The sequence below is a fragment of the Apus apus genome, chromosome 17, assembly GCF_020740795.1.
Source record: "Apus apus isolate bApuApu2 chromosome 17, bApuApu2.pri.cur, whole genome shotgun sequence".
NCBI lineage: Eukaryota > Metazoa > Chordata > Aves > Apodiformes > Apodidae > Apus > Apus apus.
In genome coordinates, this window is record NC_067298.1 from 12,050,150 (window position 1) to 12,583,825 (window position 533,676).

The window sequence follows — 533,676 nt, forward strand, 5'->3', positions numbered from 1 at the left end:
CCAGGTGTCATCTGCTGGGACTTGCTCACAATGGGAACCACTGCACGAGCTCTCTGAGTGTAAGTCTTGCTATCGATTTTCTTCTGCCAGAGCCAGAGTACTTCTTTGAGGCGGTTTGGGTTAAATAAGAGGAAAAGCAACTGTTGAGTGTGTGGGTGCCATTTTCTCAGCTGTGACAGCAGTGGAGGCTTGTGTCTGGGTGGAACCATCTTGACTGTGAATGCCGTTGTCACAGATGTTTATTTTGGTCTGGTGTGGCTCAGGTCTGCTGCTCAGCATGCTTGTGTGGTGGTGGGAATGGCTTCTGTGAGTTTACACCAGAAAAATGGCTCCATCCCATCTATTTGGGTAAACTTGTTAGTGGGGGAAGGTCAGTACTGGGAGCTCAGTTCGTCTCTTGTTGCTGCAGAGTTGATGGGAACTCATGCAATATGTTTAGAGCCTGTGGTTCTCACTGGCTTGCGTGGGGACCCCAAAATCTGATCGTATGTGTGTGGAGAGCAAGTAGAAATAGGTGAACTGTGATTAAAATCAACACTTTGCCTGTTAGCTGTGCTGAATCTTAAGATGGTTTTAATCAACTCTATGTGTGACCAGGGCTGTGTGGGTGACACGTGGAGGCAGCAGCAGCCAAGGGTGGTGGAGGGCAGGCGAGCCCCAGCCCATGCCAGGGGATGCCCAGGGATGGTTTGGTGGGAAGCGTTTTCCTGCTGTCCCAGGCTTAGTTGGCAGAGGAGACAATCAGAGGTGATGCATTTCCCTTGATTAATTAGGCTAATGGTTATCTGAAAACAAAAATGGCAAGGAGAGGAGACGCATGCTCAGAATGCAAAACGTGATTTATGAAAGGGGAAGTGCCGCTCGACAGGCAGCGGCAGGAGCCAGTCCAGGAGCAGGGCTGGGCAGGCAGCTCTGGGGCAGGCTCTGCTGAAGGAGAACAACTTCTTCAGCCAGACAGAGGTAGATTAAACCAGCAAGGTTTCTCACAAATAGTGGGATGTGTCTTTTTGAGGTGGGCTTGCAGGCTCCTGACCAAAGCCTGAGCATCTCTGTTGTGAGCCAGGTCAGCAGCTTCCCTCTCCAGTCTGTGGGTGTGGGAGACTCCTGACAATTCCTGTTTGCAGGGTTACACTGAGCTTAGGTCATTAACGTTTTTAAAGAAATGGATTAGTTGGTGTTGCCAGTTTTTGAGTAAACAATGTTCCTCCTCCTGTGTGGTTTCTGAACTCCCTTTCCCTGTGCCCACCACTGCTGCATCAGCCGTAGAAGCACCTAAAATATTGTTTCTGCTGGCAGTAGCTGTGGTTTGTTTGAGGCACCATTTCCCGGAAACCACACAGCCAGATATTTCTTAGTTTAATAGTTTGATCATATTTATCATGACTCCAGCAGCTTCCGGTACAGGGAAAGGTGTGATAAGTAGTTACTGGTTTAAAAGATGCACCCGTCCCTTGCACTGTGCCAATTGGCTGGGAAGGATTAAGTGTTTAGGATGTGAACTACTTATTCATTTTGCTCTCTGTCCATATGACGTGCATCAAACGTAAATACTTGTTACTGAGCAAATTAATGCAAAGCCCACTATGACTTCCAATGGCTATCAAAGTGATCCAGGGCAAGGTGGAACATCACCACGCTCCATTAGGAAGACTGGCAGGCACTACATTTCATGTATTTCCCAGGAATGTGTTAACCTCTGCTTGGTTTGGATTTATTCCAGACAAACATTTGCTGATTTAAAAGGAGAATTTCTGTTTGTATTTTAGCTCTTCAGAAAGAGGTCTGGTGCATCTGTCAATACATGGCAGTGCTGAGAGGAGGAACTGCAAATTTGTGCTGTAAAGCTGCATTCAGGTTCTCCCCTCCCCGGCTGTGGTGGTACCAGTGTCTGCACCAGCACTGGGGTTACATCCAGCTTGCTGAGCTGCATTGCCAGTGCTTGCTGTGGCCCCTGGGTGGCTTCAGCAGGTGTTGGTGCAGTCCCTGCACCGTGGGAGGTGACAGAAACACTGTCCCCAGGCGATGGCCACAGGGCAGCTGGCAGGATGGGCCCTGTGGCACTACAGAAGAGGTTACATCTCTGAGGTGAGGATGCTGTTAAGAAGAAGGATGTTAAATAAACACACAACACGGAGCTGACATCTTTTAATCAGAGTGAGAACAGCCTCACGGGGACCAGGAGACTTCTAGGTCCAGACTGGGAATGAGAAAGGAGCTCCTCCCCGCAGAAGGGCAGGAGGTGTGAGTGGCTGTATGCAGTGGGAAGTGAAGCATTTCCTAAGCAGCTGGAGCACTTGGTGCTTTTGCTCATCTGTGGGTGGGGGCAGCTCCTCCAGGCAGCCATTGCACGTGTTTTGTGGGGTTTTTCCCTTATTTTTCCCATTCTTGTCTCACTTCACTGTGCGCTGGTGGGAGCTGCCTTTGCAACTTTGCTGAATGTGGTGGGCTCAGCAGCTCTGCCCCGTTGGAGAAGCCAGCAACAAGGTAAAGCATTCCTGGTCCAGTTGGGATGGGGTGAAAGCTGTTGTTCAGGCTGCATTTTTCCAGGCTTATCCCCTGGAGCACAGCAGGGACTGGACAGTTTGGCTTGTGCGTGTTGGCTGCCATAAACCATTTTAACTCGAACTGTATCCAACAGGACTGGTCCAGCAGCAGAGCCTGCTGCCAAGGGGTTTTGCTGGATTTTTGGTGGGGCTGGTGTCCCTCTGTCTGGGAGAGCAGCAGCAGGAGGATGAGGCTGAGGAACAGCTGGGTGAAGGAGGTGTAAAGGGACTTTCCCCAGTTCTGTCCCAGCCCCCAGTTCCTCACCTCCCCCACCTCAAGGGGCTGCCTCTGGTTTGAACAGTCAAAAATGCCTGGTGGTAGGAAATCCTCCATCTCCTCCACAGATAAGATCATTTGGATTCAGCCCAAATTCATGTGAGATCTGTGTCGGGAGGAGACAACTGCAAGGACACTGCTCTGTTTACATTTTCATCAGAGGAAGAAAAAGGCCCCACTGTGTTGGCACAGCCTGGAGCATCTCCAGGCACTCCCAGAGGGTCTCCTGCATGTGGAAAAGTTCCTGCCTACACCCTGAGCTGGGGAGAAACCCATGAAAGGCAAAATGAAGGAGCTCACATGTGCACAAGGTGGCTGCCATCAGTGATACCAGACCCAGACCCAGCTCTGCAGCATAGCCAGGCCTTGGGTAGGGCCAGTGTGGGGAGGAAGAGCAGCTGTGGAAATTAGATGTTGGATAGAGAGGATGGGGGCTCAGCTTCTGCGCCCACGGTGCTTCCCAGGAAGGAACCCCAGATTGCTGTGGTGAGTGACAGGGGAGGGGGACAGGGCTAGATGACATAGGAGAGGGGCTGTGGTGGCTGTGGTTGTGCACTGTGCAGCCATCTGGGGGAATGGTGGGAAGGAAAGTGGGTCCTGGGGGTGTAGCTGCTGGTAGGAGACAGCTCTGGGGCTGTGCTGGCATGTGAGGCCTTGTGGACACTGAAGGGATGTTACTGCATGATGGACCTTTGGGCACAAACAGGAGAAAAACCGGGGTCTCTAGCAATGAAGGTTTGAGGCAGGGGGTGAAGGTGGCCAGGGCCTCCCTCCCTTGGGCTAGAACCTGCCAGTATCTCCAAGCACAGGTCAAGACCCCAGGCTCACCCGGGAGCAATTTGCCGGCACCTACTGAAGCCGTTTCTCAGAGGGAGCCGTCAGCTCAGCTGACACCTTGATGTAGTTTAAAGCAAACTGCAAACATGAAGATTTATTTTTACCAAACGAGCAGGCATATAAAACACGCTGTGCAATGCAGCACAGCCTGGCAGGAAGCACCCTGGATCCTAGGAGTTGTGGCTTCAGCACATGGGGCCATGTTCTGTCCCTGGCTGACCCCAGGATCTCCATCAAGCACTGGGAACATTTTGGAAGGGACGGCACTGGCACCAGTTGGGACCACAGGTGCTGACCCAGCCAAGTGACTGAGGTCGAGCTCCACCAGTGCTACTGGCTCTCTGTCCCAGGGAAGAACTGGGAAGGGGGTACAGCCACACACCCATTTTCCAGGTGGATTAAACATTGCCATGGCCCAAGTGTGGATGCAGCCTCAGTGAGATAGGTGTGCTCAGTCAGAACCGCTTGGATCAAGGTAAGGAAGGGAATAGCCCAAACCTTTAGGAGGTCTTGCTATTGTGCTGAAGAGGCCAGGGCAGAAAAGGGCTACAGATAAAGAAAATAATTTGAAAATACTTAGACTGCCTGTTTATGTATTTTATAACAATATCTGAGCTGATAGAAGCTTTAACATGTATTTAATGTTGGATATAAAGACTTAGCTGAGCAAAACGTTCTTGTGCCAATATAAGCGTCTGGGAAGCCACTGGATGCTCCATCTTCTTCTGCACGGGGCATGAGTCTGGGACGGACAAAACAAGGAACGGTGGCATTTGGTCACAGCCATGGAATGAGCTGAAGCCCACATATTCCAGTGTGAGCAATGTACCCCTGCCCAGGGTTTTGCTCCGTGGGGGGCCCTGGGTCACTCGGGTTTGCCCCTTTCCCCTCTCATTGACACCCAACCACAGGAATAGGAAAACGGGAATGACTCAAACTCCAAAAGCTGCTCCTGGGGTGAAGCTGAAAAACTGCTGACCACGAGGCCAGGGTGGAAATTCAGACTCAGTCTTTCCCTCCTGCCCGGTGCTAGCGGTGGCTGAGCGAGCGCAGGGCAAGGGGTGGCCCGGTGGGACCGGGATGATGCTCCGCGGTGCCGTGTCACACCGTGTGGGCATTGCCCTGCCAGCCCCGAGGCAGGACCTGTTCCCAGCTGCTTTAGACAGTAAGAAAGTGGCCCTGGGCCTGGGGAGTGAATAGCCGGGGGGGCAGCGAGCGGAGGAACCGTCAGCGGGGCGGGGAGGCGAGTGTGCGGGCTAAAATGGCCACGCTCGGCTGCAGTCGTGGGCTCTGCCATGCGGCAAGGGTTAACCCCCCCAAACGGCATGCTGGGAAAGGGGGCGGCAAAATGCACCGGGGAGGGGGGGGCGGGAGAGGCCGCGGCGGGCAGCAACGGGCAGCGACGGGCGGCAACGGGCAGCGCTCCCCCGCCTGGCCCCGGCGCGGGGGGAAAGCAGCGGGGAAAGCTGGAAAATGCCCTTTGTGTGAGTCTGGGCATGGTGTTCAGAAGATGAGGATTGGCCAGATTGGGGTTTTTTTGCTTCGTTTTTTTTTTCTCCCTTTCTGGGCACTGAATTCCTGGGGCTCCTCACGGGCATTTCTCCATCTCCTGCTTCCCAAGGGGAGGGCGCCCGGACGCCCGTTCCCACTGTGATGCCGTGGTGGGGAATGCAATCCACAAGGCACTGCTCGTGGAGCTGCTCTGAGCTCCCAGTCACAGGGAGGAGAAAAGAAATAATATACTTTTTTTTTTTTTTTTTTTAATAAAAAGAAGCATAATGTATTTTAAACACCAAATCTAAGCTTTGGAGAGGGAAGGTTTCCTCGGTATCAGGGAGCCACCGAAGCATCCCGCAGCAGAAAATAAATGGCAATTTTCGCATATGCTAGTAAATGTTAATTTTCACATATGTTAGTAATTCCACATGGCTTGAAAAAGGAAGGATGAAACGCTGTCCCTGATGTACCCATCCATTTGCAGCGCCGTGCAAGCCAGGCTGTCATTTTAACATCAGGAATGTATTTTACAGCCGCTGCCCTCTGCGTGCGCTGGGTCCAGCCGTGACACTATCCTTCCTCCACCCGTGTCCTTCTGGCACATGAAGTCACCAGCAGCAGATAAAGCAGGGAGATTCATTGTGGGCTGTGCAGAGAAGACGCTGTGGTGGTCAGAAGCCGGAGATGCCTTGCCTCTCCCCGGCTGGCTGCTGGAATGGTGTCTTATCTTGAGTTTAAGGGCTCAACCTGACCCTGAGCCATTTTTAACCCGAGGTGGAAAGAGCCCTCCCTGGGTGTCCCTCTCCTCTTTGAAAAATCCTCTACTAGCTTCACGGTATCTGCTCTCCTGATGTTTTTCATTTCTGTACTTCTGCCACCTGAAGCAGACCCACTTTTCCGGTGTTTGATGCTTCGCTTCTTAAAGATGGTTAGCTCTCAGGACTCAGAAATAACTCCTAGCAAGAGCAGTGCGGAGAGACCCAACAAGAAGACATCTAATCTCCTGTATCACATTTCCATAGTTCGTGCTGCAAGCAGCAATTTGTGGTTCAGCAGCAACGGCTGAGCAGAGACGAGCATTATCACAGGAATGCCTTCCATCTCTCGCCTGAGTATGTGACAAATTAGTCTTGACCGTGGCAATTGTCTTTTCTGGGTTCGGACTAACAGGTTTAACTCTTTTTTTTTTTCTTTCCCTGGGAAGGCAATTTTGCCTTTGCCTTGTGCGCCTCCATTCCCCGTAACTGGTGGAACAGCCCGTGTGCTTGGAGAGAACAACGCCAGGGTGGGAGATGGCACAGAGAGGCCGGGAGTAAAAGTCCACTCGAGGACATGGGCTGGTGAGGGCGGCCAGCTGAGGTGCTCCTTGCGAGCTGGCTTCCCGAGGGACGGGGAAAGGGACTGGAAAGAGAAAGAAAGGATCTGGGACTGGGTCCTGGAGGAGGCTGAATCACATAAGGGGATACGATAACCAGCCCGGCAGCCGTTCGGTGCGGACTGGGGGCTCAGCCATCCTTCGGGGGCCACGGGACGTCCCCCCGCTGGGGTGACTGGGTTCCCCAAGTTCTTGCCCCGCCCTCGTTCTGGAGGGGGATCACAAGTTGGAGGAACCTGGACTGAACCTGTTCAGGGGGCCGGAGGGGTTCCGGCCAGGAGCCGCCCCCTCGCCAGCACCGACGGGTTTGTGGTTCAGGGCTGGCTCTGTACCCGCACCCACTCCTCTTCGGGGGCAGCCTGCCCGGAGGAGTTAAACTCAAACCTCGGGCACCAGGGCCATCGCTTACAGCCGCTCCCTCGGCCCCGCCGCGCCACCGGGCACCGGCTCCAGCCGTGCCCTCCGCGGAGGGCTGTGTCACTAGGGGTGGGCCGGGGACATGAGGACAGGGACAGCACTGCCAACGAGGAGGATTCCCGGTGTTTGCAAGAGAAATGAGGCAGCTCAGGCTGGCGGTACTGCCTCAGTGTGTGGCACTGGTGAGCCCGCTCTCGCGTATAACCATCTCCGGTAGCTCAGAGAGACACTGAAATATTGGAGAGGAGTCGGGGAAGCGACAGAGGGATGATGCCGTGAGGGCGTTGGGGGCTCGGGGAGCCGGAAGTGGTGGTGGTGGGACTGCTAAGGGAAGGTTAAGGACAGCTCGCTAGACCTCTACACAGGGAGGAAATTCATGGGCTCGGCTGAGCTTTCATCTAGTAAATGAGGAGACAAGAGGATTCAGCGGCTGGAGTCCGCCCCAGCAGCAGCTGGAACGCGGTGCCATTTTCACCGCGTCAGAAGAAAAATCCAGGTGGGAGGGTAACAATCGGGGCTGCCAGTCAGCCCGGGGGGTGTAACCCACAGCCTACGGGATAGGGACGGGCAGCGGGGGACTACACTGCCCACCCCCAGTTTTAAAACGCCCCCTCCCCCCGTAGCCCGATATTTCATGCTCCCCCTTTGCCCCGCCTTGCCCTGCGGGTCTGTATGGTTATCAGCTGTGACTTGTGTAAGATTAATTCATTTTCTCGAGGACACGCAGCGCTGCTCGCAGCGGGATAGCTGGGAGGGGACAGAGGGTACAGGGGGAAGCATAAACTCAGACGACGGTGAGGGTGGGAGACTTGGAGGTAGACGTTGGCAGTTGGCAGACGTTTCCCCCAGTAGAAGCTGGAGCGGAACAGGGCAGAAACTCGGGACCCGCCCGCAGTCGGTGCAGCACCGGGGGCTTCGCAGTGGTCTCGGCTTTGGGGGGAAGCCGCAGAGAGAAGCCTCAGGGCCAGGGTGGCTACTGGAGTGGCCCACGGGCATCCAGCGCCAGGAGCAGGAGGAGACCCCCCCCCAAACGGCAGGCACAAGGCTGATGGGTGGTCCCAGGGACACCGGCCGGCTGCGTCCCGCCTCGAGAGGAAACGTCCCGCGGTCCCGGCAAGAGCGGGAGGAAAACGAAACGGGGGCGACAAAGCGGGGCAGAGCCGAAGCCTGACGCGGCCGGGGCGGGGGGCGTCCCGGCGGGGCAGGGGATGGCCGGCCCGGCCCTGCCGGGTTCAGCCCGGCTCGGTGCGGTGCTCAGACCCGCATTGCAGCAGTGACCGGGCGACCGAGCGCTGCCGGGCCGGCGGGCTCGGCCGTCGACGACGCGCTGCAATGCAGCACTGCAGGAGCCCACTCCTTCCCCGTTCCCTTCTCCTCCCTCCACCGCCGCTCGGTTCCGGAGGCCCGGCCCGGGGCACCGACCGGCCCTGCCGCTCTCGGATCCCCCTCGCACGGGGCATTTTCCTCTGCTGCGCTCGGGTGTCCCGCGCAGTGCCACAGCCGAGCCACCCCGAGTTCACCGTGGAGCAGGGGACACAGTCCCATCCTGCGGTGTCCTCTGGTTAGTGTCTGTCGCCGGCGTTCGTCAGCCCTCGAGTGGATGAAAAGACCTGCCCGCCCCGTCGGGGCAGCCGCCGTCCTGCCCGCCCTGCCCCGCGCCCCCGGCACGGCCCCGCGACTGTTCCCAGCCGCCTCCCTACTCCTCCCCGTCCTCCTCCTGTATTGTCCGCCCCACTGTGCCTGCCGGGCTCGCGTGGGTCACGCACTACCGGACCCGTCCCCACGGGCTTCCCGCGAGGGCGTTTGGTCTGATCCCGCGCGGAGTCGGAACAGCCATCGGGACTGGGCAGGGCTGACGGGCGTTGTGGAGGGCGGCCCAGCCCCGGAATGGACCCTTCCCGACGGGACGGACCCCCCCACCCCGGCTGTCGGGACACTTGCGGTGTCCGTGGGGCGGACGCGGAGAGGCGACCAGCGCCGTATTCCCGGCTTATCGGGAAGGGAGGCTGGTGACCGCTATGGAGTTCCTCGCCCGAGGACACCAACCCCGCCTGACAGGGTCCTGCTTGGACCCCGACAGCCACGACCCGCAGCTGTTGCGTGCGCTGGGCGCGAAGGGGAGAGGGGGGCGATTCCGGTGGGAAGGAACCAGCGGCGCCCGGGCGTCCTGAGACCTGCCCCGCTGCCGGGTACGGCGCTGCTGGGGCGGAGGGGTGAGGGGTCCCGGGCGGAGGAGGGGACACCCGCCCGGCACGACGGGGACCCGTTCCCAAGTCTCCCGCTCTGTCTCTGCTTTGGGAAAACGCCAGTACGGTAACAAAATGGCGGGGAAAGGGTGGGATTGTCACGGCGAACCCTTCAGCGCATCCCGGCCGACCCCCGGCCACGCCCGGCCGGGCTTGGGGCGTCCGTGCCGGCAGCAGGCAGCGGGGCGGGGGACTCCCCCGGGCTGTGCCGCAGCCCGGCCTCGCCGCCCGGCAGAGCTCCGGTAGAGACGCAGCTGCAGAAAATGGCTGCTCGGCGGAGACCGCTGAATCCTGCCATGGGGGGGGACGGGGACGGCGAGGAAGCAGCGTAGCCCTCCCCGCCGGCCGCCGCCCCCCAGCCGGGAAGCCCGGGGCAGGCGGTGCGGGGGGCGGCCGGAGGCCCCGAGGGGCGGCAGTGCCGGATCGGATCCCACGGCGCGGCGGGGCCCGGCGGCCGACACGGAGCCTCCCCCGGGGGGGCCTCACCTGCGGCGCGGCGGGGGCCGCGGGACAGCCCCGATCGCGCCCGGCCCGCCGCGGCGGCACGTGCCGGCAGCCCCCGCCCGGTACCCGCCGAGGCGGAGGGCGGGGAATGCTCAGAGCCCGGGCGTGGTGCGGCGAAGAGGCGGGCCGGTCACCCCTCGGAGCCCGCCTCGCCGGAGGTGCCCCGCAAGCTGCTCCCGCAGCCCCCGTTTTCCCGCTCGGTTTAAAATAAAATAAATGAAAAATTAATTAAATAAAAATAATAAAAAAACAACGGGGCGGGAGCGCGGGCGGGGGGACGCGGCTCGGCCACGGCACAGGCTCCGCGGAGAAGCCGCAACGAAAACTCGCCCCCGCGGCCCCGCGCTGCTCTGCCGTCCCCCTCCCCGCCACGGCTGCGAACCCCCGGCGCCTGCCCGCGGGGCCGGAACGGACACGCGTGGGTACGCGGCCGGCTCCCGCGCTGCCTTGCCCTGGCGCAGCCGATGGTTCTCTCCTCGCCGGTGCTTTTTGCTGGCGGCAGGGGGGCGAGAGACTGTCCCGAAACAGCGAGTGTGGGAGTCGGGCTGGGGTGATCTTCCCGCCACGGGAGAGCGGCAGGGGGTCGGGGCGGTTGTTGCTGCCGATTCACGCCGTGGCGGAGGAACACGGGAAGGAGCTTCGCCGCGCCGGGGGTCCGCCTGCTCGGAAATCGCGCTGTGCGAAGGACGCTGGTGCCTCCGGGGAAGCCCCCTCCCGGCGCAGCCCCGAGGGGCCCGGCCCCGGGCTGTTCCTCTCCGTGGGGATGCGGCAGAGCACGGCGAAGCCCCCCGGTTCGTGTGTCCTGCATCGGGGTCACCCGTGTCCGCGCAGCGCCGCGGGTCCCCGCTCCCCTTGTCCCGGCTCGTTGGAGCGGAACAGGGGCTGCTGCCCCGTCCCACCGTCTCTCCCAGCCCGAGACCCCGCCGGGACCCAAGCGTCCCGTCGCCGCCCCCTCCCCACAGGGCGCTCTGCCAGGAGTGGGACGGAACCCACGACTCCTCCATGAAGGCGGCAGGGCAGCGACCGGCGGTCCCGGCACTGCTCCGCTATGCCGTCGGGGCCCAAAGGAAACGGCGCTGCGTCCCTCTCCTCCCGAAACGCTTGGCGTGGCATCCCGGCCGGGACGGCAGGGGCGGGAAGGGACAGCGAGGCGACACCGGGGGTCAGTGGAGCGGGGGGGTACACTGTAGGGGGTTGGGAGGCACATTGAGAGAGTCCCGTCTAGGGTCACTCGTGGGAGCGGGGGGTGTCAGCTCCGTCCCCACGCCCCCTGGGGGTCCCGGCCCCGAGGGCGGTGGGGGGAGCGCGGGGGCCGTTCCACTGGTGAGAGCCGGTTGCTGTGATACCGACGGGCCAATCAGCGCTCACCAGCTCACCCCCCGCTCCGCCACCGCTTCCTTATATGGTGCGCGCCGTCCGCGGGGCGCCGCGCGCATCGCCATATAAGGGCATGATCCTAAATAGAGCATTTACCTTGTGCGGGGTGGGCGGGGCCGGGCGGCGGGACGGGGCGGGCGGGGGCCTCGGCCGGGGACAGGGGAACGGGCCGGGCCCCACCGCATATGCCGGCCCCCTCCGCCTTGGGGGAAGCCACCAGCAGTCACTAGGTGGACTGGAAATGGGCCGCGTTTCACCTCTTAATTGCTTTTGTTAAAAGCAAAGTGGCGGGGCCGTGAGCGGGCGGGCAGGGATGGCAGCAGGGCAGGGCCCGGCCGCTCGAGTCGCCCCCCAAGCCATCTGTCATATTCCAGCAGAGATTTTGCCCTGCGATACCGTGGACTGGACAGCCGCGGTCCGTCCCGTCCCGGCGGGGCCGTCGGGTGGTCCCTGCCCACTCGTGGCTCTTCCGTGGCCGCTGCAACCGGAGCTGCGAGGAAGCAAATTCGTCCTTCTGCCGTCCTTGCGGCACCGACGTGGGCAGCAGCACGGGCGGAACGGAGCTGCGCCGGTTAGACGGGGGGTGGTGGGATAACCCAAAGCGTTCATGTTTCCTCACCCCATGGAGCGCTCGGGTCGGTTCCTCCCTCGCCCCCCTCCGCAAACATCTCGTATTTATGTTCCGACAAATAATCAGCAAATTCAGAAACCCCGGAAACAAAAGGTCTTTTGTGCGGAGCGCTCGCAGCCTGGAGCGGGGCGATAAAGCGGCCCCCCCTCCCCGCCTCCAGGAGCGGCCCTTTCCTCGCACTGCGGTTTCCGTGTGACCCGCACAGCTGCAGGGGGCCGGCCCCAGGGCTGGGGGCACCGAGCGGTTCCCGGTGCGTGTCGGCACGTCTGGGGACGTGGAGTCGGTGCTTTGCGATGGGCGCTCCCTGCAGGGAGGAGAGCCGGGCGGAGACCCCCGCGCTGAGCCTCGCCGGAGCAGAGGTGTGCTGGGACACTTCGTCCTCGTCGGGTCCTGCTGCGGAGCCCGCACCAGTGTCTGCGGCTACACGCGTGGGGCACCTCCCACGAGCAATGCTGCCACGGGAGACTCTCCGTCGGTTCGCGGGTGTTTGCTCCGGGGAAGACGGCGGCTCCTGCCCCCCGAGAAGCGAAGACAGACCCCCCCACCTCCTCGGGGTCGGGGGGCCTGGCACAGCTCCCGGGACCTCCTGAGGGAGCATGTTCCTGCTGCAGCCCGCGGTGCGGAGGGCGCCCCGAGCGGAGGGGGCGGCAGTGCCCCGGGGGGTGGCGATAGCGCCGCCGGTTGCTCGGTGGCCGCAGCTGCTATTTTCAGTAGGACGGTGCCACCTATGGAAAGCACCTGGAATTAATCGGGCTGGCGGGGACGCACCGGGAAGCGTCGGTACCCTGAGAACGAGTCCCGGCCATCCTCTCCCCTGGGAGGATGCTCTGCTCGGTACCGGGGCTGCATCGCCCCAGAGCGTTTCCGATGCCAACCGGTCCCTCGGTAACTGGAAAATAATGACCAACGGGGCGGAGAGAAGCGATCCTGCCCGGGACCCAATGCCCCAGCCCGAGCTGGGTGCTCGGCGAGGTCCGGCCACCGCAGCCTATAGCCTCGACGGGGAGGCTCCTTGAACCTGTCCCGAAAGGGACCGTATCCTGTCGCAGCGACTCCATCCTGACTGGGAGCGAGAGCAGGGTTGAGCACCGGGACAGGGCGGGGGGTCTCGGCCGGCGCCGGAGGAAGACGGGGAAAGGCTTTGGGACCGGCGGTGCTGGGGAGAAGAGCAGATCGCTCCACACCAGCCTAGAGGGGTGCCCGGCAACTGTCCCAAGTGGAGCTGCCTGCCCTCGGGGAACCCCCTGTTCCTGCCCGGCCCGGCACAGTCTGCCTGCACCCTCCCCTTCTCTCCGTCCTCAGTCCCAGGACAAGGAACAACAGCCGCTGCCGGTGCCCTCCCGGAGTCCGTCATGCCTGCGCCGTGCCCACCGGGGCGCGCTGCCTCCCCCCACTGGCCGTGGGCGCCGGCCGCTCCGGAGATCTGTCTGGGTTGTAAGTAGATATCGAACACATCGAAAGGAGAAATTCCTCGCACGGGAATTCCTGGGCTGGTGGAAGGGGGAAGGTGCGGCCCCGCGAGGATACGGCTACCCCGGGACCTCCTGAGATCTCCCCGGACCGGGGACCCCCGCGCTCCGGACAGCGGCCGTCCCCTCGGCGGCACCGGGGGATGCCCCGGGGGAAAGAAGTGGGAAACGCAGGCGGTCGTTCCCCGCGGCGGCGAGCCCGCGTGTGACCGCGGCTCCGTGTACGGCCCTGTCTCTGCGTCCAACCTCTGTCTCGGGGGGGTTGGTCCTGCCCCGGCCTCTTCCTCCCGCGTGGGGTGCAGGTGTCGCAGCCCGGGGCCAGTTTCCGCCTCCCCGCCTTCCCGCTTCGTCCCGAGCTGCTCGGAAAGAAAAAAGGCAGCTTGTGGGGAGCCAGGTGGCACCCATCCCGGGGCAGAGGCGGGGGCCAGCGGGGCCGCGTGATCCCCGGGGTCGCCTCCGACCCGCAGGGACGGACCGGTACCGGAACGGGGGGCCGTGGATTTTCCCCGCGACTGTTCCCGGGTCAGTTAAGCCACTGATGGAAGGAATCGTTTTCACGCCCGGCTCGGGAATGGGACCGGGCCGCGAGAATCCCGAAGCCGAACCGGGCCGGGGAGCGGGCCGGGAGTCACGAGGGGCAGGGGAGGTGCCCACTCACTTGGGGAGTTCGCGTGGAACTGGGCTCCAGGGCGCGGCAGTACCCCCGGCTCCCGCGCCGCCGCGGAACATGTCTCTCGGGTGGGTCCGACCGCCGGGTGGGTTCGGAGACTCGCAGGCGTTTGGGCTCTGCCCGGGGGGGAAGATTTGCGGGTCCACCCGCGGTGTCAGACTTGTGGCCGTGCTCGGAGGGCCGATCAGGAGAATAGGACACGGAGGACCGCGACTCAGCGGCACAGGCATCCTCGGCCACCCGGGGAGCCGGGCTGAACCAGGAGCTGGGCTGGCTCTTAACCGTCCCTGGTGTGAGTGTCCGTGGGGTGGAGCGGCACGGGAAACGGCGGGTAAGAGCCGGGATGCGGTGCGGAGATCGATTGCGCCGGGGATTGGGTTGGAGCCAGCTGCCTCCCGCCCCGCCGCCGCCCCCAGCTCAGCCGGGTTCGGACACGCGTGCCGGCCCCGCCAACCCCACGCGCGGCCCCGGGGACGGCAGCACCCCCCGGTTTCGTTACAAAGCTCGCAGCTGTGGAACCCCCAACAACAGGAGGGAGCCGGGCACTGTGCCCCGTGGCGGCCCGCTGAGTCCCGAGGAGCTCATCGCACGGGCTGGGAGAGCAGAGATCCGGCGGCCGAGAGGAGGATTTGGAGTCAAATGGGCGGCAACGGCGTTTGACGCGGCGGCACACGCCCACCCCGGACGGAGACGTCCCCGCGTCCCGCCGAATCCCGAGACTCTGGAGCAGGGCAGGGAGCGGACGAGGCCGGAGGGAGAGGAGGGGGTGCGAGGGCGAGCGTCCCCCACTGGCCGAGAGCCCGTGAGGTCTCCAGGCAGCTTCTGCCGTTGACCTGGGAGCTTGGAGGGCGGCCCGTGCCGGGGCTCCGCTCCGGCTCCCGGTGGTCTGAACGGGCAGGATAGGGTCCGCGGCGCCTCCGGTCGCGGGGGTCTCCGGGCTTCCTCCGGCAGCAGCAGGAATTTCCCGAGAGAGCCGGGGACGGTCTCACCCGCTGCTGTCTCGTCCCGCGGCGCCGGGGCGGTTCCGTCCCGCTTCTCCTTCCGGACCAAGATCCCCAGGAGCGACCTCAGCCCTGGCCGTGCCTCGCCCACAGCCTGGGGGCTCCGGCCGTACCCCCACGCAGCGGCGGTCGCTCCCCGCTGCTTTCCCCGTGCCGTTCTCGTTTGTGTCTCGCCTTGTTCTTGCCCCCCCGCACCGCAACCGGAGACCTAGCCTGGCCCCGCGCTGGTTCCGCGTGGGTCAGAGCGGGGGATGGAGTGATTGCCCTCACTGATGCCCGCGCAGGAGGCAGCCGGAGCCGCGCCCTCTCCCCTCTCCGCTCCACGCGTGACTGTGTCGCTCCACGGAGCTCCGCGCAGGCGACGGGGTAGAGGCGGCTGCTCAGCCGGGAGCTCGGCGGCCCCTCAGGGCTCCCGTGCGGCGTCCGTGCGAGGAGTCTCGGCTTTGGGACCCTGCTTCCCACCCGCACCGGGGCCACCGGCAGCTTGGGCTGCCCCGGTGACGGGGGGGGTGGGCCCCGCCCGGCCCTGAGGACGCTGCCCCGGGTGCCTCGAACAGAAGAGCGAGGCGGGGAGGCGGAACCATCGGACTCTGGAGGACGATCTGCTCCGCACCTCGGTCTTAGCCCCGCGAACGGGAGCTGCGCCCGCTCGCCCCGGATAGCTCTTTTGCGCCGCATATTCCCGGGTTGAGGGTCGGGGCCGGCGCGTCCCTGCCAATTCACGACCCCCCTGCGACCTGACTTAATAAACGATGATTAATTCGACATTAACGAAAACTCTCCGGAACACCGCTCGCCGGGGGCCAGGATGGCGCGGGGGGTGCGCTCCCGCTGCCCGGCCCCTCCCCACCGGTGCCACGCTCCGTGGGTGCCTTGCCGGGCACGCCGCGCAAAACCCGTGGGGCTGAAGGCGGAAGACGTGGGCCCACGGGAGTCGCAGAAAGGGGGGAGCAATCTTCTGCCTCGCCCCCGTAAGCCATCCCGCTTCGAGCTGCCTTGGGGGGAGAGGGGACTGGGGCAGATCCACTAGAGGCTCCGTCCGCCTGGACGAGGTCGCCGAAGCCCACTCCGCATCAAGCCTTGGGTTCCACTCGCAGGGGTTCCCCGAGCGGCTCTGCTGCTCCCGGGATCAATAACTGCTTCACTCAGCGGGACGGAGCCAGCCGGGTCCCTCCGGTGCCGCCCCGATGACCCTGGGGGGCGCTTTGGGACCTGCTCGGCTGCGGGCAGGGGACTCGTCGTTTGGAATCTCTGTACTTCAGAGAATGGATCCGTCTCCCGCGACTCGCCGCCCCGACACGCGTGTCTCGGTTTTCCGTGGCCGCCTCGGGAACGGAGCCGCGGCGAGAGAGGACGACGGCTCCTGGGCAGAGCCGAGGAGGGGGACAAGTGGGGTCCTGGTACCGGCTGCCAGCCATGCAGAGTCGCCCGTGCACCCCCGCCCTTTGGTGACAGGTAACCCGGGGGGAGGACGGACCAAATCCCCAAATCCTTCTGTCCCTGGCGTCACCCCTCCGTCCCCCCCCGGGGCCTGCCAGTGCGGGGACACCGGAGGCCGCTGAGTTCCGCCGCGCTGGTGCTTGCCAGCACCGCGTCTCCGTGGTCGGTCGCCACAACGGTGACACCGATCCCTTTGTCTGAGTACCGGCTGCCGGGCACCGGGGAGGGGCCCGCGGGTGCCCGGTCCTCCCCGTCCAGGTGCCGGCGGGGGCCGGCCCAGCCCGTCCCCGGGGCTGAGGGTGGCGGCGGCGGCATCACCCCCCAACCCCGCGCTCTCGAGGTGCCTTTGTGCTCCTCTCCCCCCCGCAATCCGCGCCACCCCCCATCACCGGGGCGGCTCCCTAACCCCCGGAGCAGGGGCCGGGGGGGTATGGAGGGCGTGGCGGGGCGCGGCGGGGCGTGGTCCCCGCCCCTCCTTCCCGACCCCCCCCCCCCCTCCGCCGCCGGTCCCGCCCCCCGCGCTCATCGGGACGCGGTGCACGTCGGGGGGGCGGGGCGGCGGCGAGAGCCAATGCGGCCCCGGACGGAATATTCCACCCGGCTCCGTCAGCAACAAGTGCGGGGGGGGCGGGGGGATGGGGGGGGCCGCGGCGTGACGTCAGCGGGCGGAGTATTATGGTCTGGGCTGCGCTGGCGGTGCCTGTGTGCTGCGAGCGGCCGCGTAAACATGGAGCTCTCGGCCGTCGGGGAGCGCGTCTTCGCGGCCGAGGCCCTTCTCAAGCGCCGCATCCGCAAAGTAGGTGTCCCCCGCGCCGGCCCCGCGACTCCCCGGGGCCCTCCGCGACCCTCCCTCTCCGCCAACCCTCCCCTCGGCCCCGCCGCTGCGGCGGCCCCGGCCCGGTTGCGGCTGGGCGCCGCTGGGGGCGGCTCTTTCTCCCCGCCGCATGCCCGGGCGCTCCCCGTGCTCCGCCGCTGCCGCCTCCTGCCCGCCCCCCGCGATCTAAAAAAAATAATAAAATTATTTATTTTTTATAGCATCCCCCCCGCCCCCCCTCCCTCTTTCCTTCCTCCTCCCCCCCCCCCCCCCCCCCCCAGCGTGTTTTTGACACGCGCTGCAGACGCGTGTTTGCTGCATGCGTGGAGCCGCGGGTGGATCTTTGTTGCGGACGGTTATCGCCGTTCCCCTCCATGCATATTTATTTTTTCTCTTTGCATCTGCAGGGGCGCATGGAATATCTCGTAAAATGGAAGGGCTGGTCTCAGAAGTAAGTCGGCTGCTTGTCCATGGGGTTCTGCAGGCAGGGGGATGCGCGGGGGTGTGGGAAGCTGGCTCGCTGTAGCCCTGCTCCCCCTTTGTAGTAGAAAGGAAACTTGGGTCCTTGCCTTTATGCCCCATGTTTTTTTATTTTATTTATTTTTCCTGGTTCCTAATGCCATTCCCTCTCTGCCCCCCCTCCCGCCCCCAGGTACAGCACTTGGGAACCCGAGGAAAACATCCTGGATGCTCGGCTGCTTGCAGCCTTTGAGGAGAGGTACAAGGCCTTTGCTAGCTGTAGACGCTGTGCTTGTAAATATGTTGCTGTCTTGTAGCTATGCTGAATTGAAGCTTTGGTTTTTTTAACACCTCTAGGGAGCGAGAAATGGAGCTATACGGGCCCAAAAAGCGAGGCCCCAAGCCCAAAACGTTCCTGCTAAAGGTAAGGAGGCTGGAGACCTGTGCATGCTGGTGCTGGCCAAGCTGTGTGCTGTGGGGGGAGCAGGGGCCTCCCATCCCCCGTGGAGGATGCTCCCTGCAAAGGTGGCCTCTTTTCTCCTAAGTTGTAATTATACAGCCGGATGGCAGGATAATAAAGTCACCGGTTGATTTATCTTCTTTGCAGGCCCAGGCAAAAGCAAAAGCCAAAACCTATGAATTCCGCAGTGACTCGTCCAGAGGGATCCGGGTGCCGTATCCTGGCAGGTCCCCCCAGGAGCTGGGCTCCACATCCCGAGCTAGGGAAGGACTGAGAAACATAGCCCTGGCTCCCCAGGGCAGCTCCAGCACCAGCACCCCCAAGGGAGATGGCATCCGGGACCGGGTGATCCGAGTGGAGGAGAAACCTGGGGAGACCCCCAAAAAGAGAGGCCCGAAGCCCCGGAAGGAGCTTTACAAGGACCTGGCGGAGACTCTGGATGCCTCCAAGAGGAAACTGGGGGAGCCGGGGGACAAGGTGGGGGACTACCTGAAGGCCAGGAAGATGGAGGAGGCGGCGGCAGGAGCGGCCAAGTTTGGCTCGGGACACAGCGTCATCCAGCTGGCCAGGCGGCAGGACCCCGACCGCCCCGCCACCCTGCCCGGCCCCAACCGAGCTGAGGTGGGTGCCAAGCTGGGACCCACAGAGACCTTCCCTCCTCGGCTGGCCAAGCACCGGTCCGACTTTCTGGACACAAAGGGGCAGGGGGGTCTGGACCCTGGTGGGCCCAAGCTCCTGCACAGTGCAGTGAGCCCCGGTGCTGTGGGCAGCCTGTACCGTGACGGCATGGGGGGCCAGGCGGGACGGCCCTCCCTCATCGCCAGGATCCCTGTCTCCAGGATCCTGGGGGACCCCGAGGAGGAATCCTGGAGTCCCTCTCTCAACAACCTGGAGAAGGTGGTGGTAACTGATGTGACCTCTAACTTTTTGACCGTCACCATCAAGGAGAGCAGCACGGACCAAGGATTCTTTAAAGAGAAGCGATGAGTTTGTTGGCGGTGGTGCTGGGGTTTTCTTCAGTCAGATCCAGACAAAAGCTTGGTTATAGCTTGGTGGGCCTTTTTTTTTTTTTTTCCCTTTTTTTTTTTATTTCTTTTTTTTCAATTTTTTTTCTGCCCTGGAGAGGATTTAGAAACTGTCTTAAATTCATTAACTCTTTTTTTTTTTTCCCCACATCTTACATTTTGTTGGAAAGATTATCTCTAGAGTTATATTTTCTATTAGATGTAAATATGTTATTTAAGAAAAAAATGCTTATATATATATCTATATATATATATTTCAACTCTGAGTTGTTTTATTTAAATAGAGACAACAGTGACTGCTCAGTTGCTCTTAGAAAGGACAATAAAACTGAGAACTAACAGAGTTAATGCATCTGTTGCAGGAGCCGGTGTACATAACGAATGATGTTCATAGCTAATTATGTTCCGGGGTTGTTTTTTTTAACTATTATTTTTCATATGATGCTAAGGATGGTGGAGGGGGAAGTGTTACTCCCTCGGAGGGCAAAGTGCCCTGATTTCTTGATTGTGATAGAAGGTGTTGCTTGTACAATCAAGTGTGCTGTATCCAGAACTGTTGCCCTTGACAGTTGAAGTACGCACTTGAATTTCCAGTGTTGTTGGGGAGGGGGCGTTTCCAGTCTAACAAAAAAAATAATGTTGCTACAAAGTTGGAGTGGGAAAAGCAGAAATCCATAAAAAGGCTAAAACTGTTCTAGAGGAGTATTAACTTGAATTACCTTTTCTTGTGGAAGAAGAGGAAGTTTGTGTATGTAAGGTTCCTGAGAGGGGTGATACTGAAATGCACTTTAATAGAGTTGTAGCAGTTGTGGGAGATGGGACTGAGCTGAGAATCTGTTTTCATTTTGTCTGGTCGTTTCATTTTGTTCCCCCACCCACTTAGAAAAAAACCAACAAACAACAAAAAAACCCCCTCTGTTTACATTCCTGAAATGCCAGAGAGGTTTAGGAGGGTAACATGTCACTGCCCATATTTAGATGCTTTATACTGCTATAGAAAGTGAATTATTAATTCCCCCCCACCCCAAAACACAGTTCACTTCAGGCTGTTGGAAGACTCCAGATGAAGTGTTTTGTAATATCCACATCTCTGACAAGTCCCAGAGCCACCTTTATGCATTCAGAGACAATAAATATTTCCCTTTTCTTATGCTGGTTAAACAGTAGCCAAGAGGCAAAATATTCCTGTGCAGGAGCAGCCCTGCTGACTCTGGAGGCTTTTTTGAGTTACTTCTCTTGGCTTGGCAGGACCCTGCAGTTTTCCTCCCCAGGCCTGGGCAGGGCATAACTGGGGGGTTTTGTGGCACTGAACGAAGTGCAGCAGCTGTGGGGGAGCTGTGGGGTTGCAGCCTGACCTGGGTGGAGAGCAGGTCCTTCCCTTGTTTTGTGATTTCGGTTGTGGTGGATCAGTGTCCCCATCCTGATGCCTTGGTCTGAGCATCGCTTTGGGTTGGAAAGCACAAATCTGTCTGGCAGCACCTGAGGGCTGGGCCTGGGCCAGGTCCCCTCATCCCTCCAGCCATTGCTGGTGGCCCCAGCTGAGCTCCCAGCGGCTCCTGGTTCAGGGGATGAAAGCACAGGGGGAGCTGACAGTGGGGAGGGGACTGGGGCAAGGAGCAGCCCCTGCTCTTAGGCCCACCTGTGGCTACCCCTTGCTCAGTCTCCCTCCCCATCCCTTTTTTGGGACTCTGTCAGATGGCCTGACAGGGGATGCTCTTATTGACTGTACAAAGGGAGCCATGGCTGTGAGTTCTGGATTTTGGGTTTTGTTTGTTTTTCTTTTCTTTTTTTTTTTTAGGCGTATTTTGTAAAATTGAGGTTTTTAACTTGGTTTGTATGAAGAACCAATGTGCTGGTGTTAGTGCCAGGGGCAGCTGACACAGGACACACGTGTTGTTGGAGGGATGATGATGGGCCTGAGCTGCCCATCTTCCTGCTGCCGTGCCAGGGCTGGGCTGTTCCTCCCCTTGCAGCAGAGCCCGGGGCCGCGCTCCAGCCGCCGGGACCGGCCGGCGTTCCCTGGCTCCAGCCCCCTGGGCACCTGTGTGTCCAGACACACATATGGAGCAAAACATACATGTGGGTGTATATGTGTGTATGTATATAGCGACGTATATACTGAGTGTGTGTGTGTGGGGGTGTGTGTGTGTGAATTATTTAAATCTAAGACTTGTACAAAACCCAATTTGGCTAAATCTCAGTCTCAGAAGTGAAGCTTAACTACGTGTCTTCTGCCAGCTGTGAATGTCCGTATGAGACCTGCTTTTTATGTCTGTTTAAATATATACTTTGTAAATAGAAACGTGTCTTTCTTTCCTTTGTGGCGCTGGGGCAAGGGGCCCAGGGGGTGCCAGGGAGCAGCCCGGGGCCTGTAGTGGGGCCCTGGTGGGGCGGGTGGCCCTGCATCCCTCCTCTGCGCGGGCTGGGGGATACTGGGGCTGAGACCCTATGAGGTGGGGGGAGTCCACGGTGCCCCCTGGCACAGGTGCCGCCGGGCTGCAACTCCCCGGCGATCCCGTAGTGCCCGGACGAGGCGGTGGCGGGCGCTGTGTGCGGCTTCTTTCCGAGGAAAGGCCCCGGGGAAGGCGCCCGGGTACTGGCGGGGCCGCGGCGCTCAGCCCTTCCGACGGGGCGGGCAGTGCGGCGGGGGGGTGGTTTGGGGCTTGGGGCGCAGCGGTCACCGCTGACCGCCGAGCCCGGCCTTTGTATTCAAATCTGCCCCGGCCGCGCAGGCGGAGGGGAGCGGGGGATGGTGGAGGGTGGGTTTCGGTGGGTTTTTGAGCTGTGTCCTCATTAACCTCCTTTCCGCGCTCGGCCGGTGACAGGCGCGGCCCCGCATTATGGGAGCTGTCAGCGCCTGGGCGCGGAAAATGCGAGGCGAGGAGGAGCGGGAGAAAGGGCCGCACAATGGCGCCTTTCTCCCCCGGCCCAGCGGGGGGGGCCCTTTCACACGGGCCGTCGCGGGGCCCCCGGCGGGGCGGCCGCGGAGGGAGGAGGTGGGGGCGGCGCGGCGGGGGGGCATCGACTGACGGAGCCCCCAGACGCGGCCCGCAGCAGCCGACCCCCGGGTGTCGGGGCGGCCCCGCGACCCTCCCCCGGGCTCTGCTCCCTTTTGACAGCAGCCCCGACGGCGGAGCACCGTGGGCCGCTTGCCCCCCTGTGGTTGTCTGTGCCGTTCCGCTGTCGCCCAGCGCCCTCCCCAGGCCGGTCCAACCCCCGGGCGGGTTCTGGGCTCGGGGCCGCAGGTGGGGGCGGCCGGGCGGGTCCCCGGGCGGGGCCGGCGCTGAAAAGAGGCACCTGGGACCCCCCTCCCGGGCAGGCGCAGCTCCAGCCGCAGCAGAGCCCGGGGACCGCGCACAGCCGTCCGGTAGGAACTGGGGCCCGGGGTTGGGAGGGGGTCGCGTCCTGCCCGTACCCTCAAGGGGAGTAGGAGGGGGAATGGTTATTGCCCTGTTCCGGTTCCCTTCGGCCCACGGGCAGGGTCGGGAACACGGTGCCCCGGAGAGGGGATGGGGACGGGGGGAATGCGGTTTCTCACGGCAGCGGCAGCTCCTGGGAGGGCCGGACCCAGGCGATACCCGGGCTGGGGAGATGGGGATTCCCGGAGCAGTGACCACACCAGGCTGAAAAGTTTAAAAAAATATTTATTGATATGCTAAAAAAGAGCAGTGGAAAAGTTAATAGGAAAAAAAAAAAAGGGAACATTAACCCAAACAAACCCACCCGACGTAACCATTTCCTAGTGTTTTCCTGCAAATAAATTAAAAAGCAGCCTGGGGTGGGGGGGTGTGGTTCTGCACTAGCGTTAGTGTCCAGAAGAACTAGAAAACAGCCAGCGAGGTGCCGGGGGCCCCGGGAGCTTGTCCTGCTCCACAAAGCCCCTGTGCTTTCCCAGGGTAATAACATCTCCAACTTTTGTTCTCTGAAAATAAAAGCAAACAAACAGCTGTAGTTTAAAGCAATTGTAAGTGTCATACAGGAACGATTTGGCTCTCTCTTTAATTAAAACATACAAATCAGACCAGTGACTGGCACAAGTTACAAGAACAATTGTTTGTTTTCACCCATCCCTCAGTTTCTTTCTTTAAAAACCTTCTCTCTGGCTCTGGAGCCCTTCACACCCAGCTCAGAAACAATGCAGACTGAACCTCCTGAACCATCCCCATCCCTCCACGAACTCCAGTTTTTTTGGTACAAAATATATATATAAAAATAGACTAAGTTTCTAGGGAAGATGGCTGAATTGGCCACCTCTTCCAGTCCAATGGAAAACAATAAGTCTGCTTAACCAGATTATGCCTGGAGAAAATATCCTTTCAATATACAAATACTGCAGGACTTTCCACATCGGAAAGCCCTTAGAAAATGACAAGTGACAAACATTTAATTGGCTGTTTGACACATGGCTGAACACCCCGACCCATAGCAGCAAACTTAAGAGGGGAAAGAAAAAAAAAAAGGTAGACCTTGAATACTAATGGTACTGATGGGTAAACAGGGTCTGTGCTGGCTTTCAGCCCCAGTCCACAAAAGATTACAGTAAATCACCCACATAATGTGCCTTTGAGAGGCAAACCCCAACAGGAATCCTTCACTCTGACACCCCAGCACTGCTGGGAGAGCTGAAATTCTGAAACATGGGGTAGGGAAGGGGCTGGGGAAGGAGGAGGAGGTGATGAAGGTCAGAAAAATGTCTGGATTATTATTTTCACCATCCTTAGACCTTTGGAATTGAACCAACTGGTGAGCAAAAGGCACAAGAGTGAAGTGACAGCAGAGTCTTGCTGTGACCGGGAGGGGACATGCCCAGGATGGGTGGGTGATGAAGCCATCAAGAAATGTCTTCTCGTGGGTACAAGCCCAAGCTCAGTGACACTTCGCCTGGCCAGAAGGCAGGAGCAAACCCCTGGCATGGAGAAAGGTGTGCAAGCTTCAGTGGAGCTTTGGGGGGAGCAGCCATTCTGGATCCAGCACGCAGCAAGTACAGCATCCACGGTTGCCACTCATCTCCTGCACCCTCCGTGGACTCTTGGTGCCCAAACCCTCCTCATAGCATCCTGAGGTGCTTTTTCCCTCTCAGGGACACCAGCCCCCACATCCTATTGCTCCAATTAAGTGCATCACTGGGCTGGATTCAGTGGGCATCCCTCAGCGCTGTGGCAGGGCTCTGCACGACAGCTGGGCATCTTGCTGGGGACCAGGACACCTCTCCCCACTGGTATCACATCTGTCCCCAGGACCCTGTGACCACCCTGCTTTGCATAGGCACAAACCTGTCGTGGGACTGGTGTCGTAGACAAGGCTAAGAACAGTCCAAAAGGCACATTGTCATTCAGTTTGGATTTGCAAAGGCCAAGTAGCAAACATTTGGTGTGTGGGGAAGAGCGTTACCCCTGCGCTCCCAGATTCCTTGATTCTTCTCCCAAAACGCTTGTATCCTCAGCACAAACGCACACCCAGTGGAGACCACATCTGGAGCATTTTTTTCTGCTGACACAGGCTAACATTTCCTTGGGCTGTTCAAAGCAACAGTAGCTTGTTTGGCAAAGTAAGAGACTAGAAGGTAAACGGCACAGACTGTGATATTTTGGCATTGTGGAGCTCAAAAGAATCTCTCCTTCGGAACCTCCTCCATGGACAACACTCTCTCCTCTCCCCTTGGCCCTTTCCTGGCAGAACAATGCAGGGGTGCAGGGCTGCCCCACTCCTGGGCAAAGCCCCTGCCTCAGGCTGTCCACTGCTGTGCTGAGGTGACATCAAGGCTGCCCGCCTGCAGCCAGGCAGAGCTGGAGCTGGCCAAGAAGCCTGCACAGGTCCCAGTGCAAGGCATGAATGTGCACGATCATACAGGATGCTGTGCTCAGTTCCACAACAACAAACTCAAAGCCATGACCAACAGGACAGCTGGGGTTAAACACAAAAGCTACAGGAGAGCATCTCTGGAGTGCAGGAGCCTGCTCTGGCCAAGGCTGCAGCCACCACTTCATAACAACCATGGTCCTTGACCAGCCAGGCAGCATGTGCAGCTGGTGCTGGCTTTGCACTTTACCTGAGAGTCATGCTGTGACTGCTTAGGGGGGTCAGCAGCACCTGTACCCCCAGTTTGGTTCATTTATCTCTGTGCTCCTGTGTGTGATGACACTGTACATGACCCTGCCTGCAGCAAAGTAAGATGCTCATCCTAGTGCCAGGGTGTCATCCAGCAAGGGTGATCCCCAAAGCTGTGCCTGTGCATACACACAGCGAGCAGCCACCCTGGAGATGGGCAGGAGAGCCCTTGGGGACACTCCAAACCATGTGCCAAGACCTGCCACACTGCTTTTCATCTCCTCCAAGAAAGGAGTTCAGCATTGACAGAACTAAAATGACCTTGAATGCAACTAAACTCTACGTGAACTACTGTTGCTAATTTTGGCTTGTAAAAGTAATATATAGTAGGGAAAAAGACCTTCATAAAAAAGCCATTTGCAATTACAAGCCAAAACAAATTCCCGGCTGCAGCCCTGGATGGCCAGATGAAGGTGATCGGCTGCTACCGGCCTCAGGAGCAGAGGTGTGAGGCACCTGCTGCCACTGCCTAGCCCTGTTCCTTCTGCCCCTCATCTTCTTCCCTTTCCCACTGCTTCAGACCACCCGTGCAGGTGTCCTCGGCCAGCTTCTGAGCCCTCCAGCTGGAGAAACCCGTGGATGCCCAGCGTGAGTCAAGCCCAGGGAGGGTTTGCTCACCACCGGCTCTGCCAGGGTCCTGCTTTTTACCTGAACTCCAGCACCAACCTCACAGACACCTGGCAGTCCCAGTCCCAACCCACCTGCTGCTGGAAGGGTTTCTGTGTTTGGCAAGACTTAAAAAACAATACTCCTCAGCTCAGTCTCTAACTGGAGCCTGTGGAAGGAGAGGAAGAGAGGCGGGTGATGCCGGATGAGGTGGAGGAGCGGTGCTGGGGCTCCTGGGGCTGCATGGCAACTCAGGCTTTGCTTTCCTCTGAAAGTCAAGTCACTATGAAGAAGCCAGTGGCTCTCACTGGCTCCCACCCATGGCAAGGTAGGACCCTCCCTTGGGGCCAAGGAGATGCCCACTACCAGCTGCTCCTTGCTCTGAAAGAGGCAACTTTGATGCCTGTATCACCAATGGCATCCAGGATTCAGTCTGCCCGAAAAAAAAAATAAATCCTTAAAAAATGTAAACAATATTTCCCTATCAGCTGGAAACCACAACAGAAATGTCATGGATTTCACCATCATTGGAAATGGCCCTGCCCAGGGGGGTGGCTGGGCTGAGTATACCCTGAAAGCCCCCGTGTGCAGCCGCCCAAACCCCCCTGAGGGCTGGGAGCAGCGGCTGTCGCATTTGGATTGATTTGTGACTCCCCACAGCTCACAGACGGATTCACAGGGAGCCCAGAGGAAATAAAAGGATCTGCTTTTCCTCTCCTGAGGATAAGCCTGGCCCGTGGCAGCTCCACACCCTCTCGCTGCTGCCAGAGAGCTGCAGACCTCGTCATCTGCCATTTCAAGAACTAAAGCAAAGAAATCCATGTACAGTGAAGCCTGGCTCAAAACTTGCCAGCCTGTCATCCCTGGCAGTACCAGTTCCTCTGCACCTGGAGAATGGCATCCACCATCTCCACTCTTGGCACTGGATCCAGAGAGGATGGAGAGAAGCCAGGAGGGATCCATTGGCTCGCTGGCAGTTCTGAGCAGGTTTCACCGTGGCTTTCTCAAGCCTCTCTAGACACGAGTCCCAGCAGGTCTGATGAGGTCTCCATGTTCACTTGAAGAAAGAAAAAAACTAATGGAAGAGTTGGACAAAACTGAGGGAGAGGCTGGAGGACCCTCTCCCTCCTCTCCTGGGCTCAGTATTGCCGTAGATTGAAAAACCCAACGCTGGTGGGGGACTCCTTGACTGTCACAGTGATCAGGTTAGCGGTGACATCGGTGACAAAGACATGCTCGATCAGGCTGCGGGTGGGTTTCCAGTCCTGGCTGGTCTGGATAGAGACAGACATGTTCTGACCCACACCCGGGAAGGAAGCTGAATCTCGGTCTGAATCCGAGCTGGTCTCTTCTCCTGTGCTCGCTTCGGAAAGCGTGGCTGGCTTGTGGTTCTCCGTGGCCATGTGCCCCTCCTGTGTGCCAGCTGTGCCACTTTTTGCCGAGTCCCTGCCACCCGCCCGGTGCTTCTCGTTCTTGCCGCCGTCCCCCCCCGAGAGCGCACTGGCAGCGTTCATCCCAGCGCCCGCCGCTCCCTTCGTGCCGCCGGCACCCGCGCTGCCAGCGGAGCCTTTGGACAGGGCGCTGCAGAGGTGGCGGGGCAGGCTGCCCCCACTGGCTGCACTTGGCCCGTTTTTGACACTCTGCAGGTTCAGGGCTTGGAGGTTCAGCTCCTGACTGGAGGCCAGCTGGGTGCTGGCCCCGGATGAGCTCCCAGGCATCTTGCTGCCGTTGTGCAGCATTTGGCCTCCTGTAGCAAACCCCGATTTCTGGTCCCCTCCAGCACCGCTGCCAGGGGCCTTGGCAGCCTTGGGGCCTGGCATGCTCAGCCCAACCTCCCCAGATCCTTTCTGATTTCTCATTTTCAAGTCCAGCCCTAAGCTACTCTTGCTGGATGCCTGGGACTTCAGCGCCAGCCTGCCCAGGGGAGAGGTCTCTGCAGAATTCTGGTTTTGGGACATCCTGTTCATGTAGTGCACAATGGAGCTCTGCCAGCTGATGGCCCGGCTGGGGCTTGTTGAGCCACTCTTCATCATGTTGGGCAGGTTTTCTGCAGAGGAACCCCCTGAGCTGAGCCCAGCCAAGGCGCCTGGTGGGTCCTTCAGCACAGCCATGCCTGAGCCCTGCGTGCTGTGCTGAGGCTGCAGCTTCCCAAGCAGTTTGCTGCTGCCACCCACCTCCTTCCGGGATGTTTTCAGCACCTTTGTCAGGTTCACAGTCCTTCGAGCCACTTTCTGATCTGGGGGAAGAGGTTTCCGCCCACGCTTCTTCCTGGAAGCATCTTTCATTTCAGGCTTCGCCACCAGGATCTGAGCTTTTTTCTGGGGTACTGGGTGAGTCTCTCTGCTGCGGGGACCTCTCTTTGCTTCCAGGTCACTTTCATCCTCTTCATCAGAGGAGGAAGAAGAGGAGGATGAGGAAGAAGAGGAGCTACTTGACTTAGCTTTTGCAGGCATCTCTGGTTCCTGCAAAGCAATGGAGAGAGGCAGGGAAAGGGTTAACACCCATCGTCAAAGGATGGTTCCGGGCATTGCAAATCCTTCAGTGTTGCCCAGCCAGGTGCCTTAGACACACAGAGGCTCTTTCTGCACATTAGCTGATCTGCTCATCCTCTGCCATCAAATGAGTTACGGAGCATAGAGCACAAAACCGACTAGGCTCAAATACCAGGCAGGACCCTGGTGCTGAGGAACTCACTCTTCTGTCTCCTTCTATCCATCGCCAGAGCAGCAATGAAGAGATGATGTCCTCATTGACCCACCCATCCTGGCAATCTTCAAAGCCCTAATGTGGGGTCTGCAGGCATTGCTCTGTCCTCGCCACCTTCTGGAGGCTGAGGACCCACCACACCCTGCCTGCAGACAGACACCAGCCAGAGGCCCTCCAGCACCCTCGCAGCCATGGATTTCCACCACCGAGACTCACCACGTGTTTCCTGGGCCTGCCCCTGGGCCGCTTCCCCCTCTTCCGATTCTGCACTTCTTTTTCATGTTCCCTGAAAAACAATGATTAAGAACACTGTTTGCAGGGAAGAAGAAAAACATCCAAGATGATGCTGGTTCCTCCTTTTCTTCTGTCATTAAAAACCTCCTTGCTCAGGATGCTTTAGGCTCTGAGCAGCTGCTGGGACATGTCCTTGGCCCATACCAATATTTGACAATCTTAGAGGCCTCTGAGCACATCACTTGAACCCATGCTGAAGAGCAGCCAAAGATCCCCAGGAACTACAAGCACCTGGAGTCTTGTGCAGTTCCACCTCCCCTACATGGTACCTGGATGTTTTTACCCTGTGGGACCAGCACAGGTCACTGGAAGCCTCAAGCCATGGATGCAATGTAACACAAGAAAAAGAACTACAAAGTGAGGAAAAAGTTATAAAAATTGTGGCCTGAGGTCAAGGACAGCTATCTGGAGGTTGGGGTGGCCAGCTGGCTCGGCAGCAGGCATCTGCCCTGATTTACTGGAGGAGATGGGAAAGGAAACTCTCTTGCACACAGCATGGGATTGAGCTGCATGGATGGCTGAAATACATTTACCAAACTGCTCACAGAGCCAAAATCCTTTACCTTGTGGACATTCCTGCTGGTTACCCCAGTTCTGGTCCCTTTGTCCCACTGGTGCCAGTCAGAGGCCTTCCAAGGGAGGCACAGAGTTTGGTAATGCTGCCCCTGAGAGCAGCTTGTGCCTGGGGAAAACTGAGGTGGGCCAGGCAGCGACCGGTGAGCATTCCTGTTTGCATCCTTTTTGCATCCCCGCTTGCTACAATAACATCCCCACAGCAAGCAGCTTCCAGCAGTCACCAATGGACCACAAGGCATCACCCACCCACAGTCAGTGGCTCTTCCAATTCACAGTCAGATTTGCAGTTTTTCTGCTAAGATTGGATGGGGCAAAAGGCAGCTCTGCCCCATCTCTGCTCAGCCTGGCCTGACACACTTGCGGAGCTGAGCTCAGCTCTGTGAGACCAGCACAGCCTCTGTATGGAGGAACAGCAAGTACTTTCCCTGGAAACTCTGCAAGTTCTTTCCTTTGCTGGGCTCATTCAGCCTCTCCTGAACCTCCTGATGTGGATATGGTGGCCACACAGCCCAGGGTGAGCACATGGGGAGTGTTTTCAGGGCACTGTACTATTTTGTATTTCTTTGTTTAAAAAATGACAGTGTTAAGTTGTAAGAGTTAATTAAATACCGTGCTGTCTGCACTAACCACCAGATTCCATTCTTGAAAAAATTGATCCAGAAATAAGTTATAATTAAATCCTATCATAAACTTTAATGATTTTTATTAATACGGAGCCAAAATATTTGGTAGTGCTGTGCTTACCATAGCCAGCTGGCTACTTTTTCACCTCCGTGTGTGATTTCTGGTGTACAATAGCTATGGAACAATCGCTGTGCCCCGCTTGGCTCCAGGCTTTTGCCCTGGCTCCTACAGCGGACACCATTTTCTCCCAACCATTACCTCCTTGCCTGCTCACGGCCATGCCCACCAGAAGTACATTTTGGGGCCCTCCAAGCCCACCATTTCTGCAGACCCAAGCACCATCTCCCCACCAGGACCTGCAGTCCCACCCCAAGCACAGCGAGACCCTGACCAGGGTACAGGCAATAAGAGCCAGAGGTCTCTGCGGGCTCTGCTGTGCTCCCAGTGCAGCCAGAGCAAACCCAGGCTGTGGCACCGGCCCATGACCCTCCGTGTTTACCCAGCCCAGGGAGAGACACATCCTAGGTGGATCTGGTCTGTGATTTCAGGAGATGAACAAAAGGGCTGGGCCACAAAAGGTGCGGCCACCTTCAGCCTGCTGTTTCCACAACTTCCACTGCATGCGCAGCCAATTAGAAGTTAATCAACTTTATAATTTGCTTAGAAATATTTATCTTTTGCTCACTTCTTTTGGAAAGCGAGGAGGAGTCTTGGATCAAGGATGTTCTCCTCGGGCTCCCAGCTGTTGTGCCTGCAACAGAAGACATGGACTGGGCAAGAGCGGGGGGCCGGTGCTCCCTGCCGCCCCTGGAACCGGGGAGTTCATCCCAGGACAAACGGGCCCTTTGTGGGCAACCGGCGCCGTGCCCCGCGGGAACCGGGGCATCCCCGCGGAACGGACAGGGGAGAATGGGCAGGGGGGAGCAGATCGGGGACAGAGCGGCCGCGCCGCCGCGAGGAGCCCTACGAATCCCCAGGGAGCTCCGGTTTAGCCGGGGGGCGCGGAGCCGGTGCCGGCCCGCCGGGGGCTTCCGGCCCGGCCCGGGGTGGGGGGCGCGGAGCCCCACGCGGCCGCAGGGAGGGCCGGGCCGCGGCCGCGCTTATTTGTAAACAAAAGGAGCGGCGCGACCCGAACAAAAGCGGCCGGGCGGGCCGTACCCCCGCGGCCGCGCACCGCTCTGCGCACCGCGCACCGCATCGCATCCCGCACCGCGCAGTTCCGCTCACTTGGAGGACCAGCCTCGCCACTTGACCAGGTACTCCAGCTTGCCCTGCGGAGAGAGACGGGGAGAGGCGCGTTAGTGGCGGTCTGGGGTGCGCGGGGGGCGGCGGGGGGGCGGCGAGTCCCACCTTGCGAAGCCGCTTGCTGAGGATGCACTCGGCGGCGAAGACCTGCTCTCCCACGCTGCTCAGCTCCTCCATGGCCCCGGCCCCGCACGCACGCACACGCACACACAAGGGGAGCCCCCGGGCGCGCCCCCGACGGCGGCCGCGCGCGCCCCCGCCTCCCCATCCCCGCGCGCCCCCCGGCACAATGCGGCGTGCGCGCCCCCGGCGGTGCGGGGGGGGGAGGGGGAGCAGGGGAGAGAAGAAGGGGGAGCTCCCCAAATTCCCCGCTGGCCAATGGGTAGCGGAGGGCGGGGCGTGGCGGCGGGGGGGTGGGGAGGGTGGCATTGTCTGCGCGCGACCCCTCCCCTTCCTGCCCGCGCTGGGGGCGGCCGCTGCCCGGCCGGAGCGGGGACAATGGGGACAGCCCAGCCCGGCCCGGGGCATTGTTTCCCCGGGCACTGGGGGTGCGCTCCGTATCACGGCGGGGGGCTCGGCAGCTGGGGGGGGCTCCCCAGCCTGGCTTTGCCTGCAAGGGACACGGTCCTCGCGCTGCCCCGCCCGCACGGCCGAGGTCTCTCGTAGGGACAAAGCAGCGGCGGGGTTGCAGCCCGGGACCGGGGGCAGGTCCCGCGCAACCGCCCCCCTGCCCCGGTCTCCGTCGGGCCGGAGCAGGCAGCGGCAGCACGTGTGTGGTTCTGACATGGTTGGTTCTAACGGAATAAAGCGAATGTCCCGGGAGCGGTGGTGGTGGCCACAGCAATCCCGCGGTGCCGGCTCGCAGGCTGGGAGCCAGGTACGGCCTGGCCCACAATCCTTTCCCTGCCGCCGAGCCGTGCTGACGAGCGGCTTGGCTAACGAGCGGCTTGGCTAATGAGCATGGTGCAGGACTGACCACGCTGCGGTATGGACCACGCCGTGGCACTGCACACTATCGGGGCGTGCAAGGCGGTGTGAAGAGCTGCTCCACGGCGGTTGTGCGCGGTGGGCGTGGAGCAATGAAATATGGTGCTTTACAGGCATGGAAGAAGATGAGTCAGCACCTCAGGGAGTTCACAACCACGGGCCCGGAGCCTGCGATTAACTGTGCAGGAGCCAGAGGGAAATGAATTTCTGTATCCCCGGCGCCGGGGTGCCCGCAGTGCGCGGGGGCTGAGCGGGACCTGGACGGGCGATGGGGCGTCCTGCGTGTGGGGCCTCGCGCCAGCCCCGGGCAGTGCCGTCTCCGGTAAGCGATGCTGGGTTTGAAAAAGCATTTTGAGCTCCAGGCTGGCGTGTCGGGCTGTCTCCGCTGCAGGCGATAATGTCGCTGCTAGGGAGCCCCTGCATGATGGAAGGGGAAAAGAGCTGCTTGGTTAGCAGAGCGGGGCTGGCTCGGGGTCTGCAGGACAGTGGCTGTGCCACGGTGCTGGGTCCATACCGGATGATTGTCCTTGGTCGAGTGTTATCACGTTTCGCTGCTTTCTTTTTACAATTGCTGTGGTTGTTCACTGACCAGGAGAATTGTTAGGAGCGTGGGGGGGTTTTTAACCCAAGGTGACACAGAAATGTGACTCCGCACCACACTTTTTCTTTCTTTGGAGTTAATTTACCTCTCAGCAGCTCTGCTCTTTGTGTGCAGCACGTCTTAAATTCTGGTAATGAACCCGTGTGTGACTCTCCATCCCCGCGCGTGAGCTGTGTGCGCCCAGGTCGGCACTGACAGTGGCTCCAGTGACCGGCTGTGCGGAGCACCTGGGGGTCGCCTGGCTGCTGGGATCTGGCTCCCCAGCACCGAGAGACAAACATTGCTGGGAAAGGAGCTGGGGAATGCTGGGTGGGCTCCTCTCCCAGTGCCCCTTGGTGCTGGGGTTCCTGAGCTCCCCATGAGGATGCAAGGTCAGAATAGCTGTTCTCTTTCCTCCCCGAGTGAAGGAGGAAAGGCCAGTGGGAGTGGAGGTGCACTGTTCCTGGCTTGCTGAGGCTGGGATATGAAGTGAGAGTAGTCTGTGGCGTTCGGGTCTCTTTTGGGATGGTGTGTGCAGTGTTTGGCAGGCTGGTGCCTGGCACAGGGCTGTGCCAGTGGCTTAGTTCCCAGTCCCTCGTGGCCAGCCCTGAGCCATTTGTTTCCAGCACTGTCCCAGGTTTCTTTAGTGCTGTGCAGCCCCAGGACCACCCGTGTTCCTGCTTCTGCCTCAATGGGGAGCTGAGTCCCCTTTGCTTGTTGGGGTGAAAAGGGCTGTGCCGCTCCCTGGATTGAAATCTCCTTAAATCCCCAGGGGTTTACTGGAAACCAGTCCTGGTCAGCACCTTGGCCGCAGCGGGCTCTGTGGTTTCTGCCAGTTTGGAGCTGGAGGTTATTTCACATAGTTTAAATGCTGTGTGTGATGGCCAGGGCAGAGCGGGTGTTTCTAGGAGCACAAAGCACACCTTGCTCAGGCTGATGACAGGTTTGAAGAATCTCACTTTTTCTCAGAAAAGGGAAGAGAACAAATCATTAGCAGTAAAAATGTCTGAACGTGTATCTTTGAAGATCTGCAAAAACAGGAAGCAAATTTAAAAAATCCTACATTTGTTTATAGGTTAAAATCTTGTGAGTTTTTATGTTGCAATTCAGAGCGTTTGCTTGTGGGCTGAGCAGTAGCAAAATGTTCGTGCTGGAAGCGTAGCTGTCTGCCCCTTCCTGGTGCTGGGGGTGCCAGCCCAGCCTTGTCTGGTTTTCTTTCTGGCATTTCAGGATGTTTTAGTGATGAAAAAAACCCAACAACCTTGCTTGTGAATGCCTTTCACCCGTGAATGCCCGTCTGCTGCTGCCTCCAGCTCCTTTGGGAAAGGCAAGGATGGCAGCAGCATGATGGGACCGAGGGCAAGGAGGACTGTGACTGTGAAGGGAAAACCCAAGGAGTCACAGGTCCTGGCACAGCGGGATGTGCCCTTTCTGCTGAGTTGGCAAGAGGGAACTGTCCCAGGGACAGTGCTTCCCTGGGCATCACTGGCCAGACCCGCAGAGGCTGCACCAGCTCTGGCTGCTCCCCAGGAGGTGCAGGAGGGGTTGTCCACGCACTGCTGCTGACACTGCAGCTCTACCTGCGAGTGCCTTTGGGCTGGATTCAGTGTTCTCCACCTCATGACAGAGACTTCACCTTCCTGGAGGAACTTGGGAACACGCAGTAAATATCTTGGCTGCCACATTCCTCAGCTCCAGCTGAGCAAAGTGACAACAGGGTCAGTAAACTCAGCAGTCAGTGAGAAAACCTTTGGTATCTTAAAAATGAAACTCTGACTCCTGAACTAATCTGATGGAACAAAATTTTGTACCTCTTCCCAAGTATGTCAGACATCCCAGGAATGCTGTTATGTTGGTAGTGGGGGGCTGTCATGCTGGGGTGGAGTTTTGCTGTCAGAAGTGGGTGTTCACCCAAAGACCAGACGCTTCCTGATGAAATTCATGGTGATTCTGGCAGGTCCAAGTGTTTGGAGCTGACACACGAAGTGGGGCTGCAGGAGTGAGTGTGGTGGGGCCGGGCATCAGCCAGGAGCCAGAGCCTGTCCTGTTGGGCTTTGTACCAGTGACAAGGGGGTGGCTGCTCCCAGGGAACTGCAGAGCAAAGACCCCTGACCAGGAAGGTACAGAGTGGGGGACAGGACCGTGGCTGTTTCCATGGGGTGCGTCATCCCTGTGCCTGGAGACAGCAGAAAGAAGCAGCACTGTCAGGGGTGCCCTGTGCTCCCCTCCAGTGCTGTGGGCTCAGGGTTTTCCTGGCTAAGGGTTTTCTGAGGGGGTGCCAAGCATGTGTGATATTCCTGATTTCAAAGGATGAGGCTGGGGGCCAGGCTGGGGAGTAGCTGGGTCATGGGAGCCATGTTTGTTGTGGGCAAGTGGTGATTGTTTTCCCAAGGCATCAGCCAATTGAAACACAGAGATCTGCATATCATTTGGGCATGACAGCCGAGTGCAGCAGGGTATGGAGCTGTGGAACTTGCAGGGTGGGATGGCCAGTGACCACCTTGTGTCCTGCCCCTGGCCGTGTATGGGAATTGTAGGAGCACGTGCCATCCCCAGACTGGGCACTTCAAGAGGCAGCAGTTTTCCTGCAGATTGTGTGTATGCCATAAATAAATACGTGTATGTATATGTTTGTTGTTCTGTTACCATCTTGGAGCAGTTGGGACCCCTGGGAAGCAAGCGTCTTTCTAGTTCAGGAAAAAGAAAGGGAAGCAAATGGTGTGGAAATGCATAGCAAATTGGGATGCAATACCCAGCGGGGCCCTGCCTGCTGTGTGACCCCCAGCCCGGGAGGGGGGCGGGGAAATGAATTAGTGGGGCTGGGAGGGCGGGGGGAGATGTGGGCTCGGCAGAGCAGGGATCTGGGCTGCGGCTGCGACCACCAGTACAAACCAGTGCTGGGTTTGCCGGCGAGGCCAGGCAGGGCTTTGTCTGTTAGGTAAATGTTCGGTGGAAATGTCGTGTGGGGAAAGCAGAAGAGGTGTGAGACACAACGGGAAGGGGCTGGGAAAGACTGGAAGAAGGACACACAAGAGCCTGTTCTGGGGCCAGCAGCTGATTTTGGCTGTCACAGCTTTGTTTGTCTGAGGGGTTAAAACTCCTCACACCCACAGGGGGAAGGATCTACCTCACCCCGGGGTTTCGAAGCATCCCTCATTCCGGGGCTGTGTTATCAGAGGGAAGGAAAGGACTGGCAGGTTTAAGTGAGTGTGTGACTTCGATCTCAAGGGCATTTCTTCGAGCAGCCCCATGTGTTCTCGTGCAGCTGGAGCTGCAGAGGGTGCCGAGGGCTGGGGAGCACTCCAAGCTTGGCAGCTGCCAGAGGTGGGTCCTGAGCTCGCTCCGCTAAGAGCTTCAGCGTTGTGTGATTACTGAGCACCAAAGGGGGGGTTCCTCCCCGTGGGGGCCACTGGGGCCCTTCACACCAAGCAAGACTCGGCAGCAGTTCATGGCCCCGGGGCAGCTGCCGGATCTGGGCGAGCAACCGGTAACTCCGGGCACTGCGATTCCGACAGGCAACGGGACGCTTCTGGAGGGGCTTTTATCATGAGCTGCCCCCAGGGGGGCACCGGGCGGTGAGCGCGGCTCGGGAGCCACCGCCCGCCGGCTGACGGTACTGCACGGAGACACCGGGACCGCGGGGAGGGATGGGGCAGGAGCAAGGACCGGTCCCGGTTTTGTCAGATCTGTGTGTGTGAGCGCCGGGAGAGACAGAGGCTGGGCTGGGGTGAAGAGAGGGGGGCTCAGGGCGAGATTTCGGGGGGAGGATGGGGAAGCAGGGCCGGGTCTCTGGCCAGGGAGGGGGATCCTCCCGGTGTCCGTGGTGCTCAGAGACAAAGTTCGGAGGATGCTCTGTGCCATTAGTCTGTTGGACTATGTTTAGTGCTTTCGGTTTTCTTTACCCCCCCGCCTCTGAGTGAAAAGAGCTGCTCCAGGATACATCTAATGGCAAACAGTCTGACTGCAGGGGTGATGGCGATCTTCCCAGCAGGGATATCGTGGGGTTCAGCCTTCAGCCAGAGTGGTATCTCCCTCCTCTGACAGACGTCGTCTCCAACACGCTGCCCATTGAATCAGGAGCTGAATTTCCATTCACAGCTGAGGCCAAGATCAGCCTTTGGATTCATGGCTGGAGGTGGGTCACTATAAACTCCCATGTAGTCTGGGAATGAGACTGGACCAGCCCTACAAGTGTCCTGCTCTGTGCTGGCTGTGGTTCAGTGCTGGCACCCTGGGGACCCCTGGAGCTGAGCTTGACAGTGGTGGGTTGTGAGCGCTGTGTGACTGCTGGGGTCTTGGAGCAGCTTCCCACCCAAGCTGGATGCTCTGTCTATGACACGGGCACAGTTCTGCTGACCTGTGCGAAAGCTCCAAGTGTGCTATACACTATTATTATTATTAATATAATTTTAAACAATGTTTGCAGTGCTGGCCCATGGCTTCCCTTCCAGAGCCTCCCCGTTGCTTGCTGCTGGGCTGACCCCCCACCCCCAGTACGGTTGCAAGCCAAACATTTTCCTCCTGTTTTTCCGAGTGGAGCGTGCGTCTCTTGTTTCATCTTGTTGGGTGATGCAGGGAAGGCAGCGAGCAAGTCTCTATGGCAACAGATATTTATCGAGCCTCTGAGATGAGGCACAGGGCTGGGATGGGGTCTGGGGCAGCAGCCACACTAACACTGGGGGACCAGGGCTGTGGGATGGAGGTGTCCTGCTCCCTGTCTCTTAAGCCCTCACCTGGCTGAGGGGTCCTGGGCTGCTTCCTGCAGAGAGAAGTTTGGCTTTGTATGAGGGTACCCTTTTGCATGCAGGGTGCCTCAGCCCTGCTGCTGAGGGGGTACCAGATGGCACAAGCCATCAAAGGCTTTGCGTGGCCCTGGGGACCATGGGCCTGTTGGTTGCTTTGAGCTGGGGGGGGCCTGGCCAGGTCACTGCCACATCCTGTCTCTCCAAAATACTCCAAAGATTCCCCCTCCCAGACCTCCCAGGAGCTGATTCAAGGCTGCAGATGGGTTAAGTCTCATGGGTGCTGGTATGGGGTAGAGCAGACGGGGCTCATTCTGCCTGTGGGTTTCAAGCTCAGAGATGTGTGAGTGGCATTTCTCATTTTTGTGACAGCCATTAAGAGACAGAAATTTTTGGTGAGACAAGTAGAATGGAGCTGAGGGCACCGAGGGCTCTCAGGGCAGAGGCTGGAAGCACTGATTGACTTGGGATCCCTTGGAGGCTCCCGGGCTGGGTGGCTGCTGTTGTCAGAGCAGAGCTGGTTCTGCCACCCCTGCTGCTGCAGCCAGCCCAGCCCTGCACACAGGAGGCTCCTGGTGCACTCAGAACAAATACTTTTAATTTCTTTAGATGCTCAACATAAATCAACTGTCCAAACGGAGTTGTTCTGCCTCAAGCAGACAGGGGTGTTGGGGTGACGTAGACACAGGGTGACCTTGTCAAGGTCAAACTGTACACTGGTGCCAGCTTCCATAGCAGTCCATTCTGGTGTGCAGCCCAAAGCCTGGGAGAGGTATCTCCCCCCCTGGGGATCAGACATTCTGGAGGAGCATGGAGCAGTAATCTGGGGAGGTTTGGGGAACTGGTTGTCCTCATGAGCCACGTCCTTCCTTATCTCTCCACAACTTTCTGGTAGAGCTGCCTGGGATCTGGAGGCTGCCAAGACAGGGAAGCACCACGCTGCTGTTTCCTATTTCATGTTTCTGGGCATGGGCTGGGGCTGTGCCAGGCTGGAAGTGCCAGGGAATTTGATGGGGAATTACTTGTCCTGGTGAGTCCCAGGCACATATGCACAGTGAAGGCAAGCAGCAAACTTACTTGCATCCTTATTTCTCTCGCAGCCACTGGCAGAGCCACAAGTACTGAACCATTTGTGGTCCCCCCCTCCAATGCTCCTGTAACCACCCCCAGCCCCTGGTGCAGGGAGTGGATGGGGAGCAGGGGGACGGTGAGCAGTGGAGGGTGGTGGGATCTGAAGGGGGTGGAGGGGTCTCCAGCCCTTCTCTCCAGCCCAGTAGATGTTCTGGGTGATGTCAGTGCTGACCTGGGCAGGAAAAATCCTGAATCCCTGTGTTTGAGGTGTAAAGGCTCTGCTGAGCCCTGCGGGTGACAGACAGCCTGGGGCTCTGCTGTGGACAAAACCCAGAGAGACCGAGAACAAACGGGGCACGTGCCTGCCTGGACAAGGGCACTGCCCTTGTGGGAATTTCTTGGATGGTCTTGGAGTCAGTTACCTGGAGGGCGGGGGGGATTAGTATATTCCTCCCCAGCATCCCAGAAGCAGAGCAATTCCCAGCATCACCGGCAGCTTCTTGGCGGGAGGGAGAGGAGCGCTGGAACCTGCAATGCCGAGAGGACGAGTTGGGCGTTATTTGAGGGCCGGGGTCGCGGCCGGGGCCGGAGCCACCGGGCGGCGGCGGGAGCGGGAGGGGCCGCCAGGTGTCGCTGTTCCCGCGGGAATCCCCGCGCCGCCCCCGCGCTCCCGATTCCCGCCGCCGCGCATCGCTCCCTGTGCGCGCTCCCGGTGCGCGCTCCCGGTGCCCACTGCCGCGGAGCATTCCCGGTGCCCGCTCCTGCAGCCCGCCGTCGCGGATCGCTCCCGGTGCCCGCGGACTCACGCAGCATGGGCTTCATGACCTCCAGGGAGCCGTCGTGGGGCTCGGGGATGATGCCCAGCAGCTCGCAGAGCAGGGCGTAGACATTGACGCTTTCAAAGGGTTCGACCACCAGCCCCTGCTTGAAGGCCGGCCCCACGGCGCGGAAGATGGTTTTCATATTCGTGGCCTCGTTGTCAAAGCCGTGTTCCCCCTTATTGAACTGGACCTTGTATCTCTGAAAGGGAGAGAGGCTGTGAGTGCCCAAACCCTTCAGCCCCCCCTGGCACAGCCTCGGGGGACAGGGGGCACCGAAAGCAGCGGCACTGCTGGGTGCCTCCATCTCTCCTGCTCGTGGTTCCTACAGCCATGTTTGGCAGCCACAGGTTTAATGATCTGTTTGGTTTCTTTGAGTTTTTGCAGTCAATCTAACACTGTTAAACTTTGCAGAAGCTAGAGGGTGCTGCCAAGACACAACTCTCCAGCAATCATGCCTTGCAAGTTCCCTCCCTAAATATCAGCACATCCAAATTTTGCTGTACTGTGGAGCTTCACTACAGGGAGATGCCTGCTGGCCTTGACTTTGGGCCTTCACTTAATGCCAGGCCAAGAGAGGATCCTGCAACTGGCATTCTAGATTAATGCAATTTCTGCTCCAAGACTTCTAGACCCCATTTTTGTCTGAACAGCAGAGAAAGTCTTAACAAAAAGCTGGAACTTCCAACTGTTTGTAGGGTAACCTATCAATGTGAAGGCATAAAGCCGGCTCAGAACTGAGGTGCTATGAAGACAGGAGGAGAGAGGCAGATCCCCAAGAGACAATAAGACACATCTGTCCATACAGCTTACCCCGTGGATGACGTATCCTGGATCGCTGTACAGCATGAGCGGGGTGATCCGGGAATGGTTGGCATAGTGGAATCTCTTTGGGAAGTCTGCTTTCTTGTACACGTGTAATTTTGGGTGGGCGTTTTTCAGGACTGAATACACATGCTCTAGTTTTCCTTCTTTTGGCAACAGGAGGCCATTTGGTCCATAATCTAAGAGTTCAAACTGTATGTCTTTGAATGTGAAGTTCTCTACTGCCTTGATGTGAATCTCATTGGTCTTTATGACGGTCTCCATGCCATGGTCAGACGTGATTATGAGGTTGAGGTTTGATTCCAAGCCACTGTCCTGGATCCGCTGCCTCAAGTAACCGACAGTTCTGTCCACCTGCTTGATCATGTTTTTCCTCTGTATGGATTCAGGGCCGAACTTGTGTCCTGCTGAGTCTGGCTCCCCAAAGTAGAGGGCGATGAAGTCAAGGTTGTTCACCGTGAACCATTTCATGACAGTGTCAATGTTCTGTCTCCAGTTGGTTTCATTGCTGTAGTTGAATATGGGGGGCTCCACCAGCTTCATGTTCACTTCTTCCCCTTGGTATTTTGCTTTTCCTCCAGGGAAGTGGATCGAGCCTGTCTTTAAACCCTGTTAGTGGGTCATTGCATGAACTCACCTGAACTTGCTCAGCAGCATCTCTCCATCTGTCAGTGCAACCACCTACTAATGCAGTTAGTTCCTTCAGCCCCCTAATGTCTACCTCTGCCTCTAATGAGGTTTTCCTGCTCATTGCCAATTAAAAGTGATTAATTGAAAGCACTGCCCTTCCCAGAACTCCTGCATGTTGGTTTGCTGATGGGGTGAGTAACACTAGTGATAATTTTGGAAACCATGACCTGTTTGTGCCTTGCATGGCCCCTCTGACTCCTGACCACTGAGCCGTTAAGGTGTGTTTCACTCCAGTCATGTAAACACCCACCCTGAAGCCAGTGGGGCTGATTTGGCAGGTAAATACAGGCCAAGGTAAGTGTCTTGGGCCAGGTCTCAGGTCCTGCCTCAAAGCCAGATGGGGTCTGGAAAAGCCTCGCTGAGCCTCAGTGAGGAGGGGACCAGCCCCTGATGTTACCACCCAAAAGGTCCTGGGTGAGGCTGAGGAAAGGAGCTTTGTGCCTTGGAGCATATGAAGCTCCAGGGCCCATGATGCTCCCTGATCTGGCTGAGGAAAAGGAAAACATGTTTTATTAATGTCTTAATAAAGCTGAACTACATCTATTATTTTTTGCTAGTTTTAATAGAATGATCATAATTATTCCTGCCTGGGTCTGGGGATTTCTTTTTTTTTCCTTTTTTTTTTTTTTTTTTCCTTTTTTTTTTTTTTTTTCCCTGCAGTTCTAATTACCCTGCCGTTTGCAGGGAGGATGTCAGCTCGTGGCCACTAGAGATCGTGGCTTGCCTGTAGCTTTTCCTGCCCGGCTGGGGCAGGCTCGGCTGCGCGGGGCGGGAGCGGCGCGGGGGCCGCTGCACTTGCCTGTCTCTGGGCGGTGATCCAGATGGGCAGGCTGCCGTTGTCCCACCAGCTGTTCACGCCTTGCGTGGTGTAGTAGGGCAGCTTCACCCCTGTCTTGGTGTCGAACCACATGTTGTGAATCACCCCGTGGTTCTCCAGGTATCGCCCTGCCGGGGGAGACAGAGGGGGTGGGGGTGAGCGGGGCTGTGGCTGTGGGGGGTCTCACCCCTGCACTGGGTGATGGGCCAGCTCGGGTCAGTGAGGAACTTCTGCCCCTCTTACCCATCCCAGCCCTCCTCTTGTCTCTGCTTTGCCTCCTTCCTCCCCCTGCCTCCTGCCAAGTGGGGTTCCCAGGGCAGGGAACGAGATGCTGGGGGGATGGCTGCTCCTTACAGTGTGGTTTGATCCCAGGGGGTCTTACTCAGACCCTGAGCTGGGGCATCCTCACCCTGATGGTGCCAATGCCACCTGCAATTTCTCCTGCCCGTCTTGGGGCACAGGCAGGGCTCACTGGTCTCCTGCAGGTAACTAACTAAGCTCTGCTTTGGGGCTCTGCTTTCTCTGCCGTTCACAACTGGGGAGGTCATCATGCAGCAGAAATCCCAGTTAGAAATTAAAGACTTCCACTCCACACTGTTGCGTTTCCTGTTATGTTTATTATTCTGGTCCTGAAGATTGCACAGTTACTTCTGCATGATATTCCCATCCTCTCTTGCATTGACAATACCTCCCTGCTTCTTCTCATCAGCAGATTTCATTAGCATGTTCCACTCTTTTATGCCAAGGTTGTTAATGAAAATTTTAAATAAGTTTGGCTCCAAAATCGATTCTTCAGGAATTCCCCTGTTGCTTTCCCTCCAGCTTGACAACCTCCCCTCAGCATTACCTGCCTGTTCCTTCCCCACATTGGAGATTCTGCACTAAGCTTCATCTTCTCCATCTAAACTAATGATTTCCCATGTGACACTGTATCAAATATGTTACCGAAGTCTGGAAAGATTAAATTTAGTGCATCTCTCCTGTCTAAAAAGCAATTTATTTCATTGAAGGGGGCTATCAGGTTGGTGTGGTGCTATTTATCTTTGATAAATACAGGTTCAGTTCTACCCCTTTCTGCAGCTACTGCCTTTTCTCTCACTGACTGATCAGGAGAATATTGTATGGAGTATTATTTTGTGTTTATGCCTTTGTAATTATATCTGTGTGTTTGCAACACTGTCACGTGTTGTACTCAAATATATGCACAGATTAGAGGCCGTTGACATTCAGCACCTATATAATATAAACAATGCAGGTATGCTAATAAAAACAAAGGAAGGGTATGGTAGTGAGAGACTAATTGGTGCCAGAGTTTAGCACTAGTGACTGAAGTAAATGAAGCCTTAGGCTGCATGAGCTGTACTTTTAATCTGCTTTGTGACTCCAGTAGATTTGGAACTATAAGGAAACTTTAACTAAAGGCTCTTCCATAACAAAAGAGAAAGACATGTCTCAAGGCACAGACAAAAAGGGTGCCTGAAGACTGTGAGAGTGAACCAGGAGAGGAGACTCCAGATTCTGCAGGCAGGAGGGGATGAGCAGAAGAGCCATTAGGAAATCAGGCAACCTATAGAGACCATAGATCCAGTAACAGCTCATGCCGCAGATCGCATGTGCTAGCAATAAATATATACAAAAGACCTGGTCTGAGCTGTTATTAAAGTGGGACTTGGGGACGAGCCCAGGTGAAGTGACCTCTGTGAAATCCCTACCGAGGCTGTGGTGGTGGCTGCATAATTCCTACCACCTCAGGTGCCATTTACCTCCCATAAATACAGGTTCAGGTCTATCACTTTCTGCAGCTACTGCGTTGGCTCTCACTATATTTCCAAACCACTGCTATTTGTAAAGGTTTTTGTGCTGCTGAGGCTGGATGGCTGCTTGACTTGGCTTCCTCCACTGCTGGCTACGCCTCAGCTCTGCCCTGCAGCCTGTGCTGCCCCCCCTGGCTGGCGGCACTCACCGGTCAGCAGCGTGAAGTGGCAGGGGCTGGTGAGGGTGACGAAGGCAGGAGTCATGTGCCGTGCCTTCACCCCCTCAGCAGCCATAGCATCCAGGTTGGGGGTGTCCACGTCCTGGTCGTAGTTCCACCGGAAGCCATCAAAGGACACCAGGAGAACTTTGCTGCGGGCAGATACCTGCTGCATGGGGATGCATCTTGCTAAAGAGAGGAGTGCAAATACCAGTGCCAGGGAAGTGAACATCTTCACACTCTCGAAATGGAACAGCCCAGACATCCAGAGAGCTCACATTAATACATGTGGGATGGGACTAAGGTCAGTTTTTATCTAATTTGGCAGTTGCAGATCACTTCGTATCAGAATGAGCCTCTCTGTTTTTTTGTCTAATTGAAGTAGATAAGCTTAGATTTCTTTCTGGGTTCAACACCATCTCTGCCTTCTCCATCAGCAGTGTCAGGTATGGAAAACATTGCTCAGGTGACAGGAGTCCCACCTCCCCTCCATCCCATGCCCCCACCACTTTCCTGCCCCTGTGCTGGCTCACTGCAGCCCAGTGTCCCTGCCACACTCCTGGCGTTTGGTGTCCTGCTCTTCTGTCATTAATTCAGCTTTGAAAGGCAACTTAACCCCCTCCAGGGCTGCTCATCCACCTTGAGAGAGGTGCTCAGAGGCTCAGAAAGGAGCTTAGATTTACTCAAGGTCCTCAAGTGTGGCTTTATGGAGGTACATGCTGAGGAAGGAGGCTCCTGCCTGGGTCCTGGCAGATTGACAACCTCCAGAAATGCTCCAGAGGGGAGGGTGAGCCTGGCTTTGAAGCCGTGTCCCACCAGCTCATCTCTTAGGCTCTGCTGCTCACTGCAGTGACCCTCATCTTATCATGTACTGCTGAGACTGACCGTATCAGCATCCCACTTTATCAATATCTGCTGGTTTTATGACTTTAATCATTGCTGATTAGTCATTTCTCAGCAAAACTGAGTTGCAGGCTTTTTGTATACTCATGTGACAGAGGTGGACTTGTTTCCCCAGGGTCTGAATTCTCAACCTTTGTGTCTTTGCTGATCTCCCTCTGCTCAGATTCCAGATTTATTCCTCAGTGCTTTGCTCCCTAATGGCCCAGCCATCCCCATCCCTTACTGAACAGAGCCATCTTCCCACTCACTGGTTTCCTGAACCCTGTGTGAGGAATTTCTTGGCATTTTCCCCCCAGGGGTGAGCTGGGCAGGTGAGTCTCATGCACTTGCTGTGGTTCATCCATGCTGTGGTGGGATGGAGCTTGCCCTGAGCCCTGAGCCAAACCCTGCTCCTGCTAATGGAGGGCATGGGGGGTTGTTGATCTGATGGCAGCCCAAGGAGAAATTTCTCTCCAAGGACCTGGGTGGCAGCCTGCTGGGGAGGAAGCGTGTGCTCTGCTGGGAGGCAGGGCTGTTTGATGGGAGGTTACTGGTGTGACTGGGGTGTCTGTGCACCCTGGCTTGGCAAAGCTGGAGCAGAGAGGTTGTTCTGCTGGGGTGCTCCGACTGTGCCAGCAGCTGTTCTGTGTCTGGAGAGCAGAGAGCACCAGGAGAGGAGCTGCTGGCTGGGCAACCCACTCTGCCAACCCCAGCACTGCAGTTCATTCAAGGAACTACTTCGTTATCAGTGTTTGCTGCCCTGGGTCTGATTCTGTCCTTTCAGCAAGAACAGGAGGGCCTGCCAGACACTGAGAGTTTAAAGGGCTCATACAATAAAGATGTTATCGCTTTCTGAGCTCAGGGAAAGTCCTGAGTGTTCAGCTGTTGTTCTGTTGTGGGTCAATCAGTCCCGAGGCCCCTGGTAACAGAGCAGGGCAAGGTCCAGATAAGTTATCATGTTCATCAGCTCTGCTGTGAGGGAAGAGACTGAAGAGAAGGAATCTAATCTCAGAGGAATATTTTATAACAGGAGTGTCTTAAGGCACATCTTGATATCTAGTATCTGATGAGCATGAGGCACAGACAAACAACATTACCTTTGGCCACCCTGCCTGGGGACACTGTCGAGCCCCAGTTAAAGAAGCTGATGCAGTTGATGTTGCACCAGCAGCACCTCAGGCACTTACCTGGCATGAAGATGTGCCCGAGGGGCTGTGGCTGCTCCAGGGCCACCATGTCCCTGCTCAGCATCCCCCTGGATCCCGAGCCCCTTGTTGACAACACTGATCCCTCTTCCTTGGAAGCACTGATGAGAATGTGAGCTGAGCTGCACTCTGAGGGTGCAAGTTGCCAGTCCCAATACCTAACTGGGGAAGATGGTCCCTGCAAAGGTGTGTTGGGGCCAAGACTGCCCTTCCCTCACCTGCTTACCAATTAACTCAGTGCAGACAGATGACTGGGCTAGAAAATAGAAATCATGGGCACAGATGCCATCCAGACGGACCTTGACCGGCTGGAGAGGTGGGCCAATGTCAGCCTCCTGAAGTTCAACAAGGCCAAGTTCAAGGTCCCGCACCTGGGTTGTCACAACCCCAGGAATATATACAGGCTGGGGGGAGGATGGATTGTGAGCAGTCCTGAGGAGAAGCACTTGTGGGTGGCAGTTGATGAGAACCTCGACATGAACTGTCAGTGAGTGCTGGAGCCCAGAGGGCCAACCCATCCTGGGCTGCATCAAAGGAAGTGTGGCCAGCGGGGCCAGGGAGGTGATTCTGCCCCTCTACTCTGCTCTGGTCAGACCCCACCTGGAATACTGTGTACAGTTCTGGTGCCCTCAGCACAAGAAAGATATACACCTGTTGGAAAAGGCCCAGAGAAGGGCCACCAAGATGATCAAAAAGACTGGAGCACCTCTGCTATGAAGACAGGCTGAGAGAGTTGAGGCTGTTCAGCCTTGAGAAGAGAAGGCTCCGAGGAGACCTTAGAGCACCTTCCAGTACTTGAAAGGGACTACAGGAAAGCTGGGGAGGGACTTTTCAGCAGAGAAGATAGTGATAGGACAAGGGGTCATGGTTTTAAACTGAGCAGGGGGAGATTTAGGTTAGATATGAGGAAGAAATTCTTCACTATAAGGGTGGTGAGGAAGTGGAATGGGTTTCCCAGGGAGGTTGCTGATGCCCCATCCCTGGAGTTTTTTAAGGCCAGGCTGGACGAGGTTTTGTGCAACCTGGTGTAGTGGCAGGGTTCCCTGCTCATGGCAGGGGGGATGGAACTTGATGATCTTTAAGGTCCCTTCCAACCTTAATGATTCTATGGTTCTATAGGAAGTCATCTGCCAGTGGAACTGCCCTGTTAGTCTGAAACACGGCACTCAGGAAACACCTCAGCCTGTTTCCAGCCTTTGGAAAGAGCCACGTGCTGAGCGCCCCTTGGGCACAACCGCATCTCCCCTGGGGGTGCACGCGTGTGCAGGCAGTGCTGGGCTGTGCTGGGGGCTGTGCTGGGGGCAGCACTTTGGTCAGGCTGGCAAGGGGCCAGACAGTTTTCCTTTTTTAAAATTTTGTTTTTATTTTTAAAGGGAAAACCAAATTGCAAATTTCTCAGGGATGCTACGTGAATTTCAGTCAGGAGTGTCACATTTTGTCCCACGTGAGGGGTCACCCAGCTCCACGGGGATCTGTTACCAGCATGGTCTAAGCTGGTCCCCACCGTGGGGCTGACGAGCAGGGCGGTGCCTGGGAAGGGCTCCACAGGTGAGGGGCTGGAGTGGGTGGGTCGGGGCAGTATATAAAAGCCTTCTAGCCCCCTGAGAGCAGTTCTGTTGCTGCTTTGACTGAGCCAGAGAGGGGAAGTGCTGGGAAGCAGAAGGATGGCAGAGACCAGAGCTGAGCCACCACGAGAGAGGTAAGATGGATGTGTGTGGGGTCAGTGGGTGGGTGGCTGCTTTGCCTGGAGGAAGTCTGAGCTGCAGGGAGAGCCCCCTCCCTGGTTCTTGCTGTGCTGTTGGAGGACAGGATCACTGCAGTCTGGAAGTGTTGCACTTGGACATGACATAGCAAGTGGGTATTTTTTCTGTTGCCCTCTTCACTGTCTCACATGGAGCAGCTTGGCTTTGTAGACCTGTTGCACTGTCCCAGTGGTTAAGGCATTGCATGTCTAGCCTGTTGAAAAGAGTGTGAAGGAAGGGACAAACAGTGAGAAGGTGGCCAGGAGGGCAAGGAGGGAACTGAACACAGCAGCTGGAGGTGCCTGGGTTCACTCTCCAGCTCATTCTGATGCAGCTCAGCTGTGGGGGGGAGTGGCTGCAGGGCTCCTCTGGGCTCTCAGCACATGCTCTCCCCAGCACCAAGGGTCTGGGTAAGCTCATTAGTGTCACCGAACTACCTCGGTGCCAGGAGCTCATTGTTCAAGTCGTAATGCTGCCCTGGCAAGGGCAGCTCTTGGAGAGGAGACTGTTCCCAGGTGGAGCAGACACCTGGGTTTGCTCCCCACACACTGCAGCCCAGTAGAGTCACTGCTGCCTGTGGGTGTCCAGGCTGCCTTATCCCATGGCTAAAGCACTAGGATGTAGGTGAACCAAGTGCTGATAAAGGCCTCAGAGTCAGGCACGGAGCAGCTGTGACCGTGTGTGCATGAAATCAAAAGCCTGGAGCAGCCGGGGCTTGGCCGGAGCCCTGAGGCAGATGGAGGCAGGAAGAAGCTCTAGCCAAGCAGCTCGTGAAGGCTGGAAAAGAAGGAGAGGAGATTGGGAAAGTGGCTTTGGTTGCTACAGGGGCTCCTCCAGTAGGGACTGGAGCCTGGACCCGGAGTTGGGGTGTGAAACTGCTCCCTCGGTGCCCCGGCGTGAGCCCAGGGCTGGGGGAGCTGGTGGGGGAGCTGCGGTGTCAGCGCGGAGCTCGACCCCCTCGCTAGCGGGCTGTGAGTGCGCGGCGGGGGTTGGGGGGGGTCTGCGCGCCCACCCCAGGCAGCGAGAGGTCGGGCAGGACCCGGCTGGGGCCGCGGCACTGGGCGCCGGACCCGGCCAGAGCCGGGCCTGGGGAGCAGCGGGTTTGGGGGGGCTGTTCCCGGGACCCCCGCGGAGGGTCCCCCCAGCAGCGCGGCCGCCCGCCAGGTGGCGCTGTTCAGCCGCTGGAGGGGGCGCCGGGGGTCCCGGGGGGAAGGGCGGCCGGGTACCCTCTTGGGAGGGCGAGGGGCTGCGGGCGGTGGGGAGGGAAGTGCCTTCCCCCTCCAGTCTGAGTGTTTGCCCCGTTCTCTGTTACCGGCCGGGTTGGGCGACCTGCCACCTGCCCCTTGGAGGAGGTGTGAGCGCGGCCTCCCTGGGTCCGGAGGAGGATGTAGGAGGGAGGGAGAGGCTGAGCAGGTCTTGGAGTCTGAGACGGGGCAGGGGACTCAGCACTGGGTCCCCCAGCCCGTGTCTGGGCCACAGGACAGCTAACACCGTTGGGCTGCAGGGTTTAGGAAGCGGGACAGTGACAGGAGTGTGTCTTGTACAGCCCATGGTGACAGGATCCAGGATGTCTAGGAATGGATCATGTGTCCTGTGCTCCAGGAGGGCCTGGAGCAATCTCTTGGGATCACTGCTATGATTTCAGCCCCAGTGGGAGAAGGGAGCCCACACCCTGGGGAAGGACCTCAGGGGACAGCTGCTTTTCTCTTTCACAGACACATAGAGAAATTCTGCCTTAAGCAGAACCCTGGGCTGCAATGCCCTGGAGACCTCACTAGTGATGTGCCTGGTCCCAGAGGGCTCATCTGCACTGTGATCTGTGCAGCTTCTCTGCTCGGTCTGCTCAGTTTCTGGCCATCAGGTTACAGCAGGTGTGGGAAGGGGACTAGCAGGGGCCAGGACTGAGGGTCACAGCCTTGGAGAGAAGGAGGGAAAACAGCTGGAGCTCAGTGCTGGGGTCAAGCTGGCTCCACAAGCTGAGTGTGTGATGGAGTCCAGGTGGCAGCATGGCAAGGTCCTGGCACCAGGGCTGAGCCAGGTAGACTCAGAGGCTGTGCCCGCTTGCTGCTGGGGTCTGTCTGCCTTCCTGAAAGCTGAGTTTACTCATGGGTTGAAAATCAAGACTCTCTCCTGGGGAAGTTCTGTGTGTGGTGACTCAGCTGAGCACTGGCACCACCCTGATGGGCTCTGAGCATGCTGGGTCAAGGGGGGCACTGGGGCCTCTCTCAAGGTTGGGGTCTGGGCAATCCCTGACTCAGCAGCAGCTCTGTTTACCTGGGTTGGTGCAACACCTTATTGGGAAGATGACTTCTTTGCCATTGAGTTTGCACTTCTTCCATGTGGTGACACTTGGGGAGCAACCCAGACCAGCGCTCAAGGAGAGAGGTTAAGGAACAAGAGTAGTGAGGAAAAAAAGCTCTGCAGCTGGCAGCCATGCAGCCTGTGTGGCTTCATATCTCCTCTGCTCAGGGTGATCTCCCCAGAACAACAATAGCCCTCTGCCCTCCCACAGCAAGGACCAACACCTGAAGCTCTCTGCAGCCTTTGATCCACATGAGAAAGGCCCTTGGCTCAAACCTTGGCTCTTGGTCTCCACAGACAAGTTATGTCCCTAGATGATGCTGAGAGGCTTAAGCCTCTTTTCTTCCCTGTCAGTAGCCATCCCATTCTCTCTCACACCCTCATCACTGTTGCTCATACTCATGTTTGATCCAGAGTCTGTGGTGCTTCTCAGGGCTCAGCACCAAGCTTTTCAGCAGGCCATGGCCTGGGCTCCCCTTCATGCTCCCTGCTGGGGATCTGAGCCCCAGGAGCAGAGCGGGGCCAGCCCTGTCTCATGGCTGCAGCCTGGCTCTACTCTCCACCTTGGACCCTTCCTCTGCTGCTTGGTTAAACCTGACATCGGCGACTCCGTCAGAGCCTGGGGCTCTTTCTCAGCTTTCTCAGCTAATGGCTGTGTCTGCTTCCCATTGATCCTCAGCTGCAGAGCTCATTGATTAAGTACATTTCTTATTACACTTAATGGTATTTTACTCCTTTCTGTGCCAGATGCTCACCCTGTGCTTCTGCCTGCCAGGAGAGAATTCCTCTGCTTAGAGAAACATCCCTCTCCATGCTGGCCCTGCTGTCTTCCCCTGGGTCACCAGCCCTGCCCTTTCCCTCTGATGAGTCTTCCTTCTGCATTCCCTCTCTGCCTCATCCTCCTTGGCCAGGACGATCCCTCTGCCTCCCAGTTCTTTGCACCTTGGCCCTGCTCCCATGGCCCAATTGCAGGTCTGAGTTTTCTCCCAGGCAAAGCCATGAGGCAGCTGTTGTCAATGCTCCAAGAGGGCTGTGATCCTTCTGGGCACAACCTGTCCTGTACCCTGCCTCTGCACAGCTCCTGCTGCATCTTGCTCCTGCCTGCACTGAACTGCTGCAGGTCTTGCACCAAACTCCTTTGCAACCTGGTGCCTCCCTCCCTGCTGCTCACTGCAGCATGACCTCAGCATCCAGACCCACCACGCTCAGGGTTGCCCTGTCTCACTGGAGCATCTTGGAGCCTCTCTTGAGAATAAGGGGGCTTGATCAGGGGGCTTCAGGTTTCTCTTGCAATACCTCCCTGGGGCTGGAAATGGGTGAGGCTGTCATCTTTTATCACCCACTTGGGGCAGAGCAATCTCCCTGTAACATTCACGAACTTTTCTGCAGCCAAAGGATGTTGTGAGCCCAGCAGCTGGAGCAGCCCTGCCCTGTGGTGCTGACCCTGCCAGTGGCCACCAGCCAGGGCACTGAGCTCTTCTTTGCCTCCCCCTACAAACACCTTCACATGTGCTGTGTTTCCTCTCTCTCTGCCTCACCTCCTTTCAACTCTCTTGCATGCATCATTCAAAAGCCATAACATTATTTGGCATAAAATATTTACTTAACTGAGCTTTTTGCAAATATTCCCCTCCATTATTTTTCCTCCTTTTGGGAGCAGACACTGCTTCTCCTGTGCTCTCAAATGGCTTCTCTTAAATAATACAAGAAGAACATATGAACACCCAGTAGGCTTTTTCTTTCTCTTGAAATGCCCATAAATATAATGGTGTCACCAAAGCATTGCAGCTACAGCAGGACCATGGTGCAGGATCATGGGGTAGGACAGGCCCAGCCTTGCTGCTGGGATTGGGGCAGGGAAGGTGTTTAGGGAAGGACTGTAAGTGCATGAGAAGATCTGACATAAGGCAGAGTATTAATATTAATTAAGAAATGTTCCTTCCAGAAGGGAGATTTGAAGCTTAGCAGAGGGAGTGTGGACTGGGCTCTCCCAGACTGGTCCTGGTTAGGATGCTGGGCCAAGTGCTGGGAGCAGAATTCCCTACAGCAGCTCAATGGCTGGTCCCTGGGAGGGCAGCCTGAGGCACAGGAATGCTGAGGGATGCTCCCTGCTGCTGGCAGCACTGAACAGTTCTTGGAGAGCAGGAGAGAGGATTTTAGGAGCCTGAGAAAGCTGGAAAGGATGGATGTTTTTCTCAGAGGTGGATGAGTGGGATGCTGAGCATGTTGTCCCCATGTGTGAAGGCATCCGGCTGCACATCCACAGCATTCCCTGCTGTGGAGTGGAGCTTGGGTGATGGCTGGCTCTTCACACAGTGGGTGCCATGGGAGAACCCGTGCCAGAGGCCTGGATGTGGGCGATGCTGGGCCCAGTTTGGGGCTTCCCGCTATGAGCTGTGCCATACCCGGTGGGGGGCACCGTGGCCAGGCACGGGGGGTGCTGGGGCTCCCCGTGGGCTCAGCCTCCCGGGGTGCGCCCTGCGCTAACGGCGGGGCCGGCGCTGGGGAGGGCGGGGCCGGCGGCGCCCGGCGCTGTCCGCGGTGCTGAACGGCGGCCTCGCCCGCTGCGCGCTCCCGCCGCCCGCTGCGCGCTCCCGCCGCCCGCTGCGCGCTCCCGCCGCCCGCTGCGCGCTCCCGCCGCCCGCTGCGCGCTCCCGCCGCCCGCTGCGCGCTCCCGCCGCCCGCTGCGCGCTCCCGCCGCCCGCTGCGCGCTCCCGCCGCCGCTCACTGTTGTTTCCCCTGGTTCAGTCAACATGAGCCTGGAGGCGTCAGTCCCTCTCAGTGCAGCCCCCTCCGAGGGGAGGGGCCGTCCCGGCCCTGCTGGGAAGGCTCGGCTGGTCTCTGCACTTCTGGCCAGATGTTTATGGGACATTCTGGCTTTTCCCTCTCTCTGGTGAGATGTAAAGTCATCTCAGAGGTAGAAAAAAACCTACAAAGTGCATTAAACAGCCACACAGAGAACAGCACTGCAGCAAAAAATATCAAAGGCCCCTGTTGCCTTATACAGGTGTTGTCATTGTCCTTGTGTGGTCTGAGCCTCTGGATCTCACTGCAGAAAGAAACAAGTGCTTAAATAAAATGTGTTGGGTGGGGGACATGACAGTGTGTCTGAAGTTGTGCTCCCCACTCATCAGAGTTGGGAATTGAATCTCCTGTCTGCCTGCACCAATCTCCTTTGTTGGCCCTTACCAGTAATCACTTGGGTAGTTTAAATCTGAAGCTGGTGGGGCAGAATTTTGGGACACTGTCCCAGTAGGAGTGGCTGGGTGGCAAAAAGGCAGATGAAAGTTTCAGAGTCCAAGTAATGCAGATGAGAACACATCCTGAACCACAAAAACACAAAGCTGGCTTTTGACTTGATGTTTCCTACTCAGGAAAAGAGACCTTGCGGTTGCTGGGGGTACTTCTATGCAAATGTCATCTTGGTGTCTGGTGTCAGTCACACAGGCAAATTGCTTGTTAGTAGTTATTAAGAAAGGGACTGAAACCAAACTGGGTGGCAGTCATGCTGAGGTGGAAGGCACCATGTGGCAGCGCAATTGCTGTAGGTGGTTTGGGTGGCCCAGCCATTAAAAGGAGATAGTTGAACTAGAAAAGGTAAAGAAACGGATGACAAGGCTGATCAAAGGCACAGAACAGCTGTGTGAGAAGGGATTAATGAATTAGGACTCTCTTGGTTAGAAGAGAAACAATAGAGACGATAGACAAGTCCTATAAATTCAGGCGGGCTATAAAGGTGAGTAATAGGAAATGGATATTCCCTGTTTCTTATACATAAGTAGAATTGAATGAAGCAATCAGGCAACAGGTTTCAAACAGAAATGAAGAAAAAGGTTTTCATTTTTTTCACACAGTGCTTAATTACACTGTGGAACTCAGCACTGCAGGGTGGTGCAGAGCCCCCTGGCCCCTGGTTTGGGGAGCTATTAGACAAGTTCAAGGGAGATGGATTCATTAGCTGTGATCCAGGTGCCTGGCCTGGCCCAAGGAGCACTGGGCTGCTGAAGGTGGGTGAGAGGGGGCTGCAGCCGTCCTGCCCCTCCGTCCTCTCCTGGGCTGGAAGAGCTGGACATTAACAGCCCTGCCCAGAGCTTAGCTGGCCATGGCATCAGCCAGCCCCAGCTTCGGATGTGCCTTTGTGTCACTGAGGACCATTTAAGTGTTTCCCTGTCACAGCCAAGCAAGTAGACCATCCCCTGGAATGCTGGCAAATCCCTGCTCCTGAGGAGCTGTTAATTGATTTCCCTTTCCCTCGTGCTCCCGTCAGCGGCTGCGACAGGCAGATCCTGAAGTTATTGATAAACACTCATCAGGGCTGGAGCCTGGTAAATTGCCAGCAACCCCAGCGGATTTCTCTCTTGCCAGCATCATTTTTCTTGGTGACAGCATGTTCCCAAGTTTGTCGGGGAGGGGGCAGGGCCTCCTGGTAACTTATTTTTGGCTTTATGCATTGGTTGCTTCAAAAGGTCCCTGAGTCAATGGAGAGAGGAGAGGCTTGGGAGCTGGTGTCTGGGGTTCTCTGTACTCCAGCCTATTGCCAGGGAGTGGCTGGGCTGGATTCTGCCCTGAGCTTTGCCCAGTCCTGTGTCCCCCCTTGTAGGTCAGCCCTGCTCTGCCATCCTGCCTGGTTGTTGCCTCTCCAGACACTTTGATCCTGATGTGCTGGATCCCTGCTGCTCCTGTGGGCTGTTGTCACCCCGTGTTGTGGCAAGGACACAGCCACTGGTTGAGTAGGCAAAGGGGCCAGTACAGGCAGGGCAGCTGGAACAGGACAGCCCTCTCCAGAGCCAGGCTGGTCCTTGTCACTGAGGCTTTTGGAAGACCTGGCTCTGGTCACCAGCCTGCTGTCCCTGGGGGCAAACATCATCCCCAGCATCCCCCATGGCTGGTCCCTGTCAGGGTGGTGTGACCTGGCTTGGGTAGGGGTCCCTGCCTGCCTTGTGCAACACACACAAATGACTGCTGGGCTGTGGGTCTCTGGCTCTTGCTCCTTCTGGAGCTTGGAGCATTTTTCTCTCTGCTAGGTCTGCTAATTAGTGGGAGGTTGTGGATTGGGAACAGAGGAAACTGTCCTTCTGTGGTTCTGGCACTGGAAATAATTGAGACACTTTTCACCTATGGCCAATCTAATTCTGTCCACATCTTGATTTTTCTCTTAATAGCTTGGGGATGCTGTTGGCAGCCACGGGCTTTGTGGCATGGCCAAGCTTTTCAGTAATCGCCTGGATTTTGTGCTCTCTGCTAACTGGTTGCTGGTTTCTTCTTAGTTCTTGCTTAAGCTCTTCTGGGGATGGAGCTTGTTTCAGCCAAGCTGTTTTTGCCTCCACACTGGTATCCCTCAGCTCCCCTCTGAGGGCAGCGGTGCAGGATGGTGCTTCCAGCAGGCAGCAGCCACCTGTCCCTGGGCCTAAGGAGTGTGATCCTGCACCCCCTGCTGCTCCCAAACCCAGGAACACCCATTGCAGTTGTCATGGAAATTGGAATGTGTGTCTGCTAGAGTTGCCTCTGTGTTCCCAGCTCAGGGGGCTGCTGGGCAGCCCCTGCTCCTCCTGTCCCTGCACCAGGGCCATGGTTTGCTGTGTCAGCCATTGGCCAGCCCAGCAAAGTGAAGATGTTAACGGTGAACTGAAAAGTGTCATTTATCAGTGCTGGTCCCCAGAGGCTCGGGACCTGTCAGGCACTAAAAAAATCCTATATATCATCGGGGGTGCTGCTGCTGACACTTTTCCCCCCCTACTCTATATCTCTGTGGATGCCAGGGTGCTGCAAGGCAAATGGTAGGGCAGGAGAGGGGCAACAGGTGCAGGAGCTGGCCCTGGGCACTGAGGGCTTGGGCTAATGAGCTGCAAGGATTGATGAAGGCAACTTGCCTGGTCCTGCATTGCAGCAATCCCTCCCTACACTGAGGGCTTGGAGGTGGGGGCTGTGGCAGGGTCGTCTTCAGCCTCTGCACCAGAAAAGGGGCTCAGACTTCCCCAGCCTCACCCTGTCCCCAGCGTTTGTCCCTCTGTACACACGTGCCTGCATCTGTGTGCAGATTTGGTTGTTTTCTTCTTTATAACATTTTCTTTTTCCAATGTTTATGGGCCATGGGATTGGAAGTGAAGCATCTATTTAATTGCTGTCAGGCAAGGAAATGGGTTATAAAGTTGCCAAGGGAAAAAAATAGATCACTTGGGGGTAAATGCAGGGGAGTGGGGCTGGTGGAAAAGTTGGGGGGGAAGGCTGAGGATGGGAAGAGATGGAGTGGAGAGAAGGAACAGGAGGGATTGACAGGCAGTGAAGGGACCTGGCCTGGTAAGGGATGTGGGGGGTCCTCCTGCCCCCAGGCACCTTTTCTGGCACTGCAGGATGAAACACCTGAAGGGTCTGTGCTGTGTCCCCCTGGGGCTGGGACAGTCTCTCCCCATGGTGCTCCCATTTTGCCTCACACATGGTGGTTCTACCAATGTGGTGTTTGCAGCTGTGTCATGACACTGCTGAGTGAGTGGGTGGCAGGAATGAGGCCAGGCAGGGGGGGTGGGGTATGAGTTGACTTGTCCCCCTTCCTCAGAGTCTCTCTGCCCAGACCCCAAATGACAGCAGCATCTGCCTCCCTCATGCTGCCAGAGGGCTTTGCAGGGAGAAATTTGGGAGAAAGGAGCCCTCCCCATCCCCACCCTCATTCTCCCCATCCCCAGAGCCTCCAGCTGCCGCTGCTCCAGTTCCAGGCTCTTAGCTTGCAACTCTCCTCATCTGCATCACTTTCTTGTTTCCTTCATTATCTCCCCCAGTCTCACCCTCCACCATGTCATCTCCATTGCACAGCTCCTCCCTCTCCCCGTTTGCCACTTTACTGCAGCAAGGACTCACTTTCCCATCTTTTAGTCTCAGTGCCGTACATAAAAGCGCTCTGATGGCCATGGTGTGATAGCGAAGATGGAACTTAATTTCACAGCATTTTCATATAATACTCCATAAAACTGCACAAATTTGCTGGAGTCCAAATCCATCTCATTATGTGGAGTCATTGAAAGGGAGGCTTTTACATTCTGGGCCTCAGTGCTCAACTAGGGGATGGTACAGAAGAAGAGAAAAATAATTAATTAGGTGTTGCTCTAGATCTTTGATCCTGCATCACAAGGCATGTTAAATAAAATGCCTGGCTCATGAATAAACGCTGCACGGAGCCCTGCTTTTCTGAGCTCGCTCAGGAAAAAATTCAGCGAGTCTTGAGGTGTATATGGGGAGACCCTTGACCCAAGCCTGTGTCCCAGAAACAGGGCAGGGGGAAAGAGAAGGAGATGGAGCAGAGCAGGAGCAGCAGGTTGTAGTGACAACCCCATGAGCATAGTTACAAAAGCAAATTGTGACTGCTGTGCCCTGGTAGGGTGCTGGGATCAGAACAGGATGAAGAAGCACCCAGCTGCCCCAGAGCTCTGCTGAAGTCCCTGCTGTCCCCATTTCTCCCAGAGATCTTGTCTGGCAGATCCAGGATCTCAGCTCTGCCTGTTGGGAGTGGGGAGCTGGGCCTGCTGCAGCCCAGGGATGGTGCCATGTGTCAGGGTCCTTGCAACTACCTTGTCCACCTTCCCTGTCCCTTGTTCACAGCTGTCATCTGTGTCTTGGTGTTTGTATTGAGCTTGAGACTCACCTGGGTTTGTATTTTGAGTCATGTGAGCTGTAAGGACTGAGGCTCCAGCCATGCTGGATGGGCTGGGTGTGTGCCAGGCAGGGGGTTCTGAGGCACTCTGAGCCCTTGGCCAGGCTGGGAATGAGCCTTTGCACACTTTGCCTGACAGCAAGGGCTCTGTGCCCTGCCTGTTTCTTGGCTAGAACAGATGAGCCCAGGTAGGATTAACCAGAGCAGGGGAGTGGGAAGGCTCAAGGAAGCCTTAAAACTTGTCTTTATTCAATTTCACCTCCAGTGTCCTGGTATGGGAAAGAGTCCTGGCCAGGGCTCCCATGCCCTGATCCATGGGCAGAGCTGCAGCCTGGTGGCCTTGGGGGCAGCCACAGTGCTGGGCAGGTGGATTAACAATGCACCAGCAAAGGAATCCTGCAGAGGAGGGAGCTGGCTTCACCTTGCACTGGTAATTAATCTCTGAGCCAATGAGGATGCTCTCATTTGGTCTTTACTTAATCCATAACCCAGAAATCCTCAAATTATGTCATTTGTTCAATATAGATGAAATTAATTACTCTGGGAAATAGGCAACAAGTTGCATTTCTGATGCCCCTTATCATGTAATCAAATCTACAAAGTGCTTTCCCTGCAGCCGCGGTGGCAGCAGCGGGATTGCCGGCAGCAGGCAGGAAATACCGCGCAGTGTCCGCTGTGGATCTGGCACGGTGCTGGCTCTCGTGGGAAGCTGACGGCTGAGGGAGGCTGGGAAGGCTCTGTTGCAGTGCAGGGCAGGAGTCCATGGGCCTCCCCTCCCAGTAGAGCCACTGAAGAGCCTCCACTGAGAGCTTCGCCTGCCACCAGCCGCCCTCATTTATTGCCTCTTATTGGGCCCCTAGATCCAGCTTGCAAGGGAGACCTGTCCCTTTGGTCCCCTCTCCAGAGCCTGGCCTCTTCCCCAGGGCTCTGCAGGATGCATCCCTCCACCTGCTGACTTTGAGGGGAAGGTCCTGATCAGGATGGATCAGCAGTTCTGGGTACAGAATAGCAGTGGTTTACTCTTTATTGGAGTTTTGGCAGGGAGGGAGAGCTGGTATGTGAGAGGCTGCGGCAGCAGCTACAGCAGGGTGGGAGCAGAGTGCGGGCCCTGCTGGGGAGTCGGGGACTGGTCTGGAGGGGTGGGCAGGGCAGGCATTACCCCTCTGCAGGTGAAGGCTGGACCCTGTGCTCAGCCTCCTGCCCTGCTTCCGTATGGGGCCTGCTCCAGGCAGGGGCTGACTTTGCCCTCACCATCCCCCCCTCTTCTGCTGCTGTTCCCACTTTATGCTCTGATAGCGCTTTTTAAAATTGCTTGCTTGACAAGCCCAGACAGCCCACAGTGCTCTGGACAGCCACAGAAGCTGATGGCTGCTTCTTCTCTTGCCCATCATGTGCTGCCCTGGGAACCCGTGCCCATGCCTGCTGTCACCCATGGCCCCAACACCTCCAAGCTCCCCTCGAGGACAGGGCTGCAGCTTGGAGACCAGCCCACCCTTCCCTTCTCCTGATCGCTTCTCTAGTTGCCTGGGAAAACACTCAGAGGTTTGTGCTGGAGACTGTGCTGGGGGGAGGGGGCACCGTGTGCTCCTGCACAGCAAGGGAGCTTGTAGAGAGCACAAGAGACAATTCCCAAAGGAATGAAAGCAAAGTGTGCAGCCCCAGCACCCTCCCCACTCCCAGCACTCGGCTGCAGAATGCTGCTCTGACATCTGAACAGCTGATGGCTCCAGGTGTTGGCAGAGCATGGCTCTGGGAATGCCTTGGTTACAGCCTCTCATGGGGGATGAGCCCCCTGTCTGAGCTGCCCACCTGGGGGGCACCTCTCCCCCTTTTTTTGGGCAGCTGGGAGTCAGGGGATAGGGGAGAGGGGTATCTGGAGAGCCCCAACCCATCCTGGTGGGCTAGTTTGGTGGGTCAGTTTTCCAGAGGGAAAACTGTACTGTAAGTGGTTAAGGCAGATACCAGCTTACACAGGACTAACAGGTTAAGAGCCATTGTAACAAAGAATCTATACTAGTTGTTTTCTACAATGACATAATGAATTGCAAAATATGACAAACTGCTCCAGGCAGCTATTCCAAGGCATGTTAGGGCCCTTCACCTGACTCCCCAGCTTGCCTGGGTCACCAGACACAGCAAAATCTATTCACAGAAGATAGAAATGTAATTTCTTTCTGCCCTATCAATTTAAATAAATTAACTATTGGATTAGCTGCACTTAAAACAAAACAAGAAATCAATCCCACCAGCCTAGGCTGCTGCTAGACTAGGTTTTGTACCACTAAACCTCTAATTGTCCAAGGTCCCCATGAAAGGAGAGCAGCAGTGGTGAGGGGCTGCAGGTGGGGTGGGTTGTGCTCCCCAGAGGGGTGTGAGGAGGCAGGGATGGAAGCAGGAGGCAAGGATGGAAGCAGGAAGGATGGAATGAGGGCCAGAAAACCCTTGGGGAGCTGGGCGGGGGGGAGGGAGGGGGTTAGGATTCCCTAGGAAGGAGGGCAGGTTTCTGAAGCAGCATTTCAGATGTCTCTTCTCTTTTTTTTTTTTTTTTTTTCCTGCTGGAACTGCCGCCTTGTGCAAACCTGCTCCAGCTCCTCAGATAAATTAGCATCTGGGGGATTTTTTTTTCCTCTACATTTTGTGTGGTTGCATAAAAGAGCAGAGGAGCCCCAGTGGCAGATTGCTTTGTGGAGAGGCATGAAACAGCCGCAGCTAGAGCTGCTGCCTGCTGTTAGCAGAGCTCGACAGAGCCTGTGATCTGGGTGTTTCTGGGAACACGGGCGAGCGTGGGCAGGACGGGAAGAGCGGGAGGGGGGGAGGATGTGCAGGCTGTGGGGGCTCCCAGGCCCTCCGGGGTGCAGGGTGACCAGCCCCAGCAGAAGCGGTCCCCGCGGGCAGCCCAGCCCTGTTCCTGCCTCCAGGAGCAGGCAGCTGCCGGCCCTGCCGCTGGGTTCTGCCTCTGCTCCCCTTCTCCCAGGGGTTGGAGGAGCCCATCTGCGGAGAGACATGAGAATGCTTGTAGAATAGGGCCGGGGAAGCTGCTGGGCCGTTCCCGGCGGGATCAGGAGGAAGGTGTCGGTATCCGCTCAGCTGCCTTTCTCTGACCTAACCCCATCGATTTGTACCGATTCCAGCCCGAGGAGATGTGTGAAGAGATCGATATACCTGCGACTCTGTCGACGGGGATGAGGGTCCGGCGTTTAACCCTTCCTGTGCCCTGCTGCGGGTCCCACCCCCCGGGCTCATGGGATCCTGCTCAGGTTCCGCTGGCCAGCTGGGCAGTGTGCTACATCACCGCCTGGGGACAGATGGGTGGCTCCTGGATCCCGCTTGTCCCTTTGACATCCCGGGATGTGCGTTTCCAGTCTGCCCGGCCTCTCCCCCTCTCCCTGGGGGAGTTTGAGCTCGTGCAGCTGAACCGGCGCTGTCGGGCTCCTTGGGCAGCCGTGACACACCCCCCCCCCCCCGCCGCCCCCCCCGGCCCCCCCCCCCCCCCCCCCCGTCTGCTCTCTATCCAGCCTTTCCTGGGATGAGCCAGGTCCAGCGTGGGCTCTGCTCTGACCCTCGTGCTGTTTGCAGCCTCCCTACACTCTCCTACAGTGTTGTTCCACCTTCCCACGAAACTCCGGGGAGGAGCGTTGGGAGGAGGGGAAGAAAGGGGTGGGGGTGCGCAAAACAATACTCAAAAGGCTCGAACTTGCAGGAGGGTGAATAAACTTGAGGTAGGAGTAGGGAGGGGAAGGGGCTGCGTGTGGGGTCCTTGGCCGGGGCTCTGCTGCACGGGGAGCTGGGAGTTCTCAGCGCTGGGGCGGGAGCCGGGGGGGGCGGGCGAGAGCTCGGGGGAGCGCTCGGCTCTAAGTGCTTTCACAGCCCTCAGCCAGAAGTGATTTTTTTGTGATGCATAAGTAATGTAGGTAAACAGGATTACCTCACAAAAGGGAACGGCAAAATAACAAGCATCCTCATAGCAGCAGCGTCCCGGTGAGTGCCTGGAGCCGAGGGGTGCCGCGGCAGGCAGCCCCCCCGCAGCTGGCACCGGCACCAGAGCCGCGTCCGTGTGGGAGCCGTGGAGTCATCACCCGGGGAGCCTGCTCAGGAAGACGGGAGAAGCTGTTCAGCTTCTCCTTGGCAAGTGCAGAGCTGCTTTTCAGGACCTGGCCCGACTCTACGGCTCCTTGTAAGTGCAAAGCCGCGGCCGCGCCGGGGTCCGGGCGCTGCGGGGAGCGCTGCGGGTGCTCGGCAGCCTGCAGGGGCGGCTCGGCGTGGGCAGAGGTTCCGTGGCTGCCGGGGAGGAATGAGCTCGGTACCAAACCGTGGAGCTCAACCCTACAGAGCAGCGTGTGAGGGGCTTGTGCCCAGACGTGACCATGTGTGGGCCAAAGGGATCAAATCCCCAGCCTGGGTCCCCTGAGCAGAGGTGGGGAACAGACCCCACCGTGCCGTGCCCTGGCAGCCGCTGCCAGACGCTCTGCCTTCACCTGCCAGGGTGTTTCCCTCCTCCATCCCAGAGCTCAGGGTCCATCTCGACCCCTGTGAGCTCTGGCTGACAGAGCCCTGCTCATTGCAGTGTGTTGAGAGGGAGAGGCAGTAGGGGATGACCCCTCCACCATGCAGGAGGAACTGAGAGTGAAGTTCACAGTGGTCTGAGGAGGGTGGAGGGCGTCCCAGGGGACGAGTCTGTCACAGACAGGTGGAAGCACAGCTGCTGCCCACCTCTGCACCTTCTATTGTCGGGATGCTGCAGGACTGAAGGCACTGAATCCCCCCTGACTTTGTTACAGTGGCAGATACTGAGTCTCCTCAAGCAGGGAAAGGATCTTCAGCTGTATTAACAGGCAGGGATCTGATGGGAAAGATGACAAAAATTGGTCCCCTATACATCACTCACCTGAGACTCTATCAGACTTGCTACAACTAGGAAAATTCACATCGAAGGCCTCATTTGTAAAGGACCAAAATAAGAGCAACCTCTTGGCCCAGAGGGAAGCAGAAGAGGAATTTAGGTTGCCTCTCATCTTTCATCATTTGCCTTCTCCTGCTCCTATCTTGGCAGCCCCAGTATTTTGCTTTGTCTCCTTCAGGTGACTAATCATTAGACTAATTAGTTGCTAATCAATGTTTAATTAAAGCTTAGCTGTTAATTACTGGAGATGCTCCTGTAGGTTGGATATGAAATGTTATGAAAATATTGTTAAGGGCAGTTGGAAGAAGTCAGCCTCTCTCCTGTGTCCCTGCACATCCCTTGGCTGGGGTCCCATCCTTGGGGACACTGCTCTCCTAGCTGAGGAACTGGGATGTAGGCTGGAGGTGTGACACATATGGATGGCACCACCACACCCTGCAGCACCTGGTGCCTTCTCAGGGTGAGGGGCCATCCCCTGGGACTAGCCCATGGTGCGGGTGGCTCAGGAGCATCCCTGGCACTTTCTCATGGAGCAGCCAGGGAAGAAATTTTTTTATGCTGAGGGTGGTGAGACACTGGTCCAGGTTGCCCAAAGATGTGGGAAATGCCCCATCCCTGGAAACATTCCAGGTCAGACAGGGCTCTGAGCAACTTGATCTGGTTGAAGATGTCCATGCTCACCACAGGGGGGTTGGACTAGATGACTTTTAAAGATCCTTCAGCCCAGACCCTTCCATGATTCTGTGAACTAGGATGTTGATGAGCATCCAGGCAGTAGCCAAGAGCAGTGGTGTAGCTCACATTCCTGTGTCTGTTTCCTTAAACTCTTCTGCAAGCAGAGGCCAGGCAGCAGGGCAGGTCTCTGGAGACAGAGACTTTGTTATGCACCTTTCACTGTGTGCAAGAGCCTGGAGGTTTTCCATGCACAATCCATTGGAAAGAGCCCGTTAAATCTTTCCCAGCACCGGGTATGTAGGTCACCCCCGTGCGCCACTGCCTCCAGGTACCATCTCATCCTGCCCATGATGGGAGCCTGCATCTGCTCATTAACTCTGGCTGCTTCTCCCTCCCCGTGTCCTTTGGGAGCTGAGCTGGGGGGGGCTGTGCCCAGCTGGCAGTGGGGGCTGATTCAGTGGGTCTGGGGGCTTTGTGCAGCCCGAGGGATATGCAGGGATGGGGGTTCAATGCTGTGCCCAAGGTTTCTGAGCTCCATTGCTCCATAAGATTAGCATCTGGGACAGGGAGTCACAGGGATACCCCCAGGGCAGGGGACCTTTGGGACCCTGATGGCCCCATCTCAGGGCAGCCCCTCCTCTGGGCTGTGCTGACCCAGTGGGGAACAGGTGCTTGCAAGAGCTGTACCTCTGCTAACAGCACTGTTTGCATTCCCCCTGCTCTTCACATTCCTTATTTCACTTGTCATTTTATGGTTTATTTTAATTTGTTGTGAGCAGACCCATGGGCTAATAAGGTCTAGTGCTGCAGAGGGTCCTGAGGCAGACACTGTGTCTCCATCCATCCAGACAGACGTTGCGAGCACCGATAATGTGCCTGTGTCTAGGTCAAGCGGTGGCATGTTCCTGTCACCTGGGGAAGAGCAGAGGCTTCCTCTGCAGAAGGAGGGGATTTGAGCAGTCGAAGAGCTGCTGGGGTGCTGGGACTCATGGGAGAAGTGGCTGCCATCCTCTGTGCTTGATTTGTCTCTTGTCCCTCTTCTGAAAATGGGTGCCTCTTCAAGGGGCTGCTGTCTCCAGCAGGGTTTCTGTCACCCAGACAGTGTCTGCTGCAGGCACAGGTGCTGCAGGGCAAAGGGCAGCCCCAGATCTCACCCCACCGAGGCACTGGAGAGGCTCAGCCCCCATCAGGGCCATGTCCCTGTCCTGGACTGTCCCTGGGCAATGCCTTTATCTCCCTCCAGCTGTGTCCAGGACTTTTGTCACTCCCCACATTGGCTTTACTCTGCCTGGGTTCAGGGTGGTGAAGGTGAGGGAACGGGTGCACTCTTTGTTTGCTCAATGCCCCTGTGTGTGGGTTTTGTCGGAAAAAAAAAAAAATTATCTGTTTTCCCCCTTGCTAGTTAGAGGCAGATGCTGACAATGGAGCAGGGTTCTGGTGATTTGGGTGGTGACAATGCATAGAAAGGGAGCTATGTTTAGAAATAATTGCTTTGTCTTTTGCAGAGGTATTAGTGCTTCCATGCTGGCAGTTACAGGAATTAGCTGGAGGTATTGGTGACAGATACAGAACTGAAATTATTGCTACTTATAATCACTTTCATGTATGTGAGAGGGTGAGAGATGTTACCAGGGCAGAAAGAGAAGGAAACTGGGAGCCAGAGGGGCAGGAGCTCAGGGTTCTGCAGCACGGGGTTGGCACATCCTTGGGACAGAGACCCTGCAGCTGTGGGGCTGGGGTCTGCTGGTGCAGTTCCATGCCAGTCCTGCAGCTCCTCTGCTCCACCCAAAAGCAACACTGGCTTTACTGAGCGTCTGAGCCCACTTCAGGGCAGAGGCAGGGGGCACCCACAGCACTGGGGCTGCTGAACAGCACTGGGCTTTGGTCTTGGGAGAAGGGGCCAAAGGCTTGCCTGGATGGGAGTCATGAAAATGGGGTCCCTCCACAACAAGAAGAGGCTTTTGGGGGGCTGGAGGTGTCTCTCAGCTGCTGACTCCAAACGGGCTCTGTCCATCCCAGCAGAGACCAGGCCCATTTGGCCACTGTGGGGCTGGAGGGAGCAACCCAGGAGGCAATCATTGGATTTTTCTTACCAGCAGCAAGCAGAGCCTGACATCCTGCTTGTGGAAATTCATTTATCAACCAAGGAAGGAGTTGGACTGTAGGGACAAGAGCAGAGTGGTTCCAGATGAGCAGCTGCAGGCAGTGTGCTTTGCTGCAGCAGGGAAACCTGCTGTGCCCAGGACATCGGTGTCGCTCCTGCCGTGTCCCAGCCACCACCCTGCATGGGTGGGGATGTGCCCTGATGGCATCTTGCATCCCAGCTGGCACACTGCATCCTGCATCCCAGCTGCCACTCCACTGCTGCAGGGACAGTTTGGAGAGGCCACAGAGGTGGCTTCCAGCCCTTGAGATGAGGAGGGTCTTTGCAGGAGAAACCAAAGAGCTGCAAACATGGAGTGTCTGAAAGCAAACTGGTGGGATGCTCCTGCTATGTGAAAGGTGTTTGTTGTGGGGAGGCTGAGCTGGGAGGTGGTACCAGGGGGGTGCATGGGCAAAGCAAAGTTTTGCTGTGGGCAAGTCTTGTCCCTGCGGTTCCTAGCCAGGCTCCTTTTTTGGTCAGAGGAGCAAACTGGGGGGACTGAAGATGTGGCAAGGTCTTGGCTGTTAAAAGGGGACTAGATGCCAGCACGTAAGGCCATGAGCTGCAGCCCCCTGTGGACGTGGGTGCTTGCTGGAAGAGTGGCAGCCCTGTGTGGAAGCAGCTGTGGGTGTGAGCAGGAGGATCCTCCTGCAGAAAAGCTAGCAGAGCCCCTCGGGAATCTGCTCTCCTCTGGATCACAGAGCTGCTGCTCCATCGGGAGCACCCGAGGATGCAGCCGCGGCTCCAGTGACGCTCTGCTCTCCCGCTGTTTGTTTCTCCCCGGCTCCGGCAGCGCCGTTCCTGGCAGGCAGCGTCCTCCCCCGGCCCTGCCCGTCCCTCGGCGGCAGGGCTGGCTGCGAAATGTAAACTCCAGTGTTGGGAAGGAACCGATCTCTGATGAAACAAGACCATTCATGCTTTCAGATATTAAATTCCATGCAGAATATGAAATTATTTCCCCTTCAGTGATCCCAGTAAATTTAATTAGCTGTTGTTTCCCCGATAGAGTTGTCTCTGCGATCCTGAAGCGCGGGATTTGGAGGGACACGGACTCTGCTCCTGGTTCATGTGTGGACTCAATTGCTGCCAATGCCCCTTGGTCCCCTCCCTGCTCCAAGCTGGGCTACTTCAGGGCAGGATCCTGGCTCCAGCTGCAGCCGTGAGGGAAGGGGATGGGGCATGGAGCCCCTTGAACCTCCAGTACATCTCCCGGCATCTTGGCTCAGGAATTCTGCATGAGGCAGGTTTTGTAGATGGGGTTGGTTCAGCTTTGCTCCAAAGATGCCATGAGCTTGCGTGCCTGGAGTGTGACAGTCTGGGAAAGGGGAGGAACCTGCTCTGGGTTCAGCAGGATTCAGGGGACTTGACCAGCATCTTTTCTGAGGCCACTTGAGAGCCAAGTTCCAAGGGGGCAGGGATGGAAATCACCCAAGTGCTTGGCTTGCAGTAGCTGTCTTTGCTGAGGATGATTTGAGGGGGTTGGGTTGGCTGGCTTGTTGGGGTTTTTTTGGTGTTTGGTTTTTAACTTTCAGAACCTCAGAGCAAAGAGGGGAAAAAAGATATTTCTTCCTGATGGAAGCAGCTAATAGCGGGTTATAAATGTGTCCCTGGCATGGTTCATTAGCTGCCGTGACATATTGAGAGCTATGAGTGGTTTGATACCAGCAAATCAATTCAAAATTTAATCTGAAAAAGAACACAGGGAGGTCAGATCATGCAACATGTTACCAAACATTACATCTCAGCTGAAATGGAGCAGCTCGCTCTCCCAGTGCTCCTCCTGCATGGTTGCTGTGCAAAGCCCAAAATAAATAAATAAACAAGGACCTGATTTACCAATGATTAATTTGCATAATTAGTGATGTGTCAAATCGCTTCACCAAGGTGCAAGGCACACTTTGCTGTGGATGTTTGCATGAATACCTTTCCAGGGTTACTGATACTCACCTTATGGCAGGTTTAACAACCTGGTAAGGATACAGTATCGGTGGTGGTGGGACTTGAGGAAGTCCAAAGGGATGGCAAGAGCCTGGGGCTGCAGGGCAGAGCCCCTGCCAGCCTTTTCGTGCCCTGTCCTGTTGCAGGACTAAATGCCCTTCCCTGGCAGCATGTGCTGCCACGGGGCCAGGAATGAGCCCAGAGCCGGCTTTGCCGCGGGCACAGACCTGCAGGCTCCGGCCAACGCCGGCTCCGAGCCGCTTGCTGTGCGTCACAGCTCCGTTCCAGGGATGCTCCGGGAAGGAGCTGGGGGCGGGCAGCCAGGATGAGGCTTTTGCCTCCGGCTGGGGCGGAGCTGGAGCAGAGGCAGCGATGGGGTTTGGCTCGCGGTGCGAGGAGCTGGTGTCCGAGCGGCTGGGCAGCACGCGCTGCCCTGTGCCGCTTGCTGTTCACAAGCCTTGCCTTTCTGCGCGGTGTTTTCTGACGCTGGGCATCAGTCCCGCTGCAGAACCCATCGTGTGGTGCTGAGGAAACCCCAGCGGTGGGGCCGGCAGCGCCTCTGCTCCCGGACAGGGACCCAGGACCAAGCAGAGATGGCCCCAGGTTCTCCCTCTCCTGGACCAGGGGAAGTGGCTGCAAAACCCCCAAAAGATGCAGCATTAGATTGTAAATGTAAACGAGGATGCTGGAATGCATTCTGTGCTGCGGGCAGCCGTGGGTGTGTGCCCCTTCTCCCCTGCAATGGATATCAGATTGTTCTACTGAGCTTGGCATTGTTTTAATAATTGACGGATGCAATGCAATGTTCACTGATTTAATAAGTTTGTTAGTGTAATAGAGGTTCTGGATTTTGTTGTTAATGTGCAGTGACAATTACATTTTAGATTTGCTTATTATGTTGCATAACCTAGCTATGAAATCTATTGTAAATTATATTTTTAAAAGCATTATTTCAGAGTCCATTAGCAGGGCTCTGCCTTCCTCTCTCTGCAGTGTTGGAGAGAGCTCGGCAGGCTGAGTGTGCTCCTGGCCAGGCTGTGGTCATCTCCTTGCTGGCTATTGCCCTGTCTGCTCTGGGGTTTTTTGGGTCAGGGCATCTGACACATTCAAAAAGAAAAAAAAAATCTGGGTCCTGCCAAGTCATCCCAGCATCTCCATAACAGCCAAGGATAGTGCAGGTACTCAGGGTTTGGGTGGCTCTCTGAGGAAACCTCCAGCTGCCACCCCACCTGTGAAGGTAGGATCAGTGCTGGTGGGTGCAGATGAACCTGCTGGTAGGACCAGGCTTGAACTGCTGGTGCCAGGACTGAGAGGACCCCCAGGTGCTGGGGGTTCACTGTGTCCCACACTCACAGCATCTGCCTTCAGGAAAAACCCAAGACAGGGTCACAACAGGTCTTGTCATCTCTGTACTCCAGCTGCAGTTCTGAGAAGGAAAACCTTGTCATTGCTAAGGATAAAAACAAAAAAGGAGCAGTAATTTAATAACTCTGACTGCCTCTAAATGAGGGCCTGAAATGGCAAATAGACTGTGAAATAAGCTAAGGAAAAAAAAAAAAAAAAGAAAAAAGAAAAAAAAAACAACACAATTTTTTTCCAGATTAATCCTTGTTCCCTCTGCTTCACATCACAGCCTTGCCAACAGGCAGGGGTCTGGTGACTCGTGCTTTTTGTAACTGCTGCTTCTTCCCTCCCCTGTCACTCTCGCACATTCTCTACTATTATCCCCTGTACTCTGCTGCTCCTCCTCCTCCTCTCACAGCAGGTTCAGGTGTCTGTCTCCCTGAACACCCATGGGCAGATTCCCCCAGTGGGTTCCTCTCTCAGTGCTTCCCTGCACGCTGCTCAGCTCAGGCCTCTTCCCGCTGGGCAGTGCGGGGTTGCCTAGCAATCCTCAGTATCCCTGCCTCCCCCTGCTCCACACACCTCCTGGTTTGCAAGGCTGCACCTCTGGAGCAGGTACCAGTTTGCATTTCTAGGAACAGATGTCAACAGGGACCTGGCTGGGAGGCTGGAAATGCAGAGAACATTTTGCAGAGCTGTGCTCTCCTGTGTTCCTGGTTCCTCATTCTCCAAATCTGCTGCCTAAAGCATCTTCAGCCTCAATGAACCGTGAGAAAACAGCACAGTGGGGCATAGCAAGAAGCCATCCTGGCTGTGTGCTGCCTTTGTCTGGCAGGTCGTGAGAACAAGGGCTGCTGCCGCGCTGACAGGGCGGCAGGGCTCGGGCGCTTGCTGCATCCCAGAGGGCTAAAAATATACACGTTTATCATACAAAATGGATGTTGGGATGTCTGAGGTGCATTTTACAGTCCTCATCCCCGTTATGGCTCTATATAACCCTGATGATTTTCTCTGGAGTGCTCCTCAAAGCCATGAGGAGGAAAGTAAAGCTGTGTTTTGGGGGGCCAGGGGGAGCAGTGCCTGTTTGCAGGGGGCTGCCCGTGGGCTCTGCAGGGTATTGATAGTATCTCATGGGTGGGCCCTGTGGTGAATTAATGGAGAGTAAACAATGGCTTAAACAGACTGCAGGTATTCCAGATAGTTCTTGGGAAATGCAACTTATAGAGGGTCACCACAGGCTTAATTGGGAAACACAGGTAGATCCGTTGAGCCAGAAAAAGGTGCTGAGCCCCAGCCAGTAGCTCTGGTTGGTCTGCAAGGAGCCATTTGCTGCTGCTGCACTTGGGGGGGGGCACAGGCCGTCCAGCTACAGCTGGCACAAGGGTCTGCACTGCTGGAGCAGCCCCCACTTGTGGCAGTTTCATTAGGGTGGCACCTCCCAGAGCGAGCCAATTAGGAAGGGCTGAGCAGGACCCCTGCCAGCCAGTGGGTCGCAGGCTCTGACAGTGCAGCTCTGCTGCTCAGCTTCTTCTCGAGGAGGGGGATAAACAGCAGGAGAAGGGATTTGCTCTTGCATAATGCTTGAGGAAGGACTAGTGCTTCCAGCCACTGTGGGAATGCCCGGATCACTGCCCAGAAATCCTTAAATTAGATTTAAAGAGAAGGGTGAGGGGCTGAGACACGCACAGATTTTTGGTGAATCTGGGTGTGCTGCAAGCCTGCATCCCGAGGGTTCCCTGCATTTCCTTGGTCTTCCCAATATTTGCAATGAGAAATGAAAATCTACTTCCTGCCAGGTGGCTGAAGTGGGCCTGGGCATCCCACCTGCATCTGGGCATGCCACTGTGTCTTGGGTACCACCCAGCCCTTGTGCATTCCACTGGGGCTTGGGCATCCCACCGGGATCTGGGCATCCCATCTGGGCCTGGGGATCCCACCCAGCCCTCAGGCATCCTGCCCAGCGATGGCGGGGAGGGGGGGGTCTGCTACTTTCCTGCTCATGGGTCCGTACGGGTAAGAGGGAGAGAGGCCGCTGGGGGCAGCTCCCCGCCCCTTCGCAGCAGCACCAGGTCCAGCCCCACTCCTCACGCGGTAACGTTCATTTTTGGGGGCAGAAACGGGGAGGACAAAACCGCCTCTTTGTCCAGATGGGAGGTGGGAGCGTGCGCTGGGCATCCCCCCCTCCTCAGCGCACTGGCAGACAGGGAGGACCCGGCGGGGCCAGGGCCGCGCCATCAGCCTCTGGCTGCAGGGGGAGCGGGTCCGCAGCTGGGGACTCGGGGGCAGCTCGGGGAGGGGTGCGGGCGGGGCCCGGGGAGGATCCGGCGCAGCCCCCCTCGACCCCCCGCTCGGGTTTCCCCCCGAGCTCTCCAGCCCCACGGGGGCGGGGAAGGGGTGTGGGTTCTAGGGGGGGAGGGGACCCAGGGCGGGGGGCGGCAGCCGCGGGGCGGGGCGGGGGGCGGCCGCACGTGCGCCCCCGCGGTGCTCGGCCGGGGGCGGCAGCGCGCGCTCGCTCGGTGGCTCCGGGGGCGGCGGCGCGGGCACGTGCGAGGCTGCCCGGGAAAGCGAGCCCGGCCTGGTAAAGCTCGGCCCCGGTGGCCGCTGTTCGGGAGATGCCGTTCGGCCGACGGGAAGCCGTGGCTGCCCTTCGCCTCCGCGGCGGGAACATCTGAGCGCGTGAGTCACCGGGGGCGGCGGCGGCACCGCGGCATTTACTTCCCCCCCCACCGGCGGTGGCAGCGGGGAGGGGAGCGGGGGGGCTGCGGGGGGGCTGCGGGCGGGCGCGACTCCTCTCGATCCTACCCCGAGAACTGGGGAGCGGCGACGTTCCGCTGGGGCGACCCTGGCTGTGCGGGGAGGGGGGGGGGGGGGGTGTTCCCCGTGAGACCCGGGGATGCACCCCTGGAGGGGTTGTCGGTCCACCGGGGGCCCCGCGGCTGGCGGAGCGCACCCCGCGGGAAGCGGGCGCGGCGTGGGCTGGGGGTGGCAGCGCCCTCCCCGCAGCGCTGCGGGACGAAGTTTCAGTGCCGGCCGGGGGAGTCTGAACCCGGGTCTAGTAACGGAGCCTGTCCGTGAACCACGTCTGGAGGCGGCAGCGTTTGTTTTGCTTGTGAAGGGATCCTGGCACAACTTCTCATTAAGTTTGCGTTATAGGTTCTTAACGTATGACTTAATTAGATGCAGTTGTTAAGCAGGAATGTTACGCTAATTAAAATCACACCTTCCAGGTGAAGGTAAATTGTATGAAAAAAGTTGGGTGAGGTGGAGTCCGGATTAATGGGGTGGTGGGGCGTGCAGCTGATGATGATGAGAAGGAGGAGGAGGCTGAGGCTGGGCTCTGCTCGGGCTGGCCGACCGGCCTCGGGGAGCGGGTGTTGCTGCAGGGGCAGTGCACGGCCCCGCTGCCACCGGGCAGAGCCAGGCACCTTCCCATGGGCTTTCCCTCTCCCGAATACATCTCTGTCTCCAGGAATTTCATCTCTTGATGCTGTGCCGGTGCGTTAAAGGCTGCTGCGTGGGAAGGGAGAGGGGAAACCTTTGGGAGCCACCTAGGTTATTCCTGCTGCGGGTGGAATTGTACCGTGCCGTTATCTTGCTGCCCGTGTGCCAGGCGGCTGCTTCGTGTCTCCTCCGGCGCTCAAAGGTGGATGCCTGGAGGGAACAAACGTGGTGAGGGGTTCGGGAGCGGCCGGGTGGGGCTGGGAGAGGCCCCGAGTGGGGATGGGCTGCAAGCTGGCAGGGGTCGGGAGCACAGAGCCATCCTGCTGGCTGGAGCAGTCCCAGCCCTTGCCTGGAAAGCGCTGTGAAGGCTTCGTTGGTGCCTGTGCGTGCGCTGGTGGAGGGATGGGGAGAGCAGGGAAGCAGAGGGATTTCTCGGCTTCTCACTCCAGTGAGCATGACATTAACAACGCCGCCTGTTTTCGGTTGCCTTTTGTGAAGGTCTTGGACTTGTTTGCTGCCTTTGCAGGAGCCTGGCCTGGGGTAGGGTGGTTCCTGCTGCCGGTTTCTGTACTGGGGAGCACAGCCTGGGGTGGCTGCTGGTTGCTGTGAGAGGCTGCCAGGTTGGGGAATACCTTGCTGTTTTCTCCTGCTAATTCTGGCTGGTGTCCTCTGGGATGCCTGGGGCTGATGGTTTGTCTCGCAGCACTCCAAGGGTGAATTCCTTTGCCCTGGTGTTATTTGCATTCCAGCAGCGCCCAAAGGCTGGAGCCAGGCTGGAGGCCTGGCTGTGCTGGGTGCTGTGCAAACAGATGAAAGCAGAAGGCAGTCCGTTCCCCAAAGAGCTTCCTGGTTCCAGGCTAAAATGGTTGAGGTGTGATAAAGCCTCACAAAGCAGGAAATGAAAGTTATTTTTCTGGATAATAGATGGAGAAAGAGCCTGGAGTTGATAATTTCTGTGGAGGGACGATTGCAGAGGGTTGGGGCTGGCAGTGCTGCCCAGGTCTGGCTGGTCCTTGGGAACTGGTTCTTGACTCTGGGGAGTAGTGGTGAGGCTCTGCAGGTTATTTCACAGAAAATACAGGAGGTTTGCGGTTTTTTCTCTCTCTCCTTTGAAGCAATCTGTGGGATTGTGCAGCACCACAGAAAGCCTTGGCACAAGGGCACAGAGATGCTCTGCTGCAGTGTTAGGTAAATCTTTGCCAGGGTTAAGGCAGTTGCTTTCGGGGCACGACTGTGGGGTCCTCTCACAGGGACATGTGTTTTCTGTGGTGAGCTGAGGTGCTCATCCCGTCCCTTCCTGCTGCTTCTGAAGACAAGGAGGACCTGGGCAGGCTGGGGAAGGTTAGGATGTTTTAGGGTGCTTACCCTTGCTCTGCTTGATGCTGCCTTTGGAAATGCAGCTCCTCCAGCCTTCCTTTCACAAGCCTGGCTGGTCGTGTGAACTCTCTGCATTCCCTGCTCACGCTGTCCTGACGAGGGTCAGGATGTTTCTCCATCCTTTTCAAAGCAAATACTCTTCCCTAGGTGTACCCACTTCTCCCTTTCCCAGAACACACTGTCTCCAGTGCCACATTCCCGGCTCCAGTGGTGGCTGGGCTGGTGCTGCAGCCTTCCGTGCTGCTGCTGCTGCCCGCTGCTGCTTTGCTTCCTTGTCCTCGCAGCAGGTTTCTTTTTAACCCGATCTGGGGGGGATGGTTTAGCTGGTTTGCTGCAATGCCTGAGAGTGATCCCTGGCTCTCCCCAGCTGGTGCAAAGTGCAGGAGTGGGGCAGAAGCACACACCAGCTGGGCTTGGGCATTTGGTGGGAGACACAGGTGTCCCCATTGGACTCATGTCTCAAGCAGCTCATCCAGGGCAGACTTCATTTGCTCATTCAGTGTAAAAAGAGAGGTTTTTAAGTGTGTGCATTTACTAAATTAGTTTGTCGTCACAATTTTTCAAATGGATCAGCTGACAGTAGATAAATGCCTCTGAAGGTTATTGAGATAATAAAAGGCATGAGGGAAGTTCCTTAATTTATTTGAGTTCTCTTTTAATTTACAGTCTTATGGGGTGAGAGTACACAATAATTAGTTCCTATGAATGATTTGCTCTTCTCAAACAACCATGGAAGAGGAAGGGGAGCTGGTGGTGAGGTGTGAGTTTGAGCTCAGTGGAGAGTGGTTGAGCTGGAGGTGGTGTGGCTGTGGTGCAGCTGGAGCTCCTTGGGCACCACCACCAGCAGCCTGCAGAGGTGCTGGGGGCTGACACCATCTCTCCTTTTTGCACACCTGGAATAAGAAACTCCAGGAGGGTGAAGTGCCTTTCCTGAGAATCTGAGGGAGTCGGTACTCAGCAAGTTTGGAAGGTGACCTGCAGAGCAGTTTGCTTTCCTTTGGCTCTGGACGCCTTTTGCTTATCAGTGATGAGTACAATGGACTGGAAAGGAGATGTATTTTCCAGCATGTGAGCTGACAGACCTCCCCAGTGACCCTCTGCCCTCCCCAGCCCTCTCCCGCCCTGCTGTCACTGGCTCTGGCTGCTGTGGGGCTATTTGCAACCCTGCGGAGCCTCGGGGAGCCCCCACACCCACCAGCAAGCCAGGCAGCACCCAGAGCTCCAGTGCCTGCTCCCACTTCCCTAGCTGGGATGCTCGGAGCTGCTGGCAGCAGCTGCTTTTTCCCTCTCTGACCCTTTGCAGTTCAGGGGCTGCTGGTGCTGTTCCAGGGCTTTCTGCTGGAATCATTTGAGGTATTTCAGGATGTTGCAAATTAATTGACAGACTGAGATACCAGACAAGGAAGCAAAATTTTCTTCTCTGTTATTTCATTAGTTACTGAGATTACTTTTTTTTTGAAAACTTTATTTTTAATAAACCAATCTCAAGCTAGCTCTCCTTCACTCAGCCCGCTCTCGGGTGCTCCAGACATCATTGTGTCTTCCAGACTAGACAAGATTTAATTTCTAATGGGTAGAAATGAGCACATGAGTGTGGGATCCCTTTTCATGTTTCATTATCCAGCAAGTACATGTCCCCCCACCCTCCCTTCCCTTTGCTGCCCAGTACAGGTCACCCTGCCAATGGTTTGGGCAGATTTGAGCCCACTCCTGGCCAGGACGCAGCCTGCAGCAGAGCCCTCCTGGCTGCATGGATCTACCCAGGGAGGAGACAGGGAAAATGGTATTTTCAATATATGAGGATCTGGGCTCACTGGGGTTTGTGTTGGACCGCTGTGGGCAGTCTGCTGGATTTGGGATTTCTTGAGTCTGGGAATGGGCTGAGCTCTGTCATCTGCTCAAATCTTCTCTTGAATCGGAGAGCAGGGCACGTGCGTGGCCAGTACTCAAAGAGCCTGGGATTATTGAACCAGAGGAAGTCATTGCAACCAGAATTTATGGAAGTGATAAAACAACTTTTGACAACAGGCTTACCTCCTCCATGGCCAGGGGGAGAATTTTTTCCTCTTGTTGGATCAATAAACAATTAATTCTAAAGCAGGGAGCTGGAGAAAAAGGAAGAGTTTTCCAGATTTCTAAACTCTTAATCAAGCCCTGGGTAAAACACAGATGTGAGAAGCTGAGACCTGCTGATAATATCTTGTCCTTGATAACTGGTTCCTCAGTTCCTGGACTGCAGACTATACTTCCTTTGCTGAATAAATCCACTTTTAAGTATAGACCTTGTTCGTAGATATTTATGCTTCCAATGTGTTTAATGTAGCCTTACTTAATAATCTGCTTCAAAATGCTGACTTTCCCTCCACATTTTAATTGAATTATAATTTCCATTCAGAAGCAGCTTAAATTAAATGAGTTTAAAAACATAGTAAATTATGTATATATATTCACTTAGTCTTAAGCTGTGAGAATAAGGAATCCAAATCACCATTTAACCTGCACATGGTGCAGCCTTCTTGTTAGCAGAAGTCCTGGCACCCTTGTGTGCAACGTGATGTCTCTGTGAATTAACGAGCAAGAGCAAAAAAATGATTTCAAGTGGGTAACTGCATTTTGGATGGAGACATGATAATGTGTGATCGGTTCACAGCTCCATGCTAGGTGATTTGCCTCCTGGGTTTGGGACTGTGTCCCTGGCTGGGCTTGGGCAGCTCTTTGTGCCCCTTTCTGAGGGGGTAGCAGGAAGGGGAGGTGGGTGGTGACAGCCCTGCTGTGCCATGTCTGTGGGCTTGGGTCACCAGCTGTGCTGACAGACCTTTGGGGTCTGGCCAGAGCCCCTGTCAGCTGCCTTTGCTATGGCTGATGGAAATGGTGGGTTTTAGTGAAACTTCCTCAAAGAGAATTTGGTGATGCTTGATGAGCCAGAAGGTGCAGGGTGTGACTGAGCAGTGTCTCTTTGTGGGTTGGGAAGGTCTGTTCCCTCTCCAGGAAGGTCTAGTCCCTCTCAAGGAGTTACTGGGGTTGTCTGAGAATCTGTTTTCGAGGAGAGAAAAAAAAAAAAAGGCTTAGAGATCTCTCACAACTTGTGGTTTATTTTCTGGGCAGTGAAGGAGTTTCTGCTGTAGCATGGAGCTGATGTGAGCTGCTGGTGGAACTGGGGACCAAGCTGCTTTTGGCTGCGCTCGGGGCCCTAAGGTGACCCCAAAGGTGGGAAGTCACAGCCCTGGTGCTCGAGCCCCTCTGTGGGTGCGGGGAGGGGGCTGCGACGCTGCCGGTGCGGGGTCGGTGCAGCCGCGGGTGTTCCTGTCCCAGGGTGGGAGCTGCGGGAGCGTCGCTCCGTGCCCGGGGGCCCTGCAGGCACCGCCTGAGCCGGGCCATGGGATGTAATCCCGCTGGGATCCGCAGGCTCCGGCATCGCCGAGGCGGGAGGACGTGCCGGCAGTGTCCTGGCGCGGCGACAGTCACCGGTGGGGCTCCCTCCAGGACCCTCGTGCTGGAGCAGCGCTCGGGGTGCAGCACAGGAGCCCCCGGAGCAGCGAGCAGGGCTGGCATTGCTCGGGAGGGCTGGATCCGTCTGGGAAGGTGCTTTATGGAATATACAAATCCTGGTATGGAGAGCAGCCTAAATAACTATCCACATAGCCAGATTTTTTAAAAATAAAGCTATCTACAGTATATTGCAGAAGTAATTAGGAATCCTGAGCTGGCTGTATCTCGATCTTTATAGCAACATAGCTGATAAAGCATGATTCAGGGACCTCGTTATCTTTTTTTAAAGAAGTTTTTATTTAACTTCCGTGAAGTTGCCATGGTTACTCCTGTGCATGGCTTCCCTGCCTCTCTTGCCTTAAGTGCAGCTGCTAGCACTGAGAATTAAAACATCTCCTTTTGGAGCAGGCCTGCCCCCCAAGCCCCACACCCCGTGCCCCCCTTCCTGACATCCCGGCTGTGTTCTCCTGAGGGGGAGGCTGCACTTCAGGAGCCTCCTCCTTGCTCATCCCAGATAAAACATTTTTTGGCTCCTGTGCTGGAACTGTTTGGTTTAGTAAAGTCAGTGCTGAGTGACAAACCCATTGGGAAATGTTGGGAGGGTGGGTTTGGGTCCCATCTGGGTGGGAAAGAGACCCTCGTCCTCTGGGAGCCGAGCATCCTCTGTGGCAATGGATCTCACCTGTAGCTCCTCCGTGGGTGCTGAACAGCAGAGCAGGATCTGACTGGATCCCTGACCTCCAGAGCGAGCCCTGGGGCTCTGGCTCCTTGTTGGAAACCTTGTTGGTGTGGAGCTGCTTCCTCCTCCACAGCCTCTGCCTGGCAGCACTGCCAGTGCTGCTGTCACACCAGCGCTGGCAGCCTGACACCGGAGCCTCCTGTGCTGTGATCTGTGATGTGCAGGACACAGGTGGCTTTGTGCAGGTGTGGCTCTGGGCACCCCCCAGTCTTGTCCCAGATCAAAGCTGCAGGCACAGGGAGCTGAGGTGTGGGGTATGAGATCAGCTTGTTTCCATGACGATGGCCATGACATAAGACAGATGTTTTGTGATAACACCTCTTGAGCCAGGCAAACCCAAGAAGTTGTGGTGCTGAGGAGGCAGGAAGTCCCGTCCAGGTACAGGGAGTGATGCTGGAGGGCGGGCAGCCTCCAGAAGGGAGAATCAGTATTGGAGCAGTGGTGTGGGGTAGGAAGCAGAAGCTGTGCTGCCACCTCCACCAGCGAAGGGTTTGGTTTCTGCTGGCAGGGGCAGCTGGGTCACATGGGCACTTGGCTCTGCTGCTCCCATCCCTGTGCCGCTTCCCGTCCCCACGGCGCCGGCCGGGTACCGAGGAGCCCTGTGCGGAGCTGGCGATACCGGCCATCTGTCCAGGGCAGGGCTGAACCCTGTCCTCATTCTGTCTGTCAAAGTTTTGTCAAGCTTCCCCTCCTGCTCCTCTTGGCGGTTTTAAGCAGTGGAGGGTGGGAGGGTGCGTGGGAGGTGAAGCTGCACCAGAAATAATTCTGCGCGTTGGGGGGTGCGAGCGGCGCTGGGGGAAGGCACCGCTCCCCGGCAGCCCCACTGCTGGCCCGTGGCTGTTTGCTGGGTTCGTAAAGTCCCCTCGATGAAGTGAGCAGCTTTTATTTGTTTGTCTCTCCTTTCCTCCTCCTCCCTCCCTTTCTTTATTTCTCTTTTGCCTTCCCTGTGTTCCTTCCTGATGAAAGATTTTCTTGCAGTGTCAAGGCAATGTGACCTGGTTCTGTAATAAAGGGGAGGCTTATTAGAATTAAAGCCCAACAGTGTTAAAAAAGCAATCTTGGCAAGATTGAGGCCATGGGGGAATTGTAAATTCTCAGCAAAGACCTCATTTAAGGATGGGGATGAAAACACATGCACACGCACGCACCGAAGCCTTGCACCGTGTGGGGATGACTGGTTGCAAGAGGAATTCTGGAGAGGATGCTCAGCTCCTCTTGGATTTGCCTGGGATTGTCCCTTTGGTCAGGTGCCCTTGTGGCTGGGGTGGCTCCATGAATACCCCCTGGGTTTGTTTTCTTTGTTCCTCTGGGGACACCCTCCTTGCAGCCCCCCTCCCACAGCCCTGCTAATCCCCTCCCAGTGCGGCCACCCACCCGGGAGGTGGTAGCAGCGATGACTGCACAGCTGGTGACTCAGCCTGCCCGGGCTCCCCAGCTCCGTGCCAGCCCCTGGGGGTGCAGGGCTCCCCTGCCAACTCCCTGCAAAAGTTTCCCTTGGGATACGATGGGCGCTGGGTGGGTGCCAATGGGGAGAGCTGGGATGGGGTGTTCCTTGCTGGGGACAAGGTGTACTTGCTGTGTGCCCCCCTGCCCTGGCTGCTCCCCACACTCTTTAATAAGGCTCGTGGGGCAGAGCAGTGCCCATGGCATGGCTGTGGCCTTGGCCTCATCCTGCACGGAGCGTGTTTCTATCCTGTGCTGAGCATGTTTCCCTCCAACCTACCTCTTTGGGAATGCGGATGGGAATTCTCATCCTAGCACATTTCTGTGCCTGGGGTGAAGGGCTGTGGGGGGGAGCAGGTGATGGGACCCTGCTGCCCCAGCAGCTTCCCTATCCTTGCTGTTTTTTTTTCCCCGTGGTGGCTGCAGCAGGAGCTGCTGCTGCGCTCCCGTGGCTGGCTGTGGGGAGCGGGTGTGGAGCAGGTGGAGGAGCTGCCGGAGGAGCTGTTAGGAAGGTCTCAGAGCTCCTGCTGTCTGTGGAGCAGCAGGCCCTGCCATTCCCCATGGTGGTCTGTTGTCATGATTTGCTGTTATCTGTGTAATTAGAAAGCGAGCTCTCCTGCGGGGTGCTTGGTGTCTCGCACACTGTGGTGCTGTGGAGATGAGATCTTAAGGGAGCAGAAGGGCGGGCTGGTGTCTGAGTGTGCATCGGGGCTGGGGCTGGAGGAGCCCACGCGGCCTGGCTGGCAAGAGGGAAAGCCTCCCTGCAGCAACCTGCTCTGGTGGGTGGCTCTTTTTGCATCCTTTGAAGCCCATAGTTGCTCTGTTGCTCCTGCCGCTTGCTCCACGCCAGGGAGCCATGGGGGGATGCTTCTGACTGACACCTGCACCAGAACTTGAGGATGGCTCTTTCCTTCGGCTTTAGCTCTCAAGCAAAATGGAGACAGAATCGTGTGTCTGGAGCTGAGTCTGTCCTGAGATGTGACAGTATTTGGGGTGTATGCTGGGGTTTGGGCAGATGGGCTTTGGGGGCATCCTGGTCCTCTCTTGTCCTCTGGATCTATTGCAAAGAACCTGAGGAGTAGCCTGGGATTTGCAGAGGGGCTTAATCCCAAAGGGGTCTGAGCAGACCCCTGCCCAGGGCCTGGCAGAAGGTGAGGCTGGTGCAGCCACCGCTTCCAAACGTGCCGTTAATTTAATGTCTCATCCAGGAGCCTTTCCTGTCAGGATGAATGGCCTTTCCCTCCAGAGCTTGCATGAGTTACTCTGACGTTCTGCTACAGAGTAGACGTGGGCAGGGGAGAGCTGCATGTTAGACTGGGTGATAGGCAAGAGAAGCAATCTCTGGGAGGCCATCAGTTTGGATTTAGCTTTTTGGACTGGGATGGAGGGTAATCACCATCCTTCACTTGAGAGGTAAGAAACAAGCTGGCCACTTTATGGATCGTTATAGCAGCAGCAGGAATTGCTTCCACTCTGGCAATGGGCTGGGGGTGGTGGAGGGGGGTGTAAAGCTGGAGGAGTGAGCTGGCTCACAGGCAGCTTCAGAGGTGTGAGCTGTGTTCTGGTGTCACCACAGAGGTGGGTGCTGCAGCCGTGTCCCTTCCTGGCTGGGATGACCATCCTGGGAGCTGGCTCACACCCTCCCTCATGTCTGTAGGGTGCTGGAGCGAGGTGGGTGATGAGGTAGGCAAACCCCCCAGGTCCAGTCCTGTCCGGGGATGGGATTCCATCCACTCCTTCACACTCATCCAGGCTTCCTCAAGCCATGACTGCTGCTGGAGTCTCCTTGATGGGTGTTGGAGTTGATCTTTGTCCAGAGCTCAGTGTCTGGCCCCAGCATGGTACCATGACAGGTGGTCCTGCCATGGTGGATGGGGGACTGGCCTCTGCCTGGCACTGTTTGGGCAGCGTCCCCCGCTTCCAAGCCCTGTGATGGTGGGAGTGCAGAGCATCTCCCTGGGCTAACAGGCATCCTCCTCATCCTCCTCCTTCCACCCACGTGCAGGCGGCAATGAAAGGTTCAGTCCCGTGAACATGGGGGAGAGGAGGAGTGATGGGTTGGAAATGGGGCAGCAGTCTGAGGTGGGGGAACATGGCTGTGGAGCCTGAAGCAGCCGAGCTGGTGGGGCTGGTGTGCTGCCTGTGCACTGCCTCGGGCTGCGGTGGGGAGATGCTCATGGGCCAGCAGGGAGGAGAAACCCGTTTTGGACTCGCCGAGCAGAAGGCCTCTCTTCCATTTTGTTTGTACTTTTTAAATATTTTTTTAATCTCAGAGTGCTTCATTTTCCAGAAGCTGTCATTTTCCATCAGCCTCTCAGCGAGGTACATCCATTCCCACTGCCAAAATCTCCATATCAAACACTTGTAACACGCCTCTGAACTGACAGCCCTGCCTGTCCGCGCTCCTGCCTTCACAGAGGATGCTGCGTCGGGGAGGGATATAAATACGCGCATGGAGGTGACACGCAGAGCTCCGGCTCGCTCGCCTCTGCTCTCTTGCTGCCCAGATGAAATTTGCCCGCGGCCTCCCTGGCTGCTCCGCGGCGCTGCAGGCAGGGTGCAGGCAGGGTGCTCCTGCCCATTTGGCAAAGGGGCTGAGGGAAGGGGCTAGGGCAGCAGCAGCAAGGAAATAGTGAGAACTGAGCTGGAGTGGAAGGGGCTTCTTTGCACCAGCAATGCACCTGGGGTTGCCTTTTAAAAAAAATAATAATAATAATGAGGAGCTGATGCAAAGGCACCCCAGGATCCCAGCACCCTGGGAGCCTGGCCCAGGGCTGGTGTTGTCGTGGTAATGTGTGTTTGCCCCCTGCTCGGTGGCTCTGCTGGGCTGGGGGTCCCTGTGCTAGGGGATTGCTGGCTTAGGTGGCCTCAGGGTGACCAATGCTTGGAGACTGAGCAGAGTGGGGTGGCTTGGCTTGAACCTCTCACTTTTTTTCCTCAAATACCATTTTACTGGGAATATGGGGCCAGAGGGAGTGAAGCAGCTGCTTTCTTTTCAAAGAAAATTATTTTCTTCTGGATGAAATTCAAATCCAAACCCAAATCTCTATTTTTTTGCAAAAGAGAAGGAAGAAAATGCAAAATTTGCTCCCCATCCCTCTGAGTCTATCAGTCTTGCAGCTGATGAGCAGAACCACTCCTCTTCCTCCTGGGATTCCCTCCCTCCTTTTCTGTAAGAAGTAGTTTCTGACAGTGTTGTAGCCACGTGCTGCTCGGCTGTTTCCCAGGATGTGATGTGGTTATCCAGGGAAGCAATGGGATGCTAGAGAAGCTTGCAGGGGAGTGGGCTCTGCTCAAAGACTGAGAGCTCCTGTGGTCCCTCACCCAATCCCTGGGGCAAACCAGGAGCAAGGTGGTGCAGGTCTTGAGGCTCATGGGAGCTCTCTGGTCTGTGCTCCCTGTGTTTGTGGCTGTGTCATTCTGTTGGCCTTTCCCTTAGGAAGCAGAGCGTGCCGGCCAGCGGTGTGAGCATTTCCTGGCAGTGCGTGTACCCCGGCTTCTGCTGCTTTTACAGACAGCAGCCTTGACATGGAAAATATGGGAGTTAGTTTTTTTTAGTGTAGTATCATTAAAATGGTTTTTAATTTAATTTATTTCTGCAAGTTTTATGATAAATTTTTAAGCACCTCAACTTGGAGAGACAGGTCTGTGCTCGGCTCTTCCGCTTCTTGCACGAGAGAAGCTCCAGGACCTGAAATCACAGAATCACAGATGTTGTGGACTGCTATGGTTTCCATCCTCGGAAGCCCTCTAAGATCTCTTCCCCCAGCTAAGGGGCAACTTGGCACATCCTTGGGTGGTATGTGTGTCCCCAGAATTCCTGTCCCCCCGAGCTCTGTTGCCCAGGCTGGTGCTGCTGAGGGATGTGGAGATGCTCCAGGTCGGGTCTCTGGAGACCTGAGTTCAGCCATAGAGTATCTGTGTTTGCTCCCACCTGGGGAAGGTGTGTGTGGGCCGACACAGAGCAGTGGGTGGGAAGGCTTTGATCTGCCTTGCTCCTTCCAGCTGGGATGAGTCAGCCTTTCCCAAGGCCCCATGAGCAATCTGCCACCACTGTGGCCTCTGCTTGGGGAGCAGCTGGGGAGCTGAGGGTGAGGGCAGCAGCAGTGTCAGCTGTGGGGACATCTGCTGCCCTTGCTGGCAGATGGGCACTGACCTCATGTCCCCAAATGGCTCCTTGAGAGAGGACCGTGCCCGGCTGGCAATGATGCTTGTGGGAGCCTGAGCAGTTCCAATGCTCTGTGGCTGGTGATTGCCAGGGGTTGTACCATTCCCAGGGGGTTGTTGCACCCTCAGGGTGCCCACTTGAGCGTTCAGGGCAGTCCCCATGGCTGAGGTTCCCTTTTCACATGTTGGACGGAACCATCCAGGTTTGGCCTCTGGCTCCAGTCAGCTCAGAGCCCTGTATTCATCCCAAGGGAGCACTGACTGTCCTGGCAATGGGAGCCAGCCCAGAACCATGATGGGCATGTGGCTGAAGTCTCCCCAGGATGATGTATGGATGCCTGGGGAGGGCCCAGCCATCAAACCAGAGAGGGCTCCTGCTGGGAAGGGGCTCCAGGGAGGATGTGAGGGACTGTGTGAGCTCTCAGCCCTCGAGCAGAGCCCTCTCCCATGCAACCTGCTCTAGCAAGGTTCCTCTGGGTGTTGGTGCCCCAGGGTGCTGCAGGTCAGAAGGGCTTTGGGTGAGCAATGAGCACCCAGTCTTGGAGCTGTTCCTGGATGTCATTCCCCCTCCCTTCTCCTTGGTGCTGTGGGGCATGGGCTGGCTGTGGGGTGAGCACACTGGGTGCTGTGCACACACTGGGTTTGGCCATCTGCTGGGGGGTGTGTGTGGGTAACAGGGTGTGCCAGAGCATTGCCCTGGCTCTGTCCCCTTGCTGGAGCCATGTAGACAATGCCAGCACTGCTGGTACCTGCCTGTGGTTCAGTGCCTGCTCTCCTGCTGTCAGCAGCAGCTGCTGCCTTGGAACCAGGCTGGAAGCAGCCTCTGGTGCCAGCTGCCTTGGTGCCACCTTCCCCCTACCCTTCCTTGTCCAGAGGCTTTTCCATCCCTGCCTGTGGTGTCCCTGCAGGAGCACTGGCAGTGGAGGGCTGGGGAGCCCAGGCCTGGGGCCAGGGGAGCCAGAGCAGGCAGAGGGGTCAGGTCAGCTGTGAGCGATGGAGTGGAGATGATCTCTGCAGGCAAAGTTCATGAACGTTCATCACTAGTGATGGGAAGTTTTTGTACGTGCTGATTAACTGCCTCCCTCTGATGTGACAGGGCAAGATAAAATATGAGCAACTGCATCCTTTGACTTAAAACTTAATTAAAACTATATATCAAAAACGTAAGACCCTAGGCTTAATAAAACCCAATAAAATTATACTAATACACTCCAATTTCAATCCAAGGCTCTCTGATGGAAGAGTGTGAGAGGCTGAACCCATAACTAGATTAGAAACACCTCCTATGCAATATTTATGGTGCTGTCCTGCTTGAGATGCATGGCCTCTGAGGAAGGCTCTGGCACTGTGATGAAGAGGAGTTGTCAGCCCAGGGCAAGATCATTCAGGCAGGCTCCTGGCAGGGGCAGAGCAGCTCCAGGGCTGTGCTGGCCCTGAAGGATGGGCTCAGGGAGGGAGGGATGGTGCTGCCTGCTGAGCCGTGGGGATCCGGTCCCTGCCTGTGTGGTGCTGCCGCAGCCCTTGCCTGCCCTGGTGGCCCTGCAGCCACTTGTCAGGGTGTTCTGCGCCCAGGCTCCCAAAAGCTCCCAATAGCTGTTGGCTGCTTCACCTTTATGGGATTATGCATCAAGTGAGATGCTGCATGTTAGATTAGAGGCTTAGAGCAAGAGCCCTGCAATTAGGAGTGGAGTGGGGCAAACAAACCTGTGAGGTCACTGGGTGGGAGTGTGGCCATCCAGGAGCTGCCAGGGGTGATTTTGGGATGGAGGTGCCCTCCACTCCCTCCTCTCCAGGCAGGAATCGGCTGGAGCACCTAGTGCCCCACGCGGTCCCTCCAGCACAGCCCAGAGCATCTCTGGTGCTCAAAGTGCTTGCTCAGCCTTTCCCTGCTGGCCCCGCGTCCCCCCCTACTTTTGCTTTCGGGCAGATATATCCCAGCCTCGTGTCTGTGGAGGAGTTTGTGCCTGAGGCAGGAGTCAGCCGGGGTGGTTTGGTGTGGTTTGGGGTCACCAGCGGGGCTCGGCACGGCTGCAGTGCCACCTCACCCTGGCGACGCGAGAAGCGGCTCTGGGAGACTGCTAATGTGGAGCATAAATCGTGGTGGAGACAAGGTAGGTCAGAGGAGGGAGGCAGGACCAGTAAAGCGTCGCGGTCAATGAGACTCCGTCCTTAGAGGAGAAACCGAGTTCTAATTAAAGAGCGAAGGGAAAGCACGCAGCGATGGACACTGCTGGAGACCCTCTGCCCCCTGGGACGATGCGGGCTCCGGTGTCCTCGCCTGCCGCATGGGCTAACGCTGCCCCTGCCTCCCTCGCTGCCAGCCCAGCCCCAGCGGGCTTTCGGGGGCCAAGACCGCTTTTTGATGTGTTTGCAGGCAGCCTGGAACAAGGTTCTCTCGGGAGCTGCAGCGATTTCTGCTGCCTTCGGTTCCTCGGGTTGCACTAGTCCCATCGGAACAGCCCAGTTCTGGGTCGGGATGCTGAGCACGGGGGGCGCTGGAGCCGCCTGGTGGGGCTGGGGGTGCAGCCAAGGGCCGAGGTCTGCTGGGATCAGAGGGCTCTGCGCCCGCCTCCTGTGCCTGAGAACCGTGGCCGCAGCCGACCCCGCCGTTCCCTCCTCTCCTTTCCTTCCAGGTGACCGGGCGCGTGTCATCCCGGAGCGCTGATGTGTGCTCATGTTTTTCCAAGGCAGTGGCGAGCCTGCAGCGAGCGGCCTGGCCTGACCCTGGGTGCTGGGAGGGGGCGAGGTGGGCGCTGGGCTGGCAGCAGCCCCTGCCCGGGTAGCAGCAACCGCTCCGTGGCCGCACGCTCTCCTTCCCTGCCCCCTCACGGCCTCCCCAGGCCCCCGCCCCACCCCCCCCCCCCCCCCCCCCCCTCGGTGCTGGAAGTGGGGGCAGAGCAAAAAGGAGCAAGGGGGGGGTGCTTGCAAGCCGGTGCCCATTTCTGTCCAGCCCAGCTCGCTCCCGCGCCGTCCCGCCCCAGCCCCGCATGGGACGGCAGCGCACGGGGCTCCGGGGAGCTGCATTTTCAGAGACTGCGGGGGATGTCGTGTGTGTAAAATTAGCACTGCCTTGTTAGTCCTTTTCAGGCTAATTCGGAGTGAAATGCTTTAGCAGCGGTGGGCTGATTCTATCAGGAGAACAAGAACTAATTAAATTCACTCTGACCATCAAGCAGTAAATTATTTATACCCAGACAGATGCAATCTAATCTGTAGCATCCAGCCCCACTGAACTTGCATCCTCCTTGTTTTGGGGTGCAGAGCAGATTAAATGTGCAGAGGGGCAAAGGGGGAGGAGCAGGAGGGCTGGGGGGGGCAGAGTGAGGGCAGCTGGGGAAAGCAAATCTGTTTTCCTCTCTGGTACCGACGCTGCAGTGGGACCCCTTTGCTGGCCTCTGGCCCCACGTAGGGAGCTGTAGGGGGCTGTGGCAGTGGGACCTGAGGGGGGCGGGGGGGATGCAGCTGGAAGAGGATCAGGATGTCCCCTGACAGCTGCCCATGCCCCTCCATCTTGGTCAGCTGCTGTCAGACCATTGCCCATCGGCAGGGACTGGTACTGCACTTTGCCAGCATCGGTGGGGAGATGTGGGAATCCTCCTTCTCCTTCCAGGGAGGAAGGCTGAGCACTGTGTGGAGGTGAGGGCAGGTTCCTGCCACCATCTCTTCGTCCCTGTGCTGCCATGCAATCTCCTGCATCTCCCCCAGGCCAATGGCCTCAGGCAGGGTGGGCAGCTCAGCTTCAGGCAGATATGGACTGTTATAATCTCCTTAAGGATTTTTTTCTGTTTTGTTATCTGACCTCGGTGTCTGATTAGATCATTCTTGTGTCTCAGTGGTAACATGAGCTTTGACTGCTTAAAAGCTGCCATTCCCTCTAATTACTATTGAGCTGAGATCCTTCTCCTTCTCTCAAATCGAAAGGAGAGAGTGGAAAATTATTTGCTGATCCTTCAGGGGGTTGTAAAGGATTCCAGCGATCTGGGAGACTGCTCTGGTCGGGGCTGAGTAACAGTGTGTTACAAATTATCTGGCCACTATTGATGTTAGAGAGACTTAAGGCACTACTTGCAGAGCAGCCTGGACAGTGTACTGCAGCTGGGCCTTGTCCCCTGGGACGGGAGATCCCCATCCCATCCTTGGGAAGGATGGATGAACCAGAGCAAGCTCTGCTTTGTCCAGGCAGAGCAGCCAGGGACACGGCTGGGGCACCACGGGGCCACTCCAGGGCAGGGCTGGGTGTGGGAATGTTCCCTCTTCGCTCCTCTGGGATTGGGCAGCCCTAGGGTTCATCCTCGGAGCCCCACAGCCAGGGGCTGGGTTTGGGGCTCTTGCTGCATTTATTCAGGTGTTTAAGAATAAATTGGCTGTTACCAGCCTGTGCCTGCATGGGTTCAGCTCCTCCGCTCTCTGGAGTGGAGGGCTGGAGCAGAGTGTTCTCCAGGACTGTCCGTCAATCCTTCCCAATATGAGGAAGTGCAGGCAGGCTCCAGGGCTTGTACCTTGTTTGCCTGCAGCTCTTGGCAACTTTGAACAGGTACTTTCCACAATACATTTATTTTTCTGTAATACTTGAGGTAAAGGCTTAGACAAAACGCTCTGACAGCATCACGTGTGGCAAAGCTCCATCTCTCCCTCTCCCCTCGTCTGCTGCATTTTGGGATAGTTGAGCCCAAATGGTGTTTGCATTTGCACTGGCGATTAATCTCTGTAGCAGGGGAGGGAACTCCTATTATGAGTCAGGCTCATAACTCTTGGCACACACATTTCCAAAGCCCTGTTGAACTATTAATCCTCCCGGCTCCCTGGAATAGGGAGGATGGAGGGGGAAATGTCACCTTGTGGCAGGAGAGCTGTGATCGGCAGCCAAGGCAGCCAGCTCTGCCTCGGAGATGGCTCCTGCTCTCCAGATCACTCCGATGGACCATGTGGCCTCACAATTGATTTAAAAAGGGGAAAAAAAAAAAAAAAAAAAAGGCAGTCAACTGCTTAGCTCTGGTTTTGCTGCTGCTGAGAGGACAGATTTGCCTGCTGGCAGCTCTCTGCCATTAAATGGATGAGCTGTTCAAGTGTGGGTTATGGATTCAGGATCAGCCTGGCTGTGCTGGAGAAGACACACGATGCTGAGCCCAGATGGATGTGTGGTCTGAAGTGGGGTCCCGGGGGGAGTTACATGCTCCTTTCAGAAGTGGCAGAAGGTGGGATGGAGGAGCCTTCACCAGGAGGGGATAACCTTGGGAAGGGCAAGGAGTTCCTTCAAATTCTGTCCATGTCTGCAGGCAGCTTGGCCAGGTCTCTCCTGGCTGCACACAAGGGAGGTTCATGGGTGGGGGAACGCACTGCAGCTACCATGAGCAGAAGGGCTAGAAGAGAAGCAGGAAAAGTAAGCCCAGGTTTCAGCTCATGACCAAATTGGGTAACAGGAGACTGGTTAAATTGACTCAGCTTGGAGGAAGGGATTGGGAATTTCCCTCTGGGTTGGGTGACGTTGGCTGGAAGGGACCAGGGGCTGGATGTGCGGCAGTGCAGGAGGGGAGGGGCCTGGACATGCCGGGTTGTGGGGCCAGGACTGCTTCATCGCTGTGGCACCACCTGCAAACCCACCGTGGGGCTGAGCAGGTGAGGGTGAGCTCCTGCCAGGCTCCTGGAGTCCTCAGTGCCTCTTCCCCAGGGCAAGCACATTGGACCCTCACAGCTCATCAGCAGCTTGGTGCTGGCAGCTGGGTACAGGAGCAGCTTGCTGGGTGTGGGCAGCGGGTGGAGTCCAGCCCGGCAGCACTTGCACGGTTCAAGCAGCACCAGCATTTTAATGTTTTTTTATTTTTATTTTCCTTTTTGACATTGTTCCTCAATCCCTCTACTGCGCTCCTTGTTAAGCTGTTAAATCACTCCATTTATTTAGTACGAGCATAGCTGAGAGCTCATTTTTATCTTGGTGAAAACCAGACTTGCTCATGGGCACATAATGAAATTGTATAAATATACCCTTAGCTGGGAATCTAATTTATTTTTCCTGTTCATTATGGGGTAGAAGGCCATTATGAGATGTATAACTTTTTTTTTTCCTAGTGCTGGAATTGAAAGGCTGGTGCGGGCTCTTTTTATACTGATGATTTCGTCCTGATTCAATTTAAAGCTGGTTAGAGCTCAAATACTGTAGCATAATTGACAAAGATCAGTGTGGGTTGTAATGCTAATGTCGTGTCTGTGGCTCTGGCAGCAGCTCTGGGTGAAGGCAGGTTGGGAACAGTGTCCAGCAGAGCCATGGGGTGCCTGGGACAGGTGTGAGGAGCAGAGCCAAACCCCCCTGGAGCAGCACATCCACACGGATCCTGGCTGAGCTGTGGGAGTACAGAGCCTAGCTCGCCCCGTGCCCTGGGAAGCAGCAGGGGCCTGGCCCCGGGGCAGCAGGACATGAGTCTGTCCATTTGTCCATCAGCAGGATTGATTTTTGACTGTATTGATATTGCTATAAAGTCATGTTTATAGAGCTATAATTAAGCGGGGCCATTTAGCAGGCAGCGTTAAGTGCTGAGCAGATTTATAGCACGGCTCAGCCTTCTGCGGTGTTATATTTCACCATGAAGTACACCAGGTTTTTATGTGTTCTGCGATTGTGTTCGTTTGACAGTGATTAGTATAATGGGGGTTTCCGGGGTCATGTTGCCAAGCTAAGGAAACAGCAATTACAGCCCCGCTGCAGTATCAACTTAATTGCATCCATTTGGAAGTGACACCAACCAGGGTGCATGGGAGCAGCCCGGGTGTGTGAGCTCTGTCCCTCCCTGTGCCCTCCAGCCCCTCCTGCCCCTGCCCAGGGATGGTGCTCATGGCCACAGAGGCTCCTGAATGTGCTCCAATGGAGCCAAGTCCCCTGTGCTGGTGGGCTGGGGGTACCTGGTGCTGGGGGGATGCTGTGGGAGAGCCTGTGGGAAGGGGCTTCTCACGAGCAGCAGCAGCCCCAGGGGTTGTTGGTGCTTCACTGGCATCGCCCAGGGCTAGGTTATCTCCCTGCAGCTGTGGTCTGGCCTTGTTTGCTTCCATCGTGTCACCTGAGGTTGCCACTGGCCAGCAGCCATGGGGACATGAGGCTGGGACTGTCACACGCCTTGTCCCCGTGCCTGGGAGCTGTGTGGTCGGTGTAAGGCAGGCCAGGCACTGCAGGGAGAGGGGAGCGCATGGATCAGAGGGTGAAAGTGCCACCAGTGAATTTGTAGTGGTGCAATTAGAGCTCACCTTGGCGTGCACTTGTCAGCCTTTGCTTTGAACTCTCTCCCCTGATGGCTTTCCTGAGATCTAGAGATTTACTGGCTCAGCCCTTCACTATCCTGAGAAGTTGCAGTGAGGATTTGCAGAGCAGTTAATAGAAACCCAGGGAAGGCTGTGAAAGAGAAATTCCATTGGGAATTTCCTTGCCCTTCAGTGGGCAGGTTCCAATTCTTGGCAAGGTGTGGGAAGCACCAGGAGTTGCTGGGGAGCAGAACAAGCAGGACTCCTGCAGGGGGGGCCATCCTCCTGTGGGGAATAGTTCTGGCAGAACTGGGCAGGGTGGGGATGTGTGTCCTGCGTCCTGCTGCTGGACACTGGTCCCTCCCCTGCTGACCCAGAAGCAGTGGAGCATCATGCGAGGCTGATGGATGGGCTGCCACGAGTGCGGTGATCCTGTCTCACTTCATGAGTGGAGATGGGGTTAGAAAGGGCAGTTCTTCCTTGCTCTTGCCCTTGCTATATGCACTTTCCCAATTCGCTGCAGGAATCAGATGAGCTTTTGCCGACTAAGAGGTGTTAAACGGCTCTAAATACTCTTCATGCTGCAATATCTCCACCACAGCGTTTAATTGAGTGCCACAGAAATGCCTATAAATAAATGTAATATGCCTGTGCCAGTACCCTCCTACAGCATCTTGGAGCTTGCAAGAAAGTCGAGAAGTGGCTTGTGCTCAGGCTGCAGCTCCTGCCCTCCCTGCTCCTGCCCTTTTCTTTTTTCCTCTTCCCTCATCTGAGAGCAAGTGGGTCGGTTTGAGACCAGGGGGTCTGGAGCAGCAACTCAGTCCCAGGTGACAGTGCCCATTGGAGGGCACTGGGAAGCTCCTTGCAGGCATCCCAGCTGCTCCTGTTATCTTGGGGGGCTGCTGGGGCTGGGCGCTGCACCCTGAAGTCAGCCAGGAACAAATGCAAGCACAGGGAATCAGAGCGCAGAGGGAAGGGTACGGAGCATTTCACGGCTCTTTGTGCTCTTCCTGCCTCTGTATTTGTGTCCAGATTCCTTCGTGATTGGAGATTTGGACATACCAAAATAGCTGGATTTCCCACCGGGCTGCCTTAAAGCTCTGGCAGATCTGACTAGGAGCCCAGGCAGACAAAATGTGAGTGTTGTGCTTTATCTGTCGCAAAAGGTGCTTTTTGGTTGCTGGTGTGCAGAGCTGCCTCCTGGGGAGTGCTGCTGAACTCCTGCCACGTTCCCTTCCTGGAGCCTTTAGTAGAGAGAATAAACAAGCTTAAGAAAAAGGAGCATTGGGCAGTGGGGTGCTCCTCGGCGTGCTGCACTGCTGCTGTGGAAGTTCTGGGTGCGCAGCATGCACCAGGGACCCCCCTGTGTCCAGCAGCTGGACACCTCTTGTGTCTAGGGAGCCCTGGGGCCTCGCTTAGGATCCTCAGCCAACTGCGATCCCTAAATAGGCTCCTCAGACTCGTCGTTTGCCTGCCTCTTCACTGCTGATGAGCCACTCTGATGTTGCTATTTAAAATCCTAATTGCTTTAATCAGCTCGCCTTTAGCCGCAGCTCAGCCAGTGGAGGCCGGGGGCTGAATACTCCCCCTTGCTCCCCCCCCGCTGCAGCCCCCCACCCTCTGCAGGTGCAGCTGCAGCCCCAGCACCGTGCGGGGACCCCGAGTCCCCTGTCACGGCAGCCTGCGGCGCTGCGCTGGGGTGTGGGGATGGTGGTGGGGTGGCATTGGGATGGGCTGGTGGGATGGCAGTGGGATGGCAGTGGAATGGCTGTGGGATGGTTGCAGAGCTGAGCACAGGTCTCCTGGGGAGGGGGAGGATAAGGACTTTAACAAATGAGGAGATGAGGAGCTGTTGTTGCCATGGGCTGAAGGATGCCAATGCTTTAATGAGCTGGGAATTCCCTGTGTCCTCTCCTGGAGCTCCATGTGCTCACCTTTATCACTATTAATTCCCTTCCACGGGAATTACTTCTCTCCAGTGAGCCCAATTGCAAGCCCCATTCCTGCTCCCCCTTGCAGCCAGCCCCCAGGAGAAAGGACACATGTTCCAGAACCCCCAGCTTTGCCCTTGCAGTGTCTCTCATGGTGCTGGGGCTGAGGTGGCAGCGGGTGGGCTGCAGACTGCCCGGGCTGGGGTTTGGGGCCCTCCAGCCCCCTCCTGTGCCTGGCTTGGCTGCTCTGAGAGTGTTTCTCTATCTCTGGCTGGCCGCGGGGACGTGGGAGCCCAGGGCAGAGCACTGTGGGGCTGCACTGGCAGCCAGGCTTGCTGGGATGGGTGGGAGAATCTCAGATAGAGATAGTGCAGTGGAGAGACACCCCCGCGGCTGTGCCGAGGAGTCGGGTGCCGGTGCTGGCTGATCAGCACCTGACCAGCACTGCTTAGGGGCGCAGAGGGGTGGGAGATGGGAAAATCCAGATCTGTGAGACCCCCTCCCCGCCTTAGCAGCTCCTCACCGCTTCTCCTTGGAGCTTTGCCATCGCAGGGGGGGGGTCCTTCAGTGCCGGTTTCCTTCCTCAGCTCGAAGCTTTGCAGTTGCTAAAAACTGGGCTGGGCAGGCGGGATGTGTTTGCCCCTCGCCAGGAGGGATGTGGCAGAGGAGGGGTGGGAGGACGGGGTGCTCTGCGCAGACAGGGGCCGGCAGCCTGCAGGCAGGGGTAGGAAATGAGGAAGCTGCCTGCTGCAGCTGGGCATGCCGAGTTCCCCGGTGGGCTCTTTGCTGCAGCTCCTTTGCTATTGCCAAGCCTGGCAGGTGTTTTCCAGGGGACAGTGCTGGCACCCTGGGCACAAGTGCCAGCTTTTGGGGACAGGCTGCCCCTCGCCTTCTGTCGTGCCATAACTTGGCTTCTCTGGGGCTCTGTGTCCCACCTGCAGCCCCTGTGCCAGTGCCAAGCAAGCCCTGGTGACTGTCCCACCAGACATGTCCAGCATCTGGACATGTCCCTGCAGGGCACCAGTAGCCATGAGGAGCTGGACCTCCATGTCCCTCCATGCTGGGTTTGGGGACAGTGGTGTCCCTGGCCCTCGGAGCACCCATTCCTTGTTGCTTCCCTTGCCCAGCCTCATGGCATGGCAGCCTGCTCACTGCTGGGATGCCCGGTGACAAGCATTGCAGTGGCTGGATGGGCAACGTGCAGCAGAGACCCTGGGGCTGTGTTGTCCTAGAATATCCCTGGATGAGCAGAAAATCTTATAGTGTGGATTGCACAACCTGCAGCAGGCATCCCAGGCAGTGAGGACATCTCTGCATTTATTCAAGGACATCCCTTCTCAATTAAATCCTGGCATGGGCTAAACAAATGGGCTGCTGAGATCAAAGGGTTTTTTTCCTCACTTTTCTTTTTCCAAATCATTGAAAAGATGCATTGGAGGGAGACCTTGGCTTCTGTCCGCATGGCGGGGAGGAGGGACTGCCGTTAAACTGGCATAAAGGCATTTGCCTGTGTTAATGTAGAAGTGGAGAGTTTGTGAGTGTTGGTTCAGGGGTGGTGTCCCTGGGGGGCTGGAGGAGCTGTGGGTGAGCTGTCAGTGCAGGATTGCCCATCAGTGTGGGATGTCCTGTTGGCACAGGGTTGCCTGTTGGTGCAGGATTGCCCCCTGTGCACCCAGAGATAAGTGAGCAATTGCTGCTTCACTGCATCCTCAGCACCCACCAGCACCTCTCCAGGGCCCCTTGGAGTGATGTCCTGTCCCCTCCCAGGCAGCTGCAGACCTGGCCCCAGGTCAGCTCCCTGCAGGGCTTGAGGTGAGCCCCCTTGCTCCTCACCATGGGGCTGGGTGACTCAGTCTCTGCGCAGCCACATGCTGGGGCTGGAGCCCACGCATCCCCCACTCTGCCCTGGGCTCCCTGGGGATTGATGGTATCATTAAAGTGTCAGGCTGGCCCCAGGCCGGCCCCACAGTGCTCTGGGATTTATGGTGGAATCTGCCTGGGTGAAGGTTTTATCGCAGCCATTAAAGAGCTGAGTGGGTGCTGGGGGTGGCAGGGCCGGGCCCAGCCTGGTTTACTGTGGGTGCAGGGAGGGTCGGCTCTTGCAATCATCGTTAATGATGGGAGTCACTCTACTGGTGACCCTTTGGATGGGGGCAGTGCCGGGACCCCTGTGAGCTATGCAGGGGTGATGTGATGCTGTGGCTGTGCAGGGTGGCACCCCCAGCTCTGCCGTGGGGCATCAGGCTGGTTTTGGGGGTGCAGAGCGCAGCTCCAGTCAGCCCTGTGCAGGCCCTGGGTCCAGTTGTGTCCCCCAAAGCTGTCCCGGTGCAGGGGCTGACCACAGAGACCTGACCTCCTCCTCCTGCTCCGCCTGTCATGGATCCGTCTGTTGGAAAATCGATCCCTTTGCCACCAGCCCTGTCTCCTTTTTCCTTTTAAATGGTGTCACTCTTCTATTTCCTGGCCTCTCGAATAGATTTTTATATAATCACTACAGTGCACTTTTAAAGAGCGATAGATCACGTTCATTGCTTTTCCCCGTGATTAATTTCCCATAATAGTCCTCTGTAACACCAGGCAAAGAGAGGAGAGAGAGAGAAGAAAACCCCCCACATTATCCACTTTGTGCTCAGAGTATAAATGAATTAGATTTAATTTTTGTTTAATTGTTTCCATAGCTCAGCCTCTGCTAACTTTGCAGGATAATTTATTTTGCAGTCTTGGGGAAAAGAAGGGAAGAAAGTCTCTGCAGCCGTGCGACCTGCCTGTGGATGGTGGTTAATTACAGCTGATAGCCTTATCTGCTTGTAATTACTGGAGTCGCCGTGCGCTGGGGCTGCCCCTGGCACAGCCCAGGTCATCACGGTGCAGCCGTGAGGGGTCCGGAGCCCTGGGTGAGCCAGGAAGGGGCAAGCTGGGGATGTGGGATGTTCTCCTGTGTTTTCACATCACAGAAGTGCTGAGGCCCCAGTCCAGGACCTGCTTGGCTTGAGGAGAGTGGCTGGGCAGCAGCGAGACCCATGACACAGGCTGGGCTCAGCCCAGCAGGGAAGGGTCATGTGTCCCCAGCCCTGGCATGGCTCTGCTGGGGCAGCAGAGGCAGCTGTGACACCCCTGGAGCAGGGCTTGGCAGGTGGGTGACATCGAAGGCATGGCCAGAGCTGGAGGAGGAACCAGGAGGGAGGTGAGGAGTCAGGCTGTCCCCATATGGGACTGCCATAGAGCAGGACTGGGTGCCCCATGGGATGGGAGGTGAAGGACACACCGCCATGGGACGCCCTGGCCCCACAGCTTTGCAGACCCTGGATTGGGAGCAGGCTGGTGACTTGCCATCCTGGGGTGACAAGTAGCCAGAGCAAGGACACTTTACTCTGGATGCTTAATTTTTTGGAATGGCTCATTAAGGGGAGTGTTTCTTGGGGAACGTGCGAGCTCCCTGCACTGTGGCTCCAGCAGCTGGGGCTCTCCCAGCTTGGCTGAGCCTCCAGCAAGGTCCTTGCTTTCCTGGGAATCATGTCCATGCTGGCAGCAGGGAGAGGAGGTGCTGGGAATCGCTGTGCAGCATTGTCCCCTCTGATGGCCCCTGGCCCCACTGAACTGGGAGCGTGGGAAGAGCAGCAGGGACGGAGCAACCACACATCCTGGCCATTAATCACTGGCTGTGGGGGCATCGGGCCCCTGCTTAAAATGCGCTGGCAGTGCCGAGGTGAGAACAGGAGCTCCAGAGAGCCTCTGCTAATCTGCTCCCTCGGAGACGGGCTACCTTTGGCCTGTTAATCAGTTCCAGTAATTACAATCCCAACTTTACATGTGGAATGTTAATTAAAGGATAGGAGGTAGGGACCTGCAGCCTGGCAGTGAGGGGTCAGGCCAAGCTGGCAGCTGTGGAGGGGGGATTCTCCTGTCCCCTGGCTTGTAGGCTTCTTCTCCCAACAGCTGGGGCTCAGTGATCCTGGGCAGGGCACTGGCCACCATTGTGTGCCAGCAGTTTCCATGGCCTTGACTTCATGTTGCCTGCATGGAGGCTGCTTGGAGGTTCTGCTCCAGGACTGCCTCTTGCTTCCCCAATTGCTTTGCTGATGTGAATGGCAGGATTTGGGAGAGAAACAGGACATTGCAGATGGAGCTCTACGGCTCTTACTGGTAGTTTGAGCCCTCAGCAGGACAGTCACACCTGTGCCAGGAACTTTTGTGTGGGCAGCTGGAGCCCAGGGTGCTGCTGGTCCTCAGGGCAGGCAGAGTCCCCTCTCCTGCCCACCCCCTTGGCAGGCCTGCTCCCTGCGAAGCCCCATGCCACCATACACATCAGTCTGATGACATCGAGTTGTCCCTTACACATCCCTGAGGAATACGTGCCATGCTGTCAGCTTGTGGCCCCTCTGGCTCTTCTGCATCCCTGCCCTCAGCTGTGCTCCCTGGTGCTGGGAAGCCTGCTGGTCCCGGGATGCTGGGAAGCCCTGCATTGCCAGGGCTCTGAAGGGGATGGTGTGAGTCCCCAGTGTGGCTGAGAGCCTGGGTGCAAGATGGGAGCAGATCCCGGGCTGAGCACCCGCCAGCTGTGGGGAGGTGGTGGATGCTCCTGGCTCATCCCTGCGGAGCCCTCGGGCCTTGGTAGGTGCAGAGGAGGGAGAGGGGGAAGAGCTGTGCTGGCAGCTGTGGAGGTGGGGATCAGCCCCATTAAAACCCCGGTCAGCAGCAGCCGGGGAGCACTGAGCAATGTGCCGGGGCGTCAGGGCCTGGATTACTGCTGTGAGCAGCTGAAGGAGAGCAGAGAAGAGGCGTGAGCTGAGAGGAATGACAAAGAGGGGAAGGAGAGGAAGAAGCCCTGGAGGAGGGGGGGGGGGGAGGTTGGATCAGTGCCGCAGGCAGCATGGGGTGCTCCAGCAGCAGTGCTTTGCTGTCCCAGCATTTGCTTGGTCCCAGAGCAGGGATCCAGTATCCCAGTATGTACCAGGCTGGCCCTGGATGCCCCGTCCCCCTCAGCCCCCTCCCCTGGGTCCTGGGAGCTATAGGGCTCCTTTCTTGTGTCACTTTTGTTGTTCCCATGTACAGGTGGAGCTGAGGGGTCACTTCAATCTCTCACGGTTGCTTTCCCATGGGGTCTTTACCAGGTTCACTAAAGCTCTTCTGTCTCTTCATCCACATGGGTCATAAATCTAGGGGTTGTCTTGCTGGGCTCTGGGCTGTTGCCAGTCTTCAGATGATCCAGCTTCTCAAAATGAGGAATGCTTCTCCTGGCATTTCTAACTCCCTCCCCTCACTGGCGGTGTTGGAAAGGGCAGGGGGGAGGATGTGTGCGCTGCGGCAGCAACTCCAAAGGCAGCGCTGGGAGCTGCAGGTCTGTGTGGCAGCCAGGAGGGCTGGTGAGGTGCAGGGTGCAGCATCGGCACTTGGTGGGGTCCTGGGGTTCCCATTGTCCCTTGCCTGTCCTGGAGCCTTCGCTGCTGAGGAGCCTCAGCAGCATGATCGCAGTGCCAAGGTAAGGCAGAGCATTGTGCTGGTTCACTGTGTGCAGCTGATGGTGCTACCTTGGGGCTGCAGCTGTGGGTGAACCTGGAAAGCTGCTGCAGCTCTTGGCAGAGCAGTGCTGGTGGTCGACATTGCTCCAAGAGGAGCCACATCATGTATTTCTTCTCCAGGTTTGGGATTAAGGATGGTCCCTCAGGATCTGGCTGGCCTGGAGCAGTGGGACTAGAGCATGAGCATGGTTGGAGCAGCTGGCGTACTGGGGCAAGGGGTGCGATTTAAGTTCTTTAAGGAGAGGAGCAGGACAGATCTGATTAACACATCCCTAGCTAGTGTCATGTTCAGAACCCAATGTGTGTGTGCAGGCAGGGCTCTGTGGATGGTCTAGCTGCTGGAATTGGGAATGATTGCGGGGACCCTCGGTAGTTTATCAGGCTGCCTTAACTTGTGGTGCTGGGGGCTGGCTCCGGTCCTTGCTGTCCTGTTGGTCTCTCCCATCTGTAGGGGTGGTCTCTCCCTCTTCCCTCTCCTTGCCCCACCAGGCAGGTAGTGTGGTGGGCATTGAAGCCAGGTGGTCATGCCCACAGCTCTCCTGCGGTGGTGCCTGGCCAGACCCTGGCAGAGGCAACACAGGTCTCCTCTTACTTGCATCTTGGCTCCTCTGTGTGGTGGCACTTCAGCCCAGTGGTCCCTTCTACCCTTGGCCAGTGCCCTGGCACCAGGTTGGGTCTCCTTGCATGGCTGTGGGCACTGCATATCTCCATGCGGAGCCCTGGGGCAGCCCCAGCTCCAGGCTCTGGAGAGAACATTCCAAGCTGGTCTCTAGCTCCCTGCTCTGCTCTCAGCAGATCCCGTATAGAGCTTCAAGGGGCAGGAGCAACAAATTTGTCTTTCCAGTTTATCCAATTTTCTTTGCATTTGGCTTCAAATCGCTGCCCCGATGAGCTGCGTGGTGTGCCAGTGGCTGTGGTGGAGGCCTGGAAGCACCTGGAAGAGCTCCTCATGTGGACAACTCTGTGCAGAGTTGCTCTTGCCTCTCTCATTGACCCTGCCAGCCTCATGAACCAGCCTTTTTCCTCCCTTCTGGAGCTCCTTGGATCTGCTCTACGGTCTCTTTCCCCCTTGTTCCCAGGTACTGTTTCACAGCTTTATTTCAGACACGTGGAAGGTGGTTTGTGGAGGTTGTAGTGCTGGTCCCCAAGGTTCTGTCAGGACGGATCCCACCTCAGGATACCTTCATCCTTCTGTGCTGGGAAGTGCTGGCGTTTCTCCACACAGCTACTTCCTCCTGGCAAAACACCAGCTGGATCACTGGAAGACGCTTTCTCCATGTTTCCTCTGTGTGCTTCCCAAATGGCACTGGGTGATTGCCCTGGTAGGACCAGGAGACTGTGGGTACCCAGCTCCAGTAGAGCCGGGGAGTCCCTCTGCCCACTTGGAGATGGGAGAGCTGAAATGTTGTCAGAGCACCCTGGCACCGGCACAGAGCTGGGGTGGGAGCCCATGGTGGGGCAGGGCTGTGTGTGCCCAGCTCTGGGCTCCGTGGCTGCGGAGGGACCAGCACTGCCATGGTGTCCCCTCCCTGGGGGGCACAGATGTGGTGTGGCTCTGCCACTGGTGGGCTAGTGCTGTGGGGCGGCCAGTGTGGGAGCTGCCAAACATGACCCTGCATCCTGGGCAGTCCTGTCTGCAGCAGGACCAGATGCTTGCCCTGCAATTTGAGTTTTTCCATCGCGTTCATCTTAGAGATTAATTAGAGCGTTATTCCTCCCTCCTTCTCCCCCATTACATCCAGCTGCACATGGATTTTAGGGTCGTGCTTGTTTACATCAGTTATATTTACATTAATGGGTGTTTGTTTTTGGAAAAACAGCAGAAATCTCATAAAAACAAATGATCTCTTGGGGTGGAGGCTCTTGGGGCAGGTGCCCTGGGACAGCCCCTGCTTGGCTGCCCCTCACCCACTGCAGTAGGGATGGATTTGTCATGGGTATGGGTGGCTCCCAGCACCCATTGGGTGCTGGCTGGTGGGTGTGTGGGTTTTGAGCCCCGATCCTGTGCCTCAGCACCGTCAGGAGCAGCCAGGTCGGCCAGGAGCATTTACAGGGAATAAACTCCCATCCCGGAGCCAGGCTGCTGCTAAACCCTGCCTCTTCTGGGGCGGGCCGCGGGTTCGTTTGCTTTCATCAGGAGGTTGGATGGGGGAAAGCGTTTAAGAAGAAGAAAGAGAAAGGAGAGGGAGGAAGGATAATTATTTTTTCAAATGGCTCTCAGCTGCTGGATGCCTTTAAAGTTCCCTTTGTGTTCCCGCGGGTCAGGCTGGGCAGAGCCCGGCCCGGAGCGGCGCGGTGCCGGCTGCCTTTGTCAGCGTGTCTGCGGTCTGGGTTATTAGCCAGGATACAGAGACCCGGAACCTCAGATCTTCTGTGTGGCTGGTGGGAGAAATAAGCAGAGCTGCCTTATCACGCTCATTTAACTGGTTAATACATCTTCAGAGCAAATAATGCAGGCTGTGGGTGAATTGCTTAACCAACCTCATTACTATTGTGCATTTAGCAGCTTGGAGGAAGATAATACCTTTCAGGTTTGACCCAATTTCAGTTTTTGTTGTCATAACCATGGAAAATCGACCTTCAGAGACCCTCAGCAGTGAGCCTCAATAGGAAGTGATTTACAGCAAAAGTGCTGTGTAGAATGCTTAATGCACTTATGCAGAAAACAGGCTGCAGCCGCCGTCCTGGCACCCCGTCCCTCCCCGCGGGGGCTCCTTGGGCGAGCCGGAGCGGGGCTGGCCCGGCACCCGCTGCCTGGTTTGCTGCTGGGGCCGGGCACCGTGGCGGTGCCGGACATTGGGACAGCTGTTCATGCCGGAGGGCTTGGTAGTGCCCATGGTTGCTCCTGGGCTTGGAGGAAGCTGTGTTGGGGTCCCTAGGACTGTTCCAGAGGCACAGGCACCGGCAGCCCTGCCTGGCCCCGGCTCCAGCGCAGGAGGTGGGTGGTGAAGCAACCCCGGCCTCTGCGCTGCTGCTGAGCCTCGGGGGCCGAGGGGGCCGCTCCTGCCTGCACCACTGAGAACACAATTGCAGGAGGACAACGACCAGTGAAGCCCGGAGCGGTTGTGCCTCTCAGGCTGCTGTTCTGGCTGGCAGGGGGGCTGGGGCAGCTGAGGGATCCCCTCCATCCCCTGCCCCACGGCTCCTGCAGCACTCCCTGGGACTGTTTTCTCCATCATTTTGTTCAAAATGGTTTCTTATCCTCCTGTCTTTCACTTTTTTTCCTGTCTCTTTTATCTAATGGCAAAGCACCCGTGCTACAGCAGGGCTCTTCATTGAGGCTGTGGTAATTCCCTCTTCTCTGAAGCTGGGTAAGAAAAATGCAAATACTGCGAGCGGAACACATCCTGCTCCCTGAGCACCTTGTGTTACCTCCTGCAAACTCCTAATGAAAGTTTTCCTTCTGACTCATGCAGCCTGCACCGGCTCGCAGAATTCAGAGCTCCTCAGTGGCTGTGCTGCCCCGCGTGAGAGCACCATGCACCCCCTGAGCATCTCCACCTGCCTGGCCTAGGCCGGATTTCCCTCTTCCCACTGCTGCTTGCGGGTGCTGGGAGCCGCCAGCCCGGTGCTTTCTGCAGCGCCCTCCGTCCCCCTGCTTTGTGCGGTGGCAGGCGGTGACAGCCCCGCCGCGCCAGCAGCGTTCCCCCGGGTGAGATGTCACCCGCGCCTGGCGGAGGTGGTTCCCGTTCCCGTCCCTTTGGTTTTGTCTGTGGCAGGCAGAGGCTTTCCCGGCTCTGGCAGCGGGGGCGCGTGGGACCTTCCTTACGCTCAGACGAGGAGGAGTTTGGCAGGGAGGTGACAAGCCTTCCTCCCCTTTCCCCGAGGCATTTGCGAGGGTGGCTTTGCCACCAAAGTCAGGCTGCTGCTGCGTGTGGGTGGTCCCTGCGGCTCGGGATGCAGGTGACAGCAGGGCCTTGAGGCTGGGTGATATCGTGGGGTGCTGGTTCCCCCTAGCCCAGGGGTGGCTGGCTGGGCTGGCTGCAGCCCCCCAGTGCAGCCATAGGGCTCAGCCTGCTTCCACGGGAGTCTGGGGGCAGGAGCAGGGTCCTGGCAGCCAGGAGGGCTGCAGGGATGCTGCAGCAGGGACACGCTCCTCTCCCTTCTCTGCGCTGGAGTGGGGGCAGAAAGCGGGCAGCTAATATTAGCTTGCTTTAATTCTGCTGTTTTGCAGCTAAAGGTGAAGCTGCTCCCTCAGCGCAGGAGCTGAAACTCTTTAGCCTTCCTCTGTGTCACCTCTATGGCCATGGATACCTCCAGGTGTGACGTAAGTGAGACTTGGGGAAAAAACAGCTTCTGTTCGGCATCAAAATCCCATTACCCAGCGCTGTTCTGCTGCCCAGGTACCAGCCTCAGCACAGATCAGTGGGAAACAGCTCCTGATCTGTGCTGGAGCTGGAGCTGTATCTCAAACCACACAGGCTCCTGGTGCTGCTTTGCTGCCTTTTCTGCTGAGTCTCTGCTCTGTCCCCCCTGCAGCCAGGGGGAAAATTACTGTGGAGATTCACCCTCTTGGCCCCCCCTGGCCGTCCCCTCCGGCGCTGCCCCAGCCAGGGGAGGTTTCTCCATCACCCCAGTGCTGCAGTGAAGTGTGTTGGGGGCTGAGCATCCTCCTGGGAGCATTCCTGCCATGGGGCTCAGTTTCCTGAAAATGAGCAGGTGCAGCCCAAATCCTACCCCCCACTGCCCCCTCCCAGCAGCCTCTGGGCTGGCCTTGGCATTGTGGATGCTGGGGGCAGCTGCCCTTATCTCTCTGCCTTCTCCCTGAGGTGCTGCTGGCTTTGATAAAACCTCTCAGGCTTCCAGGGGTTGGTTTGTAGATGTAATAGTGATTTTTTTATTGTGCAGTAAAAGGCTGGTGGCTCCTGGGGGAGCTGCCCTGTGGGATCAGCAATCTGCTTTCCCACCCCTGGGGGCTGGACTGCTTTTGGGAGGGGGGGATGCTGCAGGCATGGGGCTGGCTACCAGTGGGTGAGGGCTGCTGCTGGGCTCACTGGTCCCGCACCAGTCCTGTCCCCACACACATGGGTTTGCTTCTGAAAACAGAAGGTGAAAATACTACTGATTTAGAGATGCCATTGCATTTCCCTTGTGTTTATGGTGCCCTGCACTCACTGCATGGCCATGGAGGGGGGGGGTTCAGTCTTGGGGACACCCCACCATGGAATCTGTAGCTAAATGAGCTTGTGTTAGAAATCAAGTGTTGGGGAGGAGACCTGCACCCCATGTTGCCCAGTGCTGGGCTGGGGGGCACAAGCTTGTGGCTCGGGGACTAGGATGCAGGTGCTGGGGAGCACCGAGTGGTGCTGAGCTGCTCTCCAGTTCTGTGTGCTAATCAGGAGCAGAGCCTAATGAGCAGGACTAATGAGGCGGAAGGGGAATTCCAGCAAGTTTGGGGAAACTGGGGAATTCCTGGGAGGTGGCATTGCTGCCAGGGTACCATGCAGCTTGGTTCCCTGGAATCCTCCTGGGATGGTGTCTGGGGGATGCAGGGGTTTTTGCACAGCCCCAGCCAGCAGATTCCTCTGGGATTGCTATGGACCCAGCCTGGGGCTCCTGGCTCCCTTTCTCTTCCCCCTTGGTTTTGGCTGGTTTGAAGGCAGGAGGGGGATTTGTGAGACACAACACTGAGGGCATTTTTAAATTTCTTTTTTCTTTCCTCTTCTCACTTTTTAATGAGTCAACCTTGGGGGACCTTGAGAGATGCTCCTGCAGCTTTGCTGTGACTTATCTCCCAGCCTCTGCCCCCTATTCTGCCAAGGGGATAAATCTCAGCTCCCGGCGCTGATCCCGTCCTGCCACGTGGTGCAGGCGTCGTAACTCACGGAGGTCGCGGGGTGGACGTTGCCGCTTGGCACCATGATGGATGGGCTGCCTGGGGGGGGGAGCGGGGAAATAAAGTCCCATTACAATGGGGGACAAGCTGTTAAATTATTTCCCATTCAACCTGGGTTGGGGAAAAACAAACCAGACCTGCTGTGGGACTGCAGGCTGCCCCCGAGGAGCCTTTGGTAGGGTTGGGGGGTATTTTTTCCTTTAATAAGCCTTGGCCTTTCCTTGCGTCCCTCCTGGATGCTCTGCTGGGGCCAGGGCTCCTGCTCCCCAGGGAGGCAGGACCAGGTTCAGCATCTTGCATCAGTGTGAAGACAGGGACATGGTCCAGCTGAGGACACATGAGCTGGGGACCTGCCATGCAGCCAAGCTCCACTCCCCATGATGGGACAAGCTCTGAAGGGCTGTGCTGGGGGCAGGGTCCTGCCAGGCTGCCTGTGTGCATGTCGGACAGCTGGGCCACGCTCCAGAACTGCTCTCCAGCTGTGAGATAATAGTGTTCAGAGTGGGACAAGCAGAGCACTGGTCCCTGGAAAGCCACAGTGCTCCAAGGCTCTCAGATCTGCTGTCTTCCTCTTTTAATTGGCAGTGGTGCCTACATTGGGATGGGACTGGAGCCTCTCCTCTCTCTTTCAGGCTGAAGAGCTGCTGCTGTGAGACCCCAACGGCTCTTACTGACGGCTCCAAGCGGCAACCACAAGTGTGAGCCACTGCAGCACCTGCTCTTGGCCCCCAGGTACGTTGCTGCCACTGAGCAGCCTGGGTTGAGGGGTGGGAGATGTGGGGATGGTTTTTGGTTGTGGAGAAAGCTTCTGCTTCCTGTGGAGTTGTGCCTGGGGCAGCTGCCCATCATCCAACCCATTGTGATCTTTGCACCAGCACTGGGAGCAGACCGGTGCCCACCCATCATGGCACAAGTGCCCAAGGTCCAGGCTCTAGTGAAAGGATTTGGTGAAGGGGATGTTGGTGGGAGAAGCCAAAACTCCTCCGGTCCTCATGGGACAGGAGCAGGGGGGCGTGGTCCTGCTCCACATGGATTGCTCCAGCCATCTTTCCTGTACTCGCTTTAGGAGCAGGGAGGTCCTGAGCATGTGGGACCTTGGTGGTCTCCTTGCCTGGGCAGTGTGTGAGCACACCCAGCCCTGTGCTCACAGCATGGCCAGACCCCACAGGACCCATCTCAGTGCACAAACTCTGCCACAAAACCCCATGGTGGCTGCATGCGTGGCTTCCCTTTGGTCTGGGTTGAACCCATCGCCGTCAGTTCATGGTACATGGACTGAGAGCCCGCCTGGCGCTGACACCAGCCTGCACAGGGAGCTCACACCAGCTACACCAGCAAAAGCAGCGTGACTTTCTCCTCCAGACGAGCCAGCATCCCCGTTTCCTCCCCGCGTTGCCAACACCCGCGGGTGCAGCCGGGCTCAGAGGGGCTGCGGAGGTGCTGTCACAGCAGCCCTGTCACGGCCGCGCTTCCGACGCCATGGCCGGGGACAGGCGCCACTCGGGGACAGGCCAGGCGGCACCGTCTGCTGCACGCCAGCTCCTCTGCTGAGCCCCGGTCCCGAGCAACCCCTCAGGAATGGTCACCTCAGGAGCAGGAGCTGCGAATCGCTGTCCCTCGGCTGGGGCAGAGGTTGTCCCGAGCGGGGGATTAGCAAAGCCTCGCCTCTGCGAAGAGGCTGTGCAGATGGATTCCCCTGCTGCATTAATCAGTTTGAAGGCAGCAAAGGCGACTGAGCTCTGTGGATCACCTTGAAGCGCTTTTTTTTTTTTTTTTTTTTTTTTGTCTTTTAGAAAACTTTGGGTGGATGTTATTGCTCATGAAAGCGAGGGGCTGATCATGCTGGGAAGGAGCAGGCGTAGTGTGGGCTGGCACGATTATGCAAGCTGCCCACACGCCGCTCTGCTGGTGCACTCCGTTCCTGAACAACAGCCTGCGCCCGCATGCCAGCCCTGAGCCCACCCCCGGGGCTGCCAGAGCACCACGGGCCCCTCTGCCCACCTCACCCTCGCCACAGGCCCAGCCAGTCCTGCCTGCACTGCCTGCACCACGATCCTGCCTGCTGCAGCCCACGCCTGCCAAGGGGCATGAGCCCAGCAGGTGGGCAGGGGGGCATGGTCCTGTCTGGCCTCTGTGTATGGGGCCGTGTGGGTCTATGGCCCACAGCTGAGAGATGTGCTGGAGCTGGCCCATTCCCTGTGCCCTGCCCAGATGGGGAGCATTGGGAATTCTTTCTGGGACCTTGTGGTGTTCTGAGGCTGGAACTATGCTGCTTTTTGTGGGGGGGGTTGGAGACAGGTTGTCACCCTGGCAGTGACAGAGGTGCCTGTCCCTAGGGAACATCCCTTATCTGGTCAGGCTGGTGCCGCCGTCGCTGCTGGGATCCACTCTGGGTTCCCAGGCAGAAGTGGGCTCATTTGTGCTCAGGTCACTGAGCCTCTTCGCTGCTGGATTTTGTCCTCTGCTCTTAAACCTCCCTTCCTGAGAGCCATCTCCATCTCTGGGGCCTTGCACAAAGGCTGTGGAGTTGCTGGCCATGGCCTGCAAACAAGAGTGCTGGGGCCCTGCATGAGGCTCGTTTGGATGGTGCAGAGCCCCTGCAACACCATCATCCCCAAACCTGCCAGAGCCCCCCTGGGAGGAGAGCACTCCTTGAAGGAAGGCTTGAAGATGAGCAATGGAGAAACATCTGATAGGGGAGCCCTTGAGGTGCTTTTGTTCCAGCAAGTGGGAGTGCGAGATCCTCTCAGACATGAAAGGCTGTGCAGCTCCATCCCCAAAGTCACGGCGAGGGGGAGGACGGGGGGGTGCGGTTGCATGGGGAGGTCATCCTGGGAACGACTGGCACAGGGATCCCTGCTCCCTCCCTCTGAGCTAGTAAATTAGGTCACACTTGAAAGTCAGTTTCTTGGCTGTGGATTTAATTTAGCTTTTCCAGGCTAGTTATCATATAATAAATTCCAAGAGATTTATAGAAAACATGCCCAGGGAGGCTTAGCCAGTGTGTAACAAGATTTGTGCCTATTTCCCACTGCCGAGCAGCTCCAGCGAGCGCGGCGCTGCTGGCAGAGGCGCGGGCAGGGCTGGCAGCCCCATGGGGAGCTCTAGGGACCGGGCAGCCCCAATAGTGGGGGGCTGTCACCTCACGGCTCTGCAGGGTGCAGGGGGCTCCCAAATGCAGCCGTGCTCTGCAGGCACTGCCATTGATCACCCTGGAGTGGGGGGGCTCGTCTCTTGTCTCCTCCTGTCTGCTCAGTGTGGACAGTGTTAGGTGCAGCTGGTCCCAGCCAGAGGGGAGCTGGGGGGCACGGAGCCACTGGGTGCCTTCTGCTGGGGAGAGGGGTGAAATCAGTGTGGAGGACATCCCTGTGGAAAGGACCCTGTGTCCTGGCGTGCAGGAGACCAAAAGACTGAGCTGGGATCCACAGCCCTGGGCTCTCCTACTTCCCTAGGAAGAGCACTGGGGCAAGGCTGGGCAGGAGAAGGGCTGGGGTTTGTGGTGATTTATGATCCTGGAGGCACAGCTGCAGCTGAGGGGCTGGGCACAGAGGGGACTGCCAGCCGCGCACCCCGCTCTGGCTCTTGCTGCTAACGCCGCCCAATTAGTGTCTTATTAGTCACTCTGTGTGTTAAAGCATTAAGAACAATTAAGGGTGAGAAGAGTTTCCAGATGTAGCAGCAAGCTCTGGAGCAGGGAGCTGGCAGCTCTGCTGGCTGCTCCCATATGGAAAGGATCTTGTGGCACAGCCAGGCTCGCCACAGGACTGCAGGGACTAGCCTGCAGGGTCCCGGGGCCACTGAAGTGCTGGCAGCTGGTGTGGGTGACCTTGCTGTGGTGTGGCCCTAGGGGCAGTGCCCATCACTGCTGTCAGTGCCATGGTGGGGGCCTGGCAGAGGTGGGATGGAGCCACAACGACTTGTGGGTGAAAACAGGACATACATGCTGGCGTGCTTGCTGTTGGGGGAGAAGCTGGGTACTGCTCCTGCCCCTCAGTAGAGGCAGCTGTGCTGCCCCAGCACGGGGACATGCTCCCTGGTATCGAGTTTGCAAACAAACTCAAGTCAAACACTTATTTCTTGTCTGGGCTGGGTGTGAGGCAGAGCCCCCCTGCCACTGCGCTGAGACTTCCTGGAGAGAAAATGGGACTTGGAAAGCTCCTGGCATGAAAGTGCATCTGGGACCTGGTGTGTGGGGGACAAACACCTGGCTAAAGATAGCACCCATGTTGTGACACTCCGAAGTGCAGGAGAAGTAGCACAAGTGGAGATGAGTGTGACTTCAGAGCCTGAGTGCAAGTGACTTAAGCTCCCCAGAAATAGTCCCCAGGTGGTGCTGGAGGGAGGCAGCCTGGAGCAGGCGGTGCTGGGGGATGTCGTGATACTCCCATGACTGATCCTCCCCACATAAGGTAGGTCACACCACACCATTTCACCCATTGTTGCACCTATGTGAGGCACAGAGGTCTCCTGGAGGGAATGCTGTGGTCTTTCCTTGCTGCAGCCGGGAGCAATCGAGTGCTGCGAGGTGCTGGGGCAGTGCAGGGGAGGGTAGTGGCCTTCAATGTGTTGGAATAATGTCCCTCCTGGTCCCTCTGGGGTGTGGAGCAGTGCTTGGACAGATGGTGTTTTTGAGTGACCTTGGAGCTCAGAGCCATTCCCTTGGCTGCTGAGGGATGGTGGGAGCCACAGGAGCGAGCAGCGGTGCTGCAACCTGCTCACACCAGTGGGAGTTTGTCAGGGAGCCAGGGCTGGGCAGGGATGTGGGGTGAAGCAGGGGATGGAGCCAAGGCTGGTAGTCATGATATCATGGCTGCAGAGCAATAAAGTGTGCACTGCGATGTCACACTCCCCTTGGCCACGGGGAGAGCAGTGGGGCTGGTGGGGCTCTTTGGCTGCTCCCTGGCACTCCTCCATCCCATGCCCACTTCTTCACCTCAGCAGCCAGCCTGCTCCTCCTCACTCCTCTCACTCTTCTTTGGGAAGAGTCAGAGCTGGCTGGTAGAAAGGCTTTGCCGTGGGAAGTTTGTCTCACAGCCACAATCCAGGACTGCAGTCCTGAGGGAACAGCCCTAAGGGTGAGTAAAACAGTGCCTCGAGGGTCCTCTGTGCGGTGGAAGCAGAGTTGCCCCTGGGGGCTCCTCAGCACCCTCTCCATGGCCACCCTTGCAGCTGCCCACCAGCCAAGCCAAGGCTGCAGCACCCAGGGGTGTCCAAAATTGAGGAAGGAACAGGGAGATCTTGGCAGCAGCGTGCAGCATCATTTGCATCCGGGCGCAGCTCCCGTGCGAGGGCCCCAGCAGCACCGTGGTGCGAGGAGCGGGGCTGCCGCGGCTGCTCCCGCTGCTGGAGCATCCTTGGCACCACTGCCAAGGGAGCTGTGTCTCTGGGATCACTCTGCTCCAGGTTTCTCCTTTTTGTGCTTCTCTGTTCAACTTCATGTCCGAGTTTGCCATCCAAGGTTTGTCCCTCTGCTCCCCCAAAATGGGAATTGTTGTTAGTAGGAGGCTGCCCAGTGCTGTTGGCTTTTCCAGACCTTTCCCTGTAATGGGATCTGATCAGCCATTTTGGGGCTGTTCCCATTCCCATCTGTTCCTCTGCTCCCTGGGGATGCAGGTTGTCTCACCTTCCTATAGGATGGACCATCAGGACCAGCCAGGGCAAGTCCCAGCTGGCTTCAACCAGTGTCCATGGGGCAAGATGCAGCTGGCCCCTGCCCGAGGGCTGTGTGGAGTGGCAGCTCCCACCAGGTGACTTCTTCCAGCTGGGATATGGGGATGTGGCAGGGCTGGGAGACTGGCAGAGGGTGAAGGGGTGGTCCTGTGGTCTGCAAGCACAGCAGGTCAGGGTGCAGGGCACAAAGCTGCTATAGAGTCACCGCAGGGAGCGAGCTGGGGCTAAGAGCTCCTGTGGTGTGACCAGGAAAGGTGGGAGAATGGACACACATCCTCTGCAGCAGGGACAGGGACTGTCCTCCTTGTGGTGCCTTGTGCTGGTGGCAACACCACTGGCAGAGACAGGGGTAGCTGCAAGTAGGAGGGGGAGGAAGGGATGGGCCCTGCGGGTCCCCTGTCCTGGCACTGCGGGTGCTGCTGGGGGCCCCTGGGTGCTGCTGGGTGCTCAGATGTGCAGCATTGCCTGCAGCCGCCGTGCCAGGCTGCCCTGCAGCATCTGAGCAGCTCCGGTTACTTAGCATGCAGCAAGTGTTGTACTCGGAGAAATTTAGACGTAATTTTTTTGTGTGTGTGTGCTTGCATGTAAATGTGGGTAGGTGCTGTCCTGATTGATGGCAATTAGCATTTTCTAACGGTAACAGATGTTCAGATTGCCAGGAGGCTGGTACCTAACGCCCACGCTGCCATCTGTTCCACTGGGCACTGCCTGGGGAAGCGATACCAGCGCCGCAGACCTGCGAGTCCTTGGTGGGGTGTATTTAACAGTATTGTGTGAGGGCTTGTGGTTTGGTGATTTTTTTTTTATTCATTTTTTGTTTTTATTCTGGGGGAAAATAATAATAATAATAAAGACGTTTTCAGGTTTATAAATAGTACACTCTGTTTATTATGGGATGGAGACTTTCCATCTGACTAGCAGCCTGGATATCTGCACAGAGTTAGGGAAGCAATCTGGACAGTGCGTGGAGTAGGGTGCCAGGTGGCTGTTTTCCAGGACTGTAGTGGGAAGGGGCTCTGCTCTGGCAGTGGTGGTGGGTGTCCAGGGGGGAAACTGGTCTCTGCCCACTCCCTGCAGTGGTGGTCACTGCTCCAGGGGAAGGGGCTGCTCCACTGTGTCACTTGTCAGCTCCAGAATAGAAACAGTGGAACATCCAAATAGCATTTAAAAGGGATTTAATGGTGTGGTTTAGAACAAAGCCTGGACCCTTGAGCATGGTCCCTGTTTTCTGGACTGTCCCAGCCACAGCCCCTTTCCTCATCCCACTGGTCACGCAGTCTCCAGCCTGGACAGTGTCTGTCCCCCACCCTGCCCCATGCACACAATCCTCGTGATTTCCTTCCTGCCTCCTTTTATTTTCAGCTTACACCCAATTATACTGATGCCAATATTGTCCTTCAACTGAAGCAGCTCCTCTCCCCCCCAGTTCCTACTCCCTTTGCATTTATAGAGAAGAAGCCTTAGCTGGGCTGTGCAGGACAAGCTCCTCTGTCCTGTCCTTCCATCCTGCCTGCTCCCTGGAGCAGCTCTCCAACCCCTGCTCCTCTCATCTACAGTTATCTGGTGGGATGGATCTGGCCCCAGCAGGGCATCGTGGCGCGGCTGGTGCCGCTCGCTCCCGGCGGGCTCTGCCAGCGCCTGGGAACGCGCTCCCGATCCTCACAGATGCAGGCGACAGTGACTCATAGTCAGCTTGGGACTGAGTAATGTACCTAGATGTTTCTCTGGGTGTTTTTCCAGGTTAGAGCAGAATTCTCGCATACTCCTCGTGTTCAGCGTTTTGAACTTTGTGCTCTTCGGTCGCTCCAGTCTCAGGGTCTCAAGGCCAGCCCCCCCGGGCTCAGGCCGCTCCCCCCCGCACGGCAAATGTGTCCCCCGGTGCTCGGCAGCCCGGCCCCCTGGGCTGCTGCTGCCAGCCAAGCCCCCGCCCTGCCCGACTCTGAAGGAAGACACCAGCTTGCTCTGGCCTGAGCTGCCTTGGGTAAGGCAACGTTACATCTTACCTGTTTTTCATGTATTTCCACCTTGTTTTTCATTGAGCATGTTCTGCATGTTGAGAGAGCCTGGGAGGTCCCTCCCTGCCCTGGCTCCTTTCTTGGCTCCATGCTGTTCTGTTGCCATTCTCCTTTGCAGCTTGATGGATCTGATAAAAGCTGCGGCTGGGCTGTGCCTTGGGCCAGTTGGTGGGGGCTTCTGAGTTGGAGGCTTCCTCCTTCCTCTGGTTTGAGCTCATGGGATATTTTGAGCTTTGCTCCTGCTTTGGACACTGCAGCTCCAGCTGCTGTTCCTCTGTTCTGTACTGCAGCCAGACAACAGCAAGTTCATCACCATCCCTCCTGAAAGCTGAAGCTAATTGTTAATCACTTTTCAGGCAACACCTAGGTTAGCTTTATCTCTACTCATCCATGCTGTGTAGCAGCCTCACTTTTTTTCTGTTTTATCCTTTTTATTTACATAAGTAATGAACCCTGCACTGTTCTGCTGAGCAGCTCCCCCAGCCCCCAGCAGTCCAGGCTCTGCCCCGTGCTGCCTCCTCTGGTCCTTGCCGCTCCCTTCTCATTTATCTGCTCTGCTCTGGGAATGCTCTCTGGGAGCTTTCTTCCTCTTGCTGAGGACTTCATTTACTCCTCCTGCATTAAATAAAACTCCGCTGCCCTCACAGCTGAAGGCTGTGGCCTCTCAGGTCCTCTTGTCTTTACTCTTGGAGCTCGCCCTAATGTACAAGAAGATTTTTGTTTGCTGTTGTTGTTTAGACTGACTCAACGCATGGCCATCAGAGCTGAGGTTGTTTCTTGCAGCCATTCCTTCTCCTGTGCCCATGCCAGGCCCTTTGCATGGCAGCAGGACAGTCGGTGGAAGCTGTAGAGATGTTGGGCTGCTGGGGAGGTGAGAAGTTAAGAGCAAATGGATGCAAAAGGCTGCAAAACTCTCACCTTGGTCTGGTGGGCCAGGAGGGATCTGCTGATGTCACCAGAAGCAGTCCCCACGTGCTGAGCCTGTGCACGGGGACCGCCACAGAACACCAGAGGCTGCCCCACCATGTGGCCAACGTGTCATCATGAAGAGGAGGCCTGGTCCTGCCCTCACTTGCGGCCACCACATCCCCTGGCATGGTGCTGGGGCCATGAAGCGCTCTGACTGGCACAAAGTTGTTTCCATGACACATGATTAGCTCTTCCCTGGGCATCATTAACATTTCTCTAAAAAGACCCTGGCATTCTGCCAGCTGCTTTGTAAGCTGCTTCAGAGGAGAGGAACACACTCAGCTCCTCTCCTTGGCAAACTGGGCCAGGGAATGGGAGTTTTCAGATGCAGTTTGGCGTCCAGGACGGGAACCTGCTCACCATGGGAGCAAACCTTCCCCCAGCCCTGCCGTGGATTTCCCAGCTCCATTCCTGCCGTTCCTGCCGGCAGCAAGAGGGGCAGTGATTAAATGACAAAAGGAGAATTATATAGAAAGTGCTTTCCTCCTCTCCAGAGAGCTCCCACACTTTCTCTGAGGTTCAATTCTAAGGCATTTCTGTATTTTATTTTCCCTTCCCCCCCTCCCAATTTTTCTTTTAAAAACATGAGTCAATTGTGGTGTGCACAAAGGGGAATACTGAGAGCCTGCGCTGGATGCTGCCAGCATGGAGCTGTGCTGAAACAATCCTGTCCTTGGCACTTAGAGAGGCTCTGCTGGGCTTGGGGGAGCAGTGAGCTGGGTCCCCACCCTGTGGGGAGACATGGGTCCCCCAGTTCAGTGTCTGTGCGGTGTCTGGCTGGGAAGAGTCTCTGGAGCAGTAGCAGAGCCCCTCTGGGGCAGTCTTGAAGGGGTGTGTTGGTGAGGGCATTGCTGGGAGCCAGGGCAGAGCTATGCCCGCTGTTCCTGCTGTGGTGACAAGAGGCACTGTGGTGTTTTTTCCATGTCCATATATCCAGTGTTGATGGCAGTGGGAGCAGAGTGCTCTGCAGCTGGGGAAAGGTGACCCCCGTTACTGATTACTTTTTAAATTCTGCCAAAGCTGGACCCGGGCCCAGCCATTTCCCCCTCAGAGGCAGAGCTGTGTGCTGGCAGGGGGGGACTCAAATAAATCAGGTGATGGATTGACTCAGGGCCAGGCTGGAAGGGTTTGTCAGCTACCGCGAGGTGCTTCTCCGGCAGGGCTGGCGATGATGTGCAGGCAGAGGAGCTGATGGGCAGCAGGCAGCTTTAGGATGAGCCAAACCCTTGAGCCAAACCCTCACCCTGGTGTGAGCGAGTGCCAGCCTTGTTGCAGAGCTGGTCACAGAGCTCCTGGTGCTGCCCCAGAGATGTGGGCTGGGGACAGGGCAAGGGCTTTCTCTCCTGCTTCTTTTTTTTTTCTGGAAAACAAGTCTGTTTGCTGTCTTTTTCATTCTTCTCACTCACTTTTCAAATTCATCTGGGAAAACTTACCCGAATGTTGGCATTGGTGTCCTCAGCCCCACAGCTTGTGCTGCTCTAATAAAATGGCTCTGTAGCAGAGGGTTTGATCTATTTTTACAGCATGCTCAGCTCTGTCTCTTCCCGCCCTCCCACCAGCCAGCTAAACCCAGCCCGAAGGCTCCCAGGAGCACGGCAGCTCCCCAGCGTGCCAGTGGCAGGAGCCACGGCCATGGTGCCTGGTCCCAACTCCTGCTCTCCATGGCCAGGCCTGGGAGATGCTTCAGTGTGACAGGAGCAGGGAGCAGGAGAGGGCTCCCTTCACTGCCTTGTCAAAGAGAGGAGCTCTCTGTGATTTTATTCCTTCAAGCAGTGAATGCTGTATAAATTAACATAGGGAAACTTAGCGCCGCTTGGAAGTTTGGTATTTTCTCCTTGTTTGATGCCCTGTTATTAAATCTCAATTTTCTACGAATAACGTCCTTTAAATAGAATTCGTCTTCCAGCAATGACTCATATCAAAGCAGCAGCTCCTCGCAGGAGAAGGCAGGCACGAGGGCAGGTCTGGCACTCGCAGCCTTGGGAATCCCCACATCATCCCAGTGCTTTGCTGTGCTCAGGGCAAGCTGTCCTGATTGCCTCTCCTGCCTGTCCCACTTGCCCTGCCTGCTCCAGCTGTCATTGATGCTCAGGGACTTGGTGCCAGGATCAGATCCCTGGCATGATCTGGGATGTTCCTGGAGCCTGTGGACCTGCCTGTCCTGGAGGTGGCAGGAGGTGCCCAGCTCTTCTGTGAGATGGAGCTGTAGTTTTGCATGTGTTTGTTATCAACTGCCAAACGTTTTGCTTGGCCTGCTGGGGAAAGGGTTTCTGTCCCCTCTGAGGGGACAGCTTCTTAGTTTTAAGTGTCTCAAAGGGAAGGATAAGTCCTCTAAATGCCATGGTGAAGAGATGCAGGATAAAAGCATTGTGATGGCTCCACTCAGCCAGGGCAGCATGTGGCTGCCTGCGAGCCACTGTCCCCGGCCGTGGCTGCTCAGTGGCTGCAAGCAGGGCAGTAATTTACAAATCATTATTAGAGGTGACAAAGGGCCTCGTGGGTCCCCTGCGCCCAGGGAAGGGCTGCGTGTCCTGTGGGTCTCTGTCCCCGCTGTGTCTTGCCTGCAGCCTTTGTGCCATGATGGCTGCTGAAGCCTCCCTGCCCTTGCCCTGCTCCTGCCGTGGGGCGTGAGCTAATTAGGAAGGTTGTGGGGTGGACAGAGCAAGCGGCAGCATCCTTGGAGCATCTCCCAGCACCCGAGCGCAGCGTGGGCAAGGGGAGCGGGAGGTCGGTGCTTGGCCAGCCAGCACTGAGCGTTCGGCAGAGCCAGAGGTGTCAGGAACAGGAACAGGTGCAGGAATTGTGTCACGGAGGGAGAAAGCACGTTTTAGGTGCTCACTGGGGTGGGAGGCAGGATGGATGGGCTGGGGCTGATGGGCTGCGGTCCAGAGCTGTGTTTCCCCAGCACTATGGCACATCTGCATCCAGTGGAGCCTGCTGGGGAGGAAGAGGAGGGCACAAGGAATCTTCCAACAACGGCAGGGCCAGGCAGGGGAAGCTCTGAGTGGTCCTGAGTGCCTGCAAAAATTAGTTTTCTCCCACCTCCTGCCCCCCTCCCCGGGAAGCCACTTGCTGTGGTTCAAAGTTTCCTACCAGGATTATTATTCTTTCTGGTCTAGCATCTGTTAAGGTGACAGCAGCCGGGGAAAGGGAAGGTATTGGAACAAATTTCTCATAAAAAGTAGCTAAGTTGATGAAACCATTACAGTGCTTGCATCCTGCACTCAATCATGGTGACACGCTGGGGGAGAGGTGCCCGCACTGCTGTACGTCGAGCTCTCCTGCCAGCTCTCCTGCCTTCCCACAGCTCCTGTCCCCACTGTGCACCCACCTCCCAACCCGTCCCTCTGCCTGTCCCACAGCCTGGGCTTCCCTGCAGCTGCCCAGTCCTCCCCACTGGTGCCATTGCTGGTGTTCAATGAGGGCCCCACGGCAAAGTGAGAGCGTGGAGGCGATGTCTGACAGCTGGCAGCACCTGCTCTGGGTCTTGTCAAGTTAATCCAAATCCCTGCACCCATTTATCAGGATCGGCAGAGGAGAACCAGGCCGGCAGCAGCCCTGCACTGAGTGATCCCACAGGAGCAGGAAGAGTCCCAGATTCCAGCCCCAGGGCATAGAGCAAGTGAGGCTGGGGAACATGGAGCCACCAGGGAAGAGAAGATGGGGCTGAGTGCTGGATTTCCAGCATGTTACCTGCTTTTATTAAAAATCAATGATGCACTTGAGCGGTTCCACTTTGCCTCCCTGACAGCGAGGCCTCGGCATCAGCTGGGATGCAGGATCCAGCACCTCTCACGGCTCTTGTTATCACCCTCTGCTCTCTGCTGCTTTCCCCCCTGCCCCAGCTCATCTCCAGCCCCATCACCACTGAGATTTACGGCCAGGCTCTGCCGATTGCTTGTCTCACCATTCTCCTGTTTTTATTCCTATGATCTATCATGCCTCACTCCTGCTGTGCAGCCACCCTGACACTCCGTCAGGCAAAGTCCTGCCTCGCCGTCCCCCACTGCTCTAGAAGGAAGCGTGTGTGATAGTGTGACAGTGACACGACAGGGTCTCCTTCCCCAGTGCCTGCTCTGCCCTCACCCTTCCCCAGTGCCCTGCGGCTGCTGGTGGCTGGGTGCTTGCTCCAGACAAGTGGAGGGGTTGTGGCTGCTCCACGCACCCTTGGTCCATGCTGCTGGAACATGCTGCATCCCTCCTCCATACCCCCCACACAAATAAACCGCATCCTGGAGTATCCACAGAGGCAGGGGTGGCTGTTTACCATCAAGGTCATAGGTATCACCAGCTAGGACAGATCTTCTGTGTACAGTGTTGATTCTTAGACATGGCATCTGCCACACCAAATATGGTGAGAATCAGTTTGCCAGCCCTGTCCTGGGTCCTGAGAGCCTTTCCATGTCCAGCCAGTCTCCCTTGGGACTTCAGGTTCTGCAAGTGCCTTTTCCTGCAGAGGTGCTGCTCTGGGGACCATGAGGAGCCATGAGGTCTCCAAAAATGACAGCTTAGCTTTAGACCAGGTCTCAGAAATGTTTTAAATCCCTTTTCCACACCCAGAGCCTGCTTCACACTAGGCTTGCTGTGGTCAGCCATGTTAAGTGCTTGCTCCAATCCTGGGTATGGAGCTGGTGGAGGAGGCACTGGGATGTGAAAGGAAAACCCTTTTTCCTGGAGGCGTTGAGCTATTCCTTACTCTGACCTAGATGTCAGTTAATGCTCCAGCAAGTCCCAGGACCTGCATACAGAGTTGCCCAGGGGAAGATGATATTTCAGGAACACAGAAGCTTCTCAGCAGTGGTAAAGTGCACGAGTGTTCCCTGGCAGCAGCCTTGCCGAGCCTCCGTATGCCAGTGCCGGCCGTGCCAGCCGTGGAGCGGGGCCCCCCTCTCCACGGGGCTGCAAGCGCAGTGCCCGGGCAGCGGGAGGGCTGGCAGTGCTTGGGCAGGGGATGGCAGAGCCCGTGGTGCTTGGGCAGGGGATGGCAGAGCCCGTGGTGCCCCAGCAGGTGATGGCAGAGCCAGGCAGAGCCCATGGTGCTTGGGCAGGCCATGGCAGAGCCCACACTGAGCACAGGGATCTCCCCTCAACTTCACCTTCAGTAATGGTTTTAAACTAAAAGAGGGGAGACTGAGACTAAATATTAGAAAGAAATTCTTTGCTGTGAGGGTGGTGAGACACTGGCCCAGGTTGTCCAGAGAAACTCTAGCTTCTCCATCCCTGGAAGTTTTCAAGGCCAGGTTGGATGGGGCTTGGAGCAACCTGGTGTACTGAGAGGTGTCCCTGTCTATGTCAGGGGGTTGGGATTAGGAGATCTTTAAGGTCCCTCCAACCCAAACCAGTCTGGCATTCTGTGACTCCCCACAGCTCAGACTCTGCCAGCCACATCAACCCATGGGGATTGTCCCAAGCACATCCCTGCCTGGGGATATGCTCAGGAGCCCTCAGCTACCCAGGACATCACCTGCTGCTCTCTGACCTGCTGGCTGTGGAGGTTCTTGTGATGGTGAGAGAGCCCCAGGCAGCAGAGGCAGGGAAAGCCAGCAGCTGCCTGCAGTTGGGCTCCCCTCCCTGCCTGCAGAAGGTTTCTCCTTCCTCAGGCACATCTGCAGGTGGTTGGAGCAACAAGGGGGGGGTGGGAACAAGGCTGCAGCCCTATAAAAGCCCCCGAAGGTCAGGTGGGGGGGGTTTGTTGGTGGGGTGCTGCTCCAGAGCTCTGTTCTCAGCCTGTGACTGCAGTCAACGTGGAGACAGAAAAGGTCAGTGGGGTGAGTGGCATGCTCGGTTTAGTGTATCAATGGCTTTTTTTCTTTTGTCTTTCCTGCCTTGTGCCTCGGTTTGCCTGGCTGTTTAATGGAGCTAGGGTTTAATGGTCCTGTGCAGACTCCGTGGTGTAGTAGGTATTTGTTGTTGGGTGTTGTGACAAGGTGGGGGCCTGTCCCTTGCCTTGGGGCTCCTCCATCAGCCCGCAGTACTTGTTGGGCACCAGACCTCCTTGTCTGTGTGGCTGTGCCTACTCTGTGCCTGGGTGCATTCCCAGGGTTCTGCTGGGGGCTCGTCCTGCTGAGTCCCCCCTGCCAGTTGCTGTTGGAGCCTTTGGGGCAGGCACTGTCCAGCACAGCTGATGCTACCAGAGAGCTGATGCTTTCGTTGTCTGTTCCCCCGCACCTGAGTTCCCCTGTGGATGATTTAGAGCTGAAAGCCTGTGCTCTGGCACCGGGAGAGGTTTCCCGAGATAAAATAATCTCTGCCAGCAGCTGAAGTGACAGAAGCCCCATTAACAGCAGCATATGCCTGAAAATACACCCGTAGTGCGAGGGAGGAAGATGCGGGGTGGGGGGAGCAGCAGCCCACAGGAAGGGGGGTGTGCGATCTCTGGTAATTGTTCTGCTGCCATTGGGACCTTCCTTGCTAATTTACAGCATTAGTGGAATCGGGATGTGAGTCTTCCTCCTGAGCCCGGGCAGGGCTGTCCCCCGGTGCAGGCAGCCGTAATTATCCACGTTTAACTGAGGGCTTGTAAAATCTATTTGTCTAGCAGAATGTGAGTGTAATTGCTGTGAATTAAATAAGGATGCAGTTGTGGCTGGAGCAGGACCTCGCCTGACGGAGAGCACGGGAAGTTGTTTCCCCGTGCTGGCGGGGAGGGGCGGCTGCTGCCGGCCTGGAGCCGGGGGGATTTTGGGGATTTCTGTGCCTCACCGTGTCCCCTGCCCAGCCCTTCCCTCCTCTGTCCTGGCTGGTCTGACTGGAGTGGACGTGCTGACGGGAGCCAGGCAGCCTGTGAGTATTCCCCGTCATCTGCCGGTTGGTGCCTCTCTCGGCTTTGCTCCCGGGGCCAGGGGCTGCCCTGGGTTTCTTTTCCTTGACGAATGCGTTCCCAGAAGCCGATCCCTGCGTGCAGCCCGTTTGCTGGGTCCTTCCTCAGGTTGCAGGTCTGTGTGCTGAGATTTTCCCTCGAGAACCTGCCTTGCTCCCGGTGCCGGAGCAGCTCCTGGCTCCTGCCCGGTGCCGCCTCCTGCAGCGCGTCGGTCCGGGGGCCTCGTGATGTGGGTGTGTTCCGGTCCGGCCGGGAGGCTCAGTGCCATGGAGCTCCCTCCAGGCCGGGGAGAGGAGGCTGGATGCTCCTTAGTGGCCTTTTTGGGTGGGCACCGGTGTGGGTGGCACCAGGAAGGCTTGCAGAGAGCCGGGTGCCCCCCAGCTCTGGGTGCTGTAGGGGAGACCTGCCCTGGGGGTCTCCCCTGTTCTGGTAGCTGAGCCTTCCTGCCCTGAGGTGTTTTTAAGGTTCTTGGCGCTGCCCTGGCTTTGCTCCCTGAGGGGCTGTTTCCTCTGCTTGGAGTGACCATAACAAACCTGTGACTAGAACCTGGAGGAAGCAGCAAGAGCTTCATCTGTCCCCTTGGCATGGGTGCAGCTTCACTGGCTGGGCAAAGGGGCTTAGGGACTGTCCCCAGCAGCGGGGTGGGATGCTGAGTGTCCTTCCCTGCATTAGGGTCATCAGGGCTGCAAACCATTAGCAGTGTCACTGAAACCCTCCCCACAGCCACGCAGGGATCTTGCGGGTGAGGAGCGGTGCATGACACTGGGATGCTGGCACCGCACTTGGCGTCCGTGCTGGAAAAACACTGGTGAAACGGGACGTGCAGAAAAGAGCTACAGAATTGGTTCAGAGTCTGGAAGAGCTGCTCTGCTGTGGGGGATGTAGCCTAAGTAGGTTGAACTTTTCATCCAAGAGAAGTTTAAGAGGTGGCTTTGCAACGTAGGTCTTTTTAGGCTGTGATCAAGAGATTTCTGCGGGTACAGAGTGCTCTAATTTAGCAGGGAAAAGACGTAACAATATCCAGGCACTGAGAGCTCCAGCTAGACAAATTTTGACTAGAAACAAAGTGCATATTTTTATCAGGGAAGGTAATTAACCACTGGAACAGCTTAAGCCTGTGGGGGATTCTCCATCACTTGACATCTCCGGATCAAACCCGGATATCTGTCTAGCAGGGAGGCAGTAGCTTGAATGAACATGGGATTAGAACACGGCCGCCTTCAGCCTGGGTTCCTTGGGTGATGCAGTCGCTGGGGCTAATGGCCCTTCTGGCCCCAGGCTGTAATCAGTAATAATGTTCAGTGTTGGTACTTGGGGCTAGGTTAAAATTTAGGTTACAGCAGAAGATGGATCACTGCATCACTTGAAAATGTGAATCAAGAGAGTTTGTCACTGTAGAGAAGGGATCCTGTTTTCTCTGGGGAATTCTAGGAGATGGCAGCATGGTGCTAAAATTGCCCTCAGAACTTGAGTGTGAGGAGAGCAGGTGATGCCATGGGCTGGCACAAGGCTCCTTCTCTCCAGAAAAGGCTGCTCCTGACCTGGGTGTCCCCTCCTCAGCGTGGGCTGGTTGCAGAGCAGCCTCTGCCCTCTCCCCTCCAGCCCCAGTTCTAGCCCTGTCCTGTTTTGGTATTTAAAGGAAACAAATAAAACTTTATGTGCATAATTATGAAAATAAGACACTCCAAAGACAGGCCTGTTGGTGGTTTCCAGCCCGTTTTTTGTGCCCATGTTGTAATGCTTCTGGCTAGGCTGTGCTGCTGTGAAATGGGGTATCAGAAACTTCCCCAAGGGTGGGGTAAGTCATGTTCCCTCCTGTATTGAGAGCCTTTGGGGGGGTTGGAATTAGACACGGAGGGTGTTTACATGTGGATGTTGGCTGTTGCTTGTGCAGCTCCTTATCCTTAGCTGGGTCCCCATGGAAAAACGAGAAGCTGCCTGTCACTGTGCAGCCCCTCACAGCATTGCTGGGGCAGGCACAAGGTCTGACCTCTGCCAGGGGCTCATGCTGTGCTGGGCAGGACATTGCTGGAGCGGGCAGGACATCGGCCCAGTGTGTGTTGGGAGGCTTCCCAGGGCCATCCATCTGCTCCTCCGTGGCAGTGTGAAGTTTGGGCATAGCCAGTAAACTGTGGGCCAGGGCCAGCCTGCTCGGGAACCTTCCGCCTGCCCCGCATGTGCTGGGGGACGTGGGCGGCCGCTTGCTGGCAGGCCCGGGCAGGAGCTGCCCGCGGCGTCTTGCTGCCAGGTCCTCAGCTGGCACCCGGCGTGGTGCTGGTGGCTGAACGCCCTTCCGATGAAGGAGCATCCTCTCCCTCTTGCTGGGGCTGCAAATAGTGACTGAGTCATACTCTGGAATGGGAACAACTTCCCAGGTCCCGTATTTTTTCCAAATAGTTTTCAGTCTTTCTTTTGCCTAGAGAGTGAATCCCGTACTGGTGAGGGGAGTGCCTCTGGGGAGAGGTGTTAAGTGGGATTTCTGTCACTTCTCAGTGAGATGGGGACTTGTCTTCCCCCCCCACCCCCGTCCCTGGTTGCAGTGCTTGCCTGATGCTTGCGGGTTGCTTTGCAGAAGTTGCTGGTCTCAGTGTTTCTGAGCATTGAGGACTCCTGTGAAGGCAGAGCTGGTTCCTGCCACCAGAGCATGGCTGTCATGCAGTGGCAGGATACGTGTGGCAGTGGCCAGTCTGCCCCAGCCTGGCAGGGTTGGCAGGGGACCCCCGTAGCCAACTACTGTGTTGTGCCCCCCCCCACATGCTCAAATGTGAAGCATCACCCATGTGTCCATGCTGCTGCTCTGCCTTTGTCCTTGAGCCAACTTTCTGTGGGACTGAGGGCACCCCAGCCTGCCTGGCTCCGGGAACGGGGAGAAAATAGGGAATGTGGCACAGGAAGGGTTAATGCAGAAAGATTTTTACCCTGTGGCGTAAACACTCCAGAATGCATGTTTGCCTTCATTTGCATATTGAAACATATCCTAAAGGCCCCTTGTTTGGAAAGTTCTGTTTTTTACTCCATCTTCCTATAGAAGGGAGGAAATTATTCATAATTAAAAAGTAATAATAATGTGGAATGAAGGAACCCAGCTGTATAATACCCAGCACAAAAGGGGGAGCGTGGGGAATCTATTTTTAATGGTTTCCACAGCAACAGAGATTTTGTTTACAGTGATTTTCCTCCTGTGCTGTGAGGCTGTTCCCAATTTACATTTATAAGAAGCTCTTGCTTAGGAGGTCCAGCACTGGAGGGTGCTCTGAGCACTCGGGGAGGATGCTGAGGAGATAAGATGCAGTTGTAGAGAGGCTGGCTGGGATGAGCAGGACTCCAAGAGCCAGGCACCTGGCTGGGCATCATGCCCTGCCCTGTGGCATCCCTGCTGTTCCCTGGGCAGGGCTGCACATGGCTCTGGTGGTGGTGTGACATAGATAAACATCTGCTAAGGACAGCCTGACACTTTCAGATTTACAGCTGCCTTCAGGAGCTGAGTGGTGACCCCACTGGCTGGTTCACAGCCCTGCTGGTATAGGTGACAGCTCAGGAGATGGAGAAGCCCTGAGCCCAGCTGGGGTCTGTGACTGGTGCTCCCTGGGGGCCCCTGGCCCTGGGGAGAGCTGGGATATCACTGCTTCAGTCTAAATAATGGAGCAGAGGAGATGCTGATTATTAGAGAGCTCTTTCATCTGGCAGGCGCAGGCACAACAAGATCCAGTAGCTGGAAATTGGAACTGGCCTGATAGGTACAGGATTTTAACAAGGGCTAATAGACCAGTGAAGCAATTTGCTGAGAGCTTGTTGCGTTCCTTGGCACGGGGTCTCTCCCTCTGTGGCTCCCCATAGCAGACATGAAGCAGTTTAATTGTGAGCATTTTGATTGCTGCAGCAATAGTGCAGCTCCCTGGGCCTGGAGCGAGGTCTGGGGGTGAGCAAGGACAGACGGTTTGTCCCTTGTCCCTCCTGGCACTTCAGAGGACGGGGAGGTGGATAAGGGTCTCTCCTGCTGTTTAAGGTTCCCTCCCCTTTCCCATCTGGATGGTAAACAGTTCTCTCCCTGTCCCTGTTCAACTGTGTGGCCCTGGGGATGGTGGCTCAGCTCTATTTGAGGATGGTGACAAATGTGCCGGCCCTGAGGACCCAGGGCCACGTCTGGCTTTGGCTCTGCTCTCCCCCTGTGCAACCAAGTATGTGAGGGGGTCCTGTGGGAGCAGAGCTCTGGCATCTGGGGTTGGAGGGGCAGCATTGCTTTAATTACAGACTAATTTTCACTGGTAGAATATGGGGCTGGCTGAGGGCTGTGGTCTGCAGCAGTGAGTCTGGGCTTAACCTAAGGGAAAGTGAAGCTCAGAGCTGGAGTAACTAGTGTTTGAGGGTCTTGGGGAGTGTTTGGGATCCCAGCTGGGCTGCCTGGGGAGGGGTGTTGGTCCCTTCCAGCTGTGTAGTGGGAAGCTGTTGCCCAGAGATCATCTCCTCTTTTGAACCAACAAAAGAAGGTTTTTATCACCTGTTCCAGCTAATTTTCAGTGGTTTCTAATGGCTTTGGGAAGCAGGTAATTGCAGCGATTGCATTATGTGTGTAGGCATTAAAGGGAATTGAGGGGACTGTTTGTTAATTAGCTGTACTTGTGTGGAACCTGAAACATATTAACCTTCATATAATCCCAAACTATTAGGGATGAAGAAGGGATTTAATGATGGGAGAAACAGAAAAACAAAAAGCAATTAAGGCTCTTTTTTACCAGCATTGCTGGTGTGTCAGAGTGAGGGGGGGGGGTGACTGGCAGCACAGGCAGGCTCAGGAGTGGGGGGAGGTGGGAGGGACCCCTGGGATGGTGGGGTGGGATGAGCTATGGGCAGGTGCAGCTGCCTCTGGCAACGTCATCCCTGGGTGGGAGGATGAGGAGGTAGAACAGGGCACCCATTTACCCTCCTGATGCCACTGATCCACCCTGTTTTCAGTTTTGCATCACCTGAGCTGGGGCTTGTGCCGGGAGCAGGGAACTCTGCTCTGGCTCTTCGGGAGCTCTGCCAGTGGCGCTGGGACAGGGCGGGGACAGAGTGGTGGCCGGGCTGGGGGAGCAGGCAGCTGGAGGGCAGGGAAGTATAAATAGTGTTTCTATGGCAACCGTTCAACATAAACTCTTCCCTCCCTGATTCCGGAGCAAACGATGCTCCGATCAGTCCGGGGCTGCTCCCCCCCGTGGCAAAATCCTTCAGGTGTTGGTTATTTTTCACGCTCTGCAGCAGCAGCGGATGGTTTTGGCACCGTGCGTGGGCATGTTCTGTGGCAGTGAAATGGAGCTGAGATGGGAAGAGCCACGTTGGCTCCTTTCATGCTCCTGGGAGCCTGGGCTGGAGGCGTGGATGCCAGGCACTGGCTCCTTCGAAGGGTTTTAACCTGCCCCTGCTCTGGTTGCACAGAAATCGGACCAATTCCTTGCCTGCTCCTGCTGCCGAGGCAGGTGCTGGTGGTTCAGTGCTGGGCCATGTTGCCCTCGAGAGGTGTGAAGCCTGGAGGGACCTGGGGGTCCCTGGTGCTGCACATCTGGCTGGTAGCCTGGTAGTGCCATCCTCCTTCATTCAACATGTGCAGAGCTATAGGTGCCTCCCCCAGGGGAGAGCCCTGGTGTTTCCTGTCTGTGCCATGACACCTCCTGCCCAAAATTGTCAAAGCCCAGCCAGGTGCATGAATCCACTAAGACAGCTCTGTGTTCCTGCTGGCAGCCCTGGTGCCTTCAGCAGCAATCGTTAATATCCATCAGCACCATGCAAACAAACTCCCTGCTCCGTTTATTCCACCCAGCTCCTGATTTAATTAGGTTTTCCAGTTTTCTGCTTGTCCTGGGCCGATCACTCCTTAAAACAGTGGAGAATTAATTTGCACCTGCTGTCAGAAAGCGTCTCTCCCCAGTTAGAAAAATAATTAAGCCATCATCACACATCAGGGGTAATGAATCACTGTGCTCCGTTCCCTTCACAGGTCGTTTGTTTCCATCCACACTGGCAAAGAAGGTGCAAACTAAATGTGAGCAGCTGCCAAGTTATCCCTGCTCCCTCTCTGCCCAATTTTGTTCTAGCTCCATGGATTTCCCAGCTAAGCTGGACTGTGGCCTTTTGGAAAGGTCCTAAGCAGGCAGGTGAGTGGAGTTTCCCTCTGTTCCCAGGAATGGGAACTGGGGTTTACTCCTTCCCCCACTGCCTTGGGGGGTGTGTGCAGAGCCCTGAGCATTCCCAGCCCACTGGTCTGTGTGGGACCAATGCTGGTGAGATCACCCTTGGTGAAACATGTTTCAGTTGTTGAGCCTGGGTAGGCTATAATGCTGGGGATAATGTGGTAACTGCCCTGCATTTGCATGATATGATGTAGTTACTGACTTGGGTGTAAAAGTGCTCCCAGATTTGAGGTCAGGAAGAATTTTCCTCCAGATCAGACTGGCAGGGGGTTGTTGGAGGCTTTTTCCTCTGCAGTGCAGGTGGGTTCTGTTGACTGTGATCAAATGAGGACTGTGATGAGCCGTGTCCAGGGCCTGTGTCCCTCTTTCCCTCCATGCTGTTGCACTTTTTGTTGTTTCACCTTTTCCCCTGTGGCAGAAGCTTGTTGCACATGTGTGGGGCAGCTGTGGTGGGATGCTCCTGCACATATGGGAAGCGTTTGGGTGAAGGAGGTTTCATCCAGGACAAGAAGGGGATGGGAAGGTGGGTGAGCTCCATGTGGCACCCTCAGCTGCTCTGAATGGAGCTGCTGGGTCTCTCCTGCTCTTCTCCTCTGAAGAGCTTGGCCTGGGGTTAGCAGCACTTGGGCTCCCCAGGGACGCTGGTGGGGACAAGTGAGGTCAGCAGACTCCTTCCACTTGTCACCAATGCCCCATCTGGTCTCACATCATTGGCAAGGAATCTTCCCCATGTGTCACAGTTCCTGAATGCTGAGGAGACCTGAGGAGCTCTCTTGATGGACCTGCTCCTTGGTGGCAGAGTGCCCAAGTTGTGCTCTTATGCTGGTGGGATGTGCTGGGGGATGCTCTGGCCACATGGTGCCATTAGTTCCTATTCTGTGGGCCCAGTGGATGGAGATGAAGCGCTTGCCTTTGCCTTCACCAACTTGTGCTCACACCTGCTCACATGAAAGCCCTGTGCCCACTTCAGTGCCAGCTGATTAAATTAAAGTCCTAGTGAGTTTGAATAATTTTCCCTGTGAAATGTGGCAGATGGCCTCCATTAGGCGTCTGCTCCCAGCATCTGCCAGGATGTGATCAGCCCCTCTTTGGAAAATGCACAAAAGGGAGTGGAAGTGGAGAGACCTGGGAATGGGAGCCCATCCCTTCATCCATGAAGAGGGAATCAAATGTTGCCTTTGGAAGCAGTCAATGTTTTGGAGGAGCTGTGTCCATGTGTCCTTCCAGCCTCTCTGTGCCCTCGCTGCTGTAGCCAGTGTTGGCAGGAGGAGGGATGGGGCTGCTGTTCCTGGCACATGGGTCCAGGGCATCCGGAGGGTGAGCAGAGCCCTAAAATTATATGTCACATGGCTGTGTGTGTCCTTCTGCCCCTGTAAAGGACACAGGAGAGGGCATGTGTGTGCTGGGGTGTCCCATCTCCATGTGCTGAACCAACGGGACTGTGGGGCCTTGGAGGGAGGAATGTGCTGTAGCAAGCTTCAGTGCTGGGACCTGGGTGTTGAGTGATGAGGAGCTCACCATGAGCTGGCCGTGTGTACTGGCAGCCAGAATGCCAACTGTGTCCACTGTTGTGAGACCCCCACCTGGAGCCTTGTGTCCAGTTCTGGAGTCCCCCATGCAAGAAGGATGTGAAGCTGTTGGAGTGAGTCCAGAGGAGGCTGCATAGATGGTCTGAGAGCTGGAGCAGCTCTGCTCTGGAGACAGGCTGGGAGAATTTGGGTTGTTCAGCCTGGAGAGGAGAAAGCTCTAGGGAGACCTTGGAGCACCTTTCAGTAACCTGAAGGGTACTGGGAAAGCTGAGGAAGGACTTTTGACAAGGACAGAGAGTGATGGGGAAAGGGGTTATGGTTTTAAGCTTAAAGAGGGGAGATTCAGGTTAGACATTAGGAGGAAATTCTTTGGTGTGAGGGTGGTGAGACCCTGGCCCAGGTTGCCCAGGGAAGCTGTGGCTGCCCCATCCCTGGAAGTGTTCAAGGGCAGGTTGGATGGGGCTTGGAGCAACCTGGTCTGGTGGGAGGTGTCCCTGGCCATGGCAGGGGGAGGGAGTTGGAACTAGATGAGCTTTAAGGTCCGTCCAACCCAAACTAGTCTGTGCTTGTGACCTGTTGGTGATGAGCAGCGGGTGGCACTGGGAAGAGGGGATACTGCGCGCAGAGAGGACAGGCGGTTCCCCCCGGGCATTAGTGGCAGCTCCAGCCGGGAGGGGAGCGGCGGGGCTGTCGGGGAGCAGCGGCTGCTCGCTCCGGCGGGGCCGGGCTACCGGCAGGTGGCAGCGGCTGCTCGCAGCGGGGCGGGCCGGGGCGGTGAGTGGGGCTGGGGGCGCCGGGAGGGGGCGGTTGGGCCCGGGGCGGCTCTCCGGTGCGGAATGCGCTGCCTGTCCTGCCCGCCCGCACGGGATTTGCATCTTCAGCCCGGTCCGGAGGGAGGCCCCCGTGGGTTGGAGCCTCCCGGCAGCGCTGCCGCCCCATGGCCAGGAGCCTCCGTCCGCCCTGCGGTCACAGTCCCCAGTGGCCCAGAGCCCCCCGGCAGCGCTGCCCCTGTGTTGGGTCCCCGGAGGGGGACGCGCTGGGGCGGCTGCCAGCCCGCAGTCAGGAGCAGGGCTCAACCGGCGATCGATACAAATTAAGATGGTTTCCCTTGAAAACAGCTTCCTAAAGCGAAAAAAAAAGCGATAAAGCTGCGCTGGGAGCTCTGCAGGCTCTGCAGGCAGGAGCTCGCTCGGGGCGGCTGCCAGGGCAGAGCGGCAGGAGCTGCGGAAGGGGCTCCCCCCTTCCCCGGCATTGCGGGAGCCGGCAGAGCTCGGCTCGGTCGCTGTCTAAACGCAGCGGAAGGTACCAATAAAAATCCCATTCCCTGCCCCAGGGACCTTGCAGTAGGATTAGATGCTGTAGCGTGTGTTTGAGAGCAGAAGCCGTGCTAGGGAAAGCGGAGGAACTGCTGGAGGGTACCCAGCATCCCTGCGGTGAAGGCTGCGAGTTGGAGGGTAATCCGAGGGAAGAGTCTTGCGCTCTCGCCTGCGCGCACTGAGCATCCGCAGCCGCCCGGGGGGCGAGGGGGTCCTTCGGCCCCGTCCTGCTGCCGGGGGAAAGCTCAGCCGCTGCCACGGGGCCCTGCCGCATCCCTCTGTTCTTGTATTTGTGCCCTCATTACGGAGAGGTGTTCTCCTTCGCCTGCTCATTTAGCCATTGTCGTGTTCTTTTAATTAAATTAGCATCTTTTAATACATTTTGCCCTGCCATCAGAGCTTAATGTCTCTCTCCAGCTGCGGGGAGCTGGGAGCTCCTCCAGGGCCGTGGTGTGTGTGCACAGCCCCGCTGGTGTGGGAGGGCACCGGCCAGGGTGCGGGATGTGCCACTTTCGGGGGCGCTGGGTCCCGTCGGTTACCTCCTGCAATTCCCTGGGGGCTGTCAGGAGGGGGAGCACCGGGAGCTCCATCCTCACCAGGTAACTGATGTCCCTGGAGGGATGGAACGGGGATGGAGCACGCTGTCCGCTGCTGTGGTCTAGGGGGCTGGCCCGTCTTCGGCCCCTCCTTGCTCCCCTCGCAGCCGGGGTCCCAGGCACCTTCTGGGCCCCAGACGGGGGTCAGGTTCAAGGGCTGCACTGCAGCCTCTGCCAGGATCAAGCAGGGCTCTGCGCCGCAGGATGGATGTCCCAGCCTCTCCATTAACATTAAGAGTCAATTCTCTTCCTTTAGTGACCTCTAAGTGTGATGCCTGAGTGGTAATTGTCCAGTGGTGAATGCAGGGCCCTGGCAGGATGAGTCGCCATTCTGCTGGACTCTTTTTTGTGGTTCCAGCCCTGCTGCTGCAGCTCAAAGGCTGTGAAGCACATGGATGCTGCAGGTCTGGGTGCCCTGGGGAGAAAGGCAACAGCGGGTGCTTGTCTGCAAAGTTTCCCTCTGAGGAGGATGCTGCAGCTGCCCCCAGCTTGTGGGTGGGCTCCCTTGGGTCCCCTCTCCCTCCTGCCATGGTCAGGGTATGGTGTGACAGGGCTGGCCTTGCAGCTGGCTGTCCCCAGACCTCATGTTTGGGGTGAGGGTGCTGTGGGAGGGGTGGTCCTGGTGCAGCCCTTCCTCTGGACCTGCTGATTCCCCCTAGCCAGGTGGGCGAGGGTCTCTATCTGTGACACATTGAGAGTGTCTTTGTTGAATCTCACATTTGCTCTAGTTGTTTCCTGGCTTGGTGGAGTGGGACAGGTGGGGGGGTGCTCCCATGGTCATCCTGCCTTGCTGAAACACAGCAAAACACCTCAATTGTTAGTCGGGGCTTGTCAGCTGTATCACAGGAGCATGGGATAAAGTGTTCCAGTGAAGAAGATAATTGAAAATCAAAAAAGACTTTGTTAATTTGATTAGGCAGAGCCATAGTTGAATTGTTCTTCATCAAAAGAGATTTAATTTTGACATGCAATTAAATCCTTCTGCTGTGCTGATGCCCTGTGTGTTCCCAGTGATGGGGCAGGCTGGGTGGGTGGCTTCATAGGGCAGTGGAGAGAGGAGGTATCCTGGGGGGGAGGAGGAGGAAAGGGATTGAGAGTGCCTGACAGGAGTGCAGAAGTGAGGAAGGTCTGTGTAGCAAACACTACTCATTTAGTGCTGACTTTGAGTTGAGCTTTAACTGCGTTAACTCGTTGCATCAATGCAGAAGGCAGCTCCGCGCCTGCTTGGTCCCGTCGTCCTGGGGCTGTTCCCTGGCCCTGCCAGCCCGGATCTCCTGGGTGTAAAGCCTAGATACAGGGGTTGCTGTGGTGTGAAAAGAATCTTCACTAGTGTTTGGGTTTGGTGAGGTGGCCAAAGCAGTTTGCCGCAGGATTGGCACCCTCTGGTAAGCCAGGAGCTCCCTCCCTGCTGGGATGCTGGCGCTGGCATCAGGGTCCCCGCAAGCTCCAGGCACCCTGCTCGCCGGCTGCTCCCTGCGCTGATAAGGCGGAGGATTATCACTGCTGCTGAGCTGAGGTGCTATAATCCCTCCCCACTGCGCTGGCAGGGGCCGGGTGGAAATCCCGCAGTCAGGGTTGTGGATTTAGAGCTGGCGGTGAGAGAAGCAGCTCAGTGGGATGTGACAGAGCTTTGAAATGTGCAAAAAAAATGTCTGTGTGCCTCCTCAGGCAGGAGGGGAGAAAGGCCCTTGTAGTGAGGAAAAGCTTTAGGAGGAATCATGGGAGTTGTGTGGTGCGGCTCTGGGACAGTTGATTCTGCAACTCTCCAGGGCTGGGCTCCGGCCAAGCCCTTCTGCTGTGTGGGGCTGGGACCTGGCTCTGCGTGGAGCCACGGGGTCAGTTTGATATGGGGCACCCACTGAGCCTGGCCCCATCCTTCCCTTTCCTGGTTTCACATCAGCCTCACAGGGAGCATGCCAGCTCCTGCAGTGCTCTGGGCTGCCCTTGCTAACATCCTGGCATTGGCAAAGCCTGTGGTGCCGTGAGCTGCCTGCATGCCCTGCCTGCACCTCTGCCTGGGCTCAGCACCAGTGGCAAGGCTGGGAGCTCTTGGCATGGGGATTTCAGCTGCTCTGATCTAATTCTTCTTAGACTGGATGGAGCCATGGGGAGATTTTCTCTTACAGCCTCTCTCCTCTGCTTGCCAGCCCAGGAGAGCCACGCTGAGAGGCAAGGACTTGGCCGTGCAGGAGATGGTTTAATTCCTGTGCTCTCTGCAGTGCTGGGCGCTTCATGGCGCCTGGCACCAGCTCTGTGCCAGTGCCCGGGGCTGGCGGAGCAGCAGCAGGGTCTGCACCAGGACCACAAAGGTCCCTGCACCAAAGTGAATGGCTTGAGTGGTGGCAGAGCTGTGACTGTGAGATCCGCTTGCTGCAGACAGAGCTGGTGGATCTCATGGCCCAGACTGTTCCAAGTGCCTTTAAAATGTGAACCCAGAGCCAGAGGCACCACACAAGGTCAAGACAGCCCCGCTGCCCGCAGCTGCCTGGGAGCCTCTGCCACTGGAGACATCAGGGAGGATCAGAGCAATCCAACTGCTCTGGGGGGACGTGGTGAGCCCCCACAACAGCATGGCCCAGAGGGGACCCAGAGGGTGCTGGGAATGCTGGCAGGCTCTGGTGGCGCAGGGGAGCCAAGCACTACACACACCACACTTAAAAGCAGCACTAGTGGCTGGTGTGCAAAGGGGATGTGGGTGTTTCTGCAGGGCTAAAGGGACAGCTCTGCAAACCTGTGCTGCCTTTGCAGGGGTTTGTGTTCCTGTCCTCATCAGTGGAGGCCCCGATTCAGGAAGGGCCTGAACTGGCCCCAGAGCCATTGCCGCATCTGGGTAACTTACTGTGGCATTATCTTTACCCCAAACTGCAGAGTCCTGTGGCTGGAGCTGTGCCCACTTGGGTGGGTGCTCAGCCCAGTGGACCAGCAACATCGGGGCAGGAGGACTGAGGGGAGAGGCACCAGCATCCCTCATCCCAGGGCCAGCAGTGGGCAGGTTCAGAGCAGGCACCCGCAGCCGCCCGCAGTGTGGGTGCAGCAGCCCCGGCGAGCTCGGTGCAGTGTTTACCACTTCCATCTTGGCTTGTTGCCTTATTTGTTCTCCTCTAATTGAGCAAATGCACTGTAGGCAGTGGAGCTAGCCCAGCATTGACTTTATTAGGGGAAAGCATCAATAGAGCGCTGTGCGTTAGGAGGCTTACTCTAACACTGTCAGGGTACTGGAGTTTTAAAGTTGCACTTTATTCATGATGTTTTGATTTCTCTTGCTCTGGGGACTCCTCCGACTTTGATAGATTGTGATGCGGTACCAGAACAATATGATACACAAGAGCAGCTTGCTTCCAAAACAGGCATTTGCCACAAGAGCCCAGTGTTTTCTTGGAATTTTTTTGAGTGAAAAATGATGGCATAAAGAAATCTTAAGCTTTGTGCTGTTCAATCATCTGGAATTAGCAACCAGAAAGTTGATTTTACTGCTGACTGGTAGCTGTTAGAGGTAGTTATGCCGAGCTAATTCCTGGGAACATTTTGCTGTGCTTTGCTGCTGTGGCAGCACTGGCGGGAGCCGTTTCCACTTCAGAAGTTGGACCTTCTGGCTTCCAGTTACCAAATTCTTCTTCTGTGATTGTGCCCCCCATCTTCCCTGCTCCCCCTCACACTCGTATGTTTTGCAGGTAGAAATTGCAGGCTTAGACCCTTTGTGGACCCACCAACCCCATCACTAGCACGCTGGGGGTTCAATGTCCCTCGAGTCTGTTTCTTGAGGGTGTGTCACCAAGTTTGCTGGTGATTCACATCATAGGCTGTGTTTTCTGTTCACACATTTCTCATGTGCAGTGGTGCTGGGGCTGTCGGGTGCTTGTTGTCTCAGCACTAAGGACAACCCATTTATCTGCTGTTCGCGTGGATGCCATTGGGGCTTCTGTCGGAGCTCCCCTGGAATTAAATATGAATTAAATGTGCCGTTAAAATTAAGTGTTATCACAGTCATTGAATGAGTATGAATCTCTAACAGCTTCATTTTCCTGTGTGTGATGGCCGTGCCCCTTCTTACTTCATTTGATTCTTATAGGTTGCTATTGAGGGACACTTGTGTTAGTGAAGTACAAGTGACATGTCCCAGCCACTGTGCCAGGCTTGCTCCCTAGTTGTCCAATGCTGTGGGGAGGGGGAGAGGTGCAGGAGAACCATAGGAGCTGGTGGGGAGTGAGAACAGGGGCACCTGCCACCTCCTGCCCTGCTCCAGGCTACTTGCCAGCCTGCAGGAAGGTGTGGAAGTTTTTGAGCATCAGGGTTGTAGAACTTTTTTTTTTTTCATGTGTCAAAACAGCATTTTTCCACAGCCTTGTTCTTGAAAGTGTTTGAACCGTTCTTGCTAAAACTTCCCTCAAAATTTCAGCCTGAGGCAGATGCTGAATATGGGAAACATCAGAGCAAAATGCCTTGTGTTGCACAAAGACCCAGGCAAGTGATTGTGGGGGCTTTTACAGTGCTGGGGAATCGCTTAATGGCAGCTCTGCAACCCATAAAGCCCTGTAGTATCTGGGGGCGGATGGATGCCTGTGTCCCTGCCAGCTTCTCCGCCTTCAGCAGAGTCCTGCAGGCTGGAAATGCCAAACTGACCTCATGGGAGACATCCACTCAGGCTGGAAATCCTCCTGGTTCCTCACTGGGTGCCCCTACCTGCAGTGAGAGTGTTCACAGTCTTAGCAGATGTTGCTCCCAGTCTGATCCAGTGCCCGCAGCACCTTCCTTGCTCACCTGTCTGAGGCTGCAGTGCTGGGGATCTTGTGGGGCTGGGAGGGGAGGCTTGAGGTTCTCTCCAAGCTACCCCACTCAGGATCCCCGTGGGAGATACATTTCAGGGAGAGCTCTTTGCTGAATACCCCGTGTTGACACAGGAGGAGCAGGCGTGGAGGAGGCACCGCGGCCATGGGGGCTCCCATCGCCCTGTGAACCCGCAGGAGGCTCCACACCAGGGGCTGGGGTGGCTGCGGTATTTACAGAGAGGCCTGGGGGGTCCCTGAGGAGAGCCAGCAAAACTTGCATATTAAACCAGAAATTGCAATTAACAGCAAAAAAGGGCATTTTTATAACATTTTTATTGAAGTCTTAATGAACAAATAAAGAAGTGGAGCAATCTGCATATGCATTTTAGAGATATAAAACTGACTGAATCAAGATGAAGCAGCAGAAGTCTTGGCTTCTCTTGTTTTCTGCTAGATAAGTAAAAGAAAACTGCAAAGAAGGGAGAAGATAAGTAGTGTGTGTGGTGGGGAAGCAGGAGGTCCCAGTATGTGGCACTGTGAACCCAGTGAGTTGCGGGAGGTTGGCTCAGTGGAACTGCTTTTCATCCTCCCCTCTGAGCTGTGCCCAGGGGCTTTATGGGGGTCTCTGAAAGAATATTGGAAAAGAAATTAGAAGCCAAAAAAAAAGTAGAAAAGTGTGGATTTGAACCCATCTGGGGCTGACCTGACCCCACCAGGGGTTTGGGCATCACCCCAGAGCTGCAGTTGGACACTAAGTGTTTGCTTTGACTTCATGTCATGGAGAGCCCCAGGATCCTGCGGGCTGGAATTGGGGGTGTTGAGAGGGAGGGGACGGGTGGTGTCTGGAGGGCTGGCAAGCTGTCCCCAGATGTCACAAGCTATGGAAACGCTGGTGTTAAGAGGAGTGCTGGGGGAGATGAGATGCATACATCACCACCAGGGAGGTGCAATGACAAACGACTCGGCGCGTGGACCGAGCAAAGCCGCTGCCGACGGCAGAGCCGGAGCACTGCTGCCCTGAGCAGCCGGGAGGTCAGAGCCGCAGCCACTTCTGGTGATGGATGGAGTTGCTGCTCTAGGCCCTCTGCCTGCTCCCTGTCTGTCCTGGGAGCTGGGATTGCTCTGGGAAAGGATCTGCAGCCTTGCTGTGTCTCAGAGGCATCGTGTGCAGCTGGTTCCCTCTACTCCCTTCCGAGTTTCCCGGAGCACAGCAGACCCCCTTCCTTTTCGGCACAAGCAGCTCCAGTGGGGCTTCAGCAAGACACTCCCCAGAATGATTTATGATATTCCTTCAGCTAATTTTTAACTCTGATTGCTTCTCGTTCTTTTCAGTAGAATTTAACTAGTTTGCCTGGAATATTAATAATTAAAGATCAAGGAATTATATCCCAAGCAGTCTTTTTAGATGAACATTTATGATTGTTTTAAAGCACACAGTGCTGGGTTTTAGTGGTTCTTTGATAGAATTTTGCTTCTTTCAAACTCCTGACACCAGTAACTCTATAAATTAGTAGCTGATGGAAGGAAATCTTCTGGTTGCTTCTGTTGGGTTTTATAGTTTGATTTGTTAATAGGAGTTTTGGGTCACAGCCTGGAGTTCCTTACCCGGTGAAGGGAAGGATTTGCCACATGGTATGGTGGTGACTGCCTGGCTCTGCTGTGCCACGTAGGACTGCACCATCTGGCACCAACCTTCAGCCACAGGAGATGTGTGCCAGTGCTGGCAGCATGAGTGGGGCCTTGCCATGTCCCTCTGAGGGGATAGGTGTCTGTGGGGACATAGCACTGTGTGTGGGAGGCTCTAAAGGCACCTCAACTTTGGGGAACTCTGGTGATAGCTGCTCTGCAGGGAAGTGGCCATGGCAGGATGCTTTGAACACATTTTTCCTATGGGAGTGGCTGTGCTGTGGGCAGGGGATGCTGCTGCAGCAGGGGTGTTTGGTGGGTCACAGAGGCTATAGTCTTTTTGTAGCCTGTTGCCGGAGTTTGCTGAGACTGTTTGCAATGATCTCTGTTACAAGGGAGGCTTCTGCCTCCCTCCTTCCTGTAAGGAAGGATCTGGGCTCTGCAGCAGTCCTGGGGAAGCCAAACCGTGTGGTCAGAGCTCTGAATAGGACATTTTTCCAATGGCAGACAGTTCTCAGACCTGGGATTGCTGCTGCAGCCCATCCTTGTGCCTCTCCCTCCATGGTTCAGTGGCTGGAGGGAGTCCAGGAGGGGCCCTATGGGCTGGCGTTCTGCTCCTGTGCCATCCCTCAAGACCAAGGGTCAGCTCCCACTGGTCCTGCTCTCACCCTGTGCTGTAGAGCTGAAGCTTCATCTATTCTGAAGTGAAAAGAATTCACATCTCCTCGACCAATGCAAACCCAAATACAAATAAATTTCTCTCAAAGTGCAGTCGTTGGAGAAAACTAAAGGCCGTTAGTCAGGCTGACATCAGAGGAGCCGCATTCACTCTGACAAGCAGCAAAGGCTTATGTTTTATTCACCAGGCCTGAAAAATACCTTCCCGAAGAGGGGGCCCATAAATAAACCAGTGTGATGAATATTACACGGGATAAAAACTGATAAAGCAAGGGCCCTAAACACGCGATGCACAATGAGGTTAGAAAAGCACATGGTTTTCATTACATCTCATCCTGGCTGACGGGCTGGGAAGCTGAGTGGTGGGGCAGGAAGGGGAAACCACCCCCAGGGATGCTTCTGGCCCCCCTGGGAGAGAGACGAGAGGCTGATCCAGCCCCACTCCTGGTCCCACAGCTCCATGGGAGTGACTCTGGTCTGGGGCAGAGGGAAGGGATTGAAGGACTGCAGGGATGCTCCCAGCCCTGCATGGGATGCCTTGGAAGCAGTGACTGACACTGTGGTCTGTCCCTGGGATGCTTCTGGCAGTGAAATGGCTTTGGTTCTTTGGGATCTTCCCTGTGGCGTTTCCTAGAGTCTCTCTGGCCCTAAAAGCCCTGGGTTTTGCAGTTCCCACAGGGCTGTCTCAGAGTGCTGAGACTTGGGGCTGAGCTGGGTGTAGATGTGGGCAAGCTCCTCTTGTGCATCATGTTTCCTCACTGTCATTTCTCTGGCTATGGGTTTGTCAGAGCTTCACTGGTAGTGGCACAGCTGCTGGGCTGTGCTTTGGGTCCAGACAGTAGAGGGGGCTCAGCCCGAGCCTGGCCAGAGGCAGCTGCGGGGTGCACGTGTGAAGAGAGGAGTTCGAGGTCATGCTGGGACATTTTGCTATTGTGTTTCTCAGCCTGAAATACCTCAGATATATTGGTTTTGAGAAGAAGTAGCAAATTACAAGGGCTGTGATTGTAAACAGTGTCTTCAAAACGTGGAAACTTCATCTTTGGAGTAATATTTAGGGCATCTTCCCTTCCACCACTTCTTCCTTGCTTTCCACAGCCCTGCACAGTTGCTGGTTGCACTCAGGGTCACAGCACTGTCCAGTTCAGGGGTTCAGGCTGCGGTGTAATGCTCCCCATGAAAGTCCCCTTCTCCCTGTGCAGTGGGTTCCTCTTCCCCACCATATCTGTGGTTCAGGGAGGGAAACCCTTTCTCCAGGTCAGAGCCCAGGTGGGGCTGTGGCACATTCCCCATGAGAGCCTGGTGCCCGTGGGCTGCTCTGAGAGCTGCTGGATACTGGCTGCTTCACCCCTGCCCCGGCACGGGGACAGAAAGCAGAGGGGTCTGCAGTGCCTGGGCTTGGGTGGTCACTCCATGTGCCCACCCTTAAACTGGTGTGGGCTGCATGAGGCTGCAGAAACATGGTACAAACAGAGTGGATGTTTATTAAACAAAGCTCTCTGCAGGATCAGGAGAGGGTGTTGGAGGAGGCGTTGTGGTGGGTATTAATGCTGTTTGGAAATGCTGTCGCAGAGTTGTTATTCTGTCTCCCCACAATATCTCTGAAATTCTCTGCGATCTGGTAAGGGCACGGTGCTCTCTCTGCTGGGGAACACCAAGGGCTGGAGGCAGCCTGCAGCCCCTTGCCTAGGATAAATGCTACTTCCACTCTGTGTGTGAGCCTGGGGACAGGAGAAGGAAGATGGCTCTGGATGCAGCAGGAGAAGGAAAGATGGTGTCAGTGGTCCTTGGAGCAGTGAGCATTGGCAGATTGGCATTAGCACCAGTTGCTTCAGGGCAGGGAGGTGTGTGCCAGGGTGTTCTGCCATTGCTATGGCTCCCCTGCCTTGGCTGGTGATGGGCAGGATTGGGACCCCGCTGGGGGGCAGCTGGAGCTGCTGGCAATGGAGTTGCTTTGCTGGAGGGTATGTGGTGACAGCCGGGCTCGTGCCGGGCTCCCCCCTGGCTTAATCTACTTTCAGTTTCAGGGAGTGTTTGTCTTTCCTTCTCCCCACCCAATTTAAGGAGAGCAGAAGCCAGGCTTCTGAGGGGTGGCCACAGAGAGACCCCTCAGTGTCTCTGAACTGCAGGCCACTGGCAGCACAAGAAGCATTTCAGTCTGAAGCCATGTGCTCCAAGGGGAAGTTTGCATGGACTTACCCGCCATAATCCCACATTGAGCAGATTCCATGTAAACTGCATGCAAACCTTTGAAAAGTTCCTCTGCTCTTCCTTGGGTTCCCAAGTCTGGACCCTATAGAAGGCAGGAGCAGCCCCCTGCCCCTCACCTCCCTGCTGAGCAGGAGGCAGGAACCTTGAAATATGAGCACTTAGCTTTTTATTACACCATTTAATTGCTGCCTGACAGTCTAATCCACCATTAAAAACACCAAAGCTCAGGGGAATTCACTATTGTTATTCAATGCGTGTGTATCTCTTCCTCGCCTCTGTTGCTCTGAGATCACATCTGCTCCCTCCTTCCACCCCGCTTGCTCTGGGATGTGCACTGAGCATCCTGCATCCCTCCCTCCATGGAATCCTACTGCCTTCCCAGACAGTGGTGGGGGTCCCAGACAGAAGCAATGAGCTCAGCTGCTCCTCTGAGCAGTTCTTGTTCACCCTCTCCTAAGTAATGATTTGTAATTTTTCAACTTCTGTTGTGTAAAAAAACAAAGGTTCTCGCTGCTGTGCAGGAGGAATTGATTGGAGAGCTCTTGGCTGCCAAGGGGACATGGGGGAGTGCAGCTCCTGTGCCCCCAGCTATGGCAGGAGCTCCCTAACAGACCCAACATGGGGAGGAGCAGCCCTGGGAGGGTAAGAGCCACAAGGTTTGCAGCCAAGACCCCTTGAGAACAGGGGGCCGCTGGAGGTATTATATTGTACCTGTGTCTCTGCTCTACTCCCGAAACCTGGTCCTGGTGATACTCCCTGTGCAGGTCCCAGCAGGACGAGGTGCCTTGAGGAGCCAGGGCTGCTGGGACCCCTGGTCCTTAGTGCTGAGCTCTGGCAGGATGGCCCCGCTCTGCCAGCAGAGCCCCCTGCCCCACACTACATGGGGGTCCCGGGCTGCTCCCCCCCTGCCAATGCTGGGTTAAAAAAACATAATCGATTTTCCTTCCTGCCAGCGCTTAACTTGGACTGTGCCGCTGCAGAGGCAGAGGGCCCTGATTACAGTATCTCTGAAGAGGCCAGTGAGTTATAGTAATGGACACTCTTCGAGCTGTCTGTGCTGCTCATAAATCTATCCCCTCCTGAAAGTGCAGATGGTCCATAATCGTCCATCATCCCCAGCCCAGCGCCGGGCAGCGCCCGGGTGGGTTTCTCCTCTGAGGCTGCTTTTTCTGCAAGCTAAACGGAACTGCGACGCGGCGCGAGCGAGCTCTGTAATGGAGTGTGAGCAGCCCCCGTCAGCCGTGATTTAGGAGGGAAGGAAGGATAAATATCCTGGCTACTGGGGCTGTGAGCCGGGAGAGGGAAGCAGTGGGGCCAGGGCTGCACTTGACCACGGTTTGCTCCAGATTTGGCAAATTTGGCGTGAACCCCAGACAGGGGGTGGTCTGAGGGGGACTTTCCAAAGGCTGCTGCACCAGTGCGAAGGGCAGGAGTATTGGCTGACATCCCAGCTGCGTGGTGCCTGTGGCCCTGGGTGCTTTGTGACTCCACCTGGGAATGCTGCCAGCTCCCGGCAGCAGCCATCCAGGCTCTGGAGGCCCTGGCAGGCAGGAGGGGAGCGGTGTGCTGGCACAGCCCCTGCCAGCTCTCCTGTTGTGGGTGTCTGTGCTGTGGTGAGGTGCAGCTCCCTGTGCTGTGATCTTCCCTACAGCAGTTCAGGCCCTGGAGTGCTGCTGCTTCCAAGCAGGTGACTGGGAGCCTGTGCAGAGGCTGGGCAGGGCAGGCAGGATCCATAGCATGTCTCAGGTGTCTCTGGTCACATCCTTTTCCATGTGGTTGGGGCTGGCTTGTCTGAGCCTCCTCCTTGTGGCCGAGCAACCCATGCTGCCCATGTTTAAGCAGGGCCCCAGCATCTCCCTGGGGATTTGTCCTCCCTTCACCCTGTTGCTTCGTGCAGGCTGGCCTTGTATGTCCCCCAAGCTCTCTGTCCCAAGGTCCTTGGGGCTCCTCGCTGGCTCCAGCCCTGCCTGTCAATGCCCCCTGGGCTCTGCCCCTTCCCTGCTGGAGAACTGACTCAATGCTGACAGCCACGGTGCAGAGAACCAGCGATACCCAGCTGTGGTGCTAAGTGTCTCTATCGACTTCCCCACCAGGGTCGATTCCAGCTTGGTTACAGTGATTTTATCTGGTATTTAACATCTGAAAGGTGTGTGTCTGCGCCGGGGATATGGGTGGTCAGTGGATTGTGATGTGTTTGCTGGGAGCCAGGCTGGCATTCCCTGTGCTGGTGCTGAGGACTTTGCCCCTTGTGTGGCGACAGTTGCTGAGCCCTTTCCCATGGGGAGATCTGTGACCCCCCACCAGTCCTGGGAGTGTGTAGGAGATCCAGGGAGCTCACAGCCTGGCTCCTCACTCCCCTCCAGGCTGCTGGTGCAGGCAGGGATGCTCATCAAGGCTTTCAGGAGAAGCTTTTCTCCCAGAAGTCTGTCCTATACTGATTCAGAGCTGCCTTGTCTCACTGCTGCCTAGTGGCTGAGCCGGAGAGGCTGCCCCCACCTCACCAAGTGCCCTTATTTACAGGAATCCCCCTGCATGGCCTTTCAGCGCTTCCATTAACATTTTTGCATCTTGCTTGTTGCAAGCCAGACCCGCCGAGGCCCACTCGTGGCAGCACTGGGCTGCCTTTAATTGCTTTGAAGCTCTGGCTGCCAGCCGTGGGGGGGTCCCTTTCCTTGAGTAATGACCTGGAATTTGATCATGCAGCTTTTATTAGATTGTGAGTCTGAAAGTGTCATTGTACGAGATCAAAGCAAAGCAGGCACTGCTGTGAAGCAGGACCCACAGGGCTGAGGGAGCAGAGCCCCTTGCTGCCAGCCCTCCGTGGGCAGATTAGAATAGCCCAGCAGCCTGCTAAAGGTTTGGAGCCTCCTAATGATGGAGCTGCTGCTGGAGGATGTGTGTGCTCCGCTGCCGAGCTGCCACTCATCCCTGGGGCTGTTCCGTCCTGTGCACCAACCAGGACCTCTGTGCCGCGTGTGGGAATCCCTGGAGCTCAGTCAGCCGAAGCAGAAGGGTCCCACTGGCTGCGTGTCCCCTGGGGGGACCCTGACAGCACCATTGCTGGCAGCAGCGGGTGCCAGCAGGCGCACAGCGGCCTTGGGGTGCTGAGGGCAGAGCCGGGAGCTGGGCAGGGAGAGCAATTGCGGCGGTGATTAATGGCATAGCGGGCGGGAGCTGACAGCTCGCTGTGCCCGCGGTGGCCACGAGCAGCTGGATCCTCTGCTCCCGACAAGCTGTTGCAGGCGCCAGGGGCTGTCGGGGCTGTGCCCACCGAGGGCAGCCCCGCACCGGCTCTGGGTGCCAGCCGGGCTGCAGGAGTCGCCCCGGCAGCCCCACCGCGCAGCTCCGCCTGCCCCTGCGGCGAGGAGGACTCGTAGCCCGCTCGGAGAGTCTGGCAGCATCGGCTGGGTTTATTAAGCTAATAAAACAATGTTAAGTATCCGCACAGCGGAGCCCCCTGAGGTCTCTTTATGTGCAGAGAGGAGCCGGGGGATCCCAGGGCCTCCGCGCTGATGATTGCTCTGTCATGCTAATAAATAGAGGAGCAGGTAGCGCTGCGGGGCAGCCGCCGGCACCAGGCGCGGCGACGACCCTTCTCCTGTCCTGACGCCCGTGCTCAGGCACCCCATGAAGCCCCCGCTGTCCCCTCTGCACGCTCACAGGCAGGGAGCAGGGCAGCAGAGGCTGCTGGGCCCCCGCGGGGCTGCAGGGCTTGGGGGATGCCAGTGGCATCTCCCTCCACACCCCACCCCCGACCCCCCATGGCATGTGTGGCTGCGTGGTGCTGGTGCCAGGCTAGGAGAGCATCGTCTTGTGCTGGGACTCTGTGGTTGGGAGCTGAGGCTCTACAGAACCAGGCCCTGTGCCCGTGGCTGCAGGCTGGCATGGAAACACCAAGAACACCCTGTGCTCCCAGAGGGTTTGTGAGGGGCCCAGCAGGACCCCAGAACGCAACTCAGGTGCTGTTCTGTGGCTGTGTGGGGTGGAGGTGGTGGGTGATGCACTGGCAGCATGCAAAGCAGGCCCTGTATAATAGATAATAATTAATAGACTGCTCCGGCGGCTAGCTAGGTAAGTAGATAAATAATTTTAATTATCCTTGGGGAGGCTGTAAATTCGCACACAGCCCTTTATTAAACTCTCTGTTTACAACAGTCATTTATATTGTGTGTCATTTTGCATAAAACCCCCTTGGGGCTGAATAACACTGTGTAATAACAGCTCAGTTATTGCCAGCGCCTCTGCCTGAGAGCCAGGAGGGCTGTGGGCAGGGGCCGGGGGCTGGTGGCTGTGAGACATGGGCACTCTGGCCTGGTGTGCTCTTCCTGGAGATGAGGAACCAGGTGCTGCAGACCCAGCCATGCTGAGCTCTGCTTCTATTAGATTGTGGGACCTTTGGGGGGGTCCCTAAGGGCTCTCCCGAGACCCCCAGCTCCTACCCAGATGGGTTTGTTTTTGTGCTGATGGCAGGGTATTTTTTCCCCCTTTTTTGCGCATGTCTCTCAAAAGAACCATAAATTCCAAGCTGTGAAATCCTGCTGTGTCAGCAGTCTGGAAAATGAATTGATATTAAACGCGACAAAAGTCTCTCTAATTCACCCTGGCCAGTTTCTGCTTCCCTCCCCAAAGACGTAATTGAAAAGTGGAAGGATGGAGATTGCCGTCGTCCCTGCCCGAAATAACACTGAGCCATCTACTACTGGGCATCTCATTAATTAAGGATTATTTGCAAATAACTCTGCTCTCACTGTGCCGCACGCGCTGCCCTGTCCGCGCGTGTGCGCTTCCCCACTGCCCGCCCTTCCTGTCACACGTGTGTACACACACACGCTCTCACAGCCCCCCCACATGGATCCCGGGGGACTCTGGGAGTCACTTTTGCCAGGGCAAAGCGTGGCAGGAGCCATGATGCTCACCTCGGTGCTGCTGCAGCAGCAGAGCCCGCTCGCCGCAGTGACCTCACTCGTGGAGCACCGTGCTCTGTGGAATAATTTGTTTTCAATGGCAGTTTCTGGCAGAGTCCCCACCAGCACCAGGGCTAGAGTCTTTGGGGGTTTAAATTTACTTTTACAGGAACAGTGTGTGTTTGCTCTCTGCTCCTGATTGGGCTTAAGGGCTTTTTCGGTGCAGGAAGGGCTTGGTGCTGCTGCTCACCTATTAGGACCAGCCAGGCTTGTGCCTGGTGCCCTTTGCTTGCTTGGCTGAGGGGACGTGGTCCTGGGGAAGACCCAGGACCCTGCAGTGGTGATGCTTGTGCCCGGTTGGCACTGGCCTGGGGCAGCTGCTGGAGGGACGAGGTGGTGCTGTCCTTGGGTAGGTTTTTGGTGCCGCAGCCGTGTTTTTGCTCACTCTGACTCCAGACACGTGCGAGAGGGGTAACTTTGCAGAAGGCAGTCAAATAACCATATAGTTTAATACTCTTGTGATCAGGGCTGACATTTATGTCATTAATTTTAAAACACTTTATTTCTTCTCTATTAAGTTAGACTCATTTCCAACTGACTAAATAATTCTCTGTCCCTAACTGTGGGCTGGCATTTTATTGTTTCCTTCCCTCTTCAGTTATTTTTCCCTTTCTTAGGGAGGAAAGGATGGAAGGAGAGTGCTATGCTGGTGTTACCTGCCCAGGTGATCCCAGGGTATCCCAATGGATGGGCAGCTCTCTCCTCCTCTCCTCTGGAGGAGACAGGGGTGCATCCCTGTGCTGCTTTGGAAATGTGTAGTGGTAGAAAAGACGGATGAGAGACATAGGATGCACGGACTTTACCAGTCCTCTCTCATCCATTTCCAGAGCCTGGAGAGATCCTGTCTTTTAGTTGCTTCCCAGGATTTGAAGCCGCAAGTGATGGCGCTGCGTGGGGACAGTCCTTGGCCTGTGTGCAGAGGGGGGGGCACAAACATTTTGGTTCTCCACTCCAGTTGGTCACCATCTGCAGTGGAACAGGGGCCTGTGGCTCCATTCTGGGTGCTTGGGGCAGAGTGGGGGGTGACCTGGCACTGCTGGGACTGGACCAGCCCAGGTGAGGCCCTCAGCTGGGGGCTGTGAGTACAAGAACACAAACTTTCTGAATCAGAAAGGGAAGTTTCTGCCTCCCTCCTCATCACCCTCAGTCATCTCCTGGTGGTGTCTCCTCTGACTCCTCACCTGTCTCTTCTCTCCTGCCAGCCCTGAGCCCAGGGCTTGTGCCCCACCATCCCCACTGTTTGTGCTGTCCCTCCAGTGGTGCTGGCACCTGTCACCCTCTGGTGCTGGTGGCTGTGCCCATCCTCCCCCTGCCGGGAGCTGTGCCTGCAGGGTGCAGGGGTGGCTCCAGTCCCCGGGCAGGGAGGAGTGCTCCCCGGGCCAGGGCTATTAGTTATTTTTAGCAATCGATGTTATTGATGCCTTGCTAGCTGGAGGAGGCCACTGGAGGGCTGTTCTTCCAACTCATTACATTTAGAGCTGAACTATCCCCTTTTTATATAAATCCTGACACATCAAGATAAAATACACCATTTTCCATAGATCTGCAGCCCAGGGTGGGGGCTGGCACTGGCTGGGGCCACCCTGCACATACGTGTGCCAGGGAGGGTCCCTGGCTCTGCTGATTTGAGCAGAGCCTGGAGCAAACGTGCCAGGGATGCCAAAACCTGCTTTGGAGGGGCTGTCACCTCAGGATCCCTTGTGTCCCCTCCACTGTGTTCTTCCCTGGGCCTCAGAAACCTCCTGGGCGTCTCTCCATGCTTCCTGTCCCAGGACACTCCTCTCCTCCCCTCCCCACCAGCTCTGTGGGGATCTGAGCTGCTGAGCAGGGGATAGGGTTGGGAAGAGGACCCTGTCTGTCAGTCCATCCCCTGCGAGCGCCCTGTCTTTCTGATGTCCATGTTGCTGCTGGGTCTGTGTGATCCCCTGGAGATGCTGCTGGGGGTCCCCAGTTCCTCAGGCTGAGCTGGGCATTGTTCACTGTGATCTCTGGTCTGCTGTCAGCAGGAGGGACTTGGGCTTTGTGTGCTGCCAGCAGTGATGTCCAGAGACTGTCCCAGCCTCTGTGTCCTCTCTGCAGTTGGGAAGAAGCCCCTTAGTGGGGCTGGGCTCCCCTTTGGTGCTGGTGCCCAGCACCATGGGGGCTACCCTCCCCACGAGAGCTGCATTGCCTCTGCCTTGTTACCATTAATACTTGGCCAATCTCTTTGATTAATGTACTGACTTGAGCAGGAGAAACTAGTGCAGAGATGAAATGGAAACCCTGGGCTTCCTCCCAGCTCTGTCCCACCCGCAGCCCACTCCGTGGAAACTCAATCCCAGTCAGAAGGATCAGTGCTGACCTGCTCAGCAGCGGTCGCAGGGCCTGCAGGAGGCACTTGAGGGGACAGGAGGAATGTTACCAGTATGCCCACCCAGGGGGGCTATGTGGCTGGAGGGCATGGGATGCTCTTTGGGGACAGACCCCTGAATGTGGCCATTCTGAACCCATCAGTGGGGAGACCTGGGCAGGGGAACAGGAACAGAAGTAGCCTGAAGTGTCTGAGGAGTAGGAAAACATTTGGGTTTCCCTCAGCTACCCTGCACCTTCTAGGTGTCCCTGCACCTTCTGGGTCACTGCAGCATGTCCATCCGGAGCTGGGCTCACAGCGCTGGTGCCCTGACCCCTGGATCCCCAGCAGGGGATGTCCCTGCCCTGACATGGAGCAGGGGGCACCTGTGTCCCAGTGGCTGCCAGGTGGTCAGCCAGGCTCAGCCGAGGGGGCTCTTTCATTTTACTTTTGTAGTTTTTCATTTCAAGATGAAATTCAGCTATGGAGAGCAGAAAACAAACCTTTTTTTAAAGCAATGCATCAACACATCCCTTAAGGGGAAAACACTCTTACACGGAGGTTTTCCTGCACTCTAGTTGTCCTCCGTGTCTCCGTTCTCCTGCGCTTTCAAAACGCTCGCCCCCGGCCAATTCCCGTGCGTGCTGGGCTTTGGTGCTTGGGGTTTTTTTTGTTCTTTTTTTGCTATTGTTTCCAATCAATTTTACGGTAGGTTTGTATTTAGGACAGAAGCCTCTCCCGTCCTCCGCTCGCCCTTGATGTGTGCTGTGCCTCTGCTGGGGCAGCCGGGGAGCGGCACTGGCCCTGCACAGACCCCCCGCCCACGGGTCACCCACCTCCCTCCGGGGCAGCTGATGGTGCCTCGGTGTGCTGGGCTCATCCATGGTCTAACCCGGCTGGCAGGTGCCGCAGCTGCTGCAGGATGCTCCGCGTTCCCGCTGGCTCCTCTGGTGGCTCCAGTCTCCCTGTCCCCGCTGGCTCGATCCCAGCATCCCACTGGCCACCACATCCTTTCCCATCAAGTGATCTCGGCCACAGTCACCCCCAGAGTGGAGCCATCTTCTTTTGTCGTGTCCCATCAGGTTCTCACTGAAGAGGTTGTGTCGTGGGTTAATTTATGGTGTACGGGGGAGCCGGGGATGGGAGTAGCGTCTGCCCTCTAAATAAGTCATGAAGCAAGATCCCAACAGCACAATTAGAACCCTCCGTTAATGATTATTTATGGGGCTGGGAATGCTTATTTAACCTGACTATATTAAATATTAAACAAAATTATAATATTTTAACTGTGTTTACAACAAAAGGGAGTGGCATGTTGCTGGGGCAGTGGTGTGCAGGTGAGGTGAGGGGTGCTGGGGCTGGAGGGGCTGTGGGCAGTGCACGGTGACTCATTGGGACCAGAGAAACAATGTTGACTCTGTCCCCTGCACCAGCCTGGCCTGTGACCCCCAGATGGCCTTGTCCAGAGCATCCCCAGGGAGCTCCTGGTGCCCCCCTGGAAGTGCAGCCCCCTGCAGGGCACAGGCCATTTGCCTTCTGCTGGCTGTGGTTAGCCCTGGCATCCTGGTGAGGGACTCTGTGCTCTCACCGCCCCGCTCATGTCCCAGGGGAAGAGGGACAAGCCCTGTTTGCCCTGGCAGGGCTGGCGGCTGCCGTTGGCTGCAGCTCCCGGCAGGGAAATAGCTGCGTGAGCAGAGTCCTGCTGTGCGAAACACCCGCTGGTCCGACTTCACTGGCAACTGGGGAGTCGATTGGTGGAGCAAGCGGGGTGATCAGCTGCAAGAAGCCAAGCATGTGCTCCTCAGAGAGTGTGCTGGGGGCTGCTGTGCTGTGTGTGGGGCTGCCCTTGCTGCTGTGGGGTCTGTGCTGCCATGAGGACCCTGCCCGTTTTGCCCCACTGTGCCTGTTCTACCTATGAGTTTGTTGGGTTTTTTTCCCTCAAAACCAGCATGGGAAAGAATCATCTGCTGCATTTGGGGGTTCCCAGTGACCTGCTGGGAGGACAGGCTCTGCCAAAGCACAAAGGTGCTTTGTCCCACACTTCACTGTCAAACTGCACCAGCAGCTCTGGTAGCACAGGGCTGGAGAGCCCTGTGACTCCCCCACAGGAGCTGGTCGGTCCAAGCAGATTCTGGGCAGGGCAGGAGCGGTGGCAGGTGGTGGGGAGGCAGCGGGTTCCCCCAGACATGGGGGATGCTCAGCAGACCATTGTGCCCATCACACAGCCCCAGGAGCTCCTGGGGTCCATCCCCTGGCGGCAACTCAGGGGTCTCAGCCCACAGCTCTGCTTGCCATGCAGAGCACTGTCAGAGACAGGGGACCACATCAACCCCCCTGTCCCATGCTACAGCAGAGGTGACAGGCTGTAAAGATCCCCCCCAAGCAGCTGGCTGCTCCCTGTCCTCAGCAGCAGGTTCTGCACAGAATGGAGTGTGGCACTGAGAAGCAGCCCCGGGGATTTTCAGCTGCTGAGGGCAACTGAGAGGAGACCTGTGGCTGGGTTTCTGCAAAGGTTCAATGCCATCGTGACCACTAACAATATTTTCAGGTATGCAATCTAAGATAATGACAGGGCTAATCAAATCTCCAGCATGAGCTGTTGGTTTTGGGGTCAGGAGGCAATGTACTGCACCTAGAGCAGCAGTGCTTAATTGCTTTTGTCTTCCCCTGAATCAGAGGAGACAGCTGGGCTTGGTGGGGCACCTGGTCTCCTGCACAGGTCTCACAGCTGCCTCTGGCCAGGCAGTTGCTGTATGCCCAAATTTAGCTTCTTTCTGGCAGAGCCGTGGCTCCTATTCTGCTGGTCCTAAAATTGCAGGAGATAACTGAAAAATCCCTCCGTGCTCCCAAAGACGGTGTGAGTGCAGGTTCCGCAGCCTATTGCAGATAAAATGATGATTAAGGGGTCCTACCCTATAAGCAGACAACCATGTTGACCTTATTTAGGCTCCTAATCAATTTGCCCCGGTGTGATTAATTGAGATGCTTGCCATTGATTTTCCATGAGACACAAGCGGCTGAGGTGGGATTCACAGGGATGTCTGCGGGGAGATCTCTGGGTCTGTTTGTGCTGCCGTGGCAGTGAGGGGCTGAGCTGTGCTGAGTCCTCTGCCAGGAGGGATTGTCCCATCTCTCCTCAGCTCTGGGGGCCTGCCACCCTGCGTTTGCCTGCAGCAGGTGGCAAGGTCTGGGTGCTGCAGGGGTGGTCACTGAGGTCCAGGTGGGATTTGGGCTTCCCAGGAGCCATCCTGCATCCCAAAAATGGTGCAGTGAATCTGGGATGTGGGGATGCAACCTGGCAGCTCAAGGAAGAGCCCCTGCAGCTGGTTACACTGCCTGTCACTCTGTCCAGCCCTGCCTGCCTGGGTCCCTGCCTACTGCTTGCCTGGATGCTGTCCCTATCCCTCCTGTCCATGGGTGCACAGTTTGGGTCCCCCCTGGGCACTGGCTTCGGCAGTGCCAGTGAGGGGGTCCCTGGAGTGTGGGATTGGCTGGTTTGTGCTGCAAGGGATGGTGTGACCCCTCTCCCTGAGTGTCCCTGCTGGAGGTGGCCGTGGGGTCACCAAGCACCGGGCCCCAGCGCGAGCTGCTGGCAGGTGCTGTAGGGGGGAAGGCTTTGCCCAGAGCTGTGCACTGGGGGTGAAGGACCTACAGCATGGATGGTTGGAAAGGATTTTCTAGCTAAATTGCTGAGCAGATGGATTTACCCTGGACTGGTCCTTGTGGACTCTGGAACATTTTCTCTTCTGTCACGGTTCCTTTTTATGACCTGCCATTTGCTCTAGCAAGCGAGAAGAGAGCCCTTGGCGTCCAGCTCCTGCTCCAATTGCCGTTCAGGAACACATCAGCGTTGCTGCCGGGAGCTGCTTGCTCCTTTTCAGGAACAGTGTCAGGGCCTGGCAGGACACCCCTGTCTGCCCCTGCTCCACAGTTGTGATGGTGCTGCACATGCAGGGACTGTGCTGGTGCACTGGAGGGGTGGGCAGGGGCAGCTCCTGCTGTGGCAGGAGGAGCTGGCAGCTGCGGGCTGGCTCTGGAGGATGCTGTGCCAGTGGATCTGGTGCTGGTTTTCGTAATGAGCCATGGACCGTTACAGCGACCACCTGCGGTGTGTGCTATGGCCAGCCTGTGGTCTGGCAGGGAGGTCTCTGGTGCCCTGTCCCCACTCCCACCCCATCCTGTGTGCTGCCCTGGTGCCAGGATGGGCAGCACTGGCAGAGCACCCGTGGGTTTTGGCTAGGGCTGGTGACAACCCTGGGGGCAGCACCTCCCAGCCGCAGTGGAGCTCAGCACCTCCCATGTGCCAGGTGTATTTTCTGCCCCTACATAATTTCCCAGTGCTGGTGACAGTCTTTTGGGGTAGTTTTTTGGTGGAACCATCCATGCAGAGGGACAGTGGTGGCTCTGGGAGGATGGGCTGGATGCTCCCTGCACTCTGCCATAGGTGCTTCCACATGGTGATTTGGTGGTTACTTCAGTTTCCAGCATCCCTGTTTATGAAAGATATTTCTCTTTCTTAGAAGAAGGGGGAAGGATGACACCCAATCTCTCACCCAAAGCCCTTCCCCTTCCTCCAGAACTGTTTCTGCCATTTACATTAAAGGCTATAACGGGTTGGAGTAAATGGAGCAGGTTTGCAATTAGTTTTCAAAGTACTTATCTCATTAAAGTAAATGAATTATTGATTTAGTGACACTCATGCTTTTAGTGAGCGGCACGGTGCCATCACCACTCTGCTCCCGGTGGTGGCCAGCCCTTGCACGCCTGCTCCTCGTGTGTGCAGTTGTGGGTGTGTGAGCAGACCAGTGCTGGCCACGAGCCGTGTCCGTGAGAGCCCTGGCACAACACGGCTCTGCCAGGTACACCCAGCATGGTGCGGTAAGGGATCGGCTGGGGACCTGTGCTGCTGGCCATGGGCTGTGCCCAGGATGGGGTCTGCACCCTAGTGCTCTGCTAGGCTCCTGTGGGCATGGCAGCACACTGGGACAGCTCCTGCCAACTCATCCTTGCAGTGCCAAAGATGACAAGTTGGGAAGGCAGGTCACCGGAGGCACGGGGCACTTGGCTCACCTGGTACCCAGTGTGGGGCTGCCAGGCAGCGCAGGGCGGGTGGAGCTGGTGCCACCTCCACCTGTGGCTCCTCCAGCCGGCCTGGCACTGGCCAGGGCAGGGAGCAGGTACGTGCTGGGCACTCGGGGCCAGGCACTGCCTGCTCCGCAGGAGGGTGAAGTGCTCAAGTGTTGTGCTGGAGCCAAATGCTGATGGCTGAACCTGCCGCCCCTCAGCCAGCTGCTGACTCAGCTCTTTCGTGCTTCTCTGTACAGAGATTTAATCTCTCCCGTAAGATAAAATATTCCATTAATGGGAATCTGCCTCCTCAGAGCTGCCCTGCTCTGGGCAGGAAGGGCTGTGGTCTCCCATGCCAAGAGCTGAGGCTGCTGCTGCCAGGGGGAGCACAGAGAGCCTCAGGGGGCCCAGTCTTCACTCCATATTCCTGTGTCTTACGTGTGGTGGGACAAGGGTTGTGGGAGGGGTGCCAGTGGAATGGGCCGGGAATGCCAGACTCTTCCGGCGGTGCTTGCTGTGCCAGGTGGCTCTGCCAGTAGTGTGGTGATATGGGTGTTGGAGGCACTTTGTCCTCCTTGAGAGTGTGGCACTGGAAGCAAGGAGGTGGTGATGCCACAGGAGCTGCAGCCATCGGGCGATGAGCAGAAGTTGCCACAAGTGTTTCAGTTGAAGGATTTGCAGCAGTTCCCTGGGCTGGTGTTTAGGTAACTGGAGCCAGGATGGGTGGTGCTGGCAGGACTGTGTCAAGTGGGTGCGTTCCTTGGGTCACGCCATCCCCTCCCTGGGGGTGATGGGCTGTGGTGGTCCCTTGCCAAAGGAGATGATTTTCCCTGGGCAGGGGGGAGCTGTGGGTGGCTCAGCATTGCCCATGCTGGCAGCTGCCCTCACCCTGCTGTGCTGTGTGCTCCCCAGGAGCCTGTGCGTGGAGCTGGCAGCATGCTGTGTGTTGTCACTGTCCCCGAGGGGTGACCGCTCTTTTTGAACAGAGCCTCCTAAGTGGTTACTCAGCCCTAAAGTGGTCCTAGTGATGGTCCCACCGTGAGCCAGGGTTTCTCTGAGCGATGCCCAAGCGTCTCCTGGCTGGACCATGGCACAGCCCTGGGCAGTGCTGGAGGCTGGTGAAACCCATCCCAGAGCTGCCCTGCGGGGCCAGCCCTGCGCCCCAACCCTGCCCGCTCCTGCCACACGCCCCCAGGAGCTGCTGGGAACAGGGCGTTTCATCTTAGTTTAAAAAAAAGAAAAAAAATCCTTCTCATTTAATTAAAAGTGTTGACATTGTGCCTGGCCATCCCACCCGCCAGAGAACGTGGTTATAAATTAAACATTAAACCTTTAATGGCCCATAAAGAAATATTCGCTGCTGCTTATGTATATAGGGGATATAAATAGAGAGGGCTGCTGGGGGAGGGGCAGGATATTATTTTTCCTCAGCCAGATAATCTTTGCTAATGAATTTAATTAAAAGCAAAATTAATTTAGGATTTTTGGTGGAGGGAAGGGGGGTCATAACGTACTTTGAAAAACTACTGCCAAGTTTCCCAGCAAGGCGGAGAGGGGCAGCCAGCCCAGGCCTGCAGTGGGGTTTGCCCCGTGGTTGCAGAGCAGGAATGGGGGTTGTTTGGTGTAGCATCCATGGGGCTGGGAGCATGATCCACCCTGGTAACACTGATCCCGATCACCCAGAGCCCTTGGCTGCTCCTACCCCACTCCCATCAATGCTCTCCTGGGGATTTTCCTCTCCTGCTTTGGTGGTTGTGGCAGGATAGGGAGGTTTTGGCTGAGCATCCTGGTCCCTGTGGTGCCTGGGACCACCAGAGGTTTTTGCCTGGGCTGGTGCTGGGCTCAGTGAGCTCCCTGGCTGTGCAGGCAAGCACGATGCATCCCGGCTGCCGAGCCCGGAGCTGCTGTGGGGAGCTTCTCAGAAGGCGCCATCCTTGGGAAATGTGTTTGGGAAATGCGGTTTTACCCATCACGGTGCCTCCCCGAGGAGAGCCAGCTCCTTCAATTATTCATTCCAAACAGGCTGCCTGGGTTCCCAGCACACCCCAACCTCCTGTAGCACATCCTGGAGCTCTGCTCCTGTTTTGCCATCTTCTGCCATTCCCTGCTGGGGATCCTGGTGGGCGCGTTCTTGTCAAAGCCGAGGAAGACCTCAGGAGCAGTGGTGGGAGGCAGGAGACTCTGCCAAGTCAGTGGCCATGCAGGGATGTCTCTGTGCTGCTGGGGACCAGATAGTTTCCAAACAACATTTTAAGGCACCATGAATGAGGCTGCCCTGGGTGGGGGGCCAGGAAGGGGAGACCCCCAAGCCTGGAAAACATGTCTGGCTGGGTGAGAGCTTTCTGGAGGGTTTTATCATAAGAGCACTAATGGAAGTCAGCACCAGCCTAATGAGCTGTGCTCCTCCGTGAATCTGATTCATCGAGGCAGGAATTACCATAATTGATTATCCCAGTGCGTGGCTGGGAGCCGTGTTTGCTAACAGAAGTGCCTGAGAACTGGCTCCACTCCTCCTGAGCCACCGGTGCACGGCTGGGGTCTGACCCTGGGTGCAGGGCCCCTGCACCCACCCTAGACCCTAGGCTAACGTCCTGGGGGGCTGCCTGCTGTGACTGGGGCCAGGGGGCAGCATCGTGGTTTCTGTGCCAGTTGAGCTGTTCTACCTGGGACTCAACACCTCCAGGTCCCCAAAGCAGCAGTTAGCAAACAGAAACAGCCCTCACTTACTCTTTTTAAAAAACTCTCGTGATGTATAAGCTGTTCTCATTACTTTTGAGGGTCTGACATGATTTATGAACATTTGGGTTGGCAATGTTGCAAAAACCAATTAGTTGAAGTGCAGCTTTCAGGAAGTTTTCTTTGAAATTCGGTGATATTCTCCAAGAAGTGCCTGGAGCCGGGATGACAGTGGCAGAGCTGTGTGCCGCAGGGCTTACTCCTTGTGGGAGCGTGGCACCACGCCAGGGAGCAGGGATGGGCACTGCTGGGGGCAGGAACAAAGGAGCATCCCTGGGCATGTGCAGTGAGCTGGGTGTCAGAGGGCATGGGGTATGCCGAACCGGCTGGGCCTCCGGCGCTTCAGAACTGGTGAGGCCACACTTTGAATGCTGGGTTCAGTTTTGGGGCCCTCACGACAAGATGGACATTGAGGGGTTGGAGATTGTCTGGAGAAGGGCAATAGAGCTGGGGAAGGCACTGGAGCACAAGTCGGCTGAGGAGCGGCTGAGGGAACTGGAAGTGATCAGCGTGGAGAAAAGGAGGCTGAGGGGAGACCTTCCTGCTCTCTGCAGCTCCCTGAAAGGAGGCTGGAGCCAGGGGGATTTGGTCTCTTCTCCCATGTTACAAGTGATAGAGCACGAGGAAATGATCTCACGTTGCACCAGGGGAGGTTTAGATTGGATATTTGGAACAATTTCTTTGCCAAAAGGGCTGTCAGGCCCTGGCACTGGCTGCCCAGGGCAGTGGTGGAGTCCCCATCCCTGGAGGGATGTAAAAGCCTTTTAGATGTGCTGCTGAGGGACATGGGTTAGTGGTGGGCTTGGCAGTGCTGGGTTAATGGTTGGACTGGGTGATCTTAAAGGCCTTTTCCAAGCAAAACCATTCCATGATTTCATTATGCTATCCAAGCTCACTGAACCAGGAGCTGTGTGTGGGGCTGGGGCTGTGCTTGCAGTGTTCCGGGGCAAACAGGAAAGGAGTCCATGGTCCACAGAAGCTGGGTGGACTTGAAGTTGGTCTGGCAGAGCTGGAGCCAGGGGTCCTGTGCTGACACGCCCTGCTGCCACTTAACCAGGGCAGGTTTCCCAGCACCCCTGGGGAGATGACCCTCACCTTCATACCTATATTCCAACATTTTGCCAGTCTGTGGGCAAACCGCATCGACTGTGAGCAGTTTAGTGATGATGACCATTGATTTTAATTCTTCCTTCTCTTTCTTCTCTTTTCTTAGAGAGTCTGGCGCAAGCACCGCGGCAGGAGCTGGGCTGAACACAAGGTACGGAGGCGTTTGCTGGTGAGGGGCTGTTCTGGGGCTCGGGCAGTGGCTCCTGGGCCCCTCAGGTGTGGCGCTTGGGCTGCCGATCTCAGGGCCTGGGATCCCTCTCAGCATGATCGAACCGCATGGTAAAAACCTGCATGTGTCGGGTGGGCAGCGGGTGCTGCGGCACGGGGCCGGCTGGGACGCGGCTGCAGGGGCCAGCAGGCACAGAGCTGAGGGAGGGGGGACAGGAGGAAGGCTGCCCCCTCTGCCAGCAGACCCTGGCACCCATGGGGTGCTGAGCCCCTGCACAGGCGTGACATGAATGGGCTGAATCCTGGGCAAGGAGGGCCGAGAGCTGCCGTGTCTCCGAGCTGTCTGTGTGTGCTGGTGTGGCTGTCTGTGCGGCTCCTGGGAGCAGTCTCTGTGGAAACTTGTTGAGCTGCCCTTACCAGGGTGGCCCCCATCCTGGGTCCTAGCTTTGACCCTTCAGTTGCCCATCATGGGAGGTGTTTGCCCCCACAATCTTGTAAATCTGGTGTCACTCTAGCTCATGGTGTCCGCTAGGCTGAGACCCAGCTTGGGCAGGTGATGGCTGGTGCACGTGAAGGGGGTGGCTGGGCCAGGTGTCCCCTGCCAGCCTGGTGCCTGCTGGGTGGACAGGGATGGCTCCTGCCCATTGTCGCCTCATGTTGCTGGACTTCATAGCAGTAAACTCTGCTCCCCTTGCAGGGAACATCCATCCTGCTGAGGACAGCACAAGCTGGTGCTGCCCCTCTGTTTAAGCCAGCAAAGCAGAGGAGCAAAGATAAGACAAGGGGCTGGGGGTGCGGATGCTAATGCATCCATCCCGCCGTGGTATGCTCCAGGGCAGCAGTGGGGCTAGGGGGTGGCAGCAGCCAAGGCAGAGGTGCTGAGCCCTAGGGAACTGTCAGTGTGCAAAAGTGATGGAGGGAAGAGGCTGTCTGGTGAGGAGAGAGTGCTCTCGTCTCTGTCAGCAGCAGAACAAGGATGAGGGTGACCCATTGGGATGGTGTAATGGTCCAGAAGGGTATTGAGAAAGGTGGAAAAGGAGCTGCTAGAAGGAGTGGGAGGGCTGGGGCAGGAGCTAGGCTCACAGGCAACACAAGCCAGGAGCAAGGATTGACGGGATGAAGGCTGGGGGCAGATGTACCAGTTAGTGACAGCAGTGGGTTCTGTGGGGCTGGGGCTGCTGCCGTGCGGCGCTTTGCTTCAGTGCAGGAGTGAGACTGAGCTCCAGCTGGCTCCGTGCTGGACTGTTTGGGGAAGCCAAAGCCCAGTTTGGATGGGAGAGTCAGGACATGGCTGCAAGGTGACGGATGTTGTTTGCAAAGGTGCCTCAGGGTTAGGGGTGTGTATGGATGCAGGGCTGGGGATGCTGAAGTACGAGGAGGTGACAGTGCTGGGAAGGGCTGCTCTAGGGACCCAAGCTGGGGAAGAGGTGCCAGCCCTGCCCCGGCTCTAGGATGGTGTTGTGACACCCCCCCCCCCCCCCCCAGGTTTTGGCTTGCATGGTGACAGGGGAGTTTTATTCTGCTTTACTGGGCCCCTCTACTTCAGAGGGTTCTCCATGCAGGCAGAGCATGCCAAGAGCACATCCCACCCAGCAGTGTGGGGTCCAGTGGGCCCCGGGCTACGGCTGAGCTGTTTACAGGGCACAGAGAAAAAGGAGACAGTTTTGATCACCAAGATATAAGAGGGAGTGGGAAGCCCCCCACTCTGGCTGCCTGCAGTGGTGGCTTCTCTGCTTTATCACCTTCTCCTGGTGCTGAATTATTGAGAGTGTTGCTTTCTTTTATTGCTGTGCTGGAGGAGAAATGCCTCAGCCTGGCTCTGCTTTGAATATCATTATGGGGCTGGAGATGTCAGAGCCAGCTGGGCCCCAGAGACTGATCTGCCACCCCTCTCACTCCCGTGCTTTCCCTTATTCTTATTTGTTCCCTTGCTTCCGCCTCTGGTTCAGCGCACATGGTCCCTGCGCTGTCCCCTGCCGAGCGGTGTCCCGGGAGGATGGAGGTTCAGTGGCTGATGAGCATGTTGCCCAGCTGCCACGCTGGTGTGTGTGCTGGAGTTGGCTGGGGGGTCGCTGCCTGCAGGAGGGTCCATCCCACCCCAGGACCTCACTGTCACTAGGGGTGGAGGAGCCTGCCAGGGCCTGTTGACAGGGACTTTTGGCTGCCCTTCTCATGCAGTGGCCACATCCCCTGCTGCCAGGCAGCCAGCTTGTGCAGGGACTGTCCCCATACTCCCACACATGGGGACTAGGGGCTGCTGGCTCTGCCCCCCAGCCTCCTCAGGCTTCAGTCTGGCCACATCCTGCAGAGTGAGTGATGCTGGGCCCCCCAGAACAGCCTGTCCCAGCAGTGCCTGCCTGACCTCAGCCAAGCATCCCTGCCCAACCCTGTCTGAGTCTCCCTGCCCACCAGGAGCAGAGCTGGGGAGTGGGCAGCCCTGCCACGACTGCCTGTCGGGGGGGGCTGGGAGCCGCTGGCACCTCGCAGGTTAACTGTGTGAGCAGCTGGTTCCCTTATTGACAGGATAGCTTGAAAAATGCTGAGGCAGGGCATTGGCTTCTCCGAGTGTCAGCACGGGAGCCCACGCCGCCGGCCAGCACCCGCTGCTGCTGCCGGCCACCCCCAAACACCAGACACACACCCAGCGCTGAGACTGGGCAGCAGGTCCTGCTGCCCTCACACGCTCGCCCTTCCCTTTGCTCTTAAAGCTGCCAGAGAGGATTTTATTTTTATCCCTCCCTCTTGCATTTTTTTTGTCCTGGGGTGAAAAAGCCCCTGCCCCCACACACACCCAGGGCGGCCCCTGTGTTTGAGCTCCAGCCCCTGCTCCAGCCAGCCCAGCAGCAGCATGTCTGACACCAGCAGCAGTCTCTGAAGCGCATGGTGAGCGACCACACCAGATCGGGAAGGGAGGTGAGTGCTCAGGACACCCAGCCAAGCCAGCCCTTGGTGCTGGAGCCAGACAGCGAGCACCCAAGGGGAGAGAGCCCACCAAGGAGGAGCAGCACCCAGCACAGGGATCAGCCCACCACCCTCCTGCCCAGCCCACGGAGTTCCTCAGCCCCCTGCTGCCGACATGATGATGTATTTTTGGGTAGGTACCGCTGCCAAGGGTGGGCATTTTGCCCTCCCTTTCTGCCGGGGTTTTCTCAGCGTTGAGGAAGTTTTATTCTGTAGTTGCTGAGCTGCTGGACAGGGAGAGGTTTCCTCCCCTGGCAAGGTGCTTGCTGCCCTATGACTTAGATCCCAAGCTTGAAGTTGGTTGCTGAGGCCACTGAGATCCCAGTGGAGACCCTGAGGCCCCTCTGTGACTGTGGCACTGCAGTCCCTGTTCAGGCAGTTAGCATCCCAGAACCGGGGGGCAGGGCTGTGCAGGGGGACGGGGCTGTGCAGGGACTTGGGCTCCCTGTGGAGCAGAGCTGTGGAGCCATCCAAGGGGGTGGCTTGCAGGGGATCAGTGAGACTGCCCCAGCCATCTCAGGGGCTTTGAGTGGAGATGGGGAGGTGGGTGATGTGATGGTTCTGTCCAGGCTCCTTCCAGGGGACAAGGATGAGATGCTAAAAGCAGGGGACAGGGAGCAGAGGGGAAGAGGAAAGAGGGCAGCAGCCTCCCATAGGGCTGCATGTTCTCCCTGGGGCTGCAGGAGCTGGGATGTCAGGATCTGCACTGTCCTGGGCAGGTCCTCATGGCATTCCAGCCCATGAACTGGGGCTTAACCAATGGCACCAGCTCCTTCCACCCCCTTGCTCCTGCTCCCCCAGAGCTGGTGGGGGCTGTGGCAGCCCTCAGGGGATTCCACACTTCACGGGCTGTGATTGATCCCCTGGATTTCAGAGCAAGGAGCCGGGTAGGCAGAGCCGTGCGAAGGGGGTTGTGGGGAGCAGAGCTGGTGGGGTAGAGGAGGATAATGCCAATTCATTGTTTCTCGGGGAAGCAGCTTTCAGGCACAAGGTGCTTTGTCATGAGGGATCTTGCTGCAGCCGCCGTTCCCCGTCGGGGTTCTCAGGGCCTACTCCTGCCAGGGCGTTAATTCTACCTACGGGCTTAACGAGCTGCCATGGCTCTGAAAGCAAATAGCTCTGGAGTTTCTGCTTGTGGCTCCATCAGAGCCGTGTGGCTTCATGGAGATCCAGCTGGTACAGGCTGGGAGTGCTGGGGTGTTGGTCCCCAAGCCCCCTGCCATGCGTTTGCTGCCCAGGGTCTCCTTTTCCTGTCCCACATGGTGCACGTGGCCAGCCTGGGCTGGCCAGGTCCCGGCATCCCCAGCCCTGCTGGGAGAGAGGCTGGGCAAGGGCTTTGCTCAGCACAGTGGCTGAGCACCATTTCTTGGCATTGCGAGCGTCTCTGCATCGTGATCACGGGAGGAGGCCAAGGGGTTTGGTTTCCCTGCGCGGTGGGAGCGTGGCCGCCCTGGGGAGCGCTGCTGTGGCAGGCGGCAGCGGGTGGCTCCGCTACTGACACCACAACAGGCTGAGATGCCAAAGCAAAATGTCTTCAAATTAGCAGTAATTGCAGGCGAAATAAAGAGCATGTAGGGTGAGTGGAAGGAGGGTTCTATAAATATTATGATTTTTAAACTTTGCCCTGGAGTCCTAGAGCCTGTTTAAACGCTAATATCCTGTCTGTGCATTTAAAAAGCCTTATAATGAGGATTGAGTGTGGGCTTCCCGAGTGTGTCCTGCCTTGTGCTTCCCCTCTGCCCACCTCACCCCTGTGCTGCTCCTGGTGTTGTCTGAGCACCAGGCAGTGCTGTGCACCCCCTGCTCAGAGATGTGCTAACTGCCCCCTAGGATGGCCTCGACCATCCCACCCCCCTTGCACTGAGGGCTGCTGCTGCAGCCTGCCAGCCCTAGCGTGCAGCTGTGCCAGATTTGGGGCATTCTTGGGGACACCTCATTGGGCAGCAGGTCTGACCTCTGGGAGCAGAGGTGACTTGGGGAACATGGCTTTTCACATCCCCAGGTCTGCAGTTGCTTCCTCCTTGCATAACCTTCCTTCCCTCCTGTGTCACCCTCTGTCCCCAGCCCTGTGCTGCCCGTGGCTCTGACCCTGGTGGCACTGATGCAGCCATTTTACCTGCTGTGGCCCTGCCAGTGCTGCCCACCCAGCTCACCAGCTCGAGGTGCTCAGCAGCATCTGTTCTGCCATCGTTCTGCCGCCTGCACGTTACTTCTCATTAAATCTAGGGAGCCTAATTGCCACTACATGTAAATATTTTGTCAAGTAAGAGGCCTGCAGGAAGGGCTGTGCTGACTGAAGGCCAGAAGCCAGGCACTCTTGTCGCTGTGGTGACAAGCTCCTGCCTGTCCTGCCCAACCACAGGTGTGACCCTTGCCCCTGGAAGCTGCCATGTGTCCTACAGTGATCCCAGAGCTCAGCCATGACTGAAAAGGACCCCTGCACTGTTTACTTGTGCCGGATGATGGGGAAACACCAGCTTCCCTGCTCCCACACCTCATGGGATGGCCCCAGTCTGGGCCCTGTTTTGTGGAGGGCACCAAGGGTTCTGTCTCTTTCCGTGTTGGCTGACAGGCAGAGGAGGTGACAGCATGAGGGGCAGTGGGATGTCCCCAGCCACTCTCCTGCTCCACACAGTGCTGGCAGCTCCAGCCAGATGTTGGAGCATCTCCAGGGCCCTGTCCCACCCCCCTGCAGCAGGCAAGGAAAGTTTCCATGAGGTGCTGTTTTTCCTTACATCCCATTAAACTTTCATGTGCTTTCTCTGCATTTCTGCTCCCCTCCTGCCTGCCACAGCTGCTGTCCCAGATACTTGCTGTGTGTTGGTCACGGTATGACCTCACCAGGTGAGGTCATACCCGGGTGCTGGTGACATTGCTGGTCCTGCCTGGGACCTGGGAACTCATGGGCACTGTGACAGGCAGGGAGGTGGCAGCAGGGACAGAGGCAGGCTCTGAGGAAGCAGTAGTGAGGGTGCTGGCAGGACACAGAGGTTTTTCATACAGTCTCTGGCTTCTTTGGGAGTTCAGAGCTGGGATCTCCAGCAATCCCCTGGGAACTTTTGGAGGAGGAAGGAGCAGGGGGAAGAGGGGAAGTTTGAGTGCACAGGAGGCTTGTGGTGGAGAGCCGGTGCATCCTCCTCAACATCCCACCCACACTCCTCAGGGATTCGTGCACCCTGGCAGGGCTGCTCCATGTCCAGCACCCATCCTTCTGTGGTTAGTGTAAACAACATTTGTCATTTAGAGATGGAGCAAGAAACCCAGAGTGTTGGCAGCTGCATGGCTGTCTCTGGAGACAGGGCAGCATGCGGGGATTCGAGGCAGCCCGTGGTGCTGGGTCAGTGTGAGCTGAGCTGGGAGCTGCAGCTGCTGGGGCTGGCAATGCTGGTGGCAGGAGGAAGCTCTTTGGTTTGTGCTGGGTGCTCTGTGCCAGAAGGTCCTGTGATTGGGGGACATCTCTGCAGCATGGCAGAGCTGCTGGCACATGGTGCTCTTGCCTGTCATCTTTGTTTGTCCCTTCTTGGTATCATGGTCTGCGCCCAGCACTGGGTTCCCACAGCAGGACCTTCTCCTGGCTTCACAGTAGCTCAGATCCAGCAGCGCCTTCATTTAATCACTTTATGTCTATGACTAACTACTAATAAGCATTTAATTAATGAATGCTGTGGCTTGGGGGCATTCTGGAGTGGGTAGGAGGAGAGGACTAGACGGGTGACTGGGTGCTGCAGGGCTGCTGGGCTGATGACCCTGTGGAAGGTGGGAGCACCTGGCCTCGCCAGTCCCCATAGTGGCAGCTGCACCTCAGCCTGACCTGTGCTGGGGTCAGCGTGCTGGGGGGTGCCACAGGGTCCCTTTGAAGACTGGGCACTTGCAGCCCACCCATAGTTGTGTATCATGTCTCCTTGGTGCATCCCTAGCAGGTCTGTGGCCGCCACATGACCCCTTTCTGCCAGGAGCAGGTGTGGGATGGCATCCCAGCAAGGACTGCCATGCCAGGCTTTGGGATTTCCCTCTGCGTCTCATGAGGAGGTGGCTCAATGGCTGGATGTGGTGTTTGGGGCAGCCCTCAGTGCACAGCGGGTCTGATGTGTGCTCAGGGGCTTGGTGCAACACACGGGACCCCTCAGTGCCTGGATGCATGGGATGTGCCACAGCTGCGTCACCAGCCTGCACCACACCATGTGCTCTGGCAGCTGCAGGGCAGAGCCTGGCCAGGCTCTGGGCACACCTCAGAGCCCAGATTTCTGTTGGATACAGTTTCCAAATGGCAGAGACCAGCGTGGGAGGGGAGCTGAGCGCCTGGCAGCTCTGGCATCTCCCCGGGAGCAGGAGCTGGTAGCTCTGCACCAGCCACCTCAGGCACCTCCTGGCAGGACTCTGCCCTGGGCCAGCTCCTGGCCACACGTGGCCAGCGTGTCCCTGCTGCCTCAGAGCAGCCTGAAGGTTCCCTTGGCAGTTCAGGGGCTCACACCCATCAGCAATCCCAGTGCAGGCTCTGCTCCTTGGCCCCGGCGCCTCACTGGGCTCTGGACCAGCAGCCAAGGCTGCTCCTGTCCTGGTGCCTTGTTGTTCTCCCTTTTCCAGAAAACAAAACCAAGGAGCCCTCAAGGGTTCATTTAAAATAAATAAAAAATGAAAATAGTGCTGATTTGAAGGAAAGCCAGCCCCATCCTGTGCATGGGAGCACATCACCAACCCAGCCCCAAAGGGCAGAGAGAAAGATGTGCTCAGAACTGCAGCCCTGTGCAACTTCTGCCTTTGATCATATATCTTACATGTGCCCTTTGCTTTCCCTCGTCTGATATTTATTAGGTTTAATTTTACTGGGACATGGCTGTAAGTGAGACAGATGGAATGGGGTCTGTGCGCCTGGTGAACACATCTTAATTAAACAGATAAATAAACTTTCATTCCAGGAGTCTTTGGTTTTGGAGGGGTTCCTCTTGGGCTGCAGATCCACAGGGCTGGACAGCCCTGGCTGGGGCTCCTTGGGCCTGGGTGCCCCAGCACAGCCCTGGTGCCACCACCAGTGCCATCGGCCGGGGCTGCAGCATGGTGTCACCACCAGGGCAGCTGGGAGCAGCAGGGCAAGGGAGATCAGATGTTGGTGGCCAGGGACGTGTTCCCCACCCTTGAACCAGCCAGTGGGTTGGCACAGACCAGCTGTGCCAGTGTCCCATGGGGACACTGTTGTTATGGGGATATCTCTGCAGCCAGGCAGATGGTGGTGGTGGCAGGAGGAGGGAGAGAGGAGACTCGAACACTCTTCAGTGCCCAGAGCCCTGCCTGGTTCTCCACTGCTGAGGTTTTAATCCAGGTCCTGCTACTGATGATGGTGCAGAGGGGGTCTCTCCAGTGGGGCAGAAATGTCTGTCCAGCACATCGCTCCATGTGCTTCCCTGTGGGAAAGCAGCATCTTTCCATCCCCGTGGCTAGAGCCAGCCTAGACATTCCCGCGACGTGGGCTGCTGGCTCAGGGCAGTGCCAGGGCTCGCGGCGCTGCCACCAGCCAGCAGCGCCTTTGAGTCACCCTGCCCAGAGCCAGGCTCCAGCGTGGGGGAGGACGGGCAGATTACCTCATCCTGGAACTGGCTCCTGGCTCATGTGGTTTGCTTGGTTGGGCACTGCAAGCCCAGAGCATCGGGCCGTGCCTTTCCCCGTTCACCTCTGCCTGAGAGCAGTGCAGGAGCCATGGTGGAGCCAGGCCAGCTCCTGGCCCATGGAGATGCCCATCATCCTGCCCAGGGTGTTCCTACCCCTGGGTCAGGGTGCTGTGCAGTGCTCAGGTGCATGTCGGTGCCTAGTGGGCACCCCTCCTCTCCCACAGCTGCCCGAGGGGACATGGGGGGACATACTTGTCCCACAGGTCTTGCAAAGCTGCCCTGTGTCCTGCCCTAGAGACAGGGAAAGTGTGACACCAGGGCCATGGGAGTCCCGAGGGATGGGAGAGTGGAGGTGAGCAGGGATTGCAGGGTCTGGGAACCAAGGTGTGCAGGATGGGCCACTGCATTGGGGTCCCTCCTGACCCCTTGGGAGCTGGGGACGAGCAGTTGCAGTGGGACATGGAGGATGCTGTTGGTAGCGGATGTTGCTGCCAGACTCTTTCAGCTCTCGGTACCATGGGGTGGTAGTGATGAGATGCCCAGCGTCCCCTCCCCTATTTAGTACCTTGAAGTCCCTTTGGGGCATGGTCTCCCAAGCAGCAGGACCCTGCAGGGGTGCTGGCACCCCCTTGGCCTCTGGCTTCTTCTCCAAGATAGCTTTACCCAGAGCTGTCTGTTCCCACCGGCTTTACCCAATGGCTCTGGGCTGGCCCTGCCACACACCGCTGCTGTTGAGTATCTGCAGCAGCAACAGGAACCGCTGTGAGTGTACCAGGACACTGCAGCATGTCGCTGTGTCTGGGGATACTGTGGAAAATCCCAGCCTCCGAGTAGGGCTGTTCGTGTGCCGGAGGCTCCGACGGAGACGGAGCATCAGCAGCTGCTGGCACAGCCCTGCCTTTGTGCATCACATTTGGCCAAGATGGAAACTGAACTAAGCCCAGGTTTTGTTTCCCATGTACCCAAGCACAACGCCGGCCCAGCTGCTCCATTGCTGACCAGCGCAGTGACCCCCATTCCAGCACCAAACTCTGCAGCACCAGAGGGTGCCGGGGCTGTCGCAGGGCCATGACAGGAGGAGGCAGGAGGTGGGACTGGGGACCTAAACAAGCTGTGCCCACACCGGCTGTCCCTCGCAGGTGCCATCATGTAGGCTATTGCCATGGCAGCTGTGGCAGAGGTGTGTGTGGTGTTGATGTGTCACTCCAAAATGCCAAAAAGCCTCTCAAGCTCTGGCGGGGCCAGCCCGCTGCTGCTGGGAGGTGCTTGGGGCAGGCTGTCCCCATCACTCTGGGGAGCGCGGGGAAGCTGATGTCTGTGAGCAGGGTGCCTCTGTGTCACCCTATGGTGCTGGGGTCCTCTCAGCCCCCCTCCTGCCTCTGCCAAGTGGGGTGGGCAGGCAGGCGGGGGGCTCCCAGGCTGCCGGGAGCTCACACGCCTTCATGCTTTGAGGCTGAGCTGCTGGTGCCTGGGGTGTGCTGGCAGTGCCAAGGCTGTGGCCATGGCTTCCTTTTGGCAGCAAAGGCCGGGGGGCTGCCAGCCCCGCTCACCGCGGCGCGGGGCTGCCGGGGCCATGCGTGCTGCGGGGCTGCAGGCGTGAGCAGGTATGTGCCTCTCCGGGGAGGCGGAGCTGGGTCTGCTGCATGGCTCCCTGCCTGTTCCTGCCTGCGTGTCCCCGAGCAAAGCGTGGAGCGTGTGCACGTGTCCAGCTGTGTGTGCCGGGAGACCCCCGCGGCCGCCCGCCGAGGCGCTGCCATCGCGGGGGCTGCGCGGCTGGAAGTGCCGGCTGCTCAGCACCGGGGCACCCGTGTTGTATCACCAAAACTCCCCGGTAAGACCTTTCTTCCCGTGGGAGCCAGTGTTGGGAAAGGAGATGGTTCTGCCTACTTGGCCCCCTCCATCCTGCCGGGGGCTGCGGCGGGGCTGCCGGGGCGGGGGAAGCCATCTGCGAGCGGCGGCGGCGGAGGGGTTAAGTGCGGGATCAGCTGTTCTCATGTCATTACGGATTCTCTTCATTTTATACAGAGCTCTGTTTGATGTCTGAATGCACAGGGGACTCCCCCTCCTCCTCCAACTCCCACCCCTTTTATTTCGCTCCCTCGCCCTCTCTTCCTTCCTCCTCCCCTTCCTTTCTCTCGCTCCCGCTCTGGCTCACACACACCCTTTGCAGACCGGGCGCTCAGTGCCTAATGGCACCGAAGTGACGGGGCAAGCGCTGCTCCAGCGCGCTGAGCCCCCGCCGATGAACCCCTCCTAATAGCACCGAGGGGTCGGGAGGGACGGCGAGGAGGGGAGAGCCCGAGGGGCCGGCCGGGAAGAGGAGGATAGCGGTGTGTGGAAGAGGACGGACCCGCGAGCAGCTTCACGGCTACCTGTCGACACATGCTGTGCTCCATGGCTAACTCGGGCTGCCTCCTTGTCTCCAACTCAGGCATGCTTCCTCACTCTCTCCCCTGTCCTCCAGCCTTCCTCTACCTCCAACAGGTAAGTCACCCTCTCCGGGGGATTTTTTTGCTTTCCAGTTCACACGTGTTTCTGGCTGGTGCCCTCTCAGTGCAGGGTCAGAGCTTAACCACCTCGTCCCCCGCTGCGGGCCCTCTGGCACTGGCGAGTTGTGTTCTCAGCCGTGATCCTTTGGGGTTTCTCCGGTTTCCCTGCGAAGCGGCCGGGGCTGAGGCGCGGGCAGTGCGGCAGGCAGAGCCGCCGGCGCGGCTCCAGCGCTTTCCCTGCCTCGGTGCTGCTGCCGCGCGGCAGAGCCAATGATGGATGCTGGGATAAAGGAATGAGGCTCCTGCGTGGCCTGAGCAGCTTCTGAGGAGAAGGGAAGGTGATGAGCTGATGCACATGCGTGTGCACGTATGTGTCCATGTGCGTGTGTTCTCACGTTGTGTGTCTGCAGCCAGGCTGTGGGGTTGAGTGTGCATGGGTTTGTCTTGCTGTTGATACAAAGGTGCTGCAGAGGGACCGGGGGATGGTGGGTCCAGGGGATGGTGGGTCCAGGGGAGCCCCAGGACTGGGCAGCCCAGCCAGAGCGTCCTTGGGCCATTGCTTTGGTTCTTAACTTCTGTCCAGGGCATGCTGCCCTGCAGGTGCCCTCGGGTGCTATGCTGGACCCAGCACCAGCTTTCCTGGGTCATCGTCCCAGGGGAAGTGCAGCTCAGGAGAGGCAGCATTTTCTTCAAAAGCTTCTTTGCTGCATCAGAAATCCCATCGCCCAGCCAGGAGAACTGCTCCATTTGTGCTTTCAGGAGTTTAAAAATTCATAGCATCCTCACTGCGCTCAGCGTGGCCTGTGCAGCTAGCCTGGCTGCTGAGGACAGGCGGCACAGGTACAAACCCTCCTGCCCTGCCGGGGAAGGGCTGGAGAGTGTTTCAGTCCCTCAGGATGTCTGCAGTCCGTGTCCCAGCAGGTTTGTGGCTGGAGTGTGGTTGTGGTGGGGATGGCCAGGCCTAGGGTCGCTCTGTCAGGCTTGCTGGAGATGGGGCTGGCAAAGCCAGTGCTGCCGCTGGTTATACAAGTGCAGGCGTGTGCGTGGGGCTGGGGCTCACATGGGGGCTGCTGCAGAGCCTGGCCCAGGTGGGTTCGTGATTTATTGCACCCTCCTGCAGGCAAAGGCTGGGGGGAGCTGGGATGGGCTGGATTTTGGTCTTGGCTTCCCCAGGCATGTCTGACACCCAGCAGAAACCATCCCCAAGCTCCCACCTGTCTCCAGCAGGTTTGCTGTCCCTCTGAAAGGACCACAGGGATGCTTTGAACCAGCAGCCAGTGCAGGGCCTGGAGCCTCTGATGGGAGTGGGTGGCAGCCTAGGAAATGCCTTCTCCAGCTGTGTTCACCTTGTCCCCCCAGCATCCCCTCGTTGCCTGGGGTCCCCTTGTCCCCACGAGGGGCTCAGCAGTGCCACTCGCCCTGCGGAGCTGTCTGGCACACACCAGCCACGCTGCTGCTGGCTCTGGGGCTGCGGCTGGAGGCAGTGGGGCCAGCAGCTCTGCGGGCAGGGGTGGGCTGCCCAGCCGGTACCCAGCCAGGCTGTGCACCAGTGGACTTTGGGGTCTCTGGGAAGCAGAAGCTTCTTTTCCCTGGTGCACGGCTCTCTGCACCCAGCAGCTCCTGGTTCCCCCTCACCCTGTTTGTTTTAATTTGGCCGTCATGTTTAGCATCTCTTCCTCCTCACTCTCCCAGAAGCCTCCTGCTCCTTGGCAGCACATCTTGGCTTGTAAGCCAGAAAGGAGGGTTTTATTAAGGGATTTGGAGTTGTATTTTCACCCAGCTAATGAGCACAATGGAGGCCAACATCTCTGTACTCTTCCCAGGGCTTGTCCTTTGCCGAGGTTCTGTGCCCAGAGTCTGGGGACAGGGTGTTCCCACTGCATGTCATGACAAGGTGTCCAGCAGAGGGACATCACCAGCAGCCCTCACATGGAGAAGGGTCCCAAGGCACGCACTGCGCCAGGCCCCTCATCCTTCCTAGTGGAGTGATGGGCCTGCCTAGTGCATGGTGCTTGAGCCCTGAATTTGTGCTGGATTTTGGATGCACACACCTCAGCATGCTGGCATTGGAGGAGCATGCAGGGAGTGATGCTACCTCTGCCTGTGGGCATGCCTGCCCCAGAGCTCACTTCTGGCCACCTGGCTTGTCTCACATGGGGTGCTCAGTTCAGTCTGCCTGGGTTATAGCTCCCTGCCCAGAGTGTATGTCCATGTAGGGAGTCAGATCTCTGAGCACCAGACTTTGGGTGGGCACATGGTGCCTGAGCCCCCTGGCTGCAGGGGCCAGTCTGGGCCACTGGCTCCTCCCACACCAGGATACACATCTGACTGTCCTGAGCTGGGCTAGCCCGGGGGAGCAAGAGCTGAGGGGACACACAATCTGTGTACAGTAGCTGGCCTTACCCCCTCCAGGCACATGCTGTCCCAGTCAGGATCAGGTTGGAGTTTGCTGTACTTGCTCCCCAGATGGCTGCTGGTGTCCCATGGCTCCCCAGCATTTCCCCCAGCGCCGTTGTGGGAAGGAATGACCACGAAAGTGAAGTTGTCTGCAGAACTTGGGTTAGCCCAGTGCCAAGAAGAATCCAGCTGCCCAGGGGCTCTGGCAGTGTGAGGGGCACAGGTCCCGGCTGCGATTGCTGTGGTTTGTGGTGCTCCGTGTGATGCAGCCATCACCCCCCCCTGGCCTTGCCATGTGCCAGGTCAGGAGTAGGGCCCAGAGAGCCAGGAGGGGACTGAGCGGCTGCTGTCCCTGGTGCTGGCGGGACAGGCAGGAGTACCAGGTCCTTTGCTGGGCCTTGCTGGTAACGTTTAGCTTGTGCTCAGGGAGGACCTGGGCGCTGAGGGGGACTCTGGTGGCTGCGGTTTTGTTAACGGAGGAATCGGTTGCTGCTTAAGTATCTCCACTGTAACCATGAAGGAGGAGCCGGTGGCTCTAGGACAAGGCGCAGTGCTGACCTGGGACAAAGCCGGGCTTTGAGGCTCAGCGTCGGTGCTGGAGCTCAGCGCAGACCCAGCACAGGCAAAGCTGTGTCTGCAGGGTGGACACAGCACAGGTGGGTGTGTGGGCGGGCTGGGACCTGCCGCAGAGCTGCCCCTGCCACAGAGCTGTCCCCGTGGTGCCCCTCGCCGGGATGTCCCAGTGCCAGCGGTCACACTGCGCTGCCCAGCCCACGGTACAGGGGGCTCCTCTGGGCAGCCACCAGCCTGCCGAGAAACAGCCTCTGCAAAAGGCTGCTTGGAAAATTCCTTTCCTGACTGCTGCCAAGTTTAGCAAATTATATTTTTAGGGAGCAAGTCTATTCCGAGCCATGTTGTAGCGTGTTGCAGCAGCAGGTTCATTTCAGACCCAGTTTCTTGCACATCGTGCGGTGGCGAGACCCAGCGCGGAGGCTCCCGGCTCCGGCCGAGCGCCCGCACTGCAGCGGCTGCCGCGCTGGCACCGCGGGGACGGGCTTTGAGGCCGCAAAATCCCCACGTTTTCCCTTTTTTAATATATTGAAAACACTGACATTAATTTTAGCTTTGCAAATCTGGTTTTCCCACAATAGCTGTAATTTAGGCCTACACTGCCTGGCAAAGCTCTTTTTATAGGTATATTCCTATTTTAGTACTATACTGATGGGTGAATGAGTAGATTAAATTAGATTTAGTATCTATCATTCTTTAAAGCATTACAGGCAGCCAGTGGAGGGGTATGATTTAACAAAGAAGAAAAGCTAATTAGGAGAGCAGGCACAGGTTGCTCACACCAGCTCCCTCTGACCCAACCCCAACCACCCCCAGCCCACAGCCACCTGTGCCCAGGACCCAGCGTGAAATAGGAAAGTGCATTCAAAACCGGATTTTCCTGAGCTGCCCCAGCGCCGGGATGGCTCCAGGATTTGCAGCCAGGGCCAAGCAGGATGCTGAGGCCAAGCACCCTGAGCTTCTTGCTGCTCCAGCATCTGTAGAGTCAGGGCGGTGACTTGGCTCCTGGCTGCATTCCCTGTGGGGCAAACACTGCCACCAGCTCCTGCCCCGGCTCCGGATGGGACTCCAATGCCAGGGTGCGTTGTGTCTGTCACACTGGAGGGACCTTGGCTGCATGGCCCTGCTGGCACCGTGAGCACGTGAGTGATGCTGCCCCATCACCAGGGCTTGTGTCTGTCAAACTATGGGATTTGCTGGTGGAGCTGGTGAGCAGTGGTGGCACCATGGGGCACTGCCGCCCCTTCAGAAAGGGCATTGGTCCCTTTGGTGCAGCTGGTGTTGGCAAGTAGGCATGGTGCTGGGCTGCGGGGAGACTTGGGAAAGTGCTGGCATCAGGGAATGCTGGGAAAGGTGCCTTGGCCCTGGAGGGAAGCAGACATGTGAGGGAGGAGCTGGGGCTGGGGAAGTGGGCCAGAGGGGCTCTGGACCATGGAAAGCCATGGATTTGACATTCCTGCTGAGGCCATGGCTGATGGGCCAGCCTGGCCTCACCTGGCCACCACATCCCCCCAGGCACAGCCTCCTGCCCCAGCGGCCTCAGTGTGCCAGCCACGCCACAGGGATTTTATAGCTGGGGCTTGCAGAGCATCGTCAGGATTGGCTCCAGCCCTGGGTGGCTGTGAGCCCACTGTGTCCCTGTGTCCGGCACCCCAGCAGAGCCGTGCTGGTGGAGGGGCTGCAGGATGATGGGGTGGTGGCAGCCAGTGGTGGCCCCGCAGTGGCCCCATAACAGGGGGATGTGGCAGGTCTGGCTGCAACCCTGCTCCGGCACCTGTCGGGATGTGCCAGTACCAGTGTGAGGCCAGAGGAGCCCTGGCACCAGCTGCGGAGGGAGCAGCTCCCAGCCTGGGGGACCCCATGCCCCCCTGTGCACTCACTGCTGTCCCTGCCACAGCACCAGCCACAGCGGCTCTCGGATAAAATAAAAAATGGGGAGAGAAGAGCAGGAGCAGGCGACAGTGGAAGCTTATTTGTGAAATGCATTGTGTGGGGAGCTCTTAATTAGAGCTAATTAGACTAATTAACTTGCAAATGAGAAACTCATCTTTTTTCTCCTTTTCTTTCACAAGAAAGAAAAAAAAACCAACTAACAACAAAATAAATATTTGGGCTAATTACTCTGTACCTGCTGCAGAGCCCCTCCAGCTCGCAGGATGCCCCTCTCCTGACCAGTGTGCTGGCCTGATGCTGTGTGCTGTAGTGTGTCATGCATGTCCCTGTCCTGGCGCCCTCATGCTGGTGGAGAGGGACCACCCACCATCCTCTATGCACTCTTGTGTGCATAGAGGTGCCTGGCAAGGATCTGGCACATGTCCAGGAGCCAGTGGAAGCAGTGATCTCCAGGACACCAGCCATTGCTAGGACCCAGCAGCCAGGGCTGTCCTGGTGATGGCTGGTGTCACAGAGGGCATGGCACCAGCATCATGCCTCAGCACCATCTCCACCAAACTCATCCTGACCTACCCTGGGATCGGAGTGAGGGGGTCCCCTCCATGGCACTGTGTGGTCCTGGCTCTTTTCCAGCTCTTCCCTCCCAGCATCTCTGGTTTCCCCCTCACTCTGCCACCGCAACACCCCAGGGGCTTTGTTAGCACAACTCGGTTCAAATGTCTGATTAGTCTTTAGGAGATCGAGGGGTCAATTTTCCACAGCTCCTTCCTCTCCATTTAACTAATTTAACTGCGCGATTGTTACAAATTTCATTTTATTATAGCCCTGCTTCTCAGTCCAATTGAATTACCAAAATCTCATTTTCTCAGAAGTGCTGAATATGTAATTAGAGGAAAAATTATGTTCCTGACTGCCTATTAGAGAGGGCTGCGTGCGGGAGCTGGTCGGGGCGAACACACGGGTCTGCGGTTCCCCAAGCGCCCACGCCAGCCGGCCCGAGCATGCGCGCGCTCGCGAGGCTGCGCACGAATGAGCCAGCACCATGTGCAGCCGTGCCAGAGCCCGGCACGGCGGCAGTGGGACAGTGACAAGGGCCAGGAGTGGGTTTCTGGTGTGAAGGAGCAGGTTTTTCAGGAGCAGGGACAGGGTCCGGGCAGTGCTGGATGTGCCCTGTGGGGTCCTGCGAGCCATGGGGCTGGGTGCTGGGATGGCGGCTGGAGTGTGATGCTGGCGGGGGAGGCGTGAGGCTGGCAGACGTGGCCATTGATCCTGCTGCTCGCTGTGCCTTCAGCTGTCTGGATCTGGCTGCTGGTAGCTCTGGCAGTGCAACACATGGGCTGTGGCTGATGGGGAGCTGATGGGGGCAGCCAGCACAGTAGCACTGGTCTCTGGGCAGGAGCAGCCACTTGGCAGGTGCTGGGGGCTCAGGAGGAGCAGGTGGCTCAAGTGGACGCTGCTGAGGACCTGGGTCCTCTTCAGCCATCCCCATCCTCAGGCTTGTGTCTCTTGTGCTTACCTATCCCGAACCCTTTGTTGGCCACTGGGCACCAAGCACTGCTGGGACTCTTGGCCAACACTGCCTATGCCAGCTCTGCCTTGCTCCAGTGTGCCTGTGCGAGCTGTGCCAGGGTTGTCTGGCATGGCTGCTGCACCCCAGGAGCATCTCATCAGGGCTGAGAGCTGCTATGGGTGAGCCCTGGTACCACCAGGGCCTGCTCAGGAGGGAGGAGACCACCGTGTGTCCCGGAGCTGGGGTCCTCCCTCTTGCTGCGGGCCTGATCCTGTCACATCTCTGGTGGTGACACAGTGGCACAGGTACCTGTGAGATATCAGCCACATGCATGGGGGGGTGACCAGGAGCGCCCCCCCCCCCCCAGCACCCCTGTCTAGCCTTGGTTACACAACATTATCATTTCATAATACTCTGAAATATACATGAAGTTGGCTGAATGCAGATGAAATTGCACCATTTACTTCATGAATATTTCATGCAGCCTCAGCTCCAAAGTTTCCGGCTGGTGGAGCCAGGAGCTGGGGCTGGACCCTTCTGCCCCCTGCCCTGCACTGGAGCTGATGGGCACGTGTGAGCAGGTCTGGGCTGGCACTGTGTCCCCCTCCTGTGGGGTACTGCATGGCCACAGTGTTCTTCTTCCCTGGCAGGGGCTGGCAGTGCCTGGGCCTGGCTGTGCCCTGGCCCATGGCAGCCTGGCTGTGCCTGTGGGAGCTGAGGGGCAGCTGGACCTCTGCCCTGGGGCTGCTCCCCTCTTGCAGGGTCCTGGCACAGCAGAGCAGGAGACAGGAGGTTCCAGGACAGCATGTGGCTGCTTGGAAAAATGGTGGTTTTCCCACGGCAGCAGGTGGCCCTGCCTGCCCACCCACCCTCCTTTCATGCTGTCACTCTTGCCCCTCGGGTCTTGCCTGGTCTCTCCAGCTCTTTGCAGTGCTTCCCACTGGAGCATCCATTATCCAGCTGTCCCCTGCCCCTGCCCTCTCCTTCATGAGTACACGGAGCACGGCAGCTGCCACGTCTGACCTCTGCTGCTCCACACCTCCTTCCTTGCTTCATCCCAGAGGGACGATCCCACAGGGTCCCCCCGAGCTGTGTTGGCCCCTGGTGCACAGAAGGGAGAAGGGACCTGCCGCAACCTCTCTCGGTCCTTGTGGCCAGCACAGCTCGTCTCTCCCGGGGCCAGGGATGTCCCTGACCCTGTTCTGCCACCACAGCCAGGGGGCTCTGTGGCTGGTGCCTGCCCGGGGCCTGACACACTGCTTGGTATGGACAGCACCACGTTTGGGTAATGAAATATTCACAGGTCAGTGGTTCCTTGAGAAATTATGGGGATCAGTCAATTCCTTTTCAGGGAGTAATTTTCTTCCCCTTCGTGGCCTCTGTTGCATGTTGACAGTCATTAGCATGAGTGAGCGGCCGGATCGAAGCAGGGACGTCGTGGCTGTCACACAGATGAGTTGCACTGGGCATGGCCTCGCAGCAGCCTGTGGTGACAGCATGGACGTGTGGCCTGGGTGCCTGGGGGACACGTGGGGCCATGTGAGGACCTTCCTGCTGCCGTTGGGGCATTTGCCTAGCCCGTCTCTGGCCCCCAACACAATGTGGCACTGCCCTGCCCCAGCCCATCCCCAGCTCTGCTGTGCTGGCTGGCGCGGAGGGTCCTGCTGCAACGTGCTGCAGACCTGTTGCAGCAGCTCAGGTGGCCTCAGGGAATTGCTCAGCACAATTCGCTGTGCCCAGCTCTGACCTCGGGCTGTCTTGCTGTGTGGCAAAGGGACACCCTGACAGTGAGCAAGCAACAGGAGCCAGGCTGGGTCAGAGGAATGCACCTGCCACCTGCAGGATGTGCTGCCTGCAGGATTTGCTGCCCAGTGGCATTTGGTGGCTTGGAGGAACGTCTTGGTAGCCTCCCTGGGTGCTGTGATAGGACCCCCAAACCCTGGCTGCATCCGTTGGCGGGTGCCTGGTTCCCAGTGGAGGGAGCAGGACAGCCGCAGGCATGAGGAGCCAGGGCTGGGCTGGGCTGGCTGCCCAGGGCTGCTGGTGGATCCGCGCTGCCTTTGCTTTCTGGACACCTGCGGCTGCCAGCTTCTTGGGGCGTGCTGCTCTTATGTCTCCATTCTCATATCCCCTCTCTCCCACAGGGATCCAAAATCCCTGAGGCTTTTGGAGGGAACCTGGCACGTTTGCAGTGGCCACGGGGTCATAGGGGAGGCGAGTAGCCCTGGAACAGGCTGGGTGTAACCCACCACCATGCATGCAGGCTGTGGCCGAGCATGGGCATGGCTTGCCACTGGCCTTGCAGGGCCACCATGGGGCCACCACGCTGCCCATCTGTGGCCAGAGGTGGGTGGCAGCAGGTGATGGCTGTTTGTGAGGGATCAATAACTCAGAGACCTGGCACATTGCACCATGGCATCTGTCACTGGTGAGGTGTGGTGGCACATCACAGGGTGCCCAGGGCCAGTGGGTGCCCTCTTGTTAGTGCAGGTGCCCTGAGCATGGCTAATTGCTCAGACGTGTCCTCTGTGGTCGGGGGCTCCCGGTGCGTTATTTTCTTAAAAAGGAGCAAATGTTAAAAATGGCATCGTCAGCCCCGAGCTGACAGGCAGAATCACCAAAGTGCGGCGTCGGCAGGAACCAGCCCCACGCGCTAAATGACTTGAAAGGAAATGGCCTGGATTGTGCTGAGGAGGCAGAGTGCGGTGGGGAGAAAGCAAGTGGAGCAAACAAAAAAAACTTCATTAATTAAAGAAACTCGTTAATGAGGGACATTTAATCAGCTAAAGATGATATCCACCCTCTGCCTGCTGCGGCAGCCGCTGCGCAGAGCTGGTGGCACTGGGCTGAGCTGCAGGCCGGGCGGGGGACACTGTGCAGGGGACACTGCACAGGAGACCTTGGTGTCCCACTGGCTCTGCTTTCCAGGGCTGGGTTCAGGGAGTGATGTCCTGCAGCCGGAGGGACAAACCCATTCTCAGGGGGCTCTGGGGGGCTCCCTGGGCCCCTCAGTGCACTGCTCTGCCAAGGAGCTGGGAGGCAGAGAGACACCCGCCAGCCTGTGGGACTCAGCAGCCTATGCCATGCATCCCAGCACCACTTCTCCCCGTCCCAGCCCCTCTGCTGCCATCCCCATGGCTGTGGCATTTTGGCACTGGGCCGTACCACAGCCCTGCCAGTGTCCCACCTGGGCAGACAGGCAGCACAGGTGGTGGGGTGCTGCTCTTGCCCCTGTGCTGTGTTCAGTACCACTGGCTTTGCTCCATTTTCAGGCACTGCACTAATCTGTCTCATTTACTGAGGGCCGTGGGCCATTAATAATCACAATTTCTTCTAATGCAAGTGCAAAAAGCTGCCCCACAACACACTGTGCAGGAGCATCCCATGTGTCCTGGGAGGGACATGCTGTGCGTGAGCAAGGGACGACTGTTGGAGCCCCCTGTCCCCAGCACCCACGGGCTGACACTGCCCCATGGGCTCCTCACTGTGCCCGGTATCCTAACCTCGGAGCACCCAGCTGCCGCCCCTGGAGTGCAGGGGTGGGTCTCCAGGACTCCCAGGCACTCGGCACAGGGAAGGACCCAGAGAAGGGGCTGCCACAGGGCTGGGGCCCCAGGAACCCTCCTGGCAGGAGTAGAGGGTCCTGAGTGCCCAAGGCTGGGGCTTTTCCTGCACTGCCAGCATCCAGAGCCGCAGGCAGCGTGGGGTGCAGAGCCCAGCAGCAGCCATTTCCCTGTGACACCAACAAGCAACTCGTAGCCAAACCAGTCACCATCCCTGTCCCTGGCGTCCTTGCCCCAGCAGTCCCTGTCCCTGCCCAGGGTGGATGGGCAACACTGGCGGGAGGGAGGTGCTGGGAGCCATCGATCTGCACCTCTGCAGCACCAGCAGCCTCAGCGACAGAAAGCAGCAAAACCAGGGAACCTAATGGTCCCTGAATGAAATAATACTCGTGCTGACAAGCACTGCAACAGCCCTAATTAATAACAGATATGAACGTGGCTGTCAGAACAGGCTGGCGAGGAGCCAGCAGGACCCAGCACCTGGGCAGGTGGAGATGGTCCCTGCCCCAGTACCATTTGTGTCCCCCTGCCCACCAGCTCATCCTGCCTCGGCAGCAGGGCCCATCTCCACTGCAATGGTGGCTGATCCTGCCAGTGGTGGAAGCAAGGATGAGTGTCCAGTGAGGAGTGTGTGGGAGTGCAGCAGGCTGTGTGCACACAGGCAGGGAAAACTGAGTGCTGGGATCAGGGATGCGGGCAGGCAGGGAAAACTGAGTGCTGGGATCAGGGATGCGGGCAGGGAGGGCTCGGCATTGGGAGCATGACCACAGTGACCATTTGGTGTGTGCCTGCGTCCCAACACAGACTCAGGTGCTGGAGCCAGGTGAGGTTTGCAGTTGCAGTGCAGGCCTGAGCTCTGCCCTGGCTGCCTAGCTCGGGGGGCAGCATCAGCAGCGCTGGCCTGTGCTGGCAGGTGCATCTGGCCGGCACGTCCCCAGGCAGCTGAGTCAGCAGCGAAGGTGCTGGCAAGACTGCCCATGACTTGCAGATCTGTAGCAGGATTATTCACTCTGGGTTCGCATGTGGTCTCCGCCATGGCCCCGGCACGACAGCCCTGCCAGCTGGGGGACAGCGGCCGGCAGAGCAGCTCCCCCACCTCCCTCCACCATCCCTCCACAGCATAAATCGGCCGCACACACAATTAAGGAGCTTGTCTCCATGGGCTGAGCCACAGATGCATTTCATGGGTGAGAGGCAGCCGTGGTGGGTTGTAAAGCATCCGAGGGGCTGCCAGCAGGAGCTGCTGCCATGTGCCGTGGTGGGCGTCTGTGTGCCACAGTGGGTGCAGCACACCTGTGTCCAAGGCAGGAGGGCTGTGAGGATGAAAAGGAGGTGGGTGTGCAGGAGAAGGGTGGGCTGGCAGCCCCCCACCACCCCCCCCAGCAGGCAATGGGCAGCCCCCAGCCCCTGGCACAGGTGCAGCTCACCCTGTTTGACCAGGGCAGCCAGGCCAGCTGCGTTAAGTGAAGAGCCTAATCAAATATTTAGCAGTTAATTGATCCCTGTCTGGTGTTTTCAAAGGGGCCATCAACAGCCCTCCTCGCCTTGGCTGCCCCTGCCTGCCTCCCCAGTCCTGCTCCCCTTCACTGCCACCACTGTCATGGGGACACTGGGTTTGATGCTGACAGGCACTAATGCCATACAGCTCCCCTGGAGCAGTGCTGCCAGCCCTGCTTGGCTTTGCCCCATTTGGGCCCCCAGATCAAGGTCTGCCCCTGTTTCCTTCCCCGTGGCATGGGCAATGTGCAGTAGGGCCTCCGTCCCTCAGATGCCCATGCACACCGGGAGGAAAAGGCCCCAGGGTGGGTAAGGATGGAGGCTCACCAACTCTGGTGATGCAACTGCAGCAGAGGCAGCCCTGGGTTTAGCGTAGAGACACCAAAGGTGGGGGCATGCTGGGGCTGGGGGGCCTGGGGCTGGCTGCGAGGACCTGGACCCCTCCCTGGGGCAGGTTGCAGCCCAGACATCCTGGCGATGTCGGTAGGTAAGGGGAACGGCGCCGCTGTCTCGGCAGGGTAACCAGGAAGCCACGGCTCCGCCGGACGCGATGGCTCAGCCCTACCCCCCAGCCCAGTACCCCCCGCCCCCCCCAGAACGGGATCCCCGCAGAGTACGCACCGCCGCACCCCCACCCCACGCAGGACTACTCGGGGCAAAGCACAGTACCGGAGCACGCCATGACCCTCTACACACCAGCACAGAGCCACGCCGAGCAGCCGGGCACCGACGCCAGCACACAGTCCATAGCAGGGACGCAGACGGTACCGGTAAGGGCGCAGTGACCGGGGTGCTGGAGGCAGCACCGGAGCTGCCGGGAGGGTGCTGGGACAGCAGTGCCCACCTGGCCGTGGTCCCTCAGGGTGCTGGGCTGGGTAGCCCCACCGCAGCTGCTGGCTCCCTCACTCGCAGCCGCCGCACCCCCGCCCCGTCATTTCTAATCACTTGTAATCTACCTGCTTGGCTGCCTTCCCACCAGATAGCTTCAATTACGGGCTTGTAATGCAGCGCCAGGAAAGTGCTGAGTGGAGCGTTTCTCAGCCTGGCCACAGCGGCCCCGTGCGGGGTCTGTCACCCCCTGCCCCGAGCACACCCCTGTGCCAGTCACCACCCTGGGTCATCGTGCCAGTGGGTGACCAGGGGAGCACAGGCCAGCACAAGGCCACCTAGTGCTGGCAGGCTCCTCTGGGGGCCACCTCCTACTCTTTCCCAGGACTCCCCACACAGCACCCACAGCACTCAGGCCCCCCAGGTCCCTGGCATTGCTCATGGGGCAGGTGATGCCCCAGTCCTGCTGGCAGCACTGGCTGAGGTGGGACCGGTGGCCAGTTCCCTAGGCTTGTCTTTCCCTCACACCCAGCAGCAAAGGCCCCCTCCAGCATCTCCCCAGCTCTCCAGCCCCATGTGAGGCAGTGCAGGGAGTGCTGGGCCCCCTACTGTGCCCTTCCCGGGAGTGGGGCTCCTGTGCTGCGCTGGCAAGTGCAGGGGAGGGGATAGTTCCCAAGCCCAGACCCCAAGCGGGGGACACAGAGCCGGTGAGTGATGGCCAGCGGTGCTTCCCACAGCAGACAGACGAGGCGGCACAGACAGACAGCCAGCAGCTACACTCCACAGACAACACAGAGAAGCAGCAGCCCAAGAGGTTACACGTCTCCAACATCCCCTTCCGGTTCCGGGACCCCGACCTGCGGCAAATGTTCGGGGTGAGTCCAGCCCCATCCAGCTACCCGTGTCCCACTGCTCTCTGTTCAGGCACTGCCCCATGGCACTGCCCCATGGCACTGCAGGGAGCCCAGCACTCTCCCCTCCCAAGGGCCCATCCTGCCCAGCCCGTGGCACTCCCTGGAGTCTCCATGCTGCTGCTGGCCAGGAGTGGTGGTTTGCAAGGTTTGCCTGGAAGGGGGAGTGACACAGAGCTCTTGTCCCCCTCCCCTTGTCCCCTTCCCAGCCCTCATCATGTTTCAGAACAGTGCAGGCTAATGAGATTTTGGGTCTTGTAAGAGGGTGGCATGGGAGGGACAGGTCTGTGCTCGGGCTCTCCCCTCCACAGCACTAGGGCCTCCAGGTCTGGGCCCCAAGGCAACCCCCTGCCTACACCTGTGTCAGCACGTTCAGGACTGGGGCCTCTGCAGGCCCTCACTCCTCTGCTCTCTGCTTGCAGCAATTTGGGAAGATCCTGGATGTGGAGATCATTTTCAATGAGAGGGGCTCCAAGGTGGGTGCTGCTGGTGGCTGATGCTGTTACAGTGAGCCCTGGGGAGGGGGCTGGGTGGAGCTGGGATGCCTGGGGGCTCCTCTGCCAGCTCTTCCCTACTCTCCTGCCTCTGGGACCCAGGCACAGGGTATCCCATGTTGGGGCAGCCCTTGTGCCAGCTTGGGTGGCCATGCGTGTCCCTGTACCCTGGGCTCCAGAGGGAGGGGAGGGCTTGCTCTGTCCCCCTGTGCAGGCAGCTTGTGTCCCTTTGTGTGTGAATGTCTCTGTTGTATCTTCCCTGCTTTCTATGCCCATCTCCCAGACTCTTCTCCCAGCTCGCGGGTGATGCTGGTGCCTCAGCTGGGACCCCTGGATTCAGTGGGGGCCCCGACCTGGGCTCTCCATCTCTGCACTGCAGCAGCCTCACCTCCTGCGCCAGCTGTCCTGATTCACCCCCTCTCTCTCTCTGTCCCCGCACCCTCTCTCTGTCTCTCTGTCTCTTTCTTTCTCCTTTTCTCCTCTGCTCACAGGGTTTTGGGTTTGTAACTTTTGAAACTAGCACAGATGCCGACCGGGCACGGGAGAAGCTGAATGGCACCATCGTAGAGGGCCGGAAGATTGAGGTGCTCAGATAAGTGTGCTAGTGCCATGGCTGCGTGTGTGTGTATCCCCTGTGCCCTGCGTGGGGCTGCAGGCAGGGCAGAGCTGCCCAGGGATGCTTTGGGGCAGCCTCAGGACCCACCCTGGTCCTGCATGCCCCAGGGGAGGTTGCCCAGTGGGTGCATGTGTCCATGAATGTGGCACGGGAGCATGTGTGCCTGCTGCCAGGAAGGTCTGACTGCCTGGCTCAAATGAACCTCCCACGTGCAGGCAGAGCTGGGGCAGCCACCCGAACTCCAGCTGCCTTCTGCCCAGTGACAGAGGGGTCTGGCAGAACCCAGCTGCCACGCAGCTGCCCTGGGCTCTGCAGGGAGGAGGCTGCACAAGGCTCCCACGCACTGCCCAGCTCCCGAGGCTCACGCTGGTTGGAGCCAGGCAGAGGGATCAGGCTCTGCCCATTCTTTGGCAACGCCCTGCTGGTCACTACAAGTGGTGGGAAGCAGGGACATTAATGTCCCCACAGTGGTGAGCACCAGGAAGGGCAGCCTGGCAGGGCACAGCAATGCCCCAGGGATAGGCCCTGCCTGTTGTAGAACATGGTCCAGGAAAACCAGGCAGGAGCTTGCAGGGATGACCCAGACTCCTGCAGCAAGCATATCCTTCCTGCAGGGCCCACTCACTAACCAGGTGGGTGAGCCTGGTTGGCAGCACTTTGGGGCTTGGCTTGAGCCGGCACTGCAGTGGTTGGGGCATCAGCCACCAGCTTGACCCAGGCTCATCGCTGGAGCCGGGGCAGGGGCTGGGGCTGTTGGAGGGTGCGGGCAGGGCTGTCATGGCGGGGCAGCTGCAGGCAGAGATTCCTTCCACTTCTCCTTCGCTCCAGTGTCTGAAGCAGCAGCGGCGTGTCCTGCGTGAGGCCGAGCAGGCCCCGGGCTGCGGCCTGGCTGCCCCCGCTGCTGCAGGCGCTGAGCTCCCTCCCCTCTCTCCGCAGGTGAACAACGCCACGGCCCGTGTCATGACCAACAAGAAAGCAGCCAACCCCTACACCAACGGTAAGGGCCAGTGCGAGAAGACCAGAGCTGCAGCGGGCAGGGGCATCCCCGGAGCCCAGCCAGGGTGGGGGGGTGCTACACAGGTGGTGTCACAGCCTCACTGGCTCTCCCTGCCCACAGGCTGGAAGCTGAACCCGGTGGTGGGAGCAGTCTATGGCCCCGAGTTCTACGCAGGTAATGTCAGGTCAGGGCCAGCCCTGCTGCGGGTACCCCCTGTGCCGGCTCTGCACTGTGTCGAGTGCCCTGAGCAGCAAGCAGCCCCCGGCCCCTCTCCCCCTGCTGCACCCCTGTGTGCACAGCTCCTGTGCCCCCTCCTCAGCATCCCCACGGAATGTGTCCCCAGCAGGGGATGGAGGCAGGCTCTGGCGCAGGGTGCCCCACAGTGGCTGTGGGGGTCCCAGCTGTGCACTGTTGGGAGCTGCTGTGGGAAGCCCATGTTTGTCCCCTCCCTCCTGCAGTAACGGGGTTCCCATACCCTGCCACGGGGACGGCTGTGGCCTACCGAGGGGCACACTTACGGGGCAGAGGACGAGCTGTCTACAACACCTTCCGAGCTGCGCCGCCACCGCCGCCCATCCCCACCTATGGCGCGTGAGTACCGGGGCGGGGGGCACCGCCTGCCCGGCACAGGGGAACATGTGCTGCCACGTGCCTCCAGTCCTGCTGCCACCTGCGTCGGCATTGCTGGGCTCTTGTACTTCAGGAACAGGCTGCAACTCCCCCAGCACCTGCCTGGTCCTAGCTCCGCGGAACCCCCAGGCAGCTGCCCCTCAGGGTGCCCCACAAGCCCACCAGCCTCCTGTGCCCTAAGACAGGGACAGTGACTCCAGCTGTGTCCCTTGGTTTAATAGAAATCCTTGCTTCCGGCACACAGGTCTGCTCTGGTGCCAGGCGTAGCCATGGCAACCTCTGGTCGCGTGGTTGCTCCCTGCAGTGATAGTGCCCCAGAATCCTTCATCCTTGTGGCATCCCCTGCCTTTGGCCATGCCTTCTGCCTGTCCCTATGTCCCTGCCCTCCCTGTTGGGAGGCCCAGCCTGGGACATGTCCTTGGGATTCCAGGACAGCCGCTCCTTTTCCATAGGCAGCTGCTCCCCCAAGTCACCCCAATCCCTCTCAGCTGGTGATGCCAGCTCTGACACCTCCATCTGCTTTGCAGGGTCGTCTACCAGGACGGGTTCTACGGAGCCGAGATCTACGTAAGTGCCGTGCCCAGCTCTGGGCCAGGGTGGGGGGTGAGTAGAACCAGGCGGCTCCACATTGGGCTCTTCCCCAGCCAGCCCCTTCCCCTGGGGAGGGCAGCTGGAGCCCAGGCAGAGCAGGGACATAAGCATAACTCCTTCAGAGCAAGCAGGGTGGCACTGCATGGGTCCTGTTACCCCTGCCAGGCCCTTCACAGGGCCAGCAACACGTGGGATTTATGGCCTTGGCACTGTCTTACACCGGCATTTAACCTCCATATTTAAGAAGCCATTGGCGATATTTCAGGTGGGCAGCTGAAGGATTTATCTAACGTGACACCTCATTAAAGCCATTAGGGAGGTGACATTCTCTCCTCTGGAAATTTAACTTTTTAAGGTTAATGTTTGTGGAAGCCTCTGGGGAATGGTAATGAGGCTGGTGCGTGCCTGGTGGCACAGGCACCAGCTCCCCACAGGGTCCCACCGCTGCCCTGCAGCAGTGCCCAGGGGATCCCCGAGCCTCCCCAGTGGGTGCTGCCCACTCCCTGACACAGTCTACCCTCCGTTGCAGGGGGGCTATGCTGCCTACAGATACGCCCAGCCTGCAGCAGCAGCAGCAGCATACAGCGACAGGTAAGCACCCCTGCCTCAGGGGCTCTGGGGCTGGGGGGGACACCCTGCTTCACCTCCTGCACTGTCTGGTTGGGCACACCCCAACTTTTGTGCCCTGTGGAGCAAGGATGGAACCAGGCATGTTGAGGGTGTCCTGGGAACCAGGGCCCCTGCGCTGCCCTATGGATCCTTCTGTCAAGGGCTGGCACCTGGGCAAGGAGAAGAGGGAAGGATCCAGGGGACCAGGGGGCTACTGAGGGGAGATGGGACTGGTCACTAACAGCCACCATTGTGTTTGCTTCTAGTTACGGCAGAGTGTACGCCGCGGCAGACCCGTACCACCACACCATCGGCCCCACTGCCACATACAGCATTGGCACCATGGTAAGAGCAGCCCCCGCTGCTGTTCTTTGCTGCCCGGCGCGAGCTGCAGCCAGCCCGGGGAGGGGGGCCCAGCACAGCCGCCTGGGGAGCCTGCGGGGCGTGAGGGGCGCAGGGCAGCCCCCCAAACAGGGGCTGTGGGAGGGGGAGTGGGGAGCAGTGCAGCCCCTGCCTGGCTCTGTCCACAGGCAGGCAAGAGAGGGGACCTCCCAGTTCAGCTGCCCCCACACCAGCTGCCTGGACCAGGACCCCCTTTCTGGTCCCAGCGCACAGCCAGGTGCAGGGAGCACCCGCAGCCCACCCACCCACGTTTAGCTAGCCTTACAGCCAGCATCAAAGATGAAAAATCCCATTCCTGGACAGGATCTCAAAGCCAAACTGTCTTTTTTTTTCCTGCTCTTTTTAACCCATTCATCCCCAGCTGGGCCAGGGTCAGGCTGCCAAGCACCTCTTGGCACACCTGGCCCCAGGCAACTGCTAGTGAGGGGTGTAGCCCTTCAGTCCCATGGGGATTGGCAGGGCAGGTACCAGCCCACACCACAGCAGGGACAGGATAGGCTCCTTCCGTGGTCACTGCAGGCCACGATGGTGCCATGCTGGTGGCATGGGGCACCAGCTGCCCCTGAGCCCTGGCAGCACAGAGCTCTCTGAGCCCTGCCCACCCCTCACTTCCCAAGTACAAGTGATTTGGTGTCATTTTAAAGAGGAAAAAAAGAAAAAAAAAAATTAAAAGGGAAGAACTGGGCTTTGCCTCTCTCTCAAATACTGATTGGCTTTTTTTTCATCTTTGATGTTGCAGGCTAGTCTATACCGAGGAGGGTACAGCCGCTTCACTCCCTACTAGCAAGACAGACCCAGCCCCTCCCACCACTAACCCTGAGCGCTCACTAGCACCAAACCAGGCAGACAGAGCCCGGCCGGGCCTCCGGAGGGACCGCGGGGCTGCAGGGGCTGGGCTCTGCTGGGCTCCACGGAGCCTTGGCAGCCCAGGCTGTGGGGTTCCCTTGAGCTGCTCCGTCCCACCGCCCACATCTCCTGCACCACCCACCTTCCCCGGTGCAATCCTGCGCCTTGGTGCTGCTGAGCACTGCAGGGCCCTGGGTGGCTCCTGCCCCCAGCATCTCTGGGACCCTCAGCCCAAGCCCCCAGCGGGTGCTGCCCTTGTCTTGGGGTGCAGAGGGCTCATCCCCCCATGATGCAGGAGGGGATGCTCTGCCCACAGGCACGGGGCCATGGTGCCAACAGCAGCCCCTGTGCCCCTGATAGGAGATACAGCAGCCAATGAGGGCTGCAGTGTGCTCCTCAGGGACAAAACCAAGCTGGGGGGTGTGGGACCCCTGGGACAGCCCATCCCCCAGACAGTAGCACTTCTCCAAGGTGTCTGTGCTACAGTGGTGAGACAATGGGACAGGTTACCCAGGGAAGCTGTGACTGCCCCAGGTGTCCAAGGCCAGGTTGGGTGGGGCTTGGAGCAACGTGGTCTAGTGGGAAGTGTCCCTGCCCATGGCAGGGGGTTGGACTGGATGGTCTTTAAAGGCCCTTTCACACCCAAACTAGCCTGTGAGTCTGTGATTTTATGCTCTGTGGAAGAGCTGTGGTGTGGCAGGTGGCTGTGCAGGGGCGCGGGGCTGGGGGGCCTGGGCTGGTGCCCACATCCCTCCCGGCCAACAGCTCGGTCAGGCTGCCTCTCACACTGCTCCAGCAAAAGACCTGCCTCTTTGTTTCTGTTGTAGTGAAACTGCGGCCGTTTCCTTCTGGGACCAGGAAGGGCAAAAACAAATAGATACACACAAAAAAAAAAGTCAAAAAAACGAACAAAAAATAAACTAAGCAAAACAACAGAAAAAAAAAAAAGAACAAAAAAAAAGAAAAAAAAAAAAAAGGCAAAGCGACAACAGCCAAGTGAAAGTCCCATACTGTCCACACACGCACCGAGCGAGTCCCGGAGGAGCGCCGCGGCGAGCACGGACCGGCTGGACGCCCCCGAGCGGCCCCTCTCCGCCCCGGCCCCGCGGCAGGGAGGGAGAGCCGGCACGGTGCCGAGCGCGGGGTGTCCGGAGGGGCCCCCGCCCGCCCAAGGCCTGGGCACCACGTCTTCCTTTCAGCCCCAGCGTGGCAGCGCTGGGGGTGCCAGCAGAGCGCTGCGGCACGCCGCCCCTTCACCGGCTCTGGGGACTGGGTGCCGGGGTGGGAACCTGACTTCGTGTTTCTCGAGCTCTGGCACTTGCCGGTCATCAGTGTGTAGAGTGTGCGAGGCCTCGGCTCCCGCATGGAGCTGGGGCAGCGGCGCAGCCGCTTTACTGAGGCACTGGGTGTTGCAGGGGGACGAGCCTCTGCCTTTTAAAGGGAATTTTTGTTAAGAGGAGCTTGCAACTCGCTTGCCATCCCTTTTCTCCCCTCCATCCCCTGACGCACCTGGGGCTCCCACCCCCCAGGGAGCAGCCCTGACTGAGGCCGCTCGCGGCTCCCTGCACAGAGCTGGGTTGGGGACTCCCCCAGTCCTGCTCCCACTCCCGCCTGCTCTGCAGCACAGGACATGCTTACAGCCACTGGTCCCTGCCCGAGGGAGTGGGACCCCATCAGCCCTTGGCCGCCGCATCGCCCAGAACTGGGGACCAGCCCAAGCCCTGGGGTCGGTCTGCAGCAGCTGGCATGCCAGGTCTGGTGCCTGGTGGCATGAGGTATGGCGGAGCCCACCCCGGGGTGCAGGCCCGTCCCACGGGGCCAGACCCCTGCCCCGCGTGGCTCCGCCACTCCTCAAACCTCACTTTATAGGTCTGCAGATGCCCCCGACGCTCCCCTCTTTTCTATTCCCGGTGTACATAGCTCCGGCTGCCCCAGCCCCGTGCCCCCCTGTACAAAGCTCCGTCCCTCGCTGTACTGGCTTCTTCCTTACAGCAACCCCCTGCGCTGGCCCCAGCGCACAGGCAGGCGCCAGCCCATCCTGTATGCTTCAAAGGTGTGACCATTCTAATAAACAGTATTATTATTATTATTATTATTATTATTATTATTATTATTATTATTATTATTACAAGGATTATTATTATTATTGAAATTATTAATAAAGATTTCTTTCTTCAACCAGGGTGACTCAGGTTTTGACTGGGGTGTGGCGCCAGGGCTGGCACAGTGGCTCTGGCCACCCTGGTATACTGCTGGGCAGGGGGCTGCAGCCTGCAGCAGGTGAGGGAGGTCCCCACTGGGACCCCAGCCTCACCATAGCAAGGGAGTGGGGTGCTGGCACAGCTGGAGCCCTCCCCTGGCTATGCCCAGCCCGTCATTTTTCAAACCGTCAGATAATTCATTTCTCACCGACAGAGCAGCAGCTTAACTGCTGACATATTAATTTTCCTGACCAGGAGCCAGCATTGTTGGTGGGACCGGGGTGGGTGCTGGGGGGGAACAGGGCTGGGTGACCCCGCTGCGCGGTGCGCTCTCCTGCCTCCCTGCCTGCTAATTGCTTGTTCACCAGACTGTGAGAAAATAATTGCTGCTATAAATTTTCCCTCCTTCTCGGCAGAAGCACGGGCACAGCTGCTGCCTGCCAGCCCTGGGTCCGCGGGGGACGGGCACAGCGGCTGCCCGCGCTGGGCTGCTTCTCGGGGCTGGTCCCCGCAGCGGAGCCGGTGCTGGTTCCCACGGAGAGCGGACGCAGGGCTGGGGAGGTCTCGTGACAGGCACCTCCAGCTTGGGTGCAGGCAGCGAGGACTGCAGGAGCTGGGGGGGGGCGTCCCTGGGCAGCCCCTCGGCAGGACCCTGGCCAGCACCCCGCAGCCCCCCACGGCGAGGGCTGAGCCCAGCCACGGGGTGGGAGGGGAGACGAACTCGCTGAACCAGGGAAACCAGGGCGACAAAACGCAGTCTCCACCCTCTCAGCCCCCGGCACCTGCTCTGCTGTGCCCGCCCCCGCAGCCCGCCCACGGCACGGAGGAGGCACGGACGCAGGGCTGCGCTACTCTCCCCTTTAATGCCCGTCCTAGCTGGCGCCGCCGGCCGGCTCCGAGTAGACCAGCACCAGCCGGCCCCAGCGCTCGGGGTCCACGGGCATCTCGTCGCGCAGCACTGGCTCCACCAGCAGCTCCAGCCGGCAGGACTGCCCGGCCGCCGGCCGCGGCACCACCAGGCCCACGGCACGGTACAGGCAGGCGTGCGCCAGCCCCAGGAGCTGCACCGGCGTCTGGCCCCGGCGGCAGCGGGCGCCCTGGCTGAGGACGCGGAAGCAGGCGGCCCGGCCGGGTGGGAAAGCCCAGCGCAGGGTGAGGCTGAGCGAGAGCTGCTCCGGATCGGGGCCCTCCTGCCACCAGAGCTGCGAGGCCTCCAAGCTCAGCACCTGCGGCGGGGCGGCCGCCACGCTGGCCGCGTCCAGCACCTGCGGAGGGACCACGGCATTGTCAGTGCCGAGTAGATTGGGCAACCAACCAGTGGGCACCCACCTTCCCGGCACGCGGCAGCCTGGAGCTGCTCCCAGCGGCACACACTCACCCGGACCTCGCCGAGGAGGCAGGTAAAGGTTGTCTCCTGTGGGCTGGGCTGGTGGCGGGACACAAGCAGGGAGAGGTCTCGCAGGCTGCAGTCCTGCAGGTCCAGTTCATAGCACCTGAGAGCCAAGGGGCAGAGCGAACGTGGTGCTGGGGGGCCCTGGGGTGCCCCCACCCCATACACCAGCACAGGATGCCAGCAGGGCACTCACCGGCTGGTCCAGCTGTGGGAGCCACGGTTGCAGGCAGCGAGCAGCTTGGCGAGGCCGGGTGGCGGTGCCGGGAGGAACCGCGGGTGGTGCCGGCCATTGGGCTCTGTGGAGGGAGTGGGGTCAGGGGCTCCTGTGCCCCGCAGTGGGCACTCACTGCAGAGGGCATGGAGTGTGACAGGGTCCTCACCAGGTAGGGAGGTGATGTTGCTCTCGTTGCAGGTGCCGGAGTCCCACGTGGTGAGCTCCAGTGCAACTGTGAGCTCGTCAGGCTGAAGCCCCTCCAGCTTGTAGAGCAGGGTCAGGTAGAGCTTGGGGGGCGCCAGCATCTGCAAAGAGAAAAGGCTGATGACCCCAAATCCACCCAGAGAGACAAAGAGAGAGAGAGAGAGGAGAGAAAGAGAAAGTGCATTGGGTTAGATCTGCTGGGCAATGCAATCAGAGCGCCCCGTGGCAGCTCACCACGAGGCCCCTGCGGCAGCACAGCCCTGCCTGGGCTGTGTGGGCTGTGCCATCCCAGCACGGTGCCAGCCCAGCACCGAGGAGGTGGCAGAGGGGCTTCTCCCCCAACTCACCCGATGTTCACGTACTCCTCGCCAGGGGGGATGGTCCCCTGCACCTTCAGGGAGCTGCCCCCACACCAAGCATCCTGCAGGCAGCAGCTGGTGGTCAGCCTGCCCTCATGCTCCGGGTAGAGGGGCTGGATCTCCTGTGCACTCAGGTTGTACCAGGGCCCAGCCTCTTCCTCCTGCAGGACAGGGTGAGTTGGATGTGGGAGGCAACCAGGAGCAGGGACCCCCCCTGCCTGATGGGAGCTCACACCCACCTTCCCATCCAGGAACCTGCTGGTGCCCATGCCCAGGCTGAAGGAGGTGGCAAGGGGCAGGGTGCAGATGCTGTGCGTGGGCAGGTACTCGGCCAGCGATCCCCAGAACCTGGAGGAACAGGCAGGTGTCCAAGCAGAGCCCCCTGCTACAGCCACTGCCCTGGCACAGCTCTGGGGCACAGTGAGGCCAGCCTGGGCCTGGCAGCCAGCCACTGTCACCCAGCAGCCCTGTCCCACTGGCCCTCAGCCCTTCCAGCCCAAGGGGCTCCCGGGCCTGTGTCTCCCCATAGCCCCCACCCTGCCATCTGCCCTCACTTGTTCTCGTTGTGCAGGAAGTTTTCCTCCCCCAGATGCTCATAGACCCAGCCAGGAGCGAAGATGGCTGCTGAGAGCCCGTGCTGGCGAATCAGGCGCAGGGACTGCAGAGACAAGCGGCAAGCTGCACTGGCCAGGTAGTCACCTTGTCACCTGCCCTGTCCCCACTTCCCCAGGTCCCACTGGCCCCGTGGTGGGGTAGGACAAGATGATGGGGGTGTGCTGCAGCATCTCCCTTTCCAGGGACCACAGCACTGGGATACCCCAGCTCCCTCTCCCTGCATGGCTGACAGCCCAGCACCTCCAGGTGCCCCCACTCCTCACTGCTGTGTCCCCAGGTTCACGGCCCAGCACAGCACAGCACAACCATTGGTGGGAGCTCAGAGCCCTGCACTGTGGAAGGCCTATGGTCCCAGCCTCAGCACACCCACCTTGTCAGTGTTGAAGCCACCACCGATCACATCCCCACGGGCAAAGAGGTCAATACCAACGTAGATGTCGGTGCGGCGCGGCCCAGCCAGCTCGCGTGTGCGCTCCAGGTGCTCCTCCTTCCAGTTGTAGTTGGTGAACAGCCCATCGCAGGCGTCAAAGAACACTCTGGGAACAAGGGTCAGGGTGGCAGGGTGGAGGCTGTGGCTGTCCCCACAGACCTCCCAACCAAGGCTGTGCAGGCCCTGTCCTGACCACACACTGGGTGTGGGGTGGGCTTATGCCCTCCAGCTGGGGCTGGTTCTGCTGGGGAAAGGAGGCACGGCAGGCAGGGCCTGGCCTCACCTATTCTGCTCATTCAGCTCATTCTGCCATTTCAGCATGCCATTCTCCAGGACACTGTCGTACCAGATCACCAGCCCCCCTGGCACAGCACTGTGCACCTGCGCTGTCAGGTGCTGCAGGAAGGGGGGCAGGTTCCGCACTGCTGCTGCCTGCAGAAGACAGCAGGGACAGGTGGGCACTGGGCGGGGCAGGGGAGGAGGCAGGGAGGCGGGCAGGGTGCAACCACAGCTCACACTCAGCGTGTTCTCTATGTTGATCAGCCAGCCATCAAAGCGGTAGTGCTGGGCGATGCGGGCCAGCTGCCGGCTCACAGCACTGTATGCCTCCTCCCCACCGGCCAGGAATGCCTCGCACAGCTTCTCTCCATCTGTCCACTCTGTGATGAATGTGCCTGGGGAGATGGCAAGAGCAGCATCAGCCACACACCCCAGAAAATCCACCACATACCCCAGCAAACCCACCACATGCCTGCGGCTCCCCTGGGCCTGGCCCTGCAGCCGCAGCCCTGCAGCCAGCCCTGCCCTCACCCAGCACAGCAACACCGTTCCTGTGCGCCGCGTTGGTCCAGCACACAGGCGGGATGGTGACAGTGTGGTGGCTGAAGTAGACGAAGATGTCGATGTACCGCCAGTGGTAGAAGACATAGGGGTTGCGTGTGGTTGAGCCCTGGATGAACCTGTGGTGACCAAGAGTGAAGAGGGTTGGGCAATGCAGGAAGGACGCCAGCAGATAGCTGCAGGGTTGGGCAGGGGCCTGACTCACATCCCGGGAAGGGGGCAGAGCTGTGGCACTGAGCCAGCCCTGCAGACCCCAGCTAGGACTGGGCTAAGTGAGGTCACCATCCACTGGCACCAAGAGCCAAACCCCTCCATCCCTGCCCACCTGCGGCCAAGCCAGCAGGAAACAAATCAAATAGAACTGGAAGAAGTTTGGGGGTTGAGATGCTGAGCCCCACTGCCACATCTCCTCTCCACCCAGCATGTACCTGTCCTCCAGGTACCCGCCACGCATGTCATGGCACACCAGCGTCCGGGGCCTCTTGCTGTGGAGCGGGGGCTGGCGTTTGGCCAGCGGCACAGTAGAGATGTTGAACTCGTCGTTGCTGTCGGGCTGCCAGGCCAGCAGCTCCTCCAGGCCAGACAAAAAGAAGCTGATGGGTTCCGTTGTCCTTGTGTCAAAGTACCTCGCTGGGGCAAGTGGGATATGGGGCACGGGGTCAGTGGGGAGCATTGCCCATACAGCTCAGAACCAGCACCAGCACTGGCCCCAGACCGGTGGGGACCCAGGGGTGCAGAGGTTGCCCTCCCTGCCGTGCCTCACCTGGCAGGGGCTGCGGACGGGCACTGATGGTGGCGTGCAGGATGGTGGTTCCCCGGGGCTCTGCCGCCGGCTGGAAGCTGCCCGGGGAGGGAGGTGAGAGCCGGGCCGGGCTCGGTGCTGCCTCGGCACCAGGCGCCGGAACGGGACAGGCCAGCACCGCGGCCAGCGACCGCCGAGATCCGATCGCCATCACGGTCCCGATCCCGGCCCCCCCCCCCGCCCCCGACACCGGCCCAGAGCCCGATCCCGGTTCCCGTCCCCATCCTGATCCCGACACGGGTCCCGATCCCGGCTTGCCGCCCACCTCCGCCGCCGCCGGCTGGCCCGCTCGGCCTCCACCTCCGCCGGCTCCTCGGCCCCGGTCCCGTCCGCCGCCCTCTTGCCGCGCCGCCCGGGCCCCCCCTGCGCCTCCGCCATGGCGCTGCCCGCCGCTGCCCGCGCTGGCGCCGGCGCCGGCTGCGGCCTCGCCCGGCTCTCCCGGAGGCGCGGCCCGCGGAGCCCCGCCCGCCCCGGCCCCGGCCCGCCCCCCGCGCGGCCCCGAGCCGCGTGTCTCCCGGATGGGACGTGAGTCTTGGGACAGCGTCACATACCCCGGGATGAAGTGTGTGTCTTGAGACAGGATATGTGTCCTGGGATGGGACGTGTGTGCGGGGATGGGATGTGTGTCCCAGAGGAGGCTCCCGCCAGGGTCCCTGGGGCCAGTCCCGCGGGGACAGCAGTGTCAGGGCCCTGGGGCACCACCTGCCCTAGACAGCCTGAGCAGCCTCACCTGGGCCCGCACCACCCACGCATGGGGCGGGAGCTCTATTAAAGCTCAGCTCTGTGCCCACCCTTTCTCCCTGCTGTGCTGGAGGATGCTGGTCTCCAGCTGCAGCCCTGCCCTGGATCTACCAATTCAGACACACCGGCTTCCCAGCTTGACCTCAGACCTGCCTCATCACTGTGGACTTGGAGGATGATCCAGATGCTTGGTGAGCCTGGTCCCCACCCCAGTCTGCCCTGCTTGCAGGCTGGTGGGTCTGTTTCTGTTCTCAGCTCCCAGGGAGCAGCCAGCCCTTGTGGAGCCAGGCTCAGGTCTCCCTGGCTCTCCAGGGACAGGCTGCCCTTCCCTTTCCACCACCAGCCCAGCAGCACCATGCTAGCCCTGGCTTTCAGGGAGCCCCTGCACTCCAGGAACCCTCACACACACAAGACAAATGGCCACACTGAAAGTGTGAGTAGGACCCAAAGTCGTGTTTAATGTGGTCACAAGCTGTACAGAGAGTGGAGGGAGCAGCATGCTGCCCTGGGCTCCGCTCTGCTGTTGCATCTACAAAAACTTAAAGCCTGGCCAGCAGAGAATCTAACCGGAGAGGAAGCAGTGGAGGCCAAAGGCCCTGTGCCCAGGGCTGCCGGTGGGGAGCCAGTCCTTCCTTGGCAGCGTCGGCACTGAGCAGAGGCTGCAGCAGTGGAACTGTGATAGGGACTTGCTGAGGGGAACTGATGCAATGTCCTCCCTGTGGGAGTGCTTGGGGGAAGTGTCACTCCAGGGGCACCCAGTGCCATGCTGCAACATCTGCGTCAGTGGCACCCAGCTCTGCAGAACGGAAGGGGGGCCCTTAGTGGTTTTATTGCCTTTCCTGCTGGATGCTGAGCACCCTCTGTCCTTCTCCAGGAGAAGGAGCCCGTGGAGCACATCAGAGTGGGAGGGGGGAACATGACACACATGTCTGCACTGCCTCAAACCAGAGCACCAGCTGTCATACCCAGCTCACAGCTGGTGCCACACATGCCTGGGCCCCAGCAAACTCGGCTCGGAGGCAGGCATGGGTGGGAATGAGCTCCCCTCTGCCTGGGTCACAAATGCAGCAGGGGCTGGAAATAGCTCCAACTCCTCCAGCTGCATCCAGTTGGCCTCAAGGAGCTGGGAGGGGGCATTCACACATTGGCACAGCTGCTGGGGGTAGTGGCATGTAGAAGGGATAACAGCTTAAAGGTGGGTGGCATGCCTGGGGTGACCGGGTGGCAAGGCCTCCTCAAGCACCCGCCCCAGGGGAGAAGGAGCAGGTGCTTAGGGGTCCCCGCTGTACTTGATGAGGTGGCCGCTGAAGGTGATGTAAGTGTCGTACTCGTCGCTGAAGATGGCGTTCTCACGCTCGCCCTTGTAGAGCCGCACCCAGACCTCATCCTGCTCCTGCAGCTCCAGCATGACGCTCTGGCTCTGCATGATGCTGCGGTCACTCACCTGGGCATAGAGGATCACCACCTCTGCCCTGTTGTGCATGATGTGCAGGTAGGTCTCCTTCTGGTTCCAGGTGTGCACATTGAGGCTGAAGTAGTAGATCCCAGGGACGTAGCAGTAAAACTTGCCCGTGAACATGTTGAAGTGGTCATAGAGGTTGACAAACTCCGTGTCGAAGATGAGGGTCTGGTAGTAGTCATTGCTGTGCAGGGGTTTCTTGCGGCCCACAGAGAAGGCGGCGTAGTGGCTCTTGCAGCGCTCCCCTGGGGCACCCACGCTGCCCTTCTGTCCCTTGGGTCCCGTGTGGCCCCTGCTGCCGGCCACCCCTGTCTTGCCAAACTTGCCCTGCATGCCTCGCTCACCACGGTCTCCTTTCTCGCCTGGGTGAAGCAGGAGGGACAGCTGTGCTCTCAGAGGTGGTGTAATCTCAATGCCACCACTGTCAAACCAATGCCCTGAAAGCCCCTCTGCCTGCCAGAAGGGGATGGAGACAGGGTGACCTCCCCCAGCCCCTGCCCCCTCCCTGGGCTCTGCTGCTGCCCAGAGCAGGAGCAGCTTGTGCCCCCAGGTATCTCCTGCTTGCCACCCCTCTGCCTATGCAGGGTGCTGAACTACAGCCCCTGCTCCTCACTCCCAGCAAGATGGGCACTGCAGGGAGCTGGTACGGGGAGCCCAGCTCTGCACTGGCCCTGGGGAGATTCAGGGGGGTTGATTGTGCCCAGGCTGCAGGTCTAGCAGTGGGCAATACCACAGAATGGGGTGCTATCAGCCCTCACCTTTCAGGATGGTCATGTTGATCTGAGGCAGGGGCTGGTACTGGGGGTAGAAGCGCTGGTCGGGCTCACAGCAGCGGACGCAGCGGGGCCGGGGGGGCAGCCCCTCCTGGGCACCACCAGCCTTCTGCTCCCACGGGGCCCTGGGGAGGGCAGAAAGCAAAGCGCAACAGGGAGCTACGGGTGGGGACCGGGGCCCTTTGTGGTGCCAGGGCTGCCCCCTCCCCTGCTGCAAAATGCCCCAGCCCCAGGGTCACCTCACCTGGCAGCGTGGTGCTGGGACGGTGCCTCCTTGGGGTCTGTCTGCCAGCGTGGGTCAGGGCTGGGGCTGGTCTGGCTCCCAACAGGGAAGGGCAGCAGCAGGCAGCAGAGCAACAGGACACCAAGTCCCCAAAGGCCCTCCATGCTGTGGCAGTGCAGTGCCCTGCAAGATGCCGGGGACAAGACACCATGCCAGCCTGGCTGTGCCCTGCACTTCCCCAGGACGGGTCCCAGTGCACCGCACAGCTCCAGACATGGCATGGCTGTGCTTCCAGCCCCAAAAGGCTGCTCTTGCAGCAGCCCCTCTCCAGCAGAGCCTGCAGCATGGACACATGCATCTCTCGGAGCTGCAGACACCATCTATACCTAAGTAGTTGCTCTTAGCTGGGCTGTGTGTCTCAGTGACACTGCAGTGAACACTCAGGGAGACCCTGGTTTGGGGCAGTGCAGGGGCTCTGGGCTCACTAAGGTGGGAGCCAGGGCCATGCAGCTGCCCAAGCCCTGGCATGCAGAGAAGAGGGAGCCAACGGGGGAGTGGAGCAGCAGTCTCCTGCTGATGGTCCAAGCCCTGAGCCACATGCTGCTGCTCCTTCTCAGCCTGGCTCCAGTTGCCTCCCATGGACATCCAAGAGCAGCAACTCAGGGTGTCAGAACCTGGGAAAAATCGTAGGCAGCTCCAGATGCCCTGAGGCAAAAGTTAGGGTGAAGCCCTGCCTGTTGTGGGGGACCCCAGCCTGCCTGGGGTGGGGATTGCGTTCCTCCTCCCTTTTAGGGTGTGCAATGCTGTGAAGACCCCATGAAAGGGGCTCCTGTGCCCTGGGAGCTGCCAGCCCTTGGTCTGAGGGTTTGCAGGGAGTCAAGGCTTGCTTCCCTGGAGAGGTGGATGCAGGCTGGCTGCCCCCGCCAAGAGCTGGCTGCCACGGGGAGAAACCTTCCTGGGAGTCTGCATCCTGCATGGGGCCAAAGCTAATATTTGCAGTAGCTGGTGGCACCATGGCCCAATCTGGGCAGCTCCACTGCCCTTCCCTGCCTTATCACAGCCATATCTGTGGGGCTGGGCACACAGCACCTCACCCTGCAGCCCCAAAGGCGCCAGGACAGCTATGGCCAAACACTGCTCGGCACCCGGCGGCAGCAGGACCGAGGCAGTGCCAGGTGCAACCAGCCAGGCACAGGGCTGCAGTTGTGGGCTTCTGTCCCACACCCTGTGGAGCTGGGGTGTGGCAGTGCTGGGATGGGAAGGTGCCTCCTTGGAGGTATATGGCCTTTGCTTTTCCCTGTGCTGCCTGGCCATGCTCTATGAGATCTGGATCTGTGATCATCTGCCCCAAGGGGCAAAGGGCCCCAATGCAGTGCAGCTCCATGTCCTGGGGGTGGGCCAGGCCATGGGGAAGTTTAGGGTGGAATCCTGCTGTTTTGGTAAACGCCTGCTCTCAGAGTCCCTGGTCAGAGACCGCCAGGCTGGGCCAGTCTCCAGGTAGGCTGTTCCTGTTGTCCCCCAGGCGCAGGGTCTGGAGACCCAGCGGGTGTGCTCTGGCAGTGTGTGCAGAGGGTGTTCAAGGCCAAGATGGATGCCTGGCTTATGAGTCACGTTCGCTGGGATTGGGAAGGGGCGGAGGGATGCGGAGAAAGGCTCCAAAGGGCTTTCCTGCTGCTCACACCCTGTGCAAAGGGCCTGTCCCCTCATGCACTTCTCGAATGCCTCTGTCCCCCTATGTACTTGGCCAGAGTCTCGCTGGTGCCGCTGGGCAGAGGCAGGGCTGTGGGCACCGCGCGGGCAGCCTGCTGCTGTGTCCTCCCTGCCTGCACCCTGGCCTGCTGCCTGCCCATGCTCAGCACCACGGGCAGAGCGGATCCATGGATAGAAGCACAGAGGAGGCCAGCCAGAGTATTATGAGCAGATTTCATCCAGAGGAGCCTCAGCACTGATTGTCTTCACCCTGCTTGGTCTCCAGCTGTGCCAGCCACATGCCATTGAGCATGGCATGCAGCCTGCCAGGGTTTTGGGAAGCCCCTGGCTTTCCCTCAGCTCTGGGACTGTCAAACCAAACATTCCCTTGGGACCTGCAGCAGGCTCAGCCCTGGGGAAAAGGCAGCTTTGCAGAGAACTGCTCTGCAGGGAGGAGAAATTCTTCACCAGGAAATTCACAGTGAAAAAGGCAGTGTGCTTCACAGACTGTTGTAGGGCTGGAAATTGAGGCATCTCCCCCTGCACCCCACAGGCATGCTGGGCAGGAGGTCCCCACATGCGCACAGGCATATACAGTCCTGCTGAAGGGACGTTTTTCCTGTCAGGGTTGGATGCTGTCCAACAGTGGTTTGAAGATTTAAACACAGTGGCTGCTAGAGCCCTGAGGCTGCAAGTCAAAACATCCTGAAATACATTCCAGGTGGTGATAAAGGCCAGGATGAAACAAGAGCAAACCCAGGGAGAGGGATGAGGGGGCTCAGAGGGGTGGTGAGAATGCAGCAGGACCTGCATTCCCACCTCACCCTCCCTGCTCAGGTTTTGTGGGTGCTGGGCTGGGGGAGCTGCAGTGGATCTGTGCTAGGTCTGGCCCGTGCTGCAGGCTCCAGCACCAACCCTCTCCCAGCCTCTGCCCCCCTGGAACTGCTAGGGGTCGAGCTGTGCCCTCAGAGGACCATGAGGCTCAGCCCTGGGTCCCCACCACCCAGTTTGCAGGCAGGACAGGGTCTTCACCTGGAGCAGGGTAAGGGATTGGTCCCCCTTGCTGGATGTGCCCCAAAGCACCCATGCCCCCAGGCACTGATGCCATAGCGCCCGTCACCGTAGGCCCCCGCAGATCAGTACACAAGGTACAGCCTTGGGGTGCTGGTCCCCAGGCCTGCCAGGGCCCCCAAAGGTCGCCCCCCCACGTACCTCTGGGGCAGGGCTGCTCTCTCCTGCCGCTGCCTGTCCTTCCCTAGAGCATCCCCGGGCGGCCCCGCCAGCCCCCGGGCGCGGGGCAGAGCCTGCCCACGGCGGATCGCCTGCGCCCCGTCCCGCAGCCTCTCCTCCTCCTTCGGCCCGGGCGGAAATGCACTTTCTGGAAAGTGGAGGAGGCAGCGGAGGAGCGGGACGAGGCGCAGCCCTCCCACTGCCAGATGTGAGCCCGGGGCAGCCGGTGTTAACCGTCTGTGCTCCCGGCGCCTGCCAGCACCGGGCCCGCCGCCGTGTCCGGCGCTGCCCGGGGGTCAGGGAACGGGGGGGCTCATGCCGGGGGTTTCGCTGGAGCCAGAGCAGGGGGCTGGGACGCTGGCGGCCGCAGCTGCGCTCCGAGACAGGACCCTGCCCCGCTTCGGGACAGTCGCTGGCTGTTCCCAGGTCCGGGGGACACCGGAGCCTGCCTAGCCCCGACCGGGAACGGGCCTTCATGGGCGCCCACTGATAGCCAGATACGAACACGTGTCCCTCAGCGCTGGGAAGGATCTGTCCCCACTCCCCACACCCAAAGCGGCGAAGGGACACGGGGCGCGACCGGGCCAGCGCAGAGGAACTGCGGGCTGGGGCCCGCCTGCACCGGGCGCTGGGGTCGTGCACACCGGGCAGCCGGGCCAGGCCCACCCGGGGCAGGGCCGCAGGAGACTCGGCCCGGTAGGGCCGGCTCGGCCTCCGCCGCTGGGCTCCGACCGCCGGTGAGCGGCTCCGGTGCGGCCGGCCGGGTCCGTCAGGCCCGGCCCGGACTACAGCCCCCAGCAGCCCCGCGGGGCGGGGCAGTCGGGACGCGCGGGGGCCGCCGGAAGTTCTAGTTCCCGCTCCGGTCGCCGGGGTTTGGTCTCTGCCGGCTGCCGTGGCGGCGCGCGGAGCCTGCCGGGAGCTGTAGGCGGCGGGGGCGGCTGCGACCGGGCGGTGAGCGGGGACACCGGGACGGCGGGGCCGGGCCTGCGGCGCGGGGGCCCTCGTCGGGCCGGGGCGGGAGCACGGTGGGCCCCGGACACCCTGCTCGGGCGGGAGCGTCGAGGCTGTGTCCCGGGGCGGGGACGTCCCGGCGCCCCTCAGGGCCCCGCTCAGGCCAGGCGATGCCTCGAGAAAAGGGCTCGGGGGACCCCAGGGGTGCGCGCATTGGAGCGGGGAGGTCACCGTAACCGCGACCGTGCCCGGGGACCCAGGGGTTCCTGTGTCAGCGCGCGGGGGTCCCCGTGACCGTGCTCGGGGCGGGTGCCGGGGTCCCTGCAGCCGCGGTGGGGGCCAAGGCACCGAGGCGGGTCCCCAGGACTTTGCCGAGGGCGATGCTCTGGGGTCCAGCAGGAGGGAGGGTCCGTCCCCCCCCTGCATCAGAGCCCCGGGGTGAGCGGACCCCCCTCAGGGACTCTCCCGTGCCTCAGCCGCGGCTGGGGCCTCTCCCGCCTGCCCCGGGCTCGGCCCCCCACGCTCAATGCAGCTTCTGTTCGCACCTCGGGCTGCTCAGAGGCACATTGAGAATCCCGCGGCCACCGGCGGGGAGCACCTCCCGTGCCCAGCGCCAGGCCTGGGACCCGCTGCGGTCGGTGACCGGCTGGGGACCCTTCTGCCTTGCCCCGGGATGCATGGCACGGGGGAACAGCGGGTGGTGCTGGGGTGGCTTCCAGTCCCAGAGGGGCTGCTCCCTGCACAGGCTGTCTGTGGGAGCTGCCGTATCCCCTGTGCTGTGCTCGGGGAGGGACGCTGCTGACACCCAGCCCTGCGGGTGGGCACAGCCTGGGTGGGGGCTGAAGGTGACAATGTGCAAGTCCTGCCTGGAGAAAACGCTGTGACAATGGGCAGGGCTGAGGGGCTGCTGTGGTTTGAAGGCTGGGCAGGTCGGGGTGTGTCCCCCCTGGACCTGGGTTTTGCGCTTCCTGCTCAGGCGGAGCTGCCACGTGTCTCCCGGTGTCCCCGTGGGGCCTGGGGACACGCTCAGCAGCAGGGCCAGTTCCCAGGGGCCTCAGGAACTGGGCCAGGCTGGCTAGCTGCTCAGGTGGCAAGGGTTGTCCTCACTGCTGGACAGGAACTTCCAACCCAGGACACCCCAGCATGGGTCCCAGCGGCTCACCCTGGGCAGACCCTGGGGCAGGCAGGGGAGCTGAGCAGGCTGTGGGTGTCTGCTGAGGCTCATTCTGGTTTGGGAATGCAGAATGGGGGGGCCAGGGCTGGAGGAGGGCAGAGCTGAGAGGGCCTCCAGCAGCAAAGCAGCCCTGTGGTGTGATGGCTCTTCCTGCTGCAAGAGGAGGAATGGTGCCCCTCGCTTCTCCCTCCTGGCTGTGCCCTGCTGACCCCTGAGCTCAGTGCTGCATCAGGGTCCAGCTCTCTGACCTGCTCCTTCTGTCTTTGCCACCAGGTTTTCCTCCCCCCTAGTCTGATGCCCGTCCCGCCTTGCCATGAGTCTATGAGCCCACTCCGGATCAGCGTGGGTGGTCTGCCTGTCCTCGCGTCCATGACCAAGGGTGCTGACCCCCGCTTCCGACTGCGCTGGAAAGCCATCGTGCTGTCGTCAGCCTGCGTGGGGTTTGTGCTGCTGCTCTTCTGCCTGCACCGGTCCTCCCCTGCACGGCCTGTGCCACCCCATCCTCGCAACTGGCAGCTCAGCCTGAGAGCAGGGGACCGCTACAATGACACCTACCCGCTGTCCCCACCCCAGAGAAACCCCGAGGGTGTGCGCTACCGCATCGGAGTCATCGCGGACCTGGACACGCAGTCCCGGGACTCTGAGGAGCACACCTGGTTCAGTTACCTGAAGAAGGGCTACCTGGTGCTGTCGGACAGTGGGGACAGTGTGACAGTGGAGTGGGACAAAGATGAGAGCGTGCTGCGGTCACATCTGGCTGAGAAGGGCAGGGGCATGGAGCTCTCCGAGCTGGTGGTCTTCAACGGGAAGCTGTACGCTGTGGATGACCGAACAGGAGTGGTGTACCAGATTGAGGGCAACAAGGTGGTGCCCTGGGTGATCCTCCCGGACGGGGATGGCACAGTGGGGAAAGGTGAGCTCCCCCCTCCTGTGGACACAGAGCAGTGAAGCCCTTGGGTCTTTGCCACTTGCTGGAGTTGGGTGCACCTTTTCTGTGACCCTGTAAGCCCAGCAAGGATAGGGACAATTTCCAGACTGCCTGAGGAAGGCTGTCCCCAGCACCAGACTGTCTAATGTGGTGTTTGGGGCAGTGGGGGCCGGTCCAGTGTCCGTGTGCTGGCTGAGCCCCAGCTCATGCTGTTCTCTTCGCTGCAGGCTTCAAGGCAGAGTGGCTGGCCGTGAAGGACGAGCACCTCTACGTGGGGGGACTGGGCAAGGAGTGGACCACAACGACGGGTGAGGTGGTGAACGAGAACCCTGAGTGGGTGAAGGTCATTGGCTACAAGGGTGATGTGGACCACGAGAACTGGGTGGCGAACTACAATGCGCTGAGGGCGGCAGCGGGGATCCGACCCCCAGGTACTGAGCAAGGCTCCCTCCTGCTGACCCATGTCCCTCAGCCTCTGCAGGCTCTGGGGCTGAGTTCTCCCTCACCATAGGTACTGGGACCAGTGTGAGATGTGAAGGATGCTGGAGGCCAGAGACCTCCCACAGTCCTAGTAGAGAGGCCAGAGCTTGCCCTGGCTGTTTTTCTCCCCTCTCTGTGCCTCAAGCATCTGGAGGGTGGCTCAGCCAGCACTGTGCCTGGCAGCCATGCCCCCAAGCAGAGTTGGCCATGCCAGGGTCCCCCTGCCTGGCTCTGGAGGGGATTGGGAGGGGCTGCTGCAGGGGCAGTGGGGTAGGAGGAGGTGGAAACTGTGACCTCCCCAGCTGCAGTGTGTTTTGGAGTGGGGAGGGGTCCCACCCAGCCCGGTGGGTGCCCCATTTGCCCCACGCCATCAGCCGCCGCTCCCTGCCGCAGGTTACCTGATCCACGAGTCAGCCTCCTGGAGCGACACGCTGCAGCGCTGGTTCTTCTTGCCGCGCCGCGCCAGCCATGAGCGCTACAGCGAGAAGGCAGACGAGCAGCGAGGCACCAACCTGCTGCTGAGCTCCACCCAGGACTTTGGGGACGTGACGGTGGGACACGTGGGAGACGTGGTCCCCACCCACGGCTTCTCCTCCTTCAAGTTCATCCCAGACACAGATGACCAGATCGTTGTGGCGCTGAAATCGGAAGAGGACAATGGAAAGATTGCCAGCTACATCATGGCCTTCACACTGGACGGGCGCTTCCTCCTGCCTGAGACCAGGATCGGGAGCGTAAAATACGAGGGCATTGAGTTTATTTAACCGACTTTTGCACTGGACCGGAGGGGCAAGGGTGGCCAAGGGGTGCTGGGCTAGGGGAGGGACGCTGGGCAGCGCTCCCAGCTCTGTAGTTGGCCTTGGCGTCTCCTGTAAAAGCGTTGGCTCTGCTGCAGCAGGCGTGGTGCGAGTGTTTCGGCAGTGGCACCTGGTGGCAGGGTACAGCCACCACAGGGTGTTGTGAGCCCCAGCCAGGAGGGGGACGGTGAAGTTGCTGTGTGCCAGTTCCCCAGGCAGGCCCCGCGCTGCAGTCATTAACGCCCAGCCCCTAATTGCGACAGAAACCCTCTGAGTGAGTTGGTGGCTCTGGTGACGTGCAGGCTCTGAGTTTACGCTGCCTCACATCCTGTCATGCTTCCTGGGGGGGTGGGGGTGTCCATCTGGAGCACCAAGCCCACCCCAGTACATGGGGGAGCGGGTCTGACCCGGGCCCTGGAGCCCAGCTGTGCTGGCAGCCTGTCCTAGGGCCACTCTGCAGGAGAATCTCTGATCCGTGTTCCCAGCACTCATCTGAGAATGTACCAGAGACACAGGGACAAGTATCCCTGTGGGGAAGAGCATCTTTGAGGGCTTGATTGCTCTGTTTCTGACCATCCCGGGGTCAGGGTGACTGGGAGGGACGGGACCACAGCAGGGTGTCTCAGCCAAGGGAGGCCAGGGCTGTCTACAGTTCCGTAGCTGGGGGGGATTTCATCAGGCTTTTTTTCCCCAAAAGTTGTTTTTTCTTCCCTTTTCCTGTAAGCTGAGTGAGGTGACAGCTGGGGTAATGGGTGACCTTGGGCACTGTTTTCTGAGAAGGGTCTCACATTGGAAGGGACTGTGGTGGTGTCCCTCTGCTCAGGCCCCGGAGGTGCCGCTAGAGCTGTTGGCTGCAGGAAGAGCTGGGACCTGGATAGAAGCTGCCGGGAGCTGGCAGACAGCGTGGCCATGCCTGCTTCAATGGCTCCATGCTCAGCACAGGAGGGAGACCACCAGCTTGGCTTCCTGGGGCCGGCAGCAGCTGGGAAGCGTTCGCAGCAGCCTGGGCTTGGCTGGCCAGGGAGCCCTTCCCCAGCGTAACAGCAGTGTTGTGAAATCGTGGCTGCAGCCTGTGGCCCACCAGGAGGAACTTGCACAAGTCTCGGGAGCCAAAAGTATGAACCAAGGGCATCTTCAGTCCCCTGGGGTCCCCTCCCCACCCCACTAACCACAAGGACTGCAGCTTCTGGCCTGGTCCATGTGCTGCTGGCTCTGCTGAGCCCCTGCCTGGTTTGCAGGGCAGCAGAACAGCCATCAGCAAGGGTTCAGAGAGCTGTGAGTCAGGATGGCCCCCCTGCCCCATTTACACTGCCCAGTATCTCCACGAGCTGAGTGAGGAGCATGTTGGAGGCTGGACACGTGTTTTCGTTTAGCCCAGACAGTGACTCAGGCGAGGCTGGGAGCAGGTGCACGCATCTCTGCAGGCAGCTCTGCCGGGCACAGAGCCGTCCCCAGCACCACGGGCAGAGCTGGCTGTCTGTGCACGTGGCCACCAGGGCTGTGCAGCACCTGGCCCAGGGCATCCAGGGCACGTCCCCAGCCCGTGCCGGGAGCCAGCTGGCTTTGGGCTACATCAGCCACTCTGCTGTCACCTGTGCTTCACTTGGCAGAGCCTGTCCTGGCCTCGCTTGCCCTCCTGACCTGGCTGCAGCACATGTCTTGGCCCCAAGGCTGTGCCGGTGGCTGTCCCTGCCATGTGGGACATGCTTCTTGTCCCATGGGCTCAGCCAGGAGGGGAGCTCTGCACTTCACTGAGAAGTGGGGCCTTCCCATACTGTCTCCCTCTGTCCCCCCAAACCATCCCTCTGGCTGCCAGTGCCCAGCCCTTTTCCTTAGATCTGGCAGAACCTCATCTGGCCCCTCCTTGTGCAGGATACCAGGGGCCTGGGAGATTGCCAGGGATAGAGGCAGCAGTGTGATGTGGGCAGCAGGACCATCAGCCCCTGCCTTGCCAGAAATAGGACCATGGCTGCAGCATCCCTGGAGCCCCAAGACCCTCAGCCCCTTGGTACCCTCAGAGCAGCATAACCACCAGGTGCCTTGGCAGCCAGGCTGGTAGGACTGCTGGCAACTGCTGCTGAAGCACCTGCAAACCATGTTCCCTGCAGAGGAGTTGGGGACCTGGATCCCCATCTCCAGGCATCTTCAGTCATCTCCCACAGGTTCCCTGCAGGCTCAAGCAGGGCTTGGACCAGATTGGGCTGCCCACGTTTTCACTGTTTCTTCTCATCCTAAAGGGCACACGGCTCTGCTGCCGCCCTCAGACGTGAGCAGCTGCGGCAGGGCAGCGCGGCAGCAGGAGTCCGGCACCGGAGCAGATTGTGCGTCCGCGGTGCTGCCTGTCCCCGCCAACACGTGCCCGCGGCACCCGGCTCAGCTGTGCTTGGAAGCCGTTTCCCTGCCCAGAGGCAGAGCTGGGCTCCCTGCTTGCTTCGCTTGGACGAAGGCACCGCTGGAGAGATGGATGCAGCTGCCTGGGCACAGGCGTACAGGTACGGTGAGCCCGGTAGCATCCTGCCATGTGGTCACGCTGACACCCCCCACGGTGATGCAGCCAGGACAGGGACAAGGTGGGGGTTTTGGGGACGTGCTCCAGGGCAGATGGCTGCAGGCCAAAGTGAAGGAAGCCCCGAGGTATGTGGGCACTTTGTAGGACCTCAGGTGACGAGGCCATCGGCCGTGCTGCGGGCAGGGAGCAGAGGAGGGGACTCGGGCAGTAGGATGAGCTGAGCTGTAGGGGGAGGAAATGGTGGGGCGCAGACGTAATCTCACCCTCCCCCCTTCCCCCCTTCCCCCCTCCGCAATTCCTTGCTCCGCTTGGCGCAGGCCGGGAGCCAGACCTGCGGGCGGAGGCCGGGTCCCGCGCTGCCCCCGCCGCTCCTTTCCACTCCCGGTGCCGCCCGGGCGAGGGGGCGGTGAGTCGCGGGGGCCGGGGAGGGCCGGGGCGGGGAGCGCGGCGCGGAGCCGCATCCTGCGGAGGGGCGGGAGCAGCCGGGCTGGCCCCGCGCCATGCAGAGGAGGAGCAGCAAATCCCCGGAGCACGTTAAAAAGCGAGACTGAGCGGCAGCCGGGGAAGGAGGAAAACACCCCCATAGAAGGCAGCAGAGGAGCGGCGGCAGCAGCGCCCGCACCGCCGCGCAGGGGCCGCGGCTGCCGGAGCCAAACTTTCCGGCGGCGGCTCGGGCGGGCCCGGCGGTGGCTGCGGCTTTTCCCGGGCCGGGTGGCGGAGCCTGCAGCCCCGCCGCAAGATGCCCGCCGCGCTGCCCAGCCTGCTGGCCTGGCTGGCCGTGCTGCTGCTCGGCAGGGCCCGCCCGGCCGACGCCTGCAGCTGCTCGCCCATCCACCCGCAACAGGCCTTCTGCAACGCCGATGTAGGTGAGCGCCGCCCCCGCGCTTTGTCCCCGCGGGGCCCCGCACCCCCGGAGCCCCGGCAGCAGTTCCGGAGCTCCGCAGCCCCGGCCCGGCCCGCGCGAACTTCCCGGCGGGGGAAGGGGCGGAAAGTTGTTGCGGGGCGGTGGGGGGAGCCCGTCGAGTGGGCAGAACCGCCCCGGCCCCCGGCACCTGCCCGCAGCCCCGCACGGGTGTGGGCTCCGCGCCCCGGGGGTGTGTCGGCGGGAGCAGATGCGCAGCCGGGCGCGGTCGGTTTGTCTGTCTGTGTGTCCGTCCGGGGTGTGTCCGTCCCTCCCCACGCGGCTCGGGGGGCACTCGCGGCCGAGTTCAGCTTTGCTGCTCGGGCGATGCGAAGAGCCGCCGGACCCCGCGGCCGGGCCGGGCTCCCCGCGGTGACACGGGTGGGCCCGGTTAAACCGCGGTGGTACGTGGCAGCGCGGGGGGTGACGGCCCCGGGGGGGTCGGGGCCCGCCGAGCGCGGCCGCCTCTTACACGGCACTGGCCTGGAGCACGGAGTCAGCACCGGCCCGGGAGAGCCAGCCCGGCGGGCCCAGTCACCTCCAGTCTGTTCCTTATTTCCAGGCATTTCCTCTCCCCCGTCCCACTTTGTTCGGCTTGGATGCTGCTGAAAGGGAGGGCTTGGCAGCGCCGGGATCTGGATTCCTCTTTCTATGAATAATGCCCTTATTAAATTTTAACATATTAAACAAACAGGCCAGCCCCGGCTCCTGACGCTCTCCTTTGCAGGGCTGTTCCCAGGCTCAGCTGGAGAGGTAACATTCCCAAACACTTAGGCAGCCCCAGCCTTTGGATGGCCCCGTCCCATCTCCTGCTCCTGAGCCAGGATGCTCCGAATGGATTTCCAAGCTCCCCTCACCCCTTCCAGACCCTGCTCCTGGCATGGCTGCTCCACAGGAGCAACTCCCACAGCTCCTGGCTGCTGCCCCACGTGCCCCGGCTCTGCCTGGCCCTGCTGCTTGGCACAGTGTGCCGCGAAGCACGTTGGGGACAGGGAGGTTTCTAGACAAAATGGAGCACTGAATTTTTGGAGCTGCTTCTCAAGCTGGTGCCTCTGGACCACAGGATTACCCTTGCCTGCTCCGGGAGAAGGGCTGTGCTTCCAGTCACTGGTGGGGCTCAGCTCTCTGGGGCACTCGTGACTCGCTGCCTGTCCCAGGGTGCCGGCTCAGCCCTGACTCAGCTGCTGAGTCACCGTCTGTCTGGTGGCCCCCTGCTGTCTCTGCCATCCCTAGGAGGGCTCAGCATGGCCGGGCAATGCTGGCCTGTGGCTTGGGTTGCCCTGCTGCCCCTGGCAGGTTCCCATCTCGGGGGTGCCCAGAGCCTGGCAGGCACCTCTCAGCCCCAGTTCCCTCTGCTGCTCCTCTGGGTCAATCTTGTCTTGTGTGACCCCAGATGGGGACAGTGCTGGGCTCGGGGGAGCAGGGTTCATCCCAGGATGGGATCTCCCCAGTTTTCCCACACAACATGGATCTGTTTCCTGCAGCCTGTGATCCCTGGCTTTCTTGCTTCTCCTCATTCTCCTTCTGGATGCTCTCTGGAGCTGACTGGCTCCTCAGCCAGCATCTATGCCTGTGGGCACACATGGAGATGGGACACCAGGAGCAGCCAGGACCTTCTCTGGCTACTGCAGATGCAGCAGCCTGTGACCAGGCTGTGCCCTCAGTGGAGACTTATTGGTGGAAAGCCGTGCAGTGCCAGGTGCACCTGGGGTGGCCAATGAGCCCCAAGGCTTGTGCTCAAGCAGCTGGGTGAACAGGGTGTGGGATACTGGTTCCATGAGGATGAGATCCCCACTCCATAGTGTGATGAGTGCCTGTGCCTCCCCGTGCTCCCTCTACCCTTGCTCGTCCCCCTGCAGCTGGCTCTCCCCTGGAGTGGGGCTGGAGCAGCTGCAGCCTGGGGATGCATTTCCAGGTGATGCAGGGGGAGGTGGATATAATTCTGCCTCAGGCATGGGATGCCAGAGGGGCTGGGAGTCATGTCAGTGGAGCTCGTGGCTTGTTAAGTGATTTGCCCTGCCTGCACTTTAGTTCCCAGCCCCTGAGACAGGCAGTGGTTTTCTGCAGGGCTCAGGGCTGCCCTGTCTGCCATTCCTCACTGGAGCTGCGCCTGGGCAGTTGATGCTGGTGGCTGCTCTCTGCCTGCTGGGGGGTGGCTCTGCCAGGGATGCTTGGCTGCCAGGTGGGGACATGGTCAGGCCATGGGCTGCAGCAGGAGATCCGGCTTCTGCTTGGTTTCCCCTGGAGCAGGGTGGGAATGTGGGGGTGCAGGAAGTGATTCTGTGCCTCTGAGCACAGCTTTGGCTTTGGCCTTGCTCAGCTCCAGGAGGGAAGCACGGCTGTCTGGTGGGCTCTGCCATGTCCCAGTGGGGTCAGGGAGCTGCCGGTGCCCGGTGCTCTGGTGTCCAGAGCCCTTCCCATGAGGCTGGCGCAGAGGGGCCATGGGCTGAGTGCCGGGGCTGCCGCTGATTGGCCCTGTCCCACTCCCGTCAGCACCTGAATGATGCAGGCAGCCATGGCAGCGTGCAACCCTCTGCTCTGGCACAGGCCAGTGGTGAACAGGGCCTGGTGCCCAGGCACTGCCTACCCATGGGTGCTGCTATGCCCTAGGGAGTCCCTGTGCCCTCTGCTGCTTGTCCCCATGGGGATCCCCTGGAGGTACTCAGCTCTACATCCTTCCAGTCTCCACATTTCCAAAACCACCCTGCTGCTGTGCTGGTGTGAGGGGTGCCCTGTTCCACTGTGCCCATGGCAGGCACCTGGGATGGTTTTGCTGATTTTCCATCTCTCCTGGCCTCAAGCGGGGCTGGACTGACCCTGGGGCTACCCCCACCATGGGTCGGTGCCCAGGCTGGTGGTGCCCGGTGGGCAGCAGGCAGTGCAGGCACTGGCAGCCAGCTGCTTTGCTCATTTGCTGCCAGCAGCCCGGGAGAAGGGAGCTTTGTTCCCTGGCCATTCAGCCTGACAGTGGCCCCCATGACTGGGGGGCACCAGCGCTTCCCGAGCAGCCACCCAGTGGAGTCTGCAGTGGGATGGTGAGGAAGGAGCAGCCATTAGGCATATCCCTGACCCCATGAACCCTCACAGACTCCCACCCCTCTGCAGCCAGGGTCAGATCCCGTCTCTCTGCCTGCTCTTGTGCCCGTTACTGCATCCCACCATGGGCAGGAGGACAGGGCAGTGAGGGGTAGTGCTGAAGGGCAGTGGCAGCCAGATGGGGGGTGGATATAGAAATCCCTTGCAATTGCCCCCAGCCCCAAGTCCCCCAAGGAGGCAGGGATGGGCGACAGCCCTGCTTGGCAGGCAGGGCCACGAAGGCCCTGGCTGTGAGTGCAGCCCTGCCCACGCAGCAGCTTCTGTGTGGAGTTAAAGGCAAACGCTGGTGTTTGCCCAGTGCAGAGGCAGAAAGTGAGCCACCCCTGCCCTGCGGGGCGGTGGGACCAGTGGCAGAGGGCAGGGAGGGGACCTGCAGCCTTGCAGGGTCTGTCCCTGGAGTGCTTCAGGGTCCTCACTACGAGGTGGCCACAGCTTGTCACAGGTAGGGCTTCCACCCTGCCGGGAGAGGGTCATCCCATGGTGCACGTCCTTTCCGCAGCTGTTCTTGCCTAGGAAAGGAGTGTTTCCAGCATTGCCCTTGGTGCTGTGCCTGCCATGGGTGCCTGGAGCCAACAGAGCCTCGACTCACCTTCACCAAGGCTCTGGGCTCCTGCAGCTGGTGGCTGTCCAGGCCGGTGGCAGGGGCGGTGGGTAACACGGCTGCTGGGGGCATTGGTATTTGGGGAGGTCTGATGGCTGGTCCTGAGCACCCAGTGTTTCCTCTGTCCTTCTGCCCTGCCTCCTGGTCACAGGGAGCTCAGCCAGGGTCTCCTCGGGGGCTGCCCTCCGCCATCCCTGCCGCTTGCCCTCCTCACTGCTCCGGTTCCTGGCTGGCGCGGAGCAGCTTGGCTGCGCCGAGGGGTCTTGGCGGGGAAAGCGCAGTGCAGCCGTCCCCTCCACAAAGCCGCACTGTTCAGAACAAATCCGCCTAGAATTGGGCTGCATTTTTGTCAAGTGATTCATCAGCACGTGAATGGAAAAGGCTGGAGCCCACTGAACCAGTAACCGTTCCCTGGAGCCACGGGGCCGGAGCCGGCGCACGGCTCTTCCAGCCCGGCTGCATCCAGGTTACGCCGCAGCCACGCGTGGAGCAGCAAAGGGTCTGACACAGAGCGCTGGGTCAGGGGGCAAGGGGTGGCCCGTGGCTGCGGTGACTGTGGCAGGGGACTGGACACCAGCAGCAGGCAGGGACTGAGCCCGTGTGTGGGGAGCAGAGCTCCTCCAGCTGGGGTCAGGGACCTGGGTGGGTGGCTGTGCCCTGGGGCCAAGGGGCTTCCTGCATGGCCGAGATGCTGCCAGGTGCAAGTGCCAGCATTGACCAGGGTGGCTGCTTTGGGAAGTCTCTTCCCCTGCTCATGACACCATTTCCTTCCCACAGTAAAATCAGCTGGCCTTTCCCAGTAGGCATGTTGGGCTGTGCCCCCCTGACCTTCAGCTTAAATAGCCCATCCACGTGCTCCCCCAGGTATTTATAGAGCACGGTCAGATTCCTTCTCCTTGCTGTGCCAGGAAGCCAAGCTCACCAGTGCCAACTACACATCTCCAGCTGCTCCTACCCCAGCACCCTTTGGTGGGGGACACAAGCTGGGTCTTGGCCTTGGCTGGCACTTGCTGTCCCACTGGCAAGGCGCTGGCATGTCCTGGAGGGACAGGGAGCTGGCCAACCTGGTGGATAGCAGCACTGCCAGCACAGTGGGGAACCCTGTGAGCCCCCACCCTGCAGCCAGCCCCCCTGGGCTCTGAGGGATGCTGGGCAGGGCTGCAACTTTGGGGCTGTCTTGGCCCCCTGCAGCGTCAGTGTCACCCTGGGGCTAGCTGGGAGCCCTCGTCCCCTCACCAGTGGAAGGAGCTGGGCAGAGCAGGGCTGCAGGTCCCAGAACAGCTGTGTCCACCCCCCAGCATGGCACCAAACAGGCTGCTGTGTCCTGAGCCGGTGACTAAGTCTGAGCTGGCTCTGCCTGCCTGGGTACCCTGGGTCACTGCCTCGTGCCGAGCGCTCATGTGCTGGTTCGTGTGTCCCTGGGCTGTGCTGGCAGCGTGACCCCAGGGACCCTTCCATGGCAGAGCTGTCCCTGTGTCACTGTCCCCGGGCTTCAGGGTACCACGGCCTTGCTGGTCCTGGGGGACCCAACCTTGTCTCTGGACACTGAGTGCTGGGACCACCCTGGGGCCATGCAGTCTGCTCCCCCAGCTGGCCAGGCTACACAGGCATTTGGCTGGGGACCTCCTGAGAGAATGGTTTAATTAATGACAGCGGGACAAACACTGTGGTGCTCCCAGGACACTGCTGGCAGGTTTTAGCTGTCCTGGTGCTGTCTGGGTCACAGGCAGGAGCCCAGGCAAGGCCAGCCTGTGCCCACAAATATGAGGGCGGGCAGAGACTAAGCCAGCACTGGCCAAGGGCAACTGGTCTGGCACAGCCATCAGGGTGGGGTGGGCAATTCTGGGGTCACCTTTCCTTGTCACCCACTATGAGGGTGCTGCTGCATCGCTGCCCTGTGTCTTCCAGAGCCCCATCCCTATGGTGACAACGTGTGTTGTCCAGCTCTGAGTTAGGGAGGGCAGGGGGTTCACTGCAGGCAGCCGGGTCCACACCAGGGTGGGAGCACCTGGGGGATGGGGGAGCTGAGTGGGACTGTCCCACCAGGGCAGCACTGCGTGGCGCTGGTGGCACCTCCAGTTCCCAACGACCTCTGCTGACCCCAGCGCCTCTCCATTGCAGTGATCCGAGCAAAGGCCGTCTCTGCAAAAGAGGTGGATTCGGGGAACGATATATATGGGAATCCGATCAAACGAATCCAGTATGAAATCAAACAGATCAAGGTAAGGGGTGCGGGAGGACGAGGGGAGGGGAGGAGGCAGCCTCGGCACTGGCCACTCACTCCCACTCCTGCTCCCCAGATGTTTAAGGGCCCTGACAAGGACATCGAGTTCATCTACACGGCTCCGTCCACTGCCGTGTGCGGCCGGCTGCTGGACACCGGCGGGAAGAAGGAATATCTCATTGCAGGTGGGGGGCCCTCAGGGGAAGTTGGTGGCAGTGCTGGCCCTGCTGTCTCCCAAGACATGTGTGCCCACTCCTAGGGCACAGAGACCTCCTCCTCATCTTCCTCCCATCACAAGCCCTTGGTGGACCCTCTGCAGGTCCCTGGCTGTGCTTGGCTGTGGCAGGGACAGCTGGGGGGGAACCTCTGGGGACAGTGCAGGGTGGGGAGGCCAGATCACAGTGGCCTTCAGCCCCCCCCAGGCCAGGCTGACCCCAGGCATCCCATGCTAATATGGGGTCCCATGGTGCCTGGGGGACCCCTTGAGTGGTCTGTCTGGCCTCTCCCCAGGCAAGTCAGAGGGCAATGGCAAGATGCACATCACGCTCTGCGACCTGGTCTCCACCTGGGACTCGCTGACCCCCACCCAGAAGAAGAGCCTAAACCAACGGTACCAGATGGGCTGCGAGTGCAAGGTAAGGGCCCCCCTCCCCCCATCACAGGCTGCCCCTGCTCCCCATGCTGCTGGGGGGGGTCTGCAGCCCCAAGGTGGGGTGCAGTTTGTGGCAAAATGCCCTTCCCCATCCTTCAAGGATGCTGCAGTGCAGAGGCATGGCATGGCACCAGCTAGAGATATGGGAAGGGTGACGTAGCCTTCAGCTGGGAACTGAGGCCAGACCTGGGACCTGCACCCAAGGGTTCCTTCAGTCCCCACATCAGGATCACATCCTTGCCGTGCCCCACAGGGATGGGGCAGCCTGGCATCCCTGGTCCAGAGCTGGATCCCCCGCCCCAGATGCCCCGCACTGCTTCCCCCCAGCCAGCGTCCCTCCTAGGGGTGGTCAGTGACAGTCCCTGTTGTGCACAGATCTCGCGCTGCCTCTCCGTCCCCTGCTTCGTCTCCTCCTCGGATGAGTGTCTCTGGACAGACTGGGCGATGGAGAAGAACAACGTGGATGGGCGGCAGGCGAAGCATTACGCTTGCATCAAGAGGAGCGACGGCTCGTGCGCCTGGTACCGCGGCATGGCCCCCCCCAAGCAGGAGTTTCTCGACATCGAGGACCCCTAAGCCAAACGAGCGCATTCCAGTAGCCAGTAGAAAAAAAAACCTGCGAGATGTTAGACTGGTCCACGCTGATATCAGTTCCTGGAGACAGCATGAAAACCCACTCAGCCACGGGGGTCCCCAGGCTGTGGCACCTGCTGCGTGCGTGCGGGGACAGGGACCCGCTGTGTCACAGGCACCTGCAGCCTGTGGCTGTGCTGGGTGTCCCTGTGCTGGTGGCGGGGCTGAGCGGGGTGCGGGGGGACCCCCTCACTAGGGCAGTGTCCCTGCCTGGCCTCGCTCAGCCCTGGCACCCTGGCAGCTGTGAAGGAATCAAACCCTCGTGGGTGGCAGGAGCTGCTCCCTCTGCGTAGCCGGTCTACCAGTGCCCCTGCCGTGGGGGACCCCCAACAGCTCTCTCCAATCAGCCCTCCGTCCCACAGTGTCCCCAGCCACCTTCCAGCACCGGGGACCCTTCTGTCCCCTCCCCGCCCACCGCCCATCCCTCCCATTGGGGTGCAGGGAGGGTCAAGCCCTCCAGGCAGGGGCTCCAGGGGGGCCTTCCCGTGCGGCAGAGCCCCCAGCTCTGTGCAAGGGACTGCGGCTCCTGCACAGGTGCCTTATTCCAAAAAGCCAGAGAGGTGCGTTAGCATGGCTGGGGTGACGCCCCCAGTGTCCCCAGGTGCTGCTGTGCTTCTCTCCACATCAACCCCATGGGGACACGGAGGTGAGCACGTGGTTCACTGCCTTCCCCTGCGCTGTGGGGGGGTCTGTTCCCACTGCAGCCTCCTGCACCAGTGGAGAGCTGCTCCCAGACCCTTCTGCAGCCGCTGCTGCCAGATGGGCTTAGGCCCCCATCCCGTCCCCTGTGGTGAACCCTCCCCAACACCTCGGGCCCCGCTTTCTCTGAGCCATTCCCACGTGGCAGCGGCACTGTGTGATGGGCAGCACTGGCATCGTGTGCCCGCAGCTTTGGGAGCACTGGGAACGATCCCTCGCATCCCTGCTCCAGTGGGCACTTTCATGCTGTGCATCCCTGTAAGGTTTAAGATGTCGTACTGGACCAGTCTGGGCAGTTTCACCTATTATAAAGAGAAACAATTAAAAATAAAAAAAAAAAAAAAAAAAAGGAAGAAAAAACCCACCCCAACCTCTAATCAATCCCATATACGACTCCCGTTCGCTTACTGTATGGTTATATCATATGTGCCATTTACTCCTGTCTCTGCTGGTAGTCTTTATCTTTGAGTTTAATATTTCCACTTGTTTTGCCACCGGCTGTGTGGTCCCTGTGCTGTAATTTCTGTCTCCTCGTGTGGCCGCACCGGCAGTTCGCGGGAAGGGGAGAGCGGCGGGGGGAGCCCCTCCTCAGCCTGGGCCGCACGGCTGCGGCCCCCGCGCCGCTCTCAGCCCCGGGACCCCCGGGACCCCCGGGACCCCCGCTCCGGGGCGCGGGAGGGGGGCGAGCTCGCGCCACGGCCCCGGCAGGCCCCGCCCCCTGCCGGCTGCAGGCCCCGCCCCTCGGGGTGGGGGCGGGGCTCGCGCGCAGCGGTGGGCGGGGACAGGGCGGCCCCGCCCCCGGTCGGGGCGGAAGGCGTTTGTGGCGGCGGCGACACGTGCGCGCGGCCGCGGGACCCGGATGGTGAGTGGGGCCGGGCCGGGCAGCAGCGGGGCCTGCGCTCCGCGGCCGCTCCGGTACCGGGCAGCGGAGGGGGCTCAAGGTCGCGCTGGTCGTGGCGGGCGGGGACCCGTTGAGGCCTTCGGGGTGGGCAGCGGCAGGGACGGGCCTAGACCGCGGCCTGTTGCCCTGGCAACGCGCGGCCCCGCACCGGGAGCGGAACGGCCCTGTGTCCCCTCGGCCTGTCCCCGCTCAACCGGCCGCCTTCTCCCCGCAGCCGGGGCCGCCGGGCTCCGCCATGCCGATCGTGGAGCGGCTGAAGGAGGCGCTGAAGGCGGGGCGGCGGGAGGCGGGTGAGGACGCGGAGCTGGGCCGGCTGCTGGCCGCCTCGGCCAAGAAGGTGCTGCTGCAGAAGATCGAGTTCGAGCCCGCCAGCTGCGGCTTCTCCGGCCAGCTGGAGCTGCTGCGGGGAAAGTACGTGCTGCTTAACCCCCGCGCCGAGGGCCCCGGCCGTCCCCGCGGCCCCCAGGAGGGGCCGCCCGGCAAGCAGGGTAGGTAAAGAGAGCGAGGGGGGTCCGCGGCCCGCAGCCCCGCCGCTTACCGCCCCTCCCCGCCCCCTCTTGCCGCAGGCAGTGACCATGGCCCGAGGGGCCCGGCAGACGGGATTCCCGCGCCGCAGAAGGTGCTTTTCCCGGCGGAACGCCTCTCCATGAAGTGGGAGCGGATCTACCGGGTCGGCGCGGGGCTGCACAACCTCGGAAACACTTGCTTCCTCAACTCCACCGTGCAGTGCCTGACCTACACCCCGCCGCTCGCCAACTACCTGCTCTCCAAGGAGCACAGCCGCAGCTGTGAGTCGGAGGGGCTCGGGGAGCAGCGCCCGCCTGCCCTGCGCCTGGTGCTGTGCTCAGCACCTCGGCACGCGGCTCTGCCGAGGCTGTGCGGCTGTTGGGATGTGCATTCCCTGCTCCCTCCTCCCTGTTCCTCTAGTGAGAGGTCGTTCCTGTGAACGGCTCGCTTTTCTTGGCCTTAGCAGCGTTCCCAAGCTCTCCAGCCTTGTGTCTGGGGAGGCTTTGTCTCTGCTGGACGTAGCCAGGGATAAGATGGGTTCGGCAGAGTCTGCTGGCTTCCTGGGGTCAGAACTGGGGGTCCCTAATAACCCCTATGTGTGGGCCGGGCAGAAGGCTGTGTACAGGCAGTGGGTGCTGTTTATGGGTGGTTTTGAAAGGGATTCTGGTGGGTGCTGCTCCAAGCAGTGAGCAAGGGGAGCATGTGGGGCTCAGCCCCATCCATAGGGCTCCAGGGGGATCTGCCCTTCAGGCGGCTCCAACGAGTGCCTGTGACCTGTTTTCCATCCACGTGTGTGCTGCCTCCTCTGGAGAGGTGGCAGGGGTTGGTGGTGTGATGGGCTGTACCAGCCAGGATGGCGTGTGCCTGTCCCTGTGTGCCCAGGATGCCCCAGAGCTCGCAGGGAAAACCGAGCGTGGTTGAGCTGTGTTGGATCAGAGATCCCTTGTCCTCTGTGCTGCCTCCATCTCTCCTGGCTTTGTCCCCAACGTCTCATCTTCTCTCCTGCTCCAGGTGGCCAAGGAGGTTTTTGCATGCTGTGCGTTATGCAGAACCACACGATCCAGGCTTTTGCCAACAGCGGCAACGCGATAAAGCCAGTGTCCTTCATCCGAGACCTCAAGAGTAAGGATGGCTGCACTCTCCTCTTGTAGCTGTGCAGGAGAGCGCTGACTAATGCAGGAGCAGAACCTTTGAGAAGGGGGCAGGTCTTGGCAGGCAGCTCTTCTGAAATGACTCACTGAGCCTGCCAAGGGCCAGTGACTTCATGGTCTGCATGGGGCTTCCCCCATGGCCAGTATCAGTCTGACATCTGGTTTGGGTTGAGGGGGCTCAAGCCCTGTGTTCCAAGGGAGGGAAGGAGAGTCTGTGTCTGTTGCAGCACGTGCTGGGGCTGATTCCTCCCTCTTCTGCAGAGATTGCCAGGCACATCCACTTCGGCAGGCAGGAGGATGCGCACGAGTTCCTGCGTTACACCATCGACGCCATGCAGAAGGCCTGCCTGAACGGCTGTACCAAGTACGTGGGGCCTTTGGTGGCCTGTCACTGCTCTTGTCTGCTGTCCCCTCGCTGGTTCCCTGTGCCCACGGGAGCAGACTGTGGGGTGAACTTGTCCCCCAGGTCAGACTCAGGGACAGGTGCTGACTCCAGGGGCCTCGGGTGGATGGCACAGTGCTCTGTGAAACAGCTCTGGGCTTCTCCCTCCTGACATCTCTTCCCCAGCACGGTTCTGGTCCTGTCCCCAAATCCTGACGCTGCTGTTGGTTTGGATCCTGTCCCAATTGCCAAGAAATACAGGCATGCTTGTTAGCTCAGTCCCAGTTCTGTGGCTGTGGGTGAGCAGCTTTCCCATCCATCTCAGCCACCTGCATTGCCTCTGTACAATGTGCCCAGCTCCCGCCAGTTTCTGCTCCTTCTAGAGGAAGGCACAATTGGAGCCTGGTGCCACCCCTTGACCTCTGGCACTGGGATTGCTCCTCTCTTCCTGGAACTCTGCTGGGCAGAGCATGCAGGGGAGCTGTCCTGGGGATACGGGTGGCTCAAGGGGGTGGCCGCTGCGGGAGGACAGCGTGAGACCCTGCTCTGCTCTCCAGGCTGGATCGCCAGACCCAGGCCACGACGCTGGTTCACCAGATCTTTGGCGGTTACCTGCGCTCTCGTGGTGAGTGCTGCCTGCCGGGTCCTGGGCCTGTGACTACCAGGGCTGCAGTTGCTCTGAGAGCCTTGCAGTTGAAATCGTTTGGGAAAATAGCTAAGTGTATGTACATGATCCAGAGGTACAGTTGGTCAGTCTTGTGGTACCTGTGGGTCAGTTGTGGCGATGGAAAAGGCTGCTGGTTGTGGTCCCCAGCTCATCACCACTAGCAAAGGGACCCGTGCTGGCAGCTGTCTGGCAATACTTGCTGTCCCAGCACATGGTGGAATTGCTGGCCTTCCTCCTTGCCAGGCTGTGAATCCTGGTGCTGACATCCCAGAGCCCATAGCCAGAGAGGAGGAATACTGCAGACACCTGTGCTGTTGTGGGGTGCTGGCGGGTGCAGGGCTTGTGCCCGGCTGTGCTCATTGCTCTTCCTTTTGCAGTGAAGTGCTCAGTGTGCAAGACAGTCTCGGACACCTATGACCCTTTCCTGGACCTCGCACTGGAGATTAGGGTACTGGGCCAGGGCTGGGAATGGGCAGGGCTCTCTACTGTCCTGGAGCTGTTCCTGCAGCTGCACCTTGTCTGCTCCCAGGGCTTCATAACCCACCAGTGCCCGGGCACGGTGCAGGCAGGAGGGACACAGCTTCCACTCTTGTGCTGCCTTCTCTGCATGGCAGATCAGTGCCTGCGGCCTGAGCACGAGCCGTAGCTTCTCTGGGCTCTGCAGTGTTGGGAGCAGTGCAGCTGTCCCTTGGGGGGTCCCAGCCAGCACCTGGCTGGGTGGCAAGCTCAGGGGCTGGTGTGGTTGGTGCCCCTGTGCTCATGCTCCGTGTTATCTCAGGGCCAGCGTGGCGTTGGGCAGCCGGGCTGTCGCGCTGCCCTGACCTCTGTCTCCTCTGTCCTGGCAGCACGCAGCCAACATCGTGCGGGCGCTGGAGCTGTTTGTGAGGCCAGATGTGCTGGGCGGGGAGAACGCCTACATGTGTGCTAAGTGAGTGTGGGGTCTGCAGGCAGAAAGCCTACCATGATACCAGCAGGCTTCTCTGCCTGCTTCTCAGCTAAGCTGAGAGGTAGGTGGCCTGTGATGAAGCCGACCACTCCTGAGCTCCTTCCTCTCATAAGGAGGACCTGGGCCAGCAGACACGGCCATGAGCAGATGCCCTGGAGTGGTGCCTGCTGTCAACAGGGTCATTTCCTTGGAGTTCACTGCTGGGCCAGGGCTGGCAATCAATCAAGAACAGCTTGAATAGCTTGAGCTCTTCCTCTGCAGATGCAAGAAGAAAGTGACAGCCAGCAAACGCTTCACCATCCACCGAGCTTCCAATGTTCTCACGCTCTCACTGAAACGCTTTGCTGACTTTGGTGGAGGCAAAATCACCAAGGTGAGTGCTCGGCAGCCCGGAGCTGGGGCTGTGTCCTGGGCCAGGGTGGGAGCTGTTCCTGTGTGCAGTGCTAGCTCTGCTGCAGCCCTTCCCCAGCAGAGTGGTGTGGTGGGAGAATGGCTCTTCCTGGCATCTTCACCACCAAGGTCTGTGTCTGGGGAGAACAGGTCCGCCTCTCTTGAGACAAAGGACTCATAGGACAGCTGAGCTGCTCTTGATTGAGCAAGAAGGCCATCTGCTGTGCAGGCTCCTGAGGTATCCTCTCTCTGCAGGACGTGGGGTACCCTGAGCTGTTGAACGTCCGCCCATACATGTCTCAGAACAACGGGGACGCCGTGATGTACGGGCTCTATGCGGTGCTGGTGCACTCGGGTTACAGCTGCCACGCAGGGCACTACTACTGCTACGTGAAGGTGAGCCCGGAGTGCTCCCTTGGCACCTTCTCTGGGCCAGGGGCTGGTGGGTGCTGGAGGGTCCCTGCTGTGTGCAGAAAGGAGGGTGATCATCAGATGTGCGTGGAGCACTGGATGTGGGGCACAGGCTGAGCTCCACCACAGGAGGTCTACTCTCTCAGAGTCCTCTTGCCTGCCCTGTGCTACGTGTGGGTTTTGGGGAGAGGAGCTCTGCTAACAGGCACTGTTCCTGCTACACTTCATGCCAGTAGGGTCCCCAGACATGGCCTGCCTAACCCTGTTCTCTCTCCTTCCACAGGCCAGCAACGGGCAGTGGTATCAGATGAATGACGACCTGGTCCGCTGCAGCAACATCAAAGTGGTCCTCAACCAGCAGGCCTACCTGCTGTTCTACCTGAGGTGAGAGCACCCAGTGTCCCCCTGCCCCTCGCTTACAGCATTTGGGACAGGGCTGGTAGCACATGCCAGGGGTGGGAAGGAGTGTGGCAGGGAGAGGCCCAGCCCCTTGTCAAGGTTTTTCTGTAGACCAAGAACATGTCATGTCCTTGTTGCTTCTGGCTCCTGTTTCTTGTGCATGTCTCTGACAAGAGCATTCCAGTCGCTCAGACCCTGGCAGTTAACGTGGACATGTCTCTGCCTCCACCAGGATCCCCAGCGCCAGGAAGAGCTCAGAGGGGTCTGTTGCCAAAGTTGCCTCCACCCTTCCTGGCCGCATCGGCAGCAGCTCCGATCAGGCCAAGAAACCTGTGGCCAGCAGGCCCCTGTTGTCACCGCTGATGGGCCGGGTGAGTCCTGAGGGCTGCTCTTGGCCAGTGCTCGCCCGAGCTGGAGGCTGTGGCCCCTCTGTCTGCTCTGCGAGGGTGGGGGGCTGCAGCTTCTCAGGGGGACAGGTGGGAGGTGAGGGAGGATGGTTTGCAGGAGGGATCCTGCCGAGCTGAGGGAGGGATGGGGAGGGCAGGATTGCCCAGTCTTTGGTTCCTTGAATTCATTCCTTTCTGAACTTCTCTCTTTCTTGCTGTCTAGAGACCAGATGTGGTGCCAGGGAAGAAGCTGCTGGGGCCGGAGGAGATTGGGGTCCCTGTGGCCCGCAACACGTTTGGGACTGTGTCAAAGCTGCTGAATGGAACCGCTTCACCAAAGCTGCCCACTGGGTCCCCGTCGCCCAAACTGCCCCTGAAAGCCACCCACATGGCCACAGCGCTGCCCGATGACACAGCCCGGAGGCCCAAGAAGCCACTCTCCCTCCCACAGCTGCCTCCCATGCCCAGGGCGGTTCAGGGCTTCTGTGACTCTTCTAACGCCAGCGGTGGCAGAGCGGAGCTGCCCCGGCAGAGCTCCTGGGAGAGCAAACAGCCACCTACCTCAGCCAAGCTGCTTCTGGAGCCCAGCCTGGAGCCTGGGGATGGTCGGGAGAACACCGAGACCCTGGAGAGGGACTCCTACAACAGCAGTGTTGCCAGCCCAGCACATGGCTCAGTGGGGAAACTGGCCAAAGCACCCCAGAAGGGCAGCACCTCTCAGGAAACAGACTGTGGCACAGACCTGCCTGCTGGCCCCAGCACCCAGTCTGCTGCCCCCGAGGACACCAAGGCAGCAAGGCTGAAATGCTCCCTGTTGGGCAGTGCTGCTCTGGAGCTGAGCAGCACCACGTCACCACCACCAGCCAAGAAGCTGGCACTCTCTGCCAAAAAGGTGAGTCTAGGCTTCTGCCTGGAGGCATCTGGAGGGGGGAACAAGAAGGCTTGTGTTTTCTGAACTGGGGCTTGTGTTGGGAGCCAGCATTAGCTAATGCTCCTGGGTATCTTGCTAAACTGGAGGTGGGTGGGCAGAGCCCCTCAGCCCTGGGGATGCAGCAGGTGCTCTGCTCTCTCTCTGGGTCAGGTTGCAGGGTCAGGCCCCCGCTGTTGTTCACATCCTTGAGAAACGGCTCCTAACTCCTTGCTTCAGAGATGGAGGTGGCTGTGCCTGGCGCTGCAGCAGGAGCAGTGTCACGCATCCCCTGGGGCGAGTGGAAGCAGGTGACACACAGCTGGAGGGCTGTGGAGTTGCCTTCTCCTCAGGACTGACCCTCTTGGGGCTGCTGTGCAGCCCGGGCTCGGGGTGGTGCACTGGGATTTCTGTGCTTTAAATTTCCTTCCTTCCTTTTTTCCTTTGTGCTTCTAACTGAAAACACTTCTGATTCTTCTTCTACCACCCCCACTTTCCTCCCCCATCTGTGTCTGTTCCCCTCCCTTTCTCTGGGCTCCCCTTTTTGTTTTCTCTTCTTGGCTCACGGAAACCTCTTTTCTTCAGACCACCAAGTTTTTATTCATGTCAATAACTGCAGGGCAGCACCCCGCGGAAGGCGAGCAGAAGTGACCACTACGCACAACCTCGCCCAAAATTTGCTGAGCACACCTCCCCCACGAACACCACCCACCCCGACTCCACTCCCTGGCCTTTCAGTAAGTCGAGGTAAGCAGTGCCAGTTGCTCCCAGACTCCTGCATGGCAGCGAGGCCAGTAGCAGCCTTGGGATTCCCCACAAGGCAACTGTCCGGCATCGCAGCTGGTTGGGGGTGCGATTTTAGCAGCTGATTCTTTTGAGCTGGCAGGGCTTGCTCTGGATCCTAGAAGCAGGGCAGTTTCTCGTACTGTCAGCATAGGGTGGGAGGGAGGCTCTGACCATGTACTAGAGTCCCAAGGGATCAGGAGGCACCAGCCTAGTCTAGATTCAGCTCCATGTCTCCTTTATAACCTTCACCATGTGCTGCAGCAACACTCACTCTTTCCTAATCCCCTGAGGGACAGTGTGTACCCTGCCTGTGGCTGGCACTGGACAGGGGCACTGCGTGCTTGCAGCTGCTGCTCTGAGAGCAGGATCTGATTCAGATTTCATGGCTGAGGTGGTAGCATTTGGGTGTTATGCTCATGCAATTTGGGCTGGGGAGGAAGAGAGGGGCTCTGGCTCTTGACCTGGCTTTCAGATCATGTCAGCCTTTTTTCCTGTCCTTCAGGCTGTCCTCATCTGCTCTCAAACTGCCAAATCCTGGAAAACCTGCCTTTAGCTTCATCTTCAACTCAGCCCCTCAGCTTCCAGCCTCCCCCCTGACCAACGGTTCCGCTGCCCACCCTTCACACTGCCATCCTCCCTGCAGCAGGGAGAAGGGGCCCAGCCAGGTCACTCCTGGTTCCTCCAAAAAGAAGCGGCGAAGGCATCATCACGGAGCAGACAGCAACCATCATGCTCTGGCTGTGAAGGACAAGGATGAAGTCTCCAGTCCCCCCAAGAAGAAAAAGAAGAAGAATCTCGCTCAGGAGGGCTCGATATCCCTCGTGGGGAAGGAGGTGGCAGGCAAAGCTCCCAGCAGTGGCCAGGAGGAGCCAGGCTGTCAGGATCTGGAGAGCAGGCCCAAGCAGCAAGTGTCAGACCCCAGTACTTGGTCTGACACAGCATCCATCTCCCCCCTCAAGAAGAAGAAGAAGAAAAAGAGGAGAATGGAGGAGACAGCAGAGCGCAGCTCTGGGACACTGTCCTTGGGCAGGTGAGAGGCGAGGGCCACATGCCCCTCTGCTCTGCCAGTCAGGCTCCTGGTGCTGCACTCAGGTGCCTCTTGTCTTTCTGCGGGTGGGACAAGCCTTGCCATGGGGCTAGCACAAGTGCCAGCTTGCCCGGGGGTGGTTTCACTCCTCCCCAAGTGCAGCACTGGGGTGTGGGTGTCCCTGTGTCCCATCGCCCTGTGGGGGGCTCAAACTCTTCCTGCCCCTTGGTCTGGCTGGGGTGAGCTGACCTCTCCTGCCTCCCCCCAGCTCTAGGAGGACTGAGAAGGAGCCCTGGAGGCCAAAGCAGCAGCGAAGCTTGGAGGCTGGGGCTGGAGACAGCGAGCACCGCAAGCGCAAGCAGAGGGAAAACCCCAGCAGCCCAGCCTGGGAGCATCCCGCTGCCAACAGTGTCCACAGTGCAGGTGGCACCCCAGGTATGGCCATGTGCCCCCACCCTGCCCAGCACCTGGCAGGAGAGAGCTGGCTGCTCATCTGCCCCTTGGAGCACTGGTGTCCAGTCCCTGGTTCTTGCTGGTCCCCTGGTTCTTGCTTTTCCCAGCTGCCTGATGGTGCCTGTCCTGACCCTCATCCTTGGCTGCCCACAGCCTGCCTCATGCAGGAGAGCTGCCCAGTTGTACCCTGGGTGAGGGGACAGACTTGTGAGGATGGCCCCCTCGAGGAAGGGGTGAAGGGTTCCCTCCAGCTCTTCCAGCCCAGGACAGGCCCAATGTACCCAAACACTGTGCACCATCAGGACCTTGTTAGTCTCCTGGGGCGAGATCTGCCTTGGAGATGGAGCAACACAGGAGCTTCCTCTGCTCCCTCCACTTTGTCCTCTCTCCTTCCGTTTCCACAGCGGCAGTGTATGCCTGGGACAACTGGGCTGGAGATGGGTACAGGAACTGCCTGGCTGCCCCTGGCTGTGGGGCTGGCACAACTCCCAGAAACCAGAAGGAGCCCAACGTGGTAGAGGAGCTGCTCAGGAACTCCTTGGACAAGGCTTATGGCAAACAAGGTGATCCCAGCTTGCTTGGGGGGGGCACACAGCCCAGCCCAGGGTGGGGGCCCTGCACGGGCAGGTGCAGCAGAGCTTGCTGGGGCGCTCTGGTCTGACCATGCCGCTCTGCAGTGCTGACCTGGGAGGGAGAGATCTCGGCTGTCAGCCAGGATGCAGAGCGGGACGCAGCCTGGGCCCGCAGCAAGACCATCATCGATGAGTGGGACAAGGAGTTTGACAGAGGGAAGGTAGGTGCTGGACATGTGCTGGGCTGGGCTGGGTGGGGGGAGGCAGGGGTCTGTGTGCTGACCCCAAGAGCATTCCTGCCTCCACACAGGTAAAGAAGATTAAAAAACTGAAGCAGGAGCGAAGGAGACACTTCAATCCCTTCCAGCAGCTCCAGAGCAAGCGCAACTTCTGGTCAGTGACGCATCCTGCCAAAGTGGTCAGCCTGGGCCACCGGCTCTGAGGTGAGTGAGCCCAGGAGGGCAGGGCGGGGGGCGGCTGCCTGGTGCAGGGGCTAACGCTGCTCCTTTCCCCCCAGGTTGAGATCTGCGGCCGCCGAACAGAGCGGGCCCCAGGGAAGGACCAGCGGGGTAGTGCTGTCCTGGGAGCTGCGGGGGCACCCTGCTGGGGAGGGGAGGGACACTGGCCCCAGCCCTGGGGGGTCAGGCTGTGCTTGCTGTCCTCTGGTGTCCCTGTGGGCTGCGGTTGCTTCCCTCCGCTCCCCAGCCATGGAGGAGCCTGACCCACTACCGGGCCGCGTCCAGCGTCCTCCCCTGGTTCTGCTGTGCCTCCCCTGGGGCTGGAGCAGCCCCTTCTCCCGCCTAGCCTGGAGCTCGGGGGGACCTCCCAAAAGTGCCTGCAGTGTGTCCACCCCCGGGGAGGGGGCACCAGCGTGTGCAACAGCCGGGAGTGCTGGTGTTGGTCTCCTGGGCACGGCCCGGGTTGCTCCAACCCCTCCTGCCGCTCCCCTCCCCCGGTGCCAGCCACAGCGGAACCGTTGGCCGCCGCTCCCGGGCAGGGCCACGCTCCCTCCCCCCCCGGCCCCGCGCTGGCCGCGGGAGGTGGTGGCGGGTCCCCGCGGGGACGGGACGCTGCTGCCGCCACCGCGGGCAATAAACTCGTGGTGTTTATGACCCAGCTCGGCCTGGCTCGGGGCGCCGGAGGGAGAAGGGAAGTACCGGGAGTGAATGGGGAGGGGCGGGAGCACCGGAGGGGGAGGAGCCTGTCTGGTCCCGCCCCCTTCCTGGTCACGTGCCGCCCCGGGGCGGACGCGGCCGTCGTCACGCGGGCGGGGCCGGAGCGGCGGCGGCGGCGGGATGGAGGAGGAGGGCGGCTACGGTCAGTGCGGGGCCGGGGGGCAGGGCGGGGATGGGGCCGCGCCGGGGGCAGCGCCCGGCGCCTCGAGGGCCCTGGGGTTCCCCACCAGGGCCGGGCTGCGACGGAGCGAGCGGCTGGGGCGGGTCCCGCCACTCCGGGCACGCAGCCCGTGTGGGGGGATCCGCGATCCACGGAGGGTCTCCGGCGGGGCGGGGCGGCTTTCCCGGCGGGCGGGAGTGTTTGGGCCGGGACCGGTGTCTGCGGGTGTGGCTGGGGCTCGGGGGCGGTGGGACCCGTGCCCGCAGGTGACAGGGCGGCCGAGGCCTTGGCGGCCCGGCCGGGCGGGGCCGCGCGAGGGGCCGTGGGGGAAGCGCCGGGAGGAAACCGGCACCGGGGTCCGCGGGGCGAGCGGCCGGGGCTGGCCCCCCCCGCAGCTTCGGTTCGCTGCCGGCACGGCCTCGGCCCTGCCCTGGGCTCAGCCCAGCGGCCCCGCACAGCCGGTGCTTTGCGTCCGCAGCCCGCGAGCTGCCTGCGGTGTGGGACCCGCTGCCAGGCCGGGAACCTGCTGCCCGCAGCGTGGGACCTGCTGCTCGCACGCCTTTCTTCTGCCGCTCGTGATTTGTGTTCAGCTGCTGCCTCCGGGCACTGCCCGAGTTCGGGCTCCACAGATCCACAGGCTTGTGTCGATGGTGTTTGTTGAACGTTTCACAAACCATGTCTGGTGGGCACGGGACTGCCTGGTGTGCTCCCAGGGCCCGCTCCTGGGATGGGCTGAGTATGGCGGGGCAGCTCAGGGGCTGCGGGTCGGCTCTCTCATGCAAGTGCAGATTTTTTCCCTGCTTTTCTCTATCCTCCATGCCCGCAGCGTGTTCTCTCCCAGTGCCAAAGAGCAGGACTGGGTGGGGAGGTGCTGCATGTGCCTCAGCCCTCTGAGGCAGGTTCCTGTGGGTTGACAGGTGGGTTTTCTTTGAGCAAGGACTTTGCTGAGCCGAAGGCTGGAGTGAGATCTGAAACCGAGGTTCTGATGCTGCAAGCTTTGCTGGTGTCTGCTCTTCCTGGGAGCTGAGCTTGCCTGGGTGCTGCCAGTGCCAGTGAAGACACTGCTGCCAGCAGAGCTGGCTCATGGGCCGCCTTCGGGCCTGCCACCGTTGTGCAAGGCAGCCGATTGGGAGGCTGCTGTTCCACCCCAGAAGTGACTGTGCTTGGCACTGGGGATCTTGCTGTACGAGATAAGGCGTGAGTGCCCAGCCCTGCTGGTGCGTGGCCTGGCACAGGCGTTGTCAGATGCAGCCCTTTAGCAGGAGAGTGCTTCCTGGAATTGCCTGGAAGATGTCCCGGGTCATTTGTCAGCATGAGAAAGTGCAGCACACTGCAGGGCTGCAGGATGAGTGGCATGGCCACCTCCACATCCCTAACACTCTCCCTGTTGTGGGGCCTCATGGTCTGCAATTCTCGCAACACCCTTGAGCTCTGTTGGTTTTGCAGAGGATGATCTGTGGAGGCCTCGGCATGGTGGGAGCCTGATGGGGAGGCTCTTGGTGGTGGGATTGTGCTGACGCCAGTGTCTGTCCCACGACACACAGTCCCTCTCCATCCGTCTGGCTTGGCAGAGAGCAAATCCCAGGGCAAGCAGCTGGCGGCACAGATGCGGGCTCCCCCAACTCCCGACAGGGCTTGGAGCTCCCACCCCCTCCCCAGCATCTCCCCACAGGGACAGCAGTGAGACCAAACCCATCCCTAGACCAGAGCTACCAAGCACAGAGGTGCGGGGGCAAATACCCGAGTCCCGGTGGGGCAGCAGTGTTGTGGGGAACAGGCCCACCTGATCCTGCCCCGCTGAGCTGCAGCTCTGGTGAGTGGCTGCGGGCAGCATGATCCTGGCCCAGCACCGTGTCCTTAGCTGGGCCCTGTCTCATATAGGCTCAGCCCCAGGGTGAGGGGGATTGGGCAGTACTGGTAATCCTGCAGCACCCGAGGGATTACTACTCGCTCTGGTGCAGGGGATTAAGGGATTTCTCTAAGCAGGGCTGATGCAGCCTCCTGCAAAGCAGCTTGTGCTGGGGGGGGGCTCACTGTCTGGGGCAGGATGGCCGGTGCCAGGAGGCGGGTGGGCTGCACGAGGTGTGGGAGGACCCCACAGGAGGGTGGGCTGTCAGGTCGCCTGCAGGGGGGGATTCCCCACCCGGGCATGAGCAGGGGTGGCATCAGGCTTGGAGAGCAGAGCCAGGGCCTGGGAGCAGTGGGGCTTGGGCAGCGTAGTGCTTGGCAAAGGCAATGAGCCAGTTCCTCTCCTGAGATACTCAGGAGTAGAGAACGATAAGCCACATTGCTGACACTCAGCAGTTACAGGTCAGGGACAAGCAGGGCCCGTGTGTCCCCAGGGGACTGTTTCAGCCCATCTGGGTGCTGTGCCATTGTGGTGAGGCCAGGGGGAAGCTGTTCTCCAGGGCCCTGCTTTCTGGTAGGCAGAGGATCAGGGCTGAGAGCCATGGTTAATGCAACCCCAGGGTGTCTGTAAACACCCCACCTCACCCAGGCTGCGTGTGAGGATCGAGCCGAGTGTCCAAATTGCTCAGTGTAGGAGGTGCTTCCTGTCCCTGCTTTAGGCCAGCCAGAACACCTATGGGTGCCCTTGCCACAGGGGCTTTCTCCAGATGCTGATCTTGGTTTCTCCAGATGCTGACCCAGGCCTCAGGCAGATGTTTGCCATACCACGTGCCTGGCTCAGTCCCTCATCCCCCCGGGCTCCTCTCGCCTGCCCTTGTGCCTCCCAGTGATGTGGCAACTACTGCTTCAGCCCCTGGGAAAGGGGAAGTGGTGCTGAAACCAGAAGGTCTGTCATGTCAGCAATGAGCAGCTGGCTGCCCTTGCAGCCTCAGGAGCTGCCCTTCTCATCCACCTTCCCTCCCATCTGCTCCAGGGACCAGGGGTCCTCTCCTGCCCCACACCCCCCTGCCTCCAAGGGCAGTTTGCTCCTGGGTGCCCTTCCCCACTGCCTGCCCAGCTCTGGTTTCTCCTAGCTCAGCATGTCCCAGTCCGTGCCGGCACAGGCAAGTGGAGGAGCTGGCTGGCTCCTGGCAGCCAGGCTGTCCACAGGACGCTGCCTCATGCCCCGACAGGCTCTGGGGTTTGTTACTCACAGCCATGCCCTGTGCTCGGGGATCGCCCCTGCTTTGAGGAAAAGAGCTGTTGGTCCGGTTTGGGTTCACTCAGTGCCCCTGGGGCTGGGGGATCGCAGGTGCAGTGGGGCTGGGAGGTAGGAGGGCTGCACCTTCCCCCCAACTGGCCCCTACACCAGGATCCTGGGACAGGACCAGGTTCCTGCTGCAGGAGCCCCCCAGCACCTCAGCAGAGCAGGAGATGCCTCCGTGCCACTGGGCCATGCCCAGAGCTCAGCCATCTCCTGGCATGGCTATGGGGCTGGCAGCAGGCGCAGCGGGCCTGCCTGTGCACGGCACACGGGGCAGGCTCAGCCTGTTGGGGCTGTACTGGGGCTGACGCCCAGGCCCTGCGCCCTACGAACGGGGGACACGGCAGCACCCCCGGCTCCCCATGCTTCTCCGGAGCTGCCTTGTCTCTCCCTGCACCTTCCTTCATGCAGCACTGGTTGCTACGCGACCGCCGGCTCCCGATGCTTAACGCTTTAATACGGAGGGATAAAACCGCGCTAAAAATACCCTGCTGCCAGCCCCCTGCGGGAGCAAGGGGGCTGTGAGGGGCAGGCAGCCTGGGGCGGGGGGGCTGCCAGGGACTTCCCAAACTCCTCATCCTCTAAGTGGCTTTGAGCCGCTGGCTGGAGTGTCGGGAGCAGAGCGTGCTGGTGTGCAGGGAGCAGCGAGGATTGGCTGGGCTGGCGCGTGGGCTCCTGCAGCTGGAGCTGCCCTGCCAGAGCCACCTTCCCCACCTCCAGCCAGAGCAGGGAGTCCTCTGGCTCCCCTGCCCACACCCTGCCTGTGGGTCCCAGCACTGGGGAGCGTGCCGCCGAGCCCCACAGCACCTGCCAGGCAACTGCCTGCCCCATTGGAGCTGGCAGTGTTTGGCGTGGGAACTTTGCAGCATGGGGACGGTCAGCGAGCTGTGTGCTTCCAGTTTCCAGGCCTTCCTTTGCCCCTCGGTGGCCACCAAGGCAGGTAGGTGCTTCTAGCCCTCCCCTCTGCTCACCGCAGGGTCCCCATCCCCCTAGCAGAGCAGTGCCCAGAGCTCTGGCTCCATATGGCTCCTGCCGGCAGCGGCACAGAGGCTTCTTGCCGCCTCCTTCCCCCACGCACCACTGGGCTCCACAGGCTCCGGCAGCTGCCAGCGCTGAACCCTGGCAGGACAGCTGGACACTGGACTGCCTCACCTGGCATTGCCCTGCACCGGTGCCAGATGCAATGGTGGGAGGGGGGTTTGCTCAGGAGCCTGGTGTGTTGGTGGCAGGTCCTGCCCTGGCCCCTTGCCCTCCTGCCCTGGGGGATGCGTGGCACTCGGCCACCCTTGCCAGTGCAGGGGCAGCTCATGCCGACACTCTCCAAACCAACATCTGTGCAAGGCAGCCCAGAGCCCACGGCATGGGGACTACTGGTGTGGGCTGGCCAGGGACTCTGCCTGAGCATGGGGCTGAGGGTGGCTGTGCTGTGGGGCACAGGGGTGCAAGACCTCCGGCCAGCCCTGCAGCAGTGGGCTCTGTTCTGCCTGGGGACTGGCACTGGGAACAGTGTGGAGAGCAAGCACGGTGCCTGCCCGATGGCATCCCCAGCACCTGCTTGGTGCATGTGGCTGTGCCAGACTTGGTGCTTACCTGGCCACACCGTGGGCCAGTGCTCTGTGCTCGTGAGGATGTGAGAACCTAGAGCTGCCAGGAGCCTGGAGCTGTCAGGGAGCGAGGCAGTGGCTGTGGACATGGATTTCCTGCCAGGTCTGGGGAGCACAGGTGAAGATTAGGGCTGCCTCGAAGCAGGACAAAGGCCCTGGCTGGCTTTGGGTGCAGGGCCCAGCTGCCTGGGAGGGTCTTTCCTGGAGCCACCTGTCCCTGAACCCTTCTTTTGCTGCACCTCGGCGGTCGGTGGGGAAGGACGGGGCTGACGCAACCCAGGATGCGCTGGCTGCATGGTGAAAACAGGATGTGGTCTGCTGAGACGGGTAGGAAGTTTCTGGGGGCCCCATGGGTCCCTCGGGTGTGGGGTGTGGCAGAGAGGGCAGCAGTGCCCCACCTTGTCCCCCTGATCTGCCCAAACCCGGTGCCATTGCCCCTCGGCACGGCCCGGCGCGGGGGTGGCTGGTGGGAGGGCTGGGAGCGCTGCAGCGTGGCGCTGGGCAGGAGGGCCAGGCGAGGCTTCCCAAGCCCTCCCTCCCCTGGCTCCTGAGCCGGCGTTACAGTGCTGCTTCTCCATCTCGTGCTGCTGAGCAGGATTTAGCTGAGTCAAGACAACTGAGGCTCACACAGCATCCCCAGGGACAGGGACGTGCTGGGGGTTTGCGCCTGCTGCAGGCACAGCCCCGTGGGCCCCAGACTATGCTGTGCAGTGGTCCCATACAGAGCAGTGGTGTCCTACAGGGACCCCAGAGCAAGGGGTGAGACAGTGGGGAGCAACCTGCTGTGGGCACCAGCATGATTCCTGGCCCTGCTTCTGGTCCCTATTCTGATCCTATCTAGCCCCATGAGCTGCCATGGTCTTGGAGGACAGCAGGCACCAGTGGTCCTACCCACGACCTTCCTGGTCCTGCCTGGGGCTTGGTCTTTACAGCCTGGACAGGACCTAGACCTGCAGCCAGTAGACTTGTGGCTGGTGGAGCAGGACTGGGGGTCTGCTGGGGTGAGGGCCCCAACAGGTGGAGGTGATCCTGACATTGCCACAGCAAGTCCCAAGTGTTCTGGGCAGCCCCCAAGGAGAGAAGGGCTGGGCCAGCCCCTGGTGCTGCCTGGCTAGGACCCCAACACATCATATCCCTGATCCCAGGACAGGATGGGGAGCAGGACCCTGGCTTCCCTGTTCCCCTGCCAAGCTGTGAGCAGAGAAGCTGAGACACTGTCAGCTCCAGCCTCGCCACAGCAGGAACAGGGTGTTGGTGGTGCTGGCTCCCGGCAAGGCCGGGATGACGCCCAGCCAGCCCCGGAGCTCATTGGCCCAGCAAGGCCCTGAGTCACCCCAGGAAGCACCGGGGCGGGCAGGTGTCCGCGCCCCAAACCGGCAGCACCTCTCCGGAGCTGCAGGCAGTGTGGGCGCAACCAGCGGAGCTGGTGGAGGTGGCTGGCCAGGATGGTGCTCAGGGCAGGGGGCAGCGGTGAGCCTGGCATAGGGAGGCTGGTGGGGCAGGATGAGGGGGGTGTGGGCAGGTGGCATCTGGGGAGCTGGGGGCAAGTGTGGCCTCTGTGTGTGATGGGGGGCTTTGCTGTGGGTATGCTTGGAGGGGGAATTTGCTGCTCCTGCTCCCAGCTGCTGCAGGCACCAACCACCCTGGAGCCTGGGACGAGACAAGTCCTGCCTGTGCCCCTTGCTGTTCTGCTGCAGTGAGCAGGGTCCTTGGGCTCTGCTGTCAGCAGCAGGAGCTGCAGGAGCCCCCTGGGGCTGGGGAGAGCAGTGCTATCCCCTGTGTCTCTGCAGCCCTAGGCAAGGCTCTCTGAGCCCTTGGGAGCTGTCAGGACTCTGCTCTGTGCTGTGGGGCAGGATCTGGCAAAGCCGGGGAAGGGTTCACACCCTCTTCCTTCCCCAGTAAAGATTTTGCGTCTGGGGTTTCTCTTCCTCTGGCTGCTGCTGACATGGCTGGGCCGGTGTCACGAGTGCTTGTCCTCAGCACAGGAGGGGGAGGGACCTTCCAGGACTCTGGTATGGACCTGCTGGACTCCTCTGCCCCGCAGCCCCTCAATCTGTGCCAGTGCCTGCCCCCAGGCAGGAGAGTCCTGCAGCCCAGGGATTGAGATGTTTTGTGTCTGGCAAGGTGCCGAGGATGGAGCTGGGCCCTCCCACGGCAAGCCTGGGCTCACCAGGTGCCTTGGGCACCTGGCGGGAGGGGCTGAGTGCCCGCCAGAACAGCACTGGGGTGCACAAAGGGGGTTTCAATGTATCGATAAGGCGAGGCCTCTGGGGTTTTAACTGTAAATAACTTAATCTCGTGCCACGGGCTGGGTTGTCTAGTTTGTGCTTCCAAGGGTCAGAGGCCGAGAACGCTGGGAAGTGTTGCCCTGGTGTCTGGAGGGATGGTGTTGCGAGCCGCCGCCGCCAGCCTTGGCAGTGGGGAATTTTTGGGAAGGAGGAAGCTCGTCAGAAAGCCTGAGCTGAGCCGAGGAAGTGCTGAGTTCAGAGATTCGGTTTGCTTGGTCACACACGGCTCCCACGGAGGAGGCAGTGGCTTGGGGCGGAACAATGCGCGGTTGAGGACGGTGCCGGTCCAAAGGCACGAGTTGTCCCTGGGCACGGGGCAGGCGGCCGCGCTGGAGGCGCTCCGGGTGAGCCCGGGCTGGTGGCAGTCGTGGCCTGGAGACCACAGCGGCACAGGGGGCTGGTGCGGCACGGAGCGGGGATGTGCGGGGCAGGGAGGGCGGTGGCAGCCGCGCCAGACCCAGCACCCCCGGGCAGGAGGCGGCGCGAGGGCTGAGCCGGCGGGCGCTGCTGCCGCCTCCCGCGGGGCCGGCGCTGGGACAGACGGTGCTTGGGTGTTCTCGCCGGTGACCTTGGCGTGTGTGCAGGGGAGCTGCTGGGACCTGCAGGCAGGCAGCGCCGCTGGAGGAGCGGGTGACCTTGGGGACGGGAGGGAACAGGAATGGGGTGCTGTGTGGCTGTGGAGCGGGAGGTCACGCGCTGGAGAGCACTAGGAATGTCTTGGCTCCAGAGCAAGGGGGTGTATGTGGTGGCCCTGGGCTTGAGTCTCAAGGATTGTGTTGCGGACAGGGTGCTTGGCTCCCGTGGGGTGACAGGGAGGTGTAGATGTCACAGCACGCAGGCAAGGTTTGTCCCGAGGGTGCGCCAGCTCCAGGCCCTGGCTTGGAAGGTCAGATCCAGCACTGAGGGGGCTGCAAGGAGGGTCAGGAGCTGGTGTTTTCCAAGGCTGGCATGGTACAGCAGAGCTCCATGGGGCTTCAGGTCCGTGTGGAGCCACCCAGCTATGGCATGAGCTTGGACAGGCACTGACACCAGCCCAACTGGGGCAGAGCAGAGTTAAATGGGACTCAGCAGGAGGAGGAATGCTGGAGCCAGTCCAGGAGCTGTGCTGGTCCTCGCTGCCGGCCACCATGGGCTGAATCAGCAGGAACCAGCAGTGCCCGGCTCCCCCGCTGCCCAGAGGGATGATACCCTGGCACTCACATTCCTCACGTGCCATTGGTGCCACTTGGCCATGGCCAGGGGCACTGCTCACTAGCCTGGCTCTTCTGGGCATCCAGCAGCTCTATGTCCCAGCTTCTGATGGTCTCCAGGCCACTGGCTGGGAGCCTGGTGGGGATAATTCCCATGGCCATGCATGCCAATCTGACCATGTCTGTATCTCTCTTCAGTGCCCAGTGACCTGACCCCAGAGGAGTGCCAGGAGCTGGAGAACATCCGCCGCCGCAAGCAGGAGCTGCTGGCTGACATACAGGTGTGATGCTGAGGGCCACTGGCATGCACTGTGCCCCTGTCCTGGGCATAGCAGTCTCCTGCTCGGGGCAGTCCCCTGGGAGGCAGGGGACAATCTCCCTGCTGGCATCACTGGGCAGAGTCCCTGCAGCCTCATCCAAGGTCTCTCAACCTGCTGCTGGGAAGGGTGGCCTGGGTTACATAGAGGCTGCCCTGGCCAGGGTGCAGAGCCCCAGACCTGCAGAGCCCCTGCAGGAGCAGGGTCATGGGTTGGATTTGTGCTCCTGTCCCCTTTCCCCATCAGTCCTCCTCTCCTCATGGGAGCTCTCATGGACTTTCTGGGGCAGAGGATTGGAGGGTGAGCTGGGCCTGTGGAGCCAATGCCAGCAGCTGCTGCAGGGGGCAGTGATCTGCTGCCCGATGGCCCTGTCCTCAGGGCTGGGGAGGGGGTCCCAGCAGGGGATATGGGCCCAGGCTGGCACAGCTTTTTCTTGCACCCCACAGAGGCCCAGGGCTGAGCTTGTGCCAGCTCCTGGCACCCAGGGCACCACAGTGTGTCTTGGTGCCAGCCCCTCCCTGGCACAGGCAGGGACCATGTCTCTGGGCCAGGCCACAGTGCCTGCAAGGTCAGTGCTCATCTGGGACACTCGTCAGTCACGTCCCTGATTAAGGCAGCAGAGGCTAATTACATCCATATGCTAGGCATGATCTAAGGGGATTAGGGGGTAATTTTGTTAACCTCTGAATCTCTTCCTTCCTGCACGCTGGGAACATGGCAATGCTGGAGGGGGATTAGCAGCGGGGTGCAGCCAGCCCCCTCTGCCAGTGCCCCCTGAGCTGATTCAGCCCCAGGGCAGCACTCAGGGTGGGAAGAAGGGAATGGCTACTCCTGGGAGAATGGCCACTCCTGGAGGAATGGTCCCAGGGCTACCATCAGTTCTGGGGGGTTTGGAAGGGAGGGAGTTGCCTCTTGTCTCAGAATCCTCTCTCCCCTCAGCGACTAAAAGATGAGATAGCAGAAGTTACGAATGAGATTGAGAACTTGGGCTCCACAGAGGAGAGGTGAGTGTCTGTGGCAGCCCAGGGCCTGTGCTCTGAGCCCCCCTTGGGAGGGGGGCTGTGTGGGAGCTGTGGGCAGCTGGGTACTGCAGCCCCATCCCGTGGGTGCTTGTGGCTTTCCCAGACACTCTGGATTCTTTGGAGCTGTAGCAGGATCCCAGTCTGAACTGCTGCTCCAAAGGTCTGTTTTTCCAAGCCTCAGCCCCTCTGTCTGGCCACAGCAACTGCCGGACTTTGTTATTCTGAGCTGGCTCAGGCAGTGCCGGCCTGGGATTAGGGGGTCCCAGCAGCCAACAGGAGCTGAGGCCCAGCGTCGTTTCCAATCACCCACTGGGGCATGAAGGCTGTCACCCTCACGCCAGCCCCGCTGTGGCCTGAAGGCTGCTCTCCCCTGAGCACTCAGCTTGCCCTGTTCTCCCCCTGTGCAGAGATGACCTCCCGGGGTGCTGTGCCCCACACCCCTCCTCTGGGGGGGAGGGGGTGTCCCCCTGGTCGGTGCCCATGGCCCCGTGCAGCCCTGTGCCACGGAGCCGTGTGCTGGTTCAGCGCAGGGGCTGGCCCGATCCGGCTGCTCGGCTCTGTTTGGTCCAGGCTGACCCCTCCCCACAGTGCTCTGCCCAAGGGGCGAGGGGGTGGGCAGGGGGAAGCCAGGTCCCTCCTGGGTGCTCAGAGCTCCTTTGTCTTGCAGGAAAAACATGCAGAGGAACAAGCAGGTGGCGATGGGCAGGAAGAAGTTCAACATGGATCCCAAGAAGGTGCAGCAGGCGGGCTGGGCAGGGACCAGGGCAGCAGGCTCCCAGGGGCCGCATGCAGGGGGCATTTCCCAGCCCATCTGGGGCTGTGCTGGGCTCTGCCACCCCGCAGTCAGGCACCTGGTCACCAGGCCCAGGGCAGGGGCTGGGAAGGCAGTGGGCAGACTGGTGGGGTCAGCAGCAAACCCCAGAGCTGCCTCTTGCACCACTGCAGGGCATCCAGTTCCTGATTGAAAATGACCTACTGAAGAACACCTGCGAGGATATTGCTCAGTTCCTGTACAAGGGAGAGGGCCTCAACAAGACGGCCATCGGGGACTACCTGGGCGAGAGGTACACTGGCCTGGGGTGTCTCGGGTCTGCCCTGGGCTCTCAGCACCTGAGGGATGTGATGCTGCAGCTCTTTGGGCTCCCAGGGCAGCTGTTGGGGGGTACACGGGGGGGCTGTTCAGTCTGTGGCTGGCACTTGCCAGATGCCAGCATGTGCACGCCAGCCCAGGATTCCAGCCGAGGGGTAGCTGCAAGCTTCCCCCACAAATGAGCAGAGTCTGGAGCGGGGCAGGGAGACTTGGGGCCACTCGGCAGTCACAGGACTTGCTGATCATGCATCCCTCGTGCTCTGGCTTTGTTCCCACAGGGATGAGTTCAACATCCAAGTCCTGCATGCCTTCGTGGAGCTGCACGAGTTCACTGACCTTAACCTCGTGCAGGCCCTGCGGTGAGCAAAGGGGGCTGGGAGCTGAGCTGTGTGCCCTCAGGGGGTCCTGGCGGGGGCTGTAGCTTTATGAGGATGGCAGGAGGGTGTCTGGAGCACCGGAAGCAGCACAAGGCCTTGCTCTTTGCAGGCAGTTCCTGTGGAGCTTCCGGCTGCCCGGGGAGGCACAGAAGATCGACCGGATGATGGAGGCCTTCGCCCAGCGGTACTGCCAGTGCAACCCTGGCGTCTTCCAGTCCACAGGTGAGCGCCGGCCCCGGCCCCCCTCCGCAGCCCTCCTGCCTCACACTGACTTTCCCCTATGCCCCTGTAGACACCTGCTATGTGCTCTCCTTTGCTATCATCATGCTGAACACCAGCCTGCACAACCCCAATGTCAAGGACAAGCCCACGGCAGAGCGCTTCATTGCCATGAACCGTGGCATCAACGATGGGGGGGACCTACCTGAGGAGCTGCTCCGGGTGAGCGCCAGGGCCAAGAGGGGCCGGGGCTGGGCTGCAGTGCTGGGTGCAGCAGAGCTGACACTGTGTCACTCTACCAGAATCTCTATGAGAGCATCAAGAACGAACCCTTCAAAATCCCAGAGGACGACGGCAATGACCTGACCCACACGTTCTTCAACCCTGACCGGGAGGGCTGGCTCCTGAAGCTAGGTGAGTGCTGGCAGCCCGGAGGAACTGGGCTGCGGGTGTGATGGCCCTGGGCTGTGTGCACCTCATCTGCTGGCCTGGCTTCTTGGAGCTTGGCCCTGCAGAGGGGCAAGAGGCTGCTGATGGGGACACAACCCCCATGGGGAAGGCATCCATATGTCCAGCAGCTCTCCATCTTCCCTGCACTGAGTGGCAGGAGCAGACTCAGAGCTGATGAGGCCCTGCCGTGTGGCAGGGTGGGTGTCCCAGAGGATTCTGCCTCTAGGTTGGGCAAAACCCAGGGTGCAGAGCTGGTACCGGAGTCAGAGCACGGAGACCGTGAGGCCCTTCTTGTCACCATGTCACAGCAGGGCCCTGTCAGAGCAGACCCCCAGGAGCGAGCGGCGAGCTGCCCCAGGCTGCGTGCGTCCCCCCTCCATGCCACAGCCCGGTCCCTTCCTCCCCTCCCCACAGCATTATCACCTCTGCATCCTGGCTCCACATGCAGGCAGTGTGCATGGCATCCTCGCTGCACAGCCCGGCTGGCCAGCCCGCCTCGTGCCCTGGCTCCTGTGGCTTCTCTCGGCAGCACTGGGGAATCCTCTGCCTGGGTTAAGTGAGGGGGTGTGGCAGGGTGATGGCAGGAGCAGGATCTGGTGGGGGTTTTTCCCCATGGCTCTTGCTGGGGTCAGGCCTGTGTCCTCTCACTGGGTTTTTTCTTCCTTTTGTCACCCCCTCAGCATGACAGATCTTAAACCCCTGCTGTGCCCCGACTGGTGCAGAGCCTAGTCCTGTGGCTGAGCAAGGGCCATCTGCCCCCCATCTCTGGGGCAGGGGGATGTAGGGAACAGCCCCAGACCTGCTTCTCCTGGCCCCAGGCAAGCCCAGCGCCTGGCAGGTTAGCCCCCGCTGCTGTTGAGGCTGTGGGTGCTGGGACAGCAGAGCAGCTGTGGGCCGCAGTCCAGCTGCTGCAGCTCAGCCCCCTCATAGGGTAGGGAGGCACCCCAGGGAGGCCATGGTGGGGAGCAACCAGGCCCTGTGTCCCCCCAGCCAAGGAGATCCATCCCACAGAGCCACAGCGAGCCAGGGCAGGTTGCCCCCGTGGCGGAGCTGCCGGCGCGGCCCTTCACAGCTTCCCTGCTGCAGCCCTGCCCCACTGACCCGCGTGGGGCGATGGGGGGTTCTTTGGGGTTTCCTCTTTTTTTTTTTTCTTCCTTTTTTTTTTAATTTTCTTTTCTCCCTCATTTGTATGTTTCCATGATTTTGGCTCTTCCTTTCCTTGCCCCCAACTCCAGGAGGTACGTACCCCTCTCCCTGCTCTGCTCACGCTGCTGGAGCTTTGTTTCCTTTTCGTTTTTAATTGCTGGTGATTAGTCTCATTGCTGCTGCTGCTAACAACCCGCACCGCCCCGGGGACCTCACCTGCCGAGGGGACAGCCCCGCTCCTGATGCTGCCAGGGCAGGGGTGCAGGTACCGGCCCTGCCGATGCTGAGTGCTCCCCGAGGCCCCCGGGCCCCCCGCTGCCCCAGTGCACCCCACGGCCCGGGGACGGACAGGCAGGGACGGACAGATGGGGCTGCAGCCGCTGGGCCGCCCGCTGCCCTGTGCTTTGCTGTGTTTGCAGGCAGCTCAGCCCAGTCTTTGCCTCGGGGGTCACGAGGGATGAGGGATGGGTTTGTGATGTCTTTATAAGGGACCCCAGCCCATGCATAGGGGGTCGGGGGTGCTGAGCACCTGGAGCTGGATGGGAGCAGGCAGGAGCCGTCCATGTGGTGCCCTGTGCTGTGCCGGGGCCCGTGGCACTCCCCGTGCTGTGTGCTGGTGCTGCCCTGGCTCCACCACCTGCAGCCCCGAGGTGCTTGGTGTGTCAGTGCTCCCCGGGACTGCCCTGGCCCTCAGTCCTGTACGGCTCTGCAGACCCAAGATCCTGGGCTCCTCCTGTGCTCTCCGTGCCGCAGGACCCTGCCCTGGCATGTGGCCTCTTGCCACCTGCAGCCCCTGGAGAAATGGTCTCCCTGGGGAAGGCTGGAAAGGGTACAGCCCCAGGTTTTGGGGTAGGCCTGGCTGGAGAGAGACAGAGGGGCATTCTGTAGGACATGCTGGCCTCTGCCTGGCTCTTGACAGGGACTGTGGTGGGTGCCCAGCTGGCATGGGGGAGAGGGGAGGCACCAGGGTGGGGGAGATGGACACCTGGGCAACTCAGCCTGGGTGCTTGTACCATGCTGGCACATCTGGCACTGCTGCCATGTCCAGAGCATGCTGGCATGGTGGAGGGGGAGCCGAGCCTGGGGGTGAGTGGTTCCTGAGCCCAGAGAATGGCTTCTCCCTGTGGTGCCAGTTGTGAAACTCCCTCCGACCACAAGTCTGCATGGCCTTGGGCTCGGGCCTTGCCCCGGCACCGGGCTGTGCTGGCTGGGACGCAGTGGGATGGTGGTTGGTGTGAAAGTCCTCATGTCTCCCCGGGAGCTGCCTGGCTGCAGCACCCTCTGGCCACACTCAATCCTTGTTTTGGATGGAAGCGGGCGCAGCGCTCCCAGCCCGGCCCCCCCAGCACCCTCCACCTCCATCCTCATCCGTCTGCTTCCCGCTCCTGCTCGTGCCCTGCCCGGCGCTGCCTGCCTGGCTCTGCTTGCGCCGGGTGCTTCTCTGTGTGTGTCCGTGTGGGCTCCAGCTCTGCCGTAGCCTCCGTGTGCCGCGCGCCCCGGCTGTGCCACGGCTGCGCCCAACCTGCCCCTCTCTGCTCCCAGGAGGCAGGGTGAAGACATGGAAGCGGCGCTGGTTCATCCTGACTGACAACTGCCTTTACTACTTCGAGTACACAACAGTGAGTGCCCTTTGCTCTGGGGGTGCTGGGCCCGGGCAGGGCGCTGCATCCAGCCTGCGCAGCACGCGTCGGGTATAGCATCCGGCACTTGCCTCCTGCCATGGTAGGGTGCTGGTGGCTGGCGGCTCAGGCCAGTCAGCACCAGGCTGCACAGGGGAATGTTGGGAGAAGGGTGTTTTGAGCATTCAGCCCTGCCTTGGGGGAACATGGGGGGTTCAGAGGGGTCCAGCTTGCAGCTAAAGCCTCTGCTTGGCCCCACCAGGATAAAGAGCCCCGTGGCATCATCCCCCTGGAGAATCTGAGCATCCGTGAGGTGGAGGACTCCAAGAAGCCTGTGAGTGCCATGGCAGGGTCCCCTGGGATGGGAAGGGTAGCCCTGGTGCTTGGGTTGGGGCAGGGAGAGCTGGGAGGTACTGCAGTTCTGGAGAGATTACCTCAGGAGACACAGGAGGACCCGCCAGCTGTTGCTGCCTCCACCATCACAGCAGCCAGGGCAGACCTGGGGACAGTCACTGCAGTGTCCAGGGGTGGTGGCAGGGCACAGCTGGGGGGCGTGGGGTAGCAGTCACAGGGTGTCCATCCCTCCCTGCTGCTTGGGGGGGCTGTGCCAGGGGAACCTGCAGTCTCACTGCTCTGCCTCGTCCCACCCAGCATGGGGCCCCCTTTGGAAGCAGGGGCTGCCTCTGAAGGGTCTCCTTCCTCCCAGAACTGCTTTGAGCTCTACATCCCCGACAACAAGGACCAGGTGATCAAGGCCTGCAAGACGGAGGCAGATGGACGGGTGGTGGAGGGGAACCACACGGTGTACCGCATCTCGGCCCCTACGCCTGAGGAGAAGGAGGAGTGGATCAAGTGCATCAAGTGAGTGCAGGGAGGAGCGGGCAGCACAGAGCTGGGCAGGGGCACAGCACAGACCTGACCTGCTGTGCTTGAGCTCAGCAGCCCTTCCCAGGACGCCCTGCAAGGATAGGGTTTCCCAGGGGCACAAAGGGACTTGCCTGAGGCCCTGCCTGGCAGGACAGACCCCATCCTGCAGCAGTTTTTGCCTGGCTGTGTGGTTAACACAGCTCCTTGTTCCCCTCGCCAGGGCAGCCATCAGTCGGGACCCTTTCTACGAGATGCTGGCCGCCCGGAAGAAGAAGGTGTCCTCCACCAAGAGACATTAACCAGCTCCGCTGGCCCTGCAAAGCCAGCGTGCCCCTGGCAGCCTGAGTATCTCACCTCCCGGAGGGCTGCAGGGGCCCAGGACCCAGCTTCAGCTTCACAGTTTCTTTACCATGGGGGGCACAAGCATCCCGGTGGCCCTTGTCATCTCCAGGACAGCATGGAGCTGGGACACAGAACCCCTGCACACAGGGAGCCCTGTCCTGCCCTGGGCTCAGTGGCAGGATGGGGAGTGTGGCGTGCATGTGCTGTCCTGCCCTCCACGGGCACCATCCCTGCCCCGACTCCCTCAAGTGTGCAGCCACACATGCTGCCAGGACCCCCCAGCACCCACGTGCTGAAGCACTTGGGTGTCCTGTTGGGAAGGTGGATGGCTGGATGATGGAAGGTTAACTGCTGGTGGTTTTGGGGTGCTGCGGGCACCAGCAAGAAGAGCAGCAGCCGAAGGGGGGCCCAGTTGTGGCACAACTCCTGGCCCTCGTTGTAGCGGGTCTGGATCTGTCCTGGATGTCCCCACGCTGCTGCCTTGGATCCTCCCAGCTGTGCCCTGCACCCGGGACAGCCCCATGGGCACAGGAAGGGTTGAGGGGCAGGGAGTTGTCACCATCACGGTGTGCAGTGGTGCCACATGGGGCACAGACGTTCTTGCCTAGCTGTGGGGTGCTGGAGCTCGGATGAGGTCTCTGGTCCAGCAGCACTGGGTGGCATTGCCCCGGGCATGTCCCTTCAATGCTATGGAGGCTGTGCCAGGTGTGGTCATTGTCTCCTCAAGCACGAGTCCTCATTCCTGAGCAGGTGGTGGGATGTGTCTGAAGCCTGGGCCAGGGACAGCTGCTGCTGAGGGGTCCGGCCGGGCTGGGGGCTGCAGCCCCCCTGCCTCTGCCTTGCAAACACCTGTGTCTTGTCCTGTTCCCCCAGCCACTGTGCTAGGTCTGGAGAGGCACCTGGATCAGTATTAGTCTATTTATCAGAGGTGTAAATACTGCTGTATAGTTTTCTCCTTTTAGATTATTTTGTATGTCGGGTTGTTCTGTGCAGAGGCCTCTCCAGAGGGTGAGGGATGGCAGGATTTTTTTATTCTAACATTTGTTTTGTTTTGTTTTGCCACGGCCTTGTAAACTAGTGCTGAGGGTCTGCAGCAAATAAACACCAAACGGTGCTCAGCCTTGGGCTCCGGTGCTCTGTGTGCGGCTCAGGATGGGCAGGAGCCCCCAGCCCCTGGCTTTCTGGCCAGGCTGATGCTGCTCGGGACTGGCACTGAGCTCAGCTGTGCAGGGAGGCAGCTGCCCACCCGCAGGGCCCTGGGGACTGGTCTGTGCAGCATTGGCCCCCTGGCTGCACAGCAGCACACACCACACTGGTGTGAGGGGCCTGGGACAAGGGGGGGTGGGGGGGGGGGCATCCCCCAAGTACCCACATCTCCCCACACACGCTTTTTTGGCAGCTGGACCATGGGGGGTTGTGCAAACAGCCCTCACTGAGGGGACATGGGCAGGGATTGGGGGGGTCACGGCAGCCCTGCAGGTCTGAGGCAGTTGACTGCAGCTGTTGCTGGTGTCGGTTGGGGCTGGTGCTGGTGTCGGTTGGGGCTGGTGCTGGTGTCGGTTGGGCTGCAGACGGTGGCTGGAGGCAGTTGAAGGACTGAGGGTGCAGCAGGGCAGGGGAGAGGTAGAGCCAGGCAGGGATGGGCAGAACTGGGGGGCAATGGAGGTGGGGATAGGGGTGGTGGGGCCAAGGATGGGGCCAGCTGGGGGTGATAGAGCCGGGGGGATGATGGGGCCAGGCAGGGACGGGTCCAGCAGCTCCCCGCAAGGCTGCAGCGTGCAGGGGGAGGTGAGGGGCATGTGGAGGGTTTGGGGTGCAGGGAGTGCACAGCTCCCGGCGAGCAGGGCTTTGCTGGCCCCCACCAGGCGCGAGGGAGCCACGGCTGAGCCCAGCGCTGCAGGATGGCAGCCGCACCGGACGAGCGCCACCGCTTCCTGGAGAGCTTCGCCACGCAGCTGCTGCGGGTCCGGCCCGACAAGTGGAGCGAGTTTATGGGCAGCGATGAGGCTGCTGACAAGCTGGACACGTTCTTCAAGCAGCAGGACGTGGTGGAGCTGGTGCTGGGGTTGAACCCTGCTGGGCAGCTCCTGCCATCCAACCACTTCCCAGCTGCCCTCAAGGGCAAGGGCATCTACTTTGTGAAGAAGAAGAAGGAGAACATCACCCGGGAGAACTATCAGAGCGGGCTGCTGGTGGGAGACATCAGCCCCTCACCAGTGGAGCAGCTCATCACTGTGGTAGATGAGGTAGGTTACCCACAGAGTAAGCTAAAATCAATTAATAGAATAAAAATTGCTGTGGGTGCCGGCCCTGGCTCTGCAGTGGCTTCAGCTGCTCACCCTGCTGTGCTGGTGGGTGACTGATCTCCACCAGGACATGGAGCTGGGTGAAGGTCACAAGCCCAGCTTTCTCCCTGGCCCCAGCTGAATCGCTTCCTCCCTGTGGTTTTAAAACTCAGCGTAATTCCCCCCTCCCTGTGCTGGGAAATGTCTGCGTGGATTTCCCTCAAACTTCCCATAACTGCTCCCACACTGGGGACTGCCTGCCCAAAGCACCCGAGAGCTGAGTCAGGCCCCAGGAGCTCCTGCAATCCCAGCTCCGCGGTGCCAGGGGCTCCTGCTCTTGCACTGGCTCCTGGCCCCGCTGGGTGCCCTTTCTGCACCACTCCCAGCTCATGAGAGCTGGAAACACACCACAGGGTGGGAGGACTCCTGGGTGTGCTGAGGAGAAAAACATCAGCCAGCACACAACCCGGCCCTCTCCTCCAGGTCATCTCCCCCCTGCTCCTGAGTGAAGAGAATGTAGAGGGCTGGCCCAGGGTGGTGGTGGAAGACATTACACAACAAGTACACCAGCTGAAGAATGAGATGTTCGTGATGGGTGGGAAGATGCAGGGGAAGATTCTTCTCCCGTTGCCAGAGCACCTGGACCAGGATATCCCCAGCAGTGTCCTGCACTGGTGGGTGCTGCCAGCACCGCTCGGCGGAGCAAAGCATGGCAGGGGCTTGGGGCAGCACAAGCCACTCTGGGAGGGATGGGAGCTGGGACATGTGCTCAGTCCCTAGGCATGGCTGTCCCTCAGGAGCAGCGCAGCTTTGAGAGGCTCACAACAGGCTAGCACAAGTGGCCACAAGAGGGGCACTGGGCTCCTCCTGGGTGGCTCAGGGTCAGCCCTGGTGCTGGAGCGTGACCTTCTGCCTTTCAGCTCATCAGGGCCTGTGGGCAGCTCAGCGCTGCACGACATCGAGACCACCATCATGGAGTGGTCCCACCAGATCAGAGACATCCTGAGCAAGGACTCAGTGCAGCCACTCCTGGAGGGGCAGTACCCCCTGCCAAAGACCGAGTTTGAGTTCTGGCACACCAGGACCCTCACCCTGCAGTGCATCAATGACCAGGTACCACCTTAGCCAGCAGGCGCATGCTCTGGTGCTAAGCCCTGGTGCTGAGTCTGTCACCTCTTCCCCGCCAGCTGCTCCTGCCCCGAGTGACAGCGCTGGCCAAGGCACTGGAGAAGGCTGACAGCTGCTACTGGCAGGTGCTCCAGAGCACGTTCAGGGACGTCAGTGCTGGTAAGGCCCCAAGTGCTGCGGCGAGAGCTGCCTCTTGCTCATCTCTGAGGCTGCACCATCCCTGACACTGAATCTTGCCCCTGGCCCAGGCCTGGAGGAAGCCAAGGATATCAGCCTCCACCTGCAACCGCTCCAGATCCTGCTGGAAGACGCGGAGCAAGTAGATTACTTTGAGGTAAGTTATACGTGGCTGAATCCCCATGATGCTGGTGCGGCCTCAGCCTGGCTCTGCCCGACCCTCATTATGGAGCCATGGCCCAGCACAGACTCTGCTCCCACAGCTGCAGCCCTACTTGGAGCAGATACTGTGCACCATCCGTCTCCTCCGGACTCACTGCCAGTACTACAGCTCGCCCTCCCATGTCCTCATCATCCTGCAGGAGATCTGCAACCTCCTCATGGACATGGTAGAGCCCTGGGGCTGGCAGGAGCACCCTCCCTCCAGCCACCCCCTCTGTGGGAGCTTTGGAGGGAGGGACACACAGAGCAGTATGAAGTGACAAAGGGACACCTCAGCCAGGGGCAGAGCAGAGCTCCCCCATAGGGCTGAATAGAGTTGGGCAGGGGGGGCTGCAGGCCCCCAGTGAGCCCGAGGGGCCAGAGGGTGGATGGGGCAGGAGTTGCCCCTGAGCTCCCCTCTGCCCACCGCCCCTGCCTGCATCTTCCTGTCCTAGACCTGTAGCTTCCTGACACCTGAGAATGTGATGAAGGGGCTGCAAGGAGACATTGAGGACACCTTCATGACAATTAGACTGGCCATTTCCACCATAGAGAAGCTCTTTGAGTCCTACAACACTTACTGCTCCAACCTGCTGCCCACACTGTTCCCGGTGGGTGCAGGGGATGGTGTGGGTCTGTCTGGCCCTGTCCTCACTAGCTCCACTGGCTGATGGCCCCTTTCCACCTCAGGAGGAGCCACAGCTCTCCGAGATCCCCCCTGCTCTTGCCTTCAAGAGAATGGACCCCTTCTTCCAAAGGCTCAAGACCATCGAGGTGACAACCTGTCATTTTGGGGCAGGGTTCATGTGGGCTCCCCCTGCCCTAGGGATGCTGGGGCTTGGCACCCAGAGGAGACAGGTGAGGTGATGGTTTATACTCTCCAGGAGCTGTACGAGACAGCAATTGAGTTTCAGAAGCTGGAGAAGACAGAGCTGGGAGGAGTGAGAGGAAACATCCTTGGGAGCCAAGTGTTTCAAATCTATGAGGAGGTCTCTGGACTCATCAAGGCTTTTGCTGATTGCAAATACGATCCCTTAGATCCCAAAGAAGAGGTGAGTGAATGATGGTATGAAGGTGTAGTTATTTGTTAAAGAAAAAAATACAGTCACTTGCCAGAACACACTGCAGGAGCTGCGTGTAAAGCTGTCCCATGGCACCAGGTGTGATCTCCTCAGGGCAGGCCACAGGGCTTGGAGCCATCCAGGTTCAGCATATTCTTCAGGAATCATTTGGAAGCGGCTATGCCAGCTTAAATTGTTTTGTTTTTACTGGCAGCAATGGAACAAAGACTTCGCAGAGTTCCAGAAGAAGATGCAAGACGTGTACAGGTGGCTGGCCACAATCTTCTGCCAAGGCTTTCATGGCTGCAACTGCCTGACAGCTGCTCTGAAGGTACATGTCCCCTCCAGCTCAATAGGACCTGCCCATGGGCACAGGCTGTCCTTGCCTGAGCACTGGAGGCCGGCAGCAGCCACCCACCTGGGAGTGACCATGGGGCTGTCCCCGGGCTGTCCCAGTGATGGAGCACAGCAGCCATCGCCTGCTTCTCCTGCAGCTGGTGCACATGTTCGGCTCCCTGCTGGAGCAGCCTTTGATAAAGGCTGAGGTTTCCCCCTGTTACTCAGCCATGCTGGGAATGTTCAGCGCCGAGCTGGAGAACACGAAGGTGCTGTATGAGGCCCAGGCACAGAGCAAGGAGGGCTTGATCACCAGCAAAAACATGCCACCAGTGGCTGGGCAGCTGAAGTGGGCTCTGGACCTGCAGCAGCAGCTGCAGGTGCTACACAAGGACTTGTTCGCCATCGACCACCCGTACGTGCAGGTCACCCATCACCCCACAGGGACACTGGGTGGCAGCTGGGGCAGGTCCCTCCCTGTGCCCCACTGTGGCAGCTGCTTCTTTACCGTTGCCTGGCAGGGTGATGCTCAGTGCTGAAGCAAAACTGGTGTCCGGGAAGTACGAGGAGCTGCTGGGCCTGCTGCGAGGGTACCGCCAAGACGTCTATGAGGAGTGGGCACGGGGGGCTGGCCAGGACTGCCACTTCAGCCTGGAGCAGCCCCTCATCTGCAGGGACCCTGAGTCTTCCCTCCTCAGTGTCAACTTCAGCCAAGAGGTCGGTGCCCTGCAGGGCCCCACAGCAATCCCTCACCAGGATGTAACAACTGTCCCAAAGGCTGAGGTGAGATGTTTTGGGTTTGACTAACAAGCCTTTTCTCTCACAGCTTGTCGCCGTTCTTCGGGAGATGAAGTACTTGCACTTCCAGCAGCAGCAGGATATCCCAGACAGTGCTGAGAGCCTCTTTGCTCAAAATGAGACTTTCCAAAACTTTGTGGACAACCTGGAGCTCATTGTTGGCTGGTACAATAAGGTAGGTTGCAAAGGGAAGACAACCTGGCTGCTTTTCCGTGTCCAGACTGGGGAGCCCCCAGGGCAGATGCTCTTATGAAATAGATCCTGGAAGCCTGGGGGGTTTTGGGGTACACTCTGCACATCACTGGTGCCCTGGGTGCCTGCTGGTCCTGTGGCTGAGCCAAGCTGCCATCACCACCACACTGACCATCTCCCACCTGTCAGTGCAGGGGGGACCCCATTCCTCTGTAAATCCAGTGCCCAGTACACATGTCTCATCTGGAGAGGGGTACCCCCCAGCCCTCACCAGGGACATCCCAACCCCCAGGTGAAGCAGAAGCTGCTGCCGGTGGAGCTGCCACTGGTGGCAGAGGAGCTGGATGCCGTGGACAGCCGGCTGGTCAGTGCTGAGAGCACCCTCTTTTGGCACCACGAAGGTACAAACCCACCCATGGCTGCCTCGGCCCAGAGTTCCCCTTTATGCCTTTCAGGAGGCTCCTGACACTGTCCCACCTGGTGCCTGCCCACAGGTCCCCACAACCATCACTGGGGAGTGAGGGGGTGGCAGGGTCCCCCCCCCAGGGCAGTGGCCCCCAAGTGTCCCCACCACGGCTCCTTGGAGGCATCTATGTAACCTGTTAAGCTGTTTCCTCCCAGGGGTCATGGAATACATCCAGGAGATGAGAGAGATCTTGCACGATTTGCAGACCAGGGTCCAGAAAACCAAGTTAAACACGAAAAGTATCACCCAGCTGCTGGAGGTAGCTTTTGCTGGTGCTTGACAAGGGCCTTCCCAAGAAGCCTCCTGTGGAGATTTGCCCTTCCCCAACACAGTGGAGCAGCCCCATCATCTCCTCCCTGCAGGAATGCTCAGCAGCTCCCATATTTGAAAGGAAGGACAAGAAGGAGACAGCGCTCCTGGACCTGGAGAAGAAAGCAAACACCTTAGACAAGCGCTACGCTGCCATCAGGGACACAGGTGTAAAGATCCACAAGATGGTCGAGGTGAGACGTGTCCCAGGGTGCTCCATTTGCAGCTGAATTGTCAGGGATGGTGTCTGGCCCTGCCCCAACTCCTGAGCTGTCCCCTCGCTGACCTCGCCCTGCTGGCCTCTGCTACAATGAGGCTCCAAGGAAGATCCATAAAAACCAACCCTAGAAACCTGTTGTCCTCCCAGGAGAGGCTTCAGCTGCAGCTTCTGCTGTCATTGAGCTGGGAAAAGGGAAGAATTTGGGATCTGAGAGACCGCCAGGCAGGACAAACCCACAGGGGCCACAAGCAGGGACTCAGTGCTAGGAGCTGGTACGTTTGGATATTTATTGACAGGTATTAGTTGAGGTTTTTTCTGCTTGCAGGAGAACGCAGATCTGTTTAAGGCTGATACATCATCACAGATGTGGCTGGATTATGTGGGATACTTAGATGGAATTGTGCTGGATAGATTCTTCAATCTCATCCAAATATCTCTGAAGCTGCTGCTCACCAACATGGACCCTGAGGTAGGTCCACATTTGGTGTTTGGTGGCCAAATGTGTGCATCTCAGTGCTTCCTGGCACACCTGAGCGCCAGAGAAGCACGGGAGGCTGGGGACTGGGGGGATGCAGGCTGTAGAGACCCACATGGGGCACTGACCTGTTTCAGGCCACTGTAGCCCCGTTGTTCGAGGTGCACATGGGGCTGCATGATGGTAGAGTGCAGTTCCGTCCCTCACTGGAGGTGACAGAAGATGACAGCTTCTTGAAGCTGATGGAGAGCTTGCTTCAGGATATCTTCGGGGCCGCAGCATGTGTGCCTCGGCTGCTGGAGGGGAAACTCAGCTACAAGGTTGGTCTGTGGCTGCTGGCATCTCCCTGCTCAGCTGGAGGTGGGCAAGGATGCCTGGTCCCCCAAGCCAGTTCCCACAAGCTTGACCTGTCCCTTCAGATCACCCTGGAGGACCACAAGGATCTGAGCAGGATGCGGGAGGAGGTGGTGACACTGGTGGTCAATGCCATGGCAAAAGGCAGTGAGTTCAGTGCCAGCTTTGATGAGCAAGCTGACCTGTGGCTGCAGGACCCCCAGGAGTTCCTGCAGCAATTCCTCACCTTGGGCAGTGAACCCAGCCCCGAGGAGCTGGAGCCACCTCCAGGGGAGCCCCTGGCCCCTGGGATGCCATCCCTTCAGCTCTTTCAGGAGGAGGTATGTGTCAGGTGCTGGGGATGCCCAGAAAAACCTGGGGTGCCTGGGGAGGTTTTGGCTGCAGGCTGTGACCAGCTGCCCCCCCCCAGATCGACATGTGTGAGGAGCTGCGCAAGGAGGTGTTGGGGTTTGCCAACATCGAGGTGTTTGATGGGTGGCTGCAGAGCGACTGCCGCCCCTTCAAGCAGGCGCTGCTGGCTGCCATCCAGCAACGGAGCCTGGTGCTGCGCCAGCACCTGGCCAACCACGTCACCACCAGGTAGGAGCCTGGCATGGGGACACGCCGGTGGCACCGCAGCGCACCGGGGGGGAGCTGTCCTGGGGCGCGGGGGAAGCTGCTGGGGACTCCTGCAGCAGGGTGTCCCGGGGGGCTGTGCCCGGCAGAGCAAGCCTGGAATGAGCCCCAGGTGAGCACGGGGTGTGAGCCCAGCCAGGGATGCCCAGCGAGGGCTGTCACTTTCTTCCCAGCCTTCAGGAGTTGAAGAGTTTCATCCAAGAGGCAAATGCCAGCTTGAGTAAATCACTGGAGGAGGGAGACTACGACGGGCTGGTGGAAGTGATAGGCTACCTGGTGCAGGTCAAGGAGAGGAAAGCGACAACTGACACCATGTTTGAGCCCCTGAAGGAGACGATTGCCCTGCTCAGCACTTATGGAGAGGACATGCCAGAGGAGATCCACCAGCAGCTCCAGGTGAGCTGCTTGGAGTGCAGGGGTCTAGACACAGGGTCTCTGAGGCCAGGCATCTGATGCCATGTGCTGTTGGCTGCAGGAGCTCCCGGAGCACTGGGATGGCACCAAGAAGCTCTCCCGGCGTGCCAGGCAGATGGTGGCACCCCTGCAAGCCATCGAGGTCAACATCATCCACCAGAAGTGCCAGGATCTTGAGGTACCTTCCCTGGGACTTGGGGATGGGATGGGTGTGGGCCAGCAGCTTCCTGGTGGCTTCAGGAAGACCCCACTGCCCTCTCAGCTGCCCTCCTGAGCTTGCCCTCCCCCACAGATCCGACAGCACACCTTTCGGGAGCAGTTCCGGAAAAAAGCCCCTTTTTCCTATAGTGACCCAACTCCCTACAAGTCCTTGAACAAGGTAAGGAAGCGGAGGACACCAGTGCTCCACTGTCCCCACTGTCCAGTCACCCCTGGCCTCAGGGGCACTGCTGCACAGGGGGCTGGACAGGGGCAGCCAATGCAGCTCTAAGCCTGACAGGGAGGGTCTGAACCTGCAACTCTCCCGTCCTCACAGCGCTGCAGCAGGGACGGATCCATCGCTGGGGTAGGAGACATGTCCCTGGGACACCGTCCCCTTCTGAGACCTTTTCTTTTTCTCTGGCCAGCAACAGAAGGGCATCGCCGCCATGGAGAGCGAGATGGGCGCCCTGTCGAAGTCAGCTGCGCTGTTCGAGGTGTCGGTCCCTGAATACACGCAGCTCAAAGCCTGCCACAGGGAGGTGCGCCTGCTGAAGGCCCTCTGGGACATGATCATCCTGGTACGTGCCAATGGGGAGGGCAGGAGGAGGCTGGAGCACCAGGATGTGCACCGCGGGCTCTGGGGTGTGCTAGGCTGGTCCTCCCAGTGTTGGAGCTCCTGAGGCTGTGATGAGCTGCCTGGGGGCTGCAGATGGTGGCTGCTGGTCCCATCTGTGGTTGGGAGCAGTGACCAGAGCCCTGGGCTCGGTGCTGGCCCCTGGGCACCTGGCACAGGCCCTTCACATGGGCACCCAGCACCAGCTGGACACTGCCAGAGAAAGGTGCAAAGCTGTTGTAGCTCCTCTAGGAGTCTCAGTGCCATGAGGGGTGGGATGAGACACAGGACAGTCTTCACAGTGGTAGAGCAGGTCTGCTTTTTAATATATATTATATATATATATATATATATAAAAGCAACATCTTTACCAACACTCCTCTAACTTTGGTACAGAAGTAGGGTATAAAAACCACCTCCATTATAAGACCAGCAGTTATAAGCAGTAACACCTGGATGCAACAGGTGTGCATGTGTGGGAGGCACAGCAGATGCACAGGCTGTGAGGTGCTGGGGATGCTGTTCTTCACCCTGAGCAGGAACGCTGCTGCTGATTGTGAAAATGTATTCCCCAATTCAGGTTAACACGACCATTGATGACTGGAAGACCACCAGGTGGAAGGATATCAACGTCGAGCAGATGGATATCGATTGTAAGAAAATTGTTAAAGACATCTGGAGCTTGGATAAGGAGACAAGAAGCTGGGACGCGTTCTCAGGGCTGGACAGCAGCATGAAGAACATGATCACGTCCCTGCGCGCTGTGAACGAGCTGCAGAACCCGGCTGTCAGGGAACGGCACTGGCAGGAGCTCATGCAGGCAACCAAGGTGCTCCCAGCCCTCCTGCTCTTCTTTGGCTCCAACTCCTGGCCCAGGAGGCTCCTGAGATTTGCATCCATCATGCAATCTGTTTTAAAAGCTGTTGATATGGAAATATTTGTGTAGTGCCTTTAGTCATGGGTGTTAATGGGCTCGTTTGGGCCAGCCACTGGGCTGCCTCTCCGCAGAGGGCAGTCCATGTCCTGATAGTGATGGTTTGTGCTGCAGGTGAAGTTCACCATGTCTGAGGACACAACCCTTGCAGATCTGCTGCAGCTGAACCTGCACAACTTTGAGGATGAGGTTCATGACATCGTGGACAAAGCCATGAAAGAGTTGGGGATGGAGAAGGTGAGTGAGGGTCAGTTCCTACCCTGCTTTGCTGAGTCCTGCTCCAACAAGGCTCCAGCTCTGTGGCTGTCACTGCTTGTGTTCCTGCCCCTGGAGGCAGGAGCCCACAGGCAGCACAGCCCCCCTGAGCTCATGCCCCAGAGCAGGCGTTCCTCTTGCTGTCCTGCCTTTCCATGGAGCCTGGAACTTGGCACCGCAGAGTCCAGATCACTTCTCATGCCCCATCTGCAGGTGCTGAACACCCTGGACACTACCTGGGCAACCATGGAGTTCGAACACGAGCCCCACACCAGGACTGGAATCCTGCTGCTCAAGATGGACGAGACACTTATTGAGACGCTAGAGGACAACCAAGTGCAGCTGCAGAACCTGATGACCTCCAAGTACCTGTCCTTCTTCCTTCAGGAGGTGTTGAGCTGGCAGCAGAAGCTGTCAACTACCGACTCTGTTATCGGCATCTGGTTTGAGGTGCAAAGGACGTGGAGTCACCTGGAAAGCATCTTCATTGGCTCTGAAGACATCCGCAAGCAACTGCCAGAGGACTCAAAGAATTTTGATACTATCGATCAAGATTTCAAAGTGCGAAGCCCAACCCCCCCAGGCCCCAGGAGCTCTTTGCTGGCTCAGGTAGAGCTGAAGCATTTTTCCTCTTGCAGGAATTAATGGCCGATGCAGTAACGACTCCCAATGTCATTGAAGCTACAAACAAGCCTGGTCTCTACAACAAGCTGGAAGCGCTGCAGAGTAGGTGAGGTTGGAGCCATTACGGAGGAACCTCCTCCAGCTGCCCTGGGGCCAGAGGGAGAGTTTGATTTCTCCAAAGGGGCACCTGCCTCAAGATGGCAGTGAGCATGTGAAGAGTAAAAATTGTTAAGTGGGGGGTTTAATAGCGGTTTCTCTCTCTTGTTCTCTGTTAGATTGGCAGTCTGTGAGAAGGCTTTGGCTGAATACCTTGAGACCAAAAGACTGGCTTTTCCCAGATTCTACTTTGTTTCATCTGCAGACTTGCTTGATATTTTATCAAATGGGAACATGCCAGTTGAGGTATGGGTTGAGAGTAGAGCGTAGAGTCAAGTCCTGCACCTTCTGTGTGGTAACTTGTTAGAGCAGTTTTGAAGTATTTTTCACCATAACAGACAGAACAAGGTCCCTGGTGCTCCCTCACCAGTGATTGCACCTCTGCAGGGGACATGGGTCCCTGACCTCTGCCCTGCTGCTGTTTTCAGGTGTCCCGTCATCTGCCAAAGCTGTTCGACAGTCTGGCTAAGCTGAAATTCAAGACAAGTTCAGACAAAAAGCCCATGAAGGTTGCCCGGGGGATGTACAGTAACGATGAGGAGTATGTTCCCCTGAAAGCAGAATGTGACTTGTCTGGCCAGGTCAGCCCAGCTCTGTGGAGCTGCCAGGGTGGGTGGGTTGGGGACAGGGACGAGCCTTCTGCTTGGTGTGCACTGTCAGTGGGTTTAAAATGCAACCATGAAGCCTTTCAGCCAAACACCCCAGAAATGGGATTACAGGGGTAGAACATTGCTGCAGCAAGACCAGAGTCACAAACCCAAGCCCTCTCACAGCCCCTTGAGCAGTTGCAGCCTGATTGTTCTGTCTCGTTCACCCTCTGTCCCCACTCCATGGGCTGCCACGGGACATGCCCCGCAGATCCTGTGCTGGGGTCTTTCATGTTACTTGTTCCAAGGTGCAGGGAGCAGTGGGGACATGGGCTGGGAGCTGGGTGGGAGCTCAGGGTGAGCTGGATGTGACCCTCCAGGTGGAGGTTTGGCTGAACAGAGTGCTGACCAGCATGCGCTCCACCCTGCGGCACCTCATCCCCGAGGCCATGGTCACCTACGAGGAGAAGCCACGGGAACAGTGGGTGTTTGACTACCCGGCACAGGTGGGAGCTGCCAGGGGGCAGAGAGGCCTGAGCCCTGGCAGGGACAGGACTTTTCCCTTTATGGCCATGTTTTGTCCCTGGGGGTTGCTGCAGGTGGCTCTGACGTGCTCCCAGATCTGGTGGACCACAGAAGTTGGCATTGCCTTCTCGAGGCTGGAGGAAGGCTACGAGAATGCAATTAAGGATTACAACAAAAAGCAGGTTGGCATCCCTGGGACCTAACCTGGAGCTGTGCTGCAGCCCTCTGCTCCCAAGAGGCGAGGTCGGGTCCCAGGGGTCACCAGGAGGTGACAAGCATGATGTCATTTTTCTGTTCATCCCTTCTTTCCTTCCTCAGATTAATCAGCTAAATGCACTAATTTCACTGCTCATTGGGACCCTCACTCCGGGAGACAGGATGAAGATCATGACAATCTGTACCATTGATGTCCACGCCAGGGACGTTGTGGCCAAAATGATCCTAGCGAAGGTATTTGTTACAAGAGGATATTTTTACTGCTTTGTTTCTAGGCACTTCTGAGAAAAGATTTCCTGTTCCTTTATTACTTTCAAAAATTTAACTATCCCAATTTTGTGAGGAAGCCACATGTGGCGTGCCAGGGGGACTGGGGAGGTGATGGTGTGGGTGGAGTCAGATGAGACCAGGCTGGGTCTCGTGCAAAGCCAGCTCCAGGAGGGGTTTTGCCGCACGTGGTGGGACGCAGGTCCCGGTGCAGGGCTGGTCCCACCGCAGCCGCTGCCCGCAGGTGGAGAACGCCCAGGCCTTCACCTGGCAGTCCCAGCTGCGGCACCGCTGGGATGAGGGGCAGAAGCACTGCTACGCCAACATCTGCGACGCTCAGCTCCGGTACTCGTATGAGTACCTGGGGAACACCCCCCGGCTGGTCATCACCCCCCTGACGGACCGGTAGGGCTCCCGCAGCTCCCACTGCCAGTGCCACGGTGGGTGCCGCGGCCGCTCCGGCCCCGCTCAGCCCTGCCCACCTTCCTGCAGGTGCTACATCACCCTGACACAATCCCTCCACCTCAACATGGGGGGCGCCCCCGCTGGCCCTGCAGGCACTGGGAAGACAGAGACCACCAAGGACCTGGGCCGGGCAGTGGGCATAATGGTCTACGTCTTCAACTGCTCTGAGCAGATGGACTATAAGGTAAGGAACGGGGTGCTGAGGCAAGAGCTGTGGAGTGCCTGCCAGGACAAGGGGACCCTCTTTCAGGGGGCAGGCCTGTGGTGGGACCGTCCTGCTCGGCAGCAGTGTCCAGCACCAATGCCCTGGAGCTGCTCTTCCTTCTCCAGCTCCACAGCTGGACAGAAACCCATAGGTCTGGCTGCTGGTGCCATCCCACACTGCTCACGCCCACCATGGCTCTGGCCAGCTCAGGTCCCTGGAATCCTGGAGGATCCCAGGGGGGCTTAACCCTGTGAGGCATTTCCCAAGCCATAAAAGCAGGAGCAGCTCCAGCACTTGGGCTTTCAAATCCCCACACTGTAACCTCTGTGTCAAAGCTCCGTGTCTGAAGCCCATCTCTGGCACTTTCTCTCCAGTCCTGTGGCAATATCTACAAGGGCCTGGCTCAGACGGGTGCCTGGGGCTGCTTTGACGAGTTCAATCGCATCGCAGTGGAGGTGCTGTCCGTGATTGCTGTGCAGGTGGGTGCAAACAGCAGCCGTCGGGCACCTTGTCTCCATGAAACCTGACTTGCAAAGGGATGCTTTGCAGCTATTTCCACTGTCATTTTGGGAGGCCAGTGGAGGGGAAGCACAGCAGTACGAGGCTTTGGGCATGTTTAAGCTCCTGCAGCCCAGCTGTTTCCCATCCCAGTGCCCTGTCCCCCCCGCACTGGATCTGCCACCACCCGTCACGATACCTGGGAAGGTGCTGATTTCAGGCCATGTGTGCTGAGCCCGGGGATGCTGCACTGCCGTGGCTTTGACAAGCTGTCCTGTGATTCCCAGCACTGCCGACGGCACAGCCAGCCCTCCTGGATCATTTTCGGCAGGCGGGCGGTGAGGGTGAGCAGGGGCGTGGGCAGGGGCCACGGAGCTGCCAGCACCCACACCTCTGCTTCCCCAGGTGAAATGTATTCAAGATGCCATTCGTGCCAAGAAGAAGAAGTTTAACTTCCTCGGAGAGACCATCTCTCTGGTCCCGTCGGTTGGGCTGTTCATCACCATGAACCCGGGCTACGCCGGGCGGACAGAACTGCCGGAAAACCTGAAAGCTCTGTTCAGGTACCTGCGGGCAGGGGGTTGGGAGGAGCTGGAGCCATGGCAGCATTGGGGCTCCTCTGCTACATGCATAACCTGACTGAAGCCTTTGGTCCTGTGAACAAGGGTATTTATGTGTACTGGTGGCCCTTGTGTCAAGGAGACCTTGGAACCCAGGAGAGTCCTGCACAAAACCCTGGTGGTGGTCAGAGGCTGGTAGAGCTGGGCTGCTCTGCCTGCAGAAGGGGATGCTGGGTGTGTCCAATTGTCACCTTTGGCCAAAATCCAATTGAGAATAAGAAAAAATAAAGGTGTTGAAGCACCAGAAGGGGTGGCCCAGGGGTGCTGTGGGATCTCTATTCTGGGAGGAATCCTCATAGCAGCAGGGAAGGATTTATAGTGGAAACCCGGGTGGGAATTCTTGCTAACTGCAGGGGGCTGAGGGGTGTGTCTGTGCACGGCCTGCTAACCTGTCACTGCTCTTCTGCAGACCCTGTGCCATGGTGGTCCCTGATTTTGAACTGATCTGTGAAATCATGCTTGTTGCAGAAGGTTTTCTTGATGCTAAGCTTCTAGCAAAAAAATTCATTACTTTGTACACACTCTGCAAAGAGCTACTGTCTAAACAGGTGATTTAACAATATTGCGTGGTTCTTTGGGATGAAAGAGTCCATCTGGATTTCAAACCTGAGGGACTGCAGCAGGAAACATGCTGCCTGGCATGCTGTGTAGTTCAGGGCTATTGCTAGACAAATTCCCCTTCCATGCTGGTGCATCATACAGGATATTTCTGCCTTCTGGAAGAAATGAAGAAGTCCAAAAATAGAATAGAATAGAGCCAGTTAAGATGAGAGCATCCAGCTATCACTCCTCTCAGCAGAAGCTGCTGGAAGGCAGCCAGGGGCCTGCCCTTCACCCCACGGCTGATGGGGACTCGTCCTGTCCATGTGCTCATGTGTGGGGCACTGTGTGGAGACCCTGGGTGTGGGGCTGTGGACAGGGTCTTCCTATGCAGTGTTGTTTATAGCTGTTCTCCCCCACCTAAGTGGAACTGTAATACTTTGCTGTTGGCAGGACCACTATGACTGGGGTCTGCGGGCTATCAAGTCCGTGCTGGTGGTAGCTGGCTCCTTGAAGAGAGGGGACCCTGGCCGTGCTGAGGACCAAATTCTGATGAGAGCTTTACGAGACTTCAACATCCCTAAGATCGTGACAGATGACATGCCTGTCTTCATGGGGCTGATTGGAGACCTGTTCCCTGCCCTGGATGTCCCCAGGAAGAGGGACCTCAGCTTTGAGAAGGTGTGACCCCAGGCGCAGCGCCAGCACTGGTGACATCCCAGTCCTGGCAGGGTCCATTTGGCACCCCTGGGGTCTGGGTGAGGCTATGTTGGCTGCCCAGCTCAGCAGCTGTTCCTCTCCCAGGTCATTCAACAATCGGTGCTGGAGCTGAAGCTGCAGGCAGAGGAGAGCTTCGTGCTGAAGGTGGTGCAGCTGGAGGAGCTGCTGCAAGTTAGACACTCCGTCTTTGTCGTTGGCAACGCCGGCTGTGGCAAGTCCCAGGTAGTGTCCAAACTGTCCCCAAGGGCATGGGTCCCCTCCTGCCCCCAGCCAAACACATCCCGTGGCCTCCCCCAGACTCTCAGTGAGGATGTTGCCACTGGCCTCAACTGGCTGCACTGGCAGTGGGTAGGGGATGGTGGCACAGCCCGCGGTCACAGGATGAGCTGCCAAAGGCTGCAGGAGCCCTCGTGGGGGTGGCGGCCACAGCTGCTCCATTCCCCTCTCCACAGGTGCTGAGGTCACTCAACAAGACATACAAGAACTTAAAGAGGAAGCCGGTCACCGTGGACCTCGACCCAAAGGCTGTGACCTGCGATGAGCTGTTTGGGGTTATTCATCCATCCACACGAGAGTGGAAGGACGGTGAGACACCAGCCCCTGTGCCACGCTCACCCCCTGGCACAAACCATCCTGCAAATACCCTCATAAAATGTGAATGTTAAACACTTCATGATGTGGTGGTGGAATGGTAAGACCTTTCCTTGGGGCTTTTTACCAAAGTAGGAGACAGGAGGAACATTTTTCAGGAAAGCACCCAGTCCCACATGTCCCTCAGCAAATGTGCCATGAGTAGCAAGGACAAACCCATGTGTCTCTCTATGGGGCAGGTCTGTTTTCTACAGCAATGCGTGACCTAGCCAACATCACTCATAAGGGGCCCAAGTGGATCATCCTCGATGGAGACATTGACCCCATGTGGATTGAATCCCTGAACACAGTCATGGATGACAATAAGGTTGGTGTCATCACACCCCAGGAGTTTTGCTTGCTTATTAATTTGGGGTGATCAGCTTGTGCTCATGCCTGGGCCCCAAGACCAGGGCAATCCCCCCAGTGATGGGCCACTTCCCCCAGGTGCTCACCTTGGCCAGCAACGAGCGCATCCCCCTCAACCCCACCATGAGGCTCCTCTTTGAGATCAGCCACCTGCGGACCGCCACGCCAGCCACCGTGTCCCGGGCAGGAATCCTCTACATCAACCCTGCAGACCTGGGCTGGAACCCGTGAGCTCGGGGAAGGAGATGGGTTGGATAGGATGGGATAGGACAGGACAGGATGGGACAGGTGCTGGCCCCCCACATGCTCACCCACAGTCCTGCCCACCCCTCCTGCAGCATTGTGACCAGCTGGATCGAGAGGAGGACAGTGGCTTCTGAGAAAGCCCATTTGATGATCCTGTTTGACAAGTACCTGCCAATGTCCCTAGAGAAGGCCAGGTCTGAATTCAAGAAGATCACGCCAGTCCCCGAGGTGACAGTGATCCAGACAGTGCTGTACCTGCTGGAGTGCCTCCTGACGCCACAGAACACCCCACCAGACTCACCCCGGGAGCTCTATGAGCTCTACTTCGTCTTCGCCTGCGTCTGGGCCTTTGGTGGGGCCATGTTCCAGGACCAGGTACAGCTGCAGGACCAACCACCCAGCATCTGCCCACACCTCCTGCTGCCACAGCTCCTGCCCTGTCAAAAACACGTTGGTCAGCTTCTGAGATTTTTCTCTGTTTGTTTCCTCCCAGCTTGTGGATTATCGCCTGGAGTTCAGCAAGTGGTGGGTGAGCGAATTTAAAACCATCAAGTTTCCTGCTCAGGGGACAGTTTTTGACTATTATATTGAGCCGGAAACAAAGAAATTCATGCCCTGGACTGAAAAAGTGCCAAAATTCGAACTCGATCCTGAAGTCCCTTTACAGGTATTTTCCACAAGCTCTCTGTGTTTATGTCTCATGTGTTATTACCCCATGGTCCTCCCCCACGAATGCTGGGCAAGCCCCAGTGCCAAGAGCAGTGCAGGGGTCTGAGTGGGCTCTGTGCAGCCTGGTGGCACCTGGCAAACCCTATGGTCCTGCCTGACCCCCCAGAAACCTCAGCCAGGGCTGCAAGATGCAACGCTGCTTTTGTCATGTCAGCTTAACCTGTGTCTTCATAGATTCTCATAACACAACTATTGTCTGAATGCAAAAATGTACTTTAAACCTTTATTTGTTTGTCTTGAGATGCCCTCCTGAGGGAAGGGAATTGTGTCAAAAATGTTGGGGAAAGGGAGAGGTTGAATTTGGCCAGTGCACTGGTCAAACAAAGACACCAGGGACAGGGTCAGGAGCTGCGCTGTGTCATTCTGTTTTAATTACTCACTTTTCTGACAGCTCCTATTTTTGGTCAGAAAGTCTTTAGTCTCTAATACCTGAGATCTTTTGCTTTAGAAAGGGACCAGGTTTGTATGGCAAGAGAGCATCATCCCTTAGAGCAGCTGGCACTGGGGACGCTGCCCGCTGCTCTGCCGGGAGATCCCGCCTTTGCCTGCAAACCCCGGCTCCAGCAGCCAGGGCCGAGCCCCGGGACTGACTGTGCTGGTTTCCAGGCCTCCATGGTGCACACAACAGAGACCATTCGCATTCGCTACTTCATGGACCTGCTGATAGAGAAGAAGAGGCCAGTGATGCTGGTGGGGAACGCAGGGACGGGGAAATCTATCCTGATGAGGGACAAGCTGGAAGGGCTCAGCACGGATGAATACCTCCTGCAGTTCGTGCCCTTTAACTTCTACACCACCTCGGCCATGCTGCAGGGTAAGGCTGGCCCCAGACACAGACAGGCTGTGCCTGTGGCACCCCAGTACTGCCCCACCACCCACCCACTTCTCTTGTTCCAGCTGTCCTTGAGAAGCCCCTGGAGAAGAAATCAGGGAGGAACTATGGCCCACCTGGGACCAAGAGGCTGATCTACTTCATTGATGACATGAACATGCCACAGGTGGACAAGTATGGCACTGTGGCACCGCACACACTCATCCGGCAGCACATGGACCACGGGCACTGGTAGGTGCCTGGCCAGTGTCCCCACTGCAAGGGCTTGGTGACCCTCTGCCTCTTGCCATGCTGGCACCTCTGCCATCCGTATGGAGCTCCACTCATTCCCAGGGAAGGCTTTGGCAGAGGAATGGGAAAACCCTCTGCTGGTGACTCCAAATCTGGTCCAATGCAAACAGCTCTGCTGCCAGCACCGTTTGGGAGCTCCAGGGGGGAAGAGGTGACAGGTGCTGGCTGCTGTGGAGTGTTTGGATCCAGGTCTGGAAAAGACCCACACAGCATCACCAAGAGCAGTGCAAGGCTCTGACAAGCACCAAGAAATAGGGTTCCCCAATCCCATGTCCCTTGCCAACAAAATTCCATGGGGAAGAGTCTGACCAAAGCATCCTGTCCCTGGGGAATGTGTCACAGTGCTTGTCCCTGTGCAGGTATGACAGGAAGAAACTGACTCTGAAGGACATTCGTAACTGCCAGTATGTGGCCTGCATGAACCCGACTGCAGGGTCCTTCACCATCGACTCCAGGCTGCAGGTACACCACGGTTGTGTCCCAGAGGGTTCACACTCCTGGGACAGGAGCCTGGAACAGGGTGGGATGTGCTGGGGACCTCACGGTGCTAGCTGCCTGCATCAGCCCCTGAGGAAAAGCCTGAATTTTTGCCCCTTTCTGCAGCGCCATTTCTGCGTGTTTGCCATGAGCTTCCCAGGCAAGGAGGCCCTGCTGATGGTGTACAGCACCATCCTGGAGCAGCACCTGGACCTGCAGAAGATGCCAGTGGCTGTCCAGAAGTTGCAACCCCAGCTGGTCGCAGCAGCACTGGGTGAGCCCCTGCCGTGAGGGGGGTAGGCAGGCAGCGTGCAGAGGCGTTAGTCCCCAGCACTGGGACCCCAACTGGCATCAGGACCCCAACCAGCACCACTGCCGGGCAGCCCCGCACTGCCACTCACAGCACCATGCAAATGACACCTCTGTCACTCCTCTTACTCACATTCAAACGCAGCAGCACATCCCAGAAATGGTCCAACTATAACCTCAGCCCTGTTCCACCCACCGAGGGTCAGGGAGGGCAGAGTGAGCCCAGCACAGGGATCCTGCCAGAGGCTGCTATGTTCTCCGGCACCTGCCTGCCTGCTCACCCCCTGTTCCTGCCCACAGCCCTCCACCAGAAGGTCGCCTCCACCTTCTTGCCAACAGCCATCAAGTTCCACTACCTCTTCAATCTCCGGGACCTCTCCAACATATTCCAGGTAGTGGGAGGGCTGTATTCTCTAAAACATCCTCATTACTCCCTCCTTCATCGTTCATCCTTGATATGCACCATGTCTCTGAAAAGTACCACAACCCCTTTCCAAAGTCACCTTTACCCTCAGCTCTGGGCAGGAGTAAAAGAAACCCCAGTGGACTAAGGGGTTCCCTTGTTTGCCAGGGCCTGTTGTTCTCCACCCCCGACTGCCTGAAAAGTCCCGTGGACTTGGTGCGTCTCTGGCTCCATGAGGCTGAGAGGGTGTATGGGGACAAGCTCGTTGATGAAAAGGATCAGAACAACTTTGGGAAGATTCTGGTGGACACCTGCAAAAAGTTCTTTGCCGTAAGTTGGGCTGGAAAATGCAGGGGTGTCACAGCCCTGCCAGGCTGAGCTCCATGGCACAGGCTTGGTGGTGGCACAGGCTTGGTGGTGGCACAGGCAGCGGTGCCACAGCCAAGCCCCATGTCTGGCCTCACTTTTCCCAGGATCTCGGTGAAGACCTGATGTTTGCCAAGCCCAACATCTTCTGCCACTTCACTGAGGGCATGGGAGACCCTAAGTACCTGCCAGTGCCAAGCTGGCCAGCTCTGAACAAGCTGCTGGGAGAAGCCTTGGAGAGCTACAATGAGGTGAACGCAGCGATGAGCCTGGTGAGTGCGCACACAGAGCCTGCACCGCAGAGACGCGGCGGCAGCATGGCTCTCCCTCGGGTTTGTAGGTTATGGGGCACTTGCTGCTTTTCCTGCTGTGGTTCAGAACATTGAACTTTCCCCTCTTGTTTTCCTCAGGTGCTCTTTGAAGATGCAGTGTCTCATATTTGCAGAATTAATCGGATCTTGGAGTCTCCCCAGGGCAACGCGCTGCTGGTGGGGGTGGGCGGCAGCGGGAAGCAGAGCCTGGCGCGACTGGCCGCGTACATCAGTGGGCTGACCGTGTTTCAGATTACGCTGAGGAAAGGCTACAGCATCCCAGACCTGAAGGTGAGAGCTGGTCTCCTCCAGCCCCGGGACAGATCCTGCCAATGTAGAGCAGTGCCAAGCCCCGCGATGATTCCGGTGCCAGGGGTGGATGTGCAGGGCTCTGCTCAGCTCCTGTCACTGTGTCTGAGCACAGTGTGATTGCTCAAAGGTGCTTCTGAACACCCACGAGTCGTGCCCCAAGGGGCCACAGCATCTCCCTGGCCAAGGATGGGCAGCAGCTGCTCAGTGCAGGCAGCCCTGGCCCCAAGCAGAGCAGCTGGCACCTGGCTCCTTCCCAAAGGCTCCTCTCTAAGGACACCCTCCTGGCTTCCTGGTGCAGCCAGGAGCACTGGGCTGTGCTGAAAGAGTCACTTCAGAGAACAGCTCAGGGGGCTGATGGTTTCTCTCTCCTGCCCCAGCTGGATCTTGCCTCCCAGTACATGAAGGCAGCCGTGAAGAACGTCCCCACTGTGTTCCTGATGACAGACTCCCAAGTTGCTGAAGAATCATTCCTGGTCCTGATCAATGACTTCTTGGCTTCTGGAGAAGTACCAGGGCTTTTTCAGGATGATGAGCTGGAAGACATTATCAGTGCCATGAGGCCCCAAGTGAAGTTCCTTGGATTGCAAGATACAAGGGAAAACTGCTGGAAATTCTTTATAGAAAAAGTCAGGCGTCAGTTAAAGGTGGGTGTTCCCCAGGAAGGGGGGTGATCACTGCTCCTGACCTGCCTGATCCAAAACTTATTTGCAGACAGGACACCAGACCCCCTGGTTTCATTACCTGGTGCTGGGTTTGGGTGACAGACATTTATGAAGGCTGTGCCCTTAGCCCAGGGCCACAGATCTTCACCTCCCTTGGGTAGGTGGGGTGGGTAGCATCCATGGCCATGAGCTGTGGCCAGGCTGGGCTGGGTGCTCACAGAGACACCAACATGGGCACTGTGCTGAGCCACTGCCCCCAGCCACCAAGGGGATGATCCAGTGCCAGCCCTGACCCTACCAAGAGCTACAGGATGCACAATCACAGACCATGTCCTGCCTACTGGGAAAGGGAGTTACTGGGCAGGAGTCAAAGTCCTGCTCTCAGACAGAAGTCAGCAGTGATGTGGAGCTGGCAGCGATGCTCCTGCTGCTCATGGTGGTGTTCTGCCCCAGGTCATCCTTTGCTTCTCTCCCGTGGGCTCAACCCTGCGGGTGCGGGCAAGGAGGTTCCCTGCCGTGGTCAACTGCACGGCCATCGACTGGTTCCATGAGTGGCCGGAGGATGCGCTGGTGTCGGTCAGCAGCAGGTTCCTCGAGGAAACAGAGGACATTGAGGTGAGCTGGGACCCCAGATGGGGGCACACTCTCCCTGTGCACAGCTGTGTGTCCCTGAGCTGGGAAAAGCGGGCTGACCTGGGGAGTGACCTGCACCTCTGCTGGTCTCCGAGCTGCAGCCTGCCCAGGGAGGGGGGGGTCTTGTGTGACTTGGGATGCTGGGGCTGCTCACAGCCAACCCCCTGCAGCCCCACACCATGCCAGTAGGGATGAACCTTTCCTCGTTTGTCCTTACACGACCACAAATAACAGCCTGGAAACAGCAGCTTTCCCCCAGCGCAGCCCAGGGTAACCTGGGCATCAGAGCTGGGATCCCGGAGCTGGGTCCGAGAACCAGCCCCACTAGCGCCACCGCCTGTTTCCCGGCACTCGCGGAGCCTCTGGCCTCGGTGCCGGGATGCAGAACGGGCGCTGCAGGGGACTGGGCTCTGCCCCAGCACCAGCTCTGCGTCCACACTGTCTGTTCCTGGTGCAGCCTGAGGTCAAGATGTCCATCAGCAAATTCATGTCCTACGTCCACATGAGCGTTAAGGACATGTCCAAGACCTACCTGGCTGTAGAGAGACGCTACAATTACACCACACCAAAGACCTTCCTGGAGCAGATAAAGCTCTACCAAAACCTGCTGTCGCAAAAACGGGCAGAGCTCACAGCCAAAATCGAGAGGCTGGAGAAGGGGCTGATGAAGCTGCAGAGCACAACATCACAGGTACCTGCCCACAGCATTTGTGCTTAGTGCTCACAGTGGGTCTGACGTGGGGAGGCCAGAAAACGTGTCCCCCAGGGTGGTCACGATGGCTGCAGGTCCCTGAGCTGTACTGAGCTGCTGCTGCAAAGCTGGGTAGGGCTGGACAGGATCAGCCCTCTCATCCTCTCTGCTTCTCCCCCTGTCAAGGTGGATGATCTGAAAGCCAAACTGGCGGTCCAGGAGATAGAACTGAAGCAGAAGAATGAGAATGCAGATAAACTCATCCATGTGGTGGGTGTTGAGACAGAGAAGGTCAGCAAGGAGAAAGCCAACGCCGATGCGGAAGAGGTGAAGGTCCAGGCCATCAACAAGGTGCGTGGTGCTGAGCCAGTGCCCACCATACCAGGGTCCAACACAAGGTGGGACAGTGTGAGCTCTGTCGGCTCTAGCCGCTCACCCATCCTGTCCCATCCCACCCCAGATCGTGACTGAGAAGCAACACGCCTGTGAGACTGACCTGGCAAAAGCAGAGCCGGCACTTGTAGCTGCCCAGGAGGCCCTGGACACGCTCAACAAGGTGGGTGACCTCTCAGTGGGAAGCAGGTCCCTGGCTGGTGCTGGTGTCCCCATGCCAGGGCAATGCTCAGCAGCTCCATGATCCCTTCCCAGAACAACCTGACGGAGCTGAAGTCCTTTGGGTCCCCACCCGAAGCGGTGGTGAACGTGACCTCTGCTGTGATGGTCCTGACGGCCCCCAAGGGCATCATACCGAGGGACAGGAGCTGGAAGGCAGCGAAAGTCATGATGGGGAAAGTTGACACCTTCCTTGACTCCTTGAAGAAGTTTGACAAGGAGCACATCCCCGAGGCCTGCCTCAAGGCCTTCCAGTGAGTCCGTGGCTGGTTTCTGCCCCCTCCACAGCCCCATGCCAGGCAGGGCGTCCCAGAAAGACTCTCACCCAGCCAGTGCAGCAGGGTCCTGGGGCAGCAGTGGGGTCCAGACATTTGTTCTGCTCTCCCACCCATCTGCCGAGCCCTGGGAGCAGGGGGATGGGACTGCCCAGTGTCACAGCCTGGTGTGTTCTCCCATGCCAGGCCCTACCAGTCAGACCCGAGTTTTAATCCCGAGTTCATCATGTCAAAGTCAACAGCTGCCGCGGGCCTGTGCTCCTGGTGCCTGAACATCGTGCGGTTCTACGAGGTGTACTGTGACGTGGAGCCCAAGCGGCAGGCACTGGCAGAGGCCAATGCTGAGCTGGCTGAGGCACAAGAGAAGCTCAGTCTCATTAAGAACAAAATTGCCGTAAGTTCCCCCTACGGTCCCAGAGCTGCCTGCCCTGTGCCTTGGCTGCCGCCCGCTGTGACCCCCCACCCACCGGCAGTTTGGCTGCGGGGCACGGGCAGAAGCCAGAAACGAGCAAGGTTCTTACAATTCATGTAACCCAGAGCCCCCGTGCAAGAGCCACCCCAGGGTGCGAGGGGCTGCCGCAAAGCTCTTGGGGCCTGAGGGGCTCTCTGGGCCCAGCAGCTCCCACAGCCATGCTGCCTGCAGGAGGTAATGGCAGCATCTTGTCTTCTGCAGGGTCTGAACGCCAACCTGGCAGCTCTCACTGCAAAATTTGAGAAAGCTACAGCTGAAAAAATCAAATGTCAGCAGGAGGCTGATGCAACCAATGCAGTGATCACGCTGGCAAACAGGTACTGTGCAAAGGCTGGCTCCCTGGTGACAACATGACACGGGTTGTGGCAGCTCAGAGCCAACCCCTAATCCCTCCCCAAATTAAAAAGTCACGAGTATGAATTGGGCCAGAAATTCGGGGGGATGCAGCCACGGAGCCATGTGCCCCAGGGGAGGGCAGCCCACCACCTGATCAGGGTGTTTGGTGACAGCCACCCTGGGGCAGCAATGCCAAGTCCCCGCTGCACCGCAGCAGCCAGCATCTGCTCTGGCCCCCAGGCTCATCGGGGGTCTGGCATCTGAAAACGTCCGCTGGGCTGAGTCGGTGGAGACGTTCAGGGAGCAGGAGAAGACACTCTGTGGAGATGTGCTGCTGGTCTGCGCCTTCGTGTCCTACGTTGGCTACTTCACCAAGAAGTACAGGGTGGAGCTGCTGGAGAAGCTCTGGGTCCCTTTCCTCAGCCAGCTGACGGTGAGTGGCTATGGGCCTGTTGCAGGGTGCCCAGGTTCCTTCCCCCCATGCCTGCCAGCACCATGAGGCTCTGGCTCCTCCATGGCCAGGCACCCACCAGCCCCTCCCCACAGGTGCCGATCCCCATCACCCCAGAGCTGGACCCCCTCAGCCTGCTCACCGATGATGCTGACGTGGCTGCCTGGAGCAACCAGGGGCTGCCCAGCGACCGCACCTCCACCGAGAACGCCACCATCCTCTGCAACACCCAGCGCTGGCCCCTGGTGGTGGATGCCCAGCTCCAGGGCATCAAGTGGATCAAGAACAAATACGGGGAAGAGCTGCAGGCCATCCGCCTGGGCCAGAAGGGGTGTGTTGGGTGCTATGGGTTGGCCACGGGCTGGGGCTGGATGCGCCCCCCCTGCCCAAGGGGCACCCATGTCCCCTACCAGAGGCAGAGCACTCCTTTCTTGGCTGCAGGTACCTAGACATCATCGAGCAGGCGGTTTCCGGAGGACAGCCACTGCTGATTGAGGATGTGGGTGAGACGGTGGAGCCAGTGCTGGATCACCTGCTGGGCAGGAACACCACCAAGAAGGGCAGGTCAGCACACCCGTCCCCTGGTGCCAAGGAGTTTCACCTGGTTTGTGCAGCCACTGCTGCCCTGAAATGCCAATTTACACCCCTTTACATGAGAGCAACCAAACTTCATCCTTTCCCTGGTCACATCCCCCAGTTTTCTCTGTTATTTCCTGGTGGGAACACTTGTAGCTGATGTGACCTCTTGGACTGCTCTGGTCTGCAGCGTCCATTCAGTGATTTAAGAGCAAGTTCCCTGGTGCACCAGATAAACTGGGAGAGTTTTCTTGGCAGACACAGAAGCTATTCTGGGATGGGGTTTAGCTGAGAATCCCACCCCATCTCTCCTGCCCCCCTGCAGGCCCTGCTGCCCGCCCAGCACCACCCACCTTCCCAGCCACGTCCCTGGGGCTTGGCAAGGGCTGGTCCCCTGGAACTGCAGGGACAGGGCTCTGGGGCTGCCGGGTAGGGAGCTGTGCCCCCCTCCCCTTGTATGGTGGCACAGTGCCTGGGAGCAGCACGAGCCCAGAAGCTGTTGGGGCACTGCAGCAGCCACCAGCTCCTGCTGCTCCCTCAGCATCTGCCCAGCCAGGGCCCTTGTGGCACTTCTGCCCTTGTTACAGATATTCCCAACCAGAGAAATACATCTCAAACACAGCACATGGGTTGAGAGTTTCTGTTTGTGACAAGTTACTGTCAAATGTTCAGAAATTAACTGGTCTGATTAACTGAACAGGTACATAAGGATAGGAGATAAAGAAGTGGAGTATCACCCAAGTTTCCGCCTGATTCTGCACACCAAATATTTCAACCCTCATTACAAGCCAGAGGTGCAGGCTCAGTGCACCCTGATCAACTTCCTCGTGACCCGCGAGGGACTGGAGGACCAGCTCCTGGCTGCTGTGGTGGCCAAAGAACGGCCAGACCTGGAGGCCCTGAAGGTACAGACCCAGTGGGAGCAGAGGAGCCCAAGGGAGCACCAGTGGCTTTGGTAGCAGCAGCAGTGAGATCTCACCTTCATGAGCTCACTGCTGCTTCTCGAGAGCCAGGCGAGTCCCAGCCAGAGCCTGCCATCTGCATGGGTGGCTCTGGGTCCACCATTGCCACCATTCACTGCTTGGCCCTGAGGGTGACAGCCCATCCCAGGGAGGGCCACGTCCACACTCTTTGGCGACAGCATGAAACACTTGGCTGGTTTTTCAGAGACCTGTAGCTCAGCTGACAGGTACCTCAGTATAGTGACTGGAGCTGCATTTATAAGGGGAGAATTTACAATTAGTAGATGATCAAGCCAGCAGAACTGCTGATGCTCTGCAGCCCATCGCATGCTGTTTGTCAGGGAGGGACCAGGGAAAATCACAGGGATTGATGCCAGGGTTTCACTGCGGTCTCTGGTCTGACACACGTCTCCCGGGCACTGGTGTTATAGGCAAACCTCACCAAGAGCCAGAATGAGTTCAAGATCCACTTGAAGGAGCTGGAGGACTCCCTGCTCGCCCGGCTGTCTGCTGCTGCAGGGAGCTTCCTGGAGGACACAGCGCTGGTGGAGAACCTGGAAACCACGAAGCGCACAGCCATAGAGATTGAGGAAAAAGTAAGGGAGCAGCCCCAGTGCTGTGGTGCCACCAGCAGCTGGAGAGCTCTCCTCAACCCCCTGGGCACCAGGCACTCAACAGGAGTTTGGATGCTGCTTTGGCACGGGGGTAGGATGCTGGATAACACCCACCTTCCTGTGCCTCAAGGTGAAAGAAGCAAAAGTCACTGAAGTTCAGATAAACATCGCCAGAGAAAACTACCGGCCAGCGGCAGAGCGAGCATCCCTGCTGTACTTCATCCTGAGTGACCTCAACAAGATCAACCCCATCTACCAGTTCTCTCTCAAGGTAGACATGAAACCAGGAAGGAATTGGTTGGTACATGCAGGACAGGGTCTGGGGGGTCTCAGCGAGTCAGTGTTCAGTGTTTATGCCGCTCACAGAAGAGCGGGGCACTGACCTGCCCGCCCGGCTCTTCCACAGGCGTTCAACGGGGTCTTTGAGAAAGCCATCCAGCAGACAGCCCCTGATGAGGACATCAAGCAAAGAGTGATCAACCTGACAGATGAGATCACCTACTCAGTCTACACATACACCGCACGGGGCCTCTTTGAGAGAGACAAACTCATTTTCCTGGCCCAGGTTGCCTTCCAGGTAATGTGTGCAAATGTTTGGGGCTTCTGTTGTGCAATACTGAATGTGAGTTTATGTTGGATCAGACAAGTATGTCTCTTACCTCTGTGCTTCTGCTGGGTGCTCAGTAGCTTCTCACCCAGCGTGGTGTGTGCCGGGGTGGTTGTGACGCTGCTCTCGGCTCGCCAGGTGCTGGTAATCAAGAAAGAAGTGAACCCCCTGGAGCTGGACTTCCTTCTGCGCTTCCCTGCCAAGGCCGGTGTCATGTCCCCTGTGGACTTCCTGCACCACCAGGGCTGGGGTGCCATCAAGGTTGGTCCATGGGGTCACCCACTGTGCTGAGGTGTGCCTGGCTCCTTGCCCGCAGGCTTGGGGGTGTCTGATGCCCCACGTGCAGCATCCCCATTCCACTGGGCATTCTTGGCAAACCAGGGATGCCTTTGGGACCCCCAATGTGATCGTCCCCTGGGAGGGGTGCAGGTCTGGGGGTCTCTGAGGGCAAGGAGAGCCAAGGAGTGATTCTGTCCTTCTCTGTGGGACCTGAAGACGCTCTCAGAAATGGATGAGTTCAAGAACTTGGACAGTGACATCGAGGGCTCAGCAAAGCGATGGAAAAAGTTTGTGGAGTCTGAGGTGCCAGAAAAGGAGGTGTTCCCCAAGGAGTGGAAGAACAAGACGACCCTGCAGAAGCTGTGCATGCTGCGGTGCATGCGGCCGGACAGGATGACCTATGCCATCAGGTGCCACAGCCACCTCCTGTCAAGAGCCCCACGGCGTCACCACACTGGCTGCGCCCAGTGACCATGTTTGTTCCCAACTCACATTATGGTTTTATTTTTCCATAGGAACTTTGTGGAAGAGAAGATGGGGAGCAAGTATGTGGAAGGAAGGAGCATTGATCTCTCCAAAGTGTATGAGGAGAGCAGCCCCTCCACACCCATGTTCTTCATTCTCTCCCCTGGTGTTGATCCGCTGAAAGACGTGGAGGCCCTGGGTGAGCCGCACCCCCCTCATCAGCCAGCACCAGCCCTCGAGGGAGGGCACAGCCCCATCTTCCTGGTACCAACAAAAAAGATGTCTTACACTGCAGTTTGTTCCCCTCTGCAGGCACAAAACTGAACTTCACCATCGAGAACGGGAAGATCCACAACGTGTCACTGGGACAGGGCCAGGAGGTCGTGGCAGAACAGGCCCTGGAGCTGGCAGCTGCAGAGGGACACTGGGTCATCCTGCAGGTGGGTGGGGGGCACCACAGGGTGCTCAACCCTGCTGGCAACCAGGCACACCAGAAAGGGCAGGGAGGGGGCACAGGGTCACTACTGAGGCCACAGTGCCCCTCAGTCCCTGCAGTGGGGGGGACATGGGACCAGCAGATGAGGGCTGGGGCCCAACAGCCCCTTACCCTCATGGCACTGCCAGAGGCAAGGCAGGAGGTGAAGGGCCATGCAGGATGGACAGACTCTCAGTGTGCACCACACACCACCAGCCTGTGCCAAAGGAACCAGAGAGGGGCCAGAGTAGGAGAGTGAAGGACACAAGCGTGGGAGGCCATCCAGAGAGGATGGAGGTCCTGCAATAGGGGGGCAAGGCTGTTCGTGGTGTACTCCATGATGCCAGTGACACTGCCCGGGTTGGTTGGGTGTTCTCCACCCAAGTGGTGCCATGTCGTGTGGCACATGCTCTCTTTGGAGCCATGGTAGGAATCTGGGGGGAATGGGTGATTCCTGAGGTTGTACTACAGGAGGGGTTCCCATTGCAGAACATCCACCTGGTGGCCCGGTGGCTGCGGACACTGGAGAAGATACTGGAGCAGCACAGCCTGGGCAGCCATGATGACTTCCGGGTGTTCATGAGTGCTGAGCCAGCCTCCAGCCCCGAGTCACACATCATCCCACAGGGACTGCTGGAAAATGCCATCAAAATCACCAATGAGCCACCAACGGGCATGCATGCCAACCTGCACAAAGCCCTCGACCTCTTCACCCAGGTACCCCCACCCCACCGCCAGGAGAGAACCCTCACTTCTTTCCCAGCAGCTGTTGAGGCTCTTTAGCTGAGGCATGGTGGTGGTCTGTCCTTCACTCACAGCCCTGCTCTCACTGTTTTCCCCCCGCAGGACACGCTGGAGATGTGCACCAAGGAAGTGGAGTTCAAGTGTGTCCTGTTCGCGCTCTGTTATTTCCACGCGGTGGTGGCTGAGCGGCGCAAGTTTGGCACTCAGGGCTGGAACAGACCCTACCCCTTCAACAATGGGGACCTGACCATATCGATTAGCGTCCTGTACAACTACCTGGAGGCCAACCCCAAGGTGAGGAGCACACCACAGCACAACACACACTGTGACAATCAGCCTCTTTGTAAAAATTTGTCAGGTTGCTGCACTTCTCCTGCTCCCCTCAGGAAAGGCAGTGTTGGCAGCAGCTCTTCACCTCCTCCCCAGGAGAATGGGGGGTTCCCAGTATGGATGGCTGTGTCCATACTAGGACGAGGTGAAATCTGTGGGTAAACACAAAAGACACCCAGGACAAGGTACCCTGTCTTGCTCCTCTTCACTCTGTCACCGAGTCCAGGGTCTGCCCCTTCCCTGGACGCTGGACAGGCTGATGCAGGGGATGTGGCTCCATGGCCCTGTCATCATGTGCAGCTTCCCCAGTGGCAGGAGAGCTCTGGGGAGCCACCCCAACGCCCCACAGTGACCCTCTCCTGGTAGGTCCCATGGGACGACCTCCGGTACCTCTTTGGTGAAATCATGTATGGGGGCCACATCACGGATGACTGGGACCGCCGGCTGTGTAGGACCTACCTGGCTGAATACATCCATGAGGAGATGCTGGAAGGGCAGGTGTACTTAGCTCCAGGGTTTTTGATCCCTCCCAGTTTGGATTACAAGGTAAGATTGATTAATCAGCAATTTGCTCTGGAAAACCACTGCTATGGATAAATGCACACTGGTCAGAGCTTTCTCATGCTAACCAAGGGGGAATGTAAGGGAAAAAAGTTTCAATCCCATGGAAACATGCAGGATCACTGCAAAAATAATTTCTGTGGCTGGGGTAGTAAGGGAAAAACTTTGGTAAGACCTGAATAAAAAAAAACCATCCTGGATAAGCAAGGGCAGCGAGCCATGAGGCACCAAAGTGGGACGCAGGGCCAGGCTCCTCTGCATGAATCTGCTGCCCTAACCCCAGTGCCCACCCCTGCCCAGGGTTACCACCAGTACATCGAGGAGAACCTGCCCCCTGAGAGCCCCTACCTGTACGGGCTGCACCCCAACGCTGAGATCGGCGTCCTGACCGACACTTCGGACAGGCTGTTCCGGACAGTTCTGGAGATGCAGCCCAAGGAATCGGACACTGCAGGAGGCTCAGGTGTTTCCCGAGAGGAAAAGGCAAGTGACATTTCTCCTGCTTTGCTGAAGCAATGACAGGTCAGAGCCCAGGGGCTGGCTGGGGGGGGAGGACGGGTACAACCCACACATGACAGGCAGGAGAACGTGCCCTGTAGTAATAAGTGATCTCTTATCTGTGGCAGACAGCAGGGAGATGTGATTCTAGCCCATGAAAAGACAAAGCAGAAAAAAATAATCCTACTAAGTTGTTAACCCACAGGATTTTTCCCAAGGTAAGAGCAGTTCTATGTCATGTTCTTCTCAGGTGCAATCAGTCCTAGATGAGATCATTGAGAAGCTGCCGGAGCCATTCAACATGGGGGAGATGATGGCCAGAGCAGCTGAGAAGACCCCCTACGTTGTAGTTGCCTTGCAAGAATGTGAAAGAATGAACATCTTGACCCAGGAAATCAGGCGCTCTCTGAAGGAACTGGACTTGGGACTGAAGGTAGGATCAGGCAGCTGCCTAAACCACCTCCCCTACCCAGTAATGTCCCCTCATTTTCAAAGGGCAGGTGCTGGTTTCAAGCCCTGTCTGCCCAACACCCAGTGTCACTTTCTTCAGGTAAAACTGCTGAGACTTTATTTTTCTAAAGGGAGAGCTAACGATTACATCAGACATGGAAGAGCTGGCAAATGCTCTCTTCTACGACAGCGTTCCGGAATGCTGGACACGTTATGCCTACCCCTCACTCCTTAGCTTAGGAGCCTGGTACGCAGACCTGCTCCTTCGGATCAGGGTGAGCATACTGCCCATGAAAGTGAAAGCTTAAGGAGCAAGTGGGTAGCACAGAAGAGCAGGAATCACCTCCATCAGTGTACAGTGGTTAACTAGTTTATTGTTCAATATTAATTTAAGCAGTTTGAAGAACCTGAAGTGGTCTGTTACCCCGAGAGTGAGAGCAGAAGTTTGAAAAGGGTTCACCATTAGATCACTCGTTCAAAAGAATATTAGCTAACCCCATCCTACCTTCATATGTCTCAGAAGAAAAAAAAAAAAAAAAAAAAAAAACCACCTATTTATAAGATGGCTTTGCTAAAAAAAAAACAACACACAAAAAACAGTGGTCATTACTGCAATCTAAATTAATAGTTTAAGTTCCATTGCTGCAGTGGAATCATCTCAGACTCCCTCCATCCTAGTCCCCCCTGATGTCCCCCCTCTGAAAGATGTCCTGGTGCCCGTGTTAAGCACAGTGGAGCATCAGCTCTTTTTCACACCACATCCCAAAGCAGATTCCACTGCTTCCCTCTGAAGTACTTTGCTGTTTTTACTTTCCAGGAACTGGAAGTCTGGGCAACAGACTTTGTACTGCCTGCGTCCGTGTGGCTGGCAGGGTTCTTCAACCCCCAGTCCTTCCTCACAGCTATCATGCAATCCATGGCCAGAAAAAACCAATGGCCGCTGGACAAGATGTGTCTTTCAGTGGAAGTGACCAGGAAAAACCGGGAGGAGGTAACAGCTCCACCCAGAGAGGGCTCCTTCGTGCATGGATTATTCATGGAAGGTAAGAGACTGCATCTTCTAAGAGCTGTTTCAGACACCAGAAAGCCCAGTTCAGCCTTGGCAATTCCCGCACACCGAGGGGGTGCTGGTGCTGGCCCATCCAGACCCTGCAGCTTCGGCCGCAGCTCCAGCCGCGGAGCTTCCCCCGCGCTGCGGGCAGGCGCCGTCGGGGGGCAGCACCCCGGGCAGGGAGCTCCCGGTGTCGGGAACTGCTGCCTGCCTGGGATGGGCCTGAGGACTGGGCTGGCTGAAGATACGTGGTTCCAGTGAAAAAATATATTACACTCTTATTTGATGTGAGAGTAAGACAAATCAGGAAACTCAGAACCTAAAATAATTACTGCTAAAAATGAGGGGATAAGATGGCAGCACCAAAGGGGACACAAGAGCACAGACCACACAGGGCAGTGATCTGTCCCCACCCTGGCCAAGCTCTCCCTTCAGTTGTGCGACTGCCAGGGAAACCTGGCTGAAGGGACATGGGGACAGTTTCTTCAGACACCCCGCACACAGTAAGGCAAAATGCACCCAGGAGTCACAGTGAGATGAGAACATGTTAGCCCTAATGACGACTGAGCCATGGCTGCCCCACCTCCACCCCCTGCTTGGCTGTGCTGCCGGAGCAACAGCTCCTTCCCGGGGGGAGCTCTGGGGAGAGCCCCCTGTGTCCTGACGCCCCCCCCGTTGCAGGCGCTCGCTGGGACATCCCCTCGGGTGCGCTGGCAGAGGCGCGGCTGAAGGAGCTGACGTCCATGATGCCAGTGATCCTCATCAGAGCCATCCCCATGGACCGCCTGGACACCAAGAATATATATGAATGTCCTGTCTATAAGACACGGATGCGAGGTCCCACCTACGTCTGGACCTTCAACCTGAAGACAAAAGAAAAAGCTGCGAAGTGGATCCTTGCTGCTGCTGCTCTGCTCTTGGAGATCTGAACCTTGACATGGGAAACCGCAAACGCTTTTACTGGCACAAAACCTCAGAGGTGTGTGACTTAGACTCAGTTTGATTGTACCAGAACTATTTCACCAAAGTATCAATAAAAACATTGCTGGAACTGCTGTCGTGTGGAGACTGCTCTTAAAAGTACGTGGAGTTTGTGATGACAGACTCTGGTTTTCAGTTGGTGGTTTCTGGTAAGTGCTGGTTGAGAGCCAGTCCACCCAAGGAAGGCAAACAAAACAATTCCATGCAACTCTCTAGGTTCCTTCCCTTCCCATAGCTCTGCCTCCCCACATCCATTGGTTTGATCACTCAGTGCCACCTGTGAGCAGAAATTCATCCAGCCTGTGCAGGAGATGCTCTTCCAGGGAAGCATGGATCTGTTTAGACTAGATGAAAGCAGGAAGGTGCAGTTGGCCCACACATCAACCTCTTCCACTCAGAGGAGGTACAGCTGCAAATAGACCAACCTCTGAGGTAGGTTTCCTTCAGCAACAGCAATAAGGGTGATTAGAGCTGCTCTGGCCACCACACGGAAGCCAATACCTGTCCCTTTAGCAGAAAATAATTTGCCCAAATCCCACCCTCTGAAATATCTGAACAATTAGTTCTAAAACACAGTGGCATAAAACCACTCTCACAGCTAGGGATAAGAAAAGCTACAGGGCAGGCAGCAGAGCTGCTCATTAGTTTATGAAGTAGTGGCATTGGGAGTTAATTACCATTAATTACACTTCAGCCTCTGCAAGTGGCAGAAACCCCCTCAGCTGGCAATACAAGATCATACAACAATATGTATCCCACCAATAAACTCACGGGGCCACCCAAGCCTGTGCTCTGACAAACACATTTTTATTTGGCTTCCCAACCAATTTCTTTGCAGGATACATGCTATGGTCTGAGCTTCCCACCCAGGAAATTCCAGAAAACACATTGGCACCAAAAGTCCCCTCATGGCCCCTCCACAATTCATAAAGACACTCGTAACATGGAGGAGCCAGGGCCACCTTCAGTGATGGAGGCTGTATTTCTGTAAATAGAATGGATGTGTGACCTCTCAGTGTCTGAGGTGCCAACTGCACCGACATGTGCACAGCACAGAAAAAAACAAGAGTGGATCCACGGGGCTCAGAAGGGCTCCAGTTACTGGGCAGTCCATGAGCCAGGCAGATCACGACCCTGTATGAAGCAGAAAAGCAAAACCAAGTGCCCTTGTTAACTAACATCTACAAGGTGAAAGCAAAGCACTGATCAGATCAAAAGAGGACAAAAGATTATAAATGTTCTAACAATATTTCTATTAGCTGGTCAAGATCAAATAAACACTGTTCCCTCTCCACAAAACTCTGAAAGGGACATTTCAGAAATGGAAGGTTTTTTCTATGCATGGGAAATACCCTTGTATGAGTTCTCTTTCACTGCCCCTTCCAGAAATTCTAGTAGATGAAACCCAACAGAGGCCTTGAGCAATGATTCCAGTCAGTGGCAGGAGCCCCAGCAGAAGAGAGATGCATGTTTTTCCCCACATGATCTGTGTTTTCATCAGCTATTTCTTCCATGTGATAAGGAGTACTGTAATTGACAGCTGCACTCAGAACAGTAAGAATTTCCCATACGAATGGCAGAAAACTCACCCAAAGCAGCAACTCTTCTCCTTTTAAAAGAAATTCTTGATCAGAGGAGTCACCAGCTTCACCCACAGCTTCACATAACGATTTGGCTGCTCAAATGTTGATGATGAGACTACACCCGAGCAGAGGTAAAGCTGCTCCTGCTCCTATACGGGGAAAGATACATCAACCCAGTAAATCCTAAGTGTTAAATTCTGTAATGGCCTTTAAGAAAAGTGAATTCTCAGATAAAACGGGCCATGGATCATGCCAAAAGGATGGATCATTTCTCCCACAAGCCTGAACCTAAGAGTCTCATTTCAAGCAGCACAACTCAGGGCACGACCTCCTGAGCAGAGAGTCTGCCCCTCACAGCCCTTGGGGCAACCATAAGAGGGCCAAGCAACCCGACCTGAGGAACAAGCCATTCACACTCTGCAAAGAGCAAAGGTAAAAAGTTTTGCCCTTTTGTGCCCCACAGCTGCAAGAGCACTAAGCTTCAGTTCCAGAAAAATCCCAAATCCCTGGCTGCAAATCCCAGAAAAGGAACCCTGACCACAGCCTCCAGAGACTGGCTTGTGCAGCTCTTACTAGACACAGTGCTCAGGCCCCTGTTTGCAAATGAATGTGCAGTCATGATTGCAACTAAATTACCAGAAACACTTGGGCTTCTCCAGCCTGTACACAACCCTGTTGAAGGAGGAAATGACCCATCATGATGATAACACATGCTCACATTGCACACAAAGCAGCTGTGTGAGCAAAGGTAGAAGTGGGTTTCTTATCAATGCCAGCTAGGTTTCTAGATTTTCAGACCATCTACTGTAAATCTGTTAATAATCCTTTTTTTTCATTAGCTAAGCTGCCACAAAAAACAGAAAATGCTCTGCACTGCTTAAATTCAGGGTGGAACAGGGAAGCAGGAAGGAAGCACTGGAAGGTAATACCAAAAAGATTTAAAAAAAACACAGAAGGAAGATGTTTGTGTGCCAAATCAGTCTAATTTTAGAAACCCAAAATGACCCAAGAGATACAGTCAGACTTGCTGTGAAGATCCTGCACCATAGTCCTCTTACACAGGGAGGTCACCTGATCACTGGACCAAGACCAATTATCTGAATTGAAGTCCAGCTCATTCAGGGGAGCACCCACAGACACCCAGAGCACTCAAATTTCTTCCCAAACCTCATCACACATTTTTAAATGGAACTGAATGTTACATGGGCAAAGTGATTCCATGGCATAGTACCAGGAATGTATTAAGTCTTCTAAACAAAGATCACAGAAGAGTACACAAACAGCCCATCTCAAAACCAGCTTCCAGCAAATGAGAATGGCTTTAAGCTCTTTAAATTAGATCATTACAGCGCTGTTTGAGAAAATTCCTTTGTCGTATTTTCATTGATTCTCCCCTTCCATTAAAAAACAAGTAGAGGCAAGATATGAATTGAAATATTCAAGCAGCTCTTCCAGTAATAGAATTGTTTTTGATTAGACGTACTCTGACTCATGCTTTGGAAGAGCCCTGATGCAATAGGGCAATTCCCATTGATCCTGACTGTGCCGCCTCCTTATGCCAGGACTTGGCTTGGCTGAAGACATTTCTGAGATCCCCAAGTCACACACAGAGGCTCCAAACCAATTTGCTTTGTATCAGAGGACTACTCGAGAAACTGCTTGGGAAAATTTTAGTTCCAGCAGAAGATGCAGAAGCAAGACAGCTGGAGAACTCGCCAGGATTTGGAGAAGCAGCAAAACTGCTGAGCAGTCCAAGCTGCCTGATTGGAAGAAAAAAAAATAGAAACCTGGGATACTAACACTAAACTACTGAAAAATGTTTGTGTCATATAATGCATCATTATTATTATTATTCAATATTATATTATGTCATATACCTTCATGGACCATCCAACCAGCCCAGAAATCCTCTTCTTGTACACACTACACTAAGATCCTGTGCCTCTGTTCACCCCCACAGCCCGTGGGCAGACTCCCAAAAGCCAACTGATTGGCACTTTTTTTCCTACACAGCATTTCCCAAATGCCTGAGAAGCAAAATCCTCCAGGAGTCCAAGATGAGCCATGCAGCAGGCCTGCCCTCACTGCCCTGGAGCACAGTGCAGCCTTAGCAGTGCCCAGACCTTGGGGACAGGGCTCCAGCTGTGCTGTGTGAGCATCCAGCAGAGCCAGCAGCCCCTCTGGGAACGCTGTGTCTCAGCATCCAGTGCCTGAGCACTCCCCACACCCTGGTTCACTGGGGACATGAGTTCTTTCTCGTCATGGCCTCCACTTCCCAGAAACCAGCACTTGCAGCAGGCATCTCATCAATAGTCACTTAACTGACAGCTCCTCGAGACTTCCTATGCTCAGAAGGTCTTGAGTTATTGTAGCTGTAGGTTTTATTGCACCTGCGTCACCAGCATTCCCTGTGACCAGGAGGCACAACAGCCACAGTCCCTCCCCATAACTTACCCGGTGGAGCTGCTGCTGCAGAGCTTTGTTTTCTGTCACTATTGCAACCTGAGCTTCCAGATCACGATGAACTGATCGATATCCAAAATTAGGAGAGCCAATGAGGGTCAAGCAGGGAAGATCACTCCCTGCCAGGTACAGCCAGAGGCCTGCAGGAAAAACAGGAGAAGAAAGAAAGTCTGGCAGACAAAGGAAATAACCAGGTAGCCTCAAACAATCGCCTCACTTATAAGAAATTAATTAAACATGTGAGATTACAGTAACTATACAAGATCACAACACAAACCAGCTTCCTTGCAGATGCTCTAGCACATCTGGTCCAGCTCCCCATGAATCTCAGGGTACCCTGCACAGCCTGCATCCTTAACTGGTGGCTATGGCACACTCAGTGCTGCCCAGAGACACATTCCTTGTGGTGGGAATACACAGCATGGAGCGTCCTGAATAATCCAGAATGAGTCACTGTCATTAAGTCAGAGGTCATTTTGCACTGTGACATGTCTCAGAAACACTAAAATAAGATAAACTGTTTTTCAGCAAAGGAAAAGCTGCTCTGGGCAGACAGGCCAGGCCTAGGCTGGTTACTTCCAGAGCTGGAAGTGGCGCAGTGTCCCAGTGACCAACGCCCACCCCGAGACCACACAGGATAGTGCCATGAAGAGGCATCTCCCTGCCCCAAAAGGTGAATTCACATGAAACACGACTCGTGAGAGAACTGTGAGTTATTACACCCACTCGCTTCCTGAGGAGCCACCCAAAGATGAAACAAAACCTGGCCAGGACGCAGGACTGGAAGCCCCTCTCTGCAGGCCACGGGCAGCTCTGCAGTGCAACAGCAGGAACAAGTCTGGTACAACCCAGGAGGTTTTTTCAAGCACCAGACGGAAACCCTACACTGTTCTCAAGCACAGCAGGGAAGAACAGCTAGGGATGCCACAGGAGAGCCAGGACTACTGCCAAGGAGAGGCTGTACAGCCATTCTCCGTGTATAAATGGATCCAAGATGTGTTTGCTCTCCACTTAGCAAGGCACAAGCACTTAGAGCAGTCGTGGGCAGGTTCCTGATAGATGGCTTATCCCTACTGCAAGTCACATAAAGACTACAACAAAGAAAGCATAGCAGAAAAACCACCTAGTCCTTAAAATAGCAGCAGGTTTCCTAACCCAGCCCCAGAGCAGTTCCAAGAATGCCTTGAGTAAGAAGCTGCCGATTCACCACTGGTTCCTGTAACCTCCTCCCCACCCCCACATCACACACATTCAGCAGCTTCCTTGCCACTCTCAGTCACAACTCCCGGCTGGGAACTAACTGGCACTGCCCAAAACCCAGCAGCACGACCAACCCCCCCCCGGGCTCACCCCCACCCACAGAGGGACAGGAGCATGGGCACTGGAGGCTTGGGGAGCTGTAAAATGCACCCCATGCAAGTGGCACAGGGGTTCAGCAAGTTCTGCTATGAACAGGACAGTGGCCAGAGACTGTGGCACAAGGGTCCCAACAGCAGGACAGAGCCCTGAGCCCTGCCAGGCAGCAGGAGCCCCTCCGAGCCTCTCCTTGCTCCTCCTCGTCCTTCCTCGCTCTTTCTAAGCAGTCACATGGCAGCCCTAAAGCCTTGACAGTCTCTAGCTTTATGGCCACCTGGCAGCATCTGCTCAAACAGTGACTCACCTTTCCAGAAAGGGGAAGCGCCGTTTCCCAGCCACCATTCAGGAGCAGCAATACAGGTTTATGTTGCAGCAAACAGCCACCTGCCCGGCACTCTGTCACCCCACACTTCCATGGAAGGGATCCTAATCCTAAAGGATGCACTTGTGTCACCCACACCACCCTGCCCAGAACTGCAGCAGCTGTGGGGCAGATGTGCACCACTGCCACCACTGCACTGGCACTGACCAAAGCTACAGGTAGTTGTGACCCTGGTCGGAACACACCTGCGGGAAGCTGTGCCTGGGGATACAGAACAGTTTAAGAGGAGCTGGAAGGGTTTACAAAACAACAGCCACCGTGTTTGGTGTAAATCAGCTACATCCTAGAGGAGACTAAAGGATGTCTTTTATCTGAGCCCAAAAAGGAAGTATAAACAGGCACAGTTTGCTGCTAGGGAGCTCACGTCCTCTTCCAGGAGCCGGACTCCATGTGCAACTGCCCTTCATCTGTCTCCAGGGTTTCCTCCTTTTCCCTCTTCTGCCCTGTCCTCTCCTTCACACACACTGCATGACTCCTGCAGAAGGAAACCAGGTGAATCAAACAGTGCCAAAGGGCAGAGCGTGCCAGAGAAGGGAGCTACAAGCTGATCCTTCCGGCACTCCAAAGAGGAAGCAGAAAGGAGGCAAACATCTCCAGCTGCTTCTCCTGCCAAGCCCGGGGGCTGCTAAACTCCCTGAGTCCCGTATCCCTCTCTCAAGGAGAACACCTCGCAGCAGACAGAGCCCAAAGCACTTCACGAGAAGGCACAGCTGGCCCAGAAAGGGAGTGCCACAGGCACTGTGGCAGCTTAGAAAAGCAGCCCACGACTTCTGAGCTCAACCCATGACAAACCACAAGATCCCACTCGGAGTCAGCAGTGCCCAGCAAGAGGAGGAACCTCTGAACCATGGATTGGTCAAGCACGTTCTTCCTGGAAGACAGGCCACACAGGACTTCCCAGGCAGGCAGGCACCTCCTCAGCCTGCCCTGGATTGCAAGAAGGATTTTACTGCTCCAGCCACCGACCTCCTGCATGAGGCACAAAGCTGGCTGGAAAGGTCTGTAGTTTCAACACCGGCAGCCTGGTAAGCCTCGTGTACTTTCTCTAGCCAAGGCAAGTCCCACTCAGCAGCTTTCTCTGCCTAGCCCCTCCCAACAGCCCTGAAGGAAGCAGCACATTCCCACAGCCATTAGCAGCTCCTTTCCTTACACAAACAGCAAGATAACAGGAACAGGCCGAGCCCTTGCATTCTTCCAGCTTCCAACCCCACAGTGCTGCCAGAAGAGGCCCGGTCTCTGGGGAAGATACTCCTTAATTAGTGACAGACTGGGACCCTTACAGTGTCCCGGGGGACCAGCAAGCCACCACGGGGCAGAGGACCAGAGGAACAGAAGGTGCTGTGGAACAGGGCAAAGATGGGCCATGCCCACCAGCACACACACCTCCACTTGGGAAGACCTTAAGAATGCAGATATTTTAAAAGTGTCACATGCATCAGATTTCCCAAAAGCAAAACCAAGTCCTCAATTAAATAGACTTCCTAAGCTATCTGCATTATTCAAATCTACTACTGAGCAATCAAATACTTGCTCCCGTGTGTAAAGTAGGAGCACATGAGAGTCAAGGACTCTACTTTCTGGAAGAAAAATTTAGAGACACAACCAGCAAAAGCCAGCCAGGGGAAAATATTCCTGCTTTGGTCAAGGTGGCACTGGGATTGTGAAAGTTGTACACAGTCTATCAAGCAAGAACGAATCTGTGGTCTTCTACAGAAAACAGTCATGGCAGTGTTAATTATTTTTGTTTGTTATTAACTACATTGGTTAGGCAATATTCATTTCTCAGCAACTTCCCCTCCAGCTGCTTCCAGCTCCCAGAAGCACTTGGCTGCACTGATTCACTGTCCTGCACTTCCCCGCGTGCCACAGGCAGAAGCTGGTACAAGTTCCTCAACACCTGGGTCATCTCCACAACTTCCAGTTGCCAAGAGAACACAGCATCCAGGACCACTGGGAAGTCACCACCAGTGAGCTCCTTTCTGTCCTGCTCAGATCCCACTCGAGGTCCCTGGCACTCATCACTCCCTCATTGCTGACAATGGCAAGAGGGACACGAAACCAAATCATGGCACAGAAACACATCCAGATGCTCCCTCTTCTCCCACACACAGAGCCTTGTTGTCACCACAGGGACAATTCTTGTACAACCCCTGGGACTACTTTCGAACCAGACAAGACGTGTCTGCCCCAAGTGATCCAAACCTTTCAGGTCTATGTAAGGGAGATGTCTGGACCTGGGATGAGTGCTCTGGAGGTTCAGCCCAGACTCAGTGCCCAGCCATCCCCTCACTAGCTATGCAATCCACACAACACACAAGTCCCAAACCCCTTGTGAACAAGCCCCCTGGGGAAATGGTCAGCTTACCTTTGGCATGGAAAGTCCACCCAGCCCTGCAGTATTCCTGCAGCTGGACCCTCTCCTGCTGGTGAAGGCAGCAGACCTCACTGTAGAACTGGTGTTCAATGTAAACATAGGCAGCAGGGATGGCACCTGCCACCCCTTTGGCACCAAAAAACCCGTTCACCTCCGGCGAGGCCAGGAGGATGCGGTACTCGGCCCTGGTGCCCAGAATGAGGTCCATGTAGGCTTGGGTCAGGTTGAAGTAGCCAGTGGTCAAGTATATCCGGGCACCCCGTTCAGCCTCTGTCAGCAGTGTCTCTGTGACCATCTCATCTATTTGGATCCCAAAAGGTTTCATTTGGATTAAGGGATAGATCCAGGTGTCAGGTTGTGGTTTCAGCTCCCCAGATGCTTGAGAGTCTTGCTGGGATAACAAGGAGCTGCCTTGCTGGCTGCTGTGGAAAGTCTTTGCGTGAAGCAGTTCTTGTCGTGTCCTGGCAGAGTTGATCACCTCCATGACTCTCTGGTTTGCTATCTCACAATAAGCCATCTTGTCTCCTGCAGGAAAACCACAAGAGATGGCATTTGAGACCTAAAGGTGCAGAGCTGCCATCACCTATTCTGTAGTGGGAAAAAGTTACCCCTGAACCCCGGCTGTCACTCCCCTCCTCTAGGTAATACCATTCAACCAGATCAGACAACTCCCTCCTACCTTGGTAGGGGTGCACCATCCCCTCCATCATCTGGACCGTATCATCCCGCTGCAACTGCAGAGACACATCTCCAATCGCATCTACCAGCTCCGTGAAGAAGTCTGCAATCTCAGGAGAGTCCTGCAGGAGAACGTACCGGTCCTGACGGTTGGTGAAGTACAAATCACTCAGGTTTGCACTAGAAGAGAAGAAGAAGAGTTGAGATCCAGAACAGAGTCTGGGCATATGACCCTGAATGCCCCAGCCTAGGCTACAGCTCTCACTCTGCACATAACTGGACTAAAGCACAAACTGGCCATTTCCTTTTGAATAGTGAGATATCTCCCTTTTTTCCTTTTGAGAAAGACTCTTCCACATGAGAATCCCCTATGGAACAGCTGTGGTGGTTCTTTCATCTCAGAAGAACATTGATATGATCACTAGGGAAAGGCCACATGCAAAGAACCACACCTGTAGCAGAAACATCCTGCCCCAAATGCCAGCCAGAGGAATCACAGAAGGGCCTGGAGAGGCAGGACTCACCCGCTGAGGATCACGTTATCATCAAAGAGGTAGACCTTGATGTGCTGCAGCCCAATGGTCTCATTGAAACGTTCCGGGATCAGGAGCCGGAGCAGCCCACGCAGGTTTGGGGTATGGAAGAGGGACACACGGACCTGCTCAGGAAATCGCTGCAGCAACGGGACCAGCATCGTTCGGGAATTCTTCCGACCTGGGAGACAAGGGAAGGGTCACCCCCAGGACGACCCCATGGGACAGACACACCACAGCTCCTTCTTCCTTCTGGAAGCTGCTGGCAGGATGAGCACCCCTCCCTCTGACACCATTCCACTTGTTTTCCTTTTTTGTTTTGTTTTAAGTCACTTTCACTTGCACTGTGTCAATATTGAAATTAACATCCAGAACAGGAAGTTCTTTGATGAATGGACCCTGGAAATGGCCACTGAGTAGGTCTGACACCTTTCAAGCTTCTTAGTCAAGACACACTGAGAACCAGTAACACATGCTGCAAAGAGCCATCACAAAAGTTCCTGGTTAAGTGTGCTGCTACTCCCAACAATTTCCACTTTCCTTTAAAAATGAAAATATAAAAGAGCATGACAAACAAGGACAAATGCACTGGCAAGTGAACACAGCAAGAAAGCACAAGGTGCAGAGCAGAGTTTGGCCCTTCTCGCTCCTACCACTTTTTTTCAGAAGAAAAGCTGCTCAGCTTGAAGATTTTCTGGGAATAAGTAGTGACTGGCATACAAGAGGGCAGCTTTTGAAAGGTGTGATTTAAGCAAGCAGGTCCAATCAGTCAAGACAGCCACTCTCTGAAAAAAACAGTTTATCCAGCCCAACTGTAAAATAAGCCTCTGGAGAAAACAAAGCATGATAATATCTACCCCGAGATCCCCTGGTGTAGTCAAGAAGAATGGAAACTCTGAGGCTGGGAGACCCTTCTGCTTGCAGTGATTTCTCCAGCGTCTCTTCTAAGCAATCCACCTGCAGAGAGATATTTCTCTGCTCATTATGGAAGCAAATAAAGCTTTACAGGGGAAGTGTTCAGCAGCCAGGGGACTGGCAGCCATGAAAGCCCCACACCCCAGCAGCGGTCTTTCCGAGCCATGCAAAACACTGCTGGTTTAGCCTTTGTATCTGTCAGCCCAGCATCCTCCTCTAACAGCCTAAAGCAACTCAGGAAAGGGCATTGATTTTGCCTGCTCACATTCTTCAGTCTCCTGAATAGCAATTAATTTTAGCAGAAAAAGTCCCAACAACATTCCCAAATTGCAGACTTGCATTATCAAGGAGAAACCTTGGTAGGAGTTCACTAATGAATCTGAAGAAAATTACTCCTTAACTCCAAGGCTGTTTGTCATATGCAAATTCAAATCCTGCGTACAAGCCCAGGCACAAAACCCTGTGCAGGACTCTGTCCACCTTTCCCCGCCTGTGGAATTTGCATTCTACCATAAGAAACTAGGCAAGGTCAGACTTCTCTCTAAAGGTCTTAGGGAATACTTCTGATTCAAGAGGGAAGGACAAGAAACAGAAAAGGTAATAAACATGAGGCAAAACTGACCTATCTAAAGGCAGAGAGCTAACACTGCATCTGCACACTGTGCTTGGAGCACAAAACAGCCCTGCCTGCCTACAGCTCTAATCATGGTTACAAAAAATGCCAGAAAAAAAAATTACCCATGATCCCACAGTTCTGCAAAACCCCTTTGAACATTCTGCCAGGAACTTCCAACAGTCTGAAAGACCCAGGCTCACTATGCCACGAAAAATGTCAGTAGTTCCATGGCTCTCTACCAGGCCCAAACCAGAAACTCCACATGCCTCCCCCAGCCCTGCCTCCCGCCCAGCACAGCCAGGAACCACGAGAGAAACCTCAGGGAGATGAGAAAACACTTATGAAGTGAATCCCTGTATGAAAGTTTTAAGGACATGATACTCTTGCACTTGCAGGAGGGGATGCTTTGGCAAGGGCCAGTATTTTCTCTCTGCATTCACTTTCTCTCCTTCCCTGCCCCTTTCCACACTCACCAGCTCCTGCTCGAGCAGCCCTGTCCCCAGGTACAGTGAAGCCATCACCACTCGTTGCTTGGCTGTTTTTATCTGCACCTGAGAGTAGCAAAAAATAAGTTCAGGTTGATTCCTGGTCTCAGTGATCTAGGAGCTAATGATTCCAACCGTGGAAGAGCAGAGGTTCCCCCCTAGAGAACCACGGCAGCCAACTCAGAGCGTCACTTCCCTTGACTTGCAGGAGGGAAGGCACAAGAACACGCTGGCAGAGAGGACGTGTGACACTCAGGTCTTGATAGCAGCCCCACTGCTGCACCCAAACATCAAGGAGGAATTCAGTGCTTTCTGGAAAATGAGGAGCACATTCCCTGCAGCTAAAACTAGACAACAGCAGTGGCACCACTGGGAGTGTGTCAATGTAGGGCTGATCCCAGGTTTCATTTTGCAACTGTTTTAATCCTCTATATCCCACACTGTGAACTGCACAGAACCCAGAGAACTGCACAGAACTCGGAGAGCTCTGAGCTCTCCTCCAACAACTCACCACAGCCACCAACAACCATGTGCCACAACAACTGGAACTTCTTCAAACGTGTGTCATGAAAAGACTCAAACGACTGAGTTGAACAAAGACTTGCTCCCCTCAGCCCTGCTCCTCACCCAGGGGATGCAGCATTATGGGATTCACACTGAACAGCTTCAGAGACCTTGGGGAGGGATGGAAGGAGCTGAGCTGGTTCCATATGGCCGGGAAGAGGCCACGGTGAGCTCCCTGCAGCCAGCAGCTGCTGAAACAGCAGCCAAAGATGACAGAGCCAAACTCTTCTTGGCAGTTACAGCTGAGCAGGAGCCACAAACAGCTTTGGAAGTTCAGGTCTGACACCACAGAACCCTGTAACCTGCTCAGATGGAACAGCACTGGGACTGCTCCACCAGAGGCAGAGCCTCCATCCTCAGCCCTTTCCAAGACCCAAGTGGACAAAGCCTGCCTGACCTGATCTAGTGTTGACAACAATCCTGATCCAAATAGAGAGCTGGACTAGCTGCCTGCAGAAGCTCCTGCTCACAACTTGTCTGTGATTCTCCACAACCACTGCAGTTCCCAGCCCCAAAAACCATTCCCACAACTTGAAACCCACAACTCACCTTCAAGAGTTCATAGAATTCAGCTGGGGATGAAAGAACCTTTACATGTGAGCTGGAGATCCCAAACTCTGGAACCAGATTCCTGATCCACTGGAACCTGTGTGCTCCTTCTGGACAAAGGGAACAAGGTGGGGCTGTGATCACAGGAACAGGAGGGGTGAGCAATGGGGCTAGAAGAAGCCATGATGATCTGTGAAAAGAAAGATGGAGAAATGCTGCATATTGGAGCCTTTGCTTCCCACAAAGAGCCTCCAAGCAGGTGAAGAGCTGCAACCAGGGCCAATACACTGTGAGGATCCACAATGGTCAGAATGCCTTTCCCTTTCCACAATCACAGCTGAATCATCAAAGCCCAATCTAGAAATAGAAAAACACAAGAAAAAAGAAATGGGAGAATAGATCTTAACATCATCAGCTCCTTCCCCTAACTGGCAGGGGAGATGGGGGGAAATGACTCTCTGATCAGAACGGGAACACAGGAGAGGACATGAGTGGAAGCTGGAGAAAGTGAGGATGTGAACTCTCCCAAACACTCACAGATCAGATGCCCGGTGGTGCCACCATGGTCCCAGCCACCCCAGTCATCTGTCACCTGTCAGTTGTCTCTATCACACACAGGTCAGATCTGCCATGGCCAACACTCACTGCCACATCCTGCTCAGTTCTCAGCTGGGCTAAAGAGTCATCATTTCCATTTCAGGTATAGACACCTGAAAAAAAAAAATCACACTACTCCAGAAGTTCCTTAGCAAAACAGAAAAATGTCACAACCCCTCAAGCTTATCCAAGAAAAGATCCACAACACGCAAAGCACCTGAGTGCACCTCCCAGAAGAACAAGGACAACAAAGCTCCAGAACAACCTACCAGGGATCACGTGTGTTTGACCAGGTACAAGTCAAGGACCAGAACTGAGGACCAGCAGGCAGCCCTCTGCAGGGATACCACTGGCATCCTGCACAAGCACCCAGGGAAGGTCAAGACTTGAAAGAAGCTGTGAGGGAAAGAGCAGGAAGCTCCTTCTTTAAAAAGAAACTTCAGAACAAATGTAATTCCTTTGAAGTCACTTCAGGAAGAAACCAGCTCACTGCCAGTCATGATTTTGCAGGGTGACAAGAAGCAAATGGCATCTTTGCTTCTCTGGAGGCTTCCTGCAAGCAAATTCATCAGGTCACACGATAACCCCTGGTGGGAGCTGGTCCACATGACAGAACCACATTTCAGCACAATCAGCAGCAGCAGCTCCCTTGAGACCCAGGAACAGACGAGCAAGAGACCGAACTATGTCCCCAGACCTGACAGAAAACATTCTGGTCTGCAAATCCTACTTGTGGAGTCAGGACAGAGTTGAGCTGGCTGGTCTCATCCCAGAGGAATGCCAGGTCCCTTGGGACAACAGGCAGCCACCATCCCGTGACCCACCGTGATGCATTCTGCCACCACCACACACCAAGAAGAAACTCAACTACAACTTTTACCAGAATCTGTTACAAGGAACTTTTAGATTTTACCACAATCCAAAGCCCAAATGACCACAGATTCCAGGAAGATGATCTCACTCATTTGGTTCATGATAAAACACTGGATCCTCACAAGGTTTCTGAACACCCTTACGCAGAAGCCAGTTTGCAGTTGTGCTTCCTGGAAAATCCACTGGTTTGTCACTGACTATTCATCACAACAGAAATCTGAGTCAATCTGTGCAAGAATTCCTAGGATGGCTGTTGTCAACACATCCTGGGGACCAAGTTCAGGCTTGACCACCCAGCAGTCACACAGGTCACCAACACAAGCTGGTACAAACTATGGAAATATTCCAGAGATGTTAAAAAAAAGACACACCAGAAATTATGTTTTTCAAACACATTCTAGTCAATCTTTATGGATCCTGAGCAGGAGCTTTGAGCATTTTTGCTCAACTCCCACCTCGAGGCACCAGGCACAGGGGGGGAGCAGAGACCCCCGCCCCAACAGCGGCAAGGACCGAGACACGTGCAGTCAGACTGGCATCCAAAACCACCTTTTTCTTATCAAACAACAAAATTCACAGCTTGCAGAGCTGTGACATGCCCATGACACAGTCAGGGCTGTAGCCCAGCCCTGCAGATTACAAACTGGGTTCTCTGGAATTATTCCAACCGAGATGACAGTGGTAAATTGTACTTATTTTATGATAACAAGAGGAGATAAATATTTTCATTATTGTTCCATCGGTCAGTCCTGGCCAACTGCACTTCCAGAAGTCAGTACAGCAGCCAAGAAACCAGTTTCCAGAAACATGATTTCAAGAAGCCATTTTCTGGGAAAGAACATGAAAACTGCAAGTTAAACTGGATCCTCGCTCCACGTGTCCAAACACGGGGCCTCTGGGCAGGCTGGGCCTTCCTGGGGCTGCTGGGGGGCAAAACCCACCAGCCTCACCTGCCCTCGGGTCTGAGCACTCAGGTCAAGCCTGTGCATGAATTGATATCCAATATTAACTAATTCTGTCCTCAGGAATGTTTACTGTCTACGCCACTCTGAGTATTGATTACAGGCTGGGAGAGTCGGGGTGTTGAGCCTGGAGAGGAGAAGGCTCCAGGGAGACCTTAGAGCACCTTCCAGGGCCTGAAGGGGCTCCAGGAAAGCTGGGGAGGGGCTTGGGACAAGGGCGGGGAGGGATGGGATGAGGGGCAATGGCTTTAAACTGAAAGAGGGGAGATAGAGATGAGATCTTGGGAAGAAATACTTCGCTGTGAGGGTGGTGAGACCCTGGCCCAGGTTGCCCAGGGAAGCTGTGGCTGCCCCATCCCTGGCAGTGTTGAAGGGCAGGTTGGATGGGGCTTGGAGCAGCCTGGGCTGGTGGGAGGTGTCCCTGCCCATGCAGGGGGGTTGGACAAGATGAGCGTTAAGGTCCCTGCCAACCCAAACCAGCCTAGAGTTCTGTGACTCTACAGTATTTGATCTTTTAATCCAATACTGACATCTTAGAACTTTAGTGCTGAGAACCTGACCCTTCTCTAATCATCCAATAAAACAGTATTTAGCTGCTGCCAACAGTAATGACAGCACAGCACCATCCACCAAGGAGGCAGCTTCTACCTGCTGGTGACTGAAAACACCTCAGGCAACAACCCCAGCACAACACGATCCCTTTAGCTGCACATACAACCCCCAGAAACCTTGTCACATTATGAAGAAATCACAAAAATTCCATTCTTTGACAAACCAGCTTTCAGAGAAACAGAAAATGGGGCGGGGGGGGGAAAGCCCTTCCCCTGTGCTCCACATCATTGAGTTAACAGGAAAGAGAAAACAGAACTAAAAGGAACCATCTCACATCTTTTCTGTATAAAATATTGACCCTAAATATAACCGAGGGATTTTCTGTGTGTGTTCTATTTTTAAGAATTGTGGTTTTGGTACAGAAAACTCATGATGGAGCCGAAACACTCTTATTCACTGCAAAACCTCATCTGCAGGAGGAGAGGTGAAGTGAAACCACAGGACATGGTGCTGTCCTCCCACCCACACAGGGGGATCCACACACAGCTCAGCTCTTTCCAGGGCTCAGTCCAGTCATTTATCTACACTAAAAAACATGGATGAAACTCAAAATAATAATATAATAATTTCCTAGGCTTAGCCTCTGCACAGAGCAGAGCTAACACAGGTCTCGGAGATGACAGCACATCCACTGTCCAGGGGGCAAGGAGAGCAAAGACATGTCGTGACAGAAGAGCTGCCAACCTTACAGAAATAACTTTAACTCATCCAGAAGATGGATTGCATCAGACACCACACCAGCCAACACCATGCACAGAATCTTTCCAGCACTCCCTTCCCAAGAACAGTACAAAGTGACACACAAAGACCCGGGGGGAAAAGACCTTTTTTCACACTCCTTCAAAGCATTTTGTTTGATCTCTTCTGAACCCTGGATGTGGCTCTACAGAAAGACAATCATCTGCTTTTTTAATGTTCCGGTTTCAGCATGAACTGCACTCCTCATCGCTGTGCAGCTGCCCGAGGGACTGTCAGGAAGAGGAAGGAAGCCCACCTCTTCCCACAGCCCCCCTCAGAGCCATTCAAAATGAGGGTGAAAACCTCCTCTGAAGGTGGTTTGATAATTCTCCAGCTCCAGTGCAAAGTCACTGTTCCCCCCTCACCTCTCTCGTGCCAGACGCAGCCCAGCACAGGCAGGACTGAGACCTGTTCTCATCCCTGACAGGGAGCGGGAGGATCCCACCCTCCATGGGCAGCCCCCGGCCGGGGCAGCGCCCAGCACCCGCACTCCGGCCAGCCCCGCTCGGGAAACCTCCAGCGACTGTGACAGCCCAGGGGGAAGCTTTGTAACGGGTGTGGTGGGGCAAAGGGAGCAAGAACCGCCGGGAGCAGGAGAAGCGGCGAGCGAGAGGGCAGCGCTCCACGGCCGGGCCTTCCCGGATAACGCAAGGCCCACGGGAGGCGGCCCGGCCGCAAGCACCGAGCGGGGCCCGGCTCCTTACCTGCGTGCGCGGCGGTCGCGGCCGCGGGACAGGCGGTCGGAGAGCCGGCCGAGCAGCGCAGCCAGCCCGAGGCGGCCCCGCGGCAGCCAGGCCGAGAGCCGCCGCCACAGCGCCGCGCCCCCCGCCGCCGCCATCGGCCCCGTGCGCTTCCGCTTCCGGCCGCTGCCATGGCGACGCGCCCGCGAGCCGCTTCCGGCTCCGGGAGCTGAGTCCCGCCCCCGGGAGGCCCGGCCCCGGTGTCTGCAGGGCCTGGTGGCGGCTCCGCCCGCCCCGCGACTGGCGGGGGAGGAGCAGGGGGTCCGGGAAGGGCTCGGGGGGAGCTGCCCCGGCCCACGCACGCACGGACGCCTTCCCGCGAGCCTCCCGGCACACTCGGGAAGCTGTGGCCCCAGCCCCGGGAACTTGGTCCCGTCCTCGCGGTTTCAGGCCCCCCCATGAAGGACCCCGCTCCCTCCCGTGGCGGAACCGGCGCTCGCCGCCTCCCACCCATCGCCCGGGGACGGTCCGTGGCCGGGTCGGGGAGCGCCTGTACCCGCCGTGTCCCCGTGGCGTCCCGCACCGGGCAGGGCGAGGCGGACCCTCGGGTCCGGTTCCCGCCGCCCAGCCGGGGCTGCGGGGAGCCCGGAGGCACCGCGCGGTTACCCCCCCGCGCCCCAGCCCCCGGCAGAGCCCCAGCGCTCGCTCGCAGTGCAGCCCAGCTGGTTCACCGCAGCCTCACTTCCCAGAACTGCTCCTCGTGTTTTTATCCCTGACTGGCAGCGGCCGCTGCTCCTCCAGGGCAAATTAAACTATTTAAAATAAAATCCACTGACAAAGTCTGGTTTGTTTTCGAGGTCGAAACTGACAATTGCCAAACGAAAATGCAGAGAAACCAGGTGGGGAACGGGGGCCTCGCTCCCTCCTCAGCTCCACTCGCTGCCTGCTCTCCCGGGCGGGCCACGCTCCTCTCCCGGGGCACTGGCAACCGCGGCTGCCGGACCCGAGCCAGGGCAAAGGGATGAGGAAATCCCTCCGGGGCACAGCCCGCACGGGGGGCACCCAGCCAGTGCCCCAGCTTTGGCCCCGCCGCGGCTCCCCACCGGCCCGTCACGGCTCCGCGCCCGGGCGCCGCGGCCCCTGCCCTGCACCGCGCCCGGTGCCAAAGCACCGACCACACGGAACATCCCAGGGCTCCCGGAGCCGGCGCTGGCCACGGCCGCTGCCCACAGGCACCACGGAGCCACCGCGGCCGCCATCGCTCGCCGCCCTCGTGGGACACGGCCTGGCGGGCGGCCACGCTGCTGCTGCCCCGGCCCCGGAGCTCCCGGGAGCCCCCGGCACGGTCCCGGGAGAGGATTCGGCCCGTACGGCCCCCAGATGTGTAGATCGGGGGGAGAGGGCGTCCTCCCCAGAGGTCTCCCGAGACGCGCAGCCGAGGCCAGCGCAGCCTGGCAGCTGCACTTGGCATAAAGGCCCCGGCGCGGCGGGGACGCGGGTCCGGCTCCTCCGCACGGCGAGGGGGGACATCCCAGCCCACCCGCCCCCCGACGGGGCCCCAGCGGGGAGGGGGGCTTCGCAGCAGGGCATCCCCAGCCTCCAGCCATCGCCCTCCTCGCGGGCAGGACCCCCACCCCACCGAGGGTGACCCGGGGGGGTCCCGCAGCCCCGGGGGGGGCACGGCGGCCCCGGGGCTGCCCCCGCCCCCACGCCCCGGCTCGAGGCAGCCCGGACGCGGCTCTCCCGGCGGGGCGGGGCTGGCGGGGGGGGCCGCGGCCGGGACTCTCCTCTTCTTAGAAGGAAAGAGCAGGGAGGGGGCGGCCGCGCTGCCCGGAATGGGCCGGCGGTGGCTGGCGGCGGGCCGGGCCGGGCGGGGCGGCGGGAGGGCGCCGGCAGCGTTACAAGAAGCCGCAGTTCCAGGAACCAGAGGGCGGGCTCTGCGCCCGCTATAAGAGGCTGCCCCGGGCGGCCCCGGCAGCTCTGTCGCCGTGCACTGGCCCCGCCACCGCCGCCGAGACCGGCCCCGGCACTCGCGCCCCAGGTACGGGATGGGGACCCGGGAGGGGGAGGCAGGGAGGGCAGCACCGGGGATGCCGGGACCCCGCCGGGAGGGAGATAGCCTGGGATCGGGGATGCCAGAACTCGGGGATAGCCGGGAGCAAGCAGAGCCGGTAACTCGCGGTAAGACGATGAGCCGGGATCGGGGATGCTGGGAGCTCCCAGGGAGGAAGAGAGCTGGGGACCAGCAGTTCTCCCCGACGAGATCATAGCGGTGCCCCCCTGGCAAGGGCACAGTCCGGGACTATAGATGCCGGTGCCGCAGGGGGGCAATAGCTGAGGACCGGGGATGCCGATGGCCCCAGGAAGGGAGAGCCGGGCACCCCGGACGCCGTGTCTCACCACCGTCTCTGCCGCAGGTGATGGTGTAGCAGCCGCTGCTGCCGGCAGCAGCACCCCGAGCGTGCAAAGCTGGCTCCCTGCGCCATGGTCACCCACAGCAAGTTCCCCGCCGCCGGGATGAGCCGCCCCCTCGACACCAGCCTGCGCCTCAAGACGTTCAGCTCCAAGAGCGAGTACCAGCTGGTGGTGAACACAGTGCGCAAGCTGCAGGAGAGCGGCTTCTACTGGAGCACGGTGACGGGCGGCGAGGCCAACCTGCTGCTGAGCGCCGAGCCGGCCGGCACCTTCCTCATCAGGGACAGCTCGGACCAGCGGCACTTCTTCACCCTCAGCGTCAAGACGGAGTCGGGCACCAAGAACCTGCGCATCCAGTGTGAGGGTGGCAGCTTCTCCCTGCAGAGTGACCCCCGCAGCAGCCAGCCCATGCCCCGCTTCGACTGCGTGCTCAAGCTGGTACATCACTACATGCCACCCACGCCCTGTGCCGTCCCCGAGCAGTCGGGGGAGGCCCTGCACCCCAAGCGCACCTACTATATCTACTCGGGTGGCGAGAAGATCCCCCTGGTGCTGAGCCGCCCGCTCTCCTCCAGCGTCTCCACCCTGCAGCACCTCTGCCGCAAGACTGTCAACGGGCACCTGGACTCCTATGAGAAGATGACTCAGCTGCCAGCTCCCATCAAGGAGTTCCTGGACCAGTACGATGCCCCCCTCTAAGGGGCCAGCGCAGCGAGGTTACACGCTACAAGCACAAGAGCAGGGGACAGACACAAGGCCCCACCGGTGCGGGGACTCACAGGGCACACCAAGCCTCTCCCTCTGGGAACAAGAGGAGGGGGACTGGGGTGAGCCGTGGTGGGTCTGGAACTGGCACCCTTTCTGCTGGGGGACCCCCCCAAGGAAGTGGCTTCTCCTTCCATGGCAGAGGAGCCTGCTCCAGTCGGACAGTGGATGTTACAGTGTGCTCAGTGTTGTGGCCTCCCCACCATGGCTGGGAAGAGCCCGTTGGCAAAGCCAGGACAGCACCCAGGACATGGGGGCACACACACCCCAACAGCCACATCTCTGCCGCTATGGCAGGACCACTCCTGGGGGGTCCTGGCAAGAAGCCCCCTCTGCCACCAGAGAATGGAAGTGCTGAGTCCAGTAGTGCCTGATCACTTTTCCTCGGTTTTAAGGGGAAAGTGTTTTTTTCCCATACTGTACTTTACCTCTTGCTGCCTCCTTGTGGGTGGAAGCTTCTTTCACACCAGGCCCCAGACTTGGAGGTTGCTGCCTTTTCCCCCTCATTGACATTTTCTGGGGGATTAAGCCTTAATGTTCTCCCTGCCCCATGGTCTGGGTTGCTGCACATCATTTGGTGACACTGCGCGATTACAGTCCTGGTGACATGCCGTGAAGCCAGAGGGGAAGCAGCGTGTCCTAATGCTGTGGAGTCCCGTGTGACCACGACTGCCAGGACCACCCCAAGGACCCAGTGCTGCTGCTGGGCTGTTACTCACCAGTGTCACACCCCACCTCTGCCCGGCCGCTCCCCGGAGACCCTTGTCATGCCGCTCCGTGGCAGCACCAATTCCCACAGGAACGTGGCCAAAGGATCCCCTGGAGTGCATCGTCTTGTGAGCGCTTTTCTGTGTCTGCCTGGAGAAGCGGTTGGTTTTTTTCTGGCTTTTTTTTTTTAATTATTATTATTTTTTAACCAAAGGGATGTTTACAGGCCAACGTGAATCACTGTCTTTTATAAAGATTCCATCTTCACCTCCAGCCTCGAGGGCTGAGCAAAACCATGCTTGAAAATTCAACCAAAACAAAACTCAGATGAAACTTTGCACATATTTATATTTATATTCGGAAAAGAAATGTTTCCATAATTTATAATAAAGAGCACTATTTTTTAATGAAAACCCCCAGATCTGGTCTGTTTCCTCCCCTGCGCTCCCAAGGCCGCTCAGGCCCCCCGGTGTGACGCACGTCCCACGGCCGCTGCCCTCGCTGCAACGCCGATGCCGGGATGGTGTTTACACCACGTAAGCGCCGGTTTCCTGGAGCCGCTCCGGGCTCCGGGGTGATCCCGCGCCGTGACTCACAGCCCGGTGTGCGTAAGCGCTGCCCCAGCGCGCAGGTATGTCTGAGCCCCGCCGGCTCCGCGGGGACGGGACCGGCTCCCGGCTCCAGGCGCACGGACCGCGGGACGCGGCGGTTGCCCTGGGCTCGGAGGAGCCGAGCTGCCGGCCGGTGGCACAGCCCCGGGCAGCGCCGGTGCTGCGCTCTGCAGCCAGCCCGTCCTGCCCACAGCCCAGTTTGGGGAGGGGAAGATGGAGGAGGTGGGAAAAAGGGTTTATGGTGTCTCTGCCCCAAGTGCAGTGGGCTCAGGGCAGCTGGTAAGCAGGGAGGCTGAAGTCCTGCTGCTCATCACGTGCAGAGTTAAAAACTCTGTCCCCGAGCCAGGGGGGCCATCCTGTGCCCCCTGAGCCAGGGGGGCTGCCACGGCCCAGCCTGGCCCAGAGCAGGTGTCCAAGGAAGGATACAAGAGGAGAAGAGTGAGGGTTTCCTCGGGGATCTCTCAGCCCCCAGCAGCCCCCCATTCTTGCCTCCAGCAGAGGCACCGTCCGTGAGGGTGTGAACCAGCCCTGGGAATGAACCTGCAGCTCCGGCTGGCTGGAGGGAAGCACGATGCCTGGCTGGGGACCCGCATCCAGGGGTGGGGGGGAATCTCCTGGGAGGGTCCAGCCCCCTGCAATCCCACAGAGCACACCCACAGTCCCCCAAAATGAGCATTGTGCACCGTGCTTCCACCAAGGGAACCCCAGCTCCTAGGAAAAGACTTCCCTTGGGAGTTGCCCCAGAGCAGATGGATGGTGAATCTGCCCACTCAGGCCACAGGCACGGCACGATCCCAGCGACTATTTTGGTGCTGCTCTCTGGGGCCGTGGCTCACCAGCTGCCAGGAAGCGCCGCGGCCTGCCCGGGCACCCATCAGCACTATGTGAGGAATGTCCACGCGCACCGGTGGCCGCCCGCCAGGCCCTGCCGAGGCACATCCCCGACGTCAGGGCTCCTGGGTGCGCCGGTGGCTCCTAGCCCCACGCCAGGGATTGGGTGGGAGCAGCACTGAGGGGCAGAGGGAGCATCAGCCCTGCGGCACCCACAGCAGCTGGGAAGGACCTGGAGCATCACAGCTCTGGAGCAGATGATGGCACAGAGGGGATGGGGCACCTGAGCACCCCCAGCACTCTGGCAGAGTTGGGGATCCCACAGTGGGGCAGATGGGAAAGACTGTAGGCAGCTGCCCTGCCCAACTCCCCCCAGACAGACCCCAGCCCTGCCAGAACAACCCTGGCTTCACCACTCCCCAGAAGGGCCCCGTGGTTCGGGGGCCTCTTCCCTCCTGCTCCAGCTGCAGCGGTGCTGCAACCCAGAACTGAAAGTCCGGGAAGCTCCGCCAGTCCTGTGGGTTTCTTGGAACAAACCCAACCCCACGGCAGCAGTGACGCGGCAGCTGGCGGGCAAATCCCTGCCGAAGGTTTCACAAACCTCTCGCCTTCTCCAGAGAAGCCGAGCGGACTTGGCCCCGCGTTTCGTAAGCAGCTGATTCAGTGCATCAGGGGCAGCCAGTTCCCCTCTGCACAGTGCCGGGGCTGGACCCGGCTGAGCTCGCCCTGCCAAGGCTTCCTGGATGGGGAACTGGACCCTATTGCTCCACGGTGGTGCTGGGAGCTGGACAGGAAATAGGGCAGAAGCGCAGGGAGCAAGGAGAGGGGCTGGGACACCATGATCCTGCAGCTGCCCCCTCTCCATGTCTCCAGGGCTAGGCAGGTCCATGGAGCTGGGCACGACCCACAGCCCACAGCCAGAGGGAGGTGACACCACACAGTACACCCTTGGAGTGTCCCCTTGGGCTGGCTCAGCCATCACCCAAGAGACCAGTCACCCACCAGACTCTCCTGTCCTTGCACCCAGGAGTCAGCAGTCACCCTGAGGAAGGTGGCAGTGAGCGGCAGCACTGGGGCTGCCCAGAGCTCACCATGAACACCCTAACCTTGTGGCACACCCCTCATGCACTTCCTCCTGCCTCGGCTCTGCAGCGCCAGGACATTCCCACATCCACCGCTGTATTTCCCAGTAGGATGCAGGAAAGGGCTGTGCAGCAGCTGGGGACTTACTGTAAATGTCACCACCTGCTCCTTACATGGCAGTTCCTCGGCCAGCCAGGGCCACAGGGACGGTTGGGAACAGGGACACTGACATCTGCTCCCCGCGTGAGCTGCCGGGAAGCAGGAGCTCAGGCTCTGCAGCACAGCCCCGGGGCTGGTGCCAGATGCCCCAGCTGGGGGCTTGGGGTGGGTGATGGCCCCATGGTATGGCACAAGACCCCTGGCCCCGCTACTGGCTTGTATTGCTGGTGTGGAGGAGGCAGAGCCTTGGCAGCCAGGGCAGCTGCAGGGGCTGCCCTCAGCCCCCTCATCGCATGCCAGGTTTGCCCCCTGGCTGTCCCTGACCCGGACAGGGCTGTGAGCAGGCGGGGAGCACAGCAGGACCCCTGTGCCCAGGCCAGGGTGTATTTTGGGCTTCAGATGAGCCCTGTATACGTCCCCATGGAAACTCTTCTCTGTTGCTGCTCTTCCAGCCAGACCCGTGGCCAGCTCTGAGGGAGTCAGCAGCTGTGGATTCCTCACTCCTTCCATCAGCAGCTCTGCATGGCCACTCTGCCCCAGCCCACCCGGCAGCCACATCCACTGGCTCACCGCTCCCCCTTACCCACCAGCCCGGGGGTCCTCCTCTCCCACATCTTTGAAAGCCATGGACCCTTCACCCACCCCATGGAATCCTCACCTCTCCCATCACCCCACAGCCCTCACTGGCCCCTGCCCACCCCAGCACCTGTCTGGGGCTCGGTCCTGCACCCCATAACCACCAGCCACGGCACAACACAAGAAGTTGGATGTTTGGAGAGGAAACCCCCCCCTGGCGCGTTTCCACAGCCCAGGAGGAAGTTTTCATCCTGGCAGCTGGGGCCTGAAGAAAGTCTTGACGTTTCAGAGGAAGGTTTCAAACAAAGCAGCGTTGCTGTGGCAATGGCAGCTGCAGGCCACCCCACCCCGTCCCGTGCTGGGGACAGGCCAAGGTGGAGGAGCAGGAGCCCAGTGCTGGTGGTGCTGGGGCTGCAGGGTGGGCAGTCAGCAGTGGGCTTCATCCTGCAGCTCCAGCCCTGTGCAGAGCCAAGGGTGGGAATAGCCAGGGCATGGGGGTGCCAGTACAGGGGCAGCCCCCATCTTTGCCCTCCCCAGGGTCAGCCCCCTCCTGCTCCCTGGCCAGAGACCCTGGCCCAGGCTTGCACTGCCCTTGCAGCTGCCTCCACAGGGCACTGGCCACCAGCAGAGGCACACCGACCACGTGGCACAGCACAGGAGTTCCCTGTGGGTGCTCCAGCAGCAGGCTGCCAGCTGCCTTGGGTGTGTTTGCCCAGCACATTGCAGAGTCCTGGGATGACCCTGGCAGAGCAGCCATGGGCAGGTGCCAAACCCAGGTCCCAGAGCATCCCTTCGCCTCCCATCAGCCCTGGGCTCAGCCATGGTGCAGGAGCAGGCAGCAGTGATGCCACACACGCAGCTGGGGACAGGGCTTTGGGATGTGGGACCCTGTGTCTGTGGGGCCAGTGCTGCTGCTCCCAGCCCAGCCCATCCTGCCTAACCCCACCACCAGTGCACGATGCTGGGGGGCCCAAAGGTCCCTGCAGCTGGGTGGGCTGTGCCTGTCCCCTGGCTCCCAGGGCCCACCAGCAGACAGCAGCTCCAGGGCAGTGGGCAGAGGCGGCACCACGCGGGGCAAGGACAGGGCATGCAGCTGGCAGAGGGCACAGCTGGAGCAGATGTTCCCTACAAGGACCCAGGGGCCCCATCTCAGCATTTAACGAGTGGGAATGGGAGCACTTTACTGTAATTCCGGCAATTACATTGTTCATCCTTGGCAGCTGACACCAGTTGGTGTCCAGTGCCATGGGATCACAATAAGCCACCTGGCACGGAGGCTTGGCAGCTCGCTGTGCCGCCGGCAGCTGGCCAAGGCAGGGCAATAAAGGGCTGCAGAGCGAGGTGTGAGGTACGGTAAGGGCCCGCCCCAGGAGTTCCTGGCACTGGCACAGCCCCAGCATGCAGCTGCTGGCCAGGAGGGCCCCGATGTCATGGGGCACCTGCCGAGCATGAAAGCCTGGGGATCCCCAGCCCTGTGGCTCTGGGGTGTGGAGCTGCTGCCTGGCCGTGGCCCAGCAGCCTCTGTGTCAGGACAGCCCCTGTGCCATGGCAGCCCCCGTGCCATGGCAGCCCCCGTGCCTGTACAGCTTTGCCAGGGCATTGTGTGGGAGCTGCTGGTGCAGGATGTTCTAGCACACAAGAGGCCGGGAGGGCTTGTGGAAGTGAGCTGCTGGCATGGTGGAGTGGACCCCCACTCACTGGGAGCAGGACAGGGGTCCTGAGCTCAGAGACAGGGCAGAGGCTGTCCTCGAGGGTCTGTCACCCCCAGGGACGCTGGGGACATGGCATCCCACTGAGGGAGCACCTTCCCAGCCCCTGCTCACCCATTGCTGCTTCCAGGCAGGTGCTGCCCCAGACTTTCCTTCCCTGCATCTCCCACCCTGGTCCAGCTTCTCTATTGGCCCCCTGGTCCCCACTGGTGGTCTCCAACGGTGCCCGGGGCTGCACAGGAGCAGGGGACAGTTGGCACCCGAGGGACAGGAGTGTGAGCCCTGCTGAGTCATCACTTTGCTGTTCTCGTTTTTCCATGGTGCTGTTGTGCAGTTTGCTGGAAGCCAGCTAAGAGCCATGACTAATCTGTTCTCAAAACAAGCACAAAGAGAGCAGGGAGATTTGTGCAAGCCCCGCGGGGAGGGGGACTGAATTGGGGCACGGGGCTGGGGGAGGCAGCAGCTGGGAACAGCTGGGAATGCCCAGCCTGGAGCAGCACAACCAGGAGCAGCACAAGCCCCGAGCAGCCTCTCTGGCAGCACCGGTGCACTGACGGGGGACACAGCCTGGGGCTCGCCAGCAGCAGCCAGGACCCTCGTCCTGTCCCCCCTGCCCCCCAGCCCCTGCGGCGCAGCCGAGCCGGCAGGGCCGGGGTGCAGGCACCGGCGTGGGGCGAAGCAGGTGGGGCAGGCAGGCGCGGGTCATCGGCGCTGGGAAACACACGTACTGCCCCCAGGGTCGGGGCTACCCCGCCCCCCATTCCTGCCCTACAGGGAAGTACTGGCCAGGGAGGCCAGCGAAGGAAGCACAGGAGTTTGCTCTGGTTGGAATCGGGCATCCATTGATTTGCTGTTATTAAAAACAGAGCTGCTGTCGGGAACGCCGCAGCCTGGCTGCCCTCGAGCTTCCCGGAAAGGGCCGTCCCGCGTGCCCCGCTGGTGGGGGTCGGTCCCCCCAAAGCACCTGGATGAGGCACCAGCCTGTGCTGGCTCGGGCCAGCAGCGACCCTGCAGGGACAGGACTGGGGAGTCAGTCCTGCCCTCAGCACCCACTGCTTCACCACTCTTGGCCCCTGCCACCCCCAGCCCCCCTAGGCTCACCCAGCACCCCCAGCCGTGGCTGCCCGTGCTGCCTGCAGGGCTCGGGGTCACCCATCACCCACAGCGGGTGCTGGCAGCGGTGAGGGTGCAGCGGTGCTTGCTGCCCCTTTAGGTTTAGAGGGTTTTACTGGCGAGGCAAAGTCATTGCTTCCAGTGGGGGATGAATCACCCCTGTCAGGAATTCTGCCCGGGGAGGTTTCTGTAAGAGTGTGGAATTTCGACACAGGCCTCCATGCCCTCCCGGGTCCCTCCTCCTTGCACAACCTCCTGCCGGGTTCCTGTTCCCAGCCCCGGCACCGTCATGGGGGTGCAGGCATGGGCACCCCTGCAGGGAGGGTGCCTACCCACAGCCTGGAGCGTGGCCCTGGGAGCCACCAGAGCCAGAAAGAGGGTCAGGATTAGCAATTCCCCTCTGCCCTGACCCCCCTTAGAGACATCCCAGGCTGTCGGGGGACATGGGCAGGGTGGAGGATATCAGCCATGCATGGAGGGGCAGCTCCTGGCAGTACCCTCCTGCTGCTCCCACTGCCATTCTAGTGCCATCCTGCTGCGAGGTCACTGCAGGGGGACACCGCTGACCTGGAGGCAGGGAGGGGGCTTTGGGCTGGCGCTGGGGGCCAGGGCTGGGGCTTTCCCAGCAGCCAGTGGTGACCCTGCGGAAGCCTGGGGCTTCTCTCAGTTTCCACACACAGCAGAAACTCTCTGAGTGAGAGACGGGGGGTTTCTTGATAAGGGGGAAAGCACACTCAGAGCAGGAACTGAAACGTCACCTTTGAAGCTGGTGGCTCTTCCTCAGCCAGCGCCTGCCGCAGCCTCATCACTCTCCTGGCAGCTTTGCCATGAAGAAGGGCTGTGGGAGCAAAGGCTGCCCAGTTCCATGGCTGTGCCCTCCCCAGCATCCTGCTGTGGCCCCACTGATCCCCACAGCCAGGGCAGGGCCAGGAGCAAAGCGTGGGACAGCCTGTTCCCAGGAGGAATGTGACATTCTCCATGTGGATCTCCTCCGTGCCCCACGCCCTGTGCCAGAAGCAGCCGGGCACATCTGCTTCTGGCAGCTTCAGTGCCACTGCCCCTCGTGCTGGCCCTGCCGCGGCGCTGCTTCCCAGCAGCCACATGGTAGCCACCAGACACCATGTGGTAGCCACCAGCCACAGCTGCACTATGCTTCCCGGAGGGCTGGGTGATTTTCCTGCCCTGCTTTGCATGCCTGAGATTGCCTGGGGCAGGGGGACACGGGGCATGCTGCATGCACAAGGTGGGGGCACAGCTGCAGCCCCCACCCCAAGGCAGAGCAGGCATGGAGGCAGAGCTGCCTGAGCCCCCACCAGCCCCTCTGGGTCTGGGAAGGGGAAGTGGGGATGGATCAGGATACAGCAGGACATGCTTTATTTTGCTTTATGCTTTCTGTCATTCCTGGAAACAAACAGCTGGAGGGACGGCTCCGAGCTGCCTTCTGGGAAGCAGCCGCAGCCCCCTCAGTCCCATTGGCCCCTGCTTCTCTGCTCCATGCCCTGGGGCTGCTTGCAGCTCCCCAAGAAGGTTCTCCTCACCCAAATGGGCTCCCAGGGCCCTGCAGGGCTGCAGCTACCAAGCCCAGCCTGACCCCAAACTGCCCTGAAACCCAGAGGGACATTCATGCCTTGGTGCTGCAGAGCAACCCCGATCCCACAGGCTGGGATGGCCGCGCTCGGCCGCCCTCCCCATGCACCAAGGCCAAGCAGCTCCATCCCAGCCAGCCCGATGCATTAGCACCAGGTTGATTTATAGAAATCCAATGGCTGGGACTGCCAGTGCCTCCTGCCAAACCTCATTAACGGCTGGCCTGGGAGCAAGGCAAACAGCTCGTGCAGCAACAAGGAAATCCTTGTTTAAGCATTTCTGGCCATACAGGGCCCTGCCCCTCATGCCCTGGGGAGAAGAGGAGGCCCCAAGCCCCAAGCTGGCACCACCTTGGCAGCCATGAGGAAGGAGACACAGGGGAACAGTAGAGGGGTCTGCACTGGGAGGGAGCCCGCAGGATGGGCTGTGAGCCTGAAAGAGCAGCACTGCTCAGCTGATGGCTTCAGGCAGCTGAGGGGCTTGGTGGCTTGCTCCTGCCCTCTGACCAGGGCCACAGTTGCCCCCCTGTGCCATGCCGTGGGGCAGAGCTCTGCCCAGGCTGGCCAGGGCTGTCCCAGAGGGACCGACCAGTCCCACCCTGTGCAGAGCAGCCTGGAAGGAGCTTCGGCACAGGTCTGGGGCATGATCCTGGCCACCTCTCAGTGCCCCCTGCTCCTTCCCACACAAGTTTCCCCACACAAAGCACTGCAGGTGGGTGAAGTGACCTTGGGGTATGCAGGGCTGCCAGAGGCTGTGGGAGCTGGCACCAGCATGGTGGCCATGGGGCACCAGCACAGCTAGGTCACAGACCTGGCACCAGCAAGCTCCAGAGCTGCCTCAGTGACCTGCATCCGCCTGCCCCACGTGTGGCTCGGGATCTATTTCATCATCTGGAGAAAAGCATTTACTGCCAATAAACAGGCTAATTAATTCTCCTCAAAGACCTCTCAATTATTCATCCCGGGCCACAGAGAAAACAATTACAGCACTTACCTCAGCCCTGGCTCAACCAGCACAGCAGCCAGTGCAGGGCCCAGGGATGGTCCAGCACAGCTCTCAGCACAGCCCCGATGCCGTGACAGCCCCTGCTCTGCCCAACCAGCAGGACTGGAACCATGGGGCTCCAGGGAAGGAGCCAGCATGGCACCCAGCCTAGAGCTGTTGCAGGCATCATTGCTCTCCCAGGGTGCCCTGAGAGCTGCTCCCTCCCAGCACCGGGTCTCAGGAGCAGAGGGACCTCCCCAGCCCCCTGCAACCACTCACCACAGGCACATCCCAGGGGTCTGACCCTGATCTGCCCACGTGCAGCCAAAGCCACGGTGCCCCATCCAGGGGGAACATGGCAGTGGTTTGCTCCTTCCCTCTGTGGTCTTCTCTCCCCATCCTCATCAGGCAGCCGAGCCACCATCCACACCTCCACCAGGGACCCACACCTCCACCAGGGACCCACACCTCCACCAGGGACCCACAACCTGGAGCCATGGATGGGCCCAGCCAGGGGCACCTGCTGCGAGCCAGGGCTCATGCTGCATGTCCCATAAGCTGGCTCCCAGCCCCACACAGAACATCACTCCTTGTCTAGGGACAGGCAGGACCCCATCCCACCATGGCTACCTGACCACCTGGCTGCCCCTCTGCCCCTGTAGTGCCAGGGTATCCCCTTGGAGAGATGCTTTATTCCCAGAACATTTTCCATCTCCACATCACTTGGGATGCTCCTTCTGCTCCCAGCACGGCAGATCAGGCTGCTCTAGCACAGCTATCCTGTTTGCCCACCTGGGATTCCCCTGGAGAGTGTGGACATCGCTGACCCGGGGTGGGCGGGCAGACCCCCCTGTGCGGCTCTGCCGTGTGATCGGCCCCCGGGCTCGCAGCCACCGGCCGGGGCAGCCCGGGGGCTGCCGCACTGCCCCGACCGGTGACTCCGAGCCCGAGGGACGGTCGCACGGCAGAGCCGGGCCGGGAAGGGTTAAGGGCGGCTTGCGCCCCCCCCGGCAGCCGAGGGGCGGTCCTGTCGGGAAGCAGGGATTTCTGCGGTGGTTTTACTGGAAAAGTTGTTGCCGGCGGAGGGAGGGGTCACCCAAGCAGCCCCGGCAGGTTGGGACGGGAGCGGGGGGAGAACGACTTGCACCCCATCTCCCGCCAGCCCCGGGGAACGGAGCATCCACCCGGCACCGGCTCCAGGCTCTGTGCTCCCGCTCCTCCCCTGGCCCGCAGCGGGTTCGGCGCCTGCACGGCACACGGCTCACGGCTTATGGCTCACCCAGCTGCTGGCCCAAGGCCTCCTAGCACCCCTGGTGCAAGCCGTGCCCGTGGCTCCCACAACATGGGCACCCCCAGCCTCCCCCGGGACCAGGGGGCTCTGCCCACCCTGTCCCATGCCAGTGGTCCGTGGGGAACACCCAGCCCAGACCACAGCGACAGGCATCGCAGCCGAACCTCACACAGCGCTGCCGGCCCCCCGGCTCCTCTGGGCAGTCCCGCCCCACCGGGCTGGGGTGACAGTGCCCGGCGGGTGCGTCCCAGTGGGGCCGTCGAGCATTTGTTCTGGGCTCAGGCTCATTTGGACACCTTGTGTACAAGTAGCTGCCGGCATGTGTCCCAAGGAGCCTGGGACTGTTACACTAGGACAGCGGCAGGCTGGGCTGGCAGAGATGGCAGCACCCGCCCCTCGGTGCCACCTCCACCCCCAGCACGGCCTGGCTCTGCCCGCGGTGTGGCACGGCACGCCAGAGCCCTGGCTGTGCCCCTGACAGGCTGAGCCAGGAGCCCAGCACGTCCCAGCGCTTCCAGGCATCGCTCCACAGTTCCCGACAGTAGGAAATCACTTGGCTCCGTGGCCCCTGCCCCTCCGGGTATGATTGATGGTGGCTCCCCCCTGCCTGGTCAGGAGTGGGGCTCTCCACGGCCGGTCCTGGCCCACAGGACGAGCTATGGCAGCGCAGGCAGCACAGACACCAGCCCTGGGCACCCAGCACAAGACAGCCATGGCACTGCCTGTGCCACCGGCACCCCTGTGCCTGCAGCCCCCCGGCCCAGCCGCCAGCCCTGTCCCCGGGGCAGACACGTGTGCCAGGACGGGCAGCTCGGCCCAGCCCGGCAATGGCCGAGGGGCACAGCCGCGCCGGCGCTGGCTGCTGTGTCTCCCCCGGCTGCAGCCCCCCCCCCAGAGTACCCGCAAGAGGGGACGTGCGTGGGGGCCAGCCCCAGGGCCGGGGGGCCAAGGCGTGCAGCGGGGCGAGCGGGCAGAGCCGGGGGGCCGGGACAGGGGGAGACCAGCCGGCTCCGGGAATCGCCCCGGCGGCTGCCAGGCCTGTGGCAGGGAGGGCGGGGGGGAAACACGATCCGCCCCGGCGGGACCTGGGCTCTGCTCCCTGCTCCCGGTCAGGCATCAACTGCTAATTTTAGCCCTGGGGACGCACCGCTGGAGCATGAGCTCAGCCCACCGTGGTGGCATCTTTAGGGGGGCCAGGAGCTGAAGGCAAGTGGTGGCTGCAGGGGCCTGGCACAGCCCAGCCCTGGGCGAGCCCTGGCCAAGCCCCCCCAGCTGCTGGCCAAGCCCCACCGAGCTGCCTGCCGGGCACCAGCACTGCCCACATGCCTGTGGCCTTGGCTCAGCCAGCCCCACACGTGGCCCCAAGCCCTCCCCTGGGCCTCAGTGCTGGCCCCACCGAGCCCCCTCTAGGCTCTGTGTGGTCAGGGGAGCTGGCCAGGTGCCGGCAGTGGACTGGACCCAAGGCAGGTCCAAGCCCAGACATGAGCTGGACATGGGGCTCCATGGCAGAAGCTCTGCCACACTGCAGGGTCCTGTGAAGGATGTAGCCACCTCCACATGATAGAGCTCCCCGTGTAGCCACAGACCCCAGGCGCTGCCTGGCTGTGCAGCACAGAGCCTTGAGCCAACCCCACAGGTCCGCAGAACCAGCACTTGCCAGGGCTGAGGCTTAGAGGCACTGCCAGGATGGGTGATGTCCCCACACTGGGCACTGCAGGGCACCCTGGAGCCACCTGGCTACCCCAGTGGGTAAGTGGCTGGGGAGGCCATGGCCAAGGGATGCTCCAGCCAGCCAGCCCTTCCCAAGGGAGCAGAGGAAACGGCTCTGGAGCCTACCCTGCCCCAGGGCAGCTGCCCCAGACATGGTGGGGTGCCTGGCCCAGGGCCCCACACCTGTGCTTCCCCCCCAGCCCTACACCTGTGACATGGCCAGCCAGGCTGCCCAGAGCTTACTGGAAGAGGAAGCTGCTGGGAAGGCAGTGCATGCAGCGGGGTAGCTTTGGGGAGGAGAGGCTCAGCAGAGCAGAGCTCGGCTGTCCGTGCTCCCAGGTCCAGGGCCAGTAACGGGAAGCTTCTGCTCTCAGTGACGGTAAATCAGATCGGGGAGATTAGAGGCCTTTTTGCCTAATCATGAGCAGCTTGAAGTTGGAGGACAAGTTCCTGGAACAAAGAGGAAATGGAGGCAGTAAATAAAGAAAAACTGTTAACATGTGGCCCCGTGTGTGAAAAACGTCTCCATGAAGGACTGTTTATGGCTCACTCATCTGCAGGGCTGACAGCACGGGCTGCAGCGGCGCTGAGGCCCCGAGTGCAGGGCACAGGCAGGGCGCAGGCCTGTGGGCAGCTGTGGGGGCTCTTGGATAGGAGGGAGGGCAGGGGGTGCCAGGTCTGTGTGGTGGCACGTGGCAGTTGGGGCAGCAGCAGCAGCACAGAACATGCACCAGGCTGCCTGTGCTCCCTCCAGCAGGATGTCCAGGATGGGTGCACCCGGCAAAATGAGGGGCCACAAAACAGCCAGAGGACTGGGGGCTGAATCTTCCCATGTCCCCCAGCACTTCTGCCTGCCCTACACCATGGCTCAGGGAGCACTGGGCACACGGTGGAAGTGAGGGATGGAGGGATGGGTAATGGGGGAATAGAGGATAGAAGGATGGGGGCATGGAGGGATGCAGGTTTGGAGGGGTGGGGTGTCTGCAGGGCCGCACTGCATGGGCAGTCCCGGGACACTCCCGGTGCCCAAACAGAAGCCGCTTCCCCGTGTCCTGCCGATTCTGCGGGACTCGAAGCCCACGGCCCAGCCTGAGACGGCGAACGGGTACCGGGGCCGAGTTCGCCCGGTCAATCCCGCCCCCACCCGGGAGCCCTTGCGGCGGGGCGGTCCCGGCGATGCGGGCGGTGCTGCGGCGGGCATGGCTGCCCGCGGCCGGGGGGCTGCAGCTGAGGGGTTCTCCCCGTCCCCCGCCCCGCGGAGCGACACGGTGACCCGGCCCTGCGCGGGGATGAGCCGCGCCATGGCCCGCGCTGCCGTGGGCGACGATGACTACGGGGAGGACCCGGCGGTCAACGGTGGGCGGCGGGGACGGGACCCCCCGTGGAGTCCCTGCCTGCAGCCCCCAGCCCGGGGGGCAGCCGGGGTGGGGAACCCAGAGTAGGGCTGGGGAAGGTGTAGGGGGCTAGATGCGGCAGCCCGGATCTGGGGGGCTTCTGGCCGTCCCCTCGCGCCCGCCGAGGGTGAGCAGGCACTCGCTCCTTAGCCCCCCTGTGCCTTCTCCCCCTGCAGAGCTGCAGCGCCTGGCCGCGGGGGTCCCGGGGATGGAGGAGGCTCTTTCTGTGCCCACGGCCACGATGGCGAACCTCATCGCCGGTGAGTGCCGGGGGCTGCGCCAGCCCGTTCCCCCGCCCCGGGACGGTCAGGTCACAAACCTGGATCCTGCACCCAGCCCACGGCGGGTGCAGAGGGCAAGAACAGCCCCACTTCTCCCCGGAATCCCGAAGTGAGCCCCGCTGCTGCTCAGGAAGTGCCCGGGGAGTTGCAGGGGAGAGCTGAGCCCGTCTGCCCCCCGGCCGGGGCTGCCCGGTGGGGACTCCCCGTGGTCCCCCTCCTTAACAGGCCCCTGCCCCCCCAGTGATGTGCCACTGCCAGCGCAGGGGGGCTCAGCTGCTCCTGGGCCGGGACACCCACCTGCACCTCTTCGAGCACGGCGGGGCCGCGCAGTTGAGTGCTGCGGGTCGGAGGGCTCCCGCCACGGGCTGGCGGGGCCCAGCGGGCCCGTTGGCAGCGGCAGCGCGGGGCGGGGAGGAGGGCGGCTGGTTGCTGCCCTCCGCTGGCGGCGGAGCCGCTGCACCCCCCAACCGCCCGAGCCGAGGCTGGGGCAGAGTGGCAGCCGAGTACAGCCGGCATGGGGCAGGAGGGGCAGAGGGCTGGGACCCCCACACACTGCCAGTGTCCCCCCACCCTCTGCCACCGTCCTCTCTGTGCACTGCCACCGCCCCCATCAGCTCTGCTCGCTGTCCTGCCCGGGGCACAGGTCGCTCGTGTCCACTCCCAGACTCTGCCAGACCTGCCAGACGGCACCTTCGACTTGGACCAGCTGGAGCTGACTATCCGCGAGGCCCACGGCAGCCGGTACCACCCGCGCCCCGAGCTCCTGTGCCTGGAGAACACGCACAGCTCGGCAGGGGGCTGGGAGCTGCCCCTCGCCTACCTCCAGCAGATAGGAGCCCGTAGCCCGTGGCTAGCAGCAGCCCCTCCTGAGCAGCCAGAGCCGGCAGGAGGGCACTGCACGGACACTGGGGCCCTACCTGCAGGTAGTGAGCAAGGAGGAGATAGCTGAGACTGGCCAGGCTGTCAGCGTCCTGGTGTTCCCCTGGTCGGCACACACCGTGCGTGCCGTCTGGCACTGCAACGTCTCAGCCCATGACACTGAGTTGGCAAAGAGCAAGTTGGACTTTGAGGCCAGGAAATGCCAGGAGAAGCTGGCCCTGGACTTGCACCCGACTCCCCCAAGCATGGGGGGGCCCAATAAACGTGTTCTGGCAGTGCTGTGGCTGTGCAGGGTGTTTTCTCCCAAGCATCCTCCTCCCCTGACTCTGTATGAGGGACACCAGCACAGCTCAGAGGTCCCCACTGACAGACAAGTGCTCTTGAGGAGGTGGAAGCATCTCACAGCCATAGGAGCAGGGCCGCTGCACAGCAGCAGTGGAGTTTGTACCTGCCCCAGGCAGCAACCAGTGTGCATCACCCCCAACCTCAAAGGGGGGTTACGCCAGTCCTGCAGCCTTCCCACAGTTCTTGGGGTTTCCCTGCCAGCCCAGCCTCAAGTCCTTGTTTTTGTCTGTGCCAAGAGCTGGATGCAGGGCCACACTTCCCTATGCTGGCACAGAAGGGCCCAGTGCAGGACTGGAGCTCTGTGCTGGGACAGGAGAGTGTCTGCAGCAGCCTTGTCTAGCGTGTCCCTAAGCAGCTTAGCACAGCCCCAGTGCCCTGAGAAGCAGAAATACACCCAGGCAGCCATTACTGATATTTTATTTTGTATTGGCAGTAAGCAGTTTAAAGGAAACTGAGAGAACAGACATCATCACCCTGTTGTCCAGACCAGCCTGCAGGCCTGCCAGCCCTGAGCTCCAGATGGGCAGGAATGCCCCGGCGAGAATCTATTATAAGCTGCTGTCCTGGCTGGAGGAGGGCAGGGTGTGCCCAGGCAGCCTGGCACTGGCACACAGGGCTGTGGTTCCCACCTTCGTTTGCTCCCAACTTGCCATCAAGCTCTTGAAATCATGTTCAGAATCACCTGGGATGAGGACCCAAGCCTTGTGAGCTGTGCCTCCGCTCCTCCACCCCTGGGGATGACAGCCAGCCCCAAAGCCACCCAGTGCACAGAAGCTCGCCTCAGCACAGCCCTCCCATGCTGCTGGGCTAAGACACGCTCAGAGCAAAGGGAGGATGGGATCTCTCCCTACCTGGGTGAGGACATAGTTCTCCTCCGACAGCTTCTCAATGACATCAAAGTGATCCACACCAGCGATATCCAGCAGAGAGACTGACCAGCCAGCTGCACGCAGGGCCTGCAGAGAGAGTGGTGCTGGCAGGAGGGACCCCAGCCCCATCTGCCCTGGACTGCACAGCAGCTTCACAGGATGGTGGTAGATGCTGCTCGGTACAGCACCAACTTGGTCAGGAACAGCATCCTGTGGCACCAGGCGGGCACTGCCGGGGCTCACCTGGCCGTACTCCTGCGACTGCCGGCGGAACTCCGGGGAGTCGTGCTGGGCCACGACCACCAGCACCTGGCAGGCAGCAGCTGCGGGTGCTGCAGGGGCCACGCGCAGCATGGGGCTGTTCCTCTGGGCCACCTCCCTGCAGAAGACAGTGCAGCACAGCTGCCATAGCCCCTGGCTCGGAATGGGGGTCCCCTCCATGCCCCTTCCCAGCTGCCATCCCCCCAGCGTGCAGGCTCACCATGTCATGCCCAGCGCATCGTTGACATAGGTGCGCAGGATGGGCTCCAGGTCATACACGCCACTCACCAGCACAGCTCCTGCAGGCAGAGGCACCGGCAGGTGAGGGGCCCCTCACACCTCAGCGCTTGGGAACTCTTCTTGCACTTGCCCTGGGGGCAGCTTGTCTGGGACCCCAGAGCCCTGCACCAGCCCCATACAGGCAGCAGAGCTGGCCTTGCCCTGGGTGCTGGCACTGGTTCTCCTTCAGTGCTCTGGGACACGGTGACGCTACCTTTGATGTTCGGTGTCACTCCGTACTCTGTCCAGTCTGTGGACAACACCATGGCTGCCAGGTGGGCCCCCGCTGAGTGTCCACACAGGTAAATGCCCCTGGAGAGGGGGAGCTGTGAGCCAGTGCAGGGAGTGGCGGCTGCTCTGCACAGAAGAGGTGGCACAGCCACACACACCACAGCCTGAACACGACAGCTTGGAGACATTTCCCAGCCCGTTGACTGACACAATGACAAGGGACTGTGGCCACTGGCATTGCCCAATGCTTGGACCGAGGTGACAAAGCCTTTGTCACTGCACAGGCCTCGTTCACCTGTTGCTGCCACAGCCACCCCCACACACCAAACCATGCCCTGAATTTTGCCCCAGTGACCTGACAGTGGCCACCACAGTGGGGATGCCGGGGCCCACCTGGTGCTGGGGTACTTCTGCACCAGGAAGGCCAGGCTGCGCCGCACCTGCTGCACCATGACGTCCATGTGGCCTGGGCAAAGAGGGCACAGTCAGGCGGGTGCCAGGCTGGCACAGGCGGCCACAACCTTTGCTGGGCAGCACCTACCTTCAGGGGCTATGTCATAGCCCACTGCCACAACCGCCACACCCCGTGACACCAGTGGGGGGGCTGCGAACCCCGACTCATCTTTACTGTGGGAGAAGAGAAGGTAGGCAGGCTGGGGGATGCCTAGGGGCCAGTCAGACCCAGAGTGCCCAGGACCAGCCTGGGTGTGGTGAGAGGGGAGGTGGGAAGAGCAGGCAGGGGGCTCCCTTTCCCCGGGATTTCCTCACCCCCTGCCCACCTCACCTCAAGCACTGCCAGTATCCGCCGTGGATATAGACCAGGAGCGGGAAGGCTGCGCAGCACAGGCCGGGGTGAGCGTGGTGCCCGGCCCCGGCCCCCCCCGCCCCGGCCCGCCCAGCACCTACTGCCAGTGGGGTCGGTGGGGAAATAGATGTCCAGCTGCTCCCGCGCCCCGGCGCCGTACGGAACATGCAGCGAGGTCTGGCCGCTGGCCCGGGCCCGTTGGGTTCCTGCGGGATAGACACGGCGCCTGGGGCAGCCCCGGCCCCCAACCCTCCCGGCCCCCGGTCCCGGTCCCCAGCCCCGCTCCCGACCGAGACCGCCCGCTCCTCACCTGCCGCCGTCCCGGCGAGGTGCGCCTCGATGACGGTGTCCGGGTCCAGGCGGGGGGACCAGCGGCTCGGCGAGTACTGATCCTCCAGCGCCTACGGAGGGACAGGGGGCTGCGGTGCGGGGGTCCGGGGCGGCGGCGGCAGGGAGAGACCGCGGGCGGGAACTGCCACCTCCCGCCCTGCGGGCCATACCTGCGCCGACATGTCTTGCCATGACCCCGCGTTGCGGCCGGGACCGGGTCCGGACTCGATCCCCATCCCGGTACCGGTCGCGATCCCGATCGGGCCGCGGCGGCTCCGCCCCTCCTGCCCGGGGGCGGGGCCAGACCCAAGGGGCGGAGCCAGAGCCGGTAGGTGGGGCCGCCCGCTCCCATTGGCCTGCTGGGAGGCGGGGCAGGGGGGCGGGGCAGGGGGCGGGGTCTCCCAGCTCCCATTGGCCTCCCGGGGCTAACGGGTGATGACGTAACCTCGCGTAGACGAAATCGTTTGGAACGCGCGGAGAGAAAGAACTTTGGCGCCTGCTCCCCCATTGGCGGCACGGCGCGCGGCTGCACGAGCCCTCCTCCGATTGGCCGGCGCGGCGGCGCGTGAGCGAGAGGCCTGCCCCTATTGGCCGGCGCGGCGCGCGCGCGGGCGCTCGGTGCCGCCATGAACTGCCTGACGGTGCCCGGCGTCCACCCCGGCTCCCCCAGCCGCCCGCGCGGCCAGATCCAGGTATCGGCACAGGGCGGCACCGGCGCTGGCACCCGCGGGGCGGCGGGGGTGGAGCGGCCGGGCCGGTACCGGGGAACTCCCGAGCTGTGCGAGGTGGTGGTTGGGCGCGGGGCCGCACCAGCTCTGAGGGACCCGGGGCTCCCGGGGCCGCAGCGGGGCCCGGAGGATGCCTGGCTGGGCAGGGTGGTGGCTGGGCCGGTGCCCGGGCTGGTGTCCGGGGCCGCCTGCCCGGCGCACGTCCAAGGCGTGCTCCTGCCTGCTCACCCCGCGGTTCTGCCCTCAGGTGATCTTCGGACCCATGTTCTCCGGGAAGAGGTAGGCAGGGGCGGTCGGGGGAGAGACAGGGGACGGCCCGGGGTGGATGGGAGGAGAGGACGTTGGCCCAGTGGGGCAGGAGTGGCTCGGAGGGGGGGCAGGGATGGGCAGGGGTGGCCCGGGGGTCGCTGACGGTCGTATCTTCCAGCACGGAGCTCATGCGGCGCGTGCGGCGGTTCCAGCTCGCCCAGTACAAGTGCCTGCTGGTGAAATACGCCAAGGACACACGTTACTGCACCTCCGGTGTCTCTACACACGACAGGTGGGTCCCGGGGCAGGAGGACCCTGCCCTGCTGGCCCTACGCCCGGCTGTCTGGCTCACTCCCTCTCCCTCCTTGCAGAAGCACCATGGAGGCCCTGCCTGCCTGCCTGCTCAAGGACGTATACCAGGAGGCTTTGGGCTCTGCAGTCATTGGCATTGACGAGGGCCAGTTCGTAAGTGCACAGCCAGGACAGGTTCTTGGGTGCTCTGCAGGTCCCAGCTCCTTCAGAGCACCCTGTGCAGGAGAAAGTCTGAATCCTCTGTAGCAGGGGGTGGGACACAATACCCTGGGGCAGTTTAATCCTGCTGGACCATGCTCGTACAGTCAAACTCTTTCCTTAGTCCATGCAGGCTAAGGAAAACAGGGCTGGAGTCCATTTTGTGGATAGGTAACATGGCTCTAACTTTCTTTGGGCTCTTTGCTGCTGGATCCTGAGCTAAGTGCTGCTCCTTCTTTCCCCTAATGCTCTTTGTGCCTCCTCTAGTTCCCAGACATTGTGGACTTCTGCGAGACGATGGCCAATGCTGGTAAAACTGTCATCGTTGCTGCTCTTGATGGGACTTTCCAGAGAAAGGTAAACCAGTCTTCTAGTACAGCAGCTGTGTTGGGATTCTGGGTGAACCCACCCAGCAGAACCCCCCTGCTGTCCTGGCACAGGCTTTCGGCAGCATCCTGAACCTGGTGCCGCTGGCAGAGAGCGTGGTGAAGCTGAACGCCGTGTGCATGGAGTGCTACCGCGAGGCCTCCTACACCAAGAGGCTGGGAGCAGAGAGGGAGGTGAGTTCCCTCGGAGCAGGACGTGCTTCAGCAGCTCCATCTTGCCAGTCCTGCTGGTCTAGAGGGATCTCCTCAGGGCAGCAGAGCCTGGAGAGTCACTCTGCCAAATTTCTTGCCAGGTTGAAGTGATTGGAGGAGCAGACAAGTACCACTCTGTCTGCCGAGCCTGCTACTTCCGCAAGCGGCCGCAGCAGCCTGGGTTGGAGAACAAGGAGAATGTGCCCATGGGGGTGAAGCAGCTGGAGGTATCGGCCTCCCGGAAGATCTTCGCTTCTTGACTGCTGGGCTCGCATGGGGAAAAATGAGAGGACAGAAGCTGGGCGCTGCAGCTCCCAGATGCCAGATCTGCCTTCCCCTGCTTTTAGCAAAGCTTGCGTTTCTCAGCTCTACCTGCCCAGCCCAGCCCCTGTTCCTCTGCACCAACTGGGATCAACTGGACCTCATGGTGGGGGGAGCTGAAGCTGGAGCCCAACTAACAGTGAGTTCAGACCATGGAAAAGAGACAGTTGTAGCTACTGATGCTGCCACACAAGCAGATCCTGGAGAACTGTTACAGCCAGGCAGGCTGCAGGGCTCCCCTCACTGCCACAGCTCTGCTCCTGCTCCTCTGCCTGCACCAGCACTGGCACTGCTGGCCAGGTCACTTGCCTGTGAATGCAACTCTCCTTCTTGTGTGCAGTTGCTAAATTTTAGGTTTCTTAAGACAATGTGCAGTAACTTAGTATTTTAAACCCACTTCCTTTTTTAAAGCAGTTTGATGAGATAACCTGTCCCTTGTAGAGCTGTGGCACAACTTTTCAACTGACATGTGCAGCAGAAGCCTGGCCCTCAGCAGCCCCCTTGGACGATCGTGTTTGGCCTGCACTTTTGCTGTTACACTCATTGGCTTTAACTGCCTTGTAAATTTGTGTTGAAACAGAAAAGCAGGAAAGGAAGGATCTTCTGGACGCATCACTCCAAAGCCAGGGTGGCTTTGCTCAGGTCCAAGCTTGGTGCTGCTGCTTCAGTGCTTAGTTACTTGGGAAGGGTTTGGACGCTCAGGAGGCTCAAACCTCTGCAAAGATTTGAGCTGCTGTTTCTGTGAAGATCCAGCTCCTTGGAAAAGGGTCTCTGGTTTGAGTGGATGGTTTTCCACTCTAGTCATGTATCTTACTCTCCTGAGCTTTCAAAAAATTCTCGAGGCTGAGTTTTCCTCTGCTGTAGGCACCTGATGGAGCCTTTTCCTCCTTTGCTTGTAGAAGTTTGGGGTTGGTTGTTTTTTTGGTTTTTTCTTATTCCTTCCAGAAGTTCTTTTCCCTGGGAGGCAGCATCCACAAGGTCCAGGCAGCAGCTCTTGGCTCTGGCCAGGTCAGACCTCCACGTGCCAATGTGGTGTCTGTCAGCCTGCACCTTTGGAGACGGGAAGGCACCTCCTGAGGTGCCTGAACCCCCTGCCTCTCACTCCTCACAAGCACTTGGTTGCCAGGCCTGAGCTTTCCCCTTGGGGACAGGGAAGGCAGCACTGCTACTGCTTTAGGTTAATAAATAACAATTAAATTGTCTCTCTGTGCTTTATACCAGACTGCTCTGAAAAGGCTTCCCCACAGTAACCAGTCTCTGCAAACAGAGGCTGGGCTGAGCACAGGGCTGGGGTTGGAGCTGTCTACTCAGACCTGGTACCAGCTGGGCTGTGACGAGCAGGAGGAGGGCTTGCCTAAAAATAGACACCAGAGTGAGTGTGTTGTTCACAGCCCAGTGGGGGGCTGGGGCTGCTTGGCTGTGTCCCTGCCTGGAACCCCCAGCCCTCAAGGAGCTAGGAGGAATCTCCCTTCTGCTTCCCCAGAGAAGAACAGCACATGGTGGCTCGGTGAAAAAGTTTATTCCATCTCTACAGTGACAAACAACTCTCTGAAGGCCAGCCCCAGCAGCAACAGCTTGCATACCCACACAGCTGCTGGGAACAGCTTCACAACAGGTACAGCAGAAAACAACCTGAGATGGCAGCACAGCAACAGAGCTGGGTGCTGTCAGGGAGTAGTGGGGTGGGATGGCAGCCTTGCTTCTGTGGGGGCAAGCAAGGGGCCAAGCCCTTGGGGACAGTGCTCCAGGACCTTGCTGGGACACCAGGAGCAGCCACAGCCCTGCTAGGTCCAGTGCTCACCACTCCCACGGCTCCCAAACCGTGTCATCCGAGCACTGGCAGCTCTAGTGCAGGCTGTGGCAAAGGCACAGCACGGGAGGTTACAGTCAAAGAGGACAGGGCTTTGGCATCAAGCTCACCCAGCAGCAGCTGAGGGGTAAGGCACGGGCAGCCAGCGGCAGGCAGGAGCTGGAACACCTGGCTGTGAGATGGCAGCAAGAGCTGGCACTTGGGGTGCAGACAGCAGGGCTGGAAAGCCACCAGTGTCAGGATGGGCCAGGGCAGCAGGCACAGGGTACAGCCAGGGGGAACAAACCACGCAGCAGCCCCACACTTCCTCCGCAGGGCCATGCTCAGGCACTGTGAATCACCCACAACATGCAAAGTCACCCACCGCATGCCGAACTGCGGCTCCCAGCCGCATGGAGCTCGGCTCTGCCACCAGGACCAGCACTGAGGCCAGTGGCCCCAACACAAAGCAGCCACCACCCCTCTGCCCCACCTTGCCCTCCGAGTCGCAGGTCCCTCCTTCCCACCCCACAGAAGAGAATTGCACTAGCAGAGCCATCCTGCCGGGGCTCAGTACACCGGCGGGGGCTGGTAACCCTCCGGGCCTTCCACTGTCTGGGTGAAGGGTGGCTGCTGGTAGCTGTCATGGCTGATGTTGGGGTAGCTGGAGTAGGGAGCCGAAACCTCCGGGGTAGGGTCAACGTAGCTGTGAACAAAATCCTCCACCCCCATCTTGTATCTCTTGTAAGCGAAGGTGATCAGGAGGCCCTAGAGAGACACGGGGCCTGCGGTGTGAGGGCTGCCCTGGGCAGTGTGGCCCAGGGAGCCCCTGCACACCGGGCTCCACTGTGGCCTCACTCACCCAGGAGAAGATAGAGAAGAAGCTGAAGGTGATGGCAGCACGGGCTGAGTCAGCCCCAACAAGCACGTCCTCAGCCCGTGTCCAGGCCCACTGGTTGGCCAGGAAACAAAACCCAACAAACCAGAGGAATGTCCAGAGACCTGTGGAGGAAAGATGGCGTGAGGTGCTGGGACAGCAAGGGGCCAGGGCTGCCTCCAGCTGCTCCAGGCAGGTCCCCAGGCCAGACCCAGCTCCCACCAGCCTTCAAGGGTGGCTGGATGCTGGCGCCCAGCCCCATGCAGCCGCCCGTGCCCCACAGCTCCTCAGACTCTCCCAGGCTGCGCGTGGCCTGTGGGCAGCGAGCCAAGCGGGAGCGGCTGCCTTCCCAGGCACCAGCAGCCACGTCATGGGACGAGGTCAGCCATTGCAGCGGGCACAGCCCGTCCCCGCGGCCGCCGGTACCTGAGAAGCCGAGATCCGCCAGCACCAGGTACTTGCGGTCGGTGGTGTTGCTGATCTGGGGGAAGTAGACGTCCACCATGAAGAAGAAGATGCAGGCGAGGAAGGCCAGGACGCCGATGCCGATGCCGTAGCGGCAGGCGTCCTCGTTGTGGTTGAAGATGCAGAAGAGCTGGGGGTTTGTGGGCAGGCTGCTGTAGCCCTCACCGACCAGGCAGGCGAACACGATCAGGGCGAATACCTGCAGAGGCGGGCGTCGGGGGGGCGGCACCGGGGCGGCCCCTCAGCCCTTCCAGGGCTGACGGGGGGCACTGGGGGCACCGGCCCGGGGGGGCTCGGTTGAGCGCCCGCCTCCGCGGGGGGGAGCGGGAGAGGCTGGGCCGGGCCCCGGGGCGGGCAGGAGGGAGGGGAACGGTGGGACGGGCCGTGCGGGCTCCGGGCCGCGGGGCCGACCCTCCCGGGGCTGTCCCGGTCCGACTCACCGCGCTGGCGATCCGCGCCAGGACCTGCGGCTGCTGCACGAAGCGGCCCAGGTCGAAGGCTCCGCCGGCCTTGGCCGCCCCGTACGCGCCGCCGCCGCCGCCGCCGCCGCCGCCGCCCTCCATCGCGCCGCCGCTTCTGCGCGGCACCGCCCCGGGGAGGCTGGCCGGGCGGTCCCCCCCGCCGGCGGGGCGGAGCGGGGCGGGCCGGGCTCAGGACCGCGGGGCCGTGTCTCCCCCGCCCGGCCAGCGAGGGCAGCGGCAGCTCCGTTCCTGCCCCCCGGCGGAGCCGCTCTGCGGTCCCGGGACAGCGCTGGCGGGGAGGCACGGCGGTCTCTGTCCCGCTCCTACCCCCTGGAGCCAATTCGCCCCGCGGGCCGGGTCGGGGGCTCCTGCAGGGACGGGACGGGGCGTCCTTCCCCACGTCGGGGCTGCGGGTCCTGCCATGCCTATCCCGGGGGCCGTGCTCCGGCGCGGCGGGCGGGCCCTCGGGCTCAGTCCCGGGGCGGCCCCCCACGTATGGGCAGGACGAGCCCCCGCTATGCCACCGCCCCATCCGCCCGCCCGCCCCTTCCTTCCTGCCCCGGCACCCAACTCCGAGGTTCCCCTCGCCGTCCCGCCTGCGCCCCGCGCCCCCCGCTTTGCGGCCGCGGCCTCGGCCCCGTCCCGGAGCAAGCAACAGCCCGCGTGTCCCGGGGGAGCCGCGGTGACCGTGACCGTAACCGTCCGGTGGCTGTGGCAGGGCAGCGGCCGGAGGCAGCGCGGTGCCGCGGGTCCCGCTCGGCCCCAGCAGGATGTCCCAGCCGCCCTCCATCACACTCCGCGTCCCCGAGGACACCGAGATCGATGGGTGAGTGTGGGACCGCTCCAGCCAGGTCCCCGCTGTGGGGATGGCGGCCCCGGTGCCCGACGGGTGCCGGTGCCACGGCCGGGTTTTGGGCTGGCGCCAGGGCTTTGTCACGGCTCCGGCCCCAGCCCAGCCCCAGGGGAGCGGTTCTGTGTCCCCGCAGCCAGGAACCGAGCCCGGACATGGAGGGAGCCCTTCACACCTCCTTCCACCAGCTCATCCAGGAGCAGAGCAGCTTGATGGAGGCGAGTCTGGAGCTGGAAATGCAGGAGAGGGGCAGAGGTAAAGCGCTGTGGCCGCAGCCGGGGTGGGAAGGGGACACTGCCCGTGCCCGGGGCTATCTGTCATCCCAGACCCTGCCTGGGCCATGTAGGGCTCAGTACGTTTAGGAGCCCACTGATGCCTTCCCCAGTGCAGACAGCGGGTCAGCCCTGCCCTTGGGGACACCAAGAGCATCCCCAGAGAAAAGAGTGCTCTGTGGGGAGCACACACCAGGGCAGGTGCATGGCCTCCATGCTCTGATGGAGCTGTGGGCACTCTGGCTCTCACCACTCTGCGTCCTGTCCTGCTCCCAGAAACCCTGGCCCACCTGGCCCCCCCAGATTCCTGTGCCATGGCCTGGCTGGAGCCTGGGCAGGGTGAGCAGCACCCAGGCTACTCCTCTGCCTCCCTGCAGATCCTCACCAGCATGCCCAGCCGCACCATCGGTAGGTGCCACCTGCTCTGCCCCTTCCCCAGGCCCAGGCACCCTTCGGGAGAACTCTACCATGGTCATCCACCCCCCTGCCCATCTCTCTCCTGCAGGACGCAGCCGCGGGGCCATCATCTCCCGGTACTACAACCGCACAGCCCGGCTGCGGCGCCAGGGCAGCCGCCCACCCCTGCAGCAGCTCTGCCGCACAGCGCGGCCCAGCCTGCGGCAGTACGACCTGGAGACTGACCCTGACAGGGCCACGCTGGAAGGTGAGGGTCCCACAGCAGCAGGCACTGCCCCCATGCTGGGTTTGGGGTGGGCGTGCCATGTCCTGGCCAGCCCTGCCCCACTGAGACCCTTGTGCCCCCAGACAAGCGGAGGCTGCTGGTGAAGGAGCTGCTGAGCCTCTCGCCCAGCCAGCGCAGCCACATGCTGCTCACCGTGCCTCTCAGCCTGGCAGAGAAACGCACCCTCCGGTAGGTCCCCTTCTGCCAACCCCATGCCAGGCAGATGTCCAACAGCTGGAGCCATCCCTGGGCCCACACCAGCCCCTGACATCCCTCTGTGCTGGCAGGCAGGAGCTGAGTGGGCAGAGGGAATCCCTGGGGCAGCACACCCAGCACCTGGCCTCTTCCTCTCCCTGTGGAGGGTTCAAGGACTACATCGTCCTCGTAAGTCTGGGGCACAACAGCTGTTGGGGGCTCTGACACAGGCTCCAGCCCCAGTGCTCTCCCCAAGCTCTCTCTCCCCAGAGCTGCTGGCACCTCTGGTACAGGTTCCTCGCCCTGCTCCTGGCCGTGCAGCCCTGGCACTACTCCCTGAAGCAGATCGGCAGCCGCTTCGGCTCCAGTGTCCTCTCCTACTTCCTCTTCCTCAAGACACTCCTAATGTTCAACATCTTCTCATTCCTCATCCTGCTGGTCTTTGTGGTGGCCCTGCAGGCTGCCTATCCCCCTGCCTTGGCCAGCCCTGAGCCCTTCACTGGCCTCGAGCTCCTCACCGGAGCGGTAAGCACTGCCAGCACGCACCAGTGCCCGCACAACCCTGGGCCAGGAGCTGCTCCCAGCCTGGGGCTCAGCCGCGCGTCCCTGCCCCAGAGCTGTGGTTCCTGGTGCTGCGCCAGCCCAGGGCTCTGTGTCCCCATGGGCTAGCACAGATGTTCCAGGCCAGGCAGGGAGCTGTAGGCACCAGCAAGATCACAGTCGTTCCCATCCTGTGTTTTCCTACAGGGCTACTTCACTCACTCACTGCTCTACTATGGCTACTACAGCAACGTTACCCTCAACGACCCCCATGCCCCCAGCCCCAACTGCAGCACATGCCCCCTTACAGCCCCCCTGCTCCCCTACAACATGCCCCTGGCCTATGTCTTCAGCGTCGGTGTCTCCTTCCTGGTCACCTGTGTCCTGCTGGTGTACAGGTGGGTCCACAGTGCCTCTGGCCCACCCAGCCTTCCCCCTTGCCCAGCCCTGATGTCCTGACGCCCTCCCCTTGCTGCAGCATGTACCGCTCCTTTGGGGAGAGCTACCGGGTGGGCTCCACCGGGGACCTGGCTGTCAAAGTCTTCTGTGCCTGGGACTTCAAGGTGATGCAGAGGCGCTCAGTGAAGCTGCAGTGTGAGAACATCTGCACCCAACTGAAGGTGAGGAGCTGGGTTGGAGCTGGCCCTGCACATCCAGCAGTGTCAAGGCAAAGGCATTTGGAGGAGTCAGCCCAGACCTGGGCTCAGCACCCCTCAGCCCATGGCACAGGGGGTCCTGCAGCTGCAAATACCCGCGGATCCCAGCCCTGCACCAGTGCTTTGACCGTCAGCCCTCTGGGTCCCACCCCAGTGCAGCAGCACAGTCCCATGCCCTGGGCCCAGAGCGCATTCAGCAGTGCCAGCACTGCTCACTGTTCTCTTCCAGGAGTTGCTGGCGGAGCAGCGATCCCGGTCCCGCCGCCGGAGCCTCTGCCAGCGCCTGGGGCACGGCACGGTGCTGCTCCTGGCCTGGGCCCTCTCGCTGAGCACGGTGCTGGGCTGCATGCTGGCTGTGCACTACTTCTCAGAGCACATGCACCTGGTGAGAGGGATCTCCTACCCTGGGCTGGGCACTGGGGGGGAGGCGGGAGCAGCCCCATTTTTGCTCCCCTCCTGGTGCTGGCATTTGCTGCCCTCCCCAAGGCCGTGAGGCCTCTGGCAGGTGCGCTCACCCTGGTCCCACTCACCAGGTTCAGCAGAACCAGCAGGCGTGGGGCAGCAGCCAGCAGCAGCAGGAAGCCATCCTGCTAGTCCTGCCCCTTGTTGTGTCACTCCTCAATGTGCTGATGCCCCATCTGTACAACTTGCTGGCCATGTGGGAGAAGCAGGACTCGCCCGCAGTGCAGGTCTACGTGGCAATCTGCAGGTAGGCTGGGTGGGGGGAGCATCCCACGCCCCCACCTGCAGCCTGGGGGGAGGCTTTGGGGTTGGGCGGCCTGTCCATGGGGCTCGGCCCGTTTGTCCCCAGGGCTCAGGGGCTCCTGGCCCTGCTACCACTCTGCAGGAACCTCATTCTGAAGATGGCAGTCCTTGGTCTGCTCTGCTACCAGTGGCTCAGCCGGACGGTTGTCTGCTCGACAGCAGAGGTCAGCACTGCCACTCTGGGGCAGGGGTCTGTGGGGGTCCATGTGAGGATGTGTGAGCCAGCTGGGCCACACCATCGAGACCATCCTTTGCCCAGGGAGCGCAAAGCAATGCCAGGGCTGCTGTCCCAGCACCAGCACAGGGGTCTGCTGGTAGCACGACAGGCACCATCTTCTCCTTTGCCTGGGGAGAGGGGGGCAACAGCCAGACACCCCAAATATGGGGTGACTGGGGAAAGGAATGCAGGGGAAGAAAAGGTCTCACAGCCCCTCACACCTCATGGGGGCCCTGGTAGAGTCCTGGGGGAGGAGAGGCCTCATTGCCTGCTCAGTGCCACTGTTGCTTGTCTCCCTAGTGCTGGGAGACATGTGTGGGGCAGGACTTGTATCGCTTTGTGGTGATGGACTTAATATTCACCCTGCTGGACACGCTCTTTGGGGAGCTGGTCTGGAGGTAACGTGCCTCAGGAGGGGTTCCCTAGGTGGCAATGCCCCCAGGCTCTGCCACCATCTGAGGGGCAAGATGGGGTGCTGGGCATCCCCCTCCAGCCACAGTGGGAGCAGAGCTCTGCTCTTTTGTCAGGCTGATCCTGGAGAAGAGGCTGAAGAGGAAGCAGAGGCCTGAGTTTGACATCGCCCGGAATGTGCTGGAACTGATCTATGGGCAGACCCTGACCTGGTGAGACATCTGCTTGGCATGGTTCATTCCTCTGCAAACACCTCATGGTCCCCTGGGAGCCCCATAGCTGGCAGGGACTGGGCACGGGGAGCAGCACATTTCACCGAGGGGGGTCCTGGGAGACCCCCATCCTGGCAGTCACCGCTGGTGTTGGTGCCTGGACACTGTGCCCTCCTCTGGCTCCCACGGGCTCGGGCGCAGGACAAGCTCATCTTCTCCCTCTCTCCCAGGCTGGGCGTTCTCTTTGCACCGCTCCTGCCGGCCGTGCAGACACTGAAGCTGCTGCTGCTGTTCTATGTCAAAAAGGTGTGAGTCCCCCCTCTCTGCAGCCCCCAGGCATCCCCGCTGCGGGGCAGCCCCGCGCTGACACCGACTCTGCCAGCGTAGAGGTGCTGCACCTTGTGGCCAGCAGTGCCCTTCCTGTGGGAGGGAGGGGGAATTGCTGGGGACGGGGTGTTCCCAGCTTGCTCAACTCCTAGTGAATGGGAAAGAGGGGTCAGCAGTGTGAGGGTCAGCAGGGTGAGGGGCTGCTCCCTAGGAGGTGGCAGCACGAGGGACTCTGCTCCCTGTCCACAGACCAGCCTGATGCAGAACTGCCAGTCCCCCAGCAAGCCCTGGCAAGCATCTCACATGCGCACTGTCTTCATCACCCTGCTGTGCTTCCCGTGCTTCCTGGGAGCTGCCGTCTTCCTCTCCTACACTATCTGGTCGTGAGTACCTGCCAGAGCACAGCTCAGAGCACAGAACTGCCCGGCAAAGGACAGAGACTGGGGGGCACCATGCTTCCCAGCCCTGATGGCACATGGAGCTCATCATGCCTAGCACAGTGAAGTGCAATGCAGCCCCAGGCAGGGAGATGCTGTCCAGCTGCTGGTCACTGCACAGAGCACAGCAGCAGCTGCCCTGTGCCCACTTCTCCCATCAGATATTCCTGATGCAGGACAAGGGGATGGGGACCTCTTTGTCCAGCTCCTGGGGATGACTGGCTCAGGCAAGCCTCAGTCTCTGGAAGGCTGGACATCTGGGGCTGGGCAGTGATCTGGGCTGGGGGCAGCAGCTGGCTGGGGTGCCCATCTCTCTCACTGACCCCATCTCTCTGTCCACTCAGGGTGCGGCCATCGGAGACCTGTGGTCCCTTCCAGGGACTGGAAACCATCTACAAGTCAGGGAAGACCTGGGTGCAAGTGCTAGAGAAGTCCAGCCCAAACATCTCCTGGTTCACCTGGGTCCACCAGCACCTGGTGGAGAACCCCCTTCTCCTGTTTTGTGTGTCTGGGGTCCTGCTGTGAGTATAGACCTGAGCCCGAGGCTGTACCCTACACCTTGAGAGTCCCACTGTCATGGCCCTGAGGGGGGGCTGGGGTGTCACTCCAGAGCCCTGCACCACAGCCCGGTGCCAGGAGTGCAGCATCCCCTGGCTTCCCCAGCTGCTGCCATCCCGTCCTGCCTGTCGTTGCAGAGCCGTGGTCTACTTCAACATCCAGGTGGTGAGAGGCCAGCAGAGGGTCATCCACCTGCTGGAGGAGCAGATTGCCAACGTGCGTGAGCTCCACCCGGGCCCTGGTCCAGCCCCAGGATCACTGGAGTTGGCTCTAGCCCCAACACCGCAGCCACCTCAGATGTGCAATTGCACATCCCACAGCTGCTCACTGCCACCTCTCTGCTGTTGCAGGAAGGGGAAGATAAAATATTTCTCATTCAGAAGCTTCACTTCGCTTACGAGCAAAGAGAGAGACGCGCCTGAGCCCCAGGTGAGGGCCAGGGAGGGGGGCTGCTGGGTGCTTGGAGCCTGTATCTCTCCTTAGTTCCAGGCTCCCCAGGAAGGAGTGGGACAGGACAGGACCCTGCTCGCTGACTGGCTGGATCCATCCTTTCTAAGCCATTGTGGTGCTGGAAGCAGTGGGACCATGCTGAGCTGGTGAAGATCCTCTCTTCTGGGTGGCTGCAGCCAAGGACCCAATGGGACGTGTCACCTGGCAGCTCTGCAGGGACACTGTGGCACAGGGACGTGCATGCTCCCAGGTGGTTAATGTTGGCAGGGAACAGCTCTCCCTCCTGGAAACATCCCAGCCAGCCTGGAGCCCTGCTCTGGGTTGTTTTCAGAAGCCTTTAGGGACAGTGATTCTTTTGGGATGGAAAGAACCTGCAGCTACCTTTGCACTGCCCAGGAGCAGTGAGGCCAGAGCTGGGAGCTGCTGGCTCCAACCCAGCTCCAGCCCCGTATCAGGCTCACCAGGAGAGTGGCTGGCTGGTACCTTCCCCTCAAAGGTCCTGCTGGCAGGTCGGGCCCAGCACATTAAAGTGTGGCTGAGCAGGAGGATCCAACCAGTGTCTGGCCCTATCGGGCTGAAAGTGGGCAAGTGGTTGGGTGTATTGGTGTTGGCTTTTGTTAAGGGTGGTGGCTCAGCACGGGGGCTGTGGCAGGGTGTGCTCGGGCCCCTCAGCACTGCTGGGCTGAATCTCGGGCTATCCTGGGAAGAGCCCAGCTCAGCCTGTGCCACAGGAACAGGAACCACGGCCACCCTATCGCAAGTGGCCCTGGGAGGCACCATGGTGTGTCCACAGCCCTAGCACCACGAGGTGTGCTCCCCATGCCAGCAGCAGCCCTCAGCCCTGGAGAGCTGCTTGTTCCCAGGCCATGGCAGTGCCAGACCCAGGGCAGGCTGTGCCAGGCCCAGGCACCCACCAGTGTCCCCATGACTTGGCACTGGGCGATGCAGCTGCCAGGGGTGCACCGCCCAGGCCATCAGTGCGGCCAGACACGGGTTATCTGTTACTGCACAGAACCAGCCCTGCTCCGAGCCCAGCGAGTGCCCAAGAGCAGCCACAGGCTGGCATTTGCTGCAGCTCGGGAAACCCCCCAGTGAGACACTGCAGCTCCTGCACTGGTTCCCCAACACCCACCCAGGTCCCCCAGTGCCTTTTTGCCTGTCCCCCCAGGTCACCCCACTGTGCCTTGGCTGGTGCAGGGCCCAAAGGAGCCCCACACGCACTCAGTCCCAACCAGAAGCCATTCCCAGCCCCTGCCCAGGCACTGCCACAGCCCCCAGCCCCACTGCTGTCAGCACTGCGACCACCCTCCAGCCCCAAGGTGCCAGCACAGCCCTGGCCAGCCTGGCCTGGCCTCCAGGGCTCCTGCTCGTCCCTTCCCCAAAGGCCGCAGTTCCCAAGCACAGGGCAGCCTCCAGCTGGACAGAAAGGTGGCAGTTTTACTGTCAAGTCGCACAGGGTCCCGCTGGCCACCACCCCGATGCTGTCCCAGGCCCCACTGCCAGCCCCACGTGGGGCAGCAGCTTCCCGGCCACCTCCCTCGGTGCTGGGACTCGCGGGGCTGCAGCAGGGGGGCAGGGCTGGGGTCAGCGGGGGTCTCCCAGGGTGGCCTGGAGCCACTGCAGGACGTTGGCCAGGCCGGTGCCATCGCGGGCGCTGGTCTCCAGCATGGTGATGGGCTGCGTGGCACAGGAGACAATGTCCTGCATGCGGAACAGTGACTTCATCTCCGACAGAGACATGTAGCAGGGCAGGTCACTGTGGCCAGGAGGAGGGGGCTGCGTTAGCCCACCACAGCCTGGCACCACGGCTCTCCTTGGCCCAGCCCCTGGCTCGGGGCTCTCTGTGAGCCCAGTCAGCCCAGAGAGCGTGGCACAGTGTGACTGCCTCGGGCATCATCTGATGGAGGGGACACAGGAGCCACCAGAGACCCTGGGTGTGCACCCATGCCCCCACCCCCCAGGCTGGCCCCCTCCTCACATCTTATTGAAGAGGACGAGGACGGGCACCGAGGCGAGCGGCGCTGCGGAGAGGACGGAGAGCAGCTGGACACAGGACGAGGAGACTTGAGCGGGGTTGGCGGCGTCCACCACGAACTGGAGGGAAGGGAGAGCGGCTGGAGCGGCGGGGACCGCGCCGGGGTGTGCGGGGGCATCGCGCACCCAGGGCAGGACCAGGGCCCGACGCCGGCCCGGGGCTGCCGCTCTCCCGGGCCCGGGGCTGCTCACCAGGAGCGCGCTGCACTCGCTGTAGTAGCTGGGCCAGATGGGGCCCATGCAGCCGCCCAGCTCCCGCACCGTCACCCGCCGCGGCAGCCGCAGGTCGGTCAGGTTGGTGCCCACCTGCGGGACACGGGGACAAGGGCTGCGCTGGTGGCGGCCGCGCCGGGGCCCCGCGGCTCTACCGGAGCCGTAGCGGGGCTGCACCGGGGCCGCGCCACGCCGGGGCCGTCCTACCGTGGGCTGTGTGGCCGGGGGCTCGCCCAGCTCCGCCGGCCCCTCCGCCGCGCTCAGCTGTGCCGGGCGTTAAGGACACGACGGTGCTTGGGGCGGGGAGACGCGCCCGCCGCCCGGTGCCCGCCCCCTCCCCGGTGCCCCCGGCGCCCCCTCCCGCCGCCCCAGTCCCGCCCCCGCCGGATATGACGCAGCCGCCGCGCCAGCAGGCTCTTCCCGCCGCCCGCCGCCCCCAGCAGCAGGCACGTGGGCACGGGCGGCCCCGCGCCCGCCATCGCCCCGCCCCGCCGGAAGTCGGAAGCGGAAGCGGAAGCGCCGGCGGTGGGACAGACCAGACCAGACCGGGCCGGGCCGGCGGCGGGGGGGACACGATGGGGCGCGGCGGCGGCACGTTCGAGCGGCTCCTCGGTACCGGCCGCGGGCTCGGGGCGTGCGGGCGGGGCCGGGGTCCGCAGCGATCGGTCCCGGGAGAGGGGCGGGACGGGGCTCGGGGCCGCCCGTTGCGGCTGCCCGGGGTTACCGAGCGCCCGGGGGCGTGCGAAGGGGAAGAACTGGAGCGTTCCGGGGAAAACCGGGATTTCATCCTGGAGCGCTCGGGTCCGGGCATCGCGGCCTCCGTGGGGGGGTCCCGGCAGCGCATCAGCGGCCGCGGAGCCGCGGAACGGCGCTGCTGACCGTGGTTCCTCGCAGATAAGGCCACGAGCCAGCTCCTGCTGGAGACCGACTGGGAATCCATCCTGCAGATCTGCGACATGATCCGCCAGGGAGACACCCAGTAAGTGCTCTGCTCGGCCTCGCCTGGCTGGGAGGGGTCTCCAGCCTGACAACTTGTGATGGTGCCTGGCTCCTTATCCTGCTCCAGAGGGGCATGGGGAACCTTATGTGTCTGGTGCTTCCCTGGCCTCAGGACTCGCGGTTTTCTTCTGGCCTGAAATTCTCAGGGAAAGTCACACTTGAACGTTCTCGTTCCCTCTCATCCCAGTTTTCTGCAGGGGGATTGTGCAGACCCGGAGCTGCCTGTGCCCTGTCTGGGGGTGGGGTTTGGTGGGTTGGCAGCAGCAGGTGGCATCTCCCCTCAGGTCCTTCCTTACCTGAAGAGACGTTCTCTCTCTCTCTTCCCTTACCCAGAGCAAAATACGCCGTCAGCGCCATCAAGAAGAAGGTGAACGACAAGAACCCGCACGTGGCGCTCTACGCCCTGGAGGTACCAGAGCCCGGGCCTCCCGCGGGGCCTGCTGCGGGCACGGCCCCTCCTGCCCTGCCCGGGGTCTCTGCCCCTCCCGGCCCTGGCACAGAGGGCTTGGGACTGATCAGCAGGCCGTGGTGTTCTTAATTCCAAACTGAAATTGGAAACTGCCAAAGCTGGAACATGAGGCACTGTCTCCACGCCGCGCCCTGAGGCGCAGCCCACCCCCCAGCCTGGCCCCGGGGTCACTCTGGCTGGGCTGACACTGTCCTGATGTGGCTCACTGATCAAGCTGCCCTGTCCTGGCATGGAGCTGGGACCTGGGACCATCCAGGCCATGGGGGAGGAAAAAAGCAGCAGCTCATGTTGTGTTTTGTCCTTCCAGGTCATGGAGTCGGTGGTAAAAAACTGTGGGCAAACAGTCCATGATGAGGTGGCCAATAAACAGACTATGGAGGAGCTAAAGGAAATTCTTAAGGTGAGTATATCTTGTTTTGCTGTTGGCTTTGAATGGCCTGGTCAGAGAAGCAACAGCAGGAGTAAATGTGTGTGTCCCCTCATTTCTTTTGTGTGAGGAACAGAAGGGAAAGTGTTTGGAAATGTATTTCAGAAAGAGCAAAGTGTATTGTGTGAGGTGAAGCGGTGAGTGTGGGGAGCAAAGGAGGGAGAGAAGGTGCCATGGGAGAAAGGTAATGCCTGGCTGGACTGGGAGGTGGGAATGGGCTGGGAAGGCCAAGAGCATTTTGTGGTAAATTCTCCTGGGTGCGACGCTTCACGTGGCTGGAGGCAGCAGAGGAGAGGGGAGGTGATGGCCCAGACCTGAGCGAGGGTCCCCAAGGGCAGAAGGAGGCATGCAGGAAGGAGAAGCAGCAAAGCAGCAACTGGTGGAAGCTTCCTCTGTATCATGGCCATTTCCTTGGAATTCCACTGTGGGGTGGTTTGAGGAGCGTTGCAGGATCTGGAGCTGGCTGTTCTCAGGGACACACTGTTGCCACGAGCTGTCAGCCTGGAGGGGCTCCATGTGTCTTTGTCTGGGGACTTCCACAGTGAAGTGGAAATGGGAGCCTCTGTCTCCAGCTCCCAGCCCCAGAATGGCCATGCCCAGACACAAGCTGGTTAGAGTTGCTGATCCTTCCTCACATCCTCCATCTCCTGCTGCAAACAGATGACGGGATGACCCAGATATTTGGTGGGTGACCCGCCCGAGCCCTGTCATCTCTCAGGGCAGCAGGGTGTGTTTCCCCTGGCACCTCCCTGTGAGGGCTGGCTCAGTCTCTGTGCAGGATCTTCTGAGACTGGGACACTGCTGCAGTGTGACAGCCAGGGGTGCTCATGCAGCTGCTCCGAGCACTGAGGAGATCAGAGCAGGATTCCGTGGTTCTCCAGTCCCTGTCTGCCTTGGCAGTTTGATCACTGCTGCAGCCACATCCTCCTCTTCTTCCACTTGGAGCTTTGCTGCTTGTGCATGCCCAGCACTGGTGAAGCAGCCTGGGTTCTGGTGAGGGTCAGGGCTGTGATGTGTGGAATGTGGGATTTTGCCAAATCTTCTCGAAGTTGGGAGCTCCTGGAATTGTCAGTAAGTCACGCTCTGTGGGTTGGGCTCTCAGCTGGAATAGGAGCTGGACAGTGCTCCTCCACTTCCCAGGGGATTTCTGGAGCAACCGGTTATCTGAGTGCAGGATGACTTGGTCAGATGCTGACAGGGCTGCTCTTGGAGGCAGGCTGGGCTAGGAACAGGATTGCCAAGTTTTCTCCAGCTCCTCGGACTGCAATACAACACCCCTGCTTCATGCCCCCTGGGGCTTTGGCTGTTTCTGGGCAGGGGTCCTGGGGCTGGGGGTGCTGACAGCCGTGGCCCCGCAGGGGGTTTCGGTGCTGCTGTGGTTTCCCAAGTGCAGGAGGAGCTGCTTGTGATGAGGTGAAGGAAGGTGCTGGGCAGCTGGTGCCAGCCCAGGACTGGCTGCACGAGGCTCTGTGGGTGTTTTCTCAGGGCTTTGTAACCTCTCCCCTTTTGGCCTTGGTCCGTGTGGCTCTGAAGAACATTTTCTTGCTGGGGGTGAGGAAGGGAAGCTGGAGTGTGCAGCCTGAATTGTCCTATAGCAGCTTTCTGACAGCTCTTGCCTTGCTCAAGTCCTCTAAAGCCTGTGAACAGTATTTCAGGGTCCTCTTCTGGGGGATTCACGCCATCCTTTGGGCTCTTTTTCTCAGATTTATTTTTTTCTCCTCCCTTTCCTTGCAGAGGCAAGTGGAGACAAGTGTCCGCAGCAAGATTCTGTACCTTATCCAGGCCTGGGCTCACGCCTTCCGCAACGAGCCCAAGTACAAAGTGGTGCAGGACACCTACCAGATAATGAAGGTTGAAGGTGAGGACTCTGGGCAGAGGTTGACCAAGCAGCTCTGGTCTGGAGGGGCACTGCAGGAGATGGGACTGGTGTCAGGAGCTGCCCACTGTGTGGAGGAGCCCTTCCACAGCAGGAACCTGTCTCTTCTCCCACAGGACACGTGTTCCCAGAGTTCAAGGAGAGCGATGCCATGTTTGCTGCAGAAAGGGTGAGCACTGCCAGGGGAGGGAGCTGGTGCTGCAGGACAGGCCTTGCTCTCCCATCCCCTTCCTGCTAAACCTTCATCTCTTCCTCTATTTCACAACAATTAGACACTTTGCTGGGTGCACACTGCTGCCAAGGGGCTGTTCTGGGGGCTGTACAGCAGTTTAGCCCAAAACCACCAAAGGGAGTGAAGAGTTTACCAGGACAGGGAGTGGGTCTCATCTTGCCTTGCCTAGTGGCCTTCCAGCAGCCCAGCAGCAGGGCCTTGAAGCAATTGCTGTGCAGACACATTCCTAGAAAACCTCCTGATGACTGGAAGAGCATCACAGTCCCATGGAACACGAGAGGAGATAATGTGCAGGGTTTAATATTTCCTGTTTGGCGGCAAATATTTCCAGTCCCTCCATTCACAAGGGAGCCTTGGTTAGCCATGGGAGCTTGGTGGGCTCCTTGGGGCCTTTCTCCCCTCCTCACACAATCTCTGTGTCCCTGACAGGCTCCAGACTGGGTGGATGCTGAGGAGTGTCACAGGTGTCGGGTGCAGTTTGGTGTTGTGACACGGAAGGTGGGTGCTCTTCTGCCCCTTTGGGTTCCCTGCTCCTGCACAGCCCCTGGGACTCATAGGACTCCCTGGACTGGCCAGGAGGGATGTTGGGTCTGGACCATGTCCCTGGCCACAGCAGGGAAGTGCCAGGAGTGTCTGAGTGATGTTGTCTAATGGTAAAGGAGTATCTTGCTGCCACTCTGATGTCTCCCATCCTCTGCAGCATCATTGCAGGGCCTGCGGGCAGATCTTCTGTGGCAAATGCTCCTCCAAGTATTCCACCATCCCCAAGTTCGGGATTGAGAAGGAAGTGAGAGTCTGTGAGCCTTGTTACGAGCATCTGAACAAGTCAGTACCTTTCATGGGGTGTTTCTTTGCCTGCCACAACTGGGTCTGAGGGAAGCAGCTTCGATCATAGTATGTCAGGTTGAAAGGGTCCTCAAGGATCATCTGTCCAGGCTTGGTGTGGAGCCACCTTTCTGCAGAGCAGAGGGAGGGTTTCCCAAGCCCTGCAGGCTGAGCTGGGTTCCCATCCTCCCTAGAAGCAGGGTTTAGCAGAGCTGTAGCTCCAGTGTGGAGGAGGGAGCATTCAGACCCCGCTATCACCTCTTCCTGGTTACAGGAAAGCTGAAGGTAAAGCTGCTGCCACCTCTGAGCTGCCCCCCGAGTACTTGACCAGCCCCCTCTCTCAGCAGTCCCAGGTGAGTGGCTGCCTGCAGGTGATCCAGTGATCCCAGCCCGCCTGTTCATCCCTTTCCTGACCTCTGCATCCTTATGCTTCCAGCTGCCTCCGAAGCGTGACGAGACAGCCCTGCAAGAGGAGGAGGAGCTCCAGCTGGCTATTGCCCTGTCCCAGTCAGAGGCCGAGGAGAAAGAGAGAATGGTTTGTGCCCTGCTTGGCCTGGGTGTTTTGTGCAGCCCAGATGTGCTGGGCATCTCCCAGCTGCACAGCAACAGATCTCCAGGCATGTCCTGGCAGCAGGGAGTCACAGGGCGTGTGGATGAGAGGGTGAAGACAGGGCCAGGCACACACTGTGTCCCCTGTCCCCACCCTCGGGGGTGCCCAGCAGCCAATGGGAGCCACACAGGGCCGGGGCTGCTGTGTCTGTGCACCAGGACCTTGCCCAGCCTGTGCCAGCGGGGCAATCTGCAGGAGTCTGGGCAGTCTCTGAAGTGACAGCTTACTCTCTTTTGCAGAGGCAGAAAACAACCTACTCCATGTACCCGAAGGCTGAGCCCACACCTGTCACCTCGTCAGCGCCCCCGGTCAGCACGCTCTACTCCCCCCCCGTGGTATGTTCCTGGGAGCCTCTGAACATGAAGTGGCTGGATGCAGCCCCGGTCCTGCTTGGGTCAGATTAATCCCTTCTTTGAGAGAAAAGGTTGTCCCCAGTCAGCCTTGTGCTCTTTTGCAGCTCTGCTGCTTTCAGCAAGGTCTGTGCCAGGCCACATTTCAATGGCTCCAGCAGCTGCAGCTGCTGTGAGGCTGAAGGAGACGCCGTCCCCACTGGGTGGCTGTGCTGGCCAGGGCCTGGCAGGACACCTGTGTGGGAGCTGGGGGTCACTGGTTTGTCTGAACTGCACTTCCCTTTCTGTCTCTCTCCAGAATTCCTCTGCTCCCTTGGCCGAGGACATTGACCCAGAGGTAAGGATGTAGGCCTCACCATTCCCTGGCCCAGTCTCCCCATGGCGCTGTGGTGCTCATCGTCCCTCTCTCCCTGGCAGCTGGCTCGGTACCTGAACCGCAACTACTGGGAGAAGAAACAAGAGGAAGCTCGCAAGAGCCCCACGCCGTCAGCCCCTCTGTCCCTCTCGGAGCCAGCAGCTCAGCCTGGGGAGACCCACCCTGCCCCGCTCAGTGTGGTTGAGGTAAGAGGGGGCCTGGACCCAGGTGTGCAGCTCCTGAGGAGACAGGACCCTCCAGCCCAGCTGCACAGCTCTGGGCCTTGCTGCAGGCGCAGGGGGCTGAGACTGCCCACCCTCCTCCAGCAGCAGTACCAGAACGGCGAGTCAGAGGAGAACCATGAGCAGTTCCTGAAGGCGCTGCAGAACGCCGTCACCACCTTTGTCAACCGCATGAAGAGCAACCACATGCGGGGCCGCAGCATCACCAACGACTCCGCCGTCCTGTCCCTCTTCCAGTCCATTAACAACATGCACCCCCAGCTGCTGGAGCTGCTCAACCAGCTGGACGAGCGCCGGCGTACGTGCGCGCTGTGTGGGCGTCCTGGGGGGAGCGGGCGGCTGCTGGGGACACAGCCAGTGCAGTGTGCAGGAATGGTCCAAGTGCTCTGCCCAGGAGGGTCCCTGAGGGTGTCTCTTCCCTCCCCAGTGTACTACGAAGGTCTGCAGGACAAGCTGGCTCAGATCCGGGACGCGCGGGGGGCTCTGAACGCGCTGCGGGAGGAGCACCGGGAGAAGCTGCGCCGTGCGGCGGAGGAGGCCGAGCGCCAGCGCCAGATCCAGCTGGCCCAGAAGCTGGAGATTATGAGGCAGAAGAAGCAGGTGAGGCAGGACAGTGTTTCCAGGGTATGTGGGGCTGCATCAACCAGCAGGGTTGGCTGCCCTGGCCCAAAGGGATGCTGTGGTGTCCCAGCTTCCATCCATCCTGGCCCTGTTCGCACAGGAGTACCTGGAGATGCAGCGCCAGTTGGCCATCCAGCGGCTGCAGGAGCAGGAGAAGGAGAGGCAGATGCGCCTGGAGCAGCAGAAGCAGACCATCCAGATGAGAGCCCAGATGCCAGCCTTCTCACTGCCCTATGCCCAGGTAAACTGCTGGGCCAGAGACCCTCCTGCCTAGTCCTAGGGGACGTGGTCTGAGCCTTGCTTTTCTACCCCCCACAGCTCCAGGCTGTGCCTGCAGCCAGTGGGGTGATCTACCAGCCCTCAGGGCCCACCAGCTTCCCGGGCACCTTCAGCCCAGCTGGTTCCGTGGAGGGCTCTCCCATGCACAGTGTCTATATGAACCAGGCAGCCCAGGGGGGCACAGGGCCATACGCTGCCATGCCCGTCACAGGGACAGGTACGTTGGGCCTCCCGTCCCGCCTGGGTGGGGGCTGAGCACCAGGTGGGGGCTCCAACCTCTGCTCTCTGTGCCCAGATCCCAGCATGGTGAACACCTACATGTACCAGGCCGGCACTGGCAGCGGGCAGGCGGCTCCACAGGGGCCGGCAGCACCCACCACCACCCCGGCCTACTCCTCCTACCAGCCCACTCCCACGCAGGGCTACCAGGCAAGTGAGGGCAGGGCAGCTTGCAGCTGGCCAGGGCGAGGGCTGGGGCAGTGCACCCCATCTTGGGAGGGGATCTGTGAGTGGGACAGAGCTGTGGCTGGATGGTCCCAGATCTCTGGATCTGCTGCTTTTGCTGGGGGGAAGGGGCTGGGGGGTCAGAGCCAGCTCTGGGCTTCCCTCTGCACAGAGGAGCAGACACCTGGGCTCCAGCAGAGCGAAGCTGGGCCTGGGGCACTGGTTTCAGACAAGCTGTGGCTGCCTGCACCCCTCTCACTCGCCTCTCTTCCCCAGAGCGTGGCCTCGCAGTCGCAGACCATCCCTGCCATGTCGCAGGCCCCTCAGTCAGGCACCATGGGCTACATGGGCAACCAGTCGGTCTCCATGGGCTACCAGCCCTACAGCATGCAGGTGAGCGCTCCCTGCCCCATGTGTTGGGGCGACAAGGTGTGGGTAGTCTCCAGCCCCTGGAGCCTGCCTGGGGGAGGCTTGGGGACTGTCACAGTGTCCCCACGCATCCCCCAGTTCCCCTGACACTGCCCCTCTCGCCCGCAGGGCCTCATGTCGGCCCTGCCAGGCCAGGATGCAGCGCTGAGCAGCCTGCCCGCCCAGCCCTCCTACCTGGCCGGGCAGCAGCCCCTCTACCAGCAGGTGAGTGCTCGGCCCACGGGGGTTGGGGCCCGGGGGGAGCCTTTGCTAACGCAGCCGCCTCCTCTGTTCCAGATGGCACCAGCCGGAGGGGCACCCCAGCAGCCGCCCCCACCGGCGCCTGCCCCGGTGCAGCCCCCGCAGGGCAGCAGCGAGGCCCAGCTCATCTCCTTCGACTGACCCGGGCAGGGTCCCGGTAACACTGCTGCTCCTCCGGCACTACAGCTGCTCCCTCCGTCCCCTCAGCGGCTCTGGGGACGCGGCAGCGGGAGAGCAGCCTCCGCCCCGCTCCCGGGGCTGCTGTCCTGCCCGCCCGGCCCTGCCTCCCCCTCTCGCCCCAGGGGCCGGCCGGGAGCGCGGCACCGGGACCGCGCCAGCCCCGGGGGCTGCGGCCGCAGCGTCCCCCGCCCCGCTCCCCGGCGTCAGCTTCGCCCTGCCCTGCCCCTTTCTCCGCCGCAAAGCCGCTCGCTCCTCGCGGGGGAGACCGAGCGCGTTCGGTGATAATAAAGTGTTGGAACGAGCTGCGGGCCGTTGTGCTGGGGCGGGGCTCGGGGCTCGGGGCTCGGTCTGGCGTCCCCGGCGGGGCCGGGTCCCACCGAGTCCCGGCGGACTCGCGGCTAGAGCGCCGCCTGGTTCCCCGCCACAGAGGTGCGGCGGTAGTGCCTAGAGCGGCCGGCGCGGGGGCTGCCGGGACCATCGAGCGCGGGGCAAGGCGGGCAGAGCGCCGCCGTGTCCTCTGCGGCCGCCATGCTGCCCGCCGCCCGCGCGCTGCTGCCGCGCCGCCCGCCGCCCGCCTGGCGCTGGGCCGCCCCCGCGCCGCCCCCCGCCGCCCCCGCGCCGCCCCCCGCCGCCCCCGGGCCCGCCGCCGGCCTGCGGGCGCTCAGCACCGGCTGCGCGCGGCGCTCGGAGGCGCTGGCCGGGGCGCCGCTGGACACGGCGGCCAAGGAGTATTCGCCCAAGGTGCGGCAGCTGGTGCGGGATATCGCGGGGCTGACGCTGCTGGAGGTGGCCGACCTCAACGCGCTCCTCAAGGTGGGTGGCGAGTGAGGGGACCGGCTCATCCCGGGCCTGGCCCAGCCCGGCTCATTCCAGACCAGCTCTGCTCATCTCGGCCTGGCTTCCCTCACCTACCACCGGCGCCGTTGCTCTTCCCGTAGGAGACCCTGAAGATCCCGGACGTGGCGGTGATGCCCGCGGCGGCCGCCTCCCTCCAGCCCTCCCAGGCTGCTGCGCAGGTACCGGGCACTCCGGGGACGGGTCGGGAGTTGGGCCTCGGGGGCTCCGTGTCAACCTTGCAGGTCCCCACACGCGGGGAGCATCGGGCCTGGCCAGGTGCCCTCACCAAGCTCTGGCTGCTTGTAGGAGGAGGAGGAGGTGGCCCCACTCAAGAAAGAGAAGACACATTTCACCGTCCGGCTGACAGAGCTGAAACCTGCTGACAAGGTGAAGCTGATCAAGGAGGTGAAGAACTTCGTGCCAGGAATCAACCTTGTGCAGGTGAGGAGGGACTGCCCCAAGCTCCAGCCGCTCCCGTGTCCCCGAGGCCCCCAGTGGGTCCTGAAGCATGAGGCAAGCAGCAGCCTCAGTCCTGTGTCCAGAAGGGATGCTGGGTTCCCTGCTGAGGAGAGCAGCCTGCCTGCGCACACACGTGGGCACAGGGATGCACACAAGCTGCAGAGCAGGAGTCAGTTATGTCTGTTTGTCCAGAGGCTGTTTCCTCTTGGCTCTGCTGGGTGTCCCAACAGCTGAGCCCCGAGCAGGAGCAGTGGGATGAGGCAGGCTCAGAGCAAAGGCCTCAGTGCCAGGCTCAGCTTCTCCAGATCTATGAGTTGCTGTGGATTCCCTGCAGACCTCAGGAGCAGCCAGGATTCCTCACTGCAGCTGATTTGCCTTCCCTTTCCCTAAAGGTTTTTCAAGGCAAATGTATTTGTGAGTTTAGAGGAGTTTCTCTAACTGACATCTCTTGCAGTACATATTTCCAGCCCTTTTCAGAGCAGTTTGTTTTGTAGGTGACTCCTGCTCTGTTTCCCTGCGAGGAGATGGGCTCTTCCCAGCCCTGTGCAGGTCAGAGCTCATCCTTCAGCTGGGATGTGGGCTCAGGACAGAAAAGGGCAACAGATCTGCTGCTGCTGAGGCAGCATTTCACCTGCTTCAGTTCTCCACTGGGTGATGCTTTCCTATCTTGGGACTAATAGCAGTTTCTTTTTATCCAGTTGCAAGGAAAAATGGAGTGTTGTGAAATCTGCTCTTGGTTGTAGCCCAGGATATCAGACAGATCTACAGAACATCATCTGCCCCATTCTTATCAATACACTGCACAGGAAACAGTTTGATAACAGAGAAGCTGGTGGTAGAGCTGTGAGGTTCATTGGCCCACTGGGAAGATTAACTGACCACCAGCTTGGTGACTTGGGCAATTGTATATCTGTTATCAGTCCCAAGCAAACGTTAACACACCAGAACCCTGTAACAGACACAGTCAGGGGATAATTAAAAGCTGTCTGGGGAACTATCACTAAATGAAATTGGCTGGGTGGATGGAACCTGTCAGATGAGCTGGTCACGTCCCATGCAGGCCCAGGCTTGGTAGGTGCAGTTTGTCGTGGGTGAACTTTGCCAAGTGTGACTTACAGAGTTGTGTTTAAAGCACACAGAGCAGCTGCTGGTGCTGTCGACAGAGGTTGTGTTCAAAGAGGAGATTATCCATTATTGTTGTAAATGTTATTGCCATCCCATTGAGGTGTGTTTAATGAGATTTGCAGGGGATCTCTTCCTGGCCTGCTGGGCTGTTCATGGTGTGGAGGAAGGCGTTGCTGGTGACACCTATGGCCACCGGGTGCTGGTGCAACCAGAACAGGGCAGCCCTGCAGAAATGCTGAGGTGTGTGCTCAGCAGCAGCAAGACTTGAGCCCGTTTGCCCCTCTTGAATACATTTGGAGCTGATCCCACCTTGTGTCGTCACCCGCCAGGGCTGCGTCCGTGTGTGCTCTAGTGGGATCAGGAGCACGTTGTCTCTGCCCCAGCTGTCCCTGTGGATCCAGCTGGGCTTGGGCCCTGCTCTTCTGCTGGGCGCTGGGAGCAGCTGCAAGACTGAGTTCAGCACCAGTGAGCAAGGGTCTTGGTGAACAGCCTGGGTTGTGTTGCCTGTCCCTGTCTCAGCAAGCCAGAGCAGGCTCCTTGCTGGACACAGTCCTGGCCTCGGGGCAGCCTGACCCACCAAACCAGCGTCTGCTGCCACCACGGATCCATCTTCACTGCAGCCAACAGGAATGAATCCAACACCACCTTCCTTCTGCCAGCAGTGGTCAGTGCTGGGTGCTGGACACCTGTGGTGCCGCAGTGGAGCTGACAGTGGATCTGCCCTGGGAGCCTCCCCAGGGTTTGTTTTAGGAGCCCTGGAGCTTTGTTGCTGCCATTTGGTGTAAGGGCAAGAGCATCTGGCTGCAGCAGGGGCTTTTACCCCCGGGTACAGCAGCACTGCAGGAAGCCCCTGTCAGTTCAGCAGCTTCTCAGCCTGCTTCAAACCTTGCAGTACCACAGCACCAATATTTGTACAAAAGCTCCTGGAAATGTCCAGGCTGTGTTGTCAAGCACGGTCTGCTGGAGCTCCTTTTCACCCAGTGCAGCAGATTCCTGCCCAACCGTGTCCAAACCCTGCGACGGCCTCTCCTCCCCGCTGGCAAAAATATGTGAACCAAAACATTGGGCTGAAAAACATCTGCCCAGCCAGGCTGGTGGCTCTGCCTGTGTCCCAGGCTGTGTCTGGGAGCACCATGCATGTCATGGGAGGAATTAATGGGCAGTTCCTTGCTGAGGAAGGTCTTGGGGGCCGTGGTGGAGGTGCTGTCAGTTGCAGTCAGGTTGATGTCAGGATATGCTGCAGTTCAAGTGAAAGTTGGGGGCTCAGAGCAGTCGGTGAGCTCCCCTGGTCCACAGAGGTCAGGCTCATGGCTCTGATCTGTTAATCTCGTTAGTAAAAGGCAGTTGACAAGTCTCGTACTTTGTCCCTCCCACAGGCCAAGAAGCTGGTGGAGTCCCTCCCGCAGGAAATCAAGGCCAATGCCTCCAAGGAGGAAGCAGAGAAGATCAAAGCGGCGCTGGAGGCAGCAGGAGGGACTGTGGTTCTGGAGTAGGGAGTTGGGTCCCACCATGGAGGGACTGGCATGATGGCAGCCTTCCCAGTGCTGCCGGCCCGGGCTCCGGCCGGCTCCGAGCGTGAGACGCCCCCGGCCGTGCGGCGGGAAGGCTCCGAGGCACCGGGATGCTGTACGGTTCGGCAGGGCCCTGCCCGGCCCTGTCGCCACCATGAACTCTTACCTTCATAAATAACCCATAAAAAAGCTGTAAAACGGTTCGTCTTCTCCCAAATCAGACCCTGGTCCTGCACCACGCAGCAGCGCCCCCTCCTCCTTTCTTGCTGCCGCCTCCATGGGATGCGAAGCGGGTGGTTTGATCTGCCCGTTAATTAGGCTCTGCTAATGATTAACGGGGAGCTGCCAGCGGGGGTTGCGAATCGCGCTCCTGAAACGCAAGGTCATCAGAGCTCACCCGCTTGGCGGGTCGCGCCACGCGGGGCTGGCGCCGGTGCCCCCGGGTTGGTGGCGGTGCCCCCGGGTTGGTGGCGGTGCCCCCGGGTTGGTGGCGATGCCCCGGGGCTGGCGATGCCCCGGGGCTCGTGGCGGCCCCGGTACCGCGGGGGGCGGGGCCGGCGGGGGGCGGGGCCCGGCGGGGGCGCGGCCGCGCGCAGAGCGGCGCCGATGGCGGAGCAGCGCGTGTCGCGCTGGTACTTCGGGGGCCTCGCGTCCTGCGGAGCCGCCTGCTGCACCCACCCGCTGGACCTGCTGAAGGTGAGGGGAGGGGCGGGCGGCGAGCAACCGGGGAGCGGCTGCGGGGAAACGGGTGGAGCGGCGGGGGGACGGGGATCGGCTGGGAAGGGCCGGGAACTGGCTGGAGGCGACCGGGAACCGGCTGCGGGGGGAAGGGGAACGGCTGAAGAGGGGGCAGGAGCGGATGGAGGGGCGGGGAGGCGGCTGCGGAGGGGCGGGGGGGTTGGCTGTGAGGGACCAGGAACAGCTGCGGGGGGTCGTGGGGAGCGACTGGCGGCTGGGGACCGGGAACCGGCTGGGGGAGACCGCGGAACGGCCTGGGGGGGACTAGGGAAGGCGGGGGGCGGCTCTGAAGAACCGGCTGTGCGAGGAGGGGGACCGGCTGCGGGGGGTGCGGCGCCGAAGGGCCGACTGCGAGGAGACGGCTGTGAAGGGCCGGCTCTGGGGGCAGGGAGCGGCTGTGGGGTCGGCGGAGAGGGGATAGGGGCGGCGCGACCCGGGGACAGGGCTGAGGGAACGTGTGCCTGGTCCGGGGGCAGGTGCAGGAGTTTGAGAGGACAAATGTGGGTCTGAGGGGACACAGCTGGGGGCTGTGGGGCTGAGGGCTCTTGCAGCCTGGGGTGGCAGCTCTGGGGGCTGTGGGGTGCAGGGGCCAGACCTGCCCAGGCGCCTTCGTGTGGCACGGCGGTGGCTCCGGCTTGGACGCGAGCCCACTGGGCTCCGTGTCCTCAGGCCGAGATGTCACCCAGGCGCCGCGGCCGGGCTGGCATCCCTGCACCCGCACAAAGGGCGCCGCGCGCAGCCCCGCGCTGCCAGCGCCCACGGACGGGGCGAGCGCCAGCGCTGCCCGGAGCCCTGTGCGCCGGCCAAGCCTGGCACCGGGCGGCTGCGGAGGGGGAGCGGGACAGCCAGCCCAGGCCTGCCGTGCCCGGGAGTGAGGCTCGGGACACGCAGCCCCTTCCCACCTCACCGGGGAGATGTGCAGACCCAGGAGAGGAGGCAGCGCTGGCAGGGGGTGCCTGTTCCCAGTGCTCGGCCGGTTGCCGTGGCTGGCTGGCCCTGCCTGCCCAGCAGAGGTGGCTAACAGCCCGTGGGAGCTCGCGTAGGATGCCCTGGCAAGGCACTAAGAAAGGGAATTAGTCTGGCACATGCCTTTAGGTCTGCCTCTGTCCCTGAGCCAGGGTGACGGGTGTGACTTTTGGGCTGCGTCCCCATACACAGCCCCTGTGGCTGGGAGCAACCTGGGCCAGCGGGCTGGTTTTGCCAGGGGGTTGACACCTGAATATTGAACGTGGGGACCTGCCTTTGGCCCAGAGCTCCCCCGCAGCAGGGGCTGGTGCCAGATGTGGAGAAGCACGAGGAGCCTCACGGTCTGGCAGGGCAGGGGGCCGAGGGCACTTTGCTGCACCTCTGGACCTTGGCCCTGGTGGGAGGCCCTAGCCAGCCTGGCTGGAGGGTGCTCACAGCCCTGCTGGAGCCCCTGAGCTGGCCCTGACCGCCCACAGGGCTGCTGCCTGCGGCAGTGACCACAGGGCTGCCCAGCTCCTCCCCTGCCTGCCAGTTCCTGCCTCCCCAGGACATGGCTCTGCCTGCCCAGCCCCTCTGCTCTGGACTGCCCAGCTGCTGCTTGCCCAGCTCCCCCACACACTGCCAGCTCTGGTTCCTGATGTCCAAAGTCCACCTGCAGGAGTGGAAGATGAGTCCCTTCCTGCACCCCTGGTGCTGCCCCACATGGGAGAGCAGCCTTTCCCAGCATCCTGCTGTGTGTCCCACGCCCCGGCCATGCTGGAACATCTGTAACGGGAGCCAGGCCAGCAGCCCTTTGCTCTCTTTAATTTTACCTCCTGGGCCCTTTGACCAACACGTGATGTTCACAGCATGGGGCCGAGTGGACTTGCTCAGAACCTGCCCTGGCACCAGCCCATGAGGCTCCTGCTTCCCAACCAGCCCCTGCAGTCCTGCTGCTGCTTCCTCCGGTGATGGTGGGAAGCATTGGCAGCTGTGGTGGGAAGGGGAGTGCCTGGGCTGTGCCAGGCTGTGCCAGGCTGTGCCAGGGAGCTAACTCAGAGCTGGTGAGCTGGGCTGTGGGGTTGTATTCCTGCTTCTGTGATTCCTGTGGCTGAGCAGGAGGGGAAGTCGTCACCTCCCATGGGGAGGACAGGGCATCAGGATGTCACAAATTCACCATCCGAGCAAACCTGCACTGGTTGTTCATTTGCTTGCATGTTTCTGCATCTTCCTGCCCCAACATGCCCCAGGGCCTTCCTTGGAGCTGTGGCCACTACTGAGGCCACTGAGCTGGGCAGGTGCTGTGGGCAGGTTCCTCCGCACTCCCCCTTCTGCCCGCCTCCAGCCCTCTGGTGCTGGGCCCAGCCAGTTCCTAAGTACTTCTGAAGCGTGGGATACTTGTGCAGTGCTAACAAGTAACCCTGAGGAGCACTGGCACTCTCCTGCCCAGCCCAGCTCTGGGATGGTGTGCTGACACTGCTGGATTCTGCCCAGGTCCACCTCCAGACCCAGCAGGAGGTGAAGATGCGGATGATGGGGATGGCGATGCGTGTGATCCGCACTGACGGCTTCTTGGCTCTCTACAACGGGCTCAGCGCCTCGCTGTGCCGGCAGGTGAGTGCTGCCCTCCTGGGGCTGACAGCCTGCCCTGCGCCGGGGCAGCGCTCCGGGGACGCCGCGGCTCATCCTCCCTCTGCTCCAGATGACATATTCCTTGACTCGCTTCGCCATCTATGAGACTGCCAGGGACCGCCTGGGCCAGGGCGGCCAGGGGCCTCCCCCCTTCTACCAGAAAGTGCTACTGGGTGCAGTGGGAGGTGAGCGAGGGCCCTTCTGCCCCAGCTCCCTTAGGCTGGAGGAGCCCCCTGACCAGCTCTTCTTCGGCTGCAGGTTTCACTGGCGGGTTTGTGGGGACCCCAGCAGATATGGTGAATGTCAGGTCAGTTCTGCCTGCATCCTGGTGTTGCTGTGGCTGTCGTGTGGAGCAGGGGTGGTGGGGGACACTCCCTGGGCTCTGGCATCTCCCATGACCAGGCTACCCCGTGGCTAGTGGCCCAGTGCCAATAGGGAGCTCTGGACAGCCCAGGGTCATTCTGCCATCCAGTGTGACAGCCCTGGGCCCCAGCCCCCTGTGTGGCCCTCACGGGGTGTGGGCCTGGGAGCAGCTTCCCTGTCCTTTTGCAGACAGCCTGTCTGCTGGGCCACTGCTTCTGCCCTGAGCAGGGACAGGTGTGTCCCCAGTGCTGGGGGGGGACAGCAGAGCAGCCGCCCTTGCCTCACCCCGTGGTGCTTTGCCTTCCAGGATGCAGAACGATGTGAAGCAGCCACCCGCTCTGCGGCGCAAGTGAGTGGGGGGCCGGGGCAGTGGGGTGGGGGCTGCTGGGGCTCCCGGGAGGACCGAGGCTCCCGGGCCTTGGACTCCGCGTGGCCGCGGGGGGGCAGCACTGCACCGGCGGCGGGCCCGGGGGCGGGGGGACTGGGACCAGGACCGGCTCTGGGGTTCGGGTCTGGGGTCCGGGTCCGGGTGCGCGGCCCCGAGGGCTGCAGCTGCCTGCCTGCAGGGTGCTGGGGAGCCTCGGAACCTGACATCTTCCCTTCTCACTCCTGCCAGCTATTCTCACGCCCTGGACGGCATGTACCGTGTCCTGCGGGAAGGTGAGGCTGTGCCAGCCAGGGCAGCATGAGCCCGCCCGAGGTGTCCGCGCTGGCACCGGGAAGCCGTGGCAGGGGTGGCCCAGGGAAATGTCTGGGAGCTGCTGTGGGTGCTTACCCAGCCAGGGCAGGTCGGGGGGACAGAGGGTGGCTGTGGGGCCAGGGCAGGGTCCAGCACCTCCCAGCACCTTGGCAGCATCTGCCTGGGGCACGGGCCAGGCAGGGCCTGGCAGCCAGCCCACACCCCAGTGGAAATGAGAGACCTGGTGAGGGAGCAGGTGGGAAGGGGGGTAGATGGCCGGGGGGGGGGAGGTAGGGCTGTTCTGAAGGGTTTTCCTTTCCTGTAGCCTGTTTGCTGTTGTACGAGCAGTCTGGGACACAGACCGGGAAGGGGGCTCCCAGGGAAGGGAGGGCAAGTAATGTTCCAGGACTGTGCTGACCCCAATCTGTCTGTCCACAGAGGGCTTGAAGAAACTCTTCTCGGGAGCTACAATGGCATCCAGCCGAGGGGCCCTTGTCACCATTGGGCAGGTAGGACAGCTCTGCTGAGCAGTGGGGGCAGGGGTAGTCCCTGGCATGGCAAGGAGGGGGGATGTGTCACTAATAGTCCATGTCTCCACAGCTCTCCTGTTATGACCAGGCCAAGCAGCTGGTTCTCTCGACTGGGTTTCTGTCAGACAACATCTTCACTCACTTCCTGGCCAGCTTCATTGCTGTGAGCAGAGCTGGCTGCGGGGAGGCAGCCTGGGGCTGGGTCTGTCTGCAGCTGAGCTTGGGACCCCTGGCCAAGCCTGCTGGAGCTGCCTCTTGGGGCTCTGGTGAACAGGGCCAGGCACTGAGGCTCCTGTGGGGTTCCTGGCCAGGGGTCTGGCCCCAGCAGGGCTCTGGGTCTCTCTGGTGACCATGGCAGTTGCTGGCACCCAGGTCTCCTAGTGAGCTGGCTCTGCTGACTCTGCTATCTTCCCCAGGGTGGATGTGCCACATTCCTGTGTCAGCCCCTGGATGTGCTCAAGACCCGTCTCATGAACTCCCAGGGCGAGTACCGGGTGAGTGGCCTGTCCTGCACACCTCTGCTGCTGCTCCTGTCCCCTGTGTGCATGGGCCTGTCCCCCAGCACCACCTCATCTCTCTCCTTCTCGCTTCAGGGTGTTGCCCACTGTGCCATGGAGACTGCCAAGCTCGGCCCCCTTGCCTTCTACAAGGTACTTGGGGGTGGGTGGGATGGGCGGGAGGGGAAGAATGGGCCAGGCTGGGAACAGAGGTAGGGCAGGAGCCTCCCCAGCTCTGCAGCTCTTTCTGTTCCTGACCAGCTCAGGCCCTGCGGCAGTCACCCGGCTGCTCAGCCTCTCTCCTGGGAGGACCCCTGGGAAGGGGTTTCACTCCTGAGGTTCCTTCCAGCTGCTGCTAGTCAGGCAGTTTCCCTGTCACAGCTTCTCTTCCCCGGGCAGCGTCCAGCCCCTCTGAGCCGGGGGCTGTGGGACCTGACGTGCGTTCTGCCCAGACTGCTCATGGAGCAGTGACACCAGCCCTGCTGTGTTTGGGATGGAGGGGCTGATGTTTGACGCTGGGTCGGTGTGCAGAGCGATGGCTGCAGTGCCTCCCTCCCCTGTGCCTGCAGCCAGGGTGGCAGCTCCGTGCAGCCCGTCCCACAGGCTCCCCGCCCCGCGGCGGCTCCCATGGCCGGGCTGCTGGGCACCTTGGGCCCTGACAGAGAAGCCCAGGGCCAGGCAGAGGCTGACTCTCCCTGTTCTCACTGTCCCCTTCCAGGGCTTTGTTCCTGCTGCTATCAGGCTCATTCCTCACACCGTCCTCACCTTTGTCTTCCTGGAACAGCTGCGCAAATATTTTGGGATCAAAGTGATCACCTGAGCAGGAGGGATGGGACCCTGCCTCGCCCCGGGGGGTGAGCACACGGGTCACTGCTGGGATCCCAGAGTCCCTCTCTTCTGTCTGGGGCCAGCACCGCTCCCTGTCCCTCATCCCCACTCCTGTGCCTTTCCAGTGCCTGTGGCAGCCACTCCCAGACTGCCTTTTCCTCTCTCATGCCCATTCTCAGCACCTCCATTACCTCTGGGATATTCTTGGGCCTCTTGCCCCCTCTGCACTCTTGGTTTTGGGTTTTTCTTGCTTTCTACCCTTCCCTCCCTCAGCCCTGTCACTTGTGTGCCTCCAGGAGCAGGACTGTGCTGTCCTGGGGGGACAAGAGATCCGGGGAGGGGGGGAACTCAGACCTTGGGCTTCGTGCCTGGTGCAGGGCCCATGGGGCTGGGGAGCCAGTGACCATGCTTCAGGGGAGGCCTGTGCTGGGGCAGCAGGGCTGGGGCTGGCTGGCTCCCAGCCTCTGCTGATCAGCAAGGGGAGACACCTTAGTACCTCTGGCCTTGTGTGCTCCTCCACTGCCACCTCTGCCTCCCAGCCTCCCCCCTCTGCTTCCCAGCCTCCCCTGCTTCTTTCTGCTTGGCCAAAATTCCCCAGCACCCAACGGCTGCTGGGCTTTTCAGGGATTGTGCCTCATACCAATGATGACAGAGCCAACCCCACAGGTGAGGGGCAGCCACTTGGCTCCCCTACCCTGGCACAGGCTGGAGCCCTTCTCACCTGCTCTTGCCTGTGGTGGGGCTGGCTGCTGTGCCCTGGCTTGGGTGGGGGGCCTGGCAGTGCTTGCTGGAGCACTCGCTCACCCTTTGCCAGGGCCTGGGGTGGGGGTGTCTGTCCAGCACTGCTCCATGGCTTCAACTCCACTGCCCCAATGCTGCCCCCCACCCCCTCATCCTGCACAGGGGGCTGTGGGCACCAGCCCCTCTGCTGTGTGCACCCCTGGGCATGGTGGCCCAAGGGATCAAAGAACTGGAATATCTGTGACTTTATTATATATTAAAGAGTGGAACAAGCACAGGGCCTGGTGTCCTGCTGAGGGGGGTGGGGAGATGCTGTGCCCCTTTCTGCTGCAGGATGGCTCCACTTGGAGCTGAGCTTCCTAGTAGTGGAGGGAGGAGGGCCAGGCTGGGCCCCCCTGGGCACTGCATCAAGCAGAGGGGCTTTGGCTTCACCCTGTTATGTGCCACAGCCTCAAGGGTCTGTGTGCCCAGCACGTCCCACCCTCCCAGCAGGGAGCTGTGGGCTGGAGACCCTGGGCCAGCCCTGCTCTGAGCTGTGCCCAGTCTCAGCCAAGGGCACTGCCCACCCCTGGCTCTTCCTGGGAGCTGCTTGCCTGCCTGTGATGCTAATTGGGCTCCGGCAGCGGAACAGAGCCAGCCTGGCACTGCAGAGAAGTGAAAGCTCGTCACCTTAACGAAGTCTAATGATGCTGGCTGGCATGGCTGCTTTGTCTCTGTGCCTGGCCCTGTGTGATGGCCATGGGCAGGTGAGTGTGGGCAAGCTGAGCTCTCCCCTCCTGAGGGTGGCCTCGCCCCAGAGGTGGCCGTTCCCCTGCCCACCCCACACCATTCCCAGGGCTGACGGGTGCTGCTCTGTGCCCATGGGAGAGGCCAACACGGAGCAGCAGGAGAGCAATGGAGCTGCAGGGCCCTGCCCTGCCCACCACTCTCCAGCAGCCCAGAGCTCTTCTCAGCCCTGTGCTAGCTGGTGACAGGGATGTTGCATCCAGGCCATGGTCCCACATACCCTCTTCTTACATCCCTCCTGCCACAGAGCCACACCACAGGACAGTGTGTGCCAGAGACAGCCTGGAGCACAGAGTGTCCGGCAGCGGCGCAGGAGACTCCTTATCTCTGACATCGGGAGAGCGGCCTCGGACTGTCAGCAGCCTGAGCCAGCTGTGTCAGTGCTGCCATGGCTCGCTGGCCCCCCGGGTCCCCTCCTGCCTTCTGCCCAGGCACAATGAGACCCAGACCCTGCTGCCTCGGGGGGTCCCATCAGTCACCCCTTGCCCATAGTGGGCCTGTTCCCCCTCATCCACAGCCTCCCCCTGGCCTGGAGGGGTGCAGGGACTGCCTCCAGGGTGGCAGCTGTGGGTCCAACCCCCCGGCACTGTCGAGGCACCCACAAACCCTGGTGTGTGCCTGGGCGGCCGGGGGGGCTGCAAGTGCGTGGGCAGCTGAGCAGAGTGGGACCCGGGCAGGGGCACGGGCTGAGGGGCTCCAGGCTGGGCTGGCCGGTGGGAGGAAGCTCGGCGTGCCCGAGTGTTACAGCTCGCGAGGAGCTACGGCTGCCGGTAAATACGTTTGTGTCCCGGGGCAGGGCGGGGGGCGGCGCCCGGGAGACCCGCCCGGGACACGCTGCGGCCCCGGACCGAGGGGCTCGGGGGTGCCCGGGGCGAGCGCTGTCGCGCCGGGGCTTGTTTACCTGGTGCTGCAGCAGGAGCGAGCACAGCGAACACCGACCCGTCCCCGCCGGCGGCGGCCGGAACGCGGGGATCGAGGCCGCTCCCGGCTGCGCGGCGGAGGCTGGTGCCGGTCCCTGCGGGAGGGCGAGTCCGGCTCCGCGCACGGGCGGGGGCTGGGCCTGCGGGGGTCAGTTGCAAGGAAAGCCCCGAGAACCACGGGAGAGCCCTGCACCGGTCCCCCGAGCCGCGGGTACCCCCGTCCCGCTCCCTCGGGGGCCGGGGCGGTCCAGCTGCCCCCGCCGCAGAGCCCAGCCGGTGCCCGGGAGCGGGGCGGGGCGGAGGAGCCGGCGGCGGGGACCGGTGGTGGGGACAAGCGCCTGCGCTCCCGCAGCTCCCGCGCGCGGCCGCCGGTGATGCGGGGCCGGGGCGCACCACGGAGCACGCGGGGCCGACGCCGCCGGGCGGGGCGGGGGGCACCGGGCTGCTCCCCCCACATGCCGGCGGGAGGAGCGGGGCGGTGGGACGCGGCTCCTCGCCCGCGGCCCCTCCCCCCGCCCCGGTCCCTCCCCCCGAGGCGCCACAGCTACCGCCGCCGCGGCTCCGGCAAAACTTTTCGCCGGAGCGGCCGAGCGCGCCGGTCACGGTTCCGGTCCCCGCCAGTTCCGAGATGCGCCCGGGAGCCGCCGCGAGCCCAGTCCCGACAGGTACGGGGAGAGGGGGGGAGGGAGGGGGGGGAGCGCCTGTCCTCGCGGCCTCGGGGCTCCCTCCCGGCGCGTTGCCGTGCGCCCCGTCGTGTGGATGCGGACTGGGGTGGTCGTTGCGCATCCCCGGGGCCGCGCCCTGAGCCCCGGTAGCCCGGAGCGGCAGCTCCCGGAGCCTTCCCGGTGCTGGGCACCCGCTCCGGTGGGGCTGAGCCCTCGGCAAGGGCTGTCCCGACCGCGGAGGTCCCGCTGCCTGTGTCCGCTCCCCGCTGGAGCCGCTATATCTGGTATCCCCGGGCAGGAGCTCTGCCCTTGGGCGTCTCGACACCCCAGGCTGCTGCCGCGGATGGTGTGAGCCCCGGGCCAGTGATTCCAGCCGGGCTCTCACACTCTGGGAGCATCACCCGGAGAAGCTCCTCGCCGGGGTGGTGCTCGCGGGGTCTCCCTGCCGTGGGCACAGCAGTGTCTGAGACTTTCTTGCTGAGAAGCTGAAGCAGTGGACACTTTTCCACTTTTCCACCCTTCCCACAGCTCCCTAAGCTCTGCGGGTGTTGCAGGGGCCCATGGCGAGTGCCCTTTGTGACTCTGTCCCGAGCTTTGCTGTGTCAACACGGTGTTGGTAAATGGCTTTGTTTAACCTGGACATGTTGGGTATGTGACCTTGCCGCTCTCGTGGTTGCAAGCGCATCTCCAACGCAGCTGCCCCTGCCTGGCACTGCGCTTCCCGGCCGGCGGATCCCTCGGGGCGGGAAAGGAGAACCGGGCCCTCTGGTGCCGGTGCCGATCCGGCTCCGCTCGCGCCCCGGCGGCCGTGCGGGCAGAGGACGGGGCATCCGCTGCCCCATCGCCTCGCCGGGCTCCGCGGTGCAGCCGCCCTGCCCCACGCAGCACTCGGCAGCGCTTATGGTGGGTGTCCTGACCCGTGCCAGATTCAGTTGTTGCCCCTGTGATTTCGTCTGCTTTATTTGTGCAGCAGCAGGAAATTTAGGGCCCGCAGGACCCCTCCTCGGCGTGTTAGTGCCGCCCCAGCTGCCAGCTCCTGCCCTTCCCACCAATCCCCGCTCCTTTCCACACGCTGTGGTGCAGGTTTTTTTTATGTTCTGTTGCCTGGAGAAGGGAAAAGAGAAAAGGCTCAATAGAGAAGAGGCAAAATGTGGATTAAAAATAGTTAATGAAAAAATGTGACCGCAAGCCCTGACCAGCAGTGCAGGGCTGAGACCAGCCAGCAAGAGCAGCTCTGCTCCCTGCACCTCGCTGTGCCTGGCGGAGGAGAGGGAGAAGCAGAGGACAGGCAGGCTCCGGGCAAGCTGGATGCAGCAGAAATGGGATGACCGATCTGAGCTCCTCCACTGCATCCTGCCCTGTCCTGTGTTCCCTGTGGCCAGAGCCCCTGTCCTTGTTTGTCTATCCCAGCCCCAGGGCTTCTGGGGAACATGCCAGGGAGCAGCAGGCACCAGGGGGCACAGGGCACCAGTGTCACCACACAGCACCCAGCTGGTGGCAGCTGTGCCCAGGTGCTGCAGGTGCCTGGGACAGGGAGGGACCCTGCCAGGTCCCCTGCCCGGCAGGGCTGCTGTGTGCAGTGCCACTTGCACACCTGCACGGCAGCAGAGCAGGGTTTATGCTCACTGCTGGGTGAGGCACCAGGAGGTTGTCACCAGGTTTGGGGAGGGTGCTGAGCTCCTGGTGCAGGCATGCATGCACATGTCTGTCTGCACTGACCTTTTCCTAGGCTTTTCCCAGTCCTCTGCTTCCCCCATGACATGCTAACCACACGTGTCACATTGTGTCCCCTGTGTATCCTCCTGTGTTTTGTGGGTTTTCATGCAACGCGATGAACAAGAAAAATGCATTTTCCTGAGCCAGGAGCGAGGTGCTGTGTGGCTCAAGCTCAGCGAGGGCCAGAGCCTGTGGGGCATTGAGGTTATCTGAGCACTGCCTGGCTGCCCAGCCCTGCCTGCAGACCCCACTGCCTCCCTGGAACGGGGCGGGTGCCCTTGGCTGTCCCTCTCCGTAGTGGGGCAGTTGTGGAGGGGCTGATGCAAAGAGCATTTGTCCTGATGACACAGGGTGAGTGCTGCTTGTTTGTATCCTGTGCTGCTGTTGACGAAAACACTGTCAGGGCTGGTTTAGGGTTTCTTGGTCCAGAGTGACACAACCCGACATCGTTGGTGCCTGGTGACGTTGGCTCTCTCCATGAGCTGCTCAGTGTTTCCACAGTCATGGAGCACTGTGCAAACAAGCTGTGGTCTCGCACTGCGAGGGCAGGTCCAGCCTGTTCAGCTCTTCCTCTGCTGCCCAAGTTCTTGATACTCACTTCATGGAGGGGAACTGGAGCCACCGTGAGGAGTGGAACGTGTCCCCAGGCTCAGGGCAGTGACACAGAGGGGGACACAGACCAGACCTCCTGAATCTCCCCACCGTTGGTCCTGCCTGCCATGGTCCTGGGTGGAAATTGGAGCAGCATCTGCAAGTGCCAGGCTGGTGCTGGCATTGCATCAATTCTGGCCCTGCACCATCCCCTCCCCTGCCAAGTGCTGAAGCCCCTGCCGCGCTGGCTTGTAACTCTGAGCTCAAAGCCAAGCCAGCCGTGGAAAGAGCTGCATTAGCGCACTGGGGGCTAATCCCTTGTCCAGAAGGGAACAGCCCCCACTGCTGCCCCTGGAGCAAGGGGTGCCAGGCGTGGAGCTGTGCTGGTGGGCAGAGGGACCAGGCTGTGGTGGGCTGCTCCAGCCTCCCGGCGCTGCGCAGGGCCAAGGCTGTGCCAGGGCGCTCCCAGGTCACGTTGCAGATGCCCATGAGTGTCCCTGTGGAGGCTTCATGGAGCTGCTGATCCATGTGGCAATTGGCTGCAGGGATCCCAGATGTGGAGCTTGTTCCCTTGCACGTGTGATGGCAGCCAAGGCTGGGCGCTGGCTGGGGTGGAAAAATCCTGGAGGAATCTCCCCTGGGCAGGACTGGGCGTTCAGCTGGACACAGAGGTCAGCTTTGGAACAGGAGGTGCCATGGGGCAATGCAGGGGCTGCACACCCATGAGTGGGGACAAAATCGTGACTCACACCTTTTCCCATCTGTTCCCTATGGCTTGGTGCAATGCCACAGCAGTGGCAGCAGCCCAAGTATAGATGATGGTGCCCCTATCCAACACCTCTGTCTCCCCCCCACCAGCATGTGGGCTGCCAGCACTGACCCTTCCCTGCTGAGCACAGCCCTCCCGGGGCTGTTTCCTCTCCCCTCCTCTCCCCTCCTCTCCCTGGCAGGCCGAGGTCTCCCCTGCACGGCTGCAGAGCAGTGCCGGGTGTTTGCAGCCTGGCCCCTGTGGGGGTCAGCAGCCGCAGAGCCGTGACATGAGGACACTGCATTGCCCAACGCCAGCGTGGGGCAAAAGTCCCCTGTGCTCCCACTGCGGCGCTGCGGGCCTGGCCCAGGCACTCACAGGGCCCGCACCAGATACCCACAGCTCAGCGTGGCAGAGGGTCTCCCAAAGTCTGGCCCCAGCTGGGAGAGAGTTGCTGAGGCAGAGAATGTGGCACCAGGGACTGGGCAGTCACAGCAGGATGAGGGGAGGTGGTGTCACGGAGCCGGGTCCTTCCTGCAGCAGTGGGCATGGCTGAGAGGGGCGCCTGGCACTGGCAGCCATGGCCCATCCAGCCAGCAGCCACTGCTGCTCCAAGCACTGCGGGCACCAATGCTGGGCAGTTCCAGCTCCTGAGAGGTGCTCGGTACTGCCGGTGGTCCGAGATGCCCCAGACCCCACTGTCCTGGACACACAGGGCTACAGCTCTTCCCTGCCACTGCTCGTCTGCACCAAACCCAGGATAACTGGTCCGTGGCTGCACCCGCATGCCCACGTGGCTGCTCAAAATAGCCCGTGTCCCCGAGAGCGCTTCGTGGGGTGGCCAAGCAGCCAGGGGTCCCTGGCACAGGGAGTAGGGTCCAGCCCAGTGCTGCTGGGGCAAAGGGCCTGGGCAGGGCCCCACTGGAGGGGGAGCCCCGTGCCAGAGGCAAAGAGCGTGACCGTCTTTGCGCCAGGACCCCTCACCCAGTGCAGTCTGCCCAGCTTGGCCAGGCCCCTGGGCTGGGGGAGCCGCTGCCAACCCAGGGGGAGTCTGGGGCAGAGGCCTCCCCACTGCTAAATCCCATTGCAGGCAGCTAAAAATAGAGACACCTCTGCCCCAAAGCTGCTCCCTGGGTGGAGGGGCTGGCAGCAGGGTTGCTGCTGGAGGAGCACACACTGCCAGGGCAGGGATGCTCGGAGCAGGGGATGGGCACCGGGAGGTTCCCACGGGGCCAGTCCACGGGCAGTTGGTCAGATGGGCAGGTGGGGCTGGGGACAGGGGGATTGGGGGACAGGGATGCTGGTGTGGAGCTGGACGGGGACAAAGATGCTGGTGTGTGCAGGTGGCCAGTGGGCACCCACCAAAGGTCCCCACCATTCCCAGAGGCCACCCAGCGTGGTCTGTCCCAGGAGATGGTTCCTTCTGCCCCGGGACTGTCTAAATAAGGCGCGCGCCGGCAGGTCCAGCTCCCCGAGCTGCATCTGGAGCCCCACACGCTGATTAATGAGCTTCTCATGCAGCCGCTTGCGACATGGCGAGTGGGTCTGCATGGAGGAAACATGACTTTCCCAGGGATAAAAATAGGCTCGGGCCGAGCGGCGAGCCCTGGGAGTCATGGCTGGCCCGGGAGCACGGCACTCTGGCCGGTGCCGGGGGGGGGGCTTGGGGGGTGATGCTGCAGTGTCTGTGGTCGCACCAGCACTAGTGTCTGTTCTGTCCCTGTCCCCCCATGACTGCCCTCATCCCCCACAGCTGTGCTGTGCCATGGGGCTGCTGTCAGAATGGCCCCTTGTCGGCAGAGCCCAAATCCCATTCAGGAGCCCTGTAACCGGCTTAGGGGGATGCAGGGAATTACGGCACCTCGTGAGCCGGACTTTGCGTGGGAGCTCCCGGGTTTTGCCATGTCAGACCAGGCTCCACGTTGCTCGCCAGCTCTGGGGGTGATGGAGCCATAGTGGCAAGGCCAGGCTGAGCTGGTGCTGGGGCCATGGTAGCCCCATGGGCCAGGGATCCCCGTGGGTTGATGATTAACCACACAAGCGCTGGCAGCCATGCCTGCAGCTCCATGCCCACCTCCATCCTGGGTGCGTGCTGTGGCCAGGCAGACCAGGAACAGGGATGGGGCACCCCAAGGGCCACCCTGCAGGGGCATCCTAGGGACCCAGCCACCTCCACTGCTGGACAAGGCTCCTGTGGAAGTGGCAGGGGGCAAGGCAGCCCCTGCCCTGAGATGATGCTCAGGCATGAGGAGGGGTCCTGGCTGCTGCCAGGGTTCCAGGCTCTTGAGGCTCAGCACTGAGGGGTACCAGCACCTGTATGGGGAGGGTCCCAGTCCAGGTTCACACGTGGGTGGTCCAGAGGCAGCCGTGAGGTTCTGCCCTGTGCCAGCTGGTCTGGGCTCGATGAGGCTGCGGCTCCAGTGCCAGCCTGGGGAGGAGGTGGCAGGTACACGGCGGCTCTTCAGCCTAATGGGCAAACACACAAACAACCAGTGGAACGTTAAAGCCAGGCAGGGTCGGGCGAGGACGGGGACAGGACATGGTGCCGTGACCGTGGCTGGCTCTGCCTGCAGCCGTGCATCCCGGGCTCTGCCGGCGGCCCCATCACCCAGCATCTTGTGCAGGGTCACCCACGCGCCAGGGCCCTCGACACCAGGGCAGAGGAGCTGCCGAGGGCCGGTAGGACACCCGGGGCCCCGCACTGCTCCCCATGCGGCTCTCGGCCCGGAGGAGGGATGTCCCAGCCTCATCTCCTCAGCATCGTGCTGCTGCTGCTCCTCTGCTGCCAGGTAAGGATGGGACATCCCACACCGTGGTGCTGTGCCCTGCACCAGCCCCTCGCACGGCACAGCACCATGTGGTAGGGCATGGCTCATTAGCCTGTGCTTGCCCATGGCCATCCCAGAGGCAGGGTCACTGTCCTGCTTGGCACAGTGGCCCACAGCATGGCACAGGTGACCCTCCCCTGTGTCCCCAGGGCCCCTCTGCCCAGATCACAGATTTCCTCTTCGAGAGCTGGAAGGCGTACAGCGAGGAGTGCCACCGCAACATGAGCCGCCTGCCTGCGCCCACGGGTGAGAGCTGGCGTGGGGTCAGGGGCATGGGGACCAGGGGTATGGGGTCTAGGGGGACAGAGACCTGGGCAGAGGGTCTGACAGGGTCCCGATGCCCGGTGTGGGTGAAGCTGAGGGTGCTGCCATGTCCTGTCCCTCTGCAGAGCTGGTCTGTAACCGCACCTTTGACAAGTTCTCCTGCTGGCCTGACACGCTGCCCAACAGCACCGCCAGCGTCCCCTGCCCCTGGTTCCTGCCCTGGCACCAGAAAGGTAACGGCTGCATGAGGGTGCGTGAGCACACGTGTGTGTGCACGTGTGGTGTGTATGCACACGTGTGTGCACATGCTGCTCCAGGCTGTCACGCCTGGTCCGGCGCTCGGTGCCGGCGCTGGCTGTGGCCCCAGCAGACCCTGCGCCCCGTCCCCTCGCAGTGAAGCACCGACATGTCTTCAAGACCTGCGGGCCGGATGGGCAGTGGGTGACAGGCCCCCAGGGACAGTCCCTGCGTGATGCCACACAGTGTAAGCTTGATGCCAAGGACCTGGAGGCACAGGTGGGCTGAGCTCTGGGGCAGACAGCGTGAGGGTCCCTTCCTGCCCTGCCTGCCCCTGCCCTCACTTGCTTCCTCTCTCTATCTCTCTCTCTCCAGGAAAAATTTGCCAAGACCTATGGCAGCTTCAAGGTGATGTACACTGTGGGCTACTCGGTGTCACTGTGCGCGCTGCTCCTCGCCCTGGCCCTGCTGCTGGGCTTCAGGTAGGGGGTGTGGGCATGGCAGCCCGGCTGGGGGGCATGGGGAGGCCATGATGGGAGTCTGGGGGTGCAAGTGGGGCCATGACAGGGGTCTGGACACTGACAGCAGCTCATCACCTCCGCAGCAAGCTGCACTGCATGAGGAACTACATCCACATGAACCTCTTTGCCTCCTTCATCCTGAAGGGCGTCTCCGTGCTGGTCATTGACGCCCTGCTCAAGACCCACTACAGCGACAAGATTGACGACTACAATGTGCACATCTGGCTGAGCGATGAGGTGAGGCCTGGGGCTGGGATCCATGGGGCAGGTGGAGCTGGAGGGGCTGGGGGCTTGGGCAATGCTGCAGCCCTGTCCCCTGCCCACAGGCAGCCGCAGGCTGCCGGGCAGCCACCGTCTTCATGCAGTACGGCATCGTGGCCAACTACTGCTGGCTGCTGGTGGAAGGCATCTACCTGCATAACCTCCTGGTGGTGGCTGTCTTCTCCGAGAGGAGCTACTTCACCCTCTACCTGTGCATTGGCTGGGGTGAGTGCGGGTAGGCTGGCTGCCCGTCCCTGTCCCCCAACCCCAACCTTGGCCCTGCCATGCCTCACCGGCCCCCTGCCCAACCCCCTCCAGGGGCGCCTGTGCTGTTCCTTATCCCCTGGGTCATCGTCAAGTTCCTCTACGAAAACATCCAGTGAGTACCACCCCTGAAGCAGGTTGAAGCCTGCAGGGCAGGGGTGGGCGGGTGTGGGACATGTTGAGGGGTGGTGGGTATAGTGTCACAGGCCCAGAGGGGCTCCACACCATCAACCCATGTAAGGAGCAGGGTTTTGGGCTTGGCTGGAGCTGCCAATGCCACACCAGGTTCTAGCAGCAGCCCTCTTGAGGGGCTGCCCAGCCCTCCCTGTACCCCCCATCTGCAGGTGCTGGACCACCAACAACAACATGGGCATCTGGTGGATCCTTCGCTTCCCTGTGTTCCTGGCCATCCTGGTGAGTCTGGGGCCATGACTCTGCCTTCCGCAGCCCCTCGCTCAGTGTCTGTGAGGGCCCTGACCCTGCTGCAAAAGGAGCTGCCGTGGGCAGGGGGCAAAGCCACCCTGCCTGCCCCTGTCTGCTCCTGCCCATCCCTGCCCATCCCTGTCCCTCACAGCTCATTCTGCTCCATTGCAGATCAACTTCTTCATCTTCATCCGCATCATCCAGATCCTGGTCTCCAAGCTCCGAGCCCACCAGATGCGCTACACTGACTACAAGTTCAGGTGTGTGGTGGGCACAGCCCTGGCCAGCAGCCCCGTGGTGTGCACATGCTGGTGCACACACCTGTGTCACCACCCCATGCCCCTGGCGCTGACGGGGCCCTCTCCGCAGGCTGGCCAAGTCCACACTGACACTGATCCCACTGCTGGGCATCCACGAAGTGGTTTTTGCCTTCATCACAGACGAGCATGCCCAGGGGACCCTCCGCTATGTTAAGCTCTTCTTCGACCTCTTCCTGAGCTCTTTCCAGGTGAGCTGGCCCCTCCGCAAAGACCTTCTGACTTGGGAGGGACCAGACCAGAGTTGAGGTGGGAGTCTGGCCATGCGCCTCTCACACCATTCCTCCCTCTGCCCAGGGGATGCTGGTGGCCATTCTCTACTGCTTTGTCAACAAGGAGGTGAGCGGGACGGTGTGGGAGGGGGCAGCTCGGGGGGCCAGGCCAGGCTGATGGCAGCTGCCCACAGGTGCAGGCAGAGCTGTTGAAGCGGTGGCAGCGCTGGAAGCTGGGGAAGGACCTCGCGGAGGAGTACAAGCACACCTACAGTCACGCGCCCAGCGCCCGCAATGGCGCCGGCAGCACCTGCGAGAAGCACCAGCTGGTGGTGGGCGGCTGCGGCAACGGGCTGGGGCGCGGCCCGGCCACCCTGCGCCCCAGCACCCACTACCTCGAGACCACCGGCCGCAGCACCACCGAGTCCCTCGCCCTGGGGGACCGGCACCACTGCTACGAGTTCCCCGAGACCACGGCCGAGAGCCACTTCTGAGCCCACAGCCGGAGCGGGAGGGCTGAGCCAGCTGCGGAAAGAGCCGGCCGGGGCAGCGACGTCCCCTCCCCAGCCCCTCCCGCCCCAGTGAGGACCCTGGGACAATGGGCACTGGACGGTGGAGGCAGCTGGGGTGGCTGCGGGTGAGGAAGGGGATCTGGACCTCAATGGGGAGGGGATCTGTGGGGCGGGGGGGTCTGTGTGTGGGGGTGGGGGTGGGGGGGTTCATCCTGTGGTGCTGCCTCGTGCGCCTTCGCGACCCTCTGCGCAGTGCTGTAATTTATCTGTCATAACTGTAAATAGGTGTGGGCCCGTGCTGGGCTGCAGGGCCAGCTCCGCGTGCGCCTCTCTGTCCGTAACCAGCCTGTGGGCTCTGGGCGCCGGGGATGCCGCGGCACCCACAGGGGACGGCCACAGCCATAGAAGGGAGCCAGGCACCTGAAAACAGCCCCGCTGCCTGCCCCACAGCCCCCCTGCCTGCCCACAGGTGAGTGGGACCGAGGTGGGCAGCCGCTGCTGCAGCACTGTTGTCCGGGGCTCTGGCTCCCTCCAGCACACACTCTGCTCCATCTGCTAATCGGCTCTGTCCTCTCACTGCCAGGAGCCCTTAATTAAATCATTTGGCTCTGCCCGCGGCACCCCCGCTCTCCTGGGAGCCGGCCCAGGCCATGGCTGGGCAGCAGCTGCCGGCAGCACCGTGGGGTGCGGGGCTGTGGGTGCCCTGTGCCCACCGGCCAGGCCGGTTATCGGGGCTGGGGGAATGCAGCGAGCAGGGCCCTAAGAGGCTTGTGCTGCGCACATGAGAGCTAAGCCCGGATGCCGTGGCTTTGGGCACCACAGTTGCCTGGTGTGCAGGGATTAGCTGTGCACACCCCAGCCAGCAGCACCCTGCCCCACAGGGGGCAGCGGCAAGGATGGACAGACAGCCCTGCCGTGACCCCTGGCTGCCCCACGCACCCTGGGCGCTGCCCGTCACCCATCGTGGGCGGCCCCATTTGGCTCTGAACAGACGACGGTCCCTGTCTGCCCAGACCCCACGCACAGCCCAGCACGGGATGTGCCAGGCAGGGTGAGCACTTGGAGCCGTGCCCAGGCGGCCCCACGCAGTGAACAGCAGCACTGGGCAGGCGGCCATCCCCCCAGTCCCACCCTGCCCAGCATTGCCCACGCCAGCCAGCACGAGGGAGCCATGGGGCTGTGGGGTCCCAGACCACTGCCAGGGCTGGCGTAGCGTGGGGAGGCCATGTCCACACGCCGGCCCCACGCTGCTGGGCTGAGCACACAGGAATTTTCCTCTGTTTACTTGACAAGTTGCCGTCTGTCCCAGCAAGCATTGAAGGGCTGGGGCAGCACTGCTGCGGGGCCGAGGGTCTGAGCCGCGGGCCATGGGGCAGCGCTGTGAGGACATGTTATCCGGGACTGTGGGGCTGAGTGGGCAAGGGGAGAGGGGCAGGGGTCTGCCTGGAATGGGGATAGGGATGGAGCCAGCCCAGAGCCACAGGGCTGGCCAGGGCAGCCCCCGCCGAGCCACTGGCCCCCACGGCCGCTGCCGTCACTGTGGCCTCCTGACGCGGTAACGAGCCTAATTGAGTCAAATTGCTGGAGCACGAAGCGGTTTCTGGGAAGGTAAATATGGTCATCACGCGGCGCCGGGCCCTGTGCCTGTTGCTCCAGCGTTGCCGTGGCAACACCCCACTGTCGTCCCCCTGAGACACCCCATTGGGGCCCGGCTGTCCCCACAGTGCCAAGGGCATGGGGACCCCCAGGCCCTGCCCAGGGGGGTGACATACCAGGGCCCCACATCTGCCACACCATGATGGGGACCCTCAGGGGACCCCAAGCCAGTCTCAACCCATGGGATATCCCTGTGGCTGCACTGTGTCCCCACCACTGCTCCATGTCCCCACAGCCCCTTGCTGTGTCCCACTGTCCTGCTTACAGGCTAGCTGGGTCCAGCACCCCAGGTCCATCCCCCCAGCACCACATGTTGGGGTGGCAGGTCCCTGCACAGTCTTGTGCCTGCAGAAGGGCTGGGGTCAGGGCTAGCAGTGCTGGTCACTGCCCCAAGCAGGGCCAGTGTCTGCTGGTGCCAGGGACCCACATGTGAGCCCCACATCTGCCTGCACTGGAGCCCACTGGAGAGAGAGAACAGGGCCAGCCATTCCCCTGGAGCCCGCAGCTCCCATGGGACTGCCATCCATGTCCTTTCCCATCACTGTGGAGCTTCTAGAAGCTGTGCCCACCAGGGCTGAGGACAAAGCCCTCACTGAGAGTCCCTCCCTGCCCCTGGGGGGTGTCACTCTGGGGAACTACATGGCTGCCCTCCCCAGCCCACCTGGGCAGGGGCACCCCAGGGCCACGGCACTGGCAGGAATACTCCCACTTTATCACAGGAATTGCGCGGCACAAATTGGTCTGCTAAGTAGCTCCTGCCGTGCCCGCTGCCCACTGCCTAATTCAATGATCCAACACATCCTGCTGCTCCTCCCACCCTCTAATCTAATGATAACCACCCTGTCCGAGTCACCAGGAAAATAAACCCCGGTTTTTACGGGTAAACAACCTGGTGTCCCTGGCCTGCGGCCTTTGCAGGGCCCACCCCACTCCCCCCCCCGACCGCCACACTCTGCTGCAGCCTCATTGCCCTCACCCCACAGTTTGTTATTAGTCTTTATAAAAATGGCCTGTTTATAGAACAATTTTTGTACAACATTTCATTAGAGTTCAGGGAACGGCTTCACCTCCAGCACTACAGCACCCAAGCCACAAGAAAAACAAGGCAGAGGCTGGTGGGGTTGGGCTGCCTGACCCCCAACATGCCCTGGGGCTCAGGGACACCACTGCAGCCCCCAGGATGGCCCCAGATGAGCTCTGTGGCTCCCCAGGAGCAGGACGGGCACTGCAGAGAGCCCGTCCCACACCCACCACGCCAGAACCAGGCAGTGTGTCCCAGCATGCCCCAGGAATGTTTTGGTGATGAGGGGCAAAAGGGGTCATGGCTAAGTGTAGAGATGCACTTGAGGAGCAATGCTAGCAATGCAAAGTATAATTTAAATGCCATTAAGGCAGATGAGGGAAGAGGATCCGAGTGTATTAATAGTCTCAACATTTAAATCTCTGGTCCAGCGACAGCTCCTGGGATGCTGGCTCATGAGGGTTGCCAGCCCCAAGGGCATTGTGCTACCAGCACGCAGCACCCGGCTGCACGGGTGCTGTGAACTCCAGAGCTCAGAGCACGTGAAAGGGCAGAATCCCTTCTGGAAAGAAAAAAAAATGAATAAAATAAATACATAAATAAAATAAAAAGAAGACACAGCTTGTGCTCTCCATGTTACTTTTCCTTGGGACCTGGTCAGACCTGGAAAGGGACAGGGAGCCCTGGCACACTGCTCTGCTGCCAGGAAGAGTGCAGGGACGGGCCTCGCGCCCGGCTGAGGCAGCGCCAGGTGGAGGCAGAGCCAAAAGGACACCAGCTTTTATTTACAACACTCCTCAAGTGACAGACAACAGAAAAAAAAACAAGAAAAGGGAACAGTACAGCTCAACGACTCAACAGAGGAAAGGTAATGGCAGCCACGGCTTCCCCCAGACCCCCTGGAGCCCACCAGTGCTGGGCAGAGCCCCCTCCTGGCCCCTCCCCGCCAGCTGCCCCCAGGGGTGTGGGGGGCTGCTCCCACCACTCCCCACGGCGCAGACGGGGGGACAACCCAGTTGCTCCCCTTCGCTCAGAGGTGATGATGCAGAAACCACTGGGCCTGGCCAGGAATGAGGGTCCCAGGAGAGCCCCCCGGGGCGACTGACACTGGCGGCTGCAGCCCCCGCGCTGACAGCCCCGCCAGCTGGGGGGGGCAGGTCTCCCCCAAGGACACACGTCTGGAAAATGGTGTTGGCACGGCCCGGGCCAGGCTGCCAGCGAGCTGCTTTCCGCACAGTCAGCACCAGCTGCCCCCCTGCTGCCACCTGCCCCGGGGCTGCCCCAGCGCCGCGGGCACCGAGCCCAGCCCCCCTCTGAGCACACCCAGGGTGCTGGGGCAGCGCCCACACCCCATGTGTCCCCAGCTGCAGAGAGAGGGGAGCAGCCCGGTCTGCAGCACCGCGGGGACCCGGCCCAGTCTAACCCTGAGGATCCGGCCTCGGACCCACGAGCGCGGGCGGCGCCGACACGGCCCCCACACCAGCCCCCGAGCAGGAGCAGCCGCGGGGACCTGCCTGGCATCAGCTGCAGGAGGGCACTGAGCTGCGGGGTCTCGCTGTCCCTCCCGAGCGTAAGGACAGAACCAGCTCTCCTTCCCTCTCCCCCTGCCCGCCCCAGCAGATCCTCCGTGCACCTGAGGGAGCCGAGAACTGGTGCTGCCTCCATCGACCGCGCAGCCGCTCCGCTTTGCCGCGGGCCAGAGAGCCCACATACCCAAACACCAGGGGCAGAGATGGAGAAGAGCAGGAGATCTGTGAGACCAGGATGAAGTGGGGAAGGACAGCTTGAGGCCAGAGGAAGCTGTGAGCAGGGGGGGCTAGAATCCTTTGCACAGGCTCTGGGCACCCTCAGCAAGCCCCTGTGAGCATCTCCGATTTCAGGAAGCTTCAGAGCCAGCCCCAAAGCTGACTGGCTCTCCCGTGGGCATTGGGAAGTACAGACCAGAGGAGGAAATCAACACAAAAATCTCAAATTAAATCTGCTTGAGGACCTTAGGAGACCAGCCGATCCACACGGAGGACTCGCCTTAGGACTTCTTTGCATCCTGTGTGTTCCTCCTCTTCAGATCACCCAGGTCAACAGGTTTAAACGCTGCAGGGATGACAGGAGAAGTGCATCGCAGCCCCCCTCCCAGGCTCCCTGGGGCTGGCCATCCCCTACAGCAGGAGCCGGAGGTGTCCCCCACCCCTCTCACCTTTCAGGCTTGGGTTTGGCATCTTCTCCACATACTCTTCGACCAGGCTGCGCTCGGAGCCCATCTGGCTGCGCAGGTCACGCTCCACGCACTGCCAGGCTGCGGGGACACAGGTGAGGGGCTGGCCCGGGCGCTGGGCCGGCCACAGCCAGGACCCCCGAGTCCCGGGACATCCTGAGCGCCGGGAGCCCCCATTCCCCCCTCACCCTCGTAGATGAAGCGCACGTTCTCCTCGTGGGCCGGGGTGAAGATCTCGCTACCGGCGCCGGGGGAGCGTGGGCCGCCGCTCCGCTTGCCGTTGTAGACCACGCGGGACACGGGGGAGCTGGAAGTGAAGTGCGGGGCTGAGCCGGGCCCGAGGGCGCGGCTGGGCCCGGGCCGGGCGGGGCTCACCTGGCCATGGTGTCGTCGGTGCGGCTGGGCCGTGCTGGGCCGTGCTGGGCCGGGCCGGGCTGTCCTGGGCTGGGCCGGGCTGTCCTGGGCTCGGCGCGGCTGCGGGAAGAAAGGAGAGGGCGGCCAGGCCAGAGCTAGGCCGCGGGCCGCCCCCCGCCCGTCGCCATGGCAACGCGCGCCCCTCACCTGGGCCCGGCTCCCGCCTCCGATCGCGCTCGGGCCGCGACGGAAGCGCCGCAGCGTCCGCCCCGCCCCGTGATGTCACTGGATGATGACGTCACTGCGCCCCGCCCCGGCCGCGCCCTCAGGCGGGCACCGGGACCGATCCCCGCCCCGCCCCGCGCAGGCCCCGCCCCGCGCAGGCCCCGCCCCGCGCAGGCCCCGCCCCGCGCAGGCCCCGCCCCGCGCAGGCCCCGCCCCGCGCAGGCCCCGCCCCGCGCAGGCCCCGCCCCGCGCAGGCAGCCGCAGCGTCCCAGATCTTTATTGGAACACACGAAGCGGTTCCGAGTCGCGGTCCCGCTCGAGGCCCCGCTCGGCCGCCGGCCCAGGCCCTGCCCGGGCCCAGCCCCGTCCCTCCGGCCCCGCCTCAGCCCGTGCTGCTGGCTTCAAAGAGCTCCACCAGGTCCTTGTACTCGGGGTCGATGAGGTCCGAGGGCCGGTCCCCCTCGTCCGTGGTGGCCTCCAGGCTGGCCCCGAGGGAGATGAGGTACCTGCGGGAGACGGGCTAAGCCGCGAGCCCGCAGCTGCCGGCAGCGCCCCCGCTCCCCCGGGCCCCCCGCCGGGACCCCCAGGGCAGGCCCACAGGTCCCGGGCGCCCTCCCGGGCACACGGGGGGTCCCAGACCGGGCTCCTCACCTGGCGATGCTGGCGTAGCCGTCGCTGCAGGCCATGTGCAGGGGCGTCCACCCCTGCTCGTCCTTCTGGTGGATGTCGGCGCCGTACCTAACCAGGAGCTTGACACAGTCCAGGTTTCCTGTCAGCACGGCTTCGTGGAGGGCTGCCATGCCTGCGGGGGGTGTTAGCCCTGTGCTGGGGGGATCCCCGAGCGCTGAGCTCACAAATCTAGGTTGCCTGCAGCCCAGGAAGGAGGGGTGCCAGCAAACCCACGTTATCAGGGAGATGAGTTTGGGGGATGAAAGGGACTGAAGAAGCAAGAGGAGCTGCCACAGGTTTCAGTTCCCCTTCTACAGCACAAATACTCCCTGTAAGATGTTGTAGCACCCACCCAGGAGGAGCTGCCCTCTCCTGCAGAGCTCCTGACAAGTGGCTGGACCTGAGTCCAGGCCAGGACTGACATGGGGACACCAGGAGAGCTTCTTTGGGCCCCTGCTCTGTCCGAGTTTTGGGAGCTCCTCTCGGAGCAAGTAATGAGGCAGTCAGGATAGACCCAAGGAAGCCTGGGGTCATCTGAGCCCCTGGATCCATGGCCAAGTTGACAGCAGAAGCTGGAGATGATCTTTCGAGGTCCCTCCCAACCCCTAAGATTCTGTGTGACTCTGTGTTATAAGAAAGGGACAACCCTGGGCCTTGCAGGAGCCAGTACAGACCAAGGCTTCCATCAACTGTTGCTAAGTGCAGTTGGGTGCAAACACAACACACCTTCCTCACAGACATAAACACACAGGTCCACAGCTCCAGTGTGAGAGAAGAGTGTTTGTGAAAAACAGGCAGAGCCCCGGACCGGGCAGGAGCCCCACTGTCCATCCAGAACTCCACAGAGCAGCCTGTGCCCACAGCTCCTTTTCTGGGTCCCACCTCTCTGCAGGTGCAGGTCACCCTTTGAGGGGATCCAGGGGGTGAGCGTCCCCCTTCTGCTGCGCAGGGAGGGGAGGTGCTGGGGCACCAGCATGGGCGTCTCTCGGGCCCTGCTGGGGACACTGCTCCTCGCCACCGAGGACACACAGTTCCAGCCTGTCTCCCTGCTGACAGTGGCCACTGTCCCAGCTCTGGCCGCAGGGCTCTTGTCTTCCTGCAGCCCAGCCAAGCTGTGCTGGTCCCGGCAGCACTCACCAGAGGGGTAGATGGTGTCCAGGGTCACCTTCCTGGCACGGATGAACCTGCCCACCTGCTCCAGGTCCCCCTCCCTGATGTGGTCCTGGAAGACAACGTCGTTGGGGAAGTGCACGGCGCGCGAGGCTCTCAGTCTCTGGGCGTACCGGCTGCACTGGGGCACGGGGACCGGGCAGTCATCCCTCATGCTGACTGCAGCCTTCAGACACGGAGGAGGAAGAGAAGAAGTGGAGTTGTGGGGCTGCAGGAGCAGCCAGAGTTGCTCAGTGCCTGGCCCTGCTGCTCGCTGGCCTTGAGGCGCCTCTCAGGTCCCTCCTGGCTGCCGAGGTGGTGGCACCTGTGCCCAGTCCCCCCGCTGGCTGGGACGTGGCTCTGTCCCTAGGCTCCCATGCCACACACAGGAGGTGGTGCTGGGCAGATGCTGCTCACACACTGGGCCCTTGGCCCAGGACTGATGGTCCTCCAGGGCCAGGGTGTTATATAGTCTCCCAAGGGCTATTCTGGGGACATGCCTCCCACTTTTGGGCAGAGGTTCATGTCTCATCTTACCACACACCTGTTGATGTGCCCAGCCAAGGGGTGAAAGCTGCTCTTGCATGGACAGCCCTTCTTAGAAGCCCAAGGCCTGAAAACAGAACTTTCCAGTGGCAAGCTCTCCTACACACGGACACGTGCCAGGGAAAAGACATGAGCACCATCACTGAGCGAGAGGAACCAGCCACTCACAAACCGCCCGGCCCGTGCAGACGTGTCACAGTGATGGTGCCAAACACAGTCAGAGCTCAGTTGTATGCTTGTGGTTGCATCAGAGGTGAAAGCAGCAGCATGAGCTGTCCTGCCCAGCACGACTGTGAGGCAGTGCTCAGCTCAGGCTGGAGGCCACCCCAGCACAGTGGGTCTCATGAGAGCCCTGGCAAGACAGAGGTGCTGTGGCTGCTTTGGGGGCAGGTGCAGAACCAGACACCTGCAATGCTCATCCATGGTGTTGTGTCCCACCTCAGATCAGAATCAGCTGCTAGTAAGGCAGGCTCCTCCAGAGCAGCTTCAGAAGAGCTGAAGAACAGCACCACCACCAGACAACTCATCTTGTGACACTCCAGCTGTAGCTGTGAAGCCCAAAATGGACCATTTTCCATAGAGGAATCTTTCAGATGCACCAGGGTTCAAGCAACAACTGCTCCTGCACCCTTTTTCCCCATCAGTTTGGTCATTTTGGATACACAAGCACATGATGCTCTGTTTTGTGCTGATGGGGAGTGTTCCAGGCAGGACAATGAACTCCCTGTAGTGTATCAGGAACAATCCCTGTGCTGCACAAGGAGTTGCAGATATGTCATCCTGCCCCTTCTGCAGCAGACCCTTGTCCTGAGCCCGGGAGCAGCGAGGCTGCAGTTCGCTCACCCACGCACGAGCTGCCTCCTGCCCTGGCTGCTCTGCTGACAAACACATTGATCTTCCTGAGCACCCTGAGCTCTGTGCAGACAGGACACTTCAGCTCTCTCAGAACAGCAATTAGCTGTGTACACGAGCTGACCCTGATGGAGCCCTGCAAAAAGCCCCCTCCTCTGAGCAAGGCAGGACTCATATAATGAACAGAATCACTGCAGCCTTGTTCACACTTTTAACTGGCTCACGAGAATGGACCTTTTTGAGCACAGTCCTGCCAGTACCTTCCTATGGAACTTCTGTTACTGTGCTTTCTTCTAGCTCACCCCAAAACTCCAAGCAGCTTCTAACTCTGCAACTGCCACAAACCAGCCCTGCCTGCTCTGTTGGGATAGAGGAAGGGCAGCAGGGCTGCATCCAGAGCAAGGCTCCTCCTGCCCCCAAGACCCTTGCCCACCTAAAGATGGTGACAGAGCCAGCAGCAAACACTACTCCTATCCCACAGCCAAGGTTGTTTCCAGGGGAAGACCAGGGGGAGGCTGGAGCTGGGGACAAGCACTGTACAGAGCTTGTGCCCTCCCACCCCAACACACCCACTCAGCAACAGGTCCCACCACCTCCTGAGATGCCCCATCACCTCACCCTGCCCCCCCCGTGTGACATTCACATTTACTTACAAAAGTATTTTCAGCAGTGACTGGTTTGGAAATAGCAATGTGGCTCAGGGGTCATGTGAGCCTGACAGCAGCACCACAGGCAGGCCCAGGTTTCCCGGTAGGCACATTCCTTGGTGAGCTGCTGTCCCCCTCCCCTCAGGACAGCTGGCACCAACCTCTGCTCACTGCTAGCAGAGCTGGCAGCCACCTGCCTGCACAGGCCCATCCACCCTGGACATGCTCCTCTTCACATTCCTTTCCTTTATAAATGACAACACAAATTTCTTCAAGGTACCAGAAGCCACCTGCAGGACTGGAAGCATTCAGAAGTGGTTTCTCTCAAAAACATGGTATTCAGTGAAAGTGTGAGAAAGCTGAGAAAACCACACCACGGGGGCAGAGTCCCCTGAGAATCACCCTGGACTCTGGGGTCTTCTTTCAGGTCAGGTTCAGTTATATTCCTTCTATGTTCTGATAAAGAACAAGACACAATAGTATTAAAATCTCAACTTTATTTGACCAACAAATTCGGTTCCAATGTTATTGTAGCAGAATGCTGCCAACAGCCAATGCAGCTCAGGCCTTTGAGGCACTCCCCTGTTCAAGTTCCTCCCCAAACCCCAGTAATGCCAAATGTCCTATTTGATCTGTTATTATCAGCCCTCCCCCCCCAGTCACCCCACTTAAAGCAATGCATGGGAAGTGACTGCAGAGCAGTCATGTTTGATCAAAGGATGGCAACACAGGTCATGTGGAAGCTGGTAAGCCAGCAATCCCTGCCACCCCAGAGCCTGCCACAGCCAGTGCACGATGTTCCACCCTTCCAGGTGTTTGGAATTGTCATCTCCTAGTGTCTTAAAGCAGAGAGGAAGGGAAACATCTGGCCAGCATGCAGAGAAGCAACTTCCCATAAACCTGTCACCAGGAGGATACCACCAACTACTGCCCTTTCCCCTGCAGAGGCTGAAAGCTGCTTCCACGGGAGAACAGCTGAGACCACTACAGACCCTGCCAGGCACAGAAATCAACCATGGGCTTTAGTTTTAAAAGAAAAAAAGCTTTCTTGAAGATGTTAGTGGCAAGGCTCCAGAATGCTGGACCACTGAACTCATGTTACTGCTTCCCAACCTGCTGCTACCCAAAAAACTTCCAACAAAAGCTGTGTACAAAAAAGTACATCACAATAAAAAAAGTTAGCCCAGCTGGCTGGGCTGGCTACCTAGTGACAGATCCCTTCTCAAGAGCAAAAAGAAAGAAAGGAGTCAAGTGTACAGACAAGTGAGGGTAAAGCATTACTTTAAGAGCCAATCCCTGGATTTCCAGTCATTCACTTTCTGCTTTAAATCTCAATGGGTTTCTGACTGACAGGGCTGGCAACAGCAGCCAATTTAGTGTCTGATTTTTGGGGTGATGCACAGTCTTCTCTTTACAATTCATCCTTCTGGATTTTCTGCTCATCATCATCACCTTCCTCAAGGTCTGTTTCTTCATCCGTCTCCAGGTCCTCCAGGTCCTGTGTAGGTGACAAAGACAGCTCCTTGTTTCTGGCACGAGACAGATCCAAAACCAGCACAGACAAAACAGCATTTCATCTGCTCACTGTTCTCTGCTGCCATGTTAACAAGGCACACAGACTTCTGCCAAGAGCTCTGAATTTGGGACATTAAGGATCAGAAAACCCTGGAAGCTGGTACCAGCACCTGCAGCACCCTCCACCCTGGCATGTGGGGAACTTCCAGCACATGTGCACCACACTGCTTGAGTTCCAGGTGTGAGCAGGAACTTTCCTTAAGGAACAGGCCTCCAAGTGCTCCAGCACAACCATCAGGACAGCCTGTGCATACTCAGAGGTTATCATACCCATTATCTTCATGTTCCCATGCCTTAGTGTTTAAGTCTCCCAGGAACATTTATTTCACACACAATTGAAGTGTGGTCACTAAGGGCTGGCCCCACCACAGACCACAGGCCAGCCAGGCTGCACAGGGCACATCTTGTGATGTGATCACTTTTGTTCACCAACAGTATCTTTTCCTGCCAAATAGCCACCTAGGATCTTATTTCAGGCTGAGGAGTCAAGCACAGCACCAGATCTGATCAATCCATGGTCCTCATCCTGAAGGCCCCAAGTACTGGATTTGTTACTCACATCATCAGCTGCTGCCCCATCTTGACCTCCACTCTCCAGGAACTTTTTGAAGCCTTCTAGTGTCCTCTCTCCATTGTAGTCAATGACCTGGATGGAAAAACATCCAGACAATGGTCATGGGCAGCTACAGAGTCCCGCCCCTGGAGAGGAGAATTCTGGTTCTGAGCAACAGTTCACATGCCAAGCAAAAGGGAATTTAAAAATTCACCTTCACCCATATGAGACGAAGGAAAACAGCTCAGCCACTAGACTTCAGAGATCACTGCGAGGAAGGAAGAGCCTGCAGATGAGCACAGTCCTCTGCGATGCTGCCTCTTTCCCCCACCCCCACCCGCTCTCCTACAGCCCAGCCCACCCAAAGGGTCTCACTGTCCTGTAGACCTGGCATGTCCCATCCCTACAGAACAGAGTGCCCTCCCCAAGGAACTCAAGCAGGTAGCCGAGCATTCCTACAGCTCCCTTATTATAGGATGTGTGCAGAGGTCAGCTGCTGCCTTACGTTTCTGCCAGAGCCTGCAGGGAAGAACTTGAGCGTGGGGAAGCTGTGGATTTTCACTGCCTCCACTTCATTGGCCGTGGAGTCCATCTTGGCAATGACAATGTTCTCATGGTCCCTGTAGGTCTCTCCCAGCTTGTCCCAGATTGGAGCCAGCTGCTTGCAGTGACCACACCAGGGGGCATCTGTTAACCACAAACACAGTTAGCACCAGCCACCCGAGTTCCCACCAGCAGCATCCCCCTCAGACAGATTACACACAGCTCTGCAACCCAGGCTCTCCCTTGTGGCTCAAATTCCCTAAGACTCCTCCACCCTAATCCCAGTCATGCCATATTTTGGCACTCCTTTCTCACCAGTCACTTGAAAACAGCTGTTGAAAGATACTTACAGAACTCTACAAAGACATTCTTATTCTCATCAAAAGCAACTTCCTCAAAGTTCTTCCCAACTAGAACCTTGACAGGCTGCTTGTCCCAGTCTTCAGGAAGATCTTGACTCATCAGGTGGGGCTGCAAGAAGTGAAATTCAGAGATGTGGTTTGCTGCACAGCTCTTGGGATGCACATGCAATCCTGGAAACCTGAACCCAGCCTCCCTCTCAGTGCTGTGAGCAACCACTGAATCAGTCACTTCCTCCTCTGATTCCAGAAAGTCTCTGTCCCATCCTGACCCAGCAGGAATAGCAGGTGCTCATGTGCAGAGAGAACTGCAATCGAGCCATGTGGGAAGGAAACAGTTTTGCTGACAGCACCATTCCCTGGGGACTGAGCTTGGCTGAACAGTCCCCACAGGGTGAGCTCCTCACAGCCACCTCCAGCACTCCAAGTGTGCCACCCAAGTTGACACCTCCTGGCTGCTGGCAAGGATTGCAGCTGGATCAACACCCAGGGAGCAGGAGGGGCAGCTCACAGGCTGCCTGTGCTCAGGTGCCAGCACAGCTCACCCCCAGCCTCTGTGTCCCAGCAGCTCTGCCTGCCCTCCCCAGAACAACGCCCACTCCAGACCTTGGGTGAGGGGGCTTTCTCCAGGTGACTCGCACAGCTCCTCACAGGGAGCCTTTTTTTATCCCAGCAGGTTTGCCACCAGCAGCATTTATCTTCATTACCTTGATCTTGCCCTCCAGGAACTTGTTGCAGAACTCTTTGATCTTGTCTGCTGAGAGGTCATCTGATTCAGGTTTGTATTTGGTCATCTCCTCCTCCAGCGTAATCAGACGCACAGCTGGACACTCCTCTTTCTTTAGGCCAAAAAACTCCAAAATCCTCTGGTTGTCACTGTGGTCGCTGTCGATGAAGATGAACAGAATCTTTGGGGGGAAAAAAAGTCAAAGGCATGTGGTGAGGACAAGCACCTCTTGGCTACCAACACTTCACACCCAGGCTTGCATGGGACAGAGCCAAACTGCCCTTCTCCCAAGCCCAAGGAGGGGCACAGGCACTGGGGCTGAGCAATTCCAGCCCCAGGCACAGACCTGGCACTGATGCAGGCAGAGCCAGATTCCCACCCCCAAGGACAGCAGGAGGAATCTGCCATTACTCCTCATCTGTGTATGGCAGAGACTCAGACACCCCTTACAGGGACAGGGAGGGAGCTCCAGTCCCTGCTCCACTGCCCAGAGGTGCAGACAGTGCTGCCTCCTCTACAGGGGTGTCACCTGGTACACAACCCAAAAAATCCATCTCACCTTCCCTTTGAAGTTTCCAGCTGCACTCTTGAAGTTGTCCAGCTTCCCTTGGTAGTCAGACACACTTTTTGGTAGGAACAGCAGAATATGAGTCTTGATTTCTCCTCCAAAGATTTTAGGAGCAGTCTGAGAAGCAGAAAATAATCTTTTTAAAAGGGAGGTAAATCAGTGTCCAGACCAGTTTGGCTCTGCTACTCTGACCAACCACAGGAGCCTCTGGTACTGCAGGACTGCCCTGAATAGCAAGCCTCTGCCTCCCTCCTCAGGGGTTCTGCACTAGCCTCCAGAAGCCCAAGCTAGTGTCAGCTCCAAGATAAAACAGGACTGCAGAGCTGCGGTGTAGCAGTGGATACCCAAAGACCTACCTGCTCCGTGAACTCTATGACCAGGGGCAACGCATTAGACTTGATGAAATTCAGTAAATTCTCTTTTTTTAGATCCCCTTCGAAGTTGTTACGGCCTTCATCAAACTGCAAAACACAGACATCCTGGGGTGAGAACACTTCCACAGCCCATGGGAACCGAGCGGCAAGAGGGGAGCAGGAGCCAGCTGGCCAGCCTGGATCCTGGCTTTGTTCTGCACAGTCACATAACAGTTTGTGAAACTGGTGACCAAGGACCCCAAGAGGCTCCTTGCAGGGGGCAACAGAACAGTGAGAAGGGGTGGGAGCGGGGGCAGGTCCTGCCCTGGGATCAGTGGTGCTAGCACAGACACTCTGACCCTGCAGCACTGGGGCCGCCGGCAGCACAGGCCAGCAGAGAAGGGCCCTGGGTCAGCTCAGTCCCTGCTGCTGGAGCTGACAGCACGTGTTTGACACACACACCCCACCAGGGGTGCCAGATCCTTGTTCCAATCAGGACATCACCTGTATCCCTGCCCAGGATTCTCAGAAGCCTCCCTGGCAGCCTGGAAAGGGAGCAGCTGCTGAGGGCCATCAGGGCTGGATGGAGGATGTGGCAGATAATGCAGCAATTCCAGGGCAGGGCAAGGCTCCAGGTACTGGCAGAAGGGAGAGCGTGGACTCAGATAACCTCCTGCCAGGGGAAGCACACCAGCCCCAGCTAAGCACTGAGCAGAACACTTTACACTGGCACTAACTCTGTAGGTACTTCAAAGAGCATCCAACACGGCCCCAGCGCAGCTGCTGGAGGGCTCTGCCGTCTGGACAATTGTCACAGGGAATGAGATGAGAAGAGCTCACCAACAAACCCTCACAGTTTAGACCCAACTAACCACAGGATGCTGATGCCAAGTCCAAAAACTTAATAGTTGGTAAAATAAACCATCTGGTTCTTGTGCCCTGGTGTCTGGTTACTGCTGGTGCTCATTTTCACCTTGGTGTGGGTGGACACATCCAAGAGCTCCCACAGCACCACCATGGCATCACACCGAAACAGGAACAAGGAGCAGCACCCACAGGCTACTGGCACATCAGCTCCTCTCCTCACAGCCCCCCTGCAGTGCCCTGGCCCTCAGGGCCTCTCAGGCCAAGGACCCTCCTGCTCCTGACACAAACTGCCAAGTGCAGAGCTGCCTTTCACTCCAGATGTGTCCAAGCTGACAGCATTTACAGGAGACAGCCTGAAAAACCCTCCACTGTCCACTCCTGCTCCAGCTCTCCTGAAGCAGAGGAAGCAGTAACAGGGCAGGACACAAGGCTCAGAGGGTCATACACGGGATCAAGTCAACACCAGTCAGCCCATCCCGTGGAGAGCTGACCCAAGCCAACACCAGCCCATGCCATGGAGAGGTGACCATGAACACCCAGGTGACTGAGTCAACCCAGAGCAATAACCTGTCATAGCCAAAGCCAAAGTGCAACCACCATCTCAGTCACCTCACCCACCACCCTGCTGGGTCTCTCCACAACCCCAAGGACTGGTCAGCTCTAGAGGAGCATTTCCATTTGGAGTTCAGCCTTTGCCAAAGGACACAAACAAGAGGAGAAACTCCCTGCAAACAGCAGCTCCAGCCCAGCTGTAACCATGGATACAGCACTAGGATCACAGAAAGACACAGGTGGAGAAGAGCAAGACACAGGCAGTTACCCAGCCAAGAGCACCACACTGCTCCCTTCACCCACCCCAGCTTTTCTAGCTGCAAAACCCAAGCACAGTGAACTCATTAGCCAGGGAATTTCCTGCAGCCCAGCCTGATCTGAGACCCCCGAGAATTTAGGGCTATCAACTTCAGGCACCATAAAAAAAACTTCAGAGATGCAGTGGAATAAAAGATGCCAGTTTAGCTGAACAAAGGAATATATAAATTCACTCAACTCTTTAGCCTGTCTCACCTCTAACTGGTCAGACCCATGAGTGACCAGATTATAGGTTCAGCAAGTCTGAGCTCAAAGCAGCTCTGTCCTGCCTCACTTCACCCACACATGTGGCACCACCAAGTCCAAGGTACATCTGCATGTCTTCTGAAACCTGGGACTTCATCTTGGTGACTTGGGTTATGCCAGTAAGATGCACCAGTAAGTTTATCCCTGGTTCTGCAGGTGACCAGCACCCCTCTGCACACAACCCAGCCTGGTCAGCTGGGGCTGCAAAACCTCTTAGGAACTCTGCTGGAATCGTGACACCAGAGGAGCCTCAGCAGCATGAGGGACAGAAAAGCTCTGGGCCACAGCCCCCACTGAGCTGCAGGGTCAGTTCTGGGTGTGTCTGAAGGCACAAGGGCACGGTGGCTGCCATGGAGAGCTCAGCTCCAGCTCAGCAGGGACAGTGTGTGTCCCTGCAGCCAGTGGGGTCTGACCCATGGTGTGACCAGGGCTGCGCTGCCCCCAGACCCAGGCAGCAAGCGGAGGCCCTGCTTGGACCCAGGCCCAGCAGCTCCAGGGCTGGGCTGCCCTCATTCCAGTGGGGTTCATTAAAGAGGCAGAAGACTCCAACACAGTGCTTTGCACCAGCCAATACCTTCTTGAAGAGGACCACACCATCCTTGCTGAGCTGGTACTTGGTGAAGACATCGGCACTGGAGGAAATCCCAAAAGGAATGTCGTCCACAGCCTCTGCTGCTGACAGGAACTCCTTTGCAGCCTCTGATGTCAAATCCTGGGAACACAGAGAGGTGTCTCACATGGACACATCCAACCAAGCACAAACATCCCAGGGCTCACCAGGGAGGAACCAGAAGATCAGGTAAGGCAGGACAGCCAGTGTTTCACAACATGGAGCCATCCCCATGGCAGGAGCACAGAGCAGGAGCACAGAGCTGGGAAAGCCCCAAACACACACAAGAGCTTCTACAACAAAAACAAAAACTCTACCTTGAAGAACCCGATCACAACCACTTCGCTGGAGTCCACCAGGGCCTCAGCTGCAGCAGGGTCTGCCAGGGTGGCAGCTGCGGGGCCCGTGCGCTTCTTCAGCCAGTTGACGATGTCATCGGCCTCCCTGCCCGCTGCGAGATAAGCGCCAGATAGGGCTTGTGCAACTTCTCCTTTCACTCTGCTGCAATTAAGCTAATCCCTAATTGTTAAGTCAAGGTACAAGGGGCTTCCAGGAATCCAATCTGCTCTTGCTCCTGGCCAAGGACTTCCTTAAACTTTGACCAGCAGCACAGCCCTTCTCCAAGACACCAATGTTCTCCATGCAAAGAAGTCACCTTTTCCTCCCAAAATCAGCGCTCTACGCATCACCCTCAGTCTCTGGCACAACAACACTTGGTTTAGCTAAATGCTACTTGATGTGTTCTCCCCACACCCACCTCATATCTTGCCTTTGCCCCTTTACCCAACTGCACAAGCCACCTTCAGGCCTGGGCACCATGTCACTTGAGTCAAGTTGAGCTGGACAAGTCAAGCTCGTGTTGCTTTGTTTTCCTACACAAAACCACTTCCCTGGCTTTCTCTCACACTGGGGATTGCCCAGCCCCAGGTGTAGAACCCCATCACAGCCAGGCGTGCTCCCCAGCACCCCGGCAGTGCCGCACCCCGGCGCTGCCCCCGTGGACCTTGTCCAGCCACCCCAGCAGCGCAGGGCCCAGCGCCACGTCGCTGCCCTCTGCCCCGGGCAGGCACGGGGCCAGCCCCTCACCTGTGTACTCCTTGGGAGCCGCCTTGTCGCCGTTCCTGAAGAACTTGATGGTGGGGTACCCGCGCACCCCGAACTGCTGCGCCAGCTCCGACTCCTCCGTGGCGTCCACCTTGGCCAGCCGGATCTCCGAGCCCTCCGCCTTCAGCTTGGCGGCCGCCTTGGCGTACTCGGGGGCCAGGGCCTTGCAGTGCCCGCACCACGGGGCGTCTGCGGGACGGGGCGGTCAGCGCACCGGGCGCAGCACCCGCCCCCACCCACCGCGGAGCCCCGAGAGAGGGCACAGGAGCGGGTCAGAGCGCACACCTCGGGTGCGGCGGCCCCGCCTGCCCCCCCGGGCCGGGAGAGCCCGGTCCTTCAGGACTTACCCCCCCCCCGGCCGGCCCCCCCGCAGCCCCGTGGGCGGGTACGGGGCAAAGCAAAGCCCAGACCTCAGGCCCAGCGGCCCCCCCGGCCCCTCCGTACGGCGCAGCCTCCTCCCCCACCACCCCCCGTCTCCCCCGCCCGCCCCGGCCCGGCCCTCACAGAACTCGACGAGCAGGTATCGATGATCCGCCAGCGCCTGCTCGAAGGAGGCGGCGCGCAGCACCAGCACCCCGTCCTCCTCCTCCGGGGGGCCGGAGGCGCGGGCGGCGCGGGGCGGCAGGAGCAGGCAGAGCAGCGGCAGCAGCGCGCGCAGCCCCGCCATGGCGCTGATGGCGGCGAGCGGAGCGGGACGGGCAGCGCGGCGCCGCCTCCGCTTATAAACCCGCCTCCCCGGTCGCCGCCGACACCCATTGGTCGCGCCGCCTTACGCCGCGGCTCGCCATTGGCTGGGCCCGCCGTCGGAGCCGCTGCGCAGCTCCCATTGGCCGGTGGTCTGGGCACGCCCCCCGCCCGCCGTCGCGGGTTGGCCGTCGGCCTCAGTCCCCGCCCCCCGGTCGCTATTGGTCCCTTGCCCCGCGGCGTCGCCCGCGATTGGCCAGCGCCGCCGCCTCGCGCGGCCGCCCGCCCTGGAACGTGGCACTGGGGCGGCCCCGCGAGCGCGCACTGCGCGTGCGCCGCGCCAGGAGCGCGTGGTGCGCCCTGACTGGGCGGCGGGAGGCGGAAGGGGAAGCGGCGCTTCCGGGCGGGGGGGGCCGGGGGCACGTGGCCCTGCGGGACGCGTCCGGCGCGAGGCCGCGGATGGCGGCGGGTGGGCCCGGGGAGCACCGGGACCCGCCCGGGACCCCGCGGCCCAGCGGCGCCACCCGGGGCAGCCCCACCCGATTTACTCACGGCCCGGATCTGGGGGAGCCCAGCGCGGCCCCCCGGCCTCGCTGTGCCTCGCGGTGGCTCTTGTACCGGGCAGGCGCTTCCTGGGGAGGCGGCTCCGCTCCGGCGCGGGCAGGGGAGCCCCTCGCGCCTCCCCCGCCTGAGGACGGGTCGTGGGGCCGCGGCTGACCCAGAGCGGGGCTGGGCAGGAGCCCCCGCGCACGGGCATGGCAGCCGGGCCTTGGCTGCGGGTGTGCGGGGTCAGGGCAGCCGCGGGCGTCTCGCGCTCACGTGTTGGAGCCGGGGCGGGCCCTGCCCCGGCTCCCGGGCCTTCCCGTGTGCCACCTCTGGGGCTGCCTGCCAGGCCGAGCTGCAGCTCTTTGCTCCCTAGCAAAAGGCAGCAAGTCCCACCGGCCCCACCAGCCCCACATCCTGCCCGGTCTGTGGCCGGAGCTGCGTGTCCTTTGGGCTGCCCGTGTGTGCTCAGGGCTTGGCTGCTGGGCGGGGGAGCCCGGCCTGTCATCCTGCACCTGGAGCATGTGCTGGAGAAACCACGAGCAGTGAATCCCCCAGGCAGCCCCCGAGCTCCCCGTGTTGCAGCCATTCCCACCCTGGGCCCCCGACCAGCAGTCTAACGGAACCACCAACATCCGGGGGTTGCCAAAGAGCCAAGATTGCATCAGGCAGGATCTGTCCCCCCGCCCCGCTGCCCGCGGGGCGGCACAAGAGGGGCCTTTGTTCCCGTTATCAGCACAGCTGCAGGCTCCACAGGGAGCAGCACAGCCCGGGGCGCCTCAGGGAGCGGGCACCAGCTCCTGCCCGGGTCAGGGTCCGTCCTTCTTTCCCCATCCCTTGTGCTTTCCTGCAGTTCCTGAGCCGCAATGTTTCCCGTGGCTGTGGCAGCTTTCCAGGGGCTGGGAAGGGGCTGTTCCATCAGTTCCACAGGTTCCGTCTCATCCATCTCTCCATTCCCATCATGGGTCAGAGACCGGGAGCAGGTCCTGACCATCTCCTCCCCAGCTTCTCATGCTGTATGTTCAGCCACACTTTCCTTATCCGTAACACAAACATGCCACAAGCTCTGTAAACATCCGACAGCTCTTATCACACCCCTGCTCCTGGATTCCATTCTCCTGCCTCCCTCATTCTTCCAACTGCACAGGAATCTTGCTCTGTGCTCACAGCTGGAGCTGGCACAGTGCAGCTGGCCCAGCCCTGGAGCCCACCCACTCCTCAGCTGTCAAGAGACCCCTCCAGAAGCCCCCGTTTGCTCCCCCACCCAGAGCCAGCAGCACAGGGCAGACCCTGCACCTCCTGCCTCTGCTGCCACGGCCCCAGGATCCTGGTGCTGTCACACCCCAGGTGCTCACACAAATCCCCCATGGAACAGTTGTTCTGCCACTTCCCACCAACGACCCAGAACAGACCCAGGGCAGCAGACGGTCAGTTCAAAGATTTTATTTAACTGTCATAAAAGAAGAAGCAGACGATGATTCCAAACCTGTTAACCCGGGTCTCGGATTTACAGACAATACGCACCAAATCAATTTAACAAAAATCTCTCTAGGGGCAGGGCAGGGGAGAGTTAGAGGCAGAGACGCAGCTACGAGAAAGCCACATGTACTTGGTCCCGGTTCTAGAACGACCTCAGGGCAGGAGGATTCAAACAGGAGGAGCTGGAGGTGCCAGCCCAGCCCTGGGCTCGCAGGCTCCGTGTGGCCAGGCGCAGGCGGGTGCTGCGGGCCGGGGCGCACGGGGGGCGAGTGTCAAGGCAATAAATACTGACAGGCCAGGCACAGGTTGTCAAGGCAGAACAGATACATAAGGCATTAACCGCTCTGAGCACTTGTCCAACACAAGCTCTTTGTTGATCGCCTCAGGAGAGCAGCTGCAGAACACGAGTCCATCCTCCGCCCGGAGCAGGCGGGAGGGCAGGTGCTGTCCCAGGATTTCAGTGCTTTGCAGCCCCCGTGGCTGCAGTGGAGTGAGGTGACGGTGACACGGTGACCCCGCAGCCCCGCCCAGAGCTCTCTGGACACCGGGGGTGGCAGGTGTCACCTGGGATGTCACACCACCCTCCCCTCTGGAGATGTCCCATCTCGAGTGAAGAACGGACCAGCAGCAAAGCGGGAAGTTGTGAATCTTTCCTAATAACCCATGAGGGGCGTGACCAAAGGGGTGCCATGCCAACAAAGGGGGGTGGGTGGCATTTAAAAAGTGTAACGAGGGCAGGGCCCTCTCCCCAGAGGATAAGCATTACACATTAAGGCATCATGGTTACAGGGAACATCCACAAATGAAGCTGCCAGCGTTCCCAGAACACTGATGTAGGGGCTGGACATGATTTTAGCCAACAAAGGGGTTGAGGAGCTGCCTGGCACCAAGGTCCTTCAGCCGCTGGAGGCAGCAGCGACCCTGAGCTGTGCACAGGGAGACAAGCACAGGACCCTGCGCAGAAGCCCCCCCAGCACCTCCCCAGCGAAGGGGAGGAGCCCAAGGGCCTGGCAGGGAGCAGGAGCTCCCCCCTCTGCACGGGCAGCATGGCTGGGACGGGCAGCTGGAGACCAGGCGCAGGCAGCACAGGGGGTAGGGGAACATGGGAGATGCTCTGGGGAGGGGGCACGTTACACACTGAGATCTGGTCAAATTATAACGAGGGGGTGACAGGTAAGAGGGTTCCAATGTCAGCACTTTGGTACAGGGGGGGATTCCTACGGTAGCCACTGTCTGATTCACGCTCTCTGGGGTTTGGCCTCAGGAAGGGCTAGTCTTTCCAATCCTTCTTGATGGTCAGGTTCCACTCCCAGGACAGGTGGTCAGTCTTGTCATCATCTGTGAACTTGGATTTGACGTTGTAGCTGCCCCGGGCCAACATGCCCTTGGGGGCCTCCTCCATGGGGGTCAGAAACTCATACTCCTCTGCCCGGGGGCCGTAACTCCCCACCATGTACTCGGTCTTGTCAACTAGAAGGAGAAGAGGAGATGTGTGGAGTGACCCCTCCTCCCGTGGGAGCGTGGTGGTGCTGGAGCTCTGCCGAACGCTGCGGCTGCTCCAGCACCACGATGCTCCAGTGGGATCTCACACTAAGGCAGCACTTACTTTTAACCCCTTTCCGGAACGTGTGCTGGATGTACTTCAGCCCCGACACGATCTCCCTGTTGACCTGCAGAGACATCAAAGACTGTAGGAGGCATCACCAGGACACCCACCCCACCTCAGCAAGGGACAATTCCCTCCCTCATGGCAACTCGTGTTCCCCCTCCTCTGTTTTTGGATCTAAATTCTTACCCTGAAGGAGACTTTTATCCGGTATTCCACACCTTCCTTCAGCACAAACGCTTGCTTCTTGTAGCTCTCCAGGTCACCTGCAAAGAAGGGAGAGGGCTGCTCAGTCCCTCTGGGCTGTGCCCAGGACAGTGTGTGGCAGCAGGGTGACCCTGTGTTTGTGTGACAGGCACAGTGCAGTCCCTTCAGGACTGTTCCTTTGCAGCCGTTTGCTCCGGGGCTGCCCCAGCTGCAGGACATTGCCCCCCCAGCCCAGCAGCTCCCTCCGCAGTGGGGCCAGCCCGGGATGGGGGGCAGGACGGCCTTTCAGTGTGATGGGGACATAACCACTGGGCTCTGAGCACAGAACCCACCAGGGCCATGCACTGTGCTCTGTTGAGGGTGCTAAGGGGGGGCACCCCCCCAGCAGAGCTCCTGTGGGGGCTCTGCCAGGCTCCACAGCAGCAGCTCTGCCCCAGGAGCACGGCAGGAATTCTCTCCCAGCTCACCTGTCAGGTCCAGCTCCAGAGGGCCAGGGGCGGTGGCACAGACCAGGGTCAGTTTGGTCACCACCACGTTTGGAGCATTGGGATCTAGAAAAGAAGCGAGAAGGCTGTTAAACCCCATCCCCAATACCAACCCACATGACTCCTTTTCCTCCCAGGGCACTTCCTGAAAGAGCCAGAAACCCCATGGGAACAGCATCCACCTCGGGGAGGGTCTGTCTTGCCACAGTGTCAGGCCCACCCACCACTCCCCAAGAGCTCCCCAGAAGGCCGAGTGCCACCCCCACTCCCTCTGCCCAGGGCTGGAGCCCAGTGTGGGGCAGCACTGACACACCCCAGGCAGAAGCAGGGACAGGGCTGGGGGTGGCTGACAGGCTGTGCCTGGAGGAGGCACAGCCCTGGGGCTCACCTGCAGTGACAGTGACAGCGCCCAGCAGAGCCTCCTTGTACTTGCGCAGGCTCTCGTCATCCTTGTCCAGCTCCTGGATCTCCTGGATGCTCTTCTGGGCCGGCGGTTTGTAGTTGACTGAGTGCTCATCCTCCTCATTCTCAGCTGCAATCTGGGCCAGCTGCTCAGCCGTGGGCTCCTGCTCTGCCATCCTCTCACACAACAGTGACTCTGGGGTGGGGAGAAGTGTGGCTGCACCCCTGGCTGTGCCAGCACAGCCCTTCCCCGCGGCGCAGCCTGGCAGCACCCACCTGGCCTCCCCAGGATGGCTCTGCCATGACTCCAGGCTCCCTCCCACCTGGGGCTGGAAAAATCCAGCCTCAAGGGCTGGAGCAGGTCACTACCCCAAGGCACAGAGAATGTGCTCTGTCACATGGGAGCAGCTGGGTGAAGCTTCTACTCCTAACAGACTTGGGCCCAGAGCACAGCCAGACTGGCCCTGCTCTCCACAACACAGCTCCAGCTGGGAACAAGTCTGGGCCCCAGCGCTGGGACAAGTGCCAGGAGCCTGGGCCACAATCTGGAGAACACAGTAACCCAATTGGATCCACCTGCTCCGTGCCTCTGAGGGCTGGAATGAGACACTGGGCACAGCGGATCTTGGGCTGGGTTCCTTCCACAGATCTGTCATGGCCAGAGGAACGGGAGAAGGAGCAGGACCTCGTCCACAGCTTGGCTGCCCCAGGTATGCCCAGCCCAGGGCTGGGGAATGGAGATCCCAACACCACCTTCCAAGCCTCAGCAAATCCATGGAGCAGCAGCCAGAGGTTCCCTTCAGCCTTCTCAGCAGCTCAGGGTCAGCAAACCAGAGCTCCTCCATCCCACTGCCAGGCAAGGAGGACCCAAGGGACCAGGAAACTCGCAACTGTGCCGGGCACCGCGCCCCCCGGGGCCCCCAGCCCCAAAGCCAATCACGGGAGTTGGCTCCTCAGCCGGGGGATGAAGTCCAGGGGAAGAGCCCCGGGTGCTTCCCAGGAGCAGCTTCCCACCAGGAACCGGCACTCGCCGCCTTCAGCCTGCCCTGCCAGCCGGCGCAGCGGGATCCTCTCTGGGATCCTCCCGGCGCTTTGGGCGAGGGAGGAGGGAGCTGCAGGGGGGCAGGACCCCCCATCCCACCGGACAGAGCAGCCAGGGGCTGGCTGTGGGGAACAGCCGGGATCGGGATCCCGTGGCGCTGGCGACAAGGGAGCTCCTCAGGCTCCTCGGATGAGTCAGTGGCCCCGCAGCCCAGGCCCGGCAGCCGCCAATCCCAGCGGTCACACCCTTCCTTCCCCTTCCTCCCCCGCGGCGCAGGGGAAAGCTCCTGCAGCCACACGGCGAGTCCGGCTGGAATTCGATCCCGTTAATAACCGTTTCTGCAGGGCCATTTCCCAGGCAGCACAGTTCCCTGATCCACAATCACTGCGAGGACGTGGACCCAGAACTGCCTAAACTGGCTCCGGCTGCGCCACAGATCCAAGGGCTGCTCAGGGGTTAGACCAGAGAGGAACCGGGTTCAGACGGTTCCCAGGGGCACATCCTGGCAAAGGAGGAACCCGTGACTCCCTGGCCCTTCCTGGGGCTGATGCCTCTGACGCCACTGAGAACCTGGGGACATCCAGGGAACGCTGCTGCACTGGCCGCTCTGTGGAGCACCCAGGGAACCCCCGTCCTGCCTGATCCCAGCACCGGGACACAGCTCCGGGACACAGGACTCTGGGAACGCTCTGCTGCCTTCCAGGGATGCAGCAGTTCAGAGATGTGGTATTTTACTTAATTTTATTTATTTTATGGGTTTTGCTCCTGGCATGCCCCAGGCTGCAGCTCCTCGACACAGAACTCCCCCAGCCAACCCGCGGGCAGTTCCACACCGGAGCCAGCGCCCGAGCTCCCGCAGCTCCCCCGGGGCACAGACCAGCCGGTGGGCGAGCGGCTGCAGCCGCCGTCCTTGCCGGCACCAACCCCAGCACCAGCGTGACCCGTCCGTGGGACACAACGAATCCACCCTCGCTCAGCAGGGCCTGGCCCAGGACCAGCCCGGGCAGCGCTCGGACAACCCGCAGCTCAGCCACCCCGCGCGGCCGGACCTCCCGCACTCTCAGGAAAAGGAAGCTCCGAGTTTCGGAGTCGTTGCAAAGCGCCCGCCGAGCCAGGGCAGCGCCCGGCGACCTGCCGGGGCAGAACCGACACCTCGGCAGCCAAACCGACCCGCACCGCGCTGCCCCGCGCCGTTCACGCACTCCCGGCCCGCAACGCTGAGGGCATGAAGCGGGCTCTGCCACTGCTCGTGCCCAGCACGGCAGGAAACCGGCCCCGCGGACGCCGCTGCCCAGTTCCTCATTCCATAACGACAAACCGTTCATGGAGAATCCTTCTGAGACACGGGAGCTCCAACCCCGCGGAGTCCCGGGGCCGAGGTGGACTCGACGCTCCCACGGGGAGCGCTCGGGGCAGCTCCGGGGGGGGCAGCTCCGGGGGGGGGCAGCTCCGGGGGGGGGCAGCCCGGACCCTCCGTGCGCGTCCCCCCGGCTCGGGCGCCCCGCCCCGCCCCGCACAGCGGCGCTCCCCGGCCCCAGAAGGTCGCGCAAGGGCACCTGCGGCCCCGCGCCCGGCCCGTCCCGCCGCCCGGAGCCCGCGGGGCGCGGCCCGCCCGGCCTCGGCCCCCAGCCCCCCCCCCCCCCCGGGACCCCCCCGGGACCCTCCCCGCCGCCCCCGCCCCCTTCCCGCCCCCCCCCGGCGCCCCGGCCGGGCCCCGCCCTACCGGCCCCGCCGCTCTCCGTGACAACGCCGCCGGGATCCGCCCAGCCGCCCGCGCGCCCCCGCACTTCCGGGACACGCCCGTCACTTCCCGTTATACCAGGCTAAGCCCCGCCCACCTCACCGCTCACTTCCGGCCGCGGCCCGGCGCGCTGATTGGCCGGCGGGGCTGGCGCGCGAAGGCAGCAGGGACCAGAGGCGGGGCCGGCGCGCGGGGCGGAGGCCGCAGGCTCGAGACACGGGTCTAGTTTATTACGGCAAAGGTGAAAAAGCCACCTCGGCCCAACAGGCAACCGGTAAAATGTATCCCAAAAATAACTCGGTACAAAACGGGTCTGCGTCAGGATTAAAAAAAACCTTTACAGGGTTAAAACCTATCCCAGAACGAAAAACCAAATCCCCCCCGCGGCTGCTGCCGCCCCCGGAGCCGGGAGCCGGGTCGGAGTCCTCGGGCGCCAGCGCTGAGCGCCGCTTAGCTGGTGTCCATCTGCGGGGAGAGGAGAGACGGCGTCACCCCGCGCCCCCGGCAGCCCCGCCCGGCTGCGGGCAGGGGCACCCTCCACACACGGCGCCGCTGGAGCTGCTCCCAAACACCAGACATTCCCACACCACCTTCTTGGATTCTGCTCGTCTCACTTCTTCCATCCTCCCACCTTCGCCTTCTCCCCTTCCTACAGCACCGTCACCCCAGTTCTCTTTCAAGATTTTAACCTGGCTCTGGCACAGACACCTGAGCAGTTCCAGAGGCAGCAGACGACACGCCTGGCTCTGTGTGTCTGTGTCGCTGACCTGCCCCTCCCAGGGGTTCTTTATTTTCACTTCCCCTTCTCCAGCCCCTCCTCTTGGTGGCCTGTTACACAGCTCCTGTTGCAGCTGTGGAGGAGCTGACCCTGTGCCCACATCAGGAGCTGGGGCTGCTCCTTGGCCCTCAGTAGCAGCAGCTGGGAACACGAGCTGGAGTTAATGTCACCCCCAGGTCCCGGCGCTGCCTGGCTCCAGAGAGAGGCAGCTGTAGCCCAATGACCTGGAAAATGCTCCCCCTTTCCTGCCAGTGATTCCCAGAGGGAGACGCCACATGGAAGCTGTGGAAGCACCTGCAGCACCTACCCTGGCGTTATAAGCATCCAGCTGTGCATCTAGTTCCTCTGCAGAGAGCTGCTGTTTGGAAGTTCTCCCGGCTCCTCTGCCTCTCCCTCTGCTCCCACCACGAGTTCCTCGCCTGTTGCCGCCTCCACCACCAAATCCTCCTGAACCGCCGCGGTTTCTGGTCATCCCACCTCTGTTTACACTGGGATTGTTAAAAGAGCAACTGGGTTAGTGTGTCCTGGCTACCCCAGCCAGCATGGGGAAGCAGAGGAACTGCTCCAGGCCCCCGCACGTCCCGCGGTGCTCACCTCTGCACCGGTCTCCTCTGTGTGTCGATCTGTGACGTGACCAGCTGGATGTTCATGGGGCGCCCTGGGGGAGAGCAGCCCGTCAGCTGAGGGGGGCACCAGCAAGGGGCGGGGGGCAGCCGGGCACAGAGGCCTGCAGACTCACCGTCCAGGGGCACCCCGTTGTACTGCTTCATGGCCTTCAGCGCGTCCGCCTTCCGCTCAAAGTGCACGTCGGCTGTGCCCAGGCTGCGGCCGGACCTGTCGTAGTGCACGGCCGCCTTCTTCAGGGTCCCAAACTCTGCAAAGAGCTCCTGGGAACGAGAGGGATGGGAAGCCCAGCCCGTCAGCACCGCAGGCCCCGCGGAGCCCCAGCCCTGCTCCTGGCACACACAGGCACTTTCCAAACCATCACCAACAGCTCGGAGAAAGAACCGAGAAGGGGGAGCACAGCCTGTCAGAAGGATCCCAGGGGGTTCCCACAAACAGGGTTCCACATTCCCCACACTCAGAGCCCGTGGACTCACTCAAGGGCCTTTCCTTCAGGCTGAATCTGCAGGGTGACAATTTAAAGACAACCCAGATCCTGGTCCAGGCCACAGAGAAGAACAACCTGCGTGAGCACAGGGACTTGGAGATGATTGCAGCTTCACTGTGCTGGGCTTTATTTTCCCCTCTTCATTCTTTATGAGACCAAATGCAATTTAAACTACAGTCTGTTGGGACAAACCCCAAAACTGGGATTCAGGTACCCCTCTGTTGCACGTCACTCACTGTCACTGAGGAGAGAAACAAAGAGGCAGCAAATGAGCCACCCATTTTTTTCATCTAGGTTCCACACTGAGGACATCCCCAGGGACACCTCCTCATCCCCTCTGCCCCATCCTGCACCGGAGCTGCTGGGTGCCCACAGGACCCACAGCCTTCTTGTGACCCACTGCCCAGCACCAGGGGACCCAGGATGTGCTCCCCTCACCCAGCATGGGCAGCTGCCACCTGCTCCTCCCATGCTCTTCCCGGGGGAAGGTGACACAATCCTGGGAGCAGCAGCACAGGCCAGGGGAGGGCAGCCCCTGCCCTCCAGACCACAGGCCCCACCTGATCAACTGCACAGCCCCTCTGAGGGCAGCGCAGGCTCCAGGACCCTTCCAGCCCCTCAGGCTACAAGGAGCAGGACACAAGGCGGGAAGCACAGCCCTGGGGCAGCGCAGAGTGGGGTGAGCAGACAAGCAGGTCCAACCACACAGCATCTTGCTGCTGGAGGTGCCAGGGACAGCAATTCAAAAAGCATCTGTAAGTTGTCCCCTGAGGGAAGCAGCAGGCACAGCAGCACCAGGACACAGGACAGGGTTTGCAGCGACGGAGCCGCGGAGCCTCCCGGGGGGCGAGCGCGTCCTGCTGCACAGCCCGGGGCCCACCAGGGCCCGGGGAGCCCCACGGCCCAACCCCAGCCAGGGACGGGTCACATCACGCACCCAGCTGGGGCAATCCGGCCAGTTCTTACCCAAAATGTGGCTGAAACAAGGACACGGGCCCCCGTGAAGACCAGGCTGGCAGGGGCAGCACAGCAGGCACGCGAGGCGCTGCCGCTCACCAGTACCTCCCAGTGACACCCGCGGATGTGCCCCTGGGAGCCCCGGCAGAGCCCATCCCGAGGGTCACGGGCTCCAACGATCACACCCACCCTGGGAGCTCGCTTTGTTTGCGCCGAGCTCCCCGCGGGGCTCCCTCCGGCGCCGTTTCCCTGCGCTGCCCCCGGCGGAGCCGCTCGGCAGCTGGTCCGAACCGCAGCCCCGGGATCGCCAGAGCCGCGGCGGGGCAGACACGGCGGCACGACCCACCTCCCCACGGCAAAGCCAGTTCTCTCGGGATCGGCCGTCCCGGGCACCGATGGCAGCGGGACCCGGGGCTCCCCCGGGCGCCCGGCGCTCCCGATCCCAACACGATGAATGAAACCCCCCCTCCGAACGCTGCCCGCGCGCCCCGGAGACCCTCCCCGGCCCGCAGCCCCCACCTGGATGTCCGCATCCGAGACGCCGAAGTCCAGGTTGGAGACGAGGAGCTTCCCGCCGGTCTCCACGCCAGCGCCCGCCCCAAAGCCGCTGTCGAACAGGTCGTGTTGCCACTTCTCGGGGAGCTGCTTCGGCTGCAACGAGACGGAGCCTCGGTGACCGGCGCCGGGGCACGCGGGCCCCAGCCGGCCGCGCCGCCCGCTGCTGGCGGCGGACAAAGGGAAAGGGCCGCGGGGCCGGACCCGCCTCCCGCCCCCCGCGCGGTGCCGCCGCCCCCGCCTCGTCCCTCCCCGCCGCTCCCAAAGCCCGGCCCGGAACCCCGCGGCGCCGCCGACCCCCGCCCGCCCCCGCCGCGCTCCGTACCCGGCTGTAGGGCGCGGGCCGGTTCCTGCCGCCGCCCCGGGCCATCACCGGCCGGTTCCGCACGGGGCCGCCGCCAGCCCGCCCGACTCCCACGCCGCCCCGGCCGGGCCCGCCCCCGCGGGTGGCGCCGCCCCGGCCCCGGCCTCCCCGCCCGCCGCCTCGGCTGGCCCCGCGCTGGCTCCGGTTGAGCTTAATGATATCGTCCAGGGACATGTCCATCTTATCGGCCATGATGGCGGCTCCGCTCCCGGGCCTGCACTTCCGGCCGCGCTGAGCCCGCGGCGGAAGCAGAAGAGGCGGGGGCAGCGGCGGGGGCGGGGCGGCGGGGCGGGACTTCCGGCGCGGCCATGCGGGTGCGGGTGCGGAGCTGGCACGGCGTGGCCGCCTGGCTCTGGGTGGCCAACGACGAGAACTGCGGGATCTGCCGGATGGCCTTCAACGGCTGCTGCCCCGACTGTGAGTGCGCGCGGCCGCCGGCGGGCTCCGCGCGCCGCGCCGCGCCTGACGCGCTGTCCGTGCCGCAGGCAAAGTGCCCGGGGACGACTGCCCGCTGGTGTGGGGGCAGTGCTCGCACTGCTTCCACATGCACTGCATCCTCAAGTGGCTGAACTCGCAGCAGGTCCAGCAGCACTGCCCCATGTGTCGCCAGGAGTGGAAGTTCAAGGAGTAACGGGGCCCGCCGGTTCAGCGGCGGGAAGCGGGACGCGGTTCCCCGGGGGCTGGGGCCGCTTCCCGCATCCCGCTGCCGGCGGCCGCGCCCTCTGCCTGCCGGGCACCGGTGGCTCCGCGATGGCAATAAACGTGTCGGGGTTGGCTCCGCCGCCTCCGTCCTTACCGGGAGGGAAGCTGCGGGAGGGAGGGGCCGCGCGGAGCGGGGGTGCTGCGGGCAGCGGGGGGGAAGGGGCCGACGGCTCCTCACGGTGCCTCGGGCGCGAGGAGCAGCGCTGCGGGGCGGGGCGGGGCGGGGCGGGGGGGCGGCCGGGGCTGCGGCACAGACAGAACGGCCGGTCCACGCGCGGGCAGATCCCTGACCGGGCTGTCCCTGCTGAGACCCTCCCTTTTCCATGAGAGTCCGAAAAGCTGAAATCCCAGAAGCAAAGCAGAGATCCCCTTCACTGGCTGTAGTTCAATTTCCTAGTGAATTCAGTAAAAAAACCTCCAGTGAGGACAAATGGCTTCACAGCAGAGAAGCCCCGGCCCCTGCCCAGGACAAACCCAGAGCCCCAGAGCTCCAGCTCATCCTCACTCCCAGGAAAAGCTGCCACAGGAGAGGCCCCAGCCAGGGGTCTGGCCCAGTTCTGCTACCTGGGCTCCAGCCCCCAGGAGACCAACACAAACAAAACTCTTGAACGTTTTATTAATGATCAGCAACAAAGGTTTACAACAGAGCAGACAACAGAACCGGAGCGGAAGGACCGTTCAGAGGGGCAGGAGGGGCTGGGCCCGCCCCCGGGGCAGGAGGGCGGTGTGACCCCCGAGCCCTGACAGCTGACAGGGCCCCTCCCTCAGGTCACTCCTCAGGCACAAGGTGGACGCTGGCAGCAGCACGAGAAGGGGCCGAGCCCCCCGAGGTGCCCCCAGCTTGTGCGGGAAAACCCCTCACCCCGCCGGGGAGCCCGCGGAGCCGGGGGTCCCGTGCCCACCAGCCCGCTGCCCCTCACCGCGGCACCGGGTGATCCGCTGGCACCGGGCGCAGCGGAGAGAGGCCCCGCCCGGCCGGTCCCCGCCCGTGGAGCGGCGGGGCCTGGGAACCAGCCCCGGGAGCCTCGGGAAGGGCGGGGCGGCTGCTCCGCTGCCTCCTGCTAAAAGCCAGAGATGGCAGAAGGTAAAAGCACATCAACATGTTAAAACATTAGTTATAATTAAAACTGTTTTTTTGTCAAAACTCCTCCTGGGAAAGGGGCCGGGGGCTGATTAGTGGAGGAAAAACTAGGCAGCAGGCTCCCGCCTCGTTATGTCTGCTTAATTAGTGCAGGAGGAGCGAGGGCAGAAGCGGGTAGGGCAGAGCCCGCCGGCAGCGCCGCCCCCGCCCCGGGGGTCCCTCTCAAGAGCCGCCCGCTGACCGGGACCGGGAGGCTGCGGCGCCGCGACCCGGGCAGCAGCTCCGGGCTGGCCTAGGGCTGCTCCTCGCCCAATCTCTTCATGGCCTCCAGCACAGCCAACTCTTTTGCTTCCTTCTTCTGGTTCCTGGCTTCAAACTCCAGCCTGCACCAAACACAAAATGCCATGGGATTCCCATCCATCTGTGTCCCAGCAGACTAAAAGCAGCACTGCCTCCTCCTGTGCTGCTTTGTTCTGAGGGCACTTCAGAAACCTCTCCATAACCCCCAGGCTCCTCTTGGACAGCCAGTACCCTGAGCTTCCCACACTGGCCAAGCAATACTTTCTTCTCCCCCTGCAGAAGACTCTGCTGTTCCATTAGTGCCATAAAACCAACATCAAATTTACCACTGATCTGAGCCACGACCACTGAAGGTGAAGGGCTCAGGCCTGAAAGAGCAATCTCTAAAAGAAGCCACATATGCTAATCCCCAAAAATACAGAAAGGAATTTTTATCATTAATAGAGGAGGAAAAGCAATGAAATGTAGAGCTGTGGAGCACAGGCTGACACAGTAGAACTCAGCTGCTTGTCTTCCTGTCCAGCACAGCCAGGTTTAAGCAGCCAGCCCAAGCTGCAGAGACAAAGACCCAGGTCACTGCCTCTGCATTCAGATAACCCCTTCTCTTCCTGTTTGACTCCATTAATTAGCCCCCAGACAAGGCAGACAGAACAGCATGTGACAGACTGGGAGATGAAGGAAGCCAACCTGTTCTTGATAATCCTTTGCACAATCAGGTCTGTGGTGAGGTTGCTGCCACTGTCCACCAGCTGGAAGATGTTGCGTCTCTTGGGTTCCTGTGAGCAAACCCACCAGAGCCTGCTGTGAAAGCCAGGCAGGACCTGGGAGTGTGCAGCTCTGTGGGGAGAGCCGAGTAGGAGCCATGGAAGGTGCTGGCACCACAAAAAACTGTCCACTCAAGCAGAGTGAATAACTGGAAAACAAAGCTGCACCTAGACAGGAGCTGACACAGAGCAGAGATGACAGGATTCCTCATTCTGCCACGAAGGCATCAGAAAGAGGCAAAACAAAACAGTGACTAAAATAATGGGGCTGTTGTGAATTATTTACAGGCTCTGCTCTGAGTAGCTGCCCTCGGGGGTAAAACCAGCATCACCTGGAAGGACTTGTTTGGTTCTTCTGCAGTAGGAACGTTCAGCTCAGGAACACAAACAAAGCCACCTTGTGTATACAAGCAGCAGGGAGCAGCTCACCTTGTAGGGATCAGAACCGTCCTTGTCTGGCACCACCTCTGTCATCCCATGACACACAAGTGTTACCTGGAGAAGGACACAAAGGCACTGACACAACCCAAAAGATGACAGGGACTTTCTCTGTCCCTGCACTCGCTGCAGCACAGCACAGTGGCTGCACATCCAAAGCCCCTGCAACCCTGCTGAGCACCCCTGTTTCCCCACACCTTTTTGGCTCCCTCAGCATATCACACCCCAACACCTTCACATCCATCTGCAGGCACAGATTCTCACCCTGAAGTGATCCAGCAGGTCAGCAGTGACAGCGTAGGGTGCCCCAATCACCACCTCCGAGACGTACTGGAAAAGGGAACAGGTGGAGTCCAGGGGTGAATAAAAACCCAGAGCAGAAAACAGCCTGCTTCCTAAACAGACCTGAGCAGGTCACCTGGTAGGAAAGCCAGGATCTCAAATGAGGGAACAGGAAAGAGGGCTTAGCAGCCACTGCTTGTCACTCAACATCTTTTTGTTCCACTAAAGAATACACTTTCTGGTAGCAGGTACATAGCAAATCCAGAAGTAAATTGCTTGGGGCATGTTTCTGGGCCTCCCCACATTTCTTTCCCAATAATTTTCTCCCCTGTTGCAGGGAACAGAGTCTTCTAGAAGAACACAGCTGCAGAGCAGTGCTCTGCAAGGCATCCTGCCTTTCTGCTGGTGGAGCAGGTGGAGGGTTCAGCAGCTCAGGAAGCCAGGACACCAGAGCAGCCTGGAACCTCCTCCCAAGAGCAGCCCAGCACCATGAAGTCTTTGGCCTTGTCTCTGCCTTTCAGAGACACCAAGGAGCTCATGCCAGATTGCTGGCTGCAGGTGAACCCCAGCCAGCTCCAGGAAACTTCCGGGACAGGCAGAGGCACCAACTTGACCCACACTTACCCTGCAGGCCAAGACACTGAGTGTTCTCTCATGGATGTTCATGATGGGATAGTTCTTCCCTTTGTAGCGATTTACTTCCTAAGGCAAAGCACCAGGCACAGTTAGAAGAGACACCAAGCAACCCCCTTTCCCTGCTCACTTCCTCCCAACATGGAAGTCCTGGATCAGCCAGTCCATCCCCAGACCACAGCCTACTCCTCCAGAGAGGACAGGGGACAAGCTGCTGTGGACGACCCCACACACAGACCTGATCAAAGTGCAGCCCAGCGATGATGTAGGGTTTCTTTGCCAGCTGGTGAACCTTCTCCAGGAAATCCACATGTCCAACGTCTGTAGACCTGTTTAAGGAACTGAAGCTCACATGGAAAAGAGGGAAAGCAAGACAAAAACAGATACCCTGAAAAACCAAAAGTGGGAGACAGGAATTCCAAGGATTTTATTTTTGCAGTACTTGTTGTCTGTGCCCTAAGCACAGCTGCCTCCTTCCTCATGCTCCACAGGTTCTGGGCAAAAGCCAGACATCTTTGCAGCTCCACCCCACATGCACTCAACTTTCCCTCTGCCCAGAATCTCCTGGTTTGGGTGTTCTGGCACAAAGCCTCACAGACTGTCCCAGGGATGCAGTGTCTGCTGCAGATGCCCTGTGCAGTCCCTTGGTCTGTGACAGCCCATCCTCCAGAGAGACCAGAGTGTGACCACTAGAGTGTGGAGAGTATCCAGCTGCTTCCCTGAAACCCTCCAGTGGCCACAAATCTCTCTAGAGAGGAGCTGTAGCTCCTTTCTCAGTGTCCTGTGGCTAAGAACCCGCCAGTGCAAACTCCTGCCTCCTCCCCTCACATAGACATCAAAGGGGAAAAAAAAAAAAAAAAAGAAGAAAAAAAAAAAAAAAGAGGCAGCAAATATCCTGGTCTGGTGCCTCAAAACATGAAAACATCCAACAAAAAGACCGAGTCAAGGATACGGAATAGGTCAAAGGCTCCAGCCACGTAGATGATAGTGTCTCCTGGCTGTGGTTCCTTCCCTGATGCAAACTGGATGATCTTCTGAGATGTCTGTAGGAACTGTGAGACACCAGTCCAGGGACTGTGACCTTTTGGCCCCTGGGAAAACACACCACACACCTTTCCTTTCCAGGCTGCAGGAGGGGGTTTGGAGAACACACAGAATGCAGCTGCAAACAATCTGCTGCAAGTCCAACGAGCATCCCAGCCCTTAGAAGCCTGGACCTCCTATGTTCCTGGTACCAAATACTCATGCAATCTCACTAAGCCCTTTTCAGTCTGTCAAACAGTCTAAAAATCATCCCCTCGACAGCCAGCTAGGAAGGAGCTGAGAGGAAAGCTGAGGAAGAAGGAAGGTGTCAGGGCAGTCTGGGATTTCCAGGAGAGGGAGGCTTCCCCGGGGACGCCGCGCGCCGCCGCACGCGTCCTGCCCGCGCGCCACCGGGGACACCGAATCCCGGAGCTTTGTCGCCGTCTCGTGGCGGCTTTGGGAATTGCCGCCGAGTCGCCCTCCCGCAGCTGCTCCGCGAGGCTCCAGCACGAGCCCCGCAGCGGGCGCGGGGCACGCAGGGTGCCCAGACACCCCCTGCTCCAGCACCAGGAAACAGCCGTGCTGGAGCAACAGGCCCCGCAAAGCCTGCTCAAAAAACCCAGCGGGGTGGGGAACAAAGAGAATGATTCAGCCTGGGTAGCAAACCCCGTGAGTAAAAAAGACTCAGGCTGTAGGTCCATATCGTGCTTAACCAGGGACAAGCCAACAGCCAGGGAAAAAGGGGGCGGATAGCTCGATGGAGGCAGCCCGAGAGCTGAGCTGGACACGGCAGCACAGAACCCTAGCACTGTGCTCTGCTCCTGGAAGACCAGGGATGTGAGTCCTGCAGCACAGCTTGCTGGCTACATGCCTGCTACAGAAACACTTCCCAGACCTAATGCAACACCTTTAAGACCACAAGCACTAAAAGAAGCATCCACAGGGGCTGTCCCTAGGCTGGAACTGTAGGCACTTGAGTCCCGATGGAAGCAGGATTAAGAATTCACAAGCAAGCCAGGAAAACAGCAAAGGCTGGGTGGCTGCAGCAGCACTGCTGGCTTGCTGGCCCTTTGCGCCAGCCCTGCCTCTTCACTGCCTGCAGGAGCAGCAGACATTGACTGAGGGTACTACTAAATGTCAGGGGAAAAACAAGCCTGCAACATAGGCCAGAAAGCACATTTGGAATCCTTCTCAGACAGGACAACAACCAGACGTCCACAACCAGAACTCACATTACCTTCCCAAAGTTGTCAGTGTGCTTCCGATAGTCTAGGTCCTCATCCTGAAGGGAGATAAAGAGTCAAAAAGTTTAAGCACTCATAGCTCATCCAACCAAGAACACGTGTGTGTGGCAGAGGTGCTGGGAAGTCCAGGCTCAGACCGCACACCACTGATCCCTGGCACTGAATGCTGACAAACCAGTTAATATCTAAACCAGCATGAGTCAGAGGAAACGTGTCCTTATCTGATCCCAGCCTGGCACCACACAGTGATGGCAGCTCTTGCCCAACCTGCACCTGAGAACACCTACGTGCTCCCTCAGGCACACCAGACCTAGCAGGACAGTGTCCCTCCTCCTTCCAGACACCCCTCTAGAGGGTTCTGATCTCTGCAGGCAGCAGCCCTGTGCCAGATCCTTCCGTGTTACAGCAAAGCCAATCCATCAGCTCAGCACACAACAGGATCTCCCTTTACCCCTCAGTTTTGTCTTGTCCCTGCTGTTATCCAGACGATGCCACTCACTGGATTGCTTGTTTGCCAAGTGAATTCAACTCATTAACCAACATGAAACCACTTCCTTTACCTTCCTTTGGTTAGGTTAGTCATCTACCAGGTAGTGAGCTAAGAAGACTCAAGAAAGGTCTGGTAAAGCTAGAGACAGTGGAAGGCAGAAGCACACAGCTCAGTGGGAAGGAAAAGGACTTTCCAATCCTTGGTAGCAGTGGGCTGACAGGTCAACATAGATGCTCTCACCCTCTGAAGCCATGGGCCTGTAGCTCCCATAACATTCCTGAAGCCCACACCAGTGACAAGGGATCAAAGCTTTTATTCCCTCCCCACATTTCCAAAGCAGCACAGACTGAGATCACACTGATCTCAGACAGGCTTAAGCAAACATAAGCAGGTTGTTTTGCTGCCACTGCCCATAATCAGCTTGCTGGTTCTCTGTGCACCTAGGAGCCAGATCCAGGAGCTCTACTAACACTTGGGACAGCAAAAGGAAAGAGCTGGCACACACCCTGGACTCCAAACTCCCACCCAAAAGCCCCCTGACTCACTATATTGCTGTGGTGAGCCTTAGTCATGAGCAGCATGCGGCCAACGAGGTCGGTAGTGGACACACCTTGGGTGCGTTTGCATTCCCTGCAGGAAGACAAGCAAAGGATAAAGCAGAAGCCACAGGAGAAGATGCCTCTTGCTCTTTCTGCCATCACAGCAGGAACATCTGTGACACCTGATAAATCCAAACTAAGGCTGTCCTGAGAAAGCTTTCCTTCTACCTGCTCTTGGTATCAAGTACAGCATTCATCTTCTTCATGCCACAGGAACCACTTGGGTGAGGAAAATTCACCATGCACAGACTTCCCAACAGAGCTAACAGAGGCTTCAGAACCAGAACCAGCATCTGCCAGGCCCTGCCAGTCAGGTTCTGCAACACCTCCCAAAGCCAAAACAGCAGGAGCAGCTGAAGCTCGGACACACATCACAACAGTCAGAGTGTGACCTGAAGGTAGCTGCCGTGTTTCGCAGAATCACAGAATGGTTTGGATGGGAAGGGATCTTTAAGATCATGTAGATCCAACCCCCTGCATTGGCAGGGACACCTCCCACTAGACCACGTTGCTCAGAGCCCCATCCAAAACAGGATAAGAAGGCAGGCAGCCCTGGGTTACCTGTATCTCCCAGCTTTCTTCACCTCCTCGTAGGTATCTTTGCCATCTACCGTGAGGGTGATGTCATCTGCAGGGGGAGAACAGCCTCAGAAGTGCCCCAAACCCTCCCAAACAAAAGCTGTTGGAGAACGAAGTAGCAGCTGAGCAGGTCCAGCACACAGGCCAGACCAGAACTCCTGCAATTTGAATCCCTGCACACACACACAGTGATATATCCTGCACCCCATGGAAATGGCAGTGGTTTGCAAGACCACCCTGTCTGTGGAGACAAGCACATCCCTGGATGCTAAACACCATCAGCCACCTGGTCCACCCCAGAAAATGAGAGCTGGTTGTCCTTGCAGTAAATCCAGCAGAAGGCACAAGTGAATTATTGTTTGAATGACAATAAACAGCTGCCATCAGTGTTAAAGAACCTTAACCTCCCTAGGACCAGCTTTAGCCGTTGGTTGATGTTACAACTTTTCCAGTCAGCTTAACAGTCCTCCCACAGCTACGGCACAAACATCAACTCATCCTCCTACAGCTTTCACTCCTGTTCACCTGTAGTGTGATTCCCAACTCACTCTACAAAAACACCTCTCACCTACTTTTAGTGACAGTGTAAAATCTTCACAAGGGAAAACCTGGGCTGAATCTCCCCAGGGTAGAGTGCAGGGCCTGGCTCCCACCCACAGAGCCCAGGAGGCAGTTTCTCCACCCCTCGGGGCACAGGGATGGGAAGAGGGAGGCAGAAAGCAGGTTTGCTGCTGACACTCTCCCAGTTAAGCTCAACTATTTCAAAACTTCTGCATAAACACAGCCTAGCAAGGCTGCAGCGTGCAGGGGCACCGCTCAGGTGCAAGCACTGGAGGATTTGGCTGAGGGGATGAACACAGGGAAACTGGAGCAAAGGCCACGAGCGTGTCCTGCTGCCATAATCCCTCACCAAGCCTAGCAAAGGGTCACACACCCCAAACACGTGCTCAGGGCAAGCAATTAAGTTAACAAGGAATTTTATAATCACCCTGTCCATGTGAAAAAGCATATCTACCTTCTAGAAGATTAATGATTAATTTACATAGAAGGCAATACTTGGCTAGGATCAGATCAGGAGGACACAAGACATGAGTGCAAAGACTACTGCTGATTACACCAACAAAATACCTGCAGGGGGGCAGGGAGGAGGGACTGAGGCTGCAGGAACACAAGGAGCAGTCCCAGGAAGGGACAGAGTGCAGCAGAGCACAGATTCTCCTCAGCGACTGGACACTGAAAAGTGCTCAGAATAAGAACTAGGTCTCTGACCACAAGGCCAGCTAAGCCCTTGAACAGCTTATCAGCTGGATGAAGAAAGAGCTTTTCAGATCTGATCTCATCCCAGAATAAGTAGATATAAACAGGATTGTATTTCTGCACACTTACCTTTTAACAGCATTTTTCACGTTTAAGTTTTGTAAACTACTATTTACCCACCTACCAATTTCTGCTAGAGCTAAGGGCAACTTCAGGACAATCGTGAGATAAGACATTTCACCCAAGTGAAAAGGATGCTTAAGCCCAAGGGATGTGGCCACTCCTGGGGGTGCCAGCACACCAGAGCAGCAGCAGCCAGGTGTCTGCTGATGGCCAGAGCACTCCTGGCTTTGCTGCAGGGAAACCAAGAGCACACAAACCCCAGAGGGCCTGTGTGAAGATGGCTGTCCCCTCAGAATGCCACTCACCACCGTGCACACAGAAGTCACAGTTGTATTTGTCCAAGGTTTCCAGTGTGGTGACATAGGGAGCTCCTGGAGCAATCTCATCCACCCACTTGATGGCTTGCACCATTTTGTACCTCTCCTCCTGTGTAAAGACAGGGGGGCCCTTGTGCTTGGCAATCTCCTCTAGGCAAGAAACAGAAAAAAGAAACAATTAAAAGCACAAACTGCAGCTACGAAACCTCTCACCTCCAGGAGCCTCCCTCATCCCGGGGGCAGGTGAGCTGCACTGCAGGCCTAAACTCTGCTCAGAATGGGTTTGTGGTAGAGAGGGAAGCCCCAGGTAGATCAGAAATTATTTTAATTCAGTTGTGTTTCTTAAATGTGTGACAAGGGCCCTGGAATTCACTCAGAGAACAAAAGGTCTTGGTGCCCCCCGTGGACCCAGATAGCTCCTACTGGGGGGACAACCTGGGCCTCCTGGCAGCCCTCGGGAGGAAATTCCTCTTTTCAACAGTGGCTTCATGCCATGCTCAGATCCTGCTAGACAATGCACACCCATAAACCAACTAAAAATCCATCTTCACATACAAGAACTAGGTCCTAGACCTTCACTTTCAGGTAGGCTTGAAACGAGTTTTCTCTAGACAGTGATTTGTTTTGGAGCATCAGTTCTGCAGTTTGCACCTGCAAACCCAGACTGCTTCTGTTGTTTTTACAGCACAGAATACAGGTCACCCTCAAATGAAGCCTGTCAGCTCTGAGCTACCTCACCCTGACTCCAGGGAAGACACTTGTCTGGTGGAGGCTGCTGCTCCCTGAGGAGATGCAGGAAGAAGCCTGCCTGCTCTCAGGGTATCTCGGCGCCCTCGGGGCGACCCTGGGCGAAGAGCTGTGACAACCTCTTACCATCGGTGTGGACTCCAACGATCAGGTAGTCCCCCATGGCCCGAGCCTGGCGCAGCTGGTTGGAGTGGCCATAGTGCACCATGTCATAGCTAGAAAGACAAGGGCCGGTTCAGCCGCGGGGACACGGGGCTGCGCTGGCGGGGGGGGCAGGAGGTGACCCCCAGACCCTCCCCACGCACAGTCCCGCTGCTGCCGGTCCCCGCAGCGATGGCAGTAGCCAGCCGGTCGGGGAAGATGGCAGCACCCCTCGGTGACCGCTGCCGGGAACCCCGCGGCCAGGCGAGCACCGGCTGCAGCCCCGGCGCTTCGCCGAGGCTCCTGCGACGGGGCCCCAGGGCGCTCCCGGCTCCGGAGCGGGCACGTCCCGCCCGCCCCGAGGAACCCGCTCCCAGGGCCCCGCTCCCCGCCCGGGCCCGGCCCGCCGCGCTGACACAGGACGCGGAGGCAGCAGCGCAGTCAAAGCGGTTTATTTCTCCGCGCCCGCCCGGCCCCGCCGCACTCACCATCCGTCGCACCAGACGCGCACCGGCCGGGGCCCCGCCGCGCCCGCCCCGCCGCCCGCCCCGTTGCGCAGCATGGCCGCGCTGACAGAGCCCGGCGGGGACACCGGCCCCGGCGCCGCCCGCCGCCCCGCCCCGCCGCCATCTCGGGCCGCCCCCGCCTCAGTCCCGCTTCCTGCGCCGCCCGCCCTTGGCGCAGCCGCGGCCCAGCCACCCCCCGGCCCGCCCGCCCCGCGCCTCCCGCGCCGCCTCCGCCTCCTCCCGCGCCGGCTCCTGGGCGCCCGGCGGCGGGGCCACCGGCTTCCGCGAGTGCGTGCCCTCCTCCCCGGGGCGCAGCGGCTCCGCCAGCGCGAAGATGGGGTCCCGTGCCCTGCGGAGACAGGCGGGCGTGGAGCGGCTGCCGGGCGGGCACCGCCGCGCGGCACCCCCGGGCTGCTCACCGGTCGTAGCGCGGGATCTCCAGCCCCAGCTCCGCCATCAGCAGCCGCATCACCTCGTCGCAGCGGCCGTGCAGCTTCAGGGCGGCCAAGTCGTCCTTCGGCGTCCACTGCGGGGAGAGACCCGCGGCTTGGGGGGGGTCCGGGCGGGCGGCCCCGGCCCAGCCCCCCGGCCCTCACCTGCAGGTTCACGATGTAGAGCTTCGGGCGGCGGGGGGGCGGTTTGCTCATGCACCAAAGACGTGGGTATTTTTTCAAAACCTGCCACAAAACGGAGCTTGTCAGGGCAGCCAAAGGCACGTGTAACCGTGAACCGTATCAGCGAGAGGAAAAGGAATGTATTACCAGGAGGGGAAAGAGGGAGGAAGAGAGACTATCACAGATGGTGGGCGAATCCTGACACCAGAGTTTACAGTTGTCTGTTTGGGAGGAGACTGCTCAGCACCAAGGTGTATCACCAAGAGGGAATGCTGCTAACAATCGTCACCGAGTCTCTAAAGTTACCTTTAAGCTGGAACCCAGACAAAGAATCACATCTGCTTTGCTTGCAGCTTCTGTTGCTGCTTCCCAGTTCAGGGGCTGCCTCAATGTCCCCTTCTCCCCAAAGTGGACGATGGTGTCTCTCAGCTGTGCCCCACACTTGTGGCAGGCCCTGCCCGTCAGGTGCCTGTGCAGGGCCGTGCGCTCCGTCACGTCGAACACTCGCACGTACTCCCTGTCGGGGGTGCAGGAGGTGCAGACCTGGCACAGGACAAAAACACACCTTGCACCAGCCAGGAGCTGGCCACTGTGCTGGGAAGAAAAGCACTTTTGGTGGACAATGCACTGAAAGCAGTAAGACAGGTCATCAGGGATCAGATGGTGACTTGGAACAGTCTGGAAAACCTCCAGAACAAGTGGAGGTTCAGGGTGTGTTCCTGTGGCTGTGCAACAGGAGGGTTTCAGAGGAGTGGGGAACAGCAGGCACAGCAGAAGGCTCTGGCAAGTGCAGAGAAAGCTACAGCGTTGCACGGAACACTGTTCTGGTGCTTCTAAGTAGCCCACCCCAAACCTGATGGCTTGAGCATAGGAGCAGAGCAAAGGCCAGGCCCTTGTACTAATTTTCCTTCAGCCAGTGACAGACAAGTAGTTGACATGATCTTATCTCTGTGTGAGGCCACTGGGCAGTGACTCCACCCCCCCAGGGACTCACCTCGATGTACATGTTCCCGTGGAGCTCAGAGATGGCTGCTCGGGGTAACCCGCTCCGCAGGTGCAGCCCGTCACAGTTCTGAGACACCACGTGCTGTACCTTGATGGGACAAACACCAAGCTCAGAAGACCACCCTGCTTTTCCCTGTTGGGTTTTATTTATCATACTTAGAGAGGGGAACACAGGTGAAGCCAGGAAAAAAAATCCCTTACCAGGTTGTGCTTGTGTAGGCAGGCAATGCTCATGTGGGTGAGCGTGGGCTCTGCCTCACTCAGATCAGTAGCCCTGACAGGAAGCAAGGAAAAAAAAAACAACAGGGAAAAAGTTGGAATTGGCACCAATTTCTCTTTCAGTATCAGCTTTCTGTGGCACAGCTCAGAATTCCTCTCCTCACCTGATGCTCCTGCCCTTCTGCAGCAGCGTCCAGATGCCGTTGGGGCCCCTGTAGTCGGGGATGGAGGCTGCCTGGGGAGGGACACGAGACCTGAGGGGGCTTCGTCCTCCTGCCCACACCCCGACCTGCTCACCCAGCACAGCCCCACACACCTCATCCACAGGTGCTTTTTCATTCACTCGAGTTCCCTAATTTCAGTAAAACCTTTTCACATTTTCTCTATCTCTGGCATCTCTTCTTCTACCTTACAGCTCTCATCTTCACCTCCAGGATTTATTTTCTCAGGTTTTACCACCATGGAATCCCTCCAGAACTCTGTGTGACCCCTGGTACTTCCCATTTCCCTACAGCACTCCATTCCTAGACCTTTCCCTGTTTTCACCAGCCTGTGCTTGCTGGCACCTCACACTCAGCACTCCCCAGCAAAACTGCTTGTGCCAGGAGCCCTCGCAGGCCCAGCCCAGAGCCACAGTCTGTGCCAGCAGAGACTGCTGGAAAGGGGAAGTGAAATCAGGTTCTTATCTGAGTTCAGACTGAGGTGACATATGTCACATTGGAAGGGGCAAAACCAAATTTCCCCAGAGGACACTGAAACCAAACATTTCTTAAACTGTCATTTATAAGTTCTGGTAGCCACCAGCTCTGTCCACCAACACAGACAACACTAATTAACTAACTTGTTTTTAGGTTTTACACTAGTAATTCGAGCCACTTGAACATGCAAGACTAGTGATCTTGTTCAAGCAGCAGGTTCCTCACACAGTGGCAGAGGTGAGGCAGCCTCGGGCTCCCCTGGGCAGCAGGCACCATCCCAGGATGGAAACCATCCCACGTCTTGGTGGTGGTCTGCCTGGCAGCAGAGGCCCCCAGGCTCCTCGTCATTTGGAGACCACAAAACCAGTCCAAACACCCCTGGGACACTCCTGAAGGAGCTCCCAAGGCTCCCCCAGAGAGTCCTACCGTGCTGATCCCAGCTCCCGTGTAGATGACGAGGTGCCTGGCGCTGCGGACGGCGGCAGCCAGCACAGTCACCTTCCTCTGCAGCTCCTCTGGCTCGTCGCACACCTGCAAGACACAACTGGGCACCTTCACCTGTGCCTGCCATCCAGCACGCGGCCAAGCCAGGAGGAACAGGGAGCTCCCGGGAGGTGGGAACACAGGCCCAGCCAGAAAAACCACTGCAGACGTTATAAAAAATGGAGTCTCAGCAGCAGGACGCGGCTGCCGCCCATGGCAGATCAGGGGAAAAGCTTCCTGGAGAGCAGCACGTGCAGCTCCATCTTCCCACAAGGGCAGAAAGCTGCGTGCGCTGGAAAAGCACACGGATCCGAGAGTCGCTTCAGCAGGACTCATAAGGAGACGGGCCGGGGACAGACCCGGGAGGCCACAGCCCCCGGGGCCGCAGGCGCTCCCGGTAACGCGGCCCACAGGTTTTGGCCAAGGCCTGCCGCCGCTCCGGAGCTCCGCCCGCCGCAGCCAGCTCGGCGACCCCAGCCCCCGGAGCGCAGGGCTCCTGCCGTGTCCCCCGGGGAGGCCCCGGCCGCTCGGTGCCGCCAGCCCGGCCCAGGCCCGCCGCCCACCTCCTCCTGCCGCCGGCGCAGCCGCTCGCGCCGCTTGCGGCGCCGCTCCAGCTCCCTGACGATGTCCTCGCTCTCGCTCAGCGCCTGGCACTCCTCGGGGCTCCGCTCCGCCGGCGGCTTCCTCCAGATGCGGGACACCTGCCCGGTACACGCGGCTGGTCACGGCGGCCCGCGGCGGCAGGGCGGGGCGAGCCGGGTCGGGACGAGCCGTACCTGTCTCCGCCGGTCCCGCTGCTCCTCCTGCTGCAGGATCTCGGCGCGCGCTGCCGCCTTCCGCTCCGAGCGGCTGAGCCCGAGGCTGCCGCCAGCCGCCATGTCCCCGGAAGCGCCGCGCGGCAGCGCCACTTCCGCCGCTGGCCGGAGCGTCCCAGCGCCGCTCCCGGCGGTGCCGCCGCGCTGCGCAGCGCCCCCCGCGCCCAAGGAAGCGGCAGGCGGCTGTTCCAAAGCGCTTTATTGTCACGTACAAAACGGCGGGGCCGCCGGGCCCTCTGTACAGCAATAAATAACGCCCGCGCCCCGCAATAACTTAGCAATAAATACCGCCGCCCGCCCCGCACGGCCCCCGCGCACCCCCCGGGACCCGCCGCGCCGCGCCGGGCCTCTCCGGCTGCCCCGGAGCGGGGCGGGAGCTGCGCGGGGCGGGGGGTCTGTACACGGTTCACCACACGATACACAAGCCCCGGCGGTGCGCGGGGAGCCCCGCGGGCCGCGGCCCGGCCCCCTCCCCAGCCGGAACGGCTCCAGGAAAAGGAGAAAGAAACACGACACCCTTCACAGCAGGAAACCAGACGACGAGCACCTCGGGAACAAGAACTGCCACACGCTAAACACGAGAGAGAGCCGGCGTGACGGCTCGGCAGGGCACACGAGGCCAGGGGCCGGCACCGGGTCCGGAGCAGGACGGGAGGCTCCCTGGACACCACAGGAACATCACTCGGCGCCCAACACTGCACTGAGAACAAAACCAAAACCAACGCCCCTGCTCCGTCCCGAGCAGCCCCAGCCCCCGGGGCTCAGCTCCCGACCAGCCCCCACACCAGACCCGGGCTGCTCGCCCTGCCACGGTCGGGCCTCCCGGACCCGATCTCAGGCTGAGTCCAGGAGGGACAGGGCTGGGACTGACACCCCAGGACACCTACAGGTCTGTGCTTTGGAACATGTCACCTCTTCCAGGCACCACATCACCAGCTGGATGACAAAGGTTAAAGCCCAGAGCTCTGTGCTGAGTGCTGCTACATGACCCATCCAGTGAACACTTGGAAAGCAGCATGTCGGACACCTCAGCTCAGCTCAAAGACCAGGGCTGGGAGGGAGAAACCTGGAGGAAACATTCTAACCCACTCCTTGTTCAGGAAGTTACCTGGAAAAAGCAACCCCAGCAACTTTTCCACAAACTCCCAATCACTCAGAGCAACAATCTTCCCCTCCAGCAGGAATCCCATCAACTACCCCCAACAACCTCCTCTCCTGCCACATTGCACCCTCCATCAGGTTTAACCTGTTTAACCAGAGGATAGCAGGATCAGTTCAGCCATGTGAGAAACATCACCAAAACCCACCACGTCCAGCCAACCGCGCCTCCCCACAACACTGCAGAGTCACTTGTGCTGTCCTGGTCTGTCCCCTCTGCTCAGGGGAGTTCCAGCAGCCAGGAGAACACACAGACTTCACTCCCACATCCTGCTGCTCTAGAGCAACACAGTCACCAGCTCAGATCTTTGGGAGGGGAGAGGGGATAAAAGTGTTTGTGGAAATGGAGTCAGGCCACAGACAGGTTCTCAACTGTGTCTCAGCACTCTTACAACACCCACAACAGACAGAAGCTGCACCAGGATGGACAGTGACCAAACCACAGCCCAATCCTCAGTAATCTGCAGACCCTTGGGCCCAGTGCTGGCCCCACACTGCCCAGGAGATGAGCAGACCTGCCCTCCTGACGGGTGGGCCACAAGAGCAACATGGTTCTGACCACAGGATCCAATGCCAGGGTTAAATCCTTCCAGTCTCCTCATAAACTTGGACAATTCTCCATTGTGTTACTTCTCTATCAGCTCTACCAGAGGAAGGAGAGCACAGCATTGTCCCCACTCAGGTAATGGAGCCCCTGGTGCCACAGCCACCAAGCTATACATCCCTGCCGCCCAGAGCTGCAGCACCTTTGCCTGCCTGCCAGACTTCTGGAGAAACCAGAGAGATTCCAACTCAGTTTCTCAGTTGAGCTTAGAGACAACGACAGCACCACAACAGGACAGCACGTGGCAGAGGCAGCCACGGCAGCACAGCCCAGCAGCAGGGAGAGCAGCACAGGACACAGGGGAAGCCAGCGAGGTCGAGAATAAGTCACTTTTGGTACAATTGCAAAAAGATATCAAACAGGACTTGCTTCTTTTTTTGTCTTTTTCTAAGTTTTATAAATAAAGTCTGATAACTCTTTATAAAAACTAACCTCAGAGCCACAAACCGTTTGCAGGAGGTTCATGAGAAACTTTAAAATTATTTCTTTATTAACTTTTAACTAGCAAAGTCTCCGAGAATATTTCCCCATTCATATGGTCAAATATTCTCTCCCTCTCAGATAAAAAAGCTGACTATAAATACCCTCTCTCTTCTGTCTGATTTTAATTTTAAACTTAGATAATTTAATAACTCTTAAAATGATGTTTTTCTCTTTAAATAAAGGGCTATTTAACCACATAAACTGGTTGTGTAAACCATCACACTAGAGACACTTGATACCCTCAAAACACGGGAACAACTAGTGATTTTGATCTTGTTCAGTGCAACACATTAGGCACAAAACCGGCCGCAGTCAGCGGTGCCTCCCTCCTCCCCCGGGCCGGCCTGGCTGCCGCCCCACCGGGCAGCACCTCCCTCCCTTCCAGCACGGCTAGTTCACACGCTAACGCAACAGACATCTGAAGGAAACCCACTGTCAGGGCACAGAGGCACACCTAGAAAGGAATAAAAACCTACCACACAGAACAGCCCCACTGCAACTATGGTACCAAACGAGACACAAGCAGCAGGTTCAGGCCCGGCAGCCAGGCACCGAGATGCACCGCCTGGGAGAGTGATGATATAAAGCCTTTGGAAGTGACTGAGAATCAGGGCTCCCGGCCTCGCCCCGGCCCTTCCCCAAACCCCTCCACTGCCCTGCTGCCGGCCACGCTGCACAGACTCTCCTTGGCTGGAAAACCAAGGCCTGGCAGCCTGTCCCAGGGCGCCACGGGCGGGAGGCGCTGCCTGCACAGCACACGGACGCGTCACCACTGCTCATACCAATCTGGACACAACAAATAAAACTGGAGTGATCAGCGGGCCAGTCCTGGGCCAAGAAGAAGGAACCTGGACCCATGTGGGGAGGGTTTGTGCTTTGGGGATTCCAGGCTGGTTTTGTGCCTAATTGCCTTGCACAGACAAGCTCAGGCAACACTCGCTTCACTAAGACCGGGCGTCCGTTTTGGATTTCACTATTGTGATGACACTGGTGGTGGCCACCTTGCCAGGGACAAGGGGCCCCATGCTGGAGGCCAGCGGCCCCCGCACAGGCGTCACAGGGCTCCGGGCCACGGTTCTGGCGAAGCTCTGGAGAGCCTCGTATTTGGAGCGCAGAGCATCAAGTTCCATTTTCATGCTGGCGTTCTCGGAGGCCAGCTTCTCCACTTCTTGCTGCAGCTCTGCCTTCTGCTTCTCCAGTTCCTCCTTCTGGGTAACACGCTTGACTCTGCAGCTGGCCGCATAGCCCCGGTTCTTCAGCGTGCGCCGACGCTGCTTCAGCTGGATGATCTCTTCCTTCGACAGGCCCCGTAGATGCTGGTTCAACTCCCTTACAGACATGGTCACCAGCTCCTCATCTGTCAGGCTGGTCCCATTCTCGCCCGGCTCCCGCTTCACCTGGAAGGGAAGGCAGCACAGGCCCATGAGACCTGGAACAGACACCTGCACCCCCACCCTGTCCTCCACCAGTCGCTTTACCTTCAAGGCTTTGTTTCCTTTGTTGGGGGTCGTCATAACACGACAGCCTGGTCGATAAGGTTCTGGAAGGGAAGGAAGGTGAGGTTAGTCCCCAGGATGCAGCAGAGCCCATGATATTCCCAGGGCAGGATCCAGCAGCCACCGCACATCCCGCTGCCCCCGCCCGGACGACGCTCCAGGAGCAGCAGGGACTGCCCTGAGCAGAGACTGCTGCCCCTCCACACCCTGACTCCCACAGAGGCTCTCTGGCAATGCTGTTTGTTTTTTTTTTTTTCCTTGGGGTGGGAGAAATTAAAAAACTAGGAGGAGTCAGAATACACGGAAGCCACGTTTTTAAAAATAGCCCGTCAGGCAGCAGACTGGGCGCAGAGCTCGGCTGCCGGGCCAGTCACGCTGACTCAGCACGCTGGCGCTCCCGCCCCATCCGGCTGCTCCCCGCGAGGAGCCAGCGGCCGCTCCAGCACACCCTGCCAACAGGTGCCCAAGCACAGCCCAGGTCAAGAGCTCCACTGGATCCTAGATGCCCCTAAGGACTCAAACCAGGACGGTTCAGGAACACCCACCCCAGGCAACGGGGGGCAGGGGAAGCCTTTGCCTCCACAACTCGCCTCACTGTGTATCCCACAAGACACAAGAACACCACTGCCTCACTCATGCCTCTCCAAACTTCCCCTGCTTCCCAGGACAGCCAGTGCATCCAGGTTCAACTTGAAGTTCTGCACCCAGCCTTTCCCAAGGAGCAGAACAACCTGGCACTGCAGTACAGGGAAGTATTTGGGCCTGTGGAAACCTCATCACAAACTTGGCTGAAGCCTCAGCTTCTGACAGGATGCCAGAACTGGGAAGAGCAATTCCTAGGCCTGTGTTTAGTGCACCATATACAAGCTCTTGCTTCTGTCCCTGGAGACCTCCTCTCCTCAGGCTTTAGCTCCAAGTGTGACTACACTGCCCAATGAATTAATCGGTTGAGATATTGCTTGACAGATGCAGCTGTGCCCCAAGCAGCCCAGAACTGCACACCCCTGCAGGAGGTGAGTGTTCCTCTGCAGGTGCAGTCACCAGCACCTCTGTACCTTTCCTCTCTTCAGTGCCCAACAGGCAACAAAATCGTGTCTGCTACTGCCTTGCTAAATGCAGGAAGCACTGATGTGCAGATACAGCCAAGAACCAGATGCACAAGTCAGCAAATGTGAATTTATGCTCTTCTGGCAGCTGTCACACAGGCTCCCCACAACACATCCACCACCTATCTGAGATGAGCAGTATCAGCACTCCCCAAGACACAGGTAGAGACCTTCCTGAAGCCTCCAGCCTGCCAGGAGCCAGACTATTTATACCCGGAGGACAATGCTCCTCCCAGTGAGATGTCTGCTACACCCTGACCATGCTGGCACAGAAAGGGTCACTTTGCTGCCCGAGGCAGGTGGCTGCAGTGAAGCAGGCTGACAGCTTGGACAGCACACGGGCAACGGCTTCATCAAATCAGTTCTTCACTCATTCCCACACCACTGCATTCCCTTGCTCATTGTATTCCTCTGCTCCTACCTGGCAAACAACATGGCTGCTGGGAAAAGGGGAGAAAGAAGGCAATAGCCAGGGAGAGCCGTGACACCAGCCCTGCAGCAGCTCTGCATCAATCCCAGGGCAGGCAGGGTCCATGGGGGCACTAACATGGGTTTGCCTGGAGGTGCTGGAAGAATCTCCAGCTGCCTGGCAAGCACTCAAACTTCCTTCATTACAGTGGAGCTGAAATAAAACAAACGAGGCAACAAATGTGCTGCATCAGCCAGGGGGTGGGAATAGCTCCTTGGGAATCGGGGGGGCACTCACACAGTCCAGACCTGGCACAGCCCCCCACTTCTCAAGGGAAGCAAACCGAGACACAGCAACACACACATCAGTCAGAACAGGAGGAACAACCCCAAGATGAGCTATCAGCCGTTTTCTGGGACCCTTTTGAAGGATCAGAGATAGGGCTATTTGGCAGAGAGCAGATCCAGAGAAATGAAACCACGACAGAGACCAAACTTGGCCTAACTCTCCAGACTGCTGATTGCTCAGCTTCTGATAGCTTCCTGAAGAAAGATCACACTGAAAAGTGCCAAAGGCGATGACTGCAATGAGGAAAACGCAGCCTCAACACATTTCCCAGAGCTGAAAAGCCCTGAACTCAGCACAAGTGCAGCCAATTCTCCCCAGCCCGGGAGCTGACAGCACGGCGCATGATTCAAGGCAGGCCCCGTTCCCCATTCCCCACATTCCTGACGGCAGAACCGTGCCACGAGCCCGTGTAAACACGGTGACGTCACCCGCTCCAGCGCGGCCGGAGATGCCGGGAAAGAGGGATGGATGGAGGGATGGAGACCCACCTGTGGAGACAGGGAGGCAGGGGAAGGGCTGTGCTCCACCACAGGCTCTGAGCCCACATCCCAAGAACTCCCTGCCAGAGTAGATTTCATCCTCTGTTTATTTGCTTTCTCACAAACCCACTCACTCAGCTCCCTCAGGAACCTGAACCAGCGGGATGACTCCCCCAGCCACACACCAAGAGGTGACACGGTGCCCCTCCTGGGAGGGGGTCCCTGCTGAGCTCCTGTCCAACCCAGGGCACTCGACTGCGATTCCTGCCTCAAGGAATCTGCCCACCCAGCCGATGTAAGGACTCAGGGTGAAGGGTAGAGCCCTTCCTGCCCCCCGGGACAGCCTTCCCCAACCATGCGGCTCAAGCCTCTGTCCTGGGCAGCACCCCCAGCCCCTGCCCGCTCCCTTCGCCCACCGGGCACCCGGGGCTGGGCGGCAGGTCCGTGAGCACCACGGATCAGGACCAGAATCTCGCAGCCGTGTCCCCTCGGCCGCCGGCTCCAGCCGTGCTGCGCGGCGAGCGAACGGCAGAGGGAACCGGGCCTCGGCACGAGGAAACGCGCCACGGTAACGGGCCAGACACCTTCGCAGCTCCTCGCCCTCCCCACCCCTTCGCGTCCTCCACCAGAAGGAAAATAACCCGGCGGGAGGAAACCCGCGCTCTGCACCGGGCGAGGCGGCGGCTCGCCGGGGAAACCCCCGGGGCTGCTAGGGACGCGCTGCGGGCCAGGCCGCTGCCGCGCCGGGCTCCGGAGGGGCGCGCCCGGGGCCGGGAGGGGCCGGCCCGGCCCGGGGCAGCCGTTGGCGGGGCGGGCGGGGCGGGACGCGCCCGCTGGCGGCCCCGGAGGAGGCGGCGCGGACGCGCCGGGCCCCAGCGCGGTGGCCCCGCGCACCTGTTGTTCGGCCGCGGGGCGGGGGACCGGATGGGGCCGGGACGGCCCCAGAGCCCCCGTCGTGAGTCAGCGGCAACCCCGCCGCCCTGGCCGCCATCCCGGGCCCACCGCGCCCGCCCCCGGTGCCCGGCCTGCCGCCCCGCCCGCTGCCCGGGCCGCGCCCGCCGCCGCCGGCGCTCACCTGCGGACGGAGCCGCCGGGCCGGGCACCGGAGGACGCGCTGGGGGGACCGGGACGCCGCGAGCCGCCGCCGCCGCCGCTCACGGACGCGTCACGTGATGTTTGGATCACGTGGCTCCATTCATGAAGCGCCCGGCGAAACCGCCCCGGCCTTAAAGGGGACGCGGGGCTCCCGGGGCGGGACCGGGGCGCGGGGCTCCCGGGGCGCGGGGCTCCCCGGCCCCTCCTCTCCAGGGTCGGCCGCGGCGGCTGGCTCTCCCTTCCTCCCTCCCGGTGCCGCCGGAGCCGCGGGAGTCGGTGTCCGCCTCCGCCTCTCCCGGGCGCCCGCGCGTCCCCCTGCACTTACTGCTGCGCTACAAGCAAAGCAGGGCTGACGAGAACAGCAGAGAGGGACGAGGCACTAGCGTAACTTCTGTGCTGTTGCTCAGGAGCCACGGGTGACGAGGAGAAAAGGGCCGATACGCTTCCCAGTCCCACGCCCAAATCATCCTCAGGCAGGTGTGCAGCACCACGGGCAGCAAGGACCCAACTGCCGCTGCCAGAGGCAAGAGAGACCAGTCCAGACAGCTGGGATCAGCCACAGCTCTGTCAGAGCAGCAGTTTATTACACGAAGAGGGAAGAGGAGTGACCATCTGTCATGCCCATAGGGCCAGACCCCGCTAAAGCCTAACACTAGGATTGCTTTCACATTGCTCGCACCTTTGGCAGCCTCTGCCTCGATAGCAAAATGCTTTTGTGCACCAAGGTTCCTCAGGAGACAATAAGCCCATCTTAAATGTCCCCATGTGGAGGAGGTTGTCCTTGCCTTCAGCCCTCTTCCTGCCTGGCCTTGGAGCAGTGCAAAGAGCAAGAAGAGCATCAGGGAGAACAACAACAATGAAAATACGCATGGACATGTGGGAGCAGATTCTGCCCAAGGAGGCACGGAAGTGTCAGCGACAGAGGGAAAAGGGAGCACTAGCTGCCCCTCCACCTGCCCCTCCACCCAAGCCAAGTGAGCAGCAGAAGGGCAGGGAGGGCAGCTCACTGTTCCCAGAGTAGAGATGGGGCAGCCAGCAAAGAGAGGAATGGAGTGTGGTCCAGAGGTTCACAACATCTGTCTCTCAAAGTCAAGGCAGATGGGAGATGGGGCAGAGGCACTTTGGTCCCTTTGGAGAGGTGGTTTAGGGCCCAGCCTCCAATGCATTTGTGTGGCAGCACCTGCTCTAGCTAATGAAGCCAGTGACACAATACAAGCTTTGACAGCAGATGCGAGGTGGGGCAAGAGGGATCCAGGCCCAGTTCAACCTTTGAGACCAAAAGGCATTCTGAAACCTCTTAAAAGTCCTATTAGAAACCATTTCTGCATGGGACACCACACTGTCTGGGTCCTGGAAGTATCCAAGGCTTCTCAACAATGCCCTTGAGGAAGCTCTGATGATGGTACCACCCCCGCCCAACAGAGAACAGCAATGCCAGGAACAGTTTGCACTAACCCCACTACAGTCAAAGACCCTCTTCTACAGCATGGTGCTGCCCCACAGCTGCTGCAAGCCCAGAGCCAGGCACAGGGGACATCATCACTCAGAGTTTTCCTTAGACTAAACAGGGCATGGAAGAGACTGATGTTCAGCACATCCAGACTGCTGCAGTCTGGTCAGTTCTTCTTGCTACTGGGGCTCTTATTGGTGAACAGACTGACTTTGCTGGCAGATGCCACAGACAGGGAAGGAGACTCCAGCTTCACCTTATCCAACAAAGTCTTCTTTATGGCTGCTGGGGAAATCTTCTCCTGGTCTGCCAGATGCTGCAGCTCCCTGTAACAGGGTAGTGGGAGAGAAACACATAGCAAAAGGAGAAGACAGGGGGGCAAGTTTTGAAAGCTCTTTAGGACTTCCTAGGTGCCCACCTTGTCCGGATGCAGGAAGCCTCCACAGCATTGATGAGGAGTGAGCGAAAGCCACCGCTCTCCAGGAAGTGCAGGGCATGGATGGTGGCTCCCCCAGGGGAGCAGACATTGTCCTTCAGCTGCCCAGGATGCTGCTCAGATTCCAACAACATTTTGGCAGCACCCTGCAGTGAGGAAGAGAAAACAGCTGCCAGGCTCTGACCGAGGAACTGTACTCCTGTTCTCCACCACACAGAGCAGCACCCAACACACCCTGTGGGCAAAACCAGTCTCCTGCCATTAGAAGGCTCCCAAAACACTTCTCAGAGCTGAAAAAGCCTGCAGAGGAGTCCCAGCCCCGCCCCGGCCCCAGCTCCCACACCAGTGCCAGCAGATTGCTGTGGGCACTTCCCATGTCTCTGCACCAGGAACCTGCCTGCAGTCAAACCAAACACGCTTTTAAAGTAGATTCAGTATGAGGCCAAAGGTCGTTTCAAACCACAATGCACAGAACCATCTGCTCAGACTCAAACGTGTTCTGAATGAGGAAATACTGACCAGCAAAGCCTGTGCTCCCAGCCGCACAGCCAGCCTGCGGGGAAGGCCCATCTTCACTCCCCCATCCGCCAGGGCATCCAGGGCAGTGAACGCCTGAGACCAGACAGGGAAGAAGGTGACTTGAAGTCTCTACTCCATGACTGATATTCTCAGGGAGAGAATCCAGGGTTCCAGGATCACACCACGACTCCTGGTGCTTACAGACTTGACAAAAGCCTCCCCCTGTACTGCACGGCAGCTGTGCCAGGCTTTCCTCCCCACAGGTCCACCTCAGGAGTGGGGGGAATAGAAGAAATTCAGCTTCTGGCTCATGCTGACTTCAGGCCCACGTTTTGCAACATGGACGCATGGACACTGCACACTGGCTATGGACTTCAGACTCATCTGGCTGGTAAGTGACTTCTGTTGTTGACCCAAACTGGCTATAAATTGGACACCTGGATTACATGTCCCATCACAAACGTGAGTGATGAGAAAAACAAGACAAGACAAACCGAGAGGCCCTCACCACAGGCCAGGACCACTGCTCTCCCCAGGACCACCACAGTTGAGGAAGCAGCACGTACATAGGCAGGGCCACTGCCACTGAGCCCCGTTACAGCATCTATCAGGTCCTCCTCCACCTCGGTGCAGAAGCCCACGCTGGCCATCAGTTGCTCCAGGAGCTTCCCATCCTCCACATCCGCGTGAGTCCCAGTGGCATAGACTGTAGCACCTTCCCGGACAATCACAGGGGTGTTGGTCATGCACCTGATCACTTTTGGTGTGGGGCAGAAGGCAGACAGTTTCTTAGGGCAGAAAATTAATGGAGACAGAAAGAAAGAAGGGAGAAAAATTAGCTTTAGTGCATATTTGGCATAGCAAACAGGCTGTTTAGGAAGGGACTCCCGAGGGGCAGGAACAACACAAGCAGAGGGAAGAGACTCCTGTACTCCAAACTCCCTGTTCTGAGACAAGGCAGCCAAAACTTAAACGTGGAGTCTTCAGTGGTACCAGTCAAGAGGCAGCTGGCAGAGCTGCTGCTGGGAGCAACACCCTGACCACCTCATTCCACACCAACGCAGAGGTCTCCAGACCTGCTCCTGCAGACCCCCGGCACAGGCTGCAGAAACTCGTAAGAGAACCCAGCTCGGATGTGAGAGGGGACCCGATGGCCCCGCGTGTAAGAGCTGCAGGGACTCTTGTTCCCGAGGGCGGGCAGGGGCTCCCCGAGGGACCCAGGGGGCTGCGATTCAGGGCTGGGGAGCAGGGGCAGCGCCTGTCCCTGGCACCCGCTCCTGGGGGCTCCCGCCCGGGCCTGCCGCGCGGCAGACGCCTCCCGGGCACCGGGAGTCCACCATGGTGCGTCTCGGCGAGCCCCCGGCGAGCCCCCTGCCCCGTCACCCCTCACCTTCTCGATGGAGCTGATGGTGACCCCGGCCGCGCAGGACACCACGATGTGGCGGGCCTCGATGTCGGGGCCCACCTCCTCCAGGATGAAGGGGATGATGGGGGGCTTCACGGCCAGGAAGAGAACGTCGCTGCTCTTCACCGTGTCCTTGTTGCTCACCGTGAAATTCACACCCATTTTCTGCAGCCGGGGGGGACAAACGGGACGGCTGTCACGGGTGGGCCCACCGGGGTGCCGCCGCCCCCGCCGCCCGTCCGCACTCACCCGCAGCCCGCTGACCGTGGGTAGGTCGGTGTCAGGGGAGCTCGCCGTGATCTTGTGCGCGGCCAGGACCCCTGCGAACGGCACCAAGCGTCAGCCCGGCCCGGGGGCCCGGCCCGCTGCCGCCCCACACCCCGCCCGCGCCCACCTGCCGCCGTGAAGCCCCTGGCCAGGGCGAGGGCGAGCTGCCCGGCGCCGATGAATCCCACGCTCATGGTGCAGCGGGATCGCCGGTCCCACCGGAGACCGCGCGCCGCCGTCCACGTGGCCGCGCGCCGCGCGGGGGGGGTGGGGCCGCCTGGCAGCGGGGCGAGGCCGCGGCGCGCAGCCAATCAGCGGGCGGCAGGGCGGGCCCGCGCCGACTCTGCGCCACTCAGCGGTGAAGGGCGGGGCCACCGGCGCAGCCCTCGCCAGCGATTGGTGCAACCCGCGCGGGGTGTTGCATCATTCACCGCCTACGGGCGCCGCGTGGGGCCATCCGCCGCGCCGCCAGGGGGCGCTGTCCTCCCGCCGCAGCCGCGCGCGCTTCTGGAAGGTTCGGACGGCGCGAGGCCCGGGGGGTCGTGGGGAGACGTGTCCGGGGGGGGCGGGGGAAGGGGCGGGGGAAGGGGCGAAAGGGGCAGGGGCAGGGAACGGGGGCAGGGGGCGGTGCTCGCCCTCCCAAAGGCGATCTCTCCGCACCGGTTGGGTTGGGCTCGTTCCCTACTTTGTTGGCAGAAATAAATCCCACTCCTCCATCTCCTGGGGATCAGGGTTCCCAAGCACCGCCTTTGGGGATGCTGAATCCCAGTCCTCAGGAAGGGAAGAAAAAAGCGAAAAAAGAACCAAACCCATTGCAGAATCAGAATTACATCTATTTATAGATACAGACGTGTATTTGGGCTGGCTCCCCCGGAGCTGCCTAGACTGGCTGCAAACAAACCTGTAACTCCGACTGAAAGCCTGGACATCCTGACATCACCTTCCCAAAAGCGTTGGGAATGACAGGTGTCTTAGGAAGCCTGTTCTGTGGTGGGTCACTTGATGATGATTTATTAATTAGGGGAAAGATGAGCTCTGGAAATAAAGTGTTTTTCATTTAACTGAATCACGACAGGGACGGTTGTTGAAATCCTGTTCAGCAGATATCGGATGTTGCCTGTCCTGGGTTGGGTAATCTCATAGTTTCCACTGGTGAGTGTTTTAACCACTGAAACATGAGGTTTTGATTTTATTTTTTTTTCTTCTAGAAGAGTGGATTGTTGTCCACACAATCTTTTTTTGCCATTTTGACTATGCTAACATTTTTTGCTCAGTCTTTGGCTGGCAGATGAGAAAGCTAAATCTGAACACACTGTTCTTGGCAATGACTTGTCTTTCCACTCCTCCAGTCAGTGGTATCATGATTTCCACGTTAAATTCTATTTCCTCCTTGTTGTGACAGCACTGGATTCTATCCCTGTTGTTACTTTCTTCTCCTGGGCCTTTCTTGACATCCCTAGCACTGTACAAGTTGCATCAACTTGTGTCATTAGCAGATTTTATCATATCCCTGCTAACTGCCCCTACTTGGTGCAAAATCTTCACAGCAAAAGCAAGAAAATACAGCTGAAAAAAGAGTTAACCAGGTGGGGAGCTTTGGGGCAGACTTCACTGCCAGGGAGAGCTGTGGTGTCACCTCTGGGGACATCAGCCCCTGCCTGCAGGGCACCTGCCCCTGTCCTCCCTCTGCCCAGCCCCCTAGAGCCTGCAGGAAGGTGCTTCCATACAGCAACATTCCTGGGTTTGCAGGGTTTAATTTTATAACTGAAGCCATGCTGGTTCACAGCCACCCATCTGATTTTCAGTGCTCTGTAATAACAAACGTAATTTTCAAGGGTGGCACAGCTTAATTTGTCCAGGTTGACAGGTTTAAAAATAATACATCATAAATGCTCAAGCTTCCTCCTGTGTGCAGTGGCTCTCTGGACACTGCCCGCTCCAATACAAATAGATTTCTTTTCCCAAGTTAGCCTTTCTTATTTGTACAACCCCTTAATTTGTTTGGGGGGCAGGAAATAAAGCTCTCTAATACCCTGTTTGACATCTATAGTAGAGTCTTGGGTGTTGCCCTAGAACAAGCTGGCCAGCCTCTTGTTGGACCATTACTTCTCTTAAAACCTCCCGCCTTAACAGAGACTTGGGGGAAAAAAAGAACCCCCCCCGGAAGGCTCTTCAGTGCATTCATCCCCTTTGTGCTGGATCCCCATCCTTGACCTGCTCCATGGGCTCAGCATTCCCACTGCTAAAGGCTGGTTCTTACTCAGTAGCAGAATTAGCCAACACAATCTGTCCCAACAATTTTTTTCCTTTGCTTTTCCAACCCCAAACAAAGCACTGATGAAAACCAAGTTTCCTTCCTTTTTCTGCAGTGACTCTGCTACAAAGAATGTCAGTCACAGGTCTCGGCTGTCTTGTCTCTGTACTTCTTGGGGCTGCATTCAGGCTTCAAACAGCAAAATAAATGGAGCTGTGCTCTCCAGCAGGGAGCAGAAGGGCTCTGTCTGGTGAAATAACAGCTGTGTGGAGAGACAGATGAAAGGATACAAATCTCTGGAGATGCAGGGTGCAAGTCTGTCATTCAGCTTTATTTTAATTTGGTTAAAAAATAAATCTTGCTTCTGACAGTCAGCTACTTTAGATTTTAATCAGACCTATCTATTCTGCATGCTTTCTGCACAAGCACTCAGGCTGCTTTGGTTTCTCACAGGATCAGAAATGAAGAACATTTCTTCCTATTGAGCTTGAAACCTGAGCTATGCAGTGAGGGACTTCAAAGTGGGTGTTTTGTCAGGGATGGGTCAGAGAAATGCAGCTTGTTGGTGAGACAGAGCGCCCGGGAATCCTGGCGCCGGCTCTGCTGCTCACCACTGTGCCCAAGTTTATCCCATCCTCTCTGTGTCCCCCCTCCCAGGTTTGGTCTTTTATGAGAAATAAATTAATCTCTGCTTCCCCCACCCCCAAATTTATCATTAAGCTTCTGGAAAAAAACTTCTTGACGTCAGTGTAAAGAAGCGGTGGCAAAGCACGTGCCGAGGTACCTGCTGGTCCGGCTGGAGTGGGGATGTCAGGTTACACATGGCCATTTGGCAGGTCAGCTCTGTTCTGCACCCCATTTCTTGGCAGCAGAGCCCCAGTTTCCCAAATTTTAATTTCAGTCATGACTCAGTGTTTGCTAACAGGAATATCCCATGCTTCCCCCCAGGGTGCGTGCTTGAGGATGTTCTTCTGTGCTAAACAACGAAGGAGAGGAGAGGAAGGGAAAGGCCTGGTAATATTCAAAATACTATTACAGCTACGATGTTCTTCTCAGAAACATCCTGACTGGAACTTCCCACACTTGCAAGCATTTCATGTCTCGCCACACAGCCCAGACTAACCCAAACTCCGAGGGATTGTTTTTCATCTCTAGAACTGGTGTTCCTTGATGCAGCTTTTAACTTTCCCACTTCCTGGGTAGTCACTTGATTATGGTTAAACGCTGGTAACAGTTTCAAAATCCCTGATGTCTTTCCTAATATCTGGCAGGGTGATCCAGAGCCTGCAGCCCCACTGTGCTGCCAGTGTTGTGCTGCTGCAGAGGGAAGACTCCTGTGCGTGTTCCGAGCTGGGGCACCAGGCGGGTGGGCTCTCCCCGTGCCCACCGCAGCCCCTGCAGGTCACTGCCTTGCTGCTCCAGACAGTCTTGACCTGGAAGTTCAGTTGATGGCTCCTGTGTGGTGTCCAGTCCTCGCCTCCCTTCCCCACACCCCATCTCCTGCTGCATCCCCGGCTGCAGGTGCTGGTGGCGCCGGGACAGCCCCGCAGTGGCCGGGGCCTCAGAGGTGCGAGACAAAGCGGATGCGCTGGGAATACGCCAGGTCCAGCACGTAGAGCAGCAGGTTGACATAGGTGAAGATCGCGATGACCAGCTGGCTGTCCCAGGGGCAGCGGCCCTTGGCGCAGGCGCTGGGGCGCCGGGGGGAGCCGTACTTGCTGTCGAAGCAGAACACTGGCCAGATGACGGCTGCGCTGACGTACAGCAGCACGGCCCCCAGGGTGTAGACAACCACGGAGCGCTCGAAGGGGAACCACAGCAGGGCAGTCTTGCCAGTGACGCTGAAGGCCACCACCACCACCGTCACCACGAAGCAGAAGCTGTAGACGGCCACGCACCACTGCATCGCCACATACTTGCTGTACTGGCTGTCATTCACCAGCGCCCCAAAGATGATGCAGGCCACGAAGGCCTGGACAATTTTCAGGAGCCCAGAGACAGTGGCCATGTAGCTGGTGACTTGTCCCGGTTTTGCCCTGGTTAAGAACACCTCGGCAGCGTAGGCCAAGAAGAGGAGGCCTGCGAAGACGCTGGCTGCGATGCGGAAATCCCTCACCTCGCAGCCGATGGGGTAGCAGTCCAGCTGGACGAAGTACAGCGGGTAGATGACGGCAGCCGTGACGGACATGAGCGTGGCCAGCATGGCAAAAGCAGCGGTGAAGTTCCCCCAGGAGATGCTCAGGCAGCTGTGCAGGTGCGTGAACTCGCAGGTGAGGATGAAGACAGTGATGGCAAAACAGAAGGTCCAGACAAACATGCAGAAGGTACCATAGGCTGCGCTGAACCCCCCCTGGTGTGCCACCAGGCTGAAGGTGGTGCATCCAAACGCCATCTGCAGCAAACGAGCTATTCCCACGGGGGATGTAACGGCAGCAGTGTTCAGATACGGCCCTCCCGTGCTCTCCATCATCTTCCCAGCCCAGCAGACAGTACACTTAAAGCCCCCCCCCAAACATCCTTTTAAGGTTTTTCCCCTTTGTCCCCAGTCCCACCTGGCTCTGGATCAGGGGACCAGCAGCTCCAGTCCCCGTCGTGTCCCCTCCCGTGTCCGCAGGAGCTGCACTGACGCTGACTGTGCGTTCTGGCAGTGGCTCAGCGTGGACCTGCCGGCTGCAGGAGGCTGCTGCCGAGCCCTGCCCACCAGCCGCCTTCCCAGGGCGCTGCCATCAGCTCCCTCTGCTTCTCAGCTCCCAAACCTGCCCCTGTTTGGTCCCTTTGCCATCTCCTCTCCCACACAGCGGCTGGAAGGGCGGCTCTGTCCCTGCAGGCTGACATTTATTCCATTTTAGCTCTGCAGCTGTAGCTCTGCCGCACCATTTGCAGGAACCCAGGAGTATAAATAGGGGCTATATTAATAGTTCTGGAATGAGTCCTGCCCCCCACAACTGCCGTAAGCAGGTGATATTTAACACTGACACTGCAAGCTCCATCAGAGGCTCCAATTATCCCTCTGCTGCTCCCCCAGGAATGCCGCAGCTCCCCCTGCAGCCGCCCCATGCCATGGGGCTGTCTGTGAAGGCCACTGTGATCCGGCCTTGCTGCAGACCAGGAGCTCAGCCCTGCAGACCCCAGGACAGGGGCATGAGCCCAAGGACACCACAAGCCCTATAAAAGGAATTAGGCCAGAGGCTACAATAAAAGCTGACTCACTTGGCTCCATGTGATCTGAAGCAGGAATATATTTACCTGCTGGGAATGGCCTGCTGTGCTTTGGGCATTTAGCAAGAGCATATGGCTGTGAAGATTTTGAGCACCAGTCTTCACTGTCTCCTTGAACTCTTCCCTGTCTCTGTTTTACTTATATAGAAACCAGTTATTCTTCAATCTCTGAACACCAAAATCAAATACAATTGGAAAAAAAAATAAAAATAATTATATTCTTAGCTCTGTTTTGGATCACAGATTTCAATATATAGTATCAAACACTCCCTCTGGTTAGCTCAAAGCTTCCCCAGTTAGCCATTTTTGGTATACATTTCCCCAGACCTCCCAAAAAGTCTCTTAATTCTACCTAAAAATCTCTTAATTCTAACTCTAAAGGCCCCAAATAAATTTTCTGATGTAGTTTCACAATGGGAAGAATTCAAAACTCAACATAGTCGAAAAATTCCTCACTTACCTCACAGCAGGGTTGCTGACTCCTCACCTGCAGACCAGCTCTGCTGTCCTGGTCCCAGTATGGATCCAGGACCATCCCAGGAGCCCTGCTCTGGTGCAGGGAGTCAGCACGGCCAAGGGCCTGCCCAGCCCAGAGCCTCAAAGCCATTCTAAATTGTTCAGGGTAGTCACCAACTGCGCCAATAAAGTCTGTAACTTCCTAACTGGGAATTATAAGCTCCCTTCATGCTTGGTAACAATAATAATTGCTTCACAGAATAATTTCTTATTTGTGTGTTAATGTAAAGATGTGCCACCCACCAGGGAATGGCCACATGCAGTGCCAGATGCTCTAAAAGTGTCAGCTTCCATTTATGACCTTGGCCTGTGGGATGGGCTGGGTCTGTCCAGAAGAAGGACACTGCTCAGGACACTGCTCTGCTCCTCTTTCCCTCCAGACCATTACTTGTGCTGTGGCTGGGGACTCAGGCTGGATAAAACAGCCCTGGAGGTGATGCAGCCCAGGTCTGACTACTGCCTCCCACCCCCTGCCCTTCTTCCTTGCTCTGAAACAGCTTGTCTACACAGCTGAGCTGGATGAGGGAACTAAGCTCAGATTTTAAAAAGAACAGCCGAAAACTTGCACCTGACAGGGATTATTTTTAACCTGGAGTCATCACTGGTCTGACACTGCAGACGTGCATGGTTGTGTCCACAGCAGCAGCACTGTCAGAGCAGCTAGGGCCAGGGATCCAGCAGCAAGTATTTTAAGCTAAATTGCTCCTGCGAGTCACTTGAGATCCAGCTTGGCTTTGGACAGGAGGCAAATGGAGACAACTCGGGCCACAGAGGATCGCTGTGGTGAGAAGCAGCGGGTACAACACTCCAGCAGCTCGCAGGCAGCATTTTGTAGGCCAGGGGTAACTGTGGAGTTATTCGCATGACAACAGTACAAAGTTTGTGGATGTTGAGGTAAAATGAACCTACCTTCAGCTTTGTCACGGTCTTTCACGAAAATCCCTCCCCTTTGCCTTAAAAAGACCTCTGGTGCTAAATGTAGAAAGCCTGCATTCATTTGGGGTGGGAGTTGCGCAATTAACATCACAACAAGCAGGAAATGCAGCCAAAGAGCCAAGGAGCTCCAGGTTTTCATCCTGGGCTCCGCGCTGCGCTGCCAGAACGCAGGAGCCTCAGCGGCAGCGGCGCCGTTCCCCGGTGTCCGCAGCCCCGTTCCCCGGTGTCCGCAGCCCCGTTCCCCGGTGTCCGCAGCCCCTCGCAGCGCTCCCTGTACCGGCCCCGCCTCGTGCCGCAGGAACGGGCCCCGCTCCTGCCGCTGCTCCCGGCAGCGCCGTCCCGGGTGTCCGCTGGCTTGGGCCGTTACCTGCCCAGCCCGGACCTGCGGTCATGCCGTGCAAATCTATGCACCCTGCTGTTAGTTTTGGGCTTCTTGGTTGCATCTTAATTCTGCTCAGTCACATGATGCACTTGGAGACCGTTTTTTCCTCCCAGAGGGAAAGCATCTCATCCAGTCACAAGATCTGGGAGTACAAACACATGGCTCTGAATCCTTCCCCTCTTGCCCTTCATGCCCCTGGCCTCCACAGCAGATGTCACTGGGGATGAACGTAGAAGCTCCAGCTTTACAAGGGGTTTGGAAATCCGTATTTATTGCGCAAGCACGGGGAACACGGAGCTGGAAATTATTTCCTGGGTTACAGACTTGTTTCCAGCTACAATTTGCAACCACACTGTGTAATTGTTCTAATAAATTAGCCAAGTCCCCCTTTAAAAATATTTCTGAGACTTCTCCCTGTTACAGTTTAAAAGATGGTGGCAGAGGCACATGAACCTGGAAGAGCTATCCCTGACTCCCAGGGATTTTTTCCTGTGCATGCAAGGAAAATGTCCCCTCTTAAGACTCTTTGCCTTTTAAAAATTAACCTTTGAATTAATACTTCAGCTATACAGGTAGCTAGCTCTGCAGAAAAAGTATTCCAAACTTCAACAGTGTAATCTGTCCTTTACTGTTTCCTAGTAGTAACACTGTTGGACACTGCCTGGGGCTTTATCTACAGGTGCATCACCTTGTGTGTAGTCATCCTGCAAACAACTGTTTCCCTTGGTGCTCCCAACTGGTGAACTATTCCAAGTGGAAATTCAGGCTGCTGCTCAAGTACCAGCACTTTGATTGACTCCATGTGACTGCAGCCCTTAAAGGAATCCCATCTTCCTGTATGCTTTTCCAAGCATTGTCTGTACTGAAGAAGCTTCTCAAAAATGTAATCAGAACAATTTTACTTTTATATCCAAGTCATTAAAACAAACAGGATCAGTAATCCCTAGACTGATCACAGGGAAACTCCACTGAGAGCTTTCCTGCATTTCATTTCTGCTGGGAACACCATTCTTTTTCTCTTTAGCTACTTTATCTTACATATGTACTAAACCCACCTTCCACAGCAGGACAGCTACTTGGTGTGGTCCTGCCTGTGTGCTGAAATCCATGAGATGTAACCCAATGGCTGTGGTTTTGTTCACTTCTGGGCTTACTCACCTAGGACAATGCATCTCAAATAGCACTGGCAAGACCCATCTTGAAAGTGCACAGATCTCTTCTAAAATTAGGCCCTGATTTTCTGTGGCCTACACCTTGTGTAACCATTGACACAAGCTCCTGCAAATGCAACATCAGGATCAAGAGCTTCGCTGCTTCTGCAGAATGAGGCGACTTCTGCTCCTTCTGCAGGTCTGTCTGCAGCAGCTGCAGTGCACCACAGCATAAAGCTTCTCTGCTCCAGTGCTTCCCCCTAAGGAACCATCTCTTGATCTCCAGCTTCAGTCACACATTCCTGATACCTCCCTTGTTCTCCTGCCATTACCCTCAAAGGGGATTCTGCATGTTCTGAGGTGGGTGTGTTCATAATGACTAGGAGAAGGGAAATATGTTGGTGCTTGTTTTGTGTTCTCTGCCTTTCATGTTCCACGTACTCCCCGTTTTAAGACAGGCCAGACAGTTTGATCCAACATTTCTCTCACTGAAACGGAGTCCTTTGCTGCAAAAACAGATCTCCCCGCTTCTTAAAGTGCAATGCCTTGGAACGTGTGGCTAATCACCAACCTGGAAACACTTTGCAAGTACAGACATCAATGCGGGGTGAAAATCTCTGTACTTAGACCTTGTATTACAACCTCTTCATCAGAGAAACAATGACAAAGCATACTGCAAGGGGAACACAGAAGACTAATTATTACAAAAAGTCTATACCACCCTCAGCCCTTTCCCAGGCACAAGTGATCATAAGGATAACCCATCCAAATGAGCAGCATATACAACTTTACAAAGACATATGTATGGTTCTCTGGTCAGCCCTTATAAATAGCATTTTACATATTAAAATAAATATGTCCACGTTGCCAAAGTAGCAAGAGGTTTCTTCGTTATTTAAAAAAAAATATGTTACAAAACAATATCATTTATATTTCTTGCTCAGTTTAAAAAAAGTAATAAAAAAGTCATTTTATAAAATAATACGAAAGTAAATTGAGTACAAGAGTGTCCATCCCTAGCACGTGTCCTGGCTTTGCATGTTATAACTCATTGTGAGATGCTGACCTCCAGGAAGTCACGTAATCATTCCTTCACCTCTAGTTGGACAAAAGAAATCCAGTGCTTGCTTTTTTCACCACTTGTATCAAGTCTATGATGTAAAATTCATGGCAAGGGAAGAAGTCCTAGATCTGGGGAAGGTTCTCATTGCTGCTATTTATGGCTTTGCTACTCCCTGTATCAGATTGCCTTGTGTAACACAGGAAGAGGATATGAATGGCCAGAACTGAGCCCTGGAGTTTGGAGGTAATCAATTCCAGTCCAATAGTGTAAGCAAGAAACTGCTTTTTTTTTTTTCTTTTTTTCTTGACACATCCTAAGTGTGCAAGAGTGTGGGAGCACGTGGGTGTGTACAGGTTTGAGCATGCATGGATGTGAGCGTGCATCTGCCTGCGTGAGCGTAAGGAAAAACATTAGAAAGTGTGGGAGAAGGGCTTGGAGTCTCCTCCTGATCCAATCTCTGCCCCTCTGAAGACCCCTGCCTAGCTACCACTGCTGAGCATCCCCAGGAGCTTACTGGGCTCCAGGCCCTGTTGCTGTGCCATCTTCTGAACATCAAAGCCCATGTGCATGAGGAACTGGATCACATTCATCTCCTGCCCTGTGAACTGGTCCCTGATGGTGGGGCATGAGGGGTTGCAGTGAGGCCAGGGGCAGCTGTCCATCAGGTGGATGGGGCAGCCCTTCAGAGGGGCCTTCCCGTTTTTGTTGCTCTCATGCAGGCTCCGGTCCCAGCAGTGCAGGGCACGTGGCAGCGACGTCCCCTTCACCTGGATGTCTGTCCAGTGACTGAGAAGACAAAGGGCACAGATTGTGTCAGAGGGGTCAGTTGTCAGGACTGGGCAGCCCCCCACCCCTTCCCTGTTGACCTTTCACAGAACCTGCAAAGCACTCACTTGCGTGTGATGATCTCGTGAGACAGACAGGCAGGAGCAAAGCTGGCGCTGAGGGGGAAAAGAAACATGGATTAGGTCTTGGAAGGACAAAGGAACTCCTGATAAATAGACTAGGTAGAGGGTGGAATTTTTGCAGCCCCTGGCAAAATTTTTAAAAACAGCAATGCCTATCATGATATAAAACCTGACTGGACTAGAAAGTATCCAGAAGAAAAGGAGTTCCATCCTGCCTCACAGTGCACATTTGCACCAAGACACTCCTGAACACCTGCTCTTGCATTAACAGCTCCTCCCCTGATGTCTCATCGACTCTCTGCCTGTTTTATAATTAGTGCTTTTCTAAACCTCCCTGGTAGGTTAATGGTTGAGCAATGGCAAGGAGCCTGGACCTTACCACCTTGGAGGCAGGAAAGAAAAAACAACATTCCTATGGATAAGAAAATGTAGGTGATAATTATGAAGCTGGAAATTACTTTGCACTTATCCAGAAATGAAAAAGGCAAGATTCTTGATGCAGACTGAGCAACAACAGTTGCTTCTGCAGAAATCAGAGAAATGCTGCTAGGACGCTGGGTACAAATGCCTCTTAGGAACTGATGTGCCAGCTTTTCCTCAATGGAATAACTTACGTCACATCTTTCAAGGTGTTTCTCAGCTCCCTGCCCAGATTCTGGATGTAGAGCCACTGCCCCTCCTGAACAGGCTGGCCAGTGAGGTGGACATTGTCTACAGTAAGCTGGGCCTCATCAAAGAGCCACTGGACGACAAAGACTGGACCTAGGAAAACCGAACATTTGGAAAAGGAATTGCTCTATGTTAGCTGCAGATAGAGAGGAAACCCTAGATTACATTTTCTGTCTTTCCTCTGATACTTACATCGAAGAGTGGGGTAAATCTTATATCCAAAAAAGCAATTCCATTCCTCTCCCTCTTTGAACTGCAGCTTACAGCGCTCAGGAACAACCCCGTTCCAATACCTGGAAGACAAAGCAGTAACAGAATGAAAGGCATCACACAGCCTAACCGTGACCTCTCCAAGTCTGTCTATTTCTGTTCTGATTACAGTTCCTACTTACTGACACCTGAGTTCTTCCTTGACTACACTGTCCCATCAACACATTTTAGAGCATCTACAATTGCATACATTTTTTTGCATGTCTTGATTTTAAATTATTGTCTTTTCCCATAAAATTATTTAAAAACCACTAATGCAGATAGTAAATGCTCTTCAATTATCAAAGTTAAGGAAGATAGAGGAGGACATCTTCTCCACACTCCAACCTCTTATAAAAATGTACTGTAGAGCATCTGCTTGTACCTTATTCCTCTTCTGATGGCTTCTGTGGGAGCACAGGTTATGGTATCGATGCAGTCAGTTCTGCGGTACTGTTTATTATCCAGGAACCACCCAGAGTCTGCCAAGCCTCGAACCTGAATCCCGTGGTAACCCATCTCCTCCAGCTGCTCTGCCACTCGGTCCACATTCAGGAGCACTCCTGTCCCTCCAGCACTGCAATGGCAATGTCATAGTGCAGTCATGGACACACAGCTGGGAGGTGATGCCCAGCACACATCCTGTGGCAGCCACACTAAACAGCTTCACCTCTCCACAGGATGATCCACTACTAACCTGGCAGTCACCAAGTCATTTCCTTGCTTTACAAAGCACTCAGAAATAAAGCTAGTGCTGAGTAACAGTTTGATACCTCAGAAACCAAATTCTGATCTTGTTCTTTTTTCAGAGAGGGGTACATGCTTTCTATCATTCGCAAGAGGTTTGGGTGCTCACCAACCAAAAGATCTCAATGGAGACAATTCACCCTTTGCAAGTTCTGACACTTCAGTGCAACACCTGCTGGGTGTTCCTGCAGAGTGTTTTGTGTTTCTGCAACATGGCTCAACTCAGAGCACCTGTGTCAGGGCAGACTGAAGTTCTGATCTGGGTGTCCCACATCTAGTGATAAAAGGTGTGTCTCCTGGTATGGGCCCACAGGAGCCAGCACTCCTGATGCAGCGAAGAAGGAACGCATTGCCTCCCTCTTGCAAAGTTTTTACCTTATCGTTTTCTTCTGCTGTGTTAGTGTCACTGTACTCCTAGAAGGAATTTTTCAGGAGCTCCTGAGACCTCTTCCCTAACAGCTTTCTGCTGTGGAAATCTCCTGTCTTCACCTCAGGAAATCTTCTTAATACGTACCTGCTCCCTGCTAGCAGCAACACTTTTGCTGTGCTAAGACCTTTTCCCACCAGCTCCTTTATAACCTCCTGAATGATCAGTGCTCCCATGAAGGCATATTCATCTGGAAGAGATAACAGAGTGTCAACAAAACTGTCTCCTGCCCAGATTAAGACTTCTGCTTCCCTTCCACAACTGCTTAAGAACCTTATAAAGGGATCGTGAACCTTAAACCAGGCCCATTTTCTCCACCTGTATCAAGCACATCCTCCCAGGACATAACTTGCTTCTCTGAAAGAAACTGAGTAGATAATGACCAGAACACATGGTAACACAAGCACACCTTCCTACAACAGTGCTTGGGAACTGGTAAACTTAAGAAAACAAGAACAAACTAAGAAGGCACCAGGACCCTTTCTCTATCCATGAGGAACACACGCACTTTCCTACCACCTGGAATCTCAGGTCCAACTTCCTGCATCCGTTTTTTCCCCAATTCATAAAGCAAATTCTGAAAAGTAATGTTTCAAGAAAAATTACACCTACACAGACTGCTACTTCCTAGGCTCCACCAAAAGGCAGGCGTGTTTGCTGAGCTGCTTCACAGGAACAATCACGAGCTACAAGAAGTGAGAGGGTCCCTTACTGTGACAAAAAGTGTCCCTGTGGTATCCACAAGTGGTCAGTTTTCTCAATGTAAGAGCAGGTGAAGAGGCAGCGAGTGACACAATGTCTGCTTTAAGGCCAGAACTCGCAGGCCCACTCAAAGAAAAGCATCAACCTCCTGCCTTTCAGGGCCACATCATGGAGCATCTCGGGCCCAGTTCTTCTGCTCACAGCAGCCTTTATCAACAGTAATTGCACTCCGGTCAAATAAAACTTTTCATGAGCAAATGAGAGAACTAAGCCCCTGCTGTTTCTGCAGACATTACTGCACACAGACACCAAGCCTGCTGAAGCTGGGGAAGGCAGAGAAGTACCTGAGGTAGAACAATTCATTTGCATGAAATCCAGCTTAACCTGGAAGGACTCATTTAACAGACTCTGCCATCACCAAGCTGACAGCCAGTGGCAATGCATGTATTAAGTCAAACTATTCTTGGTTTCCCAAGGAAACCTGCAGACAGCTTTAGCCTGTCATGACAGCTCCTTTCAAAGGACAAACATCCTCCTGACAAAACTCTCCAGTTAAATTCACTGTACTTGCCTCTCAGCAAAGCCAAGGTCACATGCAACAAACCACGGCTCCTCAGCTACACCATTTAATTTGCTGTGTGCTGGAACCTGGAAATTAATTTAAAATGAATTCTGTTCCTCTAATTCTCACATACTGCATCAGTGTAACATCTCTGCAAGCAATGGCTCCGAACTTTGTCAAAACAGCCTGAGCTAAAGAGATCAGGATGTTTTATCTGGACATAGCTTGATATTCTTTCCTGCCCTTCAGCAAGAAAAAGCCTGTTCTTCATTCATGTAACTTCAGAAAAGTCTGGCCATGTCTTTCACTGTGTGACGTCTGGGGCAGCAACAGCCCATCAGCAACACTCACTTTTTTCGGACTTGGAAGAGGCACCACTCCAAACATCACTTGAGCAATAAGGGATGAATCTGTGAGAGAGAGCTGTGTGAGTACTGGTGTTCCTTTGACATGCAAGGAGGGGTGAGGACAGGGTCAAGTGACTGGATAAATTAAACCCTGGGAAGGGGAAAAGGGATGAGAATTTCTTGTCCAGTTAGACAACATACCTTCTTGCACACCAAGTTACAACAATAACTGTCTTGGATTTTCCTCCTGAACACCAGTAGTCCTACTAAGTTAAATCAATAAATGTGTCTTTTATCACTCTCATTGAAGCTCTGAGCTTGGTGGACTGAACAATTTTGCTCTTGACTGTCCCACTGATATTATGGTGGGTGGCCTGCCACAAGAACCTCTCTGTGCTTCAGTTTTTCACAAGAAAATTAAGAAAATCTTGTCAATGCAGTGTAAATGCTGACTGTGACCACTGGAGTTTTTTTCAGGAATGAAGTTATCTTCCCTTTTTTGTCTCCAGCTTGCAGAACACTAACATCCCTCTCTTCTGCTTTTCCCTCCTCTAGAAATGGATACATAAACTAGCATCTTCCTCATGTATCTTTGCTGAATTAGAAGAGCAGCTGCATCCCTCTCCAACTGGCAAACGTGTAACACACTATCAGCCCACCCCTCACAACAGTATTTGCCACTTCAGTTGTTTGGGAAGGCTCTCTAAACTACCCTCATTTTTTCTTCGTTAGCTCAAGCCACAGCACCAAGGAGACTGGACTTGAGTTTCTCCAGATCTTGCCAGAGCTCCTTGTCAGAGAGCTGAACTGGAGCAAATGGGGAAACACGCAATTCTCTCGTGCATGTGCTCATCTTTGTCGCATTCCTGCTAGCCTGACAGGCAGGAGGTGCTGTTTAAGTATAAACCTATTTCCCTTTGTTGTCCCTCCTTACACCATGTTTGCATTCCACCAGTGGGGATTCTCTTCAGGTTGCGATGACAGGATCCCAGTTCCTGCAGATGGGCACAAAGAAACAAGAAATGAACAAGTCACAACTGTGACTTCAGACAACCCGTTTGAGCCTCACGTGGGATCCCCGAACACACAGCTCGAGGGAAAAGCCCAGACAGTTAATCTGGTTTCACCCTGCGCACACAAGGCCTGTCCTGCTGCAGGCACACACACACTGCAAGCGTGCAAGGAAGTGCATCTGTCCTGACAGACTAAGAAGCCCAAGAACAGTTCTTCTGACAGGATTAAGAAAAACAGTCTCTTTAACAAACAAAAAACTAGAACACAGCTCTGTGAAGACCCCAGCAGGTCTGTAGCACACTCAAGCACCTAACGTGCAGAGAGCAGACTGCCCGGAGCTCAAAGCAAACGCCCCGCCTGCGGGGATGCCCGTGCGGGGACGCGAGTCCCGCCGCAGGATCGGGCCCGCCGCAGCGCAGCGAGCACGTGCCCGCGCCGACGGCGACGCCACGGGCGGTTGTCCCGGCCCCGCCGTGTCCCTCGAGGTGTCTCCGCGGGGCAGCGGAGTGACTCACCCACGCGGGTCGCGGGCCACTCGCTGGAGCTCATGAGCCTGCGCATGGTGTCGTAGCGGGTGTCGCAGTTCTCCCTGTTGAAGCAGTACCACCCTCCTGCGGGGACACACCGCTCAGCGCCAGCTGCCCTGCCCGGGGCCGGGGCCGCGGCGGGCGGCCCAGGGGGCTGCAGGGGCGCTGGGAAGCGGCGCCGGGACGGCAGGAGCGGAGCAGGCGAGGCCCGAGGGGCGGCCCCGCTCTGCCGCCCCCGCCCGCCTCGGGACACGCCGCGCGTGGGGGAGAGACCGGTGCTCACCTTCCAGGAACAGCAGCCACCGCCGGCTGCCCTTGGACTCCTTGAGGTAGTAGCTGCGGACAAGGAGGCGGAGAGTTGCGGGGCTGCGGGGCCGCGCGGGGCGGGAGGCGCGCGCTGCACCTGTCACGGCCGCGCCGCGCGCCGCCGCCAGGGGGCGCCACCAGCCTCGGGGCCGGGGCGCGGGGCGCGCGCGGCGGGCGGGGGCCGGGGCGGCGGGGAGCGGCGGGACCGCGCGCGGGCGCGGAGCGGGGACTCACCCGGCCGGGCTGCCGTCGTTGCAGGTGACCGAGGCGTTGTGCAGGAGGTGCAGGCGCAGCTCGTGCGGCAGCGCCTGGGCCGAGCAGGGGTACAGCGACTGCGCCAGGCTCTTGACCTGCGCCATGAAGCTGTCCATGTTGCCCTCCACGGCGGTGAAGTCCAGCGGGAAGCTCTCGGCTGCCGTCGCAACCGCCTCGCTGCGCTCGCGGGCCGCCGGGCCGCGCCGCCGCCAGCCCTTCCTGCCCTCGCCGCCGGGCCCGGCGTGCAGCAACCCCAGCAGCAGCAGGAGGTGCACGGCCGCCGTGCCCATCGCCGCCCGCCGCCAACCGCCGCTCGCCGCGGCGGCAGCAGCCAGCCCCCGGCGGCGGGCAGCGCCGCCCGCGCTCCGCCGCGCCCCGCCGCGCCGTCCGCGGGCACGGTGGTCGGCGGCGGGCGGCGAGGACAGCGCCGGAGGCGCGGGCTCCGCGGGGCGGCTGCCGGCGCAGGAGCCCGCCACCCGCTCCCAGGCGGCGAGCATGACAGAGGGGCACGGAGTGCGCGGGGAGCGCGCCGGGGGCGCCGCCAGCCCGGGCGCCGCGTGGGGCAGCAGCCGGCCAGCCCCCGCCCTGCCCTGCCCTCCGCCCCCTCGGAGCGAGGCGGAGGGAGCGGGGGGTCTGTGCCGCGCCGCACCGGCACGGCGGAACGCTCCGTCGGGGCGCGCCCCCCGCGCGACGCCGCCATCGCCGCCCTTGCCGGCGCCGGGACCGGCTCCGCGGCCGGTGGCGCCCGCCAGCCTCGCCCGCAGGGCGGCGGGGCCACGGGGCGGCCTCTCCCGGGACCAGCCGTGGGGGTCGGACCGCGAGGGCGAGAGAACCCGCACGTGGCAGCCCCCGGCCCGGGCCGCCCCCCCCCCCCCGATTTCCCCCCCCGCGGCCCCGACGGCGGCTCCTCCCCGGCTCCGCGTGGGCGGGGCCGACCGCCCCCTCCCCGCTGGACGTGCCACCGCTGCTCCCCCGAGCAGCGCCCTGCCCCGCGACCCCCGGCTGCCGCGGATGCGGGGCCGCTCGGCCCGGCCCGGGAGTGGCCGCGGAGTCCTCGAGGCGGGGGTTGGGGCCGTGGCCCGGCCCGCAAGGCGCAGCGGAAAGTCGGGAGGCGGCCGTTCGGCCCGGGACATCGGCAGGGGATCCGCGGAGGCGTCCGCGGGTGACCGGGACAGCAGCGAGTCACTCCCGGCCGGGGATGCTGCTGCCGTGGAACGAGAGGGGACACGGCGGCCGCTGCTGCGTTTAGCGGGTCACTGGCAGAGGTTCCTCTGCAGCGGGAACGGGCGGGGGGGCTGGCTGGTCCCAGGCCCTCGCCGAGCCCGCCCCCGGCTCGGTCTCCCCGGGCGAGGCTGCCCCTCGTCCCCCCGCAGCCCCCGGCTGGCCTTGGCCGTGGCGCCGCGGGGGGCTTTGCCCTGGTGCTCTTGACGGCTCAAGAAATTCACCCCCCAGTAACATTTCCTGGTTGTTTCCTGGGGCTGGGACATTTCCAGTGATTGCAAAGAGAATCCTGGAAAAAAAGTCATTCAATTCCACTTACCAGAGTATGGGTCATCTGTGAGAGTCAGGCATGTCACGGAGATGCTGTCCTTATTGCAGTGCTCCGTATTAAAACCCAAGAGAAAACAGAGAAAATGCTACACTTTTAATAATTCTGTCTTCATTTAGATACCAAACCAGACAGATCATGTCCCCTGACAGGCCTCCAGAGACCAGCAGGGAAACAGTTTGTCTTGACCAGGAAATGTAGTCTATCTGTGATCAGAAAAGGTGAAAATAATGTAACTGTAAAATAGTAAGTGGAGGTGGTTTTTTTTTGTAGAGCAAGAGTTAAGGCTGTTAAGATGCTGCAACTACATTTTTTTACCTTGGCATGTTTTACCCTCAACTCTGAATTTCCTGCACACATAGCACATTGGTTGGCACATCGCTTGCCATCTTCCAGTTGCCATCTTACATAGCCTCCGTCTCAGCTCTGCCCTCAGTCAGGTTCAGGCTCATCTCACTGGTAGGCTTGTGTGGTGGTTGTGCTCCTTCTCTTTGGAGGAGTCTGCAGTGCCTGGATTCTGTATCACGTTGTTCCAGCTGGTGCATTAAGGAGTGACTGAATGTGATGGATGAAGAACCTTAGGGCAAAGAAGAGTGCATGTTAAATTTGCAGATCTTTAGGCCTTTGTCCAAAAATGTGAAACAAATAAATTTAAATTTTGCCTGTCGGCTTTACTGAGGCCCCCTCAGCTTTCTTTCCTGGTCAGGTGACTCAGGAGGGTTCTTTTAGAGCACTGTGTCATTTTTCCAAAGCCCAATAAAATGTTTGTTATTACCTCTGTCATGAAGCAGCAAGGGGCCTGGTAAGAAGAGCACGAGGCTGTGTGAGGTTGTGGCATGACAGACTGCTTTCTTACTCCTAGACTTTTAAATCTGCTGCAGTTTATCTCTTTGACATACTGAACTTGAGAGAACATCAAAGTACACAGATTTTTGAGAATTTTACTGTACTATCCTTAAGCACAAGAGGTTCAGAAAGTTTTACTCTTGATAAAAGGCACCCTACATTGAATAGGTTGGTCTCTGTACAGAAGGAAGCTCAGAGAAAGCTATGAAAGAACTGGACTCCTGCTCCAGGTGCTGAAGGGTGATGTTTTCTTGTCAGAAACTTGAGTGGATTACACCTGGAGCCCTCAGCAAGGGCTTGTGCCACAGGTGCTTCCCCTTCATAGCCAGCTCTCATGCCTGATTTAAGTAGCTCTGGCTCGGTTGAAGTTCTCTGACTTGCTTCTTTGGTCTCATTTTGACCGAATGGGCATGGGCATGAGTTACCCCATGGAGGGCCACACAGCAACAGATGAAATCCTGCTTCCTCACAGTCACAACACTCACCACCATCTCTTCTAACATCATGTGGTGGTGGGGTGTAAAGGAACTCTTGACTGGGCAACAGAGCTGTTTTATGCCCTTTGTAGAAACCAAGCATGCTGTGTGATGTCCTGGTAGGAACCACCCTCTGAATGTCTCCAGGGCTGGCAGGATCAGTAGCATATACCATTGGTACAGACAGGAGGAAATACTTTTTGGAAATCATTGTTACTGTGATAAGTAACTATTGTTCTGTATCATGTTTTGGAACTGGATACAACATATTTCTAGATGTTCACAGTTAATTTCCTATCCATTTGAAATGACAGAAAGAGAAAAAAAAAAAAAAAAAAAAAAAAGAGGGGGTTTCCATGCTTTATCAAGAAGCAAATTTATGCATTATTCTCTGTGTGGGTGTGTGACAGAATGCAACATGCATAATGCCAGGGATATCTATCTAATGCAAAGCACTAGCTGCCTAAAAGGTGATTTTAGGGAAAGGTCATTTGACAGTTTGTTTAATGTAAGCACTAATTAAATACAATTTCTGAAAACCTTTTAGCATGGTGGATGTTGTTTTGCTGAGGTTCACCTGGCAGATTTGCACATCCTCTTCATCATGACAGTGGCAGAAATCTGAATTGTTAAGGGTATTTTCAGCTGCTCCCTAGTGAGTTCCTCTCTGTAGCACTTTAATGAACTCCAGGTTGGAGTTACCTCCCCCTTCTCTCTTCCGATGCTTCTAATTTTAGATAAATATTTGAGTTTAGAAGTGACTCTGGGTATGAAATGTGACCCTTAACCTCCATGCAACTTTCTGATTATGACATGCTATTAAAAAGTAGATTCATCTCTTTAATCCTGCCACTTGGAACTGTTCAGCTCAAATTACATTGCTGTCTTCAACAGGAGCAACATTTTTTTAAGGGATGTGTCACTTTCAAATGCAAAATAGGAAACAGGTGCCAGCTTCAGACATCCAACAGGAACTACCCCCATCCAGAAATAAGACCAATTTTTTGGGCTCAATGAAACCCAAAGCATAGCTTTTAAATTTGAATTGCTGCTCTACCTCAGCAGCTGAATAATCATTGGTGTTAACATAGCAATTTTAATAGTCTCTTCTTCTTCATACCTTCTGTCAAGGTATTGCTTAGTAGGACAGGATGTCTTGATGATCGTGATATAGGTAACATGATTATATTCAGAAAGTTCCACAGCTGCTTTGCTAAAATAGTAAAAGAAAAATAAGTGTCCACAGACAACTTACAGGATGTTGGCACATGATTGAAAGTCATTGAGCTGATGTGAACTGACAAGTTACTAATCAGCTGTTCTGAGGTAACTGGCTGTATGTATACCCCTTGTCCATCCCCGCTCTGAAAGTAAAATAAATTGACTTAAACCATTTGAATGTGTTTAGGAATTACAGATGTGGGCTGAGATGCCAGTATCCTGAACACTGTAGCTGTACATGTGGTATGACAATTATACTTTCCAATGAAATGGAAAGGACAAACATAAAGACATTCATGCTATTTTTAGGTTATGCATTATATACTAGAACATCCTTTATTACGGTACCTTGTTGAGCACTTATGGTGTTGGGTGGACCCCAGAATGCACATGCATAATCTCCATCATTGAAATTCCCATCCTCTCTTTTTCATGCAATCACAGAATGGTTTGGGTTGGAAGGGACCTTAAAGATAATCTGGTCCCAGCCCCCTTGCCATGGGCAGGGACACCTTCAAGATTGCACCAGCCTCCCTTGTACACTCCCAAGGATGGGACATCCACAGATTCTCTGGACAACCTGGGCTGATGCCTGACCACCCTCAAAAGAAAGAGCTTCATTTCTCATATACACTGTTACCCCTCATCCCATCACTCCCTGCCCTTGTAAAAGTCCCTCCCCAGCTTTCCTGGAGCCCCTTTGAGTACAGGAGGGCAGCTCCAACCTCTCCCTGGAGCTGCCTTCTTTTTCTTCCTCCTCTCACACAGCTGATATGGTAAAGACAAGTAAGTGTTATCTTTTACAAAAGTGTCTTTCCTTAAAAGGATCTTTTCCCTTTATAAGCCAAGCAAAGCAGACATTTTTGTGGGCTCTGGGGGTGGCAGTGGGGACTTAGACTTAATGTATATGATAAATATAGAAGTAGAGAAAATATTTGGCATGTGGTAACAACTTAGGCTAAATAAATTCCAGTGGTTACCCAAACAAAAAGGTTTTTTTGTTGTTGTTTTTTTTTTTATGATAGCAAACAAAACAGGCTGTAGTTCAATCTCTGAGAACACATTTGATGCAGAAAAGGTGGTGCTGGGAGTGAAGGAGAAGCTCATACATGAAATAAAGTATCCGGAAAATGTTGTGTCCTAAAATGTTAAGATAATCTTGGTTCCCTAGCTGCAGGCATCACATCTGAATGGCTGAGTCTGCAACACTAATCATGAGATGGCAAATCAACCTTTTTCTTTTTTTTTTTTCTCCCCCAGAAATGGCTTTTGAAGGCAGGGGGATGCTCTAGTTTGTCTTGGCACCGGTGTCCTCATCGTGACACTACAGAGACGCCCGTCTGACAATGGGAACACAGTAAGTTGCTCCCTCTTCTCTGAAGGTGATTGTTGCAATAGCTTTGATGTTTTGCCGAGTTCCTGTCTTGTACACCGAGGTACTTTCGGGGTCTCCAGTCACCGCCGTCCCTGCCTGGGGAAGGGGCAGGAGCTCAACCCGCCGGAGGTTTCCTGCCGCAGCTCGGCACCCGAGCGCCAGGGCCGGGGCTGCCGCGGCCGCCCGGGAGGGCTGTGCGCTCGGGGCTCCGGTGGCTGCGGGCCTGCCCTGTTTCCTCAGAGAGCTGGTGGCTGATCCCGACGCTGGAAACCCAAGGGAGAGCAGGACAAGCGGCCGGTGCGGGACGCGCTCCCGGCCGGCCCGGGGCCCGTCCCCGCCCGCCGGGCCCGGCAGCGCAGCCGCGCGCGGGGCGGGGCGGGGCGGGGCGGCGCGCGGGAAGATGGCGGCGGCGGGCGGGGGGGGCGCCGCGGTGTCGGTGCTGGCCCCCAGCGGGCGGCGGGTCACGGTGCGGGTGGGGCCCAGCACGGTGTTGCTCCAGGTGGGTCCGGCGCGGGGGGCGCGGCGGCAGGCCCGCGGGCGGCCCGTAACGCCTGTGTTCTCTCCGCAGATCCTCGAGGAGGTCTGCAGGAAGCAGGGCGGCAGCCCCGGCGAGTACGGCCTGAAGTGAGTCTCGCGGCTGGAGGCTGCGCCGCGCGACGCTGGGGGAGGCCCGGCCCGGCCCGCCCTGCCTGCGGCTGCTCCCCCGGGCCGGGCGTGGGCCCCGCGCTGCCCGGCCGCTCGCCGCCTTGCGGGCCAGGCGGGGCCGGGGCCTGCGGCCTGCCTGCTGGCGAACGGCGCCGGCGGCCCAAGGGCCTCCCCGGGGCCCGGCGCGGCGGCGGAGCCCGGCGGGCCCGCTGGCTCTGCGGGCAGAGTGGCCGGGCCTGGGCAGGGGTGCGCAGCTATTGCGGGAGGTCTGGGAGGGTCCGGGGCCTTGGGCTGTGCTCCGCGATCAGCCTTCGTGGTTGAGCCGAGTGGTTCCTGTCAGGTAACGCATGAGGAAATTGGCCACAGTCATCCCTGCGGAGAGGGGTCCACGAGCTATGGTTCAGATTCTTCTCCAACAAAGTTATTTTGTTCAAATTAATCTCTCCTGATTCCCCTGTGCCAAGTTCCCTCACTTTTGGGATCGGTGCCGTTACTGTGTCACTTTGATGAAGATGACCCTCCCCACACATGCCCTTGTACTAGCTCACAGGCTGGCAGGACTCCTCCTCTCTTACCTGGTGCTTTGGCTCGGTGCTTTTGCAGGGTAGAAGAGGTAATTCGTCTAAGTGTCAGTAAAAAAACTACCATTTATTTAACAGTGAACACCAGGCTTGAATATATAGGTAGTTGCTATTCATCTTTTAAAGCCTGAGGAGAAACATACTTGAATGTATGATTTGTGAGCTTTACATGCTGCTGCTTTTTTAGCATGCAGAATAATTTTAGTTGCTATTTTTTTAATTACCGTATGTGCATTTTGTGCTGTATGGCCTCTAGTCAGCCTGCCAGGAATTCTCTTGGACTTCACATTGTTGCCAGTCCCTGAAGCGATCTGAAGGTGGTATGGGATGGTTCCTGGTGTCTTCATGAGCTGTGTTCTTCTTTAGGTTTCAGAGGAGTGTGTTGGATCTCTCTTTACAGTGGAGATTTGCCAGACTGCCCAACAATGCCAAGCTGGAGATGGTCCCAGTCTCTAGTAAAGTGGGAGCTGGAAACACGGTACGTTCATCGCATGGTGTGACCCAATGTGTTCAGTTACCAGTTGTGCTGGAATTCATCCATCAAATCTGATTAGCAAGAGGATAGTTAGGCTTGGCCAATGCTGGAGTGGAAGACCAGTCAAAGGCTGGCTGAGGTGTGGTGGAAAATGGTAATTTAGCAGCTGGAGATCTTTACTTGCAGCCAGTGTGATGGTGTAGTTCCAGCTGTGCTGGAAACAGGAAGATCTTTTGGGGAGCTGAAAAACTGGTAGTCATGAATGTTTAGGAAGTTAAACATCACTGGAGACTTTGCTCAGCAGTTGAGCTACTTACTTAGCTGTCTTTCCCAATTTCAGATGCTGTTACCCACCTCTAAATTTTTGACTAAAATCTTAAATTCTTACAGGATTGTCTTTTGCTTCTTTCCCAGCATTCCTGTTCACTGTGTGGTCACACAGCTTTGGAATGTTTTGTAGTGTGTGTTGTGTTCAGCAGTTGCCTAATGTCCCTATTCAGTGTAATTTGCAAAGGGCTTATGAATGCCCTGTTCTGTAGGAATTGTCACCTTTAGGAGATTTAAACATCTTTTATGTATATCATGATAACAACTGGAGGTATACTTTTTAAAACAATGCATAGGTGTTAATGAGCGTAAATGTGGTAAAACTAATGTATGATCTTACTTCATTAGCCTGGGAATGAAAACTGCCCTATCGCTAGCAGTCATCTCTTCTTACTGACTTCCTCATATAGAAATTGTCAATTTTTGTGAAAGCTTTAGTTTTATTAGGGCTAAGCTCTTAATATCTGTCTGCCCATTTGTGTTAGAGGTATTTTTTTGTCACGGAGATAAACTGTTGGATACACTGAAAAGTGAACTTCGTAGTGGAGGTGAATTTGGAATCTGCTCTAGTTCACTGTGGGTGTGCAGTGTAGCTTTGGGGGTCCCTGAGGTCCATGTTTTTCTCTAAAATCTCCATGTGCTTTGTTTTGACACTGATGTTTTCTTTCTGACTTTGGTAGAAAGAAGTTTGTGCCCCAAGTGATGTATTTAGTTAAAAAGCCCAACAAAACTACAACAACCTACAAGCTGGTAGCATCTACTTACAATTATCAGTTAAAAAAAACTCGGGATGACATGGAGTTCCAGAGGACAGTGGTGTTAAAATGGTGCAGTGGAGATTTTATTTGACATTTGCATCCAGTTTAGGAGGTATTGTACTGGAGGAAAACAGTGGTTTTGTTTTGCCTTTTCCAAGAAGATACATGGAGCCTATCATAAAGGGTGAGAAGGACTGTGTACTGTAGGAGAGGAGTTTAACAGGGAACCATTACTTTAGATCACAGAAGAGAAGAGCTAGCAAATGTTGAAGTTGTCACTGTTGTATTTGACAGGAGAGTCTACAGAAGTGGGGCTTCCCTTGGAGTGCTCGTAGCTGTTTTGTGGAGTTGAGACAATAGAGTGGATTGGCTTGTGAAGGGGGCAGCCTAAACAGAGTTGCTGTCTCCTAAACTAAGAGCAGATATTTCACTTTGAAGGATTTTACAGACAGTATAAAAACAATACTTTGTGCAGAGCAATTGACCAAAAGAATTCCCTGCCATGGGGAACGTGTCAAATACTGTAGGAAGTTTAAAACAGCTGGATAGCTGTGACTAGAACTGACACGAGCATTATGCCCAAATATAGGGGAGCTGAGATGTGGACTCAGTCACGCAGGTTGGCTGCTGTAATGTTGGGCTGAATTTGGTTCTGTGCCTTTTATTATTTCTCTTTCATTGAGAGAATATGGATGGAAGTAGGTGTTCTTTCCTGGGGTGCATTGGTAGCAGTTACCTGTAGCCATAGAGCACAGGTTTTGATAAATCCTGAGTTTGATCAGCAAATCTGATATTTAAAAAATAGAATGCTTTTGAATTTGCCTTCACATGTAAAAACTATTGATTCTTGCAAGACAGTTTTTCAGTGAAGGGTTGAACAAATGCCCATTGTGATGGCAGGTGGTCTAGGGGTACCACCAGTACAACTGAAGTTGTTAGTTTTTTGTTCATATGTTTGTAAACTCAGAAGATAGTTGTCACTGGTCTTGCTGATATTTTATAGAGAGCCTGGGATTTAAAAAAATATTTTTCTAATTGACTGAACAGGAGTTTCGTGACATGCTTAGCTTTGAACCATTGCCCAAAAACTGATGCAACTGGTAGTCTGAATTTCTGGGCTGGATTCTTATGGAATGGTGATGTCAGCTGTCATCACTCTGCTGTAGCTGAGAATAATCCAAGGCTTGTTTCCAGCACAGGAGAAACCAGGAGGCTGTGTTAGTGACTGGATGAAACAACTTAGTTCTGTTGGCTAGTTGTTGATGATGCCACTGTTTCCTTTGTGTGGAAAAATTCCTGTCTCCAGCAGATCACAACTTGCAGTCCTGCAAGGACTGGTAGGAGCCAAGGCAGATGACAAACACATTTCTCCAGGGAAATCACAGCTGATTGCTAGACTGTGTGGTGTATGTTTTTTTCCCATCTCTCTCCCTTCCCCCTTGTGCTCTCACACATATCACACAGAGAGGATCACTGAGATGGTTGGTAGGACACATGAAAACACAAGAATCAAAGAAAATGTCTGTCCGTGTCCCAGGTTTATGTCCTTCTTGGACTTCTGACTAACGCCAGTTTCTGTGGCCTTCAAGAAACTGTAGGTCACTAGAGATACCAGGTGCTATCCAATAGGACTTTTTTTTTTTTTTTTGTCTTAGACAGGTGTAATAATTGGGAAAACTTAGGAGTTGGACATTTTGAAAAAGAAGGCTGAATATTGTGTAAAAGGTAAAGATAACACCTGAAGTGCTCTGCACTTCTCCATCTCTTGGTCAGCTGCTAGGTTTTTCCCTTGGGACCTCAGGAGTTTCAAGTTCTTCAGGACTGTCCTCAGAGTGTGGGATTTTTTTTTTTTTTTTAGTAGCATTCTCTGAAGGATATATAAGTTCTGCGTGAGCACTTGCTAATGAATGTGGATGTTCATATTCCAGGCTGGAAATGGCCTGTTAGAACAGGCAGTTAGCTGTCCTTTCCCTTTTTCTGCACGTGTTTGAGAACTGGATAGCTGAATGTCCAGAATTATGTTTGAGATATTGTTTTTATTAATTCACTCTAAAATTGTATGTCAAAATGTTGTGGTTGCGTGTGAGTTGCAAATTACACGTGTAGTCTTTTTGGCCTGATAATAGTTGGTTAGGTCTTCAGTGGCTCAAGGATAGATTTGGGCTGTTCTCATTGCTCCTCTGTGGATGTGCAGGGATATGGTTTGTTCTGCAGATCGATGCTGGAGGTGCCAGAGCTCTGGGTGGGGTTTCAGTGTGTGCAGCTGATCAGTCCTGCCTGGGCTACTGGAAACCATTTTGTATAGCTGTGAGGACCCTTGCTGTAAAGTTTTGGCTAGTGTGAAACACAAAACATCTCAGTTGCTTATGATGACACAGTATTTAGGACTTCATCTCTATATGTTTCGAATCAGAATATGGCAGGGAAAAGGGGCCCAAGAAGCTGGTTATGTTCAAGGATCGACTCCTCCACGCTACAGAGCTGTCCCTTCCCACAAATCAGGAATGTTTGCCAGGCAGAAATGCCACAGTGTCTGCATGGATGAACAAGGAGCTCCTGGCCAGACTCAGACACAAAATGGAAGCATACAGAGAGTGAAAGCGGGGATGGGCAACCCAGGACAGATAGTTCTCATTCAGGTGTCAGGTGAATTTGGTGTATTTTTCCTTTAGGTTCGGATCGCACTGCAGTTAGATGATGGCTCCCGTTTGCAAGACACCTTTCTCTGCCAGCAGACCTTGTGGGAACTTCTCAACCATTTTGCAAAGATCAGGTGAGCAGTGCAGTGAGAGGACACTTGTTTGGATGGAACTCTGCATGACAGTAGAAGCTGTTGTTAAAGTGATCCAGCTAAATCCTGCAAATCTGTAGGACTTGCATTTATTTGACTGTTTTTTATTCCTTTACAATACAGGCACTTTTATTCCTATTTCACATTTGATGCTCCATAGTTTCATTATTATTTTTGACTCCTGGAGAAGGACTCTTATGCCCCTGTTTCAGGGCATAAACTGGTAACAACCTGCTCAGACTAAGAAGAAACACTGCTTGGGTGTATTGCCACACCTGGCTTCTACACAAAGGTGTTTCAAGTCAAGTCACTGCCACAGTTGAGATGGCAGCCTAGATTATCTTGATCACCTTGTGCTTCTGTGCTGGTTCCACCTGGTGGAGGGGGTTTTTAAGCAAGTTGCTCTTGCTTTCAAGGCTTGCAGTTGTGCAGATTCTTTAAGCAGATCTGGAGCTTTCAGCAGGCTAATGTGGAATCTTCAGAAGACTGATTAGGTACTATTTACATGCAAGGACTGCTGGTCCTATATTTATTGAATATAGACGTGGGTTCTTTAGTCTATGTTCAGTGCTTTCATCTGAAGTTTTGACTTAAAAATATTGTACTGCTTTGAAATGTCAAGCTAATAAGCTGTTTTCCAAAGACAGTTCCTTTATTTTTGTCACGGCTTGGAAGCTAAAGCCTGTAAGCTGTCTCAGCCATTCTCTTCTGAACAGAATTTCCAGTTTTTTTGTTGTTGTTGTTTTTTTTTCTAGTGTAGTTGTCTTTACCTTCCTCTTGATAATTTGTTTTGTTTTGTTTTTCAGATCCTGTATTTCTAGCTTGTTCTTTGTCTTATATTCCTCTTCTTCTGCTTGTTGTCTTGCTGCAGTTGAATCTCTTGCTCATCTGTACAGATGCTGTGATATGGTATTGTGCAAATTACAACTCCCTGTTAATTTCTCAAGCCAATTAAATACTCACCTAAGGAGACAGTAGCTTTCTTTGTCAAGACTTTTGAAGTCTGTGAGGCTGTGGAGCTAGAAAATATGTGAAGGGAGTTGTCATTAGTGAGGGTGGTTAGAATACAGTGATAGGATGCAAAATGATGAGTTGTCCCCTGTTAGCTGAGCCATAGTAAATGGCTGGTTATGGGTATGTGTTAGTACTAGACTAACATGGACTAGAGTAAATTACTTCAACTGAAGTTGGAAGTTGCTTGTTCTGCTCTGCAGTGGAAGTGGCCTGAGCCATGTGGGCACAGGGCTGGGCTGGCTGATGGTACCTCATGGAGTCGGGGCTGTACAGCTGAACTGGGTGAATGGACCTGCTCCAGAGCCCTTTCTGGGGGAAAGGAGCTAGTTCTTCCAGCCTCCCACTGATGTGCTGCTAGTTTTCTGCTAGTTCAGCTACCTGACAGGCCCAGGACAGTATCAATGGAGTGACTAGTGCTGGCCCAAGGCAGGGAGTTTGGATTGGGGCATCTCCTGTGTAGCAGCCTGGGACTGAGCAGCAGGTCCTCACTTCCTGCCCTCTGTACCTCCCCTCCTACTGTGTGTGCGGCTTTATGGGGAATTGGCTTAAGTAACTGATTGAGCTGAAAACCAGTATTTTCCCTACATTATCTTCCAGGTAGGTGAGTTTCCTAACCCAATTAAGGGTTTGTATGACAGGTAATACAGCACGTCTAGAAACAAGGATCCACAAGCGGAAGCAGCAGATGGGTAGGAGTGGCATTTGTCAGGTTTTGTTCTCAATGTTTGTATCATTAAACCATAGTTTGAGGAAGTGCTTGAGGTAGTCCAGTGACTAAAGTGATACAAGTGAGTCTTGCTTGTCATTCTCTTTTAATCTTTAATGGCTAGGGGGGAACAGGTCTACACTGTGGCTTTTACTCTTGAGTCAAAAGGGACAGTCTTCATATATATGCTGGAGGGAAAAGAATTATTTTTCTTTTGATGAAGGAGAGAGGCAAGAAAACCCAGGTATGATTTTACTGGGTATTTTAAGGCCCTTCTACCTTATTTACGTTGTGCCCTCTTGGAGGAGAAGAATGGCTGTTGTAGTTTAGGAACTGGTGGACTGGTGGTGATAATTATGGATGGTGACAAACAGCTTTTGTGTGGCTTTCTTGCACATTGGTTGGTTATTTCTTTGGTTTAAATTTTGAGCTTTTTATATAATTTTGCTCCTTTGGAGTGGTTTCTTTTGTTACAGGTTATTGTAGCACTAATAGTTAACATGCATTTCAGATTTTAACTGCTACACTGTGCTAAGCATTATTAACTTCAGTTCATAAGACACAACTGTACTTTCCTGCTCTCCAGAAGCTGAGCTCAGCTGTTTGGGTGGAGTTTGCAAACTTGGTTAAGTTCAACAAGCAGCAGTGATGTTGTGTGTGACTTAATCACAAAACAGGCTGGACTTATAGCCATCTGTATAGATTTCATGGGCTGTGCTGCTTTTCAGTATCCACTGACTCAGTTGACTTAACTAGTTAGCTAGTTGCTGACTTGCTGAATCCTTCCTTTGACTTTCCAACTGGAAACCTTTTCCTGGAATGCTCAACTGTTGTAAGTGCGTGAGGGGAAGTATTCTAAATCCACTGGAATTTCCCCTGGGTTTCCAGTGTCCATCTTGGCTAATTGGGTCTGGAGAAGGTCTGGAAGCTATTGGAAGGCTGCTCCTCCTCTCAGCGTGCGGCAGCCCTTGCACAAGATGTTTACAGGCCCTGTCACATCGCTACATGAAGGAATCTAATCTGCTTGCCTTCCCCTTCTGAAGAGCAGCACATCAAAGAAATGACAGTGTGTTTGATGTGTGTGCTTGCCTCAGTGAATACATGTCATGGATTAGCAGCAGCTGGAGGAGGAGCCTGCTGGCTTCCAAGAGCTTCACAAAAACAAGTCTCTGGGGGATCTTTCCATGGAGGCTGTTCTGCAGAGACTGGTTGAGGGCACTCTTTTAGTGTTAGACTTGGGAGAATGGTACCTTTTCTGTCTCCCAGTCTTGCCTGTCTGGCAGCTTCAGCAGCTGTGTAGACTGTTTTAGATAGAAGTGATTGCAGCTTGCACACTTGAAGGCAGTTTTGACGATGACTATGACTCTTCTCTACTTTTGCGGTGTTGGTCGTGAAGTTCAGATATTTTCCATACGTTCTTAGAAGGCTCTTCAGTCCTGAAAGTTGCTTGGATTGAAGTGGAAAACAGTTTTGGAAAGGTGAACAAAACTGTTATGAAAGCAAATCAGTTTGCTCCTTTATGGGTCTATATGGTGAGGACGTGTTCCATTGGGTCTTGGCTTTTCCCCTCCCAAATTGTGATTATCCACCATTTCTTTGTTTTTTTCCCCATTAAGAACACCCTGTTGTAGGCTTTTCCACGTGTCCTTTCTTTTGAAGTTGCATGGTCTTGGATGGATGAGAACTGAGACTTGCTCTGACAGGCAGTGATTGCCTTTTCTCCATCCATCTTCTGTGTTGGATCAACTGAATATATAATAAAGCTTCTTTTCTACTGAATGCCTCAGAATTGCCTATCTAGAGGGAAATGGGAAGAGTAGCATCTGGCTATTTTTTTCCCTTTCTCTATGCTAATAGTCCTTCACTTAGGGCTTCCTCTGCAGATGGCCTGCCAGTGATTTGCATCATTTCTGATGTGTCCTGCCTCACTGATATGCTTAAGTGTGGATTGATCTTCACTTTGTCTACTGCAGCAGCCTTTTCCTTGGCTTTGTTTTGTCCTTGAGCTCCAGAATCTCCAAGCTTCTGGTGTTTCTTTTTTTCATATTTTTTTTTTTCTTGATATGTCTCATACTAAGACAGGCAATTTTTTCCCCCTCAGATTATTTGCTTTAGAGCTGTATTTCATTGTGTTTGTTGCTATGCATGCATGGAAAGAAACTGACCTGTCCCCAAATAAAGGACAGTCTAAACTGTAATAAACAACTGAACTGAGATAAGAGATTAAAAAGAAGTATTATGAAGTCACATTCCAGATCAGGTACTGAACCACATGAATAATGATGTGCTCAAATTTTTTTAGTAAGATCAACTATTTTCAGAATTAACTTTAATTATTTCTCCTTTGATTTTAAACCTTCAAAGCTGTTTTTAAGGAACAGTGGATTCATTGGAGCAAATTCTTTACCTCCTCACTAGTACTGACTCAGTGAGCTGATTGTTGCTGGAATAACATGGAAGCGAGAGTTGCTAGCTCATTTCACTTCTTACTATTGCTGTACCTTGGTTTTGGAAGGGATAGATAATTCTGCAGATGCTGCACTATTTTGCTTTTCATTGCAGGGAGTTTATGGAACAGCATGGTGAATTCTCTCCAGTCTGTGTTTACATGCGAGATGAGGTAAGTCAGCAGTGTCTTCTTAACTCTCTTCTGTCCCTAAAAAATAAGAAAAACTCAGCTCTGCTTTCCAACCTGTAAAGTGTTTCTTTTGAACTTTCTTGAGAGGGGAAGTAGAAAAATGTTGGTCTTTTCAAAGCATGATGTGTCTGTATGGAAAAAAGCTCTCTTGGAATATAACCCTGGGCCGTTTAGACCTCTGAGCCCATAAAATGAGCTCAATGACCTGTTTGTGTTTTTCTTTCCAACTTCTTTTAAAGCTTGAGTCAAAACAGTGGTTTCATTTTAATAAATATTTGCTTTTCTCTGTGTTTTGATCTTTTGCTATTAATGTTTTGTTTAATATTTTGTATGTGTGTATTATGGAATTTGCTCTCCCTGGCTGTCCCCTTCACTTCCCACTGACCTCTGTGGACAGATCATCTTTATTCTGGAACAGGTCATTACATGCAGATGGGAGGGGGATGTAATGAAATCTGCTGTCTGTCAGTTCTGAGGTGGTGTCTGTGATTTAACTTCTGTGATAAAAATAATGCTTTGCCAAGGTCAGATCTGACCTCTGTGTGTGTATGGGATGGGAATATATGTAGGTCATCTTCCCTTGAGGTCCTTTAATAGGCAGTGAATTTGGTGAAGCAGTACAGGTGAAAACAGGTCTCATTTCCAACTGCAGAAAGAGTGTGTTTTGAGCTGGCTTTGGTGCTGTGTAGTGTTTGTTTTGATAGAGGCTTCTTTCAAAAAAGAGCATTTTAAATGCTCTCCCAGGTAGGCAGTTGCCATTGTTACTTTCCTCCATTGCAGGTATCAGGAAGAGATGCCCTAGAGAAGACCACACTGAAGTCTCTTGGCTTAACAGGGGGCAGTGCCATCATCAGGTTGGGAGAAGCAAAGTTTGGATTATTTATTTTTCCACTCTGGTGATGACTTTTTTTATTTCAAATACTGAAAATAAAATGTAAAAGCCCAGAAAAAGTTCAAAAAGACAAATGCCACGGCACTTGGTAGTTATTGCACTTGCCTGTTCATCTGAAACTGCTGCCCAGATGTGCTTCCCACAGCTGCAGATGTTGGCATTGACCAGTCATGTGCAGATTAAAGGGGCTTCTTTGCTGCTTTTGTTTTTTGTTTTGCTCTTTGTTTTCGAGCGAAGCAGTTCAAAGTCAAAAGTAGCTCTGAGGGGACAATCCTCTGCCTCTTTAAACTCCCAGTGCCCACAGTGCCTCCTGCTGACAGTTTGGGAGGGTGAGGTGGGGCACAATGACAGCCTTTCTGTGATGTTCAAGCCAGTTCTTTGCAGTACATGCAGAAGGCCAGAGTTACTAGAAGCTGTGCTTTACAACCCATTGCTGTTTCTTCCCTGGAAGGCAGTTTTCTTCCTGTGGAGCGGGTAGTTCCTGTTCTGTGTTTTTTTTGCACAACCCCCCACCCCTAACTTCAGAGTAATTTGAGCTTGTTCTTTTTGAGTGCCTGGAAGAAGCAGATCATTAAATTAGGGGTATATTTGAATCTAGCTGTCCTTTTTGTGTCATGTTCATGTTGAGAATGCGGAGGGCAGTACTATTAGGATAAATTATTTTGTTTTTATTCCTTTTGATGTCTTCTTTAAGAGTTGTCATGAAGAAATGCAGTTCATCTGGTCAGGAAGAAGCTGTGGGTGCCACGGTGCAGTCTAATGAGCTGACAGTGAGGCCAGGCTCTACTGGAGGAGCAGTGGATGTGCCCCTACCTCAAGCAAACACATTCCCAAAGGACTTGGACCACAGGGATGTGGCCATGCCTTTAAACAGCTGCGCAGACAAGCAAGACTCGATTAGAGAATCTGATGCCAGCTCAGAGGAGCAGTGGCCTTCCCCAGAGCCTGAGTCTACCCCATTTGTCCCTTTTTCTGGAGATGGACAGCGTCTGGTGGACTCCTCCATAGCTGCACCATCTCTTGGGTCAGATTTGCCATCTTCAAAGCTGCCAACAACTTTTTCCAGCCCTGGAGGCCCTTCTAAGCCAAAGAAGTCCAAGAACAGCCAAGAACTGCAAAAGGAGCAAGATCAGGTAAGAAAAAAATTGTTTGCAATCAGGGCTTTTTTTATCCTCCCTTGCCTGAGATTGAGCTCCTATTAGTAGAAAGCTCTTTCTGTTTTCAAGAATTGTTCCCCATAATACAGGGTTAGGTGTAATACAGTTCTGCCAAGAGTTCAGTAAGGAGATACTGAATTCTGGACAATTTAATACAGGAAATATAAAGGATGGGAATTTAAGTATTTACTGTCCAGAGGCAAGCAAAGCTTTGAACCTTGAGGTATCCTTGACAAATGGTTATAATGGAGGCAACACAACTACAGTAACAGCACAGTCCAGAAGAGCCTCAATCTCTGTGCCTCAGATTCCATGCGGATTTCATTAACAAATGCCCACTTTATCACTTGAGCCCTGGGTACTAGTCTGTATTTTAAAAATCACTATTTGCTGTGTAGTTTTGCTAAAGATGAGCAGAGTTTAGTCAGACTTGTGTTGTGCAACACCCTGGAGGTGCTCACTGCTTGTTGTAACTGACTTACCTCCCAGGGCACACAAAAGGTACAAGCTTGGTACAGTTTTACATATGGAAAGGAAGAACTTTTCTAATTTGTTGTAGGAGCAAAAGTGGTCTGAATATTTGTTGCAACTTGATCCCATGACTTCAAAGATCTGAGAAGACTGGCAGAGTTTCTAACTCTTAGGTTGCAAGGTGTGCTCAGATTTCTTCTCTGAGCCTCTCTGTGGAATGTGGATCTCCATAGTAAAGCTATTGTAAAAGCAGTATCTCATGCTGGTAGTTGTTAACATCTGCTTTCTCAGAGTTCCTTCTGCCTGTAGTCACTCTGACTTGCAGTTTAACTCTTTTGGTGACGTGTGGTAGATTGTCAGAAGTACAGATCTACAGCTACGGTTACATCTCCATGTGCTGATGGGGGAAATGGAACCCATGTTACCATTCTACTAGCCACAGCTTAATGGGAAGTTGTGCTGTTGGGCACAGAGCTGAGCAGCAGCAGCCTAAGGACTCCCATGATCCGGCATCTTCCTCAGAATTGCAGTCCAGTTCATACCACTCACAGGCACTTCTGGAGCCAGTCTCCCTTCCAGCTTGAGAGCAGCTTTGGAAGCAGCTGCAGATTCTGTTGCGGGGGTTCTCCCCTCGTGTTAAACAGCATGTGATTTTGACTGCTGCTTTCAAGCCCTTTGATCTCTGGTGCTTTTGCTGCTGATTGATTACATTTTGTTCCCTCCTCCATTCCTGCCATCCTCCGCTCTCTTTGCTTTCAGCAGCAAGAGCAGAGCAGGGATAGCCACATGGCATCTGCTTTTTGTCCCTTTTCAGTCCTGAGGAAAAAACCCAAAACAAAACAAATTATTTTTAAACATCAAAGGTCCATTTTTGTAAAAGAATCTTCCCATTAATGCTTTGCCTGTGTGTGGTTTTTGAAGCTGAAGAGAGAGGCTGGATAAAATCTGTGCCGGCGTCCCTTCGTTTTGTGGGCTAAAGATGGTTTACAGACAGCTGCATGCTGGCTTTGATGTCAGAACATTAATTATTAGAAGGTAACTTTACACCAGATTCCCCATGAGATTAGAGCTCCCTGAGGTGGTGGGGAGGAGTTGGCTCTCCAGGGAGAGCTTGCTGCTGTGGCAATCACAATAGCCACTACTTTACCTAAAATGAAATAGAAGTTTTCCTCAGCTTGCCCACTTACTTGGGGTAGGATGGTGACCACAGAGTGAACTGCTTTCTCCCTGACACCTGGCTGTACCACATAGACTGCCCTGGTAGGCACTGCTGTGAATAGATGGGTTCAGCCTACTGGTGAGAAGTGCCTGGTGTCTCAGCTTTGGTAGTGGAAGTTGAGACTTCAAAGAATGAACCATACTGCAGCATCTTTGGCTCCTGAAGGGTATTTCTGGTGCAAATCTGACAGCAAAATGCTCAGGTTCCTTTCCTCTGGAGTTACGTAATGGAGAGTAGAAACTGCTATGAGGTGGCCATTTGTTACTGCAGGAGGTGGTTCCTTTTTGTCACGGTTGCAGAAGAGTCTGAATGTGTAGTTGATTGGGAGGAGAGTTGATGTACCTGGCCATTTCCTTTCTGTAAGTCACTATGGGAAGGAGGTTTCTGGATTCTGCCTGTGCTTTGTCTGTGCAGGCAGTGCGGGTATCCTGCAGGGAATCACACAAGAGGAGGGCATTTATAGCTGGGAAGTAGTGGATTTTGTATTGCAGCATGTAGGTAGTTCTTGTAGCTGGGGAATGGCTCTAGGAGATGTGTCTGTTTGAACGAAGATGTCTGGAAAGCAACACTTGGATGACAGTTTAACAGAGAGTGTTCTGGAGCGGTGAACACGCAGCAAGGAAGAGGGTGGGTTAGGACTGGGGTGTATGTCTGCCTTCTGCTCTTTGGTGATTCCTGATCTCTTGGCTGAGGTCTGTAGCTACTGCCGTGGTTTTGGCAGTGTCTGACGCTTTCCCTGTGGAATCCTGCTGTGTTAGGATTAGCTACACTGCTTGCTATACCCAATACTAAACTGTACGTTTAGGATTTGCTAGTGCAGACATTGGAATTCTCCCCATTGTAGCCCAGTGCGCTTCACAACTTGCCATACGATATTCCTTTGTTTTTTGGAAGGTCTATTTTTGGTATGTGTGTGTTTAGAATGAAACAAAGCTTAAGCCTGTTTGAGGAGATTGAAGTATACCTGATTACTGGGGAGGCCTGATTAATTCTCCTTGGGCCTCTGACATTGATTTGACCTTATCAAACCAGCTGCAGGCGGCAGTTCAGACCATTGTGCAATTGGCCTTTTGCAAGAGGGTGACTGGACACTTGGGATCTCTCCTGCAGTGCTGGGCATTCCTCCCCCTGAGCCCCGGCAAAGCTGCAATCAGGCTCCTTCACCCGCTAGTTAGAGCTGACCCTGCTAAACTTTCTAAAAGTAGCCAAGGGTCCCACCCACACAACCTCACTCTTTTAATTTCTCAAATTACCCTTTAGTGCCCACAGGCAGAGTGAACATTGCCTTGTAATTTGTGTTGTCGCTTTTGACAATTGAGGAGACTCCTTCTGTTCCCCAGGGACCTATGCTTGGGGGAAGGGAGCATGGATGGAACAGATGGAGAGAGGACTGGTCATTAAATAGGGTTGGAAAGAGTGTATGAGGGAATAAGGGGAGAAGAAATGGGCACTGGGTTTGTTCGTAGGGCCTAAAGCTATGTTAGGCTGACAGCTGCCTGTAAAGAAATGCTGTGTTACCAAAGTTCTTGTTCTCATGGTGCTCTTCATTCATCGACAGGTTCCCTCTGCATCTCTTGTAGCCTGCAGTACACTGTTCAGTTTGTTTTCAGGCTTTGTGTGTTTACACATTTCTATGATTTAAAAAGTTTGAACTGCTCAAGAACCAATAAGTGTAAGTGCCTCTGGTGTGTTTGACTCTGGTAGTAGTTTAAGTTCACATTCTGACACAACTGTTGCTTTTGATGTAGGGGGTAGGAGCCAGTGTCTGACCAGTTCTAAATTGTGAGTGATACGTAATGTCACACGCCCTTCAGAGGCAACAAATGCTGTTTGTCTAATAGGTTGGGGGAGGCTGGAGTTTGATTTGGGTTTTTTGTGAGTTTGTGGGCTTTGTTTTTCGTTTGGTGGTGGTGGTTTAGAGGTGTGTGGGGTGGTTTGTGTGGTTTTTTTTAAATAATTGGAGTCACAGGTATAGGCCAGGACACAATGTTGTGAAAGGTTTTTGCTATCATGATATCCAGCTTCCTATTCTGGGGAGGAGGCAAGGAACAGCATGACCCACTGCCTGTGTCCTGCTCTGCCCCTGAGGGGGACATCTTGGCTGTTTGAGATTCATGTGCTGCTTGAATCCTGGCCTATCCTCAGCAGCTGTACCTTTATTGCAGCTAATGCATACAGTGAACTGGAACAAAGGCTTATCTCAGCCCTAAGTACTTGCATAGTGCAAAACCAAAAGGTTTCCACTCTCTGAGGGAGCTTTCTGCACACCAGAACCCAGGTTAACAATTTGAAACGTGTACAGTGAGACCCTGCAGTGGCTCAGTTCAAAGAACTCAACAGGTCAAAAACTACCTTACCAAAACAAAGGATTGCTCTCTAGAGTATGAACAAGGGGAGTGAGCCCTGTTTGGGAACTGGTGCTGTTGGTTCTGTGGCAAGAGAATGTGAAGTGAACAGAAGGTACAATGCCAGTGAGGAGTGTGTGGCAGATGAAGAGCTCAAAAGGACAGTTTCTAGTCAGCAGCATGGAGAGCAGCACCTGTGTTAGTTGAGTGCTGCCTGCAGAACAGGAAAGCAGCCATTGCAGTTTGAGAGGTTTGGAGTAGAATAGACAGAGGTAGGTTTTGGTTTTGGGACAGGAGTACTGACAACCTGTGTGTCATTAGTCTGATTTTGGTGGCATGAATTCTGCACTGGTCTTTGCATTTCAGTTTGCACACACAGTCCTTTTACTTCTTTCAGGGGCCTTACAGCATAAGTAAAACAATGCATTTAAGACTAACCAAAGCTCATTTTCATTCTATAGCTTGTAGAACGAGAGCCACTTGTATGTCACCTAGACCTCCTAGAACCCCTTCCTACTGGCCCAGAAGAGCTTCCTGATGAGTTCTTTGAAGTCACAGTGGATGATGTACGGAAACGTTTGGCACAGCTGCAGAGTGAGAGGCAAGTTCCCTTTCTGCTGGCGACTGAGATTGCTCCATATCCTTTTGTGAGCAGAGGGACACTGTGCATCTGCTGCTGGCCGTGATCTCTGGGTAAAGGTATTCAGCACTGGCAGTCTCTGCCCTTTATGCCGTTGGAGTTCAGGGGCTGTACCATGTTTCTGTGATAGAGCCTATGTTCTTGTGTGAATTGGAGGAGCACTTGTGCATGGGAGATGGTTTCACTGCATGTTGATCACTGTGATGCCTGCGTGGTGGTAGGTTTATCTGGGAACCCCAACCTAATAAGAGATGAGCCCTCCCAGAGAAAGGATTAAGAGAGATTTATTTCTGTGTTCTGCGTTTCAGGGTGTTATTCAGAGCCACTTAACACCCCACCTCTTTTTCTTCCTTTCCTTCTCTTGTTCTGGAGGAGATGCCGCTGCCTTTGTTATTAGATACGCTCATATTTGCTAGAGGCCCAAAGCAGTGGTGACCTCCTGCTATATGTTTTGATCTGACTTCACATTAACTATTAGGAAATAAAATCGATGGAATTTGTAACTTGTGATGGACGAATATATGAATACAATGAATCCAGCTTCATAAGAGTAACTCCCACTGACTTTGGTAGTGCTGTAGCATTTTCAGCCAGTAAGAAACACCTTGTATTTTAAGTAACAGAACTAACCTTTTATTAGAGTTCATCAGAAAAGACCAACTTTGATACATTACCCAAGTGGAAATAAAGCAAAATCAAACTTTGCCATAAATCAACCATGGGAACATTTAGAACACACACAAAGAGGGAGAAGACATATAGGAAGCTGGGCTAACTATGCGTCTCACTGTGCAAGTAGCTTGTCATCAAATATTCCTGATTTTACTGTTCTCTTATTCCAGTTCTGTACTAAAATCTCAGAATAAGATAAACTGGCCTCCCTGTTACAACAGCATTTTGCTGTCTATATGTTTCATAAATAAATTAATGAATATATTTAGTTTCAAGTGGATCATATCATTCCTGTGAACATGACAAGCATTCTCTGAAACTGTGGGGTAGCCTACTTTATACTGTAACCAAGTGTGAGTTAAACTTCTTACTTAGAACTGTTTTTTTTCCTCAACAGGCTGGTGAAATCCACATAAGTACACAGATTGCCCTGAAAATTGCTCTGCCTCTTGTGGGTCTGGAATATTTAGTGTTACAAATGTAGGATCATTTGGCTGGGGGTTACTGGAATACAGTCCCCTCAGAAAAAAAGACCTGCTTTTCAAATTTGCTGATGTTTGTAATCCCTAGTCCCCTCACAGCCAGGGACAAACAAAGGCAAGTTACACATGAAGCTGATACCACTTGGCTTCTGATCTCAGCCTGGTGAATCCTAACAAAAACTAGCTGCCTGCAACACAATTTTAAAAATGCAGTTAGAATTTAATTCTGACTTCATGAAGAGCTGAGAATTGATATGAATCAGCAGTTGGTACTCAGGGGAGTGGAGCAGGTTAGTTCCATGTTTGCTTTGCAGATTGTGAGCTGGCACTTTCAGGGCATCTTGGAATGTGGTGTTCAGCTGACAGTAAGCCTGTAGCTGTTTTGTTCAGCAGCTGTTTCTGAGATACCTTGGTGTTTCTTAGAAATAGAGATCCTTCAAGCTTGATAGGTTAAGAGATTAACTTGCAAATAGCTGTGCAGAATTATATGATCGGATGTTTTGCCAAAATTGAGCCTAGGGAATTGTTTATCCAGAATTCAGTGGAAACAAGGAAGAAAGCCTAACGCTGAACATGGGATCTGTTGGATCTAAGCTTATTTCTTCACTTACAGAAAAACATATAATTGTTTTCTTGAATTGATTGTTACATCTTAAATACAGGCAGATTACAGGTTCCCTTCAAAACACCAGTCTACAATGCCTGCTCTTGAATTATCTGAAACTTCTCATTTTTGTTTTGTTTCCCTGTTGCTAATCAATACCCATTAATTCTTGTACCAGCATTTCTTGCATCAGCTTCAGTAGCTCTTCTCCCTCCCTGGAGTAATATGTCCAACTTTAACCTCTCTTTTATTGGATTAATAAGCCTATCTCTTCCTGAGTAGTCAAAGCAAACACTCCCCTACTCTTCTTAGTGTCTTTGCTGCTATCTGTGAACTTATTTTTAAACTTGTAGGAGAAAAGTAATCTTACATAGTATTGTTGCTGATGCTCAGTAGTTCCATGTATGTGACTTTTGGGGTAGGAGCCAAAGGAGGTGGGGAAAATGCTGTGCAGAGTACATGGAACAGATGAGCAGTTTTCATCAGCCTTTCTTGGACTTTTTGCTTTCTTAATAAAATAAAAATACATCTTTAAATTACAGAAATGACAGCTTGTCTTCTTCTCATGTATCTAGGAAACGCCTGGAAGAAGCTCCACTGATGACAAAGTCTTTGAGGGAGGCTCAGCTGAAGGAGAAGTTAGAGCGTTATCCAAAGGTAGATTTTGTTCTTTTTCCAATCCTTTTGGCTGGTCCTGGCCTGGAAGTTGAGTAACTCTGGGAATCAGTTGTGATCAAGAGGGTCCTGAGCTATTGATAGTGAGACTTCTCAAATTCCTATCCCTAGTAATTGTTTATGGGACTTGCACAACAGCTGTGCCCTGTAAAATCAGCTGTCCCGACTGAGTGGCAGGTTGTAGAGCTCCTGTTCTGTTCTTACAGATGTTTCAAGCACTTATGTTGTACACACATCAGTCCGTGTGGCTGAGCTTCCCTGTCTGCCTCTCCTCTGTAAATTCCTACATTTTGATAGTATCTCGTTGTGAGTTGAACGAAGTTACAGATTGGAGATGCCTTGGTCTGTAAATATGATCATAATGCAGTTTTTGTCCTTGGTGTCTTACTGAAAAAAAAAATATACTAAGTTTGTAAGCTAAGTGTGTTCTGACCAATGCTGGAAATAGACTGGTATGAGTTCCTTCAGATGTGCAGTGGGACAATACTTGCTAATACGGACACTTCAAGATACTGATACACTGTATCTGTCCACGGGTGACTTTCTTCTTTGTGCACCACTTCACCCAGGGAGCTCCTGCTCTCTGAATCAATGCTGCTGCACTGGACTGTTTCTACGGATCAGCTCTGACAGCCTTTGAAAACCCGACAGCCCTTATTCTCTGAGGAGCTGCACAGTCATGGTTAGCCAGTGTGCTGTTCTGCCCCTGTCGAGTAAATACCTCAGATATCCCCACTTAGAAAAAAACCCAAAACAAACAACAACAAACTTGCTCAAAAATTCTAAGCCAAGGGTGGGTGTTACTGAACGGCCGTGCACAACTGACCTGATGTGCTTTGCCTCTGACTTAGGTGGTGTTAAGAGTCCATTTTCCAGACAGACATGTTCTGCAGGGCTTCTTCCATCCTAGTGAAACTGGTAAGAGCAATCTCCCCTGCAGCCTGTGAAGCTGCAGCTAACCTCCTGTCAGTCTTTAGCTTCATGACGGGAGAATGGCTCTGGTCAGATTTCTGCTGTCCAGGAGAGCAATACTACTCTGAACAAGCAGCAGAAGCTAGTTAACGCTGTTCTTACGAGGCCCATGAAGTGGATGAGAAAAGGGTCTGGGGTAGTTAACTTAGTTAAAGGGATTTTATTTCCAGGACTGCTTGATGGAGACTGTCAGGCTACTTGATGGCAACATACATGTGCTCAGGAAACTGTCCCAGCTGATGTTCCATTGTTTGTGTGCAGACCGTGTGCACACTGAGATGAGTCTGGGCACTTCCTCTATGTTAAAGCTTAAACAGTTTTGGGATAAAAACACCTGTCCCCCCCAATAAAAAATAAAAAAAATTAAAAAAAAAAAAAAAAAAGCGCCAAACAAACAAACAGGAAGAAGAAGCAGCTTTACCTAAAAATCTTGCAGCTATTATTGGATTTGCTAGGAAGAGCTCAGCTGGCATCCACAGATTTTGCTAAGGAACCAGCATGTCTAAGTGGGTTATTTTGGTGAAGTTTGGTTTGGTTTTTGTGGTTTTGTTTGGTTTTGGGGTTTGGTGTTTATTTTCCTTTTTTTTTTTTTTTCCCCCCTCAGATATTTGTAATAGTGTTGGGGAAAAGCCAATCTGCAGACATTGTAGAGGGCACTTCTGGTACAGGTTAGCCTTTTTGTCCAGCATCTGAAGAAACAAATGTACTTCAGCAAATCTTTCTCTCCTTTTTCTACAGTTGGCATTTTGAGAGACTTTATAAGGAACCACCTTGCAGATGCAGACTTGCCATTTTACTTGTGTGAGTGTGCTATTGGTAATATTTGGCCTTACTTTGCAAAGCCTGTTCCTAGCTGTGCATATGGAATCTTGTGATGCCAGGAGGTATGACCTGGGGAGGAATTCCTTCCCTAAATACAGCCTCAGAATGCCAAGAAGGCGTGACCTGCTCACTTAGCTACATAGTTCTGCCTAATAAAAAGCCTTTGGGGGCAGCATGAATGTGTCACTCCTTTAAAGAGCAGTAATCCCTCCCATACCTGCTGAATGTATTGTTTTGGTTGCTGGGTGGTCCTGTTTTGTAACTTGTTTTTTAACTTCAGTTATTGCACCTCCCAGAATCATCCTGAACGATGCAAGTTTGACACTCTTTGAGGTAAGGACCCACACTTGTGCTCTGTGATCCTGACTTGCTGCTCCCCCTCACCCTGCCATGTGCTTTACTTACTCTTTAAAAGAAGCTGTGTAATGTTGTGATCCCTGCAGACTTCTACTTAGCCAAGACTAAGGAACCAGGTGTTTTGGAGCACAAGCTTTTCACCAGAAGAGGTCCACCTTGTGCAACAATATACTCTCGCATATTGTGGCAGGGTTGGGGGGTCATATTGTTGAGTTCATACACTCAGTGCCTGACAACTGTGTTTAACCTTGGAACATTACTGCAAGAGCTGAGCTAATGTGGGTTTGTACCTCTGGTTGGGCTAGTATAGTTGGAGAAGTGACACTGGATTTGGATGGGCAACAGTTCTCCATTTCTACAGCAGGAGCCAAAGGCCATAGTAGACAAAAATCTGACCTTTTTGATAATCACTAAATGAGAATGTATTTTAAGCCAGCTTGTACATTGAGGAATACATTCTGTGTGTAACTTTTCTCAAAGGCTAAAATTTAGTTTTTCAGATCCAGATTCCTGGAGGATTTTTTGCAAGTGTTGAATGAAGTGGTCTTGAAGTCTCTGGCCAGAGACTCTTGGCTGTGTGAATCACGCATGTGTTAAGAGACATACAGTGATTTTTGCCAGTGACTTTGCCCCAAACTCACCATATTTAAAATGTGCTGTAATTCAGGGAGAGGGACAGAGAAAGGGATCTTTCAGGCAGCATGGTGAATGAGGTAGGGATTAGCATGCCTCTGAAGTTGTTTGTAATGGAGCTTTCCAAATTCCACAACTTCCTGACCAGGCCATGTGGAAGAGATACACAGGCAGCTGCTTTTAGATGATTGAATGTTCAGGGAAGCAAAGTGTCGATCTCTGTGTTCACAGTGGGGAGTCTTTCACCTTCCCAATATCCTGTTAAGAGTTTTTTGCTGAAATTGGAAGTTTTGGGAGTGGTTTTGTTGAGTTCCTTGTACTGTCCCTGTGCCTATGACAGGTGTAACTCCCTAGGGAGTCCTGAGTCCTGGGATCACAGCCCCGTCTAGCTCTGAGTGGTGGCTCCACTGCTCCCACCAGCAGCCATGGGACAGACATCATGTCACCATGGGTGGGGAGAACAAGAATTTTTCATTTCAAAGCCATTTTGTAGGTTTTAATTAATAATGCAAATACCAGCGGAAAGCCTTTGTGTCTTTGAGACAGGAGGTTGTGCCATTTTGGCAAGAGGGCAGCTCTCTGCGCTTCCTCTGACTTGTGCCATCTCGCCCACATCTGCCACCCACAACACTGTCTCAAGACACACGTGGTAACCATGATGGGAAACACAAAGAGCGAATCTTGTCTTCAGATTTCTGAGAAGTCCCACAAACGGGAAACTGGCTATCACTGCATTGCTAATGATGTGTTTGGAAAACATTCAGAGAAACAGCAGATAATAAAAAATGTTTTGCACTTGTTAGCAGTTCTTGGGCAAGGGGAGCAGCCGTGGTGCTGTGACTAGTACAGACTGGTCTGTCAGGGCACATGCACACTACTCTCTGCCTTTCTCTGTATCTTTTTTTTTTTTCCTTTTTTTTTTTTTTTTTTTTTACTAAGCTGTCATGTCTAAGCACATCACCCACCAAGAGTTCCTTTGCAGACATTTCTAACATGCTTTTGGAAGGCTTTTATCATCATTCCAAAGTATGGTCTGCCTGCAGCTCTCACCAACAGAAGTCTTCTGCATAAAATGGGTGTTTTTCTGTCCTAAGATTTGGCTCGGATGTGTTCCCAGATTTCCTGTCTGAACCTTTGGATTTGTGTCCTTTAAATGAAATGTCCTTTAACAAAAATACGCTGCTTTCTTTTCAGTATCTCTGTAGGAAGTGATATTCTCCCCCACACTGTATGCCACGTTTTCCTCTAGAATCTCATGGACTTCAAGTTTTGGCACTGTTTATTTTTTCTTGAAGGTGGTCTTTTTTTGTCTGTTAAGTACATGGTAGATGCTGAAAATGTGCTTCTGTAATGGACCTTTTTTGTGTTCTCTCTGGTTCATTTTCTATTTGATGTTTTGTTGCTCCTTTAAATTCAAGGTACTTGCCTTTCTGACACAACTTTCTTCCATTGCTTTCTGTCACAGTTGGAAAATACCCTGTCTGCTCAGGTGCCTGTGCTAACCACCTTGAAATCTGCTATGACCCTTTTATTTTTTAATTAGGTTCTAAGTCCTTTGCGTACCATACTCACTCCACAAAGAAAAGGAGGTTTCTCTGGCTTTTCAGTAAATGTGAATGCAGTGCCCTCGCTGCTGGTCTTGACCTGCCTCCTCTTGATCCAGCCTCTGATGCTGTCTCTGGTCTCTGTTGTTACTCTGTCTTTTGGTCTATCATCTAAATAAAGTTCAAAAGCCTCTGCTTACCTGTATTAGCCCACCCTGTTCTTTTATTTTCTCTTTTTCAGCATACATCTGATGTTTCTCTGGTGGTCTTTTGAAACATAACTTGTTCACTGAGACACCACAGAAATAATTATGTCACCCTGTCTTTGAATCAGAAACTTTATGGCAGGAATTTTGTTCAGTTTGCTGTGTTAAAGCCTTTGTTCTGTACCTGGCACCAGCACTTGTGCTTGTTCCATGTGTGGCAATTTCCCAGTTTCCTTGTTGTGCTGTTTATTGTGGAATTCATTCCTTGCAGCAGCTCCCTGAAACTTATAAAAATGTGTCAAATTAATGCTCTCTAAAGACTTTGAGGTGCCTTACAGCCCAGTCTCTTAGACTCCTTCAGAAATCACAGTTTGAGGAAGAACCTAGTCAATTTTAGTATTAAGCATCTTCAGTTTGTAGTGGCTTTCCTGAGATGGAAGAGTTTGTGTCATATGACAAAGGTGCACAGCCTTGACCTCAGGACAAAACTGTGACTGTTCCAGATGTGGTGCTCAAAAGCTGAAAATTCTCCTGCAAATTGACTGTTCTAAAGAATGATTTTTCTCATTTCCTCTCAGTCAACAGAAGAATGACATCAAATTCAGATAAATGGTGGCAAATCCAAAGTTGATTTAAGAATTTTTTTTTTTCATGCAACGTGTAATCACAGTGTAGTCTAATTAGACTGCAATTAGAAAGTGGTTATGTTGAGAATTTGGGCATAACTGAAGAAAAACGCATTTTTAAAGCATAATCTGAGTATGCAGAATCATTACAATAACTTGCAAAATGTGGAAAGCAAGTAAAATCTCATGTTTAAAGTATTTTTAGGGATTGTAACATGACATTATGAAAATACTATTATCACATTACTGAACAGTTGCATGACTTGGCATTTTCTTCTCAACCAACTGGCTCCATGTAGGTAAATGTAGTGATGCATGTGCAGGAAAAAATGACTTGAACTTCATATGCATCTCAGTGAGGTCTTGGGTTGATTGTTACTACTCTGGAGCCAAGTCTTAAAAAAGACTAAAAAGATGCCAAGTATAAGCAACTTGTTAATGAGATGGTTTGTTCTGTGCAGTGCAAGGGATTTTGTGGCACACACAGGTAGTGGAAGACGGGTATGTGAAACAACAGGGGTATTGCAGCTCCCCTCAGCCAGATGTCCTGTGGAAGCTTTATTTATTTTTTTTTTACATACTAGTTTTTATTATTTTTCCAGACATTTCTGCTGAAAACCTTGTCAGGAGTATGGTTTTAGCTGGAAGGGGATGTGTGTCTGCAACACATAGAGGTTTTGCTCAGGTGCTCACACTCTACAGTACAGAGTTTGCTGATGCAGTTGTGCCAGTGGAACTAAGCAAACTTTTCCTGCAGGAGACCTTGCTGAAGTTCATGGTGAGTCTGAAGAACTCACTTTTGAGTTTTGTGGTTGTTTTTTTTTTTTTCTTCTGCAGTTGAGTATATAAACTTTGTGAAGTTTGTACTTGTAGTGTAGCTTGTTCCTGTAGCCCATCTGGTGCAGAAACCTCAGATGGTTGGAAATGTGTGTGCAGATATATGTATTTAGCTTCGTAGATATTTTTTTGCCGTGCACATTCAGTGCGACATTTCCAAATGCTCTTGTTTTCAGAAGTTTATCCCTAGAATTAGAAAAGTCCATCCAGTTCATCGTAGCTGGCTTGAATTGATGGTGAAAGGATCAGGCCAGACTATTTTGTAATAGATGTTTTTTTCTTTTAGTAAACCTGTTTTTCTAATCAAAGTGTATTCAGTGAGGCTTTAGCCTTGACTGCAGAGCCCTTGGGCATTGGAAATGAGTGATTGGACCCAAATGCCTGAGGCAAGCAACACCACTAATGAGGTGAGCAGGGTAGAGGTTGAGCAATAAGGGAAGATGTGTCACTGGATTGGCAGGAAACAGCAGGGGAATTGGTTTCTTTGAGGAGCAAAGAAATTCATATATGTTCAGGGTGAGGTGGGAGATGACTGCAAGGGGCTGAGGCAACTTGGAAAGATAAAACAGGGTAAAGAGAAGGAGCAGAAAGAAATGTGTGCTTAGACAGGGCTGGATTCCACTCCCTATTTTTAGCGTTTTAGATTTTGGGGCAAAAGCTGCTGCTCTGCCAGGAGTGTGTGCTGGGGGGTGCAGGAGCCCTGTCAGAGCCCTGGGGCTGTGCTGAGCAGCTGGCTGTACTGGGGCCACGCTGTGCAATGGGTGTGCAGATTGGAAGAGCTGTGCTTAGTGCCAGCGGCCGTGCAGCCTGTCTTCCTTGCCTGGGGCCCTTCAGCCCTTTCAGGTCATGGTCTGTTATGGCACGAATGATTCTGTGTGTTTATAAACATTTTATTTGGATGAAGCATCAAACAGGAAAAAAAAAACAATTCCTGCCGAGAACTTGTCATTCCATTCTGGTCACCCCTACTGCTTTGTCAGAGACCACAGGGCTCGGACTTATTGGGATGGTGCCTTGTCCCAGTTTAGGTCGGCCGATTCTGGGTGAAGCTTTGCTCCCTGTTACTGGAGTGAGTCCTTTTTTGTCTTTGACTTTCTCCTTGGGTTGGTGCAGGCCATGTCTCCTGCTGGGGGAGGCTGTCCCCTCCTGCTGCAGATCTGAGTGCTTGGCAGGGGCTGAAGGGGGCTTTCTTCTCTGGGAAGAAATGGGTGCGGAAGTGGCTCTGGCTTTCGTGTCCTTGGCAACTGTGTTATTGTTGGATGCCCTTTTTATAGGCGGCTGTTACTAATCAGGCTGCTCGGTGCTCTCAGTAAAAGTGTCAGTGGCCCAGGAGAAGAGAGGTGATGCTTCTGGTGTAGGGCCAGGTGGGGCAGCGCTGGGACAGGACTTGCTCACCACTGCAGACTTGCTTTCTGGTATTGCCTTCCAAACTGTGAAATCTGTCTGGGAAGAAGTTTGTGTGGGTCACTACCCACACCTGAGGGCTGCAGAGCAGGCAGTGGCACCTGGTCCTGCCCTGGATGCGGTCAGGCTCTGTACAGGTGGGTTAGGTGAAGACTTTGACCCTTTCAGCCGTCGTGTGGCCTGTGGGAAGGAGGCAGGCCTTAAGTTAGCAGTCGGCTGTCCTCTGGGCTGCCTGGGAGCTGGCTACAAGAAAAGTGCATGGTGTCTGAGGCAGTAATGCAAGTGCATTTGAGAATTCAAATGTTTATAATTGACTCAAATTTGCTGAAGCCACTAACAGGGGTCACTGCAGATGGTGGAGTACCATATTATCAACACTTCTGCTCTCTCTCCACCCTCTCACTCCATTCAGGCTGGTGAGGTAGGAACTGCTCTAACTCTGATCCCTTACAATGAAGGGAGAACCTTTATGTTGCAAGCAAAACTGGGAAGAAAGGCAAATACTGTCAACTTGTTTGCCAAGATGCTTGGGCTGAAAGAACTGTCTGAAGCAAGTTCTCCCAAACTATGTGTGTATTTACAGTATAGTGAGCACACAGATTGGCAGCAACATGGACTTTTTGGAACCCATAAAGACTTCAAGGCATTGCTTTGATTTTTTTGTTACTGCTGTTTTTGCTGGCTGCCTTATCCTCATGTCCCTTGAAGTGTTTTATAATATTCTGCTCTCTAGAACTGATCAGCTGCAGGCTTCCCTGCTGTAGCACTTGGCTTTGGGTTCCTTGTAGTTCTAGTTTGTCATTAATGTTTTTCTAGGCTAGCTGAGCTCTTCAGGGTTGCTTAGCTTCTTTCCTCCTCCCCAAAACAGGCACTTCTGTAGTGCATATCAGGGGTGCGTTAGTGGAATAAATAATTGATTGCTGAGTTAATACTAGGAAAGAGCAGAAGGTAAGAATACTAGCCACTGGAAAAGTCAAGGCAGTAAAGAGGGCAGGAGGCCATAGTCTGTTTTCAGAGGAGCTAAAGGAATCCACAGGCTTCCACATAAATATTTAGATCTTTGAATCAGATCTTAGAGTGCATCTAGTGTTTCCTCTGGCATGTACTGTGGGGCAGAAATCCAGAGGACCTGTTTGTTCCTTTCTTTGCTTTTGGTTCTGGTTCCATATCCTATTTGTTAATGCTAGTTCAGGCAATCCACCTGGCATGCTTGTGCAGTGAAGGTGACTACCAGTTGAGCAGTGTGAAGCTTCTGCTTTTGGCAAGAGTCTGTTTGCAACTTCAGAAAAAATTACTTAATCAGAGGCGTTTCCAGTGGCAGGCACTGTGGTAATTCCGCTCATTAGCAAAGAAAATTGCAATTAATAGTGAAATTCATTCAGCAGAGAGGATGACATCCACCTTCCTGTATGAAGTGTTAGCCCTTCATTACTTGTTCAGGGTTTTCTCATCTGACTGGATTTGGGTAGCCATCTATCCTCCTGTCTGTCTGGCGGGCTCTGCTCATGCTTGCAGAGGTGTCCCCTGCGTGCCGAGGTGTCACCTGCTTGCTGCTGGCTCTGCCCTGTGGGTGCTCCTTGTGTGCCTGAGTTCAGAGTGGAAATACTGCCCAAAATGCTCTCTCTTCTGCTGTTGCTTTCAAAGGCCAGATCTTTCTGATCTCAGCTCAGGGGCTCAGTGAAAGATCTTTATACCTGGAATCCTTCCTAAGTAGCCTTTTCAAAATAGTGCTTTTCAGTCTTATCTTTGCCTTATGAATTTTAGAGGTCCTCTGCTCTATCTGGATCAGACCTCCTTGTCTGGGCTGCAGAATATCCATCTTCTCTGGCAGTTGCAGTCCACATTGAGCAGCTTTGTTCTCAGGTTATAAACACTTAGTCAGTTTGCCCCTTTCACCAGAGCTGTGGTGTTTATTTCTGTTTCAGCGATGCTTTGCAGTCTTGCTGGAGAAGCTTTTGATCCACCGGCTTTCCGGTTGAATTTTCCAAGGGCAAGTTTATGTGTTTGGGGTGTGTGTACTATGCAGTATTTCATGTTGGTAGCTTGGGTTTCTCCTTCCGCACGCGTGTTCCTTTGAAGTGCTTATTTTCTTACTCGTCTTTTAACATCAAACTAGCAGCAGACCTGTGGCACTCTAATCTTTTCAGATCATGTAACGGAAAGAATGCTTCTCCTTCTGGCAGCTGCACGTTCCTCTCAGACAGCAGCTCCTGCTGCTCTGAAAGCATCTCTGCTGGCGAGCAGAATGACTGCATGATGATAATGTACAAATTTTGCCATACTCTAGGGTTTTTTGAATGCGTATGTCTGGAGATACCTAGTGAAGGAGGAGGCATTGGGATGTTAGTTGGGGAGGGTTCTGCATGAAGTCTTTCATGTGCTCTAGAGAAAAAGTTAGTAAAATGTGCAGTAAAATGAAGCAGAAATACTTCTCTCGTGGATTGCAGCTGTGTTCACAGGGGAATGTTGTTCTAGGGTAGATATTTTTATCATGGAATGCAAGATGCAGTAGCCCCAGTGCACCACTCCACAGCCAGGATGCCCTGCTGTCATAAACCACGCTGGCCACTCTGGTGGCCTCAGTAACTGCACTCGGCCTGTCTGAAGTAGAACTTTGATTTACTCACTACATAGTTTCAGAATAAATGTGGCTTTCTGAGTAGCAGGCTGGTCTTCAGATTTCAGAAATGGAAAGTGTTCATTTAAACTGCTGCAACTGTAACTAAGTAAATGATGAAGTTGTTTAGATCTTTTTAAAATCTGAGGAATCGTTCATTTGGAATGATACTCTTTAAGCAGGAAATTGGCTTCCTCCACTTCTTGCCTCATCAGTGACTTTCTGATCCCTTCAGGAGAAAGATGTCCTGTGATTAAGGCCTTGGATGGGACTCTGGAGACTTAGATACTTGATTCTCAGATACTTGATTCTCATTTCTGCTACTGCTATCCTATGTGACTTTGAATAAGTTATTTAATCTCTTTAGGTCTCAGTTTTTCATCTGTACAAAAGTACCGCAAAACAACAACAACAAAAAACCTTGTGCTTTTTTACATTTTTATTTATATTGCGTGTTGCTGCTCCTTACATATATGTAATTGCACAATGGGACACCATTTTTAGTTGGATTTCTAGGTGCTGTTGCAACAAAAAGAATAATGTAACTGTATCTTGTAAATAGGCCCTACACAGTGTGATCTGAACATTATAATTTTATAGGTTATAATCTATTTTCCCTATCAAAATGGCTTTGTATCTTTGGCTGGAAATCAAACGAGGAAGGAAATGCTGGGTATTTGAGTGTAGCAACTAGCTGTTGGCTCTTCATGTTGTAGTAATATTTTGCATATAACTGAATGGGGTTCTCTGCATACTTGTTTCCAACAGCCTGTGATTCTTTTGGTCAATCTGACAGGCTCACTGTGACTCTGAGGGGTTTCTCATCTGTTGTGATGCACAGATGTTCTTAAAGAATCCTGTGCAGTAAGGTTCAGAACTGCAGAGTTCTTCTAAAGACATTGATATATGCATTAGAACAGCTGCAAATGAAGAGATACCAGCTGACTTGAGAATAGTTTTCAGGTGATGGTCTGCCCAGTATTTGATCTTTTTAGCAGTGCTAGTGAATACTAAAGCTCCAACTTGTGTTTGTGTTTTCCTGGACTGCAGTTACTAAAGCCTTCTCATCTTTATGCCAAGACATTCCTTGGCCAGTGGGATCATTCCACTGACTTTGTTTTTCTCTTAATGTGAAACTGGTACCGATTTAAATAGTTTTGTCTTACAAAAAAAATCTCAGACAGCATTATGTCCTGCCAGTGACCGGCTGTGGAATTCCTGGGGTGATCAGTGGGATGTAGCTGGCTGCTGTGCCGGACCCTCCGGGAGCACTGAGGTTGGGATGGTACCTGAGGGTTCTGCATAGAGGTTGTATGATGAGCCAATGGTGTTTTGAATTGAAGAAAAATAACTTACTGGATGTAAATTTGGAGACTCTGTGTTGGCTGACCACTAGGAAGGGATCAGGATGCTGGGAAATGAGCCATGGGAAGGAGCTTGCATTCTGGGAGCTTGGGAGCTGCTGTCTTGTTCCTTGTAGTTTCTTTCAGTTAAAAGACTCTGAACTGTAACATTGGACTGATGTTTTGCCAGCAGCGGGAAATAGTTGTGAAGGTGGATTCTGACACTTAGAACTATGGTTATTTGTCAACCTGTGAGTAAATAGCATAGAGCTTTATATTCTGTCTGTGTGTTTGTGTGGGTGAGTGTCTGTCTAGCTCTTGGTCTACGCCTCTCACTCTCTCTTTGTGCCTCATGCAGGCCCTGCCATGAATTTTCTCTGACCCCTTGGGGCCATTCCCACACGAAGCTTTGATGTGTGTGCCCAGATCTTGATTGACAAGGAAGTTTCGGTGGCGGCAGCAGGGAAACGAAGAGAAAAGGGCAGGGCTTTGAACTAAAGGGCTTTGAGCTCTGAGATGCTGTGCTTACTTATCTCCTTCAGAATGTTAATTATTTACCAAGATAATTGGTCACAAGGGGAAAAAAAGAGAGGGGAGGTTATTAAAAAATTCCAACACTAACACGCTACAAAAACCTCATTTTCCAACTTGCAGCTGGCATGAAAAGGATGTTGTGTGTAAAAGGGCTTGAGTGTATGTGTGTTGAGGGGGCCTTTTAAAAGCACCCATTTCCTAAATAGAGGGACCTCTTTAGACAAATGCGGCGGAAACATCAAAGCTCTTGCAAGAGTTTTCTCTGGGGTTTCTAAACCGTGTCTGGTACTTTTTAATTAAAAAAGTTTATGGAGAGCTGTCTTCGTGACTGGAGCAGGCAACCTTAGGCCCTGTTGATTGAAGAATGGAATGACCTAATAAATAATGATTTCTGCAAAAATGTCAGTTCAAGGATGTGAAGATACCTGGCTCCTTCAGCAGGAGCTGAGGCTGACGAGTGTCTCCTGCCTCTGTCTGACGTGCTGTGTGTGAAAGGCTCCTGCAGCCCTTTAATTAATGTCAAGATGTGTAATACCAAGCACTCATTTGGAGCATGTAGTCAGGAAGATGGGTGAAGCTGTTTCGTTTTGCCTCCAGTTAATATGGTTTAATTAGTCTCTGTATTAGGAGGCGATCCACAGACTCCCCCGTGAAGATCAGGGTTCCTTGGAGTTCTGGTAATTGCTGTGCTGGATCAGGTCCAAGGACCATCCTTCCAATGTCCTGACTGTGCTGGTAGTGGCAACGGAGGTTCAGGAAAACTCCCAAGGGCAGGCAGCCTGCCCTGCACAATTGCAAAGTATGCGTTAGTGATATAAAGAGGGGCAGTTGCTTGCTTTTATTTATTTATTGGATCAAGGTGAGAAATTGTGCATTGTTTTGCCAGGGTAAACCTAGACCGGTCAGCAACATTTTCTGTAGGTTTCTGGCTGTCAAAGTACTTACCTCTGTTACCCCATGATCATTTGGGTTCTTTACCTGTCTCTTAGCATAAGGCCTTCTGAAAGCTGATAGTAATTGTTTCAGTTAGTTCATATAGTATTATACTGATGTGTTAATTCTGGCAGTGCCTTGATCTTAATAATTGGTGGCCCAACCAGTTACTTTAGGGACTTCCTTTATCTGAACTTCTTGTTGTAACTTTTTGTTGTTTTAATCCTTGAACTGTATTTTAGCTCTCTAGCTTTCCTTCCTTCCACCTGTACCCACCCTGCTGCTTCATTTCATATTATGGACCTCAGAAGTATTAGCTACCAAAGTTGAATGATCTTTATTATTTTTTAAAATTATGGGTAAATGACAACATTTGTTAGTTTTAATGCTTTCTTTCCTGCTTGCTTTTCTAAGTTATGGCTGCACAGCATATCTAAGACTCCATTTTTTCAAGTCATGTTTATTCAACAGCTAAGAATTCAATAGCTAAGGATTTTATTTCCATTTTCCCCAACCTCCAGGTCTTCAATCCATGATAAATTTTTTTAACTCTCTTTTTCTAAAATAGGGTGTCTGTGTTAATTGTTTGTACATTTTCACTTCTTATGGTGTTGAATTTTATTACATTGTGATCACTGTTTCTTACTGGCTTGACTCTGATCCTATATATTACTTTGGGCAACTGGAAAAGAATTTATGTTTACAATTACTCTTTCAGTAGGTCATCATTTACGCTACTGACAGTAGTAACTACTTTTCAACAGTATAATGTAATTTAATGAGTTAGTACATTGAACATAATTCATATTTTGTATTCTATTCAGTATCTATTTCTGCAGAGGTAGTTGAGTAAAGCTATTTAGCTTTTTTGATGCTTTTGTGCTTTATTGCACTTCAGTTTTATGTGATTTTTTGTGTATATTTGACTAGAAGTTACTTCTTGTTGTGGAGCACTGAAGAGGTGGGTGAAAGGATAAGATTCAGGGTCATGTCCTGCATCCCTTCCTAGGGCCATTCTCCCTGGGACAGGAACCTGCCCACTGGTGTCAGCAGGGAAGGGTGGCACTGACCCTTTGTCACTGGTCTCCCTCTGTGGAGACAGTGCTTAGAAGGCCACAGACTCAATACCTTTGTACACATTAACTTAGTTTCACTTGGTTCAGTGCTTCGTGACCTATATGTGGGGGTTTTTTAAGGTGTGCCACACAGTGTAATTAAAGCACATACTAAATGAATCATTATTTGGCTGGTGAACATTTGAAATAATAGAGAGGAATTGTTGAAAAACATAGATCACATAGAACACATGATGCTTAGCTGGAATTAGTTCTGGCCACACTCTTCATTATTTTTATCTGGTAGATGTATAAATACAGGAGGTAGATATATAAATACAAAATAATCATTAATAACATTTGGAGATGAAACAAAGATCACTAGAGTGATAAATGCAGACATGAAAGAGGCAGTGGTACAGTTATCTGGGATACATAATGAGTTAAATGGATGAAAAAAGAGTTTGAATATGGCAATTATTCTGACAAGTAGGAACTAGGAATTTGGCCTGGATTTATAGAAGGATAGACTGCATCCTGGAAGGCTGTTGAAACTAGACAGATTCCAAATAAGTACAGAATAGAAATGTAGTAGAATAATCTACAGTAGATTTCTGAGGGCAGAGCTGGATTTTCCTTCCCTCACTATCAGCCATTCAGGTCTTGGCAGATTCTTAATTGTACTCATGTTACCTGCTCAGCAGTGGAGAATGTGAGTGAAAGATAATGGCCTGAGATGTGGGGACAGAGGACAACAAATGGCAGGTCATCAGCACAGGGAGCACTTGCTGCACAGGTCTTGTCATCTGTGTGTAGTAGAATAGGTAATAGAATTTTGATTCATATCTTAGTCTGAGTGCCCTGTGCTCTACACAAGTTTGGCCTTTTCTCAATTGTAGATGGTTCAGGGAGCTCAGCTTGGTCTGTGAATTTCTCTGTAGCTGTCTAGCCTGTCTTTAATGTTCACAGTGAGCTGTGGAAACATCTACAATCACTGATCCCTTTTTTTGCCCTTTTGCTCCAGGCTAAACTATTTCCAACTGCTGTCATTCATTTTGGATCTGAGGAGAGCAGGGGTGAGTGAATTTCCTTTCTTCTTCAGCTGACTGTGTAGCTCCTGTAATAGACCAGAAGAATTACATCCTTAGATTGAGAATTCTTCTGACAAAAGACAGTGCAGTCCTTGAGAATCCTAGTAAATGTTCCCGTTCTGAATGGCTGCAGCTCTTCAGAGCTAGCTGGGTCAGCTAGCTGGAGCACAAATGTAGACATAGTACCTTTCTTAGATTTGTTGGGCTGTGGAGTAGGGATTGTCTACCACAGGGACCAGATGATAGAAGAACGACTCTGTAGAAGGAAGTTCCCTTGCTCAAAATGTTAACTATACAGACCTCCTGTTGTATGACACCTCTGATTTGTGCTGAGCATCTGTCTCTCCCAGAGATTAAAGCATGCTCTGGCCTCACAAAAAGTTTCTGAGATACAGGGAGCACTGAAAGAAAATGTCAAGAACTTGAGGTTTGAGTGATATAATAAGGCACCCTGAGTTGTGAAAGAAACTGTCATAGTTTAAAAGTGTCCTGTGTCAGTTGGTGGAAGGTGATGCAGATTTACTTTTGTATACAGCAGGTATCTGCTGAGCTGAGAGCCATGTGATCCTGTGGGGATTGATATCTCTATTACTAAAAAAATGTTTGGATTTCATTTTTACAGACTGTTACCTGAAATCAGAACTGCTGAGCTCTGTGGTTTCCCCTTCTGCAGCTGATTTATTAGTAGCCAGGTATGTTGGGATTGAATGGAGTTGCAAATGGGTGAATATTTCAGGGGTGGGAAGCATGAAATGAGCCCATCTTACCACAAAGAGATGTGGTCTGAAGATGGTAAGGCTTAATTTTCTTCTGAAACAGTCAGACTGTGGTACTTCAGTTAGTCTTTGCAAAGTAGGGTTTCAGTGACTAAATCAAGTAAATTCTAGGGCATTATAATGAAAAAGAGCCTTTTCAGTCTGACTTCAAAAATTTAAAGGCGGTGGTAGTACACATGGCTATTATGAAAAAATGAACTTAATTCTACTTGTTTATTTTCTTCCTCAGATGTTTGTCCAAATCATTAGTTCCTTCTGCTTCATCATCTTTAGAATCAACAGTTCCATCCCTATCTGAACCAGAAGTGGAAAGTCACAAAAAGACTGATGAGCAGCCAGAACCAGCAAATGTGCAGGAAGCTCCGCAGGTGTTGAGAAGGGCCCCTGGGAAAGTACCCAAATGGCTGAAGCTGCCAGGTATCCAGGAATCAGAGAGCTCCTCTCATTCTGAACTCCCCAGAAAGGCAGGGTCCTCTGTGCCAGACGTGTTGGAAGTTGACAACATTCTTAAAGATGTCAGCATACAGGACATTTGGCTCAGTGCTTGTCAAACACAAATCAGTTTGTGAATTAAACCTCAGCCTTCTCTGGAGAAGTGTCAGAGTGCAGGCCCTGGGCATTGTTGAGTCTGACATCTAATCCGTATGTTTGCAATTTTCTTAACTGTGTTCTGGTCTTAATGTGTGTAGTTCTTAACTGTGCTTGTGAAGTTCAAATATACTAGGCATGATATTCTACATACTGAGGGCCATGCCATCTGTTAAATCTTTGTCACTATTTTTCCTTTGCTTGTATAGTCTGTTTTAGTACTTTCCTCTCTTGTTATTTTTTTGAGTTGGTCTTCCTGTTTTTAATCTTCATTGCAGTAGTGGTTTCCCACAGTTAAGTTTCCATTATTAATTTTTTTTCTTGGTTTATCCTGATCAGAAAACTGCAACCTTGTTTTTAGTCTCAGAACCAATAACTCATGCATGGTTCTATATGAGAATTTATACAAAATATGAAGTAACTAGAAGAAGAATTTCTGAATTAAGCAATTGCAGATATTCCGTTTTTGATCCAGTGGCAAAGAGGAGAAAAGATAAAAAAAACCCACAACAAACAAAAAAGCATTCAGTCAACCCCCTTAACAGCAATGAAACTAGGAAGAACTAAATGGAATTCCCTGCAGATCAGGTGGGTGGGTGTTCTAATCACCTTATGTTTATTTTGTAGGTGGGAAGAGATGAAACATTCCGGGCCACTGGATCAGCGAGCAGTCAGCTGTGCCCCTTTCCTGAGGAACTAATTCAGAATGTGTAAGAAATTGTTGGTAGCCCTGAAGAGATTGAATCTGTATGAACATTAGTTATGGATAGAAAATTGCTATTTTGAATGTCAGTTTCAGCTTTTGGAGAAGTGGAATCCCTGTTTGTGGTCTTTGTGACTACAGAAGCAATGTTAGAAGTTAAATGTTAAGGTTTCTTGTATGCAACTGAAATGAATGGAGAATTAACGGGCAAATAATTCCTCTATACTCTCTGCAAAGGACTCTGTTTCTATCAATATTTTAAAATTCAAATCTTCCTAGGTCTACCTTCAGGCAGCTACACTCATATTATCTCTGAATTCTGGCAGCAAGATACAATCCCATTCAGCTTTAACTATAGTTAAGTGCTGCCTAGAACAAGACTTTGCTTCTTGCTGGTTGGGGTTAGTGCTGCTGATAATTCTGGGCATAGATGGCTGGAAGGTGAGTGAAGAGGAAGCACGTCACTTAAAACAGTTAAAATAGGTTTTTCCTGTAAACCCATTGGTCTCCTGCACTTTGATTGTTTTCTGTTGCCAGGATCTTGTTGACAAAGAACACAGGTATCCACTAATGGAATGCACATGGTTTGTTTCTGCACCAAGCTCTGTGTTTTACTTTCATTACATAGAATTAATTAGTATCAGTAGTTAAAGTTATAGTAAGGAAAAAAAAACATCCAATAAAAGGGTCTCCTTATGTGGGCTTCGATCTGTGGACTTCTGTGGTCTGAGTGTTTCCACAGAGCAGCTTTTTCTGCAGTGCAGTCAGTGTACAGAGGGAAGGTCTAGTCTGGATCTTTGCCTCCTGCAGGTGGTGTGTGGGGGTGGATATTGCTGGTTAGAATTGCTCTTATACTGGAGATGAGCTCCATAGTGCCACAGTAGCCATGGTGCTGTGTTTTATTTGAAGTCTTCTCCATGGATCACTGATTCATATTGGACAGCTGGGGCTCCATGCTACGGTAATAACGTGTTTTCCATTTTCACTGTATAGACAATTGTCCCAAACTGTGTGCATCTGCACAGTTTGTAGATGTAATAAAGCAGAGTGGCCAGAGGAGGCTTTTTGTCTGTTTCATTGATAATGTTTCTTCCCCCAGTACTCAGTTTCTCTGTCAGTTCACAGGAGCCTGCTCCCTTTTCAATAGGCCTGTCATGCCTCATTCCCTTCCTCCTTTTTTTTCCCCCCTCCCAACAAAGCAAAATCGAGCTTTGTACCATCTGAATGAACTTCAAAGTGGCTAGAAAGGGCACCCAGGGTTCCTGGCACTTGTCATTGTCTCTTGGCCTGGCCAACATTTCCCTTCAGGTCTAATTACTTCCAAATGCTCCCAGATGCTTTGAAGAAACTTAGAGGGAGGGGGAAGCATGAAAGAAAGGTGGAAGAGGGAAAAGGAGACTCAAAGTGGAGGGAGCAGAATACTTTAGCAAAAATGTTGATTGATTTCTTATATGACACCCAAACATAAATAGGGGATGTGTGTGGCCACTGGCAGTGGGGAAGGCAAGGGCACTACTTACAGATGCTGCTCGAGTCCTTACTGTTGGAAGGCCAGCCTTTCTGGCACCTGACGGGCTACAAAAGAGCTACTGCAGCCCAAAATACTAAAATAACATTTCAGCGGTTTAAGTGTGAGCTGAGCCTACACTCCATAGGACTGTGTATCTTGGTTCAGGTGCTATATCAGGCTGATGTCTGTCACAGAAGTCAGAGGTAGGCTGGAAACAGAGCTGTTTTGCTGAATTTATGTAGGATATATCAGGGTGCAACTAATAGCCATAGCTACTGATGGGTGATGATACACTTGTGCTGGTGGTTTTGATTCACACGGTTAGAATAAACAGAAGCAGTCTGGTTGATAGGAAGTTGTGGTGTGCTTTCAGATGTGCTGGTCTTATTTTTTGAAGAACACAGGTAACATCAGGTAGTATGGATCTGCTTAGCTATTTTGATTCCACCAGTTCTGACAAAGAGCTAGCACCATAATTATCATCCGGAAGTATCTGATATGGGAAGGCAGAAGGAAAAGTTTAGGGGCATAAGCAGCAGTATCATCATTACTGGGCAGCTTCATGGGTTAAGTACCGGGGTGAGAATGAGGAGACTTAATATTGCTAACTATGTGCATTACTTGTCTGCCTGTGCTTGTCATGTAACTCAGCCATGCATCAAACCCAATGTAATCTGCTTCCCTTTCAGAAAGAAAAGTTAGTACCCTCAACAGCTAGACCAGAGGTCTTATTCCTCATTTGCTGTAAGAATTAGTTTTAGCTGCTGCTGCTGCTACTAAAATACTGCTTCACTATGACATTCACATCAGTGATCCTCTGCAGTCAAGAGTGCTTGTCTATGGCCCAGGTATGTGTAGGCAGTGAACTTGAGCCTTTTTAGGGCAGCAGCTTTGAAAGATCTCTGTCACTAGGAGTCAGTATGGGGGGGGAGACATGAGGATTTGAAACCTGAAAATGGCAAGAAAGTAGGATTGAATTCCTTAAGAAGAACAGAATGTCCTAATATTTAAACTGCAGGCTCTTCACTAAGGTAGTTGCCATGAGGATTCCTACCCTGCTGCAGAACAGTATCTGGGGAGATGCCTCATGAGCTGGATATTTCAGTATCACTTCTGCTATAGTAGCTGAACTCATCCCTGGGGTATTTGGGCATTCAAAAATAGTATTAATTGATTATTTTTTTTTTTTGCTATTGCTTTTTTACCATATGGTTGTGGGGCTGAAGGCTGAACTAGGTCAGTTCCTTCTTGGGTTGTTTTGCACAGCTGCACAAACAGTTCTCTTGGCAAAGATGCTGCAATGCAGAGGGACAGGGCACTGCTTCAGCTGGTACTGTCATCAGAAAGAATGTGTATTAAATTGTGGTTTTAGTTGGAGTTTCCAAGGGGCTGGTGTCCCGAGTGATGACCTTGATAGCTCTTGGCTGAAGGACTGCAGTGACCTACTGAGCCTTTGCCCGCTGCAGCTGCCAGTGGGGAAGGAGCAGCTCCCCTCACTGCTCCTAGAGACAGGCACGGCAGAGCATGCAGTCCTTGAGGCACGCTGCTGTCAGCTGCCTTTTGTGCAGCCTCCTACGTATTTCCCAACAAAGTTCAGTTGTGTGGGTCCTGCCTACATGTGTAAGGTTTCTTATTTCACAGCTTCCCCCCCCCCCCGCCCCCCGCCCCCGACCCCCCTGCTGGCTGCGGGGCCAGGCTGTCCCATGATGTGGGATTCTCACACATGCTGTTTGTTATTCTGTCCTTTTTCCTTTCGTCCTACAAAGATGGAGAGAAGAGGGTGGGTTAGGGGAGAACTTTGCAAGTCTTTGAAGCAACTTGACTTTCAATGATTAATTGCAGCAAAGAGCCTACACAAGGGAGGGAGACTGGGTTTTAATTTATTGATGTTTCTTTGTGAGAACAAATTTATAGCAGAGCGGGAGCAGCTTCTGAAGAGAATATCAAATGGTTAAAAGGTTCCAAGTGTTCTTTGATGTCGCAGCCCTAGAGAAATACTGGAAGGTAGTAAGGGACAGACACTATTTATTTATAAAATAAAGATCAGTTACCTGGTTTTGGCAAGAGCCTGTGACTGAGCTGCTGTTAACAACCTATTCATTAGACAGGCTTCGAGCTGGACTGAATGTTTCTGCCACAGCTGCCTGCTGAGGTGATGAGAGCCTGCAGCTTGGATGACATTTCCAGCCATTAAGTCTTTCCATGCATCTCTGAAGCAGCACCTGTTTCTCACATTAGCTGAGAAAGCCACAGCATCTCGCTGCACTGTGAAGTGCAGGCTACTGTTAGAGGAGTGAGGCAGCAAGATGGAAACCAGTGAGACAGCTGACCAGACCAAGTGTGTGGCAGCCTCTCTTCAGAAACAGCATCTGGCAGCATAGCTGCTGAGGGCTTTGTTGTGCTTGCTAAAGGAGAGAGGAAACGGAAGCAAAATGGCAGGACAGAAAAAGTTGAGACTGTACTTCCTAGAGCTGGACTCTTGAAGACAGGCCAAAAGTTCACTGTCAGGTCAAGGTCTTCTGCTTTGCTTCATGGTGCTTCTTAGAAGTCCAGAAGCTGTAAGGAGAAAGCATCAAACCTGTCAGCACATTTGCTGGGTCCCCAAGCATCTCCCAGAAGGAAGAGGATTAAGCTGCTTCAGCGCACATCCTCGTCCTGTTCAGTTACACACCAGCTGCGGCAGCACCTTCTCCAGGTGCTCAACATCCACCTTCGCCAGGTCCTCGGCCTGCGCCTGCCGCACGGCCCGCGCCGCCGCTTCTGTGGGACGAGCGGAAGGAGAGGCCGTCGGCGGGGCCCGGGGCCGGGGCGGGGGGGGGCGGGGGGAGGAGGCCGCAGCCCCCCGGGGGAGGCCGTGCCAGGGAGGGGGAGCGGGGCTGGAGCACGGCGGGGGCGCTGGAAGCGGACAGGGTGCCCGGGAGGGGGCGGAGGGGCACCCTCGGGCCGGTAACGGGTTCTGTCGCGGTTCAGGCTGGCCGGGTGAGCGAGCTCACCTCGGACGAAGACGTTCAGCATCTCCGCCATCAGCAGCTGCGCGTCGCCGTTAACTGCAACGACAAAGTGCTTAGGGAGGGCGGGCGCCCGCCGCGCCCGGCCCGCTCGCCGCCGCCGCCCCGGTACCTCGGGTCCTGCCGTCCCGGAAGTGCAGGCGGAGCAGCTGGTCCACGGTGTCCTGCGGGGAGAGGGGAGCGAGTGAGCGGGACGCAGCGGGGACCGCCGGCCCCCGCGCCGCCCGGCCCCGCCGCACCTTCCTGAAGCCGCCGGCGCGACCGTCCCGCTCCTCCATGTCCCCGCCGGCCCCGCCCCGGAAGGGCGCGGGGGAGCGGGCGGGCGGGGCGGCCATGGCGGAGCTCGGCCGGGCCTACGCGCGGCTGTGCGCGGCGCCGCAGGAGCCGGTGCTGCGGCGGCTGCGGGAGCTGGGCGGGCCGCCGGGCCGCGCCCGCCTGGACCTGGCGGCACAGAGCCTCTCGCTGGAGACCTGCGGCGCGCTGGGCCGGCTGCTGCCCGGGGCCGCGCCCGTCGCCGAGCTGGCGCTGGGCGACTGCGGCCTGAGCGAGGAAGGTGGGCGCGGGGCCCGCGGCGGCGGCTGCCCCGGGACGGAGGCGGCTGCCCCGGGACCGAGGCGGCCCGGCCCCCGCGGCCGGTGGGGCCGCCCGCTTCCTCTGGCGCCGGGTGTGACGTGCCCGGTCCCGCGGGCCCTCCGGTGGCGCGCGGCGGTTTGTGCCGCGGGCGGGAATGGGCGGGAGGTGCGGAGCTGCCTGCGGCCGGGGAGGAGCCGGTGTGTGTGGCAGGTGAACTCCCCCGGTCCGTGACCGGCTCGTGAGCCCCTTGGTTGCCAGAGGCGTTTTCCCTGGTGGCCTGGAATTGCCGGGGTCAGCGGTGGCTTCTGCGTGATGCTGATCTGCTAGGCCCGATCGCTAGATCCTTGTATCTGGAGGGCGTTGAATGGAGGCTGCGGAAGGTGCGGTCAAGCTCTGTGAGCAGGGGGTAGATAACCCAGCAAGCGCCTTGTCTGAGTGGCCCGTCTGAACAGGGGCTATTTTCATGGTAGCGTTAGCGAGGTACACAGGGCGACATGCAGTTCTGTACTCAGACACCCCTTTTTCTGAGAATGTATACAAAATGTCCTGCCCTGAATGCTCAGACGCACCCTTCCCGGCTGTGTTGGCTGTTTACTAAATCGTGTTTTGTTACAGCTGTGTTTAAGCTGGCTGTTTGAAAGGATGCTTTCTTTTCCAGCTCAGGCAGAGGGTTACACACATGTACAAAATAAACAACTGTCTTTTTTTTTCTGTTTAGGTTTAAAACTTCTGTTGCATGGTCTTTGCTCCAACACCACAGTCAAATCTTTAGATTTGAAGGTGGGTATGTTTAGATAAAACTAAGACAAAGACGTAGGGAAGGAAATAGGAGCACAAGCTTAATGCAAGTTAGAAATAGACTGTCCTGGTACAGGATTGTTCTACAAGATGTTTACTTTTGTAAAGTTCTGGTTCCCAAATGACTCAGTCCTTGCTTTCCTAACAGCATGTCAGGACTTCCCAAAGTTTATTTGCAGTTCATCTTTGTCTGTTTCTATTCAGTTACTCTGTTTTGATATGAAGTTATTGCTGTGTATTTTGTCAGTTGCTGCTTGATCGGGTGAGGCGTATGTAGGCCTTTCTGTGGGTTTCTACGTTAATCAGTGAGTTACTGACTTGGAATGTTGCTGGCACAGAGCTCTTCCCTTGAACCTGCAGTCCTGTACTGCATCACACCTTTCTTTCTCATCTCTGCTGGTGCCAGCCAAGCCCTTTTCAGTGAAGTGAGATAAAATGATTATGCTTACCTAGAATCAGCATTTTCTGACCCATCATGGGCCATGCTGATCCTGTGCTGTTGGTGATTTTTGTGAGCTCTCAGTCATGATGCCTCACAGGACTAAGTGTATGTACCCACCGTTCCTCCTGGGGTCCTCTGTTTTCTGGAAGGCTGGCTGAGATGTGAAACAAGTGCTACCCAGAGCATCTTTGGCAGACTGAAGTCAGTGTTACAGCTGGGGTGTGCCTGGTGGTGTTTGGTGGGGTAGCTGTGCTGGGACAGGGCTTACCCCACTGGTCACCTGGGACTTCTGTTTCAGGGAAATAACCTGCGAACCATGGGAGCTGAGGCTTTGGGAAAACTTCTTAGGAAGAACAAATCCATCAGGAGGTAAAACTTCTGCGTCTCTGTCTACCTCTCTATTATTCCTGCCAGGTAGAGCACAAGATTAGAAAAGGGTTGAGGGTGTTTTTTGTTGGATTGGGAGGAATTTCTTCTGAGGGATGGGATGGATGAAGGAGTGAGAACTGGCAATGCCATTCCTGAGCTGCAGGGCCCTAGCAGGTTCCTGCTCTCTGTAAATGAGCCTCTGTTAGGGGAGCTGGGTGTTCAAATGGGTACCACGATCCAGGCATCATTGAAGCACTTGCAACTGTTCATTTACTCTTATGAACTCCAGTCCTGTCTGATTTTTCCTAGCCTAATCTTGGAATGGAACAGCCTTGGTGTGTGGGAGGAGGGCTTCTCCTTTTTCTGCCAAGGTCTGGGAGCAAACAACGTTCTCCAGCTGCTGGATCTGCGCAATAACCAGATCAACCACCAAGGGGCTGGGGAGCTGGCCCTGGCACTGAAACAAAATGCCAGCCTGCAGGAGCTGGGTACGAGTGACTAGTTCTTTGCCCACCTTCATATATCCGTGCATGCACACCTGTATCTTCAGCTTCGTTGCAGCCTGCCCTCCTCTGTACTAACTGGTCAGTGTCATTTCCAGTTCCTATCACCTGGAGTGCTTTGTGCAGGGATTAGAGCTCACAGAGCAGGAACTGTAATTGGAATTTCTGGAACCAAACCCACAGCTGAGGATGGTGTGCTTGGAACACAGCAGTTCTTAGTGGAGGAGGGAATGGGTTAATTCCCACTTGTGGATGCTGTTGGCATGCCTCTTGCAAGACTCTGAGGCTTGTTTCAGACTTGCTTTGTCTTTAGTAAGGAATTTTGCAATAATTTCATTCAAGAAAATGTGGCTCTCGGTAGCAGTCTCTTCTCACCCACAGATAGTGGTTCTGGAAAGAAGGCTCATGAGATTAAAACGTGAGGGGCAGACTTGTGTACCTTTTGAACTGTCATGGCTTCCTGTGCTTTACTGCAGTTAATATTCACCCTTATCTTTACTGCTTGGTTTGTTGTTTTCCCTTCCTCTCACTCATCTTGAAAGGGGACAGTGTTCATCTGTGTTTGTACTGAGACCATCTGGGGTTAGTCTGCTTGTAGGTGTAGAAGGAGCATGGTTTGAGCCGTGTGGTTTTCAGCAGATGTGTGACTACCGGGGTGAAAGTTTGCTTTCTGTGTAGATTTGCGCTGGAATACCGTTGGGCTTCTGGGCGGCCGAGCTTTGCTGAACTGCCTGCACAGCAATAAGACCCTGAAGAGGCTGGAGCTAGCTGGGAACAATGTTCCTAGTGACATCCTGAAGGCTGTGGGTAAGTATTACTTGTTGCACAGGAAAGAATCAGTAACTCCTTTCCCATTTCAGCACTTGAGAGGTACAGAGCAGGTGCTCCAAGAGAGCTGTGCCTCCTCCCTCCCTTTCTCAGCAGCATTTACTGCTCTGCTGCCTCTTGTCCTTTGATGAGGGCTGCTTGGGTTGGAGGTGTCACTTCTGCCCGCAAGGGGGAAAACATAATTTTGATTGAATTAGAAATTACTGTGCCATGTAAATGTAGAACTTGAGGCTTTATTTTGCCTCTGAGTAGCCAAGTTTGGATATGGCTAATGCAGCATGTCCTTTGTCATTGTCCTGCCTGCCATGGAGCTGATTGTCTCTCCTGTGGCTGGGTTGTCACTGATCCCACGTGTCTGTGAGAGCAGCCACTGCGTGGGACACCTTGAGGAGGGCTTCTGTCCTCCTGCTTCTGATAGCCAGGGTCAGCCTGAGTGCTGTCTCTTCCAGCAGCGCTTGCTATTCTCTAGCTTTAGATACGTGTGCTCTCCTGCTCTTTCTGCATCAGAACAGGCCATGGATCACAACCAAGACCGTCAGACTATCCTGAGTGAGACCCAGAACCGAACATCCATACTCAGCAAGGAGATTTTGAGTCTAAAGGATGAGAAGACCAAGCAGGTCAGCAGTGTTGCATGTTGGCCGTTCAAATGGGGCATCTGGAATCCCACGCTTTCCCTTAGCGTCCCCACGAAACACTCAGTGACAGGGTTATTGTGCACCTGAAGTTGCATGTGTGTCTTTCTGGCAGGCACACAGCATGAGTTAGTAAATTGTGTCCTTGCTCTGAGCATGGTTACCCAGGAATCAAATCTGTGACAGTATGGGTATGGCCAGATGCCCTCTGAACATATTCACTTTGGATTCTGGAGTTTTGGTGTTTTTTTGAGCCATATTCATGCTTTCAGTTCTTTTGCAACTGGTTTGATATTTTCCAAGTGAACCTAGAAATGTGAGTCAGTTTTTCTTCTGATTCCTAATTGTGCAGAGTTCCTATAGTTGATGACCGCAGTCAGATGTGCCAATGAACCTGTCAAACCTCCAGCTTCCTTTCAGTAGAGCAGCTTGACCTGTCTCCAGCCATCACTAGGAAGGGAAAGATGAGAAATGTAGATGCTGCAAGATGATGCAGTTCATTTTCTCACTGATGTTTGCTTTATTCACAGTTCTTGGATTTGATGGACACTATAGACAAGCAGAGAGAAGAAATAGCCAGGAGTGGCAGGTGGGTCGAATTTCTGAGTGCTTTCTGCTCTTTGATAGCAGAATTGGGCCCTGTCCTTTTTCTGGCAGAAATTACCCATCTTTTTTTTTTTTCTTTTTTTTTTTTCTCTCCCCTCTCTTTTTCCTCCCAAGTGCAGAATATCTGCAGCACGAGTCAGCCAGCTGCAGGAAGCATTGGAGGAGCAGCACTCTATTATGAATTCACTGAAAGCGAAGTATGAAGGAGGAAAACCTGAGCCATCCCTATGTTCTCTGCTGTACAGGCAGTGTTGAGCAGAGCTGTTCAGAAGGGGTTTGATGTTGTAGAGTGGCTGGCTTACTGTTTCACTTAGTTCTGCAGTAATATCTGGAAATTATGTGGATCAGACCTTTTGGGTTTGCCATGCTAGATGTTTAGCCAATTCTTAAATAAATTTACAGCACATTGGTATAAGATAAAATGAATTACAGAGGGTGAAAAGGAAAAAAGAAAGGATTGTGGGAATGGGATGCTACAGCCTAGCAAGAGTCTGTACCCACATCCCCTGGCAGTTGGCAGGATCCTCTGAGGACCATTGCAGATGTGGAGGAACCTGACCAGCAAGATTGTGCTTAGGAACAATGAGGTGGAGCTGCCCAAAGGCAATGTTAGATTGGACAGCCATATGCACATGGCACATGGTTAGACTTCAAGCACTGATGAGCCTGGCTCGTTCAGTTCTCCCAAGTGAAGGTGGTTTCATTACGCTGTGCCTCTGCCTGCAGAGTAAGCAGATTGCTTCTGCTGCCTGTGTTTAAAATAATATCCCTAATTTTAAACAACCTTGCAGTGGTATAAAATAGCCAGCTTAGTGTTCCTGTGAGAGTGGGCAAATCCTGGAGGGGTCCAGGTACAGAAAACAGCTCATGGAAGACAAGACAGGAAAAACGCAATGAGGCACCAGAAAGCCAGGCTCTGAGAAGCCCCAGGTCACTCACTGCAGAGGGTGCAGACAGAAGCAGTGTCCTTTTGCCAGGGGCAAAAAATGCCTCGCTTAGCTAGCCTGATTTAATCCACTGCCAAATACATGTTAACCTCTTGTGCAAGTGGCTTAGAGATCTCATTGGAAGTGTCTCCCTTAGAGAGGATTCTGGAAAGTGTTTCTGTGTATAGGCTGCAGATGACTGAAGCTGCCCTGGCTCTGTCCGAGCAGAAGGTGCACAATCTGGGAGAGCTACTGAATGCCACAAAACAGGAACAAACCAGCATGGCTGAGCGTCACTTTATGGAGCTCCAGCAGCAAAAGCAGGTGAGCTGGATAAGTCCTGGTTATGTTTGGGAGTAGGGTTCCATGTCGTGCCTGGTTTGTGTGGATCTGGGGGATGCAGGATGGGATAGGCAAGCATGATTTTTAGTGGCTTAACCACAGCTGCCGTGACACATGACTTTGTGTGAGTTAGGTAGGTGAGAGCTAGGGGTGGAGAGGAGCCATGGTGGTTTTGGGGTAGGTTGGATTTATTTGGGTGTGGTGTTGGTTGGGGTAGGTTGGCAGTGCAAGAACTAAGGGATTTTGATTCTGTTTGCAGGAAAGTGCTGATCGGGAAAGCAAGCTTTTGCGTGATTTGTCTGCTGCTAGTGAGAAGAACCTGCTTCTAAGAAACCAGGTAGGAAAGTAAGTCCAAGGCTGAGAAGTGGGACTTGGGCATTGTTCACTTCTGCTCTGTACATATGTTGTGTGTCTCTGCTGATTGTTCTGTACAGCCAACTTTTTCTGCTAACAGGAAAAGGAAATCCTTTGTGATGGTAATTTCCTTGTAGGTGGATGAATTGGAGAAGAAGTGCAGAGTACAGCAAGATCAGCTATTCCAGGTAAAACAAGACTTGACCAACACAACAGCAGAGCTGAAGCTGCGGGCTGTGCAGGCTGAGGGTGAGTGTAGGAGCAGAAACAGCTCGTGGACATCTGTGGGTTAGGTTTATAGTCCAGGAGTCAATGGTGCAAGGCAGTCTAGGAGGAAGGGTTGGGAGAGTTTGGAATAAATACAGCCTGCGTAGCAGGAATGCTAGGGTTGTGATATGCCTGCTCTTAATCTGCAGAACGCTTGGAAACAGAGAAAAGAAGATTTAAACAAAGCCTTGAAGATGTGGAATCCCTTCGGTTAAAAGAGGTGAGAACGGGGTTTCTGCAGTTCCCTGAGGTTAATCTCTCTTTGGTCCTGACAAACACCACTGGAGGTCATTAATTGCTGTCAGCTGCTCTGAAACAAGTTTGAAAATTAGTGGACTCAGACTTACTGTGGGAATAACAGGTGAAGCCCAGCTGAAGAGATCACAGGACATTCCACCAGCAAGATGTGTAGCTTGCAGGATCATGGGCAGAGTGGTGCATGTTCTACAAAGGAGGCTTGGAGCTCACCCCTGTGTCAGTCTTGTAATGCACAGAGGTGGTGATGAATAAGCAGTCTTGTCAGGCTCACTGAACTAAAGGTGCATTCATGGGGGATGTCGAGACATACATGCTGTGTACAACCAGTCCCTTAATGGGACTCAGCTTGCCAGTTCCTTCTCTGTTATGTTTCAGGGGGATTCTGTCTGAGTGTGGACAGGACAAGAGACTCTGATCAGCTCTCTTTGGAGTGATTATTGAGGTGTGAATTCTCTCTCTCTCAAAAAAAAAAAAAAAAGATATAAGTAGGTTTTCCTGAAGATTCTGAAATATTGTAAGAAGAGGTATAGGCCAGGAAGGTTTTAGCTGCATTACACTAGAAAATTAATCTGTGGGTTTTTGTACCACTTGAAGATGAGAGCTTGAGCTCTGTATCTTGGCCTGGAAGTGATCTCTGTCTAAAGTTCCTAGTTTCTAGTGGGCAAATTCTATCTATATTACAATTTCCTAGTGGAGCTCTGAGGGAGGTAACAGTTTTTCTTTTGTGGTAGGTGGATCAATGAGAGGATGCTCTTTCTCCTGCTGGATGACCATGTTGCTATGCCTGGATATTGGATTGGGTTTCTGGCACTTGCTTAAATGGTTTCTGCTGCTTTGCAGGTGGATCATATGACACAGCACATGGAGGCTAGTGAACGTTCCATGCAGGACAGGATCCAGAGGCTGGAGGCCATCAGGATAGCTCTGGAGGAGGTGAGAATGGATGCTCCAGGTGCATTGGAGTGCTCAGGTAGCAGTGCCAGAAGAAGGCTGCTGGGGAGCTTTGTGGAGTCTTCCATTGCTGACCTATGTAAAGGTTGTCATGTGCTGTAGGAAGGAACAGAATACAGTAGTTTATCAGCTGAAATTATTTTTACTGCTTTGCAATAAGGAAGGAGAAGGTTCCAAGAAGAAACTTTTAGATGTAGATTCTGATTGAACAAAACCAGAGTTTCCATTGAATGTGGTTAGATTCTTAGCAGGATTTCACTTCACAGGTTTCCTGTGTGGTCCTCAGTAGTGTAGTGTGTTTATCCTTATGTGTTCCTCCAGCTAGATCCAGTGCTACCCTCTCCTGTTCCTCTTCCTTTGGAAAGCTTCACTCTTTTCTTGCCCCATATAACTGCAATTCTCATTTAATTTAGATGGCAGTCACGGGTTGAGAAAAGGTGTGTGATCTGGGTTTGTTTTCCCTGCCCCTGAGTGGGAGAGACAGCTGAGTCACATTGTAGTCTGCGGCTGGAAGCTGCTCATGTTTTCTGCTCAGTTTCTCGGTCTGGAATCATCTGTGTTTCTGTGGCAGGAGCTGAGCAAAGTCAAAGCAGCTGCAGTCACTGAGCGAGGCCGCGCAGAGGAGGAGTTAATAAAAGTCCGGAGTCAGGCACGGCTGGAGGAGGTAAGGACAAGACCTGTCTGTGGGAAGGAGCGGGTTGGGCTGCCTGGCTTATGTTTTTTTGTCTTAGGGAGCTGCTGAGTAACTTCCCACTTTGGGTTTCACTGACCTGCAAATAGTGTGATTTCTGAGGAAGAAATCCCAAAAAGTCTGCTTTGAATTGCCTCCAGAATGTAACCACTGCTCCCACCGGCTCTGTTCTTTCCAGTACTAACAGAATTGATGTGGATATTGTCATAGCAGATTGCATTTAATTTGCCAACTTTTGAAGCTAGCAGCCAGATGTCAACCCTTCTGTTTGACAGCAGCTTTCATGGGGGACTCCTTTTTCTCTGGACTCAGAGGAGTTTCTGCAGGTGGCTAGGGCTGCTGGATACAATAAGTCACTGTAGAGCTGAACTTTGTGAAAATGGCAATGAAGTCAATACCCTGTGAAAGTGATGAGGAAAATACACCAAAATTACTAGAATGTTTACTTATACGTAACGTCACAAAAGAAAGTGCTTTACTGAGTTACAGATATATGAAAGTTGCCATGTATGTCTGTGGTGGGGCACAGCAGTTGTTGAGCTGCATACAGTGCTGTTTCAGAGCCATTTGGGATATGGAGGAGGAGAAGGCAGAGCATTAGCTGTAAGCACCAGTGGTGGTGTTGGTGCCTCTGCCAGGGACATGCCTCTGTTTCTCAGTGAATGAGCTGGACTTTACAGTGTCCCCATCAAAATGTTTTCCCAGCAGCTTGGATTCACTCCTGAATGCAAGGGAGAAGTGCTGTATCTGTTATGGCCAAGTCCTGTGCTTGTTCTTTGGTGCCAGTTGTCTCAACCAAAGGTTCACTGTGTTTGGAACAAAAAGGGGAGAATCCCTTTGCAGGAATGGAAAAGGACTAATGTATTTTCATCTTCCTTTGTGTCTTACAGCAGCAGAGACTAGAACACCTAGAAGAGAAGCTGAGGCTGATGGCTGAGTCCCGGGATGAAGCTCAGAGCTGCTGCCTGAAGCAGAAGCAAATGGTTTCTGAGGCCCAAGCCAAAGCCAGCCAGCTGAGCCTGCACGCGGATGGGCTCAGGAGGCGAGTAGAAGAGCTTCTTCAGGTAATTTGGACTGGAGTAGAGAGATGGTCACCACAGGGGTAGAACAATTAGCCGAAGTAGTTTGGTTATTCATGGATTTGTCTTTATGTATCAGGAGCTGAACAGTAAAGAAGAGGAGAAAGTGACAGAGGTGAATAAAGTGAAAGTGGAATTACAGGAGCAGATTGGACATCTGCAGGCTGAACGAACAGCACAGGAAGGACTGAGAGAGAAGATTGCAGCCCTGGAGAGACAACTGAAAGGTGGTGGATACTTACATGCTTCTCAAATGGTGATGCTGGGTTACCTTACAGTGATCCTGGAACTGAGCTACACTTAGAGGTAGTGACATCAGTGCTTCCTGCCTGTGGGTACAGCTATGAATTGTACCCTCTTTCCTGATTTATTTGCAGGGATTCTTGTCCTCATTTTATAGATACCAAGACTTGGATAACTACCCAAAGCAGCACAGCAAACAAAATGTTTGGATTTCCTGCAGTGAGAGTGTAACATTTTGCCTGTGCGAAACCTTTCATGCTGTCCCATGCAGCTTCTCCTGTGTGTCTGTTGATCATCCTGCTTCCATTGCCTTTGGCTGTGACTGTAATGAGTCTTTCCTTTTTATTCTAGGAACACTCTTAATTTTCCTTACTAGTGCTGCTCTTCTTTTGCAGCCCTATCGAGTAATCACCGTGAGGCACTGCTGGACAAAGAAGGTGAAATCTCTATGCTGCTGGAGAAACTGAGAATGAAAGAGGCTGAAATCTCCAGGATGAGGGAAGAAGAGGCCCAGCGAGCAAGTTTCTTGCAGAAAGCTATCATGGCATATGTGCAGGGCTCCCCCTTGGGCACCCACAGTTGTAGTAAATGAGAGCACGGCTTAAAGAATCCAGATACCTGCTGTCAGGAAGAGTGAGCAACTCAGGTACAGCCCCTTCTTTCTACGTGGGACAGTTTTGGCACAGTGGGGTGACAAAGGCTTGCAAACACAAAAAATCACTCTTCCGAAATCTTGCTCCTGGCCATATAATGGAGAGCGGGAAACAACCATCCAGGACAAAGATAGAGGCTTGTGGGTCTGAGTTAATTATGTGGAGCCCTTCTCCTGCACTGCTACAGCATTTGGAGTAGTTTCCTTTTCCACAGCACCAGTTTGTTGACACACCCTGTTGTTACCTGGGGGTTGTATGTGCCTTGGGCAGTGGTCATTCTGAGGCATTTCTTCGGATGCCAGTGCTTTTCACAGCCTGGTAAGCGACAGGCAGCAGCGTTTACAGTTCTCTGTAGGTGGGAGCCATTTACTTTGCTCGTGGGGCCCTGAAGCTGCTGGAAACACCAGGTCTTACGCACTTGTGCTTTTGTACTTGGTGCTTACAGAGGGAAGCAGCAGCTGACAGAGCTCAGTGGCTTTTCTACCCTGCTTCCCATGGCTCTGGCTGTGGTGATGGGTGGTAGATGGACATTCATTATACATAGAAACAACTCTGCAGGGGGGATCTCTGTGCAGTGGCTGTCCAGGTCCTTTTTGGACAGCTGGGCTTTGGCCATGATTCAAGTCTCTGCAACACAAACCAGCACAGAAAGGGTGGGGTGGGGTGTCAGGGGTCAGCATCTGTGCTTTGTCACCGTGAACCACAGCCCTTGGCTGGTGTTCTTGTGGCCAAAATGCAACAGGATTTCATTCCACTATGACAAATGGCAAAACTGTCCTGCGGGCTTCTCAGGATCCTGGAGCTGAGTGCTGTTTTCTGGGCCTTACCCTGGGGAGGAGCATGCTTCTGCCTCAGCACTGGGGAGCTGATTCTCAGAGCACAAAGGGGAGAAGGTGTTTCCTTTCCTGGCAACACAAGCCCTCATGTGGTGTCAAGGGATATGAGGGTCTGAACTGGAGAAAGTGGAGACCCTCCTGTTAGCTTCTCCAGTGAGTCAGGGGTGGAGAAATTAACTTGTGCATATTTAAGAGGCAGCTGGAAAACAGAACTTTTTGCGTGGACTGGTTTGTTTGTGTTTGTGATTTTTCATATTGAGTTTTGCTCTGCTTTTTTAATAAAAGCTTTTGCATTTTGCCATCACTCTGGACAGTGACAAGCTGGATGCGTGGGTGATGTGGAGGGAGGGCCCTGCTGCTGTGTTACTCTCATGGAGATCCTCCTAGTCTGTCCTGAAGCTAAAAGATTGTTACTGGTGGATAAGCTAAGGATGTCTACAGATTTTGGTTCTGAACTAAGGTAAAAGAAGCTGAGCCTAAATGCCCCAGTCACAGGGCAAGAGCCTGTGTTGGTAGATGGTCTGTGGATGCTGGGCAGCTCTGCAGACCAGCAGGTAAAGGAAAAGCAAAGCCTGTTGTTCTGAGACGCTACCACTACATGAATTCTCCACCGAGAGGTGGAGGATTCCAGAGTCATCTTTATGCAGGATTTCTGCTGCTGCATCTCTGCTTCTCGGCCCCTCCGTGCAGATGATGGTGAACCCGCAGCTCGGACAGAGCCAGGTTTTAAAGCCTCACCCGCGCGCAGGGGCCGGGGCTGCGGGAGCCGAGGGGGCGGGCGCTGGGCAGCCCGGGGCGCGGTGCCGGGGCAGCCCGGGGCGCGGTGCCGGGGCGCGGTGCCGGGGCGCTCGGGCAGCGGGGCGGGCGGGGCGGTCCCGGGCTGCGGCCGCGCGCGAGGGGGTGGGGCCGCGGGACCCCCCCTCCCCCCCGCAGGGCCCCGCTCGGCCCCGCCCGCCCGGGCCGTCACTGCGGCGGAGTCGCGGCGGCGCCGCCATCGCGGGCAGATGCAGGCGATCAAGTGTGTGGTGGTGGGCGACGGGTGAGTGCGCGGGGCCGCCCCGGCCGCGCCTCGGCCCCGCGCAGCGCCGCACGAAGCGGGCCCGGGCCTGGCGGCGGGAGGGGAAGGAGGCAGGGAGGGAGGGCCCGGCGCGGCCCCGCCCCGCGGCCCGGCCCGGGAGACCCGGCTCCGCCGGCGGGAGGCGCGGGCAGGGCCCGGAGCGCCGCGGGGCCGGGCGGGGCGCCGGGCGGGGGTTGGGGCCGCCGGGTGAGGGCCCGGGCCCCGCGCCTCCCGCCGGCCCCGCTCCGGGCCGGCCCCGCGCCTCCCGCCGCCGGGATTCGGGGCCTGGCGCGGCCGCTGCAGCCCTGCCCAGCGCCTCCTGCTCCCTTTTCATTCGTGAACTTGGGTCTTGGTCTTTTGACACGGTTCGGTTCCACGTCTAGTGGTGTGCTGCCTGGAAAACACCTTCTTGTCTGGGTTCCGTAGCCATCTCATTGTTTCATTAGCTGCCTGTATTTCACTATTTTTCATCGTACAAGCATGATTCATCACAAAGGCCTCCCTAAAAATCCCAAAAAATGTTCACAGTTTTCTCTCATACCTCCTTTTGTTGTGTTCCACAGTGAATATATTGCTGTTTCTGATTTCACTGAGTGCTTCTGGTCACCTTCCTTCCTCTTTTCTTTAGGCTTTTCCTATATGCCTTTTTCTGAGAACACATCTGTATTCCACATGCAGCCATGCAGTAGATCTGTGGTGCTTTGTAACTTTTTCTAGCTCTTCCTGCAGTTTTTTTCCTCATAATTCCTGTTTGCTTTTCTGATCACCACAGCAAGCACAGAGCTGAGATACAGAGAACTAAATGTGAGCTGGTCTTAGGCAGAGACTGGTCTTTCCAGCTTCCCACATGTGCTACCCCCTCACTTAGAGTGAGGCCTTTCAGGTTCTCCAGCCTGTGGGGGGCAAAGAAGGGAGTAGGAGAAAAAGCCCCCATCCCAAACCAGCACAGCCTTGTGGAGGGGAGAGTTAACAACTGGGAGCACGTGGGAGCATGTTGGGAGGGGACACCAGCTGAAGGTTTGCAATCCAGTGCTTTGCATTGAGACCAAATTGATATTGAAAAGACTAAATTAACTTGGATACCAGAACCCTTTACTCAGAAATATGTGTGGATTTTGTGACTTCCTTGTGATTGGAGAGAGGTCATGGTTCAGGAGGAGTCAGGCTGGTCAGTGTAGTGGTTCCTTACACAACCTCCCCATTCTCGAAGAGATGGAGCTTGATCCAGGGGAAGGCTGGATGGATTGCTGTAGGGGTTGTCGCTGTGCTTTGTGTTATCCTGGTGCAGGACTAGGGTGTCCCCTGGGGTCAGTCTCTCTATTACGCCTGAAGTCATTCCTTATGTCCAGTTTTAGAATTGGGTAGAGGGTGCTCATCTCTGGCAACTCAGCTTCACTCAGGCAACAACCGGCTTTCCCTGACACTCAGGATCTGTTTCTCTGGAAGGTTGTCTGTGGTTCACAACTTTCACAGTGATAAATAGGTTGTTTGCACTCCTGGTACTCTGCTGCTCTTATAATTAAGCTTTTCCCTTATGCTGCAGGGCTAACTAAAGTTCTTAGGCTTACACTATTGCCAACCAGGCCCAGCCTGGCCAGCTGACACTTTGGGGTTGACCAGTCTGTCTTCAGCCAAACCCTGGGCTGATTTTTTCTGTGATCTACAGTGTTTGCTTTCCAAACTGATAGTGGTCAATTTTAAAGTTTGTTTTTGTTTATGGATACTTATTTTTCCCATTTGTATTTATTGATATTGAATTCTTACACCCGAGCAGTGCAAATAATTCTGTGTTGTGTTTTTTTATCTCAATGTTAACCTGTTTTGCTAGGTTATTACAGATTTGTTGAGCCCAGCACAGAACCCTAATTTATTGCCTCTCCTTCAGTTCCTGGAACAAATTTATTTTTTCTGGGGTTGTGCTGAGGCTGAAAGGGTGGGGAAAAGGAGAGGGAGAGAGCAGGGTCAGGCAGGATGCACAGTGTGAGTTCAGGCCTGGTCCCTGACAGCTGGAGAGCTGCAGACCACTACAGGTTTTTCTCATATGGCAACTTTTTACTTAACCTCTTTTTTGAGTGGGGGAACAGTGCTTCCTGCTGTACCCTTCTTGATGCTTCTCTCTTTCACCCTCTGCAGAGCTGTAGGGAAGACCTGCTTGCTGATCAGTTACACCACAAATGCCTTTCCTGGAGAATACATCCCCACTGTGTGAGTAACAGCCTTGGGCTTCAGTTTCTTTTTGCTCTGCATGCTCCTGTGTGTAAAAGTTGGCTTTGCCGGCGAGGAGGAGCTGTCCCAAATCTGACAATGGCCCTCACTCTGGTGGCGTGGCCGGGCGTGTAGGAGGGCAGGCTGTCCCCATGGGAACTGTGTCCTCTGCCGATTCACTGCCCCTTGGACTTTATACGAAGAGAGGGATGTGTGGATTGTAACAAGATTGTCACTGATGGGGACTCTTCCCTGCCAGGTTTGATAACTATTCTGCCAATGTCATGGTAGATGGAAAGCCAGTGAACCTAGGCCTCTGGGATACAGCAGGGCAAGAAGATTATGACCGACTGCGGCCTCTTTCCTATCCACAGACGGTGAGTGCTGGGCTTGGAATGGCTTGTAACTGCTTCTCTTGGAGACAGGGAGGCCCCCAAGAGCAGCCAGGCTTCTTTGCTTTGAGGAAAGTTCCTGCAGCTGCAGCCATAATTCTGGTTGTTAGAGAAGTATCACAGCTAAATTTCTCCTGAGCTCGTCTGTTCTAGTTCCTGCTTCACAACGGTGTTTGAACAGTTGTGCATGCCACAGGGAGGCTCAGGTGAAAGGAATGAAGTGGGGCTGCTGTGCAGCTGAGCTGCCTTCCATATTCACACATTTCCAGTGGCACATCTCCCCGTTGGGCTGCACTGGTAGTGTTTCCCTGGCTGTAGTGACTCTTACGTGGCCCCCCCACCAGGGGTGGGGTCTAGAGCACTGTTAAGGTATTTGTGGCCACAGGCTCTTAACATGCAGAGCCCAGCATTGCAAAAGAACATTAAGTCAAACACTCAAAGTCTGTTCTTTCCCTCTCTGAATTAGTTTAGCACCCTTAATGGGGAAGAATTTATTACAGCCACAGTCCTTGCTTGTGGGAGGAGGTTGTCCTCTGTAAGACTCCCTCTCCACCCTCCCTGAATTATCTCTAGCTTTTCTTCCCACACGGCTGACCCTCTTGTTTCCACACAGGATGTTTTCTTGATCTGCTTCTCCCTTGTGAGTCCAGCCTCCTTTGAGAATGTCAGAGCCAAGGTAAAGTATTCTCCTTCTGGGTGAAAGAGTGGGAGGGAGGAAGCAGTGAAGTCCCCCTGCCCCACCCAGCACCACACTTACAAGCCCAAGATTTCTAGCAGTTGTTTAGATGTCATGGTCTGCTGGTTTTAAGAGCGGCCTGCTTTTCATTTATGATTTTGGTGAAGTTTTTGCCTTGTTGAATCTGCATCTAAAAGAAGAGAAGGGATGTCCTAGAAGCTCAAGTGCAGTTAAGGGAAGCACTGTGTGCAGAGCTGGCTGGCACCATCATGATTCCATTTCTCAGCACCTTCATTATTACATTTGTACCAATCTCTTTCTGCAGAGCATATTCAGAACTGTAGGCAGAAGTTCCTTGTTCAGGTATTGTCACCATGTCAGAGAGCAGTAAAAACTTTGTTCCTAATAGTAAATGCATCCTCATGGTTGCATCTACTGCCATAGCTACTTGTCTTACCATGCCTCTCTGTTTCAGTGGTACCCTGAGGTCCGACATCATTGCCCAAATACACCTATCATTCTGGTGGGCACCAAGCTGGACCTGAGGGATGATAAGGACACCATTGAAAGGTTACGTGATAAGAAACTGGCGCCCATCACCTACCCCCAGGGTTTGGCCATGGCTCGGGAGATTGGTGAGTCTCGTGTGCTGGAAGATCTCCACGGCGTTGAGCTTTTCATTCTGGAGTGGGTGAGGGATGGTGTGTCCTGGTAGGACTGGTGTGGTTGAGCTGGAGCTCTCTTTCCCCTAGGGTCGGTAAAGTACCTCGAGTGCTCTGCCCTGACGCAGCGGGGCTTGAAGACGGTGTTTGATGAAGCCATCCGGGCCGTGCTCTGCCCACCGCCCGTCAAGAAGCCTGGCAAAAAGTGCACTGTGTTCTGAGGGCTGTGGCCTCAGTGCTGGCTCAGCATGTTGTCCTCTGACAGTCTGCATATTAGCTGGGTGTTTCTGGAGGGGGCTGGGATGTCTAGGGCCCTTCATCATGTACGAAGTCAGTGTTTTTTAAATGTCTCTTTGATTTAACGTCAGTGTTGATGTGAAGGGGCAGTGGGGGCAGGAGACTAGCTGGGGGCTGTGCAACCCCCAGGGGAGGTACAGTGGGCAAGGCAAGCTAGCTCCTTGGGGCAACAGGCTGTTTTCGCTCTCCTGAACTCCAAGCTTAAAGGGCTGAGACATTAATCCTGTCCTGGAGACACCTGGTTTCAACCTGCAGGTGAAACAGGTGGTGAAGATCCTTGTGGGACTGGGGAGGGAGCTGATGTGAATGGTGCTGAGTGACAAGAGCAGCTGGGAGAGTGGTAGGGTCTCCTAGTCCAGCCTTCTGTGGCTAATAGTTAACAAACTGGTGCTCTAGCAGATATGTGCCTGAGACTGTTAAAGAAATCATACCCAGACCTGGAAGAGGTCAAAGTAAATGAGGTATGAATCTGAAGAACTAATCATTAGGTGCTTTATGGGGTACTAGCCAAACTCAGTGAGTGAAACAGCTCTGTGCAATCCATGTGTTTGCCCTTCTGTGTGTGCACACCCTAGGACAGCGTGGTGCTGCTCCCCCCATCAGTCTTTAGCAGGGCCTCCCCCCCAGATCCAGTCTCTGCAGAGCAGGGCTGTGGTTGTTGCCTCTGTTTTGTTTTTTTCTACTAAAGACAGCAAAGGAAGCAATGAGGAGTCTGCTAACTTCTTCTTTACCTTCCCACTTGAAAGTGCAGGCAGGCTCTATAGATTTGGATGGAACAGGGAGACCTTCTGAAAGGTTGTGGGGAGGAATTAAGGTTGGAAGAAAGACAGGTCCAATTTCTAATCATCATGTAGAGTGACAAGATAAAACCTTATTTGGTGCAATAAACATTCTCCATGACAACATATGTGATCTTTATTATCTATCAGCCTTCTAAAGGTGGTTTTCTGCCTCACTTCTCATTCAGGTTCCAGTCCTGCTGCCCCTCTTCTCCAGAAAAACTGGGATTGTGTAATTGTTTTCTATCCATTTTACATCTATGCATTACTAGGATGAAAATTAAGGCCACGTGTGAAATGCAGGTGTCATCTTAGGAGACAAGAAATCCCCCATCAACCACCAGTGAGCTGCCAGTTGTCATAGCACTCTTATCACTCAGCAGGAAGAGAATGCTGTTCACCACATCATCCACCTCTGGAAATAAACACAGAGAACATCCTATGCACCCCTCAAACTGTACTAGAAAAACAAGCATCCCAAAAGGTGTATCTTTGACTTCTACATGTAGTCGGAGCAGGAAATACCTCCTCCCCCAACCTGTGTCTGGTGCTGTATACGGGACTGTGTGGCTGAGAGCTGGACATCAAAGTCCCTGTTGTGATCAAATTGTTCACAGTAAGCACCTGTGCTCCCCTCCCAGTCAAATTTATGAACAGTAGAGTAAGTGCATCTCACTTGTCCTAAGGTGAGAAGGCTGTGGAAGAGGGGAGGTCTGTCCTCATCAAATGCTGCAGGAATTAATCCACAGCCATTCAGCAGAGTTGTGACCTTGCCCACAAAAGCAGCAAGGTACCTATGGCTGTGATGTCCATTAGAGGGAAGTCTTGGATACAACAATAGAGCCTAGCCTGGCAACAAATCTACACCACTAACCTGCAAACTTTCCCAGTGGAATCCGATTAATCATGGCAGCAGATTTCTGAGGGTCACTCCAGTTAATTCTCCCCATGTCGGTCATAACCACTGTGGGGTTCACAGTGTTCACCCTAATCTGGGACCGAGAGCAACAAACAATCTAGACTGCTCTGAGAGGAAATGCTCAATATTTCACACTTTTCTTTCTCTCAGGAAGAATCCTACCTTGTGGGGTCCCAGTTCCATTGCCATTACCTTGCTCAGCATATCCACAGCACTTTTTGTGGAACCTTCAAGAGAAGGGAAAAACAGGAGGCACTAAAGTGCACAGCATTTGTTCTGGAACATGCAGAAGTTTTTCACTGCCCAGACTTGGCAGCCAGCAGCTTGGTAGCTGTGGGTTTCCAGATAGTCAAAATGAGGGGCACCACTAAAGCCACACATGCTTACAGTAAACAGCATGATCCCGCAGAGCACGCTGAGATGCCTGGCTAGAGACATTGACAATAGCACCTGGCACCCCCTGTGCAATCATCTGCCGAGCAACAATCTGGGAGAGGAAAAAACAGAGATTACAATCATAGCAGGAAAAATCATAATTTCACCCAGTAAGAATCTTGCTGGGCCATTATGTAGCCAAAACAGCAAAAACATCTGGAGGAAGGAAGTCCTCACTTCCTCCCACTGACAAGAGAAAGTCAAAGCAAGGGACTGAAGGGGCTGTATGCACAAATTGTCAGGTTAATTTTGGATTACAGTCCCTTTAGCTCCCACAGTGGACACTTATCTCTGCTGTGCAGAACAACTCAGTCACTGTTGTCACAACCACTGTGACAATTCTTCCTCACCTGGGAAACATGAAGCACAGCCCCAAAATTCACATCAAGAGACCTACAAATAAATCAAATTTAAAAGTTACAGAGTGGTTCCAGCCCAGGCCAGAGAGGAGTTGTTTTGGGTGACAGCAGAGGACAAGTGCTGCTGGTGCCTTGGAAATACTGGTGATACTCTAGAACATAGAAATGCCAAGCTGGCCAGCTAGCAAGAATGATTAGGCATGCTTTCAGCAATAAACCATCCATGTTTGTCAGATATTTAGTGTGCAGGGGGGAGGTGCACTCCTGCATTGCCACATTTCTAGCAGGACTGATCTTTAGCAGGATAAAAGTCATTCCTCCGTTAAAGTTTAAACAGCGAGCCCTGGGCCTCAGCCAGCGACTCCTCTTAGGTCAATCAAACCCTTCACAAGGCTTAGAAAAGTAAATAAATCTGCTGTAAGATGGGTATAAGCAGCTTTTCCTCTGTTTGCCACACAGTCCTTCCTTGGTCAGGTTTTTTGCCTGCTAGTTCTGCAGACCAGTCTTGGTATAATCCCTACATTTTAGTCACAAATGAATCCTTTACTATAGACCCACAGCAGCCACTTTGAATGCAGGGACAAAGCATGACCCCTCTTCTCAGGAGGAAGCAGACTCACCACATCCTGTATCCTAAAGCTTAGCCCCAACTGGAACTATGGATATTTGAGGAAAAAAAAGATATCATGTTATTGCAGTAGAGCAAATTTAGTTTCTCACTGAGAGTTTGGTAGCCCCAACTGCCTTTCCACACAGAGCCTGAGCTGTAGCTGGACTGGCAGCTCTGGGCTGGTGAACAGCACAGGACGCTCCTCCCTGCGGGTGTGCACAGCACGAGGGGGAACTGCAGGTTCTGGGGACTCGGTCTGGAAGAGTGTCAGTGCCTGACTGGGTTTCCTTTCAGTGTTTAGAGGGTGAAAGGTGATGATGTCGACTATTAAAACACCATAAAGAAAAGAGACATAAGCAGTAACAATCATCAAACCATTGCAAGAGTGTTAGGCTGCTCTGAATGTGTCCCTGTCGGTCTGGCTGCTTCTCTGGACATTTTGCCACCCCTGCTGACGCTGGTTTGCTAAGGCCCAGCAGAGCTTCCCCCGCGGGCACCGCACTCACCGCTGCAGGGCGGCCCGCGTCACCTGCAGGAAGGGCTGGAGCGGCGCCACGGCCGCGTTGTTCACCAGCAGCTCGAACGGCCCCGCCGCGCCCAGCGCCGCCTCCGCCGCGTCCCAGTCGGCCAGGTCCAGGCACAGGGTCTCGATGCCCGGGCACTGCGGGAGGGAGCCCGCGTGGGTGGCGGCCGGGCCGGCCCCGAGCGGGGCAGGCGGCCCCGAGCGGCAGCCCGGGAGGGCCGGGGATCGCGGGGCCGGCCGGTACCTCTCGCGCGAGGCTCTCCAGGTCCGCCGCGGTGCGGCTGAGCGCGGTGACGCGGGCCCCGGCCCTGCTGAGCGCCACGGCCACGGCGCGGCCGATCCCTGCGGGGACACGGCGTCAGAACCCGGCCCGGCCCGGCCCGGCCCCGCCCGGCCCCCCCCGCACACCTTTGCCGGCCCCAGTCACCAGGGCCCGGCGGCCGCGGAAGCTGAGGTACGGCTCCATGCTGCGGGCGGCTGCGGGCGGGGCGGGGCCGGAGCCGCCCAAGAGGGCCGGGCCGGGGGGCCGGGCCGGGCGGTGCGGGGCAGGGCTGCGGGGCCGGGCTGCGGGGCCGGGCCGGGCGGTGCGGGGCCGGGCCGGGCGGTGCGGGGCCGGGCCGCGGGGCCGGGCCGCGGGGCCGGGGCACAGCGCTGCCCGGCAGGGCCTGCTACAACCCGGCGCTCCCCGAGCCGCGCCTGGGCCCAGCCAGCAAGAGAGGGGCACAGGGAGCAATTTCCTTGGCTCTGATTCTCACTGAAGTATCAGTGAGAGAACGCTGAAAAACAGGTTCTTGCCGGCCTCTTTTTAAAAGAGCTGCCGTGGCACATTTAGTAGTAGGGAACTACTGAGACAAGTTTACAACAATTAACTTATTCCTTATTTCAGTTATTTTACTTTGTTAATTATATCTGCAAGGTTTCTTCATATCCATTATTTCTTTCCCTGTACATGCAAATAATCTAACTCACATGCATTTTGGCTGTCTGGCATCAGAGCAACCTGACAAGGGGCTGCAGTTTTCTGGATTACATGGTTTATGGTCCATTTTTGGTGTACAGAATGCATCAAGAAGCATAACAAAACACAGCCTTTAGCATAGTTAAATATTTATTTTGTAGAATCACTTTACATATGAGACAGTAGTTTGATTAAAGAGCTGCATCCTGATATATCCACATAGTCTACTGAGTTGTCAACACAAGAGACCTTAAAAGAAGCTTGAACACATTGAAGAGTTCTGTATTGCTGTGCTGGAGAACATGGTCCTTTTCCAGTTTAAAGAACAACCTGCCAGCTTACAGCAAGCTGCCTCTAGGGCACACCTAGCTTAGGGTGACCAGCAACTACAGTGTGAAACTGGCTGCTCAGTTTTGCTGCCATCCAAATGTTGTCACTTTGAACTGCAGTTGCCACATAATCACTACCCAGTCCATGCTGTCTGTGGTACTTATGAGGCTGCTACCAGTGGAAGAGGAAGAAAAGCTCCACAGAGGAGTTCAGAATAGGTGTTGGAAGCTAAAGTCTCATCAAGAGCTCATGAAATTCACAACTTGCTGCTAGAGGCGGCTGAAAACAAGAACTAAGAGTTGGCTTTTTTTTTTTTTTAAAGTATTTCTATAGTTACCAGGAATCTCCAGAGATCATTAAGCCATAAGATGCCCAAGTTGCAGTGAGCAAATTAATAAAGGAGGTAGTACATACTACAACCTACTATTCCACAAGTCTTCCCCTGTTTTCTGAAGCAGCCTGTCAGTGCTACAGGTGTACCTCCTCTGGAACAGCCACTGTGCCAGCTGGACTAGATCCAACTCCCTGGGACATCCTTCCTCCCATGCCTCCTGGTGACCGACATGAAGGAAAGAAGTTTAAGAATGAGATGCAGAAATGTAGCAAGTAGCAGTCAGCTTGTTTGCTCCTCAGTGAAATTAATGAAAATTATTAAGAGAGGACAGTGTACCCTGGTGTCAGCATTTGTGTTAAGGTTTGTGTTAATTGAGTGCAGGGAACTGAGGTGAACACACTGCAGGCATGTGCCTACATAGCTCCACTTCTCATCTGGCAGGAAGTTAAGCAACCAGCTGCAGCCCCCAGTGCAGCTCAGCACAGCTGTTCAGAGATCTGAAGGTTTTGCTAGGTCTGCATTCTAGCTGTTAATCATAGTCCCAGGTTATACAATGTCATTCTATTTTTCTCCCCTTAATTCAGTATCAGACTCTAGCACTAAACCAGCAAGTATTTTCTGAAGTTTGTGAGCGCAAAAAGTGGTTCTGCAAAGTAATTTTTTATGCTCTTCTTGATGTAAGGTAAGGATTGCACATCAAGTCTGGGTTAACAGAAAAGTAAACATGGAGCCTTGTCCACTTTCAAAACTAAGCTTGCTTTATTTAAAAAGCAGCAGCACGATACTGCTACAGCACTGAACTTGTGCCTTTGTGTGAGTCCAGTCTCCTTTTAGTGATTGTATGAACTATTTATTGAAATATTAAGATGTAGAGTAGAAATAAACACTGATCTAGACCTTCAGGTAATCAAGAGAGTACCTGAAGAAGCTGAAGTGGAGTAACCACAGTCATAGAACTAAAGGTCCTCAACAGATACCATCAAAAACTTCCTCAGGGCATTACAGCTATCTAGCATTGCTCCTCCCTCACCCGCAGCAGAGGATCCAGCACAGCTCCAGACACAGGGTGCGCTCTCCTAGCCAGTCAGCACACTGTGGGCAAAGCAGGGAAAATATCATCTAGTCTGTCAAATACTCTTATTAGATATCAAGGACTTGGCAGACCACCATAATGATCAACCACAGCAATTCAGTTGGCAAGAGAGTGAAGTCCGACAATCACCTCCATGGGAGGTACACAAGGACTACAGGGGAGAATGTGCACAGTAAGCAACTCCTATCCAGTCCTGATTAAGTTCACCCTTACCCAGAGTTTTCCCATCACAAAGGCTTTCAGCCCTGTTTACCCTAGTGATTCCAGGATTTCTGTTGCTTATGAACAGACTCTGTTCCAGCCCTCAGGTGGAGTTTTAATATGGCAGGCCACAGCAACTCTCAAATAATTCTGTTCCCAAGAAAGACAAGTGAAACCTTCCCCTCTCTTGTCACCATGGGGACTACAGTCTGCTATAGCACTCCAGCTTCAAGACAATGGCCTCTAAAAAGCCCCTAACAGTAGCGAGAATGTTATAATTCCCTACTGCATGTGCCTAGGACGTGTCCAAGCACAGATTCACTTGACATCAACAAAAGTGTGAACTGACTTGTACACATGTGACTGTAGCTGTTATATGAAAAGCCACTGGACAAAAGAACAAGGATTCTTCTCAGAATATCCCAGGCTGCAGCTGAACAAACCACACCTTCTTGCTTTTGTAAATGAGTCTGTCTACCTCCTTTGTAGATAACTCTGGTGGTCTCCCAGAAGAAGAAAAAAACAACCAAAGAAGTCCACAACTTGTGTCTTATGCAAACTAGGTAAGATACAGATGTCAACGACTGGTCAAGGATTATGACATCTTCTTAGCAGGGCACCAGATAGTGTCTGGATAGAGCAGACAATGGACAGATTTAAATCTATGAAGAAAAAAAAAATAACATTGAAATTCTCCATACAAGGGAAGTGCTAGCACTGAATATGCAGCAGTCTCATAGAGCAGAGAGGGTGGGTCTACCTGCTTTTGGCACAGCAACAAGAGCTGACTGAGAAAATAACCCCACTAGTGGGTTTGATCTTCTTACAGTTGATAAGCAAGGCAGGAGATCTTGTTTTGGAAGTGGATACTCACCGGGTTGGATCTTGCTGAAGACCAAACACTCCTCCCACACTCACAACATTGTGTTTGTTCTCAGGATCCCCATAACTTAGAGTTACCTGTAAAAGTAAATAAACATTCAGAAATCGTAACACTAATGCAAAAAAACAGAGTGGAGACAGTGTGATTAATGATGAGCTATGAAGAAAAAAAGGATCCTGTCTAATCTGAATGGTGGATCACATTTAAAAAACAGTGATTAGTTTTGACAGAAGCAACATTGGCAGCTGCCTCAGGGACCACTGCTCATCTAAAGGCAATGCAGGAGAATAAACAAGGGAGCTGGAAGTTGCATTGCCAAGAAGGACAAGATGAGCTGTAACCGTAAGCTTTGTAAGGGCATTAATCCTGCTAGTATCTGCCCCTTCACTAAAAAACAGTGTTCATCCTCACCAGACACTGCCTGCTGTCTGCAGTAGTGCTGTCTTATCACACAGGGAAAACAGGAAATGTGGATGTTAAATGGTGTGCAAAGGACTGCCGTGTGACAAACCTGACAACAACGTGTAGATCCCTGAACTCCAGTTCAGTGCTATTCGTCCACACAAGCACTGTTTTAAGAAACGTTCAGGTACCAGGTACAAGATAATACATCTTTTTAATTTCAGATTTCCTGAATTTTGGGTGAGCTGATACAGTGTCAGGGAAACACCACTAGCTGGGGAAAGGCTGCGTTCAGCCTACAGTGAGATTCACTGACATGAAGGAAGTTACATCACGCTGGAATTTGGCTTCAACTGTGCAATTGCCAGGAAAAAATCACCAAGCAGTCTTGGAGGGCAAAACCACACTCGTTTCACGGTGCCAAACAGCAAGAGGCAGCAAAAATTCTGGACAGCCTTACAGCGCCATCTGCTGCCCACAAGTAAAAAGGTATCACCGCAATTAAAAAACTACTTGATTTTTCCTAAGAAACATTAAAGTTTCTTGAAATTCAGACAAGTTATTCTTAAAAATGATAAAACATTTAGTATGTCTTACTTATTGAAAAGGTACTTGCTATAGCTGAGACACTAGTCTTTTTGAACAGCATGAATTAAGACTGAGACTTTGCTTAACAAAGACAGAAATACTTTCTTACCTGGCAGACAAACTCAACATTGCCTTGTTCTGCCATCACTGCTGCTATGACTCATGGGAAGTCTGGGTTTAGGAGACGGGGAACACCATGCCCAGGCTTAATGTAGCTGAATTTGGCCCCAGAGGAGGGGACAGCTATATGACCTACTTAGCTAGGGTCAAAGTGTGCTTTTTGCCTGAGTGAAGGATTTGGACAGGACACACCTCTGAGCGAATCTGCAGACATCCCTCTTTGCTGCAGAGTGCTGAGCCTGCAGAGCATATCCCCTCTGTTCAGACTGAGGGGTAACTGTAAGAACAGGACACGAAGCTCAGCCCTACCTGCTGCAGCACAGACTCGCCTTGTAGTCTCTGCAGGTTTTCCAGGTGGGAATGGAACAAGGGGCTGTGCAGCAGCTTCACCTCCAGCAGCCCCTCGATGATGTAGCCAATGGTGCAGTCATCAGGGAGACGCACCCGTTCTGCGGTGCTGATGAAATTACCCAGGCTGTGAGAGAGCACAGGAGAGGAGACAAGACGTGCTTCAAAGCCAACACACACATTGATGGAGCTCAGCTAGGAACAGTGTTTACCTGGCCCAGGGACTCATCTTCAGGGCAAGACCTCTGCTGATACAAAATCCTGCTCCACCTGTGGCAAACCAGAATTTCACAGTTGTCTTCTGAAGAACAAGAAAAACACACAGTAGTTAGGAACAGTCAGGTTTTTTCCATTTGTCAAGACAGGGCAGGGAACCTGATATTCTCTTGGATATCACATACTGCACTTGAGTCAGAACCAGACTACAGATTAATCCCTTTTCCTTGAGGCTGCTGAAGGCCCAGCTAGCTGTTCTCTCAAGGGAAACTATCCTGGAACTGACAGCAGGTGAACCATCAGGTTAGCATAACTGAAGTAGCAACACATGAAATGGGAAACTACAATTCAGCTCCAACTCAATTCCATGTGTGCCCTGGTCATTCCAGCCAAGGGTCACAGCCAGCTCAGTGTTCCTGAGGAAATCAAAGGTGGTCCATTAGTCACTTGGCCCCATGTCCAAGGAGACTAGTTTGTTGTGCAGCGTTTTGTCTACCAAGCTGCTTTGTAAGTCACTTCCTGGTGAGGATTTGTCCTGTAGCACACCTATCTTGCAACTGAGGTAAGTTTGCTTAAACTTCCTGGAAACCTAGTAACCACTGTTTGAAATTCCTTGTATACCCAGGGAGCCTTTGTTACCCATCTGAGGTTGGTTCGAGACAACAACAATGTCATAACTGCTCTCAAAACAAACCAACCCAAACCCCAAAACCTGGGACATTCCCCCCAAAAACCACTGAAGAAAAAGAAAGCGTCAAGGCGGGAAGACCCTACTCACCTCAGTGTGAGATCACCAACATACATGAGCAAAGGAAGAGAAACAGACATCCACCCAGGAGAAAAACTCTATTCTGCATAGGATATGAGGTCAGATCAAAGGTTCATTTCACCCAGCACCCTCTCACTAAAAATGACCAGTGCCGGGTTCATTGCTTGCAGATTAAATCCCTTGTTTTTAAGGGGGAATCCTACAAGCTCTCAAGGTTTTAAAAGCTTAGAAGGTCAGGATGTTTCTCAGACTAACTGCAGTTTTCTTACTGATCCATCACTTTGAGCATGGTCAGCTGCTTCGATGGGATGATCCAGACTCGGCCGCCCTACGTAGACATCCTGGCTGTGGGAAAAGGTGGACAAGAGACGCAGGAGAGTCCGAGGGTTCACGTAGTTGTCATCATCCACATGGCAAAACCATCTTCAAACAATACAAAATAAGGAAGTTACTGCAGAGCAAGGACAAATAAACGAGTTACGGATTTACAGCCAAGCCTTAGTCTTTCAGGCTTGGTGCAGAACACATTTCCCATTGTCCTGAATCACTGAATTTGGAAGCTGAAAGCACTCACAGATCCTAATTCTGGAAAGGGGCTGAAGTTAATAACCCCCTTTAGATTACTGTCCTTTCTACCTTTTAGATGATGCTTGTTTATGAACTGCCGCATGCTGTGCTCCCTTCCCTATGCTCATCACCACATTTTAGCTGCATTCCTTACTGGAGCAGAGAAGGTTGCTCAAGTTTCCTGTGAACACAGAACTAGAAGAAACAAAGTCCATCAGAACAACATATTTCACCTACTTTTGCCCAGATTCCAGGAATTTATCATATTCCACAGACATCTTGCAGCAGAGAGCTTGCCGGGTATGGACAGCAGAACAGTTTGTGTTGATCAAATGATCCCCTAGAAAAAGAAAGATCAGCCTTTTCAGGTCTGAGAAGCATGTGTAGTCCAAAAACAGACTACAAAAGCAGTGCACATTTGGCACCAATGCTGCACATCTGAAGCGTGTGTGGTGCACACGTAGAGGAAAGTGCAGGCCAGGGCTCATGGGCTGTGCACATGGCAGGCAAGCTGTGGAGCACATCAAAATGTGAGAGTGCAGGGACATAACCAGAATGGTGAGACTGTGCAGAGGGAACACCCAACACAGCTCTGGAGCAGAGGCACTGAGGCTCACTAACAGGAAGGGAGCCTGAGGGTGAACCCAGTATTCAAGAAGTTCCAGGTGCTAAGTAGGAACAGCTCATTTTCCTGTTAAAGGAGAAGTTTTCTCCATTTTCTGCATCTTAACGCCCCTAATTGCTTGTGCAGCATGAATTAAGGACTTCCAGGGAAAGCAGGCCAAAACCCCCTCTGTGAGGCAGCACACACCTGGGCACAGCTCACCTGCTTTCAGGCGCAGCTCCTGATCTTCCCAGTCTGTGAATATAAATGTCTGTGAGAGACAAAAATGGGTTGAGGGAAAAGTGTGTCCACGTTTGAGAACTTCAGAAACTAACTCCAACTTTGCTCAGTTTCAGTCAGAATTGTGAATGTTTTGTCAGTTTATTTCACTGTAGCCATTGGAAGTTGGGTGGGGAGTGGTGGTAGAGAGAACAGCAGCTTCACCCCCCTTGCCGTTTTGATAAAGTTTTGCAAACCAGGAAGACTCTAATTTCAGGAAAGCATCCAAGATTCTACTCTCCTTTCATTTCAGGGTACGGACAACACATTTACAGATAGGAATAACTGTCTTTTTTTGGAAGCACTTCCCTCTGCAACTTGACCTCCTGTCTCTGGCTAGGAGTCATCAACAGCTGTTAAGCAAGGTAAAAGGAAAGAATGAGAACCAGGGTGGAAAGTGCCAGGTGGTAACACCGTCCTGTCACAAGTGCCAGACAAAATTAAGTTAATTTAGAATTATAGAATGGTTCGGGTTGGAAGGGACCTAGTTCCACACCCCCTACCAAACAAGGAGAGAAATCCTACATTGCTCTATAGAAAAACTGAAGTTGCTGAACTAGTTAGTCCAAAATATTGGCTTAGATGCACCAGCACTAGGGATCTTTCACTATCATGTCTTCTGTTGCAGTCATACAAAAGCCAGCAAGCTCGTTCTGCTAGGACCAGAGATCCCAGATTGTAAGCAATGAGCTTATTCAACAAGCAGCTCATTTGGAGGTAGGTTCAGATGAACTCTTTAACAAAGATGACCTTCCTCGGTCTTACAAGGAAAGATCTTTTTAACACATGCAAGGAAAAACTCGGTGAGAAAGTGTAGCAGCTGCCGGGAAAAACAGAGGGACCAGCCCCGGGCCGCCCGCCCCAGCCGCTGGCGGAGCCTCACCTGTCCCCTCGCCCGGGAGATCCAGGTTTGGAGGAGCAAGTCCAGCCGGCTTCTGTGGTACTTCCTCGTGGTCTTCACCGCAATGAAGATGTCCTTCAGCTCCAGACTCTCCCTGGCCGAGCCCCCGGCCGGCCCCGGGCGGCCCTTCCGCGCAGGCTGCGGGCTGCCGGCGAGGCCCCCGCCCCGGCCGCCCGCCCCGGCCCCCGGCCCGCCGCCCGGCTCCCCACGCCAGCCCGCCAGCCCGGGCACGCCGCTCCCTCCAGGGCCGGCCCGCTGCGGCGGGGGCGCGCTGGGCCCGGCGGCGGGCGGCGGGCGGCGGGGCGCGCGGGGGGGCTGCCCCCGCGGCAGCAGCAGCAGCAGGAGGGCGGCGACGCTGAGGGACAGCAGGAAGCAGGCCTTGCGGAGCCCCAGGCAGGAGCCGCTCATGCTGCAGCCCCGCGGGCTCCCGCCGCGCCGCGCGGCCGCCTCATGGCCCCGCGGGCGGGCGGCGGCTCCGGGCGGGCCGGGGGGCCCGGCGGCCGCGACTCTCCGAGGGGCAGCGACAGCGGGGAGCGGCCGGGCACCCCAGGCCGCGCTGAGCGGCCGGGGACACCGGCCCGGGCGGCGCGGCCCGGCGAACGTGGCCGGGCCTCGCGGGCGACGAGCCGCCCGCCCCGCCGCCCGGTTGGCGGCAGGAGAGGCCGGACGGGTCGCGGCCCCTTTAAGGGCTTCACCTGCCGGAGGGGCCCGGCGGCGCCGCGCGGCCCGGAAGTGGAAGGCGGCGCGGAGGGAGGCGGGGTCAGCCGGAAGTGGCGGCCGCGAGGGGAGGATGCCGCTGCCCGTCCAGGTTTTTAACTTGCAGGTACGAACCGGCACGAACCGGCGCCGCCCCGCAGCGCGGCCCGCCGAGGCTGCCGTGGCTGCGCTCGGCGACTCTCCCGCGCCACGCTGGGCGGCACAGCGCGATCCAGCGCTGCCGCGGCCTCCGGGAGGCCTGGCGCGGCCTTTCCTTGCGGCTCCGCGCGCGCCTCGCGGGAAGGCGACTCGCTCTCGGCCGCCCTAGGCCCTCGCTCGCCCTTCTGCCGGGCCCGTTTGCTGAGCTTCCGCCGCCGTTTGCGAGGAGCAGCGCCCAGCCGGGCGTCCTCCGCCACCGCGGCCTCCCCGCCGCTGCAGCCGCCCCTTTGCTTGATTTCCGCGTTGCACGCGCCGTCGGTGGGTCTGGGGCAGCAGAGGAGGGTGCGACGAGGGACAGTGAAGAGGATCTCAGAGTGCAGTAGCGGGGGAAAGCCGTAGGAGCGCAGAGGGGGTCGGTGGCCGAGCCTGGGCTGTCAGTCGCCGCACTCTGATCCCTGTGCGAGTTAACTACCTGTCCTGTCCTCCCGTTAGCAGCCGGCAGGTTCTCTGCAGAGGTGCAGAAAGTCAGGACAGGATGAGAGAGAGCTCAGCTTCATTCTCAGTGACAGCTCTGAGCTGCAGTCCCTCCGGCAGCAGGACACACCTCTCCCTCCCGAGCCCAGCACTGAGACCTAGCCTTCAGTGCCAGCTTAGCAGCTTGTCTGAGGCTTTGTGAGGTGCCTTCCAACGGGGCACCCTTCTGGGCTCAGGAAATCACGGGGAGTGAGCATTATTTATTTGCTTTGTGAGCAGTTCTTAAATGAATCTTGCATCTTCTTCCCAAAATAGTCAGCTTGAAAATGTTTGAGTGTGTGCATCCCAGTGGGACTTCCAGCCCAGTTGTACTTCTCCTTGTCTGGGAGTTAAGAGGGAATTGAAGAGTACAATCTGCCAGCATAGCAGGACACTAATAATTCTGTTCCACCAGCTGCAGCCACTGATAGATTTTATGATGCTGATTTCCAAGGAGTCCATGGTAGGTTTTCACTATGCTAGGCAGGCACAGCCTGAGAAAAGCAACCCTGACACTTAGTGATGTAACAAGAGAGAAAAGGCAGGTAAAAATGGAAAAAAGGAATGGTCTTAATATGCGGTGATTGAAATGGTTTTATGCTGTTTTCCTGAGTGGTGATACAATCAGGAGGATGCTCCTTTGCATCCTCCCTCCCTTTCCTTCACACAGAGAATAACAAACTTTTATATTTTTAACTTCAGATTTTGGGAGATTTCAGAGCAGTGTTGAGGTGTGTCTGTGTTTGGCACATGCCAGTCTGTGAAAGGATAAACAGGCTGGGGGTGAATACAAGATGTTTCAATTTTTACAGCTAGGAAATCTGGATCCACCCTATTTCTCCTTGCAAGAAAAACCACGAACTCAGCCCCAACCCCTTTCTATCTTTGATTTCTTATCAAACAGCAAAATCTATAAAAACCTGGAATTAATTTGGTGCTGGTAGGGGTGTGGCTGTTGGTCCTTTCTAAGGCCACTCTTGCAGTTTGCCCCAAGTCAGGTGTCTTGTGGCAAGAACTGCACATACTCAGCATGGTATAAGAAGACATTCAGCTTGGTTTTTCTGAGTCTAGGTGATAATTCGGGGGAGTGTTGAGCATGTGACCAGGAGGAGGAGCAGAATTCTGTGATCATGCCCCAGCTGTGAGGCAGGTCAGGCAGATGCACTGAGGGCTGTGTTGGTGGTTGCTCGTGTGATTCAGGGCAGTGCAAGACATACTGGGAGAATGAAAGTGTTGTTCCTGCAAAAGAGAATCCTGAGCAGTCAGACTCAGATAACTATAGTAGGAGAGTTGAGCTGATGGTAAATTTTTGCAGTGCAGGTAAATTTTTCCTCAGTATTTGTTAGAAACTGTGGAGTTGCCATTCTGCATTCTATTGCTTACATTTTTTCATACTTTTTTAAAGGACAATAGTTGTTGCCTTTTTCCCCCCCCAAAAAAATAATACTTTTCAGCCTTAATGCAGCTTTGAAAGGTTCTGGTCTGTATTTTTTGATACTTTGTGACTTTCAGAGCTCCTGAACCTGGGTGTTAATGCCTGCTCTTGCTCAAGGAAGAGATAAGTAATATCATTTGGAATTTAGCATGCATGCCTGAGACACTTTGTAGAATCAGGTTTATTGACCCCTTCACTTGATACTCTTGCTTGATAATCTGCCAAACAGAATCACACACTGTGCAGATGCTGAGCCTTGTGCTGCCTGGTTTAGACAAAACCCGGTGCTGAGCAGTGCTGTTGGTAGAGAGCAATCCTAAATGTGTCTAAAGACTGAGGGATGCTTTTTAATTTTTAAAATTTAATCTGTATTTAAGCAAGTCCTTAGTAGATTGAATCACATGGTTGTTTCTTGCTCAAATGTAATAAGCTGCTCTGGCTTCCTTTTGCTGTCCTAGGGTGCAGTAGAGCCCATGCAGATAGATGTGGATCCACAAGAAGATCAACAAAATGCACCTGATATCAACTACGTGGTGGAGAACCCCACTCTGGTATGTGCTGGCTGACGGGCTGTGGGTTACTTCCCTTGGGCATGGCCACTTCCTTTAAGGTTTTTTAAAAACTCCCTCATTTTACTCCTTGTCAAATTGTTAATTAGAGATTAATAGATTTCTTCAAAGCAAGGTGGGGTAGGCATAGCAGTGGCCTCTTCTGTAGCTCCTTGTCATATGCTGTCTCCACTGTACCTGCTGACATGGGAAAGGAGTTGCTGCTCTGTGGCTTTCTGCCTGTTTGACACAGTTTTCATTCTGAAATAACTTAGTACATCCCTGGTTACTTGTTGTTTCAGGAGTGTATGATTAGGATAAAATTATTTCATTTTTTGATCCTCTGGAGACTGGCTAAAACCCACACAGCTCTTGAGTTATAAAAGGCTGTATTTCCTTATATCACTTTCTTCAGTTATTAGCTAATGGTTTGAGATTTCAGCCCATTTCTGTGTATCAGCTCTGTGACGGTGAGATAGGGGTGTTCCAGAACACAACAGAAATGTTAATTGGAAAAAGTTTAAAGCAACATTAAAATTGCAAAAGGAAGCAATCATTGAGGAAGCTTTGGATCTCTTCATAACCTCTGAAGCTTTAATCTGTTCCTCTTTAACAGCTGTCATATGCTTATTCTGTTTACTGTTTACTACATGGTTGATTGGTTTTGGGTTTTTTTGTTGGTTCTGTTTGGGTTTTTTTTTCAGTGTATGACCTGATACCTTGTTTGATTTTATTGCATTTCAGTTCTGTTCTGAAGCTAGAGTGATGAAGCCATCATGTTGTGACCTTTACGTCTTTGTTATTACTAGGGCATCTAAGTGTTCCATGGCAATTAATGAGTTTCTTTTTCACTGTAACTGGTGTGAAGGACATGATTCCCCTTTGACATTCAGAGAGCTGAGGAGTCAAGTGAAATCACTGGGGGGTTTCAGGAGTCTCGTGCACCATCAGACACAAACTGTGGAAGAAATAATGCCTTTATATTTTTTCAATTTCTGTTTCAGTCTCAGACAAAGATCATTCTCTCATTGAATGAGGCAAGAATCATGTTAGAAAATTCTCCTGTGACATCTGTAGTGGTATCTTAATTCAGACACAGGGGTGAGGGAGTCAGAGAGGGCACGGGATGGGGTTGAGCTGTGGACAGCCAGGCTGGGTCTGTTTCCTGCTGCCCGAGTGCTGGACTCTGCCCTCAGCATTCTGCTCTGGTTGGCTGTATGTGTGCTTCTATCTTCAGGAGATCTCCCTGCAATGCCCTTTGCTGGGTGTTTTGTGCTCCCCTGCCTCCCCCACCTTAATGCTTAAGATCTGTTAAGTGTTCAGAATTTAAACCTTAGATCCTACCTCAAGAGGAAGAGACCCTGTTTGCTCTCAAAGGAAATCTTTTAAGAAATTGATATGAACAAAAAAATGCAAATTGTCATATGGAAATGGTTTTTTTGAGCAAAAAACATATCTGGAATTGTCTATTTTAGGAAACTACAGCTGAAGTGATGGGATCTTGACAAAATTAACAGGTGATACAACTGATGCTTGAAGTGGGTGGGTTGGTACTGAACAGAACTGAAATTGAAAGGTGGATTGTGAGGCCCTGGCTGTTTCTGAGCCACTCACTAATGACTAAAGAGAGCTGGGATGGAATAATCTTGCCTGTTTGTTTGTCTGAGTCTTGCTGCCCTGCATGAGGGCTCAGGTCTGCAGGGTGTCCGTGCAGGTCAGTAGCCTGCTGTGTGTTGCTGCCTCACCCCCTGAGCCCAGGCTCTCTGCAGGACCTGGAGCAGTACGCCTCCAGCTACAGCGGCCTGATGCGCATCGAGCGGCTGCAGTTCATTGCTGACCACTGCCCTCAGCTGCGGGTGGAAGCTCTCAAGATGGCCCTGTCCTTTGTCCAGAGAACCTTCAATGTTGACGTGTATGAAGAAATCCACAGGAAGTTGTCTGAGGCCACCAGGTACAAGAGATCATAGGGACCTGGGGAGATTTTTTTATCTGAGTTACGGCTGATGTGCCATAGTGGGGGACTCTGCATGTGACACCAGCGTGTTCCTTATCAACCTGTCTTTGCTTTCAGAGTTTCGTAGCAGTGAAATGTGTGCATGCAGGCCTAAGGTCTCATGCTTCTTCAAAACATTATACACAGAAGACAGGATCTCTTTCTGAAGTCTTCATCTTTTGAAAGGCTACAAGTAGATATTAAGGAGAGTTTAGTCCTTGCAGGTGCTTCAAATATTAATGAATGCAATTTTCTTTCCTTAGGTAGATTATGGAGATGAAGCCCCTTATAGATACTCTTATGGTCATAAATTAAGAGCTTTTTTAACTGTTTACCTTATTTTGCTTTGGGTTTTTTCTTTCCCCCCCCCCCCCCGGTTTGCTGGTAAGGGTAGCCTTTGGTACTTATCCATCTGCTCTTCCTGTCCTTCCATTGTTGTTGCTGTGCATATTTTTTCATTTCTTGTCTGTTTTGCCAGGGAATCTTTACCATGTATGTGTGATGGTCTGTTCATTGCTTTCTTATATGTAAAAATGACTGTTGGTAAAACAAAACAAACAAACAAAAAAAACAACAGAAAAAAACCAAACCAAAACCTCAAAATGTGCTTTTCTGTTTAAAATACTGGAAGTTGTACAGTGTAGCTTTGCTATCAAGCTATTACAGTATGACTGGGAGAGAACCCCTAAACTGTGCACCCTGTGACCCATACAGAGAAGTCTGATTCAAGTCAGTGACTCTTTTGAGTCATTAAATACTTCCATAGCATGTAATAATTGCAGCACTGTTATTAACTTGCTTTCAATATATGTGTAGGTATTTTCCTGAAAATCAGCAAATATTTACTTCCTAATAAAATACCTGCAGAGGATCATTAGGATAATTTTGAGAAAAAATTGTAAGCATCTGTAATACTTACGCTACTGTTTTCCCTGGAAATCTTAGCAGTCTTTTTCTTTTTTTCCCCACCATCGTTATGTTCTCTGGCCTGTTTTGTGCATGCAGCCCTGCTTGTTAGGGGAGCAGTGCCAGGTACTTGGCAGACCTCTGTTCTGAGCAGTTGGCAGCATCACAGCCCCATTCAAACTCTTTCCTTTCAGAGAACTGCAGAATACACCTGATGCTGTCCCTGATAGTGGAATTGAACCCCCTCCTCTTGACACAGCTTGGGTTGAAGCTACACGCAAAAAAGCTCTTCTTAAACTGGAGAAACTCGACACAGATCTGAAAAATTACAAAGGGAACTCCATCAAGGAGAGTATCAGGTGAGATGCAGAAGGCTCTGCTGGAGCACGGAAGGGCATTTTGCTCCTCCAGGCACCTAACACAGGATGTCAGCTGCATTCAGTGCCTTAGGTCAGTGTGTTGAGTTACTTGTTTGGAACAAACTGACTGTGTCCCTGTCTGAGCGCACAGTTCATTGGTGTTTCAATTCCTGTGCTCCAGGAGAGGCCATGATGACTTGGGTGACCATTACCTCGACTGTGGGGACCTCAGCAACGCTCTCAAGTGTTACTCGCGAGCCCGTGATTACTGCACCAGTGCTAAACATGTTATCAACATGTGCCTCAACGTCATCAAGGTAGGGAGATGTGCAGGAACTAGCACTTGGTGTCTTTCTGACACCTGCTGAAAAGTCCACCTGGTTACAGCTCTTGTGTCTGCAGTGATACTGCTCATCCAAGTAACACCACTTACCCCTGCCTGGTCTACACTGTTTCTGGGTCTCTGCAGGTCAGTGTCTACCTCCAGAATTGGTCTCATGTTCTGAGCTATGTGAGCAAGGCTGAGTCTACACCAGAAATTGCAGAAGTAAGGTCCTGCTTTTTAACTTGCATGAGTTTTCCCGTTGTTTTCTGTCTCCAAAATCTGTAAAATTATTCTTTTCCCCCTTGATGACTTGCTCTCTATAAGACTCCCTTCATCTTACAGTCTGTTTTTCCTCCTAATCCAGCCTCTCTGGCTGCTATAGTATTTCTTTTGAGATTCATTGTTGCTTTTCTCCCATGATATGTGAGTGGGAAGACTCTGGTAAAAACAGAGACACTTTCCCTCCTCAGTTCTTGCCATGTTTCCCAAGACAAATAAGATGAAGTTATCTTACTGCTGAGATTTGCAGGCTAATTACTGGGATGAAATAACCCAAGGACAGTGGAAATAAAATGCTTTTCATACTGCTTGCTCACTACTGTTTTTTCTTATCCTGTAGCAAAGAGGGGAAAGAGACAGCCAGACACAAGCTATTCTCACCAAACTGAAATGTGCAGCAGGTGAGTGATTCCTGCAGCTTCCTGTGCTGTCTGCCCATCTTTCCACCTCTTAGCTGTCTGTAGGGCTCTTGGGCAACAGTCTGTGCCTGTTTTTTTGTTTTTGTTTTCTCTCAGATTTGACAGTCTTTGCATTTTCTCAGCAGAAATGCAATATTTAATAGAGCTGGTGAGATGGAACTGCTGAGTTGTTTTTTGCCATTTCTTCCTTCTCACTAAGTCTCGCCAGAGAGGATGCCAGTGTGAGTCAACGTAGTTCAAAGGATGCTAGATCCAGTCTGAGGGTCTCATTTCACTTCAGTAGTGAAGGCACTAGCAACCATGTGGAGGCCTCTGCTGCTCCCCAGATGTTGCAGTTAATCCCTATTTGTTTGCTGTTTTAAACAAAGGACTTTCTCTGGCTCCTAGGCTTGGCTGAGCTGGCTGCTCGGAAGTACAAGCAAGCAGCAAAGTGCTTCTTGTTGGCATCATTTGATCACTGTGACTTCCCTGAGGTAAGGACCAAGAGGAAGCTGTGTGCAGGTCTTGGGGGGCATGTAATTCTAAGTACTATGTTGTAAAATTCAGATATTGTAGTTATTCTTCCAGCAGCCCTGTATAGTTTGGTGGCTTTGTGAATGTTGGATTTTTTGTTCTGTTTGTGTTTTTTTTTTTCTTAAAAAAATAAGTCTTTGTTCTTGGGTTCTCTAAATTATCTACTCTGGGTCACACAGGAATTACCTGTGAGTTCTGTGTATCTGTTATAGCCAAAAGACTGGCTGTTGGAATTGGCTTCTGCTCTCTTAGCAGTGGTCAGTCACTCCTCAGGCCCTGGGTGAATCCCTCAGAGCATGCTGAGTGGGTTCCACTGCATTTGACAAGGACAGATCTTGTCACTGTGTGAAGGAAGGGCCTGTGGTGAAACGCTTAGCTCCAGCCTTCCACCTTCCAGCAGCCAGTGACAGCTCTTTCTCTGCAGCTGCTGTCCCCCAGCAATGTGGCTGTCTATGGTGGTCTCTGTGCTCTTGCTACCTTTGACCGTCAGGAACTGCAGCGGAACGTTATCTCCAGCAGGTGAGCGATGCCTGGAGAGGAGCTGGTGTGTACAAGGTATCTTTGGGGACATGGGACTTTGGTTGAGAGTGGATCCTGGCAGGAGTGACAGCTTTCTCATACAGGAGAGGAAGAATCACTGAGTCTCAGTTTGGCTTTAAGTGATGTTTCACTGTCTAGAACACAGAGATTTTCACGGTAAAATGGGAGTTTCCAACCAGGTCAAATCCAGCATGTCCATAGTCCAGCTTTCTGTCTCCCATCAGCAGTCCCTATTAGGTGTTAAATCAGAGGGAAGAGCCCTACAGAAGGCCACCGTAAGATCATTTGTCTTCATGTTGCCACTGGTTCTGGTGTTTGTTAATCCTATTAATACAGTTTAATAATTGTTAATACAACTTGCAGCATAATCTAGCTATGACATAGGCAAGGTTAAGAGAATTACAATCTTTGGAAGAAAATGAGTATTTGTGTGTCACAGATCGAAATGCAGTGATACTGAATTCCTGACAGCTGAGGGTTTGGTAGCACTCATTTTGAATTGATGTGGAAAAAGCGTTGTTGTTACCCTGACTCTTTTATTGGTTGATTCATAGGGTGAGATCCCAAGGTTTGGAAATCTGTGATGGAGAACTGGGAGAGCACTGACAAAGTGTGCATCCCAGAGATCTCCCACAGACATGATAGGTTATTTTCCTGAGACAGTTGAATGCTTAACCTCCCTACAGCATGCTGTATGAATGAAGGCTGTGCTTGGGAAGCAAACACAGACCTGGCCAGCACAGACTGCAGCACATGTACACAGTGTCCTGTTTTTTTCTGGTGATGTGTGCTGATTTTGAGCTATTCCCAGTAATTTTTTTGTTTTGTGTTGATAAGCAGTTTGTCAAAAGCCTCTTGCTTTCCTTCACCACAGCTGTGATGCTGTCCTGCATCTCTCTGTGTTCCAGGTTCCCAGCCCTGCTGACAATGGGCTGTCTGGTCTGTTAGAGAGTAAATTCTTGGAATCTTCAAATGATAGTGAGAGTTGGTAGCCTCACAACCTGCAGGTTGTGGGGTATTCAAGTGGTGGCTTCCAACATCTGATCACTGCAATCTTTATATACAGTTCCTTCAAATTGTTTCTGGAGCTGGAGCCACAGGTTCGTGACATCATCTTCAAGTTTTATGAATCCAAATATGCTTCATGCCTGAAGATGCTGGATGAGATGAAGGTGAGTTGCAGGGGAGCAGTGCAGAACTGACCCTAAAAGTTTCCTTTGCCTTCCTTTTTGTGAGAAACAGTGACTTAAAAGTAGCTACTAAGAGTGTTCAGCTCTTCTGTGTCTTCTGTCTCCTGATGTAGTGAATGGAAACTGGGAGTAGTTTAGCAGTAGAGAGTGAGGATAAATTATACATTTTTAAAATATATTGCTAGTTCCTTTATTAATTATTGTTTTATGGTGTTTTCTTGCTGTAGCTTAAGATCCTTAAGGTTTAAGTATGAACACATGTTTCAGAGTACAGGAATCATATTTCCAGGCCACTTCTCATCTTCTGATGTGGTTTCTTTGCACAGGACAACCTGCTGCTGGATATGTACCTTGCACCTCATGTCAGGACACTTTATACCCAGATTCGAAATCGTGCCCTTATCCAGGTACTTGTTCTGTGATCCTGGGACTTGGATGAATGGTGAGATGGGCCATGTCTTTGTAGTTGCCTTTCACACTTTTTTTCCGAGGGTGGAGAGCACACTTGGCAACTGAGTATTTTCTTCCTCCTAGTACTTCAGCCCCTACGTGTCAGCAGACATGCGCAAGATGGCCACAGCTTTTAACACCACGGTGGCTGCTCTGGAGGATGAACTGACTCAGCTGATCCTGGAGGGACTGATCAATGCCAGAATAGACTCACACAGTAAGGTGAGTGCAGCTGAACCACAGGTATCAAACCCAGCAGCTGTACTAGTATTAGCAACTCTCCATTCCTGGGACACTGGGAGTTGCATTCATCTAGTGTTTCAGCTATGTGTAAACTCAGGCTCCATGATACCTTAGCTTTGTTCCCCTGTGCAGAAAGGGCTTCCTGCTGTGGAAGCCTGTCAGAGCTCCTGTGCAGAGGTCTCTGTTGGTTGCAGATTCTTTATGCTCGAGACGTAGATCAGCGCAGCACAACTTTTGAGAAGTCTTTGCTGATGGGCAAGGAATTCCAGCGCCGCGCCAAGGCCATGATCCTGCGCGCCGCCGTCCTGCGCAACCAGATACACGTCAAGGTAGGGGCATGCTCAGTGGGACCTTGATGCACTGCTGAGGTGTTGGGTTTTTAACATACTATAAAAATCAGTGAACTGAAGATTCTGGAGGGGAAAGGATTTATTGTGTTCATGATTGGACAAATTCTTACAATAGTAAATACTAAATGTGTTAGGAACAAGCATTTCTAGCCAGTACATTGACTTGCTTCTACAATGCAGAGTGTCCTGTGTAGTTTACATGTTTGGGTTGATTATATCTAATTAATTTCAACTAATTCTTGGTACACACATTTTTTATCTTATCAAAACAAAGTTTGTTTGAAGTAATTTTTTTTATTAGACCAAGTAAAAAATGCATTAATTGCTTGGAGTGTTTTTCCAGGATGCAGTCCCAAAATAACACCTGTAGGGAGGACGTGCCATCTGCCACAGAATGTGTTAAATGCTATAGTATATTAATCTCTGTGATAACTAAATGCCAGATAGGATGCAACTTCTGGGGCCAACGGCACCTTGTGTATAGTAAGTAAGAGTGGCCTAAAAGTTAAGGTTTGACTTTATTAGGAACAGTTCTTCTGAACTGTATCTATAGGAGGTGTGAACACAGATCTTTTGCAAAGCCATAGTTATTTATGAGTTGAGGGGATTCCCTCCCTCTGCTGTCATCCTGCTGTGCTTCACCTCTGCTTCTTTTGGTCTCTCAGGAAGCACTCTGTGGTATGTCTGGTCAGCACTAACTAGGATGTGTTTTGGTCTTGTTGCAGTCTCCTCCAAGAGAAGGTAGCCAAGGGGAGCTTACTCCAGCTAACAGCCAGTCCAGGATGAGCACCAACATGTGAAAACCTTCGAGCACTACCAAAATAAATGATCCCTCGATGACCATACCCAGTGTCTCACCCACTAACTGCTGAGCTTCACAAACTATCCCTGTCTCCCTCACTTTTTGCTAAGATGAGAGGGCAGGGGCTGATGATGGAAAAGATGAATATTCCAGTAACTTCAATTATCCTTGAAAAAAAATTATTTTAAAAACAGCATCCCTGCAATGGGTCATCATTTCCGTTTGGTAGAACAACTTCCACCTTTCTCCCTCTTCCACCACTCCATTAAGAGATGTCAGGTTGTTCATACAGATGCTGATTTGAGAATTTTTCAGCTGCTATTAGTCTTGTTTCAAAGCTGCAAAAATAGTTACTATTATGTTGATTGAACAGGCATGATCTAAGATGAATTTCGCTGGCCTGAAAGTACTGCCTTGATTCTGGAGCAACGCTGAGCTTTCTGTTTATTCCAGATACACTCACAATTGCATTGCTCTCAATTATGGAGCTAGAGTTCTGATGGGAGAGGAGATTTTCTTTGAGAAACTCTTAATGATTTTTCACCTTCACAAGAAAACTTGGCACCACTTCCATGCATTCAGTCACAGGCCTTTATTTTAGGGTGTTGATGTTTACCTGGATCCAGGGTTTTTCTCTCTGGTCTCTGTTTTCAAAGACCTGTTTCCTGATGTGTTTCCCACCTGTGCATGACTTGGCTTTGGGGTCTGGTGTTATCCTAGCAGTAAATCTACTTCATGCAAATATTGCTGAAGCTGCCGTTCTAGGTGCTTGCTCTCCAGTTGCATATATTCTGCTTTTCCTTTTATAAAGGGATTAAAAGTGGCAGCTGAGGTGTGTACTCTGTGTCAATGAAGGGAGATACGCACTGAATTTTCTGAAGTCACTGCAGCCTTGCATTCATCTAATCCATAAGGCAAGCTGAAAATTTGGATCCAGCCCTGACTGGTCTGGCAACTGACTACAGATGTTACTGTTAATGCTTTTTTGTTGTTGTTGGTTGGGTTGGTTTGGTTTTGTTTTGTATTTTTTGTTTGTTTTGGTTTTTATAGGTTTTTTAATGTTTTATCTAGTGCATTAAAAAGCAGGATTTAAAAGCTTCTTGAGTAGTTGGAGTTTTGTGTTAAAGTTGGGTTTTAGGTATTTTGATCTCAAGTCATTGATTTGTTGCTAAGCTTGATGACATTTTGTAGGCTGTTGTGTTTTGCTTTCTTGTCTGGTTGGAGACTTAGCTTGGATGAGCTGTGAAGTGCAGTTTGAGGGAGCATGCTAACAGCAAAGTTCTGGGCTGCATTGGCCCAGCTGCTGAATTGCAGTGCTCCCTCCCTCTGCCTCTCTGTGCTGTTTATGACTTGGGTGCTGAAAATGGAAACAATAGTTTCTGTGAGGTCTTTGGTTAAATGTCTTCCATTTGGCAGGGAAGAATTATTCCATTTTTGAGGGGAGAAAGAAGAGAGCCAGGCAATCACCCATGGCCAGTTTGGTGAGAAAGGCAAGTTGAGTCCTCAGGAAAATTGCTGTACATCCTTGTGGGAATGCTGGGAAAGTAGTTCTGATATTTTCTGCTCATGCTGAAGGAAAGCTATTCAGTTGTATTCTACTATTAAATGTTCTTGCTTCAAAAAATTGGCCACTGATACCGCCTCTTAAGGAAAAGGTCTTAAGCTCTACTCTGGAAAATAGAGTTTTGCAGCCCAATTAAGGGCATCATGTCACTGGCTCTCTTTGAGTATGCACAGCTGCTTCTCTGGATTTTATTCTGACTGATTCTTGATTATTTCTGATTATTATTGATATAATCTGATTATTTTATTCTGATTGAATCTTGATTATTCAGATTATTCTGTTCATTCCTGGAGGCTTCCTTCTGGAGGAATCCTCAGTTGAAAATGGACATCTCCAGCACACTGCCATGGGAGTCTCTGCTGTCCCAGGCACTTGCGCTTCTCTGGTCATGCCAAGAGGCTGGAAGCTGATTCCCTGTAGCAGTCGGAATTGAGCCCACCAGGTGGCAACAGCAGTTTCCAGCTCCTGTGGCCTGAGACAGTTCCATAGCTGGGGCCGAGGTGATCAGTTTCTTCAGGCAAAAATACTTAACAACCTCTTTGGGACAGACAGAGCATTTCTCTTTTGTGCTTAGTTAATTGGCACTGTTCAGGCACGGTGTATGCTTTGTATAGAATTATTGGCATGTAGATACTTCCTTTAGCCTGTGAAAGAAGCTGCTGTTGCTTTAAGATTCATAGATGTGAGTCAGGGCTGTGCAGGCATGTTTCTTCTAGGCATTGTTCAACACCTGCTTCAGTCCTAGCTACCTGCCATCCCAAAGATCACGAGACACAACACAGCATGGATATAGGTCTGTGTAACTTCTGTTGATAAGCAGTTTTCTCAAATGAAAGATTGTTCTTACCTTAAAGTTCCAAGTAATTTCCCAAGTAATAAGTGGGAAAAAGAGTGGCTCATGCAGAATAAATTTCCTGTGATTCCCTGTGACCACCAAGGTAATTCAGGGGATGAAGTTTTGTGGGATCTGTAGTATGTTGATATGTCTAAGATATTTAAGTGGATTTTGTGAACTTGTGGAGCAGCTTTTTGTTGAGGAAGAAGTGGTCAGTGGCAGGCTGTAACTGATGGTGTCCTCATGCAGTGTAAATCCTGCTTTCTTTACCTGACATAGCTAGGGATAAAGGAAAAAAAAAAATGGGAAGAACCTGGTCCTTTTGGTAAAGGCAGTTTTCATCAGCACAACTGTAGAAACTGTCATTATGAGATTTGTGGTCAAGTAGTTGGGGATGATTGGTAATTACCTGGGCAGACCTTGTGCAGCAGAGTGGTCTGTGTTGCTTAGTTTTGTAGAGGAAGGTCTGTGAGAGGGAGATTCTGTTGGCATTCGGACTGTGGCTGATGCAGCAGCATCTGTGAGCTGCTGTTTGAGACTTCAGTGGATGAGGGAGAAAGTAACAGAGTTCTGTCCTTCCCTCAGGCCATGCACATTGATCTGTACCCTGGTTTCTGGGACTCTGCCATAACAGGCTCAGGGTTACTTCCAAACTCAGCTGAAATCTCAGCCTTGATCTATCCTCTGGGTGGCTTCTGAAGATGCTCCTGAATAATGCATTGTTTCTTATACATGCAATGTAATACAACTTTCAGAAAAGCAAGTCAGGAAACTTTATTAATAGCAACAGTGCTTCTGATAAGGACTCATAATGCATCAAGCACTGGCAAGGTATTGATTTCTTTTTAAATTTAATTTACTTTTTTAGGAGGAAAATCTCAGCCAACTTAATTTGGCTATTATTTGGTTCTCATGCCATCTCCTCTGTTACTTTTTATATGAAGCAGATGGCAATGGGGGGAGCAGTGTGCTCCACAGGACAGTGCTCTTCATATTTTCTTGTGCCTTGTGACTAGTACAACTCAGCATTCCATGCTTTCAGTAGTCCATATGAAATTTGCAGTAGGGTGAAAAACACCACACTAATATGGAGCTGAGTTCTGCTTCTCTGATGCTGTTGAGGAATAGGGGATGAATTACTTGGCTTTGCAAATGAGTTTTGTACGTCAACTGCTAGTATTTTGACTTCTGTTTTCCTATGGATCTGTGAATTCCATTCAGTGTTTCATAGGGTCTGGTAGAACACCCTAGCTGTGGATTATCTCATAGGATAACTCTTAAGAGAAATGGATGAGATTAACTAGTTAGAAGTTTGGTAAGTAACAACGCAAGGAAGTTTCTTGACAGTGAAGAAATAAAGGTCAGGTGTCAGTAGACTTACTAAAGCTACAGTCTGAAGGGTGGCAGTATTAGCAAGAGATGGTCTAATTCAAACAAGAATTCAAGTGGCATCTCTCATGTGGTAGATCAGACTGGGTAATCTTGTTGTCCTTGACCCCACAGGCATCACTGCTGCAATTCTCTACTCGGCAGCTCCAGCTCTGGCTGTTACACTCCATGTGCCTGTGGCTTACCCAACTGTGACGTCCCTGTACACATAAAGTTTGTACCCTGTAAACACATGCTGAGATCCAGGGCTTTCAATCTTTGTTTTGATGTACTTTTTTTTTTTTTTTTTTTAATTCTGTTGTATCTCATAAGCTGTTTGCCAAGTGAAGGCAGTTGGCTTGCTTTTTGGCAGTTGTACTGCTACTATATTTTTTCTGAAAATGGATTTAGATACAAGAATTCAGTCTCCCTCAAGACCAAAGACAGGATCATTTTCACCATCATTCTCCATACACAGCACTGCCTTCCCCCCCCCATTAAAAGTCTCTCTTCTTGAGGGCCTGAGAAACAGAAACAAAATAGGACATCACCTTGCAGAGTTGGCAGGCAGCAGTTTTTTATTGGAGATAAATAGGATAATTAGTATATTGCCTAGCCTGAAAGTAATCCCTGATGAGTGTAGGTGCAGGTGTGCCCAGCATGAATAGCAAATGGCTTTACTCATGTTGCAATAGTACCTCCTAATTCACAAGCATTGTTCATAAAGGAATTGATAGACTGGTTGTCATTACCTGCTTAATGGCAAGGTTATAATCTTCTTGATTGTCTGAACTGAAGTTGAGGTTGCAGCTTCTTTTTTTTCCCACTAGTGTGGTGTTTTGCAGTTGGATGCTCCAAGGGAGTTTGGTGTTGCAGTGCCTGACTGGGCAGTGCTCCAGTCCCATGTCAGGGTGTTGCTGGTTTCTGCTGTGCCATGGAGCTGAGCAAGCATCTGTCTGCTCTGCCTCTTGGACCACGGAGTGGGGATGAAAGTGCCTTAAATACTAATTCTGTATTTAAAAAAATGTGTCCATTTAGGTTTCTCATGTATAAAAGCCCTTTCCAAATGTAGGAACCTAAGGCCAGCTTGATCCTTTCTTCACACTGGTAAGTGATTCTGTGATGAGACTGCAAGTGTGAGAGGTGTTCTAAAATGTGTGGATAAGGATGTTACCCAGAGCTCTCACATAGCACCAGTCCAGTGCTCATTTTCATGAAAACACCTTTTCTGACTAAATTTCTCTGGCAGAGTGAGCAGAATGACTGAGCTTTCTGATGTTTTTGGGAAACTGGAAAGAAGGGTCAGGTAAGCAGTTTGAAAATCCATGGTAATGAATATGCAGCTTTTTATTAGAAGAGGGGCTTATAAAACAGACCAGGGAACTCAGGATACTTGACAGCTTTGAAGTGTCTGCCTGTGCCAGGGGAGAAGTGGGCTCTTTCCACAGAAGGGAAGATGTGGTTTCAAGGTCCCATCTTTAAATAAGACAGAGAAGCATTTTTAAACTTGGTTCTCCCACACTAATCACAGGGCTATTTGGTAAATGCCACACCCTTCCTCTCGGCTCTGTGCTAGCTCCAATTCACAAAGCAAGCTGGAATAACACCTACCAGCTTAGTGTCTTAACTGGATTTGAATACAAGGGTAGTCAGAAATTATGAAAGCTGCTGAAAGTCTTGGTTAACAAACTGATTAAGATTGAAAGATGCTATTCCCAGAACATTATGTAGATAGAATATTTTGGTCAAGTAACAAGCAAATTACATGGGAAGTCTCAATAGGAGAGTTTGAACTACTTCTATTGTCATAATCTGTAGCAAGCCACAACTAAATGTTAGGCAGCATTTAAGACTGGCCTCCAAATTGTAAGTTCTTGCTTCTTGTCCCTCTAGAGGACTTACTGTGAATGAACAGGAACAGCAAGATAAAAGCAAGCCAGATGGAGACAAATGCCCAGAGAGATTAAGATGCCCACAATCATGTGATGAGGACAGTGCCTGAAGAAAGCATGGAAAATCTGAACACAGAATAGATGAAAGTGAGCACAAGGGTGATTGATACAAGGATAGGCCAAGGCTTCTGCTTAGTGAGTTGTTCACCTTGCTTGTGGGCCCTCTGTTATTAATGCTTTGAATGAGAACCTGTTGGTTTCTATTAGTGAAAAAGTCATTGATATGCTGTATTTAGCATGCCAGAAACCTGTTCTAATACATTTATTCCCCAGTATTAAAAACAGGAAATAAAGAGTTAATGAACATACAAGAGGCAGATTGTGACAGCAGCTTATGTAGGTTACCCCCTCCCAGCCCCCTCAAATGCAGCATTTTCCATTTTTAAAACACAGCATGAGAAATTTAATTGCATCCTTTTTATTTCAAATGCAGGATAATTCCCTGAGTAAGCAGCTTTTTACTTAAATAAAACTTTTTCAAGAATTAAAATAAACCTGTGGAACAAGGTCACACAGCTGACAGTGAGCTGGAGGTGGCGTGTTCTTTGGCCCAGGGAAGCAGAGGCCTGGCAGGAGCTCTTCAACTGTTCATTTCCAAGGCTTCACACTGCACCGTCACCAGCCTCTGCCAGTGCTGCAGTGTCCACAGCTACATCTTCTCTCTGGCAGATCGCTGGGGTTTGAATTACTCTTTGACTACTCTGCCATGAAAGGGATTTTTCATATTTGGTCTTAAAAAGTAATCCATGACCTGACAAAGCAAAGGACGGGGGGGAGAAACACCACCAAAAAAACAACAAACAGACAAAAAAACCCAGAAATTACATCGAGTGCAAGGGCAATCAGAATAGCTCATTCCTTACAGTTACAAAGGGCACATCCTCATAGTGTGAAGAGTGAGCCCCTGAAGGCTTTGGAAGCAGAAGAAATACTGTACATAGAAGGAAGAGCAGGCTTTTTAATATTGTACTATAAAATGTTTAGCTTGCTGCATATGTAGATGTTAACACACACACACACCCATCCCATAAAACAAAGATTAAAGTACAGACTATACAGGGGAGATGAGACATTTGCTGAATGGCTTGTAAGGACAGCTGCACTCACCTGGACAGTCTGCTGTCTCTTTGAATGCTCTTTTCTTACAGCACCCTCGGCACATGTTAAAAACACATTTATTGCCCTAGATTGGGAGTAAGTAAAGAAGTAAAGAAACTTGCATCAGTGAAAATAAAATTACTGCTTACTGTAATAACAACAATACAGCTCTGCACACTCAGACCGTTGGAAATAAAACATGAACACAGTCACAGCTCAGGCTAACAGAGATGACAGAGTTTATGAATTCTGGGGGGAGGCACAAATTGCAACTGTTTGTACATAGAGAACAAAACAACCAAAAAAAAGTCCACATTCAACTTATGCAACATAAGTAACCTCTTGGGCAGCCTGTTACACAGCACAAGCAGGCAAGTGCCATAAGCCCTTTGTACTAAGCACAATGGCTTGTGTTGCAGGCAAGCTCACTGTAATGCTCTACAAAACCAGCATGTGAAACACTGCCCAACAAGCCTGCTGCCATCTGTAGCTATGCCTAAAATCAATGTTACCACAGCAATTGCTTCCCTATTTGCAGCTTAAAATATACATAAATATTAAAATGTATTGTATGACCAATAAGGGGCAGCAGTTTAGTCTGGGACAGTTGGTGGGTGTTCTTGGGTGCTCTGTCTCATGTGTGCTTAGTGTTCCTAGGGATTTTCTTGTTTGGTGTGTCTCCCTCCACCTCAATTAAAAATCCCTTTGTGTTTAGAAAGCGCAGGGTTGAAATTTTGTTTTGTTATCCCCCAGTTCCATGCAGTATCTTAGAAACATGATCTAGGAAAAACCCAACAACAACAACAAAAAAATCCCAAACTCCAGGACAGGTCCAGTCACAAGAATTCAAGGGCTGCTTGAAATATTACAGTGACTTAAGAGCAAAACCGAAATGAGACTAAGCCAAACTTCAGCCAACCATGGTTATGATGTACCAAGCTGTATCACCCAGATTAGCTAAGGAAGAGGACGGCTTTGGAAAGAGGCCAGGTGAATGCTCAATGGCTTCCCAATAATGAACACAGCAAGAAAAATATTTTCTTCTGTAGTTGCAGCTACAGATTGAGTCCCAGGTAGCTGCTATTTCTAAGGTGTCACAAGAGTGTTATAAAGGAGAGCATCACAACATGCCTGTATCCCTGTCTCCCCACCCCCCATGGCTGTAATGCTGCTTTTCCAGCTAGAACACATAATTATTGCACAGCACGGACCCCTGAGGGACTCAGCTCATCACTGATCTCCACTCATTGAGCTGTGGACAGTCAAATTCCATTTAATGGACATGCTGTAATGGACACTGGCACTGACTTACCTTAGGGTTTCCACATTGATCACATTTTGCATATTTGGCTGGAAAGAGAGAGAGAGAGACAGAGAGAGAGACAGAGAGAGAGAGAGAGAGAGAGAGACTTCAGCAACGGCATTTTTATGTGGAAGAAGTTTTAAAAAAAAAAAATCAGGATCAAAGCTTGGAGCTTTTTCTAGTCATAGAGAGACTCTCTTTTAAATAAAAACATAAAGAAGAGTGCAAAGGTAAAGACACTTGGATTTTTAAGTGCCTCTAAGCTAAATACAAAATTTCAATCCTCAGGTCAAGTGTTAAAGAGGACATCTGCCTGAAATGCATACAAACTCCAAATACTAGTGACAGCCACCATTTAGTCTGTAAAGCATCTTCCTCTTAAAAAGATGCTTATAGTGGATCAGTGACATACTTATCTGATCCTTGTTTTCTTTACATTAGTAAATAATTTGAATTATTTAAAGAACATAATTTGAATCACATTGCCTACTACAAAAATTTCCCAATATTCCCCTCTTTTTAAAGAAGTTTCTGTAACTATATAAACAAGGAAAATAAATAGTGGCAATTTATGTCAAATGTATTATCAGCAACCATTTATGCCAATAAACGGAACTTACGTTTTAAAGATGGATCAAAGCTTTTATTTGGATTTCTTAACTTCTTTTTTTGCTTATTCTTTGACAGAAGCTCAGAATTTCCATCTTCCTCCTCTTCCAGAGCACGTTTCCCTCGCACACCTTTTTCATTCCCAGTGGCTCCATTCTCCTTGCATCTCTCCTTTGGCCTGAAACAATAAGTATCATTTTAAGTTGGCTGAAGGGAAGAAGTAGGTGTTTCCTGGCCACTACTCTGGTTTACAGAAATATCTAGGTAAACTAAACCTTTCTATCATGGCTAAATTACAAGGAAATGTCATTGCCCTTAGAATTGGAATAGAACGACCTAACTTTTTGTTAACATTGGCCGACAGATACACAGATATATCAATTGAAAAATCAATAAAAGTTGGCCAGTTAAATTAGGCACCTCTTAACCTGTTATTCCCATGTTAAGTAAATACTTAAGTATTAATCTTGAAACACTTGTGTTCTTCTTCAGCCCAAATTTCACAACAGAAAGGGAATAAGCTCTCTGAAAAGCTTGTCCATATAGCATGAGCATCCTTCATAGAATACAATTTAGTTGCCATCTTTGCTACCCTGGCAGTTACCAGCAATTTCCTTGTTACATAGATCAATAGTGTCAGGCAGCCTGTCTGTTCACACCAGCTTTGCTTTCTGAGCTGCAGTGGAATTCTCAGGTTTTACTCTCCAGAGAGAGAAATCTGAGGAGGATCTAAAGAAGATGCATACTATGAGGAGCATCCCCATGAACAAAGCAATAACTGGGGAAAAGCCAAACCAGAATAAAAATAATCCAAAGTCTTCACTCCTAGAACAGAACTGGATGGCTCTGTACTGATAGTATGGAAAGGAGAGGCCTGTCCAGGTCAGCATAAATAACTCACCCTGGCCTGATGTAGGGCTGACAGATCCAGTGGAAAAAAGGCAACCCTTCTTTTGGCTTTTCTCCTTCTTTCTGATTAGCTATTTCTTCCTGCAGCACAGAGATACAGTCAGTTTTCCTGGACTTCTCAAGAAATACTCTAATTCATATATCAAACTCCAGAAACCAGAAAATGGAATCTAAACTAACAGTTACTGTTAAACTAACAGATGAATTGCAGCAGGTTTATAACTCCTAAATCAACTTTATCCCACATAAAGGTGTTCAGGCTTAAGGGGCTGCTGCTGCAGTAAACTACCAATATCATGGTTGGTAAGCCACGAAGTCCCAATGAAGTGACCAAAAGACATCAACTACATGACATACATGGTAAATTCCCACTAAGTGCTCTTCTGTGAGATTAGGGCCCATCTTGGTACCTGGCATCGTAGTTTCAGCTCCCTGTTGACATCTACAATGCCCTCTAAAGTCTTCACCTTTGCTAATTCTTCACGCAGCTGCTGGTAAACTTGAAGCCTGTGGCAAATCCCAAACACCATATTTATTCATTATTGCTAGATTGAGGAGATCAAGTAAAAATGTCTTAATAAGAGCTTTTAATATCTTTTTCTTGCTGCACTTGTTTTTGGTAGAAGCCTAACTTTTTTCTTGGAAGTCCAGAGAAAAGCACACATACCTGCTCCTCTTTTCCAAATAAATACTTGGCACACAACCAGGGTACTTTGCGATAAGCTAACACAAAGATACAGTTAATCAGCTGCTCCTCAGTAGCTGCCCATGGCCACGCTCTTACTTCACAGTACAAGCAAGACAGCTTGGCTCACCACGAGCTCACAGTTGCCATATAATGTGTGTGCAGAGCAATTACCACATGGCAGCTGATGTACTGTGGAGTCACGCCCCAGCTTATCTTGTGGCAACTTGTTCATTCCCCATGCCCTGTTTCCCAGATACGCAATGAAGGGTAAAGGCCTCAGCCTACACTCTCTCCAGCCAGGTTCAGGGAAGAAAACCTTGCAAGCCTACTAATTCTGGCCAAAGAAATCCTTGTCCAGAAAAGCCAGACACTTGCTAAGCAGGATGAGTCCTGAAAACATGAAGAGTTCTCTGGAGATACTCACGTGTGATGCCAGAGCTTGAAGAGATGAGCCCTAACATAAGACAATGGACAAGGGTGCTTCTGCACTATCTCCAGATACTCCTCAGCCATCTCCCACACCAATGGGTTTCGACCCTCAAACAAAGCTGGGTTATGAAGATTTCCTTCTAGGGAATGAATAAAAAAAAAACAAACTCAAGATTTCATTTCAGGATTGAAACAGAAAACAAAATCCAGGCTCTGAAGCTTGATCAGCTCTCTTGTGATTCTACCAGCCAGTCAAAGACACATCACCCATGTCCTCACAAAGAAGAACACAGGGCCCACGAAACGCCAGCCTGACCTCAGCATACTGTACTTCAATATACAATTCTTAATTCTGTCAAATGCTCTTATTAAATTAAAATACATTTTTCAGACAGGCATCCAATCTTGACACAAAGACAGTAAAAAAATTAATAAAGAAATCACTGCTTTTCTTGCCCAATGGTTAAATACTTGGACAAGGAGTGTCTGATCTTATGTCTGTATTCACAGTTGTTCGGCTTAAGTTGAGAGATACTGCTTCTCACTATGCTTTTCTCCACTAGCTTCACAAGTCTTTTGTTAACCAGTGTTTTCTAAAAATAAGATTCTACAAACTCCCAATAAATGTTTCATTGATTTAACTGTGAGTGATTGGAAGCTGGGTATTTTTTATGTGTATCCTAGCTCTTTCTGTAGGAACGTAAGCTAATTCTTTTTTATTCCAACCCAACATGAACCATTTACAGGAATTCGAATCAGCAAATGCACTCACTGCATCAGGATCCATTCAGAAACCATTCCATTGTTTAACAGATGTCACGAAAATATTCCAGGACAACAAGAGTCCAGTATGCCTTTGTTAAGTAATGATATTTGAGCTCTCCACTCAATGCTACTACAAGTCCAACATAACAATTCTTATAAATGTTAAGTGATTCCTGGCACTGGTAAGAGATGGCTAGTATAAAAAGAGGGAGAATAGTCACTCAGCTTTCAGTCAAAGCTGTTCACACTTTGTATTCTCATCTATTATGAGTAAAATTAATTTTCTTTACCTGCACTCATGACACCATGCACTCCTGTCTTACGGATACATTCTTCCACGTCACTGAGACACTGGATGTTTCCATTTGCAAATACAGGAATGCTTACAGCTTTTCTAGACCAGTGAATAAGAGAGACGTATAAAATTGAGAGTTAGAGTCAACTCTAAATTCTACTCCAGTCACACAAATTTGTTTGCTCTTTAATGCCACTGCATGCTGTGCTTAAAAATCTACCTTCACAGCATGTTGGCAGAAATCTACAAAGATTGGTAATGCTTACTAACCTGACAGCTTGAATGTGCTCCCAAGATGCCACTCCAGCAAGTGGTCCTTTCTGTTCTTTCGTACGGCCGTGCACAGTCAGTAGCTAGAACAGTTACATTGACTTTTCATGTGTATGAAGGACAAGAACAGATCCCCTGTCAAAACTCCATGTACACTTCACAGATGCCAATCAATTCCCACTGCTATTTCAGCAGTGCATGGACTTTGGTGTCACAGAAAGAGATCAGCAGCTCACCTACCACAGTATGGCCTTGGGCTTCTTTCAGCTTGCTACTCCACAGCATGGCAAGATCATATCTTGGGAGAAGCTACATATTTCCTATTGTATTGGCTCACATTTGTGATTCACTTTGCAATTTGAGATTTATTGATTTGGTTGCTGCTCAGCAGAAGGCCTGAATGCTCTCAGTACTGGCTCTAATTACAGACTGTCTCTTCCAATTTAACTGGAGTTAAATAAATCCTACTAGGCTGCCCATTTCTTTACTAGTGCTGACCATCTTCGATACTGTTTTTTTTCTGTAGTCCTGTGGATTTCAGGCATTCATACTGCCTCCTGCAGCACTAGGCATGACTGTGCTTCAACCACAGTGAAGGACACTGCACTGTGCAGTGATTACAAGAGAGACTCTGAAGTAATTTTGTCTTCCATATTGTACCACTGACCTGCTGCCTATGACTGCAAACACATACCATCTCTCTGCATCCCATTTTTTTCTGATTGTAAAACAATATAGCCTATTCATCTCCACAGAACACCAAGATCTGGTCATCAGATGCTTTATATAAAGTCATGTGTCCAATGCAACAGTACAGGGAGCAGCTGCCTCCTTACCTGGCAGCCAGCTTTCTCCAGCATCTGTGCATACTTCACTGTCCTGTCAATTTCTGGGAAAACGCGGATTTTGCATGTGATGGGAACAGAGAGCTTCTCGTTAGCCAGTAAAACTGGGGAAGATTGAAAAGACAGGTAAGCAGGTGGCACAATGCTATGGGAAGTGCCTATTCTCAGGATCTGGTACTGACACTGGCATGGAAAAAGCCAGAAATGTTACTGCTATGCAGTTCTCACAGCTTAAACAAACAGAAATGTCCTCTGTGAGCCCTACTGCACAGGTTAGTCAGGTAAGAGTAAAACACGAAGCACAGAAATCTGCATTCTAACAAGAGGCATAAAGTAGCAAACATTTCATAGCCCTAACATTTCCACAGCATAAGACTTCCCTTTCAAGGACCACCCCTGTGTCAATCACTGACACAGGTTTACTGTTGCCACAGGCTGTTGTACTCCTGGCTCTGCCAACATTAACACTTGCTTGTCCACCTTTCTTACAAGAGATGCTTTGCTTCTTTCCAAATAATCACCCAAACAATCATGACAAGTAGAGTCTTGTCCATGGCAAGCAGAGGCTTGTCAGCTGAGGTAGGCTGTGGACCCAATTAGCAGTAAATGTAGGTTACAGAGCCAGGGTGAAGTCCAGAACATGATGAGCTCCCACAGTCTTTACACAGTGCACGGAGTTGGAAAACTATGAAAAAGAACTAACAAAGATGGCCAATGGGAAACCACTGAGCAATGGCATGCCTGAAGTTCTCTTCTCTTCCAAAGCTTGGATGTACCATGTAGGAAGTGCCCTGCTTTTTTCTAATCCAAATCCTAGAAGCTCTAACCATAGGTACTTCCTATCACCCCTTCAAAGGAGCAAGAAAGGTGTATACAGATGCAAGCAGACAATAGTACTTCATAATTTTAAAGATGGCTGGAGGAGAAGGGGAAGAGGAACCTTTGCTCACCTTTTATACAACAGCCTAGTAAGACAACTCTCTCACTAGACAGCCTGGGTTCTCACCCAACTGGTTGACCTGGGTTCTCTTTCTTACCTTAAGGCTGTTCTGATTTGCATCTTTCACTCCTAAGAAAAGTGCCCTAACAACCACATTACATACTGGGCCAGGAAGAACTATTTATCTATCTTTCCAGGTTCTCAGCAGTGTCTTGGACCACAGGGAATGCAAGCAGAATTAAGATTCTCTAACTCCAGGGTTCAGACACTTGCTTTGAAGTGGGGTGAAGGCACATTCTCAGCTCTACACAATGACCAAAACCTTGCTTTTAAAATCGGTTCCAAATGTTATTTCTTAAAAAAATATTATACTGTTCACAACTGCTACAAATACTCTTGAAAACATCCTACACGACTTTGGAGAAAAGAGGCATAACTTGCTGTGATGTGGACAGAAAGAGCATGCCAAGCTGATCAGAAAAAACCCAAACTGTGGCTTCAAGCAGAAATTACTCCTGGCACCCAAGAACTTAAAAGTAAAAAAGACACAGGGAGTGCTGCAATTTCTAGAGCTGGAAAACCACTTAGCCATCACTAGATTGGGATTTAATTTACTCTCTTTCACCTTAAGTCTGTTCAGGTGCTGAAGTCTTTTAGCAGATCTAGCTGGTAGTTTGTAGTGGGATACCACCAAGTATCTTGAGGGTGCTACTGGGAATACAGTAGGAAGGAAAAGGAATAAAAAAAACTAAACACAACCTTCCACAAAGAAGCGTGTCACCTTCTGCCCCCAAAAATCCCTAAACCTCCTCTCAATGATGAGTTCATCCCATTCCCTTTCAAAGTTAAGCCTCTCCAAAGACTTACTCATTCTCTGAAGAAGATCCCATTCCTCTTGCAGAAATGCTCCATAATGACCTGTAATACATTAGCATATGACAGACTTGTACATAAGAGTAAGATTCAGAAGAATCCAGATTTCAGAAATGCTCACATAAAAAGCTGCAGACACTCATGTGCCTCACTAGCACAAACAGTTGCTCTCTCCTGCCCAAACTGGAAGGGTTGGACCATTCTGTTCCCCATGCCATCCAAGATACAGATTCACAGCATGAACAATGAATCCCCACACACTATTTTATTTTCACTGCTACTCCCTAAGGATAGTGTGTTGAAACTGGCTCCAAGTCCAACTTTCAGGGATTTATAATGGGTGTTTAAAAATTCCCTCCAGGTTAAAACCTGATTGGATTTAAAGATTTATTTGCCCAGTACACCACTGATAATTTCCCTATCAGTCTTTGAAAGCCATTTTAGAAGAGGAATGAACAGTTACTGAACAAATCTTTCCTCAACATCCTACCTGATGCAGCTGGTTCTGGTTTTCCAACATAGCTACCTTTGCGATGTCTTTTAAGATATTATCCTCTTATATGCTAATGTGAATAAACTCTCTGAAGTATCAAGGAAACAGGAGATGACAAGTGCCTGCATGATATAATTTTAAATGCAGTTTTGCAAATTAGGCTGTTAGAGCAACTGAAATCAGAAAGAAAATCAAGCTCTATTAAAATACTTTTTCTGAAGGATATTCTAGCCACAAGAGCTGTCACTCAATAAAAGCTGGAATTAATTATGAATATATTTAATTTTTGCTTTAGGTACTACAAAGCATTACCTCTTACAGTAGGTCTAACCTCAGTACTGCAGCCACTCCCCCAGCAGCACTCAGTTCGGTCATATTGATGTTTTATTGCCAACGTTCACATTTGAAACACTCAATTTCTCTGTTTATCCCAGGCTCTGATTTGCACATACCTCTCTTTGCAATCATTTGGGGACAACCCAAATTTAGGTCTATGGCATCGCAGTAATCCTGAGCCAACATGGCTGCTTGGACAAACACTTCAGGGTCATTGGCACAGAACTGAGAAAGATAAAGAAAAGCAGCATAATCAGGCAATAGCCTTCTTCAAGTACCAACAACATGTTAATACACAGTTAAGAAGCTACTGCTTGCCATAGAAACCACCATTTCTCATGAAAAAAACCCAACACAACAACAAAAAAACCCTTGTGACACTTACCAGCTAAAGATCCTCAACCTTCAAATGACAAAAAGAGAAAAATGAGCATTCAAGAGGCAAAGAAATATTTGTAGAATATTTTACAAGTAGTATCCAAGAATAAGAGGGAACTACTCTTAAAATCCTCTGGAAAACAAGCAGCTGTAGCATTTTAATACATATAGATGGTGCAGAAGAAAAGAGTTACCTGTAGTGTCTCTGGGTCTTGAGACAACTCAAGCTTTGTGTGTACCAAAAAAGCACCATTGCCTCTAAAACTAATTCACATTAGTGTGGAGTGTGAAATAGAAACATGGGGTTGTTAGTCAAATGCTCAGTCTTAATATAATTAATATTACACTTAAAGCACAGTGCAAATAAATTAATTTATTACCAAAATAGGTTAATTTGAAGCTGCTTTGCTGAAGAGGACAGAACCAAACTCTTATCATTTATGCTTTTAAATAGATTTTCTAAAATTCATTATTAACAAAAAACAATGCCATCATGTCTTTACATAATATGGATTTAAATTTGAACCCTACTTAAACCCTACAGCACTAAACACACTATGGCTGACACCGACTAAAACCAGAAGACATTTGCTTTCTCTGAGGTGACTGGAACAATGGAAAGCCTCCAAGCAAGCCACACCATCGAGGAGTTTTTGCACAGTAAACAAAGCCCACCAAGCAGGCTGGGCTCAGATGTATCTCTACCTGATCTGTTTCCAAGAGTCTGCGAGCAAAACCCTAAGCCTGCCCAGAAATACTGCAGAGCTCTGCAAGGATTGCTGCACTACATCAACCAAAAGATTGGTTAGTTCTGTGCCTTATGTCCAAGAGCAGCCAGTGAAAGGAAGGATACCACAGCAAGCTCACAGTAAGTGACACTCTTCAGGTAGGCCTGCCCAGAACACACAGTTTACTGAGCTGAAGATCTGTGCTCACAAGACTTAACAGCTTTCTAAGACTAGCTATATTTCTGCTATCTGTATTTTTCTGTGACAAAGAAGCTACCTCTTGTGGAAAAAAGGACATACAAAGCTATACCTGCTCTAATAATGGCTGACAACCAATGTCTAAGGAACAGCAGAAGCTGGAAAATGTCTTCAAGGGCTCTGGAAGCAGAAGTAGTGTTTCCTGCACCTAATGGCCCTCAGTAGAGTTTTC

At 56.4% G+C, this 533,676-nt stretch overlaps 43 protein-coding genes across 79 annotated transcripts in view; 20 read left to right on the plus strand and 23 right to left on the minus strand.

Moving 5' to 3' along the window:
• The first annotated feature begins 16,962 nt into the window (after positions 1 to 16,962).
• Positions 16,963 to 21,344, plus strand: CBX8 (chromobox 8). The gene is made up of 5 exons (XM_051635182.1): positions 16,963 to 17,080; positions 17,506 to 17,549; positions 17,751 to 17,816; positions 17,915 to 17,981; positions 18,165 to 21,344. Exons 1-5 carry the CDS (start codon positions 17,012 to 17,014, stop codon positions 19,002 to 19,004), a joined length of 1,086 nt encoding a protein of 361 aa, XP_051491142.1. The 5' UTR covers positions 16,963 to 17,011; the 3' UTR covers positions 19,005 to 21,344.
• A 5,537-nt stretch (positions 21,345 to 26,881) lies between these two features.
• Positions 26,882 to 31,378, minus strand: CBX2 (chromobox 2). Its single transcript, XM_051635175.1, has 5 exons — positions 31,307 to 31,378; positions 31,184 to 31,227; positions 30,642 to 30,707; positions 28,679 to 28,748; positions 26,882 to 28,218 (listed from the first exon to the last, which is right to left on the minus strand). The coding sequence occupies exons 1-5, from the start codon at positions 31,376 to 31,378 to the stop codon at positions 26,896 to 26,898; spliced, it is 1,575 nt and encodes a 524-aa protein (XP_051491135.1). The 3' UTR covers positions 26,882 to 26,895.
• A 7,642-nt stretch (positions 31,379 to 39,020) lies between these two features.
• On the minus strand, positions 39,021 to 43,935 carry ENPP7 (ectonucleotide pyrophosphatase/phosphodiesterase 7). The gene is made up of 5 exons (XM_051635181.1): positions 43,695 to 43,935; positions 41,714 to 41,859; positions 40,213 to 40,833; positions 39,388 to 39,601; positions 39,021 to 39,109 (listed from the first exon to the last, which is right to left on the minus strand). Exons 1-5 carry the CDS (start codon positions 43,933 to 43,935, stop codon positions 39,021 to 39,023), a joined length of 1,311 nt encoding a protein of 436 aa, XP_051491141.1.
• A 74,888-nt stretch (positions 43,936 to 118,823) lies between these two features.
• RBFOX3 (RNA binding fox-1 homolog 3) lies at positions 118,824 to 184,603 on the plus strand. The gene is given in 14 exon segments (XM_051635184.1): positions 118,824 to 119,081; positions 154,314 to 154,358; positions 177,376 to 177,444; positions 177,446 to 177,628; positions 178,424 to 178,561; positions 179,020 to 179,073; positions 179,583 to 179,675; positions 180,644 to 180,704; positions 180,825 to 180,878; positions 181,163 to 181,295; positions 181,862 to 181,901; positions 182,455 to 182,516; positions 182,801 to 182,879; positions 183,676 to 184,603. Coding segments are annotated over 12 exon segments (978 nt in total). The 5' UTR covers positions 118,824 to 119,081; positions 154,314 to 154,358; positions 177,376 to 177,408; the 3' UTR covers positions 183,721 to 184,603.
• A 2,232-nt stretch (positions 184,604 to 186,835) lies between these two features.
• ENGASE (endo-beta-N-acetylglucosaminidase) lies at positions 186,836 to 191,244 on the minus strand. Its single transcript, XM_051635078.1, has 14 exons — positions 191,106 to 191,244; positions 190,802 to 190,878; positions 190,467 to 190,668; positions 190,009 to 190,157; positions 189,715 to 189,872; positions 189,482 to 189,630; positions 189,139 to 189,304; positions 188,708 to 188,811; positions 188,393 to 188,501; positions 188,142 to 188,314; positions 187,757 to 187,911; positions 187,570 to 187,672; positions 187,362 to 187,476; positions 186,836 to 187,248 (listed from the first exon to the last, which is right to left on the minus strand). The coding sequence occupies exons 1-14, from the start codon at positions 191,216 to 191,218 to the stop codon at positions 186,856 to 186,858; spliced, it is 2,166 nt and encodes a 721-aa protein (XP_051491038.1). The 5' UTR covers positions 191,219 to 191,244; the 3' UTR covers positions 186,836 to 186,855.
• A 769-nt stretch (positions 191,245 to 192,013) lies between these two features.
• On the minus strand, positions 192,014 to 197,076 carry C1QTNF1 (C1q and TNF related 1). Its single transcript, XM_051635079.1, has 4 exons — positions 196,938 to 197,076; positions 194,058 to 194,219; positions 193,799 to 193,938; positions 192,014 to 193,402 (listed from the first exon to the last, which is right to left on the minus strand). Exons 2-4 carry the CDS (start codon positions 194,198 to 194,200, stop codon positions 192,852 to 192,854), a joined length of 834 nt encoding a protein of 277 aa, XP_051491039.1. The 5' UTR covers positions 194,201 to 194,219; positions 196,938 to 197,076; the 3' UTR covers positions 192,014 to 192,851.
• Positions 197,077 to 197,818: 742 nt separating this feature from the next.
• On the plus strand, positions 197,819 to 201,382 carry CANT1 (calcium activated nucleotidase 1). 3 transcript variants are annotated; one of them, XM_051634803.1, is made up of 4 exons: positions 197,819 to 197,906; positions 199,354 to 199,993; positions 200,236 to 200,439; positions 200,882 to 201,382. In XM_051634803.1, the coding sequence occupies exons 2-4, from the start codon at positions 199,375 to 199,377 to the stop codon at positions 201,250 to 201,252; spliced, it is 1,194 nt and encodes a 397-aa protein (XP_051490763.1). In that variant the 5' UTR covers positions 197,819 to 197,906; positions 199,354 to 199,374; the 3' UTR covers positions 201,253 to 201,382. The 3 variants fall into 3 exon arrangements, with proteins under 3 accessions (XP_051490763.1, XP_051490761.1, XP_051490762.1); XM_051634801.1 differs by lacking the exon at positions 197,819 to 197,906 and adding an exon at positions 197,907 to 197,980; XM_051634802.1 differs by lacking the exon at positions 197,819 to 197,906 and adding an exon at positions 198,024 to 198,110.
• A 2,960-nt stretch (positions 201,383 to 204,342) lies between these two features.
• Positions 204,343 to 213,099, plus strand: TIMP2 (TIMP metallopeptidase inhibitor 2). Its single transcript, XM_051634804.1, has 5 exons — positions 204,343 to 204,660; positions 210,514 to 210,614; positions 210,693 to 210,801; positions 211,127 to 211,251; positions 211,644 to 213,099. Exons 1-5 carry the CDS (start codon positions 204,534 to 204,536, stop codon positions 211,842 to 211,844), a joined length of 663 nt encoding a protein of 220 aa, XP_051490764.1. The 5' UTR covers positions 204,343 to 204,533; the 3' UTR covers positions 211,845 to 213,099.
• Positions 213,100 to 213,412: 313 nt separating this feature from the next.
• USP36 (ubiquitin specific peptidase 36) lies at positions 213,413 to 223,587 on the plus strand. Of its 2 annotated transcripts, XM_051635056.1 has the most exons (20): positions 213,413 to 213,462; positions 213,716 to 213,989; positions 214,068 to 214,289; positions 215,020 to 215,130; positions 215,421 to 215,523; positions 216,099 to 216,166; positions 216,586 to 216,656; positions 217,054 to 217,136; positions 217,416 to 217,527; positions 217,800 to 217,940; positions 218,239 to 218,339; positions 218,587 to 218,725; positions 218,964 to 219,632; positions 220,267 to 220,394; positions 220,936 to 221,463; positions 221,729 to 221,895; positions 222,318 to 222,476; positions 222,591 to 222,706; positions 222,796 to 222,928; positions 223,003 to 223,587. In XM_051635056.1, the coding sequence occupies exons 1-19, from the start codon at positions 213,460 to 213,462 to the stop codon at positions 222,925 to 222,927; spliced, it is 3,327 nt and encodes a 1,108-aa protein (XP_051491016.1). In that variant the 5' UTR covers positions 213,413 to 213,459; the 3' UTR covers position 222,928; positions 223,003 to 223,587. The 2 variants fall into 2 exon arrangements, with proteins under 2 accessions (XP_051491016.1, XP_051491017.1); XM_051635057.1 differs by lacking the exon at positions 213,413 to 213,462 and having other exon boundaries at positions 213,788 to 213,912.
• Positions 223,588 to 223,761: 174 nt separating this feature from the next.
• CYTH1 (cytohesin 1) lies at positions 223,762 to 240,620 on the plus strand. Of its 5 annotated transcripts, none has more exons than XM_051634988.1 (13): positions 223,762 to 223,802; positions 232,252 to 232,334; positions 233,310 to 233,374; positions 234,060 to 234,126; positions 234,338 to 234,456; positions 234,761 to 234,841; positions 234,969 to 235,081; positions 235,152 to 235,300; positions 235,381 to 235,492; positions 238,217 to 238,293; positions 238,556 to 238,627; positions 239,000 to 239,154; positions 239,381 to 240,620. In XM_051634988.1, the coding sequence occupies exons 1-13, from the start codon at positions 223,781 to 223,783 to the stop codon at positions 239,457 to 239,459; spliced, it is 1,194 nt and encodes a 397-aa protein (XP_051490948.1). In that variant the 5' UTR covers positions 223,762 to 223,780; the 3' UTR covers positions 239,460 to 240,620. The 5 variants fall into 5 exon arrangements, with proteins under 5 accessions (XP_051490948.1, XP_051490950.1, XP_051490947.1 ...); XM_051634987.1 differs by lacking the exon at positions 223,762 to 223,802 and adding an exon at positions 227,801 to 227,911; XM_051634992.1 differs by lacking the exon at positions 223,762 to 223,802 and adding an exon at positions 231,098 to 231,207 and having other exon boundaries at positions 235,381 to 235,493; positions 238,215 to 238,293.
• A 783-nt stretch (positions 240,621 to 241,403) lies between these two features.
• On the plus strand, positions 241,404 to 273,907 carry DNAH17 (dynein axonemal heavy chain 17). The gene is made up of 80 exons (XM_051634712.1): positions 241,404 to 241,748; positions 242,271 to 242,461; positions 242,708 to 242,900; positions 242,975 to 243,074; positions 243,164 to 243,249; positions 243,356 to 243,481; positions 243,749 to 243,904; positions 243,984 to 244,067; positions 244,157 to 244,345; positions 244,569 to 244,685; positions 244,849 to 245,105; positions 245,212 to 245,407; positions 245,517 to 245,663; positions 245,973 to 246,081; positions 246,302 to 246,405; positions 246,509 to 246,649; positions 247,001 to 247,144; positions 247,288 to 247,470; positions 247,570 to 247,824; positions 247,914 to 248,083; positions 248,293 to 248,515; positions 248,595 to 248,711; positions 248,826 to 248,912; positions 249,160 to 249,312; positions 249,928 to 250,176; positions 250,396 to 250,518; positions 250,750 to 251,097; positions 251,175 to 251,266; positions 251,436 to 251,562; positions 251,745 to 251,897; positions 252,284 to 252,409; positions 252,503 to 252,610; positions 252,747 to 252,878; positions 253,156 to 253,316; positions 253,404 to 253,560; positions 253,956 to 254,060; positions 254,485 to 254,642; positions 255,109 to 255,247; positions 255,693 to 255,920; positions 256,044 to 256,181; positions 256,412 to 256,544; positions 256,790 to 256,917; positions 257,037 to 257,185; positions 257,297 to 257,579; positions 257,698 to 257,871; positions 258,540 to 258,747; positions 258,831 to 258,996; positions 259,416 to 259,518; positions 259,660 to 259,807; positions 260,143 to 260,234; positions 260,414 to 260,575; positions 260,719 to 260,883; positions 261,022 to 261,213; positions 261,612 to 261,878; positions 262,350 to 262,511; positions 262,987 to 263,220; positions 263,407 to 263,571; positions 263,681 to 263,776; positions 263,869 to 264,086; positions 264,294 to 264,501; positions 264,781 to 264,896; positions 265,156 to 265,348; positions 265,462 to 265,697; positions 265,808 to 265,930; positions 266,643 to 266,847; positions 267,336 to 267,500; positions 267,649 to 267,789; positions 267,925 to 268,095; positions 268,264 to 268,386; positions 268,621 to 268,814; positions 268,920 to 269,068; positions 269,182 to 269,309; positions 269,834 to 270,061; positions 270,191 to 270,382; positions 270,785 to 270,964; positions 271,280 to 271,462; positions 271,728 to 271,910; positions 272,059 to 272,202; positions 272,745 to 272,970; positions 273,660 to 273,907. Exons 1-80 carry the CDS (start codon positions 241,404 to 241,406, stop codon positions 273,905 to 273,907), a joined length of 13,398 nt encoding a protein of 4,465 aa, XP_051490672.1.
• On the minus strand, positions 272,282 to 291,103 carry PGS1 (phosphatidylglycerophosphate synthase 1). 6 transcript variants are annotated; one of them, XM_051634719.1, is made up of 10 exons: positions 290,944 to 291,103; positions 286,458 to 286,647; positions 285,333 to 285,410; positions 284,186 to 284,285; positions 283,320 to 283,509; positions 282,797 to 282,975; positions 282,109 to 282,642; positions 277,997 to 278,145; positions 275,549 to 275,691; positions 272,282 to 273,841 (listed from the first exon to the last, which is right to left on the minus strand). In XM_051634719.1, the coding sequence occupies exons 1-9, from the start codon at positions 291,075 to 291,077 to the stop codon at positions 275,572 to 275,574; spliced, it is 1,674 nt and encodes a 557-aa protein (XP_051490679.1). In that variant the 5' UTR covers positions 291,078 to 291,103; the 3' UTR covers positions 272,282 to 273,841; positions 275,549 to 275,571. The 6 variants fall into 6 exon arrangements, with proteins under 6 accessions (XP_051490679.1, XP_051490673.1, XP_051490675.1 ...); XM_051634713.1 differs by having other exon boundaries at positions 272,282 to 273,763; positions 290,944 to 291,090; XM_051634715.1 differs by lacking the exon at positions 272,282 to 273,841 and adding an exon at positions 273,877 to 274,294 and having other exon boundaries at positions 290,944 to 291,090.
• A 1,803-nt stretch (positions 291,104 to 292,906) lies between these two features.
• Positions 292,907 to 295,220, plus strand: SOCS3 (suppressor of cytokine signaling 3). The gene is made up of 2 exons (XM_051634809.1): positions 292,907 to 292,960; positions 293,337 to 295,220. The coding sequence occupies exon 2, from the start codon at positions 293,404 to 293,406 to the stop codon at positions 294,031 to 294,033; it is 630 nt and encodes a 209-aa protein (XP_051490769.1). The 5' UTR covers positions 292,907 to 292,960; positions 293,337 to 293,403; the 3' UTR covers positions 294,034 to 295,220.
• A 12,434-nt stretch (positions 295,221 to 307,654) lies between these two features.
• LOC127391750 (uncharacterized) lies at positions 307,655 to 309,290 on the plus strand. Its single transcript, XM_051634845.1, is given in 4 exon segments — positions 307,655 to 307,817; positions 308,032 to 308,115; positions 308,378 to 308,526; positions 308,528 to 309,290. Coding segments are annotated over 4 exon segments (948 nt in total). The 5' UTR covers positions 307,655 to 307,660; the 3' UTR covers positions 309,086 to 309,290.
• Positions 309,291 to 309,761: 471 nt separating this feature from the next.
• Positions 309,762 to 312,430, minus strand: AFMID (arylformamidase). The gene is made up of 11 exons (XM_051635089.1): positions 312,306 to 312,430; positions 312,116 to 312,206; positions 311,907 to 312,011; positions 311,785 to 311,833; positions 311,542 to 311,627; positions 311,394 to 311,466; positions 310,984 to 311,081; positions 310,711 to 310,789; positions 310,473 to 310,608; positions 310,212 to 310,316; positions 309,762 to 310,042 (listed from the first exon to the last, which is right to left on the minus strand). The coding sequence occupies exons 1-11, from the start codon at positions 312,369 to 312,371 to the stop codon at positions 310,013 to 310,015; spliced, it is 918 nt and encodes a 305-aa protein (XP_051491049.1). The 5' UTR covers positions 312,372 to 312,430; the 3' UTR covers positions 309,762 to 310,012.
• Positions 312,431 to 312,720: 290 nt separating this feature from the next.
• TK1 (thymidine kinase 1) lies at positions 312,721 to 315,723 on the plus strand. Its single transcript, XM_051635090.1, has 7 exons — positions 312,721 to 312,827; positions 313,111 to 313,142; positions 313,291 to 313,404; positions 313,484 to 313,577; positions 313,890 to 313,979; positions 314,063 to 314,182; positions 314,302 to 315,723. The coding sequence occupies exons 1-7, from the start codon at positions 312,762 to 312,764 to the stop codon at positions 314,458 to 314,460; spliced, it is 675 nt and encodes a 224-aa protein (XP_051491050.1). The 5' UTR covers positions 312,721 to 312,761; the 3' UTR covers positions 314,461 to 315,723.
• Positions 315,724 to 316,025: 302 nt separating this feature from the next.
• On the minus strand, positions 316,026 to 318,544 carry SYNGR2 (synaptogyrin 2). The gene is made up of 4 exons (XM_051635009.1): positions 318,093 to 318,544; positions 317,614 to 317,851; positions 317,173 to 317,312; positions 316,026 to 317,078 (listed from the first exon to the last, which is right to left on the minus strand). The coding sequence occupies exons 1-4, from the start codon at positions 318,213 to 318,215 to the stop codon at positions 316,881 to 316,883; spliced, it is 699 nt and encodes a 232-aa protein (XP_051490969.1). The 5' UTR covers positions 318,216 to 318,544; the 3' UTR covers positions 316,026 to 316,880.
• Positions 318,545 to 318,677: 133 nt separating this feature from the next.
• On the plus strand, positions 318,678 to 324,886 carry TMC6 (transmembrane channel like 6). Of its 3 annotated transcripts, XM_051635007.1 has the most exons (20): positions 318,678 to 318,939; positions 319,100 to 319,218; positions 319,512 to 319,643; positions 319,741 to 319,899; positions 320,001 to 320,106; positions 320,205 to 320,301; positions 320,383 to 320,637; positions 320,860 to 321,050; positions 321,131 to 321,272; positions 321,538 to 321,693; positions 321,842 to 322,017; positions 322,156 to 322,237; positions 322,591 to 322,688; positions 322,818 to 322,913; positions 323,144 to 323,219; positions 323,490 to 323,623; positions 324,022 to 324,198; positions 324,373 to 324,451; positions 324,586 to 324,664; positions 324,793 to 324,879. In XM_051635007.1, exons 1-19 carry the CDS (start codon positions 318,884 to 318,886, stop codon positions 324,655 to 324,657), a joined length of 2,403 nt encoding a protein of 800 aa, XP_051490967.1. In that variant the 5' UTR covers positions 318,678 to 318,883; the 3' UTR covers positions 324,658 to 324,664; positions 324,793 to 324,879. The 3 variants fall into 3 exon arrangements, with proteins under 3 accessions (XP_051490967.1, XP_051490966.1, XP_051490968.1); XM_051635006.1 differs by having other exon boundaries at positions 324,586 to 324,886; XM_051635008.1 differs by lacking the exon at positions 319,512 to 319,643 and having other exon boundaries at positions 324,586 to 324,886.
• A 1,216-nt stretch (positions 324,887 to 326,102) lies between these two features.
• ARL16 (ADP ribosylation factor like GTPase 16) lies at positions 326,103 to 327,425 on the minus strand. Its single transcript, XM_051635003.1, has 5 exons — positions 327,323 to 327,425; positions 327,140 to 327,197; positions 326,912 to 327,025; positions 326,664 to 326,779; positions 326,103 to 326,441 (listed from the first exon to the last, which is right to left on the minus strand). The coding sequence occupies exons 1-5, from the start codon at positions 327,409 to 327,411 to the stop codon at positions 326,270 to 326,272; spliced, it is 549 nt and encodes a 182-aa protein (XP_051490963.1). The 5' UTR covers positions 327,412 to 327,425; the 3' UTR covers positions 326,103 to 326,269.
• HGS (hepatocyte growth factor-regulated tyrosine kinase substrate) lies at positions 327,388 to 335,811 on the plus strand. 3 transcript variants are annotated; one of them, XM_051635000.1, is made up of 21 exons: positions 327,388 to 327,544; positions 327,827 to 327,911; positions 328,265 to 328,340; positions 328,708 to 328,800; positions 330,562 to 330,685; positions 330,820 to 330,872; positions 331,365 to 331,433; positions 331,636 to 331,760; positions 332,035 to 332,113; positions 332,197 to 332,295; positions 332,610 to 332,705; positions 333,019 to 333,057; positions 333,138 to 333,281; positions 333,402 to 333,615; positions 333,745 to 333,917; positions 334,039 to 334,179; positions 334,257 to 334,434; positions 334,513 to 334,646; positions 334,938 to 335,054; positions 335,199 to 335,294; positions 335,367 to 335,811. In XM_051635000.1, exons 1-21 carry the CDS (start codon positions 327,508 to 327,510, stop codon positions 335,469 to 335,471), a joined length of 2,277 nt encoding a protein of 758 aa, XP_051490960.1. In that variant the 5' UTR covers positions 327,388 to 327,507; the 3' UTR covers positions 335,472 to 335,811. The 3 variants fall into 3 exon arrangements, with proteins under 3 accessions (XP_051490960.1, XP_051490961.1, XP_051490962.1); XM_051635001.1 differs by having other exon boundaries at positions 333,405 to 333,615; XM_051635002.1 differs by having other exon boundaries at positions 327,438 to 327,544; positions 333,138 to 333,615.
• A 189-nt stretch (positions 335,812 to 336,000) lies between these two features.
• MRPL12 (mitochondrial ribosomal protein L12) lies at positions 336,001 to 339,645 on the plus strand. The gene is made up of 4 exons (XM_051635087.1): positions 336,001 to 336,323; positions 336,449 to 336,526; positions 336,654 to 336,788; positions 339,308 to 339,645. Exons 1-4 carry the CDS (start codon positions 336,039 to 336,041, stop codon positions 339,422 to 339,424), a joined length of 615 nt encoding a protein of 204 aa, XP_051491047.1. The 5' UTR covers positions 336,001 to 336,038; the 3' UTR covers positions 339,425 to 339,645.
• A 385-nt stretch (positions 339,646 to 340,030) lies between these two features.
• SLC25A10 (solute carrier family 25 member 10) lies at positions 340,031 to 346,670 on the plus strand. 2 transcript variants are annotated; one of them, XM_051635071.1, is made up of 11 exons: positions 340,031 to 340,138; positions 342,620 to 342,739; positions 342,828 to 342,942; positions 343,016 to 343,064; positions 343,428 to 343,469; positions 343,737 to 343,780; positions 344,238 to 344,308; positions 344,400 to 344,492; positions 344,746 to 344,823; positions 344,923 to 344,979; positions 345,545 to 346,670. In XM_051635071.1, the coding sequence occupies exons 1-11, from the start codon at positions 340,049 to 340,051 to the stop codon at positions 345,644 to 345,646; spliced, it is 861 nt and encodes a 286-aa protein (XP_051491031.1). In that variant the 5' UTR covers positions 340,031 to 340,048; the 3' UTR covers positions 345,647 to 346,670. The 2 variants fall into 2 exon arrangements, with proteins under 2 accessions (XP_051491031.1, XP_051491032.1); XM_051635072.1 differs by lacking the exon at positions 344,400 to 344,492.
• Positions 346,671 to 348,609: 1,939 nt separating this feature from the next.
• Positions 348,610 to 360,957, plus strand: GCGR (glucagon receptor). The gene is made up of 14 exons (XM_051634793.1): positions 348,610 to 348,766; positions 354,446 to 354,610; positions 354,799 to 354,895; positions 355,039 to 355,146; positions 355,308 to 355,429; positions 355,526 to 355,632; positions 355,755 to 355,908; positions 355,998 to 356,157; positions 356,251 to 356,311; positions 356,541 to 356,610; positions 356,791 to 356,879; positions 356,989 to 357,127; positions 357,234 to 357,275; positions 357,343 to 360,957. Exons 2-14 carry the CDS (start codon positions 354,557 to 354,559, stop codon positions 357,640 to 357,642), a joined length of 1,503 nt encoding a protein of 500 aa, XP_051490753.1. The 5' UTR covers positions 348,610 to 348,766; positions 354,446 to 354,556; the 3' UTR covers positions 357,643 to 360,957.
• Positions 360,671 to 363,204, minus strand: MCRIP1 (MAPK regulated corepressor interacting protein 1). 3 transcript variants are annotated; one of them, XM_051634798.1, is made up of 5 exons: positions 362,925 to 363,204; positions 362,738 to 362,856; positions 362,532 to 362,630; positions 362,363 to 362,428; positions 360,671 to 360,899 (listed from the first exon to the last, which is right to left on the minus strand). In XM_051634798.1, exons 1-4 carry the CDS (start codon positions 362,930 to 362,932, stop codon positions 362,364 to 362,366), a joined length of 291 nt encoding a protein of 96 aa, XP_051490758.1. In that variant the 5' UTR covers positions 362,933 to 363,204; the 3' UTR covers positions 360,671 to 360,899; position 362,363. The 3 variants fall into 3 exon arrangements, with proteins under 3 accessions (XP_051490758.1, XP_051490757.1, XP_051490755.1); XM_051634797.1 differs by lacking the exon at positions 360,671 to 360,899 and adding an exon at positions 361,102 to 362,088; XM_051634795.1 differs by lacking the exon at positions 360,671 to 360,899 and having other exon boundaries at positions 361,102 to 362,428.
• Positions 363,205 to 363,389: 185 nt separating this feature from the next.
• PPP1R27 (protein phosphatase 1 regulatory subunit 27) lies at positions 363,390 to 365,378 on the minus strand. Its single transcript, XM_051634794.1, has 3 exons — positions 364,935 to 365,378; positions 363,780 to 363,930; positions 363,390 to 363,634 (listed from the first exon to the last, which is right to left on the minus strand). Exons 1-3 carry the CDS (start codon positions 365,119 to 365,121, stop codon positions 363,511 to 363,513), a joined length of 462 nt encoding a protein of 153 aa, XP_051490754.1. The 5' UTR covers positions 365,122 to 365,378; the 3' UTR covers positions 363,390 to 363,510.
• A 2,090-nt stretch (positions 365,379 to 367,468) lies between these two features.
• P4HB (prolyl 4-hydroxylase subunit beta) lies at positions 367,469 to 376,072 on the minus strand. The gene is made up of 11 exons (XM_051634929.1): positions 375,871 to 376,072; positions 375,349 to 375,555; positions 374,580 to 374,713; positions 374,227 to 374,364; positions 371,673 to 371,777; positions 371,308 to 371,433; positions 370,729 to 370,929; positions 370,013 to 370,133; positions 369,625 to 369,806; positions 369,126 to 369,212; positions 367,469 to 368,489 (listed from the first exon to the last, which is right to left on the minus strand). Exons 1-11 carry the CDS (start codon positions 376,031 to 376,033, stop codon positions 368,403 to 368,405), a joined length of 1,551 nt encoding a protein of 516 aa, XP_051490889.1. The 5' UTR covers positions 376,034 to 376,072; the 3' UTR covers positions 367,469 to 368,402.
• Positions 376,073 to 378,020: 1,948 nt separating this feature from the next.
• ARHGDIA (Rho GDP dissociation inhibitor alpha) lies at positions 378,021 to 383,611 on the minus strand. 2 transcript variants are annotated; one of them, XM_051635014.1, is made up of 6 exons: positions 383,538 to 383,611; positions 380,759 to 380,968; positions 380,353 to 380,436; positions 379,868 to 379,944; positions 379,679 to 379,742; positions 378,021 to 379,542 (listed from the first exon to the last, which is right to left on the minus strand). In XM_051635014.1, exons 2-6 carry the CDS (start codon positions 380,946 to 380,948, stop codon positions 379,343 to 379,345), a joined length of 615 nt encoding a protein of 204 aa, XP_051490974.1. In that variant the 5' UTR covers positions 380,949 to 380,968; positions 383,538 to 383,611; the 3' UTR covers positions 378,021 to 379,342. The 2 variants fall into 2 exon arrangements, with proteins under 2 accessions (XP_051490974.1, XP_051490973.1); XM_051635013.1 differs by lacking the exon at positions 383,538 to 383,611 and adding an exon at positions 383,133 to 383,232.
• A 153-nt stretch (positions 383,612 to 383,764) lies between these two features.
• On the minus strand, positions 383,765 to 387,593 carry ALYREF (Aly/REF export factor). Its single transcript, XM_051635076.1, has 6 exons — positions 387,282 to 387,593; positions 386,921 to 387,052; positions 385,073 to 385,220; positions 384,928 to 384,991; positions 384,641 to 384,821; positions 383,765 to 384,020 (listed from the first exon to the last, which is right to left on the minus strand). Exons 1-6 carry the CDS (start codon positions 387,510 to 387,512, stop codon positions 384,006 to 384,008), a joined length of 771 nt encoding a protein of 256 aa, XP_051491036.1. The 5' UTR covers positions 387,513 to 387,593; the 3' UTR covers positions 383,765 to 384,005.
• Positions 387,594 to 387,609: 16 nt separating this feature from the next.
• Positions 387,610 to 388,096, plus strand: ANAPC11 (anaphase promoting complex subunit 11). Its single transcript, XM_051635077.1, has 2 exons — positions 387,610 to 387,737; positions 387,806 to 388,096. Exons 1-2 carry the CDS (start codon positions 387,629 to 387,631, stop codon positions 387,949 to 387,951), a joined length of 255 nt encoding a protein of 84 aa, XP_051491037.1. The 5' UTR covers positions 387,610 to 387,628; the 3' UTR covers positions 387,952 to 388,096.
• A 524-nt stretch (positions 388,097 to 388,620) lies between these two features.
• PCYT2 (phosphate cytidylyltransferase 2, ethanolamine) lies at positions 388,621 to 398,645 on the minus strand. 3 transcript variants are annotated; one of them, XM_051634650.1, is made up of 13 exons: positions 398,529 to 398,645; positions 398,026 to 398,114; positions 397,141 to 397,302; positions 395,438 to 395,504; positions 394,823 to 394,907; positions 393,781 to 393,825; positions 392,473 to 392,611; positions 391,759 to 391,841; positions 391,512 to 391,589; positions 390,870 to 390,935; positions 390,597 to 390,662; positions 390,091 to 390,179; positions 388,621 to 389,486 (listed from the first exon to the last, which is right to left on the minus strand). In XM_051634650.1, exons 1-13 carry the CDS (start codon positions 398,600 to 398,602, stop codon positions 389,396 to 389,398), a joined length of 1,134 nt encoding a protein of 377 aa, XP_051490610.1. In that variant the 5' UTR covers positions 398,603 to 398,645; the 3' UTR covers positions 388,621 to 389,395. The 3 variants fall into 3 exon arrangements, with proteins under 3 accessions (XP_051490610.1, XP_051490611.1, XP_051490612.1); XM_051634651.1 differs by having other exon boundaries at positions 390,091 to 390,240; XM_051634652.1 differs by lacking the exon at positions 393,781 to 393,825.
• Positions 398,646 to 398,676: 31 nt separating this feature from the next.
• SIRT7 (sirtuin 7) lies at positions 398,677 to 402,479 on the minus strand. The gene is made up of 10 exons (XM_051634649.1): positions 402,342 to 402,479; positions 402,129 to 402,266; positions 401,509 to 401,613; positions 400,549 to 400,619; positions 400,367 to 400,439; positions 400,155 to 400,253; positions 399,467 to 399,703; positions 399,143 to 399,223; positions 398,966 to 399,072; positions 398,677 to 398,895 (listed from the first exon to the last, which is right to left on the minus strand). Exons 1-10 carry the CDS (start codon positions 402,441 to 402,443, stop codon positions 398,688 to 398,690), a joined length of 1,221 nt encoding a protein of 406 aa, XP_051490609.1. The 5' UTR covers positions 402,444 to 402,479; the 3' UTR covers positions 398,677 to 398,687.
• Positions 402,480 to 404,483: 2,004 nt separating this feature from the next.
• Positions 404,484 to 409,626, minus strand: MAFG (MAF bZIP transcription factor G). Of its 2 annotated transcripts, none has more exons than XM_051634654.1 (3): positions 409,539 to 409,626; positions 406,104 to 406,165; positions 404,484 to 406,022 (listed from the first exon to the last, which is right to left on the minus strand). In XM_051634654.1, the coding sequence occupies exons 2-3, from the start codon at positions 406,137 to 406,139 to the stop codon at positions 405,570 to 405,572; spliced, it is 489 nt and encodes a 162-aa protein (XP_051490614.1). In that variant the 5' UTR covers positions 406,140 to 406,165; positions 409,539 to 409,626; the 3' UTR covers positions 404,484 to 405,569. The 2 variants fall into 2 exon arrangements, with proteins under 2 accessions (XP_051490614.1, XP_051490615.1); XM_051634655.1 differs by lacking the exon at positions 409,539 to 409,626 and adding an exon at positions 406,251 to 406,432.
• Positions 409,627 to 410,105: 479 nt separating this feature from the next.
• Positions 410,106 to 413,893, minus strand: PYCR1 (pyrroline-5-carboxylate reductase 1). The gene is made up of 7 exons (XM_051635068.1): positions 413,763 to 413,893; positions 413,618 to 413,688; positions 413,354 to 413,533; positions 412,530 to 412,751; positions 411,964 to 412,056; positions 411,427 to 411,590; positions 410,106 to 411,334 (listed from the first exon to the last, which is right to left on the minus strand). Exons 1-7 carry the CDS (start codon positions 413,827 to 413,829, stop codon positions 411,175 to 411,177), a joined length of 957 nt encoding a protein of 318 aa, XP_051491028.1. The 5' UTR covers positions 413,830 to 413,893; the 3' UTR covers positions 410,106 to 411,174.
• Positions 413,894 to 417,200: 3,307 nt separating this feature from the next.
• Positions 417,201 to 420,936, minus strand: MYADML2 (myeloid associated differentiation marker like 2). 3 transcript variants are annotated; one of them, XM_051635109.1, is made up of 2 exons: positions 419,569 to 420,936; positions 417,201 to 418,295 (listed from the first exon to the last, which is right to left on the minus strand). In XM_051635109.1, the coding sequence occupies exon 2, from the start codon at positions 418,279 to 418,281 to the stop codon at positions 417,451 to 417,453; it is 831 nt and encodes a 276-aa protein (XP_051491069.1). In that variant the 5' UTR covers positions 418,282 to 418,295; positions 419,569 to 420,936; the 3' UTR covers positions 417,201 to 417,450. The 3 variants fall into 3 exon arrangements, with proteins under 3 accessions (XP_051491069.1, XP_051491068.1, XP_051491067.1); XM_051635108.1 differs by lacking the exon at positions 419,569 to 420,936 and adding an exon at positions 418,442 to 418,770; XM_051635107.1 differs by lacking the exon at positions 419,569 to 420,936 and having other exon boundaries at positions 417,201 to 418,770.
• A 1,771-nt stretch (positions 420,937 to 422,707) lies between these two features.
• Positions 422,708 to 430,174, minus strand: NOTUM (notum, palmitoleoyl-protein carboxylesterase). Its single transcript, XM_051635100.1, has 11 exons — positions 429,849 to 430,174; positions 429,592 to 429,644; positions 429,297 to 429,392; positions 428,702 to 428,762; positions 427,772 to 427,830; positions 426,244 to 426,346; positions 425,368 to 425,559; positions 424,926 to 425,026; positions 424,679 to 424,826; positions 424,050 to 424,097; positions 422,708 to 423,942 (listed from the first exon to the last, which is right to left on the minus strand). The coding sequence occupies exons 1-11, from the start codon at positions 430,157 to 430,159 to the stop codon at positions 423,636 to 423,638; spliced, it is 1,479 nt and encodes a 492-aa protein (XP_051491060.1). The 5' UTR covers positions 430,160 to 430,174; the 3' UTR covers positions 422,708 to 423,635.
• A 5,125-nt stretch (positions 430,175 to 435,299) lies between these two features.
• On the plus strand, positions 435,300 to 472,528 carry ASPSCR1 (ASPSCR1 tether for SLC2A4, UBX domain containing). 5 transcript variants are annotated; one of them, XM_051635103.1, is made up of 16 exons: positions 435,300 to 435,343; positions 435,905 to 435,960; positions 436,929 to 437,040; positions 440,795 to 440,895; positions 445,196 to 445,253; positions 446,052 to 446,125; positions 446,858 to 447,296; positions 451,817 to 451,956; positions 454,329 to 454,410; positions 455,280 to 455,346; positions 456,139 to 456,201; positions 456,503 to 456,555; positions 469,336 to 469,387; positions 470,025 to 470,094; positions 470,408 to 470,595; positions 471,394 to 472,528. In XM_051635103.1, exons 3-16 carry the CDS (start codon positions 437,002 to 437,004, stop codon positions 471,405 to 471,407), a joined length of 1,440 nt encoding a protein of 479 aa, XP_051491063.1. In that variant the 5' UTR covers positions 435,300 to 435,343; positions 435,905 to 435,960; positions 436,929 to 437,001; the 3' UTR covers positions 471,408 to 472,528. The 5 variants fall into 5 exon arrangements, with proteins under 5 accessions (XP_051491063.1, XP_051491061.1, XP_051491062.1 ...); XM_051635101.1 differs by lacking the exon at positions 435,300 to 435,343 and adding an exon at positions 435,737 to 435,835; XM_051635106.1 differs by lacking the exons at positions 435,300 to 435,343; positions 435,905 to 435,960 and adding an exon at positions 435,750 to 435,835.
• A 2,315-nt stretch (positions 472,529 to 474,843) lies between these two features.
• Positions 474,844 to 476,322, minus strand: CENPX (centromere protein X). Of its 2 annotated transcripts, XM_051635110.1 has the most exons (5): positions 476,227 to 476,322; positions 476,100 to 476,151; positions 475,973 to 476,026; positions 475,651 to 475,739; positions 474,844 to 475,535 (listed from the first exon to the last, which is right to left on the minus strand). In XM_051635110.1, exons 1-5 carry the CDS (start codon positions 476,320 to 476,322, stop codon positions 475,521 to 475,523), a joined length of 306 nt encoding a protein of 101 aa, XP_051491070.1. In that variant the 3' UTR covers positions 474,844 to 475,520. The 2 variants fall into 2 exon arrangements, with proteins under 2 accessions (XP_051491070.1, XP_051491071.1); XM_051635111.1 differs by lacking the exon at positions 475,651 to 475,739.
• On the plus strand, positions 476,321 to 487,645 carry LRRC45 (leucine rich repeat containing 45). Of its 4 annotated transcripts, none has more exons than XM_051635099.1 (17): positions 476,321 to 476,540; positions 477,279 to 477,340; positions 478,099 to 478,169; positions 478,479 to 478,657; positions 479,351 to 479,479; positions 480,008 to 480,120; positions 480,666 to 480,724; positions 480,861 to 480,938; positions 481,856 to 481,991; positions 482,269 to 482,346; positions 482,501 to 482,612; positions 482,780 to 482,850; positions 483,729 to 483,821; positions 484,411 to 484,503; positions 485,421 to 485,594; positions 485,689 to 485,836; positions 486,248 to 487,645. In XM_051635099.1, the coding sequence occupies exons 1-17, from the start codon at positions 476,321 to 476,323 to the stop codon at positions 486,442 to 486,444; spliced, it is 2,013 nt and encodes a 670-aa protein (XP_051491059.1). In that variant the 3' UTR covers positions 486,445 to 487,645. The 4 variants fall into 4 exon arrangements, with proteins under 4 accessions (XP_051491059.1, XP_051491056.1, XP_051491058.1 ...); XM_051635096.1 differs by having other exon boundaries at positions 485,424 to 485,594; XM_051635098.1 differs by having other exon boundaries at positions 485,689 to 485,915; positions 486,248 to 486,335.
• A 612-nt stretch (positions 487,646 to 488,257) lies between these two features.
• Positions 488,258 to 493,533, plus strand: RAC3 (Rac family small GTPase 3). Of its 2 annotated transcripts, none has more exons than XM_051634839.1 (6): positions 488,258 to 488,380; positions 490,532 to 490,603; positions 490,863 to 490,980; positions 491,609 to 491,671; positions 492,147 to 492,306; positions 492,424 to 493,533. In XM_051634839.1, exons 1-6 carry the CDS (start codon positions 488,346 to 488,348, stop codon positions 492,552 to 492,554), a joined length of 579 nt encoding a protein of 192 aa, XP_051490799.1. In that variant the 5' UTR covers positions 488,258 to 488,345; the 3' UTR covers positions 492,555 to 493,533. The 2 variants fall into 2 exon arrangements, with proteins under 2 accessions (XP_051490799.1, XP_051490800.1); XM_051634840.1 differs by having other exon boundaries at positions 488,298 to 488,359.
• DCXR (dicarbonyl and L-xylulose reductase) lies at positions 493,521 to 496,774 on the minus strand. 2 transcript variants are annotated; one of them, XM_051634838.1, is made up of 8 exons: positions 496,664 to 496,774; positions 496,500 to 496,597; positions 496,239 to 496,393; positions 495,114 to 495,156; positions 494,716 to 494,815; positions 494,521 to 494,555; positions 494,284 to 494,401; positions 493,521 to 493,824 (listed from the first exon to the last, which is right to left on the minus strand). In XM_051634838.1, exons 1-8 carry the CDS (start codon positions 496,719 to 496,721, stop codon positions 493,721 to 493,723), a joined length of 711 nt encoding a protein of 236 aa, XP_051490798.1. In that variant the 5' UTR covers positions 496,722 to 496,774; the 3' UTR covers positions 493,521 to 493,720. The 2 variants fall into 2 exon arrangements, with proteins under 2 accessions (XP_051490798.1, XP_051490797.1); XM_051634837.1 differs by having other exon boundaries at positions 494,491 to 494,555; positions 496,664 to 496,773.
• A 571-nt stretch (positions 496,775 to 497,345) lies between these two features.
• On the minus strand, positions 497,346 to 502,605 carry RFNG (RFNG O-fucosylpeptide 3-beta-N-acetylglucosaminyltransferase). Its single transcript, XM_051635095.1, has 5 exons — positions 502,507 to 502,605; positions 501,725 to 501,813; positions 501,474 to 501,639; positions 500,046 to 500,131; positions 497,346 to 499,833 (listed from the first exon to the last, which is right to left on the minus strand). Exons 2-5 carry the CDS (start codon positions 501,739 to 501,741, stop codon positions 499,767 to 499,769), a joined length of 336 nt encoding a protein of 111 aa, XP_051491055.1. The 5' UTR covers positions 501,742 to 501,813; positions 502,507 to 502,605; the 3' UTR covers positions 497,346 to 499,766.
• Positions 502,606 to 504,816: 2,211 nt separating this feature from the next.
• Positions 504,817 to 517,667, plus strand: GPS1 (G protein pathway suppressor 1). Its single transcript, XM_051635092.1, has 14 exons — positions 504,817 to 505,671; positions 508,110 to 508,202; positions 509,969 to 510,150; positions 511,293 to 511,457; positions 511,639 to 511,774; positions 511,927 to 512,004; positions 512,402 to 512,462; positions 512,868 to 512,953; positions 513,418 to 513,512; positions 514,600 to 514,705; positions 515,050 to 515,130; positions 515,258 to 515,395; positions 515,611 to 515,745; positions 516,492 to 517,667. Exons 1-14 carry the CDS (start codon positions 504,913 to 504,915, stop codon positions 516,564 to 516,566), a joined length of 2,190 nt encoding a protein of 729 aa, XP_051491052.1. The 5' UTR covers positions 504,817 to 504,912; the 3' UTR covers positions 516,567 to 517,667.
• Positions 517,668 to 522,689: 5,022 nt separating this feature from the next.
• DUS1L (dihydrouridine synthase 1 like) overlaps positions 522,690 to 533,676 on the minus strand; it is a 12,246-nt gene continuing 1,259 nt past the window's right edge. Inside the window, exons 2-13 of one of the 2 annotated variants that reach the window (XM_051635093.1) lie at positions 532,257 to 532,365; positions 531,306 to 531,356; positions 529,490 to 529,602; positions 528,654 to 528,736; positions 528,379 to 528,482; positions 527,319 to 527,463; positions 526,617 to 526,713; positions 526,199 to 526,287; positions 525,309 to 525,475; positions 524,698 to 524,735; positions 523,395 to 523,470; positions 522,690 to 523,038 (exon numbers count right to left, since the gene is read on the minus strand). In XM_051635093.1, the coding sequence (XP_051491053.1) occupies positions 522,890 to 523,038; positions 523,395 to 523,470; positions 524,698 to 524,735; positions 525,309 to 525,475; positions 526,199 to 526,287; positions 526,617 to 526,713; positions 527,319 to 527,463; positions 528,379 to 528,482; positions 528,654 to 528,736; positions 529,490 to 529,602; positions 531,306 to 531,356; positions 532,257 to 532,365 (1,221 nt within the window). In that variant the 3' untranslated portion in view covers positions 522,690 to 522,889. The remainder of the gene's footprint in view (positions 523,039 to 523,394; positions 523,471 to 524,697; positions 524,736 to 525,308; positions 525,476 to 526,198; positions 526,288 to 526,616; positions 526,714 to 527,318; positions 527,464 to 528,378; positions 528,483 to 528,653; positions 528,737 to 529,489; positions 529,603 to 531,305; positions 531,357 to 532,256; positions 532,366 to 533,676) is intronic. The other variant, XM_051635094.1, reaches the window with a different exon arrangement.

Excerpts from the sequence above, each read along its gene's own strand:
- CBX8 (XM_051635182.1), top strand. The coding sequence starts at position 17,012 with ATGGAGCTCTCGGCCGTCGGGGAGCGCGTCTTCGCGGCCGAGGCCCTT. Across the intron at positions 17,081-17,505 it reads TCAAGCGCCGCATCCGCAAA|GGGCGCATGGAATATCTCGT; the intron begins GTAGGTGTCCCC and ends TTGCATCTGCAG. Across the intron at positions 17,817-17,914 it reads CTTGCAGCCTTTGAGGAGAG|GGAGCGAGAAATGGAGCTAT; the intron begins GTACAAGGCCTT and ends TAACACCTCTAG.
- CBX2 (XM_051635175.1), bottom strand. The coding sequence starts at position 31,378 with ATGGAGGAGCTGAGCAGCGTGGGAGAGCAGGTCTTCGCCGCCGAGTGC. Across the intron at positions 30,708-31,183 it reads TGGCGAGGCTGGTCCTCCAA|GCACAACAGCTGGGAGCCCG; the intron begins GTGAGCGGAACT and ends CTTCTGTTGCAG. Across the intron at positions 28,749-30,641 it reads CTCCTCGCTTTCCAAAAGAA|GGAACATGAAAAAGAAGTGC; the intron begins GTGAGCAAAAGA and ends ATTGTTTTTCAG.
- ENPP7 (XM_051635181.1), bottom strand. The coding sequence starts at position 43,935 with ATGTTCACTTCCCTGGCACTGGTATTTGCACTCCTCTCTTTAGCAAGA. Across the intron at positions 41,860-43,694 it reads CCACTTCACGCTGCTGACCG|GGCGATACCTGGAGAACCAC; the intron begins GTGAGTGCCGCC and ends CTCCCCCGGCAG. Across the intron at positions 40,834-41,713 it reads GGATCACCGCCCAGAGACAG|GGTTTAAAGACAGGCTCGAT; the intron begins GCAAGTGCAGCG and ends ACCCACTAACAG.
- ENGASE (XM_051635078.1), bottom strand. The coding sequence starts at position 191,218 with ATGGCGGAGGCGCAGGGGGGGCCCGGGCGGCGCGGCAAGAGGGCGGCG. Across the intron at positions 189,305-189,481 it reads GAGCTGAATGAGCAGAATAG|AGTGTTCTTTGACGCCTGCG; the intron begins GTGAGGCCAGGC and ends CCTTGTTCCCAG. Across the intron at positions 188,502-188,707 it reads TTCCTGCACAACGAGAACAA|GTTCTGGGGATCGCTGGCCG; the intron begins GTGAGGGCAGAT and ends CTGTTCCTCCAG.
- C1QTNF1 (XM_051635079.1), bottom strand. The coding sequence starts at position 194,200 with ATGGAGGGCCTTTGGGGACTTGGTGTCCTGTTGCTCTGCTGCCTGCTG. Across the intron at positions 193,939-194,057 it reads TCCCAGCACCACGCTGCCAG|GGCCCCGTGGGAGCAGAAGG; the intron begins GTGAGGTGACCC and ends TGCCCTCCCCAG. Across the intron at positions 193,403-193,798 it reads CAACATGACCATCCTGAAAG|GCGAGAAAGGAGACCGTGGT; the intron begins GTGAGGGCTGAT and ends TGCTTCACCCAG.
- CANT1 (XM_051634803.1), top strand. The coding sequence starts at position 199,375 with ATGCCCGTCCCGCCTTGCCATGAGTCTATGAGCCCACTCCGGATCAGC. Across the intron at positions 199,994-200,235 it reads GGATGGCACAGTGGGGAAAG|GCTTCAAGGCAGAGTGGCTG; the intron begins GTGAGCTCCCCC and ends TCTTCGCTGCAG. Across the intron at positions 200,440-200,881 it reads AGCGGGGATCCGACCCCCAG|GTTACCTGATCCACGAGTCA; the intron begins GTACTGAGCAAG and ends TCCCTGCCGCAG.
- TIMP2 (XM_051634804.1), top strand. The coding sequence starts at position 204,534 with ATGCCCGCCGCGCTGCCCAGCCTGCTGGCCTGGCTGGCCGTGCTGCTG. Across the intron at positions 210,802-211,126 it reads GAAGGAATATCTCATTGCAG|GCAAGTCAGAGGGCAATGGC; the intron begins GTGGGGGGCCCT and ends GCCTCTCCCCAG. Across the intron at positions 211,252-211,643 it reads AGATGGGCTGCGAGTGCAAG|ATCTCGCGCTGCCTCTCCGT; the intron begins GTAAGGGCCCCC and ends TGTTGTGCACAG.
- USP36 (XM_051635056.1), top strand. Across the intron at positions 215,131-215,420 it reads CTTCATCCGAGACCTCAAGA|AGATTGCCAGGCACATCCAC; the intron begins GTAAGGATGGCT and ends CCTCTTCTGCAG. Across the intron at positions 215,524-216,098 it reads TGCCTGAACGGCTGTACCAA|GCTGGATCGCCAGACCCAGG; the intron begins GTACGTGGGGCC and ends TCTGCTCTCCAG.
- CYTH1 (XM_051634987.1), top strand. The coding sequence starts at position 227,839 with ATGGGGACGGTCAGCGAGCTGTGTGCTTCCAGTTTCCAGGCCTTCCTT. Across the intron at positions 227,912-232,251 it reads CTCGGTGGCCACCAAGGCAG|TGCCCAGTGACCTGACCCCA; the intron begins GTAGGTGCTTCT and ends ATCTCTCTTCAG. Across the intron at positions 238,628-238,999 it reads TGGAGGACTCCAAGAAGCCT|AACTGCTTTGAGCTCTACAT; the intron begins GTGAGTGCCATG and ends CCTTCCTCCCAG.
- DNAH17 (XM_051634712.1), top strand. The coding sequence starts at position 241,404 with ATGGCAGCCGCACCGGACGAGCGCCACCGCTTCCTGGAGAGCTTCGCC. Across the intron at positions 245,106-245,211 it reads TTGTTCGCCATCGACCACCC|GGTGATGCTCAGTGCTGAAG; the intron begins GTACGTGCAGGT and ends GTTGCCTGGCAG. Across the intron at positions 251,267-251,435 it reads CTGGAAGCGCTGCAGAGTAG|ATTGGCAGTCTGTGAGAAGG; the intron begins GTGAGGTTGGAG and ends GTTCTCTGTTAG.
- PGS1 (XM_051634719.1), bottom strand. The coding sequence starts at position 291,077 with ATGGCGGCGGCGGGGGGCGCGGCGCTGTGGCGGCGGCTCTCGGCCTGG. Across the intron at positions 283,510-284,185 it reads CTACACCAGGGGATCTCGGG|GTCGGAAGAATTCCCGAACG; the intron begins GTAGATATTATC and ends CTTGTCTCCCAG. Across the intron at positions 278,146-282,108 it reads GTGGACTTTCCATGCCAAAG|GCCTCTGGCTGTACCTGGCA; the intron begins GTAAGCTGACCA and ends TTTTTCCTGCAG.
- SOCS3 (XM_051634809.1), top strand. The coding sequence starts at position 293,404 with ATGGTCACCCACAGCAAGTTCCCCGCCGCCGGGATGAGCCGCCCCCTC.
- AFMID (XM_051635089.1), bottom strand. The coding sequence starts at position 312,371 with ATGGGGATCGAGTCCGGACCCGGTCCCGGCCGCAACGCGGGGTCATGG. Across the intron at positions 311,467-311,541 it reads CTATGACATAGCCCCTGAAG|GCCACATGGACGTCATGGTG; the intron begins GTAGGTGCTGCC and ends CTCTTTGCCCAG. Across the intron at positions 310,609-310,710 it reads GATGCGCTGGGCATGACATG|GGAGGTGGCCCAGAGGAACA; the intron begins GTGAGCCTGCAC and ends TGTCTTCTGCAG.
- TK1 (XM_051635090.1), top strand. The coding sequence starts at position 312,762 with ATGAACTGCCTGACGGTGCCCGGCGTCCACCCCGGCTCCCCCAGCCGC. Across the intron at positions 313,578-313,889 it reads GCATTGACGAGGGCCAGTTC|TTCCCAGACATTGTGGACTT; the intron begins GTAAGTGCACAG and ends TGCCTCCTCTAG. Across the intron at positions 313,980-314,062 it reads ATGGGACTTTCCAGAGAAAG|GCTTTCGGCAGCATCCTGAA; the intron begins GTAAACCAGTCT and ends GTCCTGGCACAG.
- SYNGR2 (XM_051635009.1), bottom strand. The coding sequence starts at position 318,215 with ATGGAGGGCGGCGGCGGCGGCGGCGGCGGCGGCGGCGCGTACGGGGCG. Across the intron at positions 317,852-318,092 it reads TGGCGCGGATCGCCAGCGCG|GTATTCGCCCTGATCGTGTT; the intron begins GTGAGTCGGACC and ends CCGCCTCTGCAG. Across the intron at positions 317,313-317,613 it reads GGCGGATCTCGGCTTCTCAG|GTCTCTGGACATTCCTCTGG; the intron begins GTACCGGCGGCC and ends TTTCCTCCACAG.
- TMC6 (XM_051635006.1), top strand. The coding sequence starts at position 318,884 with ATGTCCCAGCCGCCCTCCATCACACTCCGCGTCCCCGAGGACACCGAG. Across the intron at positions 320,638-320,859 it reads TCGAGCTCCTCACCGGAGCG|GGCTACTTCACTCACTCACT; the intron begins GTAAGCACTGCC and ends GTTTTCCTACAG. Across the intron at positions 323,220-323,489 it reads TGCTGTTCTATGTCAAAAAG|ACCAGCCTGATGCAGAACTG; the intron begins GTGTGAGTCCCC and ends CCCTGTCCACAG.
- ARL16 (XM_051635003.1), bottom strand. The coding sequence starts at position 327,411 with ATGGCGGGCGCGGGGCCGCCCGTGCCCACGTGCCTGCTGCTGGGGGCG. Across the intron at positions 327,198-327,322 it reads CTGGCGCGGCGGCTGCGTCA|GCTGAGCGCGGCGGAGGGGC; the intron begins TATCCGGCGGGG and ends ACGCCCGGCACA. Across the intron at positions 327,026-327,139 it reads CCCCGGCCACACAGCCCACG|GTGGGCACCAACCTGACCGA; the intron begins GTAGGACGGCCC and ends CGTGTCCCGCAG.
- HGS (XM_051635002.1), top strand. The coding sequence starts at position 327,508 with ATGGGGCGCGGCGGCGGCACGTTCGAGCGGCTCCTCG. Across the intron at positions 328,801-330,561 it reads AGCTAAAGGAAATTCTTAAG|AGGCAAGTGGAGACAAGTGT; the intron begins GTGAGTATATCT and ends CTTTCCTTGCAG. Across the intron at positions 334,435-334,512 it reads CATGCCCGTCACAGGGACAG|ATCCCAGCATGGTGAACACC; the intron begins GTACGTTGGGCC and ends CTCTGTGCCCAG.
- MRPL12 (XM_051635087.1), top strand. The coding sequence starts at position 336,039 with ATGCTGCCCGCCGCCCGCGCGCTGCTGCCGCGCCGCCCGCCGCCCGCC. Across the intron at positions 336,324-336,448 it reads ACCTCAACGCGCTCCTCAAG|GAGACCCTGAAGATCCCGGA; the intron begins GTGGGTGGCGAG and ends CTCTTCCCGTAG. Across the intron at positions 336,789-339,307 it reads CAGGAATCAACCTTGTGCAG|GCCAAGAAGCTGGTGGAGTC; the intron begins GTGAGGAGGGAC and ends TCCCTCCCACAG.
- SLC25A10 (XM_051635071.1), top strand. The coding sequence starts at position 340,049 with ATGGCGGAGCAGCGCGTGTCGCGCTGGTACTTCGGGGGCCTCGCGTCC. Across the intron at positions 343,065-343,427 it reads GCAGATATGGTGAATGTCAG|GATGCAGAACGATGTGAAGC; the intron begins GTCAGTTCTGCC and ends TTTGCCTTCCAG. Across the intron at positions 344,493-344,745 it reads TCCTGGCCAGCTTCATTGCT|GGTGGATGTGCCACATTCCT; the intron begins GTGAGCAGAGCT and ends TATCTTCCCCAG.
- GCGR (XM_051634793.1), top strand. The coding sequence starts at position 354,557 with ATGTCCCAGCCTCATCTCCTCAGCATCGTGCTGCTGCTGCTCCTCTGC. Across the intron at positions 354,611-354,798 it reads TGCTGCTCCTCTGCTGCCAG|GGCCCCTCTGCCCAGATCAC; the intron begins GTAAGGATGGGA and ends CTGTGTCCCCAG. Across the intron at positions 356,158-356,250 it reads CTACCTGTGCATTGGCTGGG|GGGCGCCTGTGCTGTTCCTT; the intron begins GTGAGTGCGGGT and ends AACCCCCTCCAG.
- MCRIP1 (XM_051634798.1), bottom strand. Across the intron at positions 362,631-362,737 it reads CGTGCGCTTCATCTACGAGG|CCTGGCAGTGCGTGGAGCGT; the intron begins GTGAGGGGGGAA and ends GTGTCCCCGCAG. Across the intron at positions 362,429-362,531 it reads GCCAAACCCAAGCCTGAAAG|CGTTTAAACCTGTTGACCTG; the intron begins GTGAGAGGGGTG and ends TCATCCCTGCAG.
- PPP1R27 (XM_051634794.1), bottom strand. The coding sequence starts at position 365,121 with ATGAGGGATGACTGCCCGGTCCCCGTGCCCCAGTGCAGCCGGTACGCC. Across the intron at positions 363,931-364,934 it reads GGACACCATCTACCCCTCTG|GCATGGCAGCCCTCCACGAA; the intron begins GTGAGTGCTGCC and ends CACCCCCCGCAG. Across the intron at positions 363,635-363,779 it reads GGCTACGCCAGCATCGCCAG|GTACCTCATCTCCCTCGGGG; the intron begins GTGAGGAGCCCG and ends CGTCTCCCGCAG.
- P4HB (XM_051634929.1), bottom strand. The coding sequence starts at position 376,033 with ATGGCGGGGCTGCGCGCGCTGCTGCCGCTGCTCTGCCTGCTCCTGCCG. Across the intron at positions 370,930-371,307 it reads CTGGAAACTTCAAAGGGAAG|ATTCTGTTCATCTTCATCGA; the intron begins GTGAGATGGATT and ends TTCCCCCCAAAG. Across the intron at positions 369,213-369,624 it reads CTGCAGGCTCTGGCAGAAAC|GTCATTGACTACAATGGAGA; the intron begins GTAAGGCAGCAG and ends TTTTCCATCCAG.
- ARHGDIA (XM_051635013.1), bottom strand. Across the intron at positions 379,945-380,352 it reads TCTGGAGCTGGACCTGACAG|GTGACCTGGAGAGCTACAAG; the intron begins GTGAGCTGGGAG and ends CCTTCTTTGCAG. Across the intron at positions 379,743-379,867 it reads GGATAAAAGTCTCCTTCAGG|GTCAACAGGGAGATCGTGTC; the intron begins GTAAGAATTTAG and ends ATGTCTCTGCAG.
- ALYREF (XM_051635076.1), bottom strand. The coding sequence starts at position 387,512 with ATGGCCGATAAGATGGACATGTCCCTGGACGATATCATTAAGCTCAAC. Across the intron at positions 385,221-386,920 it reads TCTCGGATGCGGACATCCAG|GAGCTCTTTGCAGAGTTTGG; the intron begins GTGGGGGCTGCG and ends TCTCGTTCCCAG. Across the intron at positions 384,822-384,927 it reads CAGAGGAGACCGGTGCAGAG|TGTAAACAGAGGTGGGATGA; the intron begins GTGAGCACCGCG and ends TAACAATCCCAG.
- ANAPC11 (XM_051635077.1), top strand. The coding sequence starts at position 387,629 with ATGCGGGTGCGGGTGCGGAGCTGGCACGGCGTGGCCGCCTGGCTCTGG. Across the intron at positions 387,738-387,805 it reads CAACGGCTGCTGCCCCGACT|GCAAAGTGCCCGGGGACGAC; the intron begins GTGAGTGCGCGC and ends TCCGTGCCGCAG.
- PCYT2 (XM_051634650.1), bottom strand. The coding sequence starts at position 398,602 with ATGCTGCGCAACGGGGCGGGCGGCGGGGCGGGCGCGGCGGGGCCCCGG. Across the intron at positions 390,936-391,511 it reads TCAGTGTCTTGGCCTGCAGG|TACGTCTCGGAGGTGGTGAT; the intron begins GTAAGTGTGGGT and ends TCCCTTTTCCAG. Across the intron at positions 390,663-390,869 it reads ACCTGCTGGATCACTTCAGG|GTAACACTTGTGTGTCATGG; the intron begins GTGAGAATCTGT and ends GTCCTTCTCCAG.
- SIRT7 (XM_051634649.1), bottom strand. The coding sequence starts at position 402,443 with ATGGCGGCTGGCGGCAGCCTCGGGCTCAGCCGCTCGGAGCGGAAGGCG. Across the intron at positions 400,254-400,366 it reads GCCTACACAAGCACAACCTG|GTACAGCACGTGGTGTCTCA; the intron begins GTAAGGGATTTT and ends TGTCCCATCAAG. Across the intron at positions 399,224-399,466 it reads GTCTGGGTTCCAGCTTAAAG|GTTTTGAAAAAATACCCACG; the intron begins GTAACTTTAGAG and ends GTTTTGTGGCAG.
- MAFG (XM_051634654.1), bottom strand. The coding sequence starts at position 406,139 with ATGACGACCCCCAACAAAGGAAACAAAGCCTTGAAG. Across the intron at positions 406,023-406,103 it reads AAGGAAACAAAGCCTTGAAG|GTGAAGCGGGAGCCGGGCGA; the intron begins GTAAAGCGACTG and ends CTTCCCTTCCAG.
- PYCR1 (XM_051635068.1), bottom strand. The coding sequence starts at position 413,829 with ATGAGCGTGGGATTCATCGGCGCCGGGCAGCTCGCCCTCGCCCTGGCC. Across the intron at positions 413,689-413,762 it reads CAGGGGCTTCACGGCGGCAG|GGGTCCTGGCCGCGCACAAG; the intron begins GTGGGCGCGGGC and ends TGCCGTTCGCAG. Across the intron at positions 411,591-411,963 it reads TGGGAGCACAGGCTTTGCTG|GGTGCTGCCAAAATGTTGTT; the intron begins GTCAGTATTTCC and ends TCCTCACTGCAG.
- MYADML2 (XM_051635107.1), bottom strand. The coding sequence starts at position 418,359 with ATGATGGAGAGCACGGGAGGGCCGTATCTGAACACTGCTGCCGTTACA.
- NOTUM (XM_051635100.1), bottom strand. The coding sequence starts at position 430,159 with ATGGGCACGGCGGCCGTGCACCTCCTGCTGCTGCTGGGGTTGCTGCAC. Across the intron at positions 427,831-428,701 it reads TGGTGGAATGCAAACATGGT|ATTCATCCCTTATTGCTCAA; the intron begins GTAAGGAGGGAC and ends TCTCTCTCACAG. Across the intron at positions 425,027-425,367 it reads GCCATCAGAAGAGGAATAAG|GTATTGGAACGGGGTTGTTC; the intron begins GTACAAGCAGAT and ends TTTGTCTTCCAG.
- ASPSCR1 (XM_051635101.1), top strand. The coding sequence starts at position 435,737 with ATGGCGGCGGCGGGCGGGGGGGGCGCCGCGGTGTCGGTGCTGGCCCCC. Across the intron at positions 446,126-446,857 it reads GGGGGCAGTGCCATCATCAG|AGTTGTCATGAAGAAATGCA; the intron begins GTTGGGAGAAGC and ends GTCTTCTTTAAG. Across the intron at positions 447,297-451,816 it reads TGCAAAAGGAGCAAGATCAG|CTTGTAGAACGAGAGCCACT; the intron begins GTAAGAAAAAAA and ends TTCATTCTATAG.
- LRRC45 (XM_051635099.1), top strand. The coding sequence starts at position 476,321 with ATGGCGGAGCTCGGCCGGGCCTACGCGCGGCTGTGCGCGGCGCCGCAG. Across the intron at positions 478,658-479,350 it reads TGCCAGCCTGCAGGAGCTGG|ATTTGCGCTGGAATACCGTT; the intron begins GTACGAGTGACT and ends CTTTCTGTGTAG. Across the intron at positions 479,480-480,007 it reads TGACATCCTGAAGGCTGTGG|AACAGGCCATGGATCACAAC; the intron begins GTAAGTATTACT and ends TTTCTGCATCAG.
- CENPX (XM_051635110.1), bottom strand. The coding sequence starts at position 476,322 with ATGGCCGCCCCGCCCGCCCGCTCCCCCGCGCCCTTCCGGGGCGGGGCC. Across the intron at positions 476,152-476,226 it reads GCGCCGGCGGCTTCAGGAAG|GACACCGTGGACCAGCTGCT; the intron begins GTGCGGCGGGGC and ends CTCTCCCCGCAG. Across the intron at positions 475,740-475,972 it reads GCTGAACGTCTTCGTCCGAG|AAGCGGCGGCGCGGGCCGTG; the intron begins GTGAGCTCGCTC and ends CTCGTCCCACAG.
- RAC3 (XM_051634839.1), top strand. The coding sequence starts at position 488,346 with ATGCAGGCGATCAAGTGTGTGGTGGTGGGCGACGG. Across the intron at positions 490,981-491,608 it reads CTCTTTCCTATCCACAGACG|GATGTTTTCTTGATCTGCTT; the intron begins GTGAGTGCTGGG and ends GTTTCCACACAG. Across the intron at positions 492,307-492,423 it reads GGCCATGGCTCGGGAGATTG|GGTCGGTAAAGTACCTCGAG; the intron begins GTGAGTCTCGTG and ends TCTTTCCCCTAG.
- DCXR (XM_051634837.1), bottom strand. The coding sequence starts at position 496,721 with ATGGAGCCGTACCTCAGCTTCCGCGGCCGCCGGGCCCTGGTGACTGGG. Across the intron at positions 496,598-496,663 it reads GGTGACTGGGGCCGGCAAAG|GGATCGGCCGCGCCGTGGCC; the intron begins GTGTGCGGGGGG and ends GTGTCCCCGCAG. Across the intron at positions 496,394-496,499 it reads TGGAGAGCCTCGCGCGAGAG|TGCCCGGGCATCGAGACCCT; the intron begins GTACCGGCCGGC and ends TCCCTCCCGCAG.
- RFNG (XM_051635095.1), bottom strand. Across the intron at positions 500,132-501,473 it reads GCGAGTCTGTGCTGCAGCAG|GTAACTCTAAGTTATGGGGA; the intron begins GTAGGGCTGAGC and ends TTACTTTTACAG. Across the intron at positions 499,834-500,045 it reads CTTCAGCAAGATCCAACCCG|ATTTAAATCTGTCCATTGTC; the intron begins GTGAGTATCCAC and ends TTTTCTTCATAG.
- GPS1 (XM_051635092.1), top strand. The coding sequence starts at position 504,913 with ATGAAGATGTCCTTCAGCTCCAGACTCTCCCTGGCCGAGCCCCCGGCC. Across the intron at positions 510,151-511,292 it reads AAGTTGTCTGAGGCCACCAG|AGAACTGCAGAATACACCTG; the intron begins GTACAAGAGATC and ends CTTTCCTTTCAG. Across the intron at positions 515,396-515,610 it reads GAATAGACTCACACAGTAAG|ATTCTTTATGCTCGAGACGT; the intron begins GTGAGTGCAGCT and ends TGTTGGTTGCAG.